The following is a 576716-nucleotide window of genomic DNA, read 5'->3' as shown; positions in this document are numbered from 1 at the left end:
TGACTACACCATACAAGTACAGCGCCAACGCCATGATTTCCTGGAGGTGAAGCGTCGACTGCGGGAAGCTGGCCTCAAGTACTCCTTACTCTTCCCTGCGAAGCTGAGAGTAGTGGCACGAGACAAGACCTACTTCTTTAACAACCCTGTAGAGGTGAGCGACTGGCTTGACAGCGGAACGGACACGGCGCCGAGGAATGCACAACACCCTGAGACGCGACCCCGAGGGCGAGGACTGCGACGTAGACGCAGGAACAGAGGCCGCGCGAACGACCGCCCAGACGATGCGATTCACCACTCCCCGCCTCTGGACCAGATGCTCCAGGAACAACGAGACGCTCTCCGCAGGGCATCCCAGCTGAGTGCCTCACCGACCTCAGACAATGCACAAGCAACGAGCCCGCAGATGGCTCAAAGTGACGATGAAGCGATCTACGGGATTCCGGACTCTCAGCTGTCGGTGGAGCTTCCCGACGTCACGCCACAAACAGCTGATATGCCTCATTGAAGCGTGACACATGCCACTGACGGCTGGAACCGGGGCAGCGGAGGTGAGACTCATGGACGTCTGGTCGCTGAGATGCAGCGGATGCGACTACAGCTGGGAAGGCCCCTCGCTGCCCTGGGAACGGACGGAGAAGCCCTTACACAGTGAGCATCCAACCAGAGGTATGGTCGCTGGGGGGTGACGGGGGAGGTGGGTTTGTTGTCTTGCCCACCCCTAACACGTGGCTGATCTTCTACCCCGAATGATCGAGAGGTAATATTTGCCTCTGTCGCTGATGTACACGCAGCCACTCGGGAACTGCACCGTCGGTGGGGATATGGCCCATTTGGATGCCGCCATTGACTATATAGTGGGAATCATTTGTGGTCCGGGAAGGGGCAACAGACAATTTGATTTCACTTGATTAGACTTTGAAGAACTGCCTCATTGATCCCTAGCTCGAGCTGCCCCCTGGACTTGAACGTTAATATTTCGCCCTACTGGCGTGTTTGGACGGCAACATGTTCCGTTGCCGACCTTTTGGTATTTGCTGTCGTTTAGCACTATTTGTACACCCAGTTACATTCCTCCTTCCTCATATCAGAGTACTGCCTATGCCTTTAATAGAAATGTTGAAGCTTGTGTCTGTGGGGGGTGGGGGCGAGGGACGGGGTGCCTTGTGGAAGCGGATACCTGGAGGGTGGGAGACTAGAGAGAAAATTGCCTCACACCACGTTAGTGAATATGGCTGAGATTAAGATCTGCACATGGAATGTGAGAGGAATGCACACACCATCGAGATGTTACCAAATATACTCATATTTACGTCGCCACAAATTCCAAGTAGTTTTATTGCAGGAAACACATCTCAACAAAGCTGAGGTCCACGCGCTGCGTAGGAGATGGCGCGGTCGAATTTATGCCACTGAATACTCCTCTTATGCCCGTGGGGCACTCATATGGATAAGACCGGGGACACCTTGGGCAGACATGGATACACAGATAGACGCGGGAGGCCGGTACGTTATAGTGAGGGGCAGACTTGATGGACACCCGGTGGTGCTTGCCTCCATATACTCTCCTAACACTGAACAGGGGGACTTCCTCGACTGCCTCTCCACGACACTGGCGCCCTGGCATGGACCTCCTTGGATCCTTGGAGGGGACTATAATTGTGTCCTAGACATACACTTAGACAGGTCGACTGCCCCCCCACCTAACGCTCAAACACACGTCACGACGAAGGCTCTCCTCAACTGGGCTCAGCAATGGCGCCTACAAGACGCATGGAGGACCCACAACCCCACGACACGCACATACTCCTATTGGTCTGGCGCGCATGCACTACACGTCCGCCTGGACAGATACATGGTTTCCCCCGACCTCCTTCCGCTAGTCCTTGACTCTCAATACATGGGCCGCACACACTCGGATCACAACCCTCACACACTAACCATTGCATGGGATGCCCCGCATCCTCCAATTCCCACCTGGCGCCTCCAGCCAGACCTCTTGCTTGATGCGACATTCCGAGAATCCTTGCTTACACAGTCGGCTCAATACTTTGAGCTAAATGATGGTACGGCGTCCTCTCCCCAAACCGAGTGGGATGCTTTCAAAGTGGTGACACGGGGGCACTGCCTGGGAACACAGGGGCATATGAGACGCCAAATTGAACGGGACCTGACGAGACTGGAATCAGAACTATTAGACCTCGAATGCCCTGCAGGGGGAGGTGCGGACGCCCGACTGACTGCTGCTAGGGCGGAACATGACCGTCTGAAAAGTGTAAACTTTGCGGCGCACTCTGCTCGGACCCACAGACAAGGTGATAGACCGGGTAGATTACTGACCTGGCTGATCGCACGGGAAGACCGCTCGGCTCCAATATCGGCCATACAAGCTAGAGATGGCAGGTTACTGTACTCTCAGCGCCAAATACATGAGGCCTTCACGGAGCATTACACTGGCCTATACCTTTCCCGCCTCCAGGTCCCGCTACCTGCCATTATGGAATATCTCTCTGACATACAGTTACCTACCCTGACGGCGACGCAACGTGCTGACCTCGGAGCACTGCTGGACCCCGAGGAACTCCGCGACGCCATCTTTCACCTCTCGAATGGTAAGACCCCGGGGCCGGATGGCTTACCGGCCGAGTTCTACAAGGCCGCCTCAGACATCCTGATCCCACATCTAGTGAAGATGTACTCCGCGGCTACTGATGACCTCGCCCTACCCCCGACCCTTAATGAAGCGACACTTGTCTCCTTATTAAAACCTGGCAGAGATGGCACGCAGATGGGCTCTTACCGACCTCTCGCACTTTTGAACACTGACTACAAGATTCTTGCTTCAGCTCTAGCCCGTAGGCTGGCCCCCTTCGTTCCTGCGTTGGTACATCACGACCAGAACGGGTTTGTACCGACAAGACACACGTCCCACAATATCCGACGACTGTTTCGTTTGCAGGAATATGCCACGATACAATGGCCACGAGCGGGATGCCTTGTGCTGGACCTGGAGAAGGCTTTTGATTCGGTGGAGTGGCCCTACCTGCGAGCAGTGTTGGAGAAGTTTGATTTAGGTGAGGACTATCTGATGATGGTCGGCCTCTTATACAGTAAGCCCACGGTCCGAGTCCGCACTGGGACACTACTCTCAGACCCCATTCGAGTACGGAGGGGTACAAGACAGGGTTGCCCACTTTCGCCCCTGCTGTTCTCCCTAGCAGTGGAACCCCTGGGCGCGATACTCCGGTCACAGGGAACTAACTGGGGAATACCGCTGGCGGACGGACTCCATGTGGTGTCCTTATATGCCGACGACCTACTTTTATATGTTAAAGACCTCAACAGTGTCCCAGACTCCCTTACTACAATCTTCGGTACCTTTGAGGAAATGTCGGGACTAAGAGTGAACTGGGCCAAATCCGGGCCCTACTCCTTTAGCCCGGATGTTCCTGAATGTGATATAGGCATCGGGGGTGAAAGGTTGCAGTGGTACCCCAGTGTGTTCAGATATCTTGGGATACACATCTACCGAGACCCGATGGACGTCTTGGAGGGCAACCTGATGAGGGCAATCGCCTCTACCAGAGCACAAGTGGGGTTCTGGAACACACTACCGCTCAATGTCCCCAGTCGCATAGCCTTAGCTAAAATGATAGTGCTACCGCGACTGTTATACTATTTTGCGAACATACCAACATATGTACCTACCCGGGTATTCCGAGACCTTGAAGCCCTGCTACAAACTCTGATTTAGAACAAAGGTCGACCCCGAGTCGCACTAGCGAAACTCTACATGCCCACTGCGGAGGGCGGACTAGCAGTCCCAAACATGGAATTATACTATCTAGCTGCACAAATGCAATGGGTGTCGGGCTGGTTAGGAGGCAAGAACCTGAACGACACCGCTACAGATACCACCGTTTGGTCCCTGTTCCAAATTCAGATACTATTCCACCCGCTGACTCGGACTCCGAGACCGCCGCAACTGCTACTCGCAGTAGCACGCAGGTGCTTCCTCCGCTGCTTATACATAACACGAGCTACGACGCCATATGCGCCGATATTGCCACTGTTAGGCACCCCGACGACGGCAGGGACCCTATCCGCTGTCCGGTTGGAGAGCTGGATCACCGCAGAAGTGGAAACGATAGGTGACCTTCACTCTGATGGCGCCCTACTACCCTTTGCTACCCTCGTAGAGGACACATCCGTCCCGGCTGGACAGTTCCTGACACACGCATCCCTCGTTTATGCGTTCACCACCGCTTGGGGGGACATGTCTAGTGAACCGCCAGTGCACCATTTCATACAGTACCTGCATGTCATGAGCAACGGCACTCATATTATTCATTGGCTAACCCAAGCACTTCTACTGCATACGCACCAGGCGACTGGATGCCGGAGGGAGAAATGGGCGACAGACAGAGGGCGGGACTGGACGGACAAAGAGTGGGCCATGATCCTGGCTGGTCCAGTGAACATCCCCCGCAACCCTCGTTTTAAAATCATACAATTTTATATACTGCACCGCGCATATCTTACCCCCGACAAAATTAATAAATACTTTTCAGTAACGGACGCGGCCTGCGGCCGATGCTCTCACATAGGCGCAGATCTCCTTCACATGCTCTGGCTCTGTCCTGCCCTCCAGCACTACTGGGAAGGAGTGACCAAGATGCTACGACACTGTACTGGGGAACACATTCCGAACACATGGGAGGCATGCATATTGGGTTTGTTCAAGCGCACACACCTCAATAGGGTCCAGACTAGATACTGGGATCTTGGACTCATCACGGCCAAACGACTGCTCACCAAGAGATGGAAGGCTTCCACACCCCCACACCTCCGACACTGGCGTCTGTCGCTGACAAACTGGGCGCGGGCTGAGAGCTCCGTCCTGCAGCGGGAAGAGACGGCAGGACTCAGAAAATTCCCCATAGCAAAACAATGGGAAGACATACTACACTCCTTCCTGCAGAAACGCGCGGAACAGGGAATTACGTGACAGAATATGTACTGCCGCCCCTACTCCCCGATGCGACGCCTTGATAAACACACATGATGCATCCTATACCTTCCTGTCGCCGCCAGGCTTGACGCTCTGTCTGACTTGTACTCTCCTGTCACGCACCAACGATTACTTGCCCCGCTCCCGGAGCTACAACTTCACATGTGATGCTGCGACGAGAGCCGAAGCCGCCCACCGGAACGCCGCACACACCGGTTACTCACCGGCCCGCCCCCCCCCCCCCTGGGGACTCAGCTACACGGGCAGCTTGCACTCTACTGGGTCCCAACCCCCCCCACCTACCTATCCCGCGAGACGCAACTGACACACTGACTCAGACTTCCACTTCCTCGACGCTAAGGCAAACTCTACACGTACCTACCCATACCTACCTCCTGTATAGCTCATGCCCCAGTTTTGTAGTTAGTAGTTGGTTTGGTTTCATTTTCCCTTAGACCATGTCCGTCCACATACAACTTCATGCTCTACCTCCTTTCACAACATGTGACACCCTAGGATGTGACGACAGACGCCTGGGCACCTCGCCCGGACACTGAGGTGCGGAACACATCTTTCCATCAGACTGGATACACGAGGGAGTTACACGCCCCAAACACGCACAGTCGCCGAACGCCCTCAACACTCCTTCATATGGCGCCCAGCCCATCCAACTGTAAACCTGCACAAAGCCACTCACTAAGGACACACAGTAGACAGGATGGGCACGGCTGCCATCGCCATCACTGATTAGGGTGAATTCGGCACATCCAACTTGATCCATTGAACCTCTATAGAAAAAACCCAATAGACCATACAATCACTAGACGCTGAATATATGCAAGTTATGATGTAAAGTGGAATACTGTCATACGCTGCCGGACCCCCGGGTTGCCGGACCTGAAGCTGTGTTCACTTACCTTATGATTTACTAAATTTTCTATTTGCTGCTAGCCCGGTTGGGTTGTAAGCTATGATGCTGTGTACAATGTGTGTTGGACAATAAAGGTCTTTTAAAAACAAAAAAAAAACAACAACAAAAAAATGAATGTCTGAGTGGGTCTGTGAGTGAGTGTGTGAGTCTGAGAGGTTCTATCAGTAGGTGTGTGAGTCTCCGGGTGGGTCTGTAGGTTTGTGAGTGGGTGTGTGAGTGTCTCAGTGGGTCTGTGAGTGGTGTGTGAGTGTCTGAGTGCTCTCTGTTTTGCCCTCTTCTGCTCTGTTTTGCCTCTTCTGCTTGTGTTCTTTGCCTCTGTTTTACCTTTCCTGTTCATTTTTTGGCCCTTTGTTTTGTCCTCTTCTGCTCTGTTTTGCCTTTCTTGCTTGTTTTTCTGCCCTCTGTTTTGACTTTCATGCTTATTTTTCTTCCCTCTGTTTTGCCTTTTCTGCTAATTTTTCTACCCTCTGTTTTACCTTTCCTGCTCTTTTTCTGCCTTCTGTATTGCCCTTTCTGCTCTCTGCCCTCACCTCTGCCTTTCTGCTTGTTTGTCTGAGTGGGTCTGTAAGTGGGTGTGTGAGTCTCTTGAGAGAGTCGGTGAGTGGGTCTGTGAGTGCATCAGTCTCTCTGAGTGGGTCTATGAGTGAGTGTTGGAATCTCTGTGTGGGTCTATGAGTGGGTCTGTGAGTAGGTGTGTGAGTCTCCGAGTAGGTCTGTGAGTGGTGCATTAGTGTTTAAGTGGGTCTGTGAGTGGGTACTTGAGTATCTGAGTGAGTCTGTCAGTGGGTGCATAAGTCTCTGAGTGCGTCAGTGAGGGAGTGCGAGTCTCTGTGTGGGTCTGTGAATGAGGGCATGAGTCTCTGAGTGGGTCTGTGAGTGAGTGTGTGAGTGTCTGAGTAGTCTCTGTTTTGCCCTCTTATGTTATGCCATTTCTGCTTGCTTTTCTGCCTCTGTTTTACCTTTCCTGTTCATTTTGCTGCCCTTTGTTTTTCCCTCTTCTGCTCTTTTTCTGCCTTCTGTTTTGCCCTTCCTCTTCTCTGCCCTCACTTCTCCCTTTTCTGCTTGTGTTTCTGCCTTCTGTTTTGTTCTCCTCTGCACAGTGGAGGTGGCCATTTGCCCCCCTCCCCGGGCTGATTTTTGCCCGGGGACCTCATTAGCTGGGACCGGGTCTTAATTGGATGCGGAGAGGAGCTGCACCAAGGGCACCACATCCTCTGGGCATGGCCTTAATTCTCAGGGGAGGAGGGCCACATGGCTGTTAGCACCTGCCAAGCAAAGAGCAATGTCCTGAAGGATGGAGCCGGTCCTGGGGGCTGGTGGTCCCAGGCCCATATTTAGCTCCAGGAGGACGGCTTCAGGATTGGCCCCAGAGAGGTGGTTATCCTTGGGCCCTATGTGCCCTAGGAGGGGGGGCGTGTGGCTCCTCTCCCATTGTGTACAAAATATTTGGCCCCTGAGAGTTGGTGGTCCCCGGGGGCGGGGGGCGGGGGGGTCCACACTCCCTGTTAGCCATTATATAGCTTCAGGGTGGTGGTGGTCCCAGGGGCTCGGGGGGTCCATGCGCCCACCATTGTTGTTTCTTTAGCCCCAGGGAAGTGATGGTCCCTGGGGCGTACAGAAAGCCAAGGAGGGGGTTGATGTTAACTTTCCTTTCTCATGATGCCAGGTATATTGCGCTGATTACATCACAACGTTGGCCTGTAGCTAATGTTCACACTTACGTGGCAACAGTCCATCGAGGTCATTGTCTGAAATCTCTTCTGCCATGCAGCATATCCTGGTCACGGTAGGGTTGTATCTTTTAGCATTGTTCCTATGTACTCGCAGTTGAGTTTGTTTACACATGGTTGTCCTGTCTAGCATAGTAAGGCACAGTTGCAAGAGGTAATGACTGGCCCCTATGGGGCTTACTGGTGTTTAGGTTATTTTCTTCCTCATCTGAGGAGCTGCTTACGGCTCTTGCTGGTGATGTCTACTTTCCCTTCATGACCCTCACTGATTCACAGGGCTGAGTACGTATAGCTGGCTTTGTGTCATTTGCACTGCTATACGTCACAATTACTGAGATAGCGAGCATCAATCATACACTGTGACGTTGTTCATTACTGCATGGATCTAATTGCATTGTAGCAGCCTAGTGAGCGTCATACATGCTCCATTTTGGTGACAACCTCTACCAACTCTCATGTGTCCGTGTTGAAGGATCTGATCTTGTCTCATTGCAAGATCTGTGATCAGTAATAGGACACAGTGGCAGTGGTTACAATACACAGGTGTGAGTGGTACAGTGTAGGTGCCAAGGTAATCTGTGAATCTGTAACTGAAAGTATGGAATCCTTATGCTTGTTTTGCTTTATTGCAGATTTCCCTCCCTGCAGTTCCCATCCTCACCTTCCCTCGCCTGATCGCCCTAATGTGTCTGTCATTAGTAGTCAGACCAAGGGGATATTGGGAGATGGAAACCTTCCAGCATCACACCACTCTGATGGTCACAGGTACGGACAGTCCCTGGCAGTTGTGTGGCGAGTGTATCACCAGCATTACAGGTAACATCATTGCATAAGTGTTATAGTCGTCAGAGCAATGCCACTGGCCATGTAAATTGGCTGATGCAGCATGGCCTTGCAACTAAGTTCATACTATTGTGTAGGAACTGTGTTTCACACTGTACATTGTGCCTCATTGCTGTCACCGCCTGTATCTTTCCAGACCGCATGCGTTCAATATGGCATTCTTTACAATGATAGTTCATATGTGGTTATGTGTACACTGACAACAAGCATGCTGTTCGTAATGGCTAATGGACCATATTGTGCATGATGTACATGGTTGTGTATGTGTTCTGTTACTTGCTACACACAACGTGCAGGCTACAGCTGCTGACGCAGTGTGCCCTGTGCCCCGCTTGGCATCATAGTGACTGGTCCTGTGGCCGTGATGTTTATTCATTGTTCACACATTTGCTGGGACTGCCCATTTTTAATTTTTTTTTAACTTTATTCGTGAATGTATATTCATCACATATGTATACAGTATTAGCAACAGACATGCAATAGATCACACTTTTCAATTTACTCCCAGTCCACATATAAAGGGCAGAGACTCATCCTCTAGGTCGTTTCCATACAAATTTGTGTATAATATTAAAGGTCTCTATTATTATCAGGACGTGTCCTAATACCCACCCGCACGCTCCCTAACTATCCCTCCCCCACCCAACCAACTCAGGTGTTCAATTCCTCCTAACTGTTCAATCTCCGCTCCCTCAGGGCCTCGGTATGCTCAGTTGTCCTGGGACAGGGGCCGGTCCACACTATCTAATTCTAGTAGCATGACCTCCCAGTCCAGTGCATCGGGATTTTTCGCCTCCCACCTTCTTCTTCTTTTCTAAGGGCAACACATTCTGCTCTACCCCATTTCACCACGTCTGCCCGCCATGTCTCTACCCTAGGCGCTCTCGGGAACTTCCACTGCATTGTAATCTTTCTGATCGCTAAGAGGAGGGCGAAGTCCACAAATCTCAACTTGGGTTTTAATGGTTTGGGGCGAGGCCGGGCTCCCACTAAGCAATACAGTGCACTCTCCTTCACCTGTATCTGAGACACCTCTCTCAGCGTCCGCCAGACCTCACTCCAGTAACCGCCCAACTGTGGGCACGACCAAAGCATATGGAGGAGGCCTGCCTCGTCCGCCCTACATCGCGGGCACTGATGGGAGGCATTGAAGAACATCTTGTGAATCCTCTCCGGGGTGAGGTATGCCCTATGGAGGATCATGGCTTGAATGTATTTGAATTTCACGTTTCGGGAGACCCTCTTTGGATGTTCCAGGGCCACCCGCCAGGTTATATCTGTAAAATCCTCCCCTGTGTCCCGCGACCAGGTCTCTCGCAGAGTGTCAAGGGAGAGTGCAGCATGAGTTCTAATCCCTGTGTACAGCCATCTTACCAAGTGACCGCCGGCCCCCATGTAATGTACTAGGTGCACTAGTTCGTGTTGCTGTGGGTGTATGCGTTGTGGCGCCCAAGTCGTCCTGATCAAATGAGAAACAGTGGCATGTAATAAGTAATGTCTGTCCGAAGTCCCAGTCACCTGCACGAAAGTGCGATGGTCTAACAGTAGGTTGTCCCCGAAGAAACTACCCACCCCCTCGATCCCGTTTGCCGTTCAGTCCCTGAGGGCGTATTTGGTAAGTTTTCCCTGTGGTGTCGGGATACCCAGCAAGGGGATATTATCTGCGTATAGCTGTACCGTTGACGTGTATGCCAATGCCTTCTTCCAACAAAGAAGGGTGGTACGGAGCAGTGGGTGGCATTCTCGTGGAAGTTTACTCTTGGGTAGCAGTAAAGCGTGTACGTCACCCCGGCCCAACCGGTCCGCTGTCCATCCGATCTCATGGAGATTTTTCCCGGCCAGCCAATAATACAACCATTGGAGTTGACTTGCGTAAAAATATCCCAGTCCCCTCTGAGAAGTGCTGAGTTGTAATTTACGCAAGCTAATCCGCCGTCTGCCCGACCCCCATATAAGGGTAAGCAGTAAGGACTTAAGGGACTCAAAGGTGCGGTGCGGGATACATATAGGCAGGTTCACGAAATAGTACAGCATGCGTGGTAACATTACCATCTTTGCTATCGCAATGCGGCCCATAACTGACAAGGGGAGTGAGGTCCAGAAGCCGATGCTGCCACGGAGACCAGCGATGGCCCTAGAAATATTACCATCCAGCTGGTCCTCCGACCTCCTATATATGCGGATTCCCAGATATTTAAAGTTGGACTGGGCTACCGGGATCATGTAGGTGCCATACGGCAGAGTGGGCGGACGAGGCCCATCACGGAAGTAAAATCCCACAGATTTTTCCGGGTTGATGGCCAGTCCCGCTACTGTTTCAAATCGGCGGAAAGTGTCATATAATATCATGTGGTCAGCTTCCAGGTCCCGGAGGTATAATAACATATCATCCGCATATACGGATAGAAGATGGGACGTCCCCGCCACTGGCACACCCATCGCATCTGCGTGTTTACGAAGAGCAATAGCTAGTGGTTTCAGTGCCAACACGAACAGCAATGGGGACAAGGGGCATCACTGCCTGGTGCCCCGGTGGACTGGGTATTCAGCCGACACATACCGCCCCGTTCTTGCCCTAGCCGTGGGATCGGTATACAGCAACCTGGTCCACCGTATTAACGGGGCTGGAAAACCAAAGCGGCGCAGGGCTTCAAACATAAAGGGCCAGGAAAGCGAATCAAACGCTTGTTTGAGATCTAACGCAATACAACCCGCCTGTGCTAGCTCAGCCGGTGACGCTGTCATGATAGCGTGCAGGCGTCTCGTGTTGAGGGAGGTACTGCGCCACGGGAGGGATCCACATTGGTCGCAGTGTATGAGTGCAGTCAGGTGGGGCTGGACACGTAGGGCAATATCTTTGCTCAGGATTTTATATTCTGTGGCCAACATGGATAGAGGGCTATAATTCGCTAGCTCCAGGACTTCTCTACCCGGTTTAGGGATAGAAATCACTATGGCCTGCATGGTTGTGTGCGGCAGATGGCCCCTCTCGAAGGCTTCCTTGTAGATCCGTTCTAGAACCGGTACTAATGTGTCGGCATAAGTTGAATAGAACTCCACCGGGAGTCCATCCATGCCCGGAGTCTTGTTTCTGTTTAAGTGTTTGATCGCAGCGCGTATTTCATGTTGGGTAATGGGGCCCTCTATCGATTTTTCTATCTCCGCTGTCAGTTGGGGGAAGGGGAGATCCCGCATGAAATCAGTTATTCGTGTAGGATCTTCCATCCCGGTTCGGGCGTATAGAGCCTGTAAGTGATCATGGAATGCCCAATCGATGTCAGATTGTGTGTCCACTAGGTCGCCCACTTGGTTACGTACTTGAGTAATGATTGGGGTGTCTGGTCGGTCTTGCACTATTCGGGCTAGCACTGCACTGGAACGGTCCGCCTCCGTGTGTTGTCGCTGTAAGTAGGCCTTGTAGTCAAGGGTGCGCAGAGTTTCTAACGTCTCAGCATGTAAAATATGTTGTTCCTGTAGAGCCTGTTTTTTCCCCGGGTCCTCAACTGCCTCCCGTTCAAGCCCCGCCAGTCGGTCCTCCACCTCGCACAACTTCCGGTGGATCTCCTGCCTGGCGCCGACCAGCTTCCCAATCGCCACCCGCCACACTACCACTTTCATCGCATCCCAGACCACCAAGTTGGAAGAGGCAGTATCCCAGTTAACCTCCCAGTACTGTGTCAGGGCCTCTGAAAGGGTTGCCTTGAATGGACCGTCTTCTAAGTGCTGTGGGTTGAGTCGCCATGTAGGGACTGGGGTCGGGACTCTGCCCCAGGAGATGATGCATTTTAGGGGCCTATGATCCAAGAAGGTCTTCGCTAAGTATTCTGGGGTGCTTACCAAGGAGACCAGCGCATGGGAGCATAGGAATCGGTCGATACGTGTGTGCAAGTCGTGTACGGGGGGGTAGAAGGAATATTCTTTGTGTGTAGGGTGTACCTCCCGCCATACATCACTTAGTCTCCAGCCCTCTACCCATGCCCTGAAAATGTCAGTAAGCTTAGTAGCGCCGGCGGCCGGTAGGGGTGGGTGTGATCTGTCCAGGGCCAGATCCAGCACAGCGTTCCAATCCCCCCGAGCACCCAGGGAATATCTGCCCACGGGGAGAGTGCTCTCCCGACCTTCTGCAGGAACGATTCCTGGTCGTAGTTCAGGGCGTAAATGCTGCCCAGGACAATCAGCTTGCCATCTAGGGTACCTTTGACAAGGATATATCTGCCCTGCTCATCCACCTTCCTTTCTATTGCAATGAACGGTGTCCCGTGTCGCACCCAGATAGTGGCCCCCCTAGAAAATGCTGAGTATGACGTGGAATATATAGTCCCTCTCCATTTCTTCCGTAACTTCTGAGCTTCAGATACTGTGAGGTGTGTTTCCCGTAGGAAGGTAATTTGTGTCTGCTGTCTAAGGAGGTAGGAGTGGACCCTGTGTCGTTTCTGCACTGCCCCCAGCCCTCGCACATTCCAGGTAGTGACTTTGTACAGTCCAGATTGTTCAGCCATGATCTGTAGGTGGCGGAACCATTTCCATCAGTGGTCGTGTGTCGAGAACACCGGGGAGCTGAACCCAGGAGCGTGCACCTTTAAATACTATTAACATTTCTAAAACAAACTTGGCGCAGCCATAGAACAGAGCCGTGCCCAACTTTGACAATTATAACATAGAGAACCAAATATTTGTGCATTCGCCATGGGGGGGTTGGTCCAGCACACATGTAGTCATTTTGTTACCAGTTCCGGTCTCCACCGGCTCAACAGTGGCCCGGCGGGGCACTTAATGCGTAAAAGAAAGGTTCATTGTGATGTACAGACAGTACTTGTGTGGTTGTCAATAGGCGACCTCAAGCCGTACCCCGAGGCTCCTAGTACAGTGTCAATTCCAGAGGATGTGGTGTGCATTGGGGAATGAGTCATTGTCTACTCATCACATGTATCACCCACCTCCCTCATACACAGATACCCAAACGGAGGCAGGCACCAGGAGCCTAGTTACAGCAGAAAAGGATACCGTGCATTGACCTCTGCAGAGGTGTTGATTCGGGATGTCACCCAACAGGTCAGCTGTCGATGAGGTTGTCCGCGGCTCTAGGTGTGATCGTAGGAAAAAGCAGCACACTGTTCTCAGAGTCTGAATGCACCGTGTTATCATCAGAGTCCGTGGCTATTTTTGCCGGGTCCTCCCTGAAGGTGCCGACGAGCGAGATAGCTTCCAGTTGGCCTTCCTTCTGATGGTTCCGCGATGGGCCGCGCCCAGCAGTCCCCTTTCCAGATCCAGATGAGGAGCGGCGGCTACCTCCCGAGCTCCTTTCCGACGTTCATGCCTCCGCCTCCTGGGACGCCTCCTGACTGCCGTCCAAGCCCATCACCTCCAGCCACTCTTCAGCGTCCGCAGGGCTCTCGAAAAAGTGTGATTTCTTCTCGTGGATAACTTTCAAACAGGCGGGGAAGAGCAAAGCGTATTTCAGTTGCGCGCTTCTCAGTTACTTCTTCACCTCCAAGTAGGAGGCCCTCTGTTTTTGTACCATGTTCGTATAATCCGGGTAGAGCGACACCCTCTGATTCTCAAAGTGGATGGTGGATTTTTCTCGAGCTTTCCTCAGGAGGGCATCTCTGTCACGGTAATTAAGGATGCGGACAATGAGAGGGCGCGGAGGACGCCCAGGCCGAGGCTATCCCGTCGGGATCCTGTGTGCCCTTTCCACACAGAAATATGGGGAGAGTCCATCTGTCGCTACGTGTTCTCTGAACCATTGCTCCATGAACTCTTCAGCCCGCGGTTCCTCGCATTTTTCTGGCAGGCAGATTACCCTTATAATATTTCTCCGATTGCGTCCTTCCGCGTCCTCGACCCGTTCCATCAGCGCGGCCATCTGACCCTGGATATCCTGGATCGACTTGCCATGGTTAGCCACCGTGGGCGCAAGGTCCGTGAGTGTAAGCCCGTGGTCCTTGACTTTGTCCGCCAGCTTGCCGTGGTCAGCTTTTAGGAGGGATAAGTTTGTGGTGAGGGTCCCCAATTGGTGCTCCAGCGCTTGTCGGGAGTCTCGGATTTCCTGGAGTATAAGGTCCAGCTTGTCCAGTTGTTGAGTACTCGACCCCGTTTGATCAGCCAGGCTAGGTCTGCCTCCGCTCGCTCCAGCCCCCGTCAGCGAGCCGGAGTCCGTCGGCTCCCCCAGGCCCTCCACGTTTCTCTGGCCCTTTCGAACCATGTTGCGCTTGGCCAGTAGTACTTATCCGCCCTGTAGGTGTCCCGGCCGCACTGGCCCCGCAGCTCAGACAGTGTGCCCCCGACTCTCCGTGTACCAACTCCAATGATCCCGCTCCGGGCTCCCGGGTGGAGAAAAAGCCGACAAGCAGGAGGATCCGGCACCCAGCAGGGTCGCCTCACAGGGGGTCCAAACCCTCACCGGGGTTATATTATGCAGCAGCTCGCACTGTAATGATGTTTCTCCCAGCGTAAGGCCTGTACCGGGTGAAGCCGGCAAGCGGGAGCAGCTCCCCGCCACGGCCCCCACCTCGTTTGCGAGCCTGTAGATTCTAGGCAACACCGCTTCGTCCCTCGGTTCTTGGGTCCCCCCTGACCCCCCAGTGGGGCCAGTCCGTCAGTTTCAGGAAGACCGAGGGGGGAGACAGGGCTGCGGGAGGTCTACGAAGTCCCCTGCGCTGCGGCAGCCACACCGCTGACCCAGAGCTTCCCCTCGGGCCGGTCCCCACAAAATGGCGGCTCCTATCAGTTCAGTGTCCCGCACCCGGGTCATGGGACCCGGTGCGCCTCTCCCCGCTCCTCTCACCGTGCTCCGCTGACTGTTCCACCGTCGGGCAGCGTCCGCGGGGGTCCAGGCAGCCGCCACCACCATCCACAGGGCGCTGGCCTCTCCCCCTCAAGTCCGGCGCCAACCTCTAAGCGGGTCCCAGGTTTCGCAGGGCTGCCGCCGGGTCTCAGCGCCACTCTACCTCCCGGCTTCAGAGGCCCGCACCGCGAGCCTCAGCGCGTCCCAAAAGGTGATCTCCTGAGCGCTTCTCTTCACCGCCGCACAGAGTCTCGTGCTCCAGGCGGAATACTGCAGCAGGTCTGCACGGTTCGGCAGGCCGATGACCCCCACAGGTCCGTATAATCCGGAGAAAGCCGGGCCGGGCACGGAGCACTAGCGGAAGCCGTCCGCCATCGTGGCTGTTCGGCCACGCCCCTCACTGACCCATGGTTAACCAGCTACTCCAGGCTCACATACACATGTCAATTTTTGCCTAGCAAGAATCCTTGGGTTGTGTAGCTGTTTGGCATGTTCTATCGCCCCTTCTGCCGTCATGTGTTCACTCCTCCCGGCTGCAGCATCCCCAGCCACAAGGCTGCACCGCATGCCCCAATCCAGCCACACTCACCTATGAGATACTCGTCCATCCATCCATCCATCATTGAAGCATGCCGTAGTTTGTCTGTGCCACTGTTGCACAACCGCCATGACAAAGGCAGGTCCTTAGCTCTCTTCATTTTTAATTTTGTGAGTGGGATCAGACCTTGGTGTAAATTTGATGTAAACGTGAAACACACCATGACCCTATGGATTCGTGTAAAGGTACACCTCTGAGGCAGTATTTGGAATTGGCCATGTAACTCTGCCATTGTTTGTAAGGAATTTGTTGAGAGTTGTGTTAGGCCTTTTTGTTGTTGAACAGTGTCTGAATGGGGTGCGCCGTTTTCCCTTGGGATCCACTTAGACTCCTTTTGATTGAATGACAGATGTGACACAACATACTCATGCCCCAGACAACCTCCACACAGTGAACAGCAGACAATCATCCACCTGGTAACACGCTACCACAAACACACCCATGACAGCCTCTCAGGCTGTGTGTGCAACTCATACTGACAACACGACGCAGACACACTTAACAGTGCGTGTACGTACAACCAGGTCATGTGCCTCGTACTGCACACACACTACTTCCAGCAGCACCACATTGTGGTGTATTACCTCGTTGACACAACACCACCACACATCGCCTCAAATGCTGTAACGTGGTAGTACGCAACCTGAGAACACCACGTATGCCGGGACATCACAGACGAATTGTCATAATCCCACAGGGATCACACACCCAATCCAGGATTAGGATTGGTCAGACTTAACAGCCTACACCCTCAGAGTCACATCCAACACCATGGACACACTCTGCATTGTCAATCATCTGCACAGCCTGTTTCACACCAGCATCCTGACCAGCATAATTGTAACTATCATCTACAGCTCTCCTACACTACACACAAAATTTGCCTAAGCCTTCTATCAATCAGTGGATTCATTAGTTTAACGCACTACCTACCCGTGACGGTCTCAATGCGCTGGGGGGTGCTGGTACTGATCTAAACACACTGGCCTTGAGAAGTATTGTGAAGGGCAGCAGACCCTGGGTCTGTAGTTGACTTGTAGGGAGGGTATTTCAGGTCTTGGAGTCGAGGTAGGAGAATGATCTGTCACTGTCCGTGTTATTCCGGATGTGAGAGACAGTGGCGAGAGCATGGTTGGTAGAGCAGAGGCTGCGGGTGGGTGTGTAGAAGGTGAGTCTGTGGTTGTGATATGCTGGTCCTGCGTGGTGTAGAGATTTATGTGCGTGGATGTGGATTTGTAAGCTTATTCTGTTGTTGACAGGGAGCCAGTGCAGCCCTCTTGGGTGTTGTGTGATGTGGCCGGGTTGTGGCAAATGATGATCAGACGTGCCGATGTGTTCCAGATGCGTTGCAGCAGGCTCAGGAGTTTGGTTGCTGTAGCTGCGTAGATGGCGTTCACTTACTCAAGTCAGCTGTTGGAGAGGGGCAGGGTGACTGTATTTTGTGTATTTGAGCTGATCCATCATAAGATCCTGCGTGCCATTCAGAGGGTGTTGAAGCTGAAAGCAGAGATGGCGTTGTCCTGCTTGGTCATGGGGAGTGAGTAGTCCAGGATGGCCCCAGGTAGTGTGCGTGTTTGGTGGGTTATGGTGCAGTTCCTAGCGATGTTGGCCACCAGGACTCGTCACAGTCTGAGCTGGTTGGGCCGAGGATGTGTTCCTCAGATTTGTCTTGATTCTGCATCAACCTGCTGAACTTACTCCATTTTGCTACAGCCGTGATTCCTCTGTGGAGGTAGATGTTGCCAGTGTGTGGGTCCTTGGTGAGGGATATGATCAAATGGGTGTAATTGGCATAGTAGATGGTATTGAGGCTCTGTTGTTCTGCCACATGGGTGAGTTGTGCCATGTGGATATTTGAGTCAATTGGGCTGTGGGATGATCCCTGTGTGAGGCTGCGGGTGGTGTCCGTGGTATTGAAACAGTACTGTGGGAGGCAGATGCTCAAGGTTGTGCCGGTGGGAAAGGATGTGGGCCAGCCAGGGCACCCGCTTGGAATCCTGCGTCATGGATGTGTACTGTTAGGGTGCCTTGGGCGTCCGTGTGGAAGTCTGCTGATAGGTCCTGATGGATGTGGACGTCTGTTTCTCCTTTGTCCATGAGGATGCAGATGTTGTTGGTGTTGGCTATGAGGGCAGGGTTCGTGCTCTGGTTGATGTAGGTTCCAGACTGTGTTGGTTCTATGATGTTTTTGTCTTTGAGGTTGTGGGTCAGCTGTCTGTTGATGATCTTCAACATGACTTGTTCAGGGAAGGGGAGCAGGGAGATGTGCAGGAATATCGAGATGTATTTGTGGTCCACCTTAGGTTTATTCAGTAAGGCGGTGAACACACCATTCTCCTAACTCCCTGTGAAGGTTGTTGTCTTGAAGGAGAAGTAGGATATTTTTACGGAGAAGGGTTGAGATGGCTGATCTGGCTTGTTAGGTAATGTGGATATGTCATGGGTCAGATGGGGATCCAGAGTGAATGTATTCCTTGCTCATGATGGTGTCTTCCGTGCGGACGTTGTAGCAGGCAATATAGTGAATTTTGTGGGTGTTTGTTGCAGGGGGGGTGGTCTCGGTTGTGGATGTGGGGCTAGATCTTACCGCAAGCGGAGTTGGCCAGTGAGTCACACAGGTCTTGTGATGGTGGAATGTAGTTGGCGCTATATTTGGCTTTAGAGAGTTGAATAGCGATGTTGATGTGCTATTTGCTGGTGTGTGCGTTGCTGTCTAGCCGGTCCTTGATGGGTGTCCTGTTGTCGGTCATGAAGTGTTGGTGGTGTCTGTGGGTGGCACTCTGGTATACATTGTAGCTTTCTGGTGATTGTTTGCAGTGTGTGCTCCTCTACAGCTTCCAACAGGTGCACTTGGAGGTCCTGGGTTCTTTGGTGAACCATGTGGCAAAGTGGTTGTTGTGTTAGGTGGCGGAGGACTTGATTGGGATGAAGGTGTCTGCGCAGTCGGTGATCCACTGTTTGAGGAAGATGGCAGCGGTGTGGGGGTTGGTGGGCTAGGCTTGTGGGCCCAGGGTAAGGGTGGCTGTCAGTTAGCCCTTGTTGAGCTTGCACCAGCAGCTGCGTGGCATGGTCTGTGTGCCGGGGTATTGTGTTGGGTGTCCTGAAGGTGAAGTATAGGCTTCTGTGGTCTCTCCAGTGTTGTGAGGTGTTGTTGTTGGATGAGACGTGTGGAGTTTCTGCAAAGATGGGGTCCTGTGTGTGTCTAGCGGTGTGGGTGTGGGTTGTCATGAGTTGTTGTAATCCAAGGTTGACAAGGTTGTCCATCAGGGCGGTGGAGTTTACGTCATTGTTGTAATTACGGTGAAAGTAAATTTCCCCAAGGAGGATCTAGTCCGTGTAGGCGAGGGCATCCGTGCTGATGAGGTGAGCAATGGAGTTGATGAATAGTGTTGGGACTCCAGGTGGTCTGTAGATGAGTGTTCCTCAGAGGGTGGTGTTTGTGTGGATCTGTAAATGCATGTTTTAGGCAATGGAGGGTGTCGTTGTTGTTGGTAGTGACTCTGGGAGTGTTAATGTGGATGATGGCAATTCCTCCTACCACTCTGTCGGTGTGGTGTTAGCGGGATTTGTCATTTCCTTCTGGTATGTCTATGGTGATGCCTGTTGGCAAGGTGATGTTCAGCCTGGTTACCGTCCACAACACCAGCCAGCCCTACTACAGCAATTACCTCTACACAGGAACAAGAACGTGACTTACGGAGTACTTTTGGAAATCCAGGGTGCATGCACACACCTCATCCTCAACATCCCCTGCTGCTGCCACATGACCATCCGCCTGAGATACCTACAATGGTCCCACAGTCAAATGCAGGTTCACCTTCATACTCATCAGCCACACTCAGTCGGCACTCCACAGACCCAGGCTAAATAAATTATATGGACGTCTAACATCTAACACCCTATTGCCCACAGTCCCTGTTGGCACCCTCGGCCAGGCCATCAATCTTCACATACACAGTACAACAGCATGTGGCTGCTAGTTCTCATACCTCATTACACAGATCCTGGTGCTCCCTCCGTGGCACCTAGCATATTTGCCATGCTCTTGACACCTCACACACTCTTGTATGACTGTCTGTCATTGCAGTATTACAAGCAAACCCCATCTTCTGCAGTTAGTAACCATCACGGGTGAGTATTGCTATCCATGTATGTAATTTAGGCTATCTTGTGACCTATGTGTTTCCACTGCCGGACTAAAATCCCTGTGTGTAGATGGCTAGAGTTTGCAGGAGGCGGTGGCATTTGAAGACATTTCACCTCACAAATGTATTAGAATCTGGGAACATACAAATACATCAATGCTTTTTGTGGGAGTTAGATTTATTTTTTACTCTTGTGCGTGTAACGTGAGTAGGTGCTGTACAACAAGGGGGAATCCAAAGTTCACAGCGGAGATGTGATGCCTTACAGTATGAGTCAACAGAGTCCAGTCCACAGTGCTTGGCATCATTGGGCACACTAAGACCAGCAAGTCCATGTGGGAGAGTCTGAAAGTCAATAGGGTGATGCTGTTGCCCACGAAGGCAAGATGCCAGACCAGGTGACCTGGGAGTTGTTCATGGCCCTATGCCTCTCAACGTCTTGACCGTGGACGACCCACCTTCCTTGGGGGACCCTCACGTGCAGGCCTCGATGATGCATGGGATTCTCCGTCTGACAATTCCGCCTGCTCTTCCCTCCCTGTGCCTGTTGTTGGTCTTTGCCTAGATGTTTCTGGCCTCGTGACACAGGAGGGGGGGGTGCTGCATGTTGACAGCGATCAGACGGAGCGATTGGTTCATTTCTAGATGCACCGTCATTAGCTCATCCAGTCTTGCCTCCATCCGTCCCTGGTGTCGTTCTTGACTGGCATGTAGCTGGGCCTGCCGATCTGTTATTTTGTTGAGGGCCTCCACTACCAGGCTGAACTCCCTGGTGTCCCGCCGGTATTCAGCCATGATGTCACGGAGTTCGGCCATACCGGGCCCTGCAGCTGGCTGATCAGGTTCTCGCCTCCGCCTTGGACCACTCGCACCACCCCTGCCCACACGAGCCAGGCCTACGTTTGTGGGCACATCATGTCGACGGGACACATGAGTGCTGGCAGTGGAGGTGTCGTCTGCCACCTCATGGGTGCCCAGCGAACAATGTCCCTCATTGTCAGACAGGCTCTGTTGTGTATTATGGGCAGGGCTCCGAGCTGTCGGCTGGGATGTGGCAGGAATGGGTGAGGTGGTTGGCACAGATGTATCTGTTCCAGCTACTGCAGGGGTTTGGGATCCAAAGGGGCCTGGTTGGTTGGGGTCATCCACAGTGTGTTGAGAGGCTTCGGTTACGGTAGGGTCACTACCATGCTGAGACTGGGACTGGGATCCTTCTCCCCCCTGGTTGGGGGTAGTTTCCACACGTTCCCCTGTGGGTGTGAGAGCCAAACACTGTTAATGCACTATCATGCAACATCCAAATGTAATATACATACTCATTAGCAATGTTACCCCTGCTTTGGATTGTTGAAATTGTTCACTTGTGTATGTGTATGTTGTGGGCTGAGATTGACATGTGCTCAGGGGTGCTTGACATGTTAGGTACTGTTTTTGATGCTTGTCACAGCCATTGCTGTGGCTTGTGTGGCCAGCACCACACAGATACAGATGTGCTCTGTGTGGCCCAATCTGCACAATGCAGTCTGATTAATTCTTGGTGGTTCAAGCATGCACAGGGTTTTTATGTTGCATGTTTATGATGGCGACTGAGTGGAATTTAGCTGATTTCATCCAGCTACTTTAGAGAGGGGTTTCAGAGCCGCGACGGCCACCCACTGCCAAACCCACAGGAGCAGTACACCCTCTTCAGGCACAGGGCTTTAGGACGTGGCACTTCTCTAAGATGCATTACATGTTCAATACCCATGTTGAGTGCATCCACAGCATCACAAAGCTGTGGCAACAGCACTGTGTGAGAGGCACAATGGACTTGTGAATCTACACTGTGCTTTATTTGTTTGCATACGTCATCAGATCAGTATTTGAGAGGTTTTGTTACATGACGATTGTGACAGTGGTGCACGCCATTGTCTGTCCCAAGGGGCTCAGTTTATGTAAGGGGTGTGTGTGACAGGCCATGGTAGTAGTTTGAGTGTGATTGGCAAGTATGCGTCCCTCGTGGTGTGTCAGTCCTGCCATGAAGCATGCTGCTATGATAGTGGTTGTGAGTTCCTGTGCAAGATATCTGCACTTGTCCTGGTGTTAGTGTTTGTACTGGTCACAGAAGTTCCATGTGCTGCCTACACCAGGGCCCAGTGTCAGCTATCATGTCAGTACTTTCACACTCCCTGTGCATTGAGCATGGTGCATGGGTGTGTACCTGGCCCATATGGGTTGAGTGCTGCCTCCTACCATACACCTTGCCCCCTCTCCCCCTTGCAGCCTTCTGCAACTCCCCTTGCACCCCCCATGCTGTTGGGCACTGCTGGGAGTCATGGCCACACACCCCACACCTCCCCCACACCCCGACGCTGTTGGGCACTGCTGGGAGTCATGGCCACACACCCCCACCCCCCCTACTGTTGGGCACTGTTGGGAGTCATGGCCACACCCCCCCACACCCCCTCTACTGTTGGGCACTGGTGGGAGTCATGGCCACACCCCCCCACCCCCCCTACTGTTGGGCACTACTGGGAGTCATGGCCACCCCCCCACCCCCCCTACTGTTGGGCACTGCTGGGAGTCATGGCCACACCCCCCCCCACACCTCCCCTACTGTTAGGCATTGTTAGGAGTCATGGCCACACCCCTCCACACCCCCCCACACACATACCCACACACACCCACATACCCCCACACTCCCCCCTACTGTTGGGCACTGCTGGGAATCATGGCCACACCCCCCCACATCCCCCCTACTGTTGGGCACTGCTGAGTCATGGCCACACCCCTCACTCCCCCCCCACCCCCCCACCCCCCCTACTGTTGGGCACTGCTGGGAGTCATGGCCACACCCCCCCAACTGTTGGGCACTGCTGGGAGTCATGGCCACACACCCCCACACACACACACCCACCCTCCCACCCAACCCCCCCCACTGTTGTGCACTGCTGGGAGTCATGGCCACCCCCCCAGACCCACCCTACTGTTGGGCACTGCTGGGAGTCATGGCCACACACCCCCACATACCCCCCCAGACCCCCGCCCCCCCACCCCCTCCTACTGTTGGGCACTGCTGGGAGTCATGGCCACACACCCTCACACACCCCCACACCCCCCCTACTGTTGTGTACTGCTGGGAGTCATGGCCACACACCCCCACACCCACCCTACTGTTGAGCACTGCTGGGAGTCATGGCCACACACCCCCACACTCCCCTACTGTTGGGCACTGCTGGGAGTCATGGCCACGCACCTCCACACCCCCCCTACTGTTGGGCACTGCTGGGAATCATGGCCACACACTCTCACACACACCCCCACATCTCCCTACTGGTGGGCACTGCAGGGAGTCATGGTCACACACCCCCACAGACCCACCATAGTGTTGGGCACTGCTGGTAGCCCCCCCATGTTACATGAGTTGTTTGGATACTCACCAGGCTCAACGGCTCCTTCGATTCCGTGATCTCCCACCGGTGGTAGCAGGGCCATGACTTTCTCCTCCCAGGGATGGTATTGTGCGGGTCTGCGGGGAGGTCCACCTCCAGTGTGATGAGTGTTGGCGTAGTCCTCATCCATCTTGCGCTTGACCATCCTCCGCAGATCGTACCACCTGTTCTGGCAAACCGCCCTTGTGCGCCTGATGGGTGCAACAGCATTCACCTTCTCGATGATCCTCTCCCACAGGCGTGTCTTTTGAGCTATGCTGGTCTGTCTGACCAATGCACCAAACAGCTGTGGAAAGACTCTGATGACTTCATCTGTAAGGATCTCCATTTCCGGGTTAGTGAACTTTGGATTCTTTGGTGTGGTCATAGTGTAGGGTGTATGTGATTGGGGGGGTGATGGTGTGTATGGATGAGGGTGTGTGGGTCTGATTGTGAAGGGGTGATGTGTGTGAATGAGATAGGGTGTATGTGTGAAGGTGTATGGCTGCAGTCGTTGGTGTGATGTCAGTGTCTTAGCAAGAATGGGTATGTTGCAAAGGATGATGGGTTGTATGTGTGGGCCCTTTTATTGGTCCATTTGTGGGTGTGGCTTTTTTTTAATGTTTGGTGGGTGTGTCATAAGGGGTGGTTGTGACTTGGCCCCTCTGTTTGTTTGTTTGTATGTAGCAAGGACATTGTTTTCCTATGCTGTGTAGACTGTAGCCTTGTTTAGTGGGCTGTGCGCGTCGTATTTGTTTGTACGTCTGGCAGTTAGGGTCGTTTATCGTGCCCGGGGTACGTGTACGCTTGATTGTGGGGTGTGCTCGTCGTATTTGTTTGTACGTCTGGCAGATAGGGTCGTTTATTGTGCCCGGGGTACGTGTACGCTTGATTGTGGGGTGTGCGCGTCGTATTTGTTTGTGCGTCTGGCAATTAGGGTCGTTTATCGTGCCCGGGGTACGTGTAAGCTTGATTGTGGGGTGTGCACGTCGTATTTGTTTGTACGTCTGGCAGTTAGGGTAGTTTATCGTGCCCGGGGTATGTGTACGCTTGATTGTGGGGTGTGCGCGTCGTATGTGTTTGTGCGTCTGGCAGTTAGGGTCGTTTATCGTGCCCGGGGTACGTGTACCCTTGATTGTGGGGTATGCGCGTCGTATTTGTTTGTGCGTCTGGCAGTTAGGGTCGTTTATCGTGCCCGGGGTACGTGTACGCTTGATTGTGGGGTGTGCGCGTCATATTTGTTTGTGCGTCTGGCAGTTAGGGTTGTTTATCGTGCCCTGGGTACGTGTACGCTTGATTGTGGGGTGTGCGTGTCGTATTTGTTTGTACGTCTGGCAGTTAGGGTCGTTTATCGGGCCCGGGGTACGTGTACGCTTGATTGTGGGGTGTGCGCCTCGTATTTGTTGGTGCGGCTCGCTCATACGCGATGTTTTCCGTACGAATCGGGCTTCATGCGGGACAACGTTTCCCCTTACAAATCTCGTACTTGGTCCCTGGTCAGGATCGTACTTGTTAGTTCGTACGGCATGTTTACAAATCGTACGGTTGGAGTTCCGATGACATTTCGTACGGGTCTTCGATTGTGATTCGTACGGTTCGCTCATATTCGTACGTATTTTCGGAAATCGGATCGTACTACGCTATTCGGACGGTCTTTTCTAAATTGTACGGAAACGGCTACGAATACAAATCGTACGACGGATTTTTCTCCCGAATCGGAATCGGCCCCATAGTGTTCAGATGGAGAAGGATTTATTATGGCAAAAATGGTGCAATGAGCACAAAGAATTGCTATGGGGTGGGTAGTGCAGGGAGGGTTTTGCCAGAGTTATAGGACCGAATTTGGGCGAATATGATTTTATTTTTTAGAATTCTAGAAATTAAGATTGAAGTGATCCAGGGCCATATTTGTGGTAGATAAGGTTGAACATCTATGGCAACAACAGTGTTCTTTCTAATTGAATAAAGTTGTTTCTGTATAAGGTGGTCAGAAGATGGCTGTAATATGCAGTACTAAAGAAGCTGTTACAGAGAGCAGGATTTGTGCAAGGGTGTCTAGGTTGATGATCGAAACATAGTGTGTTTGTGCAGATGAGAGCTTTGTTAAGCTGTAGACCAGCTCCATTGGATTTTGTGTTCTGAATTTATGCACACGGGCATCTGGGGTTGCAGTATGACTAACAGTAATCCATGTTTCATAAAGGGTTAGTATGCCTCTTGCAGAAGACTGTGTGTAATATGTATATAATATAATATATCCACATATCACAAGTTTCAATCTTGACAAAGTAGTTGAGTTGATAATTGTCAGAAATTGGGCTATTAATTTGGGAGAGGGCATCCCTAACATCGCAATAAACCCACTGTGGGGAGGTCTAAATGCAGTTCTAAGAGAATCTCTGACTAGCCCCTAGTAGCTATGGCACAAGCAGCAGGCAATCGTGCTACGTTCAAAAAGTACCAACAATTGAAAAGTAAAGAACACAAAACAATAAAATTCCCAAACCAATCTAGAAAAATAGAGTAGATGAATGAACAAGAAGACACCATGGTTATGAGGAGCCAGAGATATGGATTTTTAAAATTGTAATGCAAAAATCACCTAGATAAAAATTAAGCACTGTAGGAAAACAACAGTGCACAGGAAATCGGCACCTAGGCACAATATCTGGCCAATGGAGTGGGGGTTGGATACACCAAAAGAGGTTTCCCTGTCAAAGGTTTTACCTTCAGAATTCGTCTACAACTGCTGGGAAATCTTCTTCAATCCTGCAGACCCTAGCTCCTCATGGCAGGCTTGTGGGCACCAGATCTTTCTTCAGCCAGGTTTCCTGCAGGGACTAGACCTCTTTAGTCAGCTGAGACCCATGGAGTCAAGAGTCCTTTTTTCTTTTTTTGTTGATTGGGCAGGTAAACAGGAGGCCTGCCACTTGACCCTTGGAGAGCAGTTCCAGTCCCTGGGTGCCAGGAGGATTCAGGAGTCCTTGTCTGAGCCCTCTTTTTCTAGCTGTAGTCATTAATCACAATTCTTCTTCCTGTAAGATCTTCTTCTTCAGATGGAGCCTTCCCGGGTCCAGTAACATCTGAGCTGGTGTTGGTGGAGGTTGCAAATGTGTACTTTGCACACGCCAGTGATTGGAGAAATTCTACTGCCTAATACTAACCATTGATTCGCAGCCCCCCACATACTTTTGCTGCACTTCCTCTTTGACCTACCCAGGAGCCCCTGTTTTAAGACAATGGGACCCAGCTTGCACCAGGCCTGTCTTCAAATGCTTGGCCACTCCCCTATCTGATAGGATCACAAATGGTGTTCCTTCCCCTGTGGCTGTTGCCTGACTCCCTAGTGGGGTTCGGGGGGTGGCGGTGAAAAGGATGCATCTTCAAGTTGAAAGAGAAAGTGTTAAAGCTGCCTTTTGATTTGCCAACTTTTCCTGACCACTCCCAGACAGCTAATCCTTGCTAAGGGTCAGCTGTTAACACCCATAAGCCATTCCTAGGCTCAGAGGCAAGTCTTTGTCCTCTGACCCGGAGTCGTTAAGTCTCTCAGCCAAATATGTGTATTCCAGCTTTCGATGTGTGATGAGTGGCAGAACTTGTGTTTTAAGCCAGTTCTACCTCATGATGCCTAAAGTATTTTTTATGTAACATTTTTTTAATTTACGTTGAGAAATAAAACCGAAGCGTCTTAGCCCAGGTATGCCACAAGATTGCCATCACACGAGTAACAACCGCCCGCAGGTTGTTAGGTAAACATAGTCTTTGGCTCAGCTCCGCAAGATTTGTTTTCACACCCACGGATGATACCAGTGAACTTAGTTCAATGCACTAGCACAGAATATGAAAGAAAGGTTATAGAAGCCCCATAGAACCCCACCCAATACATAACTGAGGTGGTGTCAATGATTTTGGGTTCCCAACAGGTTGTAATGATTATTCATTAATGATTTACACATTCAAGATCACTAGAATCGGAATAGGTATTCCAACATATATATTTTAAAATAGTTATTTTAAAATGCAGGGATCTAGTGCACACACTATTGGCAACATCACAGAAGATGAAAATCAGCTAAGCTTTTGAAATGATAGTTAAAACAGGAAAGAATTGTAACATCACAATTTATGGCACTTAACACCCTCTCTGAGCGATAACACAATCAGAATGGAATGCTTCACAGAGCCTTGGAGAGTCTTGCGGGAGGCTCTTTCTGTCAAGAAGGATTCTGGTGCTTTGCTCATCTGGATCTGCAATCTTCATCTGTGACCTGGGTCTCTCTCCTGACAAGTGGTTAAGTGGCAGCCCTTTATAGTGTGTCTTATCTAAGACACAATTACCAACATTACCATACGAATGTCTTGGCATAATCTATACATCAGTGAATGTATCAATATGGTAAAACCACGTCAATATAGACTCCATTGTTTGGGTTATGGTTATTAGTTGATCTTGAAAAATGCACATGTCCCAGACTGATGTTGCACTATAGGGTTTTGTCTATGTCATTCACAGAAGGATATGACACATTTAAAGGTCAAAATGATGTGACATATTTACAGTTCCTCAGGAAGATAAAGGCACCATGTTTTAGAGCCAGTAAGGTAAAGACCGCCATTTGCCTGACAGGCCTTTGACAAAATGGGGTCTCAGCCTGCAAAAAATAGAGTTTGCATTTATGTGTTCAAGAACCTAAAACTAAAAGAAAGAAGCCTAAAGGCAAGTGATTAAAATAGATAAAATTATAGAATTACAGAGGAAAATAGTCATAAGATGTATGACATTTTTGGAATAATTGCTTAACTAAATAGTCACTAAATTGCTGAATGTGTTTTTGATTGATCTTGCATATTAGGCATATTCATTATACATTTACATAATAAAAGTAATTAATCACTTGTTACAAGCTCTTTTTTTAAACAACATTTTATTTAATGCTCAATGTAATTTTTCTTGTGCTCACAAAAGAGGCAAACCGAATATTAGCTTCCAAAATCTATGTTAAGTGACACTGTTATAATTTTACATATTTGTAATAAAATAAAACATCTCTGTGCAGATCATAATGCCGCCACCCGGCTCCCCACAATCCAGCTGCAGATGAATGTGAGTTACTGGTATATTCCCTGGATAGAATGACATCCCTTGTTACATGTTCAGTAACACATATCTTCATGCTGAAATCCATGATCCTTACAGCAAGGATGACCAACATATAGCAATATAATTTGTACCATTCCAGTGCTCTCATCCCAGTACCTCAATGTATGCTTTGGTATTGTAAGATCGGATTTTGTCTTCCACAAAATGATGGGGATCTTCACCTCTTTGAAGGGTGATGCACTTGATAGTGACACCATGCCACCTATATTGTGTAATGTTTTTGTGGATAGCCTCTGACTTTGTAAATGGGGATTTCTAAACTCATGCATCTGTTGAGCCCCACTTTCCACCTTTCTGGGAATGGAGGACGTGTTATTCCAGGAACCTGTGATGTCTCTTTTTGCCACCATCAGTTCCGACCACAATAAAGCAGTGCGGTATCTGTCAGTGTCTATTTCAGTTGTGACATCAAGGAGCATGAACTTGGGATGGCAGGGTAATTTCTAGCTCAATACTTGTCCCAGGCATGACAGCACTCCCTCCCAAACTAAAGCAGATTGTTACAAAGTTACTTTAAAGCCTAATTTATCAAGAATCTGACTTCACAATTAAGTCACATTTTACAAATTAAGGGCCAGATGTAGGTAAAATCAAATTTGCGAATCCTTAATAGCGAATTTTACCGATTCGCTATTAAGGACTCGCAAAATTGAATGTAGGTAGGAATCGCTAAATTATTAGCGAATCCTTAATATTCCTTAATAGCGAATCGCAAATTGAGATTTGCTAATAAGGAATACCTAACCATTCATTCCTATGGGCTAGGAGGCCCATAGGAATGAATGGGAAGATATTCACTATTTGCGATTCGCAAATAGTGGGCGCTATTTCAAGGGTGCCAGGGTGTCAAAAGGACACCCTGTTGCACCCCTGAAATGTGCATGTGTGTTACTGGCATTGTAAATGACAATGCTTTGCATACATTTTTTTTTTTTTTGCAATTGGTATATAAACATTGTTTGTGCTCGCCACTTTCGCCTCGCACATCTCCCTATAGTGACAGATTGAGGATCAGAGAGGATCGAGGCTTCTCCTTAGTCCCGTGCAGGGTGTCAACACAATTGCTTGTCATCCGTTTCCCTGGAGTATTCAATTAGTGTCCTAACTGTGCGGCCATTTTAAAGTGAGGCGTTGTGTAGCTTTGGAGCAGCTCGCGCTCCGGTTTCCTAATGGTATTCCATTTGCTGGCCAATGTGAGGGGAGCGATTTGTGTCTGGGGCTGTCTGGACTCTCATGGGTCTGAGAGGTGACCTTAAGGAGTAGCCCATTAGATTCGGGGTTCTGGCAATCGGATGCTGTGTCGGCGGGGCAGCCATTTTAAGGGGAGGCAGCGCAGAGCTCTGCAGTGGCTCCAATACAGCTGCGTGCAGAACCCCTTGTGCCAGCTTGTAGATCAGGGAGTGTCGAGGCTCTCTCTGGCCCACTGCAGGATGTCCTTGAGTTGCCTGAAGCCCGTTAGCCGCGAGTTACCTTCAGCGCTGTCTTGATTGGGCGGCCATTTTAGGGTCAGGCACTATGGAGCTCCGTTTTTGGGTGGCATCCTTTGCGGTGTCCAGGTGCAGGGAACGGTCCGTGTCCGGGGCTGGAGGCACTCTCGAGGGTCCGCTTTTGCATCCCACGAATTCTTTCTGAATTTGGGTGCTGCCTGCGGCGATCCTCAAACTGCAAAGATGGATGCAGCCTGTGCCGGTCGTCCGATTGCGATCACCCTCGAGGGTCCAATTTCTGGAGTTTGTGTGTGCCGGTTTCCTTCTCCGAGTGTGCTCTCTGGCTGTGATCTGTGCACAGTGCCCTGTGTACTTGTATGTGCTGGTTTCCTTCTCCGAGTGTGCTCTGTGCACGGTGCATGGTCCTCGCTCACATGTCCGCTCCTCTGTGTGTCGTGCGTGCACGCTGTGACCCCAGTCTGCGGCACGAGGAGCACCGCGCACGAGGCAGGCACATAGTGCCCGTGCTGCGCATGAGAGAGACCCAGCGAGCACAACCTGCAGCGTGGAGCGCACCAAGCAAGAGCAGACAGGGCACCATCATGGCAGAGGCAGATTCAGACGCGCGCCTTTGGATTGCGTCACGCGCGTGAGCTTGTAACGTAGACCGCTCACGCGCGCGACCCAATCCGAAGGCGCACGTCTGAATCCGCCTCTGCCATAGACAATGCTGCGCGCGTGGCCAGCACTTGTCTCCCCTCGTTGTCGGCTGAGCTTTTGCACGCTTTTCGCAGCGAGACCTAAAAACCAGCAAAAATAGGGTTCATAAAAAGGCAACCAATCTGGTGAGACCATGAATAAAAGACAGATTTGCAACATTAATGCAGAGCTGTAAAAATTTTAAAGTAACCTACAATGCATACGTTTGAATCTTTGCAGGTTTTAACTCAATCACTTCTTCTTACAATGTGAGAGGGAGAAGAATACACATTAGTGGTATCCTATGAATTGTGGGTGCTGTCATGAGTCAGTTGAGTCGGTTTCACTGTCTCTGCGGAGCTCTTATGTTAAAGTGCCTATTATGAGTTTTTTCGTGCTGAGCTCATATTAATATTATAGCTAAAGTCTACGGTTGCGTCCTGTTCTTATATCGGATTGTAGTGAGGGCAGGACCTTGTTTGCTCACTTTGCTATGTTAGCACAGGCTTATTAGAAGTTTAAATGCCATTTTACCTTTTGCTGCTTTTTGCACACAACACTGAATATAGCTGTTGTTGTAAGTTAGGCTGCGTGAATTATTTCACATGAGAAGGGCTTGTTTTTGGCATCCCTAGACTTACATCGCGACCCCAGTCTGCAGAGTGAGTGCTAAGGCCTCCAAGGTTATCATAACAAGGTAGCTATTGTTCGGGCTGATCAGCTCACGTTTTAGACATAACATACATGCAGCTGCAGTCTACTGAGATTCTGGCGCCTTTAGTATTGCACTGTAGGCATGATTTCAGGCACTTGGAAGAATTCCGTTTCCAGAAAGACAGAGAGCTTTTGCAGATCCTGATGTGATACACTCCTGCTGATCTTAAAGGTATGGGTCCCCTACACAAGCCTAAGAGACCTTCTATATTTTATAAAACATAGTTCCTGGCTATGGAGGGTGATATACTAGGCGCTATAGGACCTGTTTTTACCATCATTGTAATATGATTTCCCCTTTTGTATTTTATGGAATTGTAATAATGCTGATTATATTATTTCTAATCATATGTCTGCTTGTGTTAGTAAAAATACTGCATCTTAGAGCACGTTGTTAAAATAAATATTTTAACCTTTCCCTTGTCTCTTTTTACTCCTGTTGTGGACTGGTATGATAATAACAAACAAAAGAGTGTTCCTGATTCCCACCATTCCTGAGTATAACCTAAGTTGCATGCTCTGGGTTGCCTAATCATTGGTTCCTTTGCTATAGGACGAAGAGCTAATGTGACACTGATGCTAGTCGGTTAGGGGTTCTAGGTACTAAGGTGAGTTTTTTAGTCCACCACAATTCACTGAGGTCCCGGGTCTCTGTGCACAGTTCTGTATCTTATCTGAGCAGAATCCCTGAAACAGGATGTTGATATGAAACTGGTAATGACTAAATGGAACTGTTCTTGTTTGAGTCTTTTGGCCATTTACCATGCAATCCCACTGCTACAATTCTAATGCCTCCTACAGACTCACCTGCTGTGCTCTGAGACTGCTGAAGCAGCCGGTCTTGCTTCGGCCTGATTTGTGTATACACGCACCTTAGCACCCAATCCCTATTTTCTGTTCCTTTGCCAACTCTGCTAACTCTAAGCTGGGCACTCTTTTCTAGCTGATTTTTTTTTCCTGTCACATTCCACTTACCCCACCCTTAGCCGTCATAGAGCTGAGGCTGGATTGGACATGGTGTGCTTGGGTGGAGGTGAGGTGGTTTGGTAGAGTGGTAGAGTAGTAGAGTGGTGAGGTAGCACAGGGCAGAACAGTGTGAGTGGCCATCTTAGAATAAGGTGGTATCCATTGTGGCATGCAGTTGTGACCGCAGTGGACAGATGCCACAGAACAAAGGAGTAAAAGGTGTGTGAGATGATACAAGGATTGGAGGTATGGGAGGTAACAGATTGGAGCATGCTGTACTTATATATAATTGCATGCTCCACACCACCTGTTTCTCTTCCTTGTGCTCTGTGAGACAGAAAGAATAAAAAATAATCTCCGATGGTGGCATTTAATTTTCAGTGAATATTTGTGAGATTGCTAGTTGACATACTTTACTGTTTAAGCTACTTATCAAGTGCATCAGATACTAGTGGTAAGCATTCTGACATAAAGCACCTACGGTCTGACTCCATTTTAAGTAGGCCCTGACTCCATCTTAAATAGTGGAAGTTGCCATTTTCTCAATTTTAGATAATGGTAGGGCCCATTTTCCTCTATTTATGTAGAATCACTGTCATGTCTGCCATTGACACAGATGTCGTTTGGCGTTATCTTTCCAAGAACTGTGAAAGTGTCAAGCCATTCAGACAATGACATAGATATCGCACCTGATGCAACCTCAAGTCTAGGACTAGTGTCTAGTTATCACAATATCAAGGTCAAATAAGACCAAACCTAGACATATAGCCAGATTAGGTAGTACGAACTGACACCCCTTTGCCTTATATGCTCATAAAGATATATCTGAAACACACACCTTGATGCACATAATCTGTGTCAGACATTCCTAAACGTATGTCAGAAGTTCCCATCTGATAAGATTTAGAATATAAGAACTGCCACTAGACCACTTGTCAGGAAATATCCTTCACCCAGATTGTTGCACAAGCAACAGCATAGCTTCAGCAGGGATTTTTTTGGGTGTTACAACCCCCTAATAAATGTATTTTCTGGTAAACAGTTGGGCACAACTGCTTTCAGTCGGGTATGGTGAGGTGTCTGTTGGAGTTCACCAGCAATTTTTACATACACACACACAAAAATGCACACACACTGTTTCTTCTGCTCTCTGTTTTGAGTCTTCAAGATTTTGGTTATTTTACAAAATACTGTATTTTCTCTCACTTAGTATCTCTACCAATTTGTGTTCCTTTCCCTTTCCTTTGCTCTTCAAGACCACTTCAAGCACCCTGCTTGTCGTGTAATGTATTTTACAATGATATGCCAGCGTGAGGTTTGAAATACCTGATACTCACCACCCCAGTCTTACTGACCAAGCTGCGCCCCTTCGCACAAGATACTGCCATATACGGTCTTCACTGCAGCCAGCACACCAAGAAGATGCTACATCATACTTGATGCAGATAACAAGCGAGCTGAGTTCAGAAGAAAGGACACCACCGTGGCATGTGTTTTTCTTTCCGCTACAACTCTGCCTTGATGCCTCACTGATAACTACAGCTCTTCGCTGTCAACACGGTATGCAGTGTGTTGCTTCTCCCTAAGAAAGAAGGATTGCAAGTTCTACTTTCCATGCTCTCCTAGAGTAGCTCATAGAAGTAGTTAGGGTGTTAGGTTTTTATATGTTATTTTAACCATATTAGAAAAGGTCACTTTATTCTTGTGTTTATAACATGCCTATTTTCTGCCAGCGCATGCACTGCTCTTGCGAGAAATTTAGTAGGTGGTTTAGAAGTCCTACCCACACCGGCAACCAGCTTGCTATTACGCACACAAGCGCGCGCGACGTGCACAGCACTTTTTCCCGGCGTGCGCACAATTCACGTTTTTTTCGATATCGCCGCCGCGCGGCGTTACTTTTACAGCCGCGCGGCCAGTGCTTGTCTGTTTTCCTCCTCCTTCTTTACCGTTTGTGTTTTTTTACCTCATTTTGTGGTTTTCTCTCGCTTGCTCACAGTCAATATCGTCAATATCTGATGTGGTATAATTAGTTGTCAGCCCCCACAAATTAGTGCTGGTGGCCCCCACCGGCACCCACTGGGTTCATTGCGCGCCCTCCTTGTGGTACCATCGCATGCCCCTTGAGGGAGACTTTCAGGAGGAGCGTCAGTGCCGCAAACATATTAGCGAGCCAGGGGCAGGCCCAACTCCATCAATTAGTTCCACATTTATTCAGAAACAGCAGAGGTGCAGCGCACGCTTCGCCTCCCGCTGCCTTCCTTGTTTTTGTTTGCGCTGCTACACACAGATCACGTCCCCCAGCAGAACGGAGGCTTCAATTACTGTAACTTGATAGACAGAAGGAAAAGAAGTGGGCATGTCGGCACATCACCATGACCGTCTCAGTGACGGTCACCACTACAGGCAGGACAGACATGTTTGCAACACTTGCACTACTATGTGCAGCCTGTTGGAAGCAAAATCAAGCAGTCGCCATCTTGAAGGGATGAACTGCTCCCTGGAGATCTGGCTGTGATCTGTCCAGTGAAGCAGCCGTAGGGTGAACTGGCATAGTATGCTGCATGTACGCATCTGACAGTGAGTGTGCATACAAGTGAGCCGCACATTGTGCAACACCACACACAAACATCACTCCAGGTTGAGCCAGCAGGGATACACTACAGTACGAGGTGCTACAGAGCCTTGAATAACTTAAAAATCACTGACTGCCCTTGAGTGTTTTGTTGCACCCCCACGATCTTCCAGAGAGCCGCGGTGCATCTGTGAGGGTGGGAATGCAAAGCGTGCGCTCCCAAATTACTTCGAATTCCTGCAGCTATAGGGCTGCCACACGCCACCCTTGGCGCACACTTCACCAGCAGCATCTCTGTAGCTTAAGCTTCAAGCACCGCACAATACCAAAACCAAGCCCAAGGAGCATGCTCTGATGTTATTCCACACCCCTAGTCCTTTTAAAAGGTGCCAGTCACAGGGTTAGACTGCAGCAGCCTCCATCTGGTAACTTCAGTCACGGGGTCAGAGACTGCAGCAGTCTCCATATGGTAACTACAATCACAGGGTCAGACTGCAGCAGTCTCCGTATGGTAACTACAGTCACGGGGTCAGACTGCAGCAGTCTCCATATGGTAACCTGCGACTCCACAAACCTTTAATGTATTTAAGTGATCCGTAACATGGCGGAGAATACATCACTTTACTTGCTTCCAACTCCGACACTGGCACAATGGGGCTACAAAACCAATAATTGCATCCTGTGTCGAGGCACAGCACAACTCACCCTTGGTCATAAACTGCACCACAGTCAGGGTCCTGTCCCAGGACAGCAGATCAATGAGCCTTATTCGTGTGTGTAGTACACAACAGGTAAATAGGACAGTGTCAACTTGTTGTGGCATTATCAGAATTTAAAGAAAATTGCCCCTTACCTGTCCCTAGCAGCTCGTAAACAAGTAACAGCTGGCTTAGTACTATCGAGGCTGGATTATTGTAATGCCCTCTATGGTGGCATCAATAAAGGGTCTATCCATCGCCTCCAAATGGTGCAAAATGCGGCTGCCAGGTTGGTATTAAGCCTTCCTAGGAGAGCGTCTGCAACAATGGCCAGAAGAGATCTTCACTGGCTGCCGATATCATCTATAATCTCTTTTAAAATTCTCTGTCTGGCCCATGGTGCCATCCATGGATCAGGATCTGAAGGTATTAGATCGCTTCTGTGTGCCTATACTTCCGCCAGAACTCTTCGTTCATCTTCGAAGAATAGGCGTGTGGCCCCCAGGTTTGCAAAAGTAAAGTGGGGAGGTAGAGCCTTTTCCGTCTTGGCTCCTAAACTGTGGAACTCCCTCCCCCTCGAACTCACCAGTCAATCTTCCCTGGTAACTTTTAAAAAACTTTTGAAGACCTGGTTTTTCTCTCAAGCATATTAGACTATGCCTTTCCAATGGCGTTTTATTCTGGCTACTTGGTAGTTTGGACTTTTATGTTTGTCTGTATTGCGCCTTGATGCCCCCTGGGGCTAAGTTTTGCGCGGTATAAAAATGCCTTTCATTCATTCATTTCAACAGTGCTCCACAACCACCACTGTACTCAACTATCAGCTCCACTTCTGTCATGCAGAGGAAGGTTACACACTAACCTTACAGCCGGATACAGCAGGAACGATGGTGAGGCTAGCTAATCTTTTCCCCTATATGGAGATACCCATGAGTATAAATATACACACTGCACGGATAACACCACTTTGGGGGGGAAGGGAAAAAAGGGACAAAGGAAACAAAAACGCAGCCGCTGTTAGGCTCAGAATAGGGATGTCTTCGGAAGGTGAGGACCTCTCTCTCTCTCTCTCTTGCCATCCACCCCGTATGCCCTGTAAGTGGAGACACAATGCACACATGAAATCACCACTCCCGTTATACTTTCATAAATCATTATATATCTCTATGTGTATGTACTCACTTAAATTACAGCAAGGCTTCTCCCAATGAAAAAAGGCACAAAATAGAAAAATAAAGAAAAGATTGAAAACAAATAGTCCTGATTCATTACAGGATGAGGTACTTATCTGACCGTAGATAATCCTCTCATGCTGGGGCCTGTGCAATCCTTCTTGGCTGCTTAAGGTTCCCTGTAAGCCAGGTTTAGTCTCTCTGTTAAATCCTCAGCCTGTATGACTCTTCGTAGCTTCCTGGTGCTGTTGCAGTCTTCCTCATGAGTCAAGAATTATACCAAATAAATCCAATGCTGCCCCACTCTTCTCGAGTGCAAACCAAAGTCCACAGTAAAATAAAGAATTGAAGCGCTTCCTTAGCGCGGGTTAACCTTGTGTTCTCACTGCTCAAAAATTAATGGTTCCACTGAAGTCCCAGGAAACACAAATAAATCAAAAACGGAGCGTGTAAACTTTTCTTGCTCCTTTGTAATCCCTCGAAGTTAAACACAATCCAAGGGGCAGTGAAGCGTATTATTCTTCAGAACAAACACCGATCCCGGTGCTCTGGCAGAATTAATTAATTAAGATGAACCCAGGGAGCCTCTCTCTCTCTCTCTCTGTTTTTTTCCCGATGACTCATCCAGTGCGACTCGAGGAAAGAAGAAAGGCTGCAGGTATTGCGCTTTCTCAGGAAATGTATAAGACAGCCTTTGAAGTTCAGCTGTCACAAAGTACTTTACAAACTCCAGGTTTAGCAGCTAACAAGAAACACTGCTATGTGCTCGATTCTACTCCACCCACCTCAGAATACCCAAGTGACAAGCCCCGAGCACTTCCAGGGTGGGGCTTAAATCCTCTGTCAGGTGCCATGACCAGTCTCCTCTGAGGATTCTGGGATATGTAGTTTGTGCCAAATCATTCATTCTGTGCAGTGTGTTATACCCCATGTGCCTATTTCTGCCTGCCCATGACAACTACTCCCTGGAGCAGAAACCTTCAGCTCTTACCTCAAAGGCGCATTAGCCTACAAGGGTTCTCCTCTCTCGGTCACCTCTAGACCCATGGCCAAGCTCTGCAGCACTCCAGTGCTCTCTAGCCAGGGTTGGACTCCATAAATACTATCTGGTAGAAGCGTCCAGAGTTTTTCTGTTCATACAAGAGCTGCAGGGACACAAAGTAGCCCGAATACTAAAGAGACCAATAAACACGGCAGAGATGGGATTTTTGGGGGGCGGGGTGGGTGCTTGGGAGGGTACCAAAGTGCTCACTTGTTTACTTGAGACATTTGAAAGACACCCTGTAGATTTGGAGTGCATTACAGCTTTGTAACTTGGGCGGGAGGAATGGGCAGGAGACGTGTTCGGGTTAAGGAAGGCTTTATTGATGCAAACAAATAGTCTGTGCACGTTTTCCTAACGTGGACGGTCCGACGTGGAGATCTACTGCGGCTGGTTCTTTTCGGCTTTCCCTTGGTGGATTCACTCCTCTGCCGACCTTCGGGGGTCCTCCGTGGTCGGGACTCGTTTTCTTCCGTGGTGCCTCTCCACCGGAACCAAAAGCAAAAGAAAAGGGAATCAGGGGGAGTGTCCGTCTATATACACGTGCAGAGGGAAAGGGAGTGAAGGATTCAACCCGTGTCACACTCAGCGGTCAATCGTGAAGGGGCTGTGCACAGGGATAGGGATACCTGGAAACGGGGGGGGCCCTAGTTACGAGGTCGGCCCGCTCTTCCTCCCCAACCAACCCGCAATCCTTCCACGTACCTGGGTCAGCCACACATCTCCCCGGTGGGTGGCAGGGCGGCTCGTGGGAATGGTGGCCTCCTGGCTCAATCTCCCCTTCGGGTATGGCTTCCCGCCTTGGCTCCTCTTCCTCCGATGTTCTCTCGATTTCCTCGTCGGCTCCTCTGCTCCTGCTTTCTCTCGATTCTCCTCTCCTGTCTCCTACTCTCCGGGTGTACAAGCACACCGCGTCTCTGCTTGCTTCCGCATTTGATGTTGCGGCGTCTTCTGCTGGCTCCGCCCACTCGTCCTGGAGCGCAGAATTAAAGGGCCAGTGTATCTAGTCTTCGTCCGATGACTTGGCGCAGTACTCCATCGAGGGAAGTTCATTCTGTAGAGGGCAGATAAGAGGGGAGGGGTCTCGTAAGTGCACCTGGGGAGCACCCGCTCCGTTACACACCTCCCCCTCTGGACGCTCCCGTTAGGGGAGAGGATAGCGAGAAAGATAGTCCGCACCAACATTCTTGGTGCCCTTACGGTGGCGGACCGAGAAGACGTATGGCTGCAAGGACAGGAACCACCGCATAACCCTGGCATTGTTGGACTTGTTGCGGGCCATCCACAACAAGGGAGCGTGGTCCGTGTACAGAGTAAACGGGTGTCCCTCAAGATAATAAGAGAGCTTGTCGATAGCCCATTTGATTGCCAAGCATTCCTTTTCTATGGTGGGATACCTGAGTTCGCGGGGAAACAACTTATGACTAATGTAAAGGATAGGGTGGTCCATGACGTCCTCTGTTGATTGGGATAGGAAGGCCCCGATACCATAGTCGGATGCGTCGGTGTGTAGAGAGAAGGGTTTGTTGAAGTCAGGGGACATCAGCACGGGGGTGGACGTGATGAAATGTTTTAGAGTGTGGGAGGCTTTTTGCATGTTCTCTGTGGGCTGTATGTAGGTATTGGATTTCCCCTGTCCTCGGAGGGCATCAGTGAGAGGGGCCGATATGTGTGCAAATTGTGGAAGGAACCGCCGGTAATAACCAACAAGTCCCAAGAATGATCTCCTCTCCCTTTTGCTGGATGGAAAAGGCGTGTCCGCTATGGCCCTTAATTTCTCAATTTGGGGCTCGATGAGACCATGCCCTAACACATACCCGAGGTACTTTATTTTCTGATATGCCACTCTTGATTTCTTAGAATTGACTTTGAGGCCGGCTCGTTCCAGGGCAGCAAACACTTTGTGTAGGTGAGAGAGGTGGGTATGCCAATCCGGGCTGTAGATGACGATGTCGTCTAGATAAGCCGAGGCAAAACCAGTCAGGTCTTTCAAAATAGCGTTCATTAGGCGCTGAAATGTGGCAGGGGCCCCATGAAGTCCAAAAGGGAGGACATTAAATTCATAGTGCCCCTCGTCGGTGGAAAAAGCGGTCTTCCTTCGATCTTCCTCCCTTAGGGGCACCTGCCAGTAACCCTTCGTGAGGTCCAGGGTGGTAATGTATTTGGCATCACCGAGCTTCTCGATAAGTTCGTCTACTCGAGGGATTGGGTAGGCGTCAAAGCTGGAGATCTCATTCAGTGCGCGGAAATCCATACAAAACCGACGGGATCCATCTGGCTTTGGGATCATTACAATTGGACTGGACCAATTGCTCTTCGATGGCCTGATGACCCCTAGGTCCAACATGTCCTGTACTTCTTGGCGGATAGCTGTTCTTCGGGCCTCTGGCACTCGGTACGGTTGTATCCTAACTATTTTTCCTGGTGGGGTTTCGATGCAATGTTCGGCGAGTGAGGTTTTACCCGGTAGGTTGGAGAATAACTCAACGTGTGTCTGGAGGGCTTTTTGTAGTTCTTGCTGCTGTCGTTCCGCCAGTTCATCATTGATCACCAGCTGGTCTAGGGTGGACCTAGTGTCTTTCCCGGGAGAGGTATTCGTCAGATTCACTCCAGCGGGAAGAGGGCCCAGCCATTTTTTTAGCAGATTTATATGGTAAATCTGCATTTGGTGAGGGCTTATTTGTAACTTATAGCTTGTTCGGCCAACGGTGGACAATATTGTAGGGCCCCACCCATTCGGCTTTAAACTTCTGGGTCGACGAGGGCAACAGCACCAGGGCCCAATCGTTAACTTGTAACTGTCGCCACTTCTTTCCCTTGTCGTAGGCATTCTTTTGACGAATCTGGCTCCTTTCAAGATGGGTGTATGCGAGATCCCTCAGTTTCCCCAGCTTCACCTTTAGGTTTTGGGCATATTCCAGAGGCTTCGTAGTTTCTTCAAGGGTCTCATTCTCCCATGCATCTCGAGTCATCTCCAACAAGGAGCGGGGCTGTCTGCCGTACAGAAGCTCGAAGGAGGAGACTCCGAGACTGCTTTGTCTCTGTCCCCATATTACGTATAAAGCCAATGGGAATAATTAATCCCATTCCGTACCGTTAACCTCTAGCATTTTCCGAAGGGTTGTTTTCAGTGTCCGATTATAACGCTCCACCAGGCCGTCTGTTTGCAGATGGTAAACAGAGGTTCGTATTTGCTGGATATTCAGGTTTTTGCACACTTCCTTCATAAGCCGGGACACAAATGGTGTTCCCTGGTCCGTTAAGATTTCCTTGGGAAATCCTACGCGACTGAATAATTCAATCATTTAGTCCGCGACTTGTTTAGTGGTGGTAGCGGTTAGGGGAAGGCCTCCTGAAACCTGGTTGCGTAGTTGACTACGACCAGGACATGCTGGTATCACTTCCTGGTTTTGGGCAGAGGACCAATCAGGTCCATGCCGACCCTCTCAAATGGTTTTCCGATTATGGGCAAGGGCTGTAAAGGTACAGCTGGAGGCTTGGTCATGTTTTTACGTTGACACACCTTGCATTCTCGACAGTATTCGGACGTGTCCTTATAGATACCGGGCCAATAGAACTGGCGGAGGATGTTCTGAGTGGTCTTTTCAGACCCTATATGTCCGGCTGTAAGGTGGCTGTGTGAGAAGAACAACACCTGTCTCCTGAAGGATGCCGGCACCAGGAGCTGAGAGGGGGCATCTTTCTGTCCTTGACGATATAGGAGGTCTTAGATATAAAGAACCTAGGATACTCTGGGGAGACGTTTCCCTGTGTACTGTGGGCCTGTTCCCATGCGTTAAAGAGGGTATTGTCATTGGCCTGAGCGAACTTAAAACTCCTGTCCAATACCCAGGGATCCGGGGAGATTAATGCAGTAAGAGGGTCGTGCGGGTTTCGCATCTTACTTGAGGGGGCTGGCTCTTGGTCTATACTGCTTTTGAACATGTGTAGGAAGTCCGGATTGTCGGTACCAATGATGAGGTCTTTCGGGAGGGAAGACAAAACCCCCACCCGTATAACATGTGGTGTCCCCTGTAATGGTTGTATAGGGACCTCAGCCACTGGGTATGGTTTTATGTCCCCGTGTACGCACCTTATGTTGACTACTTCTCGGGGCAAATACTGGGGGGGCTCTACGTGTTGAGTCTGTATTATGGACTGTCGGCATCCTGAATCTAAGAGGGCTTGTATAGAAGACGCGTTTACCCGTACACTCACGCGAAATGTACTCCCCATCTCCGCGGAATAGAGGACAGCTTTGGGGAGGTATCCCACCTCCATGGGTTCGTCAGGTTGCTTTCTCCGGGGACATAGCCTGGGAATATGCCCCCAGTTTCCACAGTCAAAACATTGGGGTCCAGTAGGCCCAGGAGGCTCAGGCCTCCAGGTACGCGGCTTTGGAGGGTCCGGGACCCGGGGGTGGCGTGGTTCCGGTTTAGGGACCGGTCTGTTCGTTCTTTCTGATTCCCAGCTGGGGCCTTTCGGCTGGGCAAGGGCGAATGTTGCGGCCATGTCTATCGCTTGGGTAGTGGTTAGATTATGGTGCTGGCGCAGCCACCGTTGCGTGGCGTAAGGGAGAGCTTCTAAATATTGTTCTAAGTAGATGCGATCTATTATTTCTTCCTTTGAGCTGGTATTGGGGTTAAGCTACTTATCTGCAGCCATCTTTAATCTTACGAAAAGCGTTCTGGGATTTTCCCCAGGGGTACCTTGTTCTTTCCGGAATCTTAGTCTATAGGCTTCCGCATCCAAGCCTAAATGATCGAGTATGATCTTTTTCACTTCAGGGTAGGGGGTATCCCCTGTGGGGTTGGCCACCTGATAGGCGGCCTGTGCTTCGCCCACCAGGAGGGGGGCCGAGAAGAAAGGCCACTTGACGATGGGCCACCCGCAGGCCCGAGCCACCCTTTCAAAATTGTGGAGGAAGGAATCAGGATCCTCTCCAGGTTGGTACTTTTGCAGTGCTACCCCTGCTGTCCCATGTGGTATGATCTTCTCCTCTGTGGATCCTCGGTGGGGGGGGGGCTCTACCCAGGGTTGCCGGGAGGGTCTGGACACCGGGCTGTCAGGGCTGTTTTCAATATCTCTCTGTCCGCCTGAGCAGAGTTCAGTTGCTGTTCCACAATCCATTCTAGGCGTTCCTGCCCTTTTACCAACTGTTGTACTATGGTTTCCATCTCTTCGGTACAGATGGACGTACTGCCCGCATTCTTCAGCACTGTAACTTGGGCAGGAGGAATGGGCAGGAGACGTGTTCGGGTTAAGGAAGGCTTTATTGATGCAAACAAATAGTCTGTGCACGTTTTCCTAACGTGGACCGTCCGACGTGGAGATCTACTGCGGCTGGTTCTTTTCGCTTCCCCTTGGTGGATTCACTCCTCCGCCGACCTTCGGGGGTCCTCCGTGGTCGGGACTCATTTTCTTCTGTGGTGCCTCTCCACCGGAACCAAAAGCAAAAGAAAAGGGAATCAGGGGGAGTGTCCGTCTATATACACGTGCAGAGGGAAAGGGAGTGAAGGATTCAACCCGTGTCACACTCAGCGGTCAATCATGAAGGGGCTGTGCACAGGGATAGGGATACCTGGAAAAGGGGGGGGCCCTAGTTACGAGGTCGGCCCGCTCTTCCTCCCCTACCAACCCGCAATCCTTCCACGTACCTGGGTCAGCCACACACCTCCCCGGGTGGGTGGCAGGGCGGCCGTGGGAACGGTGGCCTCCTGGCTCAATCTCCCCTTTGGGTATGGCTTCCCGCCTTGGCTCCTCTTCCTCCGATGTTCTCTCGATTTCCTCGTCGGCTCCTCTGCTCCTGCTCTCTCTCGATTCTCCTCTCCTGTCTCCTACTCTCTGGGTGTACAAGCACACAGCGTCTCTGCTTGCTTCCGCATTTGATGTTGCGGCGTCTTCTGCTGGCTCCGCCCACTCGTCCTGGAGCGCAGAATTAAAGGGCCAGTGTATCTCGTCTTCGTCCGATGACCTGGCGCAGTACTCCATCGAGGGAAGTTCATTCTGTAGAGGGCAGATAAGAGTGGAGGGGTCTCGTAAGTGCACCTGGGGAGCACCCGGTCCGTTACACACCTCCCCCCCTGGACGCTCCCGTTCGGGGAGAGGACGGCGAGAAAGATAGTCTGCACCAACATTCTTGGTGCCCTTACGGTGGCGGACCGAGAAGACGTATGGCTGCAAGGACAGGAACCACCGCATAACCCTGGCATTGTTGGACTTGTTGCGGGCCATCCACAACAAGGGAGCGTGGTCCGTGTACAGAGTAAACGGGTGTCCCTCAAGATAATAAGAGAGCTTGTCGATAGCCCATTTGATTGCATTCCTTTTCTATGGTGGGATACCTGAGTTCGCGGGTAAACAACTTACGACTAATGTAAAGGATAGGGTGGTCCATGCCGTCCTCTGTTGACTGGGATAGGAAGGCCCCGATACCATAGTCGGATGCGTCGGTGTGTAGAGAGAAGGGTTTGTTGAAGTCAGGGGACGTCAGCACGGGGGTGGACGTGATGAAATGTTTTAGAGTGTGGGAGGCTTTTTGCATGTTCTCTGTGGGCTGTATGTAGGTGTTGGATTTCCCCTGTCCTCGGAGGGCATCAGTGAGAGGGGCCGATATGTGTGCAAATTGTGGAAGGAACCGCCGGTAATAACCAACAAGTCCCAAGAATGATCTCATCTCCCTTTTGCTGGATGGAAAAGGCGTGTCCGCTATGGCCCTTCTTTTCTCAATTTGGGGCTCGATGAGACCATGCCCTAACACATACCCGAGGTACTTTACTTTCTGATATGCCACTCTGGATTTCTTAGAATTGACTTTGAGGCCGGCTCGTTCCAGGGCAGCAAACACTTTGTGTAGGTGAGAGAGGTGGGTATGCCAATCCGGGCTGTAGATGACGATGTCGTCTAGATAAGCCGAGGCAAAACCAGTCAGGTCTTTCAAAATAGCGTTCATTAGGCGCTGAAATGTGGCAGGTGCCCCATGAAGTCCAAAAGGGAGGACATTAAATTCATAGTGCCCCTCGTCGGTGGAAAAAGCGGTCTTCCTTCGATCTTCCTCCCTTAGGGGCACCTGCCAGTAACCCTTCGTGAGGTCCAGGGTGGTAATGTATTTGGCATCACCGAGCTTCTCGATAAGTTCGTCTACTCGAGGGATTGGGTAGGCGTCAAAGCTGGAGATCGCATTCAGTGCCCAGAAATCCATACAAAACCGACGGGATCCATCTGGCTTTGGGATCATTACAATTGGACTGGACCAATTGCTCTTCGATGGCCTGATGACCCCTAGGTCCAAAATGTCCTGTACTTCTTGGCGGATAGCTGTTCTTCGGGCCTCTGGCACTTGGTACGGTTGTATCCTAACTATTTTTCCTGGTGGGGTTTCGATGCAATGTTCGGCGAGTGAGGTTTTACCCGGTAGGTTGGAGAATAACTCAACGTGTGTCTGGAGGGCTTTTTGTAGTTCTTGCTGCTGTCGTTCCGCCAGTTCATCATTGATCACCAGCTGGTCTAGGGTGGACCTAGTGTCTTTCCCGAGAGAGGTATTCGTCAGATTCACTCCAGCGGGAAGAGGGCCCAGCCATTTTTTAGCAGATTTATATGGTAAATCTGCATTTTGTGAGGGCTCATTTGTAACTTATAGCTTGTTCGGCCAACGGTGGACAATATTGTAGGGCCCCACCCATTCGGCTTTAAACTTCTGGGTCGACGAGGGCAACAGCACCAGGGCCCAATCGTTAACTTGTAACTGTCGCCACTTCTTTCCCTTGTCGTAGGCATTCTTTTGACGAATCTGGCTCCTTTCAAGATGGGTGTATGCGAGATCCCTCAGTTTCCCCAGCTTCACCTTTAGGTTTTGGGCATATTCCAGAGGCTTCATAGTTTCTTCAAGGGTCTCATTCTCCCATGCATCTCGAGTCCTCTCCAACAAGGAGTGGGTCTGTCTGCCGTACAGAAGCTCGAAGGAGGAGACTCCGAGACTGCTTTGTCTCTGTCCCCGTATTATGTATAAAGCCAATGGCAATAATTGATCCCATTCCGTACCGTTAACCTCTAGCATTTTCCGAAGGGTTGTTTTCAGTGTCCGATTATAACGCTCCACCAGGCCGTCTGTTTGGGGATGGTAAACAGAGGTTCGTATTTGCTGGATATTCGGGTTTTTGCACACTTCCTTCATAAGCCGGGACACAAATGGTGTTCCCTGGTCCGTTAAGATTTCCTTGGGAAATCCTACGCGACTGAATAATTCAATCATTTAGTCCGCGACTTGTTTAGTGGTGGTAGCGGTTAGGGGAAGGCCTCCGGAAACCTGGTTGCGTAGTTGACTACGACCAGGACATGCTGGTATCCCTTCCTGGCTTTGGGCAGAGGACCAATCAGGTCCATGCCGACCCTCTCGAATGGTTTTCCGATTATGGGCAAGGGCTGTAAAGGTACAGCTGGAGGCTTGGTCATGTTTTTACGTTGACACACCTCGCATTCTCGACAGTATTCGGACGTGTCCTTATAGATACCGGGCCAATAGAACTGGCGGAGGATGTTCTGAGTGGTCTTTTCAGACCCTATATGTCCAGCTGTAAGGTGGCTGTGTGAGAAGAACAACACCTGTCTCCTGAAGGATGCGGGTACCAGGAGCTGAGAGGGGGCATCTTTCTGTCCTTGACGATATAGTAGGTCGTTAGATATAAAGAACCTAGTATACTCTGGGGAGACGTTTCCCTGTGTACTGTGGGCCTGTTCCCATGCGTTAAAGAGGGTATTGTCATTGGCCTGAGCGAACTTAAAACTCCTGTCCAATACCCAGGGATCCAGGGAGATTAATGCAGGAAGAGGGTCGTGCGGGTTTCGCATCTTACTTGAGGGGGCTGGCTCTTGGTCTATACTGCTTTTGAACATGTGTAGGAAGTCCGGATTGTCGGTACCAATGATGAGGTCTTCCGGGAGGGAAGACAAAACCCCCACCCGTATAACATGTGGTGTCCCCTGTAATGGTTGTATAGGGACCTCAGCCACTGGGTATGGTTTTATGTCCCCGTGTACGCACCTTGTGTTGACTACTTCTCGGGGCAAATACTGGGGGGGTTCTACGTGTTGAGTCTGTATTATGGACTGTTGGCATCCTGAATCTAAGAGGGCTTGTATAGAGGACCCGTTTACCCGTACACTCACGCGAAATGTACTCCCCATCTCCGCGGAATAGAGGACAGCTTTGGGGAGGTATCCCACCTCCATGGGTTCGTCAGGTTGCTTTCTCCGGGGACATAGCCTGGCAATATGCCCCCAGTTTCCACAGTCAAAACATTGGGGTCCAGTAGGCCCAGGAGGCTCAGGCCTCCAGGTACGCGGCTTTGGAGGGTCCGGGACCCGGGGTGGCGTGGTTCCGGTTTAGGGACCGGTCTGTTCGTTCTTTCTGATTCCCAGCTGGGGCCTTTTGCTGGGCAAGGGTGAATGTTGCGGCCATGTCTATCGCTTGGGTAGTGGTTAGATTATGGTGCTGGCGCAGCCACCGTTGCGTGGCGTAAGGGAGAGCTTCTAAATATTGTTCTAAGTAGATGCGATCTATTATTTCTTCCTTTGAGCTGGTATTGGGGTTAAGCTACTTATCTCCAGCCATCTTTAATCTTACGAAAAGCGTTCTGGGATTTTCCCCAGGGGTACCTTGTTCTTTCCGGAATCTTAGTCTATAGGCTTCCGCATCCAAGCCTGAATGATCGAGTATGATCTTTTTCACTTCAGGGTAGGGGGTATCCCCTGTGGGGTTGGCCACCTGATAGGCGGCCTGTGCTTCGCCCACCAGGAGGGGGGCCAAGAAGAAAGGCCACTTGACGATGGGCCACCCGCAGGCCCGAGCCGCCCTTTCAAAATTGAGGAGGAAGGAATCAGGATCCTCTCCAGGTTGGTACTTTTGCAGTTCTACCCCTGCTGTCCCATGTGGTATGATCTTCTCCTCTGTGGATCCTCGGTGGGGGGTGGCTCTACCCAGGGTTGCCCGGGAGGGTCTGGACACCGGGCTGTCAGGGCTGTTTTCAATATCTCTCTGTCCGTCTGAGCAGAGTTCAGTTGCTGTTCCACAATCCATTCTAGGCGTTCCTGCCCTTTTACCAACTGTTGTACTATGGTTTCCATCTCTTCGGTACAGATGGACGTACTGCCCGCATTCTCCACCACTGTAACTTGGGCAGGAGGAATGGGCAGGAGACGTGTTCGGGCTAAGGAAGGCTTTATTGATGCGAACAAATAGTCTGTGCACGTTTTCCTAACGTGGACGGTCCGACGTGGAGATCTACTGCGGCTGGTTCTTTTCGCTTCCCCTTGGTGGATTCACTCCTCCGCTGACCTTCGGGGGTCCTCCGTGGTCGGGACTCATTTTCTTCTGTGGTGCCTCTCCACCGGAACCAAAAGCAAAAGAAAAGGGAATCAGGGGGAGTGTCCGTCTATATACACGTGCAGAGGGAAAGGGAGTGAAGGATTCAACCCGTGTCACATCGTGAAGGGGCTGTTCACAGGGATAGGGATACCTGGAAAAGGGGGGGCTCTAGTTACGAGGTTGGCCCGCTCTTCCTCCCCAACCAACCCGCAATCCTTCCACGTACCTGGGTCAGCCACACACCTCCCCCGGGTACAAGACTATACCAACGAAGTCTAAACAAGTTTCTTTGGATCCCCCCTCCCAAAAATCAAGCGAATGAGCTTTTAAGAAGAACAAGCGCTGGCAAAGCCAATAGGTCTCTCCTAACCGAGGCAGTGTCAATATTTTAGCCATACTGTACACCCCAAAAATTCTCTCTCTCTAGCAAAAGAAGGGGTGTGTGGGTCAAGCATCACAGGCAAGAGGAAGAGATTGTTGGGGCAAGCAACACTACAACAGAGGGAGAGGGGGTTGGGGTGGGTGAGGGAAGAAGACAGCAGTAGGGGGAGGGGTTATAGCAATTATAGCAAAAGTAAAGAAATAGAAAAAAACTTCTATTTCTTTACTTCTGCTAAAAGTGATGGGAGAATGCATTGGCATAGCCAATAGGTCTCGCCTTTGGGACCTTATAAGTGTTTAGCCATGCAAGCATATTGTGCTGCATAACTAAATACTTATAAGGTCCCAAAAACGAGACCTATTGGCTTTGCCAATGCTTGTTATGATATTCTATGTAGTTCTTATAGATGTGCTGAGAAGCAGGTTTGCCCTGTTGCAATAAATGCATTTAAAGTGTCTATTATTTTTAGTACCATCTGTGTGTGTGATGTTGTAAAGAGCGAAATAGGTTTGTTTCTGATTCAACGGTACCCCAGAACCCGGATTAGGGATTGTTAGTAACCCAGAAGCAATATTTTCACTTCAACAATGTATTGGGTGTGGTTCTGCGGGTCTACAATAACCTGTCTTTCACATTCGGCAGTGATGCTTTGAACCAAGTTCACCTATATCACCTGTGGGTGGGAAATCTTGTAGAACTACTCCAGAGTTGCAGTTTACGCAACAATTGGCGGCCAACGTTGGTCTCGTATCTTGCTGTAATGCCTTGAGTCATTTTTCAATATTCACACACCTGAAACATTATTACGTCATTACAGAGACATTTGTAGTAAATATGATTTCCTCTTACTGGGAAAGCATCTTTGCATGGATTTACACAAGCACGCATGGCCCACCTTCATTGGCATTTCTCCCTGACAACCAGAATGAGGACGGAGCTGTACCAGTTATGGACTTAGGAATTAAGTTAATGGGGAATTTTTCTACAGTTTCCTCTATCATCCTAAGCAACAATAACAGAGAAACCTCGGTTCTGGCCATACACCAGAGACTTGAAGCTATTCCAGTTCAAAATCATGAACAGTAACTACCAAAAATAATTGCAGAAGTTTATACCTCGGTGGGTCATGATACCCTTGGTACTCGACCCGTTAAACTACATTTAAAACTTAAAGTCAACAATGTGGATTCCGTTAAAGAAAAATCTGCAACAGACACGAAAATGAAACGGGGATAAAAAGAAAAAAAAAGACTGGCTCACCCACTTCTCAGGAATCGAGTAGGAATGGTCACAATTTAATGGATCGTGAAAAGATTGAAAAACCTGAATCCTATCAGTATTCTGCTAGCCACTCTTCACATTCTTTGCAGGACACTGACGGTAAACGAGCAGAGAGAGAGGGAGTCAATCTGAGTACTGAAGAAAAGAGGTTTATAGCCGAAAAAGTGAAGCAGCACTCTGTCAGGGACTGTCCGGGACTATGTGGGGAACACAGTCAAGGACTTGGACAAGGACTGGGAACTGGGTAGAAGACGTACACATAAAGGAGGAGTACAGTGCTGCCCAGGATCATACAGGGAGTCAGAGGAGAAAGAGGGATCCAAAGGGGAAGCCTGTACAAGTGAACAAGATGGGTAAGACTCAGAAAGGAAGGGCACTCACAAGGCAATTTAGCAGTCAGACTAACTACACCCAGGACGGACGTGCAAGACATATATATAATACAACATTAACAATAAAGGGGGGTGTGGGGTAAAGCACTCAGGAGCTCCACATGGTAAGACTGAAGCTCAGTAAGTTTCTTACCCGCAATTGCTGTTACAGATACTGACTGCAAATACCCACATGTAGGATATGCATGCAAAGGCAGGATCTGTGGAGCTTATACCTATAGTGATGTTATAAATGTAACTCAAAGACAAAACTCACAGTGAACAAGAAACACCACCTAGGTAGTCAGCTGAGCCCACGGATCCTGGCGATCAAACAGGAACGCGCAAGGCAGTAACAGCAAAGGGATAGAACTAAACACAAGCACAATAGACAAGGAGCTAGCAAGGAGGAGTGCTTAACAGGAAAGGAAAGAAATGACAGGGCACACTTGGCAGAAAGCAGGTAACAAACATACAAGGTAACAGAAGTAAGACAGCAGAATAGAAAGGCAGCAGACTAGAACTGGAACCAAGAAAATGGGAAGCAAGGCAGGGACTGGAAACGGATATACAGAAGGGGAGGCTACAAGGGTATACTAGAATAGTGCAGGTTAAAGAATCAAGAAAACAAAGTAGCATAGAAGGCAGTGCTGGGGCAGGAACAAGAAGTGAGCTAAGGCTCAGGAGTCAAGGCAGCACTGCAGACAGTGCAGGTTCAGGAACAAGTGAGGTACTGGGTTTTTCAGAACCGGTACTTAACCGGTAACCCAGCGGTGTCAGGGAATACACACCCAAAGACCTCGAGTCCTTTTCCTGATTCAGACCACAGAAACTCAGAGTCTTCTAGGTGAAGTCAAAGATTAGTTTATTGGCTGCAACCAAGGTAACAGGTGTCCTAGAAGTACAACACGGGGAAGTATATTCTCAGGAGACTGCTCGAATTTACAAAGTCAGGCTTCTCTTCTTATACACAATTTTAAGCTTCAGGCAAAACATTCTTGGTTGTAAAGTAAATCGTTAACATATTTCAAAAACAAAGAAAAAGCAGAGTCATGATGACATGTCCACATTTCACTTCGTGCTGCCTACAACAAATCACCTGGCAAGGCTCAACATTTCATCAGATATCGGTGGACCCCCAATAAAACAGGCACCTCCCCATCATAAAGTAAGTGAAGCAAAAGAGTAAAGACAGATGTGAGCAAGATACGGCAGGTGTGTGCGCAATGAGGAGGTTTATGGCCGGCTGAGCCCTGATGCTATCTTGCTTGGCCACTGGAGAGGAACTGACCTAACAGGTCCGGCCTGGGGCAATGGTTCCAACTGGCATAGGTCAGGGAAAAGTCGATCAAGGTGTACGTGTCCTTCTGGGGTCGAATCCAGCTGGTTTGAAAGCCTATGTAAAGGGCAACTCACAAAATGGCTGCCATACACAAAATGGAAGCCGAGGGTTCTGAACGAGAGTGACGATTTCAAGTGAAATCGTCACTTGAATATGCTGAAAATACCTGTACAGGACGTACTCGTCATTCTCGGTCTTTTGGTACTAAATTCGTCAATTTACGATGAAGTTTTATTCTCGAGTGCAGACACATTACACGAGTCCAGAATTTTCAGTACTACAATCCCTCCTTTTGCCCTTACATAGGCAATTAATCTATCCTCATGTTAGTCTGAGTCCAGATCTATATCCCTAAAGTCATCGAGATGTTGCTGTAACATCATTCTAGTACTTAGTTCATCTCTTGACACAGGTTTCCTTGCACATGATGTAACACAGAGGCCACATATTGCAGGAGCACACTGTATGCATAGACAGAACAGGAAAAGAATGGCTAAGACCATCCCAATGACCATCAGAATTTTCCATCCCCAGGTGGATATCACTTCCCAGAACCAACCCGTTAACGACCAATCCCCTTTTCCCACATGAATAGATTCGGAAATCTTATGTAGTTTGGAGATGGCCTGGTACACTGTTGGAGCATTATCTGGGATAAAAATGCAACAACTTGATTGGATCAATCTGCATACTCCACCTCGGTCTGCAAGGATGACATCTAAGGCGACCCTGTTCTGAAGGGTCATAAGACGATCCGACTGGAGCTCAGCAGTCAAGTTACTAAGGGCACCAGCAGTTTCAGTCACGGTGGACTCAACTACCCTTGTTAATTGCCTTATGTTTCTGCTGTTAGCCATGGATCCCCAGAACGGCAGAAAACCCTTTGCGAAGTCCCCAAATTCTTGACCTGCAGTGTCCTCTTTACTCAAGACACCTCTAACTACCCTTGTCCTGTGGTAATCCGCCGCTGCTGTGTAGGTGGGAGGTAACAGGAACGAAACAAAACATGAGCCCGAAAAGTCAGGGGGCAACCATGTGTAGGCTCTATCATGACAGATAAAATAAGTACCCTTAGCTGCTAAAAACGCTGGGGAAGTCTGAGATCCAAAGACATATGTTTCTGTACAGACACTCTTCCCTAACTGAGCTCTGGGATTCCTGCCAATACCTTGCAGACACAGGTGACTCTGATGGGGTACGATCCATATTGGGGATGATCCTTTAGCTTGCTGTCTCTCACTGAGAGTGGCTTCATATCCGGTCACGTTCCAATTTACATATGCAAGTATCTCATCATCAGGAGTATCTTCATAAGAAATTACTTCCTTAATCATGTCAACTATGCCTTTTACTAGGGCGCTAGTCTTGAGGTTGTCTTTTACAGAACGTAGGGGTTGGATTTCACGTGCATATATGAGCATCGTTCTGTACGCCCATACAGAGCCATTACGACTGAAAGGCAAAACTAGATAAGGGATACCTTTATCGGTAGTGTGAGGCATAAGGCCACAAACCCAACAGTCAGTTGTGTTCATCACTAGCTGGTGCTGGTGCAATAGCTGAATGAAGGAGTTATTAATGAACTCTAATCTTCTATTGTATTCATGGCCAGGAAGGGGGTGGAAAGAATGAGAGGAAACAGTAGGGGGAGGTATGGGTAATGCAGTGGGCGCAAATGTTACATGGAAAGAGAATAAAACATAACTTATCAAAAAGATCATTACGCTGAATAGCATAAAAATACACAATATTATAAAACTTTTCTTTGTCATCGTGTTACACAGTCTCTGCTTAAAGTTCATTTGTTTGGCAGGTCTCTCCACATCGGGAAACTCCATCCTCTCTAAAGTGCTGCCCGCGGTGGGAGGTTGCCTCTGCTAAGGGATGCTTCCGTCAGTCTAGGGCAACTCCCTTGGACCAACCAGAACTACCGACCTAACGTCGTCAGCTGCACCCCGAAGACTTTAATCAACCGCGGCCCTAGCAGCGGAACCCGGATGGCGGTTCGAAAAACAAAAATAAGCAAGTTACCTAGATGGGAGATCTGCACTTTCAAAAATAGTACTTGGGGGGAAAAGAAGTCTTTTTTTTATTTGTCCATGGATCTTAGTCTCAAATTGCAAAAGGAATGACTTTATTAGTTTGTTTTTCTCGGTCTCAAATTATACCGTTGCTTCCCAGGTATTGTCTGATCTGGGAACAAAAGGTCAGGCTCTGTAATGTTCACTCGCTTGGATGGTGGCACAGCCTTGTGCAAAATGTTTTCGTTTTCCTGTTCAGAGTCAGTTCCTTTTACATGTGAATCATTAAAAGGGACGGTATTTGGCACGGCATCAGGTTCTTTACTCTGGTCATAGGGCAGAGGTAAGGGTACCCTTTTACAGTGGACCCCGTGGATCCAGGCCTTCTTCCCTTCCACTCGAACTGCCGATCTGGTAGAGAGAAGGACGAGGTATGGTCCCATCCACCTGGGCTGGTCGTTTTTAGTCCTTTGGAAATTCCGCACCAGCACCCAGGTTCATGGGTCAATGCTGTGTCCCGGAGTCTCAGAGACCGGGGGCAGGGTGTCATGTACCTGTTGATGCAAAACACGCAATTTAGCCGTCAATTCATACAGATAGTCAAGCAAAATAGGGTGTTCTAGCTCGCTGAACTTTGTGGGCCTAGGCACTCCCCATATGTTGGCTGGCTGGCCAAAGACAATCTCATAGGGGCTGAGTTTCACTCACGAATGCACAGTCATTCTGGTGGATAGGAGTGCTAAGGGTAGAGCGTCAGGCCATTTAAGACCTGTGCTCGCTTGGATTTTGGCCAATTTAAGTTTTAAAGTGCCATTGTAACATTCTACTAATCCAGCTGATTGGGGGTGATTTGCAGCGTGAAACTTCTGCCTAATACCTAGCCCTTCACACACTTTCTTCATCATGCGACCCACAAATTCACTCCCATTATCAGACCAGACCATTCTAGGCATTCCGAATCTAGGGAAGTACTCTTTCACAAGGGCTTTCGCTGTGGACAAGGCAGTATTGTCCTTTAGGGGATAGGCTTCTATCCATCTTGAGAAAGCACAAACAACAACGAGCACGTATTTTAAGTTGTTGCACCTTTCCATGTGGATGAAATCTAGCTGCAAAACCTCGAACGGATACGTAGGAGGTGCAAAATGACCAGCTGGAGTTGGGGTTCCCCTACCAGGATTGTGCTTCAGACATACCATGCAATTCTTGACAACATTCTCTGCACACTTGGGAATCCCTGAATTCTTCCACACTGGGGCCAACAACTCGCAAATCCCTTTCACGCTGATATGAGCCATTCCATGAGCCATTGTAACTACTGCAAGCACATATGCATCGGGTAACAACCATCTCTGATGTTCTGTCGATTCAATCCAACAACCATTTGCATCTATTCTACCTGTACTCTCCACATGCTCAACTCTTTCTCTGTGGCCTCAGCTTGGATGGACTTCACACTTTCTATCGTGTCCTCACATATTCCAACATCACCAGTCCATCTTTCAGGGCCTGCAACATACATTCGACTCGTCACATTCCTTGCGGTTTCTTTCGCGGTTTCATCAGCAAATGAGTTTCCATGACCAACGTCATCAGTCACCTTCTTGTGAGCACTACATTTTACAATCGCCACTTGTAAAGGCAAAGTCAGTGATTCTAGAAGCTCATTTACCAACTGACCATGCTTAATTTTAGCTCCATGCGAAGTCAGGAACCCACGTTCTCTCCACAATCGTCCAAAACTGTGAGCCACACCAAACGCGTACTAGCTGTCGGTGTAGACAGTCACTTTCATTCCTTTCGACAACACACATGCTCTCGTGAGTGCAATTAGCTCCGCTGCCTGAGCTGAATTATGTGGGATACATGTAGCTTCAACAATCGTGTGCAAAGTCGTGACAGCATATGCTGCAGTCGTATCGCCATTCGGAAGCTTGAAACATGAACCATCCACCCACAATGTACCATCACATTCAGCAAGAGGAGTGTCGAAGAGGTCTACTCTTTCTTTCGTCTCTTCTTCTGTTCTATAAAGACAATCATGCTGTTCTGAAGCATCTGATTCTTCTATGAATGGTAATAATGTGGCTGGGTTAAGGGTGTTGCACTTTTGAATGTGCACATGACTTGCTAGCAAAGTCAGTTCGTACCCTGACAATCGAGCACTGGTTAAGTGCTGTGTCTTGGTTCTATTTAACAATGTGTCTACTGCATGTGGGACCATCACAACTAGTGTATTATTCATGAAAGAGGATTATTCATGTATTATTCATGGAAGAGGTGTGGCGCCGCGGCCAGGGCGACTGACGCTGGAATCTGGGGACCACGGTTCGATCCCCGGCTCCGGCGGCAGGTTAGCCCAGCACCATGTGACTCTGGGCAATAGCTCGCTTAATCTTCCCGACGGCCCCCCAGCGCCTAGAGACCCTTACGGGTGATTGTGCGCTTTACAAATGTGGACTTTTACTTTATGACCAGGCCAGCAGACTGAGCTGCTGCCGCTGTGGCTCTTAGACAACTTGGCAATGCTCTAGCTACCGGGTCCAAAGTCGACGAAAAATACGCGCATGGACGTTGTTTGTCCCCAAATGACTGAGTCAGTACTGATAATGCGCAACCTTCCTTCTCGTGGACGTACAATGTAAAAGGCTTACTGTAGTTGGGGTTACCTAACACCGGAGCCGAACTTAATGCTGTGCGTAATTCGGAAAAACTCGTTTGACACTCTTCAGACCAAGGGACGGGATTGGGTGTATCTTTACACGTTAACGCCACCAAAGGTTTGGCCAATAACGAAAAATTAGGGATCCATTGTCTACAATATGATGTAATGCCCAAGAAAGCACGTATTTCTCTCTGTGTTCTTGGCACACTCAATTTCGCTATTGCCTGAATTTTCTCTGGGGTCAGTTTCCTTCCCTCCTTCGATAAGAGATGACCTAAGTAGGTCACTTCTTGTCGGCAGTATTGAAGCTTGGAAAGTGACACCTTGTGATGGAAATCGCACAGATGGCGTAACAATGACATTGTTGCTTTCTTGCAAATTTCCTCAGTATCCGCAGCTATAAGCAAATCGTCAACATACTGTACAAGAGTAGCACCTTTTGGCAAAACAATCGTATCAAGCTGTATTTTTAGAGCTTGACTGTATATTGACGGACTTTCACAGTAGCCCTGAGGAGCACGTTTAAAACGGAAGCTTCGACCTCCTAAACTGAAGGAAAAAATATCCCTGCTCTCCTCGGCGATCGGGATGCTGAAGAAAGCATTCTTCAGGTCAATCACCGAAAACCAAGTGGCAGAAGCTGGAATCATAGTCAATAATGTAGTAATGTCTGGGACAACTGGAAATTGTGGCACCACGATCTTATTCACCTCTCTGAGATCGATCACAAATCTGTACACCGGTGGCTGAGATGGGTCAGTTCGTTTTAAAACAGGCAGAACAGGACTATTGCAAACATTTCCTTGTGTTTCTTCAATCACATCCTTTTCAATTAACTCGTGAACGATCGCTAGCAAAGCTTTCTCGCCTTCACTAGAAATTCTATATTGGAGAATTCGTGGCATTTGAACATTGGTTTTCAATGTTACAACATATGGTGGAATTTCTAAAAGACCGACATCGTTAGGACCAGTAGCCCAAAGAATGTCCGGAAGAAACAACAACTCTGTTGGAAGTTTGTCTCTTGACAAATACATGGCAGAAACCACTTTCTTACCTAAAGTGAGTTGTACTCCCGAGGGAGAACAGTACAAAGTCGCATACAATCTTTTTAACAGATCCAATCCCAACAAATTTTCACCACAACCTGTTGTCAAAATAAGGGGTGCTTCTAATTCACGGGGACCAACAGAAAGAGTGAAAGGGTCAGAAATTGGATTTCTAACCGGGGCGCCAGAAAAACCTACTGATACATTCGTTTCGCCAGACAAAGGTGCGCCAGGGAGTTTTGAGTGCTTAATGGAACTCTTCGTAGCACCAGTATCCAACAGAAAAGGTTCTGACACACCTGATGTAATCACCTCAACGTATGGTCCGCTCTGATCCACTGGAACTGAAACAACTCCCTCTCTTTGTCTATGGCTGTCCTAGCAATCATTACTCTCCCAATTCTCATTTTCTGTATAGTAATCATTCGTATAGTACTGAGCTGTCCTACCAGATGTGTTATTCTGCTGCTCAAACTTGTTCATGGAATTTTGAGGTGGAAGGGGACGTTCGTTCCGGGGGGCATTCCCGTGTCCTCTTCCTCTAGGCGCTTGCTGAGCACCTCGACCTCTTACACCAGAAGCGCCATTCGCTCGCTGTAGTAGGAGAGGGCAACTATATTTAAAATTACCTTCCTCCTTGCAATACGAACATTGGTTGGGACCTACAGAAACACGTGGTTGACAATACTCGATCCTTTGCAAGTTCCTCTGATATTGTTGAGGCTGCTGCAAATTACTCTGGTAATTATTCTGACCGTTATTATTTTGACCGCCACCACCACGTGGTGGATATGCTTGCTGTAACAAGACCTTCGTTTTCAACTCTTTCGTTTTCTTTTCTACTTTATCTTTCTCGTCTTTGTCTCGATTTTCGTAATACTGTGCTGTAGCTAATATCTGTGCCGAAGACGAGACTGCCCAAGAACTTTCCGAGTCCTTTAACTTTTTGCACAACTCAGGAAGCAAATTGTGCACGAATTTATCGACGAACAGTCTCTGACCACCTTCTGTGCTCATATCTTGACCACTGTGGTCGACAAACGTTTCTTCAAATCTGGTGAAGAAATCAGACACCGTTTCATCTTTCTTCTGTTTACATGCAGACAGTTTATCCCAATTCACGCGTATTTCAGGCATTATCTTTTTCATATAATCAATTATTTTACCAGGCAGTTCTGCTATCAAAGGTTCAGGCTTAGCGCCACCTACTTGTAGGGCATCTGTTGCAGTAATGTTAGCCCATGAGTCACCTAATTCCTGATCATGATCCGTGTGACGAATCTTTCCCCATAAAGGCTGTGGAACAACGTTTCCAAATAACATATCGATATCGGCTAAATTCATTACACATGACCCAGCAGTCTGCGACAACTCTTTGTAATATCCTGCAGGGTTTTTACGCGGATCAGGTAATGTCTGTTTAAGTGCTAAAACTTCAGCTCGCTTCCATGGGACATGTACCCACACACGCTGAAAGTGTGGCAGAATAGGTGGATTAGCCGTTGCGTCACCCTCTCTTCATTGAGGGGGAACTTCTCTCATGGGATACTGTCGCGCCTTTTTCCTAGGTGTATCGCGCTCAGATTGCGAACCAGAAGTGTTCCCTTTACTCCGATAAGACAACAATATCTCAACCGCTTTTTGGACATCGGGACCTACGATCATTCCTTCCCCAAACTTGAACCGTACACGACACAACTCCTGCGGGTTGCGTTCTAAATCATTGTCTTCCAAATCCTCACAGAGGAAAACACACATTTGTTCAAAAACATATCTCTGTGTCGGTGCTTCCCACTGAAGGAAAACTTTCATGACAGATTCAACGTCATATTTTACAGTATCCATAATCCATGTACGAGCTAAACGATTCAATACATCTCTCTCTTGGTAGTCAGGCAGTTGACTTCGCAACTGTCTTCGTTCCGTGTTAGGGGTCGTAGTAGGCGACCCGAAAAGAGGTGAGAAAATATTAGTTACAGTGCTAGCCATTCTCTGTCGAACGGAAGGAGAAACTGAAGGGAGAACGGGTGGAAAAACAGGGTGAGATAAGGCTGAAGTAGAGGCAATAGCAGAGGGAGCATTATGAGAAATCGAAGGTGCACTAGGCAAAGTCGTAGAAGGCATAAGCGAAGTAGATGTAGTCGGTGTGCCTTGAGGAGGCTGCACCGGAGGAGCGGAAGCCAGCTGAAGAGCAGCTGGTGGGTGCTGTAGAGGAGCAGACATAACAACCATGGGCGGCGAAACTAAGGGTTGCGGAGGGGCCATGGCTGTTTGTGCATAGGGGGGTGGTGAACTTAACAAATGGCCCATTAACGGGTCTTCCTTAAGGTCTTTTGCTGCATCCTTCTTGGGACGCGGCAAAACTGGATAGCATTTATCTATCGCCATTTTACGTTGCCTGTGCAACTGCTCACTCATCTGTTCTTCTTCATTGTCTTTAAACTGCATAGCAGCTTTCATTACTGAAATATTCCCTTCTCTCTTATTTTTCTTCTCTAATTTAATTTCTTTTTGTCTGGCCTCCTTACGCCATAAGCGGAAAGAGTCAAACATCGCCGGCCGGGCTTTCTTTTTAAAGAGTTTAACTTCAAGGTTGTCTAAGATTTCGGAATCAAAACTACCATATTGGGGCCATTTTAGAACACCATCTTTCCTGGTGTATTTAATCCACACTTCGTTGAATGTGATGGGGCCTACCCCATGTTTCACATACAACTCGTAGGTTGGAGTTCCAACCGGAGGAACCGGACATGAGTCCTCCAATCGGGAGTCCCTATTATTACTGCCAAGACAAAACAAATTTCCAAGTCTAAGACCAGGCATCTTCGCTCTCTAGTCTAGTTCCAAACTTCAAAGGTTTATCGATTACGATATTTCTCGTGAATACACGAGTCCTTCGGTTTTGGTGCTTGCAAGTACCAACACAAAACTTTTTATCCCAAGGATACCAAAGCTAAGATCAACTAAGAACTGGGAGACGCTCCACTTATACTTAACTGAGATATCGATGACGTCACCAGAAGACTCGTCTCAGTGTTTCGCTCTACCAAACTTCAAGGGTCCAAATCAGGGCGATAGCCAGGGCAGCAGACCTTCGTAGCCGTCGGGAAGCGGGGAACCTCGCAGCAAAGACTTTCGGACCACGTCGACATGCAGGGGTCGATGAAGTGGCAGGCCTTCCTCCAGAATTTTCACACAAAGCTCCTCACGAACCTCTGGCTGGACCGGTACCGCTGGAATCGCCCCACATTGGGCGCCAACTGAGGTACTGGGTTTTTCAGAACCGGTACTTAACCGGTAACCCAGCGGTGTCAGGGAATACACACCCAAAGACCTCGAGTCCTTTTCCTGATTCAGACCACAGAAACTCAGAGTCTTCTAGGTGAAGTCAAAGATTAGTTTATTGGCTGCAACCAAGGTAACAAGTGTCCTAGAAGTACAACACGGGGAAGTATATTCTCAGGAGACTGCTCGAATTTACAAAGTCAGGCTTCTCTTCTTATACACAATTTTAAGCTTCAGGCAAAACATTCTTGGTTGTAAAGTAAATCGTTAACATATTTCAAATACAAAGAAAAAGCAGAGTCATGATGACATGTCCACATTTCACTTCGTGCTGCCTACAACAAATCACCTGGCAAGGCCCAACATTTCATCAGATATCGGTGGACCCCCAATAAAACAGGCACCTCCCCATCATAAAGTAAGTGAAGCAAAAGAGTAAAGACAGATGTGAGCAAGATACGGCAGGTGTGTGCGCAATGAGGAGGTTTATGGCCGGCTGAGCCCTGATGCTATCTTGCTTGGCCACTGGAGAGGAACTGACCTAACAGGTCCGGCCTGGGGCAATGGTTCCAACTGGCATAGGTCAGGGAAAAGTCGATCAAGGTGTACGTGTCCTTCTGGGGTCGAATCCAGCTGGTTTAAAAGCCTATGTAAAGGGCAACTCACAAAATGGCTGCCATACACAAAATGGAAGCCGAGGGTTCTGAACGAGAGTAACGATTTCAAGTGAAATCGTCACTTGAATATGCTGAAAATACCTCTACAGGACGTACTCGTCATTCTCGGTCTTTTGGTACTAAATACGTCAATTTACGATGAAGTTTTATTCTCGAGTGCAGACACATTACACGAGTCCAGAATTTTCAGTACTACACAAGGAATTACCAAAGCTTCAGGAGTCAAGGTAGCACTACTGGAACAGGGAAATTACTAAAGCTCAGGAGTCAAGGTAGCACTACAGGAGTGCTAGTTCAAGAAACAGGACATAGCTACAGCTCAGGAGTCAAGAGAGCACTGCAAGCAGTGCAAATCAGGAACAAGAAATAGCTGAAGCCCAGGAACAAAGAATAACTATAGCTCAGGAACTCAGGAAACAAGAGCACTGCAGGCAGTGCTAATTCAGGTACAGGGAATAGCTATAGCTCAGGAACTCCGCAAACAAGGTAGCACTACAAGCAGTGCTAATTCAGGAGAAGGGAAACTGCTGCAGTTCAGGAACAAGGAATACTAAGGCTATGGGGTCAGGGTAGCACTGCAGGCAGTGCTAATTCAGGAACAGGGTAAACAACAGCAGGTCAGGAACAAGGCAAAATTTAAGCTCAGGAAACACTGGAAACAAGAATAGCAAAAGCTCAGGGAACTCTGGAAACAAGGATTGGTCTCACCGGTAAACAGCTACAATGACCAACCTTTGCCTGAAGGGAGCTGGGGCTTAAAAGAGCTCACAGTAATCACATGCAGCTGGTGTGAGCAGGCTAGCAGCAGCCAACCACAGGTGAGCTGAATTTCTCCACCCATCCTTGGCCTGCAGGGGTGGAGACAAAGCAGTGAGCAGGGAATTCTGGGTAATGGAGTTTCAGGCATGAGTAGGCTGGCTTTAAGTCTAAGCATGCTGGCTTTCACAAAACCCGGCATGGATTGGGAATGGATGTCAATTCCCAAATAGTGTCCAAATGGCTGGAAGTCAAGATATGCATGCAGGGGAGTGTCAGGAAGCATATTAGAACACTGGAGAGTCCCACAGTTCAGCCCCCTGGTGGTGGACACGAGAACACAGGGAGCGAATCGTGACACACTCTAGATTGATGTCATCATAACGAGGGAGGAGAAAGGATTGAACTCTAAAACTCCACTGAAAAAGATGAAAGTAGCAAGGCTTTCTATGAAACAAACAGATACAATTACAGGTTGTCCTGTGAAACAAGACATGGGCAAGAGCGCTTCTGGACAACTCAGCAGAAGTCATGATAGTGCAAAAGATGCTTCAGAGGTTTACTGGATGCAAAATCAACTGATGGTTTTATACAAATTGAGACTCAAGATAGACATTTGAATCATCCTGATAGGGTTTATAATTTGAAATATACCAATTGAAAGGGCACATACCAAGCACCATTAAATCAGTCTTCTGGTCACAGTTGTCTGATGAGTATGACAACATTCTGCCCATACGAGGTAGATTACAACAATTACAAGTGCATGTATTTAAAATGTTGTGCATAAAAACCTCTGGCACAAAACCCTATGTATGAATTTTCATACCATTCATGTTACAATAAAAACAATAACAATCAATTATCACCTTTCATATAAAAAACATGACATATTACAAAATGTTCAAGAACAAAAGTTATTTAAGAGCTATCTGTATCAGAACTGTTGACACGGCGTTTCGTTAAAAACTAAAATTCTCATCACCCTCTTCAGGACAAATGTTAAGTATTCAATAAAATGTTACTGTTATAAACAGATTGAATCTTTATTAGACGAAGTCAAACCCTGTATGACATCCCTTGTGTATTCAAGCTAATAAAAACCTTAGTAGGGGTGGTGTCTTTTTTAGAGATGTTGTAAAATTGTAAACCAACTGATCAAAGTTCAGTGGCTTGATATTTGGAGGTCTGTTAATCAATTATTGTCAGTTTTCCATCTGCAGGGTGTGTTCATTATCTAGACAAGTTTGTACTAAATCTCGGGTCTATCTTCCGTAGATGGAGAAGATAGCTGGACCATGTGAGTCACTATCAAGTTGATTTAATCCAATATTTTTAATTTGTCTTAGACAATCCTGGATTGTATGCGGAGGCGTCGTACACATCTGAGTCCAAATTGGATTTTAATGATATCCAGTCAAATTGAAAATATAAAGCAATTTGATAGCTTGATAGATGGCTCTGCACAACCAGCAATAGTAATACAACTTAGGTACTCAGCAGCTTGCGCGGTGGTGCAAGATGTAGTGAAAGATGGTTGGTTCCATCCACAGCACACCCACACTAAAATCTAAGGTGACAGCACTGCGCAACATGCAGAACTTCATGCCCTGTTGCTTGTATTACAAAAGGCTTAGTCATCAGTTCTCATACTCACCGTGTCCGATTCAGCCTTCTGTGTGCAAGGTTAGATGTTGTCATCGTTTACCACATATTATACAGACATCAATGCTGGTAACATACATCACTTTCATGAGGAAATGTCTAAGAACAGTAGTGTGGGTTGTACGAGTATGTGAGACTTGTAGGCCACATCAGGGGATTCCAGCCTGTCCTAATGAGCCATCGATTGTGTGTGGAATGTCCCGCCTCATGGCAGTTGGGTTCACCATCTAATGCTAAAATATTTGATCACATCTCATGACCCGTGCGTCTTGTCCAGCCTGTCGGCGGAGGTGCTGCAAGGCACCATTGTCTGCTCTTGCCCATTGCCTGATATTGCCCCTTAATGCCCCCACCATCCGCGCCATAGACGCCTTCCAGTGCATAGCTATTGCACAGCTTGCCAGCGCCAGCAAGAGGTCTATAAGGCATATTGATTTACTGCCTGCCCATCAGCTGTGTAAGATATGCATGCAGCACCCATTGGAGTCAAAGGGTTTCAGCCCCCCACACTCCTCCCTCTCCCTCCGTCATGTGTATCAGCCTGGGCATGCACACAGCCGCACCTGAGTACTTCACAGGTCTTTAAAAGACCATTTGCTTGTTAATGAGGCTGTGTTCTTTTTCACCCCTTCTTAGAGCCCCTGCATCTCCACTCTGCCAAAGCTGGAAGAATTAGTCCCCCCCGAATTTTTTTCTTAGTCCCCCCCCCGAAATTTAGCTCTAGTTGTGCCTCTGGTATGCACATATGTCCATCCAAAAAGGACACCGCGCCAGACACTGCCATGTCATGTGCTAGAAGCCTGCCAGCTTGGTTCTACTCCTGGGACAATGATGGGACAACTCTGCAAACTTCTTATGAAGGCATGCTGTGGTAAGATATGTGTGGTACACCTAGTTAAATTGATGCCCCTTAATCACACATTCCTCGAGACGTGGGTGATATGTCCCAGGATCTTGTCCCAGTCAGTGCCAGTCAGAGCAATTTTCAAATCATGACTCCATTTACTCTTCCTTGAGGCCCAGCAGGGTCGGACCAACTGACTTACCCTTCACAGTTACACATTAGTTATGTGGTAGCGCTTTGAGCTCCATGTCAACAGTACCTGCAGTGCATGGTCAGCCTTAGGCTCTTTGTCTGGGTCCCCCCAAGTCGCTACTATAGCTTGTGTAAGCGCGGCATGATTCAGAAATGGTCCCTCCGGTAAATCATAGACATCCATGGAGGTCTTTGAATGAGATAGTGGTGCTGTCCTCTAACAGCTGGCCCAGTGTTAGCACCATGGCATATCGCCAATGTGAGTGGTGTGCCGTCAGCCCGACCTTAGCAAAAGTTGGCGAACAGCACAGTGGTAGAGCTGGTGAATATGCCGTTCCCCCACCCTGTCAACATAAGTATCGCACCCAACAGACTGGGCCACATGGATCAAGAGTGGAGGGTGCTCCGTGCGCCCAGGCACCTCGATCACACCTCTAAGGGCAGAGGTAGTGCGACTCCGGCGATGCCTCTTGGGCCACAACCATGTCAGATAGTACAGCTCATAATCTGTGGCCCACCGACTCTTGGGTGCCAGGCGCTGGCACAATTTGTTCAATGCCACGTGCTGTCATCCCGAAGCCTAGACAAGTTCAGAGAGCCAGCCATTCAGATCTCGAACCACCATAATGGTAGCATCAGCTGTAGGTTAGCTGTTACGTACAAAAGCTGTGGCAGGGTTATCATCTTCGCCAGGGCCCCTTTTCCCATCGGAAAAAGCAGCAGCCGGAACAATGAAGAGGCATGTAGCGAAGCGGCCACCTTGCCCAGGCTGCCCTCTCGAATGTCCACTGGGTCTCTGTACACCTTAACCCGCAGGTATCAGAAAGTGTGAGTAGCCATTGGTATGGACTCTGCTTCCGAGAGGGTGGCCATGCCCCGGTCCAACAACGGAAAGAGGTAAGACTTTGTTACATTTATGCGTAGACCCAATAGCGCACCAAACAGCTCCATATGATGGGAGGTATCGTCATGCAGGTATATCAGGATGAGGTCTGCTTTGAGGGATATAACGTGCATTTGCCAATTCTGTGTCAGTCTGTGTTCTGTATCTAATGTGTGTATTGTGCACGTCAATGGTTCCACGGCGAGTGAGAACAACAGTGGCGACAGCGGGCAGACCTGCCGGGTCCCCTGTGCATTTGTCAGCTGTCCGAGTACTCGTGGCCGATGCAGTCCCGGTGCTCCTGGCAGCCACATATTTTGTTATATTTGTAGGTAGTGTAGATAGGGTGACCAACTGGCATTGGTGCAAATTCAGGACGGTGAGTGTAAAAATTCAGGACAAAGGGTCATAATTCAGGACAAAAATTCCGGACAGGAGGTCAAAATTCAGGACAAAAGTTACATTTTACAGACACATCAGAAGAGGTCGCGCAATAGTATAGAAGTAAGTAAATAGACAACCACTTAAGTACAAGTGAAAAGAAGTTTATATTAGGTTGAGATAATTGTGCACTTCATGGTTTTTCAGTATGCGCGCAGCTTTGAATAAATGTGCAAGTCTTTTTGTGTTAACAAAACTGCCCCCTCACCCACCTTTTCAGCCTCCCAGGGAAACGCCCGATGCCCGGTCCGGACAGTCCGCCCTTGCTACCACCCTCCAATGGTGACCCTCCTCTTCAAATAGACCCTCTCTCTTGTGTATTTAATTTATTTTATAGTGCTACTTATCCCAAGTAAGAAGGACAGGGTGTCAAAGTGAGTTACATCACACACATAATATATATAGAGATAATGACTCATATAAATGTGAAAGTTAATCTATAGGAAGTGTACTTAAGATTATGGGGGTTACAAAGTGTAATCATTCTTTCATCCATCAATCAGTCTTTCACCATTCACTCTGTCCTTCCATATTGGTGCCCATCCATATCAATATTCAACCATTTGCAAATCTATACATCATCTATCCTTCCATCCATCCATCATTCCACTCATCTATCCCTCCATCCACCCTTTCACTCATCCATCCCTCTATTCATCCTTTCACCTTATCCATCCGTCCACTCATCCAGCCACTCTTTCACTCATCCATCCACTCATCCATCCAGCCATCTACCCTTTCAACCATCCAGCCATCCTTTCACTTACTCATTCATCCACAAAGTCACTCATCCTTCCACACATTCACCCTTTCAGTCATCCATCCTCCCTTTCTCTCTCCAGACCCTCTTTCATTTAGCCATCCATCCTTCCATCAGCATGGGGCCCTGAAAGATCACAGGTCTGGGGCATACTGCCTCCTCTACCCTCCCATTGTGATGGCCCTTCATATTAGAACATGGAACGGGCTTTAATTGTCCACAAGAGAGAACCCACACGCAGCTTCTCTTTCTTATCCATCCCACCCTATCATTTGCTCCAATATGTAGGGGCTCCTGTGAGAGGCAGGGGTCTTTGCATACCCAGGTTCATCTATGGGAAGGCACGAGTCATGGGGTTTAAAAGACTGGAAGCCATATAGCAAGCCCTGTCGGTCTACTCTTTTTGTCCCCCTCCCATATCTGCACATAGTGGCAATTATTTATACGCCAAACCCCTTCAGTTAAGGAATGTCAAAGGTGCAGTCAGAAAAGACTAAAATATTAAATATGACGGACAAACATATGCATCTTTGGTCAATTTAGAACTCCTGAAAAGGACTCTGAGGTGGGTTTCGGGCTGGACTGAAATGAAGAGTGGCTTACTAGTAGCCTTTCTGTTTTAGCTCTGGTTGGTCACATCATTGGGTCATTTGCTGGAAGGCTTGTCATCACGCTCGGTCACGGATAGGTCTACCTGGGATCAGGCATCAGTATGACAATTCCCATACATGACCTTTATTAGTTGTACAAGGATGCTGCAAAGTAAAGAATGTGATCACACTTTATGTGACGTTACCCGTCACTCTGAACAGTGGGGCAGTTGCCTCCGAGGGGACCACAGCTGCCAGGAAGCCCCATGCAAGGGCGACTCGCTTATCTTTTTTGTCCAGCCAATTAAAAACTCCATGCTGGGATTTTGATGCCCATATTTATAATGCTTTTGGCTAAAAGGCCAAAACTGGTATAGTGTTTCATACATGACATGGGACCTTTCGATAGCTTTGGCTGGGTCACGTCATAGGTTCTACTTTGTAAAAGCCCCGCCCTCAATACACTGTCACTTTGCAGCCATACACTCAGTCACCACTGGCCTCAGAGCCCTACACTTTGCAACTTGACGGTTCAAGAGCCACATTCCATGGCGCTGTCCCACCAACACACAGAGGCATGCCCCCAGTGTCCTGTGCTGTCCTTGCCCTTTACACCCCAACGCTGCCATCCATATGCTTCGGATCAAGGTCCCTGGGAGCGCTGTTCTTCAAGGCCATGGCCCTGCGGGCCTGCTCTTCCCAGCACTGCCACTCGCAGGCCTATTTGTTTCAGTAATGTTCAGTCACTCTTCTCCTGACACCACCTGCAGAGGACACGTCCAAATACAGCACCGACAGCTAAACAGCCAAGCCTTACCTGTCACTCACAATCAGAGGCGTAACGATAGCCACATTTCGGGGGTGGAGGAAGGGCGGGGGAGGAGGTGAGGGCTATTACAAATTTCGGAGGCTTGGTGGGGGGCTAATTCTTCCAGTAATAAGCAGGGAGTGTGGAGATGAAGGGGCGGAAAAAACAACAAAGCCTCATTAACGCGTAATTGGTCTTTTAAAGACCTGTGAAGTACTGGGTGCGGCTATGTGTGTGCTCAGAGAAGTGCGAGGCGGCCCCATCAGAGCTGAGGCTTCATGCAGGGAAACAGTGATGTTCCCCAAGCCAATGCCCAAAATTACGGTCAAAAGGCGTCCGTAAAAGGGATTCTCACGGACAACGGACATGAGGTCCAAATTACGGACGGTCCGTGAAATTTACGGACGGTTGGTCACCCTACGGCAGTCAGCAAGGCCTGCTGTGCAGCTGTACGGAAAACCTGGCCTGAATCTAGAGACTGCAAGAAGCTCCTGATTTACTACCACTCCCTTGCCTGGGAGGGCCAAGAGGCATCGGGGAGAGAGGCGAGGCCTGGAATAGATCTGAATACAACAGAAAATGTCGAACACTTTGTTCACATAAAGCATTACTTGGGAGGGTGCCGCCCTCCTGCCTGCTGGTTGCATTTTCTGATTGTTTCTCAGAACCTGCTGCTCGGGCCCAGGCTGAAGTGGTTGCTGGACGATCCACCGCTCCACCCCGGGCCAGTTATAGGGTGACCAACTGGCATTGGTGCAAATTCAGGACGGTGAGTGTAAAAATTCAGGACAAAGGGTCAAAATTCAGGACACAAATTCAGGACAGGAGGTCAAAATTCAGGACAACACTTCATGACAATAGGTAAGTTTTACAGACACATCAGAGGTCGCGCAATAGTATATAAGTAAGCCCAGCCATTTCCAAACATATTCCACCATTTGCAAACCTATCCATCATGTATCCTTCCATCTGGTATGTTACCATTACAACGAAACTTTTACAACGGACTACTTTTACAACGCAACTTTTACAACGCAGGAACCATTACAACGAACTACCATTACAACGCATTTTTTACAACGCAATACTTTTACAACGCAATACCTTTACAACGTAAGTATTGGTAAGTATATTATTATGGTAAAAATGTTATAAGTTTGGGTTTTTGGGTAAAGGGGTATTTTTAGGGTTCAGGGCAAGGTTTGGGTTTTTGGGTAAAGGGGTATTTTTAGGGTTCAGGGTCAGTTTTGGGTTTTTGGGTAAAGGGGTATTTTTAGGGTTCAGGGTCAGTTTTGGGTTTTTGGGTAAAGGGGTATTTTTAGGGTTCAGGGTCAGTTTTGGGTTTTTGGGTAAAGGGGTATTTTTAGGGTTCAGGGTCAGTTTGGGGTTTTTGGGTAAAGGGGTATTTTTAGGGTTCAGGGTCAGTTTTGGGTTTTTGGGTAAAGGGGTATTTTTAGGGTTCAGGGCTAAGTTTGGGTTTTGGGGTAAAGGGGTATTTTTAGGGTTCAGGGCCAGGTTTGGGTTTTGGGGTACATGGGGATACAGGGTAAAAATAAATTAAAAATAATATTAAATTAAAATAAATTATATTAATTTTAATTAATTACATAAAAAAAATATTATATAATTACCAATACAAGGATACAGGGTACAAATAAAATAAAAATAATATTAAATTAAAATAAATTATATTAAATTTAATTAATTACATATTATATACTAACCAATACTTACGTTGTAAAGGTATTGCGTTGTAAAAGTATTGCGTTGTAAAAAATGCGTTGTAATGGTAATTCGTTTTAATGGTTCCTGCGTTGTAAAAATAGCGTTGTATAGGTATGCGTTGTTAAAGTATGCGTTATAACGTCATACATCCCCTTCCATCTATCATTTCACTCATCCATCCCTTCATTCATCCTTTCAGTCATCCATCATCCATCCACCCTTTCACCCTATCCATCTGTACACTTATCCATCCACTCTTCATCCCATCCATCCATTAACTCATCCATCCGGCCATTTACCCTTTCACCAATCCAGCCATCCTTTCACTTACTAATCCTTCCACCCATCCACCCTTTTAGTCATCCATCCATCCTCCCTTTCTCACTCCATCGACCTTTTCACTTAGCCAACCTTCCTTCCATCCATCCATCCACCCACCCATCCATCCATCCATCTACTCATCCACTCATGAATCCATCCATTGACCCTATCACTCATCCATCTATCATTTCACTCCTTCACACATCTATCCATCCTTTTGTCCATCTACCCTCCCTTTCACTCACTCATCCATCCTTACATCCACCCTTTCACTGATACGTCTATTCATTCACCCTTGCACTTATCAATCCATCCACCATTTCACTCATCCACCCACCTGCCTACCCATCATCCACCCACCATCCACCCACCTATCCAATCATCCATCCTTTCACCCACCTACCATCCACCCACCCACTCATCCATCCTTTCACCCACCCACCATTCACCCACCCACTCATCCATCCATCCTTTCACCCACCCACTCATCATCCATCAATCAATCCATCCTTTCACCCACCCACTCCTCATCCATCCAGCCATCCTTTCACCCACCCACTCTCCATCCATCCTTTCACCCACCCACTCATCATCCATCCATCCATCCTTCCCCTCATCATCCATCAATCCTTCCCTTCATCATCCATCCAGCCTTCCCCTCATCATCCATCCATCCTTCCCTTCATCATCCATCCATCCTTCCCCTCATCATCCATCCATCCTTCCCCTCATCATCCATCCATCCTTCCACCCACTCATCATCCATCCATCCTTCCCCTCATCATCCATCCATCCTTCCCCTCATCATCCATCCATCCATCCTTTCACCCACCGCCTCATCATCCATCCATCCATCCCCTCACCATCCATCCATTCTTCCCCTCATCATCCATCCATCCTTTCACCCACCCCCTCATCATCCATCCATCCATTCTTCCCCTCGTCATCCATCCTTTCACCCACCCCCTCATCATCCATCCATCCATCCTGCCCTTCATCATCCATCCATCCATCCACCCCCTCATCATCCATCCATCCATCCCCTCATCATCCATCCATCATTTCACCCACCCCTCCATCCATCCATCCAACCTTCCCCTCATCATCCATCCATCCTCCCCCTCATCATCCATCCATCCACCCCCTCATCATCCATCCATCCATCCAGCCATCCTTCCTCTCACCATCCATCCATCCTTTCACCCACCCCTCCACCCATCTATCCATCCTTCCCCTCATCATCCATCCATCCATCCACCCCCTCATCATCCATCCATCCATCCTTCCCCTCACCATCCATCCATCCTTTCACCCACCCCTCCATCCATCCATCCATCCTTCCCCTCATCATCCATCCATCCAGCCTCTCCCTCATCATCCATCCTTCCCCTCATCATCCATCCATCCTTTCACCCACCCATCCACCCATCCTTTCCCTCCATCCATCCATCCTTCCCCTCATCCATCCATCCTTCCCCTCATCCATCTTCCCCTCGTCCATCATCCAGCTACCCTTCCACCCATACATACAGCTATTTACATTTTCTCTCATCCATCCTTCCCCTCACTCATCAATCCATCCATCCTCTCTCATTATCCATGTATTCACTCTTTCATTCATCCATTTATCCTTTCACTAATTCATCCAGACATCCACCGATCCATCCTTCCCCTCATCATCCATCCATCCATCCACCCCTCATCATCCATCCATCTATCCGTCCCCTCATCATCCATCCATCCTTTCACCCACCCCTCCATCCATCCATCCATCCTTCCCCTCATCTTCCATCCATCCATCCTCCCCCTCTTCATCCATCCATCCATCCTTCCCCTCATCATCCATACATCCTTTCACATACCCATCCACCCATCCTTCCCCTCCATCCATCCATCCATCCTTCCCCTCATCCATCCATCCTTCCCCTCGTCCATCTTTCCCCTCATCTATCATCCAGCTACCCTTCCACCCATACATCCAGCTATTTACATTTTCTCTCATCCATCCTTCCCCTCATCATCCATCCATCCTTTCACCCACCCCTCCATCCATCCATCCTTCCCCTCATCATCCATACATCCATCCCCTCACCATCCTTCCCCTCATCATCCATCCATCCTTTCACTCACCCCCTCATCATCCATCCATCCATCCTTCCCCTCATCATCCATCCTTTCACCCACCCCCTCATCATCCATCCATCCATCCATCCCCTCGTCATCCATCCTTTCACCCACCCCCTCATCATCCATCCATCCATCCTTCCCCTCATCATCCATCCATCCTCCACCCCCTCATCATCCATCCACCCCTCCATCCATCCATCCTTCCCCTCATCATCCATCCATCCATCCATCCATCCCCTCGTCATCCATCCTTATACCCACCCCCTCATCATCCATCCATCCATCCTTCCACTCATCATCCATCCATACATCCACCCCCTCATCATCCATCCACCCCTCCATCCATCCATCCTTCCCCTCATCATCCATCCATCCATCCATCCTCCCCCTCATCATCCATCCATCCATCCATCCATCCTTCCCCTCATCATCCATCCATCCATCCTTCCCCTCATCATCCATCCATCCTTTCACTCACCCATCCACCCATCCTTCCCCTCCATTCATCCATCCATCCTTCCCCTCATCCATCCATCCTTCCCCTCATCATCCATCCATCCATCCTCCCCCTCATCATCCATCCATCCTTCCCCTCATCATCCATCCATCCATCCTTCCCCTCATCATCCATCCATCCTTTCACCCACCCATCCACCCACCCTTCCCCTCCATCCATCCATCCTTCCCCTCCATCCATCCATCCATCCTTCCCCTCATCCATCCATCCTTCCCCTCATCAATCTTTCCCCTCATCAATCATCCAGCTACCCTTCCACCCATACATCCAGCTATTTACATTTTCTCTCATCCATCCTTCCCCTCACTCATCAATCCATCCATCCTCTCTCATTATCCATGTATTCACTTTTTCATTCATCCACTTACCCTTTCACTAATTCATCTAGACATCCACCCATCCATCCTTCCCCTCATCATCCATCCATCCATCCACCCCCTCATCATCCATCCAGCCATCCTTCCCCTCATCATCCATCCATCCTTTCACCCACCCCTCCATCCATCCATCCATACTTCCCCTCATCTTCCATCCATCCATCCTCCCCCTCATCATCCATCCTTCCCTCATCATCCATCCATCCTTCCCCCCACCCATCCACCCATCCTTCCCCTCCATCCATCCATCCATCCTTCCCCTCATCCATCCATCCTTCCCCTCATCTATCCATCCTCTCTCATTATCCATGTATTCACTCTTTCATTCATCCATTTACCCTTTCACTAATTCATCCAGACATCCACCCGTACCTTCACTTACTTACTCGCCCACCTTTCCATATATTAATTTTGAGCTGAACCCTTTTGAGAAGAGGCCCATCAAGAACTCCACCCTCGCTGCAGGAGCCATTCCAGGACTGGGACAGAAGCCACCCAGGGCAGAGACATGATCCACCACAGGGGGCAGGAGCCATCACAGGCGGGGCGGGGGGTGGGGGGAGGACAGGAGACACCACAGGGGGGGACAGGAGCCATCACAGGCGGGGGGAGGGGGGACAGGAGCCATCACAGGAGGGGGAACAGGATCCACCAGGGTGGGCACAGGGGTGGGCATGCAGTATTCTAGTATCATCTTGGGCTCCTCGCCCCCTCCTGCACAAGACAACGAAGACAGGCTCTCTGTCCAAAATGCCATCCCCCACTGTGATGTACAGTACTTACGGGAGATACTCCAAGAGAACTGATTGAACTGATTGTCCTCCATACTTTGTTAAGCAGTGTGGGTGCGATTGTGCCTTTTCTTTATTTTATTACATTATAGACTGAATGTTTGAAGAACCAAGGTTTGCTTACAATTTAGTGACAGTAATTAAGCTCTGTGAAGAAAACCACGTGCTGCCTCCTTGTAATCTGGCGGAGTCTAGGATGTTTGGGGCCCTCCAAATTGCAGAGAGGTGATGCATTCAGGGCTGTTTGCATCTGAATGGATGCCCCTGCTCCTGCAGCCCCTCCTTTCAGTCACCTTCGAGCACCTCTTAACAGCTCATCAAGGGCTGGAGGTGTGAGGGGTGCCATCCCGCTGTGACGCTCCAATGCTGCGGGGTATCTGAGCTTTGATACAGCATCGGAGTCAAGAAGGGAGGTGGGGGCAAGCTGTGCTGGCTTTAGGTTGGGGCGACCGGTGCCCGGCTAAAATGACGGACAAATGGCGTCCGTTAAAGAATCCTTCACGGACAACGGACAGACGGCCATAATTACGGACTGTCCGTGAAATTTACGGACGGTTGGTCACCCTAAGCGTAGATCCACATTTAACTTCCATGCCGTTGGCTAATTTTCTGTGCTATCTACTATGGCCTTAAAGGAATATTAAAATCAATAAAGGGTGAAAACAATTTTACCACCACAATTTTGGGGCCAGGGCACATGCACAGTAGAAGTGTAAAAGTGCACAGAGCCTTATTACCAGCACAATAGGGTCTCCAAAAAGCCAGATAATAAAAGTTCAAGTTCAAGTTTAAAATTTGTATAGCGCACTACTCACCCAGAGGGTCTCAAGGCGCTTGAGGGAGGGAGAGGGGGTACTTTACTTATCGAATATCCAAGTTTTTAGTTGTTTTCTGAAGGAGAGGTGGTTCTGTGTATGGCGGAGGTAGGTGGGGAGAGAATTCCAGGTCTTGGCCGCTAAGTAGGAGAAGGATCTTCCTCCCATGGTGGATCTATGGATGCGTGGAATTGCGGCGAGGGCTTGATTGGATGATCGTAGTTGGCGGGTGGGGGTGTAAAAGGACAGGCGCGTGTTGAGGTATTCGGGTCCTAGGTCGTAGAGGGCTTTGTGTGCGTGTGTGAGGAGACGGAACGTTATTCTCTTGTTGACGGGGAGCCAGTGGAAGTCTTTCAGGTGACCGGAAATATGAGTTTGGCGGGGGATGTCTAGGATGAGTCTGGCAGAGGCGTTTTGGATACGTTGGAGTTTTTTCAGTAGTTTGGCTGTGGTTCCGGCGTAAAGGGTGTTTCCGTAGTCCAGTCGGCTTGTGACCACTGCATGGGTGATCGTCTTTCTTGTTTCGGTGGGGATCCAACTGAAGATTTTTTTGAGCATACGTAGGATGTTGAAGCACGATGATGAGACGGCGTTGACTTGTCTGGTCATCGAGAGTGTAGTGTAGTTCCTATCTTCCCAATAGGCTCTGCGCATTGGAATAATACCTACAGCAGTAAAGGCCTAGGCCAGACGTTAACTAGGTCTACTACTGTCGATACTAGACTTAAGTTTTGGGTTTGCCAGCGTAGCTCAGAGTTCGCTAGAAACTTTCTCGAATGTTCAGGAAAGAATTAACTCCCCTGATTAGACAAGAAGGGATTTAGTTTCTGACAACCATAGAACATGACAACTTTGCTCTCCCCTAATCAAGAGTGTATCTCCAGAGTCGTGTGAGCACAAGGCAATTATTTTACTCAGTCAGTACGTGCATTCTTAGTCTCATCAGATTGTAGAGAAAAGGAAGAGACGGGCGTGTTCAATAAAAAGGTGTTATTTATTGATCAGTCTCTTTTCTCGTACAAGAGAAATGGATCGATATTATTGCAATACTTATAGTTAAGTAAAGTGCATACATTAAAAGCAATAGTATAAAATAATACTGTAAAAACATTGATATGGTTTCTGAGCCATATGATGTTTAAAATGATTAAAATATATTTACATACACATATACATTTGACTAAACGTACTCAACTGGTGTTTCTAAATACGCCTACCCCGTGTACCTGACCTAAGTCTAATGCGTGGGCGGGAATAGAAAGTTACAGTTTAAGTTAAGTTTGTTTTTGCCAAGTGAATAACTAAAGAATTCTCTGTGAGGGGTTATTCAGTTCTGTACCTGGAAGTTAGGATGAATGAGGAATGGTATCTCTTTCTCTGCTCTCGAAATTCCAGGCTGCCTGCGAGGGCTGCCCGAAAGCGCCGGTGCTGGGTCTCTCGGTAGGAGATAGCAGCGCGTCTCTCAGCGCGTCAGGAAGGCGGGGCTGCTGCCAGCGGGGTCTGCTCTGCTTCTGGGCTTCGGCAAGTATGGCTGCTCCGTCTCGTCACCACGCGTGTGTTTGCATAGGGCAAGATCGGAAATATTTATACCTTAAAGGTGCCGAGATTGACGTAAGGATGGACATAGATGCGTCAATAAAGATGTCATACGACTTGCTCGTTAGCACATTCTTTTACTGAAGTTCTCTGTGAAATCAAAACAATGGCCGCACGGATTTTCCAGGTTGTCATAGGTTTGATTTGTTATGAGAACGTCGTATGCCTTATCAGGGGCTGGAGGAATGTCGCTTGTCTAATTAGATCTCAAGCGTTATGACCTAATCAGATAACACGTTCCTGTGCCGTAGTGTGACTGCGTCAGATAACGGTATCTGCATCATGGGGGCTTTTCTTGCCTCATGGGCTGACTGTTAGTTAACTTGATAGTTAGTTTAACCAGAATAGGGTCAGGAATAGGGGGATCGATTCAGAACCTATAGGAATACATGACACCCACTCCACGCTAACTATGGTCATATTTACTAATCTATGCATAGTATAACATAGTACAACATACTATAGAGTATAGTGTATACCTCACCACCCCAAAATACATAAATGCATTTTGAAATTTTCAAATATACTGAAAAATTGCAGTCATATATATTGTATGCACTTAAGCTATGAATTAAACGCTAAAGTAAACACGCATTTGTAGACATTATTGCTTATTTGGTATATGAGAAATACACATGAAATGGCTCTTAATATGGCTATACAGAAAGAAAGTTCGAGACCATTTCATCACATAATAAAATATTTGTGAACATACCAGCGGGCAACTAAAGTTTATAAAGTATCTAAAAATAGAAATCTTAGTTCTCTAAGAATAGTTTCTTACTTTAAGCAGAAGATAAGTGTCCCGAAAATTTTGTAAAAAATAATTTGGGGCTGCTAAAAAATTGCTGTCCGTGAACTGGTGGGAAAAATTGTTCATGTGACTTTATTTTTAAAGTTGAAGGCCGAATTCAGGGAACGCCGTGTGCGAGCTTGCTCAAAAGTCTCTATTTCTGTTCTGGAGAGAACATCATATCATTAAGGCTTTCGAAAAAACTGTCAACAGCTTCATGGGAAAGTTCCACTAAGTCGGAAATAGGTGTAACCATGCATTCGTGCGCATGATTGTCTCCATTGACATTCTGATTCGTATTGCTGACAGAAGGTCGTACATGATTAATGCTGCTTTCATCTTGAACTTCACTACTCTTCAATCGTAGTGGTGAAGACTCCACGAATGCCGTCATCAGGATTGGCAGCCTTTGAGGGCAGCACAAAGCGTGAACCTTGGTAGGAACCAACAATGTATCTGCATCCACTGGCGCATCCGATTGTAGCGTCAGACAGGTGTCTAACACGCATTCTTCTCCGCATAGCAGACATCTCAATACAGGCAAAACACATCTTTGCCACATTGGTCGAAATGATAGAAACCAAGTCATGTTCAGGTCTCTAAGCCGGGATAGTCCCAGGATTTTTTATATCCGGTCCCGGTATCCAATGGCTAGGATTGTATCTTCCATTGTCGCGAGAGTTTGATCTGTGACATGGGTTGCCATAACGAAAAATAAGGACTAAGAATAGGATTCCTGCAATTAGTCCCAGGATCAGGGGAAGTCCGCCAAAAATCGAATGGACGAAATCTGGAAAAATACCCAGTATGGCTTTGAATGGTGTTAATGCCATCGAAAATACTGTCTTAAATACTTTTGAGACCCCAGTGGTATCAGAAATATTTAAGATTTCGCTCAGGATTTCCGCAAAATGTACGGGGGAATTAGTCGATAATAATGTATGTATCTCTGCAGTCGTCCTTGCGACTTGTAGATCATACGTTTCTTTTGATGACGTGAGCCTTGTAGGCGTCTGAAGAAGCACTGTTTTCATTCTGCTTAAAGTATCTATTCGAATAGAAGTAATTTTCAAACTGGGCCATGCCCTTGCCTCCCTGTCTGGAAAGGAGCTGGGGAACAAAGAACGTCCACAGCACTTGACCTTCGCAGTCGTAGTGACTAGATAAGGAGTCCCGGGCATAAGACTACAACATTTGCGGTCTACAATAAGAATGTAACTCCCATTATAGAGTCTTTGAAAGAATGGTTCTATTTCGGTTGCAGGTGCGCCTTGCTGGTGACATGAAAGGTTGTATGAATTCCCTTCACAGGCTCCATGCAAACTAATTCCGTTACACAGAAGCGTGCCGCTTAGTGACATAGCACAATTGTTGCCACTAAGAAACACTTTCTGTCCTTTATTACTGACACATGCATGTGAATAGGGCAGGTTCCAAGTTGTTTTAAGGTACCCCTTCCCCAATTTCTCGTACATGCCAGCCTGTATATATTTTTGGCAGTATTGAAACCTGAAGGTTGAGATTGGAATATTTATGATTCCGTGGATTATCCATTCACTGACAGGTCGTTCTGACATTGTCATTGGTAATCTTTCTAGTTTTTCAATGCTCAAGATTGTATAATCAGCACCCTTTTGCGCCATACCGATTTGTCTATCAGTAAGGTTAAAGATTTGGAATAGTGACGTTGTGTTGATTAAACGCCAAGGCACATAGCCTGAACGCAGATTTTGTAACGTCCAGCCAAGCTGTACAATAGAACGCAATTGTGACTGACCATGTTGTAATAACAGTAAGTCTTGCGATAATATATCGATTGCTGACGACACAATGCTGTCCAAAGAAAAAATTCTGGAGGACAGAGTCATTAACCCATTGTCCACTACAGAAAGTGATTTTTCCAAATTAATACGGTCAATTTCCCGTATTCTCTCTGCTGTTTCAATTTGATTAACCTTCCAGGCCTCATTGTATGCTGCATATACAGAGGCTGCTATGAAACGCTTTTGACGCTGTTTGCGTGGTCCCATTATGAAATCACGCAAGTCAGCACCATCAGTAAGTAAAGTTAGGTGTTGCTTAATTTCAGGTAGTGTGGAAGTTTGTAGCCACTGAAGGCATAATTTGCCCACACTGTAGGTTGTTATTATCCCTGGGTGATGTCTTTGGGGATATCTAGGGTCTGGCCTGGTCATTTTGAACCCCTGTGTTTTATTCAGGAATCTGTCTTGACAGTTATTTGTATCTGTGGGCCAGATCAACCATTGTTTCCAATTAGGATGTGTTCTGTTTTGGTTTAATATATGGTTTACGTCTATCTCTTCATCCGTATTAGAGCTATTGCTAAACATTGTTGGCTTTGGAATAGACGGTTTATTTAAATCTTTGATTTTGGCTAGGCCAAGACAGGTGGTTTGTTGAACAGTGTCATTTAAAAATATCATTTGTTCTGGGATCATGCAAGCTCTAAACAAAGCTTCTAAACCCTGTACTTGCCATTCTTTTGTACCCCAAACACTTTTTAAATCAACATTTTTGTCCCAATAATTAAATCCTAAAGTATTCATTTCCTCGAAGAATGAATCTGAATATATCAACTTTGTGTTGGTTATCATGGTTTTCATCCCTGTCTTGTTTGACAATTTATAATAAAATGTTTCAGCATTACTTGTGTTAAAACCGGAAAAATATGAATATTTGTCGTAAACAGTTCTTGAGCTCCCTTTTGGAGGTGTTGCACAATGTTCCCATTGATTATAATTTAAAACATTTCTAGGTTGTGCAGATTTATGTAAAAAATGGTTACCATAGTGGTTATAACAATACATACTATCATAATTTGTAGAACCTTGCAAATAATCATGTTTTGTAAATTTAGCAGACATTACTAAGTCAGACATCATGTTATTAATGCTTTCGAAGTCCCAATCATCAGCAAATGAGTTTGGTTTTGCAAAGTCACTCAAGGAGATCTTGATTTGGTGTGGGTATTTCAGGATCTCGACCGGACCATACATTTCATAGTCAGTGTTGTCCCAGGCTACCCCACCAGGTATAGTATTGGCTGTGAAGTTGGCTGAAGAAAGTTCTCTTTTCTCGACGTGTGAAGATGTGTGTGGTTTGAGGACCAAGTTGATGTTCTGACTTGCTGTGTCCATTTTAGCATATTTTCCCTCAATGAAGCGTCCCAAAGTTAATACCATGATGAGCCAAAGTATGAGGATAAATGCACCAAAACCCACCCAAAATTCAATCCATGGAGAAATCAGATATGTTTCTTTCAGTTGGTTCAAAAGTTCCTTAGCTTTGTCTTTAAAGGATTTTGATGATGGTTGTGTCTTTGATTCACTGAGGCTTTCAGAGGAATCATCGAAGTTGATGAAGTAGCCGGATGCAGTTCTGTCAATTGTTCCAATTGCTTCAGGATTTTTGTTTCTTGCATTTTCACTTGGTACTTCATTATAGATTGGTGTGTCTCTGCTAAATGTTTTTATTTGGGTTTTCAGAGGTCTGAGTTCTATTGCATCGTTGCATAGTCCTTGTTGTTCTTCTGTAGGCGTTTCGAATGTGATGAGCCTCTTTGTTAGGACCTCTGTACTGGTAGCAAACCTTGGTGTTCTGCTACTTATTGGGAGTCCACTTGGCCTACTGTTTGTTATCGGCCACATGTTGTGGTTTTACCAGGTCGATGGATACAACTCGGTTCTCCTTTTTACCAGCAAGTGGCGGTAGTACAACTGATCTTGTCCCGTTGACAGACAAGACAGGAACTGCTTTTCTGTAAGAAGGCCCAAATTCCTTCTTTACCGCGATCTTCTCCCTGACTAGATCCCCGACTTTTGGAATCCAGACAGGTCTTGCTGGGACAGGTGGTGATTCTTCAGTGGTTGTTGGCTGTTGTTTCAACTGTATGTTGCTCAGGTCTTTTCTTGTTTTGTTTAAGTCCTGCAAAATAGCCAAACGGTCTTTGACATCAAAGCTTTTTTCTTTAACCACTGAAGTCTGACTGTCGAGGTCAGAGATAATCATTCTAGTTCCAAATAATAATTCGTACGGACTGAATCCCTTCAGAGAATTTCTTGGCAAGTTATTTAGACTACGTTGGACACTTATTAGATGTTTGACCCACCCAGCTCCCGAACCTAATATCCTTTCCATTATAGATTGCTTTCTGCCTTGGTTTTTTCTTTACACCATCCCGTACCCTCAGGAAGGAAGTGAGAAGATTCCCGCTGGACTGTGCTCATTCGGCCATGTTTCCCCCCAGGCTGGTGGGCTTGAGTGAAAACAATGGTCGAACGTAGCATGCTCTTTGCGTATATGCCATTTAGACTCGCAAATCTTTGTATAACAGTCCGGACGTCAGCCGAGTGCTGGTGATCTACATTATAAGTGGAAACTAGCCTGTATATGTTAATCGCAAGCCCTGCTTTTTATTGGTCATATTATCTGCCTTGATACGACGAGGTATTAAACTGTTTCTCTCCCCACTGCGATCTCTGTTGCAGTTTGGGCAGTTTTTTACAAACATGGTGTAATGCAGGCTCATGCCTGGCCACCAGTACCGTGATTGTAATTCTTCCAGAGAATCTTTCAGTTTGAGGTGTCTGAGACCCTCGCCCATGTGTGCGTCTGCGATTAACAAGCTTCTCCTGTCCATGTTTGGAATCACTCTATCCCCCACTCCAGGGATTCGAGCAAAAGGGACGGAGTTTGCATCGATTATGTATGTATAATTGAGTGGATAGTTGATCGGTAACGCTGAGCAGTCGCCTTTTGATGACGTTTTCACCGCCAGCATTGTTTCACCGTCAATGTATTTTAATGTACGCTTTTTTCGATCTACGGGAGCCGGTATAGTGGCTGCCGCTGCGGCTGTTTCAGCCAATGAATTCCCTACAACGTGAACGCCATCACGCTGATGACTCAGTGAGTGTGTCACGTGAGTCTTTGGTAGTTCTTTTTGTAAAAGAGCTATTTGTTCCCAGAGCAATTTCTGCTTTATTGGTGCATCCGTGTCATCTTTGTAACCGTTCTGAATCCATGTCTGCAAATCCCTGTTATATGCTTTGACGCAGTAATATGAATCTGACACTATAAGTGTCGGGAATTCGCGATCCGCATTATCCAGCGCCATTTTTAATGCTATTATTTCAGTTTGTAGTTCTGAATTAGTTTCTACTGAGTGTGATTTTGTTAATAGAGGTCTTAGTTTACCTCCGCGCCACACTTCTTTTGTAATCTCACATGTGGGGTTGTATGCATGTTCTCCCCAAACGGAGGGTTGAGCATGTCCGTCTGTATAAATTACACAGGCGTAATGTCTTAGAGGCAGAATGTCGATTGGCAGAGGATACGTCTTTTCATATTTTAGATTTTTTAATTCTTCTAGTTCTGGTTCAAAGTAGTAGTATACTTTGTCCGTTGTGATTGAATTCACCCATTGTATCCATTCCGGATTCAATGTTGTTGTTGGTAAATTACACGGTGTTGTTAGTGCCTCAAAGGCTGATTCTGCTGTTCTGACTGTGATATGTCTACCGTCAGCTATCTCTTTTTCTATAAATATTGCGGTTTGAACTGCACGAATGATTTTTTCTGTATTACTGAATTTCTGTTCAGCTTCTGTGTATAAGTGTGATTTGAATGCAATTGGTACCTTTTCTCCCTCATTAGAGGTTAGGTATGTGAATCCGCATCTCCCTGGGATGACTCGAATCACAAGATTGCGTGTGTTATCACGTGTTTCTAATTTTGTTTTAATTAGCATGTCTGTTTGTAAGGATCTCAAAATTTCTGTGTGTGTTTGAGTCCAATTGGATCTTTTAAAGTCTGGTTTAATTAGATCATAAAGGGGTTTGACCCTTTCTGCGTAATTTGCAATGTATGTTCTTCCGAAATTTAGGAAGCCTAGAATTGACTGTAGGTTTTTTAGTGTTTTAGGAGCTTGGATTACGGCACATTTCTCTAGGAAATTGTCAGCCAGGCTTTTGCCTTCACTTGATAACTCATATCCTAAGAATAGGACTGTCAGATGGGCAATTCTAGACTTTTTAAAGTTGAATTTGTAACCCTCTGCTGCGAACCCAAGTATTATGGTGTTCACTCTTTTCAAGTGAGTATCCAAGTCATCATCTGTTAAGTAAATGTCATCGACATAAGATAACGCTTCATCATCATATAGTTGCAGTAATTCTGTTACTCTCGCTGAGAATACCCCCGGGCTGTTCTTGTACCCCTGGGCTAACCGACAGAATTGCTTTTGAGTGCCATTTACTGAGAATGCAGTTAAATATCTGCTCTCTGGTGCTATGTTTTGACAAAAGAATCCATTGGAGATGTCCAAGGTTGTTTTGTATTTTTTGCGCACTATGTTATTCATTAGTGCAGCACTGTGTGAGTTTTGTACTGCAAAGGTTTTGCAACATGTGTTAAGGTGTCGGTAATCCAAAACTAGACGATATGAATTGTCTGGTTTGGAGACCGGAAACAAAGGATTGTTCATTTGTGACGTGCAAGTTTCAATCACCCCCTGGTATTCTAGCTGATCTAGTATTTCATTTACCTGTTTTTTAGCTTCTTGCTTAATTGGGTACTGCCTTTGTGCAGTAGGTTGTGATTTTAACTGGATTTTGTGAGGAGGAGAATCCTCATCCCATCCTACATGATTTTTATATAAAGCAGGTGCTAAGGCCACTGCCCACTTTCTAGCAAGTGTGTATTTTTTATGAATCGGGATTTGATTTGAGAAGGCAGGCATAATTACTTCTTCGCCATGAGGGCACTCCCTGACAAACTCTGGTGGCCAGTCTTTTTCAGCTAGAAGGATATCATAGCCCTTGGAGAGGTTATCCCAAAATAGTCCCCTTATTTTCCTAGTCTTATCTCCCTCTATACGTAATGTTATCTCGTATATCTTGTGGGGTTTGCTAACTCTGGTGTCTGCAGTTTCCACTTGAAGATATTCATTCGTGTCCACTGTCTCCAGATGATTCATAAGGACTTTGCGAGCTATGCTTACTTCTGCTGCGCTGTCTAGCATTGTCTGAGCCCACTCTCCGTTTTTCAGTTGTGTCCTCAGTATTCTCGGCATTGTTAACTACCTTGATACTGGCTACCTTCTTTTTTGGAAATTGTAATTTCTTTTTTTGTTGAGCAGGTTCCTTGTCTTTGGACTTGGCGTGCTCTTCTCTTTGTTCTGATCGTCCTCTTCTTTCCGATTTCTGCGAGGAAGTCTGAAAAGATTGAGAGGGACGTGTATCAATGTCTTGATATCTATCAGGTTTTTTAATATTATCCCTATTTCTAAGGTTATATCTTTTCCCAGAGGGGTCACTCTGGGGTGACCTGTGTCTCTGGTTCGGAGATTTCTCCCTTCGCCTAGGAGACCTTCCTCGGGACTGGAATTTCTTTTCTTTTGGATTGGATTGTTTGTTTCCATCCCAGTTCTTTTTTGGTGAATTATTATTAAAAAATATTTTTTCTGGACTTTCAGTCAGTTGTGGTTTTACTGGTATTCCACCTAAACTATCTCTACCTAGTTCTTCATAAGATTTTTCTATGATTCTGGCAATTTCAGCTGGTTGGTCTGCTATATCTGTCTCTTTTAACCTCTGGCGGATCGCCACGTTTGCTGCTTCACCTTTTATATTGGCTAGTAATATAGCCGAGACCTGCTTGAAGTCTTTCAGTAATTTCATACCAAGAGTTAAAGCTGGTTCTGGACCGTATTCATCTTGAATTTGTTTTAGCACATCTGGTATTACCGAAATGGATGGAACACCGTGCGTTTTTGTGTAGATTGAAGCAAAGACTGTACCCCAAGTGTCACAGTCCTCTATGTGTGGTGCGATTCCCATTGGGAGACATATAGTCAGAATCCTGTGTTTTTCTAGCAGGGTGGTGTCAGGAAACACCGCCTCTATTTGGGTGATTTTCTGTGCCAACCAGAATGGTATCTGTTCCCGTTTAGCCGGAACTTTACCTAGGCAGGATTGGATGTTCTGTGGTGTGATTTTATTTGTGTTACCCTGGTGAGGGGTCAGCTGTGGAAGTTTAATCGCTGGCTGAATTGTTGAAGTCCGCATTATATACTGGACTAATTGTCTATGAATTTTTAGTAATTGTTTTAGCTGTATTAACAGCTCTCCAGTAGACATTCCTTCGATGTCTGGGTGTGGTGTGTATCCGGCTAAGACCGGCCACGTTGCTCCTGGTCTACCTAAAGGACCGAGCCTTGTAATGTGATTGTTATGTATTAGGGCGCCATCAAATAAGAGCAAATGCTCTTGGAATTTGAGTGGTACTTCCACCTCCTCGAAAGGAGTGTAAATGTCGGGTGGAACCTCTATTTTGTAATAGTGGAAGTACTTTGTTACAGCATTTGCTGCTGGAAAATGTATCCATGTATAGTATACCTCTGTCTGCCGATATTCGTGTGCCTCAATTACGAATATGACTGTGCAACCTCTAGGTGTCAGTCCATTTTCTATAAGTTTTAAGGTTATAGATTTCCTTTTGCTGACCGGAATGAGTATTATATCCGCGTCTGCATCCTTTAGTGCAGTATCTGCTGCTGTTATTTCAGCTGCTAATCTAACTGCCTCTCTTTCTTCATCACTTTCTGACATTTTACTGTCAGGATGGTTATTTTGTTTGTTTGCAGATCAGGTTTCTTATGGAACAAAGATTAGATGCACAATATTTTGGAACAGTGTATCCTTCAACGTTGACTAAACCAAGAACCTTACATAGGAGTTCCCTCCTGCGAGGTTTTGGAGGATATTACCTTTCACCCACTCCAGACGTCTTTGGAGTATTTGGGAAAAGGGGTCTGAGTGAGAAAGCACGACTGAGTTACTCTAAATGTCTTACGTTAGTTTTATCGCCCTTTCCAAACGCGTTGGGCGCCATGTAGTGTAGTTCCTATCTTCCCAATAGGCTCTGCGCATTGGAATAATACCTACAGCAGTAAAGGCCTAGGCCAGACGTTAACTAGGTCTACTACTGTCGATACTAGACTTAAGTTTTGGGTTTGCCAGCGTAGCTCAGAGTTCGCTAGAAACTTTCTCGAATGTTCAGGATAGAATTAACTCCCCTGATTAGACAAGAAGGGATTTAGTTTCTGACAACCATAGAACATGACAACTTTGCTCTCCCCTAATCAAGAGTGTATCTCCAGAGTCGTGTGAGCACAAGGCAATTATTTTACTCAGTCAGTACGTGAATTCTTAGTCTCATCAGATTGTAGAGAAAAGGAAGAGACGGGCGTGTTCAATAAAAAGGTGTTATTTATTGATCAGTCTCTTTTCTCGTACAAGAGAAATGGATCGATATTATTGCAATACTTATAGTTAAGTAAAGTGCATACATTAAAAGCAATAGTATAAAATAATACTGTAAAAACATTGATATGGTTTCTGAGCCATATGATGTTTAAAATGATTAAAATATATTTACATACACATATACATTTGACTAAACGTACTCAACTGGTGTTTCTAAATACGCCTACCCCGTGTACCTGACCTAAGTCTAATGCGTGGGCGGGAATAGAAAGTTACAGTTTAAGTTAAGTTTGTTTTTGCCAAGTGAATAACTAAAGAATTCTCTGTGAGGGGTTATTCAGTTCTGTACCTGGAAGTTAGGATGAATGAGGAATGGTATCTCTTTCTCTGCTCTCGAAATTCCAGGCTGCCTGCGAGGGCTGCCCGAAAGCGCCGGTGCTGGGTCTCTCGGTAGGAGATAGCAGCGCGTCTCTCAGCGCGTCAGGAAGGCGGGGCTGCTGCCAGCGGGGTCTGCTCTGCTTCTGGGCTTCGGCAAGTATGGCTGCTCCGTCTCGTCACCACGCGTGTGTTTGCATAGGGCAAGATCGGCAATATTTATACCTTAAAGGTGCCGAGATTGACGTAAGGATGGACATAGATGCGTCAATAAAGATGTCATACGACTTGCTCGTTAGCACATTCTTTTACTGAAGTTCTCTGTGAAATCAAAACAATGGCCACACGGATTTTCCAGGTTGTCATAGGTTTGATTTGTTATGAGAACGTCGTATGCCTTATCAGGGGCTGGAGGAATGTCGCTTGTCTAATTAGATCTCAAGCGTTATGACCTAATCAGATAACACGTTCCTGTGCCGTAGTGTGACTGCGTCAGATAACGGTATCTGCATCATGGGGGCTTTTCTTGCCTCATGGGCTGACTGTTAGTTAACTTGATAGTTAGTTTAACCAGAATAGGGTCAGGAATAGGGGGATCGATTCAGAACCTATAGGAATACATGACAAGAGGGAGGAGTCCAGGATGAAGCCCAGGTTACGTGCGTGGTCCGTTGGTATGGGTGCGTTTCCCAGGGCCGGTGGCCACCATGAGTCGTTCCAGGCGGAAGGAGATGATCCTAAGATGAGGACTTCCGTTTTGTCCGAGTTCAGTTTTAAACGGCTGTTCTTCATCTACTCGGCGACTTCTTTCATTCCTTCGTGTAGGTTGGTTTTGGCGGTGTTTGGGTCTTTGGTGAGGGAGAGGATCATCTGGGTGTCGTCTGCGTAGGAGATGATGTTGAGGTTGTGTTGGCGCGCGATGGATGCGAGGGGACTCATGTATACGTTGAAGAGGGTGGGACTGAGTGATGATCCTTGTGGTACGCCACAGATGACTTCGGTGGCCTCTGATCTAAAAGGGGGGAGGCGGACTCTTTGGGTTCTTCCGGCGAGGAACGAGATGATCCAGTCCAATGCTTTTCCTTGTATTCCGACGTTGCTGAGGCATTGTATAAGGGTGCTATGACAGACTGTGTCGAAGGCTGCGGAGAGGTCAAGTAGGATGAGGGCGGCTGTTTCTCCGTTGTCCAGTAGAGTTCGAATGTCGTCTGTTGCTGCGATGAGGGCGGTCTCGGTGCTGTGTTTGGCTCGGAAGCCGGACTGTGAAGGGTCGAGGGATTTGTTGGATTCGAGGAAGGCGGCGAGCTGACTGTTGACGAGTTTCTCAATGACTTTGGCAGGGAATGGGAGGAGCGAAATGGGGCGGTAGTTCTTAAGTACAGTGGGGTCTGCTGTGGGTTTCTTTAGGAGGGCGCTGAGTTCGGCATGTTTCCAGCTTTCCGGGAAGGTAGCGGAGTTGAGGGAGCAGTTGATGACGTCTCGGAGATGGGGTGCGATAATGGAGTCTGCTTTGTTGAAAATGTGGTGGGGACATGGGTCGGTTGGCGATCCTGAGTGGATGGAGTTCATCAGGCGGATGGTGTCTTCAGTGGTGATTGGGTTCCAGGCGCAGAGGCTGTTGAAGGGGGGTTTTAGTTCGGAGGTGGGTGGGGTGGACTGGTCTCCAAAGCTGTTATGTATGTCAGTGATTTTGTTGTGGAAGAACGAGGCTAGAGAGGCGCAGAGGTCTTGGGAGGGAGTGATGTCGTTGGTGCCGGCGGTGGGGTTGGTAAACTCTTTGACGAGGTTGAATAGTTCCTTGCTGTTGTGGGCGTTGTTGTCGAGTCGATCATTGAATGCTGATTTCTTGGTGGATCGGATCAGTTGGTGGTGTATGCGGGTCGCGTTCTTGAAGGTGGCCAGGTTGTTAGTGGTTGGGTTTTTTCGTCAGGCTTTCTCGAGGGTGCGACAGATCTTCTTGGATTTCTTAAGGTCATCAGTGAACCAGGGGGCTTTTTTGTTACCTTGCTTGATTTGATGGTTTTTCAAGGGTGCTAATTCGTCAGCGCTGTGGGTGATCCATTGTTTGAGGTTGGTGGCTGCTTGGTTTGGGTCCGATGATTTGGCAGGCGAGTTTTGGTGAAGCGATGTGAAGAGCTGGTCGGTGGTAATTTTGTTCCAGTTTCTGCGGGGGATTGGTTGTGGGTGGTTGTGGGTCGTAGTCTTTTTGTAGTTGAAGTGAACGCAGCTGTGGTCCGTCCAATGGAGAGCTGCGGTGTGATTGAAGGAGATGTGCTTGCTGGAGGTGAAGATTGGGTCGAGCGTGTGCCCGGCATAGTGGGTGGGGGTGTCAACAAGTTGTTTGAGTCCGAGATTGGCGAGGTTGTCCAGAAAGGTGGTGGTGTTGCTGTCGTTGTTCTTTTCCAGGTGGAAGTTGAGGTCTCCCAGTAGAATGTAGTCCTCGGAGGGGAGGGCGTGTGGGCTGATGAAGTCAGTGATGTCTTCGCTGAATTGTGTGCGGGGTCCTGGTGGTCTGTAGATGAGGGTTCCTCTGAGTGTGGTCTTGGGGTCGGTGTGGATCTGGAAGTGAAGGTGTTCGGCGGCTGCGAGGGTATCGTCTGAACTGGTCGTGATGCGGATGGTGTTCTTATGGACGATGGCGATGCCTCCTCCTGTTTGGTTGTTGCGGTCCTTTCGGATGATCTTATAGCCGTCCGGGATGGCTATGGCGATGTCGGGCGCTGATGAGGCGTTCATCCAGGTTTCTGTAAGAAAGGCGACGTCCGGCGAGGTGGTGTCGAGTAGGTTCCAGAGTTCAATGGGATGTCTGTGGACCGAGCGGGTGTTGAGCAGGATGCACTTCAGGTGGTTAGTGTCGGAGCTCTGTTTGGAGTTTTTGGATTTGGTGTGGGTCTTGGTGCAGTCGAACTTGCAGGAGTGGCAGGTGAAGGGTCCATGGGTGTGTCCTGGGGCGGCTTGGTAGCAGTTTGGGGGTCGGCCAGGGTTAAGTGCTGAGAGGGTTGAGGCGTCGTACGTTATGCTGGTGGAGTGGGTTTTGCGGGGGGCAGGGGGTCTGGTGCTGGGTGCGGTCCAGGCGCGGACGGGCGTAGACGGGCTTACCTTTGGCGCGCCTACGGCGCGCATTGGACGCGTTCGCTGCGTGCAAGTGCATCTGACATAAGTGGATAGTGGAGGGGGGCGGAGCGAGGGAGGAGCAGCTGGGAGGCGGGAGCGGGGTGGAGAGCCGGGCTGGGAGGCACAACAACAATAACAAAATGGCAGTGAAACCTAAAGCGAAACACGACGAGATTGGGGCACAACCTGATAATCGCAATCAAATGGGCAGTGGCACCGGTACAAACAGGCACAATAATTTAGGCAGGCAAAGCGATCAATGCACAAATGAATATTAATAATGAGCAGTCTAACAGTATAGCGCTGCGAAATTGTTGTGCACAAATAGTTGCAGTAAGCAGTGCGAGCGATGCAAAAATGCTTTAAAAGTCAGTGAGCAGTCTGGCAGAATAGCGCTACGATACCGATATTTGGTCAGGGAGCAGCGTGAGGAGCGACCGCTTCTGAGCAATTCAGGACGGTCATAATCTAGGGGGGCATGGAGAAAAGGCAATTTGCTGCATCAAGGTAAGTATAAACATATTAGCCATTACTCGTTCACTAGACACCTAAAATATAATTCCCTTATGGGGACGCACATACCTCTGTTTGACGATCTTGGTAGATCTAGGGCTATTCCTTCATGAAAAAATTATAAACAGTCATTGAAGTTGCAATTAAGCACTACATTAGTTCTCATAAACCCTCAACCCCTCCCCCGACCCACCAGAGCACGTAGAAGAAAAATTAATTACTTTAGTGCGTCTTTTAAACTGATTACTTGACAGGCTAAGTGAACTGTAGCCGTAGAAAGCAGAACGTGCACGTGACCAGTGTATTTAAGTTAGAAACTAGGCTTTATTTACTTTTTAAGGCAAGAAAGAAACACCTCAGCCCACAGAGATAATAAACACCTCACCCCATAGAGATGCAAAATTATAAATTATGTGCAAATTGATGTGCCTGTTAACAAGTATGTGGTTAATGATGCGCAGGCTGGAATCTTACTGTCTGCACGTGCAGCGCTTTCGGTTTCAATGAACGTCACTGCCACTACTTTATGCAGTCATTATTTACAGGCAGTTAAGCTTTATTAAATCAAATGTTTCATGCAAATTCGCCAAGTTGAATTCACGTTGGTGTTTGGGTTAATTCATTAGCGAGAATCACATTTATTAATTAAAATGTGTTTTACGTGAAAGGCAGTGCAGTGGATTTCTGATACAAAATCAAAAAGTTGATTTAGATCATTGACGGTGCGTGCTACATTTTCAAAGGGCGAAACAGGAACTCATAATTCAAAAGAAAACATTTCTGTCAACAGTGACTGGAACATAGTTGAGCTGTGCGATCCTGAGCGAATTTGCTTTATTCAGGGCCTATACCACAATAGAAGGACGGCTGGCTCTCAGTGCAAATCTACACCACATATTTGGTGAACTTTGTGGGTAGGTTAACCTTCCTCTCAAACGCATGGCTGACCCATATGTCACAGGGCAGAGTGTATTTATACCGTTGATTTACAATAGGTTTTATTTTTGCATTTGAGCTGTGGTACTTTTCAAGTACACTTTTAAAGGTGTTGGAGAGGAAATTTCATTTAGACTTTCGAGACCTGAGAAAACCGATTATGACACTTTCTGAGATTAATAATTAATAGCTAATTAATAATTAATAAACGTGCGCCAACTACATGTTATAAAAAAGATGACAAAAACAAGAGAATTATAGTTACTGCATAGTAAAAGCATGCAGACAAAAGGTATCGTTTTGATGAGAACTTTCGTGTAAATAATATCGATTGTGTTTAACTAAAAGAAAAGATCTGTATTCTAATAACGTGTACTAGGAAACGTGAAAATTGTGAACTCTCGCATTATGGAGTTTATTTCTAATCATACTTTATTATTATTTAAGTGTGTACAACTGATGGAAATCAGTGAATCATCACGATTTAACCTGAATATGATGACAAATTCAAATAAATGTATCTTTCTTGTGTAAACGTGTTTACTGAAATGACAAAAGAAAACTAGGTCCCACACATTTCTAATCCATGATGCCTTCGTGAAACTACCATAGATTGTATTTCTTACCTGCACTAAGAGCATACACATGAAACAAGTCTAATACATTAACTGCCATTCAAAGACAGATTTGCACACCATAAACTGAAAGCCGCATGCAGGGCACTCAGCGACAATTTCCCTAGTGAGCCCCCTCAACTCCTCGCCTTACAAAACATTTTGGGCAGGGCATCCCGCAAGAAACTTGTAACACGCCTATACAATTCAATGCAGGAACAGTCCCCAATAATAACACCTAAGTCACTACAGTGGTGGAATGAGGACCTGGAGAACCCTTTAACTGAGGAACAGTGGACATTTTGCTGTAGGCAACTGCTGGAGCTCTCCCCAAACTACAAGTTGCGCCTCATACACTTCAAGTTCCTCCATAGAGTTTATCGCACTCCAATAGCACTACACAAAATGGGTATTAAGGAGGACGACAAATGCTGGAAATGTGGGGAGGAGGGTGCTTCGTTTCTGCACATAGCCTGGCTCTGCCCGGCGCTGTCTGAATACTGGACTGCAGTTTTTGCTGCCATGAACCAGATACTGCGCCGAGCTGATTCCCCTTCCCCGCTACTAGGGCTCCTGGGATGGGTGGCTGAAACCGTGCCCACACATCGAAAGCTACATGCCATACTGTTGCTATATGCTAAGCGCCAGGTGGCCATGAAGTGGGGGCGTAAAACTCGTCCTAAATTTGCGGACTGGATCACTGACGTGACGTATGGGCACACGCAATTAACTACCTACTGGGAGCAGATGCCTTCTGCCTCCAGACCAAGAGACATTTGGGAACCATTTTTGCAGTTGTCTCGGAGCAGAGCTGAGTCCCCCCAGACCATGCCTGTTGACCTGGTTGATTAACCCTGCCATATTGTAACACAACATCTGATCTATTGTGATGTGTCACCTATGTCGCTTCTACTTGGGGTGGAGAGGATTGTGCAGTGCGCTTGGCCTCAGAGGCGCTCGCTGCCCACAGGCGCCACACGCTGCCGTTGGCGGCGCTGAGCGCACTCCTACACTTGTACTCTGACACGTATTGTGTATTGACTGCTTGTGCCTTGACCATATACACCCTTTATGTGCCTTGCTTCCAACTGCCTGGTGTATGCTCTGCTTGTCCATTTTTATGTTTTATGCCCTGACGACAGCCTAAGTTGTTTTCTGTTGAAACGAAAATTAACGAAACTTTTATCCTTATGTATTACATAGCAATACCGTCACTACGAATTGTAGATCTTGTTTGCATACATGTGAATGCAATCTATTTGTGCTATTTTCTGATGTGCAAGCTCTAATAAACACATTTAAAAAAAAAAAATCATTTCCAAAGTCACGATTTCTGACTGTAAGTGCGATATCATCGCAACAAAATGCAGTTTAACTTAAACACACACAGAAAGCATAGACCTGCCCATACAAAGATCTGAACATGACACGGAGACTCCAATAAAATAAACACTTGGACAAAGCAACTGCCATAAAGTACATTAGAAATCAAATTTAAAAAAATAAACACTTGCAGAGGCACTGGCACAGAATGCAATAGTAAACTTAAAGCCCGAAACTAAAGCAACGACAAAACTCGAACATGGTTCACTATTTCCTAAATCGGAATTTCTGACCGTAATGAGATGATATCCTTGCAACAAAAGTCCAAACAACAAATAGAAAATGGAAACAAGCCCTCTGCATTGCTGTGGTGGGGAGGGGGGCGGGGAGAGGCAAGAAGGGAAGAATAGGGGAGAGTAAGGGTGACGCGACGCACGGGGAGCAGCAGCCTTTGATGTGCCGGCCGGGCGTGGGCAGTGAATAATTAGGGGAGGAGAAATGCCAGAGAGCACGCTGGGGGAAGCTTGTGGGAGGGAGGCTGGTGGCTTTGATGTGTGCACCCACTTTTTTCACGGGCACAGCATCAAATCGCCCGTTTGGTTGAGCTCTGGTTAAGCCCCAATATGTCTCGACATCTGCAATGCGCAAGCGCATTGGCAGAGGTCGAGCCCTAAAAAAGTGAGGGGGGCCCAAGGGAATTTAAAGACCAGGCAAAGACACTTTCCCTTAACTCAAGTATAAAACACAAAAGTGTCAATGGGTCTAGAAATGAAAGTCTATATGTGACACATTAAACCTATTCTGCCTGTGGCATCCTACCTGGAAACAAAGAAAAGCTAGAAAAACTGGGAGGTTCCCTGATCTCAATGTGATCTAAAGGGATACCCATCAGTCACCACACAGAACCGCCCTTCATCATTTGGGATTCCTTGTAGACCACCCACTTGGAAACCTACCGGTAAATATGGAAGGTCAGATCTTATAACCTCCAAAGAACCTGGTAGTGTCCAGTGTGGTCTTAGTATTGATGGTACTAGTTTGTGGATAAATGTGTGACTGATTTACAGTGCATGTGAAAAAGATTGTGAATAATGGTGAACATAAAATTGGGCGAGGGAGCAAATATGAAATTTTATTCTGTGTTCTGCTCGCTCCGCCAATGTTAAAAGAGCAGCAAAGGTAGTCTTAACAAATAACTACCTGGATGGAAAGGGTGGTCGACATGTTTCAGCAACAATATTGGACTAATGTGTCCATTGCCTTCATCAGGACCTAGACATACATTATGCTACTGCAATTAAATAGTGATAAAATGAAATGAAAAAAATCGTGACTGCATGAGTGTCATGCTGCGACAAGGAAACTTGGTACTTCTCTGCCGGCCTCTGAGCCAGTTGGGGAGGTCCCCAACCGGCTCAGAAGCCGGCAGAGAAGTACCGACGGAGAGAGTGGTGCTTCCCTTGTTCCCTGAGCCGTTGCCAGGCGAGGCGAGGCCTCAAACTCCCATGACAAGGTGACATGCAAAAATAACCGCAACAGGTCAAGACTACACCTACGATATCAGGTGATCTTTTTCCTTGTCGCAGCATGACACGCATGCAGTCACAATTTTTTTCATTTCATTTTATCACTATTTAATTGCAGTAGCATAATGTATATCTAGGTCCTGATGAAGGCAATGGCCACATTAGTCCAATATTGTTGCTGAAACATGTCGACCACCCTTTCCATCCAGGTAGTTATTTGTTAAGACTACCTTTGCTGCTCTTTTAACATTGGCGGAGCGAGCAGAACACAGAATAAAATTTCATATTTGCTCCATCACCCAATTTTATGTTCACCATTATTCACTACCTTTTTCACATGCACTGCAAATCAGTCACACATTTATCCACAAACTAGTACCATCAATACTAAGACCACACTGGACACTACCAGGTTCTTTGGAGGTTATAAGATCTGACCTTCCATATTTACCGGTAGGTTTCCAAGTGGGTGGTCTACAAGGTATCCCAAATGATGAAGGGCGGTTCCGTGTGGTGACTGATGGGTATCCCTTTAGATCACATTGAGATCAGGGTACCTCACAGTTTTTCTAGCTTTTCTTTGTTTCCAGGTAGGATGCCACAGGCAGAATAGGTTTAATGTGTCACATATAGACTTTCATTTCTGGACCCATTGACACCATGTGATGCTACCTCACTCCTTGCAGCAACTAACCCGCCTTCATAATCCTCCGTACGCATTGTTTTAATGAACAGCGTTTTCAAAAACCACAGTCTGCTCCACTAAAAGAAAATATAGATTCCACTCACTCAAAGAATTCAGTACACATGACAATCTATCTTTTCCAACATCCACTCTCAGTCAAGTCTCGACCTGCGCTACTGTTAGACGGGGACCTGGAGGGTCGGCCGAGCAGAGTGATCGCACAGACAGGTAACTTCCCCCCCACAGATGGACACCACACAAAGCTTATGGTAACACCTTTTATAGGCACTTCGGGTAGTAGAGTGGTACGATACAGGGCGATCAGGACACGATGATCCTCTCAATTCTAGTCTCTAGTAAGGGAAGGGGGTACCCACGGGTACGGGTGTGTAACGGTGATAGCTCACAATCCTCGAGCTCGGTGTTCGGATGGGTCAGACCGCGGCAGCGCCAGCAGGTCCCGAAGAGGTCGTAGGTGGCACGGGCCGCGGCAGCGCCAGCAGGTCCCAACGAGGATGAAGGTTACAACGGGCCGCGGCAGCGCCAGCAGGTCCCACGAGAATGCAGGTTGCAACGGGCCGCGGCAGCGCCAGCAGGTCCCACGAGGATGAAGGTTACAACGGGCCGCGGCAGCGCCAGCAGGTCCCACGAGAATGCAGGTTGCAGAGGGCCGCGGCAGCGCCAGCAGGTCCCACGAGGATGAAGGTTGCAGAGGGCCGCGGCAGCGCCAGCAGGCAGGACAATAGTTCACAAGGCAGGGCTGTGGCAGCGCCAACAGTCCGTCAAGGATGAGTTCGTCGCGGTGTCTCTCGACTCCAGGATACAACTGCCTTCCTGTCCTGGGGCTGCCTCAGTTATAGGTCTGGCGCCCTTTGATGTCCGGACCCTCGCTCTTGGAGGTCGGGAGGTCTGGGATGAGGGAGTCCAGACACCCAGCAGGGGGGTGGAGCCAGCGCCCGAGGAGGCTGGGGGTGCTCGGCACCTGGCGGGGGAGAGCCGTCGACACTTCGTACTCCCATTGACCTGCCAAGTGGGCCGTTCACCTCCTGGGTGGAGGGTGGTGCCGGGATGTCGGGGCCTGGCCAGGCCCAGGGTTGGGGTCGGGCTGAGGCCGCGCGGCCGCGTGGTGCCGTGTCCAAGATGGCGGCTGGGCCGGGCAATGGTGCTGACGGTGGCCCGGGCCCTGTCCTGCGGGGAGGGAGCGAGCCTTTCATGTGGCCTGTCCAACATGCGTCCCCCCCAGCTGAAGGCGGGGAGAGTCACCCATCTTCTTGGGGACTCTCCTCGTCGAGGCGGAAAAAGCGGGACAGGCCATCCACGTTGGCGTGGTCCTGGCCGGGTCGATGTTCCACAGTGAAGTCCATCCCCTGCAGGGAGATGGACCAACGTAGTAGTTTCGGGTTTTCCCCCCGCATCTGCATGAGCCATTGCAGGGGTCGATGATCGGTCTGGACCCGGAAGTGGGTGCCGAAGAGATAAGGCCGGAGCTTTTTGAGGGCCCACACCACGGCGAAGGCCTCCCTCTCGATGGTGCTCCAGCGTCGTTCTCGGGCCAGGAGCCGTCTGCTGATGAAAGCCACTGGCTGGTCAAGTCCTTCGGGGTTCAGCTGGGAAAGGACTGCCCCAACGCCATGGTCGGAGGCATCTGTTTGGACGATAAATTCCCGACTGTAGTCGGGGGCCTGGAGCACCGGGGCGGAGCACATGGCGGCCTTCAGCTTCTCGAAGGCCGCTTGACAGTCTGGGGTCCAGTTGACCTTCTTTGGTTGGTTTTTGGAGGTGAGTTCCGTGAGGGGCCCTACGATGCTGCCATAGTCCCTCACGAACCGTCGGTAGTAGCCCGTGAGTCCCAAGAAGGCGCGGACCTCGGTCTGGGTGATGGGGGACTGCCACGACTGGATGGCCGCGATCTTGAGTTGCAGAGGGGCCACCAGACCGCTTCCCACCTGGTGCCCGAGATAGGTCACGGACCCCTGGCCAATTTGGCATTTGCTGGCCTTGATCGTGAGGCCAGCTCGTTGGAGGGCCTGTAGCACCTCTCGGAGGTGGTGGAGGTGGTCGGACCAGTGGTGGCTGTACACAGCGATATCGTCCAGGTAGGCGACGCTGAATCCTTCGAGTCCTGCCAGGACCTGGTTTACTAGCCGCTGAAAGGTTGCTGGGGCATTCTTCATGCCGAAGGGCATGACCTTGAAGTGATAGTGGCCATCCGGGGTAGAGAATGCCGATCGTTCTTGGGCCCGGGGTGTGAGACCGATCTGCCAGTAGCCCGCTGTCAGGTCGAAGATGCTGAGGTAGCGGGCAGCTCCCATGCGGTCGATTAGTTCATCTGCTCGGGGGATGGGGTGTGCGTCTGTTCTGGTGACCGCATTCAAGCCCCGGTAGTCGACGCAGAACCGGAGCTCCGGCGTGGTGCCGGGGGCGGCCGCTTTGGGGACCAGTACCACTGGGCTGGCCCAGGGGCTGTCTGAGGGCTCGATGATCCCGAGGGTGAGCATCTTGGCCACCTCCTCTTGGATGCAGGCCCGTACCCGATCTGGTACGCGGTAGGCCCGATGGCGGATAGGGGGACTGTCTCCCGTGTCCACGTCGTGTAAGCACCAGGGGGTGACCCCCGGGGTGAGGGAGAACAGGGTGGAGAACTGTAGCAGGAGGACTCGGCAGCCTTGGCGCTGTTCCAGGGTGAGGGCCTCCGAGAGTCGGACCCCGTCCACGGAGCCGTCCTTCTCCCGTGACCGTAGGAGGTCAGGGAGGGGTTCGGAGTCCTCCTCGGTTCCATTGTCGGTTGCCATCAGGAGGCTGAGTTCGGAGCGTACAAAGTGGGGTTTCAGTCTATTAGCGTGGAGGACCCGGAGAGGGTTTCGGGAAGATTCCATATCGATGAGATAGGTGACAGGGCTCTTGCGCTCGATTACTTTGAAGGGCCCCGTCCATTTGTCTTGCAGGGCGCATGGTTCGGTGGGAGACATTACCCACACTTGTTGACCGGGTTCAAATTCGATGGAGGATGCATTTCTATCGTACCACCTTTTCATGTCCTCCTGACTGGCCTCCAGGTTTCCTTTTGCCATCTCTCTGAACCTCCTGGTCTGGTTGCGGAGGGTTAGGAGGTACTTGAAAACATCTGGAGGGTTCTTTAGAGGGGGCATTTCCCAGCCTTCTTTGACTAGGCTGAGCGGGCCTCGCACCGGGTGTCCATACAAGAGTTCGAAAGGGCTGAAGCCGAGGGACTTCTGGGGGACTTCTCGGTAGGCAAAGAGAAGGCACGGTAGTAGCACATCCCACTGGCGACGGAGGGGCTCTTCCAACCCCCCAATCATCCCTTTGAGCGTGCGGTTGAACCGCTCAACCAGTCCGTTCCCTTGAGGGTGATAGGGGGTCGTGAATCGGTAGGTGACCCCACACTGTTGCCAGAGGGACTTCATGTATTTTGAGATAAAGTTCGTACCTCTGTCGCTGACGACTTCTCGGGGGAAGCCCACTCGAGAGAAGATCCCCATCAAGGCTCGACCCACTACTGGGGCTGTTATCGTACGAAGGGGGACCGCCTCAGGATAGCGGGTAGCGTGATCCACCAGGACCAGGATGAAGCGATGTCCCTGTGCTGTTCGGGGGTCCAGGGGCCCCACAATGTCTATTCCCACCCTTTCGAACGGGGTGGTCACCACGGGGAATGGTTGTAGGGGTGCCTTGAGTTTGCGGCCGCTCTTCCCACTGGCTTGGCAGGTCGGGCAGGACTGGCAATGGTTGGATACATCGTTCCTCATTTTGGGCCAAAAAAAGTGAGTCACCAGGCGGTGGTAGGTCTTGTCTTGGCCCAGGTGCCCGGCCAGGGGGACATCGTGGGCTAGGTTCAACAGGAAGTCTCTGAAGTGGAGGGGCACCACCAGCACTCGCCCGGCCCCCAGTTCTGCGATTTTCTGTTCGCTGTACAAGAGATCATTGTCCCAATAAACCCAGTGGGCCCCGGTGGTGTCTCCTTGGCTCTGGGCGAGCGCTTGCTGTCGCAATCCCTCGAGGGAGGGGCAGGTCTTTTGCTCCTGTCGGAATTGTTCCTGGGTGGGCCCCCCTTCTTGACGCCACTGAGCCAGGTCGGGAAGCTCGGGGGGCTGTGTGGACCCCTCTGGGGTGGGGTCCGGGTGGTCGGTCTGGGGGAAGTCTTCTTCTGGAGTGATCGAGGGCGGAGGCGCTGCCCATTCTGGTTCTTCTGGTCTAGGGATGGTGCGGGTGGCCATGGACCGGGTGGTTACGCATGCCCAGTCCGGGAGACCCAACATCCCCAGATGCTCTCTTCTTTCCACGGCGGCCCACGGGGAGCTCTCGAGATCGTTCCCCAGGAGGCAGTCTACGGGGGCATCGTCACGGACAGTTACTTTCAGCATGCCGGACACTCCTCCCCATTCGAAGGGGACGCAGGCCATCCGACACAGGCTCTCCGAGTTGTCTGCCGATCGGACGGGGCAAAGTACGTTTGGTAGGATTTGTTCTGGGGTCACCAGGTGACAGCGGACGGCCGTCACACTGGCCCCGGTGTCACGCAGGGCCTCGGCCTTGCGCCCATTGATGCTCACCCATTGGCTGTACTTCCGAGTGTTGGCGGGCAGGGGAGTCCGCGGGACCATGTCTCTTCCTCCCAGGCATGCCAGGGTCATGGCGGCGGGTTCCCACTCGAACTGCTCCGACTCATAGGTCTCCGTGTCTTCGGAGATTTGTTCTTCTCCCAGGGCGGCGGCCGCCATCTGGCGGGGCCCGGGGACCTGGTTCTTCGGGCAGGTCGGGTCACTGGCATAGTGGCCGACTCGCTGGCATCGATGACACGTCACGTTAGCTCGGAACCCCGGGCGCATCGGGGGGTTTCCCCGGCCTGCTGGAGCCGGGGTGGCGTTCGTGGGTGCGGCCGGGGCGGCGTCTCTGCCCCGGCCCGGGCCTCCTCCTCCTCCTCGGGGACGATGGTGACCTTGGTTGGTTCTGTTCTGCTCATTCGGCCCACTCCGGGCCACTCGGGTGCTCTCCCACCGGTCAGCCTCGGTGGCGAGCTGCCGGGGTTCAGTCAATTTACTGTCGAGGAGGTGCTGCCTGAGCTCGACGAAACAGTTGTTGGAGAGGTGCTCCCACACAATGAGATTGAAGAGTTGTTCGTAGGTGGTTACGTTGTTACCCTTGATCCACCCCTCGAAGGCTCGGCTGAAATAGTTCACGTATTCCAACCACGTCGTACCTGGGATCCGGGTGCAGTTGCGGAACCTCTGGCGGTACATTTCGGGTGTAAGTCCATATCGACTGAGGAGGGCGGCCTTCATATGGTCATAGGACGTCATTTGATGGTCCGGAAGCTGCAGCAGGGCATCACGACCCTCGTTGACGAATCTCCCCCATAGACCGGCTCCCCAGTCACTTCGAGCGACCCGGTGGGCGGTCATGGCAATCTCATAGGCTTTGAACCACTGCTGTATGTCGTCGTTCCGGTGATATTCTCGGACCACATCCTTGGGGATGTGGACCTTCTGCTCGGTAGGACCCGGGGAGTGCGGTTGCTCGGGCACCCCTAGGTTTTTGTTCAGTTTGCGTATTTCTATCTCCGCTAGTTTGCACTCGTGCTCGTATGCCAGTCTTTTTTCTTCGAGGTCTCTCTGTCTCTGTTTTTCCTCTCGCTCTTCTCTGAGCCGTAAGTGTTCTACGTTTATTTTTTGTTCCGCCAGTTTCAACTCTCCGTCTAATCTGAGTCGTGCCAAGTCTAACTCGTGTAATCTATTTTTTTCCCGCTCCTGGATCTCTTCATGGGAGGGGCCTGGTCTCCGTTCCTCCGTCCGGGTGGTGTTGACTTCCGGGGCTGCGGGGTCCCGGGGGGTTGCGGTATTTGTCTCTGTCCAGGCCTCTAGGGCGTTTTTGAAGTCTTCTTTTGTGCTTAGCCCGGTGGTAGCAATGCCTAAGTCCATGCAAAATTGTTTGAGCTCTCGGTGGTTGTATTCTTCCAGCTTTTCCATCTGGAACTTCTCCGCCGATCCGCTCTCTTTGGTCGTCATTGTGGTTTTAGTCGTAGGGTGAGTTACTGTCTGTACGGTACGCGTTGGTTCGGATCCCGCCGCTGCCACCAATGTTAGACGGGGACCTGGAGGGTCGGCCGAGCAGAGTGATCGCACAGACAGGTAACTTCCCCCCCACAGATGGACACCACACAAAGCTTATGGTAACACCTTTTATAGGCACTTCGGGTAGTAGAGTGGTACGATACAGGGCGATCAGGACACGATGATCCTCTCAATTCTAGTCTCTAGTAAGGGAAGGGGGTAGCGGGACAGTCTTGGTACCCACGGGTACGGGTGTGTAACGGTGATAGCTCACAATCCTCGAGCTCGGTGTTCGGATGGGTCAGACCGCGGCAGCGCCAGCAGGTCCCGAAGAGGTCGTAGGTGGCACGGGCCGCGGCAGCGCCAGCAGGTCCCAACGAGGATGAAGGTTACAACGGGCCGCGGCAGCGCCAGCAGGTCCCACGAGAATGCAGGTTGCAACGGGCCGCGGCAGCGCCAGCAGGTCCCACGAGGATGAAGGTTACAACGGGCCGCGGCAGCGCCAGCAGGTCCCACGAGAATGCAGGTTGCAGAGGGCCGCGGCAGCGCCAGCAGGTCCCACGAGGATGAAGGTCGCAGAGGGCCGCGGCAGCGCCAGCAGGCAGGACAATAGTGCACAAGGCAGGGCTGTGGCAGCGCCAACAGTCCGTCAAGGATGAGTTCGTCGCGGTGTCTCTCGACTCCAGGATACAACTGCCTTCCTGTCCTGGGGCTGCCTCAGTTATAGGTCTGGCGCCCTTTGATGTCCGGACCCTCGCTCTTGGAGGTCGGGAGGTCTGGGATGAGGGAGTCCAGACACCCAGCAGGGGGGTGGAGCCAGCGCCCGAGGAGGCTGGGGGTGCTCGGCACCTGGCGGGGGAGAGCCGTCGACACTTCGTACTCCCATTGACCTGCCAAGTGGGCCGTTCACCTCCTGGGTGGAGGGTGGTGCCGGGATGTCGGGGCCTGGCCAGGCCCAGGGTTGGGGTCGGGCTGAGGCCGCGCGGCCGCGTGGTGCCGTGTCCAAGATGGCGGCTGGGCCGGGCAATGGTGCTGACGGTGGCCCGGGCCCTGTCCTGCGGGGAGGGAGCGAGCCTTTCATGTGGCCTGTCCAACAGCTACCCCCTGTGCACTGAGAACAATTGTAATGATTGTGATTCTTCGACCTCACAAATAAAAGTTCCCTTCACTTAGTGGTACTGCCGATGACATCGCAGACACAGCACCCTCAAAACCACAGCAAAAGTTATAATCATTATATGCCACACTGAGACCACCCATAGGTGTATATCCTGGGATAAAAGGCCACTTTGGACCCAATAACAACTTCAACTTTACCGCACAATGTGCTTCACTCAAACATAACTCTAAACAATTCACATAACCTCACACAGAAGCACATTTTCGCAATCTAAGCTTAAGCAATAGCAATGTGCAACCCAAATAATACTCACACCACTGTCTTGTCACTTTTGTCGTACTCCCCCAATACTATTAGTTGGTCACCTTCAACTGAACATAGAGCTTTGGATTAGGTCAAATTTTAATCAAGGTCTCAATAGGGATCTCAGTAGGGATTCCCCCTTATATCCTAACTTTTTTGGACAGGAAACCATCTGGTACATTACCAGAATTTGCTGTAGCATTTTCTGAATGACTGGCTTCCCGCAGCATCCCCAGTACACCTGACCAGTAGACCTGGAGCCGGGTACAGTCCCATGTCATATGCGCAAACGTCACAGGCTCAAAGCCACAGCAGAGAAATGTTGGTGAACACGCAGCATTACACTGTGCCAACTGGTCTGGGGTGAGGTAGGTGCAGTTCAGGTAGCGTGAGTTTAAAGCAAGCATTGCTGGCCACCGCTCAAACCTGTGCAATGCTTGTTTCCATTCCCCCTCAGTGAGAGGTAATGGTAGGTCCATTGACCACCTGCCCCGGATCCGGGATATGTCACCTCTATGGTCCCCCTTCGGAGCCCTGCAGATGCAGGAAATTAGACCCCTGAATGAGCCTGGGTCAAGAATTACCAATAAGGTATGAGATTCCTCAGGTTCTTTGGGAAAAAAAGGTCCATATTTCGTGGGCTGTGCTTGATATTTTTGCGAATTGTGAACATTGTCCCTCTGGGATCTGAATGCATTCCCTCGCGTTGGCAAAGGAGAGAAAGGTCCTGTTGTGGCATAAGCCACCCACCGACAGATAGCCACCGTCGAACAATCCTGTCAAGTCCATCATGGACTGTATATGGAGGAAACTATGGAGCCACTGCAGGAGAAGCATCCATGTGTAGGGAGTCCTATGCAAAACCAGGCCCATGCAACCTGGCGACCAACAAACGGGTAATCTAGGGGAGTCCCGGAACCCATCATAAGACATCTCAGAAGATTAGCCTCCTGCCCCCAAACCATCAAGAGTTTATTCTCCATATTTGGGCCATCCGCGCACCACTACTGTGCCGCATATTGTAGGAGGCCAGCAAGATAATAAAGGCGCAAGTCCGGGAGGCCCGGCTGCCACAGATCTATATCTAGTTTCATAAGCACTAATTTTACCTAACTACGTTTCCCAGCCCACACCAAAGAGATAAGGAGACTGTTGAGGCTGTCAAGGGTGATCCTGGGAATTAAGCAAAAGGAGTTTTGGAGGACACAGAGGCAGCACGGCAGCAGGACCATCTGGAGCAAAGCCACTCGTCCCATAATAAACAGAGGGAGGCGATTCCAGAAGCTAATGGAGGACTTCAGACCCAAAAGAACCGCTCCCATATTCAAGGTGCACTGAGCCTCGGCCGAGTGTGCAACCTGGATTCCCGGGTAATGGAAATGGTCGGTGACCTCTTTCCCAACCAGTGTTGCCAGCAAGGGACATGCAATATGACAGTTCAAGCAGTCTCCCAAGAAGTATGTCAGTTGCTGTTCCAGTTATCTGGATAAAATTACAACACAGAGAGAAAACAAAATACCGGTATGATGGCACACTATCTGATTTGCAGAAATGTATTTGGCATGTTCCTTTATAGAGAGCACCCACTTTTTTCACCTCACTTAAAGACCTGTCTGCACATATTTCTATATGACTGGTTACAGCCAACATCTGTGGGTTCTTCTCGAAGTCTGGTTAGAGCATATTTTTCCAAAGTTAATGCTACATGCAGTGCAAGACACTGGGTAAGCATAAATTTTAAAGGGCTAAAGTTGTAATGCAGGACAATTTACACATTACAGTAATTGTTGAACAAATCAATGCAGAACGATATGGGCAGTTTTTAATGTGTTTAATATTTCAAGACTATATGTTCCCACTGCTTAATAAGCCTTGTTTTATCGCTACATTAATTTGCTTTCACATCAGAAGGACTCCCCCTGGAGCCCAGGTTTGTCCACAGAACTTGTTCATATTGCTTGCTATATAAAATTCATGCCCAACGTTTACGCCTCACCACTTTCAAATGTCACCAGTCGCCACTGCAGACCACTTTGTCTATTGGTCAATTCATATAGGTCGGGTGTCATGCGACATAAAGAAGACAAAACTTGTAGCGACATAGGTGGGAGTCCTTAAGCAATCCACTGTATGAAACATTAGAACAATGCTCCTTTCGCAAGCGCACATATGCAAGTTCAAGAGGACATTTTCCCAGGTAGCTGGTAAGGATTGTATCAATAAAATGTAGCAAAGTACCTTATACAGTACATGAGAACTCAAGAAACAAAACACTGTTTCATGATAGTTTGTTATACTGAGGAATTCTCTCATGAGCAGTAGATTCAGCAAGGCAAAATACTTCACATAGGCAGTGGGGCCTACATTAAATTTGAGCTAATAGAACATAAAACATATATAATTAATAAGCATACATTTATAGGTAATATGGGACATTATAACTAGTATAAGGTTGATGCACTCTAAATTATTTAGTATAGTCCAGAAATAATATGTGTCAGTATAACAGGCTTCTACTTTTTTAATATACTAACGTGAAAATACGTTAAGTCAGTGGCGTAGCTAGGCCTTAGGCCGCCCGTGGTAGCCCCAGCATTTGCTGCCCGCGGCAGCCTGATTGAAGAGCAGGGGTTGGGGGGAGGGTGTTACTGACGATTTTTGCCGCCGCAACAGCCGCAATTAAGAGCAGGGGGAGGTAGGCCTGGCGGCCGCCCCCAAAGCTTGTGCCGCCTGGGGCGGTGCGCCCCCACCGCCCCCCCAAGCTACGCCACTGGACTGAGCATCTTCCTGAGTTTGTAGGGCGAGAAATGTACCATCTGGGTAGAGGTCAGCAAAAGTACGTAAAGGGGACCCTGCCACTGTAATATCCCCCCCACCCTCTGCCAGGCATGGGAGCATGGGATTCTGTCTAATGGGGATGGCGGGCGCATACAGCAGGGGTAGGCCTGCTCTCTTCTGTAACTCTCTCCATGACCATCGGAGCATGTTGGCCGAGTCAATGTCTCGTGTGGGCCTAGGGGCTTTGCAGTACAACACCACACTCAGGGGTGTCGGCGCCACCATATCCAGTTCTACGGCCACGTGCGGCTGATAGGGTGTAGGGTAGGCCCAGAAGTGGAGGTATTGGGCTTGCGCGCAAAGTGCATACAGTCGCATATCAGGCGCAACCATGCCTCCCTGTCGCAGCGGCAGTGTTAGTAATGTCCACGAGACTCTTGCTTGACCCCCCGCCCATATCAGCGTCAATAGGTGGGAGCGTAGGCAGGCAAAAAAGTGTTGAGTCAACGGGATTGGTATGTTTGCAAATAGGTATAGGAATTTGGGGAGTACAATCATTTTTGTGAGTGCAATCCTGCCTGCCAACAAAAGCGGGAGCTTTGACCATAGGGCTACTTTGCTTTCAAGCCAGGAAATTGCTCTGCCAAAGTTTAGGGTCCAGATGTCCTGGAGTTTGCGACTAATCCAGACCCCAGATATTTGACCTCATCCGACTCCCAGCGCAGTGGGTAGTCTTAGTGCACTACCAGAGTGTTATCAGGCAGCGGGAAGATGACCGATTTTGACCAATTGATGGAAATGCCTGAGAGGCCACCGAATCTGACAAATTCTCTCAGGAGTGGGTTAAGGTTTTCAGTCGGATTGCCCACATAGAGAGTGACGTCGTCGGCATAGAGGGAAATGAGCAGGCTGCGGGAGCTAAACCCAACACCTCTGGCGGTGTGGTGCTGTCTAACTCTGGCCGCTAGCGGTTCCATAGCTATCGCAAACAACAACGGGGACAAGGGGCAGCCCTGCCACGTGCCTCTCGAAATCGTAAACGGGTCAGACACCATGCCATTAACTCTCACTCTGGCTCGGGGTGCAGTGTATAGCAGTTTGATTTGGTTTATAAACAACGGGCTGAACCCCATGCGTTCCAATATGGTGAAGAGGGAGGGCCACTCTAGGGAGTCAAATGCCTTCGTGGCGTCTAAGAACACCACCGCAGCTTGGACATCGGGATGCAAATAATGGAGCACTGAAAAGACAGTTCTTAAGTTATGCAAGGTTGCACGGCCCGGTATGAATCCCGACTGGTCCGGGAAAGCAATCATGGGAAGGAGGGGTTGGAGACGGCCTGCTATTATTTTTGCATATATTTTCACGTCCACATTTATGAGCGATAGGGGTCTATAGGAATCAAGCTGGCAGCTGTCTTTGGCCGGTTTTAGCAGGGTGATGATAAGGGCCTCTCTCATTGACTCGACTTTGGAAATGATTGACCATGTTCAAGTTTCCTGGCAGTGGCTCTGTGCATGTGTTCATTTTGGTATTAGCTGTGTTTCCTCTCACAGAGTTCATTTTACCAGCATGTTGTTTCAGTTTTAGACTGCACTGCGTGTGAGTCCTAGTTCCGAGTTCTTCCAAGAAGAAATCATTCCAGTGATTTTTTTGATTTTTTTTTGTGACTTATACAATCTACGCAATCAATTGTGAGTTTAGTCAGTGTTCTCACTTCTATTCAGCTGCTGTGTTTCTTTACCCCACCTCAAACTCTTGCAGAGTTACAAAGTATCTCTCTCCCCTCTCTTATTCTCTCTCACCTCTCTTCTCCTATCTACTCTCTACACTCTTACCTCTCTCCTCTCATCCCGCTCCCCTCAGCACCACCACAGCATCACTCAGGGGCACCACAACATCACTATGCGCCGGATGTATGACGGTACCACGCGTTCTTTTACAACGCGTACCGTTACAACGCTACTTTTACCACGCAAGTCGTTACCACGACTTGCGTGGAGGGGCGCTGGATATTAAATTTTTTAATTTACTATTCCAACTCCAGTCCCCGTGGACTCTAGGGAAGGAGTTGGATAGTAAATTAAACAATTTACTATCCTGGAGCGCCCCCCAGCGCAAGTCGTGGTAACGACTTGCGTGGTAAAAGTAGCGTGGTAACGGTACCGTGTTGTAAAAAATGCGTGGTAACCGTTGCATACCCTATGCGCCACTACTGCATCACTGAACGCCACAGCATTACTCATCGCCACCACAGCATCACTCAGCACCACCCCAGCATCACTCAGCACCACTCACCATCACCACATCATCACTCAGCATCACCCCACCATCACGCATCACCACCACAGCACCACTCATCATCACCACATCATCACTCAGCGCTACCCCAGCATCACTCAGCAACACCACATTATCACTCAGCACCACATTATCACTCAGCGCCACCCCAGCATCACTCAGTGCCACCACAGCATCACCACAGCATCACTCAGCACCACCCCAGCACCACTCAGCACCACCACAGCACCACTCAGCACCACCACAGAATCACTCAGCGCAACCACAGCATCACTCAGCACAACCACAGCATCACTCAGCGCAACCACAGCATCACTCAGCGCAACCACAGCATCACTCAGCGCAACCACAGCATCACTCAGCGCAACCACAGCATCCCTCAGCGCAACCACAGCATCACTGGTTCAAATATGTTCTTTCAATGTTTCAAGCTGTTTTCAAGCTTTCATGCTTTAATACAAATCACAAAAAGATGTTAATATTTCACTTCTGTTCTTGGATTTTCGTCACAATAAAAACACTGAACATAATCTTCACAAAAGTTATTTACAAAAGTTTAATCTATTGCCATTACAAATTAAATAAATTATTTAAGTATTAATTATTTAACATAATTAAAAGCCATTGTTATTTGTAATATCAATACATCTAAGTCACATAAATACAAAACATGTTGCATTACAAATGCTATAGGTGTCACATTTGCGAAAGTTATAACTATTGGCATTGTAAATGACAAAGCTATTAATTTTGCTATTTTAAAAAATAACACATAAATTAAATAACACATAAATTAAAAAAAAATCATTTATAAGACCAATAGCTCAAACTTTCCTAATGCGAGCCCTATTGCATTTCCAATGCTTGTTGTTATTATAGCATCACATGGTGCCATGCTGGTATTAGTCGGTTAGTGTCACGCCGCACTGAGATAGGTTGACCACGTCATAGACTGTTGCGCTGTTACAGGTGGATTATGACTAAACAAGGAAGTGAATATCACAATTTACGAAGTGAATCATTTGTGAAGGATAATATTAAATATTGAGAAAAATTAAGGTTTTAAAAAACATAAAGAGATTGATGCAGTGAGATTTGCCCGCGCCCACTAGAAAAGGGGTACCTATACCACCTGAGGGTACACCAGCTTTATACATGACACAGGATGGACGATATCACACATGTACATGGCTTGAGAATTGGATGAAATATACTGAGAAAGATGGACCTTTAGCTTTTCCACAATATGGAAAATATAACATTCAAATTCTTGAGAATTTACACTGGCATTTTTATGACCTTAGACCACCTCCGAGACCTATGCAATTTGAAGTTCTTAGTGAATAAGAATGCATAGCTCATCAGAAAGAAAAAAAATTCAGGTAAGATACAAAAACACTTTAAATCGATACGTCGAGGCTAGATGGGATTGCAAAACACAAAACTTGGAGAACAGACATAGCGAGCAAACTTGTATGCATCCTGTATTAGTTGCAGAGAAAGAAGGAGGGAAGAAGTGTAAAGAAAAAAGAAGAAACACCTTGAGGAGTCTCAGACACTGACACAGACTGACAATAGTAAGGATGACATTGATGACGAATTCTTAAATGAATTATTATAAAACTTCCACCATCCTATAATGTGGATCAACCCCAGAGTGAAGTAAACTCTTATTTTGGGCAAACTCCAAGTGCACCTGCCATAACGATAAGTCCAGATTCACACACAACTTTCCTTCCTGCAAAAGCAGTGGCGGCTCCTCCGCTAAGGCTAAGTCAAGGTTATTATCATTGTATTTACTTTTTATTTATTGTTATTTATTTGCAGAGTTTTATAGAGCGCTGGCTAGACCTGGCGGTATCAGAACGCTCTACATGAGGATCCGCGAGGTACAGGTTACAAAATGACATCAGTTACAGGAGCCAAGTATAAACATAGGAGAAAAACAGTGATTAAACAATAACAAGAGTTATTAGCGCATAGCATAGCCAAAACACACATCTAATGGGGAATGGAAGGTAGAGGGGGAAAGGTAAAAAGGGGGTAAGGAATGTAGATAGTGTCAGGCAAACCGGCAAGGGGGAAAGTACTTAAATGGGACAAAACCGAAACTGCAAGATAGAGTACTCACGGGAGCTGACAGCAGTGACACAAAATGGCGGAATATACAAAAATCAACCCAAAAACCATAAAGGTAGCTGACTCTACGTCTCGATGCAGGGATGGAAAGGGTCGGCAGTCACAGGATCACAGAGGGAGGAGGCAGAGGAGGGAAGGAAACATAGTGGGGAGAACAAAGATAAATTATGTCCAATGTTCGGCTGGGTAGGTGACGGGCGAGGGGGTTAACCCAGAGCCACACTCCTCTATAGCTGCACTGGGCATCAGCCATGTTGCTCGTGCTCTGCTGTAAGTACAACATTCATGGTTTCAGCCGGGAGGCATCGTCATAGTTCCATCGCAGCACCATTCCCAGTGTTACTGGGAGGCGCCGTCCCCCTCACTCATCAGCTCGCCCTCATGTCATTTCGGCCCTTTGCTGGTGCATCATCCCATTTCCTCGCCACTGTTACCTTTATTAGGTGGGGTATTGCAGCAGGGCAAACCTGAGTGCGTAAAATAGGCATTCCGTAAAGGAAATCAGTCATCATGTAGTCCAGTCCGCCCAGCAGCGGCACACCAGTGCCGACACTGCCAGGCTCGTTTGGCACCCCCTCCTTGCAGTCAATGGGGAGCTGCGTACCTACACAAGGCGGTACATGCGGGGACTAGCCGGGCACTGGTGAACCGCGTCCAGGTTCCTTCTCCTCACCAGTGCAGTCGCGGGGGGCTCTCTTCTCTTCAGTATTTGGCAGATTGCACTAGCGGGCGAAAGAGGGGACCTCTGCAAGCAAGGGTGCCGCAGCTTGCGCAATGTTGTCCGCCAGCTACTCCTTACCGCATCAGCCCCTCTCCCACTAATGCCACCATCTTAGGGCACCCCGCGGTCGCGGTCGGTCCCTTCCTTCTGCCATCACCCTCGTGGGGGAGCATCTTCAAGTATTTTGGCCCAGACTCGCTAGAAAGCAGGAGAGGTGGGTCTCCGCATGCACGAGTGCCGCAGCTCCGGTGACGCTGCCAGCCCATTATTTCTCTTCTCGGATTCCTCTCTCCGCAGGCGCTGCCATCTTGTCTCTCCGCCCAGGTTCAGCCAGCCCTGTCAAAACCACTGGTTCTGGCACGATCGTCACTTCTTCATGCGCGAACACAGCCACCATAAGGGTGCCCCAAGGCTGACAGTCATGACAGGAGCCAGCAGCCCTTTGCTACCAGGGCAGCAGCTCTCCAGAGCACTCCAAGCCGACACGGGGGTATGCAGCCTAGGCCGTTATCTGTCTAAGCCCCAACAATGGGTCAAACCTCGGGGAAGGAAGAGAGGCAAGGGTGCAAACAACTGTTCCTGCTGAGCAGCTTTGTGGGGTGGGCGGAGCAGCTTTGATCTCAGAGCAGGGGAGGAGTGGTATGCCCACTCCAAGGGCGCAATGACTTTTCGGCCAGACCTCTGCGGCCATCCAAAGCAGTCATGCGCACTTTGCATGTTCTCCATGCATGCTGCATTACAGTCTGTGTGGAGAACATGCCCAGGCCCCATTCCCTAGCTTAGCGCCAATCCATGGTGCTCAGACCAATCACAACGCTGCATTGCAGCCTTGTGATTGGCTTAGGGGAGGGAACCTGGCTGCTTCCTGTTCCAGCCCCGACTCAGAGGAGATACTGAGATGACGTGCGAGAGAGCGACGTGAAGGTACTTTTTTTACTTTTTTTTTTTTGTACATGTTCATATGCAAAGACATTACCAGATGTGATCAAAATACACATGAGAAACTGTCTGAACCGGCACAGAAATATAGGGTTGACATACAAAAGTCAAAGGCATTACAGAAATCATATAGATTAGATTTCTTTGACAGAGACATTGAGAATATGAGACCTCTGGGTATGAGTTTACAAATCAAAGAGTTGTTGACTACATCTAGAAATTGGGGGAAATGGGAAAAGTGGGATGGAAGATGGGCTAAAAAGAAGGAGGCGACAAAAATCCAAATGCCAAGATTTTCCGTTTTTGAAGATGGTGAAGGAGTAAGGATGCTTCCCATGAGAGAGGTACCTGGAGGAGGGTATTACATGTTGCATGACAAGACCAGATATACTGTCCTTTATAAATGATTTCCGTAGATTGAGAGAAAATCCAGTTGAATGATACAAGCAAGTTAAGAGATTTGTATGGGTTCAAAGGTTCTTTTGAAGGATTTGGACACTTTGTTTGACATTGTAGTCCCAGATGATTTGTGGGCAGAATGCAACATTGTTATAGATTGGCCTGCAACTGAACCAGCTAGACATCCACGTACCAGATTACACCTAAAGTAATGAAAAAGTACAATCACGCTACTACCTAATTGAAAGGGAAAATATCTCCCAAACAGATCGATTGGGTAAAGATTGACAGGACAACACAGGATTTGAAAGAAACAGTGCATGCCTACTATGAACGGTTGTTGCAGGCCTTTTAACAATTCAGTGAAATGGAGAATGTGTCATAGAAGGATATGGGACATTTCGGCTACCGGCTTGTGTATGGATTGAGGCCTGAAATCAGCAATTTAATATAGCAGCATTTGATTTGTTGGCAAATCAAGCCCATAGACAAAATTCTCTTATATACTACCCCCTACTTTTTAGTCTATTTTTGGCCGACCTCCCAACAGCTATTTCCAATCAAAGTCCTTTTCCCCTAAAATTGGGGATCAGCATATTGCTTGTCTGCTCTATGCAGATGATTTGGTATTAATGGACTACACTCCAATTGGTCTGCAGAGGAAAATCAACGCATTGGCCTCTTATAGTAAGCAGAACAAGCTTAGTATTTATTTGGAAAAGACGAAGACTATGATTTTTGGGAAAAAAAGTGCACAGTTGCTCCTGGTATCTTGATTCTCAGGTGGTGGAACAAGTGGATCAGTATAAATACCTGGGTTTAACATTTAGGAAAAATCTGAATTGAAGCGCACATTGGGATGCCACTAGGCAGAAGTCTCTTTTGCAGGCAAGCTGTTTATCTGGTTTTAATGGTAGATTTGGGGGCCTGTCTCTTATCCCATTATTAAAGGCCTATGATGGGAAGATTCCACCAATAGGCCTGTCCTGGAGTCCTGGAGGAGAGATATTCTCTCTTGATCCAACCTATGAATGGGACAGACTGACTGGAAGGGGTAGTATTAAAAAGACTTCTATCACTCCCACAAGGCACCATGGTCCAGGCTATAAGGAGAGAGTTTAGTCTGGTATCTTGGAACATGGCGGCCGCCACCCGGGCTTTAAGGTACTTCCACAACCTGTTGGAAAATGATGAGGTGGCCAAAGTAGCCAGATTGTGCTGGGAAGGACACCACGAGAGTGTTTGCTAACACAAGACAAGCAAAAACCAGAATTAGACAAGATGGTCTGCGTCACGACCTTCGGTCCAGACACGCACAAAGTCAGACAAATGATTTTGAACAACTGGCATTTGTTGGAGGAACTGGAGTGTCCTTTTCCGAAGCCTATATTCGCATACAAAAAGAATCAGAGTATAGGCCAACAATTGGTTCGTGCGGATGTGCGAATACAAAAACCAAAAAGTGATTTACTGACCAAGTGGGGCCTCAAACCGATCATTGGTCACCACAGATGTGGTAACTGTGTATCATGCGACACAGCGCTTGAAGGGAGCGAATTTGTCCATAACAATATCAAATGGAAAATTGCAGGCTTTTTAAACTGTCGGACACGCAATGTTGTGTATGCGATTGTATGTCCTTGCGACAAAATTTACATAGGTAAGACCAGTCAACAAGTAAACATTCGCATTACACAACACAGATCGAGAATAAAAAATAAGGTGGCGAATGCGCCTATGGTCCAGCATTTTATAGAGACTGACCACCGAGAGACAGAGTTCAAATGGACAGTACTATATAGCATCAACCAAAGTAGGTGCCCGCCTGACACTGAGAAAGTGTTACTAACAAAAGAAGCGTATCTAATACTGAAATTCAACAGCACTCAGAGCGGGCTAAACACACTATCTGAGGTCTCCAGGCTGTAATTTCCAATAATAAGACCACCGGCTACAAAAATCTGTTCTGCGAGATTTAGCAACCAACGATAGCATAGTACCCTGTGCGAGTCAAAATTGAGTGGAGTCCCTCTCGAATGGCTGGATTCCAAAGGTGTCACCTTCACAAAGATACAAGACGGAATCCTGACCTGACAGGACTACGTATCCCAGAATCCCAAGGCCATGTGACCAAAACTATAACCAATGCCCACAGCAACATGGCTGTTGTTGCCAAAAACGCCAGTTGCAACGAGCCTGACATAGCGCACTGAGGACTTCTGAATTCAAATCTATCCCCGTTTTTCTAAAGGTAAGAACCAGTTGCCACAATCAGCCTCTTAGATAAAAACAAATGCGAGCGCAGGACATCGACTAACATGCACTGTCCTCACTCAATAGAAAGATGTGGAACCGCGCCGTTTTTTGAAGAGACAAGAGACTCGTCCACCGAGGGAGGCTTCCCTCACAAGGTACTTTAAATGAAAGCGTTTTAAAACAACAACACAGAAATATGACAATTAGACGCACAAACGACTTTCTTCTTACATACAGGGACACCATCGTTGTGAAAACAAAAATATAGTCAGCCACAGTCCTAAAAGACGAAAAAGAAACAGATCTAATAGAGACTGACGCCAAGAACAGCGGCGCTGTTATCAGGTACGAACGATAAATATTAGAAAACAGCGCAGGCACTACTCAGAGCGCATTACCCTAATAGAACATCACTCTCTTACAGAGTTCCCAGCAAAACCAAAAAGAAAAGGAAGCTGTTGAACCCTTTGGATCCGGCTACACTTACGCTAAAGGTATACCACTGTCATGGACTAAGGGCTTAAGATGGATAAATGGGTCAAAGCAAAAAATTCAAACGTTCTTCTCTTTTTTGCACAAAAAATCTTTTAGAGAAAAGAACGAAGTGAAAAGGCCCTGATGAGACCTCGTTTATTGAGTTAACGGGTCGAAACGCGTCGGCAGCAAGAAGGCTACAAAATATATAGAAATTACTGAGATATAACAAACATTGATTGATTTGTATCCATCAGCCTTCTCGTAGATTCTTTCAAAAGAATCATCATCTTTTTTTCACTATTGGATATATGTTATCACTGTAAATAACGTGCAAAGTTTGTTACTTTAATGTTTTTCTCATGTCTATTTTGTATGACTTAATGTGTTTGAAAATAATGTGTTGTTATTTGTGAATCTTTACATTTTGATAGATTAATATATGTGTCGTGTTTTTCTCATACACAACTATCGTTTGACTTAAATGAATAATAAAGTAAAGGGCTAAACTAATTAAGCCCACATAATCAGAAACAGTCCTGATTATTGTTACTCTAATAATAAGTAAAAACTAAAGGTGTGAGGGTCAATTTGTATGTTCATGGGGAAGGAAGCCAGAGCAGCGAAAGGTTGTGGGCAAAGGCTGTTAGAACCAGAATGACCGCAATGAAGAATTGCCATTTAAATAGTGGTACAGTCACATCTTGGCTCACCTTTCCCGGGAAACGAAAATTGAGAGAATCTGCTGCTATGGCGTCACAAAAAACTGATTGACTATACTTAAAGAAGAAATCATGTATTAGCTTCTCGTTAGCTTCACTTGGTCAGGATGGTGTTTTCCCTTACCTATCACAGTTACCAGATCCAGGTTTGAGAAAAGAAATCCTAAGTGTTCGGGTGGGATGTAATCCAATCTATTCATCCCACCCATATAAGACAGGGGTGCAAAATAATAGTGTTTTTTGTCCCTGCCCTTTGAAAGCCAAATGCACTATCACTCATATTCTTATGGACTGCCCTTTTTATCTCGCATATCGGATTAGGTTTTTAAGACCACTGTTTTTTAAATATGATGCTCTTTATAGGAACAAGGCAGTAGAGTTACTGTCTGAGATGCGATATTTAGATGTGGCAGTTGGGATTGCTCGGTTCCTACGATCTGTTAAACAGAATTTAAAAAAATGAAATGTAATGGGGATGGGGTGGTGAGGAGGGGGTTCATTTAAAGGTTTTAATTAATATGCATTTTTTAGAATGTTTTATGGACAATTGTCTAAATCAACTTGTTTTTGAAAATAAAAACCTTATATACTAATTATTGTGGAGATGAAGTTGCGTCTATTCATAAAAAGTTGAACGAAAAGCTGATGATAGCTCAAAGGAAAGCTGCCAAGAAAGTTTATAGTGGTGTCGGTGATGACTTTACAAGTATGGTACAGGGAGATTGTCAGTCAAATTAGGGAATGCGAGGAGTAGGTGAAGGAAAACAGCAGGGTATGCCATAACAAGGTAGAGGTGTTACATTCGAGATGATGAAAAAGACTAATCCATGTCACATTTGCGGCAGATTTGGGTATTGGAAGGGCAAGTGTCGATTTAATCCTCTAAATCAGGTGAATGGACAGCCTCATCAGGTTGCGAAGGCACAGTCACAGGTAAGTAACATGGTACAGAATCAGCAAACCATGAGGTAAAGTAATCAGAATTCAAACATGCCCCAATGCCTCAAATGAATGGTCAAGTTCAGAAATACAACTAGAATAAGGGATTTCACACAAATGCTCGAGAAGGTTAAAATCAGAATCTAGCCCAACAATATTTGATCCAGATTAATGATACAGATTCAGAAATGTCTCAATGACGGTGCCTGAGAAGGGAGGAGACATGCGTGCTTGGTGCATCCTTAGAGGTAGACCAGAGTGGTCCCTATGTGGAATGCAAGGTAAATGGACCTCAGATCTCGGTCCTTGTTGACACTGGTGCTAACCGTTCATTGTGAGAACAGCATAAGTTCCAAACCTACCCATCTCAGGTGAAAGAATCCAAGTTGTAGGAGTTTCAAATCGATTAATGTCTAACTCAGTAACAAAACCTATACCGGTTCAAATTGGGTCCTTTGAGGATTTGCACAAATGTGTGGTGTGTGATTCAAGCCCGTTAAATCTGTTAGGACGAGACTTGCTGGGCAAGCTCAATTGCTCAATTTATTGTTCGCCAAAGGGAATCAAATTCCATACGAATGTTGCGGACATTGTGTTTAAATTGGCCAAATAAAATTCTGAAGCTGAAGGACTGTTTCGTTTGCTGACAAGTGATGATTTGCACCTAGAATTAATAGAATTAAGAAATACTGTGTCACCAGAAGTTTGGGATTTTAGAGGAAAATATATTGGCCTAATTAAAGGTGTGGGTTCAGTGCAAATTATTGTGAAACCCAATGTTGAATTTCCTCGAATTCCTCAGTTCAATCTGAGTCCAGAAACCATTGGAGAGATTACACCATTAATTAAATCTCTTATTGAGCAGGGAATTCTGAAGGAAATCATGGAAAGTCCATGCAATTATCCTATCATGTGACCGCCTGGACCTTCATCCAGATCGGTTGCTCCCCCACGCTCCTGCTGAACTGCAGCTGCCTCGCTCTGTCTCCTGGCGGTATCGTTATTTCCTTAAGCATTTTCAGCTGTGTTTGACTGACCCTCGCAGCCTAGTAGCGCTTTGCTCGCGCAGCGCCGCACTATTTCATTTAATTAATTAATTATTATCGCGACCTTGCTGAGGCTGGCTGAATTAATATTACTACACTGAGGCTGGTGTGTTTACTTACAATTAGCCTGCACACTCAGCGCTGTTGTGAATTTGCTGCCCCTGTCTCCATTAGCCTTTGACCCTCCATTTTGTTGTTTGTGTCCCCTGGTCCGCCCCTCCTCCCGCCACCGCCTCCCAGCTGCTGCCCCTCCCAAGCTCCGCCCCCTCCACTATCCGTTTATGACCAATGTTCCAACGTGCAGCGTCCACGCGCAGCGGTCGCGCCGAAGGTGCGCCAAAGGTAAGCCCGTCTACGCCCGTCCGCGCCTGGACCGCGCCAACGCCAGACCCCCTGGTTCCCGTAATGCCCAGCCCACTCGCTTCACCTACGATGCCACCACCCTCCTAGCCCTTAACCCCGGCCGATCCCCCAACTGCGCCCAAGCCGCTCCTGGACACACCCATGGACCCTTCTCTTGCAACTCCTGCAAGTTCGACAGCACCAAAACCAACTCCTCATCCGCCAACACCATACAGAGACCTGACACCAACCACCTTAAATGCATCCTGCTCAACACCCGCTCAGTCCACAGACACGCCATCGACCTCTGGAATCTACTAGACACCATCTCACCGGACGTCGCCTTCCTAACAGAAACATGGATGAATGCCTCTTCAGCCCCAGACATCACCATTGCCATCCCGGAAGGATACAAGATCATCCGCAAGGACCGCATCAAGCAAACAGGAGGAGACATCGCTATCGTCCATAAGAATTCCATCCGCATCTCAACCAGCTCTGACGCCAACCTTGCCAACGCCGAACACCTCCACTTCCAGATCCACACCGACCCCAAGACCACACTCAGAGGCACCCTCCTCTACCGGCCTCCAGGACCCCGTGCACAATTCAGGGACAACATCACTGACTTTATCACCCCACACGCCCTCCCCTCCGAGGACTACATTCTATTGGGAGACTTCAATTTTCACCTGGAAAAGAGCAATGACAGCAGCACCACCACCCTTCTGGACAATCTCGCCAACCTCGGACTCAAACAACTTGTCACTACCCCCACCCACATCGCAGGTCACACACTCGACCCTATCTTCACCTCCAGCAAACATGTCTCCTTCCGTCACACCACAGCTCTCCATTGGACGGACCACAGCTGCGTTCACTTTATCTACAAGAAGACCACAACCCACAACCATCCTCAACCTACTATGCGAAGAAACTGGAACAAAATCACCATCGATCAGATCTCTTCATCACTTCTTCAAAACCCCCCTGCCCACTCCTCAAACCCCGACCAAGCAGCAACTAACCTCTCCCAATGGCTATCCAACAGCGCCGACATCCTAGCACCGTTGAAAAAACGTCTAATAAAACTAGGCAGCAAAAACGCCTCCTGGTTCAACGATGATCTTAAGAAATCGAAGAAACTCTGTCGCTCCCTTGAGAAGGCCTGGAAAAAAGACCCAAACACCAGCACCAGAGACGCCTTCAAAAACGCCACCCGCATACACCACCAACTCATCCGGTCTGCCAAGAAAGCCGCATTCAAAGACCGACTAGATAACAACGCCCACAACAGCAAGGAATTATTCAACATCGTCAAAGAATTTACCAACCCATCAGCCAACTCCAACGACATCACCCCCTCCCAAGCCCTCTGCGACTCCCTAGCTTCCTTCTTCCACAACAAAATCGCAGACATCCATAACAGCTTCGACAACCGACCCGGAGACCAACCCACCCAACCTTCTGCAGGACCTTCACCCCCCTTGAACATCCTTAACGACTGGAACCCAATCTCTACCGAGGACACCATCCGCCTGATGAACTCCATCCACTCCGGATCCCCCACAGACCCTTGCCCTCACCACATCTTCAACAAAGCAGACTCCATCATAGCACCACACCTCCGAGATGTCATCAACTGCTCCCTCAACTCCGCCACCTTCCCGGAAAGCTGGAAACACGCAGAACTTAGCGCCCTTCTGAAAAAACCCACAGCTGACCCCACCGAACTCAAAAACTACCGCCCCATCTCGCTTCTTCCATTCCCGGCCAAAGTCATCGAGAAAGCTGTCAACAACCAGCTCGCCACCTTCCTCGAAGCCAACAAATCCCTCGACTCCTCAGTCTGGCTTCCGAGCCAAACACAGCACCGAGACCGCACTTATCGCAGCAACAGACGACATTCGAACTCTACTGGACAATGGAGACACAGTCGCCCTCATCCTCCTCGACCTCTCCGCTGCCTTCGACACAGTCTGTCATAGCACCCTCCTGCAATGCCTCAGAAACGTCGGAATCCAAGGAAAAGCACTGGAATGGATCACCTCATTTCTTACCGGAAGAACCCAGAGAGTCCGCCTCCCACCATTCAAGTCAGCGGCCTCTGAAGTCATCTGCGGCGTGCCACAAGGATCGTCACTCAGCCCCACCCTCTTCAACGTATACATGAGTCCCCTCGCGACCATCGCACACCAACACAACCTCAATATCATCTCCTACGCTGACGACACTCAACTGATCCTTTCACTCACCAAAGACCCTAACACCACCAAAACCAATTTACACGAAGGAATGAAAGAAGTAGCCGAGTGGATGAAGCACAGCCGTCTGAAACTGAACTCAGACAAAACAGAAGTCCTCATCTTAGGCACCACCCCCTCCGCCTGGGATGACTCTTGGTGGCCAGAGGCCCTTGGAAAAGCACCCATCCCGACGGATCACGCACGGAACCTGGGCGTCATCCTGGACTCCTCACTCTCGATGACCAGACAAGTCAACGCCGTTTCATCATCTTGCTTCAAAATCCTTCGCATGCTCAAAAAAACATTTCGCTGGATCCCCACCGAAACTAGAAAAACGGTCACCCACGCACTGGTCACAAGCCGCCTTGACTACGGAAACACCCTATACGCCGGTACCACCGCAAAACTCCAGAAAAAACTCAAACGCATCCAGAACGCATCAGCCAGACTCATACTAGACATCCCGCGTAAAGAACACATCTCTGGTCACCTGAAAAACCTCCACTGGCTTCCCGTAAATAAGAGGATCACCTTCCGCCTCCTAACCCACGCACACAAAGCACTTTACGAACTTGGACCCGAATGCCTCAACACACGACTGTCCTTCTACACTCCCTCCCGTCAGCTACGATCCTCCAACCAAGCCCTCGCCATTGTACCTCGCATCAACAAAACTACGATGGGTGGTAGATCCTTCTCCTACCTGGCAGCTAAAACCTGGAACTCACTCCCCACCCACCTTCGCCTTACTCAGAACCACCTAGCATTCAGAAAGAAACTCAAAACTTGGATATTCGACAAGTAATTCCCCACCCTTTCTCAAGTGCCTTGAGACCCTATGGGTATGTAGCGCGCTATATAAATCTTGACTTGACTTGACTTGCCTATCATGGGTTTGCAGAAACCCAATGGGAAGAATCGGATAGTAGAAGACCTAAGCCGAGTTAATCAGATTGTGATCCCATGCTGTTGTGTTGTATAAAATCCAGCTGTGATCTGTTTTCAGATGGCAGGCAAAGCTGGATGGTTTTCTGTCACAGATTTTTGCCAAACCTCCTTCTCTATTCCATTGCACGAGGACAGCCAATTTTAATTTGCTTTTTGGTTCGGCAATCATGTCTTGGCATGGTGCCGAGTCCCTCAAGGGTATATGGAAAGCCCCTCAATTTTTAATCCGATCTTGAAAATGATTCTGGAGTCATTAGTGATGACTAATCACTCTGTTCTCGTCCAGTACATTGACGGCCTGCTGGTAGCATTAAGTACACAGGAGGCTTGCATATGCGATACCATTGAATAACTGAATCATTTGGCAAAGAATGGACATAAAGTGTCGCCATCTAAACTGCAGTTCTGCAAGAGGGATGTTCTATATTTAGGGTATCACATTGAGAAAGGAGCCAAAAAGGTGTCGCAAGACAGGATAACGGCGATTCTAAAAATGAGCAAAGTCTCTTCAAAGGCTTACTCACAAGAATGTGTCAGAACCAGTGCCTTGGGATTACTGAACTGCGGGAGAGTCTTTGTCGAGCACCAGCTTTGGGGATGCCGGACTAGAACAAAAGTTTTACTCTGTTTTGCCGTGAGCGCGAAGGTTGCACAATGTCAGTGCTAGCTCAAATGCATGGTACTGTACGTAGACCTGTGATATTTTTCAAGTACTCTTGACTCTGTAGCTGCAGCCTTGCCTGGATGCCCTAAAGCTGCTGCTGCAACATGTGAGTTTGGAACAGAGTGAGAGCATTGTCATGGGACATCTGTTGAGAGTGCATGTGCCTCATTCTGTTGAGATCTTGCTTACTTGTACTCGAATGCAACATCTCCCAAGTAGTTGACTCACAAAATATGAGCAGGTTATTTTGGGAGCAGAAAACACGACTTTGGTGAGAAATACGACTCTGAATCCTGCAACTTTGATGCCTTTGCCTGAAAATGAGGTTGTGGTCAGCCGATAAGTTGTGAGTTCTGGTGTGAAGTGCAAGTGCAAGCAAAGCTAAAAAGACTGAGACACCTTGCCAATAAAACATTGGCACTTAGTTCTTGTCTCCCATCGAGGTTCATACATCCTTGGCCATCGGATGCATGCAGCATGAAATGAATGAGAGGGTCTCTCCAATTGAAAACGTTTACTCTCCAAACATGCCAAATGCTTCCCATTGACTTCAACGGTACCACCCTTTCTATAAAGCATGTTTATACATGCCAATATTTAGGAACAACTAAGAAGGAGATTTTGAGATGAAATCATGGGAGTTACATTTCCCAATTAACATTTATTAGAGTGGACAAAGTAATAAGCATACAAAAGGTAAAATAATATAACGGCTTAAAAGATTGGGAGAATCCAACTTCATCAAGAGTTGTGACATGTAACCTCCTTCAATCTTCCTTACTCGCCCAACATTAAGTTTGGCCACATTTGGGAACATAAACGAGGGAAATTTAAAAAACATTCAGGGTACTTTAATTTCCCCATGAATGTGCATTGGAATGGAGATTTTTTTTAAGTGGCAAGAAGCTAAAATAAAAACGACTTTTGGCTTAAAGCTTCACGGTGTCTATCGTCTCAGGTCCACGTGTGAGTAGCTCATCCAGCGCAGATGATTACTTTGCATTCTGGGACATGTACCCCAGATTTTATAATGGGATAAACAGGGAAACAAGTCCCAGAATGCAAATACAAAGGCATTAATCTGATTGGCTATTCATAATAGACTTGGGAAGCTTGACAGGTCTAATTCTGCTGACTCTTGCCTAAATCTGGATTGTTGGAATTATGCAACATGCCAAATGTGACCTATAAATGTCAGTGGTGACACCTGTAAGATTTACTCTTAAAGAATTGTTTGTTGCCTATTATAAGAGTGCATCTGCCGAATTGGTAGATTTAGGTGGCTAGCTCAGTGTATGAAGCACATTTATTTAAGTGATGCACCTTACACTAATCCAGGCAACCCTTATGGTGATTTTAATGGTCTTTGATAACCATAGAAAGCTCTCAATGTGGTAGTTGTGGAGAGCAGCCTTCAGGCGTATTTCAAAGGAGTGTTAAGCAGCTAGTTTTAGCAGTTTAATCTTAGGGTATAAGTTAAATGACAAAGAACCACATAGGGTTTATATAAAAAATACTTTTATTTATCACACAACACTCTCTACCGTGAAGAAATTCACATTTGGTCTCCTTTGTTTTGTTATTTTACCAATATTAACAGGGGGTCGTGCAGAGTACAAGATGTTTGGTTCTCCCCCTGTGAGGCACAGTTTCTAGTTGTTTTGGCTTGGTCATTAGACACGCATAAAGACTCGCATACCACTTTGTATGTATTGTATTTATTGCTTGTTAAGCGCGGCTGCCACCCAAAGGGTATCCTGGCGCTGAGACCACATCATTCCCACAGATAGACTACATTACATTGCTCTAGGAAACAGGAAGGTCTTGAGATCCTTTTTAAAAGAAGTAAGATCTTGTCTACTCCTCAGCGCCAGCGGGAGGGTGTTCCAAAGTGTGGCGGCTGTGAAACTAAAAGCACGGCCGCCTATCCTCACTCTATTGATCCTAGGGACCGTCACTAAAAACGCGGAGGAGGATCTCAGAAGTCTGGCAGCGTGATACCAGGAAAAGAGATTTTGGAGTGGTATCGGTCCCTGTCCATGCAGAGCCTTAAAAACAAGGCGTAAAGCCTTAAAGGCAATTCTCTGTTGGACAGGTAACCAATGAAGATCAGCATGAAACAGCATCTTCCTCATCTTGGAATTACAAGAGCAAAAATATTATTTTGTTTTCTTACAGGTAAAGTTTAAGATATAAGGAACATATTTATTATGTTAAACAATATATGGAGTGATTAATGTATGCTTTGCTTATTCCAGGTCTCCTTCCCATCTGTTCTCTTCCCTTTCCTTCCTTCACTTGATCACCTCAAATTTCTGTGCTATAATAGCAGACGTGAATTAAGGCTATCGCAAGGTGGATTCTATTGTGCATCTAACCAATCCTGAAGGCATTGATCTTCATTGTTACACTAACACATTGGTATATCTCCTAATAAGAGTTAGCAACACAATACACAAGAATACTTCAAATGCAGTAAGGTAAGTAGCACAAAATACAGTGGTCGCCAGGGGGAGACCAAACCATACACTAAGAATGTGGGATGCAAACTGCAGAAAAGGACAAGACTTGGACCAGCCGACCCATAGAAGTCGGGGAGACAAGGAACCACCCATGGTAAGTACCCAGGAACCCCACGGATGCTGTGTGCAGAGTGGAAGCACAGCCGCATGACCAATTGTAGTCAATGAAGAAGTTGAGGTTGCAGTTTTGTAGAAGAAATACCTTTCCCAGAGGACCCTGAAGAATTCCCTTGGAGAACGGAAGGTTGGAGAGCCACCCCACCTGTGGATGCTCCAGGAAAGGAACCAGGTTACCTACACCAGGGTAGCCAGGTGCATAGGGGTGAAGAGATGGCGGAAATCTCCGTAGACGACAATGGAAGACTTGGAAGAAAATGCCTCTGGAGAAGAAGGTTAAGAGGCCCGATGGAATCCAAGGGTGGATTCTGGATGTGAAGAACCTGCAACCAGAGGGAACAGAGTCTATGCCACTAGGAAGTGACCAGGAGGCACAAAGATACAATTCCCACCGTTGTTGTGAGGTTCAGAAGAGTCGACAGTGACCGTGTCACTGCAGCTGTGATGACCAGGCGCTGCTGAGGAAGACCAGGAGCCATGCAAGAACTGTCCCACTTCAGATGTCGGTGACTAGGTGGTTGGTTTCTGGCAGGAACACCAACAAGCTTTGGTAGCCGCAACAGGCATGGAGATTGAACAAGGAGCAACGTTGGGACCAGCAAGGTCTAAGGGACTCACCAACAGCAGGAGAGTCAGAGCAGGCTCCGAGCAAGCAGGGAAGCCCACTGAAGCAGTAGAAGACCCTCATGAAGTCCCACAGGCCAAAGGCACAGGAGTCGCAAGAGGACCTTGAGCAGCTTGCCAAGAAGAAAGACCCACTGTGCAGAGGTTGTGGCGTGGATGCTGAGCTTGAAAGTAAGAAATGCTGGAGGCAGAGATTTTTGTAGCTCGAAGATCTCTGGAGTGCAGAGCCAGCAAGCCTTGGCAAAGGCAAGTCAACGCGGTGCACAGAGGTTCGGTCCCAGCTGTTCCAGGGAGGGATACAGGCCTCAGAACTGCAAAGAGGACAGGTTAAGCCTCGGGTGAGTTGCAGAACCACCACCTGTGTTGCTGAGCCGCAGGAAGTCCGTAGGATGACAGGAGCAGCAGACTGGTTAACTTCATTGTGGTGCCTGCAGATGCAGGAGAGGGGCTTCTTCACTCCAAGGGAGATTACTTTGAGGTCCTTGATGCCCACAGGTCTGTCGAAGAACCTGGAAGAAGCACAGACACAGATGACGAAGAAGACTTGCAGAACAGTGAAATCAGGGGCAGTAGGAGTCTTCCTTGGTGCAGTCTTGGTCCAGGCTAAGTTCAGCGAAGTCCAAGTGTCCAGCCAGTCAAATAGTGACATGGTTTCAGTCTTGAGTCTTGTCCCACGACAAATCTAAAGACCCACCCACAGGTAAGCCTTAAGTACCCTAAGGAAAGGGTTAGAACAACTCGAGGGTCGCTCCCAGAGGAGGGGCTGGACAGAAGGGAGTATACTACAATATCCTTTGTCCAGTTTCGTGCCAGAGTGGAAGCCAAGGGCTCCCTGAACTGGCTCAAAATGGAGTATGCAAGGAAGGCTCCATTTGTGCCCTTCAAGGTAGTCTGGTGGGGCTGGCAACATCCCCACCAAACCTCAATACACTACGTCCCGTCTGGGAGGTGGTCACATCTCCCTGTGACAGGAGCCTATTATTCTACCTTCTCCTGCTCAAGCTCAGCTCAACAGCAGGAGGGCAGAATCATATATGTGGTTGGCAGCAGCACTAGCTTGCTGTCAGACACTGAAAGGCTGTTACTGGGAGTACAGGGGTGTACCCCAAGGGAACCTCCCTAGAACATGAGATCAAACTTCCAATACTGGAATCAGTATTGGGGTGTGATTCCAACATGTTTTATACCAAACACTACCAGGTTCGGTGCAGCCACTATATAGTTAGACATCTCATAATGACTGATGTCCACTATACGTATTAAAAAGGCTGACCTCTCTTACAGAGCCTGGAGAATCTACTCCTGGGTTTGTAGGGATGTCCTGCTCATTCAGGGGTGCTCTCACTCTTATAACTAAGCACCCTGCCCTCAGGACTGAAGGTCCTGCCTTAGGGGTGACTTATAGGTTTTAAGTGTAGTGACCTCAGATCTAAGGAAACATATATCTGTTGTGAGAGGTGCAGGCACCAACTCACACAGGCTTCAATGGCAGGCCTGTAGTCACAGTTTGAGTGGACACCCATGGGTTGCACAATACATGCTGCAGCTAGGGTGACCAACTGGCATTGGTGCAAATTCAGGACGGTGAGTGTAAAAATTCAGGACAAAGGGTCAAAATTCAGGACACAAATTCAGGACAGGAGGTCAAAATTCAGGACAAAACATCAGGACAATTGGTAAGTTTTACAGACACGTCAGAGGTCGCGCAATAGTATATAAGTAAGCCCAGCCATTTCCAAACATATTCAACCATTTGCAAACCTATCTATCATGTATCCTTCTATCTATCATTTCATTCATCCATCCCTTCATCCATCCATTATCCATCCATCCGCCCTTTCACCCTATCCATCTGTAAACTCATCCATCCACTCTTCATCCCATCCATCCATTCACTCATCCATCCAGCCATTTACCCTTTCACCAATCCAGCCATCCTTTCACTTACTAATCCTTTCACCCATCCACCCTTTAAATCATCCATCCATCCTTCCTTTCTCTCTCCATCGACCTTTTCACTTAGCCAGCCTTCCTTCCTTCCATCCATTCATCCACCCACCCATCCATCTACTCATCCACTCATGAATCCATCCATTGACCTTATCACTCATCCATCTATCATTTCACTCCTTCACACATCTATTCATCCTTTTGTCCACCTACCCTCCCTTTCACTCACTCATCCATTCTTACATCCACCCTTTCACTCATACATCCATTCATTCACCCTTGCACTTATCAATCCATCAATCCATCCATCATTTCATTCATCCATCCACCCACCCATCATCCACCCAACCATCCACTCACCCACCATCCACCCACCCACCCATCCATCCTTTCACCCACCCATCCTTTCACCCACCATTCACCCACCCACCATCCACCCAATCATCCATCCATCCTTTCATCCACCCACCCATCATCCATCCTTTCACCCACCCCCTCTCCATCCATCCTTTCACCCACCCACTCATCATCCATCCATCCATCCATCCTTCCCCTCATCATCCATCCTTCCCCTCATCCATCCATCCATCCTTCCACCCACCCACTCATCATCATCCATCCATCCTTCCCCATATCATCCATCCTTTCACCCACCCCCTCACCATCCATCCTCCCCCTCATCATCCACCCATCCTCCCCCTCATCATCCATCCTCCACCTCATCATCCATCCACCCCCTCATCATCCATCCATCCTCCCCCTCATCATCCATCCTCCCCCTCATCATCCATCCATCCTTTCCCCTCATCATCCATCCATTCTCCTCCTCATCATCCATCCATCCCCTCCTCATCATCCATCCATCCCCTCATCATCCATCCATCCCCTCATCATCCACCCATCCTCCCCCTCATCATCCATCCATCCATCCATCCATCCTCCCCCTCATCATCCATCCATCCTCCCCCTCATCATCCATCCATCCATCCTTTCACCCACCCATCCTTCTCCATCCATCCCCTCATCCATCCATCCTTCCCCCCATCCATCCCCTCATCCATCCATCCTTCCGCTCATCCGCTCATCCATCCTTCCCCTCATCCATCCATCCATCCTTCCCCTCATCCATCCATCCTTCCCCTCCATCCATCCCCTCCATCCATCCATCCTTCCCCTCATCCACCCTTCCCCTCATCCACCCTTCCCCTCATCCATCCTTCCCCTCATGCATCCATCCTTCCCCTCATCCATCCATCCTTCCCCTCATCCATCCATCTTTCCCCTCCATCCATCACATCCATCCTTCCCCTCATCCATCCATCCTTCCCCTCATCCATCTATCCTTCCCCTCCATCCATCTATCCTTCCCCTCCATCCATCCCCTCATCCATCCATCCTTCCCCTCATCCATCCATCCATCCATCCCCTCATCCATCCATCCTTCCCATGGGGGGACAGGAGGCATCACAGGCGGGGGGGGGGGACAGGAGCCACCACAGGGGGAGGGGGACAGGAGCCATCACAGGGTGGGACAGGAGCCATCACAGGGTGGGAACAAGATCCACCAGGGTGGGCATGCAGTATTCTAATATCATCTTGGGCTCCTCGCCCCCTCCTGCACAAGACAAGGAGAAGACATGCTCTCTGTCCAAAATGCCACCCCCACTGTGATGTACAGTACTTACAGGAGATACTCTAAGAGAACTGATTGTCCTCCATACTTTGCTAATCAGTGTGGGTGCGATTGTGCCATTTCTTTATTTTATTACATTATAGACCGCATGTTTGAAGAACCGAGGTTTGCTTACAATTTAGTGACAGTAATTAAGCTCGGTGAAGAGAAGCACATGCTGCCTCGGTGTAATCAGGGGTGTAATCTGTCCGAGTCTAGGATGTTTGGGGCCCTGGGTGGAAATGGAATTTGTGAGCCCCCCTCTAAATAGCAGCGACATGCTGCATTCAGGGCTGTTTGCATGTGAATAGATGTCGCTGCTTCTGAACCTTCAGCCCCTCCCTCTCAGTCACCTTCGAAGCACCTCTTAACAGGTCATCAAGGGCTGGAGGTGTGAGGGCTGCCATCCCGCTGTGCCTCTCCAGTGCTGCTGAGTATCTGAGGAGCTTTGGTGCAGCATCGGAGTGAAGAAGGGAGGTGGGTGCAAGCTGTGCCGGCTTTAGGGTAGTGCGACCGGTGCCCTGTTAAAATGACGGACAAATGGCGTCCGTTAAAGAATCCTTCACGGACAACGGACAGACGGCCGAAATTACGGACTGTCCGTGAAATTTACGGACGGTTGGTCACCCTAGCTGCAGCCCATGAGAGACCCCTGGTGTACCCATGCCCTGGGTACCTTAGTACCATATACTAAGGACGTACAAGGGTATACCAGAAGCCAATTGTGGATGTACAAAATAACTTACCATGGTTAATTTAGGAAGAAAGCACAGTGACTGGGGTCCTTATTAGCAGGACCCCAGTCTGACTAGTTCAAAAGCATACAAGACAACAAGCAAAAAGTGGGGGTAGTCATGAAAGCAGATCCTACTTTCCTACTGCAGAGGTAAATTACCTAGAGTCTGGGTTGCAGAAGACTGAGTCAAGAATATCATCCATCACCTTTTTGTATACTTTAGTGTGTCATCCTAAGTGGGACAAGTATGCCAAGATGTGGGTCCCATGCACACAGTGTCACTGAAACCACAAAACCTGGATGAGGAGCACTTACTAAGGCAAAACAGGTCCTAGGTTGTGTTTGTTCCGGTTCAGGTATAATGCGGCCTACCATTTCGGGCTGGACTGTTCCTATTGAAACAGGGTCAATCCTGATTCGCATATGGCTGGGTTCAAACTGAGGTGGCATTGTATGCAAAATAGCAAAGGATTGGGATGTGGCCTGAGTAATTACCAAAGTCTCAGATTAATTCAAGCATTGCATCTATCATTTTTTGTATCTGTTTCGAAATGTGGCATTTTCTTATCCTAACCATTTGTGCCTTGATCCAAGACAATGGCAGAAGGCACAAATGGTTAGGACAAGAAAATGTTATCAAAAAGAAGCTTAGAGTGGTGCACTCTTTGTTTTATGTTGATATATCCTTAATTCAAAAACGTTTTCACAATTATTGCGTACTGACCCGGGCCAGGGTGCTGCCTGTCTCCTGTTTGTGTTTTTGAAGAAGTATTTCAAGTAAGTGTGTACCTGAATCCCTCTGCACACTGCAGGGATGTATTTAACATTCAATTTTTAACAATATATACACACATATAACTTATGAGGCTTTTCAAAAATAATTTTTCATTTTAAACTTACATGACATCCTCTATCATTTGATGCATGTTCAAAAACAATATTTAAATCAAAAACAGAATAGGTTAATCACAATATAACAAACGATTCAGTGATTCCTCATCTGTGAATTCCACTTTGCTCTTGTGTCGCCCTATGCATTTCGGGACAATGGTCGACAAACCAAGCAGGGCTAGTTGGTCTTTTCTCTTGATGAGCGACAATTCCACTTTCTCGGCTCCTGAGGAAGGGACCATTGTCCCAAAATGCATAGGGTGATGCAAGAGCTTGGGTGTTTCCTTGGGCCCCCGGCTCTTCTACATCTTCTGGGTCCATTCTCTACTTAGGTCATGGTTCGCATTCCACTATTTTAGTATATGGTTTTGTTTCACCCTGGGGACTACTGTTTATTCTGTGCTATTTACGAGTTCTACCAACAAAGTATTGTGTTGTATGTCCAGGTAGGAGATAATACATTGTGTTAGTGAGTGTTAATAAAAAAAATACCTATTTTTTATAACTACACTTTGTGGTTCTTTTTCACTTAACCTACACCATGAAATTAAGTACTGGTAATACAAGCTGCTTAACACTCCTTCTGGACTAAGCCTGAAGCTGCTCTCCACATCTACCACTTAGATAGCTGTCTAAGGTTGTCCAAGACTACTAAAATCATCTTAAGGGTTGTCTTAAGTCATTTTTCACTTGCAAGAAGCCGTTGCGAAAGAACAAGAAAAGCTGTTGAAGCATGACATCATTGAACGCTCCACTGGTCCCCGGTCCTACGCCATGGGTCTCGCCCACAGTGGTGGTTCCAAGAAAAGATAGTGGAGGTGCAGTGCGCATTTGTGTTGATATGCACCAGGCCAACAAGGAATCGAGAGAGAAACCTGGTCCTCACATGGAGGACATGGTCATGCAATTAAAAAGAGCCAAAGTCTTAGTGCAGGGTACTACACTTACATAAGTGAGCACCATATACTAAGCCAGCCTCTCACAATGAGTCGAAAAAGTAGTAATGTACATGCAATTCTCTTCCAGCTCGAGTTCATGGTATCTCTTGTTCAAGTCAAAGTGGTAGAAGACTTTGGCTCCTTTTAATTGCATCACCACCACTGTTCCCTGTAAGGTGGATGTGTATGCTAGCCCTTATGCTACCCCAAGCGCGCAGTGTCTTGTATGAAGCGCGCACAAACTTCACTGCACAGCAAATTCCGCAAGAGACTGTTCGCATCAGTGCTTTTAAAATGCAAGCGATGCGAAAAGCAGCAATTCCCTTGATGTGCAATCTTGGTCAGAGGAGAAGACCCCTTGGGAGAAGGAGAACACGAGCGGCAGGTATGCATTCATTTTCCATGGAAGCCTGTGGGCTTAAGGAGGGTCAAAGGTTCAGCAGCAAGTGGCTCCTGCACTTGCCACTTTCTGCACTTCTTTTATTAATAGGAGCATGACTGTGCTGCAGATTGAATGGCTTTTTGAAAGAATTCATCCTCATGAAAGCACCCGTCATGCTTCAAGACGGCGCTGCTATTGTGGGGTGTTTTAAATATATTAGTGATTATGAAAGCACAAGTCGTGCTTCTAGATTTGCTGTTTTTTCCTTTCATTAATAAGAGCATGACCCATGCTTTCATGATCCCTAATATACTTTAAAGCCACACAACAGCAGCGCCATCCAAAAGCATGATGGGCGTTTTCATGAACATGAATACTTTCAAAAAGCCACACAGTCTGCCTCACAGCCGAGCTCCTGTCAACGAAAAGAATGCAGCAAATCTAGAAGCAAGATTTTGGGATGAAGCGTACAATGACCACCGGAGTCCCAATATACTTTTAAGTAAGGATTTACTGGAAAGCACAACCTGGCGTCCGACCACCTCGAGAAGCCAGCAGCGACTGACTCACTTTGAGTGCCGTCAACCTTACATTCTAAACAGAACACAAAAGTAAGATTACATCATAACACATCCTCCCACTTTGCAATAAAACACAAAAAGAAAAAAAAACTAAAACAAAATAATACTACCCTAAACTAACGTATGTAAAGATACATATAAACATGCATACCAAACCCCGAGCTGGAAGCAATTCACAGTCTAACATAATCTTGCGAATAAGAGGGTGGCCTACGGATTCTAACACCACCATCACCCTTTAGAGTGGACCCACCTTCATTCTCCGGAAACCCACCCGGTCTGTCCAACAGATGTTCTGGTACTGTGTTAAGATTCCCAGAAACAGTATTGGACGTACCCTCATTATCCGGTATGAACATGGCTCCAGAACATCCTTCACCATCACTTCCTTGTTTACCACACTTTCCACCTCTCCGAGACAAAGCCACTCTAAGCACATTCCACCTTTCACCACATTTAATGACCACAAAATACTTTCCTACCCTCTGAACCCGAAAAGGTCCCTTAAATGTGCTCAATCCACCTTTCACCCTACCAGATCTCAATTTGACCCAATCACCAACCTTGAATTTGGTAGAGATAATACCATGCACATATTCACCTCCACAAAATATACAATCTTTCAGCCAAGCAGGGACCAATCTAGAACCTGGCAGACATCCTCTCATGAGTTGAAAAGGACATTTGTGGGTGACACTATTAATGGTGCTGCGATATGCCCATGACATCTCCTCCACAAGTCGTTTGGGAGATTGTCTATTTGAAAACACAAGTTGAATTGTCCCTTTTACCAACCTATTGGCCCTCTCCACCATTCCATTGCCCATGGGATTATAAAGGGAGGTGCAAGAATGTTTAATCCCACACTTCTCAAGAAAACACCACATTTCACAAGAAATCAACTGCATCCCATTATCAGTTAGCAACATGTGGGGCACACCCTCCTTATAAAATATTTTCTCCAAGACTTCAATAGTAGATTTGGTTGTAACATCTCTCATGAATTTACTATCAACCATCTGGAATGAACGTCGACAATACCAGCAGCAAAACACATATTAGCTGACAGTTCAGATAAAGGACCTATGAAATCTAAACAAATAGTTCTCCAAGCTTCTCCCAGATCAATAATCTGACCCATGGCACTCTGGCTGCCCACCCTCAATCTTTTTTCACTCTCCTTGCAAAGACTACAACATTCCACCCACCTTTTGCTCTGGTCCTCCATCCCAGGCCACCAAAACTCTTCCTTAATTGTCCTAATAGTCATGCCCTGCTATAAAATGCCCTTCAAGAGCTTTTCCAAAAAATTTGAAATCGCAAGCAAACAGGAGGCACAAAAGTAACACCTCTCAGAATCCCATCTAAACCACTCACTGACAATTCATCCACAATCTTCCAATAAGGCCTAGCTGCTACAGATACCATATATTCTCTATGAGCTACCTTCTGGATCATAGCAGTTATTTCCTTCAAGATGGTGTCAGGACGCATTTCCTCCTGCCACTGCAACCTTGAAAATGCACCAAGATTACATTCCAGCACATCACACACAAGTGCCACAGCTTCCTCTGACTCTAGCCTCTGCACAACATTCTTGTCAAAATCTTCCCAGTTCAAAGACATGTGTGACAAACAGTCCGCTTGTGAATTTTTCTATCCATGAATAAATTCCACATCATACAGGCATTCGTGTAGTCTGGCTGAGAATCTGGCCAAACGCGCAGACCCCTTGCCAGCACCCCCCGCAGTACCTTTTTACGTAAAGGAAAAACACACCAAACGAGGCAACAGAGCACTACGGGGAGCAGTCACAGGATGCCATTTCTCCCACTTGAAGACTGAGAAAAGACATTCGGCGTGCCAAGAAAATCACCAGGATGTCCTTCCCAAAGTCCGCTGGAAGAAGATTGTCGCCAAAATGTTGGGATGAAGCGTACAATGACCACCGGGGTCCCAGTAGACTTTTAAGTAAGGATTTACTGGAAAGCACAACCTGGTGTCCGACCACCTCAAGTAGTCAGCAGCAACTGACTTACATCGAGTGCCGTCAACCTTACATTTTAAACAGAACACAAAGGTAAGATTACATCATAACACAAGACAGGCGCTTTCATGCATACAGCCCAGGCTACCTACCATGACTGCTACATCCGAGCCTGGTGAGACCTATACATAGCTCAGGGTGCTGCAGATACCGAGACGAGAATGTATGGAAAAGTCAGGGAGATTTGTCAATCCCAAGTCTCCCTTAGCCTGCAAAATTGTTTTTTTGCACTTAGGGCACAGCAATAAAGTCAGGTCAGAGGTTTTGCCAGCCTCAATTCACAGTTTACTACAACTGAACATAATATTGCAAAACACACAACTTCTCTCTGGATAACTGCCACATGAAGAACATGCGCAGGTGAAGAACAAATTACCGCCACATATTGCAGGCACATAACATATCTGGACGACAACCCAAGTAACTGTACTGCTGTATAATATTAATATTTTGTCTGATTACTAAGGTGGTATGAATATAGTGCAAAGATAACTTTAAACTTGAGTCTCTGAACTACATTGAGCACTCATGATAACACAAAATATATGTTTTAGGGTTGACATGTAGGATGTAAGGAGCAGGAAAAAAAGGGCAAGCAACAACTCCCTTCGCAGTACAACTTATCAACTAAAAGAGTGGCGGGTGGCTGATACTGTGTGTGTATGAGATGGTAATCTCATGTTTCGGGGTTCAACGTTGTTATGATCCCTATCTTATGCATTTTGACAATTTAAGCACACTAATCCCAGCAGCGGTCCGTGCAGGTAACAGCAGTGGGCCGGGTGGGGTGGGAGAGGATTTTGAGGGACAATGCAGAGGGAAAATTAAATAAATAATACATTTTCCCATTGCATCATCGGTCGGAATCGCCCCCACCCTGCCCAAACGCTGTTGCCTGCACGGACCTAGGCTGACTAATCCAGAAATATTGTAATACGATTAAATTGATTTATAAATACATTTTGCAGCAAACGTGCAAACATGATACAGTCTATTCAAATTTCAAAAAGTATATTTTATTACCATACAGAAGTATCTCATTTTAGTAAATCAGATTATGTCAGTGCATTGAGAAGCATTTTTTTAAAGTGATAGTTTTTAAACATGGATTTACGTGGTGCTGTGTGTGTGTGGAAATTCACTGTTTTTCACTTTTATAAGCAAACGTTTGGAGTGACATCTGTACTGATATTTGTTGCTCCACCCACATGCACGGCCGGGTACTTGGCGCACATAGCCTTGGCCTCAGCGCACAGAGACCTTACACTGCCGCACACGGAGAAAAAAAATTAGAAGGCACATTGGGCACCACCATTATACAGACATGCCAACCCTCCCGATTCAGGCGTGAGACTACCGATTTTAAGGCTAGTCTCCCGCCTCCCGATTCCTGCAAGCAAAAACCTGATTCCTCGGGGTTTCAGCTGACAGGGCTTGGTATGTAAAGTGCCAATTCTTCCATCAATAGTCAGAGTGGCCATGCAGGGGCTCTAGAAGGGGTGAAAAACCATAAAGCGTCATTAACAAGGGAATGGTCTTTTAAAGACCTGTGAAGTACTGGGTGGGGGCGGCTGTGTGTGTGTGCACAAGAAGCTGTTTCAGCCCGGGCTGTCACACAGGGGGGTGGCGCGGGGGTAGCATGCACTGCCAGCAACCTGCCAGGCCAGTGCACAACACTTGCCTCACCCTCTCTCTGCCTGCCATTGCGCTCCATGCTTCTGAAAGGTTAAAAAAAACGTACATTTGTTTTTCAAATGTCCAATCCTGCAGCAGCACACTTCAAAAGCCCATACATGCCAGTAACCCTATCCAAGGCCCCGTTCTCCCGATTTTTTTTTTTTTTAAGCTCCCTCTTTGTTCTTCTGAAATGTTGGCATGTATGATTATAAGCTAAGAGCACCAAATACATGTTTTATACACATCAAGTGTATTTTAGGGCTGTGTAAACAAAGGTAAATAAAGACTTAATTGCCAGGTTTAAAGAGGATACAGAGCAATTTGCATAGGCTGTTTTATAAGTATCATCTCCCGGCCCTTCCTGAACCTGAAAATATACAAACTGCTCCAGTATTTTCCTCTGACAAAAGTGGCAACCCTAATGTAGCTTCCCTTATTTACTATTCGTAAAATGTGCCTGCCCGTCATAAAAATATATTCACAATTATTGCAATGGAAGATTGAAAATGCAGGTTTGTTTTTCAAATTGTCACTGTTTCAACATTTTGCAATATGGGTGGTATGAGCTGAAAGACAGATAGAAAGGAAAGACATGGTTGAACTTACATGTAGAATCTCAATTTTTCTTTTTAGGTATTCAAACTTTATGGATAAGGTATTTAAATCTACTCTGTATTTGTGGATCAATTTCATAGTTATTAGTCTAGCAACATGGCGTCATCTGCTCCCTCACTTTTCTCGACATCGTTTTAAACATGTAGCACTCTACTTCGTTGGAACGTTGTGACAGACGACATGCTCACGCCAACGTAAAAGCATCCATCCCCTAGGAGTCCCTTTGTCGGCCATGTTAGCAAAGGAGGATTTATATTTCTTTAACAACAAGTTCCATTCGACTGAGCAGATAGTACCAATAAACAAACCTTTTACGGGAATCTAAGACAAAAGTCGTTGATGAAATAAACCGATAACTGGCTATTTGTTAGGAATAATCATTTTAAATAAATAATGAATTAATATACTCAGATCATAATTTATTACGGACGGTAATAAAGATATGAAACTGCGGGTCTGTTCAATTGTGTAATGTCAAAATTGTAAAGAATATATCTTTTGGTCGATTTTGTAGGCTAATAGACTTTTAAAATAAGCGGCTACATTACTTCTTCCAAGATGGCGGCAGAGAATAACTTCTGCCGGTGAGGTGGCGCAGAGGCAATTCGATACGTTTTACAAATCGGTTTCGTCTGCGAACCAGCGTTCAGGCGAAGGAGCGGTACCGAAAACATGGCTGCCTACGGAGGTAAGACCCGGAGACCCAACTTGGTGAAACGTGTCTTAGTTTCATTCATAATATCTGTCCGCGGCGCACGTGTAGATTTGTCTAGGCAGTCTACTACTTACGAAACTGACAAAAGAATTGCTCCTGCCCTGTCATGAATTGTAATCGCAGTCTTTTGCTTGAAACAGTCGCGTCCTGGTAGAAGTCAACTTGCCTCGTGATGCGAAGGAAATTCGCTTTTATAAGACCTATTCATGAAGAGTCTGTGCTAGATGATGCATAATCTGTTTTAATATGCCTTTTGGCTAAAAAAAAAAATTACAATATGTCATTGTGCAATGTATTAAGAGGTTGTGTGTGCGTGGTTGATGTCAGAATGCCGAAAGGGACTGTATTTTTCTCCTATTAGACCCCCCCCCCCAGTATTTGGACGGTATAGCACATTCAAAATAGCAGTCCTAATTTTTAGGGTGTCAGAAGGGCATTGGTGCCAAGTGGCATCACGTCCTGTGTGACACCTCCAATCAGTGATGGCTGTCCAGTCAATAGTAGTTGGCGTGCTGGGATTTTTGACCCAAAACTTTCAAAGTTGAAAGTCAAACCACGTGTCCCCAAATGCAATTTGCTCTAGGCTAAAGCACCAGGACTATCACACTCAACGTGTGGCTACTTCTTTAGTACTAAATACATTCTAAGTTCACCGACAGAGACAACGCTTTTTTCCCTGCTCCCTTGTATACCGTCTTCATCAAAGGCCACGCGCCTATCCACTACTTATTTCTTGATGCCTCTTGTGTCTGATGTCAGAAATAGAGGGGCAACATAACTGCACCAGTCAAGACAGAGATCATACTTAAATTATCTACTCTGTTTTTTTGCAGCATGCATCGTTTTATTTATCCCATAACAATTCAGATTATTTTTATCTTTAAAAAAGCATACGAGAGAGGTATTTCCCGTAATATACTCGACTGGATCTGTTTTTTATATGACCAGATTTATTTCACCTGCACTTTTTTCCCCGGTACTGTCTGCATTTGTATTTTGCTCCCGTATATCATCAGTATTATACCTCTACTTATATTCGGTACATTTGTAACCTGCATCCATTTCACTTTATCTCCTGTGTTGCATCGATTGCTACCTCCTATTTTTAGGGTGCTCACTAGTGTCACTATTGACCCTTGTAACTTGTTTGCATTTGTATTGTATTCCTATATATCATTACTGTTCACCGTCCCGCACCTACCTAGACCGCCATGGATCCTGCTGGCAAGCACACATATAAAATCAACTACCCACCCGTACTCGCCAAGAAAGCCGCTAAACGCTTCAAACACAACTGCCTGAGGTCCCACCAGGAAACACCCTTTACCGACTCCTACTTCTCACCGGTCAACGGATCCCTGAACACCGATATCATCTTCCACACCACACGCAGAGCGCAATGGAGAAAAGCGTTCCTCACCTTACTCACCGTCTCCAGGAAATCCGCATGTGGCCTAAAACTATCCATCACACCATCCCAACTCTTCCCAGGCAGGGCCACCATTACTATCTACAACAACGGGATCGTACTAATGCAATCCAGAGACAGGAACCTGGAACTATTAGACCACCTGTTCCCCACCTTCAAAGAGCACCTCTCCAATGCTCGGACCGCCACTCTTATCCGCCAGTCCTACCACCCTTCACCACACAACCCCCACACACAACCCTTCTAACATAGTTCAGCACCAGAACGACACGCACCTCACATCTACCCCCAGCACCCTAGTCAATATCACAGACACAGATGCACCCCCACCCCCCCTACCTCCCCTCGGACCACCACTCATACCACACCCACTCCTCCCACCCCTGACATTACATCTCCCACCCACAACAAGTATAACATAGTCCAGCAACAGTCCGACGCTCACAACGACAAATCCTACCCTTTATCCCCCCACCCTTTATCCCCCCCATTCTCAGTCCCTACTACCACCCTCTAACTAATCACGCAGAACACGCCACCGTCTTAAATTTAACACCTTCTCCCCACAACAGGACCAGCACGAACCTCATCTCCCCCCCCCATCCTCAGCCCCCATTACCCTACCTGCACCCCCGCCACCACTAATATACACTCATCCCCCACCTGGCTCTCTCCTCCTACCACCAAGGTCCTCACCTATACTGCCAACCTCCTCCCTACTCCAACCACACCCCTCCCTACCTCAATGACACCCCCCTCCCAAACAATCTCTCCTCGGGGCCCACTACACGGATCCTAGCGCGGACACCCGACCCGCATGCTAACTCCCTGGTTATGCACGCACCCCTGACGCACCCACTCCCCACCACCAACACGCTGGACTTGATTATAGCCACCCTCATCCAGATCAAAGAAGACATTCACATCATCAAAGAGCTACTCGCCACACAACCCAAAGATCATTCACCTACTACCACCCCCCCTCCCAACAGGTCTCCCACCCTTCCGGTTGATTCCCACACTCAACACTCCACACACCGTTCTTCAATGCCTATTCGCAATCGCAACAACCGTCCCAACATGTCCCCCACCCTTCCTGATGATTCTCTCACTCTACGCTCCCCTCACTGGACTTCAATCCCTGATCGCAATCGCAACAACCGCCCCTATCGCCCACGCAACCCTCTTTCGGACCTCGAAACCCACACCCTCCTCAGCTCCTATGACCCAGCCCCCCTACACCACACATCCGCCACACACCTCGCCATTCCCACGATACACTCCAGTCCCCTCAGACCCCCCACACTAAACAACAGAAGCTCCATACCTAATAACCTTAGAAAAGTTCCCCTCTCTCTAGAACCTTCTACCGCCCTCGACACACCCCGTCTCAAATGCATTCTCCTCAACTGCAGATCGGCCTCTAGACACTCCTCCGCCATCGCTGATCTCATCTTATCACTGGACCTCGACCTAATCATCATGACTGAAACATGGCTAACCGAATCTTCTACACCTATAATGGACATCCTGGTGCCTCCAAACTACCACATCATTAGACTTGACAGGCCCGGCAAAATAGGTGGTGGAATCGCATGCATACACAGGAGCAACCTCTCTGTTCTGAAAGTCACCTCCTCCTCCCTACCCTCCCCAACTTCCTGTGAATACATCTGCCTCGATATTATCAGTGAGGGCAAACCGATATGCTCTCTTCACGGCATTTACCACCCACCCGGGGACAACCATATCTTCTCCCAACAAATCATGGACATGATCTCAACCAATTCTGGACGGCAGCTCTCCCAAATATACCTCGGTGACTTCAACCTCCATTGGAACGATCACAATGACGCGGTGGTAAATAGTCTTAAAAATTTCCTCAATGCCCTTGACCTCACCCAAATATGCAACAGCCCGACCCACGAGAAAGGCTCTATCCTCGACCTTATCATCTCCAAAGATGACTCCATCCAACTCGAATCGATCCAACCCTGCGACTGGTCAGATCATCATATTGTCACATTCTACATCAATTAAAAAGTCAAATTTAACCCGGCTCAATCCTCCAAGCCCAAAATTTGGAAAAGAGACCTGAAAAAACTCAAACCAAACTCTTTACCCCCTAACAGCTGCAATCTCCTACTTCCCCCTACCGGCATTTCGGACGTTCAATCCTTGACTGACCACTATCTCAACGCAATGACCTCAATAATTAATGAGGTTGCACCTTTGCAACTAAAAAGAGTATCTACCAAAATCTCCAACCCATGGTACGATGGGAGTCTTAACGAGGACAGACGAGCCATGCGAATGGCAGAGCGCACCTGGAGATCAGCTCCCTCTGCACTACAACTAAAAACACTGAAGAAAAAGAGAAACGCCTACTTCAGGAAAATTAAACGCTCAAAAACAGATTTCTTCAGCCACCAGCTCGACCAAGCAAGGAACAGGCCGAGAAAACTGTTTGAACTAATCAGAACTCAATGCAAGGAACAACCTCAGCCACACAGTAATATGCGCGAGGCTCCCTCCTGTGAAGACTTCTCCGCTTTCTTTATCCAAAAAACTGACAACATAAAGAGCAAGCCTCTACTCCAAGCCTCATTGTATAGCACCCACTGAACGAAAAAACAATGCCACATGGTCATCCTTTGTCACCTATTCTGAAGAAGAGATAGGGAAACTGCTCAGCACCGTTAAACCATCCAATCACCTCACGGACCCCCTCCCTGCTAACGCTGTAAAGGACTTTATCCCTTTGCTCCTCCCACTATGGACTAAAATTATCAACAGCTCACTTCAACAAGGAACCATCCCTGACTCCCTCAAAGTAGGACAAGTCACGCCTTTACTAAAGAAACCTACTGCCGACCCCTCTGATTTAAACAACTACCGTCCCATTACCAATATCCCCACTCTCGCCAAATTGTTGGAAAAATGCGCACAACTACAACTGACGAAACACATTGACCAGTTTGGCCTCCTCAATCCTCATCAATCAGGCTTCCGAGCAGGGCACAGTACTGAAACTGCTATGACTCACATAATTGACGACGCCCTTCAAATGCTAGATCAAAACGATACCTGTCTCCTCATCCTTCTTGATCTCTCTTCAGCATTCGACACCGTTAAGCATGAGAATTTACTCAAACTATTAAACACAAGAATGGGTCTATCTGGGACAGTCCTCAAATGGTTCACTTCCTTTCTACACAACAGGTCGCAGAAATTCAAGAGCAACAACCTGATGTCCTCGCCTATACCTGTCTCGTTAGGCGTCCCTCAAGGTTCCTCCCTATCCCCAACTTTGTTCAACCTAGTTATGGAACCTCTCACCACCTTGTTACAAGCGTCCAATATACACTTTCACATGTACGCTGATGATACCCAACTATATCTCAAACTACAATTCCCCAAAGACATTTTGCTCCTGAACTCAACGATCAGAAGCACCCAATCCTGGCTGGCCGATAATCATCTCAAACTTAATGCTCTGAAAACAGAGTTCCTTCTTATCTCACCTCCCTCCAAGATCTCTACCACACAACTCTGGCTTAAACACCTAACTGCACTCAATGTCCAACCCACCATCGTAGACACAGCAAAATCCTTAGGCATTACACTTGACACCAATCTCAACATGCAGCAACACATCAGCAAGGCAACTAAGGGAGCGAACTACCAAATCAATACCCTGAGGAAACTTAAACCCTTCCTCCCTGCCAATGACTTCCAAACTGCAGTACAAGCACTAGTCATCCCTCGAATAGAATATGGCAGCATCGCCCTCTGCGGACTCCCCCTAACTACTACTGCACCCCTAAGAGCTTCTCTAAACGCTGCAGCGAGACTCATCACTGGTTCAAAAAAACACTCGCATATCTCCCCTGACTTTAAACACCTGAACTGGCTGCCTTTCGAAGCCAGAATACATCTGAAAATCGCCTGCATGACGCACAAAGCTGTCCACATGAGCTCACCAAGCTATCTCACTCAGAAGCTGACAATCTCTGGCGGCTCTAGAAACACCAGAGGTATAAACAATCTTCTGCTGAAGCCTTGAAGATTCCGGAAGGAAAAAACTTATAAACGCTCCTTCTCAGGAATGGCACCCAGGATCTGGAACTCACTCCCCCCTGAAACGAGGCTTATCTCCTCCACTACATTGTTTAAGAAAGAAGTGAAAGCTATCCTCATGGCTAAATACACTTGAAGTGCCATGCTGAACTCTTTTAAGACTCCGCACTGATCTGTACTACCTGTTCAACCCCGTGGCTTATTTGTTCTATATGTATTAATGACTTATGTGATTTTCTTGGCTACCACGTGTTTGTACTATTAGCATTTTTACGTACCTGTTTGACTGTGTTCCCTCATGCTCCCCCTTTCTATGTAAAGTGCTCTGATATCTGCAAAGATCTTGTTCGCGCTATACAAAACTTTCAAAATAAAAATAAATAAAATAAAGTCTAAAGTAGGAGCTGATGGGTGACCCTTAACGGCGTTTCATATTTCACCCTCGAGAAAGCCTGGCTCCTCGACCGGACCACCGACAACATGACCGTCCTCAAACACGCTACCCGCAAGCACCACCAGCTCATCCGCACCACCAAGAAGAAATCCCTGAAGGAACGACTGGACAACAACGCCCACGACAGCAAAGAGCTCTTCACTATCGTCAAGGAGTTCTCTAACCCCAGCACCGGCACCGGCACCAACTACATCACTCCGTCACAAGACCTCTGCGACTCCCTCACCTCGTTCTTCCACCGCAAGATCGCCGACATCCACAACAGCTTCGGCGCCCCACCCACGCACCCAACCGTCGAACCAATGCCCCCCACCGCCACCCTTCGCACCTGGACCACGGTGACCACCGAAGACACAGCCCGCACGATGAACACCATCCACTCCGGATCACCGACCGACCCCTGCCCACACCACGTCTTCAACAAGGCCGACTCCACCATCGCAACCCAACTCCGGAACATCATCAACGCCTCCTTCAACACCGCCACCTTCCCGGAGAGCTGGAAGCACGCCGAGATCAGCGCCCTCCTGAAGAAACCTACAGCGGACCCCACCGATCTCAAAAACGTCCGCCCCATCTCGCTCCTCCCTTTTCCTGCTAAAGTCATCGAGAAGATCGTCAACAGACAGCTGACCGCCTTCCTCGAGACGAACGGATCCCTCGACCCCTCGCAGTCCGGCTTCAGAGCCAACCACAGCACCGAGACCGCCCTCATCGCAGCCATCCGACGACATCCGGACCCTGCTCGACAAGGGGGAAATAGTGGCCCTCATCCTCCTGGACCTCTCCGCTGCGTTCGACACGGTCTGCCACCGCACCCTAGTCCAGCGCCTCAGCAACATCGGTATCCAAGAGAAGGCACTGGAGTGGATCATCTCGTTCCTCGCCGGAAGAACACAAAGAGTCCGCCTCCCCCCGTTTCGCTCCGAGGCCACCGAAGTCATCTGCGGCGTCCCGCAAGGATCTTCACTCAGCCCCACCCTCTTCAACATCTACATGAAACCTCTCGCAGCCATCGCACGCCAGCACAACTTCAACATCATCTTACGCCGACGACACCCAGCTGATCCTCTCCCTCACCAGAGACCCCGACACCGCCAGAACCTGCCTACACGAAGGGATGAAATACGTTGCCGAGTGGATGAAGGACAGCCGCCTGAAACTGAACTCGGACAAGACGGAAGTCCTCATCCTGGGATCGTCGCCCTCCGCCTGGGACGACTCCTGGTGGCCCCCAGCCCTGGGCACCGGACCCAAGCCAACCGACCACGCACGCAACCTGGGCTTCATCCTGGACCCCTCCCTCTCGATGACCAGACAAGTCAACGCCGTCTCCTCATCGTGCTTCAGCACCCTGCGTATGCTTAGCAAGATCTTCCGCTGGATCCCGACCGAGACCAGGAAGACTGTCACCCAGGCACTCGTCACCAGCCGACTGGACTACGGAAACGCCCTCTACGCAGGAACCACAGCCAAGCTACAGAAAAGACTCCAGCGCATCCAGAACGCCTCCGCCCGACTCATCCTGGATGTCCCCCGACGCAGCCACATCTCCAGCCACCTGAGGAACCTGCACTGGCTCCCCGTCAACAAGAGGATCACGTTCCGGCTCCTCACCCACGCACACAAGTCTCTCCATGACCTGGGCCCCAAGTACCTCAACGACCGCCTGACCTTCTACACGCCCACCCGCCAGCTACGGTCCACCAGCCTCGCCCTCGCAGCCGTACCACGCATCCGAAGAGCCACCGCCGGAGGAAGATCCTTCTCTTACCTGGCTGTCAAGACTTGGAACTCCCTCCCCATCCACCTTCGGCTGACCCAGGACCATCTCGCCTTCAGGAAACAACTCAAGACCTGGCTGTTCGAGCAGTAGCATACCCCTCCCCCCAAGCGCCTTGAGACCCTCCCGGGTAAGTAGTGCGCTATACAAATGGCATGATTGATTGATTGATTGATTGATTGACACAGTAGAGAATGAACATAATTCCCTGTACAGACATCGCCTTCCCTAGTCACAAATACCGATCTCTCACTTTTTATTCTAAAAAGCAATATTAAGCCCCTAATCCCAGTTTTAATGCTTCTCTTGAATTAGGAGAGATCTCAGCTGTGAGTGGCTCATCTGGACCTCCTTTTACTTTACATTCGGCTACTTGTAGGCTTTAATATATAATGCACAATACAAAACTGCAAGTACCGAAATACAAAGGGCAAAATGACCATAGGCTATGTGCACATGATAGAGAAAAACTTGACATGTTGCAGAACTCTAGTGGTGTACACAACCCCTTAAACACACATGACACTTTTACAGTAAACACAAAAAAGCACAGAGAGGCAACATAAGCGTTTCAAAATGCACAAATGCAAAATAAGCGAATCAATCCGGACTCTTAAATGATGTTATATCTGATCCTTTAATGGATACTTGGACCACATATGACGTAAGGCGATGGAATAGTGCAGCCAACGCGTTTTTCCCTGAATAGGGCTTCCTCAGGGCAGTAGTCCAAATACTCCAATCTAAAGATGATCACAAACGTACTCGGATCATTATATCATACACTATTTCTTCAAATTAGTGCGGTATTATTCCACAAGTGAAATTAATCCCAAGGACAACCTTCGGTTTATCTCCAAATTTACTTTAAAGTTTGCAATTACTCAACAAAATGTACGTGGTTTATTTCCAATATACGTAGTCAAATCCAAGTTCTGAACTCAAGTGCTCACTATGATAGGTGATGCACCTATAGGTTTTCAGATTCTGAACGGCCCAGCAGTTCAGATTTAAGCAGTCGGAATTCTTTGCTCTTCACTTTGGAAATGCTCTCCGGGTGCCTCAAACAGCCCAAAAGCTCTCTCGCAGGGATTGCTTCACGCATTGGTCGAGGGTGTGCCGTTGGTCGCTGCTCCCGAACAAGCGTCGCAGCAGAGGCGCGCTTCCAGCCAGCCAGTACCTCGGGGTGGCCTGTCTCCTTCAGTCCACATAAAGCGTCCTGACTTCTCCGTCGGGTAGTAGAAATGTTAATATTTTGGGGAAAATTATTGATGTGCTAGTTAACAGTTGCTACCGGGCCAGTATTTATTTTATGGTTGCAGCTCTTGTGTAAAGACCTTTTAAAGACAGAGAAAATCAACAGAATCCAGTGTTTTCTCCTTTTATGAGATAAAGTTGAGGCTGCAAATGCGTGGCTGCACTATTCCATCGCCTTAGTCATATGTGGTCCAAGTATCCATTAAAGGATCAGATTCTCTTACTGCCTTTTTTCCTATTTTTGAGCACATGACACTTTTGACTGTTTTATGTCTTGCCGGTTTTCTACATGAATAGATGTTATAGTGCTTCTTTACCACAGTTGCTTACAAATTGTCATACTTTTAGATGAACCGTTACTGTCTTTGGAGTTTGAAAAACTGGGTTCCCTGTTGTTTTATTTTGAATTAGTGTTCATAGCCATCCAGAAAGTGTGCTCTAATCTCCTCATAATATATTTGAGCAGCAAGTGTTGTTCAGTGAGACATAGTTGCAAATACAAATCCTAAATTTAAGGTCTAAAATGGGTACACTCTCAATGGAACTTTGAATGCTTTAATTACATACAATAATTGCTAAAACACCAAGTCTATCCTAATGAGTCTTATAAATCATCCGCCCCTGAAGGCAAAACTTGATTCCTTGTAATATTGTTTACATTTTTAATTCTGTTTCTCTTAATAGAGGATACAGTATGGTCACGTCCAGAGTTGTAGATCCTGGAAATATCCAAGCAGGGGCCACAGTGACGAAGTCACCAGGACCTCTAGCTGATCCAGGCTTCTTGCTTGAGCAAGGCTCGAGCTTTAAGTGGCTTGCCTTCCTCTATCTGCCACTGCCACAAGATTAACCTTCTCCTCAATAATCTGAAACAGATGTCAATGGGGATTAGGGAGTGGTTTCTTGGCACATTTTTGTCTTTGACACACCATTTGAAACCAACAACAATCCGTTTTTCAAATGACTAACTGGGATCTGTATCATTTGCTTGCAGCTTTTTAGGCATCCCAGTTTGAGCCTATGGTAGAGGTTTCATTGATGTTTCTCTCCATTTAGCTTTTTATCATGTATTTAACACATCAAAATGGCTTATGAGAAAGACATAGGTTATTGTTTTCTTCTGAAGCATTTTTCCTCTTATCCCCAGTAATTAGCTTTATGCATTACATCCCTCATTAGTCTCATCATGAGTTAATTTTATTGACATTTAATTCTGAACTCTCCTGAACAGAGGAGTTATTTGGATAGAAGAATTGGAATGTGGTCTTATGCGTCCTGGAGATTAGTGGATGAAAAGTACCATCTTGGAATGTGTAATGAAAAAAACACACCCTAACCCCAACACTCCCTTAAGCTGAGGTAAGACCCAATACTCCCTTAAGGCGAGGTAAGGTAACAAATCCAATATATGGAATATAACGCACACAAGTTTATTAATACAATACTGCAAAAAGGCAGGCCGAATATATCAGTCATGGCAGACTCCCAAGTATCAAATGGACAACTGAAACAAACGGTCAAAATAGAATGCAATATGTACAAGTAGCAAAGAATAGAACAGAAATAGAATAGAAAATAGAATTGGTTAGGAACACCTCTCCGACTGGCTCTGCAACATCCTTGCCAACTCAAACTGAGGAAGTCTGTTTCAACAGCCCAGGCAGAAGTGTCAGTCAGGACTCAAGTTCCGTCACCTTTCCACAGCAACACGTCTCTTCTGTAGTGAACTTCCGCCTGCCCACGAAGGCTCCCAGCTTTAATACCCTTACTAACGTGAAGCGAAGCTTCTAGAAAGCCTCGCCTCTTTCTCATTGGAGAAAGCAGAGCTGGCTCGTACCAGTCTACGTCAAGGCCAAGAAGGGGCTGGCAAGACAGAGTTGTACATTCCTCAGATAATATCCAGTTCACTTTAGTCTGTGAGGTGCGAAAAACAAGTGAAGAGCAAAACATGCCCTCCCCACCTTGCGAAGCACAGAAAATGGCGACAGTCGAGAAAATTGAGTCAGTTACGCAAAGTGAAATGCCAAGAGACCATGTCAAAGCCAATAGTTAGAATAAAAGCTTGAAGTAAAGTAAAGTCGGAAACCAAGGTTAAGAAACAGAAGAGGAGCAGGCATATGCAAGACCGTTCTATATTCAGACTAGAGTACTATAATACACTAAAGTCGATAAAAATGGTTGTGGTTGGAGGCCATCATTGGGTGCTCAACCACAAGAGTGGCTCTTTTAGTACAGTATGATGAGAGTGGGTATAACCTGTAGTGTCACCATCTTCAGTGTGATGGACGTGATAAAGTGGTTCACTGCCTTGAGATCTAGAACCGGATGAAAGAAGACTGTGCTTTTGAGAGGCAGAAAAAGACCAGAGTAAATTGCCAATACTGCCGCTTCCAGTGAATGTAAAAAATGTAGCCCTTCCTGAGTAACTCTTAAACCCCATAGAGCTTGTGTTTTATTTTTTTTTCTGGAATCTGGGCGTCTGTTTATCAAATCTGTTTCGTTTCCAACATCGCTTCCAGTCTCCCATCTGTCTTTTTATGTATAATATTAAAACACATTAAATATATATTGTTTTCTCTGGTTGATCTAAAACAGTCCTACACCTCCATATTTTCAGTTGCCCTACTGTTGTATCCACCCAAACTGACCCTGCCCTAATCTTTCATCAATTTGCTAGGGTGTCGTTCATAGCACGGTGCTCTAAAAATCGCAATGGTTCTTTCGATTTTTTTTTTTTTTTTTTTTTTTCTTTTTGTTAAATTTTTTTTATATATTTTTTTAATTTAAATTTCTTTAATTTTTATTCAGGCATTTATTGTATACATTGAATATTTTATTTGAATACATTACTAACATCCAGAGGGGCAGTAGGTATGCATTTGATTACCTCCTGTTCTCCACCTCATTATGCAGTTGTCGGAAGCAAACTTTGCATAGCCACCCAATAGTGTTACACCCCACCCCCTTTTCCCGGAACTGACCTTTTTTTCCTCATCTCACATGGAAAGCAGTGTTAGTCATAGTTGGCAATGCTTCTGGGGTGGGTGAGCTGGTTTCACAGATCTAAAAGCAATGGTAGAGACTCCTGCACTTGCTCTTAGTCTTTGACTGTTTGACCTGGATGTTTAGTGGAATTCCTTGAGGCAGAAGTATGCCAGGATCTTGATGGTGTTGGATAGAGAGGAAACTGAAGGAGTGTTGTCTGGACCTACTCAGTTTTCACAGATCCTATCTATTACAACCTTTTCGCCGTAACTATCGATGTTAGTCCAGTCAAGTGAATCCAAACTCGATATTGTAGAGTAATTCCAGAGCCATACAAGAGGTGTGTAAGTAGGCTGTTTTGGCATTATTTAGAGAAGGATAGGATTCCTAGGATATAATTTCACCCTTTGGCTGGGTGATGATGGTGCAACATTTTCCATAGCAAAAACAGTGTTGTTTGTTAAGCTGAGAATCAAGCCCACCTTCTAGACTTATAAGGAACCAGTGGAAATGGAACACATGTGTTAGTGGCTCCTCCATTCTTTCAAAACTGGTTTTTAAACTTAAGTTCGTTTTTAGGTCTCGCCTGTCGATGCGCATGCGCATCGAGCAAGCGAGACTATAGGGGCTCATCCAGACTTTATCTAACTTGCAAGGAATCGTGGCGATTCCTTGCAGTGCCCGTGACTTTTAAGCTCAATGCGCATGTGCATTGAGCTTAAAAGCGCGTGCACATGCACCCAGCCGCCTACTCTCTCTCTCAGCCTTCCCACAACTCCGCCCCCTCACTACTTGATTGCACGGCCGCTAGGCCGTGCCTCCCCTACTCTCCTCCCCCCTCCTCCTCTCCTCCCATGCCTGCCTGCCTCAACTCTCCGCCTCCCGCCCCCTCCCCCTAGTTTATTTACAACGGATGCATGCAAACATGTTTTTGCAGATTGCAACGTTATTTTCTGCATTTGAACTGCTGAATGCTAAAGCTGACATGGATTGCAAGGAGTGGCGGTTTGCTCGGAGCCGAGTTCAGTCCTACACTGACTGCTTGGCTTCTTTGTTTCACACACTACAGAAAACATGGTGAAGGGAGGGGGAGGGCTTGGAGCTGCGAGGTTTGTCCCCTTCCGGTCTGACAGCCGAGAACCGGATTCCTGGGTTGCTGTTCGGTTCATTCACTCCAGGATCAACCGCCTCCTGTCCCGCCCCCTCCCCTGAGTCATCCTGCCTGCCCCTTCCCGCCGTGTCGCATTTCTCCTCCCCCCTCCCCTCTCTTCCCTCCGTCTTGTTCTTCTTGCTCACTTGTCACTCTTTGCCCCTTACTTCTATCCCTTCCTTTCTATTCCCTCTCTGAACCTCCTTCTATGCCCATCTCCTGTTCCTTTCTTTTCTCCAACATTTGCCACGTCTGCTTTCCTCGTCTCCCCACACGTTTGCCTCCCTTTACCTCTGTTTCCTTAGCTCCTCGTTTCTCCCGCCTACTCTCACATCTTTCTCTTTTCTTTCTACCCTCTCGCCCCCACTTCTCTTCGTGCTCATCTGTTCTCCACACATTTCTCTCACTTAATTCATCAGTCATTCTCTCTTTGTTTCTGCTTACTGCCTCAATCCAATCGCTTTACTTTTTCTTCTCAATTCCGCCCACACCTCTTTGCATACACATTTTCCTAGTACTTTCCTCGTTACTTCAACCCCGTTCTGCGCGCACTTTCGCTCTGTCCATTTCTCTACTATTCCTTATCTCCGAACTCCGCTTCAGGGTCCTGCTCCGCCATCTCACCTGCTCTTACCCTTGCATTTTTTCTGCGATTCATCGTCTCTTCTCTCTCTTTTAGTTTTATTCCTGTACACTTTGTATATTCTCCCTTCTTGGTGCTCGGCTCAGGTTTTACCAGACTCTCCCGCGTCACCCCCTGTCCTCCTGTTTTCCTACGGCCTCTTTCATTCCCCATTCTCCCCGATTTTCTTCTCGTAGACAACTGTCTGCCTTTCTCTGCGTGCGCTCCTTTCTTCCCTCCCACGTCCCCAGAGGAGCTCCCAAGGTGAAGCCCGGCCACGCTCACCTCACTGCGGCCCATTAAGTGCTGTATTTGTTCTGGTCACTGGTCAAGGGCTGGGCCGTGCCGCTACCCCTGGCAGCTCCCGCTGGGGCCGCATTATCACGCACTGACGCCCAGCCATTTGTCACCACTTCCTTAGCGGATGAAGAGGGGCTTCTGGGTTTAGGCGGGGATGGGGGGAGGACGCCAGTCAGCTATTATTATCAAGACCACCTATAGAAACCAATTCAGCATGCCGCAGGCTCTTTTATTGAAACACACTGCTAGTCTGGGCGCCCGCACGTGACGTGACTTCATAAATCCTTTAATATTTATATATTTATTTTTTTAGCATCAGAGCCCTAAAGTCCCCAAGCATGATGTCCAGGGGAGACAGCATGGGTTGAAGACCCTTCTGGCCCTGGGGACACTACCAGACTGAGAGAGGCTCTGTTTGGGTGTGGTGCTATTGTATATGTGTATGGTGTTTACTTATGAATCACCTGTCCATCTCGTGCTGCGTCACAAGAGGCACAGGGATGACGGTTGAGAATGTTATTACTTATTACAGCATGGCGTTCTGACGTTTGGCCGGTTGGGGTGGCTGTTGGAATGCCTGTGTTCTGACGATGACTTTGACGAGAAAGGATTCGGTCTTGGGTTACTCCTGTATGAGACCTAATACATTCTCCAACTTTGACTGCTTCCGCTTTTTGTCTTTTAACTCCACCCAACAGGTGCACTCAAGTCCGACAGTGCCCTCCACAGTAGCCAGTAGATGGCCTTAGTGACGTCAGATGCACTGCCTTCTGTGAGTGATGCTTGGTTAGGGCAGAGTCTGTAAGACAGGTATGCTGCCCGAGGAATATGGTTATGACTCACTCGCTGACGCGCACAGCAACTCTGCTGACGCGTTTAGCTGGATTTTAAATTGCGTGCCTACAGTACAATCGCACAACACTTTAGTACAAGTATTGCGTGTCTACTCTGCAATCTTTTCGCTGATGCGCACAGCAACTCTGAGTGCAGTCTCTTTCAATCGCTGACACACACAGCACGTTCCCATCTAATTGTGTGTATACAGTACAACATATTATATCCTATGTCTTCATTAACAATATAGTGTATCTGTACTGAATATATATCCAGCATTTCAGACTGCATTTCAGAGCTTTTAAAAATGTTTATGGCTTTTTTTTTTTGAAATTCTTTAGCATTGGCTACAGGAAACAAAAATGCTAAAGATTTACAAAAAAAACCCATAAACAATTCTAAAAGCACTAACTCTAATGCTGCGAGACCTATTGCATTTTCAATGCTTGTTTGTGTTCTATTCATATAACGTAACCATAAACTCAGCATCTTTAGGATCAAGCACTGAATTTTTGGTGTAGTTATAGCCCTCAATATTTAGAGAGATCTCCAGAATTTATGTAATGCTTTGTACATATTGAGGTAGTTGCTAGTTTTTTCATTGTGTGTTGTTGGTGACTGTTACAGAGAACCTTTCCCTAGACATTTATTCTTATATCCCATATCTTTCCATTCTATCTGCAGGGCAGTCAGCCATGTTTTCCCCTTTAATGCGAACACGTTGTGCAACTCTCGTACCACCAAACCCTCCCTTTTTTAATTTAATGGGACATTGCCTTTCTGTATATACCACCCTCTCAGCTGCCATACAACAACTGTTACCACTACCCCATCCACTTGGTGTTAATGGTTCAGGACTTGCCCACTTTTGTGCTATGTCTCAATCATTCAGAATTGGTACCATGAAAAGCTAGGCTTGTTACAGAAGGAACCTGTGATAAATATAATCAGACAACTGAGATGAAATGTTGTTCCTAATATTCAGATCTCAGGTTCTTCTGGATGTGAGAGGAAACCTCCTCCACTATTTTGTTCTTGATGTATTTCACATTACCCTTCATAGGGTCGACATTTTGTGTTAATAGGTCTTCAATTCTAAGGAGTCCACTATGTGAGTCACATTTATGTCTCTTATGGTGTTCTACAGCTTACTATGGCATTCCCATGGCAGCTCTTTGCCAAATGAGTGGACTCTGAGCGGTCCACAAAGTCTTGATCAAGATAGCTGGCTCAAATGTATGCAATACATGGAGCTGCAAGGAAGTTGTGGTGAGGGTGATAAATACCTTTCTGCATTCATTCATTGCCTGTAGTACCTTGACTTATGCTAATACGTTGTGGGAGTGTGAGCGAGAACAACCCCACCCCCTGAAGTAAATCACTTCCTCATGATTGCAGGTCTTGTGACTTCACCACCGTACATGAAAAGCCACTAAAATGAAAAGCCACTAAAATAGCACACCCCTTCTGCTACCATATCAGAAATAAATATTAGTCCGAGTGGCCAAAATTACACCTCCAGGATTGTCTTGGTTCATAACAGGAATTGAACAACTATAAAAGCAGTGTAGGCTGTCAGGGATCGCACTAGTGTGTTTTTATTTCCGGTATAATGTATTATCTACTTTTCCTCATCCTGCTGCCTACCCGACCCCAGGTCTACCTCTGGGGGTTAATTGCGCTGTCTCTGGTCCACCGCGGGGTCTCTGTCGCTGCGACCAGCGACCCTCGACGGCCGCGCTTCCTGCTCCTGGAGGCTGCTTTGTGGCCCAAAAACTACATCCCCGAGCCTGCATTGAGAGGCGCGCGCTACCAGCATCACCAGCAAGCGCCCGGAGGCGCTTAAAAACATCGCAGCACCTCCCGCAGCGCGGGCTACTTTTCCTCATCCTGCTGCCTACCCGACCCCAGGTCTACCTCTGGGGGTTGATTGCGCTGTCTCTGGTCCACCGTGGGGGCTCTGTCGCTGCGACCAGCGACCCTCGACGGCCGCGCTTCCTGCTCCTGGGGCTGCTTTGTGGCCAAAAAACTACATCTCCCAGCCTGCATTGAGAGGCGCGCACTACCAGCCGCACCAGCAAGCGCCCAGAGGCGCTTAAAAACATCGCAGCACCTCCCGCAGCGCCCGGGCCAAGGGGTGGGCCCATCCGCGCCCGTCAAAGCCAGGAGGAGCCAGGGCAGGGCCATCCCTCTTAGCCTTGGAATACGTGTCTGGATCGACCCTGGTGTTCCTAAAGGTACTGTTACTATAAATAATCTTGTCTTCGGTGGTCCTTTGACCTATTGCATTTTCGTGCTCCCCTATGCTGCTATGACTTACTGAGCACTGCGCCCCGCTTAACTTCTGGTCTGGGAAAGGTTTTTTACTATTCTTATCTTTCCTCTTATTTACATTGGACCATTTATAGCTATATATTTGTTACTGTTCAAGGACTATGGGGAAGAGGAAAGCTTTGGATGTGAGTGGGGAGGGAATTGAGGGAGTGCCAAAAAGGAATAATATGAAAAAAGCAAAAAAATCATGCAACCAACAACTGTGGTATTGATCGGATTGATACACTGATTAGCGAGTGTAATGAAATTCTTGAATCAACCCCTCATATCCCCCCACACAGCACTTACCCTCCCCGTAGAAAGCAACAGGCAGAGTGTGCGCAGCCAGCTGTCCCAGATATGTTCTGTAAGCCCAGAAAGAATAAGATATCTAATACATCGGGCGTAAACAGGCCAGAAGAAGCGCTCCAGGATAGTATCACGGCTTCCGGTAATGAGGGGGATAGAGTTAGTACTGATTATGCTGATCATATCAATCCCATTGTTACTTGTACTAATAGATTTGCAGCACTGGGGAAGCATATCCAGCAAGCGGGGGGATGGTTAACGAAATTATGAGAACCCATGTCCAAACGCAAACTCTTAGCCCTGACTGTAAATGTAATTCTATGACCGGTGAGCGAGAGCAAACCTTCGGCCAACTAACGCAGGAGGTGCTATCATTGAAGGGGGAAGTTCAGGATCTGAAGGGCTCTTTGGTTGAGCTGCTTAATATGGTGAGGTTTTTAACCTCCAGTGCAGACCAACAAAAGCAGCCATCTACTCAGATCCAGAAAAAGCCAGATGTCCCGATGGCACCGACCCCTGTGGTTAATGGGGGACCCTGGCCATGTCCGGTTGCTGATGTAACCACTGGATCTCCCAGGAGTAAGGTCTCAAACAATACAATCAAACGAGGTACCATGGGTTCATCTACTCAACCACCAAGGTCCACCATACCAAAGGATTCTTTCCCCCTCCCTGAATTATCCCATGATCGCGACAGTAGTACCGGCATTTTCCATAGAGATAATGCCCTTGCATCCTATGGACAAAGCCTTTCTGATCACATCCCGGGGCAATCTAGAGGGAATAGACTAAAAGCACGTGAGCCACACAAAATCTACATGGTTAATGTACCAAAACTATCACGCTATGCTGCTATCGAGACTGCTGACTCACTGATAAATAAATCTATCCATTGGATTAGACATGTGAGGGGGTGCCGTTCTTTGATTAGGGAGGACATCTTGGCTGCACGACGGATCGTGCTGTACGATCAACCTTTAGATAGCATTGAACTGACCTTAAATAGTGTTGATCTTGTTGATAACCTTTTTACGCTGAAATTTCGCACAAGTGGCCCTGAAAAGTCTAGTATACAATTTAGGCGCTTCCCTTTTGGCTATTGGGTGGAATCCCGGCAGGGTCCTCAAAGACTGCAATGCTCGTCAAGCCTTGAGTCTAATGATTGACTAAACCAAGCGAGTTCCCCAGTGGATTTTTTTATTAATCCTACAGTCTATACAGTTTTGGGGGGAGAGGAGATGTTGCTGACAAGCAACATTTGCAATTCGGTATCACAATTAGGTGGCAGAGGGGGTTCTGGTCCATCAAGTTCCTCTCAGTCTAATATTCTGTGCCCCCAGACCTTAGCTCTTAGCCCCCCAGAAAGCTCTGCAGAGGTTCCAAGAACTTCTAGCTTCTTGAGCTGGAATATTGTCGGGCTCAGCTCGAATTTACCCCTACCCGAATGGAATTCTTTTATTAAGAATTATGATATCTGCGCTTTCCAAGAGACCTGGGCAGTCGCACCCATGTTTTGTGAAGGTTATTTGAATTTTTCCATACCAGCTGTGAGGGAGGGGAAAGGGAGGGCCTCGGGAGGTCTGACAATGTGGGTTCGACAAGAGCTCAATGCGATTATCCACTATATCCCTACTAAGAATAATGACATCCAGGCGATTAAACTAACAATTAATACCAACTCAGATAGTCTGCTAATTAATATCTAAGACTGAGGCACAAGGGGGAAGCATTCAAGAGTTTTAGCGGCTCTGGAGCAGCTCCTTGACACTTTACCAGACATCGCCAAGGTAATCGTTATAGTGGGAGAGGTGTGGCGCCGCGGCCAGGGCGACTGACGCTGGAATCTGGGGACCACGGTTCGATCCCCGGCTCCGGCGGCAGGTTAGCCCAGCACCATGTGACTCTGGGCAATAGCTCGCTTAATCTTCCCGACGGCCCCCCAGCGCCTAGAGACCCTTACGGGTGATTGTGCGCTTTACAAATGTGGACTTTACTTTTTTTTTATGGGTGACTTTAACATCACATTTGAACCGCTTACCGTGGAGGATGCCATCTGGGCTGAGGCAGGAGATAGGAACTGGCTAGTTCCATCGCTTGTGTTGTTGCCCATTAGGAAGTGGACTGATGTGATCATTCAGATGAATAGTATCTGCATTGAACGAGGCCTAAGGGCCCTGAATGGCCGCACTAAATCAAATAGGCTAGGCTCACCAACCTTTAATAATGGGTATTCTGCTAGCAGAATTGATTATATATTGGTAAGTCTGAGATTGTGGCCAATGGTGGAGGATATGACTATCATTGATCGGCTCGAAAGTGACCACAACCCGCTCTGTTGCTCTATGTTTATACCTTGTACTAGGACAGCCCACCATCGAAGGGACAATAGCTATATTGGGGAGGTGGTCCAAACCAATGACCTAAGGAGACTTAAGTGGGTCCAGGTTAAAGAATCACCAACTCTACTTGACAACATAGCGTTAAGTTTGCAACATGCAATTAGAGAGCTTGAGAGTAGATTGGAGTCCATGATAGCTCAGGGAATACGCATACTGCTTTCTTCACTCACCTACGCACTTTCTTTGAAAAGAAAGGGAAGAAACCTATAGTGCCTGCACAAGTTGAGGGGCAATGGTATAATGACGAATGCCGGATGGCACGCAAGGCTTTCGGAAAAGCGATCAAGGGAGGTATTCCACTTAAAGTACGTGAAACAAGAGCACTCTATAAGGAAGCACAACTTAAGGCTAAGAAAGCCTGGGAAGACCAAAGATGGCAAGATCTGAGGGTGGGGTGTGCTTCTAAGGACCCTAAGCTGTTTTGGAACACCTACAATTGGCCCACTAGGGGTCAGGCTGAGCGCCCCCAGAATCATGTGTCAGTTACAGCCTGGGTTAATCATTTTAAACTCCGATACCCCCCCGGAGGAGGAAGTCGAAGTTGTGAATGTGATGTACCAGAGGGAAACCTTTACCCTGAGGGAAGTCGAGACCGCTCTGAGCTCTATCCTACCTGGGAAAGTGCCGGGGCCTGATGGCATACCGGGCGACACCTTGTTACATGATGAACCTAGTTGGTGCCGATATATCTTTCTGCTTTCCAACGCAATTGCACAAGGGGCATCGGTCCCTACTTCTTGGAAAAATTCAGAAATCATCCCTGTCTTCAAAAAAGGGGACAAAGACCACCCGGGCAACTATAGGCCAATTAGCCTGATTGACTGCTCCCAGAAACTAGTTGGAAGGACGGTGCTCAATAGACTCCAGGAGTGGATCGAGGAGTTCGGAATCTTGTCACCTTTACAAGCCAGTTTCAGAGCAGCCACAAGCACCATCGACCACGTTTTTCGATTCATCTTAATTTACTGGAAGCTAGTTGCATTGGGCAAAGGCATCCTTTATGCCGCCTTCGTAGATCTTAGGGCGGCATTTGATCTAGTCCCCCGTTGGAAATTATGGCTTGTCCTCAAAGAACTAGGCCTACCTTTGGATCTTTTATCCCTGATCAGTAGACTTCACGAAGATAATAACGCCCAAATTAGATGGGGTGGACAGGGGGAAGTCACTGAACCATTTCCAGTGGAACGTGGTGTTAGGCAGGGCTGATGGCCCCCACGCTGTTCAAGCTTTATATTAATGGAATTGCTAATTGTATGAGCAGAATTTCGACCGATGCCCCCATACTTGCTGGTGAAAAGGTACCCATCCTGATGTTTGCTGATGACACGCTGATTCTTTCCAAGACCCCGAGCAGACTAAAGAAAGCTCTTCAAATTTTCAAGGATTTCTACTGTGAGAGGGGATTGGAGGTCAACATGTCAAAAACTAAGTTAATGACGTTTAATGCACGCAAGGCAAACACAAGAGGATTTGCAATGAAAGAGGGCCCTCTTGAAATAGTCAATGAGTTCACCTATCTGGGAGTTAACTTCCAAGGTAGTATGAAGTGGGGCCGGCAAATCGATATAGCCTTTCTCAAACTCAGACCGATATCTGGGGCGCTCTGTCAGGAGTACAATCGCACCCTTTCCAAGCCTATCAGTCCCATCCTTGAAATCTATAATCTGAAGGCTGTTAGTTCAGCATTGTATGGTTCAGAGGTGTGGGCTTTGAGAACCTAGTAGCTCTTACCTCAGCAGAGAACAGATTTCTAAGAAATATAACAGGACTTCCCCAGAGCTCTCCTATGTGTCCATTGTTGTTAGATCTAGGTAAGAAACCAATTGCAGCTATAGCCAAATTGCGTCCCCTCCTCTATTGGAGGAGATTGTGGACCACTCCCGAACTTGTTGGCTATGCCCAGGGTTTCCTAGATATCATTAAGTCAGACACATTACATCAAATTAAATGGCTCAGGGCAGTCCGACTTCCTTTAGGGGAGCTAGGACTGACTGTATTGTGGACCGATCCTGCAAACTCCATTTTTCCATCTAAATCTTTGTTAAAGGAACTGTTTTCACTGAATAATGCAAGACAACAAGAGTCTTCTTCCCATACTAGCCGCTTTATGGACCATAAACTGGTCCCTAGGATGGAATTATATTGGGATGAAATCACGAAACCTATGGATCGCAAATTGTACTTCCAGTTCAGGGTGGGGTCCCTCCCTGTAAGATCTTTCACCTTGAAATGGTGACCACATACCCCAGCTGGGTGCCCAGGATGCACTGCCAACAATGAGACAACGGCACATATTCTCTGGGTTTGTGATGTCTATGCTGCCCCACGGCGGGCCTGCCTGTTACCTATCTGTAAGCTTCTGGGTACCAGGGCAGCGGCGGAGGCTGATCGAATTTTGCGCACAGATACATCGCTACCGATTGCACTGGCTATGGCGAAATTCCTAGGCTCGCCTTGGATCTTGAGGGCGCACCAAATTGCACTTTGTCCTTGATTTGATTTAACTATTTTTATATTGTACATATATAATGTCGATAAATCCAATGTTTTAACTTTTTAACCTGTGGTTTTATTGATCTTAAATCTTCTCTTTTTTCTCGGGTTTTATATGAATTCATGCCAGACATCTGTTTTAAACTGTAATCCTGATGTATTTGCTGGTTGTATATGCTTCTATGATTGTAAAATTTGAATCGTATTATCTTGTTGCGCTAAACTTTTAGTGGCACCACTGCTTGGAATTACACTGTGTAATTTCTCTCACGGCCAGATGTATTGGGAATGATATCCACATTTCCAGTAGTTCCAATATTTTTTTTTTCTTCCCAAATGTTGGCCTCACTGTTGTGGTCAATGCACCAAACACGGGAAATCTTTCAGGCAGTAATAAAATCAAGATAATTCCCTCTGCTCACTATCCATGACACGGAATCCTTACTAAAATCGGCCAAATCGGGCTATCCCAAAGACCTAATACCAGCTAATACTGCCAAAAATCTCCCAGCTGTACTGGCAGCACCTCTTTGCTCCATTCTGAATAGCTCAATTAAAGAAGGAAAGCTTCCCGAAGACTGGAAAGCCGCCCAGATTATGCCCATCAGAAAAAACACCAAAATGCCTCCCAATGTAATAGCAAACTATCAACCTATTTCACTCCTTCCCCTTCACAGTAAACTGTTGGAAAAACATATTAACACACATCTATCTACATTTATTGAATCCTCCAACTACCTTGATTACTCACAGTCAGGATTCGGACCCAGGTATAGCACTGAGTCGGCCCTGGTGAATGTAATAGATAACATCCGAATGAAGGCGGACGCCGGCCGAGCAGTAATTCTCATACTGCTCCGCCGCATTCAACACCATTTCACACCAGATTCTGCTGGATCTATAGGCCTTCAGGATACAGCACTAGACTGGATGAGGGACTTTCTTAAAGGCAGAACCCAAACGGTGAACCTCTGACCCTTCAGATCCAAGACCACTCCAGTAACCAAAGGGGTACCACAGGGCTCCTCTTTATTCAATGTATATGTAGCTCCACTTGCAGCACTCCTCAGGAATATCGGGTTTACCCCCATTTCCTACGTAAATGACACTCGGCTGCTCCTTTCCTTTGATAAAGACACCCCAACATTAAAAACATATTCGCAGAAGACATGAAAACCATAACATCATGGATGAGCAGCAATTTCCTGCAGTTAAACGCAGGAAAAACAGAAATAATACTCTTCAAAGACTCCGTCACCGGCTGGTCACCCAGCTGGTGGCCAGAGGAACTGGGTTCGGCTCCATTCCCTAAGTTAGTGGTTAAAAACCTGGGGGTTTAAATAGACAGCAAACTTAATCTTGATGAGCACATGGCCACAACCAAACGAGCTTGCTTCCATGCACTTAGCCTGCTCCACACGGTCTTTCACTTCTTCCTGCTTCCACACGTAAAACTCTGGTACACGCCTTAGTACTTAGCCGCCTGGATTTCAGTAATGCTCTGCTGATCTCTGCCAAGGAATCCGCCCTTAACAGTCTGCAGGTGGTGCAGAACACAGCAGCCCGCCTGGTATTCAGTGCACCCTACCGAGCTCCTTCACTTCCCCTGCTACGCAAACTCCACTGGTTACCCATACGCAAAAGAACCCAATTCAAAATCTGCGGCATGGTGTTTGAAGGCCTAAACCAGCTGGGTTCTACATATCTGGCAGACAAACTGGTCAAACACACACCATCACGTACCCTTTGCTCTAACGGGAAAGGCCTTCTTGTCATCCCACGCATCAAGCAAACCAGATTGGAAGGCAAATCGTTCTCCTATCTAGCCCCTCAACTCTGGAACCAACTACCTTTGGACATTCACCTCTGCACTAACTATCTGAGCTTTAGAAAAAAATTAAATACCTCACTTTTCTAACACTTAGTGTCCCACCTTTATACGTCCACAGCGCAGATATACCCCATCTGGAGTGATTCATGCACTTTACAAATGAAATAAATAAATAAACATTGTGTTCTCTTCCTGAATGTTTATTTGGTGTTAAAAAAAATTGTTGCTTATGGTCTGTCATGATGAACTCGATTGTTAAGTTCTGTTCTATTAACCATGAATCATAAAAGACATTTTGTTTTGCTAGTCACCACCATTATTATTTTCTCCTTATCCCCCATACCAAAAATAAATGTGTGCTTAGGTGTAGGTGAGAAAGCATGGTTAACTCATTTTGAAGACATCTTTGCCCCTAGTACTTCTTCACAAATACCTTCTCCAACCATAGAGGGTACCCCTACTGTCATTTCCTTCTCACTAAATGAAGTGAAGGAAGGACTGAGCTCATGCATCCCAGGTAAAGCTCCAGTCCCAGACAGAGTCCCAATCGACTTCTTCCAAGAAATACCAGACTTATGGGCCCCCCTGCTTACAAATGTTCTTAAACACTATAGCTAAAATATAATACTAATGCAGGGCCAGTATGGGTTCCAGCAAGGAAGGAGTACTGTGGACTAGTTTTTAATTTTAGAAATGATCATAGAAAAATGTCAGAATAAAGGGAGGAAAAATCTACATGGCTTTCATGGATTTGTCGGCGGCATTCGACTGCGTTGTCCATGAAAAGCTATGGAAGATATTGGAGGAGACCGGGGCTGATCATGCCATAATACATTTTATCAGACAAATGTATACAAATGCAGCGGCAATGGTCAGATACACCAAAAATGGCGACTGTACACACCCTTTTCGAGTTGCTAGAGGAGTAACACAAGGCTGTGTCCTTGCCCCTTTTCTCTTCTCTATTTACACAAATGGTGTTGAAAAAGCACTTATTAAGGCTTCTCGTGATGTCCCTATATTTGGTTCTCAAGCCCTTCCTATCTTGGCATACGCGGATGACGCGGTATTGATAGCCAGGACAGGGCGCGTCCTCCAAAGCCCGATAAATAATTATATATCATTTATGGACTCCCTGGATTTAAGGGTCAACCACACCAAGTCCTTTGCCATCATAGCCGGGGCCAGGCAAAGCGATAAAACCCCCTACCTACATGTAGATGGAGAGAAAATAGAGATGCTTGACACTTTTTCCTGTTTGGGGGTCCTTTTTGATAAAGACTCATCCTGGCTAAAACTGGTGGAAGGTAGGAAGAGGTGAATGGAGAGAAGCCTCTCGGCATTAAAAAACCCTTGCACAGAAAATGGATGACAGACCACTGATTCCCCTAAAAAACATTTATCAAGCCAAGGTTAAGGTGGCAGCAACCTATGGGGCGGGAGTGTGGGGCCGGGTAACATCAAATATTCTCCAAACTATTGAAAATATTTATTTCAAGCCCCTTGTAGGCCTTCCCTCCTCTTCTTCAAACAATACCTTACATTAGGAACTGGGCCTCCCGTATATACAAGATGCAATCCAATTGGCCCGAATCCTTTTGTGGCACTCGATTTGGCGCAGGGAAACAGTGCCACTCACACAACTTACACTAAGGGATTGTTTAAGCATGGAAAAAAGCGGAAATTCGCTGTGGAATCCGTCTTGAAGGAGCTTGGCCTCCATGGTCTATTTAAGGAACCCATAATGTGCAGAAGGGTCTAAAAGAAAAAGGTCTCCCGTATTTTTATTGCACAGGCGGACTATAAGAGGAAGGAGCACTACAAAGGAAAAGCTGCAGTCGTCACCTACAACCTGAACCCGTCCTTGTCAGAGAGAGGGTTTTACTCCCTCTCAAGACAAACTGAACTGCATTTGTTTTTATTTTGTAGGCTCTACAAGAAAGAGAGGTATCCCTTTCTTAAGCCCCTTTTAAAGCAGAAGAACATCAGGCAGTGTCGAGTTGCACTCTTCTTTTTAAAATCATTACCCGACTTTTTAACATGCTTTTCACTTGCTTCTTTTCTTTGGGCCTGTATGAGAAAAAGGAATAGGGGGACGGCTTGTATCTAAGGGCCATGGTAAAGTTATCCACTACTTCATCTTAGATAGTGGCTCATTTAAGGTCGAGGTTAAGCGGCTACTTATATTATTATCCTCTTATTTTTATTCTTATACAAGGGACATGAAGAAGTATTTTATGGACATGAAACTGTTACTTTGTATTTATTCTGTGCTTTTATGATCTTTTTAAACTGAGCGAATAAAGAAATGTCCAAATTGAGCAATGTTCCTAGCAATTTGTTTACCTTGATCAGGGCTTACCACTCGTTTGGGTACCAGTGGAGTTGATGTGAGGGTGTTGTTAAAGTCCCCCTCCGCATAACGAGGTCAGTATCTGAATGCCCCATATGAGCATAATGCTCCTGGAAAAATTCTGGAATGTTGTTTTTTTTGGCATATATGTTAACTAATAGAACTCGATTGTCAGGGTGGCTTGTAAAATCAAATAGCTGCCATTCGGGTCCGAGTGGCTCTTGTGAAGAGAGAAGGGGAAGCTTTTATGTATGAGGGCGGAAACTCAACGGGAATAGGAACTATAACAGGAGAAGTAGTGATGTGCTCCCCGAGCAAGTGCATAAAATTGGGTATCGCGAGGTGGGAAATGGGTTTTCTGAAAGACTATTTTAGCCCTGTGTTGGGTCAGATATTAAAGGACTTGTCTGCCTTGTGAGGATTATTGATACCACGGATGTTCCATGTGAGAAGGAAATGTCTACCACCTTCCCAGGGCCTGCAAGAGTTGACGGTGTAGTTTGAGATGAGGGGAAATAGTGTCATCATGTCATGAGTGTGCCTGTAGTGTACCTGATGTGCAATGGAGAACAGACAAAGAAACAGAAGAGAAATCCTCCTCCGCCCCACCAACACCACATAGTAAAACATCCAGTGAACCCTGGGTAACAGAAATAAAAGGTTAAGCTATCCTAAGAAGGATAATGTGGTATACACCATGAGGGAGAAGCAACGTCACAGCCTGGTGTGGCCCATCTGCTGAAGGGATACCTGAAATATGAATGAAGAATCAACCGCATATTTACAGCATGTTGAAGCTGGAGGAAGATTAAGGCAATGATGACCAAAGCACAGTGTCCTGGGCATGTCCGAAGGTAGAAGTGTGAAGGCAGTTTACAGCCGGAAGAAGGGCCAAGTACTGCAGGTTGAGTTAGTTCTGAGGAGGCTGATGGGCAGAAACGGGTGAGCCAGTACGTTCCAGTGTGTCCACCTAGGAGATGATGACTAGGAGGCAAATTGTTTGCAAAAGTCGGTCGCCTCAGCTGTCGAAGGTATGAGGCTTCCCGTGTACCTCAATCCGCAGCCGGGCGGGATAGAGCATTGCATATTTATTGCCTCGCTTGTGGAGGGAGTTTCTGGCATCACAAAATTTCCGGCGAGCCTCTTGGACTGGGACTATGAAGTCCAAGTCGAGTGAGAAGGAAGCGCCATGATACGGTAGGGGGACCTTGTTCTCGGGATAGGCGAAGGATGGTGTCCATGCCCCTATAGTTGAGAAGGCATGCTATGAGCAAGCATGGCACAGCTCCCACAAGGGGCCGAGGGAGCGATGCATGTGCTCCACAGCGAAAGTGGAAGAGAAGCTATTGCTGTCGAAGAGGTGCGTGAGGAGTTGCTAGATTAACAAAACAGGGTGACCTATATTCATGGTTTCTGCTATGCCAGAGATGTGGATATTGTACCTGCGGGATCACTCCTCCAAATCTTTGTTTTTGATGGCCACAGTTTTGAGGACATTCTCCAGTTTTCGATGCATTTCAATGCAGTGGTATCGCTATGTTCTAATCCTGAGATGCGCTCCTCCGCGCCATCGATCCTCTCCCTCTGGCGATCTAAGCACTCCCCGAAGTGGTCCTTGCAGCCAGCCAGCATGTTGAAGTGATCGTCTATGGCGAGAAACCTGGCCTTAAGCTCAGACATGATGGCGGAGATGCCACCGGAAATTTCTGTGCCAGATTTCTGGTCCGGAGAGCCCTGTCGCCTTGCCGGCTTACCCTGATCAAAGAGCAGCTTGTTCGCAGTGTGCTGTAGATACAGGCCGGAGGTGCCGAAGGGCAACAGCAGTAGTGTAGACGAGTGACCCGACCCCCCCTTTCCTTCCCACCCTTGTTCTGAACGTACCCTGGGGCACAATGGTGTAATGGGGGTGACCCACAGCACTGACTGGACTAGGTGATCCCTGCCTCAGGCTCATCCGTGGTCCATGTTGCCACAGGGCCTTCGAGGCCACGCCATGCCACCCGGGTTGCCTGACTATGCAGACATGGATAGCAAGGGGCTGCGGCCAGGAGGAGCACCGTATTTAGCATCCTGCATCAGTCGGGAGCAGCATCCGGCCACAGTCTGTGGTTGAAGGGTCATTATGGTGGTGATTCAGAGCTGATGAAGACCTCGACCTCCGGAGCCTCACAAGATAGCTGCCAGCTTGGTGGCTGCTGTGACCACACCCTCCCTCCTCCCCTCATTGTCACCTTGACTTTGTCCAGTGGCTCCACGATGATGTTTCCTTCCCGGACGATGCCTGCCGCCTTGCCCTGCTGAACTTTACTTTCTCTGACATTTTTCCACAAAATTTCTTCTAAGTCCAAAGGTAAGCGCTAATTGGGCTCAATTCACTTTTTGTATCTGACCCGCGCTCCATTGCAGTCGATCATATTCTTAGAGTTTGCCCCAGTCTTGCGTGACTAGATGTTCGCGGTTGGTGCGTTCATCTTTTAGGTACTAGGTTTTACCTTAAACATAAAAAAAAATCATAGCTTTGCTTCTACTGCCTGGATTTTGTTGTTTATTGTTGTCAAATAACTTATTAAAATGTACTATATTTTTCTAAATTGGTGGGGGAGTTTTTTTGTGTTGTTTTCACTTTATTACTGTTTGTACGCCGAATACATACTTTAAAAATGGCCTCTAAGTTGAGCCTGACTGCTTTCGGGCCACGCTACCAGAGGGTTGAGCATAGGTTAATTTAGGGACTCTAGTGGTTCACCCCGACAGGGTTTGTGGCTGTTGCTTGAGCAAGGGTTTCACCCCACTCGACCAACAACCCAATTTCTCACTATAATTAACTGATTATAATCCCTACTAATACTCATGTTTCCCAATTTGTCCCAGAAAACCAATGTATTTTGATTATAGGGAGCATTAGAATAACATTTTTAAACATTAAAGACAACCAACATGTTATTTTACATTGTAGTGATAAAGTGTCTGTCTTTATCCCCCCCCCCCTCCCGCCACAGTGTGTTTATCCAGGATTGTTTAGCATGTGTAGAGCATTACGTGTACCAGGCTTGTGATGTGGGAAGGCTGTGTTGTGCTTCCTATTTGGTATATGAAGGGGGTCCCAGTATATTTGTGTACTCTAGGATGCAGGCAAGGTAGAGTATGAAGAAAGCAGTGTGAGTGGACCTGACTTATTTAAGTGTGGAGGCGAGTGTGGCATTGCATGTTTTTATATTTGTTTTATATAGCAAAGTGGTCACCAATGAGTAATTGTTTTTTTGGTACCTTATCTGCCACTTATGCCTGTGATTTTGTGTGCGTGCACGCGTGTGGTTTAAACATTTTGTTTTAAAAGTGTCTCTGCGTGGATGGGGTGCTGTTTTATCATCCCCTTACTAAAGTTAGTAAAGGTAATTTGGAGGGTGAAATTGATCTCTTTAATTATTTGCTCTAAGTGGACAAAACATCTGGGGAAAGGGGGCCTAACAAAAGAGATGGGGTTTCTGATATCTCCAGAACTGAAAGAAGTCTGTGCATTTCAGAGCTCGGATGCCAGAATTTTGATTGCCTTGATTCCTAGCTGTGCCCGAGTGTAGAGCCGAATCTTTAGCAGGTAGTGAGCACTTGTTCATAGAGATCTTTTTGGGACACAGAATACCAGGAGTTTGAAAGATGGGCGGTGAATGTCTACCAAAACCCAGATGAACCACATACAAGGCCTTAAACTGATTGGGCTTTTCCTGGAAGGCAAAGGAGGAGGTGACTAGCAGAGAAGACAGATGTTCACGGTTGCTTCATCTACAGTCCAACCTGATGGCCATATTCTGGAGTCTTTTCAGTTTGTTAATAAGGCCAGCAGCCTGAATCAGATGGCAATTCAGTTGTCCAAGTGTGGGAGGACACATGACTCAACACCTTGGAGTGCATTCTAGAAGGCATCAAAAGGAATATCTTCTGCAGCAACTTGTGTTGCAGAAAACCTCTGATCCACACTGCCAAAACAAAGATCCTAATAAAACAGGACACTGCGTTTTAATTCATGATCCGGGCTGATATGAGTCTGAATTCCAACTAATCAATGGCACTCGTAGGTATCATTCACAACAATAGTGAAGGGTATACGTGGTTAAATAACCCTCTGTATCTAATGCTATCGCCCTATATTCAAGTCTCAGACCATCATAATGATTGTAATTGTCTTTATCAATTTCTGATCTCTGAATTCTTCATAGAATTTGGAGCTTAAAACATCAGATTCTAGCATTTTGCTTTGTGGCAAAGTCTGTATGACCTCTTTGACTTCTGACAGAGGTTGTATTTCGGAATGGTTGTCTACAGATGTCATCGATCCACGCCATTGCTTTTTGCTCAAGGTATTTAGGAGGACATCTTTGGCAAAACTTAACTAGAAGTACAGAGAATTGCAAAGTCAGTCAAGTCAATAATCTTTATTCGGATATTTCATTATCCATAAAAGTACACATATAATCACGTACATGGTCATGATGATAAAAATAACATATAGGATAAAAACGTTGTTAAGTTTTCCATTTCATTAGCAACAGCAGCAATACTTGCATGGCAGTGTGCAAAAATACATTATTTCCCAAGACATCACCAACTTTCAGATATATTACTATATAGCACCATCAAGTAAAGTGCCCAAGTGCAAAAATCTCATTTAAGATAGCAGCAAAACATACAAAATACATGAATTCTCATAGCAGCAGCTACAGAAGCAGATTACTAGGGCAATTAGCAGCATTGTCTAAAGTGCGAGTAGTGTAAAGTGCGTAGTTCCTATGTAAAATACCGTTAAGATAAAGCGCAAAATGCAAGGTATCCCATAGCAACAGCAGAGAGGGAAGATTACTAAGGCTCATATGAGTTACAATTAGCAGCATTAAGTAAGGTGCAAACGTTGTGATCTAGCGTCCTTTTGTGGCCACAAAGCGCTTGTCTAGAATGACCCTGCCGTAGCCCCCACCCTGCCTACTCAATGGATGAATGCCCTGATTTGAAGCCATCCCATTAAATACCACAGCAGAACCATTCCTCTCCAGTGGTAGCTAGTCTCCCTTTGACTTCACTTTTAAGTCCCATGTAATGTAACATTTGTCCTAATTTCAATGGTGCACGCTGACACGTCTCCAAGACCTAATCAGCCACAACCGCCACGTGACACAGCCAGAAGGTTTCTTTATTTCTAATTGTGTGGTTTGGGCTGTTTGCAGGTGAAGTTCCTGTTTAACCCCTGATGCACGCTGCACTCTGCCCTGTGTCTCTTCTTAGTGCCCCCACCTCCTTATTGTGGCTTATCACGTTTATTGTGTACGTTTCTACTCTTGTGCACCTCTCTATCTATTGTGCACATCTCTTTTTAGGTCGAGCCTGGAATTCGCATCCAAAGGATGCGTCCAGGTGGAGACTTTTAGCTGTCTGACTCGGGGGAATGAAGGACAAGAAAGTGTTACGAGCTTTTGCTGCCAGATTTGGGTGCGCGCACGTTCCGCGCCGTGCACATGCGCGCGCATATACACAGACAGCCAGACACTCGCTCACATACACCCCCCCCACAGTCACACACACACACGCATACACACAGACTCCAAGACACATACACACAGGCTCACACACATACACAGCCCCCGCTGCCGCAGGCGCGCGCACACACATGCCCCCGCCCTCGCAGCTCAGCAACAAGGCGAAGCCCCACTCACCGGCTTCCTTCGTGCGGCGCCTCTCCTCTCATCGGCAGCTGTAGGGCCCGGCAGCAGGACTCTTCCTCCCTCCTTCGGCACCGGGGCGCATGGTAGGCTCCTGCCTGCTCCGGTGCTCCAAACAATCGCGGCTCTTCCGTGGGAGGCGGGGTAGGCGCCCCGCCCTCCTACTTCCTGTTTCCGGTTTTCGCGCCCGGCCTGCCTGACTTCCTGGTCGCAGGCCGGCGGCGATGTTCGCATTCAGGTATGGACTTTTTTTTGTAATGTTATTAGTTGAGCTCTTGTTTCCAGCCCCTTCTTTAGAGATGGGAGACGGCACAGGATGTGTTTTATAGATATTAAATATTTAGTAAGTGGAACAGGGTCTATTTGAATATTATTCACTTGCATTAGATCGGTAGTGTTCAGAGATTGAATGTATGCGGGGCACAGAAACCTTTAAATAGACACTTGTGGAAAGCCCTGTACTCTGCACTTTCCTTTCATTGACCAGATCCAGATCATGCACTTGTTACAGGGAGCATTTTTGAAATCTTAACCCGACTCTTCTTTGGCGCCGGTAAAACAGCCAAGGAGTTGAGTGCGCGCTGCTAAGATCTACGTGTGAGCTGTAAATTCTAATTACTGAAAGATTTACTAAGTTTTTCATCCTCCAATTGTGATAAAACGTGTACCAGTATTGCACCAGATGTTTCGAAATAAAACCTTCTATACAAAGCGCGTTAGCCGAAAGCGCTATATCCGGTCGTTGTTTATTTGCGGGTAGGGTAGCTGCTCATGTGGGCTGAGTATGTCTAAAGGAAGGTAAAGGAACAGCCCTATGCTCCCCTGTGGCGAGGCATTCTGCTTTGTAGAGCTGTGCGCTCTGAGTGACAGTACTACTCACTTTGTGATCCTTGCAGTCTCTCCAGACCTCAAAGAGCGCAAGGATGACCTCAAGGCGCTGGAGGGCGAGGGGCAGGCGAAGAACAAGCAGAGGAGAAGCCCGACAACTTCATTACACGCTTCAAACCATGTCCTCCTTTAGGCAGCTATGGAGAGTTCTTTCAGTGTACTCCTTTTAACACACATTTCCTCGCATCCACTGTGGCAATAAAATATTCAGCTTTGTGCTGGATCAGGGCTTCAAGGTAACTGAGGAGGTCAGGCCAGAGCGAACATTTTATCTATTTTCATAGTATGAATGTAAACTACAATTTATTGGATGTGATTAGATCAGTAAGATTATTGGCTGCAGGTTGTTGACTAAAACCTCTTTAGTGCCAAACGTTCTGGTACGGGATTAGGGAATTTAACAAAACAAACCTCCTGCCCTGCTGCTACCAGAGCTGGTAACTTGTGTACGATGTTTACAGATGCCCCTGATTAAAAGCGCATAAGTTGCCAAGAATAAACCATTTTTACGCTTTACAAAAGGACCCCTACTGAGCTTGAACTAATGGTTGTTTATTCATCAGAAAGACATGAGAGTGGGTGAGACATTACAACATCACAACTTAAACCTGCTGCCTACACTTCACACTAAACTACTCCCTGAAACCGGAGGTTGTAAGAGCAAGGCTTGGAGAAGGGGGGGGGGGGGGACACACGCCGCCACCTGCAGCCATTTGTAAAGAACGTCCAGACACATGGGCATGCATTACAATGCTATAGGTGTCACATTTGCGAAAGTTATAACTATTGGCATTGTAAATGACAAAGCTATTAATTTAGCTATTTTCAAAACCAACACATAAATAAAAACATTGTCATTTACAAGACCAATAGCTCAAACTTTCCTAATGCGAGACCTATTGCATTGTAAATGCTTGTTTCTTATAGTAGACATCTTTCTCTTTTTGTTGTGATTTGCCTAGAGGTGGGCGAGCTACAGAAAGCTCGAGCCCGGTTCGTACCTGAAGCCTGGCTCTGGCTCAGATCGAATTCCTGTTGGAACCTCAAGCCCATAACGAGCCCAGCTTTTCTGTGTCTTCTGCCTTCCTCCTTCCCCCCTCGACCCAGGAAATGCTGTTAGGGTTACAGCTGCCAATCAGGTTCGAGTCTCCGCGTCCCCTCAACTTCTTGTGTTTCTGGGCAAACCACTTCATCGCCCGGTGGCTAAAAAAATGAATGAGAAAATAAAATGTAACTAGCGCTCATGTAAAGCCCTCCAATACCTTATAATAAAGCATAAGGTGGGATAAACAGATACCCATTTCGTAGATGAATTGAATAATGTTACACCGAAAACCTTGATAAATTGCAACTGCCTCACTTAAATTGTGTGATCTTAGTCAAATATTTTATTTCACCAACACGCTTCTTTTTTCTTTGTCGCATATGAAAGCCCTTTCAACCATGTGAGTTCAGAATACCAGTTGTACAAAAAACTCTTGTGCTTGATGTCATAGACTGTAATAATGCTGTTTAATACTCTGGGTCACTTACATGATTTACAAGACTACAGTCTTGCCTCTTAGTGCGGTAATGGTTCATGTTTAAAAACAGTCACTTCTAATAAGTACTTCTCGGTGTAGTGCTGTAATGTGATTGATTAATGTCAAATGTTAAGGAAATACACTTTCTTTCATTTTGAAACGGCGTTATCTTGTTTTTATGATGTTTGTTGAGTGATTTTCACAGTAAATATTTTCAGGGCTCTGCTCTGGCTCGGCTCTCCCTGTTAGTCTGTTGGCTCGCGCAACCTCTGTCTCTATGAGCTTTAGATGTCCTCCTTAACACTGGAAAACACGAACGTCTTCCACAGGGGGATGAGTGATGTGTTAAGGCAAACAAACATTAATTAATGCACAAATAATCAAATGCATGTCGAGTAGCACTCATTCGAAGGGATCCCTGCTTCCTTCTTTTAATCTTTATTACCTGCAGCCGGGGTGAAATGGGGTTTAGTCGGAGTCGACTGACCACAAACAGTATTGTTCTTCTTGTGTTTTAAAATAAGTGCTAAAAAGGATGTCAGTGGGAGATTCTGTGCTAGGAAAAGGTGGAGCGGGAAGGGTTTGTAGGTGCTTGAAGCAGATTTAAAAATGCAACTAAAATTAAGTATTTCATAACAGTTTATTGAGCGCTCTTGGACCTTTGCCATCAGACAGATGCATAAAGTAACAAGCATTGCAAATGCAATAGGTCTCGCATTAGAAAAGTTGGAGTTATTGGTCTTGTAAATGACATATTTTATTTATTTGTTGGTTTTTAAAATTGCTAAATTGATGGCTTTGTCATTTACAATGCCAATAGTTATAACTTTCGCGAATGTGACACCTATAGCATTTGGAATGCAACATGTTTTGTATTTACGTGACTTAGATGGCAGCTCTGGTCGTTAGGCCACATCTCTAGAGAGCAGGAGAGTGCAGCAGGGGAGAGAAGCACAGCAATGCAATAGGTCTCGCACTAGGAAAGTTTGAGCTATTGGTATTGTAAAGGACACATTTTTTATTTATGTGCTTGTTTTGAAAATAGCGAAATTAATAGCTTTGTTATTTACAATGTCAATAGTTTTATCTTTCGCAAATGTGACACCTATTGTAACACTGTGTTGTGAGGGTGAGTGAGGGTGAGGGTGAGGGGTTGAGGGTGAGGGGTTGAGGGTGAGTGAGGGTGAGGGGTTGAGGGTGAGGGGTTGAGGGTGAGTGAGGGTGAGAGGGTGAGGGTGAGGGTGAGTGAGGGTGAGTGAGGGTGAGGGTGAGGGGTTGAGGGTGAGTGAGGGTGAGTGAGGGTGAGGGGTTGAGGGTGGGTGAGGGTGAGGGGTTGAGGGTGAGTGAGGGTGAGGGTGAGTGAGGGTGAGGGGTTGAGGGTGAGTGAGGGTGAGGGTGAGGGTGGGTGAGGGTGAGGGGTTGAGGGTGGGTGAGGGTGAGGGTGAGTGAGGGTGAGTGAGGGGTTGAGGGTGAGGGGTTGAGGGTGAGTGAGGGTGAGGGGTTGAGGGTGAGTGAGGGTGAGTGAGGGTGAGGGGTTGAGGGTGAGTGAGGGTGAGGGGTTGAGGGTGAGTGAGGGTGAGTGAGGGTAAGGGGTTGAGGGTGAGTGAGGGTGAGGGTGAGTGAGGGTGAGTGAGGGTGAGTGAGGGTGAGGGTGAGGGTGAGGGTGAGGGGTTGAGGGTGAGGGGTTGAGGGTGAGGGGTTGAGGGTGAGGGGTTGAGGGTGAGGGGTTGAGGGTGAGTGAGGGTGAGGGGTTGAGGGTGAGTGAGGGTGAGGGTGAGTGAGGGTGAGGGGTTGAGGTTGAGGGTGAGTGAGGGTGAGGGGTTGAGGGTGAGTGAGGGTGAGGGGTTGAGGGTGAGTGAGGGTGAGGGGTTGAGGGTGAGTGAGGGTGAGAGGGTGAGGGTGGGTGAGGGTGAGTGAGGGTGAGTGAGGGTGAGTGAGGGTGAGGGTGGGTGAGGGTGAGGGGTTGAGGGTGAGTGAGGGTGAGGGTGAGTGAGGGTGAGGGGTTGAGGGTGAGTGAGTGTGAGGGTGAGTGAGGGTGAGGGTGAGTGAGGGGTTGAGGGTGAGGGGTTGAGGGTGAGTGAGGGTGAGGGGTTGAGGGTGAGTGAGGGTGAGTGAGGGTGAGGGGTTGAGGGTGAGTGAGGGTGAGGGTGAGTGAGGGTGAGGGTGAGTGAGGGTGAGGGTGAGTGAGGGTGAGTGAGGGTGAGTGAGGGTGAGGGTGAGTGAGGGTGAGTGAGGGTGAGTGAGGGTGGGTGAGGGTGAGGGTGAGGGGTTGAGGGTGAGTGAGGGTGAGAGAGTGAGGGTGAGTGAGGGGTTGAGGGTGAGGGGTTGAGGGTGAGTGAGGGTGAGGGGTTGAGGGTGAGTGAGGGTGAGTGAGGGTGAGGGGGTGATTTAGGGTGAGGGGTTGATCGTGAGTAGCGTTATCTTTATCTTTATCTTTATCTTTTATTTATTATCTTTAGTGAATCTTTATCTTTATCTATCTTTATTATATAGGGTGAGGGTGAGGGTGAGTGATCTTTATCTTTATCTAATCTTTATCTTTATCTTCTATCTTTATCTTTATCTATCTTTATCTTTATCTATCTTTATCTATCTTGAGGGTGAGGGTGAGGGTGAGTGAGGGGTTGAGGGTGAGTGAGGGGTTGAGGGTGAGTGAGGGTGAGGGTGAGGGGTTGAGGGTGAGTGAGGGTGAGTGAGGGGTTGAGGGTGAGTGAGGGTGAGGGGTTGAGGGTGAGTGAGGGTGAGTGAGGGTGAGGGGTTGAGGGTGAGTGAGGGTGAGGGGTTGAGGGTGAGTGAGGGTGAGTGAGGGTGAGGGGTTGAGGGTGAGTGAGGGTGAGGGGTTGAGGGTGAGTGAGAGTGAGGGTGAGTGAGGGTGAGTGAGGGTGAGTGAGGGTGAGTGTGAGTGAGGGTGAGTGTGAGTGAGGGTGAGTGTGAGTGAGGGTGAGGGTGAGTGAGGGTGAGGGTGAGTGAGGGTGAGTGAGGGTGAGGGTGAGTGAGGGTGAGTGAGGGTGAAGGTGAGGGTGAGGGTGAGTGAGGGTGAGTGAGGGTGAGGGTGAGGGTGAGGGTGGGTGAGGGGTTGAGGGTGAGTGAGGGTGAGGGTGAGTGAGGGGTTGAGGGTGAGTGAGGGTGAGGGGTTGAGGGTGAGTGAGGGTGAGGGGTTGAGGGTGAGTGAGGGTGAGGGGTTGAGGGTGAGTGAGGGTGAGGGTGAGTGAGGGTGAGTGAGGGTGAGTGTGAGGGTGAGTGAGGGTGAGGGTGAGTGAGGGTGAGGGTGAGGGTGAGTGAGGGGTTGAGGGTGAGTGAGGGTGAGGGTGAGGGTGAGTGAGGGGTTGAGGGTGAGTGAGGGTGAGGGTGAGTGAGGGGTTGAGGGTGAGTGAGGGTGAGGGGTTGAGGGTGAGTGAGGGTGAGGGGTTGAGGGTGAGTGAGGGTGAGGGGTTGAGAGTGAGTGAGGGTGAGGGGTTGAGGGTGAGTGAGGGTGAGTGAGAGTGAGGGTGAGTGAGGGTGAGGGGTTGAGGGTGAGTGAGGGTGAGTGAGAGTGAGGGTGAGTGAGGGGTTGAGGGTGAGTGAGGGTGAGGGTGAGGGTGGATGTGGTGGTGGATGTGGTGGTGGATGCGGTGGTGGTGGATGTGGAGGTGGTGGTGGATGTGGTGGATGTGGGGTGATTGCGGCTTGCAAGCTTATTCCGCTCACGTTATGCAGTTTCAAACATGATTGCCACTATTACTCTCAAATTCACTTGGCAGCAAACTGGTGAATTAATTAAAAGAAAGTCGTATTCAGCGTTATGGCCGGTACTTTATTCCAGCAAAGTGGCAAGCCAGTACACACCAATGAGCTAGTAAAGCTAAAAACACGCCACTTGGCACAATTGCTGGCTGAGCGAGCAGAAGTAAGCCAAACAGCTTTCCCGTAGCTAAGGAGAGCTGAGCTCTTTTTGTAGCAGCACGCATAAGAAAAGTCCCGTATTTTCACCAAAACACTCTCTGATAATGATCAGCCGAATTCAGAAGGCTTCCTGCCCTCATATATTCCCAAGAGAGCAGTAATCTTATAAGGAAATGCTGTCATCACACCTAAAGCTACGGATGAGGAGAGCTTGCTGGAAGACATTCAATTAATAAAAAAAAAAAAGAAAAGGAGACACGGCCGGCCGGCCGTGAACTGAAAGCACGGCCGGCCGGCCGTGAAAAAGCCTTTGATGCCGCAGGGGGTAATTAGGGGAGGAGAATGGCTGGGCTGAGGCACAGCGCCAAGCCTTTGATGCAGCAGGGGGCGGAGCGGGAAGAGCTTAAAGAGTTAAAAGTGCACATGCACTTCATCAAATCGCCAGTGAATCGCCAGTGTAGGTAAGCTTTGTTTAAGCCCCCATAGTCTCGCTCTGCTCAATGCGCATGCGCATTGACAGGTGAGACCTAAAAGAGGGAAACACGAGTGACACAAAGAGGCATTGCCAAGGCCAATCGGTTCCTTTGGGACCTACTGTTCTTGCTAATGGCTTTTAGCATTGTTGTACAAAACAAACAAAGTAAAAACAAGCATTGGCATAGCCATTAGGTCTCGCCTTTGAGACCTTATAAGTGTTTAGCCTTGCAACGGTTGGTGGTGTTGCACCAAGGATATTGAGCTGCATATCTAAATACTTAGATCCCAAAAGCGAGACCTATTGGCTATGCCAATGCTTGTTTGGATTGTTGCATCACCCGTTGTCTGAGCTGGGCAACATCCACCAACTTCATAGTTTCATTAATTTGTTGCTTTCGAGACTCAGACTTTTATACTTTGAAACCTTTCTTTAGTCTAGTACAGAAAATACTTGTCCACCCTCTCATACAGCGATCATAGTCCCATCACAAACTGGTTAATGTTCGCTCGCATCCCCGCTAGTAAAATATGTTGCAGGGCTTATTTAACATACGTGTCAAGCATGTTACAGGGATAATTTGTGCTGTATTTCAAACAATGTGGTCACTCGGAATTGGTCTGTTCATTTTTTTTTTTAAGCATTTGTGTATTTGTCTCCAAGCAATGAGTCTGTAATGCATCCTTTGAATGGTCTTCACAAACACTTGCTTCTAATAAGGATGAGATGCTAGTGAGGATATATTTTGTATAAGTTGACAGGTACATATGAAGGTATTTTATGGAAAGTGCTGCAGAAAATGTATGTGACTTAAATCAGGAATGTAAACTTTCTGTTGGTGTACATTTCTTACCTCTATTTTTGTATTGTTTCTTTAACAGAGTTGGGTGTGATGCCTGAAATAGCACAGGCTGTGGAGGAGATGGACTGGCTGTAAGTAACATCATTGAACTCCGCATATAATAGTAGTTATGATTGTGCATATTTTCTGCAATTCAGTTCTGCTAATGTAAATTTTTTATAGTTAATCAGAATGAAAGTCCACGATCATTGAAACAGCTGTGCCTCACGCAAGGGAAGCGGAGCCCCTTACAAATAATCAGATGAACAAGAAAGAGAGAAACTGAACTACATTGGTGATAGTTAGAGGAAGAGGATCTGTAATTCTGGTATAATCAGCAATGAGCTAATCCAAAACTTAAGAAAACCAGGTGTTTCTCTGTACCGGAGAACTTGTTACCAGGCCAACCTTCTGTGAGTTTTGGCCTTAACGAGTAGCATAAGCTTGCAGGATAGATGAGATTTTAGCAGACCTCTGATGGCGATCAGGTTAGAAGTTGGCTGAATGTGGGGAGGGGAAAAAGCACAAAACATTGGAACCTGCTGCTCAGAATGTCTGGGAAGGTACTTACATTTCCTAGATGAAGCATTGTGAAACGGAAAGCATTTGTAATTCTAGTTTAAAGGAGTTTAGTCCTAGGAAGTAACTTGTTTTTTTGTAATGGTATTGCTTTAAATGGGATGCAGGTGAACCTGATGGCTGTGCGTCTCAATCGAGAACCAGTGAGGGTCTTTTAAGGTTTTGTATCTTCAGATTTCTTGAGACCGGAAATGAGACTCATGGCCTTCAAGTGAGATTGAGAGCAGTGCAGGATGCTAGTCATAGGGGCTTCCAGACTAGTCTGCAGATTATAACAGACTATACTGCATAATGAAAGCCAGTTATAGATGTAAAGAGTTTATCTTTCAATTTATTTCAAGGCTTGGTGTGATTTGTGTAACTACACTGATTTTGGACTGAGGGGGCAAGCTTGTTTTTTTTAAAAAACAGATAGTCATGGCTGCAGCACACACGGAATTCATTGTTAATATGAAAGTGTAAAAGGGGTGACGTTTATAAGAATTGGAGAATAACTAATTCTTGATTTTTATCGAGCCAGCTTCTGAGTAGATGACCCCATGGATGTGGTCCTCCTCAAGATAAAGTTTTGTCATGAGCATCCTGGTATATACCTCTGCTGCATTCCAAGAGGTTTGCTTGCAGTTCCATGTAGATGCTAAAAGCGAGAGAGGCGAAATTTATCCTCGACTTCTCATAATCCTGGGGAGAATGATTGGAAAATATTGGGAACGAACACAAAAAAGAACCATTCCTTAGACAACCATTCAAGAGGACAGGGTAGGAATTAGTCTCCTGGTTATTGACTCGCTGTTAAAAAGTGGACAAAACAGTAATCACCGCTATGCAGCATTGTGATTGCACCAAAGGCCATAGCCTTCCAGAAGAACTGTCACAGTGCAGTACCAGCTATGAAAGCCAGACTGCTCATGATAGAAAAGTTTGTTGGATTTGGTAGATGTTTGTTTGGTTACGTGGTAACATGGCAATGAAGTAGTTAAATAAGTCGTGAATATTGAGGGAGACTATTATAAGGACAGGCACACTTGATTCACTTTTAGAGCTAGGAGGAACCTACCCTGAGACACTTTGATAAGAAGCCTTATGTCGCAGAAGAGATATAATGTGTCTGTGATTTTAAGGTTCTTACTTAAGAATTTTACAACTTTATAAATAAATAAATAAATCCCATGTTCGAAAAAGCCTACTGGTGAACTTTTGTGTAAATTGCACTGCAGTTAATGATTTGGGTTTGAGAATTGGAATCATTTTCTAGAAATTTAGAGAAAAAGTGTGTTTGTTTGTCGTCCCCCCTACTGTCGGTCACTAGTAATGTAGTTATATTTATGAACTAGTTTTGATAGGAAAAGCAGTTTTTGTTTTGCTGATAACTTTGGCGCAGTTTGAGAAATCTTCACAAAATTTTCAAAACTAGTTTGCCACTCACTTCAGCTGCTGTCTGAAAAGTGTTGTGGTAATTCGACAAGCAGGGCCGAGAAAAAGATGGGATGTCCGAAAAATGCATTACAAAGGTTACAGGGACCTTCTAGTTGGGTTCAGATTTTACACATGCAATACCATAGAAATTCATTATTTCTAGTTATACTTATCTCAGGAAACTATAACTCGTGTCTTAAGGTAACCTTAACTTGCTCCCTTGCCATGCACTGCTAATTATCCCACATCAGTCATGACATCTTCTTCAACATCACTGATAATATCATTGTAACATTTCCAATAAAAAAATTTATGAGCACTGTGCATGGCGGGTGTGAGTTATAGATAATTTAGGGCACCTGTTGTTGCTGCTTGAGGTAAGTAAAACTGCTACATTTCTAAGGTTTTGTTTATAAAGTCCCTGTAACCTTTATTTTTTTTATAATGACATATATTTGTAACTGTCGCTGACATAAAACCAGTAAGCATTGGCATTGCTAATAGGTCTCACCTTTTGGACCTATTGGATTTGCCAGTGCTATTTGCCGATGCTGTACAGCATCTACAAAAACATGTTTTTGCCAATGTTGTGCAGGATTGGACAAAAGAGGAGAAAAAGGACCTGATGTAGTTGTTGACACGGCCACTGGTTGCATCCATCTTTAAAAAATAAAAAAATAAAATTACCAATCCAAGAAGGCTGGCACAAAAACGCTTTTTTAAGGTGAAGGCTTTCACAAAAACAATTAAAAGTATCTTTAAAAAACTCGGACCGCTGGCGGTCGGGGGGAGGCAATTAAGGAGCGAGTGGGGTCTGGGTAAGTGGGAGAAGCAAAAAGGAGTGGACTGGGATACAAAAAAAAAGTCCAGTGGGAGGAGGAAGGTGAAAGCAGCACAGAGGAAGTGTGCAGGGTAAGTATACTAGAGAGGAGTTCATGAGTAAAAGATCAACATTGAGGGTGGATTTTTTGCTGGAGGCGAAGCAAAAGTGGGCTGTGAAACACATGCTCTGTTATGAAGTGCTTTGCCCAAATAGAACGTAGTTCCCTAAAAGTGAGCAGAAGGATGATGCAATTCATTCAGTCAAAATGATGGTAAAGAGGATGTGCCCCAGAGGAGGGACAAACACAAGATTAAGGCAAACCACTGAATTAGAAGAAAGCAAAAGAGTGACAATAGATCCAACCATTAGTAAGCGATGGCCGGGCTGTAAGCCCACTGTAAGTTCTAGGTAAGTCCACAGTAGATCTTTCACAACTAGACAGCTTGCACTGTCTAGTAGGCAAGACATAAAATGTAACCTCATTTTACAGTAATATTCAATTTGACTTTCCTATGAAGTAGTTGAGGTCATACAAGGAAATCCTACATCCCTTAATTGATCCTGACCTGCATGCCTAGGTTAATATGGCTGCAAACCGCATAACAATCTTTTTTGTGCACCACTGTAAAATAAATCAATAATAATGCTGCCAAATACTTTTACTGAATACGCAATTTATGATTTCTTGTGCTCATTGCGCTCTTATGGATGTGGTCCCTTCACATGTTCTCAACTTTGCGTTCTGTCCGTCCTTTTAATTGTATTCCTGGTGTTCCGGCTACATTTGTAGGGATTGCAGCTTAGCCACTGAGATGGGAGAAGAATTGTTTCCTTGGGAAAGATTAACAAAACTTCCACTCTCTGTAGAGATAGGTTGTCCTGTAGTAGTGCCCATTATAACTATGCTCCCTCTCACTCCCTCTCTCTCCCCTTCCCACTGCTCACATTAAAGGCAAATTTAGAATTTTTGGCTTCTGGTGTAGGTACAGTGGGAGGCCTATTGAATGATGGGAGTTTAGTATTGGCCACATGGTATCGAAGACATGCCTCAAGGTGCTTTGGCAATAGTGTCTTTAATGGAAACCTTTAATGAAGATTGAAACCAAATAGCTATTGTACTCTATTACACAGGAACGAAGAGTTAAAAAGGCTATGAGAAATCAAGTACAACATGCACAGCTTTTACTCTTAAATAATCTGTTAGTTCGTTATAATGAGCTTGTACTGAAAAAGAACTTTTATAAATGAAAGGTTTCCTTTTGTTTGAGTTGATTGCAGTAATTCTTTGGGGAACGTACATCTAGATTAATTTCCATGAAAATTGATGCTGTTTCTTTGATAGTGCTGTGATGAGGTGGAATGTATTTGACATTTTTCAACAATACTATTAATGATTTTGTGGAGAAAATCAATCTGCTTTGCAGATTGTAGTCTTAAAACAGACACTTGTCAGTGAATCTTCATTTTTACATTCTGCAAAATCGCATTAATGTAAATATTGCTTTTTCATTTGTACTATTCTTGATATCATTCTTTGTAGTCTCCCCACAGACATCCAGGCGGAGTCAATTCCATTGATTTTAGGAGGTGGTGATGTGCTAATGGTATGTCTAACAAAACTGTTAATATCTGCATATCTTTTGATTTGAGTTCTGAAAGTCTGCATAGAAAAAGAGATACATGTCTATTTCTGATGTTGTGTTGGTTAACCAACAATGGAGCTGTGTGTACACAGTTTTGACAATTTAAACCATCAATCTCGTTTTGATCTAACTTTTTATTCATGGAGATTTTAATCCTCATTAACTCCAGTTATAAAAATGCATGTTGGAAGTTTAGTTCCTTGACCCGTTTCAGAAGACAATAACAGATTAGTACCATAACCATGTTTTGCGTAGAAAAATAGCATATTTTTGATACAGGTTTTTTAAACATACTGTATGCTTTTTGCTAAATACTACCAAATCCGTGATGGGGATCTCTTGCTAACATGCAAATATGTTTAGTCTCTGCAGCAGTCTAGCATTTAAGCACCTGAGTAACAAAATGTAACAGTGCATAATAACCCAGATGAAATTTATGTTGTAGCTTTCTTGTTTTACCTGCACTGAATTCAAATGATATTTCAGCATGTTTGTGTGTTAATAATATCCATAAGTGTATTTCGTTTCTGATTAATATTCAGGGAAAAGGTTATGTTATTTACTTAAGTTTATATAGCAACTTTGCATTGTATTTTGAACTTATTTTGGTAGCCAGTGCAAAGAAATAGTAATATACCAGAAAGGAAAAAGGTACCTCTGCCTCTGAGCACCCAGGTTCTCCTGTAGTTGACTGGAATCTCTTTATAAATGAAAACTTTTTGTTATTCCTAATTACTCTTTACTTGGCCTGCGAATCATATGCAGCACAGGAGACCTTTTTTTATAGTCTTTTTGTGAGCGACCGCTTCTGCTCCTCTTTTCTTGATGAGAGAGCTTTTAGTGTTATCTGTACTGTGTTGAGCATCATACAAACCCCATAGGCTCTGTGCTTAATTAAAATAAAAAGGCAAAACATATCGGTGTTCTTTTTCATAGCAATTCTGCTGTGATCTTACTGGTGTTAATAACTGGTCATCTATTTTTGTGTCCTACAAATTGAGTTATAGAGGAGGGGAACATGATTCAGAAACCAGATGCTTTCCGGCTATGTAAGAATAGGTTTTGAATAGCTTATAGTAAGAAACAAAATATTTATGAATGAATCTAGAGATTAAATAAACTTATCAGGCATCAGTGAAGATAAGGTAACCAAGATATTGTGAGAAAAGTAAACACTGGAAGATTAACCAACAAGACTTGACAATATGCAATAGTAATGGGACAACAATATTGTTGTGATATGTGTTTTGTAAAGTGGTCAGTGTGCGGACAAGCTCATGCCCTGGATATAGGTGTTAATGGTTTGAGGCCGGTCAAATTAAGGAGGGTTACCTTTAAGTATTTCTCTTAAGGCAAAGGCCGCCAACTTTTCTGTAGTAAGAGCTACCTATATTCATTGAAAATCATTCCAAGCTACTAATCTTAATACTGTTGCAATAGTGATCACATCATACAGTGTTAAATTACTGGCCACCATATGCAGAATTACTATTAGTGATCAACTCAGTGCATCAGGCATGGTTGCCAGTGGTAACGTGAAAAAAGCTTTGTAAATGTGTAATGCCTCTACATGGTTAATGCATAACAGCCATAGCTCCAATGCGCCCTACACCCAAGTAACAATATTAGTTATAAGTCTCCCCAGTGCCGCATGATTTATCACTCAAATATCCGCGTTAAAAAATATTTTGGAAACTCAATCACTTGTTCTCCAGACATCAGCTTATTAGTTCTGAAAATACACATTTTCATCTTGAACAATTGCAGTCCTGCCAAGCGTCACGCAACACGTGTGACGCCCACGCATTTCAGTGCGGTGAAATGAAATGTCACGCATTTTGCACCTGCCAGGCGAGCCAACGGCGCCTGTCACTGTGCCCGTGATCCAGCGGGCTATAGAAAATATATCATAAACAACGCTACCCAACTTCATAACCTATAAACAAAATTCTAAACTAAATATGGACCCATTTATAAACCTGATATATTTTGGGCCTACTGAATCAGGTGGTCAGAATAAATCTATATACACATTATCTACAAACTATATACATATTTATACATTTGCAGAAAGAATATTGTCATTAGAATAAAACCCAACCATTTAAACGACCACCATAGGCGACGTGATCTAGCTAATAGTAACCTACACTTCTGAATAACCAAGACCAGCTTGTTTGTCAAAAGTAAGATTTTATTTACTAAATTATGGTATATAAGTTGAAAGTTTTATAATTGAATTTTATTAGCATTAAAGCAAGCATGATTGTAATGAAATATGAGAAAAATACAATTTAAGCAAGTGAATCAAATTTAAAGTGAATATATAAAGTTTAGCATTTCTAAAACCTAATTCCCTAACTGAGCTAAATAGATAGAAATTAAAGTAAAGTTCTTTGAGGATTCTTACGTGCTCCACGCAAAGTCCAGCAGCACATCACCCTCATCGGAAAGTCAGAAAGCAGCAGCCAGCCCATCCCTAAGGGCATGACTTTTTATACCTTTCTACGCTAACTAAACTAGCAAAGGAAAGTTTTCAGAAATCTTCGACGTCCCATTGGCTGAGAGTGACAAGTGACATGTCACCCGTTTCTCAAAAAGTTCCATTAAATCATGTCTTATAAAGACCATTGTCTCTTCCACGTGAAGCCAGAAGCTTCCTGAGATTGCAACAAATGTATTAAGTCATTCTCGCAGCGTCCATAGACTTTCAATACAACTTCCGCGGATGCCAAGTTAAGGACTGACAAAATGTTCACTTTCGACCTTGGCCATGTCCGACAGAATGATGTCAGCTCATCAGTTTTTGCTTTGTGAATGCAGCTTCAATAAACGTTTTAATTCAGAATGGGCGTCTCGTGACTTTCTGCAGAATTATATGTCAGCTCTTTTTCTGCGGTTCAAATGACTAGGCCCAAAAGCAGGCAACTTATGTTTTCTAGTATAAAACAAACACAAGAAAAGTATTAATGTAAGAAATAATGTAGATTCTGTATCCACCCCAAGTTTTACTAATTAATTAACCCACCCGATTAATCAAATGTTACCTAGCCATTGCAAACAAATAAAGCAGCGTTTATATCTACCAGTCTCCGTTTTTCCAAGAGACCCATATGCACCTAGAATAGTAGAAATGACATCACACAGACAAGGAAAAGCAAAACAAGCACATGCTTCTTTTAAGTTTGCAGCAATTAGTAATGACAAAAACGAAAACAATAAATTATTTTATTATTTTGTACAAACAAAAAGATGCAACATTTATGCACGTTTATGAGCACACATGTTAGTCCCCCCACGTGTAAAGTTTAATCTAAGTTGTATTAGCATAACATATCACAAATCATTAATATTATTATTCATGTTATGGAAATGTGACTTTGCGAGTTTAAACAAAATTTTGTTTTCTATCTCGCTCCATCAACTCCCTCATCTGGTGATTAACAAATCACCACACCAGCACTCAAAATTTTGGTAAATTAAATTTTTAAGAAATCGATTCAAATTCATTTGTATCAGTAAACCTAAAAGTCTGTTTCTGCATAATCTTTGCAATTAACATGACGCTCTCTATGTAACTCCTGTAATTCGATCTCCCTTTCTTCTTCTTTTCTGAGTTTATAGATTCTTTTCTTTTCCTTCAACTGTTTCTTTCTTTTATGTAACAAACAACCTAATTTGGTCAAAATAAAAATGAATACTATTATAATCAAAGGTGCCAGAATCTTGCCAAGAATTGAACTTCCAATATTATGAAACCAGTTTTTAATTGCTTGAAACCTTTTTGAAAGTTTCCCTGTAAAATCTTCTTCTTCTAAAGGAATTATCTCTGAATGCATTTGTGTAATATTCTTAATATACATTTCAATATTCTTACTTTCATCAGGTATATATGTACAGCAATGTTGGACATGTAAAATGCCACAGACTCCTCCCTCTTTTGCTAGGAGTATGTCTAAAGCAAGTCGGTCTTGAATTACCATAGATCTAATTGCAATAACTTCAACATTCACTAATTGAAATCCATCAGCAGTGTCAGTTGATAATCTATCAACTATAGTGGACAATTTTCTAATTCTCCCAGCATTTAGGGTTATACCAACAAAAGGTATTACAGCTTGAAAAATATCTCCCAGAACTTCGGTAAAAGTTTCTCTTTTAGCTCTATTTACATAATTATGAATTTTAAACAATCCTTCTGAATCTCTGTCAACATGAAACACTTTAGGAAAAACAATTCCCACATAACAAGTTCCATACCAATGGTCTGGAAGGTTGTAGTAGGCCTTGTCACCACAAACAAAATAAATCCCAGGAAAGATAGGATCTTTTCCACCTTTAAATCCCCAACCTCCCATAATCTGATAAGTATCTTCACAGTTACTTGCACCTACAAAATAATTATCAAAAAGTGTATTATCTCTTCTAATGCAAAGCTTTCCACTAACTGGTTTGTCTATGTGAATTGCAATATTTTCAAGCATTTTGCCATTTAATTTCTCATCCTCTTTTTGCCAGAAAGCAGTTTTAGTCTGTTTGACTAATTCGTTCCTCTTATAAATTGCTCTTCTCTCCTCAACCATATTCAAAAATTTCTTTCCTTCAGCACTTAATTTACATGTTAGATTATTCTTGTAAGCATACTCATATGTGAGTTCGTTAGTAACAAGGAAATATTCTCTCATTTGTTTTGCTTTCTTATGCTTATTTAAAGCATTATCAATCTTAACATTAGCAAAAATTTCATCATAATTTGAATAGTAATATTCTAAACGACTAGTTTGATAAAATAAACTAGTTAATACACTACATGTTACAGCATAAGTGAGAGGAAGCATATTATATGTTACTCCCTCAGAAACAGAAGCAGGTAACTTAACACAGACATAGCAGTCTTTTGCATCCATTACCTTTACATATTCACTCAATAGCTTTGTGAATGTATTACTTGAAAAATCACCTATTGATTTATCTTGATGAATGTTAGGCTGATGATCAATAACTTTTGCAGATGCACTATGTTTAGTTTGGCTAACCAGAGCTTTGCTTGTTAAATTAACTTTGTGTAATTCTCTATTCATTTCTAAAGGGATAATCACAGCTAGAACCAACCAGAGCAGAACCAGAATGAGCAGACACACCAGAGTCATCTTACAGCATCTTTTAAAAACAGAACACTTTGAAGTGCTCTCCTTAACATAAGGCATTTTTAGGTTAGTTTTAGCCTCAAAAATAAAAATAAATTTTAAAATTTATATACACCCCCCTTTTAAAATATATTTTTCTTTTATAACCCTAAACAAGATTTCTTCGACCTTATGTCATACATAAGTTTTCTTCAACTAAACAGTTTTTCTTCGACCTTGTGTCAACTAACAAATTTTCTTCAGCCTTTTGCCAATTTAATATTTCTGTACTTCAATCATTGTCACTAATTTCTTGGATTTCGTTTTCTTCTTCACTACTATCATATATGTCAATAACAGGTGGAATTACTAAGTAAGTCCACTCAGGAGACTTGTATTTTTGATTTGGTCTTATTATCCTCTTCCCTTTTCTTGATATCACTTCAATTTTTCTTCCAACTCCAACTTCTTTTCCTGGACTCTTTTGACTACTGATTTCTTCAACTTGTTCTATTGGCTTTTTGATCAGTCTGACTCTCAATCTTCCACCAGGCCAGTAGTCTGCTTTTCTCACGTACTTCTTCTTTGGTTCAGAATTATTTGATTCTGACTTCCAAGTCCTTTTCTTTCTCTTTTCACTTTCACCTTCCACGTCACTTTCTTCAGTTTCGTAGTCTGAAATTTCAATTGACTCAGGAACTTCTCTATTCGGCAATTTCACTCCTTCAGGAACTTCACTTTGTCTTCCATCACTGGTACTTGGTAATTCGTTCTCCTCCTCTTCCTCAATTACCTCTAACTTCCCAGATTTCGGATTTTTGTTCCTTACTTCAGAGTTTGTTCTTTGCCTTTCGATACTCTCCTGGTTTGAAACTTCTTTTGGTTCAGCTTCTTTGTCTTCAATAGAGACAACCGAATCCTCAGTTATCTTTCCTTTTAACAGATTCTCTTCACCTTCAGAATCTATTTCAATGATTTCTAAGTCTTTTCTTGTTACATTTCCATTCACAGGCACAGTTTCCAGATGTCGACTTTCTTGTCGATCTTCAGAATCTGGAATTACTTCACCTTCTGTTCTGTCTTCTGCTTCAGAATCAGAATCATCTGTGGTATCACTTTCAACATCAGAACTCTCAGGAGTTGGTACTGGAATAGTATGACTAGGATGTATCCAACGTTTCAATCCTCTGCACTTTACAGCATTAGTAGTGATCAAGATTATCTGCCTAGGTTTCTGCCATCTAGGAGCTAGACAATTCCTCCTCCGATGTACTTTCGTTCTGACCCAATCGCCAGGTCTCAGATCATGAGTCAAAACCTTTTCATTTGATTGTGCTTCAGTTCCCACCTGATTAGACACAGAAGTTACCATATCAGATAACCTTTTACAGTAATCCAAAATTGCACTGTCATTTATGCTCAATAGTTTACCTACAGGTACAAAAGCTTGCCTCATAACTCTTCCCATTAAAATTTCATGAGGACTCAAACCTGTCTTTTTATCTGGTGTACTTCTTAATGACATTAAAACAAGTGGAAGTGCATCAGTCCACTTTATGCCTGTTTCAAGACACATTTTTCCAATTCTGTTTTTAATTGTCCCATTTATTTGTTCAACTACACCTGATGCCTCTGGTCTGTATGCACAGTGTATTTTCTGCTCAATGCTCAAAGCTTCACAAATTAACTTCATCAGTTTGTTATCAAAATGGCTTCCTCCATCACTCTCAATAGTGACTGGAAAACCGTACCTTGGGATGATTTCTCTGAGCATTAGTTTTGCTACTGTAATTGAATCACAATGTCGTGTAGGAAAAGCCTCTACCCATCTTGAGAATAAGCATACAATTACAAGCACATATTTCAAACAGTTGTGTAAAGGCATTTCAATGAAATCCATTTGTAACCTGGTAAAGGGACCACCTTCTCGACCAATTATTCCTGTCCCCACCACTGATTTTCTGTTTGGATTCATTTGTTGGCATGACAAACACCTTTGACAAAAAGATTCAGCAATGGTTCTAAATTTGGTATTGAACCATGTTTCTCTAAAAAGTCTGACCATAGAATCTCTTCCTAGATGTGCAGGACCATGATATAATCTGGCCATGTCAGCAATCAAACAATTTGGTAAGACTACTCTGCCATCTTTGTAAACCCACACTCCATCTTCTTCACGTGGTCTACAATCTGATCTTAACCATAGGTCTTTTTCATCATCTTCTGCTTCGTTTTGTAAATCTCTAATCTCATGCCATGTTTCTACAACAGTTGTTAGCATTAATGAATTTGAATCAGTTTCTTTACTCCTCTCCCGATTGTATGAATAATTTTTCCTTGCGCAGTACTTTGCTGTTTCGTCTGCGAAGGCATTTCCCTTGGAAATATAATCAGTTCCTCTAGTGTGCGCTGCACATTTGACAATGGCAATTTCTTTTGGCAATTGTATTGCTTCAATTAATCTTCTAATGAAAACTGCATTTTTAATTGGTGATCCTGTTGATGTCATGTATCCTCTCTGTGACCAGAGTTGTCCATAATCATGTACAACTCCGTACCCATACTGACTATCAGTAATGATGGTAACTCTTATATCCTTTGATATTTCACATGCACGAATTAAAGCAATCAATTCAGCCACTTGTGCTGAACGAACTCCTTCAAGACATGATGCTTCTTCAACATCTACAACTGTACAAACTGAGTATGAAGCTTTCAAGACACCTCCTTCGGATCTTAGACATGACCCATCTACCAAGTAGACAAAATCCGATTCAGACAAAGGTCTGTCTTTGATGTCTTTTCTTGGTTTAGTACAGAATTCCATGACATCTAAACATTCATGTTCTGTCTCAATGTCATCAACAATTTCAGAATCAGGCAGTAATGTAGAAGGATTCAGATTCAAACATCTTGAAATCGAAACATTATCTGCTCCCAGTATGATTTTCTCATACTTTGTCAATCTGCTACTTGTTAAATGTTGAGTCTTACCTCTTGTCAGTAATATTTCAACTGAATGAGGCACAAAAACTTTTACAGGAAATCCCATAATGATTCCTTCACTTTGTTCGAGGCTGATACTTGTAGCTGCAACTGCTTTCAAACAACCTGGTAATGCTTTTGCAATTGGATCAAGAACTGCAGAGAAGTATGCAATAGGTTTCTTTAAATTTCCATGTCTCTGAATTAACACAGATAATGCACATCCTTCTCTCTCACTGCAATACAGTTCAAAATCTTTCTCATAATTTGGCATACCTAAAGCAGGAGCTTGACATAAGCTCTTTTTCAGGTTCTCAAAAGATTCCATCTCAGCATCATTGAGAATAATTGGATCCTTTACATCTGATTTGGTCAGTCTTTGTAGTGGTTTTGCAATTACTGAAAATCCACTTATCCATTGTCGACAGTAACCTACCATTCCCAAGAACATTCTGACCTGTCTTTGTGTTCTTGGCGGTAACATTGCTTGAATCATTTTTATTCTCTCTATTGTTACTTGTCTTTTTCCCTTTGCAATTCTGTGACCAAGATATTTTACTTCTTGTTTGCAAAACTGTAGTTTTGCTGGGGACACTTTATGTCCTTCTTCTGCAAGGCGATTTAACAGAATTATTGTGTCTGTTACACAATTTTCTCTTGTCTTTGCAGCTATTAACAAATCATCAATATACTGCACCAGCGTAGACCTACCTGGTAAGTCTAGGTCTTCTAATGATCTTTTTAACAATTCATTAAAGATTGAAGGACTTTCTGTATAGCCCTGAGGGATTCTTGTCCATCCAAGGGTCTTACCTTGGAATCTGAAAGCAAAGATTTCATAACTGTCTGGATGTAAGGGAACAGTAAAGAATGCATTGCAAAGGTCAATGACTGTATACCATTCAGCATCATGTGGAATCTGAAATAGAATTACTGCTGGATTTGGAACCACAGGACAACATGGAATGACAATTTGATTAACTTTTCTCAAATCTTGTACGATCCTAAATGTTCCGTTAGACTTTTTAACTCCCATAATTGGTGAATTACAAGAGCTACTCTTCATTTCCTTTAATACACCTTGCTTGATTAATTTTTCAATTATAGGTGTAATACCTTCAATTGTTTCTGTTTTCATTTTATATTGTGGAGTGTTTGGAAATTCTATTCCCTGTTTCAATGCAATTTTTACAGGATCTACGTTTTTCATTAGACCCATCTCATTCCCAGTAAAATCCCATATTTCAGATTTCACTGCTTCTTTTAGCTCTTCAGGTAAATCCTTTTCTTCAAATGCAGGAAACAATTTTGTTTCTTCTGCTTCCATCATCATCATTGTCATTCTGTATAAACCATCTTCCTCCATTGTTTGTAACTCAACTCCATCAGGAGAACAATATATTCTGCAATTCATTTTACATAGGATGTCTCTGCCTAATAGATTTACTGGACTACTATTACAAACCACAAATCTGTGTTTATCTCTGTAGTTTCCAATTTCAACTGGTACTGGATCAGTTAAGTCTGTTTTAATTTGCTGATTACTTACTCCGACAACTTGGATGGTATCCCCAGAGAGAGGTAGGTTTTCAATTTCCACTGATCTAACAGTAGAACGGGTAGCACCAGTGTCCACTAGAAAAGTGATGTCTACATCATTAACTTTCCCGTTTACATAAGGACCAGACTGGTCAACCTCAAGAGTGGCTCCAACGACACACTCTTCCTCCTCTCTCGGGCACCGTCAGCAATAATCATCAGAATCACTGTCTTGATTTTCTGTTAATAAAAATTGTTGTGAAGCATTTTGCATTTGAACCCTTTGCTGCTTTTGCTGTTTTTGAGGTTTTATTACCTGTTCACTTCCCTGAAATCCCACGTTTGGATTATATTTTTGAACTCCCCCACAATTCGGAAAAGGTGGTTGTGGCAATTGGTCTTGACGATTATTCACCTGTTGTTGTTGCTGTTGCTGTAACTGTCGCTGAATATTAAATTCGTTTAACCCCTGTTGTATCTGTAGCTGTCGCTGCAGGTCAACACCATTCTGCATCTGTGGATTCAATAAGGGATTCTTTAAGTTTTTAGGAGGATGAGGACACTCGTCCCTCCAATGTCCAATTTCGCCACAATTAAAACAAGGTAATCTTTGCTTTAACTCCTCAATCTTTGGGCTAAATTTCTTTGGGAAATTATTACTTTTAAACTTTCCTTGTATTTGGTTTGTATTTCCATTTTGAACAAAATTAGTGTTCTTATTACCCATGCTGGCAATCTGTTGCTCAGCCACCTTTACCTGAGCCCACATGGCTTTCTCCTTCAGCTTTTTCTGTTTTACTTCTATTTCATCACTGCAATACTTTGCTTTTCTTAGAATATCATCTACAGATAGTGATTGCCATCCGACAATACTAGTTCTAATCATTTCTCCAATTTCAGGTTTTAGTCCATAAACAAATCTATAGACAAAATGACTCATGTCTTTTTCATCTAATTTTTCATAACCACTGTATTGTTTAAAGATTAACAGTAGTCTTTCATAAAAAGAATGAACTGATTCTTTTGTTTCCTGTTCTGTTCTTTCTATTTTAACCCAATCAACTTCTTTGGGTGGAATCTTGTTTTTCATCCAAACAATTACTTTTTCATAGAAATCCATTACAATTGGATTTGGGGCACCTGTTTCTTTAATTCGCTCAGGTTCTGCTTTTGGCCAACTAATCGATATTTTGCATTCTGTCCAAAGATCAGATGGAACAACAATGTCAAAAAATCCATCTAAATCAATCCACAGAACTTTTGACACTTTGATAAATCTATCAACTTGCCTGTACCACTCGACTGGTTTTTCCCTCAATTTTGGAAAGTCATTTGTAAATAACAGAATGTCCTGTCTCGACCACGGGATATGAACATATCCTCCACCTGCAACTTCTCTCATTGGAAATTGTTTTGACAATTTATCCAATCTTTCATCTTCCTTCTTTTTCGTCCATTTTACTCTCCATTTATTCAGTTCTCCTAGCTTTTTGATATAGACAATCAGATCTTTAATATGAACTATTCTTCCCATTGAGTTCAAACTCTCAATGTCGCTTTCTGAAAAGTCTAATCTGTAATGCTTTGCAAAATTCTTTTGTTTACTCACATCGATTTCAAGTTCTGCTGCTAGATCCTCTAGTTGATCATATTTGTTTTTCGTTTTCCACTGAATGCTTTTGCAAATGAACAGTAGTTCATCATCCCGATAGTAATTTAAACTATCTGGACCAATTGTTCCAATTATTAATTCTTCGATATTCGCTTTTAATTTGGCCACATCTAGTTTTGGTGTGGTTATCCTGACTTCAGGACTCCCTATATCTGATACAGCACCCATTGGTGTTTTTGGAGATAAATCCTCATTAAATGTTAAATCAGGCATTCTCGATTTAGAAGTGTTTATTTCAGATAAATCTGAATAAAATTTTTCAGCAGCCTTTTGAATTTCTGTATTTAAAGGAATAGTTAATCCAGTTTTGTTTGTTTCCCTTTGGTCAAATACGGGCTGAACAGGACCAATTGTTACTGGAACCGTGACAGCTTCCATGCCTTTTGTCATTCTTTTTATTAGTTCTTCCTTTGATCTTATATATTCATTATAATCAACATCTTCAACATTTCTTATCTCTCTTGTATAATCTTTTGGAGGTTCCCTTGCTCTTGGAGTCATTGTAAAATGTCTACCTTCATTCATCACCACCCCCTTTTCTGTACCTTCATTTCGAGCATTCTCGAATTCTGGTCTTCTAGGAGTTTCATTGATTTCACAATTATTTGGATAAAGTTTAGGAGCTTCACTAATTGGAGGTGCACTCGGTGAAGTTTCAGTAGAAACCACCGGAGTAGACCATGATCTAGGAGGTCTCAAAGGCTGATTAGGCTGATTCTTTCTAGCAGTTGTATATATTTCTTCCATAACTGCATCCTCAGATTCACTTTCCATAGATTTCCCTGTAGGAGTACCCATTACCATTTCATGAATTAAATACAATCCTTCACTCATGTTTCCCTGTCTCCACATTCTCAATCTATCTTCATGAGTTTCTCTTTTCCAAGATGGATTTTTAGAAGGTCTTTTAATTCCACTAGCTTCTCTTTGTAACTGATACATCTCGTCTTCCCACTCAACTAAAGCTTCAAATTGAGTTGGTCTCGGTTTTGGAACAAGAGCATTCATTTTCTCTCGTAAATTTCTTAAGACTCTTACATTAAATGAACCATCATCAGGCCAAGCTAAAACACCGTCGTTTTTAGTATAGCGTTTCCAACTGTCGAACCATAAGACAGTATGATATCCGTATTCACCTTCCATATACGCTGCAGGTGTTTTATACTTATGAAGTAGTTTACCACCTCGCGTTTCGATTTTCTTGTCAGGTGAAAATAAATTTTTGAATTTCTGAAATAATGTTGTCTTTTTCTCAACATGTTTAAAATGATAACTCATTTTTAAAAGTTAAATTTAATTCACAAAATCGTTCGTAAAATATTTCCGGGATGTTCCGCAAAACAACCAATCCGTGCGCGAAACACACCAACAAACCAATGACAGTTGAGCTACGTCACTTTTCTGCTCAACCAATAAATTTAGAGTTTTTTCGAACGACCAATCAGCTCACAGGCCGTCAGAGACTTAAGAGCCAATCAGAATACAGCTTGTGACGTAGGTCACCCAATCCCAGCGCGGCTCTGTGACGTACACAGCAGCTGCGGTTTCTCGTCTCTCACTCCTGGCGCTTACCCCTCCTTCACAAAATCTTTTCACAGCGCCATTTTAAGAACACTTTTCAGTGTAAATTAATTTTTAACGATGACTATAAAGACAACATCTGTTCGTTTCACTATTTAGGATAGTTTACATACATTCAAGTATCCACACTTCGGAATAGACGGCGCTATTCACACTAAGGATAATATTCAATTGTCAGTAGAGTAACCTTACCCCACCCTTCTAACACGTATAATTATGAACTCGCTTTGCTCTGAACCCACCGCGAAGTGAAAGTTCTAAGAGTTCCACTTGAACATAAAATACAATTCAAACTCGCACTTTCATACGGAAAATTCCCTAATTTCAAACACACATGAAATCCGTACAGGACTCTCACCTGTTTATAGAAATCATGCACCGTTAGCAAAATAACGACGTTATCCGTACAGGGCTCTCACCTGTTTATAGATATGAAACATGTACCCGTACAGGACTCTAACCTGTTTATAGATAATCATGCACCGACGTTAATTTTACCCTTCACTCAAGCTCGGATATAACTAATACTCTCATCACAGTGAGTTTTATGGAAGGCGCTTTGTCCCTATTCTCATGCTGCTCTAATTTCTTAGAAAACCCTCACTATACAAGATTCAGACCTAGCCCTAAAACTGTGCTGCTCGGCGACAACACTATGGTACTCGGCGATACCTCTTGTGATACTCGGCGATATCACTACAAACAGAACAGATGGCTTGCGTGACTAATTTCTCGCCACACAATCTATACCGGTATAGCTTACAGATAGCACGAAAAACGAACTCAACAAGTGTTAAAACATCGATCCTATTTCCATACCATAACGCAACCCTTAGCAACCAACATATTACCTTGGTTACCCCTTAGCAACCATCAATTTCTGCTACCAGAGAATTGATCCAGCGGGCTATAGAAAATATATCATAAACAACGCTACCCAACTTCATAACCTATAAACAAAATTCTAAACTAAATATGGACCCATTTATAAACCTGATATATTTTGGGCCTACTGAATCAGGTGGTCAGAATAAATCTATATACACATTATCTACAAACTATATACATATTTATACATTTGCAGAAAGAATATTGTCATTAGAATAAAACCCAACCATTTAAACGACCACCATAGGCGACGTGATCTAGCTAATAGTAACCTACACTTCTGAATAACCAAGACCAGCTTGTTTGTCAAAAGTAAGATTTTATTTACTAAATTATGGTATATAAGTTGAAAGTTTTATAATTGAATTTTATTAGCATTAAAGCAAGCATGATTGTAATGAAATATGAGAAAAATACAATTTAAGCAAGTGAATCAAATTTAAAGTGAATATATAAAGTTTAGCATTTCTAAAACCTAATTCCCTAACTGAGCTAAATAGATAGAAATTAAAGTAAAGTTCTTTGAGGATTCTTACGTGCTCCACGCAAAGTCCAGCAGCACATCACCCTCATCGGAAAGTCAGAAAGCAGCAGCCAGCCCATCCCTAAGGGCATGACTTTTTATACCTTTCTACGCTAACTAAACTAGCAAAGGAAAGTTTTCAGAAATCTTCGACGTCCCATTGGCTGAGAGTGACAAGTGACATGTCACCCGTTTCTCAAAAAGTTCCATTAAATCATGTCTTATAAAGACCATTGTCTCTTCCACGTGAAGCCAGAAGCTTCCTGAGATTGCAACAAATGTATTAAGTCATTCTCGCAGCGTCCATAGACTTTCAATACAACTTCCGCGGATGCCAAGTTAAGGACTGACAAAATGTTCACTTTCGACCTTGGCCATGTCCGACAGAATGATGTCAGCTCATCAGTTTTTGCTTTGTGAATGCAGCTTCAATAAACGTTTTAATTCAGAATGGGCGTCTCGTGACTTTCTGCAGAATTATATGTCAGCTCTTTTTCTGCGGTTCAAATGACTAGGCCCAAAAGCAGGCAACTTATGTTTTCTAGTATAAAACAAACACAAGAAAAGTATTAATGTAAGAAATAATGTAGATTCTGTATCCACCCCAAGTTTTACTAATTAATTAACCCACCCGATTAATCAAATGTTACCTAGCCATTGCAAACAAATAAAGCAGCGTTTATATCTACCAGTCTCCGTTTTTCCAAGAGACCCATATGCACCTAGAATAGTAGAAATGACATCACACAGACAAGGAAAAGCAAAACAAGCACATGCTTCTTTTAAGTTTGCAGCAATTAGTAATGACAAAAACGAAAACAATAAATTATTTTATTATTTTGTACAAACAAAAAGATGCAACATTTATGCACGTTTATGAGCACACATGTTAGTCCCCCCACGTGTAAAGTTTAATCTAAGTTGTATTAGCATAACATATCACAAATCATTAATATTATTATTCATGTTATGGAAATGTGACTTTGCGAGTTTAAACAAAATTTTGTTTTCTATCTCGCTCCATCACCCGTCACCGTGGCTCTCTCTGCTGCTCGAGGTGCCGCCTGTGTCCCAAACAGTTAACCGCAGCAGACTGCGCAGCTCTCTGAGAGCCGGTGCTACAAATGTATCGAGTACTGCACTTCTGTCTGCCAGTCTCGATACAGTGCAGCCAATGATGATCACCGACGTGTCACCAGGGGGCCGGGATTAAATCCGGATGTGCGGTACTCCCGCGTCACGTCCGGCCGCCAGGAACAGGAAGTTAGTACGGTCGGCGGGGGAATCTGAATGAGCGTGCAGGCTGCCTCAGTTGCTCACTCTCACAGCCTCTCGCCATGGTGGCAGTGCACACCGAAATTCCCATCATAATTGTAGTTTAACCAGTTCGTAAATGTAAACTTCATGCGTGCTGCCTGCGCATATTTACCGAAGTTAGACCGGACGGTAACATCGACACTCAGCATAGGTTTAATTTGCCCTGAATCAACATTCTGAAAAGGGCCTTGGCGGGGTCACGTTTGCAGCTAGCAGAGCCGGGAGCACACAGCTGAGCTCGCACCGCCGGGCCAGACCCAGCCAGAGCACATCAAGTCTCGGAGTGGGCCGGCGGTGGTGCAGCTAAGGGTGGAGTGGAATCATAGTCCTGGGCAGTCCCTGGTGAAGCTCAGACAGGCGAACCCTGATTCCAGTAAGTATTACAACATTAATAATAGGTAGGTAGGTGTCATGGTTATTAATATGTTTAGATTTTGTAGTATGTCTTTCGTGTTCTTCGGATTTCGATTTAGAATCTGTAGGCTACTTAATTGCAGTGCTCTAAGCACTGGAATAAGATTGCATTCTTTTAAAGACGTTGCTCGCGCTGTGTTCTCCTCAATGAAATACGAGATCCGAGGAACAGCCATTGCCGCTCGTACTTTGCTGAGGAGGGACGCACTCCCGTGATTCCCTAATCTTGAATAAAGGTACTCCAAAATCCTGCAACGGATTTTCCATAATTTCCTGCATGATATGTGCAACTTTACACAGGGTCGACTGGTTCTCCGCTTTCCCCTGCTGCACAGCATTGAGGCACAGCCAGCCATCTTCATTGAGCACGGGCAGGGGGAGGGAGTAGGGGGAGGTGTTTGAGCTGTTAGCTGTCCGGGCAGTGATTTAGGTGATACACCTTCCTGTGCCCCCGCCACTCGCGACAAACGTGGTGGGGGCATCAGCCTCTGCACACAGCTCTCAGCTGTGCCCTCCACAGGCTGGCTCCAGCGTAGATGAAAGTCAGCTGGTCCTTGTGGATAAGCCTCCCCTCTGCGGTGCTTTCACTGTGGTGGTTCTAATCTTGTAGCATGTTTGAGTCCATGTATGTTTACAAAGAAGGTGCCAGTTTATTTAGGTGATGGTGTTGCGCAAACTAGTTACTTCCTGTGACATCAAAGAAGAACCATCAAGTATATAACTTGCTGACCCTTCTCTCATGTAATTTAAATTACTTGGGAGCGATGAGGCTGAACATGCCTTACTGGGAACAGGAGCAAAGAGGGCCTTATTTACAATCTCTTTTATTAAGAATACGTTTTCTGAAAAAGCAAGTAAAACAAATAAAATTGCTCAAAGTAGCAGCCCATTCCGTAAAATTAATAGCAGTGTCTTGTCACGCATGTGATGCACTATGACATACCATAACATGTATATTTTTAATGTAAATGTTCACCCTTCGACCTTTAATGCGCTGATGACACACAGATTATTGTCTCGGCAAATCAGTCAGGGAAGGACGGCGCGGTAAAATTTAAGGCCTGTATGGAGAGGGTCGCATCCTGGATGGTAAGAAACTATCTCAAGCTTAACGGTGAGAAAACGGAGGTATTGGTAATAGGTAAGAATCAGGATCTGTGGAACAAGGAATGGTGGCCCACAGCTCTGGGTGAATGTCCTCGGCCGGCAAAATTCGTAAAGAATTTGGGTGTCATTATTGATTCCACCTTATCTTTTGACCGACAGGTAAATAGAACGGTCAGCACCTGCTGTTCTATTATCCGTACTCTGAGGAAGATAGCCCCGTTTTTATCTCCCGAAGCGCGTAAACAATCGATGGTCGCCCTGGTGCTATCCAGGATTGATTACTGTAACGCCCTCTACTGTGGGATTAACCAGAAGGAGATATACAAACTCCAGGTTATCCAAAACGCTGCCGCGCGATTAGTCTTGAATCTCCCGAGACGTTCATCAGCGACGGCAGCAAGAAAAGAACTTCATTGGCTGCCTGTCCAAGCAAGAATTTCATTTAAAATTCTGTGCCTTGCTCATGGTGTTTTCTTTGGATCCGGTCCAGAAGGGGTCAAAGGTCTGTTGAAGACCTATACCCCAAACAAATCTCTTCGATCTGCCTCAAAGAACATGCTGCAGGTGCCGAGAATTAGCAAAGCGAGATGGGGCGGTAGAGCTTTTTCTTGGCTTGTTCCTAGGCTTTGGAATTCGCTCCCGCCACCCAACCATCACTGTCCATCTTTCGCAAATGGCTGAAAACGTGGCCGTTTCCCTCGTCGTGTTAGTTCCTAGGGAATTTGGCTCTGCTATTCTCCTCTAACCCTACGAACTGGCTATTATTATTTCTTGCTCCTGTCATCTCTCAGGTTTTTAGCGCCTTGATACCCTTTTGGGTTTAGTGTCACTATTCCAACCTGACTTTCAGCGCTATACAAATTTTTATTCTATCTTATTCTATTCTATTCTACTCATCTCAATGGTACATATACCACCTAACCCAGAGCAAAGAAATACTGAGCGGAACTACCAATATTTAAACCTGTGACCATGAGATGAATCACAGAATAGTGGATGCATTAGTGCACTGAGCAGGCCCAGCTAGGAGTAGGGATTGCACTTTGCTTGGACCTGGCATTGGGGCTAGCTAGTTGTTGTGGTGCCCACATTTACAAGCTCATCGCTGTTCAGTGTCAGACAGTGAGCATCTGGAGACTGTTCATTGAAGTCAAAAATAAAATGTGCTTTAAGCCTGCCTAGCTGTGACCTAAATGAGTCCCACTCACTCTGTTTTCCAATGCTACGGTGCTTAGTGCTCATGTCGTCAGCAGCAGTCGAGTGTGTCTGAGAGTCACTCAGCTGATTATAAATACATTATGAACATCTTCCTGACAGCTTTATCTATTTTCTGCAATTTTGGCTAGAGTCTGATACATGAAAGCTGTTTAACAATTATTTCTTATGCTTTGCAGCAGTTAGCTTGGAGTTTCTCGTTGCTCAAATTGGTATAATTTCTGATATCTATGTGTTTTACACATCTTCATTGCTTAATTTTGCTCAAGAAAAAGTGTCACAGTTGTTGAAATGTCACTCGTATTTACACTGAAATTATGAAAATGTCACACATAGCAATCTAAAACCTTGGCAGCTATGCAATTGCTTCTCAGTTTTAGATGCATATATTCAACCAATCTAATTAGTTTGATGGAACTCGCACAGGAGAGCTGCTTGCAGGAAGTCAGAGAGCTTCCAGTAGCTCACAAGCTACTCGTTGGAGAAGCCTGTTCTAAGGAGTCCCATAGTGTTAGCAGGACATCTCAAGTTTCTAATGGGAAAGAGACTGTAGTGTATTGTGATGTCCTCCTTTCTAGATGAACCAGGCCCACCATGTGTGGATTGCAATATATTTGGATAGTTCCACATGAGGATTATTGTGTTGCTATGATCTGCCTCCTACTGGCGTTACGGATGTCCAATCCTTGACGGAGCACTATCTCAACGATATGACCTCTATAGTTAACGAAGCTGCACCTATGCAGTTAAAAAGAGCCTCCACAAAAATGTCCAATCCTTGGTACGATGGGAGTCTTAATGACGATAGACGGGCCATGCGAATGGCAGAGCGTACCTGGAGATCAGCTCCCTCCGCACTGCACTTAAAAACGCTGAAGAAAAAGAGAAATGCCTACTTCAGGAAAATAAAACGCTCAAAATCAGATTTCTTCAGCCGTCAGCTGGACCAAGCCAAAAATCGTCCGAGAAAGCTGTTTGAACTAATCAGAACACAATCCAAGGAACAACCCCAACCACTCAGTACTTTGGGCGAAGCACCCTCCTGTGAAGACTTCGCCTCTTTCTTTATCCAAAAAACCGACAACATAAAGAACGATCTCCTCATTGACGTAAGTCTCTACCCCAAACCCCAATGTACAGCACCCACTGAACCAAAAAACAACGCCACATGGTCATCCTTTGTCACCTATTCGGAAGAAGAAATTGGTAGACTTCTCAGCACTGTGAAACAAGCCAATCACCTCACGGACCCCTTTCCTGCCAACGCTGTCAAAGACCTTACCCCGTCGCTCCTCCCACTCTGGACTACAATTATCAACAGTTCACTTCAACAAGGGACCATCCCCGACTTCCTCAAAGTTGGACAAGTCACACCTCTACTAAAGAAACCTACAGCCGACCCCTCTGATCTAAATAATTACCGTCCCATTACCAATATTCCGACTCTTGCCAAATTGTTGGAAAAATGCGCACAAATACAATTGACTAAACACATTGATGAGGGTTGAGTAGATCAAACTGATTAATCAGGCTTCAGAGCAGATCACAGTACAGAAACTGCTATGACTCACATAATTGATGACGCCCTTCAAATCCTAGATCAAAACGATACCTGCCTCCTTATCCTTCTTGATCTCTCTTCTGCATTCGACACCGTCAAACATGAGAACCTACTGGATCTATTAAACACAAGAATGGGTATATCTGGAACTGTGCTCAAGTGGTTCACGTCCTTTCTACACAACACATCGCAGAAATTCAAGAGTAACAACTTGATGTCTTCGCCAATACCTGTATCGCTAGGCGTCCACAAGGATCCTCCCTATCCCCAACTTTGTTTAACCTAGTTATGGAACCTCTCACCACCTTGCTACAAGCATCCAATGTTCACTTCCACATGTACGCCGATGACACCCAACTTTATCTCAAATTACAATCACCCAAAGACATTATGCTTTTAAACTCAACGATCAGAAGCACCCAATCCTGGCTGGCCGCTAATCATCTCAAACTCAATGCTCTCAAAACAGAGTTCCTCTTGATCTCACCTCCTACGAAGCTCACTACCGCTCAAATCAGGCTTAAACACCTAACCGCACTCAATGTTCATCCCACCATCGTGGACTCAGCAAAATCTCTAGGCAGAACACTTGACACCAACCTCAACATGCAGGAACACATCAACAAAGCAACTAAGGGTGCGAACTACCAGATCAATACCTTAAGGAAACTCAAACCCTTCCTTCCAGCCAAAGATTTTCAAACTGCGGTACAAGCACTAGTCATCCCTCGAATAGATTACGGCAGCATCGCCCTCTGCGGTCTCCCCCTAACTACTACGGCACCCATAAGAGCTTCTCTAAACGCCGCAGCGAGTTTCATCACTGGATCTAAAAAACACTCACACATTTCCCCTGACCTGAAAGCCCTGAACTGGCTGCCTTTTGAAGCCAGAATACATCTGAAAATCGCCTGCATGACACACAAGGCTGTCCACCTGAGCTCACCCGGATACCTCGCCCAGAAGCTGACGATTTCTGGAGGCTCCAGAAACACTAGAGGCACAAACAATCTCTTGCTAAAGCCCCAAAGATTCCGCAAGGAAAAAACCTATAAACGCTCCTTCTCAGGAATGACACCCAGGATCTGGAACTCACTCCCCCCTGAAACCAGGCTCATCTCCTCTACCATACTTTTTAAGAAAGAAGTAAAAGCTATCCTCATGGCTAAATACACTTCAATTATTACTGGGGATGATATTTACAGACACTGTACCATTCAGCTCTACTGATCTTTTCGCATTTTGGAATGACTCGTGTTATTTACCTACCTGAGTGTTTACGCTACCACGTATTTGTACTTGTATCTTTATTGATGTATCTGTCTGACTATGCTCCCGCATGTACCTTCCTCACCCCAATTGTTATTTACTCTCAGGTTGCTCCTTTCGTCTGTAAAGCGCTCTGATATCTGCAAAGATCTTGTTCGCGCTATTTAAAACTTTCAAAATAAATAAAAAATAAATAAAATAAATGTATATAACCCTGAGGGTTGGTTCTGGAAGAGCTGGTCCGGAAGGGGCTGTGAAAATGCTCCTAAATCAATATGTGTATTAGGTCCTTTTATATGACTGATTATGCCATCTCATAATTGGTCAATATATTTACATTCAAAGAACGGATGTTCAAAAATACCCTATCGTCCAAAGTTTCTACACTTGTTAGATGGAATTGGCACGATTTTTTAAAATATACCTGGTGTCCATTACGTTTTTTGAAAGGGAAAAGGTGTACATTGCGCTACGGTAGGGATTATTTTGTGTTTGCAGGCATTGGCTATATAGTGAACCTAATCTGTTGTGGGGAGACGGGTGGCATTTCATGTTTTATAAGCTGTTTAACAGCACTTCAGTTTGATTTGATTTTATGCCCTTTGTCCTTTTGAAGAGTTTCTTAATTATCTAAATCATTGTTTTAATCCGTGACTTTCGGTTGTTGAGCTGTACTGGGGCACAGAGTAAAACTGATAATCTGTGTGTGGCAGTTGGTCATATCAAAGGTATGCTATTTAGGAGCCATCTCTTGCCAGCTCTTGAATGGCTGCTCTGAGCATGCGCATTGAATCAACCTGCTATACTAAGCAAGCAGCTGTGTCTGTGCAGCAGTTTGTGCCTGTGGCAAGCCTGTCTGAACCCATCCATGCCCTGACAGGACGAAGGGTTAGCCATTCTGCTGATTTGCTAAAATACTGTTCTGAACAACTGAAACCTTCAAGATTTCACCATTTAAATGTCTATCGACTCAGTTATAACCCTGAAAGTGGCTGGTATTTAGCAGATAATACATCAAACTGCAAATTATTGCCAGACATTTTAACTAATACTGTTCATTGCCTAAGATTAACATAGCTTTTCTAAACACCCGCTCAAGGGTTAAAATTAAATTGAATTGTATGAGATGCCAGTTATTATTAATCTCGAGGCCTTGCTTCTCTCTAAAAGGTGGCTTTTTGAGAAATATATTGGAGACTCCTTACTAACTGTTCCTAATGACTATAATGTATTCTTTCAGAACAAAGCAGACAATAAAATAGGAGGTAGTGTAGCAATGATTTTTAAAGGAGGTATTTCAGGAACAAGCTATCTTGTGAGCACCATCAAAAATACAGAATTGATACAAGTGACGCCAAAACATGGGCCATTCGTTTGGTAATCATCACAAGCTTTATTCTGCACAAACAGACCATAAAAGCAGGATTAAAAAAATTTGATTATAGCAATAAAACAAAAAATGACTTGAACGAAACATTACAAACGCCAATACAAAAGAAATGCAGCCATAATAAAATCCAGGATACAATTAAAAAGTAACAGTATATGATGCAAAATAGGAAATGAATACTTAGAGGCACGAAATCAGATAAAATAAAATACACACCCTTGTGTTGCCTAATACTCTCCTTGCTCTAAATGCTCCTGCTAGGAAACTGGCTGCAGTGTAATAGGTCTTCATATATAGTGTTTTAGGGATTATATTTCAGGTAAAGAACTATGCTTGGCACCATACAACATCAGTATGTAGGTGACTGAGTCACCATACTACAGCAGGATCTATGAGCCTGAGTCCGGCTAGCTATAGTGCCCCACTAGCCCTCCTAACCCTTCCAGAGAGAAAACGTGATTTGGCACCCCAGAACGTAACTCTTGATCCTCTAAGGGATCGCGGGATTACGTTAACAGGACACACAGATTTTCGCTCTCTCACTTGTACTTGTCCACAATAAGATAAAAAGACACAAAGGAAGTTTGCAATGTTCATTCAAACAATTGTACTCTAAGATGTAATAATTGCACCACAATTAGAAAACAAATGCTATCAGCATGGTTAATAAAATGAAAATCTCCGTCTTGTTATCCGACAGATCTGCCTAACCCATCAAGTACTACTAAAATAAATTAGTTATATAGTATGGATCTCTGGGTTTAGTGGCTGACCACATACCTTAGCATGCATAGGTGGCTGTTCTATATACTAGCTGACGTTGCCCCCTCGTCTCAGGACCTTCGCTCTGTGTGCATGTTTTTCCAGAACCCCTGTCCTCCGTTATGACAAGATATGTGTATTCAAAAACAGCAGCAGCATTTCTTTATTCTTTCCAGGTGCTAGTGTCTAACCAGAGAGAATAACGAGGGGCAATGTTTGACCTTGTCTAGACTGTTCAGACTAAATCCCAGGAAAAGAATAAAATACTAAAACAAGTGTTTTTTTCCATGTGAAAGTATAATGTGGAACGAAGGCAAGCATGGTATTTAGTAAACGTGTGCAAAACCAAAGTGGCCTACACTGAGCATGATTGGGCTTAAAAATAACAATGGGCCTCGGGAGAAACACACCACAATAAACGTTGCAGGCACAAATGGGCCTGTCTGACCTGCTTAAAATTGATCATTCTCAAGATTAGACAGATAAAATGTTTTCTTAAGATGCTATACATAGGGCAGAACATAATCAAGTGCAAGATATCCTGTTGAAACATTGTCACACTAAAATGGGCCAATGTCTGAAGCCTTTGACCATGCCTACGGTATTTTCAATAAATAATGATAGAGATTCATCCTGAACCTCGCCAATAAAAAGGTACGATAGCTAGATGACACATAACAAAGATAAGATTCAACTGACATGGTGGTTTGTATCAGTATGGCGTGACTGTCATTTTTGACCAGGCTCCAGATTCTCTCTCAGAATACTTCTTAAAAGACAAAGGCGTTCTTGGTCCAGGCCACTTCATCCTTAGCAGGCCTCTAGAAATCTACTCGCCATAGCGAGTAAGAGTTTATCAGGTCAAGCTATTTTTAGGTCTACTAATCCTGTCTGGCGAGCTGGCAAAATCAGGTGTTCTGTTCATTTACAAAGCAATAAAGATGCCTTTTAAATCTTTTTTATTTTTTTTATCTTATGTTTGTCTGGGGCCACATGTCTGGCTATGTTTTCTGACAAATTACTTCTTATCCTAAAGAGTAGTTTTTTTAGGTCTCTGCTACCGTAGGTAGTACATGCGCAGTCTCGCTTACGAGATCTTATGTTTTAGGGTATTTTTTACTAGCAAGGTTAAGCCCCGCTCCTCTTTTCCATTGGCTGGCATCACCGTTCATGCTAAACGGTGGCCAGCCATTAGAAAAGAGGTGCTAGTGACGTACTTCTTTCTCTTTTAGCCCTGTCCCTTTGCGACTGGCTTCCTTCACTTACTGGTGGCGTAAAAGGTTTCTTATCTTCTTTATGGGGCCATATGTTTAGCCCCATAAAGAAGATAAAAACCTTTTACCACACAAGTCAGGCCAAGCCCGTCTAAGTGGACGGCTTTAAAAGAGGAAAGTTGACGTCATGCCGAGCGCTTTTTTTTTTAATTCACCGTAAGACCCGGATTGTTATCAGTGTTTTGTGGATGCTTAACTAGGGGGGAAGGGTGTGGCGCTTAGCTGGAACACCAAGGAGAGCAGCGGAGAGCTAGCGGCCACCACCATAGTGCTCATGGGCCAGAACACTTCACGGAAGACCCCAGTGCGCGACTGCGGTGCCGGCGTGTACCAGGTGAGTGACGGTGTAGGGGGGAAAGCGCTCGCGCTGCGCATCCCCGTGGCCAAGTGTCAGGCGGGGGATAAATTAAACACAGCCCCCCCTGTGATGTTGTTGTCTTGCTGTAGCTCGCGACCCCCCCACTCACAAGCGCCCGTCCTCACGCTCCTTTACAGTGCTGCAGGGTAGGGCTCTCGCGCCTCGTTCTCACAGGAGATCCGGGGGTGTGTGCAGAGCCAGAGTGACCACGTGGCCCTTTGTTTTTCTCTTCTTTTCTTACCAGCCCCCCCCCCCTGCCTATGAGTGGTAGCGCCCCTCCAGCCATTATTATTACCCCCACCCAACCCCTGGGTGCCTGACGTGTCGGTACCGTGGAGGCCTCCAGGCCTGTTCTCCGGCTGTGCAGTCTGCTGGGGCCTGGTATCTCGCATGTACTGGCCCCGGGCTCAGTAACACGTCTGCACAGGCTGCTGTGTTGCTGACTCCAGGAGGCTGGCGGGGTGCCACTGCTTCACTTCTTTTAACCGTGAATCTCGATAAATGCCAGTCTCACTCTGTCGGGTAACTGGGTCGTCCTATTTGCAGTTGCCCATTTTATTATGCGGCTATTAAACATTTGGTGATTTTTCGTTGCCATGGTTCCTCCATATGGACTTCACACTCGAAAGGGCCTTTCTGTCGGATACTTTTCCAAATCTCATTTTGAAGGTTTTAAGGTCATCGAGGTTATTGAGCATCCCCTTGTGGTATGTCTTGATATAGCTTTCATTCACTCCCAAATAAGGGCCTGCTAGCCCTAGAAGGAATGCAACACTCATTCAATGTTGTGCATTTAGTCCCTGTGCACCCCTCTCTAACTGTGGCGTAAATATGGGACTTTAATATCTCGGTACTACAATGTTTCTTCCTTTATTATCCTTTCAACCCATTTACCCCGGCACTGTACAGAGGGAGGTCACTGTACCGAAATCGCCAATAAATAAAAAATAAATACACAAGTTTTTACTTGGGAAAGTTAAAATTTACTCTGACATGGCTTCAGTTGCATGGAACCATACATATCTTAGGTTTGTTATATACCTTTCAGGTTGTGTGCTGTTTTCCTCTGGATTTCTTTGTGCTAATCTAAAATATGACATTTTCCACCAGCAACCCGCGATGTCTTGTGTCGGCTATGATGGGTGTGTTATAAGTCAACCGCAAGCCCCCTAGGAGCAGCTGCAGCTCAGCCTTGTTAAATCGGAACCCAAGCTCATGATACCAGTGTCTGTAAGCCGTGTACTCTGCCAAAGCATTCCCCAGACATTGCAGGACTTTACTCATGGTAACATTGCACAACATTAATATGTTGGCGTTGATGCAGTGGAAGTTGCCTGTGTCCAGTGACACCACATATGTCATAACAGAAGCCACAAGGTCACATTCCTCTTATCTATTTATTAAAGTATGTACTGGACTCTTCTTGCCAGTCAGCTTTTATCCAATTGGGCAGTGTAGTAATAAATCCAGTCACAAACAGCTGTAACTTGTAGTTTATTCTCATGAAAGATAAACGCATCCTCAGCTTGCTGGTGCCTCTCGTACAATGAGGGCTGCCAACATTCTAATGCAGCCTTCACTTCAACATTCTAGGGTGGTACCATTATACACAGAGGAGAAGGGGGGGGGGGAAACCGGGGTTGAACCAAGACAGGTTATAACACCTCTTCCTTCCTAAGGGAAGAACATGACCACAGCTGTGCATGGACAACATACAGACGCAGGTACAGACCAACTTAATATACTATGGGACAAATGGAGCTTGAGAGAAAGATTGAGGCTTCCCACAGTTAGTAAGATATTCCCTATGCCACCTTGGACATTGACGCCTCCTGGAACTCCTTCTAAGAGGGAGCTCCCCCACATGACTCCCTTGATACTCTACCCTTCTTCCATTGCAGGGGTTGATACTCCTGTCCACAGCAGCCTTGGCACCCCCTGCAGCCACCCTGTCCATGCTCCACATTTTCCCATCCTCCAGAGTGACCACATTCCTTCCTACTTCTCTAATCCTTCCAGGGGCATAATATTTCTCACTTTTCCTTCCCCAGCCACTAGGTTTTCTTATGTAAACCTTTTGGCCCTGCTCCCACTTTCTCTCTCGTGTTCCCCATTTGTTGTCATACCATGTTTTGTATTTCTCTTGCTTTTCCTCTACATTTCTTTTGAATTCCTCTTTGTCAACAGTTACAAACTCTTTTGGACATAACCAATTGGGCGAAAGCTTGGATCCTGCCTTTCTCCCTCTCAATAGTTCAAAGGGCGTATAGCCGGTACAAAGAGAGGGGGTGGTGTGATACGACCACAGCATTTCTCTGATCTCAGTTTCCACCTTTTTACCTGCCCTCACCGCCAACTGTATACACTCCTTCAACATTCTGTTGGCCCTTTCCACTTTACCATTAGCCTTGGGGCAGTAGAGTGGTGTCCGTATGTGATTAACTGACAAGTCCTTAAGGAACCCCCTCATTTCTTCTGAGACCAACTGTACCCCGTTGTCCGTTATTAATGTGGAGGGGGTGCCTTCCTTGGAGAAGACATCACTAAGGAAATCTATGATCACTTTGGTGTTAATACTGTTTACCATTTTGTGTGTGATCCAGATCGAGTAGTAGTCCACCATTACCAGCAGATACCCATCCTGAGAACCTTTTACTTGAATTGGACCTGTTATATCCAATCCCAACTTATCGCAGGGCATATCTGGAACCTGAACAGGACTAAGGGGAGCTTTTCTTATAACTCTAGATTTGTCGCTCAGCCCACATGCATAACAATCTTTGACTTTTTCCTCCATCATATGATCCATTTTTGGGAACCAAAACTCAGATCTTAACCTTGCTTTGCAGAGACTTCTTCCCAAGTGCCCCTCATGGGTGAGATCGATAATCCTACCCTGAAGGCCCTCAGGAGGAACGATTTTCCCTGCTTTGTACAAGTTATCACCTACAATAGATAATTTGTCTCTTACATTCCAATAAGGTTGTAGTTCACTTGACAACTCTTTACATTTATCAGGCCACCCATCTACAACAAGTCTCTTCACCACTCTCATTAAATTGTCTCCTTTCACATTCTCCTGCCATTGTTCCTGGTTGATGGGTGGCACACTAATTACCAACACTCTATCATTCTCATATTTCTCCTCTGCATCTCTTTGTATTGGGGCTCTGGATAAGAAATCTGCCACTTTATTTTGTTGTCCAGGAACATGCACCATTTTGTAGTTGTACGCTTGGAGTCCGATGGACCACTTAGCTATCCTTGGAGTCATATTCTCAATTTCTTTTTTTCCAAATAGAGATACTAATGGCTTGTGATCAGTGTGGATTTCGAATGGCAAACCCCACACATAGAAACTGAAGTGTCTTACTGCCCAGAAGACAGCCAACGCTTCTTTCTCTACCGTTGAATAGTTCACTTCTGCACCTGTAAGAGTTCTTGACGCAAACGCCACAATGTTCATTTTAGACCCCTGTCTTTGTGCCAGGGTAGCACCTATGCCTTTGCCACTTGCGTCCGTGGTTATTACTGAGTCTTTTTTCACACTGAAGTTGCCTATGTGTGGTGCTTTTATTATTGCATCTTTTATTCTTTCTAGAGCATTAGTCTGAACTTCTCCCCATTCAAAATCTGCATTTTTCTTTATCAGGTCTCTAAGAGGTTGTGACATCATTGCAAAGTCTTTAATGTACTTAGACATATATTCTGCCAAACCCAGAAAGGCCAGTACTTCCTCTTTGTTTGTAGGAACTGGGGATCTCTTGACTGTCTCTACTAAGTCTATCTTTGGTTTTATTCCCTCTTCTGAAATTGTGTGACCTAAGTAATCCACCGAAGATACACCCAACTTGCATTTGTTTTTGTTCGTGGTGAATCCCACATCTCTTAACTTAGACAATACCTTACTAGCATTCTGATTGTGTTCATTTTCATCAGCACCATAAACTAACACATCATCCTGAAAACAAAGAGTCTTCTCACAGTCCTTTAATACGTGTTGCATTGCCCTCTGAAACGCTGAAGCGGCCGATGCCAGCCCGAATGGCATCCTCAGAAATTTAAAATTTCCAAAGGGTGTCGTGAATGCTGTCAGGTGCTGAGAATCTGGGTGCAACTTAATTTGATAATAAGCAGAGGACAAGTCCAATACACTGAAAAATTTCGCTCCCTCAATGGTGCTCAACATTTCATTAATCCTCGGGAGAGGATGTCTGTCAACCTGAATGTTGGAATTGAGGGACCTCAAGTCCACACAAAGTCTTATGCTTTTCCCACCATCCTTTGTCGTGATGACGATGGGTGCCAACCACATTGAACTCTCTATTTCTTGTATGACCTCTTGTTTCTTTAACTTCTCAATTTCTATCTTTAGAGGTTCCCTCATCATCAAAGGTATGGAGCGAGTCTTGTGTACCACTGGAATAGCACCTTCTTTCAAAACAATTCTATGCGAGTAGTTTTTCAGCAGTCCTAGATTGTCACTAAAAACCTCAGGAAAGTCTTCTATCAAATTGGTGCCTATCATTGACGGTTCCACTAACAACACCTGCTCACTATTGTTAGGATCTAATTTGATACCTAATTCCTTCTGGTGTTTCCACCCTAGTAAATTTGATCCCTGTTGTGAGATGTATACTTTCCCTACTGTGTGCCTGTTTTTGAAAGAAATCCTAATTTTTGCCATTCCCACCAGCGGTATAGACCCTTTATTATAACCAGCTGGATTTATGTCAGCTTTTGTTACTTCTATTGTCCCTTTGGGAAACTCCTTCTCAAACACCTCCCTGTCTACCAGAGTAAAGGGCGAGCAAGAATCTGCATACATGACTACTTTCTGACCATCCAGACCAATTTCACAAGTGGGATATTGTGTGGCTTCTTCCTCATTATCCTCCTTAATCTGAAAAATAAAACTTTTAACACCTTCCTCCTCTTCTTCTGGATTCTCTACCCAATGTACCTTTTGACCAAAAGTATTACACACCTTCGAAAAGTGCCCCCTCCTATTGCACTTTCTGCACACCATGTTTCTGGCTGGGCATTTCCAGTTATTTGCTAAATGGTTTCCACTACCACACCTAAAGCAATGAAAGCTTTCTATTTTCTTCTTAGTCTCTTCTTTATTTCTTATTCCTACTTTGCAAACTGCTTCTTCACTAGAGCTCGCTTTAACCTGCCCTTTGTCTCTATTACCTTCAGATATGCGCATTTCTCTCATACACATTGCTGTGTGTTCTAACCCCTTTGCTATACTGATTGCCTCCGTCAAATCAAGATCCCTAGTAAGCAGTTACTCTTGTACTCTCTGATCATTTGTGCATCTGACCAGTTGATCCCTTATCAAAGAATCTGTCAAAGCACCAAACTCGCAAGTAGCAGACATGCCACTGAGAACAGCAATGTACGTTGAAACCTTTTCCTCTTTCTTTTGAACTCTCTTATAAAATTTGTGTCTTTCAAGGACAACATTGACCTTTACCTTGAAGTGCGCTTCCAGTTTTCTTAGAGTATATTCATATACATCTCCACCTGTTTCCTCCTCTGACAGTTCATCTTCCACTACTCTCCCGGTTATATCCTCATAAACTTTCCTACCCTGTATTCCTAAATTGTGCAACAAAATGTGTTGTTTTCTTACACTTCAAAAATTTCTACCTCCTATGGCAATAAGTTATGACTTGAAAATGCCTTCCCATCTTCTCCAGGGTATGTCAGGTTCCCCCTCTTCATTCAAAAAAGGAGGGGGTTGGTTCATGCCTCCACTTGACATTCTTAATTTTAAATATGTGTAATATAATGATTAAGATCACACTAATTTGTTAGAACTAATTAGAAAAAACTTTCTCTCTCTTTGTGTGTACCTAACCTTTGCACATTAGTAAAACATATAACCTTTACTACATAACACTCATAAATAAATCTTTCTCATCACTGTATCACCTGTGCACGTAGCAAAACAGTTTCCTTTTACCGATAGTACATGTAACTCAACCAGAAACTGTGTCTTGGTCCTATTTTCCTTTCAGTTCCCACAATTCACAGTACCCAAACTCCAATAGTTATTATTGTGGGCGGGAACTTCCTGAGAAAGTCACCTCCCTCACTTCACTGGTTTCCTTAAAGCCTTTCAGAATCAGCTTCAAGAATGCTCCCGTGTTTTTTTAAAAATACCCACAGCACAAAAGCAACAGCACTTCCTTGCAGCTCCGCTCTGTTTGTTTTGCTTACGGTTCCTTCTCCTCCCCTGAATTCGTCCAAGACGACGAAAGTGTAGGACCCACAGCGCGAAGGTTCCAGACAACGTGCTTCACTCTCGTCAGACCGGCTCTCATGCAGAGCCGCTTGCAATGATTCGAGATGCGCGCTGGAGAGCGAGGGAAGCGCTGACTAACCCTCCAGAGACGCTCCTCCCGCCTTAAGCTCCTCTCGCTGCTCGCTGGATAGGGCTGATGCGAAGCGCAGACCACTGCCTCAGAAGATGCTCCACACGCCGAAAACACCTTATGAAATGCTTTTCAAAGAACAGGTGCCAAGCGCTGACCTCGCACGCGGATAACGCTCCACATTCACCACCGCAACCCACCAGAAACTTGGGCTCTCGCTTCACAAAGTGCCGACCTGGTAATTGACATTATTCACACCGAGCGGCCTCTGAGTGCTCTCGCCGAATGTCTCTCCCAGCTTTTCCTTCGGCAGCCCCCCGCCTGGTGAGTCTTTTATAAATGAGTTATATATATTAATTTCTTTAGAACGGGGAAAGAGCTTGTAAATCTTTTCTAGCGCCCAGAAGCAGTATGCGCTCAACTTACTTCCAGATCTTAAACCCGTCTTCCCCGGTGATCAGCTTGACCTTTCCACAGGATCCTTAAGTTATTACCGTCTTGTAAATAAACTTGACCCTGTACAGCAGTGTCGAATGAACGTAAATCTTCCTTTGTAGTCCCTATTCACTGGTCCGGTGCCTCCCTCAGCTCGAGAGCCCGAACTTGACCCTTGATCCAGCGCTCTCACTAAAATATTGCACAAATGACACTATCTACTACCACACAACTTACACTACAACACTAGGCCCATATCAACATTAGAGCGCCTGAATCATGAGGCGATAAGATCTAAATATGTTGTTTAAACTATCCACAATAATCAAGACCAGCTTGTCATTTTAGAAAGTTTATTTAAACACATCTAGGAAAACTTAGGTTTTGGTATTTTATTAAACAAGCATTAGAAAATGTCATAAAGAAAGATTTATTCAGTATTAATAAAAAGAGCATAAATCAAGAATTATTATTCATTAGCAGGAATAAGTAAAATTAAGCATTTCCAAAATCCTAACTATCTCTCTGTCTCTACCCTCATCACCTAGTAATAAAGTAATTAATAAAAAACACCTTTCCTCACGTGTAAAGTCCATCAGCATAACACGTCCTCCAGAATTTCTCGAGCGTAAGCCAACTATGTGTTCTCTGAACCCATTCTTATACCCTAAATTAAGCTGAGCTAACTATTTTTCACATTCCAACATATGAATTCTAGTTCTCCATTGGCTGAGCCACCTCGTACCACAGTAAACTGTGACACCTCCTTCTTACATGCCCGGGCAAATTCACTAGTTCATTGTTCATGTAGAAGTCTTGGCAGCATTTCCTTAGGCTGCTACATTTTGTAGCGAAAGCACGATTCTTCCTTTCAACCTTGAGCCTGTCCGCTCTGAACTCCCATGGCACGTTAGCAAACGTTAGCAAATTTCTCCAAAGAGTCATCTTTTTAGCAGTTCGTTCCAAAACCTTTCAAAATAAAAGCTCAGAGGCTTTTTCCAACCTTTCAGAATTATTTTCACTTGAGCCATTTTCATCAATAGGCCTCTTTTCAAAGAGCGTCAATTTTCTGCGCCACCTCTCCTGCGCCACTTTTAAAAGTGTACTATTTTTCTGCAGCCATCTCTAAGCTTCATTTGTAAAACTATTATATAAACAAACACAAAGAATAATTAATGAAAGAAATACAGTTTGTTCTGTTGCCTCCCATCATTGCTAATAATTAACCCATTAGTCTAAATTACCTAGCAGTAAAGCACAAATAAAGCAGCATTTTATATCTACCAGTCTTCATGAATCCATAAAACCTTATGTGCACCTAGAATAGTAGAAATGACATCACATAGACAAGGAAAGCAAAATAAGCACATGCCATTATATAAAAACAGCTGCTATTAGTTATGACATAACAATAGACAAATTAATTTATTATTTTCCACATACATGAGAATGCAACATAATGCACATTTATGAGCACACATGTTAATTTCCCGCGTGTTCTGTGAAAATGCAACTTTAAACTAGATTGAATTAGCACACACACAGCACAAATTGTTAGTATTATTAATTTATTTATGGAAGTGTGACTTCACGAGTTTAAACAGATTTCTGTTTTCTATCTCGCTCCATCAACTCCCTCATCTGGTGATTAACAAATCACCACACCACCACCCAAAATTTAGCAAAAATTTTATCTAAGATGAACATGATTCAATTTCACCTGTGTTAGTAGTTCTAAAGACTTATCTCATCAGTTTATCTACAATTCTCATTTTGAGTTTTAAGAAACCCCTCTAGTTCTATTTCTTTCTCTTGTGTAACATACAACTAAGCTTCAATAAAAGTGTTGCAAAAACTATAACTAATAAAGGTGTCAGTATTACACTGTTTGTCTTGACTAGCTGAAGCTTTACTTGTCATATTGACCTTAAACTTCTCCTTGATAATTTCTAAAAGAACAATAACAACCTAAATTAACCAAAGCAGAATTATTAGGAGCATATATATCAGAGACATCTTACAATATCTCTTTAAAATTAGGCATCTTGAATTGCCTTTACAAAAACATGAAAGTAATTTCATTAAGCTTGCGAAGAAAAATAAAACAAAAAATTTAAAAATTTTACCTACATTTTCTAAAAATTTCTAACACCCCCCTTTTTCAATTTTTTTTTTTTATATACTCTTTAAACCTTCTAACAGTTTTTCTTCGACCTAATGTCACAAATTAATTTTTCAGCTAACAGAATTTCTTTGACCTTGTGTCATCTAACAAGACTTCTTCAGCCTTATGCCAAAAACAGAAACCTAAAAATTCAACAGGTATGTACTTCAATCATTGTCACTTTTGTTTTCAATCTCTCTCTGACTTTCATCATTTTACCTCCATTACAGGTATCACTTCTATTTTCTTTCCTGCCTCACTTTTCTTTTCACAATCTTTTTGACTTGATATCTCATCAATCTGTTCCTTTGATCTGTATCTCAATTTCAATTTTAGGCCTTCAATTTCTTCTGGCCAGTTATCACTTTTTCTTAGAAATTTCTTATTTTGCTTGGTCACTTTACATTCTGTTTTCCAAGCTCCTTTTCTGAATTTTCTCATCTGAGAATCTTCATCACTCTCATCAGTTTCAGTGTCAGAAATTTTCATTCTGGACTCAGGTACTTCTTTACTCAGCAGCTTCACTCCGTTAGGAACATCATCTTTGTAGCTGGTACTTGGCAATTCATTCTCTTCTTCAATTACCTTCAACTTCCCAGTTTCAGAATTCTTGTTCCTCCTTTTAGAGCTACTTTTCTGCTTTTCAATACTCTCCTGGTCTTGAATCACAATCTGATCACATTCTTCTTCTGCTTCTTTTTCTGGCAGATTTCCATCATTTTCTGAGTCTTCAGTCACAACTTTCAAGTCTTCTTCAATCAAGGCTTGTTCTCTTTTCGTGTTCTCCAGATATCGACCAACTTGTCGATCTTCAAGATCTGGATTCTCTTCAGGCTCTTCTTCAGAATCTGAATCAGCAGTTGTGACACTATTCTCATCAGGATTTTCAGGTGTAGTTACACGAAAAGTATGGCCAGTGTCAATCCACCTCTTCAGTCTTTTGCACTTCTCTGCATTTGTTTCTGCCACCTTAACACTAGACAATTTCTTTTTAGACGAACCTTTTTCCTAACCTTTTCACCTGGTAACAGATCATGTGCTTGCTCTTTTTCTCTTGTTTGCACTTCAGTTTCATCTTCATCAGAAACAGAAATTATTTCATCTGATAAATTCCTGTAGTACTCCAAATTGATGCTATCATTGATAGTCATCATTCTTTTCTCTAGTATGAAAGCCTGTCTCATGACCTTGTCCATCACAATATTATGTAAACCTAAATCTGTCTTTTTATCAGTAGTACTTCTCAGAAAAATCAAAACAAGTGCAAGATCATCTGTCCACTTTATACCTGTAGCTAGGCACATTTTTGTATCTCTGTTCTTTATAGTACCATTCTCTTGCTCCGCAACACCTGAAATTTCTAGTCTATGTGTACATTGGAGCAGTCTGTTTTCAATATGTCCTTTGCCATCTGGTAAATTTGCAACAGTAATTTCATCATCATGTCGCATCTGAAATGTTTCAAACCATTTTGAAAACAAACAGTAAATCACAAAAATGTAGCACAGTTTGTCATGCAGTGCCATCTCACAGAAATCCATTTGTAATCTAGTTAATGAATCACTTTCCTGTCTTTCTGTTTCCATTCCCACAATTGTTTTCTTAACTTTGTTCACTTTCTGGCAACACAGCTTGACCATTAAATCTTTTCCAATATGTTCCAAACTATGGTACATTTTAGCCATGTCATCAATCATGCTGTTTGGTAAAACTATTCTGTCATCTCTGTGTGTCCAAATCTCATCCTCATCTCCCTGTCTACATTCTGTTCTCAACCATGTGTTTTTCTCCTCATGAGTTTCTTCATCTTGTAAATCTTTGACTCCCTGCCATGTTTCAACTACAGAAGTTAATATTAGTGAACTCAAAGCATGTTCATCATTCTTTTTGTATGCTGCACATTTCACGTCAGCAATTCTTTCTACCAATTGGATGTCATCAATCAATCCTTTAATTAAATTTGCATTTCTGATAGGTGAACCTGTAGAAGTAAAATAATCTCTTTGGGACCAAAGCTGTTCAAAATCATGCTCAACTCCATAACCGTATTCATTGTCTATTTCCTGTTCTCTATTTAATCCTGTATCGGTATTGTCTGACTGCTTGTTAACATAATTTGGCAATGGCAGTGAAGCCATCACATTCTGCTCAATCATCACCTGTCGCTGTATCTGTAGCTGTTCATTTAGCTCATTTAATTCAATCTCCTTTTCATTTAACCATAAATTTGACTCATCAGGGTGTGTCAATTCAATCAGATCAATATCAGAATTCTCGCTAGTTGGAACTGGAGTCATCACTCTTTCTTGCTGAGCTGTAATCATTATTAATTCAATTTCAAGTACAATAGAATAAACTTTTTCAGTAAAATTTTTAATTTCAGAATTAATTGGAATCATTAAAGCTGTGTTACTAGTTTCATCTTTTCCAAGCACAGAGATTGTCACTGCTTCTTTAAAATTCATAGACGGTTTCAAATCATTTGATGAAATCACATTACCAGGAATATTAATTCTAGAAATACCAGGCATTTCATCATGCTTTTCTGTTACATAAGTCTGAGCTGACATTCTATTAATCTGATCTGAGACTTTTGACGTTGCATTAATTTGTTCTGGGGGTCTTCTTGATTTCCTGTTCTGATCAATATTTACAACATCAATTTTACATTGATCAATATTCTCTACTCTGACACTTTTATTATTTACATTCACAGATTTGAGAATCGAATTTTCATTAAAAATTATTTCTTTTGGGGGAGGTGGTATTCTTTCAGAATATGTGTCATTTAAAACTGCATCTTTAGCATCTGTATTTTTATTATGCTTACTAGTTACTTCATTACTCACCTGTTTATTCATTAATTTGCTCTCACATGTAGCAACAACCTTTTTAACCTTTTTAAATACATTTTTCATTTTCTGATGGCAGAAAAACATTTTCTTCTTCTTTGGATAATAATTATCCATGATTTAAAATACTCACCTTTATTAATAATTAATCTCAATTTAAAATAATTACAATAAGTAAATGCGTTCACTTGGCCTTCCAATCTTTTGCTGATCAATTAATTAATTAATTTAACACTATCAGGTGTAGAAAAATCTTTATAACTCTGTCAATTTAAATTTTCTCCTAATTTACCTGTTTCTCTAATTATAATTAACCTGAAAAGAAAAACATGAATTTGCAAGAACAGTAGCAACGTAAAATATTTATTTACAACAATAAATACCAACATATAATCACATGTATTTTAAATGTACTTATTTTTCACTTACACACCTTCTGCAACATATACCTGTGGGAAAAGAAAACCTAATCTATTTGCTTTTAAATTTGGGCAGTAAAAATGTAAATTAACTAAAAACACTATTGGTAATAATCTAATCAATAAATCAAATGACGGACAGAACCACCTAAAACAGAACAAGGACTGCGTATACTTTTTAATATTATATTTATGCGCGCGCGACCACCTTTGAACAGAATTGCTGCTACACTGCTGCTTATGATTTATATGCAGCTTAATGGACACTATATTACACCAGCAATTAATACAGTAACTAACAAAATACTTGGAAATATTTATTTATTTAATTATGTTGCACAATCTTTTTATTTAATAAGTTCTAATCACCTTAGCTACTATTGTTAATTAATCAAAATAGCTGTTTGCTGTGATGTTTAATACTTTCCAGGAAATTCCACCTTCCCAAATGTTGTGGCTAAATATTAAAAACGAATTAAGTATCAATCACAAAGCTCTGGGCACTGCTAGCGTAGAAATAAACACTTGGTAATAAATAAACAATGTGCATCAGCACAACGAGTGTCTGAGCCACTCAGCATGCATTTACCACATCACTCAGCCAATCACAATGTTCATCGAGCCTCGACCAATCCAGTCGCGGCCTTTCTATGACACTGTGCCGTCTGAGCCAATCAAGATACGGCTCTTCTCGAGTAACAACAAACAAACCTCCCTCAACCAAGCCTCCTAATGAAAAATAAAATTCAGGAAGTGTAGCGCGATCTCACTATCGCTTCAAAGCCAGCGCCCAACACTATAGCCAGCGCACAACAAAACACGAAGCTCAGACCAATCAGGTACAATTCTAGACCTCACCCAATCACACGGAGCTTCGCCCAATCAGAGCGCGGCTCCTTCGTGACTTGGGACAACACACAGAGCTTCGCCCAATCAGAGCGCGGCTCCGTGTATGACGCTACGCGTCAATAGCCAATGGGTGCACGGTTTTGCTCTGACGCGACGGGACCTCCTCCAATCACAGCGCGGCCCCTACAGTAAATACAATGTGATCTCAATCGAAGCATCAAAAAATGTTTATAAGGACAGTCTTTTATTTATCAAAGCATACGTAATTGTATAAATACATGGAGGCCTCGCCGGAGCCTCGCCCAATGAGAGAAGAGCTCTGGCAATGACGCGACGGCGTTTTAGCCAATGTCAGCGCGGCGGTAGGCGCTGCAGCTGTTCTCTCTCCCCCTCTCCCTCGCTTCTTGGCAGCCCCCCCTCTCCTTCACTAAATTACTCGGCAGAAAACAATCTGTCAGAGTGAACAGCCAGGCGCATCGTTTAGGGGCTCACTTATTTACGAAGCCTGCCAAGAGAGCACAAATAGCAGAAAGCTCGTAGGGATGGGGGTCAAGCCTTCTAAAATAGCGCAATGAGTAAAATGAAATATTTATAATATAAATAATATTTCAAACATTTAATCGCGCTTTAACCAATAAGAGCGCTTGCTCTGACACTTCCAGGGATATAAACCAATCAGAGCACTTACTCAATGATGACGCTCCAGACAGTTCTACCAACCAGAGCGCGGCAGGGCGATGACGTATGCAGCAGCTGCAGCTGCAGGCTCTCCCCACACGCTCTCACTCGCAAAACCAACCCCTCCCTTACAATTTTCGATCGGGGCACTTTTCAATGATTTTAAATAGCACGCAGTGCTTTTAAGTGCATTTAAACACTGCACAACATCTAAAAAAGCCTTAGAATGGTACAGACTTTACCCTGAACTTTCCTAAATACCTTAGAATTACCTTTGGTACAATTTAGTAAATACATAAAACGAACTCATCTGCCTGCTTCTTCTAATTAGGATAGTTTTACATACATTCAAGTATTCACACCTCGGAATAGTCGACGCTATTCTCATTAAGAATATTTTCCATTTGCCAGTACAGTAATCTTTTTACTCTACCCTTCTAACAAGTAAAATATGAACTCATTTCCCTCTGAACGCACAACTAAGTGACTGTTCGAAAGTTCCACTTGAACATACCTTACAAAACAATCACGCACTTTCACACAGAAAAATCCCTAACTTCAATCACACATGAAATCCGTACAGGACTCTCACCTGTTTATAGATATCATGCACCGTTAGCAAAATAACGACGTTATCCGTACAGGACTCTCACCTGTTTATAGATATAAAACATGTACCCCTACAGGACTTTCACCTGTTTATAGATAATCATGCACCGACATTACCCTACCCTTCACTCAAGCTCGAATATAACTAATACTCTTATCACAGTGAGTTTTACAACAGGCGCTTTGTCCCTATTCTCATGCTGCTCTAATTTCTTAGATAACCCTCACTATACAAGATTCACACCTAGCCCTAACATGTGTTGCACGACCACAACACTGTGTTGCACGACCACAACACGTGATACACGGCGATATCACTTGTGATACACGACCATATCACTTCTGAAGCAGAACAAACTGTACCGGTACAACTCACATATAGCACAAAATAAACAAACTTAACATGTGTTAAAATTTAATCCTATGAATTTACCAACATATATGTATCATGCATGTAACATGTATGTCAAAAACAACATATATAAACCGTCCGATGGCTACCAGAAAATTGATCCAGCGCTCTCACTAAAATATTGCACAAATGACACTATCTACTACCACACAACTTACACTACAACACTAGGCCCATATCAACATTAGAGCGCCTGAATCATGAGGCGATAAGATCTAAATATGTTGTTTAAACTATCCACAATAATCAAGACCAGCTTGTCATTTTAGAAAGTTTATTTAAACACATCTAGGAAAACTTAGGTTTTGGTATTTTATTAAACAAGCATTAGAAAATGTCATAAAGAAAGATTTATTCAGTATTAATAAAAAGAGCATAAATCAAGAATTATTATTCATTAGCAGGAATAAGTAAAATTAAGCATTTCCAAAATCCTAACTATCTCTCTGTCTCTACCCTCATCACCTAGTAATAAAGTAATTAATAAAAAACACCTTTCCTCACGTGTAAAGTCCATCAGCATAACACGTCCTCCAGAATTTCTCGAGCGTAAGCCAACTATGTGTTCTCTGAACCCATTCTTATACCCTAAATTAAGCTGAGCTAACTATTTTTCACATTCCAACATATGAATTCTAGTTCTCCATTGGCTGAGCCACCTCGTACCACAGTAAACTGTGACACCTCCTTCTTACATGCCCGGGCAAATTCACTAGTTCATTGTTCATGTAGAAGTCTTGGCAGCATTTCCTTAGGCTGCTACATTTTGTAGCGAAAGCACGATTCTTCCTTTCAACCTTGAGCCTGTCCGCTCTGAACTCCCATGGCACGTTAGCAAACGTTAGCAAATTTCTCCAAAGAGTCATCTTTTTAGCAGTTCATTCCAAAACCTTTCAAAATAAAAGCTCAGAGGCTTTTTCCAACCTTTCAGAATTATTTTCACTTGAGCCATTTTCATCAATAGGCCTCTTTTCAAAGAGCGTCAATTTTCTGCGCCACCTCTCCTGCGCCACTTTTAAAAGTGTACTATTTTTCTGCAGCCATCTCTAAGCTTCATTTGTAAAACTATTATATAAACAAACACAAAGAATAATTAATGAAAGAAATACAGTTTGTTCTGTTGCCTCCCATCATTGCTAATAATTAACCCATTAGTCTAAATTACCTAGCAGTAAAGCACAAATAAAGCAGCATTTTATATCTACCAGTCTTCATGAATCCATAAAACCTTATGTGCACCTAGAATAGTAGAAATGACATCACATAGACAAGGAAAGCAAAATAAGCACATGCCATTATATAAAAACAGCTGCTATTAGTTATGACATAACAATAGACAAATTAATTTATTATTTTCCACATACATGAGAATGCAACATAATGCACATTTATGAGCACACATGTTAATTTCCCGCGTGTTCTGTGAAAATGCAACTTTAAACTAGATTGAATTAGCACACACACAGCACAAATTGTTAGTATTATTAATTTATTTATGGAAGTGTGACTTCACGAGTTTAAACAGATTTCTGTTTTCTATCTCGCTCCATCACCCTCAGGAGGCAAACCTTCAGCAAGATAAATCTTCACAGGGAAGGATGCGTGACTGTCCCTGTCACAGCATCCCATCGATCGCTGCCAAGAATGTAGTAATAAATCCAGTCACAAACAGCTGTAACTTGTAGTTTATTCTCATGAAAGATAAACGCATCCTCAGCTTGCTGGTGCCTCTCGTACAATGAGGGCTGCCAACATTCTAATTCAGCCTTCACTTCAACATTCTAGGGTGGTACCATTATACACAGAGGAGAAGGGGGGGGGAAACCGGGGTTGAACCAAGACAGGTTATAACAGGCAGTAAGTCTATAAATTGAATAGTCTACATTGTTTCACGTTACGACGTTACTCTTTGTGAAACTTCTGTTTATAATCGTACATATTGTGTAGCAATCCCCTTTGTAACCTGGAACATGTGCATGCCATAATATTTTGTAGCCAGTCTTTCTTGCTACGATGTCTCGCTGACCAACCTGGCTAGGTAAAGTGCACTGCCACTGTTCTGGCCTCCGTTTACATTAAACTGCTAATAAGTAATTTGACGAGTTTGTGTTTGAGGCTAATGCTTGTATAGTAGTTATCTGTTTTTCAAAACTTTTCCGGCTATAGCAGTTGTGTAAGGCTAAATGAGAAGAGTTAATATAACACACAGGATAATGTGCTGCATGGCTAAATACTTAAATGTTTCCTAAAGGCGAGACCGTTGCATTGCAAATGCTTGTTACTTTTATCTTTCTGACTGCAAACGTTAGAGGATTTTGTAAAGTGTACTGGATGGGAGTCGTGCTTTGCACACAGCTTTTCAATAGCTTGTAAATTAACATTACACATTTTAAAATATATTTCATTTGTTAGGAAAGAACTTTTTTTGGTAATTCTAAAGGGAAATGTGTTTTAACATGGTCAAAACAAATAAGACTACATTACTTGGTGATGTGAAGTGGTAAATATTTGCTGAAACCAGAATTCCACACATTTGTGTTCGAATCAGTAAAACTGCATGGTAGTGGAATCGTTTGTGGCTAACTAATTGAAAAATGTCTGTCTGTAAATGACAGTGGACTGCTGCATCATACTTTGTTGATATATTTATGAAACAAGTTTTTAAATATGTACTGCGAAACATTCCCATCCCCCGTCCTGATGACAATTCTATTTGTGAACAAAGGGGCAAGTCAGGGGTCATGTGTACCATATATGTGGGCTAGATTTTTATTGTACATCGAGTGAATGTTTAGCCTATTAAATCAGTTTTTTTTGTTTTTTTGTTTTGTTTCAGTGCACATGCTAAATGTGCATATTTGAATGTAGTTCGTATGTGGAAGTTAAGAAAAAGGTGACTAAAATATTTGCCTAGGGTCACACAATTCTCTACTAGATTTTGAGTTGAGTGCATTAGTTAGGTTGAGTAGGTTATTCAAGTCACTAGACCTGCAGGTCTGGTAATAATCTTCAGATTTTTGGCAGCCTTTTTAGTAATCCTAGTAGCTTGATCAAATAGCTCAGGTCGACCAAGGGCCCTAAAATTCAATTTTACATTTTTTTAGCCTGGATATTAACAGTGCACTATCCAGCCCAAGGCAGTCCCCCATGGTAAGTTCATTAAAATTTGATGGCTGATTGGTTCAAATTTTAAGCCTTAACAGCAAGGGGCACAACTGTATTGTATCAATGCTGTAGTTCATGCCCAATTTTTCAAGTACCACCTCAGAAGTAACATTATTAGGCAGGGACAACAACCTTTTCATAAATGTGTTCTCCTCTATCTGAGGTACGTTGTACAGAAGCCTATCCCCAAACACTGGATCCATAAGTGGCAATCGAGATGCAGTTGGTATTATACAGTTTGACCATGTCCGGGACTGATGTGTGTCCTAAGCGCTTGGCAAAGTTAAACATTTTTCAAATAGCCCTGCCCAGTTGTAGCTTTTTTTGTTTCACGAGTAGCGGCCAGCTAATAGTCAAAACGGACACTCAAGAAAATGAGTTGACTTTATTAATGTGGCTACCCTTAATAAAAAAGAATCTGGATATAGTAGTTTTTGGGCAGATAACCATGATGTGCATTTTATTCACGTGTGCTTAATTTCAGATTATCCATAAACTCCACATATGTTTAGTCAGTTCTAGTTACGTGTCCACACCAATCCCATTTATTATCTTCCCTCTGGAACAGAGGGTGGCGTCTGTTATCACCAGTTCCTCGCATATGTTGATGATATACAATATTATTTATCACAGGGAGTTTGACTCTCAGGGCAGTGGCAAAGGATGGAGAGTTTTCTGAGCTAGTGACCTCATTGCATGCATGATCTCATGCACCTAAAAGGCTGTTGCCTATACCATGGTTGGCCATACAATCGGTGTTTAGCCATATATGCCCTTAACTCGGACCCTATAAGATTCTATTTTTCTTCATCAAAATACTGTTGAGGCTCAATGTAACTCCTTCTACAAATGGATAATGAAGGCAGCTGACACTTATGCCCTTTTGTTCACTAAACAGTTATAAAACTGCATCCTGGTTTTTCATGAAATAATATTAGCAAAGACGAAACTCTAAATTGAACAGAGCTTGAAGAGGAAATTATGATTCAGCTAAAGATGAATTTAGAAAAGTCTTAATAGCCTAAAAAAATGAGTTTTATTGGCCAGACAAAATAATTACTCTAACAATTGATGTATCACTGAATATACAGAGAGACGTTTTTACACCAGAGACAGAACTATCTGTGATGTCCAAGATTGATCCTGGGTTAATTCCTTCCCAATCATTCTGTGATCAATTAAATTCATATTTTTCAGATCGAATCTCTAACATAGCGTCAGAAAGTCGACACAGGGCACTTTCCAGCGTTTGTTCAGAAGGCTGAAACAAACCCAACAAAATTGACTACTTTTGACTTCTTATCTCAGGAGGGTTTGTGTGCCTATAATGCTTTGCTGAAAGTTTGCTCATATTTAAATCCATGCACTTCTAAAATATTTAAGCCATTGGCAACACTGTTGCTGCCCCCTCTTAAACTTAATAAATTCATTTCTAGTACAGGGACAAGTTCTTGGCACTTTGAAAGAAGCAACTCTGGCCACTCTTTAAATAAAAAAAAAACACCAAAAAAAAAACCCTCCTAATCTGATCCCAATGAGCTTATACATTATCGTCCAAGCTCTCTGTTGCCAAGCTTTGCAACAATAATTGAAGAAAAGTTGCTAACGTCCCTGGAATCACTTACACAATTGTAATGTAATGTAAGTTGGTTTTTATACCGCGCAACTATCACTCCATGGAGCATCTTGGCGCCTACACAGACCAGGGGTGATGTAAATTCTGATCCGGATGCTCTCAGTAATATGATCAGAATACTGATATTAGGGCTCTAGCGCTTGTGTCGGGGAGACTGAAAATCCAGGTCTTCAACGCCTTTCTAAACTCGGATTCCCGTTCCATAGCACGGAGATGTGGGGGAAGTTTATTCCATGCTTTGGATCCCAGGACTGGCAGAGATTTGCCACCCCTTGAAATGAGTCTGAAAGTCGGTATAGCCAACAAATTGGCATTGGAGGATCTCAAGGTACGTGATGGATGGTATCGGGAAAACCTCTTTTGTATGTACTTTGGACCTTGCAAATGAAAGGCCCTAAAGGTAATTACCAGGACTTTGAACAACACCTTTTTGACCACTGGTAACCAGTGGAGAGTGTTCAGTGCGGTAGATGCTGAGGATTTCTTTGGCCACTTCAGAACCAGCCTGGCTGCTGCATGCTGCACCATTTACAGCTTATGAGTAACCGCCTTGTTGGTTCCCGCATGTAGACTATTACAATAGTCGAGTCTCGATGTTACGAGTGCAACTGCTACCATTTTCCTGGCTGACAGTGGAAGTTAGTCAAAGAATTTTCTCAAACTCTTAATGACATTGAAGCAGGTACCTGCTATTGACAGCGCCTGTTGTTTAAACGACAGGGTGGCATCGAACTTGATGCCTAAGTTACGTGCCAAATTAGTCGTATTTGGCGGTACCTCGGCATCTTCAGGCCACCATTGGTTAGGAATAAAGTCGTTTTGCGGGCCTAGCGGTAGGATTTCCGTTTTTCCCGTGTTGCACTTCAAATGATTCTTTCCCATCCATTCAAACGTGGCTGTCAAGCAGCATTTGAGATTAATTAACAATTAATATCATCTAGACTATTCTCAGTCAAGCTTTTACCCAGTGCCCAACACTGAATCAAAATTTATCTCATTGCGAATTACCCATCTTTGGATCTAAGACCAAGTTAATATGTTGGGTTTATTAAACCTCTCTACTGCGTTTGATATGGTTGACCATTCCATCTTCTTAAGATGTGGCGCAGCAGCAGGTCTGGCAGACTGCTCAATACAATCTTTTCTATAGGAGCGCTGTGAAATTGACATCTTTTACTAATAAAACCCCTGCCCCTTGTGTAGTGTCCCAAGGCTCTGATCTCTTTCTACATCCATTTAACATTTACCGACCGATTTAGGTAAAATGGGTTTTACATGCTATATTTAAGCAGCCGATACTCACAGTTTTCTTTGCCTTGATGATAATGTGAAATCCCACTGAGCGTTTCTTGGTTTTGTGTATTTTTCATCTTGACTTGATAGAGAGGTAACTGCCTGTATCTCAGTGTTGAAAAATCTGAGGTTTTGGTCATCAATGGAAATTCTAATCTCTGTTTTGATGCCTAGTGAAATTAGGTCTTTGTCCACACCTTCTTCAGTAGTGAAAAGCCTTGGAGTAAAGATTGATGGGTCTTTGTCCCTATCCTACCTGTTATCTTCTGTGGCCTTGTCCTGCCCTTTTCATATTTGAATCTTGAGAAAACATTTGCCTCCTCTCACAGAGGAAGAGAGAAAATAAGTAGCCATAGTGCTCTTTCGAACGCATCTGGATAATTCCAGTTTACTATATTTAAACCTACCCTCCTCACTTATGAAAATGCTGCAAATAATGCAAAATGCAGCAGCCACTCTGATTTCGAAAGATTCTAGGTTCATGTCTGTCGGTTTGAGTCCCTTTTGTATGATATATAATCTAATCCAACTCAAACTGGCATGTCACCCACCGGGCTCTACACACTAAATGCCCTGCATATCTTGCCCAGAAAATCATGGTTTCCGGAGTAGCCAGAAATTCCCGGTCCGCCAGAGACCTTGTTCTCCAGCCACCCCGCTTTCGAAAGAAAAAATAAAACCGTACAATTTTGCCCTCTCTGGGGCCGCATAAAGAATCTGGAACTCTCTGCCGCACTTCATCAGAAGAATTCCCTCTCTCAATTTTTAAAAACAAAGCCAAAACCTTCCTAATTGATAAGTTCCTCCCATAATTCATACATTGCACAAACCCTTCAGCAGCCTTGATTTATTTTTGCTGCTGCTGCTACACCTTGGATGGACCGGCTGCTATCCACTTTGTACTTATCCTGTACTCCCACATATGTAATTGTTGGATTTCTCTACATTTCGATCTGAAAATTGTATACACCCTGTTTATTCCCAAGTGTTTCACTTCCTTTCATCCCTACTTATGTTCTTTTTGTCTGTCATATGTGTATACAACTTGTTATCCCTGTGTAGTATTGATGAAAGGACGCTCCAAGCCAGGTAGTTTACCATGTAGATTTATTGAGGTGGTAAATTAGATACAAACAGGTAAAGTATGGAGTCTAAGTATGAGCTTCACCAGGAGCAGCTTCCCTTCTGCTCAGCCCTTCATCCAACTGATTCACGCATGCACACATTCCAAACCTTAACATTCCATCAGGAAGTCATTCTGGCTGAGCGACTAATGATATCCAAAAATATAAAACTCTGCTGTATGGTCAATTTCTATCTAACCGGAACCGTTTATCGTGAAGTCTGTTTACATATCAGTTTAAAGATTTCATTTAACCCACCAGAGACTTTTTGCCACGTCTCATGTCGTCTACCTTGATTTGAAAATATCCCCCTTGGAAATTTCAGGGAGTCCTTTTGCAGCAATGAAATGTTCTGTCCTGATGATGGTCTACATGACGACTGCATACTAGACCGAAACGTCGACACCTCCAAAAAACGTTGCTTTGTCACCAACATACGACCATTGCTTATTAATTAATTTTGGTTGTTTGTCATACTTACCAGGAGTTGATGTGGTAGCTGTGAACTGAAGAGTTTTTGTTCTTTATACCTCTGTTCGCAGCTCTTGCTTGAATTCATTTCTATGTATTCGTCTCCCAGTTTGTAAATCTGTTGTCCTATTACTAAATACATACATTTTTCTTGAAATTTAACTTACTATCTCCGTTTGTTCCTTCCTTGTTTGCCTTCCTTTGATTGATTCAAATTACTGATAATGTGTGATTCTGTCGATACACCAGAGTGTGTTACGTATGTACGACTCATAACTAAGTTTAATTGTCTTCAAAAACAAGTCCCTTGTAGCACACTGTGACTTTAAATATTCTGGCTGAGCAGCAGGATACCACATATGTCCCCCCTTTACAACGCAAAGGAAGGAAGTTTTAAAAAGCATAAATAAGAGGCAAGAAAATAAGAGAATGAAATATAGTGAATGGTACACTGAAAGAAGGTGTAAAAATGAAATATGGAAAGAGCAAGCAGAGTAAGTAAACCATCTTCCTTTCCACAAAAATAAATACAAACCCATACAACAGACCAAAGAGTAAACCAAGTACTAAGATCATGTATGCTGGCCTGGCAAACAGGAAAGTACAGGGTGTTAGAAAGAAATTGAAAAAGTGGAATGATGAAATAAGTACAGATAACAGAGAAAGAGTGGAAGACAGCCGAAAACAGAAAAAGGAAATGATGGCTGTCCATCACACAAGCAGTTTACATTAATGGTATGAAACGCAGTAAATAAATAAACGTGTGTTAAGCTCACAAAGAAGGAAAGGGTGGAAATGGAAAGGTGAGCTACACTATAAAACTTCCCCAAAGCAGGTTGGTTGAAAGGTGTGAGAGATACCCACACCGTGTAAAATATGTGGAGAAAGACCACACCGTGTAAAATGTATGGAGCAAAACCACACCATGTCAAATGTGTAGTTTTTAAATTTGGAGAGAGTCCTTTACCTTGAGCGTGGGATGATGGCTTCTACAAGCTGAAGAAATTCAGCACTCCTGGTACCAAAATGTAGTACTGATGAAAGGATGCTCCAAGCCAGGTAGTTTACATGTAGATTTATTGACAGGTAAAGTATGGAGTCTAAGTAGGAGCCCTACCGGGATCAGCTTCCCTGCTGCTCAGCCCTTCATCCAACTGATTCACGCACACATTCCAGCACTCAGTCATTCTGGCTGAGCAGCAGGATACCACATCCTGTAAATTGCTCTGATACCCCAACGGGTAACCTTTGCGCGCCATAAAACACTAAATAAATGTATAAACCCTTCAAAGGTAATAGATGCAAGAATTTAAAAGGAGAATCTGTCAATTATACCGTGCATTGGAAGATTAAAGTCCCTGCCAAAGATGATGATGTGTTGTGTAAACTAAGGCTTTAACTTAGTTCTACAAGGTTTGACTCTCCCACCCACAGATGCCCGCACTTAGTTCAGTGCACCAGTTCTTGAGTTTGAAAGTACAGGTTGTTGTGGCCCCACTCAACCACACTCAATGCAAAGTTGATGTGGTGTCCATCCTTTCTGGGTTACTAACAGTATCTTAAAGGGATCAGGGATGCAGTGTTAATTTAAACCCAATATCATCACACACTAGTGCTGCACTAAGCAAATGATGCTGTTAAAATACAACGCTTTCAAATTTAAAGTATCACTCTGTTGCTTATCACATGTCAAAGAACCACACAGAATATTAATAAATGAGCGCTAATGCATGCCACAAGCAAAGAGAATAATAATTTCGAACATGGTTGAAATGTCATGTGGCAGCCTCACACCCTAAGTCGCAGCTTTCCAAACTTTTTATGTTGGGTACACACTTTTTGGAGATCCATCATTTTGGGACACAGTAAGGCAGTGTAGCGAGCGTAGCGTAGCGAGCCCGAAACACCTAAGGGGAGTTCGGGGGGTTCTCACTCACTCTGTCTGTCTCTTTCTCTGTCTCCCTCTCTCTCCCTCCCTCTGTCTCCCTCTGTCTGTCTCAGTCTGTCTCCCTCTGTCTGTATACCTCCTTCTGTCTGTCTCACTCCCTCTGTCTGTCTCACTCCCTCCCTCTGTCTGTCTCCCTCACTCTCTCTGTCTCCCTCACTCTCTCTGTCTCCCTCACTCTCTCTGTCTCCCTCACTCTCTCTCCCTCACTCTCTCGCCCTCACTCTCTCTGTCTCCCTCACTCTCTCTGTCTCCCTCACTCTCTCTGTCTCCCTCCCTCTGTCTGTCTCCCTCCCTCTGTCTGTCTCCCTCCCTCTGTCTGTCTCCCTCCCTCTGTCTGTCTCCCTCCCTCTGTCTGTCTCCCTCCCTCTGTCCGTCTCTCCCTGTCTCCCGCTCTGTCTCCCTCTGTTTCCGTCCCTCTGTCTCTGTTCCTCTGTCTCCCTCCCTCTCACTCTCTCTCTGTCTCCCTATGTCTGTCTCCCTCCATCTGCCTCCCGCTCTGTCTCTCTCCCTCTGTCTCTACCTCTCCTTCCCTCTGTCTCTCCCTTACTGTCTCCCTCTGCCTCCCTCCCTCTCTGTCTCCCCCTCTCTCTCTGTCTCCCTCCCTCTGTCTCTACCTCTCCTTCCCTCTGTCTCTCCCTGACTGTCTCCCTCTGCCTCCCTCCCTCTCTGTCTCCCCCTCTCTGTGTATCCCCCCTCGGTCTTCCTCCCTTTCCCTCCCACTGTCACCCTCTGTCTCCCTCTCTCTCTCCATCTCCCTCCATCTCCCTCCCTCTCCTTCCCTCTGTCTCTCCCTGACTGTCTCCCTCTGCCTCCATCCCTCTCTGTCTCCCCCCCTCTCTCTCTCTGTCTCCCCCCTCGGTCTTCCTCCCTTTCCCTCCCACTGTCACCCTCTGTCTCCCTCTCTCTCTCTCTCTCTCCATCTCCCTCCATCTCCCTCCCTCTCCTTCCCTCTGTCTCTCCCTGACTGTCTCCCTCTGCCTACCCCCTCTCTGTCTCCCTCCCTGTCCCCGTCTCCCTCTCTCTCTGTCTCCCTCTCTGTCCCCTCCCTTTCCCTCCCCCTGTCACCCTCTTTCTCCCTCTCCCTCTCTCTCCCTCTCCCTCTCTGTCTCCCTCTCTGTCTCCCTCTCCTTCTCTGTCTCCCTCTCCTTCTCTGTCTCCCTCTCCTTCTGTCTCCCTCTCCTTCTCTGTCTCCCTCTCCTTCTCTGTCTCCCTCTCCTTCTCTGTCTCCCTCTCCTTCTCTGTCTCCCTCTCCTTCTCTGTCTCCCTCTCCTTCTCTGTCTCCCTCTCCTTCTGTCTCCCTCTCCTTCTGTCTCCCTCTCCTTCTGTCTCCCTCTCCTTCTGTCTCCCTCTCCTTCTGTCTCCCTCTCCTTCTGTCTCCCTCTCCTTCTGTCTCCCTCTCCTTCTGTCTCCCTCTCCTTCTGTCTCCCTCTCCTTCTGTCTCCCTCTCCTTCTGTCTCCCTCTCCTTCTGTCTCCCTCTCCTTCTGTCTCCCTCTCCTTCTGTCTCCCTCTCCTTCTCTGTCTCCCTCTCCTTCTCTGTCTCCCTCTCCTTCTCTGTCTCCCTTTCCTTCTCTGTCTCCCTCTCCTTCTCTGTCTCCCTCTCCTTCTCTGTCTCCCTCTCCTTCTCTGTCTCCCTCTCCTTCTCTGTCTCCCTCTCCTTCTCTGTCTCCCTCTCCTTCTCTGTCTCCCTCTCCTTCTCTGTCTCCCTCTCCTTCTCTGTCTCCCTCTCCTTCTCTGTCTCCCTCTCCTTCTCTGTCTCCCTCTCCTTCTCTGTCTCCCTCTCCTTCTGTCTCCCTCTCCTTCTCTGTCTCCCTCTCCTTCTCTGTCTCCCTCTCCCTCTCTGTCTCCCTCTCCCTCTCTGTCTTCCTCTCCCTTTGCCTCTGTCTGTTTCTGTCCTGCCTCTATTTGTCTCTGTCTCACTCCCTCTCTCTGTCTCCCTCCCTCCCTCTCTCTGTCTCCCTCCCTCCCTCTCTCTGTCTCCCTCCCTCTCTCTGTCTCCCTCCCTCTCTCTGTCTCCCTCCCTCTCTCTGTCTCCCTCCCTCTCTCTGTCTCCCTCCCTCTCTCTGTCTCCCTCACTCTCTCTGTCTCCCTCACTCTCTCTCTCTCTCTCTCTCTCTCTCTCTCTCTCTCTCTCTCTCTCTCTCTCCCCCTCCCTCTCCCTCCCTCTGTCTCACTCACTTAGTCTGTCTCCCTCTCTCTCTCTGTCTACCTCTCTCTGTCCGTCTTCCTCTCTGTCCGTCTTCCTCTCTCTGTCTGTCTACCTCTGTTTCTCTCTCCCTCTGTCTCCCTCTGCTTCTGTCTTCCTCCCTCTTGTCTGTCTCCCTCCCTCTGTCTCCCTCCCTTTCCCTCCCTCTGTCACCCTCTGTCTCCTCTATCTCCCTCCCTCTGTCGCCCTTCTCCCTCTGTCTGTCTCTGCCTCTGTCTCACTCACTTAGTCTGTCTCCCTCTCTCTCTCTGTCTACCTCTCTCTGTCCGTCTTCCTCTCTGTCCGTCTTCCTCTCTGTCCGTCTTCCTCTCTGTCCGTCTTCCTCTCTCTGTCTGTCTACCTCTGTTTCTCTCTCCCTCTGTCTCCCTCTGCTTCTGTCTTCCTCCCTCTTGTCTGTCTCCCTCCCTCTGTCTCCCTCCCTTTCCCTCCCTCTGTCACCCTCTGTCTCCTCTATCTCCCTCCCTCTGTCGCCCTTCTCCCTCTGTCTGTCTCCCTCCCTCTCTGTCTCCCTCACTCTCCCGGTCTCCCTCACTCTCCCGCTGTCTCCGTCCCTCTCTTTATCTCTATCTATCTCTCTCCCTCTCCTTCCCTCTGTCTCACTCACTTAGTCTGTCTCCCTCTCTCTCTCTGTCTACCTCTCTGTCTGTCTTCCTCTCTTTGCATGTCTTCCTCTCTCTCTGTCTACCTCTCTGTCTCTCTCTCCCTCTGCCTCTGTCTTCCTCCCTCTTGTCTGTCTCCCTCCCTCTCTGTCTCCCTCCCTTTCCCTCCCTGTCACCCTCTATCCTCCTCTTTCTCCCTCCCTCTGTCTCCATCCCTCTGTCGCCCTTCTCCCTCTGTCTGTCTCTCTCCCTCTCCTTCCCTCTCCCTCCCTCTGTCTCACTCACTTAGTCTGTCTCCCTCTCTCTCTCTGTCTACCTCTGCATGTCTTCCTCTCTCTGTCTACCTCTCTGTCTCTCTCTCCCTCTGCCTCTGTCTTCCTCCCTCTTGTCTGTCTCCCTCCCTCTCTGTCTCCCTCCCTTTCCCTCCCTGTCACCCTCTATCCTCCTCTTTCTCCCTCCCTCTATCTCCATCCCTCTGTCGCCCTTCTCCCTCTGTCTGTCTCCCTCCCTCCTCCTGTCTCCCTCTGTCTCTGTCTCCCTCTCTCTCTGTCTTTCTCCTTCTATCTCCCTCCCTCTGCCTGTCACTCTGTCACCTCACCCCAGCTTACAGGGCACATATCTATATCATAGACTACTTTTGACTCCAAATTCTCCTTTTCAAAACTCGTTAACTCACCCACCCTCTTCTGAGACCAGACAAGCATCCCTCAAGTGCATTTCTAGGTAAATAAACACCCCGCCAAATTCACATTTTAGTGCTTCACCACTGACATGGCACCTTCCTCAAGGACCTGGATTCCAACTTTATAACAGCCCCCTCTCATCCACCCCATATTGTGTTTGGTGACTTCATCTTGGATCGTAACAGACCACACTATTCATTTTCTCTTACTGGACAACTCAATATCCAGAACACACAGGCTGCCCTCACATTTTCAAGCAAATATTTTCAATATCATACTTTTTCCTTAATCCACCTCCTCACCCAATATAAAGTCCTCTCATCTGACCGTTACTTAACTCACATGCTTTATGCTTGTGAACATATGCACTCGAGTACTTTGCAGGTCTTTAAAAGACCATTTACATGTTAATGGAGCTTTGTTGTGAATCGTCTGCCCCATAGAGGAGAGTGTCTCGGAGTCCGCGCTGCTGCGGCAGACTCCGAGACACTCTTTAAAAGGAATGCCTCTTAATTTTAGCAGTAGTTATGTACTAAGTGCCCTGTCATCCTGCGACACACCCACCACTTGCAGGCGACACAGTACTGTGTCGGGACACACAGTTTGGGAAGCTCTGCCCTAAGTCTACTTCAATGGGCTGTATCAGGAGGGCACGGAGTTGCTCACCTTGCATCTAGGGTTTCTTAGGCTCTATATGTGTAATCTGTGGCTGTTAATAATCATTCAGCACCTCGAAAGTCTCCATTTTTTTTAAATATCTTGGTTCTGTCCGCTTGTGAATGTGGCTTACTTCAATCTAGGAACGGGAGGCAAGGAGTTGGAGTTTGAGAGAAAGCCCCATCTTCTGACCACATCCTCGACACTCCCCTAATGAAATTCATGCTTGGGAATCTGGGGCCTTCTACTCAAATCAATTTGCAGATACTTGAAGCTCAAACAGATATACAACACCAAAGAAGTGCTAAACTCCCATTCGGGTTTCTGCATTTCGTTGTACCAAATAATGACATTGGGTGTTTTCTTACAATAGCTGTCGATACATAGTATTTCCTGTCACTACAATCTTTATGCTATTTAATGCACAATTCCTGTAGCAAAAATACTGCAAGCTGCATGTTTTGCTTTGATACTGAGTGTTATTACTTTTGTGCACAAGTATTCATATAAATAATAAATATATGCATGTACGGTGGTGGCCCTGCTTTAGGAAAACCAGCAAATAATTCACTCGTCACATAATAGCTCTCCGACTGCATTTTACTTTTGGAATCCTGTGCTAGGTTTGTGGGTGTGCGCCCTGGTAACGGTACAGCCCACTTGAGTATTTTTGTTTATTGTGGGTATAAATAAAAAATTCTTGGATTATTGCAGTGCCTACGTCCTGGCTCTTTCTATATTGAATCTTAAATCACACCCAGTTATGGTTTTTAACTGGCATAAGGTGCTTTAAAACAAACCCATTGGCACATTTTTTCTCTCTACATATCCAAGAACCTATTTTTAAGTAGTGTTTGTAACTTGTGTGTTATCAATATTACTAGCCCAGTATACTCTAAAAAGCACAGGTTGCATTTGGAAACCAATCCTTTGATTTGACCTCCTGCCCGCTATAAAGTGTTCTTTAATCTATACCCTACTTTTTGAAGCATTTATTCGCCCAGTGCACTTTTATAAATGTTGTTCACATATTTGCCACTGCCATTTATTTGGCGCAGCACTTTTTTTTTTTAAATAGAGGATGATCACGGGAGGTTTGCCAGTCGTCATTTAAGTCCTTGCTGAAACATCAAATTGTATTTTGTGGTCACCTGAAGCAGTTTGAGAGTGTTTGTGACCCATGTTGTATTCCCATAACACAGGCACTTTGTTCAGACTTTGTGCTACCAGTCAGAACGATTGAAGACCGTATTACCGATTACTCAGCAAAATCACAATTCAAGTAGACTGTGTATTCAGTTTCTAGTTAAAAGGCATGCTTAAGTTATGTTATTCGTCATTTGTTAAGCGCATATATCACCCATAGGTTTCATAGCGCTAGCACATGCAGGAACTGGAAGAACAGAGAAAGCAAAGCTGCCAGGGACTCAGAACAGCAGGGTTTTGAGGGATCTTCGGAATTTCTTATGGTCTGTTTCTGTACGGAGGTGTAAGGGGATATCGTTGGGGCGATTTTGGAGAATGATCTGCTGCCATTCCTGATGGTACAGATCTTTGGTGTGCTTAGAAGTTGTTTGCTTGCCGATCGAAGGGATCTTGCTGGTTGATATTTTATTAGTTTCTGTGCAAGATATTGAGGTCCCTTTCTGTTTGGAGTTTTGTGTATCAGACAGCATATTTTAAAGGTGATCCGCTTTCTGATTGGAAGCCAGTGCGGGTCTTCAGACTGGGGGCAGACGGCACGCGAGGGGGGAGTTTAAGGACCAGAGACCAGTCTGGCCGCTGTGTTTTGCAAGACCTGGAGTTTTGTCAGATGTGCTTCATTTATTAATGCTAGCAGGGCATTGCCGTAGTCCAGGCGGTTTATAATTAATCCCTGCACTAGAGGCATTGCTGGGTGCAATGGGATCCATTTAAAGATTTTTCTAAGGCTATGCATTAGCCCGTAGCATCTGCGTACTACATGGTTGATGTGATCCAACATTGAGAGATTGTTGTCTATTATCACTCCCAAGATAAATGGCTGCTATTTTAGGTGAAGTGCATGGGCCCAAAGTGTCTGGCCACCGGTCATCGGTCCACAGTTATTGTGCCTTGCGGAAGAGTAAAATCTCTGTTTTACCAGCCTTCAGTTGGAGGTGATTATTTGTCATCCAATCATTAATGTCTGCCATGCACTGTTTAAATTTGAGTTTAGTGGAGGAGGGATGTGATCCGAGAGGGATTAGCTGTTCGGTGTTGTCAGCATAAGGCACTGTATCAAAGCTGTATGCTTTGATTATTTTAGCTAATGGAGATAGATACAGATTAAAAAGAGTGGGGCTTAGTATGGAACCCTGGGGAACACCCTTGTCAATGGGATGGCTACTGGAGGTGAAAGCTCCTACTTGGACTTTGGATGTGCTGTCTGTAGGGTAGCACCTGAGCCAGAGTAGCGCTCAGCCCTCGACACCAAGCTCCCACAGGCGGCCCAAGAGGATGCTATGGGAGATGGTGTTGAAAGCCGCCGATCTGTCTAGTAAGACCAAGATGGCGGGCTGTCTGGCGTCAAGGGAGAGTCTGATGTTATCGACTAGCTCCAGTGGTGCCGTTGCGGTGCTGTGGAAGGCCTGGAACCCGGACTGAGAGGGTTCCAGGAGGTTGTTGCTCTCTAGGTGTTTACATAGTTGATGTTTACCAGTGCTTCCATGACTTTCCCAAAAAGAGGTAGGAGGGAAATTGGTCGGTAATTGTGTTGTTTGGTATCTGCATTAGGCTTTTTTAAGATGGGTCTTACTATAGCCTCTTTCAAAACTGATGGAACGTTGCACAGAGCTAGCAAGTTATTGAATAGCTTGGGCAGTGTAGGCGTAAGGGCCAGTCAGATTTTGGCTATAATGTGGGCAGAGACTGGTCAGTGAGGGCGCTAGAATTAATTCTCGTGAGGGTTGCTAGGACTTCTTCCTCCGAGACTGAGCGGAATTCTCTAAGAAGGCTGAGATGAGGGGGAGCGACATCCTGGCTTCTCTCTGTAAGTGAAGTTCCCGCTGGCTGTGGGAAGGAGCTATGGATGATACCAATTTTGTTAACAAAAAAAACTGAGAGTCAACCCACTCCTGCGAGGAGGTCTGCGTAGGTTGGCAAGAGGGGGAGGGGGTTGGTTAATTCTTTCATGATCCTATAGAGTTCTTTTTGTGAGTTTGATGCCTGGTTGATTCTATCCCCTAGGTCGATTTTATTGGCTGCAGCTATGTGGTCCATATACCCTCTGTGTATTTTTTTGATAGTCTTGCTTGTCTGTGGCACTTTTTGTATGTTATGTTATGTTATGTTGTCTTGTAAAGCGCATGGCTACCCCAGCAATGGGGCGTCCCAGCGCTGTAGACCACTGGGGAACCGTCCTGGCTTTCCCTGTGAGATGATCCCTGCTGGGTATCTCCAAGGTGAAACCAGGAATCCCCGGTGTATGTGGGGGGCCGTTGTGGAGATGAGGCAAGCTAATGCCCAGAGTTGCCGAGTGTGATCCCTGGTTAGAGTAGGCACCGAAGCGAGACTTATCGAGTCCGCTGACCCTGGTCCACGACCCTGCTGCGTCGGGAATTGAACCCTGGTCCCGGGCCGTCCTCTGCTTCCGGGTCTGCCGCCTCTAACCAGTGAGCCACACCACTCCATTTACGTTCTGCCTTCAGGTGTGGTGTGCTTTAGATGCACAGTGTATGTTCTATGTTTTTTACAGCTGTTCACAGTGTGCACCAGAACACATTTAGTCACAGAAGCATTGGAGATATGTTTTTACATCATAATAGTGAACGTCCTGACAAATATGCAGCATTATCATGTAAAATAATGAGGCTGCCATCTTGAGTCGTACGCTACAGTGACGGATACATTTTCGCTGTGGAAAGACATTTGAAAATATAACTCCTTGAAACCTTCTAGTTGCTGTATCTCCTCTTGTGATTGCTTAATACAAGAGTACATATTAATTGCACTCATGTTTGAGGTACCAATAGTGACATTTGAACCCACTGAGCCAGGGTTTAATGTAAAATTCACTATCCATTCTTCCAACCTCTTTAACACCGTGTTATGATTGAGTATTGTTTTCTACTAAGATAGTCTTCATTCTAAATTAACTCAAGAAAAGCGGTTGTCATATCAAGAAATGAGCTTGGAAGTGATTTGTTTGAACTGAGATTACGTCCTTTCTTCCGGAGCTGGTTTCTTTCGGGTTTGGATACACAAAAGTGTGCCATTTTTTATATACTTCAGAGTGAAGGTATGGAAAAAAAACTGAACATATGGCTCATTAGAAACGTGACAGACAGAGCAAAGGTAAATGAAAACCGATAATTGGAAAAGTGCTACCAGGCGAGCACATGACTTTGGAAGCATGTGATGAGAATAACTGTAAAGTGCTTTTGGAAGTGTTGCATTGCATTATCTAAGTTTCTTTAACACCTGGGCAGGCATTTGACATCTTGCAATTTTCAAGTTATTTTATTAGTAATGTTTACAATCACCTGACAGCAGTTCTCAATGTTCCTTTTTTTAAAATAATAATCTTTATTTAAATCTTGTTAGCAACTTTCCATAAGTCGAAAGAGCACTGAAACATTAGGAAATGTCACACAAAACAGAAAAAAGGTCTAAAGCATACAGTGCGTCTTAGAGGCTGTCGAATTTTGTGAATCATAAGATATAAACTATGCTGAGGAGGAGGTTTTGAAATGCCTAATGAGATGTAGAAATAGATCTTCGCTGTTCTGTAAAATTAAAATAATGTGCAATTGACTGCGGTTAGACGTGCAATAATAAACTAACAAGCAGATACTTGTAAATTACTTAACATTTTGGGTTAACCACACATATGAATAAGTGTATTAAACGTTGTTTTCTGCCCATTGTTTTTGCAGGCAGCAGAAACTGGCAGTGGAAAAACTGGCGTAAGTAAATGTTGCGCATGTTTATTTAAACAGGTTTTTCTGGGCGTGGTTTAGGAAGGGTTTTGTCTTACAGAAAAGGTGCGCACTGGCCAGATTCACACAAGAGAAGATCCAGTGTTCCTCCTCCACCACAGCGCTTACTCCAGCTACCAAGATTAGAATCCCAGGCCCCAACGCATACCGGAACCCCCAGGCCCCAACGCATACCGGAACCCCCAGGCCCCAACGCATACCCGAACCCCCAGGCCCCAACGCATACCCGAACCCCCAGGCCCCAACGCATACCCGAACCCCCAGGCCCCAACGCATACCCGAACCCCCAGGCCCCAACGCATACCCGAACCCCCAGGCCCCAACGCATACCCGAACCCCCAGGCCCCAACGCATACCGGAACCCCCAGGCCCCAAAGCATACCAGAACGCCATATCAAATTGAAAGCACACAAAGAGGCATAGAAGAGACAAAAGCTTTAGGTCTGTCTTAAGTCATTGTAATAGGAGATAACTTTTAAAAAAAAAAATGTTTTAAGCCAAGAAAGGCCGTCCTAAGGTTGTATTAAGTCCTCTGTAGATCTGGCACCTTTACCTGTATAAGACTGGCATAGACCAGTCTTAAGCCCGCAAAACTCCTTTGTTAACCGGAGCCTGTATGTGTGATTCATCTTCCCACAGAGGGTATTCTATTGAAAGTTGTTCTTGGATGCATGCATCTGGTTTATGACTCTTACTCCGAGTTATATATATATATATATATATATAAATAAACCATGCAAAGACAATGCATCGAAACTGAACCTTGGAACAAGTTTTTGATTTTCAGTTCAAACAATTTCCTACCCTCCTCTGTTGTCATCTCCTAAAAGTAATCTTGTATTTCTTTGACCCACAAGGTTGCTGTTCATTGAGAAGATACTCTTGAGGCAAATGTATTAAAAAATGGTTAAAACGCATAGTGGGTGGTGGCATTGGTAGGCATCTTTTTCTTTAAAGAAAATAAGAATGCTTTGAATTATTATCTTTAAGAAGAGAGCACAGCCGAAAGAATGCGATAGGGGAAACTTTTTCCAAACATTGTGGTACTTTGTACATCAATATTAGCCAGAGGTTCCATTGACTGTTGCTTCAGCCCCCACCTTTGCATGGAAGACTCGTTAGGGTTACTCCTACCCATCTCTTTGCTTATTCGGCTAGTCATTGACTAGGCCTTTGGTACACAAAGTGAATGAAGTGATGTAAGACGTATTAGAACATTGGAATGTTGGGAGCTCCATTGAAAACAATGGAGTGCTCCGGGCTTATAATGGCTGGTATAAGCCCGGAGCTCCAACATTCCAATGTTTCTTTGTTCACCGCTCTGGCTGTGAACAAAGGCTTCCGGGAGCCTGAGGGGATTCCAATCCCCTCATGCTCCCTGAAAGCTTTTTTTTTCTTTCTGTTAGAACATTCTGCCCTCTAGTGGCAGAATGTTCTAATAGCCTTATAGCTCTTCGTAGCAGGGCTATACCGGCTTTTAAAGTCCCTCTGCCTTGTTAAAGTCCCTCGCCTTCGGCTTGGGCCTTTAACCCTGTAGCGTGCCTTTAATAGCCGGTATAGCCCGCTACGGCTATACTAAAATGATTGGCTTTTTTAAAATGAGAAAATACTTCATATTTGTTTTTAAAGTTTACTATAAAACTCGAAGCAAACTACACAGCCTGTGTGTAGATTTCTGGAGTAGTGCATTGTTTCCCATCGGTTTAAATGAACTGTTCTTTCTCTGCCTTGCCTGTGAATATCTAAGGTGAACTCTTCATCTGTAGTCACAATCTGGATTCCTGGATTCGTCACTGTTCATCGATTAGTGGTAATTTCCAAAGGACTAAGAACTTCTAAGTTGTATATTATTTTAAACCTGCATTTTCTCTAAAAAAGCATCTTTTACTCTCTGCAGAAGACCCTTATTAAAACGGTAGGATTATTAAAGTGCTAAACTAATGGTACATTTCTTGCTTGTTTTTAATTCAGGCATTCAGTATACCAGTCATTCAGATTGTTTATGAAACTCTTAAGGATCAGCAAGAAGGGAAAAAGGGAAAAACCACAGTAAAGACGGGCGCGACAGGTACTGTTCTTGATGTGTTCATGCATTATTCACACACTGCATGTTTAAGAAACTTGTGAAATTAGGTCTTAGAATTATAAGGTATAATTTATCACATGAAATCAAACTAGCTTTGATGTGCAGATTGTGGCTTCCTTTGATGGAACCCAAATGAGATGCTTTTTCTTTAGTCTTCTGCCGCACCAGGCCAATGCTACCATGGTTTGCAAAGGGCTACAGGTAAATCAAGGGCGCAAGATCATCCCTGTAATCATTGTTTACTGATGCCTCCTTATTTACTTTCTTAGACAAGGCTTTCCGTGTGTCGCATCAGGATTTTCCAGCGTAAAACGAAAGTCAAGAAAAATCGTTTTGTGTTATGGCACTATGCCATGTGTAGGAAGCTGGCTCTATATATAGTGGACCAAAATGAGAAACCCGATGTAAAAGAGTCGAGGCTAACCCCAGTTGGTTTACAGAGACACAAATGATATCCCAAATGCTCTCTTTTGTGGTAGTGTGGGTGAACAGTTAGGCGTATCAGTGGGTAGGGCTAAGCATTTGTTGACACACACAGGCAATAAATAATGCACTCAAGAATAAACCCGAGACAAATTAAAAAAAATAAGTTATATTTTATGTACATTTTGATACCAAGAACTTCGATAGGAAATAAATACTCGAAAACAAAAATATTGAATTTTGTAGGTAGGTCCTATGGGACCTTTTTAGATGGTACTCCCCTAATAGACCTCTGCATTCGGCCAATGCCAATCTAATGCTGATGGTCAGAATTAAAAAGACGAACTGGGCGGGAGGAGTTTCAGTTAAAATACCGTCAAGGAATGGAATTCCTTTCCTCTGTCTTAGAAAAATTCCCTCCCTTCTTGAGTTCAGAAAACGCCTGAAGACCTGGCTTTTTAGAAGCAGTAGTCCATAGTACAGTATGTAGCACTGGAAGCGCCAAGACACCTAAGGGTATATGTGCGCTGTATAAATGTAATTAACATAACATAATGTAAGCAAAACAGGTAGTTTAATACTCCTTTATGCACAATGCTTTTCTTTGGGAGAAAAGACATAGCATACAGGGATTTACGGTCAGCTTCTCGTTGGGTGGGTGGGGGTCTCTTTCGGTTCTTAGTCATGGGGGGGTCAAGGTCCAAAGTACTACAAGCAGATTTTCGTTTCCTACCCAGGGGCGTTCTGTTGTAGAGGTCCTGGCCGCGTTGGTAGCTGTGCGTGCTATGTCGGTAAAGAAAAGAGGGGGGGCACCAAGAAAAAAGGCTACAGAGGGGGACTTTGGGGACTAGTGTTGGAGCTCCCAACCGGGGTCTCGGGTCACAAAGGTCTGGGTGACAGGGGAGCACATTCGGTTAGTCGGTACCCGGGCTGGGGAGTGCTTGGGTGCAGAGCAAAGAGGTTGGCTGGGCTCGGTCCGTCTTGCCGGTAGAGGGTGCAAAATCAGGACAGGTGGGCCGCTCTTGAAGTGGGTCTCTGCAGTGCTGAAGTCCCTAGACGGCTCACTCTGTCTGTGTCGTTGGAGTCCAGGTTGGAACCTCACGGCTTGCTGCAAGGGGCCCGGTACCCCGGGGATTGGTCTTGGTGTCCTCTTACTTGGTGGGGAGGGAGGGGTAGAGACCTGACCTTTAGGAGCACAATGTCATCTTCCTGGGTAGTTGATGTGCTGGGCTGGCTGGGGAGCGCCAACTCAGTAGACTGGACATTCTTGCATTTTGGTCCCTCCGGACTACAGGGGAGTAGCTCCTCTGCTCCAAGAGAGATGTGCGGGCCAATTGTAAAGTGCTGGCACCACACCAGGGTTCTTGGCTGGAGTTCAGCTCCAGGGCGAGTCAATGGGTCGCGATTTCTTTCGACTTAGTGCGGCAGGCAAGGTCTTGTGCTAAAAGTCCACATTCATCTTCAGTTCTCGCACTTTCGTGCGTTTCTCTAGGTCCTCCTCTTGATCCGTGCAATCTGAGTTTGTAGTGTCAGGGCCCCCCCTTGTTTCTACCCCCTGAGCGCGTGGCTCTCACCTGCAAGGGGGGGGGGGTTCAGAAATCTGTCTGTGGTAGCAGGCTGGTGTTCACCAGTCAGCCAGCTCACTAGTAGTCTGTAGATTTTCAGGGGGCACCTCTAAGATGCCCTCTGTGTGAATGCATTCATAAATCCATCACTGGAATCAGTATGGGTTTATTAATAAGAGGTGTTTGATACCGAACAGCCCTACTTTGAGTGAAGTCCTCATGTAGCTGGGGAACTTGAAGCACCAGTGTCCAGCACATGTTCTTAAAATGGCTTCACTGTTCACTTCATCCATGAATCGACTTGGGTATCACGGGGCATATCTGCTCATGCAGATGTGTCTACAAATGTAGTATAGTGCACTCTACCTTGTGGGGTGATCATGTCAAAAAGGTGCACTTTCGTACACCATGTCCATGGTGACACCTGCTGATCTTACTGTACTGTAGAGGGTATGTTTGTGCTTGCATCAGTGCCCTTTGCTCTGATTTCTCCCACTCCCCCCTGAACATCATAGCCCTGCAAATCCACCAGCCTTGTTTAGGGACCGGGAGTCTTCTTGGTTGCTTAACCCCGTAGGGGATATGGTGCATCAGGCCCTATAAGTCTATTTTTAGGAGGTTACTCAAGTGTTGTATCTGATCCATAACATTCTATCAATAATTATTTGTTATTATTGTAGAAAGGGAACAATATAACCTTTGTTCCTAAGCCCATCATTTCCCATTCCATGCCTCTAGTTTGTCTGGAAGCCTATGTGCTTTTGGGCCTTTCTCCTCCACTATCTCTAGAAAAAGAATAAGCCTTGTCACCCGTTACAAAGTACCACATGCTAATTTTCACAAGCTGAATACTGGATACTCGTTGCACACATATTGTTCACACATATTGCTGCACTTGGTGAGATTTGAGAGAATCTAATTGGGCAATTCCAGTGCAAAATCCTATGAGTTAGGAAAAAAGATGTGCTATCCTTGTGTTACTCGTGGTCTAGAGGAGTCATGCCAGTCTTAAAAAAGTCTTTTAAAAAAAAAAAAACAGTAACTTGTCGGATGATGCACCAAAAACTGATGTTTCAAGAGCAAGGTGATGTACTCCATCATGTGATTTAAAAAAAAAGAAAAGAAAATTATATCTATCTATCTATTCACTGAAAAAACCATAGGTTTCACACATGTTATAGTTAGCTGGACATTTCATTCATACAAAACCTTTGAAATTTCACCGTTCTAGTTAGTTCAGCTAACTATAACAAGCGCGACCGCAATGCACTGCTGATGATGTCACATATTACATCACTCATGACATGGTCAGTGACATCACTGATGACCTCTCAAATGACATCACTGATGACATCATCCAGTGAATGGGTTTCTTTCTGAAAAATATTTTTTATATATGTATATCTAAAGGTTGATGGAAGAATAAATGGGTAAATGTCTAAATGGATGGTTTTATTTTGTAAAATTGATTGGTTAACTGACTTAAGTGTATCTTAGTGAATACAGATATTAGTGAGTAATGTTGAAATATTGAATTATCTGTATCTGTGTCTCACTTTGTGTATAAGTGGCTGCATGGGTCCTTCAGGGACCCCCTAAAAAGGCCTAGGGGGTCAGGAAGTCTCTACCCTGCCCCCTTTTCACGTTCTCCACTTTTCTTTTTGACTCACTTCTGCCTCGGACACAAAATGGCGGTCAACACTTCCGGATTTCGACCGATTGGAATGATGACAGAAGTCTAACAGCAAATCAGAATTACGCTCGCGCACACCCGATTCGCGCACCGTACGTGCTTATAGATATATATATTTTTTCTCTTTTAATTTTCTCAGAAACTACTGGAAGGATTTACACCATTTCAGCAAAAGTGTGATCTGCGAACCAGACTCCACTATTTTGCCAAATTTCTTGTAATTCCGTTCAGCTGTTCGGGCTGTAGCTGTGTCTAATCGTCCTATGGAAAATAACATGGGGAAAACACGTTTTGGGACCCCCCTTTTTTCTCAGCCCCCACTTGACAAATCCCCCCAAAACTTTCAGGGAAGAAGCGGAACGGGCCATCTTCTTTGAGAAATTCGAGAAGACTCATCAACCGGCGCCAAAGTTATTCCCAATAGAATGTTACGGATTTCCTATGGAAACTAGGTCCTAACTATAACTATCTACTGGCGACCGCCAGTAGAATATATATATAGATATAGATATAGATATAGATATAGATATAGATATATATATATATATATATATATATATATATATATATATATATATATATATATATATATCAAACATCCCTCGAAGAAGAACGCGGAGGCCAAGGGGATTACAGGTCAGACAGCTCGTTTATCTCTTCATTTCAGCAATGGCGGCGAATGCATTTCGGCATCAGTAGCCTTCCTCAGCGCCCAACACTGCAGCATGTCCTATTCACAAATGTTCCTTCCTGCTCAAATAATAGTTTTGCAGCGTGAATCTTTCTGGATTCACTATGCTGTGCATGTTCCGCAATCTGGTGGTTGGGTCCGGAATCGTAGTCTTTTTTTTCTCTTTTTTTTTTGTCGTAGCCCAGGTGGGCGTCGACGTCCCACCATTTGGTGTCCTTTCGGTGACGTCGGCGTGCTTCCGGCGGAAGCTACCACCCTTGGGCGCCATCTTCAGATTCTTTTTTCCGCCGTTGGGTCTGGATCGTCGCGTGAAGCTCCAGAAGTTTTGGAGGAGGAAAGAAGAGAATACAGCAGAAATTCACAGGTGAAGACCTAAGAACATCGACAGAAGAGGACCTTTAGTGAGGAGACGACGAAGAAAGGAGAGAACTTCGAAATCTTCGACCTCCTTGAAGGAATGCGCACACAGGGGGCCCCCTGAGCGCAGGGATGTACAAGACGCCGTTTAAATTCTGCAAGAACTGCCACCACAAGTTCGCACAGAAGGACCAGCACCCAGTCTGCAACCTCTGCCTGCCAATCGACCACGAAAGCAGAGACTGCAACGCCTGCTCCATCTTCAAGCCGAAGACACTCCGAATTCGAGAAGGACAGAGGACGGCTCACCACACGATGCAGGGCAAGGGCCAAGCCCCGACGCTCTATGAACTTGGCCTCTCCACCGACGATGAGGACATCATCGCCGAGGGACCAGATGACTTCACGGTCGCTGAGACCGATAAGAGTACGCCTGATAAGGTAGGAGAGTCTACGACCCCGAAAACTCCCACAGGGCCTCGAAAACCTGAGGCAGACTCTCGAAAGTCAGAGCACAGAGCCTCGAAAGGAGCACCGGCGCCGAGCAAATCGACGACCGAAGCTGCATCCTCCGAAAAAGAGCCCAGCGGATCCTCCGAGAAGGACTCCCGGAGGCAGAAGACCAGCGAAAAGCAAAGGTCATCGAAGCAAGCCCCCGAAAAAGGGCCTTCGACTTCGACGTCGAAAGAAAAAGAGCCGAAGAAAGCTTAGACGACGACGCCGAAAAGGGCGGCCGAAACGCTCGACGACGAACAGGCCGCAGAAATGCAGAGAAAAAAGAGAAGGCTCGAGGCCGAAATGGAGAACATCCTTCAGAGAAAGAAGGACTTCGAAGAAAAAATGAAAAGTTACAAGATTCCCCCGAAGCCGGCACAGACCGTCGCTGAGGTACAGGAGATCGAAGAGTTCGACATCGAAGAGCCGCCGAAAACTCCGGAACCTTCGGAGCACGAAGAGGAGGAGGACCTCTACTACACAGAGGGGGATTACGGGGAACAGCAGTCAAGCTACGGTTCTGGTTCCTCGACGGCCCAAGACCAGGAATGGCAGGACATCGAGGCCGAAAACCCAGAGGAGGCGGTAGAAACATACCCCTCGAGGCCTTCGCCATCGGATGACATTGGGGCATACAATGAGGTGGTAAGAAAGGCGGCAACAGCTTATGGAATTAAGCTGGAAGAGGAGAAGCCAAAAGCAGACTTCCTGCTCGAGACACTGCTCCCCATACAGACAAGGAGCCAGTTCCTGCCCATGCTCAAGAGTATCACGGCCCAGGGAAATGAGGCCTTCAAGGACCCGGCTACATGCAGATCTGTAACGCCGAGGACCGAGAAGAAGTACAAATTCTCCTCCGAAGACCCAGCTTACATCAAGGGTTCCGTCACAGCGGATTCTATCATCGCCGCAACGGCCAGGAAAAGGGCAAACGTCCCAACAACGTCCGGACCCCCACCTGACAAAGAAAGCAGGAGGATGGACCTAACGGGCAGGAAGATTGAGAGGAACGCTGCAACGCACTGGCGGATGGCGAATTCCAACGCCCTCCAGAATAGGCATCAATACCAGCACTGGGAGGAGATGGGACAGTTGCTCAAACATCTCCCGGGACAATACCGTGACAGAGGAGCACACCTGGTAGAGGAAGGGAAGAGCATCGCCAACTCATGCCTGAAGACAGCCTTGGACGGGGCAGAAACATCCAGCAGACTGATGGCTATAGGCATCACTGAAAGAAGGCAAGCATGGCTCAGGATTCAAGGCTGAAGTCCAGAACAACATCCTGAACACACCCTTCAGCGGTGAAACATTGTTCGGAGCCCCAGTTGATGATAAGCTCACCCAACTGAAGAAGGACAACGAGACGGCAAGGTCCATGGGAGCCCTGCAGTTCAGAGGGATGAGAAGGGGCACTCCGTCGCGGAGGCCGAACGGCAGAGGTGGAAGCCAGCGAGGAGATTCTCACCAGAGTTTCCACCAGGGGCAACAGAGTGACAGTCAAGGCCACCAGGGGCAGCAGAGGCAAAACTGGAACTACCAAGGCAGGGTCCAGTCCTTTCGATCGAGAGGAAATGGACGGGGCCAGAGAAGAAGAGGCGGCGAACAGCCCCCCTCTAAGTGACTTCACACGAGAGAAGGTGCTCTACCACCCACACCCTCCGGGGGAGGAGCACGGGAAAACAAAGAGGAGAGGGCTACACGGACAAGACACAAAGGAATATGCAACTCCGGTAGGAGGAAGATTGAGATTTTTTCTCCAGGAGTGGAGAAAAATAACAGACAAGTGGATACTCAATATTATGCAGTTCGGGTACTGCATAGAGTTGGAAAAAAGGCCACCAAACAGAAAACCAAAGAAAAGACAGCACTCAGGAAGAGAGCTGCAACTACTGCAAGAGGAAGCCCAAGAACTCCTCCTCAAAGCGGCCATAGAACGGGTCCCCTTCAAAGAACGCAACATGGGAGTGTACTCAAACTACTTCCTAGTGCCAAAGGTGGACGAAAGCCTAAGACCCATCCTGGATCTACGGTTCCTGAACAAATACGTCAAAACTCAAAAATTCAAAATGACGTCCCTACAAGAGGTCATCCCTCAGATAAAAGCAGGGGACTTCTTGTCTACCATAGACCTCAAAGATGCATACCTGCACATCCCCATGAACAAGCAGCACAAGCACATGCTAAGGTTCACGGTAAACAAGGATCACTACCAATTCACGACCCTAGCTTTCGGCCTAAAGTCCGCACCAAGGGTGTTCACCAAATGCCTTGCGGCAGTGGCCGCACACCTAAGGAGAAAGGGGATACACGTGTACCCCTACCTCGACGACTGGCTGGTCAAGGCAAACTGCTACAGGACATGCAAAGAGCATGCAGAACAGGTGACAGGAACGCTAGCAAACCTGGGTTTCTCCATACACTGGGGCAAAAGCTCGATGGAACCAGAGCAGGTGAAGATCTTCCTGGGAGCCCAGATCGACACCATACAATGCAGAGTCTTACCGAGCGAAAAGAGAACGCTCAGCCTACTGAGGGAGAAACGTCACTACCAGAAGGGGCGATCTCTGACAGTGAGGACTGTGAGCAAGATCTTGGGGATGATGGCATCATGCATCCACCTGGTCCCCAATGCACGCCTACAAATGAGACCACTCCAAGAGTGGCTGCAACAACAATGGTCACAAGCTACAGGATGTTGGGAGGATCTAGTGGTTGTAACGCACAGGGTGCAGGAAGAGATAAGGTGGTGGACCAAGGAGAGAATAACGGAAGGAAAACCTCTAACACCACCGGACCCAACAGTGACCATCACCACAGACGCATCCCAGAAGGGGTGGGGCGCACACATGAACAGGCTCAGAGTGAGGGGTCTGTGGAGCCCTACAGATGCAGTCAGGCACATCAACTACCTGGAACTGAAAACTGTGTTGCTAGCCCTCAAGGCCTTTCAGAAACACCTACACAACCGGAAGGTGCTAATACAAACAGACAACACCACAACAATGTTTTACATAAACAAACAGGGGGGAACTCAATCGTTCCCGCTGTCAAACTTGGCACAAGAGATCTGGAAATGGGCCATACCACTAAAAATAGACCTGCTAGCCATACACCTGCCAGGGAAGGACAATGTGGAAGCGGATTGGCTCAGCAGGCAGACTTCAGCATCCCACGAGTGGGAACTCAACAGTCAGGAAACAGAGAGTCTATTCAGGAAGTGGGGCACCCCAACAATAGACCTATTTGCAACACACCGGAATGCAAAATGCCAATACTTTGCATCCAGGCAACCAGAGGCACGGTCCCAGGGGAATGCCCTATGGATAAGCTGGTCAAAAACATTTGCCTACGCTTTTCCCCCGATACCACTGATCCCCAGGGTGCTCAACAAATGCATGAAGAGCAACATGACGCTCATCCTTGTGGCACCACAATGGGCCAGGCAGACCTGGTACTCTCAGATAATGGAGATGGCGCAGGGGCCACCCCACAAGTTCTCAAAAAGAAGAGACCTACTCTCCATGGAAAACGGAGGAATCCTACACCCAGAGCCAGAGAGCCTCAACCTCTCAGCCTGGCTCCTGAGGACTTAGAATTTGCACACCTGAAACTACCAGAGAGCACCCTGCGGGTACTGCGAGAGGCAAGAAGGCCCAGCACACGCAAGTGCTATGGGGAAAAGTGGAAAAGATTCACTCAATGGTGTTGCAAGAAACAACTCCAAAGGAGACGGACCAAGGAGTCCACGTGCTAAGGTACCTCACACACCTAATCAAGGCAAAGCTAAGCTCATCCTCACTGAGAGTGCACCTTAGCAGCGATTGTGGCATACACAAGAGGAGAAACAGGGAGAAGCTTCTTCACATCTCAAGTCGTGAAAAGATTCCTGGAAGGGGCTAAAAGAATAGCGCCGCCAAAGAGAATGCCGCCACCGGCCTCCAACTTAAACGTGGTACTGACGGAGCTCATGAAAGCACCCTTCGAACCCATCCACAAAGCATCACTGCAAATGTTGACAATGAAGACGGCCTTCCTGGTGGCGATCACCTCACTACGAAGGGTGAGCGAACTGCAGGCACTCACACTGCAGGAACCCTACATCCAGATACACAGTGACAGGGTCGTGATGAGAACTGACCCACACTTCATGCCAAAGGTGGTGTCAAAGTTCCACATGAATCAGAGTATTCAGATCCCTAGCTTCTTCCAAAACCCCACTACAAGCGCTGAGAGGTCGCTCCACACCCTAGACGCAAGAAGGGCTGTGATGCACTACATTGAAAGAACGAAGGAACACAGAAAAACAAAACAGTTCTTTGTATCCTTCGCAAACAGTTACATGGGCAAACCAGTGACTAAAAACACCATAGCTCGATGGATCGCACAGACAATTCAGTTCTGCCACAAGCAAGCTGGCCAGGAGCTAACAGGAGGGGCACAAGCCCACTCCACCAGGAAGAAAGGAGCAACAATTGCCTTCCTGGCCAACACACCGATTCAGGATATATGCCTGGCGGCAACATGGGCTTCAGTATACACTTTCACGAAGCACTACTGCGTGGATGTACAGATGAACAAGGAAGCACAAGTGGGACAAAAAGTGCTTCAACATATTTTCAGCAACCAACGCTCATCTTCCACCCAACCGCCACAAAAGTAACGAAAACCGCTACAAAATCTATGCACAGCATAGTGAATCCAGAAAGATTCATGCTGCAAAACGAATAGTTTCTTACCTGTCGGTGTAGTTTTGCAGCTTGAAGATCTTTCTGGATTCACTAGCGAACCCACCCGCCTCCGCCAGAAAGATGAGGCTGGAAAAGAGGGTGGAAAAACATGGAAAAGAAGGCTAGTTGGAACAATTACAAAATAGGTGGAAACACTAACGTTGAAAAAACGATTAACATACATAGCCATGGATTCACTACAAAGACAAACAAGGAAAAGAGACAGAAAAAAGAATCCGAAGATGGCGCCCAAGGGTGGTAGCTTCCGCCGGAAGCACGCCGACGTCACCGAAAGGACACCAAATGGTGGGACGTCGACACCCACCTGGGCTACGACAAAAAAAAAAAAAAAAAGAGAAAAAAGACTACGATTCCGGACCCAACCACCAGATTGCGGAACATGCACAGCATAGTGAATCCAGAAAGATCTTCAAGCTGCAAAACTACACCGACAGGTAAGAAACTATTCGTTCCAGCACATGGCGCCCCTCCCCCTAATGCGGGCGACACATCCTGTTTGAGTCCGTTTTGATGCTGGACTTCAACTCCCAGAAGGCACTGTACCGGCACGACTTAGTCGATGGCATGGGGGAGTGAGGCAGACTGTAGGTCCCGCTGGCTGACAGGTAGGTGGTGATAGGTTCAATGCCCCGGAATGATGAAAGTCAACGGCCGTAGTCCTGGGTCCCCTTGTAACTGCTACAGCCAGCGCAACACAAACCAGCTGCTGAGTCAGGGCAGTCAATGCGGACTGTTCGCCCCACCGAGGTGAAATACCTCGTTTTCCCCAACAATAATCTGTGTCCTCTGGCGGTCATCGGAGAATATCGATCACTCGATAGTCTTAAAGCTGCAAGCAGCTGATTGCCAGTTGAATCTCCGAGACTCTTGGTGTAGCGGGGCCTTCCGTACTGTGTCTCTGGCAGGCACAGAAAATATGAAGCAAACATCCCTCGAAGAAGAACGCGGAGGCCAAGGGGATTACAGGTCAGACAGCTCGTTTATTTCTTCATATATATATATGTATGTATGTATGTATGTGTATGTGTATATATATATATATATATATATATATATATATATATAAAATTTCTTGACCTCGTCTCACGTTTTTCCATTAAAAAACAAATGTTTATTTCAAACAGTTTTTTTTTTTCTCGCATATAATCTAGCTGATTGTGTATGACATTGTTTCTTGTTGTGGAACCATGTTTTTCACCTCCAGTTTTCTCAGCTCTCAATGTCAAGAAGAACTCTGGGACTTGTACTATTGACGCACTAGGCATCCTACAGATGAATAATGCAACAGTACTTACTTGGGGGGCGGGGGGCGGAGCTGATTAACACCTATCAGGATGGGGCAGGATATTTAAATCCATGATGGTGCCTTCATCCTGCAAACACCACTGGCTCTGAGGAAGACAAAATCTATGCCGCAATGCATTCACCTACTTTCTGGTGTATTCTTCAATAAAGATGCCTCCACTGTCTCCCCTAATGTGGCCGCTTCTCTTTGTTTCTTTGGAGGAGGATATATATATATCTGTATGTAGGAAGGTGGATACCTGACTATGGTTACCCCTGATTTTTTGCCTTGTGTTTAGCTGGTTTTCGACTTAGTTGGCCTGGGATCCTGCTAATCAGGGTCCCAGGCTATCTGCTCTCTCTTAAAATGGACTCCATGCACCCTAGGTGCATAACCAAATTGGCACTGGACTCCTTGTCAGCCCCTGTACAGTGCACTATAGGTTCCCAGGGCATAGGGGCATCCAAGGCCTACCAGGGGCTGAAGCATAGCTTTTGCCACCCCTGGCTGGTACTTAAATCGACACAACTGGCTATTCACACAGCTGGGGCAGGGTGGTGTAATCACCCCTTGCTTAGGTATAGTATACCTATATCTAAACCTATATCTGGACACATATATACCTATCAGTCACTCCTATGGCAGGCCTTTACAATCCTGGAGGCAGAGTGCTTGGTTTTATGTGAGATGGTGCTCTAGCATGAGCTGAGCCTGTCTGCAGTGTTCGGAACCATTTCCTTACTGCTGTTCCAGTAATACTGCCATACCATATACTCTTAAGTGTATTATAATCCTCGTGGTTAATGCTAACTTTGGTTTGGCTTTATCAAAACATGTCGTGTTTGGTGTCATACATTTTGGAATACTACCCCCTCGCCAATTCTGGCGACTGGGGTAGCATTCCACCCTTGTAGAGGGAGAAGACATGTTACTTACTGCAAATGCGGTTAATCCTAACCAGAGCCCCAGCATCACAAAATGGATGCTGCTGCCACAGACACATGTCTGACCTCCTGCTGCTGGCCGAAACCTGGCAGAGGACGCCTGGACAAAGAGTTTCCTGTCACAGAGAGGTGTCACACCACCCCAGACAGGAGATAGTGGATTGTAGCAGGGAGGGTTGAATGAAACTAGACACTGCCTGGGGCACACAAGGTGTCACTGGGCAGATTCCAGTCAAACCGGTTCTGGGGCTCTCCAGCCCCAGTCTTGGCGGCAAACGGGACAAAGGAAAGGGGTGTAACCACCCCCTTCCTGGGTCCCACCCATAGGAGGGACCTAGCAGGTAATCCAGCCCCCAGATTTGGAATATAGGTGGGAGCAGTGCCAATGCACATCAGATTATCCTGACTGAAACTTATGAAACGAAACTCTGGACCCTTCGACATCCCACTCGACGTGGAAGACTGAAGAATCTCCCTTGTGGTCAAGGAGTGACCACCCTGTGCAAACAGGCACCATCCAGCACCTCGACGTTTGCTTTGTTGCAGTTCCCGCCGGAACTCGAGCAACAGAGATCGACAAGAGCCAGCTTTCCTGACTTCCAACAGCCCGATCCACAGTCCATGCAGAGCTGGGACCCCTGGAGGCGACCTGAAGCGTGGGAGCGGCCATCTTGAAGTAACTACGAAGCACCGACCGTGCAGCACCCGAGGCTCCCTCGAAGCTGTGCATTGGAGCGTGAGAAGCTCCAGCCCCGAGCAGCTTTTGCACCGAAGCTCACCCCTGTACACTCGACGAGTGCTGCGTGGGGCCCTTCTGCATTTTCCTGATCGACGCGTTGGTCCGGTCGCTTGCCCGTTGGCTAGTGGCCCCTGTACCGACGAAACCTTGAATTTACACCGCTGGTCTGGTTGCTCCAGACTGGCCCTCGTTCCCCTGAAAAGGAGCTCCCGCTCAGACCTTGCTGGTCCGAGTGAAACGCCATCTTCGAATCCTGCGTGGGTTGCCTTTGCCAAGGCGTGTTGACTCCGATCCGGAAGCCGACACCGCCGACAGCTAGAGCCTTCGTAGGACAGCTCGTGATTCACTCCAGGACATCCTCGGTGCCCCAGAGTCCACGTGGCAGCGGAGACAAGGCACCCATCATCAACCTGATTGCGCCCGACATCGCCTGGTTCCTTCCTGGTCACTGGCTAGTGACCCAGACTCTGTCCCCTCTGCTTTCAGGTACCCTTCAGCTTCGATCCACCCTTGGATCGCACCGGACACTTCTCTTCTGGACGCCTGCAGCATCTTCATCCTCAGGCACCATCGAACTGCGTGACGAAACCCGACACAGGTTGGCACCTGTGCACCCGTGTCCTGTGGGTGAGGTAACTTACTAGCGCCGGTGTTCCCACACTGGTACACACCTCTAGTGCCTAAGTCTAAAGTTTGGTAGTCCTAGTCCAGTCGGAAGACTCCTTTTGCAATAACATTGTAACTTTTACGCACCATTGACTTTACATTGGTGAAAGCCGTGCTTCCCGCACTGCACCCGAATCCCGCGGGCTACTCCCGTCCTAACTGCTGTTAGTCCAGTGTAGTCCCAGCGATTCACAAGGCCCTAGGCCTTACCTTCCATCGATTAGTGATTGTTATACCACTTTTTTGATATATGGTTTGAGTGGCCACCGGCCTCATCCAAAAACGTGCAACTTGTTTATGTTATATTGTGATTTTATTTAAACGCTTGTGCTTCATTGCTCTTAAAGAGTAGTGGGGATTATTCTAAGAATAAATACATATATTTTGATAACTTGTGTGGTGTCCTTTCATTTGATATTACAGGATTGTATATGGTAAAACAGCTGGCTTCACATGTCCTTTGGAGTTAAGCCTTTAAGGCTGCTTAGTCCATGCTACCCCTAGGATAGCTTGTCTATAAGGTTGACTTACAACCACCACCATAAGGGAATGTTTGGAGTGATACAGGGTGCTCACAGAACTGTGGACATCACATACCAGGCCAACTTCTCACACTATATATCTCCCTCTCCCTCTCCCCACTTTAAATAGCGATGAGAATTGCCAAGGAGTTGTCATGTGATCAAGGGCGGGATCGCCCAAAACGCGTACTGGCGGCATTGGCTAAATAAAAATACTTGCACGAAATTGCTGGGTACACGCTCGTCTGTTCATGTGGCAATGATAAGTGAAGGCGAGTTTGGAGTGATATATAACACTTTATAACGGAGAGAAAAGTTCTCTTGAATCATGAAACAGTGCCTATTTAAAGATATATTTTTTATTCAAATGTAAATTGCATGTACATACAGATATCAACCAATTGCAAAATCAAAATGGAGTTTAAATAGCAATGCTATTCAAATCATTTCCCTCTCTTATAAAAGAGAAAATTAAAATAAAACCTTTTCAAGAGGCGTACATTCTCCCAGGCAGTGCACTGTCACTTTAAGGTGGCCATGCATCCCACAGACCTCAAAAGCAGCACAGTGACAGTACATTCCTCATTTGATTTTTACTTTGTCATAGTATCCATGAATGCATGCTCTTGACTTCGTCTCATGTTTTTCCATAAAAAAAATGTTTTTTACAAACTGTTTTTTCCTCCGATATAATCTTGCTGATTGTGTATGACGTTGTTTCTTGTTGTGGAACCATGTTTATCACCTCCAGTTTTCTCAGCTCTCAATGTCAAGAAGCAGTTGGCATTGATGTTAACCAATGATGTGGAGAGCGGACCCTTCACATTTTGATAGAGCCCCTCGATGCCAAGAGAAGTTATTTATGTTCTCAGACGGTAGAGACATGGGGGAAGATTCCCATAACAAAACTGAGGGAATAAGGTTCAAAGCAAACAAAGCACTAAGATGACATTCTACAAAAGGACCATGCCATAAGAGACCCACAATAGAATTAAGCTGGCATGCCATCATGGGGACAACTTAAGCTCACTAGTACTTTCACTGGAATAATGGGGTTACTACGGCTTGTGTCTCCGATAAAAAAAGACATCGATCACACCAAGTTGTCTGGTAACTCCGGGCTCCTGTACGAACTGAAAGTCAGAGGGCCATAGGATATTATTGAATGAACAGGAGGTCGGAACACACCATACAGCCATGTCAGACCACAGTGTCCGCATATCCCATAACCTAGACATCCGGTAATGCCAGGCCATTGTGACAGAGTTAGCCATCCAGATAGTGCTTCAGTTTTTCACTGTCACTTCATGATAAGGGAATCTTGACTCCATATAACCGGGTCATTAAAAGTCTCAAGCAGTCCTCTTGATTTGGACTAGTATCGGAGGTCACAAGCCTTGTGGACACTTAAAGCATTCAGAGGTCTGTCGTCTATGAAGGCGTCATAGTTCCTTGCTAAGGGTTCTAAGGTGCAATGGAGACTATTGCTCTCCCACCATTGGTGTTGAAGTAGAAGTGTCCCATGCATGGTGTACCGTTATTCGTCCCCCGTGCCCGGCTGTGAGTATCTGGTATCCTGCTTTTTGATTGTGGCCCCAGACTCATGCTAATTAGTGAGAGCATGAAGGCCTAGTCCTGTCCTTTTATGTTGGTGGAAGTTCTGCACCTGTGACCTGCAGGGACACATTAAGTGTGCTCTCATTTAACTGACTACCGTCTCTGTTATGTGTTTAGCAGGTATGGGTGCTGCGGTGGTGGCAACATACTGTGTTTTGTGAATCTGCGTTTGTGAAGACCTTTTTTTCTGTGTCACAGTAGTGGAGTACTGCTGGCCCACTCCTGTAAAGTCTCCCTTCTAACGGCTAATCCAGCTCCTAGTGCTAACATACCTGGTGTATGCTATGAGTGTGTTTATTTTGCCTTTGTGTACATGCATTCTGTGTATGAGACAACTGGAGTAATGGATCCTTGTGGGTTCCGTTTTGGAAGCCCCTGGCTTTTTCCTATGTGCAAGATGGAGGTGAGTTTTTTGTTCCAAACCGTGGACCTGCACTGCTGATCTCCCTGAAGCTGGAGGAAGGAAGAAGAACCAGACACTGAAGAGGAAAAACAGGAGATAAGATTGCTTTTGAAATTAGATTAGCTCCTTCTGCAGACAGGAGCTTCCAATTAGTCTTCCTGAGAACTTCCATTTGGTGGATAGTGGAGTGAAGGACGGGACTGCAGTGTCTTGTTGTTCGGGCGAAAATGGTCATTTAGGTGAGGCCTGCCTTTTGTCTCTTTCTTGATAGCTGTCAGGGTGGTGTTGATGAGATGGGTGCAGAAAGCTTGCGCCTTTGTGCTTTTATTGTGGGTACACAGGTTAGAGACTACCCTGTTGTGAGGAACATCACTCTGCTGCCCTTTAGAAGCTTGTGCCTATGGTGGAACGAGCCACTGTCAAGACATTTTGGGCCAAGTTGAGGTTCGCTCCCACCAAGAACGTTTTTGCCCAAGGTACAGTCTGCTGCCATCCAGAGGTTTGTGCTGAGGCAGACTGTTCTTCTGCCATTCAACAACTGCGCCTGAGGGTTGCTGTACAGTTGCACCTGTGATCCCTACGGTGGCGGTCTTGCATTGCTGTGACCTCTGACCTTGGCAGCCCCTGACTGCAATTCACCGCCGGCTCAGATAAGCGTCCCTCGCTTACCTGAGTTGACACCTGCCTGTGAGACCTCCACTCCAACTGTCATTCTGCTTTTCTCATCTTCAGATCGCAGGTCTCACCGAGACAGAAATGAAGTGGGAATCATGTTTCAGGCCTCCGCTAACGTTGGAATCTAAGTCCTATCCTATGGTGAGACTAACATCTGAGACTTGCTAAAGGTGCTGAATCCTAAGCATGGAACTTAAGGGTAATATCCTCTTAAATCTTGATGCTTGCCTGTGAGGCACTCATCCCAGGGCGAGCCCTGCCCAGATCTGCAAAGGATAGGGAACACCTGAGAGAGGGGCCAGTTGGACAATTATGCCTTGTATCCTTGTATTCTGCCCTAAGTGCAGATTAAAGCACATTGTTTATCAAAATAAAGCACTGGCTTGTACGGTCAGTGACTGGGCTGCCATCACTACCACTGAGTCACTTGTTGAAGGAGTTGTACTTGGCAAAGTTTACAGAGCGTTAGTAGGACAAGCCCTGGAAAATCGTTGACCAACAACCTCATGGCTGAGGCTCAGTCCCCCTTGCTTGCTCAGTGCCCCTACCCCCCCCCATCTACCTCCCCTTTACCCCATTCACCCCATTTGACCAACACCACACCCTGGCCAGGGTCTGACAGTGGGCTATACCCAAATCTATGACTCACTTGCCTCATTATTTGGGCAGGAGAGTACACCACCAAATTTAAGTCTTGGAAGATGGAAGGTAAACCTGTAATGTCTCGCAGTCCGTGTTTCCAAGGCATTCACTGATATTAAAAATATAAAGGTTTCATGCCCCAATTTCCAAACTGCGTATCTTTTTTTTTTTTTGTTTACAAACATACATGTAAGTCACATTTTGTAAATCATGTTTTTGATGAGTCAAAGTACAGAAGCCCACACACCGGATTTGTTATTCTATAAAGAAAGCTGCCTTTTTGTGATGAAAAAGTACCTAAAATTTCAGAAGTTTTCATTTTATCGTTTGGGATTTGAATGCCATTTTAAAGTTCCAAAGGTATTCGCACAGGGGGAAGTAAACTTAACATTGAAGACAATGGAACAGCAGTGTGCTACCACCATTAGTATAGGCCTGCTTCTGTCAATATTCCAATTTTTTTTAATCCACACCCTGTGATTCTTCCTTTCCCCAGACTCGCCATGATATGGGATTGTGCTGGGTAATGAGAGTCTGAGGTTGTGGAAGAGCGCTCACTGAGTCATTGGAGCCTCGGAATTAGGAAGGGGGAATTCTCATTGGCTGTTGCATCCCCCTTGGCTCTGCTAGAGAAAAGCAGTTCGACAGAGACCAAGGAAAATCGAGGTTTGATGACTGCCCACGTTCACAGCTTGCACTGTGCATGTATGACACTTGCCGCCATTACCCTGCACGTGGACAATAAGTGGTAAACATTCACAGCAGTTCTGTGAATCAAGTCTGATCAAATCAGAGGCTAGCGGGTTTTAAACATCTGTCTTCGGGTGGACTTTTGTTTTTAATGAGGAGATTGAGCCCTACTGTGGTGGAATGCTCTAATAGACTTCTATCCAACAGGAGCTTGCTATACCAGCCATTATTATAGGCTCTTGCCGAGGCAGAATGTTATAATAGCATTATGGCCACCAACCTCACGGGCGTAGAGCTGAAGCAGGTTTTAAATGCCTGTATGGGCTGGTACTCTGGGCTTTAAGGCTTATGTTATCTCTAAAAAGTTCCTGTTGGTTTGTCCAGTAATTTTTGTATTTAGCGATAATGTTTCTGATCTACAGGTAGCTTAATGATAATTGACTGCATTTTTCTTCAATGTTTTGCGATTGGTAGCAGTTTTGTCTTTTAAATGTACTTTTGAGGTTTCTAAAAAATGAAAACATAGGAAAAAGATCTAATGCGTGGAAGCAGCTAAGTCATTGATTGAAAATGAGCAAGAGAGCTGAAATCTCTTTTTTAAAGTACGTTCTGGCCAGGCATTTCTTTTTCATTTCGGTATACAGTAAATGTCTTCTATGCAATCTTACTGCCATCAGTTGTCCCTGACACTATATTTGTTCTTTTCAGTGCTGAATAAGTGGCAGATGAATCCATATGACAGAGGCTCTGCATTTGGTAAGTTTGTATATGTTGAATGTAAGGAATTTATAAATCCTATACTTTTTTCACCGCCCCTTTTGTTTAGCCACTAATTTGATTTAGCTGGTAACCCTGTAAAGCTTGCATGAAGTTAAATGTATTGAAATAATTTTTCAAACATTAGTGTTTGAAACCTCTGTGATAATCTCTCTATTGATTACGATGGAGCTGGGGCTTAATGACGTAAGGGCCTTTTTATTTGCAAATATTCATCTGGAACAGAGCAACCACAAGCTTTCTTTGAGGCAGTTTCCTATTTCAAAGAACAGGTGTTCGCAACAGTTTCTTTGTCTATCAGTTTGCAGCCAAAACAAATATTTGTACATTGGATTGTTTGGAAACTCATTTGAATACAGTGGAGTGGCAGCAAGCCGAAAACGCACTGTGCCCTAACCTTTGTGTTCTTAATCGCTCACAGTATATACCCTAACCTCTGTGTGTAGACATTTTATAACCTCCCCTCCTTTGGGGAATTAATCTACTGTAAAATTGACAAGCAAAAGCCTTAGTAGGGTACATTTCTGTATGATGGAAGTTTTGTCTGTTGGCTAATTGGCTCTGGAAAACTGCATTAATTGACTGTATTGGCCTTTTTTCTAAAATATAGCAATTCAATGTTTCAATACCACATTTTACCTAATCCTTAGCATCTGACAAGCAACATCTTCCGCTTAAGCCAAGTCAGCTGGCATTGTCTACCTAGTGCAGTTTGGGCAAAATGCCTAGTTCTTTGTGGCGTCTTGGAAGGAGTTGTATAAATGCACTTTCCTCTTATAGGGAGATGACATTCTAGAGCAGTACCAGGACTAAGATACCTAAACTTAGATGCTTATAAATAATGCACTAATGCCTAATGATGCTCCTTCAATTCAGGATGTTTCGCCTTCTAATTGAAACCAGTAAAACTGATCATTTGTCTTCCTCATTGATCATTTAATATGCTGATCTTAATTATGCTTAAATGAAGCGATTTCATGAGCACTGCTGACACTTTTGATGATGGTAGATTAAGTACTGATTCGTTTTGTTGTCCGGGGTATAGATTTAACATCTTATTTTCTTCTGGTTTTGTTTTCCTCTGTTTGTGGTCCTGTGTATAGAAGCCTGTAGTTGACCTGAGTGTTTTATTTTTCCTCCTTGTATATTATTAACTGTAGCTTGTGATCTAATTAAATAAAATTACAATGCAAATAATAATCAAGTAATGAAAGAATATTTTTGTCCTTGAATTTTGAGTATCTGAAAAGCTACTTTTGAGGCGCTGATTCTTGGACCAATATTAAGTTAAAGGTGCATTCTAGTTTTAATTTAGGAAAGTAGTCTTTTTTAATATCGTGCTTCCATTGAAATTTAAAAGTGGTGTCCTTTTTAAGAATTTAGCCATTCCTTTGTCCACCAGCATTCCCTATCTTCATCTCTGCATTAGCAGGAATACACATTCATAGGAAAGGTAATCATTGAGAATTGTATCACAAAAATATTATCTAAAGTAAACTATGCACGTGTAATTAACTTGCTAATTTTATTTTATCTATTTTTATTTTCCAGCAATCGGCGCTGATGGTTTGTGTTGTCAAAGTCGTGAAATAAAAGAATGGCATGGGTGCAGGGCAACCAGAGGAGTAAATAAAGGTACGTTTGATGTTTTTCCCACAAACAGGCCTGGAGTAATTTAGAGGAATTAAAATGTGTATGTTCACTGGTTTAACTAATATTCTATCTAATGTTGCTATAAAGCAGTAGGGTTGTCGTTTGGTAATGTAATTATAAAATACCCTCTCTCTCCTGGGGAGTTTATACTGTATACTGTAGCTAAACCTTAAAACTGGATGTAGAAAGAATCCTGAAGGCAGATATACTGCAAGAACATTTGTAAAATGTGTGCTTATTCAGCTAAATTAATGGTGTATTAAAAATGAACTTATACATGTCTGGTTCTTTGGGAGATTGATCCGAGATTCTTGGAGGGACCAGTGGCCATCTATTGATTTTGGTGTACTTCCAAATGATAATCATTTCAGTTGATGGATCTATACTCTGGGTAAAGGTGAGGGCCAGACACATGCCGCCACAATGGCTCTCATTAATAATGCTCTTTTAGTCAGAAAATTGTGAGTTGAATCATCGCTTAAAAGGAAATTGACTAGAACAAAATTCCTGTTAATGATTTAAAACAACTATGCCTACTAGCTACTTTTCTCTAAAACTGGTAAATCATGTTAGTTGTTTGTTTGCAGATGACTTAATGTTATATCTGATAGAGATATCTAGCCGCAGATTCCTTAACTAAGAATATCCCCAGGCGTCAGACTGGATCCGGAATTCTTTTGCAGCAGCACTTCTGTGCACCGGTGGACGGTGCCACACGACCCCATCGTGACGTCGTCCACATACGGGTTGTCCGCGAGGTCATACAAGTCCCTCCCGGTGCCCTGACGTCAGTTTCCTTCTTTTCCACGTGCAATGCGGATCCGGAGAGAGCGGTTCCTCTGGCCTGTTTTCAGGCCTCCTTTTCGATGCTTCGCGGAAGGAACAATGTGCGATGGCTTTGGGCTTTAAAACTTGTAATTCCTGTTCGCGGCAGATGTCCACGACGGCCCGCATTTTATTTGTATGTGGTGTCTGGGCAAGCACCATGACTGCACGGACTGCGAAGCCTGCCGACACCTGAAGCCGAAATCTCGGTGGGAGCGCCGTTTGAAGCTTCTCTCGGCACGGCTGTCCCGGTCGGAGTCGTCTCGTCCCCCAGCCTCTTCATCGCTGGCAGGTCCATCTACTGTCCGGTTCAGCTATTGATCGCCCTCTGGAGCCCGGGGCCGTCGTTCGCCACTTGGTAAGTCGAGGCGCTTGTCGCCAAGGTCTTCAACCTCCCTTTCTTCTGTTGTCAGGGGCACTGGTTCCCGGAACTTTCTGGACGTGTGCTCCAGACAGTCTCCCCCCTCTATTCGCCCTTTCCAGGTGTGGGGGTGACTCAGGCCCAAATGGAGGTAAATGCCGCGACTTTGCAGGCCTCACTTGGGTCCTCTCCCGTTCCTGGGGCATCCTCGGGGCCTCCGCTTCTTGTGGGATCCCTGACGGACTCCACGGCGGTTCGCCCCCGGCGCCAATTGAGCCTTTGCCCCCCCAGGAACGTCGGAGATGTGGTGTCGTTAGGACGTGGCCCGGTTGGGTCCCCCTCTACGGTCCACATATAGTTGTCAGGGCGCGGCTCAGCTGGGTCCCCCTCTACGACCCACGGCGCCTCTGCCATGCCGCATAGCTCCACTGGGCTCCCTGTGGCGTCACAGGTGGTTGCCGGTGCTCATAGCCCTGCCTTGAGCACACCCAGGACAGGCGGCCGCCTGTCCGTAGCCGGGGTCGACGCCGTTCCGGTGCCGTAGGCTCGCCTCCCCGGCTCCGCCTCCGCTTTTTCTCCGGAGTCGGAGTCTGTTATGGATGAGGTTGAGTCAGCGCTGGTGTGGCGCCGAAAGCTTGCCTCCCTAGCTCCGGCGCCTTCTCCTTCTTCGGAAGGGGAGCTTGTCGTAGTTTCAGCGCCGACTCAACGGTGGATCCCGCGAGTCGGTGACTGACCAGGCACGATCGCTCTGGCACGCGTCGATTTGACGCCGTGTCTGTGCCGGGTTGTGGACTCTTCTCTAGAGGCCTCTAGAGAGTGTTTGGCGCCGGCCACACGCCCGGCGACACCAGAGGTATTGTTGCCAGTGCCCCCCTTGGAATTTGTGGAGCCTCCTCTGGAGCTCCCATATCCGGCATGCTCTTAACCTCCCCAGGAGCCCCATTAGGACCCTCATTCTTCAATGGGGCTCCCTTCCGTGGGGCATTGGTCACACCCTCAGTGTCTTGGGAGGGTCCTCTTACAACCCTCCCCCACTGATGAGCTGTTGTCCCCTCCGAGGAGGGCTACCGAGGCTAATGCGGCTTTTTTGAGAGTGGTCTCATTGGCCACTCGCATTTTAAACCTGCAACCCCCTTCAGCCCCCTTGTCTGTGGACTCCTTGCTTGAGGTCCTTCGCTGTGGGTCCGGGAATGTGGAGCCGCTTCTACCCTTTGAGGCTTACCTTGGTGGTGCCCTTTTGGGTACCTGGGTTCGGCCTGCTTCAGGTGACCCGGTGGTTCGTTCAGTTTTGCATCGCCACCGTCCAGCTCCACATGATCCTGTTTGTCTTTTTGTACACCCCGATGCTCAGGCGTTTGTGTTGCAGACTGCTTTTCCTTCCCTGTCCCCACTAATGCTTCCTCCCTCTCGGGAGTCCAGATTGCTTGAGTCATCGGGTAGGAACATCTTTGCATCCACTAGTGCAGCCCTACAGTCCTTAAATACAGTGTGTGTTTTGGCTCAGGCTACCTCTGCCCTGTGGGACTCTGCAGTGTGTTTGCTTTCTGCCACCTCTGAAGGTGCTCGCGTTGATCTCCTTCACCTCCTCCGGGATGGCCACGACCCTGCCGAATTCACAATCCGCTCAGCCTTGGATACTGCGAATTCTTTGGGCCGAGCTATGGCGGTTTCTGTTGCCTTACTGCGTCACACTTGGTTGCGAGATAGCGCCTTCCCTGAAAATATCCGGGAGCGACTGGTTGACTTACCCTTTGATGGGGTTTTGCTGTTTAATGCTTACTCTGAATCGGCGGTCTTAGGCTTGTCTTCCGTGGTGGTACTTTTTCATTTAGCATCTTTTAGATGCGCTCTGTGTTTAACGTGGGGAATGAGCCTTGCGTCTTCTTTTTCTGTGGTCAAGGGTGATTACCCTTTTATTAGCATCCCCTGGATGCTTGTTGCTTTGATCGGACTGTTGGCCTGCTGTGGCAGTTTTTAACAGGTTGCTGTGTCTGGTCCTCCGACTGTGGTATTGAGCCGATGGTTCAGCTCAGTAATGTCATATGGCTCAGAGCTCATGTTTGTGGGTTTGATTCGTTACTTTGCTCTTTTAGCTTGGCTTTATTGCCGTAGGAGGTGTTCCCCATTGTTTGGCGTGTGCATTCTCCATGTGGGGTACTTGTATGCTATTATATAGCTCTGCTTCTCTCACCTGGGCCGGGAGATCCTGTGGGCTCCATGCGTCGCTTGGTGGTCCGTTGTACGGTGTTCTATGGTTTTCCCTGGTGCCATCTTCTATACGCCATGGTCCTCATGCCTGTTGCCTGTTCCACCTCCGTGGGAGGTTTCATGATCTCCTCTTCAAAAGTGGCTCCTATCTACCCTTACTGTATTAGGTATGATCTGGTATGGACATGTTCATGCTCCTGGCTAGTTCTGTCTCTACATATTGATATATTTATACATTTATGTATACATGCCGGTTGCCATGGTATTCTTCTTCCTACGTCGCCACCTCTTTTCGAGGCTGCGAGGTCCTGACCAATGTCTCCATGTGTGAGGGAGCTTTTCTTTGTTGTTGTAGTTTGCCCATAGCTTCCTCATTGCTTCCGCTTACTGGGGTGATTTCCCAGTTTGACAAATGCTCCTTTTTAGGTCTCGGCCTGCGTAGGCTGCCCTTGCGCAGTCTCACCAGCGAGATCTTAAGTCTCTAGTACGGGGCTTAAACAAGCCAGCTCTTCTCCATTGGCTGGCTTCCTAAATGGCAGCCAGCCATTGGAGAAGAGCTTTGCCTGTCACTCTAAGCCCCGTCCGTTTCGGATTGAGGGGCGTGTTTTTTCATGTTCTTTCTTTCCTCTTCCCATTGGCTGGAATTTTACATTCGAGCCAATGGGAAGAGGAGAGAAAGAAAAACACGCCCCCCAGTCTGAAAAGGACGGGGCTTAGTGAAAAATGACGAGCGCTTGTTAGGACTTGTTTCATTATTGTTTTGCTGTAAACTGAATTGGTTATTGTTAATAAAAAGTAATGGCTCGCTTAATCCTCGCCCCATTCGTGGAATCCTGTTTCTGTGCTGTCATCATAGCCCTTCGTCTTTAGCTGACGATTTGTTACAGAAAACGTGACCAGCCTTTATACATAGGCAAACATTACATCCTTCTTGAAAAGCGGACGAGCCAAACTTTTATCCCAGTATCACGGTACGAAAGAAAACCTCTCGGCACAGTCCCGCTCTATCTTTTAAGAAGGAGCATGATTCCAAATCCCAAATATGGCGACAGCCTCCGAAGGCCACGCCTGTGCGATTGCTTTAAGGATTACTCACTCTAGTGTTTAACTCACTGCCTCCGCTTCTGTGATTGGTCAACACTTGAAAGAAGGGATGGACAGTAGCTGTCACGCGCCTTCTCCCTGGAGATCACGCCTGCGCACTGATAGCGGTGTAATGATCGGTGGCGCGGGTTGAAAGTGAGAATCTAACTTTTGCGCGGCCTGGGCGCGAGCGGAGGTGGCTGAGCTCGAAGCACTTCTGAAACCCGTCGGAGAGTAGCGCGGCCGCGTCGCTCAATCTACTTTCACCCCTAGAATTAGTGGGAACGCCATCCCTGCCTGACATTTGTGGTGGTGGCTGTCTCCTAGAATCGGGCGGAAAACCAGTGAACGCCTTCGGTGCCCGGGGTACGCGGGCGAAGAAGAGGACCCCGAGAAGATGGCGAGTAAAGAAAGTAAGCGCCACGCAACCTAGGGGTTTGGGAAGAACACAGCGGCCTGCACTGTGATGTCATAGCACACCGGGTCTCGAGTGCTCCGAACCTGTTATGACGTCGTCGCACAGCAGCATGTTCCTCTGCTCCAAATGCCTGCTCACTCTATAGCCCTTTGAGTGCTTCTAGAGAGCAGGGTGCTGTTTTGAATGTGGAAAGCTGGCGAGAAATGGCGCGAAAAATGCCGGACGGCAAACCCGCCGAGCGTGTGCAGTTTTATGTATGAGAGATCTGAAAGGGCTTGGAGGTCTTTGCTGCCGACTCCGTGATACGTTTTCGGATTATAACATAGCCATGCGATTAAATATGTTAATTGTGCAATTTGATGGATATGATGAAAACTGACGTGTATAGAACCATAACACCGTAGTCGTTTCTTGATTTAGAAACTAGTACCATTCTCCTCTCAACTAATCTCGCTGTCTGGTCCACGCACCTAAAATGAATATGCTCCCCTCCTTTTAGTACACCCTTTGCCGACTACGCCAGTCCACTGATTTAGTTGCACTGGTTTCTGCACCTCCCGTCTACTTTGCTGAATTGTGACACAAAGAAAGATCAGGCCAGGCGGCACTGCCTTCTGTGTCAGGCTGTCAGACTCCGTAGTCCCTTCACCCTTCAGATTGAACAATATATCCAATCTTTGATGCAGATTGAAAGCGTACTCGCTTCTCAGTGCATTATAATAATATCGATGATTGTCTTGGAGACGCTTCGCAACGCTGCGTGGCAGTAAGCACACTGATGTCAATTGATAGCCAGTCTAGTTAAGCAGAATGAGCTTTGTGTATGAACCGAGGCAGAATTGTTTCTCTGGTTGCCCCTGAAAAGTCCATATAATTGCTTCACCGATCCGTGGCTCCACTGGTGGTTGCTTACTTTTGCGTAGCCGACCTAGTGTCGGAAGGGCATACATGCAGGTTATGTTCCTTGAATTTGATTTGGTGTTTCATTTAACTTGATCATTGACTGTTATGGTGTGCTTTGTTTTATTGTCTTTACTGTCCTCCCTGTGGAGAGACATATTTATCACTATTTTCAGTGCAAGCAAAGACGACACAAGCTGTCTGGTTGCAAATTACCAGTTGTAAGCTAACCAAGAATTGACATTGGACTTAAATCCCACGTATTGGTTGGTTTTGTCACTCATTTTCTTGCTCTTTTTTTCAATGGCTTGCCTTGTCCAAATTGTTTATCTCTCCCTGGAGTATAGCCTCATTTCTTGTGTCCTTCCACTGTACTTTTAGGGAGATACTTTTTTTCTTTAAGCATTCCATGAGAATGCTTAAGCAAATAAAATGACTAGGTAATGGCATGAATGTGTCATGGTACTGCTGGCAGTCCTATCGTTCAAGTTCACATGTGTGAAAATGTATGCATGTCTGTTACCACACTCTTGTGCGTACAAAATGATACAGGCTTTTTTTTTTAATTTACCGTTTCGAGATGGTGAACGCTCATTGAAGCTGTACATTTTGAGTCAAAGCTTTTTAATTGGAAAACTGAATGGCTAGCAGCAAACGACAGGTGCCATACTCTTGGGTGGGGTGATGCATCAGAGGAGATGGACAGAGCAAGTGGAGGAGGAATGATGGGAGCATGAGTCCCGGGTGGGAGAAACAGGGAACTCTGGAGGAGGGAGCAGCACAGCGTGCGAGGGCTGCGGGTACTGGTGGGGGTGGGAGAGGATGGGCAGAACTGTGCAGTATAACAAAAAAGAGAAGTAGTACTTAAGCTGTCATTTATTTATATGTTTTAAAAACAAAAATGTCATGAGCAATGCCAATAGCTCTAACTTTAACAAAGACGAGACCATTGCATTGTAAATGCCTGTTTGGTGTTCAACACTGTACGTGTCTTTTCTGGAGTGTTTGGTCTCGGATTCTGAGACTCTTCTCACAATTCGTTACCTTGGTGTTTTTGGCCTCTTCCTTCGGATGTGCCTTTTTTCCAAGTTTTCACCTACTATTGTTAAAGCTCCGCCTGCGGGACAGCTCTTCTGATGGCAGTGGTCCTTGGCTACTACCTGCAAGTCTATATTGTGGGTTGTTTTCTCACTTTCTCTTCATACTGCCCGGTCGGGCACTCTTATGCTCCTGTGCAAGCCACTTTAAAGTCTCTATGACCGTTTGCCTGCTGCATGTTTCTACCTGCTTCAGCGGGTTTAAAATTGATGCTATTTGCCCCTATTTCCCCTTTTTAGGATTGGGTGTGCACTTGGTGTGTTTCTTGTCCTGGCGGCTATTCCCAACGCATTGCTCAGGTTCTAGCTCTTGCCTATGGGCTCTTGGCATCGGCTCCTTCAGCCTTCCTTTTATAGGCTAGTCTGTAGGCTCTGGTAACATTCGCTTCAGGTTCTTCTCGAGCTTGGGTCGGTGTACTCATTGTGCGCCATTAAGTGGAGAGTGGTCCTTTTTCCTCTCTTTTTCTTTGCTCTGGTATATGGCTCATGCCGGTCTACCTGTCATTTTTATACGGGTATGGTGTAGCGCCATTCTGGCAGTTTTAGGATGTCTACCGCCCTGTTACTTCTGCTCTTCCGAGCTGCTTGGGTTGCTGTTTGGCTGTTCCACCACACCCTCCCATCTTTATCCGTCACTCTGTTGCCGGATCAGATGCTTAGCGCTTTCTGTTGTTCTGTCGCAGACCCACCTCCCCTTTGGGGTATGGCTTTGGTATCTATTCTAAGTTAAGGAGTCTGCAGCTAGATGTCTCTATCTCTATATACATGTACGAGTTACTTACCTTCGGTAATGATGTATCTGGTAGAGACGTCTAGCTGCAGATTCCTTAATGCCCACCCAGCCTCCCCGTTCTGTGAGGACCTTGCTGAGTGGTGTTCTCTATTGGCCTCTTCAGTTGCCATTGGGTTCTCTCTCAAGGGAGTTCAGTTTGTTGCACCCCTCTAGGTGTTTCATATACAGTTAACTTCTGCTGAGGGGCTTCTTTTCTGTAATACAGTGCCTTTTATTCACTAGGAGATTCGTTTTCCTCTCCAGTTACCTTCCCTTCCTTCCGTCTTTTCTATTGCCTCGGGGTCCTGGTCTCCTCTTGGTCGTCCTTTTTGGGGGTCAGTTGTGTTCTGTTTCCAACCTCTGTTATTGTAGGGAAAGGGACAGTCTTTTCACACCTTCCTACTGTGGACTGTTGTTCTTTCTGTGCACAGTTCTACATGGCAATATCAGTCTATTTCGGTCTGTTGAGATGTTCTCCTCTTGATGCACGCTGGGAAGGGTCTTCGCTTAGCTTGCGGGGCTCTTTCTCACCGCTTTTTCACTTATATAGGCAGTGTCTAATTCGGTCTTTTATGATGGTGTCTTCCATCACCCTCCTTTATTCACAGATTTTTCATCCCTCGCACACTGTTCCCATACTTTCACAGTTTTTTGTTGGCTCCGCGTTGTGCCGTGGAAAGGTTTCTCCGAAAAAATCGGACGTCAGCGCTCTGGGAGGGACTTACTTATATGACCTCACTGACGTCACGTGGGGTCGTGTGGCGGCGTTCCCCGGTGCGCAGAGGTGCTGCTGCAAAAAAATTCCGGATCTAGTCTGACGCCTGGGGATATTCTAAGTTAAGGAATCTGCGGCTAGACAACGTCTCTACCGGAGAGATCGTTACCGAAGGTAAGTAACTTGTTCGTTAGGCATTAAAGCTATGTGCCTACAAAGAAAATTGAAACTTTGTTGAAAATAAATTAGAAATCAATGTAAACAATACTTAAGTAATTAGGTGTGGTTAGAAGAAAGTTTGAATTTAGATGATGGCTGAACAATAGGAAATTAGAAACAGTTGACTGGGACCAATATCTAGGTATGAAAGTTAGAAGTACTTATTCTTGATCTGAACATAGGCGTAGAGCATGGAATAAAAATGAAGGCTCAGAGTCTAGACCGGTTTGAAAAATTCTAACAAGCTTTACAGATGTTTCTCAATTTTTCCTTTTCTAAAAGCTGTGGCAGGCTAAATAATCCTACTGTTATAAGAAAGTGAAGTTTTGATATTAGATATCCAAGTCAGATTTAAAAATTTCAATCAACCACCTCAGCCTACCTAGTTCTGCAATAAGATTAGAAGTTGGACTGTGTGTTTGGGATCTTCTTGTCATTGGGTGAGCTACTAAGTTCTTCTTACTCATTGAGAGTTCACAAAAGGAACAGCATTCTGTACTAAGTTAAAAAGCTGTCAAATTGTATCTGAATATATTTTTCAGTATTTTCACCAGTCAACTGTTTTACATTGTGTATAATCTGGAAAGAGATCTGTGCCTATTGATTACTTGTAATGGAAAGTAATAATTTCCAAGATTCAAAGATCTGTTAAGCTTGATCAGCTAGGTGTGATGTTTTAATTGTTTGTTTAAGTACAATTGTGTAAAGAACAACCGTGTGCTGTTTTAATTGTAGTCTCTGCGGTCCCGTGTGCATGGCCGAGGCTACCGATTTACAGTATTTCTTGTTACTTGATCACATGAAGATTGTTTTGCCTTGAACAAGCCCTCGGACAGCAGGCCTAACGGGCGAAATGCGTGTCGTCTGTTCTTCATGCAATTGTACTATGAATAAACAATTAAACCAGCACACCTAGCTGATAAAGCTTAATAGATCTTTGAATCTTGGGAATTATTACTCTTCATTACAAGTGATCAAATGGCACAGACCTCTTTCTAGATTGTAAACAATTCTCCACATCTAATGGGTTTTGGATATACTCATTTGTGAGGCACATGCCAATCCAAACATTGGGTCCTGACTTCCTTATCGTAAATCCCAGATTTATCAAACCAGTATCAAACGAACTGTTTTACATTGTGCCTTGGATGTGTTTGGCATAAGCTTCCTTGTTAAGAAAATATGCCACATTGATTAACTTTAGCAAAGGTGGTTACGCATTGTATTTATTAAGTGGCTAGGTCATCTGTTGGTTTGCCTTAACAACTCATGGGCTTTTCTGGATTTGTTTTGCTACCTAGAAATGATTCAGTTATTTGTAATGTGTTGCTAAGATGGTGAATTGCTGTAAATCCTGGATGCCAATTAAAATTATGTATGGACCCTGTCAAAGCAAATGCAGGAAATTCCCCTGCAATTTGCTTATCTGCAGTTGGTGAATGTGAAATCCTGTTAAACCAATCTCTGGTCTTCAAGAGAATTTTTTTTTCTCCATTTGGTCAAGTTCTGCTTTGTGATCTATCCCAGGTTATGTATCTGTGAAGGAAACCTTTCTGGATGAGCCCCTTTTTAGGTCTCGCCTAGCGAAAGCAGCGCATGCGCTGCTCTCGCGAGTACCTTTTGGAATCGATTCTGCTGAGGGCTTGCGTGCACGCGTCTGCATGGACAAACATGGCTGCTCTTGCCATTTGCCCATAGCAGATAGCATGCGCGTGTCCATACGGACTGTCCGCCATTTTGTCTAAATAGCGCTTTCACCACGCTGCCACGCTCACACCCCCACCCCTCTGTTAATTGGTCTTGGATCACGTCGGACAATAGTCCACGCAGATTTGCCGGAATGGGTTAGAGTCCTTGACTTCCAGAGGATGAAAAGTTTACTTTGTTAGAGTAGCAGGGTGCACAATGAGCCCGGCTGCCTAGGGCCACTTTGGGACGTGGAAAGGGGTGTCTGGGGAGGTGGCTTCGCTGCATAATTTCCTGATTCTTGTTTCATGCCAATGGCATGGCTAGGTGGGTGTGTTCGGGGAGGGAGGCATTTAAAAGCCTGGCTCAGATCGGCTCACCTGGGGAGGGCGGCGATCGAGTCTTGGAAAATAAGGGTATTATTATATATTTTTTAAATATATTTTTTATTGTTATAAAGGTTCAGTACATAACATTTCAGCAAGTATTCGCCAAGCAGCACGCTTTTGCAATCCCTCCATATAAACATTCCCATATTTCTCTTGGTTACAAAAACATTCCCACAATGCTCTTGGTTACGCAGCTTTTGAGCCAACAACCCAGCTTGGGCAGGCAGCAATTTCTATCAAGCACCATACCGTCCGGTCAAGAAGACCGTGATTTCGCACTGCCATCGTACACCTTCCCCTAGGCCGGTGTTCCTATTTCCTGTTGTGGGGGGTGTTCTCTCACATCTTCTATCATCCTAACCCTCTGCTGTCTCCTCACTCCGCTCGGCCTCCCCTGTATGCACTTCTGTGACTTCAACTGCCTCCCCAGTCTTCCCTTGTTTGTATGTTCTATACAGTCCCCAAAAATGTTTTGGTCTGCTACGTGGAGGGAGCAGTTAACTATAATTCTCCGTCTGTGCAACAGTATAGCATGTCATGCGACCATCTTTTCACTGTTGGTACCGGCACCCTCATCCAACAAAGTGCCACTACCGGTTTTGCTTGAAAAAAAGGTTTTGCAGTGTGAATCTATCGGGATTCACTATGCTGTGCATTATTCTGCGGTCTAGTGGTTGGGTCCGGAATCATAGTCTTTTCTTTCTTTTTTTTTTCGTTGCCCAGGTGGGCGGTGACATCCCACCGTTTGGTGTACTTCCTGTGATGTTCGCACGCTTCCTGCGGAAGCTCCCACCTTTGGGCGCCATCTTCAGATTCTTTTTTCCGCCGTTGGGTCTGGATCGTTACCGAAAGGGCTCCAGAGTTTTGGGGAAAAGAAGACGCCAAAAAGTTGATTTTTGCACGAAAAGGATTGAAAAGGCGACGAGAAACTACACCATCGAGCGGGACGACGAAGAAGTAGGAGAACTTCGAGAACTTCGACGTCCAACGGAGAATGCGCACACAGAGGGCACCCTGAGCGCAAGAAATGGACAGGACACTCTTTAAATTCTGCCGTAACTGCCACCACAAATACACGCAGAAGGACCAGCACCCGGCTTGTAACCTCTGCCTACCGGTCGACCACGAGAGCAAGTACTGCAACGCCTGCTCCGCCTTAACACCGAAGACTCTCCGGGTTAGAGAGCGACAGAGAAGGGCCAACTACAACATGCAGGGCAAGGGCCAACCGCCGTCCCTTCGAGACCTGGGGCTCTCGACCGACGAGGAAGACAACGTCGCCGGAGAAGACGACGACTACACGGTCGCAGAGACCGATAAGAAGACTTCAAAAGAGGTAGGAGACTCGACGGCCCCTAAAGCCCCGACAGACCCTCGAAAGTCTGAGCCAGACTCTCGAAAATCAGAGTCTAAGTGCTCGAAGGGAGCACCGGCGCTGAAAATTTCGACGGCCACAGCTGCATCCAAGGATAAACAGCTCAGCGGATCCTCCGAAAAGGACTCCCAAGCGGTGAAGACCGGCGAAAAGCCAAGGTCGTCCAAGCACGTCCATGAAAAGGAACGTTCGGCTTCGAGAGAGAAGGACCCGATGGTCGCTTCGACGTCGACAAAGGACCCGAAGCCCATGTCGACCTATACGTCGAAGAGAACAGCTGAACCATTTGACGCCGAGCAGGCTGCCGAAATGGAGTGAAAGAAAAGATGGCTCGAGGCCGAGATGGATAACATCCTGCAAAGGAAAAAGGAGTTCGACGAGCAAATGAAGAAATTCTCAATTCCGTTGAAACCAAAGACACTGGTCGTCGAAATAGATAAGGAGGAGGACTTCGACGCCGAAGGGCTGTCGAAAAGCCCCGAAATTCTGAAAAATCCAGAGGAAGAAGCCTTCTACTTCGAGGAGGAGGGCGACGACTATCAGCGGACGGTCCTCAGCTCAATATCCTCGGGGACACAGGACCTGGAGTGGCAGGACCTCGACACCGAAAGCCCAGAAGAGGCCGTGGACACGTACCCTTCGAGGCCTTCGCCGCCAGATGACATTGGGGCCTACAATATGGCCATCAAGAACGCGGCAACAGCTTTTGGAGTCAAGCTGGATGAAGAAAAACCGAAAGCAGACTTCCTCTTGGAGACCCTGCTCCCCACACAAACTAGGAGCCAGTACCTCCCCATGCTGGAGAGTGTCATGGCCCAGGGAAAGAGGCATTCAAGGAACCGGCAACATGCAGGTCAGAGACGCCGAGGACGGAGAAGAAGTATAAACACTCCTCTAAGGACCCTCCCTACATCCGAGGATCAGTTACGGCGAACTCCATTATTGCGGCGACGGTCAGGAAGAGAGCAAATGTGCTAACAACATCAGGGCCACCACCAGACAAGGAAAGCAGGAGGATGGACCTGTCGGGGAGGAAGATGGAAAGAAATGCAGCCATGCACTGGCGCATGGCAAACTCTAATGCACTGCTGAACAGGCACCAGTTCCAAATTCTGGATGAGATCGGACAGCTGCTCAAGCACCTCCCAGACGAGTACCAACAAAGAGCTTCACACCTTGTGCAAGAGTGGAAAAATGTGGCAAATTCTTGCCTCAAAACAGCCCTGGACGGAGCTGACACATCCAGCAGGTTGATGATGTTGGGAATGACTTAGAGAAAGCAGGCCTGGCTCAGGATCTCAGGCTTCAAACCAGAGGTGCAGCACAACATTTTGAACACCCCGTACAATGGGGAGACACTGTTTGGGGCGCCGGTGGATGAAAAACTCACGCAGCTCAAAAAAGAAAACGAAACTGCAAGGTCCATGGGGGCTTTACAATTCAGGGGGACGAAAAGGGGTACTCCGTCGCGGAGACCGAACGGAAGAGGGGGAAACCAGCCAGGAACGTCACACCAGACTTTCCAGCAGTCCCACCAGGGAGAGAGCCAAACACAACAAGGACATCAAAAACAAACCTAGCACTACCAGCAAAGGGGCCAGTCCTTTCGGGGAAGTGCGAACGGACGTGGACAAAATAAATGAGGGGGCCAACAACCCACCTCTAAGTGAATCCGTCACGCAATACGTGCCCACCCACAAAACTCCTGCCAGGGTGAAGCACAACAAGACCAACACAGGGTTACACGGCCAGAACATCAACAAACATGTAACACCAGTAGGAGGCAGGCTAACTCCTTTCTTCCGAAAGTAGAATAAGATAACCACAGACAAATAGATACTCAACATCATACAGTTTGGATACTGCATAGAACTGGAAAAGACACCACCAAACAGGAAACCAAAAAGAAGGGCGCTGTCAGGAAAGGAGCTAGAGCTACTTCAAAAGGAAGCGAAGGAACTCCTCCAAAAGGAGGCCATCGAACCAGTACCATACAGAGAAAGGAACAAGGGAGTGTACTCTACCTACTTCCTGGTACCAAAGGTGGACGAAACACTGAGACCCATCCTGGACCTAAGGTTCCTAAACAAGTACATAAAGACACACAGGTTCAAGATGACATCCCTACAAGAGGTCATTCCTCAGATAAGAGACGGAGACTTCATGGCCACCATTAGCCTCAAAGATGCCTACCTGCATCTATTGAGGTTTACCATCAACAAAGATCACTACCAGCTCACAGCCCTAGCATTCGGACTAAAATCCGCACCAAGGATCTTCAGAAAGTGCCTCGCAGCAGTGGCAGCGCACCTAAGGAGGGAAGGGATACATGTATACCCTTACCTGGACGACTGGCTAATAAAGGCAAGTTCACACAGGACATGCAAAGAACACGCACAGCGCGTGACAAGTACACTGGCGGACCTGGGATTCTCCATTCACTGGGGGGAATCCTCAATGGAACCAGAGCAAGTTAAAATCTTCGTAGGAGCAGAGATCAACACCATACAGAGCAGGGTGTTCTTCAGCAGGGCCATTGTTCTCTTGTTGCTGGGGGAGACGCGCCTCTACCAGAAGGGGTGAGCTCTGACAGTGAGGACAGCGAGCAAGATCATGGGCATGATGGCCTCCTGCATACATCTGGTGCCAAATGTAAGGCTCCACATGAGACCATTCCAGGAGTGGCTGCAAGAAAAATGGTCACAAGCTACAGGAAGTTGGGACGATCTAGTGGTTGTAACGCACGCAGTGCAGGAGGAGATGTTGTGGTGGAACAAGGAGAAAATAGCGGAAGGGAAGCATTTGACACCACAGACCCCAATGGTGAACTTCACCACTGTCGCATCCCAGAAGGGATGGGGAACTCACATGAGCAAGCTCAGGGTGAGGGGTCTGTGGACTCCAGCGGATGCGGTCAAACACATCAACTACCTGGAACTAAAGACAGTGGTCCTCGCCCTGAAGGCCTTCCAGGCAAAACTGTACAACCAGAGAGTGTTGATCCAGACAGACAACACGACAACGATGTTCTACATCAAGAAACAGGGAGGAACACAATCAGCCCCGCTATCGAACCTAGTACAGGAGATATGGAGATGGGCCATCCCACTAAAAATAGACCTGCTAGCCATACACCTACCAGGGAAGGACAATGTGGAAGCAGACTGGCTCAGCAGACAGACATCGGCCTCCCACGAGTGGGAGCTCAATACACAGGAAACGCAAAGGCTATTCAGAAGGTGGGGAACACCGGCAGTAGACCTATTTGCAACACGCCAGAATGCAAAATGCCAAAACTTCGCAGCCAGGAGAAGGGTCCCTGGGGAATGCCCTATGGATAAGCTGGTTGAAAACATTTGCTTACGCTTTTCCCCCGATACCTCTGAAACACAGAGTACGCTACAAGTGCAGAACCAACAACGTGACTCTGATCCTGGTGGCACCGCAGTGGGCCAGGCAGACCTGGTACTCACAGATAATGGAAATGGCACAGGGAGCACCCCACAAGTTCGGGAAAAGGAAAGACTTACTCTCCATGCAAAACGGAGAAATACTACACCCAGAGCCAGAGAGCCTCAGCCTAGCAGCATGGCTCCGAAGACATAGAGTTTGCACACCTGAAGTTACCTGAAAGCACCCTGCGGGTACTACGAGAGGCAAGGAGACCTAGCACATGAAGGTGCTGTGTGGCAAAATGGAAAAGGTTTACACAATGGTGCAGCAAGAAAAAGCTACACAAGAAGATGACCAGGGAAACAACGGTGCTAAGATATCTCACACACCTACTGAAGGGAAAACTAAGTTCATCCTCGCTAAGAGTGCACCTAGCTGCGATAGTAGCATACACAAGAGGAGAAACAGGGAAGAGCTTCTTTACTTCACAGATAGTTAAAAGATTCCTGGAAGGGGCAAAGAGAATTGCACCACCAAAGAGGACGACACCACCGGCATGGAACCTCAATGTAGTCCTAACCGAGCTCATGAAAGCGCCCTTTGAACCCATTCATAAGGCCACCCTACAAATGCTAACAATGAAAACAGCCTTCTTGGTGGCAATCACCTCGCTGCGCAGGGTGAGCGAACTACAGGCGCTAACGCTACAAGAAACCTACATCCAAATACACAAAAAATAAAAAAGAAAGAAAAGACTATGATTCCGGACTCAACCACTAGACCGCGGAATAATGCACAGCATAGTGAATCCAGAAAGATCTTCAAGCAGCAAAACTACACCGACAGGTAAGAAACTATCCGTTATTATTGCACTGCGTGACAGCTGGAAGATTGTGCTGCGGTGCAGATATCCGGGTGCCGCGCTCAGCTGCAGGGCACAGGAAGAGTCCATCCGTCCCCAGAGGTAGTGAGCTGCCGTCACTGAGGAGACCCTCCCAGACTTCCCTAAGCACCGCCGACTAGCGAGTCTAGGGCCCGGAGACTTCTCCGCGGACTGGAGGCTGCTGCGTCCCTGCACGGAGCTCCATCACATAAGGTAGGAACAGAGCCCCCTCTCAACAAGTCCTCCCCCCAAGGCTGTGGAGTAGGAGGAGGCAGGAGGGACGCTCACCAGCCAGATGTGGAGTTTGTCAAAAAAAGCACTGTTTCGAGTGCACTCTTATTAGTTTCTTCTTGCTTAGTTTAAGATATTAATTTGGGAACAATGTGTGTTGTGGGACGATAAACATAATAATCGGGAGTATGTGTGTTAGGAGGCATGTCTTTCTGATAGTCCTCCTCCCGACTTTACAAAAATGTGTGACGTTTGTTTTCAGAAATGCAACAAGAACGAATATACGGAATGTTATTTTATTATTATTATTATTATTAAAGGCTTTTATATCGCGCTCTATTACTAAAAAAATAGTATCCTGGCGCGTTGAAGGCAGAGCAGACTGGGGGAGCGTAAATAACTAGGAATACAGAAAGTAGGGAGGTTTAGACTATAATATTAAAAAGATGGGTTTTAAGACCCTTCTTAAAAGAACCAAGAGTCGGAATGTGTTCTGTAAAGTGATTTTAAAGTGATGTAGGTTTATTATTGAAGTTTAAAGAGCATAAGGTTTGTTGCAGCTCGCTTTGCCCGCACGTCACAGCACTTTCCCTGGGCCCTGTGCTGAGAGGCCCCCTCAGTCATACATTCATCCTGCCAGAGGGGTTGCGTCATCTCTCCACACTGCGGCTATTCTCTGACTTCACAGCGGTAGAAGGGGCTGCAGGAGAGGTGCGTTCCTGAAACTTTAAATGCTCATTATTGCTGCTCGCTCGGGAATGCCGAGTGGCTTGATGGAAACAAGTTGTTTGCCAGGAACAGGGACTGAACCCTCCGCTGACCCGCGGCAGGGGGGACTATTTGTTGGCAGTGTGCCCGTTTTGAACGGCAACAGCGATGAACGTCAAATTGTAAGAGGCATTTGAGTTGCCAGTGATTTCTGTATAAAAAGAATAAAAGCAGCTCTTTTGAGATGTGCCTTTTTCTGGATACCGGAGTGAGTGGATTACCCTTGCTGAAAAACGCGGTTACTATTAGGTTTAGAAGTAATTCGGGCATCTCTGCCCAGGTGCACTGGTACTGTCCCAGTAACCTTGTAGACCCCTGGTATTGCCCCGTACAAGCGTTCACCCCTACTAAGCAGTATTGGTACTGACTCAGTAACAGAATGGCACCTCTGCCCAGGAGTGCTGATACTCTCCGATTAAACTTATAGTACTGCTGTTAAGAAGCCATGAACTGCTGTACTTTCCCATTGAAAGTATGTGAGAAAGTGGCTCCATATATAATGGACCAAAGTAATGTACAGTGTGTATAGAGACCACCAACCCCAGAGGTATAACAGAGGTCAGGGCTGACCTTACTCTCAAAAGTGGTAGCAATAAGGCCGTACCAGAGGACAGTGTAAATCATTTCTTGTACACACTCAGTCAGCAAAAGTTTCACACACTCCAGGACTGCACTCCAGGCCAATTGTTTTTATATCAAAATATACTTTTCTCAATTGTAAGTGATCTCAAGTAATGACTTTGCAGAAAGAAAATAACTTTGTAAACACAACAGGTCAAGAGGTTGCAGTAGGCAATCCAATTCTAAACACAATCTAACATTGAGCTTAATGGGTTTTTCTACAAAACAATGCAGTTGATTACTTTGCAAGTTACTTTTGTATTTCCAGGGCTGGATCCTAGATTCAGTCCTGGGGGTCTAAGCTGAAAACAGTTTAGTAAAAACGTTTTGGTTATTGCAATGATTTTTGAGGAATATAAAGGTATTTTAAAAGTTCTCACTTAGAAGCTTTTCAGTGAAAATCTAGCAACGTCATCCAATGGGAGAAAATTCACGTTACAGGTAAAGTACTTTCTCGTTACTTTTGTAATCCAGAACTGGGCGCCTAGGTCCAGCACTGGGATCTCTACCTAAGACAGGTAAGTAATAGGTTTCAGTAGTAGGTACGATTTTTAAGGAATATTTCCAGTTTTCAAAGGTAGACACTTGGAAGAAATTTCATAGAAATTTCATAGAAAAGCAGACAATTGATTCCTATGGAGAAAATACAGGTTACTAGTAAACCTGGTTAGGATTACTTTTGCGGTTCAGTACTGGGCTTCAAGGTACAGTTCTGGCTTCTCTCCTGATCACAGGTGAGTACTTCGGAATTCGGTATTCGGCTGATTTTATAGGAATATTTTAGAGTTTCAAAACTTCACACTTAAAAGATTTTTTGAGTCATACCAGTCAATGTTATCCTATGGCAGGAAAGTGAGTTATCGGTTTCCAGGTCAGTGCTCGACTGGCGACTGGTGAAGTTAAGGGTCTGGGCATAGACTCAGGGGTCCCCCAGGGTCAGGTAGGTACAGTTGGTACACCTTCAGCGGCACAGGGGCAGCCGGGTGCAGAGGTAGGTTGGCCCAATGTTATCCAATGGAGGGGAGGGGGCTTTCGGTTGGTGGCTGCAAGCCAGCAGGCCACGCGGCTGTGGGCGCTGAGCTCCTGGTCACTTACTCAGGGCAAGTGGGGAAGTAGAGTAGGGTAGTAGTTGCACTTCCATCGGCACTCTGGCGGCTGGGTGCAGGGTGCTTTTGAGCCATCGGGCGCCCAATGTTATTCAATGGAAAAGGTAAAAAGGGAACAAAGGCTGCAGACTCTGGGACGGGGATTCATCAGGTGCGACCACCACATCGAGAGGTAAGTTGGGATCTTGGAGAAGAGGTAGGTACCCCAAAGGAAGGCACAGGGGGCTGCAGGGAGCCGGGTGCAGGGGTGTCTTTTGGTGTCGTGTAATCTTACCCTCTGCTGGTCGCGGTTGGGGGGTGTCTCTGGTTCTGAGGCTGCTGGCGTCGTCTAGTTTGTCGAGGAGGGTCTTTGGGCACTGGACTTCGGGTCCCAGTCGTCGGAGGGGGGGGGGGAACGTTCTCGTTGTCTTGGTTCACTCGGGCACGGGCTAGACTCGGCGGGTGCAGAGTGGGCTGGATTCGCAGTCCTGGCTGGCACCAGGGGTGTTGCTGTTGTGAGCAGAGCCTCTGCTCAGGAGAGTCCCAGTCTCTAAGAGGGTCCAGGCAGGCAGGTCCTCTGGGGTTCTCGAGGTTGCTGCCTGCAGGAGATGCCGGCGTTAAGCAGGTTCAAGGATCAACAGGCCGGTAGGGCTGGGGCCAAGTCAGTTTTCGTCGCCCTTTAGTAAGCAGCTTCACGGCAGGTCGTCCTTCTTCTTGTTCTTCTTCTTGTTTTTCATAACGGGATCTGCGGAAGGAAGGTTCAGGGAGCCCCTAAATACTGAATTTAGGGGTGTTACAGGTAGGGCAAGGGCAGGGACCAATAGGTCCCTGTCCTGGGGTGGGTACACCCCCTAGTCTGCTCCTCTCCTGTGGGAGGGGGGCAGGAGCCTACCTGTGATTGGGCAGGGCTCCCCATCTTCAAGATGGCCGGAGCCCAGGGTCGTGCTCCACCTCGCCTCTCCCACCTGAGGGGTGGGATTGGCACACCCCCTCTTCCTGACATAGGGTTTCCCGCCAGTCTTCCCGCCAGAGTTTGGGTCAGAACCGGTGGGGGCCAGTTGCTGGGTACAGCAAATGGTCTGGAAAAGCTCACAGAGGCGGCAGGCCTTTGAAGCTTCCCCCTGCCCATCCTGGGGGAGGAGACTTAGCACCTCGCCCAGGATGTGCATTGTTGCAGGCCCAGGAGAGCGCGGGGCTCTCCACCCATGGGTCCAGCAACATGTCTGCTGTGGGGCATCCTAGGCAGCCCCTCAGTCCAGACGTGGATTGTAGAATAGGTTTCAGGGGGCATCTCTAAGATGCCCTATGGTGCATTTTACATTAAATCTCACACTGGCATCAGTGCAGGATTAATGTGCTGAGAAGTTTGATACCAAACTTCAGTCTTCAGTGGGGCTATCATGGTGCTGTGGAGTTCGTAATGGCGACCTCCCAGCACAATATACTCTTAATGGCAGCACTGCACTTACAGTGCCCAGGAATGGCCCTGGGTACTGTAGGGGCACAGGGCGCATGCACCTGTGCCCACACCACTGGCATAGGGCACCCAGGTAGAGGGGTGACTGTGGTATGACAGGGCAGTAGGTCTTGTGGGCATGGCACACAGGGAGGTGTGCCATGTTGACTTTTAGTTCTGTACTCAGACACTCAGCCTGCAAAGGCAGGGTGTGGGTGTCAGGGTACAGGGCCCCTAAGGGTGGCACAATAAGTGCTGCAGCCCTTAGGGGTCTTCTCTGGTCACCATGCCTTGGGTACCTAGGGTACCATTTACTGGGGGCTGACAGGTGGCCAGAGAGGCCAATTGGGTTTTAGGTTCAACACAGTTTTAGGGAAGGGACACAGGCTCTGGGTATCTGGTTGGCAGGAGCTCTGGGCACCTCAGTCAAAGCACATCAGCAGTTCAGCAAAAAGTGGGGGCATACCAATACAAGAAAGATGGCACTTTCTCACAAAGTCCAGCAGTCCAGCTGAGAAATGCTGCTTCTCTCCCATTGCAAAGTTCAGTAGCCATGCTAAGGAGTGTGGTTACTTTCTTATTATATTAAAAGTATAACAGTTCTGCTAAGGGGTGCTAGTACTCTCCCCCATTAAAGGTATAGTTGCCCTGCTGAGAGGGGTACTAGCAGCTGCGCTGGCTGCGATTACTGTCCAGTATGGGAGTGTCTACTCCCCCTCGTCCCACACAAGCACAGCTAGCTGCCAATCCAGGGATTTAAACAGATCTCCTTAACTCAATGTGGCAACGAGGTCTTGGGATGGAGGGGAGTGATCTGGGTGTGTGGAGGGGGCTTGTGGAAAGACTCCGGCCCGCCCTCGGCACACCAATTTGTGTGTTTACTGTTGGACACAATAGGGCTCTTATTTATAAGGGCCTGGATTTTAGAAGGGACCCAGCCCTATTCAGCAAGGCCCACACATCGTTCCTGATATGGTCTACAGGGCCAACGCCCCAACACATGGACACCCCAGGACCACAACGGCAAGTAAGCACCTGGACGGCATATGGGTGAAATGCAGAGACAAGCTGTAACCAGCATTGGCATAGCAATAGGTCTCGCCTTGGGGACCTTATAAGTATTTAGTTATGCGGCACAATATCATTGGTACAACAGCAACAACTGTTGCATGGCTAAACACTTATAAGGTCCCAAAGGCTAAACCTATTGGCTATGCCAATGCCTGTTCTTTTGTAGCAGTTGTTCACCAGTAAGGGTGTCCTTCCCAGATTCATAGCTATTCCTTTCTACCTCCCTTATGGGAATATAGTGCAGCAGTTGTGTATGGCTATTCCTGCATTACTTATACCCATACGTGAAGTGTAGCTTATTCCAGAAAGTACCATAAAGAGATTGTTTAACTGTTTTGAAAAACTATGCATTCATTTATTGTTGTGTATATCATCTCTGCTATTATTCATTGCTTCTATAGGAAAATATTACTATGAGGTATCTTGCCATGATCAGGGTTTGTGCAGAGTTGGATGGTCAGCAGCGCAGGCTTCTTTGGACCTGGGTGAGTATTTTTCAATAAAATAAAGTTAAATGATGAGGCAGTCTGGAACTCAGTTCATGTTTGGTCCTTTGGAATAGTAATTTTCCAGTTGTCTAATATGGTGCAAAAAACTTGCAAATGTGAAAACACAAAAAAAAACTTGCAAAGCATGTTAAACAATGTGTCCTTGTGTATTACAAATATCAAGGACGTTACTTGTGACGCGGATATTTTCTAGGCGAGTTATGATTGGATGAAAAATCAGCACTTAAAATCTACAAATATACTATTCCTTACACATGTGTGAAAGTGGTTGATCACAACATACAATATAACTTTTAGCATAATTAAGAACTGAATGGAAATGTTTTGTTTTTATGTATAAAAATATTGTCTCCAGCTTGCTTATTAAATCATCGTAGTGTATACATGTTTGTTCATAGGTTGCCATTTAGGGTGCCACAGGCCAGATTGGGTATACTGGGTCTCAACGGTGGTAGTTGAAGGCATTTGGTGTCCGGGGTACATTCTACTAATGCTTTTCCAAACTCTGAAGTACAGTACTCTGGAAAGTAAGCAGTTACAGGTTTCTTATGCAGCTAGATTGGTGGGGTGGAGGGGACAAAAGCTCAGAACTCAACAATCGGCCAGCAGATACAGTGTAGTAATGTTCATCCATGTGCTTTTCTTTTATGTAGATAGGAAGTCATACAATAGCATAACCAAAAACAGAACTACATCCAAGTTGTAATTCCCTTCTTGGCTAAAAGCTTTAGCGTGTGTGGCACACTTATCTGAATGTGTTTAGTCTCTAGTTCCTAGAGCAGGTAAGGCCCTGAGTTTTTCACCTGCTGGCCTCTTTAAAAGTATGGGCACTGCTGCAGAAGTGTAGTTGATCCTGCCCTTGTGGCAGCAGCTATTCCTAGTTGTAAGACACTGGCAACCTCTTTCAGGGAAAATGATTGCAGAGGTAATCAGTTGTAAGGGTTGTGCAGCAACACCTCGTCTCAGCAGCTGCACCCTTTTTACTGGCTACATCAGCATCTTGGTGTGGCAGGTGTGGCCTCTGGGCCGATTTCCTAACATTGGTGCCCTATGATATTTGTACCTTCATGCTAATTAGGACTAGTAGATAGGCGGTGTGGCAAATGTCCTACGGTAATGTGCCAAGTTGAGCTTGTAGTTTTCAGTTGCAGTCTTAAATGCAGCTTATATGGAAATCCAAAGTAAGAAGTGTCTACAAGGGATTTCACTTGTACTGAGTAATTTCTTTTGTTTCAATAGATTTTGAGTTAGTCACATCCAATCAGACTCTAGAGTGTCCAACAGGACAACCACAATAAATGCAATTTTCAAAGGACAAAAAGCAAAGCACACAGAAGATCCTATTCGTATCCTATATGTATCTGATTTGAGCATAATACATTTGAGAAGGGTACAATTGAACAACATAAATATCAGCAAATAACGTTATGAACAGATGTACAAATGAATTTAGACATACATGTCTGTCATAACCTCCATCAGCTCCTAAAAAAGCAATGAGCTAAATGTTAATTAAAAATAGATGAATATTGCTGAAGAAACTGTAGGTTTTCTTGGAGTTGACTGGACTGTCGACGTTTCGGTCTGTATAGCGTCAGTCCATTAGACCATCTTTTAGGACAATTGTTTTTTGCAAGATATAAAAACCTTCTATTATATTCGCAGGAAAATAACAGATAACCTCAAGTCGAGGTGGCAGTTTGAAAACCGCATTGAAATCACTTGTGGTATGAAACGACCAATTTGCAATTCTGATGAAGCCAACAGCGGGTCTTGCTATATTCTTCAAAGGTGCACTTATAGCCAAGATTAGTACGGTGACTTTAGTTTAAACCGCGGTGGTGTCCAACAAAATAACGTCCAAGCAGCGATTGGGACAGCGACTGGCGAAAGAGCGTCCAGGCATTAAAGTCACCGTACTAATCCTTGGACACTCTAGAGTCTGATTGGATGTGACTGACTCAAAATCTATTGAAACAAAAGAAATTACTCCGTACAAGTGAAATCCCTTGTAGACACTTCTTACTTTGAATTATTCATTGCCCAAGCCTACAAGGGTATATCGGGTCTTCCATTTTTTATAAACGCTTATATGGAAATAGCACAGAGCCACCAGAGGAATCTCTTCATGTCTCTGTCACTCTTGGCATCATGCTTTGGTAAAAGTCTGCTTTCTCTAGGTGTTGCCCACACCAGGAACTTGGCTTCTCCTGGGCAGACTCTCCTCCTGCAGGGCCAGGCACACTCGTTCCACCTCTCAGCAGCCAAATTCACAGCTCTTCCAGCATAAGGTTCAAACTTCAGGTGATATTCCCATATCTAGTAAAGACTAGCTGCCAACCAGGAACCAACCATGGTTCAACAACAGCAGCTCTGTAAGTACTCTATGGAGCACGCCATTCCTTGCTCAAGAAAAATGTGGAACTGGAACAAATTGGGGTGTTTTGGTTCTGTAGTAGGGGATCTCTGTGTATAGTCATAATCTAGTGAATAGTCCCGCCCATGTGCGTGGACCCCAGAGCAATCAAAAATAATCTCTTAAGTTGCCCTCAGTGCAGTCCTGCATAGACACTTAAGAGAAAATTAAAGACAATAATGCAGCCTATACCTGCAAGGCTACATTGTCCAGTACTTCAACTAGAAATGCAAAGGATATTCCACCAACATCACTTTAAACACAGTCTGTTAAGTTTCACCCATAGAGAAACTTCCCCTTGGAATGATAGAGAGGAAGGGAGGGACAGACAAGCCCCATAGGCTGCCATTATGTGTCTGGAAAAGGGATCCGTGCTTTTAAGGAACTCTCCAGAGACCCTCGGTATCCCATGATGCACAGCAAACTCCTTTTACTTTCAGTTCTTTTTTCCGGCTCCTGCTAGTAGGACCCTGGAGCATTGAGCTCTCCCTTTTTGGGTTTAGTTCTTATTTTTTGACACTTTTCAAGTGCTTAGAGTGTTTCACTCGACGTCTACCTACTCCTTCTTCCATTTGCTGTTTTTTTTTGCCAGTTTTTGCCACCTTTTCTGTCGAAAATGCCTGCATTGTTCGACAGATGCCCTGAGTGTGCCAGAAAGAAAGCCAAATCGGACGTCCACCGAGTGTGTATCCTCTGTCTCCCTTCATCCCATGTCCCTGAAGATTGTGAGATCTGTCAGTCCTTTTCCAAGAGTACCAGTAGAGAGAGGGGGAAGATCCGGCTCCAAGGCCTGGAGCGGAGGAAACTTCAGGATCAAGGTGGGTCTGGGCATGGGAGCGCTGGATCGGAGTCCTCTGCCCATGCTGCGGCCTCTGGGGGGCTCCCCAGTCAAGGGAAGGCCAGAAAACTGCACATTTCTCCGTCGACGTCGATGTCGTTGGACTCTACGTCGGCGTCGAGAGGGCTGACCACCGTGTGCCCCCCGTCGACCGAGGGCTCTGGGTCGAAGCGGCGTCGCCGTTCAACGTCGAAGGGGCTGACGTTGAGACCTTGGACGAGGTCGACGTCGAGAACTACATCAACGTCGTGGAGTCATCGACCTCGTGATGGTTCCAGGCACCGGCGCTCGCCGTCGAGGCGACACCGCCGCTCGCCGTCGAGGTCTACTCAGCGTTCGACGTCGAGGAGCAGGCACTCGACGCCGAGGAAAAGGAGATCGCTGTCGAGGGATGTGTCGACGTCGAAGCATTCGACGTCGAGGAAGAGGTCGACGTCTAGAAAAGAGAAGTCTGCCTCTGGGAGGCAATCCAGGGCAAGGACGGCGTCTCCGGGCTCGGTGGTCAGCCTGTCCTCTGCTTCCACGAGCCCCCGGTCGCGGCGGCGCCTGCGTTAGTCTACTGGAAGGTCTGCTTCTAGGACTTCATCGCGGAGACCTGCAAGGAAGAAGAGTGGTTAGATCTTCCAACTCTGAGTACTATCAAACCTACTCACCTTCTCAGCTGAGGTCGCTTACGCCGCCTCCCTTGCCGCCGAAGAGTCCCACTCCTCCACCTCTTCCTAGGACTCCTCCTCCTCTGCCGAAGACTCCTCCTCCTCTGCTTCCTCCTCATCGCCCTCCGCTTCTTCCACCAAGGCCTCTTCCAAAGTCCGTTTCGCTGCCGCGCTTCCCTTCACCACCTAAGGGGACGCCACAGCCGAAGACTCCGGCTCTACCGCCGCAGCTTCCACCCCCGACCAGGCTGGTGGATCGTCCACTACCTCGGAGGTCCAGATCACGATCCAGGTCGTGATCCAGGCGAAGACGCCGCTCTAGGAGTGACCGTCGTTCATTTACAAGGTCCCGGAGGCGTCACAGACGAGATCGGTCAGCAGTTTTTGGAGCATCTCCCTAGGGACAATGAGGGAGGATTTTCAGGAGATAATCAACGAGGGTATGATGGTATCCAATCAAGTGATCAGTGCGACGGCGCATTCCTCGCTCTTGGCTGCCCATGGCTACTGCCACGGGATAAATTTGAGACGTCATGCCTGGTTGCGCCTGACGTCGCTGAAACCAGAGGTTCTCTGGAGCTACATTGTTTGGAAAATACGCTGATGAGGAGATGGCCCGCATGAAGGCGGAGGCTGAAACCCTGACGGCTGTCGGGTTAGAGAAGCCGAAGGAGCAGAAGAAGACTTTCCGCCCCTTCCAGAGGCGTTATGGTGCCTAGGTCAGAGGGCAAGGTCGTCAAACTGGCCAGAAGCAAAATCAGCAGCAGCAGTACCAGAGGCGGCCTTTCCAGAAGCGACAGAGGGGCCAAGGCGGCCAGCAGTCCTCCTCTACACCCAAAGGCCCGGCCGGGTCTAGGCCCTGAGGTGCTACTTCCCCCTCGTCCGTTACCCGCTCCGGAGGGGGGAAGCATCCAACATTACTTGGCAGAGTGGAGAAAAATTACTCAGGACAAGTGGGTGCTGAATATTGTTTGCAATGGATACAGTCTTCGTTTCACCAGCCCGCCTCCAGCAATTCCACCGGGTTTGCTCGCAGTTCCGACTGTGCGAGCTCCAGGCTGAGGCCGATACCCTGTTAAGAAAAAGGGCTAGAGAAGACGTCCCTCTGTCTCAAAGGGGAAAGGGCCTTTACTCACGTTTCTTCCTAGTACAGAAGAAGGACAAGAACGAGTTCAGGCCCATTCTGGATTTGCGGCAAGCAAACAAATGGATTCGCAGGGAAAAGTTTCGCATGCTGTCTTTGCACCAGATCTATCCTCAGCTACAAAGGGGAGACTGGCTTTGCGCGATATATCTGCAAGATGGGTACTTCCATATGCCCATTGCACAGAAACACCGGAAGTTCCTGCGCTTCCTCGTCGGCACCAATCACTATCAGTGCTAGCCAGAAGACTGACGATAACGGCGACTTATCTGCCAGGTTTGCAGAATGTTCAAGAGGGCGCCCTCTGCAGGTTGATCCAAGAAAACCACGAGTGGGTCATAAACGACAAGGTGCTCAACGACTTCTTCGCCAAGTGGGGCACTCCAGACGTAGATCTGTTCGCCACCGCCAAAAACAGAAAATGCCTCGACTTCGCCTCGAGGTATTACCAGCCGGTGACTCTTGGGAACGCATTATGGATCAGCTGGTCCAACAGCTTTCTGTATCCTTTTCCACCAATTCCCCTGATTCCGGCAGTGCTCATCAAGCTGTCCCAGTCCAGAGCGCGGATGATCCTCATTGCTCCGGAATGGCCCAGACAGTGGTGGTTCATGGACCTGCTTCACCAGTCGCTCCTACCTCACCGGCGCTGCCGTGTCGGCCGGACCTTCTCACGAAGTTCGGGGGGCAGATGGTGCACCCCAACCTCTCTTCGTTGAGTTTGGCGGCATGGCTCCTGCAATATGGCCACTTGAATCTTCCTGAGGAATGCATGGACATATTGAAGGAGGCTAAAAGGCCTTCAACTAGGACTTCTTAGCTTACAAGTGGAAGAGATTCTGCATCTGGTGCACGTCTAAGAACTATGATCCGACGACCTGCAAGGAAGATGTCATCCTTCCATACCTTCTGCATTTAGCTCAGTCTGGACTTAATTTCTCTTCCATTAAGGTTCCCCTCGCAGCATTGACTGCAAACAGGAAATGTCCTTCCCAGACGTCCTTCTTCCAGATTCCTATGATAAAGGATTTTTTGGAAGGATTGAAGAAGGTGTTCCCTCCTGTTCGGCGCCCTTCGCCATCATGGGAGCTGAACGTGGTGCTGTCCAGGTTGATGAAGGAACCTTTCGAGCCTATTCACAAGGCTTCACTGCAGCACCTGTCGTGGAAGGCGGCGTTCCTTGTGGCCATTACATCGTCCCGCAGGGTGAGTGAAATTCAGGCATTGTGTTGCCAGGAACCTTATACTGTTTTTCATGCTGCTAAGGTTGTGATGCGTACTCACCCTAAGTTCCTTCCTAAGGTGATCCCTGATTTTCATGTTAATCAGACTATAACTTTACCTATGTTTTTCCAGAATCCTTCCACTCAAGCGGAAAGGTCTCTCCATTCCCTGGATGTCAGAAGGGTGTTGAAATTGTACTTGGATAAGACCAAGGACATTCGTGGGTCAGACCAACTGTTTGTCAACTATGGTTCGGTCAGGACTGGTCTTGCTACCTCGAAGCAATCCATCTCTAGATGGATTGTGTCCTGTATTCAGTTATGTTACCAGAAGGCGAATAAGACCTTAGGAGGTATGCCTAAGGCTCATTACACCAGGGGCAAAGCGGCTACAACGGCTTTGCTACTTAATATTCCCATTGCAGAGATATGCAGGGCTGCCACGTGGAAGTCGGTCCATACCTTTGCTAAGCATTACTGTTTGGACTCTGATGCCAGAGCAGATGCTCAGGTTGGGCAGGCTTCGTTAAGAAATCTGTTTGCACAGTAGTGGTGTTGTCATTTTCTCCACCGCCGGTTAGATTGTTGGGATGGGCTTGCCATTCTATTCACTAGATTATGACTATACACAGAGATCCCCTCCTACAGAAGGAGTAGTTTCTTACCTGTAACTCCAGTTCTGTAGTAGGGGTATCTCTGTTATAGTCATAAGCGCCCGCCCTCCTCCCCGGTTGAGAAAATGGTACTGTAATGTATGCTACAGGCCTTTCTTTATACACCTTCAAAAAGAACTGAAAGTAAAAGGAGTTTGATGTGCATCATGGGATACCGAGGGTCTCTGGAGAGTTCCTTAAAGGCACGGTATCCCTTTTCCAGACACATAATGGCAGCCTATGGGGGCTTGTCTGTCCATCCCTTCCTCTCTATCATTCCAAGGATTTTGTGAAGGGGAAGTTTCTCTATGGGTGAAACTTAACAGACTGTGTTTAAAATGATGTTGGTGGAATATCCTTTGCATTTCTAGTTGAAGTACTGGACAGTGTAGCCTTGCAGGTATAGGCTGCATTATTGTCTTTAATTTTCTCCTAAGTGTCTATGCAGGACTGCACTGAGGACAATTTAAGAGATTATTTTTGATTGCTCCGGGGTCCACGCACATGGGCGGGGACTATTCACTAGATTATGACTATAACATAGATACCCCTACTACAGAACTGGAGTTACAGGTAAGAAACTACTCCATCTCACCTATATGTACATTATCCAGACTGGGGATGTGGAGCCACTCTCTCAGGCTTCTAAACCAGTTTGGGTTGGTTTCCTTTCAGATGTCCTTTTCAGACTGGTCTCCAGACACAGCCTTTGTCCAAAGTGATGGTTCACACAGCAGGCAATATGAAAGCAGGCTTCAAGCAGCATTATCCAAAACAGGGTCACACTGAAGTGTGTGATCTTTGCACCAAGCTGTTGTAACAAGGACCTCATGAAAGTTCTAATTTTAGCCCTATGTCCTTCCTCCTCATTTCAGTGTTTGGGTTTCCACCCTCCAGCTACAGAAATGTAGGCAGTACGCTTCCACTGTTGGGGGAAGCAGTCCACATCCTCCATCTTGCGTCATGCTAAACCAGGTTTATCCAAAATAGATCCTACTGGTGCCAGTACTCAGACTTGCACGAGACAGAACCAGGCCACCATGCATGTGAACACACTGCATACTTACATGCTTGACGTGCACATAGGATATCGGCGCAAGGTTCTTGGTTTTATGGAAGAGCGAAATGTTATAATTGAGCTGTCTGTATACTGCACTGTCTCTGACACAGAGAAAACATGCTGGACAAACTATACAGATTCACAAAACGCAGTACTCTGCCTCCAATGCTTTACCATTGTTGCTGGGATTCTGCACAAACACAGAAGTATGCGCGGGATTATAGAACCGCGGTGTATAGGGACTGGATCTTCCTACCACCTTAGTACCCAAGAGTCCAGGACCCACTTGCATTTAGTGTGTCACTTTCTCTCCTACTCACTCACAGAGAAACAAATGATTAGACACCCCCGAACACAACACTCCCAGATCTCTCAGGAATCGCGGTAACAAGACACACTGTTTCGCTCCCACTCTTGTACTTGTCCACAATAAAATCTGACAGGCACACGGAGTAGTTTAATATATTTATTACCTTTGAGTATACATGCCACAACAAGCCGGAAAATTCATAGTACAAATACAGTCAATCAGAATAGCAACTAGTCCATATATCATGAAGGGAGATGTCATCATAACAAGGAAATGGAGAAAAGACTATTGTGCCTAACCTCCCTCCCCTTGCTAATAAGCAGTATTATTATATAATAGAAGATATCTGTGCTTTGTCATCAGACCTCATACCTAAGCCTATAGAGAGTAGATCTACATCATAGGTGCTGTCTCGCTCTTCTCCCTGGAAAGGTCCCTTTCCAAATGTGTGCTACCAATTTGTGTATTCTAATAAGACCAGAGTGTGTTTGTCCAAACAGCTGCATCGGTATGTTTTGTCTAAGAGCTAAGGCATGGCCAGATCCAAATAACAAGGGGCATTGTTGTTTGACCTTGCACATCATTTTCAGTCAAAATCCCAGTAACATGCAGAGAGAACGCAGCGATGAGTTCTCATGTGAAAGCAGTCTTTGAAATTATTGCAAAAATAAAGACGTGTAGTAACACGCAAAAGCAGCAGGCAAGCTGCAGCCTGCTCATGTTAAGTTAGTGAAAACAAAAACGTGTACCCATGAGCCACGTGACACCATGTTTTTTTTGTTTTATATCGCTCAAACTTGACATCTGGTATCAGAGCGCTTTACATGAGCACCAGTTGCGTTACACAAGGACACATTCATTTTTGTTAAGCACGGGGAGATGAAGTGAGTTACCCAGAATCACATGATGTTGAGCGTCATTGCCGAGACTCGAATCCAGTTCCCCAGATTTGAGATCAGTTGCCCTAGCCTTTGGGCTACATCCTTTCCACTTTACCAAACATTATGGCTTACTATCAGATCAACAGTCTGGTTTCAGACTGGGCAAAGTCATCCGTCATCTCTATCTGTGATGATCTAAAACTCACAGTAGACCAAAACTGAGTCGCTGCCGTATTACTGCTGGATTTATCAGCCCCATTTAACACCGTCTACCACCACATGCTACTGCAAGGATGTACTGATATTGGAATCCATGAAAGTGCTTTTAAGTTAATTGCTTCTTTTCTCACAAAGTGTAGTCTACCCACCCCCTTTTTAGGTTTTGCCTGGCGAAAAGATGCGCTCTGCGCATCTTTTTCGCGCAGGCGAAAACCTAATGAGAACTGTAGTGTGGGTTTGGGTCGGCCCTCGTCATTTATTGGCTGGCTCCATAAATGGAGCCTAGCCATTGGACGAGGGGCCTGTCCGTCAATGCCGGACCAGATTCGGGGGCGTTCCCGAGATTCTTTGGCTTTTGCCGACGTCACGCGACGTCAGCCGAAAGCCGGGAACGCCCCCGAATCTGGTCCGGCATTGCCGGCACTTCTGCGTCTCTCCACCCCCCTTTCCCGCCCCCTCCCGCTTGTTTTTACTGCACACAGGGAGGTGGTGAAGTCCCGCAATACATGTAGTTTGTTTTAACCAATGATAACGAACTAAAGATGTGTACTAATGAGATTCGCTTGATTTACTCCGGACCAGTAACTGGAATAGTCTAGTCTGGCAGTCGTTGGCCCTGCAGACAAAGTGAAAGTAGGCATGCTCCGCTCTGAAGACCCTGAAACTTGGTGGTGGGTGGGAGAGCTTGGGAAGAGTAGGGAGATAGGAAATTAGAAGGGTGTTTTAATAACAAAAAAACTACAAGGTATAGGTATTATCTATAAAGCGTTTGACAGCTGAGAAAACGAACAGACCTCTTCCGTCAACGAAAGTAACGCTTCAGATAATATAATCGGGCACGCTGAAGGGCCGAGCACCAGAAGGATGGCTCTGTGAAAGATGAGGGCAGGTTTCCCAGGCCCGCGCCTTCGTCCTATCAACAATGGCAGGTGTGGGCGAGGCGGGCTTCCGGCGCCCGGGGAGCCTCTCAAGGAAGGACCACGGGGGGCTGCAGGTTCCACCCGCGTGCGCCGGCGACAGCTGATTACAGGAAATAATTGCTTTAGCATGTCACTGTAATTACAGTGTGTGCCGAGGCTGGGGACGCGTCCTCCCGTGGGGGGCTAATGAGTCTGCACCAGGCAGCCTCGCAGTCTGCGCGTGCAGCCCCAGCGCGAGGACTGGGGCCGGCCTCATCCGAGGAGCAGGGTTTTTATGCACAAACCGTTTTTTGGGGGGGTTAGTTCTCTTCAGACAGATGGATCATTTGCGCGGGATTTCTGAAGGCCCAGGAGATGGAGCGAGTCACGTGAAGAAACCAGAAACGAAGGCGGAATGACCGGGCTAGGAAGGCGGGGCAGAAGGACACCGAGCCTGCAGGCCCCCGCCGGAGGCGGCAGCACTCCAGCGGCGCAGAGCAGGACCGCGAGCCGGCGTGGGAGGGGTCACAGATGCACAAAGCAGGCTGATGGCCTGGTGCTCAAGGGGGTGCAAGGGATCCCTAATTACTTCGTTTGGTCACAGGCTCAGTGGGAATCAGTTGTTCGTTACTGTGATGATGCAACATCCATGCGGGTGAGTGCAGCCAGCATGTGAATGCAGTGCAGGCAGAAGGGCTTGGAGTGACTCGGGTAAACAGACTTAGAAGCAGGTCCATATCAGACCCTATATCAACCTTAAATTTACGGACACAATCTGATCGATTTCGACATATTGACTGTGATGACTCAAGGTAATCCACATCAGAGATGCAGTCTGTGTTTGCACCATATGTTTACTACATCTTGCACTCTCATACTGTAAGAGCACTTGGGAGTGTTTCTGTAGCTGTCTTAATGCCACCCAGGCCTCCGGTATAGAACACACTGTAAGCCTAAGGTGTTCTAGGCAGGTGCTTATGAAAGGGCACGACTGAGAGCTCTGGAGCGGAGACCGAAGGCAGCAAGAGTTTCTCACAGCGCTTGTAACTATGTCCTAAAGATATCCGGCCTACATGTACATCCAGTCCTTAGCCGCTCTCTAGAGCACCCAGGGGGATGGGCCAAATGCCCCAAATGTAATTGTGGAAAAGTGTATGAAATAGGTACACACCTGTCAGAAAATGGACTGCGAGAATAGAAAAAGAAATGCAGTGATTAGAGTAAAATGTGCATATTTTGATTCAGTGTAATTAATCAAAGTTTTGGAAAAATGAAGCTAAATTATATGCAATAATGCAAAACTGGTGTTTGGCGCTATATTTTAGCACATAATGTGATCCTGGCGTGCAATCTGCGTTGAACACATTTTGCAGTTACTACTCCAGTGTGTCTCGCTCTCAGGGCTAACCAAAACACTAAGCACTGTGTTAGATGGCAATGCATATTCTGAAACCACATTAACCTGTTAGGATAATCAAGCCATAATGTTGGCAATCTTCACGAAGGCTGGGAACTCCTCCCCAAACTTATCCAGAGAATAACGTTCCAAAAGAAAGCGAGGAACAGACGACTTCTCAACATCCTTCCATTAATTCATTAGTAAGCACATGATGATTGTAAGCATGCAAGGGCAAAGATTCCACGCGCTGATTTTGAGGGAAAAAAGTAATCATAAGCCGGTGTCTGAGCAGAAGAAGCAAATCCCAAATGATCACGCACATGCTGCAAGATTTCAGCCATATCTGCACCATGCGGCCCTTTAGTTCCTTATCACCCTCTAAAGAAGGATCCCTCCTAGGCCTGAAACCCAGCCTCCACAGCTGTTGCAAAAATAGCCAGTAGATCTGGGCATACAGCAACCCCCGAAGATGGTCCAGTCACCGAGGGGCCGTCATCCATATCGCCAGAAGCAGGACTGCAGTGAATGCAGCATGTCAGCATCACTTCCAAAACCAGCCCGGCACAGAAACCATATCCTGATAAAGCAGACTGGTTGCATAGGCAACGCTACTCCCCGGCAACACGCTACCCCGCCTACCAAGGAACAGGCGGAAGCGCTCACAGTAAAGAACATGGGTCTCATGATAAAAACAGGCAGACCCCCACACGACTGCTGTTTTCATTTGCCCGAAGTTGTGAATCATGTAGGAGAATGCGAACGAGGGGAGAAATGTGGCAGGCAGATGGCTGCGCGGAGGGAAGCCGGATGGGGGCGGGAGAGCCTGGTGGGGGGGGGGGGCGGGAAGGTATAGAATGACGAGCAACGTGATGAGAAAGGGAGGGGGAAAACAAGAAAACAATGGGAATCGAAAACTAGAAACGAAAGAAAAAATGACAAGCTAAAACCGGGAAAGCAAGAAAAAACAAGGAGAAACACGAGAGACGAGGAGAGGTGGGCAAAAACAATGAAAAGGTGGACAAGGGAGGAGAGAAGGAAAGGTGACAGAGAACTGCTGGAGGAGCAAAGAGGAGAAAAGAAATGCGACACAGCGGGCAGGGGAGGGGGCGGAGCGGGTAAAAAAAACAAGCATTTACAATGCAACGGTTTCGCCTTTGGAAAAGTTTGAGCTATTGGCATTGTAAATGACAAAATTTGTATTTATGTGTTGGTTTTGAAAACTGATAAATAAATGGCATTGTCATTTACATTGCCAATAGCTCTAACTTTTCCGAAGGCGAAACCGTTGCATTGTAAATGCTTGTTGCATTATCTCCTCACACACAACACTGGCCTTCCTCAGAGTAAATAATATCCCCTCTATTATTCAACAACTACCTAACCACTTACCAAATCTGATTAAATCATACAACCTCACCTGTTTAAAATTATGCAGATGACACCCAAAAAAGTGATAGCCTCGAAGACCTCTGCAGTTTAAAACTTGATGACTACCTATTTGCCATAAACACACAGATGATAAAAAAACATTTAAAGCTCTATACCTCAAGAACACGATTGACATGCAGACAATGGCAAAACAGCACCTCCGACTACATCAAGAGTAGTTGGAAACCTAGGAGTAACCATGGATTCAGACCTATCCTTGATAACGCTTGCTAACAACCTCCAAGTGTCTTCTACACAATGAAAACACTACTTCACATCTTCTCATACCTTGCATACTAACATAAACTGAAAGCTGTCATCACGCCCGTAATCTCCAAACTTGATTGTCCCTACAGCCTATACCTTGGCATACTTGCATCTTTTATAAGCAAAATACAACTCATCCAAAATGCTGCCTCAATGCTGCTTCCTCTTCTTCATTTTAGAGAACACTTTTCCCCAGTCTTGTAATTGCTCCACTGGCTACCTATAGCTAGAAGGGCAATGTGCAAGGCACTCTTCAGTATTCATAGAGCCTCTCAAGGAAAAGCACCACTATACCAAAAATTAAATTCAAACAATACAAACCTAACAGAACACTGTGCTCCAGACTTGCATCACGTATCAATCATACCACCTTCACACAGGAAATCCGTAGAAGGCAGTGCTTTTTCAGTACAAGCCGCCAAGCTCTGGAACTCCCTACCAGGCAGTATTAGGGGCACCCAGGACCATATACACTTCCAATGATGCTTGAAAACCTTGCTATTTCCTGGATGACTGCCCATCCAGCACCCAGGCAACCGAGCAAACTGCTTTCATTATGCAGGTAAGCAAAGAAAGGGCTGACTTGCGGTTCGCTGCGGCATTACATAATTATGTACTACTATATAGCAGAGTTATGGCCCACTATAATACTAAAACCATAATACACCACGGTCATCAACAAATTGTAAATTATACGTATTAAATTCACATGAAGCATATCTGCATTGAGGGATGTCCATCACTAGCACTGTCCAGCCAAACCTCACCAGATCAACAGGCATGAATTAACTGAAGATATCTGTTTCAGGTTACTGGACAATTGAGGAGGACCTTAATATAATCCATTCGCACCAGTTCCCAAATACCTATACAATCTGACCCCTTCTATACATCTCGTATAGACCCGCAGATAGGGGATAATAGTCCAAATGTAAATCCCAACAGATCTATTCACTTTTCTCCATTTAACCATGCTAATCTCAGATTGGACCACCCAGTCCAAATACCATCAATGGCACCTGCAAAGCTGTTCAAAGCTTGCTGTATCCTGCACGTCTCTCGTACACAACTTCTAACATACTGATACATGCTGTGTCTGATAACACGATCACCGCACCTCTATGGTCATCACACACGACTTGGAAACAATTTCCACATAGGATCAAGGTAAAAAAAACATCCCTCAAACCACACAAACCAAACCACACACCCTACATGGTTTAGTATACTATTAATGTAGACAAGCGCATCAGCGCTCCACATAGGGGCTGTAAACACTATATAAATGCTGCAATAAAATACCCAGGTCCTGGACAATAGTCCACTACCTTCAATGCAGAGATGCTTTGTGCACACCCTCCAGGGGCCAGTACTTGTCCTGGCTCTTACATTACCAGGCATAGGCTTAAGCCCCTGCAAATATAATCAGGAGCCAAAAGATAAGTCAGGGTACCAGTTTCATATGCATTCGGGCCCGTTGGACAGGAGAACACACATGCTTACCATGCAGAGAATATTCTCATCCCAACATACATAATTAATAAATTTGGGATAACTTCTAGTTATCTGACCCAACCGCTAGCCTTATACTGTATTTGTCTTAGGCAGTTAATCCAACCAAAGGTTTTAAAATTGAACGTGGGCAGTTATCATGGATAGGTTGTAGCAAAACTATTAAAAGGAACATGCTTCCTGGAGTACTTTACATGACTCTGGCTCGCCTCATTTTGGTAGATTAAGACTTCTTTCATATTTTACAGAAAGGAGGGTTGAGAACTGTCTGGATAGGTTCTGTAGTAGGGGATCTCTGTGTTTAGTCATAATCTAGTGAATAGTCCCGCCCATGTGCGTGGACCCGGGAGCAATCAAAAATCATCTCTTAAGCTGTCAAAAAATGCAGAACTGCATAGACACTTAAGAGAGAATTTAAAGACAGATAATGCATCCTATATCCACAGGCTACACTGTCCAGTACTTCAACTAGAAATTCCACCAAAATCCACAAACAGCACAGCCTGTCCAGGGTTTTCTAAGAGAAAAACCTTGCCTTTAACAGCAAAACCCTCTGGAATGATAGAGAGGAAGAAGTGGACAGACACGCCCCATAGGCTGCCATTATGTGGCTCAGAACAGGATACTGTGCCTTTAAGATAACTTTCCAGAAGTCTCACAATATCCCAGAATGCACTGCAGGTCCCTTTTACTTTCAGTTCTTTTTCCCGGCTCCTGCAAGCAGGACCCTGGAGCATTGAGCTCTCCCTTTTCAAGGGTTTAATTGGTGATTTTTTCACTGTTTTCAAGTTTTTTGAGTGCTTTTCTTGAAGTACTTTGGTGATTCTTCCTTGTGTTTGTCTTGGTGCACTCTTATTTGCCAATATGCCTGCATTATTTGACAAATGCCCTGAGTGCTCGAGGAAGAAGGCCAAGTCAGACCCACACGAGGTTTGGCAAACATGCGGATGACGAAATGGCCCGCATGAAGGCGGAGGCCGAGACCCTGACGGCGGTCGGGTTGGAAAAGCCCAAAGAGAAGAAGGCCTACCGCCCGTTCCAGAGACTGTTCGGGGCTCAAGGCCGAGGGCGAGGACAGACTTCGGGACAGTAGCAACAACAGCAGCAGCAGTTCCGGAAGCCCTTCCAGAAGCGCCAGAAGGGTAGAGGCGGCCAGCAGTCCGCAGCAGCGAACAAAGGCCCAGCTGGGTCTCGACCCTGAGCGGTTACTTCCCCTACATACGTTACCCGCTCCGGTGGGGTGAAGCGTTAAATTTTTTCTGGCAGAGTGAAGAAAAATTACTCCAGACAAGTGGGTGCTGAATATTGTTTGCAATGGATACAGTCTTCGGTTCACCAGCCCGCCTCCATCAATTCCACCAGTCAGCTCGCAGTTTCAACTGCGCGAGCTCCAGGCGGAGGCCGATATCCTGTTAAGGAAAAGGGCGATAGAAGACGTACCTCTGTCTCAAGGAGGAAGAGGTCTGTACTCCTGGTTCTTTCTGATTCGCAAGAAGGACAAGAACGAGTTCAGGCCCATTCTAGATTTGAGGCAAGCAAACAAGTGGATTCGCAGAGAGAAGTTTTGCATGCTGTCGTTGCATCAGATTTATCCTCAGCTGCAACAGGGAGACTGGCTATGTGCTATAGACCTACAGGATGTGTACTTCCATGTGCCCATTGCACACACACACAGGAAGTTCCTGTGATTCCAAGTCGGCGCCAATCATTATCAATAAACAGTATTGCCATTCGGGCTGAAGTCTGCGCCCAGAACATTTTCGAAGTGCATGGCGGTGGTAGCGGCACACCTGAGGAAGAACAAGGTGTTTGTCTACCCTTACCTGGATGATTGGTTGATCAAGGCCTCCTCCTTCTCAGCAGCTCAAAAGCACTTCCAGAAGACGTGTGTTCTCTTGAACAAGTTGGGGTTGCACATCAACATGTCCAAGTCAGTCCCGACTCCGGTCCAGTGCATACAGTACTTGGGAGCCTCCATCAATACGTTGTCAGCAAGCGTGTCTCCTTCGGAGGAGAGACGATTATCACTCCTTCGGAAGGCTCAGACTCTTATGACCGCTCCATCTACCACAGTGAGGACGGTGTCTTCTCTACTGGGATCGATGGCCTCTTGTATCTTCCTCACACCACACGCACGGCTGCACATGAGACCATTGCAGGAGTGCTTGGAGGATTAGTGGGATCAGAGGAAAGGATCTTGGGATGACAGGATACGACTGTCTCTGCATGCTCTTCAGTCTCTGAAGTGGTGGTGTTCGGCGGAGAATCTCCTCAGAGGGTTTCCCTTCCACAAGGACATTCCCACGCAGACTATCGTGACGGATGCGTCTCTCCACGGCTGGGGAGCGCACTCCGGAGACTTACAGATTCAAGGCACGTGGTCCCCGACGGAGTCCACATACCACATCAATTTCCTGGAACTCAGAGCTGTTCACTTGGCACTGAAGGCCTTTCATCCGTCCTTCCGGACCAACTCTTTGCTTGTTCAGACGGACAATACGACCACGATGTATTACCTCAACAAGGAGGGGGGGGTCGAGATCGCGCACTCTGTCGCAGGAGGCGCAGGCGATCTGGCACTGGCTTCTGGCTAGAGGACTGACGATAACGGCTACCCATCTACCAGGTGTGCAGAATGTTCAGGCAGACGCACTGAGCAGACTGATTCAGGAAAACCACGAATGGGACATAAACAACGAAGTACTAGGAGAGGTCTTCGCAAGGTGGGGACTCCAGACGTAGATCTGTTCGCCACCGCCGAAAACAGCAAATGCCGAGACTTCGCCTCCAGGTACTACCAGCCGGGGACGCTGGGGAATGCGTTATGGATCAACTGGTCGAACAGCTTTCTGTACGCTTTTCCACCCATTCCCCTGATTCCGACGGTGCTCATCAAGCTGTCCCAGTCCAGGGCGCGGATGATCCTGATTGCCCCGGAATGGCCCAGGCAGTGGTGGTTCACGAACCTGCTTCACCGGTCTCTCCTTCCTCACATACGGCTGCTGTGCAGGCCGGACCTTCTCACGAAGTTCGGTGGGCAGATGTTGCACCCCAACCTCTCGTCTTTGAGTTTGGCAGCATGGCTCCTGAGATAGTGCAATATGGCAATTTGAATCTACCTGAAGATTGCATGGACATACTGAAGGAGGCTAAGCGACCTTCCACTAGGACTTCTTATGCTTACAAGTGGAAGAGGTTTTGCATCTGGTGCAAGTCCAAGAACTATGACCCAACGACGTGTAAGGAAGATGTCATCCTTCCGTATCTTCTAAATCTGGCGCAGTCTGGCCTTAATATCCATTCAGGTTCATCTTGCTGCGCTGACTGCCTACAGGAAATGCCCTTCACAGACTTCCTTCTTTCAGATCCCTGTGATCAAAGATTTTTTGGAAGGCTTGAAGAAAGTATTCCCTCCTGTCCGGCTTCCTTCGCCTTCATGGGAATTGAATCTGGTGCTGTCCAGATTGATGAAGCAGCCTTTTGAACCTATTCATAAGGCTTCGTTGCAGCACCTGTCCTGGAAGGCGGCGTTCCTCGTGGCCATTACAACGGCCCGCAGGGTGAGTGAAATTCAGGCGTTGTGTTGCCAAGAACCTTAAACTGTATTTTATGCTGCTAAGGTTGTTATGCGTACTCACCCTAAATTTCTTCCAAAGGTTATATCTGATTTTCATGTTAACCAGACCATAACTTTACCTACGTTTTTTCAGAATCCTTCCTCTCCAGCGGAAAGGTCCCTGCATTCCCTGGATGTTAGGAGGGTGTTGAAATTTTATCTGGATAAAACCAAGGACATTCGTAGGTCAGACCAATTGTTTATCAATTATGGATCAGTCTGGACGGGTCTTGCTACCTCTAAATAGTCCATGTAATGTAATGTAAAACAGTTTTTGTAAAGCGCATTCTATCGCTCCAAGGAGCATCTTGGCGCTGTAGTCCGTAACCTAGAGTGGAGGGCTGGAGAAATTACTCACATCAATTTCATTTTACCTGAGAGTCATTTAGAGCCTAGACCAGCAGTTTGCTGATTGTGTCTGGTAAGTTAAAAATCCAGGTCTTCAGGGCTTTCCCGAATTCGCTCTCAGTGGGAATTTGCCGTAGGCTTTGTGGGAGTTTATTCCAGGCCTTGGTACCTAGAACGGCCAGGGATTTTCCTCCTTTGGTGGCCAGTCTAAATCTGGGGACTGTCAGAAGACACATATCTGATGACCTCAGGTTCCGAGCTGGTGTGTATGGCTTGAACCGTGAGAACAGATATTTAGGCCCTTTTTTGTGGTAAGCTCTAAAAGTAATTACCAATATTTTAAAAAGCACTCGCTTATGTATGGGGAGCCAGTGCAGCTGTTTTAGGGCAGCAGAGGCAGAAGACCTCCTAGGAAGATTAAGCACCAGGCGTGCAGCAGCATTTTGGACCACCTGCAGCCTATGCAGGGTAGCTCTATTCACTCCTGCATATATGCTATTGCAGTAGTCTAAGCGTGATGAAATTAGTGCCACTGCAACTGTCTTCCTTGCTTCCAAAGGGAGAAAGTTAAAAAACTTTCGAAGTCCACGAATGATGTTGAAGCAAGATCCTGCCACTGCAACCGCTTGCTGTTTAAAACAAAGTTTTTCATCAAATCTGACTCCCAGATTACGTGCGGATAATACTGTTTTTGGCGGAATTTCCTCATTAGGGGGCCACCACATCTGAGGGGAAAACAGATTTTGGGGACCCACAGGGAGAATTTCAGTCTTGCCCGTGTTGCATTTTAGATGGTTAGCCTTCATCCAATTGAAGGTTGCAGTAAGGCAATTTCCAAGATTCCCCTCTGCTCTTTTGGACTTGCTGTCTAATACTAAAATGAGCTGAGTATCGTCAGCGTATGATACTGTATTGATGTTAAATGATGTTATTAGCTCAATTAAAGGTGTCATGTATAGATTAAACAGCACCGGGCTTAGCCTTGATCCCTGGGGTACACCTGTGGGATTTGACTTTTTAGCTGATAAATACTGTCCAAGAGCAGTAATCTGTTCCCTAGCCACAAGGAGATTTTCCAGCCATGCCAACGCCGTGCCCCCTATGCCCACCGTAGCTAAACGGTTAATCAGTATCTCATGCGAGACCGTGTCGAAGGCCGCCGACAGATCCAGGAGAACTAGGACAGCCCTGTCTCCTTGATCCATGGCGGCCCTCAGTGTCTCAGTTGTGTAAAGGAGAGCTGATTCCGTGGAGTGAGAGGCTCTAAAACCCGATTGGTTGTGGTGTAAAAGATCCTCATCCTCCAAAAATTTGGTCAGTTGTTTATTTACAACTGCCTCGGTGAGCTTAAAGAGGAACGGTAATAATGAGATTGGCCGTAGGTTTGATAAAATGGAGGGATCAGCCAGCGCTTTCTTCTGCAGAGGTTTAACCGCCGCTAACTTCCATTCCTGAGGGATTGTGGCTGATGCAAGGGAGGAATTTATTATGTTATTAATGATCGGGTTCACTAAATCAATCAAATAATGCAGTACCTTGGGGGGGCACAGATCAAAAGGGGATCCGGATCTTCCAGTCAGGATTGCCTGTCTGCTGTCTTCCAGACTCATTGGAAGAAACACATTCAACTCAGCCCTTCTGGTATCTGGGTCTAATGTTCCCTTTTCCTGTCCCTTCGATGGTATCGGGAAAGCCATCTCGAGGTGGATTGGGTCCTGTATTCAATTGTGTTACCAAAAGGCTAATAAGACCTTAGGGGGTAAACCTAAGGCTCATTCCACAATGGGCAAAGCTGCCACGACTGCTTTGCTCTGTAATGTTCCAATTGCAGAAATCTGCAAGGCGGCCACTTGGAAGTCGGTCCATACCTTTGCTAAGCATTACTGCCTGGACACTGATGCCAGGGCAGACGCTCAGGTTGGGCAGGCTTCACTGCGAAATCTGTTCGCACAGTAGTGGTGTTATTTCTCTTTTCTCCACCGCCACTTTGGTGTGGGGATGGGCTTGCCATTCTATTCACTAGATTATGACTATACACAGAGATCCCCTACTACAGAAGGAGTAGTTTCTGTCCTGTAACTCCAGTTCTGTAGTAGGGGTATCTCTGTTATAGTCATAAGCGCCCGCCCTCCTCCCTGGTGGAGAGAGATATTCATGTAAGAAATGCTACAGGTCTGGCGTGTTATGCCTTCAAAAAGAACTGAAAGTAAAAGGGACCTGCAGTGCATTCTGGGATACTGTGAGACTTCTGGAAAGTTCTCTTAAAGGCACAATATCCTGTTCTGAGCCACATAATGGCAGCCTATGGGGCTTGTCTGTCCACTTCTTCCTCTCTATCATTCCAGAGGGTTTTGCTGTTAAAGGCAAGATTTTTCTCTTAGAAAACCCTGGACAGGCTGTGCTGTTTGTGGATTTTGGTGGAATTTCTAGTTGAAGTACTGGACAGTGTAGCCTGTGGATATAGGCTGCATTATCCCTGGCTCTCCGACACCCGCTACCATAAGGTATGGCAGACAGGAACTATTAGACCTACAGCCCTACACTCCCTCATGCTGCAATCACGCCATGAGCGCACTGTCTATGAAGGACTGTAGCGCATGTACATTTACGCCATTAAATAATGTGATATGTAACAATGCGACAAGTACAGTAAAAGCAGCCTTACTCAACTGTAGATCTATGCGGAAACACCGTATAGAAATATCTCATTTACTTGAAGATGATGATATTAAAATTCTGTTTCTCACGGAAACGTGGCTGGATGAATATTCTGATCCCGATATTATTCAGGCCCTACCACCTGGCTACTCCCTTTCGCGACTGGACAGAAAGGATGGTAGAGGAGGCGGCATTGCTATCGCTACTAAATCGCCTATAGAATGCACCCTCTCTCCCATTTCTGTCGACCATAGTGAAGCTGGCTCCTTCACCATAACCACGGGACCTAGCCACTCTTTTTCTGGTATTCTTATATACCGTCCTCCTGGGAGACTTTATGACTTCATTTCCACTCTTATGGAGTCCCTAACTCACCTTGCTCTCAGAAAAAATCACTTATTAGTACTAGGGGATCTCAATGTTCACTTTGAGGACTCATCTGATAAAGAGGCGACAGATATCATAGCTGAGCTACTCTCTATACAACTAGAGTTAAAAAACTCCGAACTCTCTCACCAACAAGGACATCTATTAGACCCAGTATTTGGGAACTGGAAGGGAGTCCAAATCCTGCCTCACCAGCCAATACCCTGGTCTGATCACTTTGTCATCCCTATACTACTCCAAATGGAGGGCAATGTGTATCACAAACAAAGCTCACAGCAATATACTCGTAGGAAATGGAATTTTTTTTCCATAGACTCCTTCATAAAAATCCTCCAAGAGGCCGGGCCTCCTAAAGGACTGGATTGTGAGACAGCTTATGACCATCTGCAAGTATGTATCATTAAAGCCCTGGACATCACTGCCCCCAAACGCACTGTGACTAATGCCACGAGGAAAAATAAATCGGCCCCTTGGTTTAGTCAAGAGCTCCAAGGCGCCAAAACGGCTTGTAAAAAGCTTGAAAGAGACTGGCGTCAAAATTTTTGTCCTGAAATCAAAGCCCGGTACAAAGCTGCACAAAAAGAATATAATAAAAAAATACGTGTGTCCAAAGCTTCTCATTACAACGACCGGATTCAGGAAGCTGAAAACTCCTCGAAAGAGCTTTTTCAAATATTTAAAGAAATATCAATAATTAACTCGTGCCCTACCTCCCAGAACGATTCTGTGGATACCTGCAATAAAATCGCAAACTATTTTTCGGGCAAAATCGCGAACATATATGCAGGTTTTCCGGGAAACAAAACACCTGGTATTGATTTTGTAGAGAATAATGATCACATAAACACCCAACTCCATCTTGACGCTTTTTCTGTTCCCTCTGTTAATATACTAGTGTCTACATGTAAGAGTATTAAATCCGGCTCCCCAAGTGATCCTGCGCCTCCTAAAATCCTAGCAGCCAGTCTGTCGGTTCTTGAACCCCACCTCAGACACATACTGCAACTATCTTTTTCCAATGCCTGCCTACCTGCAGAATGGAAGAAAGCTATAGTGCTCCCCATCAAAAAGAAACCCAACATGAGTCACGATCTACTGGAGAATCTACGCCCCATCTCTCTGCTCCCTTATGTGGCTAAACTTGCAGAGAAAATTGCCAATGTCCAACTTATGGCCCATCTTGAAGCCCAAAATGCATTTCATACATCACAGTCCGGTTTCAGATCTAGATTCTCCACTGAAACAGCTCTCTTGAGAGCTACCGAAACCCTGCGAGAAGGAGCCGATGAGGGCAAGACTATGGCCCTTATCATGTTGGACCTCCGCGCCGCGTTTGACACTAGCTCATTTCACCTTGCTACAGTGTCTAAACAGGGCGGGTGTCACCAAAGAGGCTCTGGGATGGCTGAAAGCTTTTCTCACCAACAGAAGCTTTCAGGTCCAAAGAGGGACCTTTCTCTCAGATAACATGACATTGGGACAGGGGGTACCTCAGGGCTCTGCCCTGAGCCCTACCCTGTTCAACCTGTACATGGCCCCTCTGGCAGAAGTTGTTCAATCGTTCGGCGTAGAGCTAGTCTCTTACGCCGACGATACTCAACTGTTGATCTCTCTGTCTCAAGCCCCCTCCTCTGAGGCCGATAATTTCAAATCCTGCATGAGTGAACTTGCAAGATGGATGAACGAAAACTGCCTCAAATTAAACGGTACAAAAACAGAGGTACTCGTTATTGGAGGAAAAGAGACAATGTGGACAAAAGACTGGTGGCCTTCCTGCTTAGGTCCTCTACCTACCCCTAGTCAGGAAGCTAAGAACTTGGGTGTCTGGATAGACAACAAGTTCTCCTATGACAGCCATGTCAAAAAAACGGTAGGTAAGTGCTTTGGAGTCATGAAAACTCTCAACCGCACCCTGGACCTGCTCCCGCTGAATTCCAGGCGTACCATGACTCAGGCACTTATTACCTCCCGTATAGATTATGGCAATGTGCTGTTGCTGGGAACATCGGACAAAAACATCAGGAAGCTACAAGTTCTGCAAAATTCAGCTGCACGCCTAGTGCGAAGACTTCCTCGTAGGGCTCCCTCTAAACCCTCCCTGGCTTCCCTTCACTGGCTGCCTATTGGGAAGAGGATATTATTTAAAGCTCTCCTGTGGTGCCATAGGATTATCCATCTAAAAGCCCCTTCCTATCTGTCCGACTTAGCCCTACCTTATGAGCCGAATAGGTCCCTTCGTTCTAAGGGAATGGGGCTGCTCAAAACATCGCTCGTGAAAAAAGCTAGGATGGGTGGAAAGTCCTTCCGCACTCTTGCGGCCAGGAATTGGAACACCCTCCCTACTCCCATTAGGCTAGAAAATAATGAGGCCGCTTTCAGGAAACAGCTTAAAACACATCTGTTTACCCTCTAATCGCCACCTTTCCCTGGGTTGGCTAAGTTTCTCTCTCCACAGCGCGGGGACACGCCGGGAGGCGTCACCAGGCGCTTTAAAAGCCCCTTTAAATTATCTGTCTTTAAATTCTCTCTTAAGTGTCGATGCAGTTCTGCATTTTTTGACAGCTTAAGAGATTATTTTTGATTGCTCCAGGGTCCACGCACATGGGCGGGGCTATTCACTAGATTATGACTATAACAGAGATACCCCTACTACAGAACTGGAGTTACAGGACAGAAACTACTCCTTCCTAGTCTAGTGTCTCAAACAAGCCATCCCTAGAAGGGGGCCTAGCAAACTCAAATCTCTTTATGGTTAGTCTAAATCCGAATCTGAGAAGATACGGATGACCTTGGACAAGGCAGTAGTAGGTAAACCCTTGTGGTATGTGATTTGGCGTACACAATGTAAGACTCCTCAGAATGCATACCTAGCCAATCCAGAAAGCTCAACTTTAACAATATGGGAGGCAGTAGCAAAGAGGCTAAGCCTTACTACCATCTCTCACCTGCAGGGGGTCAGAAACCTGTCTGTGGTGACAGGCTGGTCCGCACCTGTCATCCAGTACACTAATAGTCTGTAGGTTGTCAGCGGGCACATCTAAGGTGCCTTCTGGGTGCTTGTATTAATAAGTCCATCACTGGAATCAGTATGGGCTTATTAATATGAGATGTTTGATACCAAACTTCTCTAGTTGCAGTGAAGCCATCATGTAGCTGGGGTACTCTTAAACACCGGTGTCCAGCACATATTCTCAAAATGGCTTCCATGTCCACGTGTAATATCTAAGAATCTACTTGAATATCACTGGGGCATATCTGCTCATGGGATATATCCACATGTAGTATAGTGCACCCTGCCTTTGGGCTGTAACGCCTGCTGTAGGGGTGACTTACCTATACTGCATTCAGTGTCTAGGCATGGCACACAAGGGGTTGACCATGTCATGTCTTCACTTTTCTGTGCACCATTGCACGCATCCTGCAATGGCAGTTTGCATGCTGGTGTCCAGGGGACTCTTAGGGTGGCACAATACATGATGTAGCCCCTAGAGACCCTCTTTAGCTTCCCTGTCCTAGGTACAAGGGATACCATTTACTAGGGAGATACAGAGGGTGCGAAAGGTATTGCCAATTGGGGCAACAATTGTACAATTTTAGGGAAAGCTATCTGGCACTAAGACCTGGATAGCAGGAACTCGGTGCACTTCTGTTAAAATGGCATCTGATACCAGGCAAAAAGAGGGGTTGACCATTTCAAAATGGGCATTTTCCTACACAAGTAGATGAGTGTCAATATAGCCAGCTAATGGTAAGCAATGGGTAGGCTCTAATCTCACTTTAGGCTGAATGTGGGTCTTTTTGCAAACAGCTTGTGCTGTTTTATAGGCGAGATCTAAACCAGGTGGATAGAAATGGCAATATGCCCATGCTCTGCAATTAGATTTTGTTGGTGGCAAGGGATTGCTTAGATTGGTCCTTATGGCTCATGTTTTGGTCCTCTTTCATTTGAAAACCAGAAAAATGGCAAAACTAAATTCCTACTAAATATGTACACAGTGTTATTTTCAATGCAGTCCTTTAGATCCCTCAGCCTTTGCACTCAACTTCCCTCAGAATCTTCTCTCCGTAGTGGCAAGTGCATAATGTTGCCCTGCGTAACTCTGTGATTGTGTGTCCATTCATTTCCATCTGTTTTTCTGAATATTTGAGTATAAACATTGAGAATAATAAACATATCTCATTTAGGAACTGACAAATTCGGATTTGGCTTTGGTGGAACTGGAAAAAAGTCTCACAACAAACAATTTGACAGTTATGGGGAGGTAAGTTGTTTTTCCTTTAGTTAATTAAGAAAAGGTCAATATAATGTCTGGTCAGTTCATTGGTCTCCGTTCCATTTTGGCTGATCACAGCCAAAGCGGTTTCAAATTATGCTACCTAGAATTTCGGACACACATGCACCTGGTAGAATCAAGTGGACTATACCCTCCTGAAATATTATTGAGATTACAAATTTACATATGACAATCTGTGTGGTAATACCCATTTTTGCATGTTATTCCCCACTCCATATCACTTTGTGGGGTATCAACTTGTGATCTCACGGTGATAGCAGGAACAAGGAATTACTGATGTTCATAATTTGGGGCGAAGTGTTTTTTTTTTTTTTAGGTTTTGTGGAGGTTTATTGAGATGGAATGTCTAACTAAAAGGCTTTACTGCTTCATGATGAATTTTGTATTTGACCTATTTTGGTATGTAGGAAGTTGTGATGCAACTGATTTAAAGGAATGATTTTCTGCATTCTCCAGTATTGAATCTTTTATAGACGTCATGGTGGGAGTCCCAATTGTTTTAGTTATAACCTGTACATGTAGAGCATTAAGAACAGTAGGCAAAATGAAGTGACATTGTTAACCAATTAAAATTGTTTTAAAAGAAACTAAACTCCGCCAATCGGAGCAGTCCCTCAACCACTCTTCCCTTGCAGGCTACCATATTTCAAATTTCTAACCGCAAGTCTTGTGTCAGAGATTGTTCCCCCTTAGCCTGCATTGATTCAGTCAATCTTTGACCTTTCTCTTCAGATTTTTCAAATTTGGCTCTTCAAGCAGATTTAAGGTAACTCCTGGTGTTTTTTCCCTGACTAATACACCATGTTAGAGGGAGTCTGAAACACGATTGCTTTGATCTTGTAAGTCTTGTGGGAAACCTAGACTTTCTTCAGAGGATCAGGACCTTTTCTGCTAAAATGTTAAAGGATAGAGTGGTAAGACTACTGTAGTCACAGAAGAAAAAGACCTTGGAGACAAAGGCCATAGTCCAGCTTCATCTACCAGAAAGCGTAAAAATGAGGACATTACCTCAGATGAAGAATCATCAAAGAAGGTAAAATCAAACAAAATGTCAGCGGAGACTGATAAGACATTAAGTAAGATGCGGGTGGGGGCGGTGCGAGGCAGGGATGTGGGGTTGGGGTGAAGGGGAGGTGTAGGGTTGGTATGATGGGGTATGGGGGTAATCCTCCTGATAGAAATACCACTGAAAGTACTGCTAATGGTATCCCAGAAGAATTAGACAGTGAAGATGCTGATCTTCAAAAACTAGCCAGGTGGATTGACCTAGAGGCTAAACTTTTCGGTATAGAAAATGAAAGAGAAGAGATGGGCTTAGGGCCCATCTCTGGTGGCAGCAACATTTTAAATAGGGAGACACATGAAGCTTTTGACCCTAGTATTGTGTCTAAAAATGTAGAGGGTGATGATATCACCTAATGGTTTACAGCCTTTGAGAGAGCTTGTAAAAATAGGAACTTCAGAAAGAAGTATTGGGGCGCTCTGCTCTAGGAGCTGTTCTCAAGAAAGTCCAGGGATAGGCTCCCAACATTCACGGGATGAAACAGGTGCGGAGTCCTATGACCTCATGATGGATATCTTGATTGAGGGCTTTGAATTCACCACTGCGCAGTACACAATGGAGTACAGGATCAGGTCAGGGTAACTCTCAAAACTCCAGGTCAGACCTGGGTAGACTTTGTTGACACTTTCCGGGCGGCAGTGGAGCAGGTAGGTCGGCCACGAAGCTCTGAATGGGAGCAGAGACACTACATTGAGTGTCCTTTTACTTCACTGCTAACTGATGTGGCAGAACTAGAAACCACGAAAAGGTTGACTGCCTTTCTCCAGGGTAATGACCCTCGGGTAGAGCAAGTGGTAGGTAGCGTTGCACCTCACCACTCACTGTAGATAGTTTTTTATTACTCACACTGTCCTGAGGAATTGCCACCAGATCATACTAGTGACTTATTGAGGCGAGAAACATGTTGACCATCTGGGGGTTGAGCGCATGTTTGTCACTTTATAACAGAATAGTCACCCCCCTCTAATCCTTTTAACCAGGTTGGGACCCTAACAGAATAAAATTCATCACAGAGGTTCCCTTATCTGTTTAACATTCACATCCCACATCTACACTTTCTTAGGCCCCTCACACCCTCGGCGAGTAACAAAAGATCTCCAAAAAAGAGCCCCTTTATGGGTGCCCGTCGAGCATTGCAGCGCCGGCCCGACGAAGAGCAGACACATATGATGAAGCATGACACCTAGGGTGTGTGAGGGTCCTAGTTCCAAAAGGAGGTATTCCCCACCTCCTCACTACCTAGAGTCTACATATAGTGGCTAATACCCCACCTAAAGGAACTCCGTACCCTTCGGTCTCGTAGATTTTGTTGACTTCTCAGTCAAAACACTAGGTGGCTGGTTAAAAGGTAACAAGGTACAAAACTACGATGGGATTTATAATCTTATTATGAAGGAACATCAGTTGAGTAATTGTCTTCAGGAAAAATGTCATCAGTACTTGGTAGACCTAGGTCTAATTTTTAAAGGCAGACCACTGGGTCAAGACTAGGGTAACCAAGACAACTCATGATAGGGGTCACCAAAAGAAAGGGGCTGTTGTGGAAAGATCGTGAACAGTCTAAAGATAAAAATGGAGTCCTCTAAAGGCTCCCAAAACATGTTCGGGAGGGTGGTCCCCAAGACTGTACACAGACCAATGGTGGATACTGGGGTAAGAACGGGGATCCCAAAAATGCTCGGAGCTTAAATTGCAAAGCCAATGGGCACCGAACTGGAGAGGCTTTATGTCCCAAAAAGAACGCCCCTAGTGCACCTGCAGTTCCTCATGCAGTGGTAGATCTCCAGATGGGAACCCAGGTGTGCCCTCAATTTGTTGGAGAGCTCACTGAAGCATCTTTAGTCTAAGGTTGGGCTGGATGTAGCTGTCTGGCCCGTTAACATGGAAAAATCCAGACAACAGCCTCCTATAAATGGGATCGGAGTTAAAGCACTGACGGATACAGATGCAAGTGTCACTATGGTGACTGAACTGATGAAACATTCACAGTCACCAGTGCTGACAACCAAACTAAGGTCCATCCCATCTCATTGCAATGGTGTCCTTAGAATGGAGAGTGTCTACTTTCCGAAAGAAGGTGGTGGTATCCTCTGCAATTCTTGTAGCCTGTCTGCTAGGAAATGGTCTGGAGGCCTCCGCTTGGTCTGAGGTCAAAAGAAAGACCCATGGAGCTATGCTGGATATACATGAATGGGTGTGTGCAAAAACAAGAGCACAATGCAAAGCCCAGGGTCAAAAAGTGGAGTAGGAGTCTGGAGAGGCAGGATGTCTGGGAAATCCGCTTCTGAGCAGCCACAAGTTCAGGTCCCCTCTTGGGTAGATTACCTGTAAGCACAGAGGGACTGAACCCCAGGAACCTACCTGACAGAGCTCCAAGGTTCAAGGGAGACCCTCTAGGGAAGAGAGGTGCCAAGTACATAGGACCTGTCCTACTCTTCTTGAGAGCCGGAAATAGCAAGTTATTGATGTCAGTCGCTCCCACCGAACCTATTGGGAAGTAGGGGATTCCTGTACACTGAGGCCAAAGACCCCCAAACCTGGTGCCAGTAGTAGTGGTAGTGCCTCAGCAGTATAGTCTCTTTAGCTCATGACATCCCCTTAGCTGGGTATCTAGGGCAGACCAAAACTTGGAGTAGGTTGTTAACCCACTTCTACTAGCCAGGTATTTCTCAGAGGGTGAAGGAGTTTTCTAACTCCTGTGCTACCTGCCATGCCACTGGCAAATCAGGTATCCACCCAAAATCCACCTTAATTCTACTTTCATTGGTTGGTGCACCCTTTAAAAGGGTAGGGGTTGACGTTAATATGTCGTTCCCCCACCCCCGACCGACCCTCCCACAGCATCTGGGAACAGGTATTTATACTGGTGGCAGTGGATCATGCCACCAGGTACCCTGAGGTATTTCCACATACTACTGTGACGGATGTATGACGTTACCACGCATACTTTTAGCACGCATACCTTTACAGCGCAATTTTTACAACGCAGGATCCATTACAACGATCTACCATTACAACGCATTTTTTTACAACGCAAATACCTTTACAACGCATACCATTACAACGTAAGTATTGGTAAGTATATAATATTTTTAAAAGATGTAAGTTATTAAATTTAATATAATTGTCATGTATTCCTATAGGTTCTGAATCGATCCCCCTATTCCTGACCCTATTCTGGTTAAACTAACTATCAAGTTAACTAACAGTCAGCCCATGAGGCAAGAAAAGCCCCCATGATGCAGATACCGTTATCTGACGCAGTCACACTACGGCACAGGAACGTGTTATCTGATTAGGTCATAACGCTTGAGATCTAATTAGACAAGCGACATTCCTCCAGCCCCTGATAAGGCATACGACGTTCTCATAACAAATCAAACCTATGACAACCTGGAAAATCCGTGCGGCCATTGTTTTGATTTCACAGAGAACTTCAGTAAAAGAATGTGCTAACGAGCAAGTCGTATGACATCTTTATTGACGTATCTATGTCCATCCTTACGTCAATCTCGGCACCTTTAAGGTATAAATATTGCCGATCTTGCCCTATGCAAACACACGCGTGGTGACAAGACGGAGCAGCCATACTTGCCGAAGCCCGAGAGCAGAAGCAGACCCCGCTGGCAGCAGCCCCGCCTTCCTGACGCGCTGAGAGACGCGCTGCTATCTCAAGCCGAGAGACCCAGCACCGGCGCTTCTGGGCAGCCCTCGCAGGCAGCCTGGAATATCGAGAGCAGAGAAAGAGATACCATTCCTCATTCATCCTAAATTCCAGGTACAGAACTGAATAACCCCTCACAGAGAATTCTTTAGTTATTCACTTGGCAAAAACAAACTTAACTTAAACTGTAACTTTCTATTCCCGCCCACGCATTAGACTTAGGTCAGGTACACGGGGTAGGCGTATTTAGAAACACCAGTTGAGTACGTTTAGTCAAATGTATATGTGTATGTAAATATATTTTAATCATTTTAAACATCATATGGCTCAGAAACCATATCAATGTTTTTACAGTATTATTTTATACTATTGCTTTTAATGTATGCACTTTACTTAACTATAAGTATTGCAATAATATCGATCCATTTCTCTTGTACGAGAAAAGAGACTGATCAATAAATAACACCTTTTTATTGAACACGCCCGTCTCTTCCTTTTCTCTACAATCTGATGAGACTAAGAATGCACGTACTGACTGAGTAAAATAATTGCCTTGTGCTCACACGACTCTTGAGATTGACTCTTGATTAGGGGAGAGCAAAGTTGTCATGTTCTATGGTTGTCAGAAACTAAATCCCTTCTTGTCTAATCAGGGAAGTTAATTCCTCCTTGAACATTCGAGAAAGTTTCTAGCGAACTCTGAGCTACGCTGGCAAACCCAAAACTTAAGTCTAGTATCGACAGTAGTAGACCTAGTTAACGTCTGGCCTAGGCCTTTACTGCTGTAGGTACTATTCCAATGCGCAGAGCCTATTGGGAAAATAGGAGCTACACTACATGGCGCCCAACGCGTTTGGAAAGGGCGATAAAACTAACGTAAGACATTTAGAGTAACTCAGTCGTGCTTTCTCACTCAGACCCCTTTTCCCAAATACTCCAAAGACGTCTGGAGTGGGTGAAAGGTAATATCCTCCAAAACCGCACAGGAGGGAACTCCTATGTATGGTTCTTGGTATAGTCAACATTGAAGGATACACTGTTCCAAAATATTGTGCATCTAATCTTTGCTCCATAAGAAACCTGATCTGCAAACAAACAAAATAACCATCCTGACAGTAAAATGTCAGAAAGTGATGAAGAAAGAGAGGCAGTTAGATTAACAGCTGAAATAGCAGCAGCAGATACTGCACTAAAGGATGCAGACGCGGATATAATACTCATTCCGGTCAGCAAAAGGAAATCTATAACCTTAAAACTTATAGAAAATGGACTGACACCTAGAGGTGGCACAGTCATATTCGTAATTGAGGCACACGAATATCGGCAGACAGAGGTATACTATTCATGGATACATTTTCCAGCAGCAAATGCTGTAACAAAGTACTTCCACTATTACAAAATAGAGGTTCCACCCGACATTTACACTCCTTTCGAGGAGGTGGAAGTACCACTCAAATTCCAAGAGCATTTGCTCTTATTTGATGGCGCCCTAATACATAATAATCACATCACCAGGCTCGGTCCTTTAGGTAGACCAGGAGCAACGTGGCCGGTCTTAGCCGGATACACACCACACCCAGACATCGAAGGAATGTCTACAGGAGAGCTGTTAATACAGCTAAAACAATTACTAAAAATTCATAGACAATTAGTTCAGTATGTAATGCGGACTTCAACAATTCAGCCAGCGATTAAACTACCACAGCTGACCCCTCACCAGGGGAACACAAATAAAATCACACCACAGAACATCCAATCCTGCCTAGGTAAAGTTCCGGCTAAACGGGAACAGATACCATTCTGGTTGGCACAAAAAATCACCCAAATAGAGGCGGTGTTTCCTGACACCACCCCGATAGAAAAACACAGGATTCTGACTATATGTCTCCCAATGGGAATCGCACCACACATAGAGGACTGTGACACTTGGGGTACAGTCTTTGCTTCAATCTACACAAAAACGCACGGTGTTCCTTCCATTTCGGTGATACCAGATGTGCTAAAACAAATTCAAGATGAATACGGTCCAGAACCTGCTTTAACTCTTGGTATGAAATTACTGAAAGACTTCAAGCAGGTCTCGGCTATATTACTAGCCAATATAAAAGGTGAAGCAGCAAACGTGGCGATCCGCCAGAGGTTAAAAGAGACAGATATAGCAGACCAACCAGCTGAAATTGCCAGAATCATAGAAAAATCCTATGAAGAACTAGGTAGAGACAGTTTAGGTGGAATACCAGTAAAACCGCAACTGACTGAGAGTCCAGAAAAAATATTTTTTAATAATAATTCACCAAAAAAGAACTGGGATGGAAACAAACAATCCAATCCAAAATAAAAGAAATTCCAGTCCCGAGGAAGGTCTCCTAGGCGAAGGGAGAAATCTCCGAACCAGAGACACAGGTCACCCCAGAGTGACCCCTCTGGGAAAAGATATAACCTTAGAAATAGGGATAATATTAAAAAACCTGATAGATATCAAGACATTGATACACGTCCCTCTCAATCTTTTCAGAATTCCTCGCAGAAATCGGAAAGAAGAGGACGATCAGAACAAAGAGAAGAGCACGCCAAGTCCAAAGACAAGGAACCTGCTCAGCTAAAAAAGAAATTACAATTTCCAAAAAAGAAGGTAGCCAGTATCAAGGTAGTTAACAATGCCGAGAATACTGAGGACACAACGGAAAAACGGAGAGTGGGCTCAGACAATGCTAGACAGCGCAGCAGAAGTGAGCATAGCTCGCAAAGTCCTTATGAATCATCTGGAGACAGTGGACACGAATGAATACCTTCAAGTGGAAACTGCAGACACCAGAGTTAGCAAGCCCCACAAGATATACGAGATAACATTACGTATAGAGGGAGATAAGACTAGGAAAATAAGGGGACTATTTTGGGATAACCTCTCCAAGGGTTATGACATCCTTCTAGTTGAAAAAGACTGGCCACCAGAGTTTGTCAGGGAGTGCCCTCATGGCGAAGAAGTAATTATGCCTGCCTTCTCGAATCAAATCCCGATTCATAAAAAATATACACTTGCTAGAAAGTGGGCAGTGGCCTTAGCACCTGCTTTATATAAAAATCATGTAGGATGGGATGAGGACTCCCCTCCTCACAAAATCCAGTTAAAATCACAACCTACTGCACAAAGGCAGTACCCAATTAAGCAAGAAGCTAAAAAACAGGTAAATGAATTACTAGATCAGCTAGAATACCAGGGGGTGATTGAAACTTGCACCTCACAAATGAACAATCCTTTGTTTCCGGTCTCCAAACCAGACAATTCATATCGTCTAGTTTTGGATTACCGACACCTTAACACATGTTGCAAAACCTTTGCAGTGCAAAACTCACACAGTGCTGCACTAATGAATAACATAGTGCGCAAAAAATACAAAACAACCTTGGACATCTCCAATGGATTCTTTTGTCAAAACATAGCACCAGAGAGCAGATATTTAACTGCATTCTCAGTAAATGGCACTCAAAAGCAATTCTGTCGATTAGCCCAGGGGTACAAGAATAGCCCGGGAGTATTCTCAGCGAGAGTAACAGAATTACTACAACTATATGATGATGAAGCATTATCTTATGTCGATGACATTTACTTAACAGATGATGACTTGGAGACTCACTTGAAAAGAGTGAACACCATAATACTTGGGTTCGCTGCAGAGGGTTACAAATTCAACTTTAAAAAGTCCAGAATTGCCCATCTGACAGTCTTGTACGTAGGATATGAATTATCAAGTATAGCATGGTTGACAATTTTCTAAGAACTAGAAGAATTAAAAAATCTAAAATATGAAAAGACGTATCCTCTGCCAATCGACATTCTGCCTCTACGACATTACGCCTGTGTAATCTATACAGACTGACATGCTCAACCCTCCGTTTGGGGAGAACATGGCTACAACCCCACATGTGAGATTACAAAAGAAGTGTGGCGCGGAGGTAAACTAAGACCTCTATTAACAAAATCACACTCAGTAGAAACTAATTCAGAACTACAAACTGAAATAATAGCTTTGAAAATGGCGCTAGATAATGCGGATCGCGAATTCCCGACACTTATAGTGTCAGATTCATATTACTGCGTCAAAGCATATAACAAGGATTTGCAGACATGGATTCAGAACGGTTACAAAGATGACACAGATGCACCAATAAAGCAGAAACTGCTCTGGGAACAAGTAGCTCTTTTACAAAAAGAACTACCAAAGACTCACGTGACACACTCACTGAGTCATCAGCGTGATGGCGTTCACGTTGTAGGGAATTCATTGGCTGAAGCAGCCGCAGCGGCAGCCACTAAACCGGCTCCCGTAGATCGAAAAAAGCGTACATTAAAATACATTGACGGTGAAACAATGCTGGCGGTGAAAACGTCATCAAAAGGCGACTTCTCAGCGTTACCGATCAACTATCCACTCAATTATACATACATAATCGATGCGAACTCCGTCCCTTTTGCTCGAATCCCTGGAGTGGGGGATAGAGTGATTCCAAACATGGACAGGAGAAACTTGTTAATCGCAGACGCACACATGGGCGAGGGTCTCAGACACCTCAAACTGAAAGATTCTCTGGAAGAATTACAATCACGGTACTGGTGGCCAGGCATGAGCCTGCATTACACCATGTTTGTAAAAAACTGCCCAAACTGCAACAGAGATCGCAGTGGGGAGAGAAACAGTTTAATACCTCGTCGTATCAAGGCAGATAATATCACCAGTAAAAAGCAGGGCTTGCGATTAACATATACAGGCTAGTTTCCACTTATAATGTAGATCACCAGCACTCGGCTGACGTCCGGACTGTTATACAAAGATTTGCGAGTCTAAATGGCATATACGCTAAGAGCATGCTACGTTCGACCATTGTTTTCACTCAAGCCCTCCGGCCGGGGGGGAAACATGGCCTAATGAGCACAGCCCAGCGGGAATCTTCTCACTTCCTTCCTGAGGGTACTGGATGGTGTAAAGAAAAAACCAAGGCAGAAAGCAATCTATAATGGAAAGGATATTAGGTTCGGGTGCTGGGTGGGTCAAACATCTAATAAGTGTCCAACGTAGTCTAAATAACTTGCCAAGAAATTCTCTGAAGGGATTCAGTCCGTACGAATTATTATTTGGAACTAGAATGATAATCTCTGACCTTGATAGTCAGACTTCAGTGGTTAAAGAAAAAAGCTTTGATGTCAAAGACCGTTTGGCTATTTTGCAGGACTTAAACAAAACAAGAAAAGACCTGAGCAACATACAGTTGAAACAACAGCCAACAACCACTGAAGAATCACCACCTGTCCCAGCAAGACCTGTCTGGATTCCAAAAGTCGGGGATCTAGTCAGGGAGAAGATCGCGGTAAAGAAGGAATTTGGGCCTTCTTACAGAAAAGCAGTTCCTGTCTTGTCTGTCAACGGGACAAGATCAGTTGTACTACCGCCACTTGCTGGTAAAAAGGAGAACCGAGTTGTATCCATCGACCTGGTAAAACCACAACATGTGGCCGATAACAAACAGTAGGCCAAGTGGACTCCCAATAAGTAGCAGAACACCAAGGTTTGCTACCAGTACAGAGGTCCTAACAAAGAGGCTCATCACATTCGAAACGCCTACAGAAGAACAACAAGGACTATGCAACAATGCAATAGAACTCAGACCTCTGACAACCCAAATAAAAACATTTAGCAGAGACACACCAATCTACAATGAAGTACCAAGTGACAATGCAAGAAACAAAAATCCTGAAGCAATTGGAACAATTGACAGAACTGCATCCGGGTACTTCATCAACTTCGATGATTCCTCTGAAGGCTTCAGTGAATCAAAGACACAGCCATCATCAAAATCCTTTAAAGACAAAGCTAAGGAACTTTTGAAACAACTGAAAGAAACATATCTGATTTCTCCATGGATTGAATTTTGGGTGGGTTTTGGTGCATTTATCCTCATACTTTGGCTCATCATGGTATTTACTTTGGGACGCTTCATTGAGGGAAAATATGCTAAAATGGACACAGCAAGTCAGAACATCAACTTGATCCTCAAACCACACACATCTTCACACGTCGAGAAAAGAGAACTTTCTTCAGCCAATTTCACAGCCAATCTGATACCTGGTGGGGTAGCCTGGGACAACACTGACTATGAAATTTATGGTCCGGTCGAGATCCTGAAATATCCACACCAAATCAAGATCTCCTTGAGTGACTTTGCAAAACCAAACTCATTTGCTGATGATTGGGACTTCGAAAGCATTAACAACATGATGTCTGATCTAGTAATGTCTGCTAAATTTACAAAACATGATTATTTGCAAGGTTCTACAAATTATGATAGTATGTATTGCTATAACCACTATGGTAATCATTTTTTGCATAAATCTGCACAACCTAGAAATGTTTTAAATTATAATCAATGGGAACATTGTGCAACACCTCCAAAAGGGAGCTCAAGAACCGTTTATGACAAATATTCATATTTTTCAGGTTTTAACACAAGTAATGCTGAAACATTTTATTTTAAAATGTCAAACAAGACAGGGATGAAAACCATGATAACCAACACAAAATTGATATATTCAGATTCATTCTTCGAAAAAATGAATACCTTTGGATTTGATTATTGGGACAAAATTGTTGATTTGAAAAGTGTTTGGGGTACAAAAGATTGGCAAGTACAGGGTTTAGAAGCTTTGTTTAGAGCCTGCATGATCCCAGAACAAATGATATTTTTAAATGACACTGTTCAACAAACCACCTGTCTTGGCTTAGCCAAAATCAAAGATTTAAATAAACCGTCTATTCCAAAGCCAATAATGTTTAGCAATAACTCTGATACAGATGAAGAGATAGACGTAAACCATATATTAAACCAAAACAGAACACATCCTGATTGGAAACAATGGTTGATCTGGCCCACCGATACAAATAACTGTCAAGATAGATTCCTGAATAAAACACAGGGTTTCAAAATGACCAGGCCAGACCCTAGATATCCCCAAAGACATCACCCAGGGATAATAACAACCTACAGTGTGGGCAAATTATGCCTTCAATGGCTACAAACTTCCACACTGCCTGAAATTAAGCAACACCTAACTTTACTTACTGATGGTGCTGACTTGCGTGATTTCATAATGGGACCACGCAAACAGCGTCAAAAGCGTTTCATAGCAGCCTCTGTATATGCAGCATACAATGAGGCCTGGAAGGTTACTCAAATTGAAACAGCAGAGAGAATACGGGAAATTGACCGTATTAATTTGGAAAAATCACTTTCTGTAGTGGACAATGGGTTAATGACTCTGTCCTCCAGAATTTTTTCTTTGGACAGCATTGTGTCGTCAGCAATCGATATATTATCGCAAGACTTACTGTTATTACAACATGGTCAGTCACAATTGCGTTCTATTGTACAGCTTGGCTGGACGTTACAAAATCTGCGTTCAGGCTATGTGCCTTGGCGTTTAATCAACACAACGTCACTATTCCAAATCTTTAACCTTACTGATAGACAAATCGGTATGGCGCAAAAGGGTGCTGATTATACAATCTTGAGCATTGAAAAACTAGAAAGATTACCAATGACAATGTCAGAACGACCTGTCAGTGAATGGATAATCCACGGAATCATAAATATTCCAATCTCAACCTTCAGGTTTCAATACTGCCAAAAATATATACAGGCTGGCATGTACGAGAAATTGGGAAAGGGGTACCTTAAAACAACTTGGAACCTGCCCTATTCGCATGCATGTGTCAGTAATAAAGGACAGAAAGTGTTTCTTAGTGGCAACAATTGTGCTATGTCACTAAGCGGCACGCTTCTGTGTAACGGAATTAGTTTGCATGGAGCCTGTGAAGGGAATTCATACAACCTTTCATGTCACCAGCAAGGCGCACCTGCAACTGAAATAGAACCATTCTTTCAAAGACTCTATAATGGGAGTTACATTCTTATTGTAGACCGCAGATGTTGTAGTCTTATGCCCGGGACTCCTTATCTAGTCACTACGACGGCGAAGGTCAAGTGCTGTGGACGTTCTTTATTCCCCAGCTCCTTTCCAGACAGGGAGGCAAGGGCATGGCCCAATTTGAAAATTACTTCTATTCGAATAGATACTTTAAGCAGAATGAAAACAGTGCTTCTTCAGACGCCTACAAGGCTCACGTCATCAAAAGAAACGTATGATCTACAAGTCGCAAGGCCGACTGCAGAGATACATACATTATTATCAACTAATTCCCCCGTACATTTCGCGGAAATCCTGAGCGAAATCTTAAATATTTCTGATACCACTGGGGTCTCAAAGGTATTTAAGACAGTATTTTCGATGGCATTAACACCATTCAAAGCCATACTGGGTATTTTTCCAGATTTCGTCCATTCGATTTTTGGCGGACTTCCCCTGATCCTGGGACTAATTGCAGGAATCCTATTCTTAGTCCTTATTTTTCGTTATGGCAACCCATGTCACAGATCAAACTCTCGCGACAATGGAAGATACGATCCTAGCCATTGGATACCGGGACCGGATATCAAAAATCCTGGGACTATCCCGGCTTAGAGACCTGAACATGACTTGGTTTCTATCATTTCGACCAATGTGGCAAAGATGTGTTTTACCTGTATTGAGATGTCTGCTATGCGGAGAAGAATGCGTGTTAGACACCTGTCTGACGCTACAATCGGATGCGCCAGTGGATGCAGATACATTGTTGGTTCCTACCAAGGTTCACGCTTTGTGCTGCCCTCAAAGGCTACCAATCCTGATGACGGCATTCCTGGAATCTTCACCACTACGATTGAAGAGTAGTGAAGTTCAAGATGACAGCAGCATTGAACAGGTACGACCTTCTGTCAGCAATGCGAATCAGAATGTCAATACAGACAATCATGCGCACGAATGCATGGTTACCCCTATTTCCGACTTAGTGGAACTTTCCCATGAAGCTGTTGACAGTTTTTTCGAAAGCCTTAATGATATGATGTTCTCTCCAGAACAGAAATAGAGACTTTGGAGCAAGCTCGCACACGGCGTTCCCTGAATTCGGCCTTCAACTTTAAAAATAAAGTCACATGAACAATTCTTCCCACCAGTTCACGGACAACAATTTTTTAGCAGCCCCAAATTATTTTTCGCAAAATTTTCGGGACACTTATCTTCTGCTTAAAGTAAGAAACTATTCCTAGAGAACTAAGATTTCTATTTTTAGATACTTTATAAACTTTAGTTGCCCACTGGTATGTTCACAAATATTTTATTATGTGATGAGATGGTCTCGAACTTTCTTTCTGTATAGCCATATTAAGAGCCATTTCATGTGTATTTCTCATATACCGAATAAGCAATAATGTCTACAAATGCGTGTTTACTTAGCGTTTAATTCATAGCTTAAGTGCATACAATATATATGACTGCAATTTTTCAGTATATTTGAAAATTTCAAAATGCATTTATGTATTTTGGGGTGGTAAGGTATACACTATACTCTATAGTATGTTGTACTATGTTATACTATGCATAGATTAGTAAATATGACCATAGTTAGCGTGGAGTGGGTGTCATGTATTCCTATAGGTTCTGAATCGATCCCCCTATTCCTGACCCTATTCTGGTTAAACTAACTATCAAGTTAACTAACAGTCAGCCCATGAGGCAAGAAAAGCCCCCATGATGCAGATACCGTTATCTGACGCAGTCACACTACGGCACAGGAACGTGTTATCTGATTAGGTCATAACGCTTGAGATCTAATTAGACAAGCGACATTCCTCCAGCCCCTGATAAGGCATACGACGTTCTCATAACAAATCAAACCTATGACAACCTGGAAAATCCGTGCGGCCATTGTTTTGATTTCACAGAGAACTTCAGTAAAAGAATGTGCTAACGAGCAAGTCGTATGACATCTTTATTGACGTATCTATGTCCATCCTTACGTCAATCTCGGCACCTTTAAGGTATAAATATTGCCGATCTTGCCCTATGCAAACACACGCGTGGTGACAAGACGGAGCAGCCATACTTGCCGAAGCCCGAGAGCAGAAGCAGACCCCGCTGGCAGCAGCCCCGCCTTCCTGACGCGCTGAGAGACGCGCTGCTATCTCAAGCCGAGAGACCCAGCACCGGCGCTTCTGGGCAGCCCTCGCAGGCAGCCTGGAATATCGAGAGCAGAGAAAGAGATACCATTCCTCATTCATCCTAAATTCCAGGTACAGAACTGAATAACCCCTCACAGAGAATTCTTTAGTTATTCACTTGGCAAAAACAAACTTAACTTAAACTGTAACTTTCTATTCCCGCCCACGCATTAGACTTAGGTCAGGTACACGGGGTAGGCGTATTTAGAAACACCAGTTGAGTACGTTTAGTCAAATGTATATGTGTATGTAAATATATTTTAATCATTTTAAACATCATATGGCTCAGAAACCATATCAATGTTTTTACAGTATTATTTTATACTATTGCTTTTAATGTATGCACTTTACTTAACTATAAGTATTGCAATAATATCGATCCATTTCTCTTGTACGAGAAAAGAGACTGATCAATAAATAACACCTTTTTATTGAACACGCCTGTCTCTTCCTTTTCTCTACAATCTGATGAGACTAAGAATGCACGTACTGACTGAGTAAAATAATTGCCTTGTGCTCACACGACTCTTGAGATTGACTCTTGATTAGGGGAGAGCAAAGTTGTCATGTTCTATGGTTGTCAGAAACTAAATCCCTTCTTGTCTAATCAGGGAAGTTAATTCCTCCTTGAACATTCGAGAAAGTTTCTAGCGAACTCTGAGCTACGCTGGCAAACCCAAAACTTAAGTCTAGTATCGACAGTAGTAGACCTAGTTAACGTCTGGCCTAGGCCTTTACTGCTGTAGGTACTATTCCAATGCGCAGAGCCTATTGGGAAAATAGGAGCTACACTACATAATTTAATTTAATTTTAAATTTTTTTTTTTAAAACCCAAACCTAGCCCTGAACCCTAAAAATACCCCTTTATCCAAAAACCCAAACCTAGCCCTGAACCCTTAAAATACCCCTTTACCCAAAAACCCAAACCTAGCCCTGAACCCTAAAAATACCCCTTTACCCAAAAACCCAAACCTAGCCCTGAACCCTAAAAATACCCCTTTACCCAAAAACCCAAACCTAGCCCTGAACCCTAAAAATACCCTTTTACCCAAAAACCCAAACCTATCCCTGAACCCTAAAAATACCCCTTTACCCAAAAACCCAAACCTAGCCCTGAACCCTAAAAATACCCCTTTACCCAAAAACCCAAACCTAGCCCTGAACCCTAAAAATACCCCTTTACCCAAAAACCCAAACCTAGCCCTGAACCCTAAAAATACCCCTTTACCCAAAAACCCAAACCTAGCCCTGAACCCTAAAAATACCCCTTTACCCAAAAACCCAAACCTAGCCCTGAACCCTAAAAATACCCCTTTACCCCCAAAAACCTAAACCTAGCCCTGAACCCTAAAAATACCCATTTACCCAAAAACCCAAACCTATAACATTTTTACTATAATTATATACTTACCAATACTTACGTTGTAATGGCATGCGTTGTAAAGGTATCTGCGATGTAAAAAAATGCGTTGTAATGGTACTTCGTTGTAATGGATCCTGCGTTGTAAAAGTTGCGTTGTAAAAGTAGTCCGTTGTAAAAGTTGCGTTGTAACGGTTGTTTACCTACTGTGACTGCTCCTGCAGTTGCTAGGGCCCTCAGTATCTTTTCTAAAGTGGGTTTTCTTAAGGAGGTGGTGTCAGACAGAGGTAGTAACTATCTGAAAGCCATGTGGGCTGAATGTGTGGTGTCATCAAAGTTGATTACCCATAAACCAATGGTTTAGATGAGAGATGCAACAAAACCATGAAATACCTATTCATGGTTCTTTCTGACAAACTCAGAAGGAGGTCCTTTCACCATGCCTGTTTTTCGCCTACAGATAAGTACCACAGACGGGTGTAGGTTTTTCAGGGTCAAGGCTGATTTGCATATGGCCATGTCTGAACTGGGGTGGTGTGGAGTGCACAAAAACGATGGGTTTAGGCCCAGATCTCTGTACTGGGGTGAATGTATGACATTGTTCTGCATTCTGTCCATCAACTGTTGTTTTTGCATTTGTCACCCCGAGTGGGACGGGTATGCTCAGACGTGAATCCCGTGCTCTCCACACCACTGGAGTCAAGTTATCCTGGCTGATGACGGCTGATAGCCAGAAACCGGTCCTAGGATGCTTGATTCCGGTCCAGGGAAGACATGACTTGGCAGTTCGGGCTGGACTGTTCCCATGAGGCACAGGGTCAAGGCGGATTTGCATATGGCCATGTCTGAACTGGGGTGGTGTGGAGTGCAACAAAACGATTGATTTAGGCCCAGATCTCTGTACTGGGGTGAATGTATGACATTGTTCTGCATTCTGTCCATCAACTGTTGTTTTTGAATACGTGGAGAAAGCAGCCAAAAACCTTGAGGCCAGCTAAGAGCTCCAGAAGCTCTGGTGTTTCCAAAACGCTGCACTGGTGGAGTTCCAACCAGGGAAGAAGGTGTGGACTTTGGGGCCTGTGACTCCCAGGGCCTCTGGGCCAAATTGAGTGGACTCTACCCTATTCTGGAGAGAAAAGGGGATGTGGCCTACCTGGTGGACTTTAGCACCTCCAGGGACCCAATAGGGTAATTCATGTCAGCCGCTTTATACCCTACCATGACAGAGCGGTTGTGGCTATGCTGATGGTCACTAAAGAGGATCAGAAGGAAGAGAGTGAACCTCTCCCTGACCTCCTCTCTCACAACCCTAAAATGAGTCAGTAGGAGGATTTGTCTTTCCAGACACCCTCGCTGTCCAACAGAAGGTTGACTATAGGTAAGTCCTGCACCAGCATACTGAGCTCTTCTCCGCGACCCCTGGTCAGACAAGCTGGTGTACACATGATGTAGACACCTGCGACAGCCTACCCGTCAAAAATAAAATATACAGGCACTCTGACCAAGTCAAGAAGAGCAACAAGGCTGAAATTCGTAAGATGTTGGAATTGGGAGTCATTGAACCCTCGGAGACCCCCTGGGCCAGCCCAGTTGTTTTAGTCCCAAAACCTTAATCCAATGGCGTAAAACCTGACCTGAGGTTTGGTGTGGGCTAGAGGGGCCTCTGTTTAGTGACCACAACAGATGTACACCCAATTCCTAGGGCTGGTGAATTGATTGACATGTTGGGGGCTGCCAAGATTCTCAGTACCTTTGATTTAACATCAGGATACCGGCAGATTGGACTGACCACTGGTGCAAAAGAAAAATAAGCATTCTCAACCCCAAATGGACATTGCCAATTTACAGTAAGGCAATTTGGATTAAAGAATGCCCCTACCACCTTTCAAAGGTTGGCGAACAAAGTCATTGCAGGGTTAGAGTATTTTAATGCAGGATATCTTGATGAAATTGTGGCTAAAAGCTCCACTTGGCAGGATCACCTAATCCACATTGGAAAGGTCCTTGAGGCTCTGTAAAATGCAGGCCTCTCTTTCAAGGCAAGCCAGTGCCAGATAGGGCACGGCTCTGATCTATAGCCATGTCTGGTGGCTTAATGCACTCGCTGTAGGGGCTTGTGTTCGACCTCATGGTCACATATTCTCTAATCCCGGTGGATCCACTCAGTCTTTCATCCTTCTGAGGTCGATAAAAATGAGTCCCATTGAGTTGGGCAACAATGAAGACCTGTTATTCAGTGCCAAGATTCCCTTGGGTGAACGTGCGCTTTACATATACTTATGTTATATTATACTTGGGACACCTTGTAGGTGGAGGCCAAGTTCAATGCTTAAAACCCAAGATCCAGACAATGTGAACTGGGTAGCACCTGACACCCAGACTCAAGTCAGGGCATTCCTTGCCTTAACTGGGTATTACAGGAGGTTTGTAAGAGGGTATAGTACTGTTGTGGCATCCCTCGAGGAACTGACCTCTAAAATGAAGACAAAGAAAGTAAACTGTACAGTGAGCTGTCAAAAGACTTTCAACCTTATGAAGGAAGAAATGTGCTCAGAACCCATTCTAAAAGCTTCATATTATACAAAGCATTTCATAGTGCAGGCAGATGCCTCTGAAAATGGGATAGGAGCAGTCCTATCCCAAACCAATGATGAGGGCCATGACCAACCTGTTGCTTTCATTTACAGGAAGTTGTTCCCCAGAGAGCAGTGTTGGCGTGCCATTGAGAGGGAAGCCTTTGCTGTGGTTTGGTCCCAGAAGAAGCTGAGGTCATACTTGTTTGGCTCTTCCTTCCTTGTTCAAACTGACCAAAGGCCTCTCAGATGGCTAATACAAATGAAAGGTGAAAATCCCAAACTGCTAAGGTGGGCCATCTCCCTACAGGGAATGTACTTAACTTTGGCACTCCGACCCGGGACTGACCATGCCAAAGCAAATGGCCTTTCCAGGCTCATTAACTGAGAGGATGAAACTAACCTTTCTCAAGAGAGTTTTCATCTTCTTTCATTTGGCTGGGGTTATGTAGGAAAGTAGCCCTTTTTGACATGGTCATCCCAACTTTTTGCCTGCTAACTGATATTATTTCGATTAGAAGTGCACTGGGTTCCTGCTAACCAGGTGCCCCAGGGCCAGAGCTCTTTCACAAAACTGTACAATTGTTTCCCCTAATTGGCAAAACCTTTAGCACTCTCTAAGTCCTTAGTAAATTGTTCCCCTGGTATCTAGGGCTTGAGGTACTAAAGAGGATCCCTGTGGGCAGAAGCACGAGTGGAGCATGTTCCTGGAGTAGAAATGGGCAGATTTTGCTCAGCAGAATTACGAGTCAAATCTTCTGACCATGGGGTGCTCCAAAAATAGATCTTTTTGTAATTCTTCAGAACAAAAAATACTGAATGTTTGCAAGCAGGTTTCATCAGAGACATTATATGGGGAATACATTTCTGAGCCTGGACTGGAATGTTTGCCTATGCTTATCCTACTTTTCTTCTGATTCCCAGGGTTCTAAAAAAAGAAGGCAGAAACCATGCTGTTTAATGCTAGTAGCTCCAGCATGACCAATGCAGATTTGGTTCACAGAGGTTTTTCTCCTTTCAGAATGTCCACCTTTTCTTCTCAAGTTTATACCAAAGCTTCTCTCAATGAACAAGTTGTTCATCCATAGATGCAATCACTAAATGTATCACCTTCTTCCTGATGAAGATTTTGGCTCCTTGAGAATTCCTCAAGAATGCTAAGAAAGTTTAGATAAATCTAGGGCAGAATATTCGGTTGCTGGTGGTCAAGTAAAAATCTACACCCTTTCACATCTTCTTTGGAACAGATTCTACCTTACTTGCTCTACTTGGCAAGAGCAGGCCTAGCCCACAATGAATTTAAAGTCCACTTGGCGGCAGTATTAAGATTTAAAAAAGAGAGAGGGATAGTCTCTCTCTCTCTCTCTCTCTCTCTCTCTCTCTCTCTCTCTCTCTCTCTCTCTCTCTCTCACTCACACTCACACTCACACTCACACTCACACTCACACTCACACTCACACTCACACTCACACTCACACTCACACTCACACACACACACACACACACATATATGTATATCAGACTGGTCAAGGAATTTATGAAGGGTCTCTTTGGAGTTTTTTCTTGCTTAAAAGCTCCACCTGTGTCTTGGCAATTGAAGATAATCTTTCACAACTGATGAGAAGTCCATTTGAATCCGTCCATAACGCGGAATTTGGAATTAAAAGGTATATTGTGGAAAATGGCCTTTCTTTTGGCTCATCTAGCAGGATAAGCGCGCTTTAAGCTTTTACAGCGAAAGCTATTCTTGAAGTTTAAAACGGACAGGAAGAAATTGGGGTTGATTCACAATATTACCCTAACGTTCCCACTTGCTTTTATTTGAATGAACAACGTTTTTCAAGAACCCTTCTAACAAAGCTGCAAAAACTTCATATTCCTTGAATGTCAAGAGATGTCTGAAATTCAGTATTGAAAGAACAAAGAGTTTTAGGAAGTCCGACCAACTAGTGATAGCGTGTGCCAAACCCAGGAAAGGATATGCTCTCCTCAGATGTTGTATAGCTTGCTGGGTTTCTGTAGCCATTACCTATTGTCACAATACGGTGGGAAGACCATTAAGTGCCTATTGAATAGAAAGGTGAAATCACATTCAACAAGGAAAATGGCAACTTTTACAGCCCTGTTTGCTAGAGTCTCTTTGACGGACATTTGCAGAGCAGCAACTTGGTCCAGTGTTCATACCTTTACCAAGCATTGTTTGGATTCGTCTTGAAATGCCAATTTTGTAGTTTGCCAAGCGGTTCTACGTCATCTTTTTAAATAGGTAAAACATTAGTTTTTTACATTTTTTTTATAGTATGTTGCATCTTGAACATCTAAAAGTTCTTATTTTGTAAACAAAGTTGTGGTTTTTCTGACATTTAACATGTTTAAGAATGTTTTTTGTTTGTTTAATCAGAGTGGTTGGTTATTTCGACCTCCACTTCTAATGGGTAATACTTATCACTACCAGGATTGAAGCATGTAAATCTTTGAAAGATCAACACTGTGGTACTCCAGTATTTATATCTTTAATAGTTTTTCACATGCAACCCTCCCTCCTCCCTACTAGTACTTACCACTTAAAATAATTCTTTGCGAAATTTTGGTACACAGTAGTTGACAGGAGGCCTCATTTTCCAGCTGCTCTATTGAGTTGCATTTTCTCAGGCTGCTGAGAAATAATTAAAAGTTTGAAATCGTACTCGGAAGTCACCAGGCAAATTGTATGGCAAGATCCTCAGTAGATGGAAGCATGTACGAGTGCTGCAGTATGTTATGACACCCCTTGTTCCATGGTCTGGATTATGTTGTATTAGCCCTTCCCCTAACTTGGATTGTGCATTTTGAGTAGACTAGCATAATTTTTAGAAACCGACATGGAAGAGTAAAAGAAAACTGTTTTGAAGATAGGTCCATCCGCATTCGTTTACTGTTCTTAACATTACTTCAGTGTACACTGTGTAAAAGTTTGGAACTATGATCTGTAATTACTTTTCTCAGAATTTTTCTATTTCTTATTCACCTCGGACAAAAGCACTTTTTCTTTGCACTCTTTTTTAGAGTAACCGTCTATTGATATATCTTGACATTTATGTGTATTATCTATTTTGCTATTTCATAAAATAAGAGAATATAAATGAAATTTACTCTCAAATTAAGTTTTTGTGTCTTTCTCTCTGGTGAAGAATATTTACTCTTGTATAACAATTATTTTGTATAAATATTTCAGTAACGGACCCAATCAATTTTAGGGGTCACAGCCACCTTGTTTCTATACTGCAATTGCAAAGAGAGCAATGTTATTTCTGCTAAGACCTCTTATATCCATGTTAAACTCCACTTCCCTCATCTTTGAATAGACCGAGAAGTCCATAACAGGCTAGTAATTTCCTTTCCATTGCTATTTCCATCATTATTATTTACTTCAGATGACATGCGTGGTCTTTCCAAACAGTAACCTTTTGCCAACTGCTTGTTAATGTGTTATCCGACTAAGTAAAATACTTGTATTTTCTCTTTACAGGAATTCACTATGCATGATACTGTTGGATGCTATCTGGATATTGAGAAAGCCATTATCAAGTTTTCAAAAAATGGTAAGTTCTGACTATGGTTTGGCAATGCCAGTTAGTAATTGTTATTGCTATTTAGCTATGCACTAGACTTCTGTAGAGAACATCCTCCTTGTTTTTGTATTTTATTTTGTTGGCTTCTCCTCTTCTGCTTCCAGAGTTGGTGCATGTGTGTATGCATCTCTTTTTAACTTTTGGTTGTGTGGTGACCATACACTACTTCCCGCTGCACCCTAGAACCACACCTGATCCTCTGCCCCAAGATCATTTACATTTGTGAAGTTGTAATAGATGATTTTCACCTTTTTGGTGGATAGTTTTTTTGGATTTATTATTTTATGTAATTCATCAGTACAGATTTTCATGGTTACGGTCTTGTAGGACATCTTATTTTTCAGATATTCCCATTTAGTTTCATTTGTATGAGTATATGTGGAAACATTATCCTTGTAGCTCTGTCATAGGCCACCTGCACCAAAGGAGGAGAATATTTTAAATTTCAGACTGTTTTTCTTTTTTTAATTAACACCTAATATATATTTAAATAATGACAAAAAGAATGTTCAGTCAGAAATCGAGTCTCTAATGTCTGAAATATGGATTAAGTAAGCTTACCTACTTGCAGAGCAAGTGGTTGTAATCAATCGAAACCCTCTTCATGCGTCTGAAACCCTTTATATCGGAGCCTCAATTGAGAAGCACATACCCAATCTTGCAATCTTAGTACAGAAACACCAACTACTAAAATACCTTTACTCTCCATGCTCCACACTTTAATTCCCTCCCTTGTATTTTGCATTGTACATGGCAATTCATCCAAAAGGTATGCCTGTTTATCATATCATTTTTGTACAATAGGTTTGTGAAGTATTTTTTGCCTTTGGATGCAATTGCATATGCATTCCTTCATGGAGGGAGCTAAAGGTTGCACAGGGCAGGGGTGAGAAATGTTGAATGAATTTTTTGTCGTATGTCCTGGGCACGATCAAATCCATTATTTTTATGCTTTTTTTCAGGGAAAGACTTGGGTCTAGCGTTTGACATTCCAGCACATTTGAAAAACCAGACATTTTTTCCATCTTGTGTTTTGAAGGTACTGTATCTGAACATTATGTATGTTACAGAAAAGCTTCAACTGTTATAGGCACTGTAACTAATCCAAATTGCATTGTTTATTTGTTTAAACATCTGTGATGCTAGATTTTGTGCATGCTACTTCAACTACCATAATTGATTGTATGCTTCCATAGAATAGATAGTGAATATGGCTAACAGGCAAGTCAGTCTGTGGAAAAAAAAAAGGTACACAGGATGCTGTTTATTTAATCATTTTCTCAGAGCTCTATCATTTTTATATGTAAGGAGATTTAAAATAATTAACAACTATGGTAAGGCAGTGGGTCCAGTCACGAAACCCCTTAAGATTTCAGTCGCAAATATTGCTTAGTGTTTCTTGGGTTCATTGAGCTTTATATCTTGAGCTGATGTCTAATGTACAGTGTTTACAAAAAGTGTTTGCCACCCCTCAATTAGTTACATTCCAGAACACACCTTAGCATGTGCCTTCGGAAAGCTAGTAACATGCTTTAGGCTGCTAGCATGGAGTGCTGTTTTATTTTCGTTTTGTAAGATGAAGCTAGATTTCTGCTTACCGAGGAGATTGTAACCTAGTCTTAGCTGATTATTACAGCAAGATAGTTTTAAGAGAAGGCATAGTGATTTCGTTAGAATTCCTTCCTTGGTCCACTGAAATGTCCATATTGTTTCATAAAGCACCTTGTATCGTATGAAACTAGAATGAATGTAGTCGAGGAAGACAGATGTTAACTCTGGTACATAGAGTTTAATACTAATCTTTTTAGCATTTGAAGGAATGAAACCTACATTGCTGATAAATTCGACTTGGCTGGAATAAGTTATTATATAAAAATTGCACATTTCGGTCTCTTTCAAGAAATCAGACCCATACCTTCCTTGAAAGAGTAGTGATACCGGTATATATGTGCCAAATGAGTGTTTAAATTGGAAAGTGAAAACATTCTCATATTTGCTTGACGGTTTATATATAAAAGTATGCACAATTTTAATTTATATGCTGTACACTATCTCAATCCATCATTTTTTTGCTTAGTGTGATGCTGGATACGTTTCTTAATGTATTAAAAAAAATATTTAAATCTCAACTTTTTTCCCCTTTAGAATGCCGAACTGAAATTCAATTTTGGAGAAGAAGATTTTAAGTTCCCGCCAAAAGACGGTTTTGTTGCAATCTGCAAAGCGTCTGATGGCCATGTCGTTAAATCTCAGCACTCTGGTAGACATATGCATCATAATTTTTTTTTTTTAATTTTTTTGTGCAAAACCTTTATTGATTGTTTGTAAAAGTACATCGCTGTTGGCCTACAACCCTGGGGCCGGCCTCATACATCATCTCTTAATGCAGGATTGGTATACTTGTCTATATGAATGTTGACGATATATGCGCCGTCGGTGACGTCGCCGCTTAAATCACATTATTGCAACATTGATATTACGTTTTGCACTTTTTTTATTTTTTCGTCCTTCAGGTGACTGAAATTAACTAAATACAACCTTAAACTTAGAGACCTTAAGCATAAACTCGCTGCAATCTGTGCATCTTTATCTTACCATCCGTGTGGACTGAGGAGTGTCAGTAGTTCATTGGCAAATCGAAACCAGTCAGGCATCTTAATAACACAAGAATAGATATCAGTTGAACATTTAGGACCTATGATCCCCCCACTACTGCTTCATTCACTGTGAGCAAATAGTCCGTTAGATAGCACCAAAAGTCTCTAGGTCTGGATTTCACTGGCAGATCCTCTTCATACGTTACAAGTTTATCCCTGCAGTTGGACATATCCTGCAGCCAGTTGGACAATTTAGGCACTTTTCTACTGTGCCAGCACCGTGCAACCTGTCTTTTGGCCAGTAGCAGGGACACCGCACAGAATTTTCGTCTAGTGGATGCAAGGTGTGGGATTAGCCCCAATAAGCAAACCTGTATTGTGCAGACTATTTCCATCCCTACCATAATGGAGAGGGTTCTACTTACTTCCATCCAATAGTCTTGTACTTTTAAGCAGCTCCATGCTAAGTGCATAAAATCAGCACTATCTAGGCCACATCTTCTGCAGCTATCTTCCATTGGGCCCCCAAATTTGCACATCCGTGCAGGCGTATAATATACTTGGTGGAGAAATTTATAATGAATGATTCTAAGGTTGCCATTCGGAGTGAGGAGCTGCGTTAGTGCGCATGTTTGCGTCCATTCTTGGTCTGTCAATGGTTCCAGTAATACCCTGTCCCATCTCTGTTTGGCCTTCCCCGTGTCGTGCGGTATTTCCTCCTGTGCCAAGGAATACAGTCGTGAGACCATATGGGCTGTGTCAGATGTTGTAATAACCATTTGCAATGTGTTCAGACTGTCAGGTTCTGCAGGGAATGTAGTGTATAATGCCTTTAAAGCATTTTTCAGTCTGTGATATGTGAAGTGTAACATAGGTGATTTATTCTGAATATATGTTAGGTCTGTAATATCTATAAATTCACCCTCGTGAAATAGATCTCCCAGTTTATCTATTCCTGCCCTTTGCAGCAATGTCATGCCTACCTTCTCCCCCGTCACCGATAGTGCTTGATGGTGATGCAATGGCATCGCAGGTGCATACAACGGTGTCTTATGTGCTAAATGAGCTAGTCGTTGCCAGGCCCTAACCGTAACATCCACAGAATTGATGTCCCGCGCATGCAGTGGCTGTCTAGTGTGGGATATAATCGCTGTCAGTGGGATAGGTGCAGCGTCATCCTTTTCAATGGCGGTATGGGTGAGATATGGTATGTCGTGGTACCAATAGGCAGCATATTGTGCCTGGGCACACAAGAAATACAACAGAAAATCTGGCACTCCAAAACCTCCACGCGCATATGGAAGACTAAGTGTCCGGAGATCGATACGGGCTTGTTTGCCTGCCCATATTAGTTTCAGCACCAGCGATTTTATACGGCGAAATACTTCTGCAGGAGGGGTAATGGGGATATTGTAAAAAAGGTACAGTAGTTTAGGGAGCATGTTCATTTTTACAATCGCAATGCGATCTGCAAGGGACAATGGCAGCTGAATCCATCTTTGTACCTTATCCTCCAGCTTGGAAATCACTGCACCATAGTTTGATCTGATTACCTCCACTGGGTCCCTATGATACATCACCCCTAAGTAGCGTATGGGTTCGCTTTGACATTCTAACGGATAGTCCGTCGCAAATGGGGTCGTCGTGTCCGTGAGCGGGATAAATGAAGACTTGGACCAGTTTATGGCCAGCCCCGAGTGTCCTCCAAATTTGATATATTCTCTCAGTAGTTCGTTTAAATGCGTATCTGGGTCGCGGACGTATAAAAGCATATCGTCCGCATATAGAGAGATGTGAAGAGGTCTGGAAGTAAAGCGGAGAGCCGACTCTTTGAAGTTCTGTCAAATTATGCATGCTAAGGGTTCAAGCGCTAAGGCGAACAGTAAAGGCGATAGTGGGCATCCTTGTCTGGTGCCACGCTCAATTGGAAACATGTCAGAAACATACCCCTTGACCCGCACTCTAGCGCATGGCTTGGTGTAGATCAGTGTCACCCATTGGATGAATCGTTTAGGAAAGCCCATCCTTTGTAATACAGTAATCGGGTATTTCCACTCTATGAAGTCAAAAGCCTTGGCGGCGTCGAGTAGAATCGCTGCCGCCTTCGTGTTGGGTTGCAAGTAGTGTGATAAAGCGAATAGTGATCGAGTGTTATGTGACGTTGACCGTGTTGGAATGAATCCCGCTTGGTCCGGTAAAACTAAGTTCGTCATCAATGGAGTTAGGCGAACCGCTAATAATTTCGCTAGTATTTTAGAGTCAGTGTTGATGAGTGACAGCGGTCTATAGGAGTCACATTTTTCCGGGTCTTTGGAGGGTTTGAGGAGAGCTATTATCACAGCCTCACGGAGTGAGGGAGGTAATTCCTTTTGGTCGAACGCTGCCCCAAACATGCCCACCATGCGCGGTGCAAGCAGATCTACATACTGTTTGTAGAATTCATTAGTGTACACATCTGGCCCAGGCGCTTTGCCGTTGGGGAGGGTCTTAATCACTTCAGTTACGTCTTCTACTGTGATTGGCCTCGCTAAGAACTCTCTATGGCCATCTGATAGCCATCCGATTGCTACCTCATCTAAATATTTGAGGATTTCGTCCGTAGACGCGGTTGGCTGTGATTTATATAGTGTCGAATATGTGTCCACAAATCCACTCAATATGCCCTCCGCTTGTGTGAGCACCCTGCCATCATCTGATTGGATTCGTAGTACCGCAGAGTGACTCTTGCCCTTACATATTCTATTTGCTAGCACCCTACCTGGTCTCCCACCCTCACCGAATGATCTAGCAGATTGTTTCCTGTCGAGATATTTAATTTCATCCTCAATGAAAGTCTGATGCTCTGAATGTACCTGACGTAGTGCAGCCAGCAAGACGGTATCTTGCGTGGTTTCAAACTCTGACTCAAGCTCCCTCATGCGTTTTTCACATCTCTTTATCTGCTGTCTGATGTCTTTAAGTATGCCAATGGTAGTCGTCATACAGACCCCCCTAATAGTGGCTTTGAAGGCCTCCCACAGAAGCATTGGGTCGTCTACTACCGGCTCGTTTATGTAAAAATATTCAGTGATCGCATTTTTAATAGTGTCTGTATAGACAGTATCAGTAAGTGCGCGTGAATTTAACCGCCAGTGAAATGGGGGTGGAGTATATTGTGGAATCGCCAATTGTAGTAGTACTGGGTTATGATCCGACAATGTGCGCGGTAGGACTTTTACCTGCGTCGTCCATAATGCAATGTTATTAGTGCCCAGCCAGTAGTCTAGGCGTGACCAGCTGTTATGTATCGCTGATATGTGAGTGGCCCCTGGTATGTCCGTGTACCTCTGCCTCCATATATCCGTTAGTGAGATGTCTTGTAGCATATGCCACAGTTTGGCCCTTGCCTGTCTGTGCTGTTCAATAGAATGTGTGGATCGGTCAACCCCGTCCGTCAGTGTCACATTCCAGTCGCCCCCACACACAATATCGGAGTTGGTGAACGTTTGCAAATGTCCCCACAAGTCCTGAAAGAAGTCTGGCGAGTCTACATTTGGACCATATACATTCAGGAGTGTCAAGTTTTGTCCTCTTATGGTGCCAGATACTATTACAAATCTCCCATTTGGGTCCTGTATCACTCGATGTACTTTAAAGTTCACCCCTTTCCTGACCAGAGTGATCACCCCTCTGGAGTACGATGAATATGTGGCGGCGTAAGTCGCCTCGGCCCAGCGTTTACCTATGTGTTGCTGCGTATTCGGTGCAATATGAGTCTCCTGCAGTATGGCTGTCAATATTCCACCTGTTCAAATGATCAAACACTTGTCTTATTTTACGTGGTTGCGTGAAACCTCTAATATTCCACGTTAGAAATTTTAAGTGTGTTCTGTCTGTATCTGTCGCATCTGGGGTCATCTATAAGGCCATGATGTCACCGTAATGATCGATTGGTAGACCATAATCAACCTAATAGTGCATATAGTGTTATTTAGCCCGATTTCTTCCTGCCATATCATGTACGTTATCACAACAATTCTATTAGCAATAGGTCTCTGAACATAAACTGTCCCCTTACCCTCCATCCCCCCTCCCACTCCAGCAAACCTGCCGAAGCCATTCACCCCTGAAGTAGAAACCCATAAACTATAGTTATGTAGAACAACTGTCGTGGGGAATACCCTTGGGAGGTCCGCCTGGGGCACAACTCAGCGCCCAATCCAATGGGCGTGGACGGCTCATTCTACAAATTTTTGCAACCTTGTTAGTGGAACATGTCCCCGCGATCTCCCCCCCCCCCCACCGCAACCTAATAGCCAATACTGTCAACATTAAATCAATGGATCGATGTTATGCTACCCCCCTTGGTGAGTGCAGATCTATGTGACTTTGCACGCAGTATACGCTCGATACAGGCGTGTCGTTATTTCCACTCTTATTTTTCCCCCCTAGATAGGAGTGTGCATCTGTAATACCAGTTCAAGTTAATAGTATATAGAGACCTGCGGCACAGTTAGTGCGTCTTTAAGTAGTGCGTTGCATAATCATTCAACTACCCAGGGCCCTCCTCTGTGCACCAAAGCCCGCCGCACCCATCACCACACAGTGAGTCCAATATTTGTGGCCAATATAGTCTGTGTGCTTCTGCCCCTCAGCTAGCTTAGACTAGGTTGTAGTCCCTGGCATTGCAGTGGTTGTCATCCCAGTGGGGCTCAAGTCCGGGCTCGGCACCATCATTAGGAGTGGCGTCCTTCCGACCCTGCGGTCCCCCAGAGCCGTGTGCACAGGACCGCGTGGGATACAAAGAGGTTAGGTCTTACCATGAGTCCGTTGATAGCTCTTCCTCCCTTACCCATTACCATCTGAGTCCGCGTGATGATCATCTCGTGCCCGCTGCTTGTTGTGCTGTATCACCTTCTTTACGAAGTCCTGAGCCGCCCTCGGGGACGGCAAAACCACTGCTTTGTCTTCCCATGTGACCCGTAGTCTCGCCGGATATAGCATAGAGTATCCCACGTTGAGTTCTCTCAGCTTCGACTTGACGGTGGCATATTCCTTCCTCGCTTGTTGTACCGCCAATGTGTGGTCTGGATAGAACTCCAAAGTGTTTCCTTGATGCGTGATCTTCCCCTTCTCACGCGCTAAGCGCAGTATAGTGTCTCTGTCGCGATAATTTAGAATTCTCGCCACTATCGGGCGTGGTGTCGCTCCCGGTCTCGGCCTGGGCGCCAGGGATCTATGGGCTCTTTCGACGATGAAAATTGGCGATAGGGCCTCCGTGCCGAAAATGTCTTTGCACAATTGCTCCATGTAGACCTCCATCTTGCCCGTGTTGGTCGACTCAGGTAGGCCCGTAACGCGTATGTTATTTCTTCTGGAGTGCGCTTCTAACTCTTCCTCCTTTGCCTTGATTACTTCGAGGACGCGTTCCATGCCAGTGCACTTGCTGGTCGTGGCATGTGCCTCGTCTTCCACCGATGATATCCTGGCTTCAGCATTGTCCAGACGTTCGCCATGTTTCTCGAGCTTGTCAGACATCCCGTCCATTCTGCACGTGAGATTATCCAGCTTTCCATTAATATCCTGGACGTTCGCCTGTATTGACAGTAGTATTTTTTCCATGTTAGAGGTAGGTTCCATCGTCGGTGCCCCTTCCCCCACAGGCGGTTGGTCTGTGTTTTTTGGCGATTTTTTACTCTCAAATGAGATCTTCTGTTGTTGTTTATCTGGCTTTCCCATAGTAAGAGTCTTAGACGGTTGCGTATCTGTCAATTGCCGCGTGGATCTGGTGAGCCTTGCTGCCGTCGCCGTCTTCAGACCGCCCGCGGCAATCGTGGTGCACTCTTCACTCGCACGGTCAGCCAGTTCTCCCCATCGTGGTTTCAACCCTCAATTTTTCGACAGGGCTCAGTGCTCGTAGATCCTGATGCGGGTGGGGTCCCTGCGTAAAGCTAACTCACTGCAGCACGTTCGCACCGAGGCCCGTCTCGTCCCCCAGCAGCACGACTCTCCATTAAGAAACTGTCTCTGTGTGACGCACCTTGTCGGGGTTAGCGATCTCCGGTCGGTACTTCGGCAGAACACTCCGTGACAGCGTCCTTAGCGCTCCGCTACTGGCAGGGTGCTCGTCTCGTGTGTTACACGTAATGCCTCTTCGTCAAAGGTGGTGCAGGGAACCTGGTTGTGTTCTTGTGTGTGTTAGCAGCGGCGCGCATCCCCGCTGTCTGACTGGGCTGTGCATGCGTTAGTGGTTGATGCAATATGTGGGAAGGTGTCCTTCCGCTCCCCTCATTGGTTTGTTCACTACCCAGTACGTGTGTCCGTGTCCTCCCGGGGCAGCAGGCAGCAGTTCACGCATAATTCCGTGCTCTTTTAGTGGCAGACATTCAATTGTGATCACGATGCTGACGTGCCCTTCATCCCCGGGAAACAGCCCGACTTGAATTCTGAGGCCAATGCGATCGGAACAGTGCAGAGCACATGGCAATCAGCACCCTGCAGTCTCTGTGTTCTACCGCATTTCAGGGGCCGTTCATCCCGCGTCCACGCGTCATTTCCCTCCTCAACGTACGCCCCAGAGAAGCACCGCACCTCGGATGAGTGAGCCCAGGTCTCCTCGATCCTAGCGCGCTGATGGTGGAACCCTCCTGCGCAGCAGACGAGCCCTTGTAGCGCGTACCACGGGTCAGACACTCCCGGGCTGCGCTATGCCGATGGGCGCCGCCATTTTGTGGTCCAGGGGCTGAAGTCTCTTAAAGGAGCCACGCCGTTCTTTGTAAAAGACAATAACCATATTTTCGTGTCGCTCCTTACTGTGTATTGCCCCCGTATAACCGCTGAATCGACTGCCGATGTCTGCAATCCACTGCCACGAGCCGACTATGGGTCCAGGGCACGCAGTTTTGCGAAGGTCTGCCTGTCTCTCGTTTTGACGCCCGCCATCTTGTAGTAAGCACCGGTCACTCTCGCATTAATCGCCGGTTTTGGGCGTTAGCCTCTATGTAATTGGCCCCAAAGCGCTGCATTTAATGCTGGATGAATTCGCACCATCGATCCTTTGGTTTGCGGCGGTCAGGAGGGGCTACCGACCGGCTCAGACAGCGTATTATGAGCCGTCCGGCGGAGCTGTGGTTTTACTCAGCCATGCCGCTGTGCGCCCCCTAGCGCCTCCTCAGACATATGCATCATAATTTGTTTTCTTAAAATCTGAAGTTTATAATTTGGTATGGAGGAAATATCTTTTCAGAGAATACCTTGGTTTTATTGGCACACCTTGTGCAGTATAAGTCTATATTTTTAAGGATTGGTTGCATGACTTCCTCCTAACGGTTGGATTTAACACATGAAGAGGAATGTTTTCACTTAATTTCAACCCTAGAAGGTGGAAGTCCGTGTCTTAGTAATACATGGTAACATGAATGAATATTATATTTGTAAAGTGTGACTTTAGGAGCATCTTAGAACTGTGCAGGTAGCAACAGGATTTTAAGACACCAGGGGATTGAAAGGATGCTGACTTTATCGAATAAGTGCTTGGCACATTGAGTCAGTGGATGAAAATATCGAAGTTTTTAAGATTTTTCTTAAACAGGGATTCAGAATCAATAAATATAAACTGTTTAGGGTGTTTATTCCAAGCCTTTGTTCCTAAGACTGCAAAGAATTTCCCACCTTTGGTCTTACACTTAAACGTAGGCGGTTTAAGAAGATTCGCTGAGGAAGATCTCGTTACACAGTATCTTTTACTTATATCTTTGACTTCTAAATGTCAAAATGATAGTTAATAAGTTCTCACCTTGATTTGCCAACTCAATCCTGTGCTCTAGGTGCTTCAATTGCCTTCTGAAGAGCAGCAAAATAAATGGGCTGTTTATCATTCATGTACTACCAGCTAAAATAAATGATAGTCAACAAAGCAGAAATTTGTTGATTTGTGATCCCATAATCTTTTAAAATGCAGATTTACCATTGAAATTTGTGGGCTCCACATCAAACTGTTATCCATCAGTCATCGCTAGAACCCCGTTATTTCTAGTGTGCATTTAAGGGATGGTTTTGATTAATGTCACTGTTTATTTTGGAGTTTTTGTTGTACGAGTATTTTATAATCGTTATTCTAAATTCTTTTGTTATTCTTTAACATTGCATATGGTGCATGCTGAGTCCCGCAAAGTATGTGTGTGTGTATGTGTGTGTATGTGTGCGTGTGGGTGCGTGTGTGTGTTAGTGTGTGTGTGTGTTAGTGTGTGTTAGTGTGTGTGTGTTAGTGTTACAATTTATGTTGAAATCTTGCTACTGGGAACCGAAAAATGCTTTGGGAGATTAACCTACGTGTAGGTGAAAATTATTCAGTGTTAATTCTTTTCTCTACTCGGGGAGGGAAAATATTTATATTGTGTTTTTTTTGTTTTTAGGGAGTGCTCAAGTAGCTCAGACTAAGAATCTTCCAAATGCACCCAAAGCTTTAATTATTGAACCATCCAGAGAACTGGCAGAGCAGACTTTGAACAACGTCAAACAATTTAAAAAACATGTCACTGATCCTAAACTCAGGTACTATTTAATTTTATGAGGTTTTCCTAGTCTGCTTTTGTGTTGCTGGTTTTGCAAAAGCGACCTCACGTATAATCTAGGCAACCCTTTCTGCATGTTGTATTCTGCCTCAATAACTGTGGATAATTACTTGGTTGAATCCTAATAAAAACAAAATCCTCACTGCTTGTAGAGTACTAACTCAGCTGACTATAATACATGTTGTCATATACTTTGTGCTCTAAATTCTTCAATCATTTTCTGTCACTTTCTGCCCTATACCTTAATCATTGCTTATTGTATAATACTTTCTTTGATTGTTGTATGTATTTGTAGAAGTATTGCATGCTTTGCAGTGTTGCTCTTGCCTTGCACCACTCCTCATCTACCCATCTGTCTGCTGTGCAAAAATGCTGTAAAATATCCACTGCCTTCTTCTTAATTATCCACCAAGTCCGCCCATGGTCCATGTTAGTTTACTCAGTGGAAAGAACTTGTACTTGTACATTAATGATATGCGCTTCTTGGAGTTTGGCTGGGTGTGCACCATCTGTGCAGACCAGCACATACAAGTATAAAATTGCAACATTTTTCCTAATAAAGGGCGGTTTCTAACAAGTTGGAAAAGATGGAAAACAAGCACTAAGAGTAACTCAGTCTCAACTAGCCTAACTTTCCCTATCCTACTGTGCAACTACAGTAACTGATTTAAGTTTAATGACTGTACAAACTGAACTTCAGTTTAGTGTACTCAGATAGGTTAGTGAACATTTACTCATGTTTTGAGATCTGAAAAAGTTTTTTTTTTCTTTTTAGGGAGCTTTTGATAATTGGTGGTGTTGCTGCAAAAGACCAACTGTCTGTTCTGGAACAAGGTGTAAGTGAAGTAGGGTTTCAAACGCATTTAGTGGGTGCAGGGCATTGATATTTGAGACCTTTTTTAGTGTCATATTGATTCTTGCCTGTTCCTTTAATAACCTCTTGCTTTTGCGGGGAGTATGGGGGATGCGGGAGAGGGGGTCAGGGAGCGCTCACCAATGCTCAAGAAAGGGCATATTCTTGCATAGTCCCCCTACTTTTTGGTTTTGGTGCACTTTGCCACAGTGTGTTTGCTCTATACCTATACAATGAGATAAAATTGACTACACCCAATTATCTTTTTCAATGATACAAGAAAGCCTTCTTAAATGGGTCCAGGAAATGCTCCAGTGAAAGTTAAATGTCACAAGTTAGCTGCAATGTTTGCATCGCCAAAATGTAGTACTAAAAGTATGGCTCTAGGTACACCATTGTGGCCTTTCTTTCTGAAGTTTTAATAAGCTGCAGTAACATGTAAGAGAAGTTCTGCACCTTCATTGTGCACTTTGGCTAAATCACCCTACATTTGCCCAGCACACCAGAGGTTAACTAGTGTATAGGCCACATTTATAAAATTAGGGCATGCTAGATGGACTGTTCTCATTGTGTCAATATATATTCTCGCTGGGTATAACATTCTTTTTTAGCCTGGAGAAGATTGAATCTTAAGCATTCTTTTTTACTATATATCAAAATATGGTGAAGATGGGTGTTTGCTATTGAGCTATAGTGGAAAGGCAACTCATAAAATCATTATTTGTGAATCTGCCAAAGTAGTAAACCATTCTGCTGGCTTTCTTTCCCTCCAGTGCCAGTAATTAGCATCATGATGAGTTGTTGAAAGGTGCTCTGCCTAGAAAGGATAAACCAACACCAAGAAACAAAAATGTAGCATCACACAGAGCCTAGCGAAAGGCCTTGCTTAAGACACGAATATGTGAGGGAGGGCATGGGGTGTAAGAATTATTTTTCAAGGGAACAGGGACATTCGTGTCTGTTCCCAGAAGGGATGACATATGATTGCAGATCAGTAAGTGTGGGTGACGCCTCGTTGCTGGATCTGGGAGAGAACTTGGAGCTTGGAGACACAACTTCTGCCATTTTGAACATAGGCTTCCTGGAATGTTTACAGTCAAATTAGATAAAAAGTGCTGGAAATGTATAAGCCTTGTGGGAATTCTGCAAAATTTTGCCAAGAAATGCACCAGTTGCTCCTCGGAACACCACTGGGCCTGGAAGATGCAGAAGAAGGAAAACATCTGCGTTATGTTCCTTTAAAGATGCCTAAGGTGCCTCCTTTCCTGATCTTGAACCTAGGGATTGGTAGTGATCTCCAAGGGTCTATTCGGGGGAATGGGGAGGGGGCACAAAACCTAAATAACTCCATACTATGTATGAAAATCAGTTGCCCAGTCAGGAGTTCACTACACTGTACTACATATACCCCATTTGAGCCATTGCTGGAAAGTGACATACATTCTAGAAGCCTATACCAAGGGCTTCCACTATCCCAAATTAATAACTGAATTTCTCAGACTGTCTCCGCAGCTCCAAAACACAGACAATTTGTGTTTACGGTTGCAGTTTTTATAATAATTGTATAATGAACATCATATGTAGACACTGATTTTGAGAAAAGTGACCATTGCGGACCTGAAAATTATTTGTCACTAGTGAATGTTCTATGCCATACATTTGTACCATTTTCAGGTTGATATAGTTGTTGGGACGCCAGGAAGAGTGGACGACCTAGTGTCGACTGGAAAGCTAAACTTGTCACAAGTCAGATTCCTAGTCCTTGATGAAGCTGTAAGTATAAAAGGTTACTTTTTAAGTTTTACTGTATTTTGTATTCTTCAAATGCATGATGTTTACGTATGAATTAACAGTACGGTTTGGTATATATTTTTAAAAGTTTAGGGTAGGGTGATTTGTTATTGCAGTCTTTTTTGTTGTACACTTTTAAAGACCGTTTTTTTTCCAGCATGAGATCATCAGTAAACTAATGAAATAACCCACTCCCCCATGCTAATATTCTGTTTATCTTTCTTAGCTTTTAGGGTCATTAGCCATATACATTTCATTAGCATCTGCAATAATGTCCTGGATTCAACAAGTGTTTCTTGGTAGCTAAACCCACATCAAGGATCTGTGTAAATTATAGGAAAACTACCATATGATGAGTTCTTGCTCATATTTAACTGGAATTGGACTAGTAAACGAGACCTTGAGCTTTCATAGTGGTATACATTTTGTGGGTTTTAGATAAGGTTTAGGTACTGGGCATTGTCATCTGGTTGGTAATAATTGTCCATACAGGTCACTTTGTCGTCACCCCCTTCCTCACCCACTACCCCCTCACCCACTACCCCCCCCCCCCTTAGACAGGAGCACCTACTACCTGTTTAAGAGGGGAAATGTTAGACTGTACTCATTTAGGCGTGCTCCTCAGAAAAGCACAGTCTTGTGACATGCGTCTCTGTGGTACTATATTATCTATTCAAACTGGATCTGGGTCAGTAGGTACCCTAAGGGAGCAATTCTGCCTTAAACCACGCTGAACCTGATTGTAGCTTTCTAGGGTGGAGTAAGTTACTTTTGCCAAACAACTAAAGGAGGTGCTTATTGGAGACCCCTTGGCCTGAAAGGCTGCAGCTTTCAGTTGTTGCCATCTTGGGCAGTCTATTTTATGAAGTGTGGTGCAGATTGCCCCCCCCTCCTCTTAGACGGCCCCCTACACACAGCACCCATTCAGCCATAATCTCACATTGTATGCTAGGCTTCTTTGCATATCTTTTGTGAAGGGATATGGAAGATTTGTGATGTATGACTTTAAATGTACTGATTCAAATAGACCTTTGCAGCCTGACAATTGTGTCCTGTTGAGTATGAAAAGAATAGAGGCCCTTTTTGTAGTGCAACAACAACTACTTTTTGTAGTGACGTGGAATATTTCTTAATCTACCCTCCTTTGAAAAGGGTTGACCTCCACACCACTACTTCCAAGAGGTTATTTAGTCAGAATTTAAATGCATCTTCCATAATTAGTGCTTTGTTTACTGGTTAGCAGTTGACATGGGAAGTATACAGGGTACTCTTAGCCGGATATTACCCTCTGGTCTAAGAGCACCAGAAATGCACTTTTGACTTCAGTACATTGTCAGGCATTTGTGTTTGAGAGTACTCCAAATATTCCACTATTCTACTCCCACAAGATGTGGACTCAATGTAATTTAGGACAGAAAAAAAAATGTACAGCAATTAGTTGCTTTTGCTAGACTATTGTAGACTATTGCCCCAGCCCATTCCTTCTTCCAGTGTGTTGGTTATGAAGTCCTGAATTAGGATGAATGTCCTAAAGTAATGTTTTTATTTTATTTACATGTTTTTGGTTCATCATTAGCTTTACACATAATATTCCTAGATTGTATTGATGATACGTATTTTGGAAAAGGGGGGTGGTGATGGACAGAGTTTCTGAATGATGCAGAATACTCTTACCAAGTCAAGAGATCATGGTTTTAATCCATCACCGTTTTTTTAGCTCACTGCACCATCCCAGCTCAGAACCTGGCTATATGCAAATTAGTCTGTTCCTGTCCCAGTGCATGATGGGAACAGGACAAACCAAACTACCAAGCCAATTCTTATACTGGGAAGGAAACAAGCTTCCGGGGACCGGTTTCTGGCATCACAGCCTTCTTCGGCCCGGCTTGCTTGAATCCTGATGGTGCAATGAGCAAGGGACTCAAGTCTGAGTATACCCTCCCACACATAGTGTGGATAAAACCGATTTTGGTAATGAAGTCCTGAATTAGGATGAATGTCCTAAAGTAAGTGTTTTTATTTTATTTACATGTTTTTGGTTCATCATTAGCTTTACACATAATATTCCTAGATTGTATTGATGATACGTATGCCATGGTCCCATTCCCACTGTTTAACATCTCTCTTGAACATAGTGAATCTATGTGTATTTCAGTGCCTTGTGTGTGATTTAGCCATCAATGTTGATGGCTTATAACAAAAAAAAAGAGGGAAATGATGAATAGTGTCTTATAGTGTTTTTTTTATTAACACAGGATGGCCTCCTTACCCAAGGTTATTCAGATTTCATTAACCGGATCCATGGTCAGATTCCACAGATTACTTCAGATGGAAAGCGACTGCAGGTACGGTACATAGTGCAATAATACAATAATGATGCATTGGCAAATGAAGTGTTATCATGAAAGATTTAGGTAAAAAGAGATGCTGGAAGATAAGCTGTAGTTTTGGAATATGTGACACCTCCAGCTTTAATCACATTATCTTTTCCTTTGAATCAATTTACTCTTAAATTAACACCTAAATTGTCTCTTCTCAATTTGGTTACAGCTGCTATTAAACTATGCCTGTAGCACACAGCACGGATCGAAATGCCCATTTGACAGATGATAATGAAGAGCCTACTAACTGTAAAAATCCATAAAATTAGGTCCTCCAATGTCTTTGGATGCTTCAGTAATTTATACCGGTAGCTAAAGCCTACTTCTGTAGCTCATTTGCACGACAAGCACCCTCTCAGCCCATATGGGTCCATCTGGGTTATTTGGGATAAAGTACTTTCACCATACATTATAAGAGTATTGCAAGCCACCGAGCAGTTCCATGACTGTAGTGAGGATGAGGCCAAAGGATGAGTTACTTTATAAGCTCACTGAACTCCTCGGTGACTTGAAATATCTTTATAATGTTAAGAAGAGGGTACTTTATTCCTTATAATGTATGGTCAAAACATCATCCTTCGACCAGACCGCTTAAGTCCTTGGGGTCTTGTTTCATGTTTATTGCATGCAAGTAGATTAGAAGGAAAATCTCCACTGTGAAATTAAATACACTAAATTGCAGTAATGTTTGCAAAAAAATACTAAAGTCTAATTTAAGCAAGTCAAGTTAAAAAAAATGCTGTTGCTGAGATTTTGTATAATCATGCATAGATTCTCTCTTTCTTGTAATAATGTATAGTGTGGGGGAGGAAAAGAAACATTTACATATATTTGTTCTCCTCGTAACATTTTCGATTTAGAAAGATATCTGGAAGAAGCCAGTTTTATTTTTCCTTCTTTAAACTGCAACTTTAATTATACGCTGTGAACTGCCTTTCACACTTAGTACTGGCAGTAGGCATTCTGACAGCAGACCTTAACTATAATAACTTATTACATTTGAGCAACTATGTTTTTTCTTGTAATAGGCGACTAGAGGCGACACATACCAGTTCTAATAAAGAAATTAGATTCTGGCTTTTATAAGGGGATTGCAGGCTTCCATGTAATCTAATCTCTATAACCAGTGACTGGATCAACAGTTGTGACAATGTTTAGCCTTACACCGGCGATCACTCAAAAGCATTAGTTGCCTTACCAGTGTGATCCTCTTCAGAGGGCTGACAGTAGATACAACTGTGGATCATGTTAGGATTAGATAACTGGGTATGATCTAATAGATGTAGTAGACAATACTTCAGTTGTTGTAGACCATTTTGGATCCTTCAACCTATAAATACACATTTATTTCTCACAGTGGTCATCTTTCTCCTGGCTGCAGACTTAAGGCTTCTGTCCTGATGAGTAAAGGGGATAAGACTCTATTATGGTCGAGACATCTAATGGCAGGTTTTTTGTGTGCTCTGCTTGGCCAGAATCTGTTGGACTTGACCTTCTCTGCAGGGTCACCTCCAAACTTTTGATTTCACCTTCCTGATTTTCTGAATTAGTTTTTGTTGGCATTCGGACTCTAGCCCTTGTTAGCAGTGGTGCAGTGCACAATGTGCTTATGTTCTCTCCCTAAAACATGGTAAAATCGTCCTACACCTGATTGGCAAATCTAATTTGCTCATAAGTCCCTAGTATATAGTACTATATGTACATAGGGCCTGCACATTAAATACTACTACTGGTCCTGCAACACTCATTGTGCCACCCTCTAAAGTAGCAGTTTAAAAGTTTCTCAGGTCTGCCACTGCAGCCTGTAGTGCGATTTAAAACTGCCATTTCGACATGGCAAAATAAACCTTTTGCTAGTTCTAAACTTTCCTTTTCTAATAAATATACATTGCCCCTAAAAGCTCATAGTATGAGGGTGCATTAGATTAAAAAAGTAGGACATGTAGGTTTAAACCTTAAATGGCCTGGTAGTGAAAAACTCCTAAATTTGTTTTCACTACTGTAAGAATTCTGTCTCTCATGGATAACACAGAGTAACCTTATTATGTTTAATAAGTGCTAACTTATGATTGGGAGCAGGTAGAAATGTCATAATTAATGATAAAGTTGGATTTGAAGTGACAATTCTGAAAATGCTATATTTAGAGAGTTGGCATTTTCCTGTCCAACCATTTGTGTGTCTGCCACTGTCCTGGGTCACATGACTGTGAATGGCTTTGACATTTGGCTTTCTGTATTTCTCCCAGACAGTGAGACAATAGGGGGCTAGATGTGGGCAGTATAGGCCATCTTGCCAGGATGTCTGGGAGCAAATCTGTTCCCTGCCTCACTTGCACTTCAAAGGGGCTTGCCTCCTGCACACACACAAATGAACCTGACACTAGTCTTTTGCCAGCACACACTTCTCAGATGGAGCCTTGACAGGGGAAGGGAAGCCTTTTGCTAAACCAGACGTGTGCATAGTATAGAGGCTAGCACCAGGTATAAGTATTGGACCCTCAGAACACCTCTTCAGTACACTCCTGGACCTGTGGACATTACAGAAGACTGCCCTGCTGCTTGAGGAATACCTCGCTCTCTGAAAAGGAAGACTGGATCTCCTTCCTTTGTCCCAGGCTAACCGGAGTGACTCCAAGTGTCAGTTGGCTAGCATCCTGTTTGAGCTACAGGGACACAAAAAGCTCCAGATTCCTCCCTGAGCCCTGCTGGACTTTGCTGGAGAGAGTTCTTGATCCTCGAGGTGCCTCCCCAGGTTCTAGACACTTGGCTGGCATCTGAGTGTAACCTAACTGGGTTCATCAGAACTGTCCGAACTCTACGTAGGACCTTGCATCGCTGTCCCTTGCAGCTCCTTATCAGCAGCCTCATTGGAATCAACGCAACTTAAAGCACCCTGCATGGCAGCTCTTTATCAGCGGCCTCGTTTGAAGTAACGCAGTGCAACTCAATGCAGGACATCTCATACTCTCATTGGATCTGACACAGCACAGCGTAAAGCCGTGCATCAAGGACTTTAGGTGCAACTTTCAGCGGGACTTGCTTGATCCCTGTATCTATGCTCTATCGCGGTCGGACTGAGTTTGTCACTTTGTCCTAGTCCGGTGCGACCAGATAACCACAGTTGGTGCTTTGTGCTTCTTGAAGCTAGTTTTACTTAAAATATAAAATGTAATATCCCTGATTCTACTGATTGGATTTGTCTTTCTTATATCATATTTATTAAAATTTACACTATTGTTCTAAATTAGTTTGGTATTTTTCTTTTGGTGTGTTTTCACGTTAATACCATTTGAGTGTTGCATGAATACTCTCCATATTGCCTCGAAGTTAAGCCTGACTGCTTTTGTGCTAAGCAACCAGAGGGTTAAGCCTGGGATAATTTACTGTCTTTTGTGGTTCACCTTCACATGGTTGTGGTCTTGCCTGAGTGGGTCTTGCATCCCCCCCTCAACCAGTAACCCAGTTTCTTACAGAATCCATCTACAAAGATGGAGTCTTTATGAGGCAAATTATTTGGCTTTATGGAGCCTCCTAGTTTGTCGGCTAACATTTTTACTTTAGATTTCTTGGAGGAAGAAGGTTATTTTTTGTTTTCTTCTTATTTTCCAAGATGTATATCCTAAATTACAATCTAGTCTACATTGCCAGATGCCTTTTTGGAGGTGTCCGTTCCACAATGGAAATTGTTTTTGAAAGGGCAAGCACAAAGTTTTTCTTCTTTGTATCCAGTTACCTAAATGATTAAGCAAAGCAAAACGGAGAGCTGGGTTTGTGTAGTGTCCTATTTTTAAGCTTTTTAGCCTCTTTTAAAGAACAGCTGTGGCACATGCCTAAAGGAGAGCTGTGGCTAAGAGCAAGGCTAACATTATCAAGGTAAAGTTTCCTGGTTTCCATAGTTTCAATGTGTATTGGTGGCTCTGCAGGAATCTGGGAATGTAGGTGACCTATTCCATACTTTATAAATTACCTAGACACATGATTAAAAAAAACAATTGTACTTCTAGACTGCATTTCATGTCTCATGCTTCCAACTGTGCAAGGCTGTTGGAGCCATATCAGTAGTTGTGCAACTTTTGTTAGTTGTGTTTATTGCGCATTATTTTTTTTTAGTCCGCAGGATCAATATCTTTACAAACCCACTAAAACACACAAAATGATCATATGACGTAGTATAGCAAACAGACTTATTCTATAGTGCGTTTTGGATTAGTTAGCCTGAAATGTCCTTGATGCTGAAATGTTTTATGATGCTACCATTGAGCATATCATAAAATATTTTAAGTCTTCACAGTGTTTGCATTTTAAATCACTGCAGTGCCTCATAACTATTGATGCACAGATAAAATGTTTACATTATAACTCTGTTCTGTTTCAGGTGATCGTGTGCTCTGCAACCCTGCATTCCTTTGACGTGAAAAAGTTAGCGGAGAAGATAATGCATTTCCCGACATGGGTGGATCTGAAAGGGGAAGATTCTGTCCCTGAAACTGTGCACCATGTTGTTGTGCCTGTCAACCCCAAGAACGACAAGCTTTGGGAAAAATTGAAATCCCATGTTCGTGTAAGTAGCTACATGTGCCTTTTGTTAACTGAACAGGCCGGTTCGTTTGCAGTGCTCGTACTTTTGCCGTTGGCTGTAATTGAAACGCAGAGAGTTGTATAGGAGACTTGTGCAATTACCTTGTGAATCGAGAAGGGTTTATTTATTAGAACACGTCTTGCACCTTATTCTGAATCTTTTTTCTAACATTGGCAAAGAAGAACTGGGAACTTCTCTTACCCAGTTCAGACCAGACGTAAAACCAAAGGGGATGATGGACGGAGTGTTGAACATTGCAAGCACTCACCCCCAGTCAACTGATCTTGGTTTAATCCATCATCATTCTTTGGCTCACTCCGCCACCCCAGTTGCATTCTGTTCATCAAATCAGAAGTTATCACTAAAGTATAAGTTGTGTAACTTATATTCCAGCCTCTGTGCAGCACCACCTGTCTGTGCTGGCTCACTACTAGACTGCAGAGACCCTGGTGCACGGCCTCTTTGCTGTGTTTATTTTTGGTTGTACTAATTTCCTGTGCTTTTGTGTAGTGTAGTTTTTATTGTTGGTTTGTGACTTTATTAATGCTGCTGAGCTGATTGAATACAATGCACTGCTCAATCCTCGCACCACTACTGCTCTTGACGTAGAATTGGAAGTTACTTGTAGAATAATTGAACTATGCTAATTATGGAGTACTTAATAAGTGTGATATGTTTCTTCTTAGCATATTGCAGCCTGGCTCTATGATGATGCAACTTGATTGGTTTCATTGAGCACCAAGATAACATTTTGGGCAATTTATTATCAGTCTAAATATATTTTTTTTGGGGCGAATGCCCTATTTTCACCTCCAGCCTAACCTCAATTGGCATACCATGCGGGAATAAATATTAAATCCAAAATATCATCTAATAATGCATATCCTGTTGGGAGATCCCATAGCCATTGTGATTTTTCAGGCTGCTTAGCTCACCTCAGATTGGATTCTAAACAATACAAGCCAGTTGAGTAGGTGGATTAATGGGCACCGAAATGCTATATTAAATAACAGACACTTATCAATCAGAAGAGTAAGGTACACCGTTTGCTCATTTTTCCCTTGTTACTGTAGACTAGTGCTTTTACTTCCTTTCTATGCTTAAGTGGCTACTACTTTTAGACTATTTTCAGCCTGCAGGTGAGGGCTAAGATGTGTGTCAATTACCTGTTGACCACAGCTGAAGACTGCGTCCAGAAGACATTAGGTTAAGGGGATTGCAGTTGGACATGGGAGTAGATCAAGCCCTGAGACAGTTCCTGACCACAGGTGCAGCAACAATTGCAGGGCATATGCCAGGACCAAAGGTATTGCATAGTGCCAGGAGGGTACAGTTGAAGATCATGCCCAGCCAGTACTAGTAGAAGGAGTTGGGACGTAGGATCGCTTATGAATGCTGTGACGGTCTTTTTTCTGAAGTGCAAGATGTGATATTTTTTCAAGGGTATATTGATCTGTATTTTTTTTCATTTGTGTTTGAAAAGTGGTAGAAATGACAGTAGTAAGCTGACTCTTTATGTAGTATACCAAAAAGAGGTATACAGTGCGTAGAGTCATCTGTTCGCTCTAGAAATACTAAGGTGCTCTCTTAGGGGGGCTTTCGAGCAGCCTTAAGCTTATCAGAGCGAAGTGTTAGACATCTGCAGCGGGCACACAATTAATGATTCACACGACTCAATAAGAATACCCACATCAATTAATATAAACATCTTTATAAATATTAGAGCACCATCATCAATATGATCAGGCATGTTTTGAGATAGGAATAATTATTGTTTCCAAAAGTCAACAGTGTAATTTTCAGAGGCGGCAATGTTATCCTTTGGAGGAAAAGCAAATACAGCACAAAAGAAGGGTGCTGTTCCTGGGGGGGGACTAAGGCTTTTAGAAGGAACCTGGAGGGTAGACCAGAGGGATCAAAGTGATCAGATCTGAATGCCCTCATACACCCAGAAGGGTGTTATGCTTAATCATTGAGCTGCTCTTCGTCTGAGATGGCGCTGCAGTGGCCGACAGGCCCCTCAGAGGGGACTCTTTGACTAAGACCTTTTTAAAAAAAAAAAAATTTTAACAATTCTTTTTATTAAAACAAGGCATCCGTGAAAAATACAGTACAGAAGAATCATGCCACCCTCGACATCCTTCCCACAGTGGGGCACAGGAAACCAAAGTACATACACAGCAAAGATATTACGGGGATGGGGGTACATCAAACACAGCGCTTCTGGGAGGCACACAGATATCACCTCTATACTGATTCCAAGGTCCCCATATTGAAGCCCACTTTCGAGGGCGGCCCCTTGCCATTAAAACAGTTTTTTCCCGGAACATGCTCCAGTCTAGGTTGCTCCACTGTGGGAGGCTGCTCCGATCCCCCCTGTTGTGCGATGTTTCTTTTGGCTATCATGTAACTCAAAGTGATAGACTGTTCCCAACGCAGCCAAGCCGCCAAAGGCTCCAATGCCAGCGAAAAAAGAAGGGTAGAAAGGGGGCAGCCCTGCCGAGTGCCGCGACCAAGGCGGAAGGATGCAGAGACCCGATTTATTAACGACTACCTGGGCAAGCGGCTCAGAGTACAACAGGCGCACCCAATCTATGAACTCTGGGCTAAATCCAAATTTAGTCAAGACCACCCATAGGTAGGGCCACTCGACTGTATCGAAAGCCATGGTCGCGTCCAGTGAAGCGATAACTGCTGGTTCCTGCAGTGTGTGGGCTCTGGCTATTACTCCATGCAGCCTACGTAGATTATGGGCAGTGTTTCTATGTGGAAGAAAACCTGATTGGTCAGGGTGAATCAGTCCGCTGACTACCTTCACCAGCCTATTGAAGAGGAGCTTGGCCAGAATTTTGGGTTCCGCATTTAACAAAGAAATTGGCCTGTAGGATGCGCAAGCGGTTTTGGGCTTACCCGCCTTATGAATCACCACCACTGAGGCGATTCTCTGATCCCTGGGCAAAATTCCCATCTCCCGGGCCTTGATAAACATATTTTTGAGGTAGGGTGCCAACTTATCAGGTCTGAGCTTATAGAGTTCAAGCGGGAGTCCGTTTGGTTCCAGTGCCTTCCCTGAGTTCAGAGAACGAATAGCTTGGGCTACTTCATCAGTGGTGAAGGCACTATCCATCAAATTACGATCCTCATGGGACAGACAAGGGAGTCGCAGGTCCCTAAGCAACAAGTGCGAGTCCTCCTTCGGACGATCTGAGACCGTGTTGTAAACAGTTTGAAAGTAAGTCGCAAAGCTGTCGGGGATCTGTAAGTGTGACACCCTCGTCTAACAATTTCCAGGACTACACGATCAGCCCGACAAAGATCTTTTGATCTTCGCCGTATAGATTAATGCAAGTGAGGGGATTTAAGTATCTGGTAGTATGTAGGTGATCTAAAATAGTCTCAGAATTACCGAGGAGACTTTTTATTAATAGTGGTCCCCTTGACAAAGTAAAAACAAGGGAGCTGTCACTGGTAATGACGTAACAAGATAGCTTCAGCAAGGGTGATGTGGGGTCAACATGTTTCATGCCTCAATACCTGGAGGGTCTATGGCATTTGGCAGTCTTAAGACCTGACAGCTCTTGTAGTGTGTCTGTGGGATGCAGGGGAGCAGCTCCGCTACTCCACAGGAGTTATTGGGTCTTAGTTGAAGGCTGTATGTCCTTTCAAGCTTTTGGAGGCACAGGCAGCTGTCGGACGAGTCAATATTCAAGATTTTATTTTCAGTGATCGGTCTTTTACAAACAAAAACCATGACACCAAATTACCTTTTTCAATAGTGCTACTACAAACTTATATAAGCACGTAAAATCATTGATAGAAATTTTAAACAGTTAATCTATAAGGTACTTTGTGCAACAGTTGTTTAAAATTTCATTTAAAAACGGAGATTTGAGAAGTTCATGTCTTCCTAACAGCCTTTTATAAAACGGCATTTAACTCTTCGAGATTTTCCTGGTCGTCCAATCGTATCTAAAATCTGTTTAACTCTCTGGAGAGTTACAACCGATTTCCTTTAAATACACATTTAAAGGTTTCATCCCCCCTGCATTCTAGGGGGATTGAGGTGATTACTGCTTCTCTACATGATCGTATATTCATACTATTCAGAAGTGTTTTTAATAATGACTTCGGGTCTTTTAGTAGCTTTGGGCATACACAAGAAATGTGTTGAATAGATTCGTATTTGTATCCACATAGTCTGCAGTCTCGATTTTCCCTTTTATCCTTCCGCGCTGGAATTAAGTCTTTTGTTTCCTACATGCCAAGACGCAGCCTCATAAATTGATGTTTTAGGGTAAGTGAGAAATAGGCTGCTAAATATTCCTGAGGCTTTCTTTTCCCGTATGAACTAATAACCGTCCAGGCGTTCTGTCTTTGCAGTAAGTTATTCTCATCCGTTGAGTGAGACAGGAGTTTTATTGTAGTGCTGATTAGTTTATTGAACGCCTTTTTCCCTACGCAGAGATTCCAAATATCTTGGGCAGAGAGGTCCTCTATCACCTGGTTTTAAATACCTACCCCAGGATCCTTGCGTTGTCTTTTCTTTTTTTCTGTCTATTTCTTTCCAGCATAGGTGGTCTATGGTCCTGCTTTCAGAGGCACGGAACCTCCAGCATAATTTCATGAAGGAGCCTTTGATACGAAATTCCTGATTTAGTAAGCCAAACTCTAGCTGCACCTGGGCTGGCGATGCACTTTGTTGGATCTGGAAAACTTTTTTATAGACTTTTGTTTTGTATTGTGTTCAAGGCAGGGATGTCACATCCTTTCATTATTTCAGTGCAGTAGGATACTGTTGGCATTAACTGTGCCTGCATGACTGTTAATAAATTGCTGTATGATGGACAACTTGGTTTCTTTTTTAAAACGTTAAAACCATTTATCAAGTTATGAATTTTTGACCTCATTGAGATGAGCTGTGATTTAAAGCTCAATTTTTGTTCTAGCATGAATCTAAGATATTTGTAGGAGGCGACTGCTTCCACTAGTCGTACAACCTTTGTTTTTAATAAATTCAATTCTAGCCCTTGTGCTGTCAAATATTTCTCCTTGTAAGCCGATTGGAGTTTGACTTAGAAGTACTAGATCATTGGCGTACTGAAGGCACCTAATTTCCCCATTAACTAACGATGGAGGAGGACTATTGATTTCCAGGAGGGCTTGTTCATGATCATATATATATACAGGTTAAAAAGAGTTGGAGCTAAAACGCACTCCTGTTTTAGACCATTTTGGGTGTGTATTTTCTATATCCACTGGCCATCTCCTAACTTTACCCGGCTCCATGTGCACAAATATAATTCTCTGATAGCATTTAATAAATTTAAAGGGATGCCCCAGCTGGCCAGTTTTTCCCACAGACGTTTACTGGGCATGCTGTCAAAAGCTTGCTTAAGGTCCACAAAACAGGCGAACAAGCAGGTGTTCTTAAATTTAGCTTTTTCGACCTACAATGTTAATGCCGTTCAGTTTGTTAAAGGGCCTGCTCGAAACCCTGTTTGAGATCTTGGGATGCAGTTGTAATCGTCTGACCATTTTTTCAATTGAGTTAGCAAGTAGCTCGCATATAACTTCGCTTCTACATCCATTAGAGCGATTAATCTGTAGTTTATCGGCTTTGTTGAGTTTCCCCCTTTAAAAATTGGCTGGATGATACTTCCCCTCCATGATTCAAGAATTCCATTTGTCTTGAACAGCTCATTGAAGAGTGGAGTAAAGTAATGGGCCCAACATGAAGCTTCTCCCTTGAAAAGGGGATTGGGGATTCCATTGGGATCTGGTGCACCCTCTGAATTTAGGTTCATTATGATTTTTATTAATTGACTTACTTCCGTTAATTTGTCGGGGATTTTACATTTTAGGGCGACAGGTTTTTTATTCGCATTGATGACCCCAGGGAGGATCTGCGTGTTTTGTTCCGCGCTACTCTTGATGACCTTTTTTACTATTTGACTAGCTGGAGTTGATTTGATCTTTGGTTCTTTATACATACCCATTATGTGAGCTACCCATGCATACTCATTTATCCCTGCATTTTGATGTCTATTTTTCCTGAGTGTCAGTGAGTTTATCTGATACCAGAGGTGTTTGCCATTCTGTTGTTTACTAGCCAGAAGGAGTGTATTCTATATTACGACTCGATATCTGGTTTTAGCTGCTAGACAGTTTTTCTTATATTGTTTTCTTAGTTTTTTTAAGCTCACTTCTGTCGGGTTATTCCCCTGTTTTTAACTGGTTTGAGACTGCTCTTATTTCTCGCACTATTGGGCTTTTTTACTTACGTAGTTCATGATTGAACCAGGGATGGTGACTCTTTGTCACAATGGGCTTCCTATGCGGCTTAGAGGAATATTGCCTCTTGTTGTCCGCAAAGCTTTCCATTAAGGCTTCCGATAGATTTTCCGAGGCTCTTAATCTGTTTCCCTTCCCGGCTTGTGGTGGCTCTGAACTTGCGGATTCCTCTGAACTTCCTTTGCTCGTGCCCACTTGTCGGTATACTTCTGCCATTACCTTCTAAATCCCTATTACTCGCCATTTCAGTTGTCTTAAGTTGTAGGCACGTGGCGTGGAAAGTAGATTTTAAGTTGCTGTCAGCCTGGTCGAAAGTTGCTCCAATTGTAATGATTGTGGCATGTGATCGCTCTCTATGCGTGACACGATTTGGAATGTTTCCGTCTCTTGCGCTACAGATTCACGCACTATAGTATGATCGATGGTTGAACTGTTAGACCCTCTTAAAAAGTCATTCCTGCCGGTGAATCCGCTTTTGTATTTCCATTGAGCTGTATCAATCCTAATATTTCAAAATGTCATCTAAAGTTATTTCCCTTTTTATTCGGATTCCCTGGGGTAATACATACATTTATATTAAAGTCATCGGAGATGATGAACTGTGCCTGACAATACAGCCTTTGTAGTGATTTTATTATTCCGAACAACATGTTCATGTGCTCGTCTTTTGTCTCCTCGCTTGGGTGAATGTACACATTAAGTAGTATTAGTTTTGTTAAAGTCGCATCATTCTTATGCTGTTCCAGTTTAGTTACAAGAACCCACTTCATCCCTGTGGATAGTTTTTCTAATGACCAATCCAATTTGGTAGAGAAATACGGGGACTAACTGCCCTTTGGGTGTCCAAATTTTGCCGGTCCAGGTGCCAAATGAGCCATAGTCAGAGGGGTGGCTTCCCTCTGAGAGAAGCCTGATTAGTATACCAAATGCAGTGGGCTCTTTCAAGCCTTCTGCCTTGGAATTTAGAGGTCATCTTGCTAGAAGGGGGTGTGAACACCCTCTGCCGGAGCAGGTATTGTTTTCTTCCAGGGGATACTCATCAATAGTCATAAGCACTGAATAGTCCCGCCCATGTGCGGGACCCCGGAGCAATAGCCGATAATATCTATCTATCTACACACATAAATACCCATATATATAGATAATATGCATATGCATATACATATGCAGTATGAAAATACATTAGGCTCCAAAACTTCCATCATTGCATGTAAATCTTTTACAAAATAAAGACATATAAGCCACCAGATATGATATATGTAAAGAAGAAAACTGCCCTGAGTTTGCTTTGAAACGCACAACATTTATTTTCAAAGGTAAAAAGGCAAGATCATAAAGGCAGATTTAGCCTAGACAGGCTGCATAGGAAGAATCGGAAAAATTGGTGCCGTGCCTTTAAGACCTCCAGGAACCCCTAGGCTCCCATCATGCACCATAGGTGACAGTTAGGTCAGTTCTGTTTTCCGGCTTTTTCTGTGAGGATCCTGGAGCACTGAGCTCGCCAGTTGGTGATTTTTTTATCACTTTTTTCTGGTAAAAAGTTTTTTTTTTTACTTCACTCAACATCTTTAGTACTTAGCTACTGATTCTACTAATATTTTCTGACTTTTGGCTATTTTTGTCCTGTCAAAATGCCGGCCTCATTTAATAAGTGCCCGGCCTGTGGAAAAAAGATGGTTAAGTCAGACCCTCATTCAGTCTGTATTACTTGTTTACCTTCATCTTGTAGTGTGTTTATCTAGGTACCTGAATCGATATTCCTATTCTTTGCCCTTGTGTGGTTATAAATCAATAATATCCCTACAACGGCATAGAAACCCTTTTCATAATTCAGTCATAGCGCATGCTGTCACATTAAGCAAGCCTATTCCTCCAGCCCCCTAGAAAGCACACCGAGTTCTTAAACAAATCCAAGCCTCCAGCAACCTGGGAAATCCCCGCTGCTTTGTTTTGATTTCGTCCGAGAACTCAGTAAAGCACTGTAAGAACGACCAGTTATTAGTGACATCCTTATTGACGTCTTATGTCCAGCCTTACGTCAAACCCGGCACCTTTCAGGTATAAATATACCAACGTTGCCTTAAGCAAAGACACAGTGGTGATTAATCTGGAGCAGCTACTACTTGCCCGAGAGCCCAGCTGATGCGAGAGCCCACGGACGCTGCCCCTCCCTTTTGACGCGCTGAGAAAGGCGCTGTCTTTTCTCCTGCCGAGAAATCCAGCCTCCGGCGTTTCCAGCTTACCCTTGCGGGTGACTGGGATACCGAGTCCTGAGAGAGAGATACCAGACCTCCTGCCTTCTAATACCCAGGTACTGAACTGACTAAACCCTTACAGAGAATTCTTGAGTAAGATTCTTGGCAAAACAAACTTAACTTAAAACTGCTACTTACTTACTCCTTCCCACGTATTAGGCTTAGGTCAGGTACACCGGGGTAGGCGTAGTTAGAAGCACCAGTTGAGTACGATTAGTCAAGTATATATGTATGTATCAATTTTATCCATTTTAAAGTATCATATGGCTAAGAAACCATATCAATGCTTTTACAGTATTATTTCATAATCCTGCTTTTACTGTATGCACTTTACTTAACTATAAGTATTGCAATTGTAGCAATTCATTTCTCTTGCATGAGGAAAGAGACTGCTCAATAAATAACACCTTTTATTGAAAACGCCCGTCTCTATTTTTTTTCTCCGCAATCTGGTGAAACTAAGTACGCACCTTTGACTGAGTGAAATAGCTGTAGCTGTCTTTTGTTTTCACACGACTCTAGAGATATACTCTTATTCAGGGAGAGCAAAGTTGTCATGTTTTATGGTTGTCAGAAACTAAATCCCTTCTTGTCTATCCAGGGAGGTTAAACTCCTCCTCGCTTATTCGAGAAAGTTTCTAGTGAACTCTGAGCTAGCTGGCAAAAAACTTAAGTCTAATATAGTCAGTAGAGACCTAGTTAACCTCAGTCCTACGTCTACACTACTGAAGATATTATTCCAATGCGCAGAGCCTATTGGGACTATAATCTCACAAGCCAGACCAATGTTACCACTGCAGCAAGATTTCCATGAGAACCCGTAGGGAGAGGGAGATGATTAAGCTGCATTCCATGCTGGAGAGAGGAAAGGAAACAGTGAGTGGGCGAGAAGAACATCACTCAAGGGATCCCTCCTCTCAATCAAGAGAGCGCACAGAAAGAGGTGAGAAAAGGAAGCATCGGTCTCCTACACTGTCGAGGGACAGATTGACATCCAAGGTACCTTTGTGCTCAGAGTCGAAGTTGAAATCGCTGTCGAAACGTCCATCGCCGTCAAGACATCCTTTGCCGTCGAGACAAGGTGAGAAGTTACATAGGATGAAGTCGACATCCACGCGTAGGCGGTCCAAGTCTGGCTCGCCTACGACGTCAAGAGGCCGGGGCTCGGCATCGATACATCCACGTCGAAGCTCGCTGCCGAGAGGTTCTAGACCGACGTTGAGATCGCCGTCGACGGCGAAAGGTCCAATGGCATAGACGTCGAGCCGAACACCAAGGGCTTCGACGCCTGAGAGACCCAGACATTCGAGGTCGAGACACATGACGCCGACACCGAGGAAGTCGACGTCGAGGAGATCACCGTCGGAAAGATCGACGTTGAGATCTAGGAAAAGGCCTTCTGGGTCGAACAGGTCAAGTTCTAGGTCGACGTCGAGGAGGTCGATGTCGAGGAGATCACAATCAGGTTCTCTCCCCCAGCGAAGAAACCTAGGGCGGCGTCGAAGGACCGTTTGCGGGACGCTCAGGTGGTGACGTCAAGGAGTGCTTCTTCCTCCCCAGGGCTTCAGATAGTGCAAGTCACTCCCGAGCCCTCACCAGTACTGTCTCCAGCCCAACCAACTAATATCTCGCCGAGGTGGGTAGGAGATATTAGAGAGTGGAAGATCCGCAGGATTAATCTACCACATTCTCCTTCAAGAGCCAGGTCACCTCTGATTCAGTCTGTACATTCTTCGGAAAGACACGAACGTACCGCGCCATGAAGGTACCCATCGGTAAGAAGGCGATCATCACGCTCTCCTAGGAGTCGGGCATCCAAATCTCGACACCGATCTCCTAGAAGACGGAGCTGTAAATCTTCTTCATGGTCATCGAAATCCAAGGCTGACTATTCTCCGACTCTTTTTTCCTCTCCTCCAAGTAGAATATCGCCTATTGATGATATTCTGACCTTAAATGAGGTTCTCTGCCGTGGTGCGGCTAAACTCCACATTGAAATGCCGGTCTCTACCACCAAGACATCCGTGATCTTTGAAACCCTGCACCAAAAGTCTTCCTCTAGACCTCTGCTCCCTCTAGTGCCTGGATTGCTGGAGCCTGCTCTACAAAAATGTGTCACTCCAGCATCGGTGGGGGCTGCACCATCTCAGATTACCAAGAAATATACGGCTCCTGAAATTGACCCCTTCTTTCTGATGGCTGACCCTCCAACGGACTCTGTTATTGTTTCAGCGGCAGGAAAAAAATCAGACCGGGGAAGCATTATCCGCAGTGCCTCCAGATAAAGACAGTAAAGCCATGGATTCTGTGGGTAAGAAAATGTGCAAAACCTCGGCTTGTTACATTAAAGTAGCAAGCGCCTCGGCCTTGCTGGGTCGATGTGACGGTTCCTTATGGGTCTCCCTTTCACGTTTCACAGAGAAGCTCCCAAAAGAAGACGCAATATTTCCTAGAAATTCTGTATGAAGCCAATCAAGTGATAAGTGCAGCGGCCAATACCTCAGACCTAGCTGCCCATGGCTATTCTCATGGAATTTGTGCCCGACGCTCTGCCTGGCTGAGATTGACTGGGCTAGAACCTGAGGCACAACATTGCATTCTTAATCTCCCCTTCAATGGAACATCACTCTTCGGCTCTCATGCTGATGATGAAATGTCTAGAATGAAGACCGAGCTGGATACATTGAAAGCTGTGTGGCTCGAAATAAGGAAGGACTTCAGATGACGTTACTGTCCTTACGATCGGCGACAAAACCAACAGAGGGTGCAAACCCCTCAATGGTCCTCCCAGCAAAATCAAAGATGGTCACAATTCTCCCAGCGTCGTCCTGGTAGAGGAAGAGGTGGTAATTCCAGGCAGTCCACACCTGCTGCCAAGCAACAACAATAAAAGCAGTGAGTGCTTGCTTCCCCTATCTCCGTTACCCACTTGTCTAGCACCCACTAGACAAGTGGGTGCTGAATATTGTAAAGAATGGGTAGTCCCCTCCATCTTCCATTCCTCCTCAAAGGACTGTCACCCATTGTATACATCTTTTGAGGGAAGAGGTGTCTGCTCTACTCCTACGCCATCGAAGAGGTCCCACTGCATCAACGTCGGCAGGGGATCTACTCTCGCTACTTTTTGTCCCAAAGAAAGGTCCAAACAAGGAGTTCAGGCCTATACTAGATCTCAGAAGTCTCAACAAATTCATCCTACGAGAAAAATTCAGAATGCTGGCATTGCATCAAATAATACCTCTTCTGCATCAAGGGGACTGGATGTGTTCCATAGATCTTCAAGATGCCTATTTTTACATACCAATCTCTCAAAAGCATCGGAAGTTCCTACGGTTTCACATCCAATCAAACCACTTCCAATTCATGGTTCTGCCCTTCGGACTGAAGTTGGCTCCTCTCACATTCTCAAAGTGCATGGCAGTAGTAGCTGCTCCTCGCACATTCTCAAAGTGCATGGCAGTAGCAACAGCACATATTCGTCTTCCCTTACCAAGACGACTGGCTTCTCAAGATTGCGTCTCCCACTCTTCTGCAACAGCACCTCACGTACTGCATTCACCAGTTGCATCGGCTCGGTCTGCATGTAAACTTCAAAAAGTTCATCCTCCATCCAACACAGAGGATACACTACCTAGGCGCAACTCTGGACTCAGTCTCTCCTCCGAAGGATACCCTCTTGCGTTGACTATCATCCATTCTCCACAAGTGTCAAACTCTCCTGAAGATACCTCGGCCCACGGCCGGGAAGATCTCCTCTCTGCTGGGGTCCATGGCCTTGTGCATTTTTCTCGTTCCAAACACCAGGCTTCAGATGAGGCCTCTGCAGCAGACTCTGGAGGATCAGTGGTGAAATCTTCAATCGTTGGGAGGACAAGTTATCAATACCTCTGTCAGTCCGACTCTCCATCCGATGGTGGATGCGACGGGTTCATCTGATTGTGGGAGTTCCTTTTCAAGGGGTTGGCCTAACGGCTAAGGCGCTCGACCTCGGACCTGGGGATCTGGGTTCGAGTCTCGGTAACGACACCAAAAACCCCCTGTGATTCTGGGCAAATCACTTAATCTCCCCATGCCAAAAAATTGAAAGTGTGTCCTCATGTAACGTAACTGGTGCTATGTAAAGCGCGCTGATAACTGATTCGGTTCGGTTCTAGTTCGCGCTATATAAAACTCTGCAAAAAAAAAAAAAAAAAAAAAGAGGAAATGCCCCAACAGACTCTGGTGTCGGATGCGTCCCTTCAGGGATGGGGCGCTCATATGGGACATATTACAAATCCAAGGGATGTGGTCAGAGAAAGAGCAACTATACCACATAAACATGCTGGAACTCAGAGCGGTCCATCTAGCTCTCAAAGCGTTTTTTCCTTCAGTCACATCGACTTCTCTGCTTGTTCAGATGGATAACATAACGATTTACTACCTGAACAAGCGGGGGAACCAGTTTCAGACCCTGGTCGCTGGAAGCACAGGCTATTTGGAAATGGCTTCTGGCACGAGACATGAAAATATCTGCAATTTACTTAGCGGGCGTCCTCAACTTCCAAGCAGATGACCTAAGCAGGCATTTCGCAGAAGCACACGACTGGATGCTAAAACAAGAAATGGTACAAGACATCTTCCGTAACTGGGAAACACCAGACCTTGATCTCTTTGCGGATGCCAGAAACGCAAAATGCTACGTCTTCGCCTCCAGATACCCGCAACCGGATTCCAAGGGGAATGCTCTGTAGATAGATTGGTCAGAGACATTACTCTACGCTTTTCCACTGATTCCACTCATTCCCATGGTGATCAGGAAGCTGTACAAGTCCAAGACAGACATGATCCTGATTGCTCCAGAGTGGCCTCGCCTTCACCTTCTTCACCTGTCCAAAGTACTACACAGGAGGCTGCCATGTCATCCGGATCTGTTGCCCAGGGCGGACGGCAAGGTGTTCCACCCCAACCTGCCGTCCCTGAGGTTAGCAGCATGGCTCCTGAGTTCTTCCAATATGGACATTTAGGACTCTCTCAGGACTGCATGCAGATCTTAAAGGAGGCTAGGAGAGCTTCAACAAGAAAGTCTTACGCTTTTAAGTGGAAGCGTTTTTACATGTGGTGTACTGCTGCAGGTCATGACCCTATTTGAGGTCAGGAACAGTTACTGTTACCATACTTACTGTATTTGCCCAAAGCAGGTTTACAATACTCCTCCATAAAAGTTCACCTGGCAGCGATAACAGCATATAGAAAGTCTCCCACTCAGGCTTTGTTCTTTCAAATGCCAGCTGTTAAGGATTTCCTGGAGGGTCTCAAGAAGGTCTATCCTCCCGTTAGGGGTCCATCTCCTCCCTGGGAGCTGAATGTAGTCCTCTCTAAACTAATGGGTCCCCCATTCGAACCCATCCGCAAAGCTTCCATTCCGCATCTTTCGTGCAAGACTGCTTTCCTCGTTGCAATCACATCTGCTCGCAGGGTAAGTGAGATACAAGCCTTATGCTCTACAGAGCCTTCTCGTTTTTCATGCGAATAGTGCTGTTACGTACTCACCCGAGGTTCCTTCCTAAGGTGGTCTCGGAGTTTCATATCAACCAGTCAGTAACTCTTCCTACTTTCTTTGCCAATCCTACCACTCCGGCTGTGAGAGCGCTGCACTCTTTAGATTTAAAACGAGTGTTGAAATTCTATCTTGACAAAACAAAATGTAAATGTAAATGTTTTTGTACTTGTATAGCGCACAGCTACCCGCAGTGGGTTTCCTGGCGCTTGTACGAATACCGCAAGGGAACCCTTCCTGGCTTTCCCTGTGAAGTGTCCACTCCTGGGCACCCCCATGGTGCAGACCAGGCATCCCTCGCGTTGTGGGGGCCGTTGTGGAGACTAAGCAAGCTATTGCCCAGAGTTGCAGCGTGAGACCCATGATCAGAATAGGCACTGAGGCGAGAATATCAGGTCAGGGGAATTAATGAGCCCGAGACCCGCTGAGGCGGGAATAGAACCCTGGTCCCTGGCCAGAGCTCTGCATCGAGGTCTGCCTGCTCTAACCATTGAGCCACACTTCTCCACCTAAAGATGTACGAAAGTCTGACCAACTGTTTGTGAGTTATGGTCTGTTAAACACTGGTTTTCCTGTCTCTAAAAGGTCCAATTCTAGATGGATAGTGTCATGTATTATGTTCTCTTAGCAGTTGGCACAAAAGCAGCTCCTGGGCAAGCTGAGAGCGCACTCTACAAGAGGCAAAGCTGCTACGATAGCAATGCTTATGAATGTACCTATTCAAGAAATTTGTAAAGCAGCCACATGGCTTTCGGTTCATACTTTCGCACGCCATTACTGCCTTGATTCTGATACTCAGGCGGATGCTCAGTTTGGTCAAGCATCCCTGAGAAATTTGTTTGGGTAATATATGTTGGTAAAATGGTTTGATATGCTGGTATTCGTCCGCAGGGTGCTGGGATTGGCTTGCTACTCTATTCAGTGCTGATGAGTATTTTTTTTTTTTTTAAACCTTTATTGTACAGAGAAGGCTCACAAATACGGGCCTACAACCCAGCGGGCCGGCCACCACAAATAAGAAACCGAGTAAACAGCACCGAAACGCATACAGAATATCACATCAAAGCATACAGGAAATAAGGGCTAAAAGCCATATAGCAACCAGCAGGGGCAGGATACGTGAAGGTTGATTTTCTAATGTAGAAACGGGAATGACAGAATAATAACAGGTAGGAAGTCTCGGAGGGCCGGGGTGGGCCGCGAACAAGCCGCGTTGGAAGATACAGGATAACGCAATAATGACCAACACATATCGATAAGGGCAGAACAGGAGTCCCGCCAGAAAAACAGTGGCAACCGCCGTTCAGCGCCCACCCACCACAACAAGAACATATCATAACAAACAGAATCGAAAAAAGCTTATCAAATAAAGCCCTCCTTCACACAACCCAAGGAATAAGGAAAAAACCCCCCCACGAGAGGGGGGGAGGAAGGAAAGAAAAAAGAGAGAGAAGGGGACAAAGGGGAAAAGGAAGAACGCCACCTCAAGCACGCGCCCCATGGCAAACGAGATCAGGAACCACAAATCGGTATACAGAACCAGTAGTAACCGGAGCAAAATTACGTAGTGAGTCCAAGTTACAGTGAGACCAAACGGTTAGTGCAACAAAAATAACCCACCCAGGGGGACATATGCTGAGACCGCGCCCCGAAAAAGAGGACACACAAGAGCCATAGAACCAAAGAATAAGAAAATGAGGGGAGAAAAACCCCAAAGAAATGACAGACCCCCCCACCCCACAAGCCCACCCTGCACCCCTGCAGAAGGCTATGGCCTACCCCCCAGCAGCGTGCCTGTCACCCTAATCAGAACCCGAAATATAGAAGAACTAAAGCTAGATTGAACCATAAAGACAAAAAAGGGGGAAAAGAAGGAATAAGGGAGGAAAGAACACGGGAGAGGGCCATAAAACAGAATCATAGGCTCCCACCCTCCCGTCCGAAACAGCAGTGCCCACGGGAAGACAAAGATTCCAAGGACACATCACAGGAATACGACAAGAATCCGACAAGGCCATACCGTTACAAGCCGCTCATCCAACCATTACAAAACACCAGTCCATAAAGGCAAGATCGTCTCATCCCTGTCCTTGTTTTTCCAAATCTGTGGCAGTCCGCCTCACGAAGAACCAGACCATGAGGAACAGGAGGCAGAGAACAGGGAGGTCAAACTTCAATCCGCAGAAGATGTTTCATGTACCCCTTGGATGATCCGGAACAGTCAGAAACCATTGTACACAATGCAGGCACAGGTCCGAAGATGATCTGAGGAAAGCCGACCCAGCGGAGTCAGCACAGGATCTACGGTCGGCCATTCGAGGTGATGAAGCACAGGAAGAACCACCGAGTCCGGTCCGGACAGGACCCGGCCTACCGACCCACAGCCCAGGAGAGGACACATCACGATGGAGGGCAGCGGAACTCCGCATATCCGCAGAAACGGCAGCCACCGGGTCCATAATTTCCAGGATAGTTCCAGCCGCACCCAGTAGCGACGTAGCCGCACACGCCAGGGGGGGCTCAAACGGCCCAGCGAAACGAGCCTCCTCCAGGTTATCAGCGGGTGCGGCCACCGGAGCACCCCAGGAGCGCAGGGCGGCGAGGATGTCGGCAAGTGTAGGAACACCTTTACAGTATCCGGCTTCTGTGCCACATCGTGGACCACCGCCGCCCATCACGGCCCGGCTGAGATATACAGGGTCGGCCGCCATTTTGGGAGCCCGGCGGGGCCGCAGCGATCCTCGACCCCGGCCCGGGCCACAGCAGGGCAAACAGAATTCAGCCAACCACCAGCAGAGGCACGTCCAGAGCAAGAGGGGGGGCCACCAGAAGAAGGAGGATCGCAGGCCCCCCAATGCCACCGGCCCCGTTCTCCGAGTCCGGGCGGAGGCACTCAAAATGGCCGGACCGGAGAACAAAGGGGGGGGACAAGCCACATCTACGGTCAGCCCCGTCAACGGAAGGCGGCGCCTCCACCCCAGGCCGCGGGACCGCCTGATCAGGCCAGAAAGCCGCAACCGGCCTATCTGCACAACCGCCTCGTCGGCCGAGCCCACTGCGCCATCAAAGGCCGGCCATAGCGTAGCGCCCCGTCCGGGCGCCGCCGAGGAGAGACTCAGGCCAGTCCGCTCCAAAGGCCCCGAAGCGAGCGAAGGCACAGCTCCGGAACCACGGCACCCAGAGACAACCGGAACAGACGGTAAGTGCCTAGAGATCGCCGCAGAACCACAGCTTAGCTGAAATTGTCTTCCCGGGGCAGGATAAAGGCAGGATTTATGTTTCGAACAGGAAAGTAGACGGAGCCGAGCTAAAGCGCGGCCATCTCGGACGCGAGCTAGGCTCCTCCCCTCAGTGCTGATGAGTATTGATGAGTATCCCCTAGAAGAGAAAGATAAGTTACTTACCTGTAAACCTAGTTCTCTTATAAGCAACCCTCCTTCCTCCCCGGGTGAATACCAGGCCTATATATGTACACCTTACCCATACTCTGCTTACACTGTTATCCGCTGTCCAAATGAACTGACCTAACTGGGGGTTCCTGGAGGTCTTAAAAGCACGGCGCCAATTTTTCCAATTGTTTCCTATGCAGCCTGTCTAGGCTAAATCTGCCTCTATGATCCTGCCTTTTTTACCTTTGAAAATAAAGGTTGTGTGTTTCAAAGCAAACTCAGGGCAGTTTTCTTCTTTAAATATGTCGTATATGGTAACTTCTATGTCTTTATTTTGTCAAATGTAAAAGATATACCGGTACATGCAGTGATGGCAGTTTCGGAGCCTAATATTTTGTTTTCAGGCTGCATATGTATATGCATATTATATATATATATATATAATGTATGCATATTATTGGCTATTGCTCCGGGGTCCCGCACATGGGCGGGACTATTTAGTGCTTATGACTTTGATGACTTTGAAGAGAACTAGGATTACAGGTAAGTAACTTATCCTTCCTGACCTCCTGAGAGCGTTGGCAGTCACCCATGAGGGTCAGAAAACTGTGGTGGCAGGCTGGTCAGGACCAGTCAGCCAGCCCACTAGTAGTTGGTAGGTTTTTAGAAGGCACCTCTTAGGTGTCCTCTGGGTGCATGTATTAATAAATCCATCACCCTGCATCCATCACTGGAATCCGTTCATGTATACAAGATGATTGATACCAAACATCTTTGGTTTCAGTGTAGCCATCATGTAGCTGTGGAGTACATGTCCAGCACATATACTCTGGCAGTAATTGAACTGGCCAGCACTGGGCGGCTCATGCAGATATGTCCACACATGCAGTATAGTACATATGTAGAGGCCCCTTGATCAAGTCTCTTTTTAGCTTCCTCCACCACCGCTATAAGGGCGATTTCAGTGCTATGTTTAAGCCTAAAACCAGCTTGTGTGTAGTGAAGGAAAGAATTGAACTCGAGAAATTCAGAGAGATGCCTGTCCACCATCTTACATATGCCAGGGATCACGGAGATTGAGCAAAAATTCCCAGGACATGTAGGGTTGAGATGAAGCTTTTTTAACATGGCTTTCACAATGTTTTGAATACTAGGCAAAAATTGGGGGTGACCATGTCAAAAAGGGGCACTCTCCTACAAGAACTGTTTAATGACCTTATTGTATGATATTTTAATCGTTCTAAACTTGTATAATGTTTGTAATTTGTATTTTTTTCATCACTTTAGACTGATGAAGTTCATGCTAAAGATAATACAAGACCTGGCACTAATTCTGCAGGTAAATGTTAGTCCTTCCACTCTATGCACTCCAAAGTAAATGTTTCATGGTTATGTGATTGGAATAGATATGTATTATAAATATATGCGTCTCTGTAGAAAGGTGTGCTAACTAAAAATCATAAATTTTAGTTATGTAGTTGGATTAGCTGCTTGAAATGTTTACCAGGTTTAGTTTTGATGCTTGGCTTTCCTTGTTTTAGTACACGTTGATTCATACAAGAGAAGCTGCACGCAAGCATATGAAAATAAACATAGTGTTCGAGGCATATGAGCTGCAGATTGCACACTATGCATAGATGGCCACCTAGTGTTGGGCCCGAATGTTTGCAGTTTGTGTTTGTCGTAGAAAGTCTTTGGAAGTCACGGGCTAGGTGACTCCTCCTTTGGGTGAAACTGCGCATGGGCATCAGCTCCATCCCCAGTTTTTTTTTTCCCGCCACCGGGCTTGGATGTGGTTCCAGCGCTCCGTGTTGGAACAGATTACCGTCGGCACGCAATCCTCATCGGCTTCAAGACTTTTCCTGTCGACACTACTCTTCGAGACCAAGAGCGTCCATTCCGGTCGTCGACTACGGCCTTCGGGCCCAACTAGGCCTCTACTCCAGCTAATGGAAAGGACGCCATTTAAAAGGTGTCCTCAATGTGGATCGAAGTTTCCCCACACCGACCTCCACGAGGTCTGTAACCTCTGCCTCTCTCCGGAGAATGAGGCCAAGGACTGTTCAGCCTGTGCCTCCTACTGCTCCAAAAAGACTATCTGGGACCGCAGAGCCAGACGAACAATGGCTCAGATCTTCAGCTTCGATTCGGATGACATTTTCCAGGAAGGCATCTATGTCCCAGAAGAACACGACGTCGACAGCAATTCGGAGAAAGAGTATTCGGATGTCGAGGATGTAACTCAAGCGCAGCGGGTCGTAAGTAAGACCGTCGACCCCAGCCCTCCCTCGACACACACAAAAAAGGCTACGGTCACACCCTCGCCCTCGGGTGTACACTGAGACTCTACTTCCACGGCCCTACCTTCGGGCTCGGCCAAGAAGTCAATAAGGCCTTCGGGCGACTCGGGCTAGAGTCGACCCCCACTCGGTGCCGACACACACTCTTCGGCACCGAAAAAACCGCCTGGTACCGCTCTGAAGCCATCGGCGCTGAAGCACTCTGTCCCCTCGGCACCCAAACCAACTTCGGATCCGACAAAACCTTCCGGCACCAAAAGCGCACCTGAGCCGAAGCACGCATCGGAGCCGAGAAAAGTTTTGGACCCGAAAAAACACCCGGAACCGAAAAAGACTTCGGAACCGAAAAAGACCTCGGCTTCCCCCGTTAAAGATAAAAAGTCGAAAGAAGCTGCTGCGGCGCCGAAACAACCTTCCACGCCGAAAGGTCACACTCCTGAAAGAGACTTGTTTGCTCCAGACCCAAAGCAAAAGACTCTCATAAAGGATTCCAAAACTGGTCGATTGACATTATCAAAGAAACGACCAGCAGAGGCACCAGTACCAGCCCCAAAGAAGAAAAAGGACATTGCTACCTCACCTATGCATGTACCTTCCCCGCCTCCTGCACCCAATCCCCCCCCCCACATATTTCACCACCTCTCTCCCCTACACCATCTAGCACACATGATGATAATGGGGACGACATATCAGATACAGGGGATGATCCTCAGGATCCATATTATCCTCCAGCCTCACCAGACCCATGGAAAGACTATACCACACCAGATGTCCCAAATGTACCACAGGATGACATATACCCCTCTAGGCCCTCACCACCAGAAGACACAATGGGGTACAACCAATTACTGACTAGAGCAGCACAATACCATGGGGTAGACATGCAATAGAGGAGGACTTTCTGCTAGACACATTTGACACCGCACAAAGGTCTTCAGCAATTTTGCCCATGCGCAAAAGGCATGGTTAAACATGCCTCTCAGGTCTTTGAAGAACCAGTCAGGACACGGGTTATAAACCCAAATGTGGAGAAAAAGTATAAAGCTGCGCTATCTGACCCAGCATATATAACGGGACCAGTTCCGCTGGACTCTCTAGTCGTATCTAACGCACGTAAGAGAGCTAACTCTCAAACATCAGGAGAAGCTCCCCCACCAGGCAAGGAATCTAAACTCCTTGATGCGTCAGGGAAAAGAACGGCCTTACAAGCAGCAAACATGTGGCGCATTGCTAACACGCAAGCCTTACTAGCACGCTATGATAGGGCACATTATGATGAGCTCGAGGAACTAATGCAACATCTTCCTGACAAATTTAAAGACAGAGCTAGTGAGCTAATTCAAGAGGGGAAAGTTATTACTAACACATCTATCCGCTGCGCGCTAGACACAGCAGACACAGCCTCCAGAGCCGTCAACACTAGCGTCCTGCTACGCAGGCATGCTTGGCTACGTATATCTGGATTCAAGCCAGAGGTCCAAAGTACTATACTTCATCAACCATTCAATGAGCAACACTTATTTGGACCAGAGGTTGATGTCTCCCTCAAAAAAATGAAGAAAGACACAGACACAGCAAAATCTATGGGAGCCCTGCAGTTGCAGACTCCCAGACGTTCATTTCGTCGCTCCACATATAGAGGTGCAAACAGAGGATATTCATCCGATACACCTTCCACAACATACAAAAGCACCACTCAGTCTACCTACAGTAAGGGCTACCAAAGGGGAGCTTACCGCGGTAACAATAACAAAGGCAGAGGCAAGAATAACAACACTCGATCTGCCTCCACCCCTACCCAATGACTCCCCTCCCCTTCCCCCGCCCCATACCACTCCTGTCGGGGGAAGGATACAGCAATACCTGTCAGCTTGGAAAGACATCACATCAGACAGGTGGGTGCTTCAAATAATTCAGTCAGGTTACTGTCTAGAACTAACATCTACCCCCCAAACCATACCACCCAAACAGCACCCAATGTCACAAGAGCATTTAACGCTGCTCAAACAAGAAGTACTTTCTCTTCTGCAGAAAAATGCAATAGAGATAGTTCCAAAACATCAAAGGAACAAAGGAGTATATTCCCTGTACTTCTTAATTCCAAAGAGGGACGGATCTCTGAGACGTATTCTAGACTTCGGACCTCTAAACGCTTACATACAATCAGAACATTTCCATATGGTCACACTTCAGCAGGACCATCCACTCCTGTTACAGAACGACTTTCTTGTCACACTAGACCTCAAAGACGCCTACTTCCACATTCCAATTCACCAGGCGCACAGGAAGTATCTAAGATTTGTGCTAGAAGGACAGCACTACCAATTCAAAGTACTCCCATTCGGAGTAACAACAGCGCCAAGAGTGTTCACCAAATGCCTAGCAGTGGTAGCAGCACACTTAAGAAGACAACACATCCACGGCTTCCCATATCCAGACGACTGGCTCATAAAAGCACAATCGTACAACCAGTGTGTACAACACACTCACAACACAATGCTGTTACTCCACGACTTAGGCTTCACAGTAAATTACACCAAGTCACATCTGCTACCATCGCACACACAACAGTATCTAGGAGCCACAATCAATACTCAACTAGCATAAGCTTATCCCTCTCCAGCAAGGATAACAAGTGTGCAAACGCTCCTAACAAAATTCAAATCACAACACTTGCTTCCAGCTCAGGTGTTAATGCAACTCATAGGGATGATGGCATCTTGCATATTCATAGTGCCTCACGCAAGACTGCAAATGCGTCCACTTCAGGAATGTCTAGCACGACAATGGAACCAGGCTCAAGGTCAGTTCACAGACCTAGTGTTGGTAGACAGTCGGACTCATCGCTCTCTGCAATGGTGGACCACAAAAAACATGTCAAAAGGCCGACTATTCCTAGAGCCAGTTCCACAAATCATACTAACTGCAGAAGCATCTCCCTCCGGCTGGGGAGCCCACCTACGGCACTACACCACACAAGGAAGGTGGACACCAATGCAACAACTACTCCACATCAACCATCTGGAGCTGTTAGCTGTGTTCCTAGCTCTGAAAGTATTCCAAACACAAGTGGCAAACAAGATTGTCTTAGTCCACACAGACAGTATGACAGCCATGTATTACGTAAACAAACAGGGAGGGACACACTCTCTGCAGCTCTCTCAACTAGCTCAGCAGATATGGAGGTGGGCTATACCCCTGAACATCTTCTTAATAGCCCAGCACGTCCCAGGAGTGCAAAACACAATGGCAGATCTACTAAGTCGGCAGACTCAGCAGATGCACGAGTGAGAACTTCATCCACAAGTTCTTCACCCGTTCTTTCAAATGTGGGGGCAACCTCAGATAGACCTCTTCGCCACCCACGAAAACGCAAAATGCCCACACTTCGCCGCCAGATACCCACACCCATTGGCCAAAGGCAATGCGATATGGATGAACGGGTCAAGACTATTTGCGTACGCTTTTCCTCCTCTACCAATGATTCCTTTACTAGTACGCAAAATGCAACAACACTCACTAACGCTTATACTAGTAGCTCCAACGTGGGCCAGACAAGCGTGGTACACCACACTGCTACAGCTATCTGTGGTACCACATCAAAAACTCAACCTATCTCCACATCTTTTGACTCAGAACCATGGAGAGATCAGACACCCGGACCCAGCTCAGCTCAACCTTGTGATCTGGCCCCGGAAGTTATAGAGTTTGGTTATCTTAAACTCCCTCAAGAATGCATGAATGTTATCAAGGAAGCAAGGCGTCCCACCACTAGAGCATGCTACACTGCTAAGTGGAAACGTTTTGTAATATACTGTCAAAACAACAATATAAATCCCTTAGATGTATCCATCCAACACATTAAAGGCTACTTACTGCACTTTCAAAAGTGTAATTTAGCCTACACATCGATCAGGCTGCACCTAGCTGCCATTGCAGCTTACTTGCAAAATAGATCTCTTTTTAGAGTGCCAGCCATTAAAGCTTTAATGGAGGGTCTCAAAAGAATAATACCTCAAAGGCTACCACCTTCACCTGTGTGGAACTTAAACATAGTGCTCACACGTCTCATGGGACCACCATTTGAACCCTTACATAAATGCGAATTGCAATTTCTCACATGGAAAAAGTGGCTTTCCTAATAGCCATTACTTCATAAAAAGAGTTAGTAAAATGCAAGCATTTACCATTCAAGAACCTTTTCTGTAAATGCACCACAATAAAGTTGTTCTTCGTACAAACCCTAAATTCCTGCCAAAGGTAGTCTCTCCTTTCCATCTAAACCAGTCTGTGGAACTGCCAGTTTTCTTCTCGCAGCCACAAACAGTAGCAGAAAGAGCTCTGCACACCCTAGATGTCAAAAGAGCATTACTATATTACATAGAGAGAACGCAAAGCTTTAGGAAAACAAAACCGCTTTTTGTATCCTTTTCACCACCGCATAAAGGCAACCCAATATCAAAATCTGGTATTGCCAGGTGGATTGTTAAGTGTATCCAAATAAGTTAGCATAATCCAAATATGTTACCATAAAGCTAAACGTACACTAACAATTCCTCCAAAAGCCCATTCTACAAGGAAAATAGGGGCTTCCATGGCATTCTTAGGGAACATTCCCTTGGAAGACATCTGCAAAGCAGCTACATGGTCTACACCGCACACATTCACAAAACACTACTGTGTAGATGTGCAAACAAAGCAACAAGCCACTGTAGGCCAGGCTGTACTTAAAACACTATTTCAAACAACTGCAACAGATACGGGTGGTCGCCGCTAGTGTGGGTACTGCTATATAATCTATGCATAGTGTGCAATCTGCAGCTCATATGCCTCGAACGGAAAATGCTACTTACCAGTATGCATCTGTTCTTGGCATGTAGAGCTGCAGAGTTGCACACGCCCACCCGCCTCCCCGGCTACCTTTATCTGTTCCAGTATTATTCTCATTAGATACAAACACACATGGTCATCACTATATCTTAGCTCCATCACTTCCCTAATGGCGAAAAACAATCTGGGGTGTAGCCGATGCCCATGCGCAGTATCACCCAATGGAGGAGTCACCTATCCCATGACTTCCAAAGACTTTCTACAACAAAAACAAACTGCAAACATCCGGGCCCAACACTAGGTGGCCATCTATGCATAGTGTGCAACTCTGCAGCTCTACATGCCAAGAACAGATGCATACTGGTAAGTAGCATTTTCCTTATTCTGTTGTCCTTCTATGCCTTCTTACCACCTGGATGAGAATTGTCTGAGAGCTGAGGCAGGACAAGAATGCATCTTTTTGTTAGTTACCCCTGTACAGGCGTTATAACTTGTGTATCTGGATGAAAATTCCTCAGTGTAATTTCTCTATTAGTAGTTCTGACCTTCCGTGTGTTTTTTGCGTGGTTGACCGTGCATCATAAGGTCGGTAGGTGGCAGCTGACTGGTAGCATGGCAGCATGGGGCTTTTACTTGTATGATTGAGAAGTGTTTCCTGACTCTTGTGATACAATTTATGTGTTTCCCCTTAGTTGGGAACAGTCCTTTCAGCTCAAGAATTTCCCCTTCTTGTGATGTGTATGGAAACCCCATGCAGTGTGAGGGGTTCTTTGCGAGGGCACAAATTATACAGCACAAATAATGGTTCATTGCTGAATATTGGGCCTGTTTAAGCTTTTGTGTCCCTTGAGTAATACCTAGGGCTACTCCTCGGATAACCATTATCACCCTTGTCTGGTTTCTGGGCACAATCTACTAGTTTGATCTTGCGTGCAGCTCTGCTTTCAGATCTGCATCTAGAAACCCCCGCCCCCAAATCGGGATCTCTTAATTTTGCAATGATTCAAAACTGTCCTCTGAATTAATCTGAGTAATTTCCTTCTGTGTTGAGGTGAAAGCTATCTGGAAATAGGAGAGACTGCCCTTTGGGAGGCCTCGCCTTTTTCTCCAGTCCTTCCATATAGCACTGAAGCCTTAGCGGAAGACAACTGGTTTTCATGAACCTTGAGGAGCCACAACTTTCTACAACTAACTAGTCTAGCCAGATGGGAGAAGCAAATTAGACTGCATCTGTTAATATTATGCTGGGACCATTTCAGGTCAGGACAGCATCTATACTATCCCGGATCACCCTTCACCCAGTAGGGACACAGATTTTTTTTCCTGTAAAATTTTAATTATTAGGTATTGCTCCAGGCTTTGATTCTACAACTGTTCAAACCATTTTTATACAACTTTAATTTCTAAATATGGCATGGTTTTAAGGTGTAGTGGTACCCTAACTTTAAAAGCAAGATTACGTGGGTGCCAGTGGGGTTCTAGTAAGTGCCGTGATGCTGCACTTCCCGATAGTGCCAAAATTGCAGTGAAGTGATTTGTAAGCTACTGACCCCTAAAGGTTGGTATCCTCTGTGTACTCACTGTAAATGCTCAGTTCATTCCCAGCACCAGTGTTCTGCATGTTAAATCTTTCACTTTTGAGACCAGTTGAGGGTGTAGCTGGTCATGCCTTTCGCTGTATGTGATGCCTTTGGTCACAGATCACAGGATACAAAGCTTATTCCCAATGACCATACATTTGATTACTAATGCTGCACTTTGATTTCCCGATTGACCACATTGGCATTTGTACTTTAAAGCTTTTTTGCAGAAATACCATTAAACTATTTGTAGCCCGGTATCAACTCCAGTTTCCTTTTTATTCGGTTGGTCATATCCTATTCAGCCCAAGGACTAAAGAGGCTCTCCAACTGTATTCTGTGTCCAGTCCGGACTCACTGCACCAGGACCAAGCAGCCATCGAAGGGCGTCCGCATCACTGAGGCTCACTTTGAGAGTGGCCCAGCTGCCTTGATTTCTCCTCTTCCAGCTGTTTGTCCCTGACCGCGAGGTGCATCTTTACACACCGTCCCAGCCGACCAAACTATCCTGCTCCCAAGCCCTCTGGCCTGGGTCCAGACGAACTGGCTGTGTCTCCGTGCTCCAAGACCCAAGACCCCTTTCAACCTGAGCCTGCGTTTGGGAGCCCTTGACTTGCCCGCAATTCCCCCTGGGCAGCCTCTTTTCAGAGGGGCCCCCCTTCTCTGTAGCATGCCAGCTACCAGCCTCACCAGCACCCTGCTCCCAAGGAACTGCTGGTATTACTTTTAAACCTTGGCCCACTACTATTTCGATTCCAGACGGTGAACTCTTGAAACACTACCTACCTTGTATGAATCTTTGACTTTTCCGTAAAAGCGCACAGGTTTGAAACGTTCACTTATCTGTGAATATTTTTATCAAAAACTGTACTTACCTTGAAACAAAGTTCTTGAGTTTGAAATGAAAAAAAAAAATATATATATATATATATATATATATATATATATATATATATATATACGTGTGTGTGTGTGTGTGTGTGTATATGTATAAATATATATAGTGTTATTTTTCTAAATTGGTCTCCGATTATTCTTTGAGTGTCTCATTTATTGTCTCTGTGTAGGAAGCTGGCTCTTTAGACTATAGAACCATTTATTGGTATATCATATAAAGAGTTATATAAGAGTTATAAAATTGCCCCAGAATTGTACAGGGCTCAGTGTAAACACAAAGCACTCTGTTTGTGGTAGTGTGGGCAAGCGGTCTTAGGCCTAACACTGAGGAGTGTGTAAGAGATTTGTTAAACACACACAGTGACTAATAAATGAGACACTACTCAAAAAAGAGATCCACACCAATTTTTGAAAAATAAGCTTATTTCTAGAAGTATTTTAAGACCAAGATTTACGTTCAAAGGTGAGTGTTTTTCAATAAAAACATTTTTCACTTTAAAAAGTTGACACAAGAATGCTGTTTTGCAGGTGAGTACGCTACCCACAAATCTGGTCTTTGGGGATTCAGGTCAACACCAGGCAAGGTTCAAGTTAGTAATAAGATTGCACCTCAAGTGTCACAGGGGTGGCCCTGTGCCGAGGTGAAATTCAGAGTCTGGTGTCCAATGTTAACCAACGGAGATTGGTGGTGATCGAAGATGCGCTGTTCACGGGTAAGTAAAACTGTGTCGGGGATCAGTCTCTGAGTATTAAAGTAATCTTGGGGGTGGGGCTGGGGAGGGGCACGGCTGCACCAAACTTACACCCTTCAGTGGCACGGGGTGGCCGGGTGCAGAGTGCCACCACAGTGTTGGGTGCCCAATGCGAATCAATGGGGGAGATCGGTTTTGGAGAAAGGCTTCTGGTGCTGGCCAGGAAGTGGGACATAGAAAACCCACATCTACCCAGGTAATTTCTGATGCAAGGGGACGTAGAGATACCGCTGGTCAAGCTCCTAGGGCCTTCAGGTGCAGGGGTGTTCTTTTGCTTTGGGAACGGCTTACTGGGCCGGTCTCGGTTGTGGGGTGAGGGGGGTGGAGGGGGTGGGGTTGTCTTTGTACGGAGTCTATGTGGAGTCCAACAGGAGTGAACCCACAATGGACTCTTGCTCAGCATCACTGAGGATCCTTCGCAGGACCACTTGGACTCAAACTGTGGGCGTCTGGTGCAGATGTGGGTCCGGTAGGCGGTATTACGATTCCACAGGGCAGAGTTCTTGTTCTTTAAAGTTAATTTCTTCTGGACAGGTCTGCTGATCTTTATTGAAGGCAGGCAGTCCTCTCAGGGTTTTGGACGTCGCTGGGCCTGCAGGACGAGTCTACTTTTGTAGCAGGGCCGAAAGGCAGCAGACAGGCTGGCAGGGCTGGCGCCGAGTCAGTCACTGGTCCTTCTTTCTTGCTGTTGTGTTCCTTTGGTGTCCAGGCTTCGTAGGTCATCCAAAATGTGCTTTCAGGGTCTAGGGGTGCCACCTAAATACTAGATTTATGGGCCTTACAGAGTAGTGACCGGCAGGAACCAATGGGTCTCTTACCTAGAGTGTCTACACCTGCTATTATGCCACCCTCCTGCTGGGGGTGGGTGGGGGGGTGGGGGGAGGGGGAGATTCTCACTTAGTTCTCCTGCAAAAGTGGGGATTTAAACCAGGGGCTGCCATCTGCTACTTGCAGCAGAAGCTGGGATTGCATTACAGAGGCGGCAAGGCCTTTGAAGGTTCCCTATCGAGCACTGTGCCTGCCTGGGGAGGAGGAGTGACACCACTGCCCAGGATGGGCTTTGGTTCTGGCCTCTGAGAGCAAGGGCTCTCGTCCCAGGTGTTCAGAAACATGTCTGGTGTTGACAGGCCACCTAAAGCCAGTCTGAGACCACACCAGGGTTGGTATGTTTTCAGGGGGCACCTCTGAGGTGCCCTCTCAGTACATGTGTTAATAAATCTCAACATTGGCATCCGTGTGGGTTTATTAAGAGGAATTGTTTGGTACCAAACACTCCGTGGTTCAGTGAAGCCATCATGGTGCTGGGTAACTAGAGTTGTGAGTTTCATCCCATGCACTCTATGGCTTCCCTGGTACTTACAATATGAAGAAAAAAAAATAGACTTAAACATTGTAGGGGCAGATCTACTCATGCAGATATATCCTCACTAGAGATATAGTATACCCTGGCTCAGGGCTTGTAAGGCCTGCTAGAGGGATGACTTTAAAGCTTTTAACAGGTCACACAGTCGAGGTGCTATGTTGACTTTGTCGTTTTTATCTGCACCAAGGCATGCAGGCTGCAGTGGCAGTTTGCATGGCCTTTGTGAGTGGTCCCTAAGGAGACCCCCTTCAATCCCAATCACCTAGGTTTCAGGAGTACCATTAACTAGGGACTTACAGTCTGAAATTGTACCAATCGGGTTACAGTTTTAGGGAAGGATCTCTGGCACAGGGGACCCTGTGCTTTTCCAATCGAAACCACATCATTTTCCAGGCAAAAAGTGGCGCTCTAACCATGTCAAAAGAGGCACTTCCTAATGGCTCACCCACACTGCCCCAAAAGAGAGCGTTAGAATTATCTTCTTTAGTCTCTGTAAACCAATTGCGGACCCACAGCGCTCTTCGTTTTAATACACCATATAGAGAGCCAGCTACCTACAAGTGCGGATCACTGTGTCCCGGAGTTCCTAATTTCACCACACGCAAGATGCTGGAATTCTCTAGTTTGTGTTCCCTTCAGTCTAATGCGTGGTATTTGATACCAAACACCAGTGTTCCAGTGAAGCTGGTAAACCCGTTTTGACCAGTGCCCAGTACTTACCTTAAGATGGCTTCCCTGCTCACTTGTAATATCCAGCAATGGAACTGAACATAACAGGGTCATATCTGCTCATGTGGATATGTCCTTACGTGTGCTATAATGCACCCAGCCTTAGGGCTCCAAGGCCTGCTGTAAGGGTGACTTACATATAGGCCAGGTTGTGTCTTTGGCATGGCACACAGGAGCATGCCATGTCATGTTTGCAAACATGGTTTTCACCATGTCATGCAGGCTACCATGTCTTTGTGGAATGTGGGTGTGTGTCCATTAGGCTGGCATAAGATGTGCTGCTGCCCTTAGGGGGTCTTCTTTACTACTCTAGGTACCAGGGTACAATTTGCTAGGGACTTACAGGGGTGCTAAAGTAGTTTGCCAATAGTGAAACAATCCAACATCACTTTGTTGTTAGGAAGAGGCGCTGGCACGGAGGTCTGGTTAGCAGGCCTTAGTGCACTGTCTGAGTAGTAAATCATAATCCAGTAGCTAAAAAGGGGACAAAAAGTGGGACAACTGCAACAAAAACTGTTCCTTCTCACTTTTAGCCACACTGAAAGCCTACTTGTGAATAAGTCTGAACAGCGTCTGCAGTGAAATAGCATGCTTAATCTTGTCACTGCAATTTAAAGCCAGTCTTATTTGGCATGCACCACTTTCACCTGTTACACACCCTGGTTTTGTGGGCTCCAAGGCACTTCTTAGTGGTATCATAGCTAAGGTTGAAACTAGGCCATTTTGCATATCAGTGTTTATATAGGAGTGATAATGCCCAAAGTTCAGAACAAACTTCAGTGGTGGAATTCAATTTTATGACTGTGTTCATAAAAATAGTATTTAGGTGCATATATTCCTGACTGGTTTATTGGCGCAGTTTTAGGATTTACAGTCTAAACTGCACAACATGATAGCCGATCATGTTGACCTGTTGCAGGCTCCACACTCCGCTCAATTGGAGTAGTAGGTATTTTGGGTTTTGAGTTTGTGATAGTGTCTCAAGAATTTTCACTGCATTGGAAATTCAAGAGTGTCAAAAATGAGTCTGTTCAGTTGAATAGCATTTTCTCAGAGTCTCTAATATGCTGAGATATGTCCTACTTTATGCCAAGTTGTATAACATGTTTTGCTAACCACACATACAACTCATAACCTGCTGGCTCAGGAGCTCGGTACTAGTTCCAGGTTCACATGCAAATCACCTAAACTTCGAAAGAGCACTATTAGAGACCAAACTATGAAAGCTTACCTAGGGATGACTGAATGGAACATCAGCTTTGCCTCTGTGCATGCGGGTTCCTATCGTTTTGCTAGGTGCTTGTGGGGTTCTGAGAATTTAGGTGTTGGTACTGGTGGCAGTTGGAGAGCTGGCTTTGGAGAAGGCATGCAGTGCCAAGCTGGTTGGGGTGTTGAGATTACTCATAAATAAACCTTGAAGGAGAAACTTACCTCTGAGTGCTGCATCCTCACTTTCACAATTAAACACAAAAAGAAAGAGCTTGGACAGCACACCTGTAGTCACTATTTAGTCAGCAAATGTAAGGCACATCAATGGGTATAAATATCACCCATTCGGAAACTAATAGGGATATCTACAGTAACAGTAACAGTAGTCAAAATATAAGGATCCAAGGCATGTAGCAGTCTTGATAATACTTTATTTCAAACTCATTTCATTAAAACTTCCCAGCACACAACTTGCCGACACGTGTTTCGTCTTTCAAGAAGACTTTTCAAGGCAATGATGAGTCAAGGAGTGTAACTCAAAGTGGAAAATGATCGTATTCCAAACGTTCTGGTTGAAAATTCAAAGCTGGTGACGTCACCAACGCCAAATAATATTATAGAATGATGCAAGGATCTGAGATTCAATCACTGTTCAAGCAGATAGTATTTCTGTAATCTTGTCATAACCGGTGAGATCGTCAAAAAATATCTATAAGATGAGTGAATAATCGGTACTCCGTCCGGTCCCAACAGAGGCCCTTCAGTTAAAAATGTCGACTCAACCACAGTCACTATCGATATTTTGTATGTTCAAGTTATCCTCTCCTGTGATATATACAGGGTTGTGTCAGATTAGCAGCAGTACAAGTAGAAAGCCAAAACCATGATAAGTCCCGACCAAACGGCAGTCGCTCCCGCACTTTCACAATTAATCCAGGAGCATTGTGATTATGTTTTCCTCTTAGTTATTGTCAGGGAGAAGATTATCTGCTTCGCCTCATCCTCCAAAAGCAAATGTAATGTTCGAAGAAGTAAATTTACACTGTACGTGTGTTTTGGAGGTTTGAAAATGTACATACTTTTCTTTTCTCAGAAATGTGGTCAGAAGCTATTAAAATCCTGAAGGGAGAATACACTGTGCGTGCAATCAAAGAACACAAAATGGATCAAGCAATTATATTCTGCAGAACTAAAATTGATTGTGATAACATGGAGGAATACTTTATCCAGCAAGGAGGAGGTATGTTTTAAATGACAAGAAAATATTTTATTTAAATTGATGTCAGTTTACTTTGTATGTCATTTTCTACGTTCTAAGGATTCTAAAAACAAATAATTTGTTTTAGTAAGTTTCAGTTAAATGAAAAGAAATAATCTTGCCATTGAACATTTAATTATAATAATGCTTGCAATTCTCATCAGGTTCAAAGCCCTGAGCTATATGTTTAGGATCAAATCTGGTACCGCCCCTAAATATCTCCAAACCCTCGCCACTCCCTACACCCCGGCTAGAGCACTACGTTCTCAAAATGCTGCAAACTTTTCCACCCCAAAGTTCAGACTTGCAAGAATGGGAGGAAGATCTTTCGCTGTCATGGGGCCCACACTCTGGAACAAACTCCCCCCCCATATCCGTAAAGAAGACAGGTATAACATCTTCAGAAAACAGCTAAAGACCTGGCTCTTCCAGAAATAATCCACCGTCATTTACCATCCTCCTAAAAATTGCTTCAATTCCGTCATCGGCGCCGGGAAACCCTTGTTGGGTAGCTGCGCGCCATACAAATGCAAAAAATAAATAAATAAATAAAAAAATTCTCATTCTTTGTTGCCTTTTTCAGGCCCGGATAAAAAAGGGCACCAATTTTCCTGTGTGTGCCTTCATGGTGATAGAAAACCTCAAGAAAGAAAACAAAACTTGGAAAGATTTAAGGTAAGAAAGAAACTCTGTCCTTTCTGTTTTCCTCTCTTCATTGTGAGCTTATGTTATGATTTGCTGGCTTTCATAGATGTCAAAACCCCTGTCAGAGGGCCATGTGGCAAGCAGGAGCTACTGGGCACAACTGTGTGGTTTGAGGATCTTTTTTTTTTATCCTGATGTCCCTGGGCCTAATCTACTATGGCCCTGAGTATCAAGGTCAAGTGCTTCCCATTCCAACACTTGACTGTCCATTGTAGCCCCGGTTGAGCAATCCAAGGCTCTTCTGAGGGAGGGAGATGCAAGGCATACACAGACTCTAGACTCCAAGCACGAACAGCGGCAATACGATGATCAAGTCCATTTTATCAAAAAAGGAGTTTTTAATATCAACACGCAAAGCATGTAGTCAACAGCAAAGAATCCACACAGTTCTCTTAAGGTAACGCCATCTGGGGTGGAATCCCAGAGTTTCTCAGTCCTGTCTAGTGGTGATTGTTGTTCTCTGTTCGTTAATGGAGGCGACTCCCAGATGTGTCCCACGCACCAAAGTCTATGCTTCGCCTTAAGAGTTAATGCTAGCAGCCTTTAAGCACTAATTTTGTGCAAGTCTCCAGCAAGCCCACAGGCCTGGAACCGTCGTCGAGATGGGAGTCCCCAGTATATTTAAAAAGTAATGTCACAGTAGACATAGGACTTAAAGCCCTAAGGCCGCATTATTTAGTAACATATCCAATTCCTTATTTAAACAAGCATTTACAATGCAATGGTTTCGCCTTTGGAAAAGTTAGAGCTATTGGCATTGCTCATGACATTTCTTTTTTTTTTTTACTTATAAATAAATGGCATTGTTATTTACATTGCCAACAGCTCTCTCAGCCCACACAGCTCTCTCAGCCCACACAGCTCTCTCAGCCCACACAGCTCTCTGAGCCCACACAGCTCTCTGAGCCCACACAGCTCTCTCAGCCCACACAGCTCTCTCAGCCCACACAGCTCTCTCAGCCCACACAGCTCTCTCAGCCCACACAGCTCTCTCAGCCCACACAGCTCTCTCAGCCCACACAGCTCTCTCATCTCTCTCAGCCCACACAGCTCTCTCATCTCTCTCAGCCCACACAGCTCTCTCATCTCTCTCAGCCCACACAGCTCTCTCATCTCTCTCAGCCCACACAGCTCTCACAGCTCTCTCAGCCCACACAGCTCTCACAGCTCTCACATCCCACACAGCTCACAGCCCACACAGCTCACAGCACAGCTCACAGCCCACACAGCTCACAGCACAGCTCACAGCCCACACAGCTCTCACAGCCCACACAGCTCTCACAGCCCACACAGCTCTCACAGCCCACACAGCTCTCACAGCCCACACAGCTCTCACAGCCCACACAGCTCTCACAGCCCACACAGCTCTCACAGCCCACACAGCTCTCACAGCCCACACGGTACCTGTCAATCAATGTCCAATAGCTTAACAGGAGCACTCAAAGCAAAACTCTTCTTAAAGCACCAGGAGAAATCCGGTTTCAAGTGGCCCTCTGCCGGTGGTGTGTGCAGGTTAAATGGATAGGTCAATAGTATATATCAGCATGAATACTAATCAACAAAAAGCGAGAGTTGACTTCGGCCTCAGCTACCTTTTAGATACAATCTATCAAAACCTGTCACTTCATCATACAGGCCGAAAACCAGATAAACCATTTCATCCTACGTAATGCAGAAAAAGTCGAATTTATGGGCTAGAAACTCATCTCTCTTTTCAACTGCCTACAAAAAAGATTAAAGTCCCAAACGCTTGGCAGGGCAGTATAACAAGACCAGCGTATAAGACAGCGCGAAAAAACCTCCCCAGCGATCACCAAACCATGCTCCTCGGTACTGCTGTGGAAATATTTACAAAACACACTCTTTGTAGCTTGCGGGACTGAGCACACAGAAATCTCCTGCCCTCACTTCACTATGTGGTAAGAGTGGATTTGACACTGCATTCAACAGACAGAATAGAGTGGCCAAAGTTAAAGAAACAAATTCGGACACTTAAGCCTTTCCAACCGCTTTAAAAAGATTTTGATTCAACAACACATAGGTACTTGGGGAGTACAAGCAAGTTAGTGCTTGAAATCAGGGCAATTAAATGCCTAGCCTATTGCTCTATGCAGGAGAATGTTTGTAAATGTGCCCTCATAACCGTTTTATGTTATGACAACGATTTCACATGTCAAGTCTTAAAGGTTATGTAAAGTAAACTACGGAAATGTTTCAGCAAAAATGTCATTGTTGGCGGTTGTAGTTACTAAGGCTTGAATTTGGTTTTGAAAGACTAGTTCGTAAAATTAAAGAAGCTTTTTTTTAGACTGTGATAAGGATTTAGGAAAGGTGAACCTCTCACCTGCTTCATCTTTTGTTAACGTAAGCTAACAACATCCTAGCAGACACAGGCCAAGCACGCTCCGTTATCAGTGGGGTAAATATCAGTGAAAATAAACTGCTTAGCCATAAACTATCCACGCTCTCTCCACTTTCCCTGGAGGGGTCCGCTCTGAACTCTGCCCATTCAGTTAATAACTCTCTACGAAAACATGGCTAGTGAATTCTGCCGAAGGGAGCATAAGGGGAACAAAGCGGGCATGGACTGCTAGACAGAAGGGTGAGAGGTGTACACAGTGTAGGAGAGAGAGTACAGGAAGAGAGTGTGAAAAGGAAGAGTGAGTGAGAGCCACAATGGCGGTGGGACTGATTAATTAGATGCATTGTATGTGCCTATGTTGGCTATTTGACTACGTTCTGCGACCTCGCGGCTGTGTTAAATGAATAAGTAGGAAATAGACAAATGACAGGATAAACTCACCATGTCTCAGGCGTGTGAGATGCAACGGCAAAATAAAGAACAAGTGGGGCCGGGGCTGGAGACACGGACAGCGGGAGGGGGGGGTGGGGCGGGTAAGCTAACAACATCCTAGCAGACACAGGCCAAGCACGCTCCGTTATCAGTGGGGTAAATATCAGTGAAAATAAACGGCTTACACTTACACAGTGCCTGCATCAAGAGCCCCCACCCCCTTCACACGGGCTGCCCTGCTCCCCGTGCCCCCTGCGTGCGCCCGAACACAGCAGCTGTGCAGTGCGCTTCTTTACAGTGATCACTGACCTCCACTGCAGTGTAAACGGCTGTTTTGTAGTGTGCAGTGATCACTGCAGTTTGAACGGCTAGTCTCTACAGTGTGCATTGAACTCCACTGCAGTATATACGGCTGTTTATTACAGTGTGCATGGAGCTGGACTGCACTATAAGCAGATCTAATTGGGAGTGTGCACTGAGCTCCACTGCAGTATGAACGGATATTCTCGGTCTGCACTGAGCTCCAGGAGAGTATGAACGGATATTCTCTGTCTGCACTGAGCTCCAGGAGAGTATGAACGGATATTCTCTGTCTGCACTGAGCTCCAGGAGAGTATGAACGGATATTCTCTGTCTGTACTGAGATCCAGGAGAGTATGAATGGATATTCTATACAGTGTGCACTGAGCTCAACTGTGGGATAAACAGATATTCTGTACAATGTGCATCGATCTCCGCTGTAGTAGAAACAGCTATTTTCTCTACAGTGTACACTGTGCTCCACTACAGTGTGAACAACTATTTTCTCTACAGTGTGCACTGAGCTCCTCTGCAGTGGGAACAGATATTCTCTTCCAGGGGATACTCATTAATAGTCATAAGCACTGAATTATCTCCGCCCATGAGCGGGAACCCGGAACACATAACAATATACATATATATGTGTAAATATATCAAAAAGTACATTGTACTAAAATAATTATACACATATACATGTATAACAACCATAATATGCAGCCTAACATATACACATAGGCTAATAAAGCCAACCTTACACACGTTCTGAAGCATGAAAACATGCTAAATATAAATGCAATAAACAGGCATGAGCCTAAAATGCATTACATAACCATGAAAAAACTTTTATTTTCATCAAAGAACCTGTTGTAAACAGTTATTAGCCTAAAAGGCTGCATATGAAAATTTGTCTGTGTACAGAAAATCAGACTGGCACCCTGCCTTTAAGGCCCCAGAGAATCTGCACACTTTGCCTTTAAGGCCTCCAGGAGAACTCTGTTCCCATCATGCACCACAGGTGACAGTTAGGTCAGTTCTTTTTTCCGGCTTGTTCTGTGAGGAACCTGGAACTTGAGCTCTGCTCATTTGTAATATTTTCTGTCAGAAGTTGGGTTTTTTCTTGACATTTTTTGACAAATAGTACTTTGGTGGTGTTTATTACCTTTTTTCTGACTAAACTGTTGTGAATTTTTTAGTCAGTATGCCACCTTTATTTTATAAATGTCCTTCCTGTGGGAAGAAAATGGCAAAAACTGATCCACACTCTGTTTGTGTGGTGTGTCTTCCTGATACACATAAGGTGGAAGATTGTTATCATTGCCTCAACCTTTCTAGTCGGACTTTAAAAGAAAGAGAGAAAATGAGGCTTCTGGGCCTTCTGGAGAGAGAGAATCGTGGTGAGAAGAGTTCTAAGGTTTTCTTATCGACTTCTAAGCCACCTTCTCAGCCTAAACGTCGAAGATCAGCGTCTCCAGAAGGTAAAACGAAGAAAAATCGACTTCAGGAAGGTTTTCCTGAGAAAAAGAGGCGTTCGACGTCGAGATCCAGATCGCCGTCAGCATTGTCGGCGTCGAAGAGGGCTCCGTCGACGTCGAAGAGGCCGCCTTCGACGTCGAGGACTTCGCCGGTGAGGCAGTATACAGCATCTCGACCTTCGCCGTCGAGATCTTTATCGACGTCGAGACATCTGGTGTCGATTGCAGTAAGGACGACGTCGGGGGTTCAACGCTCGACGTCGAAGGAGAAGATGCGTTCGACGTCGAAGGATCATGGGTCGACGTCGAAGGATCATAGATCGATGTCGAAGAGTAAAGTGTCGACGTCGAAGAGTAAATTGTCGACGTCGAAGGAGATTCAGTCGTCGTCGAGGAAGAGATCGACGTCGAGAGGAAGATCGGCGTCGAAGGATTCGACGTCGAAGTCTAAGAAGAGGAGGTCAAAGTCTCCATCGCGACGTAGATCGGCGTCGAAGCATGCTTCGGGCTCGAGGCATGGAATGTCTAGGTCTCCCCCACCTGTGCACAGGTCGGCGTTGAGACTGTCACGATCAGCCTCTCGGACCTCACTTAGGTCTTTGTCGAGGTCAGACATAAGTCCTGAGCCTAGAGGGATTTCTTCACCGCAGGATCAACAAGAAGATGCGGTGGGACAAGAGACAGTGCATCAGGATTCTTCTATGGTGGCTCAGTCGGGCTCTACCTCAGGCCAGGCAGATGATAGGCAATTGGTGCCCAGGCAGCGGACTCCATCTGGTTCAGTGGTATCTGAGCAGAGTGTTGCCTCCGGAGCTTCCAAGTCTTCAGCAGACCTGAATATTGTGCAGGTGTCACCTGAAGCTTCACCTGAGCGTGTGGGTAGGCCTATCAACTTGTCACCGAGATGGCTGGAAAGTCTTCGGCATTGGAAGATGCGTCCATTATTGGGTGACAGAGCTCCGGTTCCTCGAACGGAGCTGCAAAGAAGATCACGTTCGAGATCTCGATCAAGGGAGCGAAGGAGGCAGCGATCTGCGACTCCTCAAGAGAAGCGTAGGACTCCTGCTCCGTCTCCTAAGGCTGTAGAAGGACGAAAATCTCGTTCAAGGGAGCGAAGGAGGCAGCGATCTGCAACTCCTCAAGAGAGGCGTAGAACTCCTTTTCCGTCTTCTAAGTCATCTTTGTCTTCTACAAGATCTTCATATAGAGACTATTCTCCCACAATATCATCTACTCCTCCGTCCAGAGTGTCTCCAGTGGATGATTTGGGCACATTTAATGATGTGTTATGTCGTGGGGCGAATAAGTTCAAGATCAAGATGGCAGTTCCTCAAATAGCAACGTCAGTCATCTTTGAAACCCTACATCACAAGACGACTGGTAGGCCTCTTCTGCCGTTAGTGCCCGGATTGATAGAACCAGCGATGAAAACTTTCTTAACTCCGGCCACAGTGGGTTCAGGACCTTCTAGGATTGCAAAGAAGTACAAGGCTCCAGAGGAAGATCCTTTGTTTTTGCGTTCTGACCCACCTCCAGACTCTCTTATTGTGGCGGCAGTCAGAAAAGCACATTCGGCAACATCTACCTCTTCTGCTCCTCCAGAGAAGGATAGTAAGAGTATGGATTCCTTGGGGAGACGAATGTGCAACACCTCAGGTTCGGTCATGAGAGTGGCCAGTGCGTCAGCCTTATTGGGCCGCTATGATCGTCTGCTGTGGGACTCAGTTTCTCGTTTTGCAGAAAAGCTCCCTAAGGAGGATCAGAAAGACTTCCTGGAAATAGTGGAAGAAGGAGGATTGGTGGCTAATCAAAGCATTAGTGCGGCTGCTGATGCGGCGGATCTGTCAGCTCATGGTTATGCACATGGTGTTTGTGCTAGACGTACGGCTTGGCTTCGCCTTACGGGTCTAAAACCTGAGGCTCAGACAAAGATGGTAAATCTACCTTTTAATGGTTCGACTCTGTTTGGGTCTCACGCCGATGACGAGATGTCTAAAATGAAAGTGGAGTTAGACACTCTTAAGGCCGTTGGTCTTGAAAAGAAGGAGTTTAAGCGTAGAGGTAATTTTCGTCCCTATGACAAAAGATCTTTTCAGCAGAGGGGCCAACAGACGAATTGGTCCTCGCAAAATCAAGGCCAGAGTCAACAGAGATCACAATTCCAGCAGAGGCGACCTGGACGAGGCAGAGGCAGCGGAAATAGGCAGCAATCATCAGCTACCAAGCAGCCTCAAAAACAATGAATGGAAGCTTCCTCCACAACCGTGTGCCACTCCGGTTGGAGGAAGTATTGTGTGTTATCTGGAAGAGTGGAAACAGATCACAAAGGACAAATGGGTACTCAATGTCATTCAGAGCGGGTACCTTTTGAAATTCAAGAAGCCACCTCCTGTCATGCGTCCTCTGAAAATGGTACAGTGGAACTTAATGCGCTTACAACAGGAAGCGGATGTCCTTCTGAAGAAGAATGCCATAGAACCAGTGCCTTTTCAACAGAGAGGTCAGGGCCTGTACTCTCGGTTTTTTCTTGTAAAGAAAAAAGGTCCAGTTACGGAGTTCAGACCCATTCTGGACTTGAGGCGTTTGAACAAATTCATTCGGAAGGAAAGGTTTCGAATGCTGGCTCTTCATCAGATTTTCCCTCAATTACACCAGGGGGATTGGATGTGTTCCATAGATCTGAAAGATGCTTATTTTCATGTCCCAGTATCCAGAAAACATCGCAAGTTTCTCAGATTTCAAGTAGGGGCTCATCATTATCAGTACGCAGTGCTCCCCTTTGGCCTGAAATCAGCTCCCAGAACTTTTTCAAAATGTATGGCGGTAGTGGCTGCTTGTCTTCGAAAACAACGGATTTTCATTTATCCGTACTTAGACGACTGGCTTCTGAAGAGTTCATCCCCATCTCTACTGGAAGAACATCTTTCGATATGCCTCCAACTCATGTACAAGTTGGGTCTTCAAGTCAATTACAAAAAGTCCATAATGAATCCCACCCAGAAGATCCACTACCTGGGTGCTCAACTGGACACGGCAAAAGAAAACGTGTGTCCTTCGGAGGAGAGGTGGTCATCCATCAAGACAAAGTGTGTTTTTCTCCTTCAGTCTGCACGTCCGACAGTTCGGCAAGTTTCCTCTCTTCTGGGATCCATGGCATCGTGCATCTTCATAGTGCCAAACGCACGTTTGCAGATGCGTCCTCTGCAGCAGTGTCTGGAAGATCAATGGAAGCAGAGGACGGGATGCTGGGAGGATCGGATTCTTCTCCAACAGTCTGCAAAAGATTCCATTCGATGGTGGATGAAAAAGTCACACTTGATGAAGGAAGTTCCTTTTCATCAGGACCCACCAACGCAGACTCTGATCACAGATGCCTCTCTCCAAGGTTGGGGGGCACATATGGGCCCGCTGCAAGTACAAGGGCTATGGTCAGATTTCGAGAAAGGGTATCATATCAATCTACTCGAACTCAGAGCGGTCCATCTTGCTCTCAAGTCCCTGGCTCCATCTCTTCAGACTCGGTCCCTCTTGGTGCAAACAGACAATACAACTACAATGTATTATTTAAACAAACAGGGGGGTACCAGGTCCAGGACTCTGTCCATAGAAGCTCAGACCATCTGGCACTGGCTACTTGCACGAGACCTGTCCATAACGGCAGTTCACTTGCCAGGGAGCCTCAACACGCAGGCGGACGACCTCAGCAGAGACTTCGTCGAAGCGCACGACTGGGTGCTCAACGAAGAAGTCGCACACAGCATTTTCCAGGCTTGGGGAACACCAGACATCGATCTGTTCGCAGACGCGGCAAACGCAAAATGCCCCGTCTTCGCGTCCAGGTTCTCCCAGAAAGGGTCTCAAGGGAATGCCCTTTTGATAGACTGGTGTCAAAATTTGCTGTACGCCTTCCCGCCGACACCGTTGATTCCAGCAGTGATCAACAGGATGTACAAGACCAAATCCAGAATGATATTGATTTGCCCAGAGTGGCCACGCCAATGGTGGTTCCCAGATCTCCTCCAGTTGTCAATCAGTCCACACAGGAGATTACCTTGTCGCCCGGATCTTCTGTCCAAACAGGAGGGGCGAGTATTTCATCCCAATCTGCCCTCCCTGCGCCTGGCAGCATGGCTCCTGAAGTCATCCAGTACGGGCATTTACAGTTAAATCCGGAGTGTATGAACATTCTTAAAGAGGCAAAGCGACCTTCTACAAGACAATCCTACGGATTTAAGTGGAAACGCTTTTTTCTTTGGTGTCAAAGCAAGGGTCTTGATCCTATTCGAGGCCAAGAACAGGTGATCCTGCCTTATCTTCTTTATCTTGCTGAGTCTGGTTTGCAGTTTAATTCTATCAGAGTCCATCTTGCTGCAATAACTGCTTATAGAAAATCGCCAACACAGATATCGTTTTTTCGGATGCCTGTGGTGAAGGATTTTCTAGAGGGATTAAGAAAGGGGTTTTTCCTCCAATCAGATCTCCTTCTCCACTGTGGGAGCTTAATGTGGTGTTGACTAAGTTGATGGGCCCACCCTTTGAGCCCATACATAAAGCGTCATTGCAACACTTATCTTGGAAAGTAGCATTCCTGGTGGCTATCACGTCTGCTCGTAGAGTGAGCGAAATTCAGGCTCTGTGTTGCAAGGAACCGTACACAGTTTTTCATGCAAACAGAGTGGTGCTCAGGACTCATCCTTCTTTTCTACCTAAGGTGGTGTCGGATTTTCATATTAACCAATCCATAACATTGCCTACTTTCTTTCCAAACCCTTCAAGTCCGGCTGAGCGGGCTTTGCACTCTTTAGATCTAAAAAGGGTTTTGAAGTTTTACTTAGATAAAACCAAGACTATGAGACACACAGACCGTTTGTTTGTGAACTATGGTCCTACGAATACTGGTTTGGCAGCATCCAAGAGATCCATTTCTAGATGGATAGTGTCATGTATCTTACTTGCCTATCAGCTAGCCCACAAGTCTTTATCAGGTAAACCTAGGGCTCATTCTACGAGGGGAAAAGCTTCTACAACAGCTCTCCTCAGGAATGTGGCTATGTCAGAGATATGTAAAGCAGCTACTTGGCGTTCAGTGCATACGTTTACACGCCATTATTGCTTGGATTCTGATGCGCAAACAGATGCTCAAGTGGGACAGGCATCACTGAGAAATTTGTTTGCTACTTCTAGTTAAACACTGTGTTGTTTGAAATATAGCTATGCGTTTATCTGTTCGCCCGCTTCTAGTGGGTATGAGCTTGCTACTCTATTCAGTGCTTATGACTATTAATGAGTATCCCCTGGAAGAGAAGGATTAGTTACTTACCTGTAATCCTAGTTCTCTTCCAGGGGTATACTCATTAAAGTCATAAGCACCCTCCCGCCTCCCCGGGCGAGCAGTGGCATTGAAGTTTTCAATATATAATGTAAAGTTTTAAGGGCAGTTTCCTGCTAATGTTTACTGTACCGTACAAAAGAACTGACCTAACTGTCACCTGTGGTGCATGATGGGAACAGAGTTCTCCTGGAGGCCTTAAAGGCAAAGTGTGCAGATTCTCTGGGGCCTTAAAGGCAGGGTGCCAGTCTGATTTTCTGTACACAGACACATTTTCATATGCAGCCTTTTAGGCTAATAACTGTTTACAACAGGTTCTTTGATGAAAATAAAAGTTTTTTCATGGTTATGTAATGCATTTTAGGCTCATGCCTGTTTATTGCATTTATATTTAGCATGTTTTCATGCTTCAGAACGTGTGTAAGGTTGGCTTTATTAGCCTATGTGTATATGTTAGGCTGCATATTATGGTTGTTATACATGTATATGTGTATAATTATTTTAGTACAATGTACTTTTTGATATATTTACACATATATATGTATATTGTTATGTGTTCCGGGTTCCCGCTCATGGGCGGAGATAATTCAGTGCTTATGACTTTAATGAGTATACCCCTGGAAGAGAACTAGGATTACAGGTAAGTAACTAATCCTTCTCTGCAGTGTGCATTGATCTCCACTGCAGTGTAACCGGATTTTCTCTGCAATGTACACTGACTATACACTGCAGCGTGAACAGATATTCTCTACAGTGTGCATTCAGTTCCACTGCAGTAAGAACGTAACTTACTAGTGTGAACTGAGCTTCGCTGCAGTGTGAACGGATATTTAGTGCAGTGTGCATTGATCTCCACTGCAGTGTAACCGGATTTTCTCTACAATGTACACTGACTATACACTGCAGCGTGAACATTGAAGTGTAAACATCTATTCTCTACAGTGTGTGCCGAGCTCTCCTGCAGTATGAACGGAATGTTTCTACAGTGTGCACTGAGCTTCGCTGCAGTATAACCAGATGTTCTCTATAGTGTACACTGAACTACAATGCAGTGTAAACGGATATTCAGTGCAGTGTGCTTTGAGTGAATTGGGCCCATACACATTGACTCAACAGCACACCTTGGTTGGTGGGGCAGTCTGGACTCGCCTCTGAGGGGAGTACGAGTTCAAGTGCAGTCTAAACACAAACGTACCCTGGGGGGAGAGGGGGGTAGAATTTCTCACAGGGATAAAATCCGAATCAATGGAAATTAACAGGAGTGATGAACTGCACCTCTCCTATATACATATACAGAGAGAGGGGTGAATAACATGCAGATTTATCCGCAAGTCACAGTAAATACCCTGACGTTTTCCCTTTAAAATGGCAGGAAGTTTCACCAGCCGAAATGTCTAAAGGCGGGTGACTACTTCCCGATGCGCCCTGCCCTCCTCTCCCCTTGAAGCGTCTCTTTAGTCACAACTGAGAGCAATGGGCCCTTCCAAGGGTCAACCGTGGGGGCGTCGACGAGCCGCTATTATTAGCGGGCCTTTAATGCATTGATGTGCCGCAACAAAGCACCCAAGAGAGTGTGACAGCGTGCAGTTTATTTATTCCAAATAGGCCGTGCCAGGCGGCGCGGCCGTAGTTGCAAGGAGATTGGTGCCGTGCTGCAGGGAGCAGTGCAGTGTTTCTGTGATCAAAGTGGTATGCGTGCTGCAGGAAACTACAGTGAAGGATGTGCTGCAGGGAGCAGTGTAGTAATATTGATGAAGGTGGTATGCGTGCTGTAGGAAACCGGTAAATTGGAGGTGACGTGCGTGCTGCAACAGTGGAGGTGGGACGCGTGCTGCAGGTAGTGGTGCAGTGCTGGTAGTTGGTGTGCTGCAGTGCTGGTAGTTGGTGTGCTGCAGTGCTGGTAGCAGGTGTGCAGCAGTGGTGGTGGGACGCGTGCTGCAGGAAGCAGTGCAGTGTAAGTGATGAAGGTGGGACACGTGCTGCAGAAACAGGTGAATTGGAGGCGACAGGCGTGCCGCAGCAGTGGAGGTGGGAGGCGTGCTGCAGGAAGTGGTGCAGTGTTGGTAGCAGGTGTGCTGCAGTGGAGGATGTGGGACGCGTGCTAGAAAATGCGGTGCAGTGCCGGTGGTAAGCGTGCTGCAGTGGAGGAGGTAGGAAGATGTGCAGTGGGAAGCGACAGGGCTACAAAGGAAAAGTGGGACATGTGCTGCAGGGAGCGCTGCAATGTGGCTGTGGAGAAGGCCGAGCGTGCGGCGGGAAGCGGTGGTGTGGTGGGGTGACGAGCAGTTGGTGAGTTTTGGGCAGAAGCGGTGCACCTCACTCCAGCGCCGAGCGAACTCGGTCTGTGGCAGGATACCCGCTGAAGTGCGAGAGACGGAGCGCCTCGACTATTTTGCTGCCCGCAGTTGGCACCTCGCTTCCCAGCAGGCCCTTCCACTAGCGCTTGTTTGCTGCGTGACTAGGGTCTGGGTGTCTGAACCGCAAACGCGTCAATCAAGCAAACTACATTAAACAAGTCAGGTCCCGTGCCGGCAGCTAACAACAGCGCGGCCCGGGGAATGATGCCACGGGGGTGTCCCGGGCCGGCAGCCAATCACAGCGCGGCCCGGGACACACGGCGTCAAGGGGCGGGACTTAAAAAAAGAGTCAGAAATGCCCACGATTCGCGTTCTGACCGGGAGAAAGTGATTGACGCTGATGTCTTCCAATGGCTAGCCTCCATTTATGGAGCTAGCCAATGGAAGAAGGGGTTTCAAGTCCCCACTATTGAGATAACATTAGATTTCGCCCTGGGCGGAGCAACTGCTACGCAGTTGCAACACCAGGGCGAAACCTAAAAAGGACCAAACTTAGAAAACAAGCAATCGGATGACACCACTCTGTAGAACCTTTCTGAGAGAGGCTCTAGTCCCTCAGATCTTCTTCTGCACTTCGTGCTAGGGAGTCTCCACTGAGCTCGGCTCTGTTTTTTCCTCAACTCTTTGGAATTACCTTTTCTTCAGGTTTTTTCTTCTTTTGAAAAAAACCCAATTTTAGGTGGAATAAACTGATGCCTCCATGTCAGACACACCTTAAAAAAAAAAGGCTCTTCAGGCTTTGTGGCTGCTGCAGGAAGAAGAGACTGCACATCAATGATTTCCATAAGGGCCACCTTTAATGTGTATACCCAGACCACAAACATAAGGACTGTAAGGTATGTCACACGTTTTCTTACAAGATGGTGAAAGATTGTGAGGGGAATCTTTTACTATGGCTGCAGAGGCTCAAAGACAGAGATAATCCTGTTTCTGATGAGGAGAGTGATGTTTCCTCAAGATCCTTCTCTAAAACACCTAAAAATAGACTACTGGATGACTCTACAGGTCATTTCTCTCAACAACCTCCAAAGAAGACGCTCAAAAAGTCTTCAGAAGGTGCTAGAAAGCAGGACCCATCTTTCAAGTTGCCCCCCCACGACGAGATAAAAGTTCAGTTTCTGTCCAAAAATTCTCTCAAACAGGCTTCAGAACCTTCTGCTCCACCCAGGTTTTACTCCACTTGGGACGGTTAAACATACTTTCAAAAAACCTACCTCAGTCCCGCCGATGGACAAGTTGTCGACGGCAGCCTTGACGACTAGGAAATCCTCCTCTGGTGCTATTGTGGTAACGTCAACGACCACCCTCGTCACTATCGCAGTGTCATCGCCGGTGATCTTCTCACCGATGACGTCCTCGTCGACAAGCCAGGTCATCTTGTCTTGGAAGGTGAAGATCACCAAGGCTTCTAAGTCCTCGTCGACAAAGCTTCCGACGACAATGAGCCTTTCGTTGATGGCATTTCCCACGTCAACGACGAGCCTACTATCGACGGCCCTTGTCTAAGATCTCTCCCATCATTTCGTCTACTGCCTTGTTGACGACGGATGGATCTTCAACTGCGATTCTATCGTCCACGCCTGTATTGTCGGCAGAGGCCTTGCTGGCATTGTCAACGCCGTTTACCTTTGTTGAAGGCTCATCATTATCATCTTTGACGAAGACGGTCATTTCCAGGATCCAGTCACATATTCCAGCGATGATGCCCCTGCATCAAAAGCAGTAAAATTGATTTTTCACCCAAAATTACAGCAAGAAAAGCGAACTCTTTCATTGACATCGTAGAGTCCAGCCCTTATTGCCAGCACACGTCTTAAATGATGAGGTTTATTCTGATGACAGCCTCTTTGGGCAGTGCAAGGTCATTCAGAGCATAATCAGACCCTCCAGTTTATCGCGATTTCGCGATTCACGAAAAAATCGCGAAATCGGCAGATTACCGCGATGGCCGCGATAATACCCATATTGGCCGCGATATTTACAAAGAAGTGTCTCTACCGGGAGACAGAGCAAAACAAACAATGCCTTTATTGGCTGTGCGCCGCCCCCACCACTCGTGTGTCAGCAGCTTCCCGGGACACACACAGACAGTCAGTTTTTGAGCTCTGCCAGCCTCACCCAAGTACTTCACAGGTCATTAGCAGGGCCGGACTGGGCCGGTTTTGTTGCTGGGGGGCCGGTTTTGTTGCTGGGGGGCCGATTTGGACACTGAGGGCAGCGTGACCCAGCAAACAAGCACACCTATCTCTATCTGCCTGCATAAAATGCAGTTGCCGTCCGTGTCCATGTCACCCACATTTATTTCTAGCGAGGACTAATTAATGATAAGACCGCCGGCCCCAACCACACGTACAGCAGCTGCTGCGCCTTCTGAGCCTGCCATAGTCGGACCATGCCCGGGTGGGGGAGGTGTGTGGGGGGGGGGTGGGGGACAGCGCACCATCCGTGCACGTTTGCTGAGGGAGTGCAGTGAGATGGAGAGGCAAGGAGTCTGAGGAGTCGACGGCGGGACCATAAACAGAATGGCTCATCTCGCAAGTAAGTGTAACATGAGACTGTGCTAGCAACTAGCAAGTGTTAATGGGCGGATGACTCACTCTCGGTCACTAGCCTCCTGCTCGACTGAAATGTTGAGTGACTGACTGAGCTAAGTAAAAGGATTTTATTTTCCTGATAATAACTCAACAATTGGGATCGAAAATTATCATTAACCATACTGAGCGTTTAGCATAAAATTAAAACACAGGGAGGCCAGACCTTTACAAATAAATCAGCCCTGCCTGACCTGCCTCTGTCTACCCTGGGCGTGGGTGATCACCTTGTCTGCAATTTTCCTGCAAAGGCATTCACCCATTTGATGGCCAACAGCAGCACCACGCACTTTGCAGATTGGCCTCAGTTCGACACAATGGTAATGTAAATGTAAATGTATTGCGACTTATATAGCGCACGTATCACCCGAAGGTATCAAGGCGCTTGCTTAGGGAACCCGTCCTGGTATTCCCCTGTGAGATACCCTGGCAGGGTATCCACAAGGTGAAAGCCAGGCATCCCGCCGCGAGGGGCCGTAGTGGAGATTAAGCAAGCTATTGCCCAGAGTCGCAGAGTGTGACCCCATGAGTCGAGTAGGCACCGGAGCGAGAATTGTCGAGTCCGTGAAATTTTTGAGCCCAAGACCCGCCGAGGCGGGGAATCGAACCCTGGTCCACGGCCGATCTCAGCTTCCGGGTCTGCCGCCTCTAACCACTGAGCCACGCTTCTCCACTTCTGGTGGGCGTCAGCTTTGTCTTTGCAGTGCCCGCCGTCAGCAAAACAAGTAAGTAGTTCTTTCTGTCCGTGACCGTCCCACCCCTTACATTGTTGTGGGAAGGGTAATGGTGCAGGGTGTTGGTTTGCAGCCTGCTGGGCCCATGCCCTCCTAAGCCCCCAACCAGTCTGGCCACATACTCCCACAGATTGTTGTAAATAAAGTCATATACACAGCTCTTGCCCTTCACACGTGGTTTCAGGAACGGGGGCAAAGTGTTTGTCCATTCTCGTTATTCCGGGCCTTTTTCAGTAAGCAGACAACACAAGTGTTTAAGCGCGACCTTGGCCAGCAACTCAACCCCAGGCTTGTGCCACTCCACAGCCCAGCGAGTGGTGATAAATGTGCAGTGCATTGGCTGGTGACAGTTACATGAGTTCATTAGAGATCGGAAAACTGAGGTCATTAATTTGGGAAATGTGTATCAATTGCAACACTGAAATACCAAACTACTGTAAAATTTTTATACTACAAAATTAATTTAATAATTTACAGATCAACGTGTATATGCAGGCCGACCCTGAGATAGGCAGTTATTTGGTATGGATTACCAGCTGCATTTCATTTAATGGCACTAACAAATATTACAGTAAGGTATGGTAAGGTAGGAAAGGGCACAGGACCACTTCAAAAATCTCAAAGTACCCCATGGCATTTACTTAAACAAGATTTTCATTTTGTAACATGGATTTTTTTAATCCACTGCCTGTTATAAAGTGCCACTGAATGTGCCGCAAATGAGACATGAATATCACTTAATAGGTGACTTGAAAACATAGAAATGTCACTAATGTTCATACTGAAAACTTGGTGAGAGTCAGGTGACTCGTCAGTGGTAACAGAAATAATGTCACTCATAATCATTGAAATGTCACTCATAATTCCACTGAAATTATGAAAATGTCACACATAGCAATCTGAAACCTTGGTAGCTAAGTGGACTAGCGTCACGACCGGGCCGGAATTAAAAGTAAAATCCTGGTTCGTTAGGCCCCGGCCCAGTTCCATGACCGCAGCGCAGTGGATTACCTGAGCATTGCTCAGAAAATAAATCCGCACGGCCCTCCCTAGGAACAGGACTCCTTTCCGCATCATTTGTACTCTGCGCCTGCCCCTCGGATCCCAGGCAGGAGCCATGACTTCAGAGGCAGGAGAGCTTTGGGGGCAGAAACCAGACATGCAGGGGGGGTCAGGTGTGGGTGAGTGCCTGTCACTCAATCCCTGCATTGCATCCGCGCTGGGGTGGCCCTGATGGAGACAGGGATGTTCTCCACGATTCTGGGTACACGGATGGAGGAGGCCTGTTGTCTTGTTTTGTCTTTATTTCACTGCTTAGGAGGGCACAGGTCCTAAAAAACAGAAGTGTGGGGGGGGGGGGGGTCTAACCAAGTTAGGCAGCATAGCGTGTGACATCACATTGAGTGACATCATCGAGCGCGACATGGCACGTCTCATCACAGGAAGTGGCATCAAGATCCATGACCTCACAGGAATTGACATCACAAAATGTGACACAAAATTTTAGACCTCACACTTCTGTTTAGCCCAACTGGCAGATGAAGAATTGCAATTCCAAGGGATAACAGCCTTCACCTGTGGGCTGCTTCCTCTATTCCATATTCCAGATTGCCTAATCAAAGTGGAATACTCTGCTAAAACAGTTTCCATTGATTTAAGGCTGAAAATGAATGCTTATGAGTAAAATAAAGTGCCGCTAAAATGCCGCTTAATTTCCATATTTGCGCCGCTAAATTTCCATATTTGTGCCGCTAAATTTGCGAATCCATGCCGCTATATCTTGGGGGGTCTGCATAATGTAAAGTACCACAAAGACTCTGATGAGCAGGAGTATTATAGCCAGCAATTTTATTGCTCTAACCAATGCCATCAACCGCAACCTCAACAGGACATGGTATGCCTTCCGTCCACTCTTGTAACGGATCTACATGCCACATTGGGGGAATACAGAGCGAGATTTACGCCAACATCACTGTCTCCTTCACCAGCACCTCCTCCACCTGCTATGGTACAAAGTCAACCTCCATCTTCTCCTCAATCACAAGTACCTATACAACCACTATCATCTTCTGAGGAAGAAGAGCAGAAGAAGGGGAAAAACAGCAGGAACAACGTCAACAGCATGATGAAAGGGATGATTACATTATTCCTCCACCAGCGTCTCCATCTCCACCACAAACTGATTCAACTCCAGAAGACATAAGAGGTTTCCATAACCTCTTAGAGAGAGCAGCCAGGCTTTTTGAGCTGCCGATGCCTGTGCATCAGCAGGACTGTTTACTTCATGATTTCAAGGACCCGTTCAGGAAATCGGTCAGATCCATGCCCATTATTGACTATATCGGGGACCAAGGTTTGAAAATAATGGGGAATCAAGCAACCGTGCCGCCAGTCTTACCAAGACTTGATGAAAAGTATAAGGCTCCTGACGATGCACCTGCTTGTCTCACGGGTCATCCAAGACCTGATTCATTGATATCACAAGCGGCACAACGTAGATCGACAAACCCTTCAGGAGCTTTATTTGCACCCCTAGACAAGGAGGGTAGAAGACTTTATAACCTAGGCAAACGTTTCTCAACTGTGTCTACATTAACGGTCAGGGCTTCGAATTCCCTTGCTTTATTAGGCCATTACATTAGGCAAATGTGGTCAGATATTGCCTCTTATATCAATAAACTGACATCGGATATGAAAGATGAGGCTAAGAAAATACAGCTGGAAGGCGAACGTTCCGCCTCGGAGATAATAGATTGTGCGATGGACATCACTTCCACTGGTTTCCGCCAACTGGCTGGGGCGGCAGTCTTAAGACGTCCAGGTTGGCTAAAGGTAACAACATTCAGGCCGGAGGTTCAAACCAAGATTTTTGAGTTTGCCTTATGACGGAGAGGAGCTTTTTGTAAAGCATATCGATGAAACTTTACAAGGGATAAAGAAAGATACAGATACTGCTAAGACTCTTGCCACTATTCAGTATAGAAAGATGCCCTTTTGTGGTGCGGGGGCAAGAGTCAGTCATTTTACAGAGGAGGCTACCAACAGTACCGGTATCCCACTTATACCTGTTCCAGCCAACAATACAACCACAGTTTGCCCAGCGACAATCACCTGGAGTTGCCTACAACAAGTCTTATTTCAGAGGGAAAGCAGGATGGTCGAAGGATACTAACTGTCATCAATGACCTTCCACTACTACTGGCTGCTATTCTCCTACCTCCTCCTAAAGTAGGAGGCAAAAGTTCCCATTACCTACAAAATTGGAAACAAATTACAACAGATCGTTGTGTCTTAGACCTGGTACAATTTGGTAATTCTAAGGAATTTTTAGAACCACCACCTTCAACCCCTCCGCAAACTCTTATTCACAAGCATGTACACATCTTGAAGTTAGGGATCGTTTCCATGATTCAACAGGGAGCAATAGAAAGCGTTCCATTTTACCAGAGGGGAAAAAGATTTTACTCCTGGTTCTTGGTTCGCAAGAACACAAGTGGAGGCCAGTTCCAGATTTGCTAAATTAAACTAAAATGACTGCATGGTGTATGGGTTTCCACATACCCATACACAAGAAACACAAAATGTTTTTCAGATTCGCAGTGGCCGACAGGCATTACCATTTCCGAGTGTTGCCTTTCAGGCTCCAATCGCCCCCTCCAGTAGCAGCATATCTCCAGCAACATCACCTCCAAATTTTTCCTTACCTCAACGACTGGCTAGACAAGGCTCCTAACTGCAACGCAGCAAAAACATCTACCAAGGCCGGTCTACGCCTCTTTAGTCAACTATGTCTCACCTTAAATCCCGAGAAAACAGTCTTTCAACCTACCCGGCAACTGATCTTTTTAGGAGCCATCCTGGATACTACCTTAAACAGGGCTTATCCCACATTGGAAAAACAACAGAAGCATCTAAATTTAGGGGGTTGCATACAAAGAAGAAAGTCTCTTTCAGTACTCCTTTACAAATCTCTCCTGGGCATGATGTCCTCGTGTTTTCTTCTCATCCCTCACTGTCACTTGCACATTTATCCTCTTCAGGAAGCTGTGAACATCCAAAGGGTGCTAGCCTTCCTACAAGAACTTCAGAGCAGCTGCAAATGACTACCATCTCAACAGAACCTACTTATAAATCTTCTCGAACTAAGAGCAGTGTTCCTTACTCTACAAGCCTTCCATCCCAGAATAAAGAATTCCTTGGTGCTTGTCCGGACAGACAATACTACGACAATGCACTACGTAAACAAGCAATGAGGACCACAATCTGTTCCTATGTCTCAAGAAGCTCAGCTGATTTGTAACTGGACAATTTGGCACAAGGTCTCTCTGACCTCGTAGTATGTACCAGGGAAGCAGAACATCATAGTGGACTCGCTAAGCAGATTACAAACAACCTGCCAGGAGTGGGAGTTGAATCAAGGCACTCAATCGAATTTTCTCCCGCTGGGGCAAGCCAAATATAGACCTGTTTGCCAATAGTGACAGCGCCAAATGCCTGTACTTTGCAAGCTGGCATCCCCAACAGGGATCATGGGGGATGCCTTTTCAAAAGCATGGTCCAGTGTATTTGCCTACGCTTTTCCTCCCATTCCTCTCCTTCCAAGGGTACTAAAGAAGATAAAGGCAGAACCCTGCAAAATCTTCTTAATAGCACCAGCGAGGCCTCGCCAACATTGATACATGGAACTCCATCTTCTGTCTCTGCAACCTCTGATACCCCTCAAAGCGATTCAGGCTCTTTTAACCATGAACCAGGGACAAGTTCAACATCCATACCCAGGTTCTCTGAGGTTATCTGCTTGGCGCCTGAGTCCCAGGAGTTTCAACATTTAAACGTCCCACTGGAATGCATAGAAGTCCTGTCTCGAGCGGACAGTACCAACAAAACATACTCTTTAAAGTGGAAAAGATTCAGTATTTGGTGTAGATCAGCTAAGGAGCACCCTCTCTGGTCATCTCCAGAGGAGATGTTGCAGTATCTCCTCCATCTGGCACATACAGATTTAGCTCATGCTTCCATCAAAGTACACTTAGCAGCTATCTCTCGTTTCTGGAGATCACATCTTTGTGGTCCAGCAGACTGGTGAAGCAATTCCTTAAAGGACTCTTCAGGACCTTTCCACCTGTGAGAACTCCTCCTCCGACATGGCAACTTAACACGGTGCTTGCACAGCCAATGAAGCTCCCTTTTGAACCTATACATAGAGCTCATCCAAAGTTCCTCTCCTGGAAGAACCCTCTCCTTCTGCCCCTTACATCTGCAAGGAGAGTTGGTGAACTCCAGGCTTTTACTATCCAGGACCCATGTTTTTTATCTGTACAGAACCAAATCCTTCTGCAAATCCACTCAATTGTTTGTAGCTTTCAGCGCACCTAGGAAAGCTAAGCATCTCTAGATGGATATCTAGTTCAATCCTCTTCTGCTTCTGCCATCAAGAGGCAGGCCAGCCTCTGCTATAAAAGGCCCGTGCTCATTCTACTAAAGCCGTGTTTACGTCTATGGTGCGGTTTGCCGGTGTGTCCCTGTCAGACATCTGTAGAGCAGCAACCTGGAAGTCGCCACACATGTTCACTAAGCATTACTGCTTGGACTCGGAGGTCATTAGAGATACTTCCCACCGTCCTTTTTTTGACGCACTCTTTTTTTTTTTTTATGTGTTTTTATTTACTATTATGTATACGCAAAACATCAGCATATGAGAAAGCAGCCAGGTGATAAGTGCGCTTTACAAATACATGTGTTAAGTTATGTTATAGACAACTGCTCTACCCAGGTCAGTCACATGGTATATATGTATTGCCTGCCTTAAATGGTCAGCTGCTACTTGACCACAAATAGAAACATTCACAGAGGATAGATGAGAGGCAATCGACACGAGTAGCAAGTAACATGATGCAAGGTGTACAAATTGATAAACCATCAGTAGTCGTTTGTTGATGTCTTTGTAGGTCTTTATTTCAAGCACACTTAGTGTGCATCTTTAGAAACAGCCAACGCGTTTCGCCCAAACATGGGCTTCTTAAGGGCAATATAGTTAATGTAGAGTACGTTTGCCAAAGAAGTCAAAACGGGTAAAACGTAGTCAGTGTGAAACGTCTGTAATAAGGGCCTAGTTTGAACGTGAAGAGGCACCAGGCCTGAAGGAACCACCCGTGTCTCCTTATTAAAGAGAATCCAGGCAAGGTTGTGATGTCAAAGGCCAAAATGTCTTCAAGGTTTTTGTTATGATTTCTGTAAACCGCAGTGTAGCGAATCCGGATTTGTGTCCGGCTGGTGTGCGCAACTAGGCGAGACGTCCAACGATCGTTTTGGCGGAATGCTTTGGCTGTTTCTGAAGCTGCACACCCAGCGTGTTTGAGATAAAGGCATACAAAGACATCAACAAACGACTATTGATTGTTTATCAATTTGTACACCTTGCATCGTGTTACTTGCTACTTGGGTCTATTGCCTTGCATCTATCCTCTGTGAATATATGCAAACTATAAACAAAGCCTGCGCCTAAGACGAGCCAAAGACCAGCCCGTCTGCGCCCGTCCGCGACAGGACGGGGCCAGGGGCTGGGGGCCATGGCGGTCTGTACCCTCCCAGCAGAGATGGGTCATGGCACTACTCAGTTTTATTCACGCCAGACTCTTATGGAAATAGGCAGGTACGTTACCACACTGTGCCCCCACCGGACTCGCTCCAGTGTGGGAGGACCTTTCACCTGTTTGGGGTGTCACACGCAATTTTCCAGCACCGCGGTAATTACTTCCGGTCATCTAAAGTGTGCCACATCAGCTCAGAGCACCAATTTTGTAACACTGAACACCAATGCCCCAAATGATCCGCCCCTAACATGTAAAAACCTTTTGTGCAATGTCCGCTCCCTTGTCTCTCATGCTACACAGGTTTGGGACCTTATTACAACTGAGAGACCTCATCTGTGTTTCTTAACGGAGACCTGGCTCAAGCCTCATACAGTCCCAGCCATAACGTTGGGGGTACCGACAGGGTACAAAATAGTAAGGTTGGATCGCCCGATTAAAACGGGAGGAGGGCTAGCTATTGTGTTCAAACAAGAGATGGAGGTTGCAGTCATTGAAACTGTGTGTACCCCAGAAATGGAGCTCATGATTTTTACGATCAACCCTACTTCTAGGGAAACCAGGAAGGGTGCACTTGTGTATCGACCTCCTGGCTCGTGTGGGACCTTTTCCATTAAACTAATGGAAATTTTGTCACCCCACATGCAAGCTAACTCTGAGTTCATTCTGGTGGGGGATTTCAATATCCACAGTGAGATCACCACGTGCACCGATGCACAGACTGTGTTAACAGACCTGGCCACACTTGGACTTAATAAAAAGAATCAGGGGCCGACCCATTCTGCGGGCCACACTCTTGACCTAGTGCTCTGTAACTCAGCAGCTATTAACTGTCTTACCCCCAACCAAGTTGATTGGACAGACCACTCAGTTATTGTGTTTTACACTCGTTCTAACTATAAAGTTAAAGCTATCCATAGGACGATGGCCAATGTTAGAAGGCCCTGGAACAAATTAATCCCTGCAGACTTCAGGGCAAATTACTCTGAACCCAAATGGGAAGCATACGGTGAAAACGCCACTTTAGCCCTAAACGCATTTAGTGACGCTGCATTAACAACTATTAATCATGTGGTCCCGCCGAGAACTTATAAACCCCGACCGGCCCCAAAACAAGAAGTCTGGTTCACTGGGGATCTCAAACAGCAAAAAAAGACCATGAGGAAGTTAGAGAAGAAATGGAGAGTCACACACAAGGCAGATGATAAGGAGGACTTTAGGAGGTCGTTTAAAAATTACCATAAAGCTATTCGAGCTGCCAGGAAACAACATATAGCAGTTCAACTATCAGCTGCTGGTTCTAACGTAAGAACCCTGTATAAAATTTTACAGACGTTCACCAAGCCCACTGCCTGTGATACCGATGGGATCGAAAGCCAAGAACTCTGTGATAACATTTCACAGTTTTTCGTTAGGAAAATCGACGCCATCTATAATAAGATTCTAGCTTCAAACTCCCTCTCTAATAATCCAGTAACAACTGACTGTCGAATCCAGTTACATACTATGACTACAGATAATGAGGCCAAGAAGCTTACCGCTTTCCCACCCATCTCTATTGAAGAGTTGACTGCTCTTGTCACGCAAACAAAGAGTGGGTGCCCGACTGACATCATCCCAGCACGTATCATGCCACTTCTGCTGGAGGATCTGGGGGCTGGAATACGGTATGTAGTCAATTTGTCCTTGTGTACTGGGGAAGTCCCTTTAGACTGGAAACAGGCTCTTGTGAGACCTCTGCGTAAAAACAACTCGATCCCCTGGTCGGATTTGTCAAATCTGAGACCGATCTCTCTTCTCCCTTTTATAGGGAAGCTTGCTGAGAGACATGTGAATCAGTATTTGTCAAAATTTATTGAACACGCGGGTGGACTCGACCCCTCCCAGTCGGGTTTCAGGCCCAGGCACAGTACTGAGACCGCCTTGCTCTCCGTCGCTGACAATCTCCAGATGCTACAGGACAAGGGCTATTCCGTTGTTCTGGTGCTTCTGGATTTGTCAGCGGCGTTTGACACTGTGTCACACGACATCATGACCTCCAGACTAGTTGACATCGGTCTGGAAGGCAAGGACCTGGCCTGGCTAAGGAGCTTCTTCAGCAAACGCACCCAGAGAGTCATCTTGGGACCATACCAATCAGAGGTGGTGGCGATCTCAAAGGGAGTGCCACAGGGCTCCTGTTTGAGCCCTACGTTATTTAATATCTATGTGGCACCCCTAGCTAACATCATGAGATCCCACGGGTTCATTCCAGTATCATACGCGGATGACACCCAACTCCTCTTCCCTTTTAAAACGATGACTCCCGAGGTGCGCGACTCCTTCGCCCGGGGGATGAAGGAGGTGGCACGTTGGATGGCAGCTAACTTCCTGCAGTGCAACGTCTCCAAGACCGAGGTTATGCTCTTCGGAGAGGCCAAACGCTTATGGACTCCGGACTGGTGGCCTCAAGATCTTGGCCCCGTCCCTGAGCCCAAAACAGTGGTAAAAGATCTGGGAGTGAAACTGGACCATGAGCTTACCCTAACACAACAAACTAATCAAGTGGTGGGCTCATGTTTTCATGTTATTGGGCTTCTCAGGAGAGTATTCCCTCTGCTACCGGATACCACCAGGAGAACGTTGGTCCAGTCACTAGTGTTAAGCAGGCTGGACTACTGCAATGGTTTAATGCTGGCTGCCAATGAGGGCATCTTTGCTAGATTGCAGGTTGTGCAAAACACGGCTGCACGACTAGTTTTAAATGTCCCGCCTCATACTCCCTCAAAACCGTTGCTGGCCAAACTGCACTGGCTTCCAGTTAAGCAGAGGGTGATGTTTAAGATCTGTTGCGTCATCCACAAATGCCTGATTGGAAAAGGTCCTGGTTACCTCACTGAAAAATTCATCCCTTATGTGCCATCTAGATACCTGAGATCAGGAGATCAGGAATTGCTATGTGTTCCCAGGGCCATGAAGGCAAGAAAGGGGGGGAAGGGCCCTATCGGTAGCTGGCCCAAAGTTGTGGAACCAACTCCCGAAGGAAATTAGAGTATGTAGGGAACATTTCCCTTTTAGGAAAAAACTCAAAACGTTCCTCTTTAATTTCTAGTTGGTCTCTCGCCTATTTACTAAAATTTTGACTAGTTTCTGTTCTTTAGTTGCTGCCAAAGGCGCGGAGATACTCCTTCAGGAGTCGATTCACAGCGCCATACAAACATGCAAATAAATAAATAAATAAAATAAACATAGTTACTTACTGCTTGCATAATTATATGTGTGTATTTGTTTATTGATTACATAGCCAAATGTGCTAATGACTGCTCTTTACTCTGTTTAAACAAGCATGTAAATCTATGAAAGTTGCAATACTGGAGTAAGAAAATAAGTTAATTACCTGTTCCAGTATTGGAATCTTTCATAGATTCACATGCGACCCACCAACCTCCCCTAGAAAGGCTCATCCTTGTCTGTTACCTCTATTTGTACGTACTGTGCTTAAGAAAATCTCAGGGGCTAGAGCTTCCCTCAGGAAGGTTGTACAGGGTGGTGTCATCTGATTGGTTGTTTTCTAAGTTTGGTTCTTTTTTAAATCAGGACTTGGATATGTACTAAATAATTGGGTATAAATGTAACCAAACAATGCAATATTCCCAATGCGTGGGGAATGTCCCCAATCCGCACTCTGGTTCAAATTGTTTCAATAATTCAAAAGGTAGCCCAGCGCAAGTCTTTTTTGTTTATAATTTTTGTGATTCATAAATGCCCTTCATCGGGGGCTAATTAATCGTCTGTATTATGATGTGAAAATATAATTTGAACAATTTCCTCCAATGATACTACCCAGTTTGTGATTTGAAAACGGCTTTCAGATTGTCCCGATGTGTCAAAAAGAAAAATGAAACGTGGACATTCAAGTTGAATTGAAATAATTTAAATGAAATAAAAGGAAATTTCTTTGAATTACGTTGGACTACCTTTTGAATGATTGAAATGATTCAAACCAGAGTGCGGATTGGGGATGTTCCCCATGGGTTGGGGATATCGCATTGTTTGGTTAAATTTGTACCTCGTACTCAGGAGGATTAACCAGTCTGCACCTTTTAAGGTACTAATGATCATTCTATTGACGCATGAGTGCGTAAGCCTGACCATTATTTGAACTTATTTCACTAAATATTGAGGCCATAGGCCTTTAAATCCTATGTCTATTGTGACATTACTTTTTAAATATATCGGGGACTCCCATCTCGAGGATGGGGAATGATTCAACCATGTGAACCTAAGATTCCAATACTGAGAACTACAGTTACAGGCAAGTAGGTAATTTTATTATAGAGGGCCCAAGTCCGCTTGTGTTATCTTCCTTGGTGTGTTGACCACCCCAGTCTCTGGACTGACCAGTTCGATGTCGGAAGCCCTTGCCCAACTCTGGCAGCAATCCACGAATGTTTTTTCTGGTGCCAGGTGGTGCTCCCCCCCCATACCTCCCTTCATACATAGTGGTCCCGACCAGACCAATCTTCTCACACTCACTGAGATCCACTAGCCAGGATCCACCTGTTACATGCAAGGCCAGCAGTACTCCAAATAAGTGCAAGAATGCTGTATATGAATTCTTTAAAATACTTTCAATCCAGTAAAAGACCCACAACAGCTTCCCTGCAAGACGGTCTGGCTAAGATTACAATCTACTTCCCACATTCCCATGTTCCACATTCCAAATTCCATTGTATGACAGATTAGTTAAAGAAATCAGTAATACTACCACGCTGCACCATTTCCCAAAACAAGCAGCAAAATAAAAAGTAACAAAAATAAAAACATCAATACGTTACATAGTCTTTGAATCTTATAGTAGCCGATAAAACGCTTCTACTGCTGGTAGGCATAATACCATCACCTCCCTCACTGATAATTTTGGCTTGCTTCCCATTCACTTTAACATCACTTTTATTCCACCATCCTGTTCTTTCAAGTAATATTGTGATTTTGGAAACTTTAAGTAGTTTGGTGTGATTAGACCACTTTGAAACGCCCTTTATTTTTAACCAAAACCCAGTGACTAAGACTCAATTTCAACTCTTTCACATTGATTTTATCAAAATACCTCTTGACAGCTGCTTATTTGGCTACCATACGTTCTCTCACTTCCTCCAAATTCACACTCTTATAGCGTTGTTCTAATCTATCATCTAGTCAAGAAGGACTTAATAAAGCAAATGGTTTCCTGCCTCTCAATAAAAGAAAAGGAGAAACACCTGTAGTGCTATGTGGAGTGGTCTTATAACTCCACACCTTTTGCTGCAAATACTCAGCCACGTTTAACTTAAAAATGACAGCATTCTGCACCCATTCTTTAAGCCTACGGTTTGCCCTCTCAACTAAACTATTGGAAGATGGACTATATAACGGAATGGTAATAAGCTTAATATCCCATTAATTGAGAAAATTAGACCTCTCATCAGAAATTAAATGAGTTCCATTGTCAGAAACCAATTCCTTAACGGAACCCTCCAAGAGAAAAATGTGTTCAAGAAATGTAATGCTATTGACCGAATCAGGAGACAACACACAAGAAAAATAAAGCCAGTTTGAAAATACAGCAATTGCTACAATCGTATTTATTATTGTCCCCCAACACCTTGTATGGACCAGCAAATCTACTCCAGTTTTTCCACATGTCCCTTATGGTCACTTAAGCGGACAAAGAGGAGAAGGGGAAAACTTCCAGTTCTTATCTGAACACTGACACTCACTACAGTTTTCTACAAACTCTTTAACATGTCCATCGATACCAGGCCACCGATAATATTGTTTAATCTTTTTAACAGAGGCCATCATACCTAAATGCCCTGTGTGCGATAGAAAGACAATTTTATCTCTCAATCCCACTGGGAGAACAAATACATCTTGTCTAACCACAATGTCATTAACATGGGACAATTCAGAAGAGACTTGAGAAAATGCTTTTTATTCCAACCCAAAGTCCTTTCACAAGGCCATCCATTCACCACATACTTCTTAGGTGTTAAGAACTCTTACTCAATGGAATTTGGTGATAAGCAGATCTGAGATCAACTGTGGAAAAAACTTTACTGGATCTCAGTTTTGCCAACATATTGTGAATTTTCGGAAGGGGGTGCGATCCACCAAGGTGTTGCGGTTCAACACTCTCCAATCTGCACACAAACCAATCTCGTCATTTTTTTTACGAGCAATAACTGCAGTGGAAACCCAATCGGAAGAGTCTACAGGAGAAATAATATCTTGACTGTACAAATCATCCAATAAATCTTTCAGTTCCTTACGAACTGGTAGGGGAACAGGTCTACGCTTTTGTTCTTGAATAAAACCAATCCTCTTACTCTAAATGGGATAATTTTTCTGCCACGTTATTATTACTCGTGACAGTAACCGCTGACACAGGCATTTCCCCTAAAACAACAGGTTCATTATAACCTGGCTTAAGAATGATGCCTAATTTATCTTGCAACCATAAGATATCACCCCACATAAACCGTGTTTTAAATGTTCCTACCTTTGAAATTAAGGCTGCTATTAAAATATCCCTTCATTAACCCCTTGTGTACTCCCGTTGGCCGACGGGAGCACGGAGCCCCGCCCACCTAATAGAGCGCCTGGTTAAGGCGTTAAGATATCATAGTCCCCAAAAGCTTTAGGTTGGACGTCTGTTGGCATCAATTCTTTAGACCACAATTTACAACAGGTTTTCTTAGCTAGAATGGTAATAGGTGACCCGAGTCTGCCATCACACTTAAGTCAACATTTCCAATGGTAACATAAATTGGTTCCCTGCACTTTTTCTTTTGGCAATCTACCATATACACATCCACATTTAATAAGACATTATTCAAAGACTCCTAGTTTTTCTTCCTCCACTTCTATTTGGTTTACCTTGCTTCCTGGTTTTTTGATTTACAAACAGAATAAAAATGACATATTTTCTTGCAATTGCCACATCGTTTGCCTTGTGCCAGACATGAAGTACTGTTTCCAATGTGAGATTTTGAACCACATCTTTAACATACCATAGCTTTTCAGGCTTTTTTTAAAACCGACTTATCAATGATCGCACTAACTTCTAAGTCACCAGCATTTGTAATAGATGTGACATTTGAATCGCCCTACTTTACTCTAAGATCCTCGTAGAGTATCTTTGCAGAGATAACAGAATGTGCAATACTATGGGCGATATCCATGACTTCATCCAGCTATGGATTTTTGCAGGTCAAAATCCGTTCCTGGATTTTTTGTTATAATGATTGAAAACTAACTGGTCACGAAAAGAAACATCTAGACAAAGGCCAAATTCACTCTTGGCAGCTAGAATTCTCAGTACTGCTAAATAATCCTCTATAGATTCATCAGCCATTTGTTTCCTTTTGAAAAAATTATACCTTTCAAGCATAACAGGAGGTTCATCTCTGTATTGTTTGGACAATCTAGCAATAGCTTCTAAATAAACCTCTCCGGGTGCCTCATCAGAGGTGGAGGAACAACATGCAAATTATCAAAAACTTGCGGACCAGCGTCAACTAAATGATTACACAAGAGAGCTGCACGACGGATAGCATTATATTTAGAAGCGTCTATAGCTACTAAGTAGTTTTCAAAAATTCTAAGCCATTTCCTAAAAGGCATTGAGGATTTTCCAGTATTTTGTAAGAAAGGAGGAGGTTGAACAATATTGTTTTGAAGAAGCCATAATAATAAATATCACTTGACAGTACCAGAAACTGTTGTATGAAAGAACAAGCACATAATATGAAAGTACAAAGTGTGCCTGTTACCGAACTCCCGATGCAGCAGACCCCAGCCATGAAGGAGAAGTGAAGTTTGAATGAAATATCCAGCAAATGTACCAAGTCACTATGCAACAGGCAGTCCAAAACGAAAGTGGGAAGCGTGCCTGTCACTGAATAAGGCAAGCACAAAATCAGCTGTCAGCATGTTATGCAACAGAAATAGCAGCGAGTGGAAAACCTCTGTACACAGCACCGCATAAATGTTCTCACAGCAGTATCCAATATGGCAGCTGCCGACATGCTGAACGTGCTATTCAAAGGATATAGAAGATGCGGCCGACGAGCTGAACGTGCCATTGAAAGGAAATAGAGCACGTTGAGGTAGAATCCAGAAGCGGACGTATTGAAAATTCCATCGGCACCGGAGGAGTGGATGCTCGAGGACTGAATGCCTTTGTAAAATGCAGAAACTATGGTTCCTGTGGAAAAATATCAATAATGGTGATACTAGTGTGCTCAATCACATTGTAGACAAGGGTTAAGTCGATATCCAAAGGAGAAAAACTTGTCATTGCACAAGTGGAGACTGACTCATGCGGCTCCACACGGATGCGTATCGGCTGCACGTGTTCATGGCCTCCAGACTTGTACATACCATGCAGATAGACGGATCATCGTGTTATTGGTACTAATTGCCTGCTACCGTAAATCTGAGCATTCCCATTCTTCTGGAAACGCTGATTCCCTGTATTCTTCGCTTCGGAGGCCTCACTGGATCACTCGTGGTTCCATTTTCTGCTTATCCAGCATCGCAAGCTTGCGCTTCAGCTTTATCTGTCAGCTCGCCTTCCCCTCGCTGGGTGCCCGGCTGGGTCCCATGTGAGTAATCCGTTTTAACACTCCTCACTCACCTGGGGTGCACGTCAATCACGCTGTCAGATAATCCTTCATCTCAGATGTCCCTATACCATTAGGTCCTGAAGAGACCCCTCATTTCTTCAGGGGCCGAAACGCCATAGACAAAAGCAAAGTGAACCATTCATCAACGCCTTTATTATATAAGGACGCTATCTCTATTACTAATTACCTCTGATGGTCAACTTTTACAAGTGTTGGAAACCAAGTGTGTGTGTCACAAATATGTCACTACCTTTTAAGGTTCCATGTTCACTGGGGACACATTGCACTGTTTTGTTGAAAAAATGGCATTTATATTTACATTAACAACTATTGTTTGTACCAAATATTGAGTTGTATATGGTTTTTCTCCTTTGGATATCGACTTAACCCTTATCTACATTGCAATTGCGCATACCAGTATCACCATTATTTATACTTTTCCACAGGAACCATTGTGAGTAGGGTCTCCCTTGTTTCTTGTTCTCGACCTGTTCTCCAAGACTACTACGGTGCAAAGAACAATCCAAAGAAAAAAAAACACTGTGTGAGGGAGCTGTAAAGTTGAAAGATACAGCATCGCGCTCCAGATTTGAATGATGCCACCAAAGTAAACTGTTGATGCAGTTAACAGTGTGGTAATTACAATAAAGTACCTTAAGTTGAGATCCATTCTCCGTCGGTATAGCTTTTCTGCCCATCCAGTGGTACACCAACGAAGATAAAATATTTAACACAAAAATTGCTCCAAATCAGTAATCCATATTACAAGTCTGTAATGTATAAATCCATGAGGGGCAATGGTGGGTCCAGAGACAACTTGTCGCCAAAAAGATGTTGCATGCAAGGCCAGCAGTAATCCAGTGCTGTATATGGCTTCCTTAAAATACTTTTAATCCAGTAAAAGACCCACAACCACTTTACTGCTTGACATCCAAGACTGTCTGCCTAAGCTTACAGTCTACTTCCCACATTCCCATGTTCTACATTCCAAATTCCAATGTCTGATAGATTCCTTAAACAAATAGGAGCAAATTGAAAACCTGGCTGTTCGCCAGCCCTTAGCTGCCACCACCCTACTGTTTAGTCTGCTGTCTGCAGCTCCGGGACACCCCCGTTGGGGGTAGCCGCGCGCTTTACAAGATTAAAAAATAAATAAAAAATAAATAATAATACTAACACACTACACCCCTCTGGACTGTGTTTTCTCCACAAGCTCTCAGCCTCCTAACAGCGTCTACTGGTCTTGGCAGGCAGAAGGATGGTGCTCCAGACTCAGAGGAGGTGAGCTTGATTTCCTGGGGATGACCCTCACCTCACAGAAAGACTTGCTGACCTTGGTACCCTGTCCTGATTCCAATAGCCAGAAGTCTTGGCGATCTTCCATCTTGTGATGAGACAGCGCTGTTCAACATCTAGTGAGACTCCGTCTTTCACCTTTATAGCCTGTATCCAGACATACATTTGATTTAGTGTCTGGCCTTTAAAATTCAGGTTGTGAGTGTCTGCTGCCTTGAAGTTCTATTTTTTCTGCACTGCTCTATGTCAAAGTGACAACATTCTACAGCAGGTGTGGCTCCAGTTCGGACTAACCCATCACACAGGCCAGTTGAGTAACCGGGGATTACACCGTGCTGTCAGCCCCCACTGAAATATGCTCCATTCATGTTATGCACCATCCATAGGCAAACACACATTGATCCCTGCATGCATACACAAGTATCACGTGCTGTCCAGCGCTACACATAATCCATGCAAGTCAACGGTGAGTTAAATACACAGACAACAAACTTTACACAAAGGAGCACTACTCTGGTAAAAATGTCTGTAACACTACTGATTCTATTGAACATAAAGGGGAATGTTGCCACCACCGTGCTTGTCAGTTGACTCCAGATAAGGGCAATAGCCCTCTACTTTCAAGAGTGCATCGCTTGCTGCGCCCCTCTTGGTGAACGCGTCCTAGGTCATGATTCACATGCATGATCTGTGTTCGTCCATGACCAAAAATCATTACCATGGGTCCAGATATCCATAGAGCACGAGCGCTCAGGGAGGGTGCACGCCTGTCACCATGCAGGTGACTTGTATGTCCGAACAATGGGTTAATTATAGCGCTTCATAACCGGCCCATGACAGAATGCATATTTAGTTCTTTTTTCTCTGTTGCACGTCTGTTTACAATTACAAGTTGAGCCCCACAACAATCCTTTCTGTTGCAAATTGTTTTCCTCTTGATCTGCAGCCTATCAGCCACACGTATTGCTTCTAACTGCAATTTTTCTCCTATGCAAATTGTAATTCTAAATGCATTTATTTAGCACTTACTACCCCTGCCCAGGCATTGAAGCGCGTTCCGCTATTCTGGATTCCAAGGCTATTGGTTAGTCCAGTGTTAGTGGCTGTTTGTTCTTGATTGGCATAAGTCTTGTGCACAGAGCAAACCATTCCATGTATTCATTCCAATATCTTAGGGATAGAATAATTAATAGGAGGTAGGTGTGATCATTAGTTTGGTGTGTTGTATGGGAGATCATGCAAAAGGTGTTGGGGGTTGATAGATGAACTTGAGGAACTTAGGTGATGTTAGATTGAAGGGATAGGGATTCAAGAAATGACCAGTTGTGATCGTTGATATGAGTTATGAGCAGTTTTCAGGAATACAGTCAGATTAAGTTAAACATGCATCTGACTTTGACATGGTTGTGCTCAGAGAGATGAGGCATTTAGAGGATGGATGGGACAAAGTGTGCCATTTGAAAGAAAAATGGGCAGGCGACAATCAGAACTAAAGTTTAGTTTTTGTGCCAGATTTAGAAATCAAGAGTTAGATTTTTGAGAGAGCATGCAATTTCAGGATGCAAGACTGGAGAAAGAAACAGCATAATTTGTATGCGAAGATAGAGATGTATTGGGTACTTATAATAGGCACTAGATTCAGGCAAACTGTCGCCACTGCTAGGCTACCACCATCTGCTTCAGCAGGGTCACCTGTTTAGCTCTTCGGTATGATGCATAAATGAATAGCGGGACGCATAGACTGTCAAATAAGAGTTTAAAGCTATTCTTGAAGTTGTGAACTTTTCAAAAGGAAAATGAAAGTGATGTTGGTCTAATGCTGTGAACACCCTTGGTGGTTTGCAGGGGTACTATTGGTGATTCAAAGATGTGATGTGTCTTAATAGGGTAACTTAATGGCTTCACATCACATGGACAAATAGGACCCCACTTAGAGTGAGGCAGTTATGAGAAATGTGTGAAGTCAATGACCTTATGCTTCCCATCTTTTTGCAGGTTTTGACCCATGTTTTCTCCTTTTATCTGTTTTCATATTTTCCTCTCCCTCCTGTCTCAGCCTTTCGTTTGCGCTGGGTCAAAGTCTGATAACGAAAAATAAGTCCTGCTCTCCAAACATGAACACTGGTGCCCATCACTGGTGCCACTGGTACTGGACCCGAGTTAGCAGGCTCATCCATAGTCATTATTGTTGTTCTCTTGGACTTCTGCTTTGTCACTTGGTATGCCTCCAGCACTAAACTAATTGCTGTCATGGGGTATTGTCAGAGTCGCAAGAAAGAGGTCTGGAAGAAATAGGTTCCATGCATGCTAGATAAGGCGTGTCTGTCATGTGGATGCTTAAGTCTCCATATGTCACCAAGCACGTCAGCGAGGAATCTGCAGTCTCCTGAACTGCTGGTGTCTGGCTACTTCATCTACCTCGAATGGGGTCCACAGGTATATGTTCCGGTCACTTCTCATCAGTAACCTCCTTCTGCACTGTGGAGAACCTGTAGAAGGGGGAAAACTCGCCTCCAGTTAGGGGCATTTATCGAATCCACGACCAATGTCTTCCCTGGTTAGACAATTTCAAAAACACTTAACTGCCTTCATCATCCGCCCACGTTTCAACACTGGGGCTAATGAGGATTTCTTCGAACAAGACTTCTCTCCTTCTCAGTTTGTAGACAGGTGAGGCCCAGAATCCTCCCTCGTCCAGTTGTGGGTGTGAAACACTTAATCAACTGTTAAAAATGTCTGTCTTGGCCAACAACAATGTCTGGGGACTTAAAGGCCGGTTACAACATGTTTTTCTTAGTTTTGATCTAATCTGTGCTGTGTCATCCAAGTCACTCCAGATTATCTCCCTCAAGATTAACATGGGAGATAAATTTCAGGGAGATAATATGAAGTGACTTGAATGGCATGGCATTAAGGGCAATCATTCAGTATTATTCTGTAGGCTACGAGCTGCCAATGGTACAGGGATAGATAAAGAGTAGATAGACGTTTATGTTATGTTATAGGGGTATTTGTTAAGCGCACGGCTACTCCAAGCAACAGGCATGATCTCTGGAGAAGCCCAGGGAACAGCGAATAGGGCAGAGTACTTCACCCAGACACAGAACTCACCTAACCAGTCATGGCCACAAGGAGTAAGTAAGGCTGTTCTAGTACCAGAAGGGGATAGGAGGATAAATAACAAGTCATGATACAGTGCTAAGAAACTTAAAAATAGCAACACTCCTAAGCAGTGACTGGCTTTCAATATTCTTCCTACTCCTGCATAGTTGTGGTTGTGAAGAGTGTGTAGTAATGAGCATTGTGTGATTACACAAAAGTTATTGGTAAGGGAAAACGTTGAGGAATAGCTAGATTTAACAAATATTTATTATTTCCTATTTCCTTTAAAGAAAGTTGACGTGCGAATGCTAATCTGCACCGATGTGGCTGCCAGAGGGATTGATATCCGAGGTGTTCCATATGGTAAGCAAATATGCTGCAATGGCTATTTAAATGTGTTCTGGCAAATGATACAGCTTTAATGTTTAGCTTTGTGCAGCATGGCCTGATCTTGATGTGTAGCTAGCTAGACAAAATGATAATTCTGAAATCTCATAATTCTTTTCTTTAATGTAGTTATAAATGTTACTCTTCCGGATGAAAAACAAAACTATGTGCATCGCATTGGGCGAGTTGGTAGAGCTGAAAGGTATGTTTCGAGATTTTGTGGGTTAGTTACAGTAAATAAAAATTTTTTTTGTAAGTGTCAACCATTCATTAACCTTTGATTTGTCTTTTAGAATGGGGTTAGCTATTTCCCTCGTGGCAACGGAAAAGGAGAAGGTAGGTCATTTGATCAGTGTAGTGTGGAATCTTTGCAATGATTGATAAGCGGAAGTTATTATTATACCCAGCTAAAAAAATTATACTACATTAAGTAATGCCTATGCTTACACCTCTTTCAGTGTAGAGTAGAAACATTACGATTTGCCATATATCTACTCTCCACCCAACTGATAAAACAAGCCTTGTGTTAAGGGTGATTGTCTATGACTTGGGTAATTTTCCTGGGGAATAATATTTTTTATCTGACACCACACGTTACAGCGCCTTTGCTCGATTTGACTTATGCATTTTCAGCGCTGTCTTTAGCCCCATTGATGTTTCTAGCAGCTCTGCTCTGATTGCTATTTAACTACCACCATGGTCAGTGTTACTGTGTTGTTATCCCCATGGTAATCCTTGAGCCCCTTCTGGTGCCAAGGTGTCATGTAAAAATTCCAAATCATGTCATTTTGGTGACATAGAGGCTATTCCTCCATTCTTGCCGGTTACTCTCACCAAATTGTGACATCTGTCAAAGGGAAAATATTTTAACTCCATTGAATACAGATATTGGGTCATTTCTGGATTTGTGTAATGTCACTATTTTTTTTTGCACCTCTCACCCTAGCTGATGACCGTGCCACATTTGGATCTGTGGGCAGAAGGCTGCTGAGACCCTAGCTAAAGCGATTTGGCACACTTTTCAATTGATCTCCCTCTATATACTTTGGTTTAGTCTGAACAGAGTTTAGCACTTTGGGGGAAAGCCCCTTTTGTAAGAATTTGCTCTTGAAGGATAGTCTTGCCCATAGGTACTCGCAAACTTTTTCCCAAGGGCCCCAAAGTTTTGTGTGATGAGGGATGTATCAATTCCAGCAAGGTGGTGTTAAGGGGGGCTTTGGGGAGGAGGGTGGAGGGGCGAGCCAGTGCGCGGCAAGGTGGGCATGGGGGGGGGCAAAGCATATACATCTAGTGGCTGAGTTGCACAATGTGAAACCAGAAAACCTGGAATTAACCCCTGCTTCCACACTTTACCAAAGTGTGTGATTCTAGGCAATTGTTTCATTTCACTTTCCCTCCTTTTATTTTTATCACAAAATACATGACTTCAGAATGTGCGCTGCACAAAACCTTCTCCTGTGTTTGATGTAATAACCTATTATGTTAATGTATAATAGGAGGCCACCATAAGAGTGAACATAACTGAATACCTCTTAGTTCACTATTGGCACTGTTGTCCAAATTGAGGAAGAATGTATGATCTAAATTCATATTTGAAACTCTCACTAAAAAATGCTTCTCAATGCACTGATATCTGATATATTAAGGTGAAATAGTTCTACATGTTAATGAAATACACTTTTTGAACTTTTGAAGAAACCTTATTATTTTTACACGTGGCTTTGATAATGAAGGTGTTTCTAAAGGTAGGTGGTTCCGGACAACCTGGTTGCTTCCTTTCTTTAGCTTTAATTGAACTTTAAATGAAGGCTTGTCTGTATATTTAATATCATTTTAATGTTAGTGCTGAGTCGAGTGAACAGCAACCCAGGGCAGCTGCTGCTCAGGGGAGCCGCATGTAAAGGTCAGAAGGGCCGCATGCAGCCCCTAGGACAACTTTGAGTATCGCTGGTATAGCCCCATGAAATCTTGGTCTTTTGGAGGGTGCACCCTATTTGAAAGAGAAGATGTTTCTCATTTCTTCTGACATGAAATGGGAAATGGGTAGAGATCCTTGAACCTACAGCCTATAATGTGGCAATACTTCAGAAAGGTGCACATTGCTGTTTGGGAGTGGGTTAGCTTGTACTTTTACTGTTGTAACCTTTTTTTCAGCCAATTTGAGTGATAGCTTGGAGATATATAAATGCACTTCACAGATGGGCTTTGATATTGTGGACGATGTGTACGCTAACCTTTTGTACAGCCCTTTTCCTCGAGAAAGGATATGAGGCAGCAAAGAAGATAAATCACTCGATATTCAAAAGCAGTTGATCCACTGTCAATTCTTTAATTTACGCAAAGGTTGTACCTTTCTCCCAGCATTTTAACTTTTCTGTGGAATATATATATATATATATATATATATATATATATATATATATATATATATATATATATATGTGTATATATATATATATATATATATATATATATATATGTGTATATATATATATATATATATATATTTGTTTTTGTTAAAAAGGAAAACTTTTGCAGTTTTCTGCTGGCATTGAATGGGAAGAAAGGCCTTTGCTCAAGGCACATATACTCTGCTTGCCACCATCTCAATAGCATAACCGTTTCCATAAGGTCTGCAATTTACATTATTCTGTTGTGTGGAGGTTTGAGGGGTATATAGACATAACTGCAGACTATGGTATTTCAATCACTCGCAATCCCTTCTCTCAATGCAGATAGCTTGTGACCTGGGGTGTTTTTACTGACCTAAGGAGAAGGAACAACAGTGATGTTGCTCCTACAAAAGAAAGATTTCAGGTGTTACTCCATGCCTGTAGTGACTTATTTTTATGTTTCTATCTGCCTCTACTGAACAAATTATTTAAATAAATAAAAATCTATTCTATATAGTGCTCCAATTTTGCATGTCTTCTCAATGGCGGTTTTGGATTATGCCGGTCAATCTTGATAATATTTAGAGTCCTATCCCTCACAGTGCGTAGCACTTACTGTTTGGGGGGTAAGAGTGCATTGACTAGCCTTTTGGCTCATGTCACCACCATAATCTCTGTGAAGACGCAAGGAACAGTCTAGTGTAACTGGTTTGAGTTCTTTAGGTGATAACTGGTGTGCTCATAAATGGAATACGTCTTTGACCATATACGCAGCTAGGCTATAAGAACATTTCATACTTTATATATTTCCATTTTTTTCAGATTTTATGAGTTTGGAAACAGACCTTCTGGAAAAATAGAAAATGACATATTTGTGTGTTTTGATTTATCATATTCCCTCTCCAGTGTTGTGTTTTTTTTCTAATCTGGTGAAAGCTTTTTCTAACCTTCAGCAATACGAAATTTGCCACTGGTAACAATGTGCTGATATGCTTGTGACATCAGGCATTTCCCTCTCAGGGGATCTCCATTGTTAATCATAAGCATTGAATAGTCCCGCCCATGTGCAGGCATTCCGGAATAGTTTTTTCAAAGTACATCTACTTCGCCATACTGCCGAAAGGCCAGGCAACGTGTGACAGACATTTTGACATGCTACAATTTTGTAGCTTTAAAAACTAACTGTATTGCCGAGGTTTATAGAATTATTTTCAAATTCAGAATGAAAAAAGGGTCATACCCTTAATCACATAAAATGAAGTGATTTTTTAAAAAAACATTCTACCTAAATGCTTTTTACTTATTTTTAAATTAAGCTAAGGAATAGTACATAGTAATGTAGCCTGTATACGCTGCAACATTGAAACAATGTAAATAGGACACTGCACGTTTAAGGGCCTCTAGTGTCCCACCTCTAGTGTCCCATCATGCCCTGTAGGTGGCAATTTACTCAGTTCTTTTTGACGAGAAAATCAGTAGTATACACGTATTATATCTTTTGGGGAGGAGGGAGGGTTACTTGGAGAACTAGGATTACAAGTAAGAAACCATTCCTTCTCTCTCATGGGATCTCCATGGATAATCATAAGCACTGAATATATTTGCAAGCTTATTCCTCAAAGATTCCGCAAAATTAGAGGTAATAAAGGAGAAAAGTAAAATTAGGCAAACAAATTAGTGTCTCAGAAAGGTGTTTAAATGATCTCCAAGTTGCAGCCTTGCAAAACTCAGCAGTTGGGATGTTCCTAAGCAAAGCAGTAGCAGCTGATGTACACCTGGTGAAGTGACCCCTAGGTGTACGGGATAGGGTTCTGTTTACTTTTTGATAGCAAAGGATTATGTAGGAGACCATCCATCTAGCTAAGGATTGCTTGGAAGTGGTATATCCTGTCCGTAGAAGACCATAGTTGACAATGGTTTTTTGATTTTCTTCAAGATTTTGCCATTTCTAGATGGAACTTCACAACCCTCCTAATATTGAGAGTGTGGAGAGATCTCTCTGCAGACGGAGAGGGGTTTTGAAAGAATGTAGATAAAGTAATAGTCTGATGGGTACATCCATGATTTTCATACTATTTTGAAAATGGGCAATTTGTCCTGGTACCATTTGTTTAAAAAAATGTGGAGGTTTGAATTAGTTTGAAAAAGGAAAATTAAACCAAATAATTGTGAGAGGAATTCAAAACTACTACACAACCCATCTAAATAATTCCTTATACGGTCATTCAAATCTCTTCTTCTGTTTTGTGTTACATTAAAGCTTGACTGTACACCTTTGTTTGCGTCTGTTCGTGCCTAAAGACCATGGTTGCTGCCCAATATGCGTTCTTCGGAAATACCCCTTCCATCATTGCTCCCACTTATAACCGTAAAGAAAGTGACCTTTCTATTTTCAAAATGAGCCAAAATAGTACAACGTTACTTCCAGGACATTATAAACCCCTTAATAACTCTTCTCTGTGTAGGATACTTGAGGGTATAGCACCAAATGTTAAAAAGGATTAAACACATTGTACTCTAGTTTTAAACAAAGTTAATATTTTGTTTTATTTTCCATGTCATACCTAGGTGTGGTACCATACGTGCAATACCCGTGGAAAGGGTTGCTACAATACAAGGCTGAAGGACGATGGAGGATGCACTATTTGGTATAATGAGATGCAGGTAAGATTTTCTGACTTTTGAAGATTAGGGATTAGTTTAAGATTACTGTGAGTTTTCACTCCGTTGTTATTTTGTGTTATAAGTGTCTTTGAGAATTCTTCTCAGAGTGCACACAGTGCTCACTCAATGCAATATCCCAATGGTGCCAAACTAATTCCAGAACAAGAACATCTCACCAGTGAGCATCAAGTACTGGTTAGCAGCTATGGGCACATAATTGCATGTGTCACAAGATGTTTCATAGAAACTCCATGACATTTGTTTTTTTGTGTAATTCGCATATGCTTGGATCTGTGAGCATGCGTTTATGCACAGTTTTTACCACAGCATTTTATCTTCTCATCAGGAGTATGATTTGGTGTTTTACTCTCATGAGAGTTGCTTTTGATAACTGTGGATGGGCTGAAAACTAAGGCTTGTTCTTTTTTGCAGTTAAATGTAGCCAAATGTGCTGATGGAGCATGAGCCGAAGCTTCTAGTATGTAAATACTAGGCTCGCTCCGCACTCCCTTCGAGACACCAAACCTATGAGTTGTGCTTTGTTCAAATTATGTGTTGCTAAATGTAACTTTGATAAATCCTATTTCAAAGTGCCTTGTTAAATCAAGGACCAACGGCACAATGTTAAGATCTAAAATATGTAAGCTAAGCCCACTTATATTTAGGAATAGTATCAAGGGCATAATGTCTCTGTTACCAGAGAGGCTCCAAAAGTTTTATTTGTGCAGTGATCTTAAGTAGTATTTCTGTAACTTTGGAAAGCAGGCAAAGACACCTTTCTCTCTGAAGGTAGTTTGAAACCTGTGTGGTGGATTCTGCTACTTGGCTGCCTCACTACAGTTGAGCCTTAATTGCTTTTTTCACACTTCATTCCAGTCTAACATGGTAGAAGGGGGTATGAATGACCCACATGTGTGCTGCTCTCTGCGGTTAAGTCTCATCCCAGATCTGACCAATTGACATCATTTAGGGGTTGCCAGGGGTCGGAGATGTGACCCCTCCCTTGTCCCTTGCTACCCCTGGCACTGCTTTTGCAACCCCTAGCCTCAGAGGTGGCAATATCAGTGCCTGGAACACAGGGGCAGCTCTTCCAAATGTACGCTGGTTGGAGCTCCACTTGCCTGGTTTCTGTCAATTTGCTTGTTTTACAAATAGTGGATAATATTCACTATAAGTGTAATAAAAATGGAGTACATTAAATGGATTATGATCCAATCTGGAAGCTAAGGTAAGTAAACAATGCTTTTAAATATATGCTGTATGCATGCTTACTGGTGAGCTTGTGTTTGTGCCCAGGAGTGTGTGAATGTGTTAGTTTGTGTACGCATGTGTGTAAGTCAAAGGAAAGGTCAAATGGTGTGCAAAGTCACTACTGCTACCCCAGGCATTTTGGTGAATTGAAGTCCATGTCTGAGCCCCCTTGCAGTTGATGACCTCAAAGAAGTGCAGCATGTTACGAATAAAAGGCATAGTTGGAGAAAGGACATGCGGTTGTCACTGCTTATTGTTCTGAAAAGCAAAGAAGTTTGACACTTAACAGTTCCAGACGCCCTCACATGGTATGTTAATTTGTAGAGCTCGGCTAATCACATGTGAGGGTATCCAGGTGCTAAGTAGGGCAGGCCTGAGGGGAGGAGGAGGAGGAGGCGATTGTGCCAGTATCGTCTTGCAGAGCTAGGTCTTGAGGGAGCTTCAGAAGTCCATGAGGGAGGAGGAGGTTCTAAGGTGTTTCGGGAAGTTGTTCCAGGTCTTGGCTGAGAGGTAGAACGATTTGGTCTGCTTGATGCAAGGGAGGTGTGCTTGTGCCTGGGACGCCGGTCGAAAGTGTCTGGTGAGTTGGTAGAAGTTGAGGCAAGCTTGACTGGCGTCCTGTATTCAGTTGTAGCATCTGGATGCGAAGAAAGAACACCTGTGATTCTTTTTACCCTAGTATGTGGGAGAGTCATATAGACGTCTTGGAACTCTTCTCTAATGGGAAGATGACTGGTGTTTAGTGGGGATACGCTTTACTTTGATAATGGAGATAACAGAATGGGTTGGGCATGGACTGAAACTAGGCAGGCAGACGAGGGAATCTCAGCCAAGGCATCCCACTGCCATTTTGGAAATAGGCTAAACATGGCTTTGTTGGATGGATTTTGCCATGTTATCAAGAACTGTATCAATCTACTGAAAAATAAAGGTGGCAATTGTACATGGATTTTCTTATTAAAGATTTAGGGAATTCAGTCTGTTTTGGTTATTGATGAGTCCGCCCTATTAAATGCTGTGCCCACCAACTTTAATCTAAAATGCTGTTTGAACAGATAAGAATAGATAACATGTGCAGAAGAATTTTGACTTATTACGGAAGGACTGAAAAGTGTTACCCATGCTCCAGCTTCAGTCTCTGATTTTAGATGCTAGTGTCTGGAAACAGAAGCTGATCTTTGGGGAGAAGGTGGTCGAAGACTTCTTGTAGTGCCTGCTATTAGCTTTGGACTATCTTTCCATAAAACTGGCAAGAGGAGAATACAAAGGCAGAGTTTGGTACAGCTAGCTAGGAAAAGAATGTTGGAACTGGAATTTTGGTTGCGACCCTAACCAGATGTTTGGGCAAAATCCATTTTTCACTACTTGAACACTTTCAAACCGCCGCCACCGCCGAGAGTCATATTAACTTACCTCCTGAACGCCAGAGGAAGGCAGAGGCCATTGCCCACGCCGCCGCCACCGCCAAGAGTCAAGGGACAGCTGACTCCGCGCCGCCGCTCCGGGAGACTCCAAATCCCGGCGGGCACCGCGGCGGCGCGTCTGGGTGACGCGGCAGCGCACAGGGAGCGCAAACAGAGGCGCTGAAAAGGAGGAGCACCCCGGCAGAGCGGGGGGAGACCATTTTCAAACCGCCGCCACCGCCGAGAGTCATATTAACTTACCTCCTGAACGCCAGAGGAAGGCAGAGGCCATTGCCCACGCCGCCGCCACCGCCAAGAGTCAAGGGACAGCTGACTCCGCGCCGCCGCTCCGGGAGACTCCAAATCCCGGCGGGCACCGCGGCGGCGCGTCTGGGTGACGCGGCAGCGCACAGGGAGCGCAAACAGAGGCGCTGAAAAGGAGGAGCACCCCGGCAGAGCGGGGGGAGACCATTTTCAAACCGCCGCCACCGCCGAGAGTCATATTAACTTACCTCCTGAACGCCAGAGGAAGGCAGAGGCCATTGCCCACGCCGCCGCCACCGCCAAGAGTCAAGGGACAGCTGACTCCGCGCCGCCGCTCCGGGAGACTCCAAATCCCGGCGGGCACCGCGGCGGCGCGTCTGGGTGACGCGGCAGCGCACAGGGAGCGCAAACAGAGGCGCTGAAAAGGAGGAGCACCCCGGCAGAGCGGGGGGAGACCATTTTCAAACCGCCGCCACCGCCGAGAGTCATATTAACTTACCTCCTGAACGCCAGAGGAAGGCAGAGGCCATTGCCCACGCCGCCGCCACCGCCAAGAGTCAAGGGACAGCTGACTCCGCGCCGCCGCTCCGGGAGACTCCAAATCCCGGCGGGCACCGCGGCGGCGCGTCTGGGTGACGCGGCAGCGCACAGGGAGCGCAAACAGAGGCGCTGAAAAGGAGGAGCACCCCGGCAGAGCGGGGGGAGACCATTTTCAAACCGCCGCCACCGCCGAGAGTCATATTAACTTACCTCCTGAACGCCAGAGGAAGGCAGAGGCCATTGCCCACGCCGCCGCCACCGCCAAGAGTCAAGGGACAGCTGACTCCGCGCCGCCGCTCCGGGAGACTCCAAATCCCGGCGGGCACCGCGGCGGCGCGTCTGGGTGACGCGGCAGCGCACAGGGAGCGCAAACAGAGGCGCTGAAAAGGAGGAGCACCCCCGCGTCGCGGGACGCGAGCGGGACGCCCGGGGCGAAGCCCGGGCAAAGGGCGGGCCCTCTACGGCCCTCATCGGCACGAGGAGGCAGGGCAGGGCCAGAAACCCTGCGTAAGGTTTGCGAGGCACACTACTGCTCAAGTAAGACTGTACTGTTGTAATTTATAATTTGTTGTAGCCGGAGGGGTACTGGTTCTCTGTTAGCTACCATCAGTATGCCTAAAAAGGGTCCAGCACCAATCGTACAACCTGCTAACACAATGGAAAATTATTTGGTGCAAACAGTGAAAAAAATTAACTTACAGAGGAGAGAATCGCTGGGTTTGAGTCTCTCACCTGACTTACACCGTTTGTCGCCATCTTCATCCCCCTCACCTGAAGACGCAGTGTCCCTTCAGACTTTCTTTGATGCCTCTTCAAATTGTCCGATCACACAGGAATCTGGCCCCCTAAACGATAATATGCTGTCTGGTCCTGAGGTCTTTATCGTGGAGCATGGAAATAACTCTGACAGTGATATGGGACAAGATAATCGTGTTGACCTCACAGATGAAGATATTTCCACCACTGAACAAACTTCACGATTAGCCGCTGTGAAAAATAAAAATCCACCTAGACGGGGGGGTCTAAGATCTGGGGCTAGGAGGAAGAGGGTAAACATTCCAAAGGCAAACTCAAAGGAAGCCGAAGGGGGAAGTGCTGAGATTAATGTCTGTCATGATGAGGACTTGTTTGTAAGATTTGCTGACCTAATAGATAGCAAAATCAAATCCATTGTTAAACCGTTACTCTCTAAAATCGATAAATTACAATCTGAAGTCAAAAAGCTGGATGGGCAGTTGAACAAACTAACAGAGGGAGTTGTTAACGTTACGACGTTGGTAGCAAACCTGGATGAAAATAGCAGAGGAATTGATGATCAGGAGAGGCAGAATACGGATGATGTACCAAATAACCTACCATCTCAGCCACCTGACCCAAAACTTATTGCTCCCAATACTAATAGAGGGGATGGTCCGCTAACGGTTGAGATACCCCCTGTACTTGCTCAGTTAACTGACCCTCTTCAATTTATAGTTGAAGCGTCCCCTGTTGTTTTAGTATTGGCGAATGTTCCACCCTTAGAAGCCGGTATTGAAGAATCCCCTTCCTCTCTGTCTAACAAAGCCTTACAGTGGCTCACTACTAACATCAGGTTAGCTCCAGGGGGGGGTCAATTGCTGGCTCAAGAGATCAAAACTGTTAAAAGGGTGTCATGGCTAGGTAATCGCCCTAAAAAATTTAAGGGGGATTGCGTGGCAGTAAGTTTCTTACATCCAGGTGTGTTGCCTAACATTCTTATTAACTTACTCCCACCCCAACGTAGGCAGGGTTCTGTTGTACCATTAACATTGAAGTTCTTTTATGGTGAACAGCAGAATGTCACCTACCCTAAAACACCAGCCTTCGGATGGGATATTAATTCTGACTCAAACTATAGAAGGGGCTGGGAACAACAGCGGAATACTGTAAACCAATCCGCCCCCATAGTATATCAGAATCCTTTTGCCCAACCCCTGTTATTGTCTAACCGATTTGCACCCTTATCTTTTCTAGATCATAATGACTGACTCTTGTTAGATCACTCTAGCCAGATAGAGAATAGTGTGTCAGATCATTCTAGCCAGATAGAGAATAGCGCGTCAGCCCTCAGTTTACTTACTTGGAATATAGCTGGTATAAAGTCAAAAGTAGGTAATGCACCTTGGTTGGCTTTTATAACTAGGTTTGATATCATTGCTCTGCAGGAAACCTGGGACACAAATTCTTGTTTCTCTCCTGATGGCTACAGCTATTTCTGTATCCCTGCCGTGACTAGCACGGCAGGAAGAGCGAGGGGAGGACTGTTAAGCCTCTTCAAATTAGATATCAAAGGTAGCCTCAAGAAATGGGACTCAGGATCTGAGCAATGTCTTATTGTTGAATTGTCTCGCGTGGAATCTCCTAATATTTTATTTATTAATTTTTATAATTCCAATGCTGCCGACTGTACTACATATAGCCTTGGTAGATTGGACTACTTTCTGTCAGTCTATAGTGAGGATGTTAAAGCATTTGAAATCATTTTTTTGGGGGATTTTAATATACATCCCTGCTCACTTATGTGTGTTTGCGATGACTCAGAATCCCCTCCATATGGCGCACTGGTCCATCTTGAACATAACAGACAGGGGGGCTGTTTAGAAAATTTTCTCGCTAGATGGAACCTATATGAATCCAGCTGTGGGGAGGGGGGGAATAGGGCCCCTACTTTTAAGGGCTCAGACAATGACTCTGTTATTGATTATATTTTTATTTCTGCGTGTTTTTTATCCAAGGTTTTAATGTATAGAACTGTGATTTCTATTTTTAGCGATCATAACCCAGTCTCCATGGACCTCGTAGTGTCCGATCTTTTGGGGCGCAACCATGGTTCTTGCTATGGGATAAAAAAGCTTAAAGTTAAGGACCAGGGAAGGAAACTGAAATGGGATAGTATAATCCCAGAACCCTTCATTCAAGAAGTTCTTTTAGAGGCTGAGGAGGAGGTAGGAGTGTGTTTATCTAGCGACTCTAACGATGGGGAAGTGATCTTTGCATTTAGCAGCATTTGTAACAAGATAAATGGCAGGCTTTCTGTGACTAGTAATCCCAAGCCGAAACCTCCTAAAAGATGGTTTGATCACAGTTGCTCGAAAGCACATTCTGCATTGCTTAATGCACTGAAAACCGTTCCAAAAGATTGTGACCTCATTAGCAACAGTAGAGCACTCTACAAAAAGGCCATTGCATTAAGGAAAAAACAGCTCAAAGATGAAGCTTGGACTCAACTCACTGACCAAGCCATTTTAAAAAATAGTGGAGAATTCTGGAGGATTGTCAACCAACCTTTATTCACAGGGGAGGATAACTCCCCCTTAGAAACTAATATTCCTGATGAGGGTTGGATTAAGCATTTCAGAGACATCTATTCAGCTCATAATATCGCTGTTACTAGGGAACAGGAAGATAACACTATTTCATTAGGGAACTATTTGCACTTTGAAGTCTGTGAAGTATTATCTGCAATAGATTGTACTTTAAAGAAAAAGGCACCAGGACCAGATGGTGTTCCTGCTGATGCCTTTAAATGCTTCCCTAACTTCTGGTCAAGATTGCTCTGCAGGGTCTTTAATGCCTTAAACCGTGATAATATTCCCAAGTCATGGAAAACATCAATAATTATTCCTATTTTTAAAAAAGGAAACAGGCAGGATCCTGCATGTTACAGACCAATCTCACTGATTGATTCTTCAGTCAAAATTCTCGGGAGAGTCATATTGTTGAAATTGAATGAATGGGCTACTGAGAATGACATCTTGAGCAATGTGCAATATGGGTTCAGACCTAAAAGAAGTACCCTGGATCAGTGTCTTAATCTTCACCTCTTGATCGAGAAATACACCAGGGCCATGGACGGGTCCGTGTACCTTGGGTTCATGGACCTCTCCTCGGCGTTTGATATGGTCAACAGATCTAAGCTCTGGTTGAAGTTACTCGATATGGGTCTGGATAGATCCATAGTTAATTTACTAGCTGATTTACACACTGGCCTTACTGCTAAAGTTAGAGTTACAACGAACGGAAGGTGTACAGATGTCTTTGCGTCTGAAAAAGGAGTAAGACAGGGATGTATTCTGGCACCATTGTTATTTTCGCTTTATGTGAACACGCTGGAGCCAGCCCTTAGGGGCGTTACTAGCGACATCCCACGAGCAGGAGAGCAGGGGATACCAGTCCTCCTTTATGCGGATGACGCCGTTCTTCTTGCTCGCACTGGGGTGGGGCTTCAACGACTCCTGGATGCCTTTGAATCTTTTATGGCCTCACTTGACCTGAAAATAAACGCAAAAAAATCACAGGTTATGCTCATGGGTAGGGCCTCTAGGAGACCCTTCCATAAAATTTTCCTTTGTGGGCAGGAAAAGTTAGTACGTGTTTCCTCCTTCCCCTACCTGGGTCTCACCTTTGATGACAAAGGTAGCTGGGGCCCTCAAGTTACAAGTAGAGCATCCATGTTGGCTAGGACATCTGCTGCCCTCCAGGGGTTTTCTAAAAAACTGGGGGGTAGGCCATTTGCAGCTATCAGCAAAATATATAAGGCTAAATGTATTTCAGTTGCCTCATATGGTGGCTCAGTGTGGGGTTATAGGGGTATGGAACCCATACAGACAATGGAAAATAAATTTTTTAGATCTGTTTTGGGCGTCCCCCAGTCAACCCCGACCTATACAGTTCACATGGAATTGGGGGAAGGCTACATTTCAGATCTTATTAGAACAGCCCCTTTAGTTGCTTGGATGAGGATGTGGCTGAACCCAGAAATTCCTCTTAATCACACCATATTGAGGGACTGTCTGAAACTAGATAATGTACATAGGATTAGGTGGTTGATGTACATTAAGGAAAATTTTTTGAAGCTAGGGAGGCCTGAATTTTATACTGCTACTGATTCTTTAATGCTAAAAGATATAGTTTACATTAAAGCTGGAATGAAGGAGCTCCTAACCTTGGAGAGGGAAGAAATTGAGTTGAAGAAACCCTGTGTCAGGGCCAGTATATTGTTGGCTATACCCAATGGTCCTGACAATTATCTTAACGTGGTGACCCATCCTTACCACAGGTTTATCTTAACTCGTTTCCGATTAAATTTGATCCATTTTAGCTTGGGGTTTTATCCTGTTTGGAGTAGCCCTGAAAAGGCACCACCATGTTCTTGTGATCATTTTTCCGAGCAAAGTACCATGCACTTTATAATGTTTTGTAGCCACTATAATGAAGCCCGGAAAATGTTTCTTCTACCTATACTCAAGGAGGCAGGATTTATCTTGGTCAGACCTGCTCTTATTTATTTACAAATGCTACAAACTCCCAGGATCATGTTTTATGTGGCTAGTTTCCTGGTGAGAGCTATTAGAAACAGGAATATTAGACTTAAAAATGTGCCTACTTGCCCTTGTAGTATAGATTAACATTTTAGTTAGTATGTTGACCTCTTGGGTCAGCATTCTTAGTAGTGAAGTAACATGGTCAGTAGTTGCCTGTTCTAACTATCTTTCATGGGACACCCTTAGCATACTTTTTAACATTTCGTAGTTTTTATAGTACTTTTGCACTTTTGCACTTTAGCACTATGCACTTTTTACCAGCTAGGCTGATGTTAATATGTAATATTGTGTATGTTGGTCTCATCAACTCGTCGCTGGTTCTTTTTAAACTTGTTATTTTTAAACTGTTTCTTAAATGTTTTTAATGTATGTGTTGTTTTTGTTTTATACACTTGTCATTGTCTTTGTATGATATTAAGTTATCGCAATAAAGTATTTGACTGACACTTTTGACTTTTCGACATTTCATAATTAAGGCCACTACATCAATTATGTTACTTACTTCATTACAGTAAATACAGATCGCATCCTTCAGTTTTTTTGAGCTACACAAAGGCCAGTAGAATAATATTCTGTAAGCCGGCAGCCCCTAAAAAACTTGCCTAGTTTGTCCCAGGTATGCCTGGTCTTCTGATGTTGAAGTGATCCCACCAGGTTCCCCAAATCTTGGTAATTGTCTGGTGGCAACCCCTAGCCCCGTGCTTAGGCTTTTCTGTGATGGAGCACTAATCTGTCCCTCTAAGCCATATAGAAAAGGAGGGGGCTCCTTGAGAACTCCAGTGGCTGATAGGTCTCGCTTGCCGATCAGGCACCCAATAGTTATCACTGACTTCTGCCCCCGGTGACATCCCAATCCTGGAACACCCCCAATGTTGACATCTTGTGATCTCTCTCTATAGGCAAACCCACCACTTCCTCCAATGTTTCAAAGATTTTGGCCCAATATTTTTAGATGACTGGACAGATACAGGTTCACTAAAGGCACTTTGTTGCATGCGATTTGAGACTAAGGCATTTTGGGTCCCTAACCCTGCCTCAACTTCTCCAATCTATCCGGGATATAATAGACCCTATGGTAGTACTTCTAAGGTGAGTCTTAACTGGGCCAGGATCACAGTACTTCTAAGGTGAGTCTTAACTGGGCCAGGATCACCATCTGTCTAGCCATCTTAGCCTCTACCAAAGCCTCTTCGTACAGTTCCCCCAGGTCTTTATCCCATTTTTCTTTCAGTTTCACCTTGGGATCAGGAACATTAACTACCAGTGTTCAATACAGATAGGAGACTCCTTCCTCCTGGTTTCCTCCTTAGTGAGCTTGGGCTCCAGCGGGTTAAATTCTGGGATCTAAGCAGCACCTATTTGTTTCTAAGGCATGTCATAGCTGCAAGTAGAGCTAAATCTGGTTCGTGGAGCTCAAAATCCAGTGTCCATTGTTCAAATTATACGTGATATACTGCCCAAACATCACCCAGTGGATACTCTCTTCTTCGTTGAGATATTTATTCGCCATCTTTTGCTTCTTTAAGTTACCTTTAGGCAATGTTTCCTAAAAGACTTATCAGAGAGAGAAAATACATACAAACATAAGGGTTGCAAATTGTAAGGGAAACATACCTATACATACCTTGTTTCTGCTGCTGCTTGCATCTCTGCTAGATCTCTGTGGCACTATGTATAAATATAGGAATTTATTCTGGGTTCAGTTTTGCTCTAGAATATATTTACAGTGTATTAAGAAAAGAGTCTATGATAAAGGTGTTTCTGAGACAAAGTAATTTCAGAGCCTCTCTCACTTATTAACACACTAGAACCAATTTATTTTTGATCATGTAAATTTTAGTGAAACTACATTTTTAGATATTCAATAAATGAGTGAAATGGAGGATTGAAAGTCTGAATAGTACGCCTTTTTGATTTATCTTATGATGCTCCTTTATAAATAAGAAATATAACAGGCTAATTGCAGTGCATATTTTGTCAGTGCCATCCTTTTTAATTTTTCAGTTAATATATTTTCAAACTTTTATTGTCTGTTTTGCTCACAGCTGCTCTCCGAGGTTGAAGAACACTTAACATGCACAATAACCCAGGTGGAACCAGATCTAAAAGTGCCTGTAGATGACTTTGATGGCAAGGTTGTTTATGGGAAAAAAAGAGCTGCTGGGGGTGAGTAAAAGCTGTTATATCCTGGGATGCATGTATTGATACTTCAACATTGTGGTACTGGCCAGTGATTTGCTATTGGAATTCTTCCAACCTAGTAAGAATAAATCTTTCTACAGCCGCATGTACCATTGTTTTCGCTCCTGTGATTGTCAGTAAGTCATAGACTGAATTACCCTGCCTTTGTTCAGGCTGAGATTAATTCAAGCATTCATCCATCACTTTTTTTTAAATCTATTTCAGTAGTCGGACAATTCTGCCCAGATGCCCTGTGTGCACCGTGACATTGGAAACAAGCTATACCCGACATAGGAGCCCTAATAAGGGCAAAACTGGTCTTAGGTTTCTTGTGTTCTGATTCAGGGAGGACTGTGCCTGGGAGTTTGTGTTGGTCTGTTCCTATTGAAACAGGTTCAAGACTGAGTTGCATATGGCTGTGTTCAAACTGAGGGGGCATGGTGTGCAAAATAACAATGGACTGGAATGCAGCCAAGTAATTACTAGTGGCTGAGATTGATTGAATCATTACATCCAACACTTTTTTGTATACTTCACTCTACATGATGGTGTGTTTTTGGCTGTTTCTTTCATTCTTTGAGTTTCAGCAGAAGGAGCAAGCCACCATCGCAATTATACTATCTTATCCCAACCACACCAATGGATTATCACTTTAAACACCCCAGTAACACTTCGAAAGCTACAGTGAATCCAAAATTGTGCTGTCAGACAGCTGCTTACCCTTACAATGAGCACATGTGCCATTCCTGTTCAGATTTCGCTAAACTGGCTTCTAGCTGCTAGATAGATTTCATTTAAAGCAATGGCTCAGTAAGCAATTTGCTACACTTTACCATTTTTCCTTCAACAAAGATCCATGAGCTCCATCAAACTTGACCACTATACAAGCTTGCCCTGTTCTTCCTGTAGCCTCCATTCAAAAAGGCACAATCTGGTGGAAACTCTTAGGTCATCCAGTCAACTATACTTTGGGATTCAGTGCCTGCTTCAATAAGGTCGATTGAGGACTGTCGTCAATTCAGAATAGTATCAAAACGCATGCTCTTTCCATCATCATATATTCAAGATACAACTTTTAATCTTTATAAAAAAAAATGAGAAAATAAGTGTTTTTGGCTATTTCCACCCTCAAACTATACACGAGTACATGCTTACATGCTGTAATGCACACTTAACCTTATGAATCTCCTCCAACATTTTGCTTGTACGACAATTTACATCCAACAGCCGTCTAAACATACACTCCTTAAAGGGCGCCCAGGTAACTGATGCAAATATGAGAGCTTTGCATCCTTGTCCAGGTCTATACAATTATGAGAGTACAATACAACGTGAGGCCTTTCATCTTTTTGAGACCAGATTTCTTAGCATTACAAGCTAATTTTTTGGCTTCACTCAATTCCTTTTGGGGTTTTTAAACTTTGAAATAGTTTTTGTATGCTAGGAAAGCTTGTTAAAATGGTAGGAAAGCGGTCTGTTCACTATGCTGGATGGTGAGTGGCATTCAGAATGTGTTCCTGGGCTGTTATCAGGCCTCTTTCGGTTTCCTGAATTCAACTTGATTAAAAGGGTCAGAAGGAGTGCATTCCTTGTTCGAACCATCTTAATGGATGCCCCTTCTAAAACCTTTCCTATCATTTTTAGAAGTGTGTTCTATGTTAGGGATGTTAAGCACTCTTTAGCAGGCTTTTCACCCTTGTAGTTATATTTAATGGCTTCATTATGTTGGTGGACTTTGACATTAAGCCCAGCATCACTGAAATTATTCAACACTGTTTTTACTGTTATTTATGTTAAAGGATTCGTTCCCTATGAATGTGATAGAATGGTTTTGAAGTTTGACTCAGAACCATGGTCTAGGTTTTCGCATCTTGAACCTTGACACTGTTTCTCACCAGTTCAACGTCTGTTCCTAATATGTCAAAAGGAGTTGTTAAGAATTCGACATTGAAAGAGGATCTAATAAGCAGAACACAGGTGATAAAGCAGCTTATAAATGCCTTCCTCCATCAACGGCTTTGTATGGGGCCTATCTGATAGAGACTACTAGCCACAGATTCCTTAACGTAGAATATTCCTCAGGCGCGAGACTGGACCCGGAAAACTTTCTTGCTCAGCATTCCTGCGCGTGGGAGGGGGGAGAGGGGCGGATGCCATGCGACTCCACCCGATATCCCGGGCATGACGTCAGCGAGGTCACAATCCCACCCCGTCGCGCTGACGTCAGTTTTTTTCTTTTCCGCGTGCAACGCGGACCAGTATAGTATACTCCTGGCATGCTTTCAGACCTTCCCTTTTTCACCTTGGGCGTTTTTTGTCTTGAGAACAGTGTGCGAATGCCTTCGGGCTTCAAAACTTGCTCATCTTGCGCGCGCCAGATGTCGGCGACGGACCCTCACTCCACCACGACTCCACAGACTGTGAGACGTGTCAGCAACTGAAACAGAAGTCCCGGCGGGAGTGCCGGATGAAACTCCTCTCGGCATGCATGTCCAGGTCGGCAACGTCACCGCGTCCATCCCCCACGGACAATTTCAAGAACCGCCGCCTGCGTCTCTGACCTTCTACCAGGCCGAAGGAGAGTCGCTCACCTGTCACAGTTTGTCCCTGAAGGTAAGTCCTCGGTCTGTTGGGGGCGTGGGTTCTCCACGGGTCGTGCGGCCCTGCGCGTTGTCACCCTATCCGCCTATTCCCGATTTGGGGAGACTAGAGCCCAGATGGAGGCCTATGCGGTGGCCTTGCAGGCCTCATCGGCTTCTCCTCCTCCTCTTCCTGGGACGTCTACAGATCCCTTGCCGCGCGCGGGGACTTCTGCGGTGTCGCTGGTGGCTCCGGCACCGATAGGTTCGGCTCCAGGTTCGGAGAATGTGCTGCCGTCGGGGTGTGACCCATCGGGGTTCCCTCCTTCGGACCACGGCACCTCTGCCTCTCTGCAAACCCTCGCGGGGGTCCCTGTGGTGTCGCGGGAGGTTGCCGGGGCTTGGGGCGTGTCCCCGAGTCCCCCTCAGTCCTCTGGGCAGGCTGCGGCCTGGACGAGGTGACGCCGCTCAGGCGCCCACGGTTGCTGGCCCAGGCACCGCCGCAGGGGCCGGCTAGGGGTCGGGGCATGTCCTCGAGCCCCTCTCGTTCCTCCTTGCAGGCGGCTGCCTCGTTGGCCTTTTCGGTGCCGTTCCTTAGCCGCCCCGACTCCAGCCCCACCGCGGTCTCCTGCACCGAGCCTTGGAGCGGAGGTCGTTCCAGCGTCCCCTGCGGCGCTGGTCGACGTTGATCTGCCCCTGGTCGGGGACTATACGGCGCCTGACCGGCGTCTGGTTGCAGATTCCTCTTCGCATGCCCCCTCCTCCCCGGAGGTTCGGCAGTTGATTGTTTCATCGTTTCCGGAGACGGGTCACAGCGTCGTGGCTTTTTCCCCGGCGTCTTCTAAGGCCGGCTCCTCGCCATCACCGTGCCCGCAGTCTTCTCCGGAGGCGCCTCAGGTCCCCATTCCTCGGTCTCCAGCCCCAAATCCCCCCCCCCCCCCCCCACGGCTCTTGGCCTTTCCTTCCTCATGTGGGGCTGGGGGACGGCTGCCTTAGCTTGTAGCCGTCGCCCACAGAGGAGCTGCTTTCCCTGCCGCAGGACCCTACGGAGGCGGGTGCTGCTTTCGCTCGGGCTGTTTCTACGGCTGCGGGCGTCCTGCGCATGGGCGATCCTGCTGCCCATTTCCCCACGGATCATCTTCTGGAGGTCCTCCATCAGGTCTCTGGTGGTCGGGAGCTGCTTCTTCCTTTTGAAGCTTCGCTCAACTCTTCACTTTTGAGGGCTTAGGGGCGGCCAGCCACGGGGGACCCGGTGCCCCAACAACTTCTGCACTGACACCGCCACATGACCCTGTCTGTCTTTCCCTACACCCTTCTACCTGGGGTCCTCTTCTACAGACTGCCTTTCCCTCCCTGCCATCGGTGTTGTCTCCCCGTCATGGGAGGCCCGCTGGTTAGATTCCTGGGGGCGCAATATTTTCGCCTCTATCAGCGTGGCCTTGCGGGCCCTTAACACACTGTGTGTCCTGGCTAGGGCCATTTCTTGCTTGTGGGACTTGGCTGAGTACCTTCTGTCTGCTGTTTCTCAGTAGGGTGCCTGTGTTGATCTGCGGCACCATGTGTTGGATGGCCGGGAGCTGGCCTCTTTCATCCTTCACTCTGCCCTGGACATTTCGGCGGTGCTTGGTCGAACCATGGCTGCTTCTGTGGCCCTTCGCCGACATGCCTGGCTCCGGGATAGTGTGTTCCCGAAGAATGTTCGGGAACGGTTGGTGGACCTACCCTTCGATGGCACTCTTTTGTTCCATGCCCCTTCGGACTCTGCGATTCAGAGGGTCTGGCAGGACTTCGTCCTCCTCCCCCTCCACCCCCCCTCCCCTCCGTGACCAGTGAGTCATTCTAGTTTTGAGAGGTGTTCTTCTATTGTGTTGTGGGGCCTTGTTGTGTGTAGCCCTAGTTGTGTGTGTTCGGTGTGTTTATTGCGCCTTCTAGTCCTTTTGTTGCACTCTGGTGCTGTTGGCTGCTGGTCCGGCCCCCCTTTTGGATTGTAGTTTTGGCTGTTGGTCAGCCGTGTGGGCCCTGAGACTAGGCCTTCTGTGTATTCTTTTTGTCTGATTAGCAAGCCATCTGCGTTTCCTTCGCAAGTCTTCTTTGTTGTCCTCTGCTGCGGATATTTTATCCTAAGAGGGTTCCATTGTTCTTGGGACGTAACGTGCCCTATGTGGGGTAGTGGTAGCTATTATATAGCCCTATCATGTGCTGGGGAGGTGTGGTCGTCCTTTGGGCCTCTGCTCTCCGTGGTGTCACAGTATTTTCCGGGTGCGATCTCCTCTTTCTTCTTCCGTCTGCCCTTTTAGCAGTGCGACTGACCCTGTCTTGTCTGCTGCTTGAGGCTGGGGTTCAACTACTTAGTGGATCGGTCCTGTCCGGGGCGATCCCCCTTTGGGGTAATTCGGGATGGTTTACTAGTCCTGCCCCTTGTTATGAGCTTTGTTCTGAGTGTTTAGTTCAGTGGCGTTGTCAGCAGCTGGCTGTCCCGCCTGCTCTTCTGTTCTCTGGCCGGTGACCATGGCGTAGCCTGGGCCATTGGAGGTCTTGTTTTTTTTCTTCTTCCGCATGTCTTCTTGCTGCGGTGCTGTTCTGTCTTGACTTCGAGCTGTGAGGTACGTTGACTGGGCTTGAGGTGGTCTGGCCTCCTTCGTTTTACCCTTGCTTCTCCTGTGGTGGAGGCTGGGTTGTCTCTTTGTCGTTATGGCACATCCCCTGTGGGGCTGTTCCTCCACAATTCTTAGGTTCTCTTCAGCTCAGGGCTTGTGACTCATCCCCTGTTGCGGTGGACGGGGCTATTTTTACCCTGTCCCGGTGACTTGCCCCTGTTGGGGGTCTTGTGCTCTTCTGAAGCTGGAGAGGTCCTCTCGCAGACCCTCCTCCCCTTTGGGAATGGCTAGGGTATCTATTCTACGTTAAGGAATATGCGGCTAGTAGTCTCTATCAGATGTACGAGTTACTTCTCTTCGGTAACGATGTAACTGGTAGAGACGATTCTAGCTGCAGATTCCTTCACAACCCACCCTTCCTCCCCGTTCTGCGAGGACCCTATGCTTGAGCTTTCTGCAGTCGCCTCCCTTTGGGTGTCTTGTCTTCTAAGGGTGTCCTCTTTCTTTTCCTCTGGTCAGGCACCATCTGGTTGGTTTCCCTCCAGCATGAGGGCCTACTTTGGCTCTTTTTCTCTGTTAGAGTTCTGATCCCCTCTTGGTCTTCTTCGTTGGGGGTTTCTTTGCCTGTCTTTGACCTCTTCCTCCTTTCAGGAGGTATGGCCAGTCCTGGCAGTATAGTCTGGAGATGGATTACTGTTGCTCCTCTGTCCGGCCTGTGGCCCTTTTCCTTTTGGTTGTGGTTGCAGACTTTTTTTCTGTCTCGACGCTTTCTCATGCTTGTGTCTCCAGGGTGGTTCTTGCCTTGGCTTGCAAGGTGGTTCCACGGAGTGGTGCTTACGTTTTTCTTGCTAGGGCTCGCTCCTCTGGCCTGCCAGTGCTTTACTGCCTCTTGGTGCTTTCGCCTTGGTTTGCACCAGTTGTTCCCCAGAGTGGTGCTCTGCTCTCTCCTGCTCTGGCCTGCTGTTGTCACCTTTTGGTGACTCCTAGCGGTGTTTCTCACTTTTGTGTCTCTCTATTTTGTCGATCTGTTTTTTTAGCACACTTTTCCCATGCTCATGCACAAGTTTTGTTGTGATGGCTCCGCGTTGTGGCGCGGAAAAGTTCTCTGAAGCAAACTGACGGCAGCGCTCTGAGGTGGGGTTCATGTGACCTCGCTGACATCACGCCTGCAGAGGACATTCGGCGGAGTCGCGTGGCACTGCAGCAGCAGGCACCCATGCACTGTCTTGGTGGCAGACAAGCCGCTCAGACCACTCCTGGTGCTGCTCTTCTAGTGTCGTATATAAATAAATAATACCGGATCTAGGTTTGACTAGGCATAGTAATAACAGATAGCTCAATAAAATAAGAGTCAAGATTCGAGGTAGTAGGAGTTTGCAGGTTTATTACAGCATAAAGGACAGGAACAGGACAACCTGCACAGGAATAGGATGGCAGGGCCCGGCAGCTGCCGGGGCTGGATCTGGGATGAGCGCGCTAGCATTTAATAACAATACACAAGCATATATAGTAAAACAGTTGCATTACAGTACATATGATAGGCGGAGCGGTGGGTGGAGCAAAGGGTGTGACGCGTAGCAGTCGCGAAAGATAAGGGTGAAAGTGGGTGTAACAGGGCGTATACATAGATATGTGATGCAAACGTAACAGAATATGTCATGAATGGGGCGGAAACATGGAGGGGGCTACCTAAGGAGCCGGGACCTCTAACCTGATGGTGCGCGCAAACTGGCAATGACGTGTTACTAGGAGAAGCTGGGGGCTACGAAATCTGTGCTAGGAGCAGAGACTGAAGTCTGGAGAGTCAGGGCGACATGTACCTAAACAGTATCTAGTATCTGATGTTTAGAGAACATGTTGATAGAATCCAAAAGCTATCGGGGTAAAGGCTAACAGACTCTAAGACTGGAGCATGCATTATTCTACATGTAGTGCGTGATGAAGAATATTAAATGACCATTAATACAGTATTTCTCTTACATGGAGACGTAAAGGCTAGACAATGACTGAAACTATTGATGCGGTTCAGTAGCTTAGGAATGCAGAGAAGGAGGGCTGGACTGATAACTAGAATCATAACATACTCTTGGCAGACTCCGAGGCAGAGCCAGGCTGGGCCGGGCACTGTGAGGCAGGAAGTAAGTGAAGGGTCGAGGATACAGGTGGGGGCTGTATCGCTCCTCAGCGAGGCTCAGGAGACAGGAGCTGAATCTGGTGTCCGGGCCCTTTTGAGGCCTAGAAACGGGGACTTTATAATGAAATAACGTGCACACTGAGAAACGTGGCAACGTAGCTTTACATAGGCCTGATATTCGTAGTATTCACGAGAACTGGAAATAGACATACTAGAGATGGACACAACTGTAATTGCGTCATTAATCGAACATGGGGAATACATATGCATATTAATCATGCACAGATAACATATGATGGAGGACGCGTAGGGACACAGAACATGGCAAAATTTACTTTTCCACATTCCCTCCTAGTCACTACGTTTCCATCAGGAAACATCAATATTCATGATACCATCTATCATTTCATACAGTATCATTTGCTCGTCTCGAATTTTCTTGGAACGGGATTTAGAACGGGGCTTGGGACTAGGAATACAAGAGGTAGCACAAATGCCGCAAATCGCAGGGCCACATTGTATACAGAGGCAGCAACTGAATATGATCGCTACTGCAATACCTAGAAAGGACAATACCTTCCATCCCCAGGCGGAAATTATATTCCAGAACCAACCGGACCATGTCCAGGTGCCTGGATCTTGGTGTAACAGATGGGCAATTTTATGGAGTCTGGTTATAGCTGAATAAACAGACGGCGCGTTATTTGGAATGAAAATGCAGCAACTAGATCCGATGACTCTACAGGCCCCGCCCCTATCGGCCAGTATGACGTCAAGGACGAGACGATTTTGCAAAACGACAAATCTCATAGCAGATTGCTCTTCGGTTAAGTTACCTAGGGCAGAGGCAGTCTCATTTACTACAGCTTCAAGGGTTCTGGTTAATCTACGGATTAGCTTACTATTCTGGATAGGGCCTATAAAGAAGAAGAAACCTCTATTGAAATCTGTATACTGTTCTAGAGCAGTTTCAGTATAATCGACAATTGGGGACTCGATCTCCCTTTTATGTCTCATGTGTACTAGATGTGTGTTTCTGTGATAATCAGATGGGGCTAGGAAAACTGGTGGCAGTAGGAAGGCAATATAACAGGTTCCCTCCCAATCGAGGGGCAGACGAACATATGCGGTTTGACCACAAATAAAATAAGAATGACGTGAAGCTTTGAAAATAGATTTCCCATTGTCACTATACTTGACAATAGTAGTACAATCACTATGTCCTACATGTACGGAACCATTATTTCGGACACATAATTCGCCTTTGACTGGTAGTACTGAAATAGCAGGTAAGTCTGGAGTAGTATCAGACTGAACATTCAGGACCATAAAATTCGAAGAATAATTACCTAAGTTGTAAACTTCATTCTCTAGATCTAACCCTGTTCTGTGGGGAAGACCTTGTTTGTCTGGGAAACATGTACTGTTAAGGAAAGACATATCTGTTGAGGATGACGTTAACGTGGACCATGCTCCACACGAACCATTATGTGAAAATGGATAAGGAAAGAGTGGCAGAACTCCCTTCGGTGTCTGGAAAGGGGGGAGTCGACCACACACCCAACAATTAGTGGCATTGCTGGTCTGGTGTGAATAATGTAACATGCGGATAAAAGAATTGTTACGCATAGCGAGGCGATAAGAGAGTTCATGAGGAGGCAGATCACTAAACGTGTGCTCTACTGTAACATTAGAAGACTTATTTACATGAGAAACTGGAAAATACAGATAAAATGCATAACTGGTGCAGGAAATCATAATGCTGAGAAATAATATGAAACTTAGAAAAATGATACATCGGATTGAGTTTTGACTAACTCTCTCACTATGGGGGTCTATTTTATACATGTCAGAAACCGGTCTAACCGTTTCACCTAGGGGAGGACTTAGACAATCAAACTGGCTGACTTATTTTACTAGACCTTAACTTTTTCTTATACTCCTGTTGCGGAGTTGTCTCTAACAGGGAGGGTGCAGTAACATTGTCTTTTGCGGGACAGTCCTTAAGAATAGTACTTTGGCAGTCCTTTAAATCCTCGGAAATGTTCTTTGAAACTGGTTTCAATCCATAAAACTTTTTGATATGCGAAAGATGCACCCAGCCTTTGCGTCCCTCCAACTTCACGGCTGTACGGGTGGCCAGGAGGACCTGTCGGGGCTCCTTCCAGCGAGGCTCCAGCGGACTTGAACGATCAAAATTTCGCACTAGGACCATGGATCCGGGAACGATTTCATGCGGTGCCACCTCGGTATTGTCTGGAAATGCGGCGGCAACCTGTGAACGACAAGAGTTGAGGGCAGACATCAAGGAAGCTAGGTAATCTGTCAGCATATTACTTGAAACATCGGTAATACTTCGGGGTCTAGGAGTACCCCACATGTTAGGGGGGCGGCCGAAAACGACCTCATACGGGGACAGACCTGATCTGGAATGTGCGACCATGCGCATATAGAACAGGGCGACCGGCAGAGCTACTAGCCAGTCCACACCTTTCTCTTGACATACTTTGGCAATGCGAATTTTCAGGGTCTGATTATGTCTCTCTACGAGACCGGCTGCTTCAGGATGGCGTACACAATGGAACTTCCACTGGTACCCTAACAACAGGGAAACATGTTTCATCAACTCAGATGAGAATGGCTGGCCGTTATCAGAATATACGACTCTAGGGAGTCCGTAACGGGGGAAGAACTCACGAACCAACTGCTTGGCAGTAGTCGTGGCTGTGTAATCTGGAACTGGATATGCCTCTGTCCACCTGGACAAAGCGCATACAACTACAAGGACATACTTGAAACCTCGACATCGCTCCATCTGAATGTAATCCATCTGGAGGACTTCAAAAGGGTGGTCAGGAGGCTGGAATCCACCTTGTTCCACCGGGACACTTTTACCTGGATTAAACTGGCAACATATCATACAGGTACGGACTTTCTGCTTGGCTGCAGCCCGTAAATGCTTGTTGAACCAAATGTTCTGGATACTGTTTAACATTGCTTTTTCCCCTAAATGTGCTGGACTATGTGCGGTATTGATAATGACTTGAACCATAGAGTCGGGGAGAAACCATGTGGCTTTACCCTTCGTCACCCATCCCTGATCTGTCTGGACCCCTCCTTGTTCGGACCATTTCTTGATTTCTTCAGGAGTAGCATGTAACTGTATGTCTATGACATCTTGTGTAGGGTCCTTAACTGTCATACAGGTAGTCGGATCTGGAGTAAGTGTCTGTGTTGGCTTAACTGAAATGTCTGGAGCCTGTGCTGTAAGCTTAGCTGTGCGATCTGCTAGATCATTACCCTGGGAAATAGTGTCAGTAACTTTCGTATGTGCTTTGCATTTCATGATAGCAATGGATGTCGGTAAATGTATGGCATCTAACAGAGCCTGAATAAGGAGACCATGCTGAATCTTGGTTCCATGAGAAGTCATGAAACCTCTCTCCTGCCAGAGCACTCCGAAGTCGTGTACAACTCCAAATACGTAACGTGAATCTGTGTAAACATTAACTTTCAGGTTCTTGGCATGTATGCAGGCTTGAGTCAGAGCAACTAGCTCTGCTGCTTGAGCAGACAGGGTGTCAATACGGTGTGTTTCAATAACTTCAGTGTCAGTAGTTACTGCATACGCGGCTACTAGTTCTCCTGTACTTGTTCTCATGCATGAACCATCCACATAAAGTGTCAGGTCGGGATCTGGTAATGGAATATCTGTCAGATCTTGTCTTGGCTTGGTCATGATGTTAACTACTTCCACACAATCGTGTGTGGCAGGATTTGGATTAACTGACGGTAACAGTGTGGCAGGATTTAGGACGTTGCAGCGTCTGATCTCTATGTGTGGCTGGAACAGTGTCAATTCATAACCTGTTAAACGTGCAATTGTCAAGTGCTGAGTTTGTGTTCGGTTTAAAAGAACTTCCACGGAGTGTGGAACTTGTACTGTCAGGGAGTGTCCTAAGACTATGGAATCACTTTGTCTGATAGCTAGTGCTGTGGCTGCAACTGACTTGAGGCACGCAGGCAGAGCCTGGGCTACAGGATCTAATGTGCTCGAAAAATAAGCACAAGGCTTGTATTGTCCTGCTTGATCTTGTGTGAGAACAGATAATGCTGTACCTTCGCGTTCAGTGACGAAAAGTGTAAAAGGCTTACTGTAGTTCGGTGTAGCTAGAACTGGAGCTTGGCATAGGGCTTTCTTTAATTCATTAAAACTAAGTGTATGTTCAGATGTCCAAGGGAGGACAGTCGATACGGCTGCCTCCTGTGTCGTTAACTGTATCAGTGGCTTGGCTAGAAATGCATACTGAGGAATCCATTGTCTGCAATAAGAAGTAAGGCCGATAAAAGCACGTACCTCCTTCTGGGTCTTGGGCTGAGGAAGACTCGCTATTAACTGAATACGATCTGGTGTCAACTGCCTACCCCTCTTGGACAGTAAGTGTCCTAAGTAGACCACTTGCTGGACACAGAATTGAAGCTTCGAAGGGGACACCTTGTGCCCCATCTCGGCTAGGAAATACAAGACTGTAAGGGATGCTTGTTCGCAAGCATGTTCAGAACGGGCTGTGATCAGTAGATCATCGACATACTGGAGCAGGGCAGTGTCAGTTGGCATGTGAATGTTGTCTAGTTGTCTCTTGAGTGCTTGACTGTAAATACTAGGACTTTCTGTGAAACCTTGAGGAGCGCGTGTGAACATATAGCTCCTTCCATTTAAACAAAATCCGAAAAGAAACTGGCTGTCCGGATGAACGGGGACACTGAAAAACGCGTTCTTGAGGTCTATGACTGTAAAAAATGTGGCTTCGGAATCAATGGCTGTCAATAGGGAAGAGATATCTGGGACAACTGGGTACTGGGGAATAATACATTTATTGAGTTCTCGAAGGTCAATCACTAATCGATATACTGGAGGTGCATTTGGATCAGTACGTTTCATGACAGGAATGATCGGAGAATTACATACATTGGAGTCAGTTTCTACCACTACTCCTTGAGCCATGAGCTCGTCAATAATTTTGGATAAGGCTGCTACAGCCTCAGGTGGCAATCTGTACTGTCTGATTCGTGGCAGGACTACACCTGGCTTGAGAGTCACACGATGGGGTGTGATTTGCATAAAGCCATCATCAGTTGGACCTCGCGCCCATAGATGCTGCGGAACATTAGACAATCTGGGATCAAAATCTCGTAATACATAGTGACCCTTGAAGTCATGAAGAAACAATTGTATTCCCTCTGGGGAGCAGCAAATAACTGCACCTAATTCTTTCAGTGTTTTAATGCCTAATAAATTTTCTGGACACGACTTCGTAAGTAACAGATCAGTAGTGCGGGACAGTGGACCTACTTCTAGGGTAACTGGCTTTGATATTTCATTTACAATAGGCTTTCCCGAATATCCAAGGGAAACATTTCTAGAGCCTGAGAGCGGAGCCCCTGGAACTTCGGCGTGACTTATAGTGGTCCTACTTGCCCCTGTATCAATCAGAAACTTTCTGTCTTTCCCTAGTACTTGACTGTGAACATAGGGACCTTCTTGATCTACAGGTATCTCGATGAGATGCAAACCTACCTCCCTCTCTAGGCTGTTTCATGAATATGGCTGATACTCTGGATACTCGGACTGTGCATACTGGTACATCTGCTGTGTAACATGCTGTGTTGCAGCGATGGGCTGCGGTACAGTAACTGTCTGTTGTGCATTCTGTGGCTGAGGAGTCTGTGAAACTTGTTCTTGTCTAGGCGGACGTGGTCTTTCTTTAGTCTTACCGGTAGCTATGTTGTGTTTCAGAACTGCACACTCGTTTATAAAATGACCTGGCTGTTTACAATAATTGCAGTTCCCTTTAACGGGAGCTGCAGGATGACTGGCTTGATTCGGACCCCTCTTCTGACTGTCTTGTGGGACAGATTGTGCAACTAGTACTTTCATTTTCGTGTCTTTCATACGCTTTCTCTCGTGTTCTTGCTCTTCTCTGATTCTATTCTGGTGATATTGAAGCATCTGTAACATCTGGGACGGGGTATTAGCTTGCCAGGTACTTTCGACTTTCAAAACTCGATTCTTAATTGGTGGACTTGAATTCTCGACTAATTTAGTAACAAAAAGATGAGGGTATGACTCGCTACTCGTCTTGAGGCCACTGTTTATAATAAAACATTTTTCAAATCTAGAGTAAAAATCACTAGTGTCTTCGTCTTGTTTCTGTTTACATGCTGAGATTGCATCCCAGTCTTCCTTTTTAGTTGCTAATAGTCTGGGCAAAACTTGTATTAACAGTTCAGGTAATTCTTTACATTTATCTCCAAGACCGGTACCTGGTACCGTGCCTTATCTTCAGCTTCTAGAACTGCCCAATCGATCTTTTTCTCTCCCACCTCCCATTCTTTTTCCTTGAGTTTCTCATATACCCCTGCGGGCAACAGGACCTTTAACATTTTAATTATGTCTGGATACGTGTATTCTCCCATACGGAGCATGTCTTTCAATTCTCGGTGGAACCCTGCTGGATCTTTATCATGACAGGGAATTAACTTTTTCATCTCTAAGAGTTCCATCTTTGTAATCGGGGTGTAAACAAACACTCGTTCTAGTTCGCCACCCGTTCCTCTAACTGGGTGGACTTCTCGTAACGGATTCTGTCTGTCTATGTAAAAGGGTTTACTTTCTGGGGGTGAGACATGAACAAAATGCGGGTTCAAGAACGTTCTATATTTGTGGCGCTGTTCTAGAATGACACTAATTAAATCGGTACCTAAACCTTTCCATTTATACTGGAGTAACTCGTTCAGGACATCGTGTAACGGACCTGGATCAGAATGTTGACCCTCATACAAAGTAATGAGGTGTTGAATCATATACATACCCGCCAGTCGTTGCTCGGCTGGGGGCAATTTCAGAAACATTTGTGCCACTATTTCGTCTGGAAAAGTGGTAGAATCAGTAATCCATCGGACTGCTGATCGGACTAGTTCTTGTTCATGCATAGTACTTAACTCGCTACAACCGATTCGTGATTTCAGAATGTGGTCGGTAGCTTGAAATACTTGTTCTAGAGAACCTTGTTCTGGTGTTGGACGATGGAAAGTTGACTTGTGTTCTAGGCGTAAATGGCGGTTTGGAAATCTAGATTTTCCTACATACGCTATTCTGGCGGGATTCTCGTCCTCTACCTCTTCCGCAGAGTCATTTTCTTTCTCGCTTACTTGTGCTGCCTTACGTTGATCATGTAACCTTATTATTTCCTTACGAATTTTCTTGTACATACTCTCTATACTACCGATAGTTCTATGCTTACCGTCGGCTATATTATCACTCCATCTTGTCAGGGTTCTCATTTCGGCTTGATCTTTGGTCGGATAATCTTGTTCTCTTATTAGACAATTAATCAGAAACTTTAATAGCATGAGCTGAATTTCAGCTTTCCTTTGAGACATGGCGTCACTAATACTTTCTGGATCATTCCCTGTACGGATGAAACGATATATTCTGTCTAGATCTTCTTTCATATCTGGTAGGGTGTCTAAAAACCCGAGCACCCGTCTTACACGTATAGAATATAGAATCATACTATCATCACCTGTGACTGGATCATAGCGACATTCAGTAAGGACTCGTCGGATATCTGCAGCGGACTGATATTTGGGCGTACGTTGTGACGCACATTCATGTAACTCGGCCAACGTTTTACGTTGGTGCGGTGGCGGGGTACCAGGAGGACCTCCTCCTGCGGCCCCTTAACTGGAATCATCGACTGATGCTCTTCGTACTAGCGCGGCGGGAAATTGAAATGCGGGCTGAACTTGTATGGCGGGCTGAACCTGGGGGACCGTAGCAGGTACTGCAAGGGGTGCCCCGGTGTCTGGAGGAGCAGGAAGTGCCTGATTTACAGGGACTGGCGGTGCGGGTTTTGCATATTCCGGGACTGTGTCGTCCAAATAGGACGAAATGAAAATATCAGCTGCGGTCGGTTTGTGACGTAGCTTGGTCGGAACTAAGGGTGGCGGAAAGTTACTGGATGCCTCCGTGGTCGCTTTTGGCAAGCCCTCGGCAAGAAGAGGATACATACCCTTAATGAGGGCGTTCCTCTGTCTGTCTGACTGTTCGGTTTTAACTCGTTCACCTATCTCGATTAATTCCCTTTCTTGGGCTCGTTCTAAGGATTCTCGACTTATTTCTGACTTTCTGATTTCTTTTTCGGTTCTTTTATGAGATTCTTTGCGCCATAACTCGATGGCGTCTTTCTGTGACTGTCTGGCCTTCTTTTTCCATAATGCCTCTTCTACTCTCATGATGCACTCGGCATCCCACGTACCTGATACGGGCCATCTATACTTTTCTTCTAACTCCTTGGTATACTCTACCCATAAATCTAGATACAATATGGCGCTTATGCCATGTTTCTGATACATAAAATGACCTGGACTGTCCCTAGGCGGGACAGGAACTGCTGCTTCTAGCAGACCTTTTCTGGTTTTTAACTGACGCAGTTTTGAAAATAGCGGCATGACTGAACTATAATCTGGACACAATACAATACACAATAAACACGATAATTACTTCACACTCATACCACGACATTAAAGTACATGAAGAACATTTAAAATAACAGTTCGAACAGAATACTTCCTGGAATACGGAAAACAGAATACATGAATTTTCTCGAGAACAGAACTGACTAGAACAGAAACTAGATGCACTGCTGAAACAGTGCGAAACTCACCGGTCTCATAAAGAGACACGTCAGGACCCGCATCCACCGAAGTGGACACTTCGTTTTGTGGGTCTGTGTACCACCAACCCACGGACCAGAGTCAATTAGATTGACCCTGTCTAGATACTACCCCAGCAATGGTACTCACCGGGCAGCAAGAACGGAAGGCCTCGGACTCGACTGGACTGCTACGACGACGGACGACGAACTTCGGACTTCTGTTACGGGTGGGCCTCCGGATACCTCGGACCTTGGACTCTCGGCTTGGGCTCTGGTCGGGACTCGCCGCGTTCCTCCACCGTCTCGTCTGGATGCTGGACCGCCTCCTCCGTCTCCTCCGTGGGCCTGAGGGATACTTGAAGCAGAAATATCTGCCGGTGCGCAGAAGAGTTCCGTCACGACTGCAGAGGGTCAGGGGGCCGGCGTGGCTTCACCGACGCGTGGGGAAAGGGCAAGTCCCTGTTCGGGCGCCATTATGTGGTATATAAATAAATAATACCGGATCTAGGTTTGACTAGGCATAGTAATAACAGATAGCTCAATAAAATAAGAGTCAAGATTCGAGGTAGTAGGAGTTTGCAGGTTTATTACAGCATAAAGGACAGGAACAGGACAACCTGCACAGGAATAGGATGGCAGGGCCCGGCAGCTGCCGGGGCTGGATCTGGGATGAGCGCGCTAGCATTTAATAACAATACACAAGCATATATAGTAAAACAGTTGCATTACAGTACATATGATAGGCGGAGCGGTGGGTGGAGCAAAGGGTGTGACGCGTAGCAGTCGCGAAAGATAAGGGTGAAAGTGGGTGTAACAGGGCGTATGCATAGATATGTGATGCAAACGTAACAGAATATGTCATGAATGGGGCGGAAACATGGAGGGGGCTACCTAAGGAGCCGGGACCTCTAACCTGATGGTGCGCGCAAACTGGCAATGACGTGTTACTAGGAGAAGCTGGGGGCTACGAACTCTGTGCTAGGAGCAGAGACTGAAGTCTGGAGAGTCAGGGCGACATGTACCTAAACAGTATCTAGTATCTGATGTTTAGAGAACATGTTGATAGAATCCAAAAGCTATCGGGGTAAAGGCTAACAGACTCTAAGACTGGAGCATGCATTATTCTACATGTAGTGCGTGATGAAGAATATTAAATGACCATTAATACAGTATTTCTCTTACATGGAGACGTAAAGGCAAGACAATGACTGAAACTATTGATGCGGTTCAGTAGCTTAGGAATGCAGAGAAGGAGGGCTGGACTGATAACTAGAATCATAACATACTCTTGGCAGACTCAGAGGCAGAGCCAGGCTGGGCCGGGCACTGTGAGGCAGGAAGTAAGTGAAGGGTCGAGGATACAGGTGGGGGCTGTATCGCTCCTCAGCGAGGCTCAGGAGACAGGAGCTGAATCTGGTGTCCGGGCCCTTTTGAGGCCTAGAAACGGGGACTTTATAATGAAATAACGTGCACACTGAGAAACGTGGCAACGTAGCTTTACATAGGCCTGATATTCGTAGTATTCACGAGAACTGGAAATAGACATACTAGAGATGGACACAACTGTAATTGCGTCATTAATCGAACATGGGGAATACATATGCATATTAATCATGCACAGATAACATATGATGGAGGACGCGTAGGGACACAGAACATGGCAAAATTTACTTTTCCACACTAGCATGAGAGCAGCATCTGGACATGGGTTAGGAGCCTGTGTTTTTCCAGTGACTGCTGGGAGAGAAGCACTGAGCAGGCGTTGGAGGCAGGGACAGCAATGTATGTTTTAACATTTGTATGTTCCCCTAAATTCCACACTTTGAGCTTGATCCCGCTTAGAATTAACTTATTTACTTACATTTTTAAGTTCTGTTGTCTATCTCAGATGTGGCCAGGTTGATTCATAATGACATTTGTTAGACCTGGCATCCTTGGCGTGGTTTCCCCTAACCTTTTGCCTTCTGACCTGTTTTTTACTGTTTCGCTGAACTTCGGTTTTGCTAGTTGTAGAACTCTGTGCACTTTTTTACTGCTGACCAGTGCAAAGTGCATGTGCTCTGTATCTATAATGTGAGAACACTGCTGGAACTAAGGATATTCTGCCAGGAAGAAGAATTGCTGTGCTATAAGAGGGACTGCTTTTTTGCTACCTGCTTTCTTGTTGTCTCTAGCGTGTACTAATCCGGCACATCGGCCTTGCGTTCTGGACTCGGCATTTCGACAACAGAACTCCTTGCCTCGACGATACTGCATTTCGTTCCGAGACACGGATTAAGGTACTTTGCTCATCGGTGCCCTGCGTATGTCGTCCATCAAGGGTGGCATGAACTCTAGACTTTGTCCCGGTCCAGCATGACTTACAGTAACCCCAAAATGCTATTTGCTTCTAAGTGTTATTTTTCGCTTATTGTTTAAAAATTCATACCATTACTTGTTTTATTCTAGACTGACACGATAGTAGTGATTACCAAGAAGCAACCCCCCGTCCACATCCTGTGCTCTCTACCGCCACATTTCGCTACTTAATTGCGAAATTAAAGATTTTGCCACAATACTAGCCAACAGATTGAAAAGAGTATTATCAACGGCTTTATGCTGTAGAGAAGCACACAGCACTGCATTTGACGGTTCCATGTAGCCCTAGCCCACCGTCACTCCTTACCACAAGATTTAGCAGTACTCCTCATTGATTTCGAAAAGACGTTAGACATGGTGGATTAGGACTTCTTACATAAGGTGTTGACTTCCGCCGGCCTTGGTCCATGCTTTCGGCCATGGTCAGTGTCCTATACGCTCACCCTTCAGCCTGGGAGTGCGTGAACAGGATTCTATCAGACTCCTTACCCATAAGGTGAGGTACGAGACAGGGTTGCCCCCTGTCTCCCCTCCTCTTTGCCCAAGTAATGGAACCCCTGGCTCAGCTGAGCTGTGGTGACCTGCTATACAAAGGTTGGCTGTGGGCCATCAACCATGAGGATAGCATCGCCCTATATTCGGAGATGTTCTGCTGTACTTGAAGGACCCAGCAAGGAGTGCCCCCAGATGCCTCCGTCTGCTTGAGGCTTTTGGACAGACCTCTGGCCTGAAAATGAACCCCTCCAAATCTGTGCTGGTCCCCCTAGCTCCCTCGAGGGTCTGCTTTGACTAGCATTCATCCATTCCCCTTCGCAGTTTGAGCTTCAAATACGTGGGTGTTTGGGTGATGTTGAACCCAGAACTCGTCTGGGCCTATAAACTGCAACCGCTGCTCAAAAAAGTAAAGGCAGACCTAACTAAATTTCAAAGCTTCCTCCTTAATGGGCCATATATATTGTTGTACAAAATGATGGTACTTTCCCTTTTCCCCTACATCTTTCAAAATCTACCTCTCCAAATTCCGAGGTCCTGGTTGCGAAAACTGGAAGGGACGCATGGACCTTTTTATGGCAGGGATCATGGCCTTACTAGCGCTCACCCACTGCCAATGAGGTCCCTTTGATGGTGGTCTGGGCATGTCCAATCTGTACCACTACTATCTTACCTCTCACCTCCTCGTCCACGACTGGTTCTTCGGGATTGGTCAGACACTGCCTATAAACTGGAGCTTTCCCTATTCAGTTTCCCTGCCCTACAGGCATTGCTATACGTCTCTTCGATCCCCTCACATACACCTATGGTCACACGGGCGGTATTCTTAGCTTGGCGAGCCGCTTTGCGCCAGATACAATGGGATGATAAACTTACACAACAAACCCCTCTCTGGCACGGCACCAGGCTGAAGGAGGTGGCAGCGCTCACCGGCTTTAGAGCATGGGATACCATCAGGATCTCCCAACTAGGAGACGTGTGGTCATGCACACACATACGTTCCTTCGCTAACCTTCAAGAGTCATATGCCCTCTGCCACACTCAATTCTACAGGTAGCTCCAGGTCCGACACGCCATTCATGGCCATATACAGGACATGGAGCCCCTCCCGGAGTTTAGTCCGCAAGAGGCCAAAACCCTAATGAGTAACCTGGGTCACATGGAGTTTCCCAAATATACAGAACCCTCATAATAAACACCCCCAGCTCACATAGCCACCTCAGGACCCAATGGGAGAGCTGGCATGAATCCATGATGGCCCCAGCAAGCTTACCATCTCTCCAAACCGTGACTAATACAAAAATATTACCTCTACACAGCATACCTCCCTGCTCCTCTCGCGCCTGCACAGGGCAAGCCTCCGCCTCGATTCCACCTGCCCATGGAGCACAGTTATGCAGGCAGACTTCTTCCACATGGTGTGATCCTGTGTTAAAATACAAACATACTGAACCGCAGAGGTGCTGGGGTGGGCAATGAAGCCTGATCCTTTTCTGAGTATCGGAGGGTACAGGAGGCACGAAGGCAGAAATGGCCTTCCTGGGTATGACCCTTCTTGTTTGAAAGTGTGATATCGCGGCAAGGTGGCTGAATCCCCCCTTCCTCCACCGTCACACAGTGGTGCTGTGGAGTAGATTGGTGGGTCCAGCAGGAGAGGCTGGTGTTTGAGGCAAGGGGTAGTCCTCGGAAACACGGTCATGTGTGGGGGGAGTGGCTTGGCCTTTGACTCATTGTATTCAAATTAACACACCTGGGAGGCCAACCGTCTTTTATGTGTATATGCTCTGGCTTTCATGGTTACAACTTGTACCTGTAATATTACATGCTATATCTCTTCTTTGTTTCCTGATGACCGCCTGTGGCTTTTAAAACCCAATAAAACATTTTATAAACTTTTTTTTAAAAACAGATGGTGAAACGCTGACCACTCAATGTTATAGTGTCGGTCTGGCTCCAGATTGTAGCCATTGTACTGAATGCTCAGTACAAACCGGCCACTCATGCTAAACCAAAGCAATAAACTTTGACAAAGTTGAGTCAGGGGTGACATCTAACAACATTTTGAGGGGTGATGCTTGGTGTGATGAGTTCCAGGACCTCTTATTGTGTGTGTATTTACACACACAGTTTCCTCTGATAATTGGACCAAAGGAAAATTCTTTAGCCCACACCTCCTGCTGAAGATTTTTTAGGCCTGAAAGACGTATACAGAGGGGTACAAATAGCCCTCACGATACATCAACAGTATTGACCTCTGTCCATGAAAGAATCTAGATTTGCAAACATTTCACTTACTCTTGACGCAGGTGTTTGATCCACGGTAACTGCTGTTTTTTATTTTATTTATTTTTTAGCGGTGGTGTCCCCACTTTACCCCAGCTCCCCTGCCCAACTTGCTGGCAGGCATTTCCCCACCTGTAATTGTAGCACCTTTTAATGAGGTGCTACAGTACAGGTGGCGCAGTGTCCGTCGGCAGAAACAATGTAGTACAAAGTCTGCGTGCCGAGATTCTCTAAGTTTAAGTGCGACAACCATTAACTAGTAGTCAAAACTGGTTCAGTGCAGTTTACATAGAATAGGATTTCACATTACTTCTAAAGTTATATCTCATGTTGAAATTTAACGGTCAAAGATTTTTCGATGTTCTGTATTGGTTTACATTGGTATAGCGGTTAAGAGTTGTAGCTTTAAATAGATTGTATCTTTGAATTTCACAGAGAAGATCAAATTATTATTTGGAGCTACAATAGGAATGAACGCATTCCTAAAAACAATCAAATCAAAGTAGACCAAGCTCCAAGTATGACACTCTGTACCATTAATGCCTATGCTGCAGGAATAAAAGATTTGTAGTGCTATGTATGAGGAAAAACAGCCCAATTTACAACCGATGCCCAGGCTGCTGGCACACGACGCCTCTTAGTTCCCATTTTGACCAGTTACCAAATAAAGAGACGGGCGCTGGAAGCGGGAGTGCAAGAACAGAGTTTTATTTCTCATGAGGAGAGCCTGTCATTTCGGACATACGCACAATGTCTTCAAGAGGTGCTCTAACAAGTTTCTCTGAGGCTCCGTCTTTTATACACAGGTTTATGATGCACAAACATTCCTTATTGCAATAAAGAAACTTTGAAGTACGAAAAGGCATGTTTGGAATCCCAGCTTCAGGCCTATTCCCACACCAGTCGCTCGGATGTCGTTTCCCCTCCCAAATGTAACATGTGATTGTAATCTTGCAGCCGGACATTCCAACAGGACACGAGGGCAAAAGGGGGGGGTCAGATCCAAGGTTGTGCAAGCGATAAGATCGGGCACTTCGGTTGGTGTATCACGTTTTGCTATGCGGGGCCAGGGGGAGTACATCCATGAGGCTTTGTTTTATGACTTGGGACCGGGTCGAGAGGCCAGGTGTAGCTGGGGGGGGGGGGGTCATCAGAAGAGGGGAAGGGTGTTCCTGGGAGGAATGCAGGGGGTGTCGGTCAGGCAGGAGTGTCACTTTTAGAGCGGGGTCGCGCAGAGGGAGAGGGTTTTATGGCCTATGCATGAGAGACCGGGGGCTGTCGGGGATGCTTGCGAGGCTGGGGATGAGGGGGAGAGAGAGACGCTGGCTATCGGGAGTGGGCAGAGAGGCCTTGGTGCCTGAAATGGCTGTCGTGTACGTGCGTGCATGGGCCTATTCTGGCGAGATGATGCGGGCAATGCTTCGCGGTATTCGTTCTGCTTACAGCTAGGGGTATGGTGAACACAAATGAACGCCGCTTATGTACATATACAATGTCAATTTCCACAGTCGCCGCTTTTTAACATAAGTTAGTTCATTTCCGTGTTTATCATAACTGACGGGGTGTTCATATAGCCATGGGTTGTTAATGAAATAGCGTTTGTTAATACTGGCGGATTGCATATAACTATGTGCAGTTGATGCGATAGACGAGGTGCAATACAGATGAATTTACATTTGTCGTGTTATGTACACATTATGGAACCATGTTCTGACTCTCTCTCCGGCGGTATCAATGTACAGTTAAAAGTGACCGATGAAACATTTTGAAAGCAATACAAAGTGGTTGAGGGAGGAATTCAGTTCAATACAAGCAATTAGTCCAGGGGGGGGGGGTAGAAAGTCCAGAAAGGGGAGGGGGGGTCTTCGCCACAGTGTCTTTTTAGCAGCGAGCCATCACTGGTCGGTTCTAGTAGTTCGTTTTCTTCCGTTGGCGCTGTTGAGCACCGGCGGTGGAGCTATAGGTCCAGCTCGGATCCATCCTTACACGTCGCAGGGTGCGATCTGTCCTCTGCTGTTAGACCACAGTCCTGTTTCCTAACTAATCTTTTTAAGGGTGCCTCATGCTGGGCACCTGCATTTCCTTCTCCTTTCGTGGCAAACCCTATTCTACCTAAATGCTGTTCTTCTTCTCAGAGTCAAAATCCATGTGAAAGAAAGGGGGGGTTGTCGGATAATCGAGGGAAGAGAGGGCGGAGCGGGATCAGATCTTTGAGACAAACCAAGGGAGCAAAGGATAACGAGCAGGCAGGCCCATCAATCGGGCTCAAAGGGGCGGGGACTTCTGGCACACGTGGGTCAGCAAGCAGAGGGCTTCAAGGCAGCCCTCCATCCTTTCATTTTCCGTGTTCGAGAGTGGTGTCTCGTCCCGCGTCTCGTTGCTCTGCGGCTCCACCTTTGGTCGAGGTCACATGTGCTTCATGATCTGCGGCTAGGCTGTGCGTCACGTCCGGCCCCTCTCCTCCGGTGATTGTGCATCTTTGAATGGGTACAAAACAAGCTTTAGAGAACTGGCAGGAGAAGACATTTATACATTTCAATTCCGCCCCCAATCTCAAGTAGCTGGGGATACGTTCATCGGTCACGGTCAGAAGTTATCACTATGGAGTATGTATGTGGGCATTTCTACTTAGGTTGTACCAAGTCTATTTGGCGTTCATTCATGGCGTATATGGAGAGAAGTCAGACTCCTATCAACTGCGTATTTCCATCAACCTCGAAATCGGATCCTACGGTAGAGACTCGTCTTTCTAACCCAAGCCCTGGCAATCTTCTATTATCATGAGAGAGGGACAGAGGCTAAACATTCTTTTCTCGGGGAGCAACGGTTAATCAGGGTCATCAGTTATACTTCGGGATATGGAGCTGGGGTCAATCGGGAGAAACGAGGACGCTTTGGACATCCGTACTTGGGTGCAGAGAGGTGGGGCAATCTGGGCATTGGGGATTGCGTTTCTAACAAACTGAGAACAGAAGGCCACTGACATATAGTCCCCCTAAAAAAATAAAAGCCAGATTAGGGGACATCAGTCGTCTTACCTGGCCTTTCCTTCTTAGTCAATTCAAGTTCCATCATTTTACAGAAAGGAGAGGTAGTAATATGGCAAATTACAATTGTTTTAGTTTCTGTCAATTTTGCCGAACACAATACCCTTGACGTTATCATGTCCTGTGGCAGAGGTAAGCGCCTAATCTCCCTCCTTTATTCCGCTATGCGTCGGGACTCGATTCCCCCGTTAGCCCCAGCATGGGGGGCGTGGGAGGCAGACCTGGGAGTGGAGTTAGAGCCCGCACAAAGGACGCTTATTGGTCTCTTGACCCATAAGGTCTCCTGTAATGCTCGATTTAAACTTATCCACTTTAATTTCGTTCATCGCACATACATGACACCAGTCTCCCTCCACCGCATCTCGGCGGATCGGAGTCACAACTGTCCTAGATGTGGAGTGGGGAGGGCGGGCTTCCTACATTTGGCATGGGAGTGTCCTCTTGTTCAGGAGTTTTGGCGACAGGTGGTGCGGTACGTCGTTCGGGCTACCCACCTCAGGCTCCGGCTGGACCCTCTCCAGTGCCTCCTGGCATTGGTGCCTAGACCTAAAAAAATGAAAATATCGTATAAGTTACTGCAACTCCTACTGGTCTTGGCGAGGAGACGAGTGGCTATTACTTGGATGGGCCGAGGAGCCCCTGATGTTCTTATGTGGTTGAGGGACGCGAGAGAGTGGGCCCTGGCGGAGGAGACTCACATGCAGCGTACCCGCAAGGACGACAAATTGCTAGATGATTTACTTGCCTGGAGAACACTGTGCATGGAGGGATTGGCGGAGGATGATTCGTATGCCACCAGTGCTGAGCTGTTTTCCCCTGATCCCTCGGGGTCTGAGAGTGGAGGGGAGGGGACTGGTGGGGAGGACTCTGAGACGGTGTAGGTGTCCCACGTTGCCATGCTACGTACCCCTGATATGTATGTATACTTTTTGATCTGATCCCCATGGGTAGATGCTGTCGTCTGTTGCATGGACCAACCCTGGCCCCTACACAAATGTCCTACAATATTGAGTCAGTACTGTCGATGCCATTCGTGGGGTTACTAGTTGTTCTTGAGTTGTTTGTTATTATGATAGAGTGTAATGGTGGTAATTGCGAAGCCACTGCTGTGTATTCTATCATTGGAGCATGACCGCAATATCCTCTACTTAAGACCATGTTTTGATCTGACGCCGCCCAGCCTCCGGGATGTGGGCCATCTCTGGCCGTGTAGTACTGTTTCGTATTGCATATTCTGATTGGTAGTCTATTGCTGGTGACAATGCCCTTATGCTCTGTATCCTACTTTCTGTGCCTTCGCTTTAATAAAAAGATGTTTTAAAAAAAAATTTTGCCGAACACCTTTGTGTTCAGAAACCAATTAGGCTTGTGCCGGCGGGGCACAACGTTACCACACAAAGGAAGAGGGAACAGGGGGACCCTCAGAGAGAGAGAGAGAGAGTCGTCCGCATTTTAAACGAACTATTCGGTACACGTCTGACATGGAGAGAGAGAAAGAGAGAGAGAGAGAGAAACGTGTACAATAATAGGCCATTTAATGCGCACACAACACAGAACAGCAGGGGTCAAGTTATATAGAAACACAGACTGAGGGACGACGTAGATCCATACATTACGTACACATGAATTCAGGCGGGGGGGGGGGGTAGTACATGCATCATATACAAGAATCCAAGACAAAACATAGAACAGTACTTCGCCAAAAAATTTCTTCCTGCATGCTGCGCATCCTTAGTATCCTACTTAATTCATCTGCCTGCCTTTGCTGGTGGCCTCGGTTGCAAATACTTACGCCTTTGTCAATTGTTCGGGAACTAACCTGGTTGGGCTAATACTCAAGGTGGGATCTTCGAATCATTTTTAGCGAATGGGCATCCAGGCTGAGGCAACGGAGGGTGTCAGTCGGGAGAACAATGGGGCAGCTTTGAGTTTCATGTCTATGAGGGTGCAAGAAGGAGGTGGTAAATCTTAAACATTTGACAATTTTCCTAGTCTTCCAGGAGGAGGGCACTTGGGCAAACCTCACCCCGGAACATTCCTGAACTTTTCCCTATTTAGTCACCGTATGAATTTACTCATGGGTGCACGTCATTCTAGGTTGCATTATTTGGGGTGCCGGTTGGAGTCATATTTCATCATACTGCAATAGTCCGTCAAGTTTCTGCTTCAGGCCACCCTCCCAGTCGCTGGGTTCGGAGAGAGAGAGACAGTCGTTTCTAAGTAAGGGAGTGCTATATCTTTGTTTGTTCGTCGTGTATAGGCACCATGTTCAGACCCCTTTTCCCCATTCCATCGGCCGTTCGATCATTACTTAAGTCATACATAAAACATTTCTCTTATCAATCCAAGCGTGTGCAACGCGTATTCAGTCGAGCTATACACATCAGGGCATACAGGCGTGCATTCATATCACACAAATTCGTCACGTTCTCAGGGGCAGTCCCCATAGACAATATACAATTTTTCCGTGCGGAACCATGGCGTGTTGCTTAGGTTTTCTCCATACTTTGGTCGACGTTCTGATGTGTCCTGTAGAAAGAAGGGAAAAAGAAGGGGTGGGGGGCAGCGTTTTAAAACATATCAGCGCGCATAAACCCGAAAATGCCTTTACTTACCACATACTTGACCTTTCTCCGCGAGATGCAATCCCTTGCATCTCGGCGTTTAAGCCCAGAGGGACCAATAGTGCGGGAGAGATAATCTTCGATGGACTGTGTATTGCATAGATCGCCCAAGTGTGGTACTACGGATCGTGTGTAGGGAAGGGTCAAAACAGAGGGCAGTCAGTGTAGAGTGGGGGGTGAACTCGTGCTCTCCTTCGAGGAGGAGGGATGGTCCACAGTGGTACAGGGTCGTTTTTGTTCCCTAGGCAAGGAGACTAGAGGGGCTAGGTGGCATTCCTTCGGAGTGGCTATGGGGCATCTGAAACAACTTCCCTGATACATGTGGCACATAAGGTAAAGGCTAAATACCGGGACCTTTATCGATTGCTTTACGTTGCACAAAAATAAAAATATATAATAAAAAAACATATACACAACAAACCTGGACCATTCACATTTGCGATATTTCTGTGTACTCTGCTTTTTAACCTTCAAGTAATCGAGTGGCTTTATTTCACCTGTATTTTACTTATATCGGAAACAGTGGCCATTTATTCGAAACTTACCAATTTAAGCGCTACAACTAAGTTTGCTTTTCACAAAACCTTTATTTAAAAATGTTGGCGCACAAATACGGGTCTACAACCACGTGGGCCAGCCACGGAGCAGACTGGAACTGTACATGAGGGGATATTTATTTGAACGGAGTCAGTGACCGTTGATTTCATAAAGGTGCGACAAGTGCAATAAAATCATATCGAAAATTAATTGTGGGTAAGTACCATAAGTGTCGAAAATTCGAACTTTCAATAATACCGTAATCAATGACGCGTCAGGACTTAATATCAATTCATTGTCCAAGTGTTCAATCAGTACCCATCCCCTCCCTCCACGTGCTTTAAAAAAAAAAAAACTGCATTCATATCTCATGATATCAAGGCTGAGCAACCGGAACACAACAGGGAGTTGCGAGTTTCATTTGTACCGGCGCCATTTTGGGTGAGGTCAGGCAGGTCCAAGTATAGTCAAAATGTCTCCATCAACTCGTGGTTGGACCAGAGCCTCTTTCGGCAGTCCAAAAGTTTCGTTAAAGGGCACAGAAGGGGCCGCCGATAAGAACCATCAGTCAAAGGTGGGAGGGAGGCAACAATCTTTCCTACCGGGTCATACTGGTGTTCCACCGGAACTGATCAAATTGGTAGTCGGCAGGATTTCGGTCATTCAAACTGAGGCTGGCGCCAGCATGAGAGCGCCAACGTCTCGTGGCTACGTCTTGGTCGTTCCGTGGGCAATCATGGCAGTCATTCTCCATCGGGGGCCCGCGGGGGTCGGGGGCCCCTGCGGCTCTCATAGAATCTTCAAAGCTGAGGAGAACGCCTCTGGACGGGGGGGGGGGGGGGTTCATTTTCTAGCTGGCAAGCGATCTGGCCATCTTTGCACGCCGGGTCCAATCTTGCAGAGTCGACCGCCATTTTACGAGTTCTGCGGCAACCGGCAGTCGTTGGATCGCAAGGGCAGACGGACTCCAGCCTGTCGGGCGTGGTGCTGCACCGCAAGAGTGGACGAACCCTTGTCGGGTGAGTGGAGCGTTGGGGGTGCAGCTGAGGGGCCTCCACCTGGGGAGGTGGGAGAGGCTCGTCCGCGCCGCCTCTCCCTCCCAGTGCACCCCACGGGGGTTGGGGGTCGGAGGCATAAGCAAGACATCCCCCCCCCCGTGGCCTGCAAGGCGCCAGAAGAGGAGGAAGGGAATACCAGTACATTCCGGCCCATCCATCCCACGACTTCTCCGGCCGCTGACATTCGTGGTGGCCGGACCAGGTGATGAGAGAGGGGGGGGGGTCGGAGGCATAAGCAAGACATCCCCCCCCCCCGTGGCCTGCAAGGCGCCAGAAGAGGAGGAAGGGAAGACCAGTACATCCCGGGCCATCCACCCCTTCTCCTCTCCGGCCGATGGCGGCCAGCCGGGCCCCGCCCTGCACGTGTCGAGGCCTCGTCTTCCGGATGGGCGTGACCGTGGACCTGTTGCACTTCGGGAGCTTCCGGAATGGGGGTAGGTATCTGCTGACTTGTATCTGTCTTATGTTACCGTTATTGGGCGTGGCGGGCGGTGGGACAGACATGTTGGGAGCAGTGAGGGGCGGCGGAGCCTAGCTACCTCGTGGCTGCCGTGATGTCAAGCTTGGCTTCTCTCACCACTTTCATGTTTCTTATTGCGGGCTATTTCTAACGTTTCTTATTTCTAGCGAAATCAAAAAACTCATCAGTGGCCTACTGATTTTGCTCGATTTCTTTTTCCTTCCTTTTCTAGTGTGTTTTTTTTGCGCTAAAGTTTCTGTTAACAGGATACGGTGATTACTTCATATTTTACATATGTCCTTTTTATTAGGGGCGCCCTCCGGTTGAGCCAGATGATCTGCCTCTAATAAATGGTCCGGGTGGAACTAGTTTACCAATCAGTGGGGAGTAGATAGGCATGTCAGATTACAACGGGGGACAAAGGTCCACATTACCTACCCTTCACTACTTGCAAAGACTAGACAGAATATTTCTATTCCACGTTATTTGCAAACAGAGAATACCTCAAAAGAACTATTCCTTGAACAATAAATGTCCAGACAATCAATCAATCGGTGGGGAGAAAAACAGGCATGACGGATTACAACGGGGGACAAAAGTCCGCATTACCTATCCTTCGCTATCTGCAAAGGGAGACAGAATATTCCTATTCTTCTCTGTTTGTAGACAGGGAATATCTCAAAAGAGCGATAATCGATGATAATCGATAAAAATTGATAACAAACAATCAGTGGGGAGAAAAATAGGCATGACGGATTACAATGGGGACAAAAGTCTGCATTACCTACCCTTCACTATCTGCAAAGGGAGACAGAATATTCCTATTCTTCCCCGTTTGTAGACAGCGAATGTCTCAAAGAGCAACAGAGCAACCAATCAATCAGTGGGGAGAAAAATAGGCATGACGGATTACAACGGGGGACAAAAGTCCGCATTACCTATCCTTCACTATTTGCAAAGAGAGAGGAACGTTCCTATTCGTCGCTGTTTGCAAATAGAGAATGTCTCAAAAGGACCAATACTTCAAGTAGCAACCAAGGCTAAATGAACCAATCAATGAACAATACCAGTATTTAAATACCGATTCCAATATAAACAATCAATCAGACTTAAAGACGTCCTACTTAACCTTACCCGGACCGGAGCGTGTGGACAGTTCTTCGCCTTCCCTTTCCAGCGCCCGATCGTTCTCTTACTCCATGTTTTTACCGCAGCATTCCTGTGGGATCCCAGTCAGGACAGTAGGTCACTTGAGAGAGGTCCGTTCGGAATCGGTGAAGTTCATTCAATCGGCAGCCGGACGAGAGCCCTCTCAAGGCAGGTATACTCCAATCGTTCAGATGTTCACCCCATCGTCTGGACCTCTCTTACCGGACCTTATGTCGCTGATGGGCCCCACGTTGGGCACCAATTGAGGAAAAACAGCCCAATTTACAACCGATGCCCAGGCTGCTGGCACACGACGCCTCTTAGTTCCCATTTTGACCAGTTACCAAATAAAGAGACGGGCGCTGGAAGCGGGAGTGCAAGAACAGAGTTTTATTTCTCATGAGGAGAGCCTGTCATTTCGGACATACGCACAATGTCTTCAAGAGGTGCTCTAACAAGTTTCTCTGAGGCTCCGTCTTTTATACACAGGTTTATGATGCCCAAACATTCCTTATTGCAATAAAGAAACTTTGAAGTACGAAAAGGCATGTTTGGAATCCCAGCTTCAGGCCTATTCCCACACCAGTCGCTCGGATGTCGTTTCCCCTCCCAAATGTAACGTGTGATTGTAATCTTACAGCCGGACATTCCAACAGGACACGAGGGCAAGAGGGGGGGGGGGTCAGATCCAAGGTTGGGCAAGCGATAAGATCGGGCACTTCGGTTGGTGTATCACGTTTTGCTATGCGGGGCCAGGGGGAGTACATCCATGAGGCTTTGTTTTATGACTTGGGACCGGGTCGAGAGGCCAGGTGTAGCCGGGGGGGGGGGGGTCATCAGAAGAGGGGAAGGGTGTTCCTGGGAGGAATGCAGGGGGTGTCGGTCAGGCAGGAGTGTCACTTTTAGAGCGGGGTCGCGCAGAGGGAGAGGGTTTTATGGCCTATGCATGAGACCGGGGGCTGTCGGGGATGCTTGCGAGGCTGGGGAGTGAGGGGGAGAGAGAGACGCTGGCTATCGGGAGTGGGCAGAGAGGCCTTGGTGCCTGAAATGGCTGTCGTGTACGTGCGTGCATGGGCCTATTCTGGCGAGATGATGCGGGCAATGCTTCGCGGTATTCGTTCTGCTTACAGCTAGGGGTATGGTGAACACAAATGAACGCCGCTTATGTACATATACAATGTCATTTTCCACATGTAGACACGGTATGTGACACAACTCCTATACTATCAAGTGACCAACCTAGAGTCACAAAAAAGGAGTATGATGTAGTAGAGGAATATGGCCTCATTACAGCCCTGAAACCCCCCACCCGGACCCCACAATACCTGAAAGAAACTCCTTCTCATATCCAACATTTGACTACCTCCGCACCATCCTAAAGGACAACCAAGTGTCATCTCGTCTACCACCCACCAGGGAATATGCCCACTTTTAGTGATCACCTATCTGAACTGCTAACGCACTGCTCTCTCTAACTCCGACAACATATTACTAGGTGAGTTCAATCGTCACTGTAATAACGAGAAAGACACACTAATACAATTACTGAATGAACTCCTACTCAGGAAAAAATCCTACCCTACACTGCCAGGGACAAACCCACAACAAAGGCTCAACCTTAGATGCAATCATAGTCCAAAATGAAGTGATACCCATAAGCAGCATTCTCCCAGTCAACTGGTCAGACCACCACAGCATTCTGTTTTATAGCAACCAAGCGGCAATTCCTCCCAACTTGGCAACTCTTCCCAACTGATCTAGGAAAACCCTCCAGTGGTCTAAGAACCTCAATCTGATCCCTGTAACTGACCTGTATGAAAAATATCCCTTCTCCCACCTTCTGACAACCTCAGTATAGATGAGTTCACATCCCACTACAACTCGACGATGAAAACTGCACTTGACAACTGGCCACCCTGAAACTAAAAAGGGATCAAAGATACTCCCTCAACATCCTGGTTCAAAAAGGATCTCGACTCAGAAAGAAGACCAGGCAGCTGCTGAAAAGTTCTGGAGGGCCAAAGCAGTCAAATTTCGCCTCTACCAGCTTAGAAGAGAACGCAGGAACTGCAAAAACACGTCCTAATAGAGAAAACCACCTTCTTCCACAGTGCCCTAGACAAAGCAAACAACCGCCCCAAACAGCTTTTTAACATCCTCAAACAACAAACCTTCGAAGAAAATTCCCCCTGCCTCGAAACTCCACTGCAGCAACTTGGCCAAATTCTTCAATAACAAAATCATGAAGATCGACCTCTCCCTGGACTATCATCCACAGACTAACACTAACAATTCCTTCTCTACAACAGAGATTAACGTAACCCAAGAAAACTCCTCGACCTTCAAAACACTGGTCCCTCTTCCAGAACTATTGGTATGAACCAATGCCCTAAGCCCTCCTCAGCACTCAAGAGCTTGTTGTGTAGTTCCTATAGAAAATATACAGGATCTGCATGTTTAATGTATGAGATTTCGAACTAGGGAAAACCTGTGTTCTGAATGCAGTGTAATATCTAGGTAAAAGGTCAGTCCCTGTAAACCGTGACAAATGTAATGTAGGGAGAGAACTTAGGTGAAGGGTAACGAGTTTACCAAGGCCTATATTATAATACCTATATGGAATATAACAAGTTGAAAGGTTTCAACCCACTCGGAGGAGGACATCTCCATGGTGATTGCCAAATCCAAACCCTCCTGACACTACGCAGACACACTCCCTCATCTCTGGCAAATTGCCTCAACCACGCCTTAACCCTTCTTTGGACCAAGATTATAAACCGCTCCCTGAGCAATGGGCTAATGCCAGACTGCCTCAACATGGCCAAATCACCCTCCTCCTAAAAAATAAATTAAAAAAAGAACAGATGATCACCTGGAAGATCCTAAAAATGTCAGACCCATCACCAACCTTCCCTTCCTGGGAAAAATTCTCGAGAAATGTGTGCTCGCACAACTCAATAAACACTTAAGCACCAATCACCTACTTGACTCAAACCAGTCCGGTTTCAGGAAAGGATGCAACACATAAACCACTATACTTAATATAACAGCGGGCATTCATAAATCCCTAGACACTAACAGATGCTGCTTGCTCATCCTCCTACACCTATCAGCAGCCTTCAACATGGTAGACCATAAATTACTTTTGGACGCCCTGCAACAACGAATCGGTCTAGATCACACAGTTCTACAATGGTTCACCTAATTTCTGCATAACCTATACCAACTAATAAAAACCAACATCTCAATGTCCGATATTTCACCGATTACCGGGGGTGTTCCACAAGGCTCAGTTCTCTCTCCGACACCCTTTAACATTACATGGAACCACACAATGCACTTGTTAGAGAAGGCAGCGTTGCCTACCACCTCTATGCAATGACATCCAGCTCTACCTAGAAATATTCTCTCTCAACGCCATAATCCAGCTTAACTCTACACCCGCACAACCACCTGAAACTCAACCAAGAAAAAACAGATTCTTACTTTGTCTAACGACATCCCAGGGTTTCCAATACACCACTTGCCTTGGCAGGTGTAGTCATCAATAAGTGAGATATTTAAAATGCTTTCCTGAATAGTGCAAAAGAGCGAACACAGTTGTGCTGAAGGGACTGATGGCTGCAAATGTCTGCACTTGCCTCTGGAAAAAGAGATCAACATTAATTTGCCCCACAGTGGAGGTAGATATTTACTTTTGTGTGTCTCGCAGAATAAGAGTATGGTTGAAATGCGTAGAAAAGACAAATGTATGTGTAGTCAGAAGAATACATTTTAAGGACATCATGATCGAAGTCAGAGGCCTCACTTATGAATGCCCTCTAGTTTGATGTCATACATCTTTTCAGGTTTGACCCACTGAAATGTATCCGTGGGGCGAGGGACGGGTGGTGCATTAAACTTCCCACATCTAGTAGTAATAATTCTTTTATTTGTGCAGGGATTTTTAAAGTCCAGGCACACGATTTAAGGCCCTAAAGTGTAGTTACACAGGCGAGGGAGCAGACCAATAGAAAAAATAGTGGAAAAACAAAGGCATACTGGCTCGCCAACCCGTGTAGAATGTTTGTATTTTCTTTATTTTGTTATGTAAGAATGAAATGGCATTCTCTTTGTCTTCATAATTTGAACTGTGGAAAAGAATCCTGGAAGAGACTTTCGGAAAATAACTGTTACGTACTATGGATAACATTTTTGTTAATCAACAATAATAATTAAATGTGTAATTGGAATAAACCAGTGATGTAAAAGTTGTGTAGTCAATTTAATTTCGTAGCCCAAAGAATAGAATTACACATAAGTGTAAGGCAGGAGTAGTCATTTTGATAGTATATTTAAAACATAGTTTTAAACTAACTGTGTTTGATCTTTACAGGTGGACAGTATAAAGGACATGTGGATATTCTGGCACCTACCGTACAAGAACTGGCTGCTCTCGAAAAGGAAGCTCAGACATCTTTCTTGCAGCTTGGCTATCTTTCTAACCAGTTGTTTAGGGGTTTCTGATTGTGCTACATTGAAGATCACTATTGTATGCTAGATGCCAGACGTGCTAATATAATTGTAGTGATGCAATTGACACGCTTTTTCAAAATTTAAAGTAAATGGTTCAGTTTATAGCTCGACAATTCACAATCTTCCAAATGGAAATCTCATAATGTAGCAGTTGATCAAATGATGTACAAATTAAAAGCGGATGTCCACAGGTTTGATTATTTTTTTCTCAGTTTTTAGTGAATCCTTAATAAATAACATGTGTCCTCAATTCACACCTTTCCATCACAAACCATGTTTGTAATCATTTCAAGTTCCTCCTCCTGTGTGCATACAATTTTTGACTGCAGCATGTATACTCTGTTCCTATTTAGTGAGAGAGTGTCAGTTCATTTAAGAAGCAGTATCCGCTCAGCTATTCTGACTAATTAAAAAAAGAAGAGATCACAGAATCATATGAATGACCAACACTGTGGTAGGTTCAGGATCTGTTCCCAACTTTTTAGAGCTCTAAAAGATCTGTGTCCAGTGTGTAAAATCAGTGTGCATACTGTACCCAGAAAATCTGTACGGAACTGGCCCTTTTAATCACAGAAATTACTTTTCTCCATTTCATCTTTATATATACTTACAGATGTTTAAAACATGGTGTGTACTGAATAAAGCACTTAATATATCAGTGAACGCAAAGCCTATAGACCATGTTAGTTGGGAGGCAGAAATTAGCCAAAATGCAGCTAAATTTAGATTGGGGGGGGGGGGAATGGGGAAAAAAGTGCTGCAGAAGAAAGCGTCTGGGTTTTTTTTTTTTAGGGTTTTTTTTAGTCTTTTTCCCTGGCGGCCCGCGGACCTTTCAGGACATCGTATCTGAGTTTTATTATATTTTTTTTTAAGAGAGTGTCAGCAAACACCCCGGCAGCGCGACTCAGAGAGTCTGCTGCTCTGTGGGGGCCGGGCGATTCCTGCCATAATCAGAGTGGGGCTGCAGGGGCGCTGAGAGGTGAACAAAGCCTAATTAACATGCCAATGGTCTTTAAAACACCTGTGAAGTGCTCGGGTGCGGCTGTGTGTGTGCGCCTGGAAGCTGTCACAGCCCAGACACACACAGGCAGAGTGAGGTGACAGAGGCAGGGAGGGAAAAGGGGGGAGAGGTAGGGAGAGCGAGGAAGGTAGGGAAAGCGAGGGAGAGCGGGAAAGGGAGGGATGGGAAGGAGGGAAAGGGAGGGAAAGCGAGGAAGAGCAAGGGAGAGCGAGGGAAGGAGTGGGAGGGAGGGAAAGGGAGGCAGACAAAGGGAGGGAGAGGGAGGGAGAGCGAGAGGGAGGGAGGGAAAGGGAGGGAGAAGGGAGAGAGGGAGGGAGGGAAAGGGAGGAAGAGGGAGGGAGAGCGAGGGAGGGAAAGGGAGGTAGAGCGAGGGAGGGAGAGCGAGGGAGGGAAAGGGAGGGGGAGAGGGAGAGCGAGGGAGGGAAAGCAAGGGAGGGAGAGGGAGGGAGAGAAAGGGAGGCAGACAGAGGGAGGGAAAAGGAGGAAGAGGGAGACAGAGGGAGGGAGAGCGAGATGGAAGGAAATGGAGGGGGAGGGAGGGAGAGCGAAGGAGGGAGAGGGAGAGGGAGGGGGAGGGAGGGAAAGGGAGGGAAGGAGAGTGAGGGAGGGAGGGAAAGCAAGGGTGAGGGAGGGAGAGCGGGGGAGGGAAAGGGGGGCAGACAGAGGGAGGGAAACAGAGGGATTGGAGGGAGAGGGAGACAGAGAGAGAAGGAGGGAGGGAAAGGGAGGGAGACAGGGAGGGAGACAGGGAGGGAGACAGAGGGAGGGAAAGCGAGGGAGGGAGAGCGAGAGAGGGAGAGGGAGGGAGGGAAAGGGAGAACGACAAAGGGAGGGGGAGGGAGAAGAAGGGAGGGAAAGGGAGGGAGACAGAGGGAAGGAGGCAGTGGGAAAGAGAGAGGGAGACAGAGTGAGGGAGAGGGAAATTGAGTGAGGGAGAGGGAAATAGAGTGAGGTAGAGGGAAACAGAGTGAAGGAAACCATGAGAGAGAGGGAGACAGAGAGAGAGTGAGACAGTCAGGGTGAGTGAGACAGCGGAAGAGAGGGAGAGAGGGAGTGAGAGAGTCAGAGTAAATGAGACAGAGGGAGAGGGAGAAAGAGATGGAGGGAGACAGAGAGAGATGTGTGTATGCCGGGTCTGGTGGCTCAGTGGACGAAGGCGTCCGCTGCAGGACCTGTGATCAACCTCATGGTCACAGTTTTTTTGTTGCTCTAGCCCCGCCCTCTTCCCCACTGACCCCACCCCCACCGGTGCGGCCCTCTGACACAAACCACACTGTAAATGTGGCCCCCGAGAGAAAGTTTGTGAGTACCCATGACTTAGTGGATTCCCCTAGGAGTGCTGAGGAGACCGACAAATTAGCCCAAAAAAAGCTACATTTATTTTGGGGTGGGGGGGAGAATGGGAAAAAAGTGATGCAGAAGAAAGCTTCTGGTTTTTTCCCTGCAAATGGTATCAGCAAAGGGCTTGTGATGCTAAAATCACAATCTTCCCAGCTTTCAGCAACAGGCAAACTTTTGTCCGAAAACCAAAATGTTCTACACAGTATTGGCATTTTACTGGGACATAGCCTATTTTTCCTTTCTTTTGTGCTTTCAACCTCACATTGAAACAGCTCATTACAACATTCCCTTCAACAGACTGCGCCATTCAAGGGCCCACCACTTTCATATGCCCACATAACTGACAGCAATTGCACCAGCTGGCGGTTGATGTAGTGTGTGCAGTGGCGTTTGGCTAGCAGTGGGAGTAATAACCAGCAGCAAGTCATTAGACGCAACCCGCCAACCAAGCCCCAGTCCACGCACCCCACCAACCATGAGCCAATACACGCACCCTGCCAGCCCATACACCCTGCCAGCCAAGCGACAGTCCAGGCACCTCGCCAGCCAAACGCCAGTCCACGCACACTGCCATCACTTTTTTTTTTTAACAAACAAAAGAAAACACTAACACTTTGGAAGTCGATACAAAACTATAACTACAAACACAACATCTGTAACTGAATACAACACACTAATGCCAACCGTGAAACTTAACAAAAAATATCAAACAATACAGACCAGGCAGTTCACTTTTACACTCATGGTTGCTCCCAAAAACTGTTTCGTGTGTGATACAATCTGAAACATGTGGGCACACACAGCCCAGGATTAGGAGTGCAGTGCATTCAACTCTCCATCCGCATACCTCTTCGTAAATAGACTAAACATCTCTTAAAGGGATTGTGTTTTTTGGGGGCGTGGGAGGAATGAGATCAGGAAAGTGTTAATCTTTCAATCTAACCACAGCCTCCACCACTCCAACTCTAGGAACACTTGCCTGTTTCACTACAACAAGGCTGCCTATCACAGGCTCTTGAAGCTGAACAAAAGTCGTCCTTGACTCTAGAGAACAATCCTTAAACACAACAAAAGCACTAAAAGTTGCTAAGTTGAAGAGATGGATGGCCAACTTATTATACCATATGTAAGCCTTACGAACAGCAGTGCAAGGTTCCAACCTCTGATCTACTCTACATAACTTACGTGATTATTGTGGTCTACAATGCACACAGGTTTACGCACTTCAGCAACCAGACCCCACTCAGTCACAGGTGAAGTACTTTCATCATGAATGGTAGTCAGCATGTAGACATCCCTCCTGTCCACAAATTTCACAGCTAGCAGTTCATCACTTTGTAAGGCACTACACTGTCCCCTTGCAAGCTTTTTACAAACAAGCTCTTTTGGGTTACCTTTATGGTTAGAACGAGTTGTGCCACAAGCAACAGTGTCCACTTTGAACAATTACCTAATCATTTGCACAGCAGTGTAGGAGTTATCTAGGTACACATGGAGCCCTTTGTTAAAAAAGTACCAAATTCACACACACTTTTTTCACTAACTACAAAAGTGGACGGAAAACCAGGAGGGGTCAGTAGTGGAATCCCTACCAGTGTACACCCGGAAATTATAGACGTATCCTGGCTTACTCTGAGACAACATCTACATCTTTGTTGCACAACGTGCCCTCTGGCTAGGAATGGACTGCCTAAAAACCAAATGCCCCTTGAACAGGACCAAAGTCTCACTAACCGCTTTTTCTTTCCCTGGAGCATAGATCTTTAAAAATCGATCTACAATGTGATCAAGGACGGGCTGAATCTTATAACGACTGTCACAATCAGGGTGATCTCTTGGCAACGCTGAAGCATTATCATCAAAATGCAGCATCTGAAGCAAAACTAAATACCGATTAAGACTCATAATTTCAGGAAATATGGGAGTTGCCATCAAGAGACTGGTAGACCAATATAAAGACCGGGACGGCTTCCTTATCAAGCCCATCAAAAGAGTTGAACCCCAAAAACGTAATCTCATCCAGATTTATAGGAGTCCACCGAGTAGCTCTAGAGTGGGGCCTAAGTCTGGCACTGTTGTCCCTCAGGCGAAGCCTCCTCGCGCTCGCTCAACAGGTTTAAACGGATCCTGCTGTCAAGCCGCAGCTACTTCAATTGTGAGCGCGGACACAGGGAAAAGAAATCAGAATACCCGTGCGCCTAAGGGTATCGACACTTTGATCGTAAAGACTACGTCTTGAGTTGCGAGTTTTTAACCACAACATTGACTGAGTACCTTGTGAGTTGTACACATCGCTAACTCACCACCATCTACTATTGAGAGCCACTGAATGAAAGGTACAACTTTCTCCTACTACTGCCTACAGCCTTGAAAGGGAGACTTCTTGAGCTAGTTTCCAGCGAGCCCGCTTGGGATTTTTTGAGGCTATTACCACCTTTCCAAATCCTGATGAAGACCCGCTTTGACCTTCCAACAGTGCAGATCCAGGGTTGAAACGTCAACATTACAATACTTGGACCAGCTATAGGACTCTGCGATGAGACTCATTCATTTAGTCCGCAGAATTACCTGAAATATCCTGTATCTCTGGCCAATTCTCTCCCCCTCCTCTCCCCTCAAACACCTTTGTATACATTACACCCTCACTATATCACTGAGCAATAAATGTCACCTTCTTCACATATTATGTGTCACTATGTGCCTTTAACAGCCTTGCAAATATTGAAACAAAGGTATTTATGAATGATGCAATTTATAAAAAAAATTGGAATACCCCATATGGTTTGGATTTGGGTTTCTTTTGAATAAAACTTGTTTAGTTGTGACTAGTTCATGTAATAGGCAGAGAAATTTGAAGAAATAGTACGCACCCGACAGAACCAATTGTGTAATTTTTCATTACTGCCTAGGTTCTGAGGGATACTGGGTTACCCCATTGTAACTAACCTCAAATACTGTTCAGCATATAATTTAGTCTGCTCAACAATCCCAGCCAAAAATACAGTTTCCATAAACAACTGAATAACATGTATAGGCAAAAACGTTCACAATTCACTCTACACCCTGCAACACCATTAAAGGCAGGCAACACGGGCTGCACCCTGTTTGGATCAACCTAGAGTCCAGCAATTCCAATGGGAAGCCTTGCAGACCCAGGCTGCAATCCAGATGCCTCTTGCTGCATCATCGACGTATCCGTGTCCGCCTCTAAAATGGGCTTTTCATCTGCACTGAGAGTAGCTTCATCATTGGAAGATTCCTCATGGACAGAAGATTCACTGCCAGAAATCTTGCACTTCCTCCTCTTCCACAGATGCACTGTCAGTCTTATAATCATGGTCCGAAGAAGATTAAAAAAGCATACCAACAACCTACTGAGCAGTAATCGACAACAGCAACCACTTTGTTAAATGAGTTTTAAACAAAATGTGGCTTCATCATAAAAACCTATATACTCAAACTATAATGTTCACTTAGCAAAACCAGCTAGACTCGCCTTCAACTCTGCACAGACACAGCAAGGAACAACTATATCCCCAAAAAAAATTACACACAAGACAACACAATACACATCGTGCACAAATTCAAAGAGAATTTTACACTCAAAACATAAGATAAATATGCTACTGTTGTGACATCACTTACAGAAAATTCATTCATACTTGACAATAATACTCATTTGGAGTATACACAACAAAAAAGTTTTTCTTACCAAACACATGCACCTACGCCAACTGCAGATCAACCATTTCCAAAACCACAAACAGGAGTCAAAAGCTTTGCACTAGAATTTAAAGGAGAAATAAAACATTACAATCACATATGCAAATAATGTGCCAGTTCACATACAAACACACCACCAGCCAAGCTGGGGGGCTGACCCTAAAATTATGGCCAAAACATTCACTCCCAAAAGGGGAGCCGTCCTTTGAGTGACCGTTGCCCAAAGTGCCGTTCCCAAATAACAATAGTGAAACCAACATTCTTGGTGTCTAGTGCCATCTGCCCCCTAGGGGACAGGTGGGCCTAAAAGTATAAGGCAGGGGCAGAAACTGCCCAAATCACCCTATAGGCAAGTGTCCCTCGCCCAATGGTGCGCTCCTCACAAAAAAATATTGCCTAAATTAAAATCCCTGGTGTCCAGTGCCTTCTGCCTCCCTTGGTAGCAGAACCCTTGCCCAGGGGGCTACTCCCCAACATCGAAAAAATAAAATGTTCCCTGGTGGTCTAGTGGGTACCTAACAAATATATGCCGATCTGCTCCCATCAGGGGCAGAAATGGGCAAAATAATTGCTCCCTTTAGCGACCGTACCCCAAGGTGCCGCTCCTCGACATTCCCGAAATTGAGGCCTCCCTCACACACCCCAAAAAATCTCTGGTGTCTTTTGGGCATTCCTGCTGCATGATCGCAGCCCCATGCGTGATGGTGCAGCAGGAATGCTCAAAAGACCCTTCCCCCGATGACATTTTCTTACAAACTTCCCCTTCCCCAAGGAGAAACTTGCCTTTCTCCTAGACGCGCTAGAAGCAAATGGATTCCAGTGCGTCCGGCAAATAATAATAATAATAATAGTTGCATTTATAAAGCGCCTGGTTACACTGAGCCAGTGTGTCCCCGCGCTGCAGTGGCAGTAAAGAACAGAAGCGCCTATCACAACAGATTAGGACGTAGGGAAAAGTTAGGTTTTCAAACCTTTCCGAAAGATCGTTTCGGAGTGTTCCAGACAGAGTGTCTGCGGAAACGAATTTCACAATTGGGCAGCCAAGTATCGAAACGATCGCCCACCCATCCTGGCTCTCTTAACTTTGGGGACATGTACAGTGCCTTTCCCGCCGGACCTTAAGAGTCTGGTCGGTACATAGGGCATAAGAAGATTGTGAAGATATGAGGGCCCTTTCTTTGTAAGATCCGATGACTCACGCACAAGGCCTTGAACTTAACCCTCTCCCTAATGGGGAGCCAGTGCAGAGAAGCCAGCGCACCAGTCGCTGAGGCTCTTTTAGAGAGCCTGAGAACTAGTTTAGCCGCTGCATTCTGAATGCACTCTAGGCGCTGCAGGCATCTTGCAGTTGCGCCCAAATATAAAAGGTTACCATAGTCCAGGTGAGATGTTACCATGGCGTGGACCAGGATCTTTCTAGATGCAATGGGATGGGCATCAAGGGTTTTCCACAGTCTTTTCAATATACCAAAACATGCACCTGCCACCTGCCTGGTGTGGTAGTCGAAGGACAATTTGTTATCCACCCAGACCCCAAGATTCTTAGCCCGCTCACAAGGTATGGGAGTCGAGCCCAGAGACTGGGGCCACCATGCCAAGGACCAAACAGAAGGAGCCTTCCCAATCACCAACACCTCGGTCTTGCTGCCATTCAACCTCAAGCAATTATTTGCCATCCAGTCAGCCAGTTCTTGGAGGCAGGCTACAAAGTTGGAGGCGGCGTCTGCCCGAGCTTGGGTCAGGGAGACTACTAGCTGGGTATCATCAGCACAGGACAAGGCGCTAATTCCATATTTATCCGAGATTTTAGCCAGGGGGGCGACATACAGATTGAACAGTGTAGGGCTCAACACAGAACCCTGAGGCACCCCCTTGGCCAGCTTGATGTTTCTAGAGTAATGGTTTCTTTGCATAACTCGAAAGCTGCGCTCGGATAAAAAGGACTCCATCCATTTTAATGCTCTGCCAGCTACACCCCCTCTCTCCAGATCGTGGAGCAAAGTATGGTGGGCGACTGTCGAATGCGGCATTTAAGTCTAAAAGAATCAAGGCCGCAGTCTGACCTTCGTCCACATACTTCCGGATGGTCTCAGTGGAGTACAGCAGGGCCGATTCCGTGGAATGCAAAGCCCGAAAGCCGGACTGGGAATGGTGAAGAAGGTTATTGGTGCAAATGTGGGCAGTAAGCTGAGAATTCACAATCTTTTCCGCAACCTTTGCAAAATACGGGAGCAGAGAGATGGGGCGCAGATTGTCAAGCTGGTCAGCACTAATGTGAGGCTTTTTCTGTAGGGGGAGCACCACAGCCTCCTTCCACATTTCTGGGACCACTCCTGAAATAAAAGATAGTTCTAAAAGGTGTCTCAGAAAAGGCTCTAGTGCATCCATACTACTCCTCAACACCTTAGGGTTAGCCGGGTCCCTGGGCGAACCTGATTTAATATCCATGGCAATTCTCCTAAGGATGTCCTGAGGCGGTACATCAAATTCAAAAACACCCTGGATTTCAGCCACATCCACTACATCCATGTTGACTCTTTACCCATCACGAGCCGAATTGGAAAAGGAAGAATAAATCCTCTCCACCTTATCCGCAAAATATTCCGCTACTCGATTGCATGACTCCTCAGAGCCAGCGCAAGGTGCTGCAGCAGATGCCAAGGAAGAAATCTCAGTAAAGATCTTAAACATCTCTTTAGTAGAGTTCTCTGCTGTTTGTATTCTATCATTAAAATAGGCTGCCTTTGCCTTTCTGAGTGAATGGTAGTTCTTGAGGCTGAGTTTATAGTCTACTTTCAGGCGAACAGAGAACGCCTTCCTCCATAGCCTTTCCAACTGTTTATAAGTGGTTTTAGCGCAACATAACTTTTCGCTAAACCAAGGCGCGGTTTTACGTCTATTCGTGGACATTTTAGAAGACCAAGGTGCGGTACAGTCAAGAGCAACAGTAATACGTCTCTCGAGAGATTTGCAGACCTCATTTACATCCTGCCTGGAGGGAGGACCCTCCCTCAAGAAAGCCAGCCACTAATAACATCAGCGTGTGGTTTGCGCTGATGTCGATAGATGTTGTGGTGGGGGCAGGGGAAGCACGGATGGCGGAGTGACTAAGGGCGGCCCACACGGAGAGCGCCAGCGCTACCTCCATGGTTCTGTGCCAGGACAGCCGGGAACTGTCCGCACATTCCAACCATGGCGTCGGATGGCACCCATCTGTCTGTCGCATGGAACCAGTTAAGCTCATGCAAATAAACAGTATGTCCTGAACATGATATGCACAACACTACCAAACCAGTGAAACCACAGAACTTATGAAATAAAACAAAACAATTAGTAGTTAAATAACATACCACTTCCATCTAAAGTGCACTGTCCCCTCAAGAGGGATCTTAAGACAAAGGATACACATAATGAAATGAATCAGTTATTACATGAACTGATGCGTTTTTACCTTTTTAAAAATAGACAAGACGGAGCAAGTTTCTAAATGCGTTCCATAAGGTGGGGGATATTTGCAAGAAGAATCTTTCACCGAGCTTATTTTTTTAATTTTTTTTTTTTTTTTAAACGTCGTATGCTTAGAAAGTTTGGTTGATTGAGGAGTGAAGAGGCCAAGTAGGATTGTACATTACAATTTCTGATGGGGACTACTGGCCTCAAATTCCTCACCTTGTAAATATTCCCCAGGCATTGACGATATCTGGGAACATTTCAGTAGTACATCTACACAGCGTCCGGTGGCACGATACTACTCCGCACTGACGCCGTTCTGTTCTGCAAAGTACGTGCAGCACCCATGTGGGTGCCATTCCTGAATGTTTGTCAGTTCCTTCCTTCATGGGCCTCAAGAGGTGGATCCAGAATCCCATTCCTGTCTCTCAGAAACATTCCTTCAATTGTGTCCAGTGTACAAGGTATGTCACCCACTAGAAACGTACGGTTTCAAGCCCTTTATGGACTTCCATAAACAAAGTCTATAACAGATGCCCACCATGTATGCCTGTGGTGTCTGTGTTCCGGCCACCATGCCAAGGCTTGCAGCAGCTGCTTGTCGATTAAGCCAAAGGCCGGCAACAGCGGAATCTGCTTACTACTCCATGGTGATGCATAGGGTCGGTGAAGTCCTTGACCTCCAACTTGCCACCATCAAGGGTTAAGACCAATGTCTTGATGGAAGTCTTCCAACTAGGACAAATATCTTCTGAGCCCTTTCTTAAATTTAACGAGGCATTGATGAATACCTTATTGGGGGGGAAGGGCAAACTTTGCTCTGGCTCCCAAGTCAATTGGTAGATTGCGCGGCACAATTGCCCTGCTCCTGGTGACCCTGCTTTTCTTTCACAACACCCTTTGTATGACTAGCTGGTGATGCAAGCTTCCACAAGTCTCTCAAATCCCCACCTTTCCTACTACTACCCCCGACTGTTAATCTAAATGGGTAGAAACTTAAGGCAAACATGGGTTTTTGTCTGCAGACTGGCCCTCAGACCTGTTAACGCTAGCTGCCTGGTGTTGAGCAGTTCATTGCCTGCCATTTGGGATTCAGTGCCACAAGTTCTCCTGGATTTACCAAAGTCGTTCGTCATGTTCACGCTTCTAGGATTCAAGACAGCCAGTATGTGGCAAGTTCACAATTTGTTGTAGCTTGAACATCACTGATTCCATTGGGCGGGCTTTAGACCCCAGCATAGTCCTTCACTGCCATGCACAACTGCAATTAACTGGATTTTCCGGCGATGTCCAGTCTTCCTTGATAGACAATTCCCTTTGATGGGACTCACCGGGCAAAGCTGATTCCACTTTAGAGCGTTTTAAGGAGATAGGGGCTACTGCACGCTTTTTGGTCCTTTCCAGCCCTACCTCAGCACCCACAACAGCTCCACCCAGCAGTTTTACGGTCGAGGCTGTGCTTCCCATCGTCCTGCAGCCAAGGGCAATGAGCTGTCAGTCTGATGCCAGACAGAAGCACAGCCTCCCGGTGGGAAGCCGATTCTAACGGGACTGCAGGTAGTGACTTCTAGCAGGTGGGTTTGGCAAATTATTTGTAGTCCTTTCTTTCCTGCTGCACCTTCCACCATCCCCTGGGCGACTGAGCATCTCTCCTTTTTGCTGCGGAAGGTGCTAGCCCGATTAGTCAATGGGTCTATTGAGTGGGTGCCTGTGCCAGAAGTAGGTGGTGGTTGCTATTTCCTCTACTTTCTAAGTTGCCTGGTTGCTGCTCTGCAACAAATGATGGACGCAATGCTGAATGAATTAAACATTCACCACAGTTGAGCCATTTGGATTAAATCCATCGCTCTTTTGCTCATAAAACCACCCCACTTTGGACTCAGCCATTTTCAAATCAGTCTTAACCCTGTTCCTCATTGGAACTGTCCAGGCCGAACTGCCATGCCGGGTCCTCCCTGAACCGGAAACAAGCATCCTGGGACTGGTTTTGGAGCCAACACCCCCTCATCAGACAGGCTAGCTTGAATCCAGTGGCACAGTGAGCAAGGGACCCACATCTGGAAATCCACATCCCACTTAGGGCGAAGAGTGCTGCAGCAACAAATGATGGACGGACTGCTGAATGAATCAAGCATTCACCCAGAGTCAAGAGATCTGGGCTAAATCCATAGTTCTTTTGCTCACCACGCCACCCCAGTTTAGACCCAGCAATAAGCAAATCTGTCTTGACCCTGTTCCTCATGGGCACAGTGCAGCCCGAACTGCCAAGCCGGCATATTGGAAGTATTTTCACCCTATTTTATTTAGTTCAGTTTTCAGCCTTTCTCACTTTTTTGTTAATTTACCATTTAGCTGCCAGTAGCTCTCCATTGTAGGGGAGCCTGCAAGTGGACCACAGGGGTTCTGGACCCCAATTTGGTTTTTAATTTACTCACTGTGTTACTTGACGCGCACTGCAAAATGCTTTTACCTGGTCACGCCCATCTCGTTTTGAGGATATTTGAATAGGCAGCAAGTGCGTCTGCACAGTGGGCGTGCCGAAGGCAAGCCCATCTGTGCCCACCATTATGCCTGATTTGTTCCCAACCTTGTCCTTCGAATAACATATACAGTGTAAGCTCTACACGCGTTCAACTGGAAAGGTAAGAACAAGCATTTGAATTTTTTAATCCTATGGTCCTGGTCAACAACCAGAGCGTGATATGTCCCGTAAGTAATTAACTGTTTACAAATTATAAAATAAATTGAGGGTCTCGCAAGAGCTTAATATTAACAAGAAGGTAAAAACTGTGAACATTGGGAGGGGGCCCACACGCAAAATAATGGCAGCTTTAGTGAATGCAAGATCACTTGTCAAACGTGCTTGATTTTGCGGACTTTGTAGACCGCAAACAAATGGATATAGTATTTGTGACCGAAACCTGGGCAGATCAATCCTCTGGTCGAAACTGCCATATATAGACTAGACAGTACTCTTAAACGTGGAGGCTGTCATGCTGTGATTTATAGAGCAACCTTTACAGCCATCTTTCAGCCAGCGTCTGCCAGAATGTGAAGCTCTGACCTTCAATATTGAACTTACTGAAACCCAATCCTTTAAGGGGATATCATCCACCTGGAAATTGGAACAGTTTTGTTCCTTCACTCTGTGCTCTTTTGGAAGCTAGCCTCTTGGCTAATAATGTTACAGTTCTAGGAGATTTCGACTGTCATCTTGAAAGCCCAGATGATAAAGATACTGAGGTACTTAATAATACACTGACACGTTTTTGCCTGTCCCAGTTAGTGGATGGCCCCATACACAAAGTCGGCCACACGCTGGATGGGATATATTCAAATAACCCCTCCTTAGCACTGGCTGAATGCCGGCCACTGACTAGGATAGAACACCATGCAATTATCTTTGAAGTTAAACTACCAGATAATACTGGTCCAAATAAAAAAATCAAGGGTACTGCAATTAAAACCATAGCTTGCAATACAATCCAGGCGAAGGAACAGATTTAAATGTTTGAGCGAGGACATTTAGAGATCACAGAGGACTGACTGGTTGTCTCTACTCTAACTCAATCTGCTCTGACATTTTTAAATACTTCGGGATCCCGGACACAGTCAAGAGCATCAAGAGGCAGGTGGTGCGACAGGTTGTAGCTCACCATGTGGCAGACTGTCAGTTTGATTCTAAGATCAAACTATGAGCTGCAGCAATTGTAATCTAGTCTGCTGGAGCTCAAATGACCGTGGCTCCTGGCACCAGACTTGCCCTCCAATGGAACCTCGTTAAAGGATTTAAAGTCTACTGATTTCCAAAACAGGACCTCGAAAGAGTTCTGGATTGGTATTTTTTGTCACTACTTCCCTGAGTTGTGAGTGGGGTAATATGCGTGCCGGTTGCCTTCCCTGGATGTGGTAGCCATTTCTCAGACTTCCTATCACCCACGGTCACCATGGTATACAAAGAAAATACCATCAAAAGTTGATAGGGCAAATACCTGAATGTACCCTCTCTGTCACAGGGACATGAGATTGGTCTGAGGTTATCTGGAGCCAGCAGGCCCAGATTGGTTGTTGTCTGATAAATGCACGCATCCCAGGTCAGCTCTCGTCTGTATGAATTAGCTGTACAATTACCACAGATATCCAAGTAACAGATCTAGAAATTAAAGGAAGCATAGCTAATGTAATGAGCCATTCTGGGTTTCACTGCACCAGCTGTCTATACTTATAAATGCAGGGCTTAATCTTTGCGACAAGTATATGCTTCTGGCAGGATCAACCAAGTAGCCTCATCTGCTGGAAGGGAGGAAGAACGTGTGCCCAACCTGGTCCGACCCTTGCATCCCACGGGAGCCTACTGCAGGAATCTCCGGTTTGGCTGAAGGAGGTTGGGTAGACAAGTTGGTCGCTTGGACCCTGGCGGACTCCGCCTGATGCACAATGATGGAAGGGAGAGGTGGACTGAGGTCTAGCCTAAGAGAGACTTGTGGTTGCCAGCTTGGGCACAGAGCAGTCATTCTGAGCTGCTGAGTGGAGAAGGGCAATGGCGTAGCTTGCATCTGGGACTAGTGCCATCCAACCCCATCCACGCTGGTTAGACAACTGCAAGCTCTAGCTGCCTAGTTGCTTGGTCTTCTCTCAGCCGAAAATGACCAAGCAGTTCATCCCTAAACAAACCGAGTGTGCCAAATTGATCAGAGTTCACTGCTGGCTAGACTGTCCCAGAGCAGGCCAGCCTGCACGGGTATGTTTGCTTCATGCCCCTGCCTGCTTTCCAGAAAGGCAGGCTCTGCGCAGAGGCTCATGTGAAGGGGCTACAGGGCAGTCGCTGACTAGGTCCCCCAGTGAGCCAGGCCTGGCTTGCCCAGGCCCTCACAGCCCTCCTGGGAGTATGACTGGGAAACAAATGGGTTCCATGTACCTAGTCCCTAATAATGTGGAGGAAGGCCACCTGACTTTCTTGTAATCCATGCACAAACCGAGTGACCAAGGGTGCCATACGAGCAAATGTTTCTAATCTCCTGGAGCCCTGGATGGGCTCAAAGAGTCAAATGAGCCCTCATTGGGATTTCCAGGACAGGGCTGCTCAGCTGGCCCAGGCCATTTCAGCATCTGGGGAGTACAAACAGGTCGATAGTACCTGGTCTCTCCCGATCCATAGGAGGGCCACCTGCCTTTCTTGAAATCCATGCACACCGAGTGACAGAGATGGGACATTCGAGCAATTGTATCCAACCTCCTAGAGTCCTGGTTAGGCTCGAAGAGCCAAATACGCCCTCATCTGGGCTTTAAGAACCCTACTGGATAATGGGGGTTAAGCTGACCTCATTTTGCTGGACTTATACGTTGCATTCAATACACTGGACCATATGCTTCTCTGGTCCACTGCTTGAATGCAATAGGGGTCAAAGAATAAAGTCCTTTCACTCCTCTCGTCCTTCCTCTCAGAGAGGACACAAACTCTGACCTTGGGCCAATATGATTCCCTACCTTTTACACTGCCTTAAGGGGTTCCATAGGGCTCTTCTTTGAGCCCAACCCTGTTTAACATACATGTCTCAGAACTAACATCCCTAATCAAAAGCTTCAACCTGAACCCCATCTCTTATGCTGATGACACCCAGTTAGTAGTACCAGCAGTTGATAAAGAGTCTTCAGGTCCATCAAGACTTCATGACTGCATGGGTGCCATTGGTTCATGGATGAGTAAGCATTGTTTAAAATTTAACTGGTGAAACCTAAGTAATCTTGTTTGGAAACCTCCTCCATGCATGGTCCCCAGCTTGGTGGACTGACAGTCTAGGTCTGCCACGTTTACCTGTGACAAAAGTCAAAACCTTGGGCTTCATTATTGATGATAAGCTCAAGTTTGGAGCACAAGTATCTAAGGTAGTTTCATCCTCCTTTCATACTCTTAGGATGATTAGGTAAATCCTCCCTTTCATTCCCTGCCAGACCAGGAAAAACATGAATACAGCATTAGTCCTCTCAAAATTGGACTACTGCAATGGACTGTATAGGAAGCTACAGGGAAAGTTGATTATAAGGCTACAATTGGTCCAAAATGCAGCAGCCAGAATGATTTTGAATCTACCAAAATTTAATTCGATCACCTCAGGAATTCAAGAGCTGCACTGGCTCCCAGTTCACAAGTGAATTAAATTCAAGGCCCTTCGTGTGGCTCACAAGTCCCTGCATCATGCAGGACCTGAATTCTTATGGGACTACCTTAGGTGGTACACTCCTAACCATCACCTACGTTCAGCTACAGCCAGAACTATCGCCACTGCCAGATTCAAGAAAATGAATTGGGGAGGAAGGTGCTATGTCACCAGCACAGCCAGGCTCTGGAACACTCTCCCTCCACTTCTTAGAGCTATTTCACCCCTGCTCTCATTCAGGGAGGAACTTAAAACGTGGCTTTTCAGCAACTGATAGCTCCAATCTCAGCATGATCAGGTTCAGCTTGCGCCAAGACACCCACGGGTATATTAATTCTTTTTACATAACACAGCCATCTGGGTGGGCCAGGCATTCCTATGATGTGGCGAAGAGTGACCAGGTGGCCAGGACTGAAAGGCAGCCATGTGGTCTTGTGAATCAGATTTTACTGGTCCTTGGAGGGGAAAGGGGCTCCCCGCGCTGGGTTCTCAAAGTCTGACCAGGGTTTCAGGCATGGTGCTATGGGGAGGCTAACAGAGTTCTGACCCGTGGTCCGATTAGAGATTTTGATCTGATCCACGGTCTAAGTGGCACGGCGGGCTGGGGGAAGGTATCTCTGGGTTAAGGTTTTCCACACCAGAATCAACTGGAGCTCTGACCCAGGGACTGGTGAGACCTTTTTCACTGAGCCATGCAGTAGAGCCCTGTCTGGTGGACCCTGTTCAGGGCACTTGGAAGACTGTTTTCTGGGGATGGGAACCCAGGGGCCCGTTCTTCTACCCTAGGGCCAGCCACAGGTGTGACCGGAGCAGCACCCTAGATGCTTGCCACTTCTAATCTAGCAAAACACCACATGCCTTTCTTCTAAGCTTTGTACACTTGAGTTACAGAAGGGGACGTTCAAGCAAATATTTCTGACCTCCTGGAGCCCAAGCTGGGCTCAAAGAGTGAAATGAGCCCTCATTGGGATTCCTATGGCATGCACTTCTAGATGGTCGGGTCAAGATTGAGCAGATGGCTGGGCTGGAAGAACAGCCATCTGGTTGCATCGTGTCTTATGAAAGATTCTGCTGACAGTTGAAGGGATCACAGCTCCCCAGAACATGTTCCTTCGATATGGAGGGCAGGGTATAGTATTGAATCACCAGGGGTATCACCAAGTTAGAAAAGTGACACAAAAAGGATTAAATATAGGCACCGGTTTTAATGATTTACGCAGAGGTGAATCATGGGTAGTGTAGGCAGAAGTAGTTACAACAGGGAGAATTGAAAGGCTGTGAAAGGCTAAGTCCAAGAGGTGGGGCAACTTCACAGGAGTTAAATCAGTGGGGAAATGATGGCGTGTCGTTAAACGCCGCCAGAGAGAGGGAATCGTTGTTGGAAGTAAGAACACTAATTCAAGTTGCGAAGGTAGGAGATCGAGTGGACACGAAGCGGGTAGCGGGAAGGAGGAGGAAGGAGTGAATCAGGGGTGAAGATTTGGGGTGTTATGCTATGTTGAGGAAGCTTAAAAACACAGGGTATAAAGGCTGGTGAGAGGATTATTCAGGCTTGATCACGGTAGCATTCTGCTCCGGGTTTAGAGGGAAAGCGCTGTATATGGGTCAACCTAAAACACAATATGGAGTTGTTGGTATTAAAATGTATAGTGTCAAGCATAGCGATCTGAAGTCCAATTTTAACAGCAACGTTCTTTTATTTTGCAGTGAACCCCTGAGGAAGGACTTTTTACAGTCCGAAATGCATTGGGTAGCATAATGACTTGCAACCGAGGATGTTTTATGTTTTTTGGCGTGCCCGGAAAAAGGCTTGGATGGGCATATCTGTACCATGAGAAGTTGTTAAAACATAAGCAAATCACGTGTGTAAAGATGGAAGAAAATAAAAAGGAATGAAGCTAAGTCTTGGAGTACATGGATTAATTATTGTTGAAATTAAAAAGCAGTTGGAAAAGAATGTGTGACAATCACAATATCAGCTGTTCGCCTGGACTTGGAGTGCAGTTTCGATCCACTTCTGATGTATATTTTGACGTGAAAAGGGGCAGGTCACAGATTCAAGGGAGCACGCATACAGTTTTAAGTTTGGAAAAAACATGGCAAAAAGGAGTATAATGTGTAAAAAGGTGTGCACGGCAGTCTTTGACATTGTATTATAATGAACACAACACATACCATCTTTTTCCTGTGCACCTATTCTTTCAAAAGTGGTGTTACCTTTCATGTGGGGCAACCCATCCAGTTCCCCATTTTTCACTCTGCCACATCCCTTTAAGGATTTTGAGACACTACAACCTTTGGATCCTAGATGGTCCCTTATTTTCTACATTTATAGGAGTAAGGCGAGCACCAGATGGACGATCAGCTCTTTACCAGATTTACTAGTATGAAGAAAGGAAAAAGTGCAAAAACAAGCCTTATTACCCTGTTTTGTCACACCTTGGCCAAAAAGGATCCTTCCGAAGGGCTTTTGGCTTAGTCCACCAGGGTGAATTTATGCTACTATGGCCCTAGCTTGGGGGGGGTTCCTATTTTGGTAATCTGCAAAGCCTCTACGTGGGCTTCTGTCCATACTTTAACCAGGTACTAATTCATAGACTTTCAAATCTGCAAGTATGGTCATTTTGCCCCATTGGTCTTGAGAGACTTCCTAGTGGAAAGTTCAAGCCTCAGACCCTTATTAAAGGCGATGCACAGGTATTGATTGACAAGGTGAGGAGTATTACCATACAGGAGAAAAGAGGGATTGCACCTAGTCGGGAACCCTTCACTCAATTATACTGAAACAAAAACAAATCAGGGAGCTGCAAATATTTTTGTTGATGTATTTGTACAGCGAATATGAGTGATCAACCACTCCTCCCACACGGACACTATTCAAAATTTTAAGATGAAAAAATGTTTCTGCAGCTCTAAATATCACAAACCTCAGCACTACACCAAGAATGGTGATAGTTCGAACTTTTTAAGAGACACACGGTGAGGCATCTGTATTTAGACCTATCCGTCAAAACAAGTTAATTATCTTTGGTAACTCTCTTATTGGTGGATACTAAATATAAATGTAGATGACTCGCCATCTGCCCCCTCACTGTTCTTTGTGTAGTTTTAGAAGTAATAAGGTTCCAAGTTGAGTCACGCACTGTCAATATTCTGTTTGTCAATTAGGACTCATATCTAAGGGTGCGGAATACATCACTGAATGAAAAGATGTCAGCATATATATATATATATATGCCTATATGTGACTCTATTTTGTCCTGTTCAGGGGTGGGACGGAGTTCCAACAGAGATTGATGGCAACGCTTGACAGCATACAGGAGTTGTTGCAAAGAGTTTCTAGATATGATCTGGTGCCTTGGTTGAATTACAAATTAATGACTGTAGTTGAATCACAAGGTAAGGCATCTGTAATTACAGGACCCAGCAGAAAGTATGTTACCAAAGGTAAGTAACTTGTACAAATTTTTCACTATGGAGAAACTTCAGCCTTCCAATATAATATTTAATATAATTTTGGGGGTATTTATCTTTGTATACCACCACTCTTGCGCAATCTAAAAGTAAACTATAGATTTTTTGACTGGGCTAATTGTACTCCAGCATGTAGCAGAGTGCAGAGAGCGTTCTACTATTACCATTGTTCTGTGGCCTATTAAAGCACCTAGTACCACTGCACATGTTTTATGTCTAGTACAAATGAATGGGAAAAGATATCCAGTGTAGACAGACACTTCTGACAGATACATCTAACCATAGATTTTTCAACGTACAATACTCCTTAGGTGTCAGATTGGATCCGGAAAACTTTTCCATAGCAGTGTTCCAGCGCGCCGCTAAGTGGCATTGTGTTGTGTCTCACTGTCTTCACAACATCCCGGAAGTAACTAAGCAGAGCCACATATCCGCGTCACCCATGCGCACTGATGGCATTTCATTTCTTTCCATTCTGCTGCTGATTTTTTGTGTGTTTTCTGACTATGCCCCACCCAAAACCACAGGTTTCAAGCCTTGCTGTGGCTGCAGGAAGCAGATGTCAGTCACAAACTCACACAAGGTGTGCCTTTGGTGTCTGGGCACTACTCTACGTTTTACGGGCATACTTACTAATGCTTCACACATCACTGGCCAGCAAGCAAAGTTGCTATGCTGCGTGAAACAGACAGCAGAAATGCACCATATCTACCAAGATATGGCGCAATTCTGCACCCTCTTAGGGCAGGTGCACTGTGTGGCCTAGGTACAATGCAGGCATATTTGCACCATGCAGCAGATTCCTTTTTCTCTATGTGCTGCAGAATCAAGCACTTGGGGAAAGAGGAAATAATGAGGCGAAATAAGCAAATGTGTTCTAGTTATGCCATGGTCAGAGTGTTGTACCATTTTGGCACAATCTCAGATTTTCTAATTTCAGTAAATCTGGGATGACATCAAATTCCATGAGTGGATGCACAGGAACACACAGGCTCCACCCATGCATTGCCTACCGCTATGTAATGTAACAGAACGCAGTTGCGTTATGCATCTTTACAAAGTCGCACAAGCCAGCGCACATTGCCCCTTGCGTGGCTTTGCAAATCTTACTGAAGTCTATGTGTTGTCATTATGTCGCTTTGCACTATGCTAGGACAGGGCAAAAGCTTAGTAAATCTGAGCCTGAATGTGCACTAATTCAACCAAAGGTGATCTGAGACCAGTAGGCAATGTTGTATGTTGTCAAATGCATAAAGAAGTCACGGCCTTCGTCTTGGTCTCACTCACTTTCCAAATCATAGCTTTGATTTGGTCCCAAGGCCACTCCCAAGACTGCTCAGATTTATGCTTAACGTCCTCCGGTAAGTCCAAGTGCAAGCATGTGAAAGGAAAATGTTGGTCAAATCCTTCCCACCACTCTGACTCCAAAGAGAAGGCTCGTGGGTGTCACTCCATTGAGGTCACTGAGCCAGTTCTCGATGTTCCCTGAATTTCCAGGGCCGTTGTCAGCCCTTGCAACAGATTGTAGTCTTGAAGATCATGCTACAACGTTTTGATGTGTTTCCCGCTCCCCTGGACACACATTTAAGCCCCATGGACCTACAGGGTTCCTCGAGACAGGTTACTTGTGGTAGTTCCACCACTCTTGCAGTGTGTCCCATTGGGACCCATATTGATGCTAGTAGGGACTACTACTCTGGCCCTGAGATCTGCAGCTGTCCTTCCTAGCTGGACTCCGGTACTTATGCTGGAAGATGAATCCGTGTTAAACCCAATGTTGGACCCCTAAGTGACTTCTTCAGCCTGACCGAAATTACAAAAGCACAACCAGCCAGCCATCATGTACCGACTCTAACCCTAGTCTCTTCCGCAGAAGCAGCATTATCGTTTTGGTACTGATTGTTATCTAAACCAGAGCAGGAGGCACCCCGAGATATTGACGATGGTGGTGATTGCTTGCTCCCTCCTCATTATAGTGATGATGCCTTGTACACCGATTTACAGAAGGCCTGTGGGCTTGACACCTTGTCTGAGACAGAGTTTGGCTTGCCGCTTGGGCCTCATTTGCATTGGTTGTCCAGAGGGTAGCTAAGGCACTAGAATTGCAGCTACCTTCCATTGAGACCAAAACAAATATACTAACACAGATTGTGCAGCCCGGCTTGTGACTTCTAAGCCCTTACTTCCACTCGATCAAAGCCTTGTTCTTTCCTGCCAATGAACATGCAGGTAGCAATTTGTTTCCCCCACTGCAATCCATAAATGCTGTTTATCTTCTGGGACATTACACACGCCCTTTGGGACATGACCAGAGGTATCTTGCTGGCAGTCCATGAAGATAGTAGGCCTTTTTGGCCCAGAGGATTCATAATTTATTTGAAAGGTTTTATATAGCGCTGGCTAGACCCGGAGGTATCAGAGCGCTTTACAGGAGTATCAGACCATAGTTGCAGGTTACATCGTTATAAAGGTTACATAGTTATGGTCAAGATGCTCCAATTATATTATTCATGCACATTGGATACTACAGATTGTCTTGTTAGGGCAGTTAGTACCAGTTTTGTCCTTCGTTGACATGTGGATGCAGGGGCGGTGGGTGACATTTCAAAGTGGTGGGGCGCAAAGTGATTTGCATACTGCACCGTAGCGAGCGTGCCCGAACCCCAAAAGGGGGGCTTGGGGGGATTACCCCCCCAAGAAAATTTTGAAAAAAAAGAAGAAAAATTGTGCATTTTCAAGCAAATTTGAGAAAGCAGGAAGGTTAATAAAGCAATTGTGAAAGTGCAGTTATTACATTAGTAGATGGCATAACATAGGTAGCTGCTTATTCAGTATAACCACAGAGCTTCATACATTCCGTCCTATTACGCTCAGGTGCTGAATTCAGACTATAAGACTTTCATGAAAATCTCAGCTCTAAGAGTAGAAGAAGTTGCACAGCAGTTGGGAAACAGCCTTCACAAAGCATTAGGAAAATGAGAGGTAATTACTTGAAAGCAAACTGAAAGCAATGCATCAAGTAGTAACTTAAAGCAATGCATCCAGCAAAATAGGGCATGCAGTCAACCATACAAAAGTAAACTAAAGCAAGTGTGAACCTGTGAACCTTCACTTTGAAAGCAGGGTGCTAGTCAACAGGCCAGTCACATACATTTAAACTGAAGAAGAGAACACTTCATCATGCAGGCACCAACATAAAAGCACCAAGCAAGTCAAACAGTTTAATGAAAGAAAAATGAAAGCAATACATCCAGCAAACTAGACAGTGACTCAAAAAGTAAACTGAAGCAAGTGCACACTGAAAGGAATGCGCAGTCATAAGTCAGACATTCACATATAGGCAACTTACCGAGACACCCAATCAATTACATGGGAAAAACTTGAGCCAATGCACCCAGAAAACCAGACCAGCACACCAAAGCATCCCACCCCTGATTGGATGGCAGCTGTGCTCTTAGGGTCACCCTTCAGTTTTTTGGCAGGGTTGAGCACCCCCCAGTTTTACGCCCTCTGCGTCTGAAGGGGAGACAGGCAAAAGGGGTCATAATGGGACATCTGGCACAGCCACTTTGTAATCGAGGTCACCCACCCAGCTCAAGACTGAATTACAGGCTAATCTTAAATCTTTAAACAACCACAAGGGTCTCCAGCTAGTTGGTTCTTGAGCCAAAAGAGTCCTCAGCTCACTGGTAATCTTTACATCGCGCCTGAGATGACATGACAATGTCCCTTAATCCGGAGCAACTGTGGGGACTGGTATGGGTCCGGATCTGACTTGGTACGAGCAGGATACAAAAAGTAACGGGTAGGTGGTAACCCACTTCAAGTGAAGGAGCTGTAAGGAACCTAAGCGTTCTGGTGTTGATACCACTTACAGGGCAGCTCTGGCTTTCTCAGGGTGGGTGTCAGCTGTGTGATGAAACCAGCATGTGAAGCAGTTGCCTCAAACAAACTAAAACCAATGCACTCATCAAGACAAGGAGTTACATGAAATCAAATAGAAAACCACCATCAAGCCAGGTAGTCACCTAAAGGCAAATTGAAGTGACTGCACACTATGGGAAGTGCACTTCACCAGCCAGCCTATTACACTAAAGGAAAATAAAAGCAATGCTCCCAGTAAACAAGACAACATAAATTGAAAATGTTTCCCCGCAGGACCAACAGTCACAAAAAGTAAAGAAACAGAACGAAGTCAGAGGCACTCCAGGAGTCCAGGTAGTCACACAAAATCATAACTGATTGAGCAAACTGTGTACTGAAAACTATTGCAAATAAGACAATTATATCAAAACAAACTAGTCACAGGAAAACAAACGCATGCACCCATCAAGCAGTGCATCACAAGTCAGCAAACGGAATTGAATTAAACCAGCAATACTTGGTGTCACTCAAAAGCAAGTATAAAGTGCACTTCAGCAAGCAGGTCAGCCACATTAACAGGAGACTTTCGAGGATACACCCCTAAAAGTCCTAGAATCAGTTGCAAAAAAACAAATGCACTCCAGCAACATAGGAAGTCGAATGAACACCACTGTACATAACAGCACTGTACATAACGCACACATTACACAGAGACTAGCAGTCATAGGTGTGTAAAACAGTGTATAGGACATGTTATATAAGACAAACGTGGCTGACTGCTTCGTCTGCGTTCTCCCACATTGCCCTGTCCCTTTTCTCCACACACCCCAAAAAGCCCAGCTCCTTTTTCTTTTCTCGTTTTCCTCTTCGTACATTTATTTAGGTTTTATTATGGCGAGGTCTCGATTTTCCTTCCTATTGCTCTACTGGCTGCCTTCCTCAACTCTTTGTGAAGCCAAGCCCTCCATGTCACCCCTTCTTACTTTCAGGGTTACCTCTGCCTTTTTCCCCTAAAGCATAATGAACGCATGCTCTCCCTATAACCATAACTGATGCCCGTCTCCCGTTGCCATTGACACAAGGTCTCCTTTCCATGGACCACTCTATCCATCTCATCACTAAAACCACTGCCCTCTCTGTTAAGGCCCATGTCTCCATCTCACCACGAATGCTCCTCAGAGGCGTGATAAAAACGGTGCCCACTCCCCTCCCGGAACGCGATGAGGAGCCGCCGAGTCTCCCATGTCTCCAAATATATTCAGTGGCCTTGGGCAGGAAGCCCCGCACTCCATGAAGCGTAGCAGGGGCCTGCCTGATGCCCCGGTCTTCCTTTCTCTATTAATGCCCATCTCCCTCTTACAGTGCCCCCGTCGCCTTCTCTCTCCGCTGACGTCCTGTCTTCCTTCTACCATTAACTCTCCCATCTCCCTCCTACTGTTAACACCTTCCCCACTCACTAGTCACGCCCTGCCTGCTTCTCGCTCCCCATAACTGCCCTGATGCCTCTCTCTCACCACCGCTAATGGCCCTGCTGCTTCTCTGTCACCATTAATCGCCCTGCTACTTCTCTCTCACCATTAATCGCCCTGCTGCTTCTCTCTCACCATTAATCGCCCTGATGCTTCTCTCTCACCATTATTCGCCCTGATGCTTCTCTCTCACCATTAACGCCCCTGTTGCCTGAAAGCGTCATTATTACCTGGAAGAACCTGCGGCGTGAGTGGACTCCAGAGATTCTGAGTTCAGCAAGAGGCTTCGGCTCTTAAGAGTCATAGCCCTTTCCCACCCTCTGAATAGTAGTAAATGCCATACGACACTCTGCACATTTGTATATACTATAGCAATATGCACATATAGTCTTTTCAATCCATTCCAAATTAATATCATAAAGTTATAGGCTGACCTGACAATTCGCATCCCAGTAGCTCCATCCTTAAAGTGCAATGTCTTCTTCACACCTGTGGAAACAGCTGTACGTACTGCGCTTCTACTGGAGGTGTGAACGAATTTACGTAGGGAGTGTTGTTGTCCACATTTCCACGGAACACCTATAATGAGAGCACAGACAATCACTTTATGTTGCCCTAAATTTTCATTTAAAGAGTTGCAGTGTAAAAGGGCATTTGCAGATGCGATCGATGGCCCTTTTCTTCTAAGAATGCCCGGCGTAGCCGCCTCTAACTCAACTCAAGGTTATCAAACAAAGAGGCAGGCGCTGGAGACTGGAAGGCTAGAAACAGGAGTTTATTCCGACGGAGCAGAACACGTAAAATCAGACAACAGGGTATCTTCTCGAGGTGCTCTAACCGCATCTCTGAGGCCTGGCCTCTTATACACAGGTTTATGGCTTTATTACATACACTGCATCCGTAATGTTTCTTTGAAAGACAGAAAAGACATCCTCGGTATTCCTGGTCCAGGCCCGTTCCCACACACATCTACGGTAGAGTTCCCACCCCGATCTCAGCATGTGGTGGTTATCGCGCAGCTGGACATTCCGCTGGGAACGGGGGTGTGTGTGATCAGTCAGATCTTCGGGGTGCGAAAGCGTTGATTAATCCCCGCTCCTTTGATGGGGTGAGTTCCTACTGTAGGGGGCAATAAACTACATCTGCGGGGCCTGGCGGTGGCCTGGGAACAGCTTGGACAATCGGGCAGGGAGGAAGAGGATATCAAAGGCTTGTTCCTGTGAAGGGATGAAAGGGTTATATGGTTTCGGCTCGGGATATTGCGCTGAGGCAGGATCGCGCTTATGGTTCGTTTATGGTTCAAGGAGGAGAGATCGGGGGTTGCCGGAGTGCGGGGGGGATGCTTGGGGAAACAAGAGAGTGAGGGGGGAGAGACGCGCTGGCTATCGGGAGTGGGCAGAGAGGCCATGGCAATCAAAATGGCTGCTGCTTACGCGCACGTATGGATCTGAAAAGGACAAGATGGCACCGATAATGTTTACGCCACAATCCAGATTTTAACAGTCCTCCCTTTTCAACATATCTAGCCAGCTTGTCAATTTATGTCTATCCCCATTATATTACGTATTTCGATATCATACAAAGCTTTCATACGTTCAGCTTCGAAGTTCGGAGTCTTAGGGCAAATACAGTTAGCAAACAGTGAGCACAGAGGCGGCAAACATTGAATACCCAGGCAGAGTCCACATATTATGACGATTGGTATCAGTACGATCATGAACAACCTCCAGCCCCAGTCTTTTACAGCACTCCAGAACCAACTCCCAAGTGACCATCCGTCTTGTTCCTGATGAACTTCTGAGGAGAGTCTGTGGAGGTGTTCAATGGCTTTGTAGACTGAGGGCGAATTGTCTGGTATGTAGGTACAACAGCTGGACCCGATGATACGGCATGCTCCTCCACGGTCCGCCAGAACCACATCTAGAACAAGGCGGTTTTGAAGAGCCACCAGACGGACCGCCTGAAGCTCGGCTGTATTGTTTGTGAGGATACCAGCTGTAATGTTCATCGTTGTTTCGACTGCCTGGGACAAATGCCGAATGGCACGACTGTTCGCCATCGGACCCCAAAGTGGAACAAGTCCTTTTATTGCATCCAAGAATTGTGCTCCAGTGGAGTCGGCCTGCTCAATGTACTTTGCTCGTTTTTGTCGGTGATGGTTTGCCGGGGCCACATAGGTCGGAGGAAGGATGAAGGCAATGTAACAGGTACCTCCCCAGCCCTTTGGGAGCCAGGTGTAGGCTTTTGTACCACAGACGAAGTACATGTTTGGAGAGGTGACAAAAGAGGGTGGGTCAGTTGAGTCCAGAGTTCTGGTGATGCGGCAAGCGCTGTGGCCCACCAGTTGTGTCCCATGGCCTGTGATACATACAAGGCCCGAGACATTGACGACAGATAGGGCCACAGTCAGGGAGGCAGCCGTTCGTTTCCGGAGGTAGGAGAAGGTGGGTCTGGCTGGATTGTTGAATACTTGCATCTCCACCCTTTCTTTGGCGGGGATGTCCATGTGAACAGAAGCATTGGAGGATAGAGGGCAGAAGGGAGCAGCAGTTCTTCCGGTTTTGTTCAGCCAGACCCCATGATAAAAGTGCGACATAGTTCCGCTGGAAGTGGCATTGTCTCTGTAGCTCTCTTGCAAGAGGATCAGCCAAGCAAGGCAGGAACCATGAACAGAGAAAGGTGAAGGGATGAAGGGGATGGAATGTCCGGTAGCATGTGGTATCAACCCACAGATCCAGCAATTCGTGGCATTGGCAGCAAGGTTGTGTTGGTGCAGCAACTGTACGAAGGAGTTGTTCCAGAACTCCTTACGCCTTTCTTGGATTTGAGGTGAAAGAGAGACCAGGTAGTGTTCTTTCATGGTGGTAGGCTGTGCAGTCGTTAGAAATGTCTTATGAGCTGGTGCGTTCTCTTCCACGATCCAGAAGGTAGTCATGAGGAGGAGGCAAAAGAGAAGAGCGATAAGAAGAGCAATAGTCTTTGAGCTGTGCAATCTGTCAGTTTTCGGGTTTCTGTAGTGGGTCTTCGGATGTCCGGTTGCTTCCATCATCTTCGTATCGGGCGCTTCCATCATCTTCAAGGTGCTCGGTAGTGGGCAGAACCACAAACTTCGTTGGGCTTCTCTCCTGGCAGCCTTAGTAGTATTAGGCCACCAGTCTGAGAATTGTAACTTAGTCAGTGGTCTGCTTAGCCGAAGCTCCCTTCTTTCGTCGCAGGTTATACCCTTCTCTGGATGGCACAGTGGGATCAGGGAATTTCGCCAATTCGAGTGTCTCTGTCTCAGGGTAGCAGCTCAGGGATGGTCGGTCTTTGTTCAGGAGCTCTTCTTGGGTGGTCACGTCTTCGGTCGACGTCAGGGTCGGAGAGATTTTCTTGCAATGATGTGCATGCAGCCAATTTCGCTTCCCCTCCACTCGAAGAGCTGTTCGGGTGGTGATCAAGACTTGCCAGGGGCCCATCCAGCGGGGTTCCAGACTCTTCTCCCGCTGGAAGTTCCGAATTAGGACGAAATCTCCAGGCTGGATGGTATGTCCGGGGCCCCTGGAAGCATCGGGGATGGCCTGCAGCACCTGATGATGAATAACAGACAGTGTTTTAGTTAGGTTATACAGATAGTCAGACATTAGGACGTCCGGGACGTCGTGAATAGATGTCGGTTTGGGTGCAGACCAGATACTCATGGGCTGGCCGAAAACGACCTCGTAAGGGGTCAAGTGGTGTTTGGTGGGGGTGGAACGCATTGACAGCAATGCCAGGGGAAGAGCATCTGGCCATTTTAGTCCTGTGGTAGCCACTATTTTCGCCAGTTTTAGTTTTAATGTGGTATTGTGCCGCTCGACCAGTCCAGCAGATTGGGGGTGAAAAACTGCGTGGAATTTCTGTCGTACCCCCAATCCTTTCAGGATAAGCTGGATAACCTCGGCTATGAAATGGGGGCCATTGTCACTCCATAAAATACGGCAAAGGCCGTAGCGAGGGAAGAACTCTTTCAGTAATACTTTTGCAGTGGCAATGGCAGTGTTGTCACGTGTCGGGTAGGCTTCCACCCATTTGCTAAAAGCGCATACAACAACAAGTACATACTTCAGTCCTTGACATCTCTCTAACTGAATATAGTCCATCTGTAGGACTTCAAATGGGTGGTTGGGGACCCCAAATCCTCCTCGGGGTACGACAGTTCCTTTCCCAGGGTTGTGTTGCAGACAAACTAGGCATTGTTGGACAAGACGTTTGGCTGAGTCTGTAATTTTGTCGTTATGCCACACTCGGGAGACAAGTTCAGCCATAGGGGCTGCTCCTATGTGTGCAGGGGAGTGAGCCATGGTCAGTATAGGGATCAAGTATGAATTGGGTAGCAACCATTTGTTCGTGTCTTTTGTCCGCCAGCAGCCTTCATCGTCCTTCAGTCCCACCCGTGCCCATTCAGTCAATTCGTGTGGTGCGCTGGCTATCTGGATGTCCCTAATGGTCTCCCTAGCGTCCTTCCATTTTTCTGTTTGTGACATGGTCACGTATATGGGTGTTGTCGTCTTATTCTCTGCTGTCGTCCGGGCTGTGATGTCCGCCAGTGCATTCCCCTGTCCGACGATATCTGTCACCCTTTTGTGTGCCTGACATTTGATCACAGCAAGTCGTTTGGGAAGGAGAACTGCTTCAGTCAGAGCGGAGACTAGATCTCCGTGTAGGATGGGGCTGCCGTGTGAGGTCAGGAATCCCCTTTCCTTCCACAGGAGCCCAAAATGATGCACCACCCCGAAGGCACACTGGCTGTCCGTGTAAATGTTTGCTGTCGTCCCTGCTGCTAGGATACAAGCTCGTGTGAGGGCAATCAGTTCTGCTGCCTGTGCAGATTTCTGTGTGATGCGGGCGGTCTCAACTACAGTTCGGGCTGTGGTGACTGCATACGCAGCTGAGGTGGTGCCATCGGTGAGTTTGATGCAAGAGCCATCCACCCATAGCTCTCCGTCAGGATCTGGGAAAGCTGTGTCTCGAAGGTCCACTCTACTCCTAGTCTGTTCGTCCGTGAGGGTCATGTATAGGGGGCACATCGGGATCATTCTCAGGCAGAGGCAACAAGGTGGCTGGGTTCAGTGTGGTGCATCGTTTCAACGTGATGTGAGGTGCGAGCAGTGTCAGTTCGTACCCAGTCAGTCGTGCGCTGGTCAGGTGTTGTGTCTTGGTCTGGTTTAGGAGGGTGTCAACAGCATGGGGCACTAGTACAGTGAGGGAATTCGAGAGTACGATCCCCTCACTTTGTCGGATAGAGACAGCAGCAGCAGCTACTGCTCGAAGGCAGGCAGGCAAAGCTCTCGCTACAGGGTCAAGAGTGGCAGAGAAATAGGCACATGGTCGTTGTTTGGGGCCGATGGTTTGGGTCAGGACAGACAAAGCGAATCCCTCCCTTTCGTGGGTGTAGAGAGAGAAGGGTTTTGTATAATCAGGGGTTCCTAGGACTGGTGCTGAACAAAGGGCGTCTCGCAGTTCCTTGAAGGAGGATTGGCATTCAGGGGTCCAAGGGAGCGGGAAGGGGACATCTTTAGCCAGTAGGGAAAGTAGTGGTTTCACAATGAGGCTGAAATTTGGCAACCATTGTCGACAGAAGGAGGTGAGGCCTACCAAAGAGCGGACTTGCTTTGGGGTTCTAGGGATAGGGGTCTCTAGAATAGCCTGAATTCGATCGGGTGTGAGTTTTCTCCCATGGTGGAGAAGTGTGGCTCACTGGTTAGAGGCGGCAGACCCGTAAGCAGAGAACGGCCCGGGACCAGGGTTCGATTCCCGACGCGGCAGGGTCGTGGACCAGGGTCAGCGGACTCGATAATTCTCGCCTCGGTGCCTACTCTAGTCAGAAACCACACTCGACAACTCTGGGCATCAGCTTGCCTCATCTTCACAATGGCCCCCCAGACCGCCGGGGATGCTTGGTTGCACCTTAGAGATACCCATCAGGGACCATCTCTCAGGGTGAGCCAGGACGGGTTCCCCAGCGGTCGAAGCGTGGAGATACTCCTCCGGGAGTCGATTCCTAGCGCTATATAAACACGCAATTAAATCTTTGGACAAGAGGTGGCCTAGGTAAGTGACTTGAGGTTGGCAGAATTGCAACTTCTTCTTGGAGACCTTGTGGCTGTTTTCCGCGAGGAAGTGCAGGAGTAGGATGGTGGCTGTGACTGCAAGTGGAGTGGTGTCAGCCTCCAAAAGGATATCATCGACGTACTGTATCAACACCACTCCATCCGGTAACTGGACTGCATCCAGCTGTCTCTTGAGGGCCTGGCTGTAGATGCTTGGGCTTTCAGTGTAGCCCAGGGGTGCTCTACAAAATCTATATGAGCGGGATTTTAAAGTGAAGCCGAAAAGGTAGCGGCTGTCTGAGTGGATGGGGATGGAGAAAAATGCGTTCTTGAGATCGATTACCGTGAAGGTGGAGGTAGTGGAATGAATCAGGGTCAGAATGGTGGTGATGTCTGAGACTACAGGGTACTGAGGTACGACTACTTTGTTGACTTCTCGTAGGTCGATGATGAAGCGGTACGCTTTTTCGTCTCCCTCACCCTACTTCTTCACAATGGGTAGGATAGGGCTGTTGCAAACATTGCTAACTACTTCTTCTACCACTCCTGCGTCTACCGGGGACTGGATGATTTTTACCAATGCCTTCTCGCCTTCGGGCGATATCCGATACTGTGGGAGTTTTGGGAGCACTGCGTCCTGTCGAACAGTTATGTGTACAGGGTCTATCATCATGCGTCCTACGTCCGAGTCAGTCTTTGCCCATAGGTACAGAGGTAGGGTGTTGAGTAAGGACAAGTCAGCGTCAGTGATGGAAAACATGCGTTGTGTGTGACAAGATCTGAGCAGCGTTGGGTTGTCGTACAGAATGACTCGAACTCCGTCTTGTGAACACCTAATAGTAACTCGAAAATGTTTCAACAAGTCAAGTAGGAACAGGAAGGTGGTGTGGCACACCTGGGGTTGTAAGTATGTTCAACCAATGATAATGCAAAAACGATATTGAATGTGATTTATGGGCGCCTCAGGAATGCATCTCTTCTGGCTGATAGAGACGAACTTGAAAGACTATAACATGGAGGCGTGGAAGGTCCCACGCGGAATCCTGGGGTGCTCCTAGAAGGTCTCAGCCTTAAGAGTTTCAAAAGATACTCGGGTATAAATCGAAAGTTTACAATTCAGGTTTTAATCCATGTAGTCATATATTAGAAGTCATATAGACAAAACGTGGATACTTCAGTAAGTTCAACAAATAGGTTTCAGAATGCGATAAATCCCTATGCATTTCGGGACCACCGTCCCTTCATCAGGGGATCTGTTGGGGAAATAGACATCGTTTAGGGTTGGGCCCTGACCTCAAAAAATTACACAAGGAGAACAATCAAATGTAAAGTATCTCGTGCATAGTGAAAAACGTGAAAGGTTAGAAGCTGACACCGCGTAGTGACACAGCATATGGTTTTACAAAAATGTGTTTAAAAAAACAACAATATAGTGGTGAAGATAACAGTGACCACTTGGTGATGAAATAGACCAGTAGAAGAAATGACCAGGTGCTTTTGATAAGCAGCGCGTAGTATGAAATTCATGCGAAATTATAAAACGAATTATCGTAAAGCAAATGTGCAGCCCAAAGGCGTGTGAGTAACGTTTATAAATCAAAGAGATCTATCAAACATCATTATCGGTAAAAGGTAGCTTACCCAAAACCATATGTGTCAGGGAAACACTAACGTGCCGCAAACAGGAAAAGTAGAAGTGTACGCCGCCATGCAAGAGGGTGAATGACATAAAGGACGGACTCGGTCGCGAGTGACGTCCGGGATAGACATGGAGAAAAGACTCCTGGGTGAACGATAAAAGTGAGGAAAAAAGCGTGATCTGCCACCTAAGTGGTTGAAGATTCTGATCTACTAGAAAATAGATTGGTAAAATAAATTAATGAAAGAAAGGGAAAGTGAAAAGACAAATAAAATAAATGAAGCCAATGCTGAAGGTTATGCCGCACACGGGCGAACAAAGGTGTAAGTAATGTGGGTCCAACCAGAATAAATCGGATAAATATGTGTGATGAACTCAAGTAGGAAAGCAGAGAGAAAATGAATAAACATAACTAGATTAAAGTTATCAAGAACTACATGTCAAGAAGGATAGACGAGCAGTACAGGGCAGAATCTGGAGAACGACAACATAGTATCAAGGTAGGTAAAGAGCAAAATATACAGGGTGAGGTCAGAAACAAACGAGTACATTCTGGAGAAACAATAATGCGGTGCGGGGTAGACAAAAACAGTGGAGTAAAAGACACAAACAGTTCAGCGTATTGAAAAGAAGGAATGTGCTGTGCAGCATACAGTGTAGGAAAGGGAGAAGAGCAAACATTCATAGAAAACAACTGTATTCAATACGGTCATTCAGTCCTGTAGGTTGGCAGGAATCCAACAATTTGATCCAAATTAGTTCACGTTGCAACAGTCTCTTGTGGTTATCAACTCCCGGTCTCATGGGGACAACCTCTAGTGCAAGGAACCTTAGCTGACTGATGTTGTGTGAAGCAGATATAAAGTGCGCCGCTAGAGATGACTTCAAATTCTTAGTTCTGATGGTACTTTTATGTTCCGTTAAGCGGATTTTCAGTTTTCTCTCAGTCTTTCCCACGTAGGGCAAGCCGCAAGGGCATTTCAGTAGATACACCAAGTTCATGGAGTCGCATGTGGCATTGGTTTTGAGATGTATCATTTTTCCGGTTCGAGGATGGTTGATGGAGTTACCCCTGATTATGTTGTTGCAATGGCTGCAATTGTGACAAGGTTTAGTTCCAGAAAAGACAGACACAGTAGGTGATGGGGTGAACTCTAGCATGTTTTTCAAATTCTTCGCTCTTTTGTAGGCAAACAGAGGAGTGCAACTGAAGATTCCTTGAAAATCTGGTTCTAGTTGTATCATTGACCAGTTACGTAAGATGATCTTTTTGATGGTAGGACTGGTTGATGAATATTTAGATACAAATACCGGTCTCTCAGTTTTTTTCTGGCGAGGATTCAACGTCAAGAGATCTTCCCTAGTCTTTAGTCTGACACGTTCCTGTGCAGCGGACAGAACGGCATCCGGGTATTGCCTTTCTCTGTATTTAAGTAAGATGTTTGTCTCAAAGTTCGAATACTCGTCGTGGTCCGAGCAAATTCTTTTTGCCCGTAATAGCTGAGAAAAAGGTAAATGTTTCTTCAAGGGATTTGGGTGGCAGCTGGTGTACAACAATGCATTGTTGCGGTCCGTTTCTTTGACATACAAGGATGTTTTTAATTTTCCATTGTCAATGGTAACTGAAATATCCAGGAATGACAGGCAGTTTGGGTCTATGTGATGGGTGAACCGAATGTGATCATCTACCTGGTTGAGGTAGGACAAAAACTCAAGGATCTCTTCAGGGGGACCAGCCCAAATTAGAAAAATATCATCTATGTATCTCCAGTAGGTCTGGATTTTGGTGCGCCAAAGGACATTTTCCAATATGTGGTCGATTTCCAGACGGTGCATAAAAAGGTTGGCATAGCTGGGAGCGGCACAATTTCCCATCGCGGTTCCAACTAGTTGCAAGAAGAACTCGTTGTTCCAACTGAAGTAACTGTGATACAGCATAAAGTGCATCAGTTCCAAAATTAGTACTTTGAGGTCATCATCAATCGGATGATCCAGTAAGAATGATTCCAAGGCATCAATACCCCTGTTGTGGGGTATGGAGGTATATAGGGCACATACGTCAATCGTGACCAAAGTGTGTGTAATGTTCAGGTTCAAGGTCACGTTGTTCACTTTATTCAAAAAGTCAGTCGAATCTCGTATGTAAGTGGACATCTCTTTAACGATAGGTTGAAGGTACATATCCACGAATTTCCCAATCGGTTCATGGATCGACATTTTGGTGGAAACAATCGGTCTGAATGGGGGTTGGTGTAAGCTTTTGTGAATTTTAGGCAGCATGTGAATGCTGGGACATTTCGGGTTGGATTGAATCAGATATTTCAAGTCTTTTTGTGAAATAGTTCCCAAAGTTTTGAGAACCATTCTAGAGAAAGCTATGACCTTGGGAACTGTTGGAACCTGGGATGTCAGGTCACCTAGGGTAGCCTGGCCTAGGGGGGGGGGACGCGTGTTAGACCTGTCTGGTTTTTTTTGCGTAGTCCCTCCAATTTATTATTTATTTTGTCCCCTTTCTGCCCCTCATACCCTTAATAAATTTTGTGTCCACTAGCTTTTTCTAGGTGTTGGTCAAAGGGATAGGTGTTCTTTCCCCCCCTCATAGTTTTTCACCTCGGGCCCAGAGGCCTGTTCTGACAGGAAAAGTTGGAACCACAAAATGGTGGCTTCCAACTGCCCTAACTGCCACACCCAGAACTTGCCCATAGACTAGTATAGGGCGTTCCAGAACCTTCTGGTCCATTCTGGACCACTGAGGGACAGCCTATATAAGGCAGAATGCGGGGCAGCCATTTTGTCTACCTGAGAGAGTCAGCTGGAGGACAGGCTGTAACTAAGGGTGGGAAGAGGCTAGACATAGGGTTGACCTCCTGGACTGGGAAGCTGCCTTACTGGTCCACCACACTATCCCCCTTTGGGTTACTTGTCCTGACCCCGCTGTTGAGGGTTACTGGAGACCCTGGGCGCCTAGCTTGCCCCTTGTCCAAATCATACAGGGGAAGTCTTCAGGAGAAGGAGACTGCGGCGCTGCGGAGCGCAGTCCTCTGCCCAGTAAAGGAACTAAAGGAAAGTGATCCCCAGGATATTATTACAGGGGTTGGAGGGATTGTGAGCTGGTGAGGAGTCTATTGCCGCGCATTACAGGTTATTCCCCCCTTTTCCCTGTACCTGGGCTGCCTTTGCTCAAGTGAACTCCCTGTGACTGACGTAGGGCTGGGACCGTGCCCTCCTCGAGGCGCTTTGTGGGGCGCTGGCGGCGTGATCAGGCCGCCTGTGTGCCTGTGGTAGCAGTGGGCGCTGGAGTGAAGGATCGTTTCCGGCGCTGTGTCCTGTCAGCGCTAACCCGGCATAGGAGTGAGTGATCCGGTGTTTGGGGGCGGAGCCGGAGGAAGCCGAACCGAGCAGACTCCAGTTGAAGCCGCTGCTCGCTCGCGCATGCCCGGTCGCGCCGCTTCTCAACAGGAAGGCGGAGGCGGGACCAGGCGGGAAGGCGCCGAGAGCAGAGCAGAGGCTTAGGCGTGTGGTATCGTCTTCCCCCGCTCGAGCGCCTCCCGAAGGAGCTGGCGCGAGCGGGAGGGGGGACGGAGGAACCCGGCAGCCTGCAGTAAACAGAGATCTCTTTTCCCCGCTCGAGCGCTACCAGAGGAGCCGGCGCGAGCGGGAGAGAGGAGAGAGGTGCCCCGGGAGGCTGGTGAGCCTTCTCAGCGCTTGGCCCCCCCCCTGTTCCCTGTCAAGCGGATACCCCCACTCACTGGCACCTCAAGAACCTGATCACAAGTAAGGAGAGTTACACGAGGGCAGGGGAGCAAGACTTCACAAGTAGGGGAATAAAGAGTCCCTTCCAGAGGGTGGAGCGCCTTGGTTATTGCCCGAGGGGCCTATATGAAACGTTGCTCTGCTTGGAATAGCACCTTTACAGTTGTCAGCAGTGAGGAGTCCCCTTTGCTGGAGGAGTATAGACTCTTCTACAAGAAAACTACTGCTCTTTGTTGAAAGCGATGCTCAAACCTGTAGGGAACTAACCTAGCTTAGTCATTGCTCGTTTCTCCAACAGTGTCACGTGATGAGGAGAGTAGCTTGTGGGAGACAAGTATAGTACACTGTATAGTGACAATTTCTAATCAAATTCTGGAGTCTGAGTGGATGCACTATTGATGTTGATTATTGATTTAAGTAAGCCAATCTGAAAGTGTTATCACTGATTTCATGACTAAAGTAATGTACTGTTGAACCTAGATGAGTAATTGCTCAGTAGTTTAAAAGTATTCTTGCTATATCCCAAACAAACTGAAGTGTAATTAGTTGTGAACTCTGAAAGTAAAAGTGCAAAGATATTATTTTTATAAACCAGTACTTATTTTCATAACAAATTGGTGTAGTGTCCTTTTTAAGTGTTATTGTGTGGATTTATTGCTGGGTGGTCTGCAACCTTCACACTTGTGCCTCTAGAATTGCTTGTCTTACCCCTAGGCCAGGCTACCCTAGGTGACCTGACATCCCAGGTTCCAACATTTGGTGTCTAGCGGTGGGATACTGACTGTGGTTGCAGCTACTCAGTAGTAATTGAACGTAATTCACTAAGCCTACACCAGGAGTTTTCTCCTAGCGGCCCTCCTAATTTGCCCTTTTTTTTTTCCAAATTTGTTCCTGGTGGTGGGTGGAGGTAGCTTTAGGTTGCCCTTGCAACTCTAATTTCCTGGTGTGTATAATCTGGTTTTGCCTATTTCAAAATGGAGTTTGCATTAGAAAACCTAGATACCTATTCTGTGGCTCAGCTGAAAGATTTCTGCCAGAAAATGGGGGTATTTTTTAAGCATGGTGCCAAGAAGGGGGAACTCCAGACCAGTCTCAGGGCTTGGGTGGAGGCACACAAAGAAGGGAAGGAGGAGGATGAAGGGGCAGACCGGGACCCGGTTGTGGAGATAAATGGATTATTCCACCCGGAGGGGGAAAACCTACTCCCAGGACCAGGGTCCTACTCCAGGAAAGGCAGTAGTGTCTCCGGGGGAAGCTTAACCGAAGCAGAGCTCGCTGACAGGAGGGAAAAGAGGCAATTAAAATGGGAGTTGGCTAAGCTGGAGCAGGAGAAGGAAGAGAAGAGGATGGTTCATGAGTTCAGGTTGAAAGAGTTGGAACTCCAGGCCCTGCAACGGGGGCCTTCTCCTATAATAAGTAGTGGCAGCGAATCCAAAGAGACAGCCAGGGAGTCCAGACCCTATTTGCCAAAAGACCTTATCGCTAGCTTTAGTCAGGGAGATGACATAGCCAAGTGGTTGGCTGCCTATGAGGTCTCCTTAAGAGCCCATGGGGTGCAGGAGAAGCACTGGGGGGGTGGTTTATATAGGTACATGCCTCTTACTGGTCGGGACACCTTGCTGGCCCTGGAACCAGGGGAACAAACCAACTACCCCATCATGAAGCTAGCATTAGTAAAGAAGTTTGGGCTTACCCCGGAAAGGTATCGCCAGAAGTTCAGGGGGAGCCACAAGTTAAGCACCCAGAACTGGGTGGACTTCCTTGACTACGCACGTAAGGCATTAGAGGGCTGGGTCAAGGGCAGCGAGGTGAAGGACTATGAGGGGTTGTATGATCTATTTTTGAAAGAGCACCTCCTCGAGAAATGTTTTCCCGAGCTGCGCCAACACCTGGTGGACAGCAAGCTGACCAATCCCCGGAAGCTTGCAGAGGAGGCGGACATCTGGGCAAGTACCCGGGTGTCCTCAAAGGGGACTGGAGGGGATTCCCAAAAGGCCGGACAGGGCGCCCCTCAGAAGAAGGAGGGGGGAGACAAAAAGAGGGAGTTCTCTAAAGGTCCCCAAAACAGTTTCCAAGGGAAGGGAACAGGTTTCACCCCTAAGGCAATCCCGCCCAGAAACCCTAATCCTGGCCAAAGCCAGCAGCCAAGGGTTCTCCACTGTTTTGAGTGTGGTGGTGTTGGACATTATAAGGGAGATGTCAGATGCCCAAAGAGACCACCCCCTCCCACCGGAGGAAAGTCACCGGGAGTAGCTAGTGTAGCGCTCGGGGAGGAGTTGCCCTTAGATAAGGGGGGTGAGTGGGCGGGTGTCACCTTAGTGTCCCTGGGAGAGCGGGAGATGGTTCCAAAGATCCAGGTGCCCCCAAATACTACAAAGTATGGGCAATGGGTCACCATCAATGGCCAGAGAGGGGAGGCTCTGAGAGATACAGGAGCCAGTATGACTATGGTGAGAAGTCAACTGGTGTCTCCAGAGCAAGTGGTTCCTAATGTACTCCACCCCGCCGCGATGGCTGACGGCAGAATGGCCCATTATCCAGTGGCTGAGGTTCCCTTTGAGTGGGAAGGGGTTGCAGGTTCACTTCGAGTTGCCGTAAGCCCTGCCGTGCCAGTTGATTGTCTGCTGGGGAATGATATGGAGCACAACACTTGGAGAGAGGTGGAATACCGGACGCACTCTGCGATGCTGGGTACACCTGACTGGGCCTGTGTGAGCACAAGGTCTGCGACTGCCCGGAGAGGGAGTTCGCCTGGGTTGGAGCCTGGAACAATGGCCCAACCCGCTGCCAAAAAAGGACAGACCCGGAGACAGGAAGAGCCTGCTTCGGCTTCCACGCCCCATGTGACAGATCGGCCACCTGCGGTGGTGGGCCAGGAGTCCATGGAGGGGGAAGTAGACTCTCTGGAGGATTTACCCATCCCTGCTGAGTGGCATGTGGAGGGAGGACCTACCAGAGAGGAATTCTGTAAGGGGCAGAGGGAGTGCCCTACCCTTGAGGGACTGAGGCGTCAGGCTGAAGCCCAGGCAGCAGGTGATGCTACGGGACACCACCATATTTACTGGGAGGATGGACTCCTCTACAGTGAACCCAAGGTACCCCTACCTGGCTCATCAAGGGCCTTGGTGGTCCCGCAGCAATACCGAGCCTTTCTGCTGGAATTGGCTCATGCAATACCCTTGGCAGGACACTTAGGCCAGGACAAGACCTTTGCTCGGCTTGTCCTCCACTTTTACTGGCCTCAGATGAAAGTGGCGTCCAACACTTACTGTCGGACATGTGTATCCTGCCAGGCCAGTGGGAAAACAGGAGTGAAGCTGAAAGCTCCCCTGGAACCACTTCCAGTCGTTAGCACCCCCTTTGAAAGGGTGGGCATCGACATTGTAGGGCCATTGGATCCACCAACAACAGCTGGTCACAGGTTTATCCTGGTTCTGGTGGATCATGCCACACGTTATCCAGAGGCCATTCCTCTGAGGACTGTTACTGCACCTGTGGTGGCTAGGGCCCTGATGGGAATCTTTACCCGAGTAGGATTCCCCAAAGAAGTTGTGTCCGACAGGGGGACCAACTTTCTGTCAGCTTACATGCGGACGATGTGGAAGGAGTGTGGAGTGACTTACCGGTTCACCACTCCTTATCACCCCCAGTCGAATGGATTGGTAGAGAGGTTCAGTAAGACCCTGAAGGGCATGATAAGAAGTCTGCCTGAGAGCCTACGAAGGAAATGGGACGTCCTCCTGCCTTGCTTGCTGTTCTCCTACAGAGAGGTGCCGCAGAAGGGAGTGGGCTTCAGCCCTTTTGAACTGTTGTACGGGCACCCTGTGCGGGGACCTCTCAGCCTGGTGAAGGATGGATGGGAAAAGTCTCCCAGGAAGCCTCCTCAGGATGTGGTGAGCTACATGCTGGCCTTTAGGAGCCAGATGGCCAAGTTGTGGAAGCAGGCTTCTGATAACTTGGAGGGCAGCCAGGCAGTAATGAAGGAATGGTACGACCAAAATGCTCACCCGGTGGAGTTGGAGCCTGGCCAAAAAGTGTGGGTGATGGAACCTGGAGAGCTAAGGGCCCTTCAAGATCGTTGGACAGGCCCATTTGAGGTGTTGGAAAAGAAGGGTAAGGCTACTTACTTGGTGGATCTCAAGACCCCGCGACAGCCCCTACGGGTGCTGCATGCCAATCGCCTCAAACCCCACCATGAGAGGCCAGAGGTCATCCTGATGATGGTGACGGATGGTGCCGAGGAAGCAGAAAGTGAGCCTCTCCCTGATCTCTTTTCATCCCAAGAGAAGGATGGGTCGGTGGAGGGAGTGATTCTCTCCCCATCCCTAACTCCTGAGCAACGAGAGGATTGCCGCCAGGTATTGGAGCAGTACTCTTCGTTGTTCTCCCTTGTCCCGGGAAAAACCCACCTGTGTACCCATGATGTGGACACAGGAGACAGCCCCCCAGTGAAGTCAAAGACCTACAGGCTGTCAGACAAGGTGAAGGCTAGCATCCATGGAGAGGTTGCCAAGATGCTAGAGCTAGGAGTGATAGAACCTTCCAACAGCCTTTGGTCCAGTCCGGTGGTGCTAGTGCCAAAAGCCGCCCCACCAGGCACCACACCAGAACTGAGGTTCTGTGTGGATTACCGAGGACTGAACTCAGTTACAAAGACTGATGCTCATCCGATCCCTAGGGCGGATGAGTTAATTGACCGGCTAGGAGCTGCCCAATACCTAAGTACCTTTGACCTCACTTCAGGGTACTGGCAGATCTCCTTGACAGATGGAGCAAAGGAAAGGTCAGCCTTCTCCACGCCTGAGGGACACTTCCAATTTTGTGTGATGCCCTTTGGGCTCAAAAATGCCCCTGCCACATTTCAGCGGCTGGTGAATCAGGTCCTCTCTGGAATGGAGAGTTTCTCTGCTGCCTACCTGGATGACATTGCTGTCTTCAGTAGCAATTGGGAGGACCATTTGCAACATTTGCAAGCAGTTCTCCAGGCCCTGAAACAAGCTGGATTGACCATCAAAGCCAGCAAATGTCAGATTGGGCAAGGGTCGGTTGTGTACCTTGGACACTTGGTGGGTAGGGGGTCAGTGCAGCCCCTGCAGGCAAAGATTGAGGCAATCATGGCCTGGGAGCCCCCCAAGACACAGACTGAGGTCCGAGCTTTCTTGGGCCTCACAGGCTACTACCGTCGCTTTGTGAAGGGGTATGGCACTATAGTAGCACCCCTCACGGAGCTCACCTCCAAGAAACAACCTCGACGGGTAGTTTGGACGAAGGCTTGTCAGCAAGCCTTTGAAAAGTTGAAGCAGGCAATGTGTGTAGCACCGGTCCTGAGGGCCCCAGACTTCTCCAAGGAGTTCATTGTCCAGACAGATGCATCAGAACATGGCATTGGGGCAGTGTTATCGCAACTAAATGAAGAGGGCCTGGATCAGCCTGTGGTCTTCTTATCCAGAAGACTACTTCCCCGGGAACAGAAGTGGAGTGCAATTGAGAGGGAAGCTTTCGCGGTGGTGTGGGCTCTGAAGAAGCTGCGGCCATACCTGTTTGGCTCGCACTTCCTGGTTCAGACTGACCACCGACCCCTTCGTTGGCTGATGCAAATGAAGGGGGAAAATCCCAAGCTGTTGAGGTGGTCCATCTCCCTACAGGGAATGGACTTCCGGGTGGAACATCGGCCTGGAGTGGACCACGCCAATGCAGACGGTCTCTCCAGGTATTTCCGCCTTAGTGATGAGGACTCCCAAGGGGTTGGGTAGTTCTCCCCACTTTCAGCTGGGGGGGACGCGTGTAAGACCTGTCTGTTTTTTTTTTGCGTTGTCCCTCCAATTTATTATTTATTTTGTCCCCTTTCTGCCCCTCATACCCTTAATAATTTTTGTGTCCATTAGCTTTTTCTAGGTGTTGGTCAAAGGGATAGGTGTTCTTTCCCCCCCTCATAGTTTTTCACCTCGGGCCCAGAGGCCTGTTCTGACAGGAAAAGTTGGAACCACAAAATGGTGGCTTCCAACTGCCCTAACTGCCACACCCAGAACTTGCCCATAGACTAGTATAGGGCGTTCCAGAACCTTCTGGTCCATTCTGGACCACTGAGGGACAGCCTATATAAGGCAGAATGCGGGGCAGCCATTTTGTCTACCTGAGAGAGTCAGCTGGAGGACAGGCTGTAACTAAGGGTGGGAAGAGGCTAGACATAGGGTTGACCTCCTGGACTGGGAAGCTGCCTTACTGGTCCACCACACTATCCCCCTTTGGGTTATTTGTCCTGACCCCGCTGTTGAGGGTTACTGGAGACCCTGGGCGCCTAGCTTGCCCCTTGTCCAAATCATACAGGGGAAGTCTTCAGGAGAAGGAGACTGCGGCGCTGCGGAGCGCAGTCCTCTGCCCAGTAAAGGAACTAAAGGAAAGTGATCCCCAGGATATTATTACAGGGGTTGGAGGGATTGTGAGCTGGTGAGGAGTCTATCGCCACGCATTACAGGTTATTCCCCCCTTTTCCCTGTACCTGGGCTGCCTTTGCTCAAGTGAACTCCCTGTGACTGACGTAGGGCTTAGACCGTGCCCTCCTCAAGGCGCTTTGTGGGGCGCTGGCGGCGTGATCAGGCCGCCTGTGTGCCTGTGGTAGCAGTGGGCGCTGGAGTGAAGGATCGTTTCCGGCGCTGTGTCCTGTCAGCGCTAACCCGGCATAGGAGTGAGTGATCCGGTGTTTGGGGGCGGAGCCGGAGAAAGCCGAACCGAGCATACTCCAGTTGAAGCCGCTGCTCGCTCGCGCATGCCCGGTCGTGCCGCTTCTCAACGGGAAGGCGGAGGCGGGACCAGGCGGGAAGGCGCCGAGAGCAGAGCAGAGGCTTAGGCGTGTGGTATCGTCTTCCCCCGCTCGAGCGCCTCCCGAAGGAGCTGGCGCGAGCGGGAGGGGGGACGGAGGAACCCGGCAGCCTGCAGTAAACAGAGATCTCTTTTCCCCGCTCGAGCGCTACCAGAGGAGCCGGCGCGAGCGGGAGAGAGGAGAGAGGTGCCCCGGGAGGCTGGTGAGCCTTCTCAGCGCTTGGCCCCCCCCCCTGTTCCCTGTCAAGCGGATACCCCCACTCACTGGCACCTCAAGAACCTGATCACAAGTAAGGAGAGTTACACAAGGGCAGGGGAGCAAGACTTCACAAGTAGGGGAATAAAGAGTCCCTTCCAGAGGGTGGAGCGCCTTGGTTATTGCCTGAGGGGCCTATATGAAACGTTGCTCTGCTTGGAATAGCACCTTTACAGTTGTCAGCAGTGAGGAGTCCCCTTTGCTGGAGGAGTATAGACTCTTCTACAAGAAAACTACTGCTCTTTGTTGAAAGCGATGCTCAAACCTGTAGGGAACTAACCTAGCTTAGTCATTGCTCGTTTCTCCAACAGTGTCACGTGATGAGGAGAGTAGCTTGTGGGAGACAAGTATAGTACACTGTATAGTGACAATTTCTAATCAAATTCTGGAGTCTGAGTGGATGCACTATTGATGTTGATTATTGATTTAAGTAAGCCAATCTGAAAGTGTTATCACTGATTTCATGACTAAAGTAATGTACTGTTGAACCTAGATGAGTAATTGCTCAGTAGTTTAAAAGTATTCTTGCTATATCCCAAACAAACTGAAGTGTAATTAGTTGTGAACTCTGAAAGTAAAAGTGCAAAGATATTATTTTTATAAACCAGTACTTATTTTCATAACAAATTGGTGTAGTGTCCTTTTTAAGTGTTATTGTGTGGATTTATTGCTGGGTGGTCTGCAACCTTCACACTTGTGCCTCTAGAATTGCTTGTCTTACCCCTAGGCCAGGCTACCCTAGGTGACCTGACATCCCAGGTTCCAACATTTGGTGTCTAGCGGTGGGATACTGACTGTGGTTGCAGCTACTCAGTAGTAATTGAACGTAATACACTAAGCCTACACCAGGAGTTTTCTCCTAGCGGCCCTCCTAATTTGCCCTTTTTTTTCCAAATTTGTTCCTGGTGGTGGGTGGAGGTAGCTTTAGGTTGCCCTTGCAACTCTAATTTCCTGGTGTGTATAATCTGGTTTTGCCTATTTCAAAATGGAGTTTGCATTAGAAAACCTAGATACCTATTCTGTGGCTCAGCTGAAAGATTTCTGCCAGAAAATGGGGGTATTTTTTAAGCATGGTGCCAAGAAGGGGGAACTCCAGACCAGTCTCAGGGCTTGGGTGGAGGCACACAAAGAAGGGAAGGAGGAGGATGAAGGGGCAGACCGGGACCCGGTTGTGGAGATAAATGGATTATTCCACCCGGAGGGGGAAAACCTACTCCCAGGACCAGGGTCCGACTCCAGGAAAGGCAGTAGTGTCTCCGGGGGAAGCTTAACCGAAGCAGAGCTCGCTGACAGGAGGGAAAAGAGGCAATTAAAATGGGAGTTGGCTAAGCTGGAGCAGGAGAAGGAAGAGAAGAGGATGGTTCATGAGTTCAGGTTGAAAGAGTTGGAACTCCAGGCCCTGCAACGGGGGCCTTCTCCTATAATAAGTGGTGGCAGCGAATCCAAAGAGACAGCCAGGGAGTCCAGACCCTATTTGCCAAAAGACCTTATCGCTAGCTTTAGTCAGGGAGATGACATAGCCAAGTGGTTGGCTGCCTATGAGGTCTCCTTAAGAGCCCATGGGGTGCAGGAGAAGCACTGGGGGGGTGGTTTATATAGGTACATGCCTCTTACTGGTCGGGACACCTTGCTGGCCCTGGAACCAGGGGAACAAACCAACTACCCCATCATGAAGCTAGCATTAGTAAAGAAGTTTGGGCTTACCCCGGAAAGGTATCGCCAGAAGTTCAGGGGGAGCCACAAGTTAAGCACCCAGAACTGGGTGGACTTCCTTGACTACGCACGTAAGGCATTAGAGGGCTGGGTCAAGGGCAGCGAGGTGAAGGACTATGAGGGGTTGTATGATCTATTTTTGAAAGAGCACCGCCTCGAGAAATGTTTTCCCGAGCTGCGCCAACACCTGGTGGACAGCAAGCTGACCAATCCCCGGAAGCTTGCAGAGGAGGCGGACATCTGGGCAAGTACCCGGGTGTCCTCAAAGGGGACTGGAGGGGATTCCCAAAAGGCCGGACAGGGCGCCCCTCAGAAGAAGGAGGGGGGAGACAAAAAGTGGGAGTTCTCTAAAGGTCCCCAAAACAGTTTCCAAGGGAAGGGAACAGGTTTCACCCCTAAGGCAATCCCGCCCAGAAACCCTAATCCTGGCCAAAGCCAGCAGCCAAGGGTTCTCCACTGTTTTGAGTGTGGTGGTGTTGGACATTATAAGGGAGATGTCAGATGCCCAAAGAGACCACCCCCTCCCACCGGAGGAAAGTCACCGGGAGTAGCTAGTGTAGCGCTCGGGGAGGAGTTGCCCTTAGATAAGGGGGGTGAGTGGGCGGGTGTCACCTTAGTGTCCCTGGGAGAGCGGGAGATGGTTCCAAAGATCCAGGTGCCCCCAAATACTACAAAGTATGGGCAATGGGTCACCATCAATGGCCAGAGAGGGGAGGCTCTGAGAGATACAGGAGCCAGTATGACTATGGTGAGAAGTCAACTGGTGTCTCCAGAGCAGGTGGTTCCTAATGTACTCCTCCCCCGCCGCGATGGCTGACGGCAGAATGGGCCATTATCCAGTGGCTGAGGTTCCCTTTGAGTGGGAAGGGGTTGCAGGTTCACTTCGAGTTGCCGTAAGCCCTGCCGTGGCAGTTGATTGTCTGCTGGGGAATGATATGGAGCACAACACTTGGAGAGAGGTGGAATACCGGACGCACTCTGCGATGCTGGGTACACCTGACTGGGCCTGTGTGAGCACAAGGTCTGCGACTGCCCGGAGAAGGAGTTCGCCTGGGTTGGAGCCTGGAACAATGGCCCAACCCGCTGCCAAAAAGGGACAGACCCGGAGACAGGAAGAGCCTGCTTCGGCTTCCACGCCCCATGTGACAGATCGGCCACCTGCGGTGGTGGGCCAGGAGTCCATGGAGGGGGAAGTAGACTCTCTGGAGGATTTACCCATCCCTGCTGAGTGGCATGTGGAGGGAGGACCTACCAGAGAGGAATTCTGTAAGGGGCAGAGGGAGTGCCCTACCCTTGATGGACTGAGGCGTCAGGCTGAAGCCCAGGCAGCAGGTGATGCTACAGGACACCACCATATTTACTGGGAGGATGGACTTCTCTATAGTGAACCCAAGGTACCCCTACCTGGCTCATCAAGGGCCTTGGTGGTCCCGCAGCAATACCGAGCCTTTCTGCTGGAATTGGCTCATGCAATACCCTTGGCAGGACACTTAGGCCAGGACAAGACCTTTGCTCGGCTTGTCCTCCACTTTTACTGGCCTCAGATGAAAGTGGCGTCCAACACTTACTGTCGGACATGTGTATCCTGCCAGGCCAGTGGGAAAACAGGAGTGAAGCTGAAAGCTCCCCTGGAACCACTTCCAGTCGTTAGCACCCCCTTTGAAAGGGTGGGCATCGACATTGTAGGGCCATTGGATCCACCAACAACAGCTGGTCACAGGTTTATCCTGGTTCTGGTGGATCATGCCACACGTTATCCAGAGGCCATTCCTCTGAGGACTGTTACTGCACCTGTGGTGGCTAGGGCCCTGATGGGAATCTTTACCCGAGTAGGATTCCCCAAGGAAGTTGTGTCCGACAGGGGGACCAACTTTCTGTCAGCTTACATGCGGACGATGTGGAAGGAGTGTGGAGTGACTTACCGGTTCACCACTCCTTATCACCCCCAGTCGAATGGATTGGTAGAGAGGTTCAGTAAGACCCTGAAGGGCATGATAAGAAGTCTGCCTGAGAGCCTACGAAGGAAATGGGACGTCCTCCTGCCTTGCTTGCTGTTCTCCTACAGAGAGGTGCCGCAGAAGGGAGTGGGCTTCAGCCCTTTTGAACTGTTGTACGGGCACCCTGTGCGGGGACCTCTCAGCCTGGTGAAGGATGGATGGGAAAAGTCTCCCAGGAAGCCTCCTCAGGATGTGGTGAGCTACATGCTGGCCTTTAGGAGCCAGATGGCCAAGTTGTGGAAGCAGGCTTCTGATAACTTGGAGGCCAGCCAGGCAGTAATGAAGGAATGGTACGACCAAAATGCTCACCCGGTGGAGTTGGAGCCTGGCCAAAAAGTGTGGGTGATGGAACCTGGAGAGCTAAGTGCCCTTCAAGATCGTTGGACAGGCCCATTTGAGGTGTTGGAAAAGAAGGGTAAGGCTACTTACTTGGTGGATCTCAAGACCCCGCGACAGCCCCTACGGGTGCTGCATGCCAATCGCCTCAAACCCCACCATGAGAGGCCAGAGGTCATCCTGATGATGGTGACGGATGGTGCCGAGGAAGCAGAAAGTGAGCCTCTCCCTGATCTCTTTTCATCCCAAGAGAAGGATGGGTCGGTGGAGGGAGTGATTCTCTCCCCATCCCTAACTCCTGAGCAACGAGAGGATTGCCGCCAGGTATTGGAGCAGTACTCTTCGTTGTTCTCCCTTGTCCCGGGAAAAACCCACCTGTGTACCCATGATGTGGACACAGGAGACAGCCCCCCAGTGAAGTCAAAGACCTACAGGCTGTCAGACAAGGTGAAGGCTAGCATCCATGGAGAGGTTGCCAAGATGCTAGAGCTAGGAGTGATAGAACCTTCCAACAGCCCTTGGTCCAGTCCGGTGGTGCTAGTGCCAAAAGCCGCCCCACCAGGCACCACACCAGAACTGAGGTTCTGTGTGGATTACCGAGGACTGAACTCAGTTACAAAGACTGATGCTCATCCGATCCCTAGGGCGGATGAGTTAATTGACCGGCTAGGAGCTGCCCAATACCTAAGTACCTTTGACCTCACTTCAGGGTACTGGCAGATCTCCTTGACAGATGGAGCAAAGGAAAGGTCAGCCTTCTCCACGCCTGAGGGACACTTCCAATTTTGTGTGATGCCCTTTGGGCTCAAAAATGCCCCTGCCACATTTCAGCGGCTGGTGAATCAGGTCCTCTCTGGAATGGAGAGTTTCTCTGCTGCCTACCTGGATGACATTGCTGTCTTCAGTAGCAATTGGGAGGACCATTTGCAACATTTGCAAGCAGTTTTCCAGGCCCTGAAACAAGCTGGATTGACCATCAAAGCCAGCAAATGTCAGATTGGGCAAGGGTCGGTTGTGTACCTTGGACACTTGGTGGGTAGGGGGTCAGTGCAGCCCCTGCAGGCAAAGATTGAGGCAATCATGGCCTGGGAGCCCCCCAAGACACAGACTGAGGTCCGAGCTTTCTTGGGCCTCACAGGCTACTACCGTCGCTTTGTGAAGGGGTATGGCACTATAGTAGCACCCCTCACGGAGCTCACCTCCAAGAAACAACCTCGACGGGTAGTTTGGACGAAGGCTTGTCAGCAAGCCTTTGAAAAGTTGAAGCAGGCAATGTGTGTAGCACCGGTCCTGAGGGCCCCAGACTTCTCCAAGGAGTTCATTGTCCAGACAGATGCATCAGAACATGGCATTGGGGCAGTGTTATCGCAACTAAATGAAGAGGGCCTGGATCAGCCTGTGGTCTTCTTATCCAGAAGACTACTTCCCCGGGAACAGAAGTGGAGTGCAATTGAGAGGGAAGCTTTCGCGGTGGTGTGGGCTCTGAAGAAGCTGCGGCCATACCTGTTTGGCTCGCACTTCCTGGTTCAGACTGACCACCGACCCCTTCGTTGGCTGATGCAAATGAAGGGGGAAAATCCCAAGCTGTTGAGGTGGTCCATCTCCCTACAGGGAATGGACTTCCGGGTGGAACATCGGCCTGGAGTGGACCACGCCAATGCAGACGGTCTCTCCAGGTATTTCCGCCTTAGTGATGAGGACTCCCAAGGGGTTGGGTAGTTCTCCCCACTTTCAGCTGGGGGGGACGCGTGTTAGACCTGTCTGTTTTTTTTTTGCGTTGTCCCTCCAATTTATTATTTATTTTGTCCCCTTTCTGCCCCTCATACCCTTAATAATTTTTGTGTCCACTAGCTTTTTCTAGGTGTTGGTCAAAGGGATAGGTGTTCTTTCCCCCCCTCATAGTTTTTCACCTCGGGCCCAGAGGCCTGTTCTGACAGGAAAAGTTGGAACCACAAAATGGTGGCTTCCAACTGCCCTAACTGCCACACCCAGAACTTGCCCATAGACTAGTATAGGGCGTTCCAGAACCTTCTGGTCCATTCTGGACCACTGAGGGACAGCCTATATAAGGCGGAATGCGGGGCAGCCATTTTGTCTACCTGAGAGAGTCAGCTGGAGGACAGGCTGTAACTAAGGGTGGGAAGAGGCTAGACATAGGGTTGACCTCCTGGACTGGGAAGCTGCCTTACTGGTCCACCACACTATCCCCCTTTGGGTTACTTGTCCTGACCCCGCTGTTGAGGGTTACTGGAGACCCTGGGCGCCTAGCTTGCCCCTTGTCCAAATCATACAGGGGAAGTCTTCAGGAGAAGGAGACTGCGGTGCTGCGGAGCGCAGTCCTCTGCCCAGTAAAGGAACTAAAGGAAAGTGATCCCCAGGATATTATTACAGGGGTTGGAGGGATTGTGAGCTGGTGAGGAGTCTATCGCCACGCATTACAGGTTATTCCCCCCTTTTCCCTGTACCTGGGCTGCCTTTGCTCAAGTGAACTCCCTGTGACTGACGTAGGGCTGGGAGCGTGCCCTCCTCGAGGCGCTTTGTGGGGCGCTGGCTGCGTGATCAGGCCGCCTGTGTGCCTGTGGTAGCAGTGGGCGCTGGAGTGAAGGATCGTTTCCGGCGCTGTGTCCTGTCAGCGCTAACCCGGCATAGGAGTGAGTGATCCGGTGTTTGGGGGCGGAGCCGGAGGAAGCCGAACCGAGCAGACTCCAGTTGAAGCCGCTGCTCGCTCGCGCATGCCCGGTCGCGCCGCTTCTCAACAGGAAGGCGGAGGCTGGACCAGGCGGGAAGGCGCCGAGAGCAGAGCAGAGGCTTAGGCGTGTGGTATCGTCTTCCCCCGCTCGAGCGCCTCACGAAGGAGCTGGCGCGAGCGGGAGGGGGGACGGAGGAACCCGGCAGCCTGCAGTAAACAGAGATCTCTTTTCCCCGCTCGAGCGCTACCAGAGGAGCCGGCGCGAGCGGGAGAGAGAAGAGAGGTGCCCCGGGAGGCTGGTGAGCCTTCTCAGCGCTTGGCCCCCCCCCCTGTTCCCTGTCAAGCGGATACCCCCACTCACTGGCACCTCAAGAACCTGATCACAAGTAAGGAGAGTTACACGAGGGCAGGGGAGCAAGACTTCACAAGTAGGGGAATAAAGAGTCCCTTCCAGAGGGTGGAGCGCCTTGGTTATTGCCTGAGGGGCCTATATGAAACGTTGCTCTGCTTGGAATAGCACCTTTACAGTTGTCAGCAGTGAGGAGTCCCCTTTGCTGGAGGAGTATAGACTCTTCTACAAGAAAACTACTGCTCTTTGTTGAAAGCGATGCTCAAACCTGTAGGGAACTAACCTAGCTTAGTCATTGCTCGTTTCTCCAACAGTGTCACGTGATGAGGAGAGTAGCTTGGGGAGACAAGTATAGTACACTGTATAGTGACAATTTCTAATCAAATTCTGGAGTCTGAGTGGATGCACTATTGATGTTGATTATTGATTTAAGTAAGCCAATCTGAAAGTGTTATCACTGATTTCATGACTAAAGTAATGTACTGTTGAACCTAGATGAGTAATTGCTCAGTAGTTTAAAAGTATTCTTGCTATATCCCAAACAAACTGAAGTGTAATTAGTTGTGAACTCTGAAAGTAAAAGTGCAAAGATATTATTTTTATAAACCAGTACTTATTTTCATAACAAATTGGTGTAGTGTCCTTTTTAAGTGTTATTGTGTGGATTTATTGCTGGGTGGTCTGCAACCTTCACACTTGTGCCTCTAGAATTGCTTGTCTTACCCCTAGGCCAGGCTACCCTAGGTGACCTGACATCCCAGGTTCCAACAGGAACTATTTCACAAAAAGACTGATGCACTTTATGCTGTATCACAGTTACTTCAGTTGGAACAACGAGTTCTTCTTGCAACTAGTTGGAACCGCGATGGGAAATTGTGCCGCTCCCAGCTATGCCAACCTTTTTATGCACCGTCTGGAAATCGACCACATATTGGAAAATGTCCTTTGGCGCACCAAAATCCAGACCTACTGGAGATACATAGATGATATTTTTCTAATTTGGGCTGGTCCCCCTGAAGAGATCCTTGAGTTTTTGTCCTACCTCAACCAGGTAGATGATCACATTCGGTTCACCCATCACATAGACCCAAACTGCCTGTCATTCCTGGATATTTCAGTTACCATTGACAATGGAAAATTAAAAACATCCTTGTATGTCAAAGAAACGGACCGCAACAATGCATTGTTGTACACCAGCTGCCACCCAAATCCCTTGAAGAAACATTTACCTTTTTCTCAGCTATTACGGGCAAAAAGAATTTGCTCGGACCACGACGAGTATTCGAACTTTGAGACAAACATCTTACTTAAATACAGAGAAAGGCAATACCCGGATGCCGTTCTGTCCGCTGCACAGGAACGTGTCAGACTAAAGACTAGGGAAGATCTCTTGACGTTGAATCCTCGCCAGAAAAAAACTGAGAGACCGGTATTTGTATCTAAATATTCATCAACCAGTCCTACCATCAAAAAGATCATCTTTAGTAACTGGTCAATGATACAACTAGAACCAGATTTTCAAGGAATCTTCAGTTGCACTCCTCTGTTCGCCTACCAAAGAGCGAAGAATTTGAAAAACATGCTAGAGTTCACCCCATCACCTACTGTGTCTGTCTTTTCTGGAACTAAACCTTGTCACAATTGCAGCCATTGCAACAACATAATCAGGGGTAACTCCATCAACCATCCTCGAACCGGAAAAATGATACATCTCAAAACCAATGCCACATGCGACTCCATGAACTTGGTGTATCTACTGAAATGCCCTTGCGGCCTGCCCTACGTGGGAAAGACTGAGAGAAAACTGAAAATCCGCTTAACAGAACATAAAAGTACCATCAGAACTAAGAATTTGAAGTCATCTCTAGCGGCGCACTTTATATCTGCTTCACACAACATCAGTCAGCTAAGGTTCCTTGCACTAGAGGTTGTCCCCATGAGACCGGGAGTTGATAACCACAAGAGACTGTTGCAACGTGAACTAATTTGGATCAAATTGTTGGATTCCTGCCAACCTACGGGACTGAATGACCGTATTGAATACAGTTGTTTTCTATGAATGTTTGCTCTTCTCCCTTTCCTACACTGTATGCTGCACAGCACATTCCTTCTTTTCAAACGCTGAACTGTTTGTGTCTTTTACTCCACTGTTTTTGTCTACCCCGCACCGCATTATTGTTTCTCCAGAATGTACTCGTTTGTTTCTGACCTCACCCTGTATATTTTGCTCTTTACTTACCTTGATACTATGTTGTCGTTCTCCAGATTCTGCCCTGTACTGCTTGTCTATCCTTCTTGACATGTAGTTCTTGATAACTTTAATCTAGTTATGTTTATTCATTTTCTCTCTGCTTTCCTACTTGAGTTCATCACACATATTTATCCGATTTATTCTGGTTGGACCCACATTACTTACACCTTTGTTCGCCCGTGTGCGGCATAACCTTCAGCATTGGCTTCATTTATTTTATTTGTCTTTTCACTTTCCCTTTCTTTCATTCATTTATTTTACCAATCTATTTTCTAGTAGATCAGAATCTTCAACCACTTAGGTGGCAGATCACGCTTTTTTCCTCACTTTTATCGTTCACCCAGGAGTCTTTTCTCCATGTCTATCCCGGACGTCACTCGCGACCGAGTCCGTCCTTTATGTCATTCACCCTATTGTATGGCGGCGTACACTTCTACTTTTCCTGTTTGCGGCACGTTAGTGTTTCCCTGACACATATGGTTTCGGGTAAGCTACCTTTTACCGATAATGATGTTTGATAGATCTCTTTGATTTATAAACGTTACTCACACGCCTTTGGGCTGCACATTTGCTTTACGACAATTCGTTTTATAATTTCGCATGAATTTCATACTACGCGCTGCTTATCAAAAGCACCCGGTCATTTCTTCTACTGGTCTATTTCATCACCAAGTGGTCACTGTTATCTTCACCACTATATTGTTGTTTTTTTAAACACATTTTTGTAAAACCATATACTGTGTCACTACGCGGTGTCAGCTTCTAACCTTTCACGTTTTTCACTATGCACGAGATACTTTACATTTGATTGTTCTCCTTGTGTAATTTTTTGAGGTCAGGGCCCAACCCTAAACGATGTCTATTTCCCCAACAGATCCCCTGATGAAGGGACGGTGGTCCCGAAATGCATAGGGATTTATCGCATTCTGAAACCTATTTGTTGAACTTACTGAAGTATCCACGTTTTGTCTATATGACTTCTAATATATGACTACATGGATTAAAACCTGAATTGTAAACTTTCGATTTATACCTGAGTATCTTTTGAAACTCTTAAGGCTGAGACCTACTAGGAGCACCCCAGGATTGCGCGTGGGACCTTCCACGCCTCCATGTTATAGTCAACAAGTCAAGTCCCATAATAGCGTCGGGGGTGTTGGAGGAGAGCAAAAACGTCGTGTCAGTGGTGTTATTGTCCAAGTTAAAAGAGATCGGTGTGGACAAGGGATTAGTGGAGGGCGTTCCATCAAAACCTATTGATGTCACATGTGAGCCAGACAAGCGTGCCCTGGGAATCAATCGTTTAGACAACGCACTACGTGTTGCACCAGTATCTACCAGAAATGGAGACTTCGTACCTAGGACCTTAGCGGTGACATAAGGACCTTGCTGGTCAACATAGAGCTCGACTGGATCCCTTCCTTGCCCTTGGCAGTCCTATGCAAAGTCGTGGGCATTGTCGCAGTCAGACTGTTGGCACTGATTCTGTCGGGGACGGTCAAACGTGTTCGGTCTGCCAGGTCTGTCATTGTTGGTGTCGTTTGTGTGCCCTCGTCCCTGTCCTCTATTTCTCGGCCCGCCCGCTACGTCTCTCGTGTCTTTATTTCTGAGTGCTTCTTGCAGAGCTGGACATTGAGACTTCCAATGGCCAAATCCTTTGCAAAACGCACACTGGTTCTCATCGAGGTCTGTTCGTGGAGCGCCGGGTGCGGGTGTGCGGTCTCTAGGGGGTGGATTTCTAGGAGCATTCGACTGGTAGTTCCCTCTATACTGTTCCCTTCCTATAGTCACCCCTTGCAACTGAGCAATCATCACCCTCTCTTTCAAGTCCTTTTTCTTTTTCTCAGTCGCTCGATCGTTCTCGTTCTTTTGTCGCTCATAGTATTGAGCCATCTGAAAGATAGCTGCGGGCTTGGAGGCCGCCCAACTACTCTCGCTAGTCTGTAGTTTCTGCGAGACTTCTGGTGTCAGGCCTTTCACATAGTTCTGGACAAACAAGTGATGTCCGGTTGCAGTGGTCATGTCCTGGCCGCTGTAATCGGAGAACACCGTTTCAAACCGGGAGAAGTATTCTGATACGTCTTCCTGGGGTTTCTGGCGACAGGCCGTTACTATCGACCAGTCCACCTTCCTTTCTGGGACTAAGGTTTTTAATTTCTGCACGATCTTATCTGGTAGGTCTAGAATGGCTTTCAAAGGTTTCTGTCCCGGCTCTCGCTGTTTGTCTACATCACCGAGTTGTATCCAGGTATGTCCGAACAGCTCAAGGTGGTCGACTTTCCGGATTTGGTTCCACACATCAGCTGGCAGACATAACCCGAAAAACAAATCGATATCCGCTAGGGTCATAATCGTCGAACCCAAAGCGGTGGCTAATTCTGTATAGAAGGCTGTGGGGTTCTTTCGTAGATCAGGCAAGGACTTTCGGAAAGTCAGGATGACTTGCCGATCCCATGGTTGGTAAACCCAGTTGTAAACTACCCTCCCTCCCGCATCTTGGTGGGTAATATCGTCGTGTGTTCCCTGTTCTCGTGGGGGGACCCAATAGGGAGCGGCCTCCTTTATGGGCATCATAGTGTCAATTTTTTCTACTCTGGCTTCAGTCGCTGCAGGAGTCGTGGTGTTAGTCTCTGGTTTCAGTTCCGTGAGGTGGCGGAAAACTTCAAGCGTACGCGTGAAGAGGTTCGCCACATCACACTCGCCCCCATCTCCGACATCAACTTTCCTATACAGAGTCGTTAGGTTTTCAGGGCCTTTTCCTTGGTATCGGTCCTCGTAGGCATTAAGGGTGTGGTAACAAAGGCGTACGACAAAGTGTCGTCTGTGGCTATTGGCATATGTATTGTACATATCCGTTACATAATCCTCACTTTCCTTTCGCACCACCAGTGTCTTTACAATCTTATCGATCCCAGCTCGTTCATCCTTACTTAATCTATTCGATCTCGCAGGGTCTTTCCTCCCAGCTTTGGGATCATCTGAAGTCGCTGCTCGCGCTGCGCTGAGTGCGAGGGGTTCGGTCAGCGCAGAGGCCATGAGGACCGAGGCTCCGGCACTACTCTCGCCTGTCGTTGGGGGTTGCGGGTGCTGCGCTAAGGGTTGGGAAGGGGCATATGGAGGGGGCATGTAGATGATCGGGGGACCTAGTAGTAAATCATCGTTCGTTCGCTGTTTCGAAGGTATCTCGGGGTAAAGTGTAGAGGGTGTCCTGACGGGACACTGGCCCGATGATTCGGAATCTTGTTTTAGCTTGGTTTCCTCTCTTTCTTTTATTTCTTCCTTCAATTTGTTAGCGGCTAGGTGAGCTGCTTTGCGTAATTCCTTTTCTAACCTGACCTCATTTCTCTTTTTCCGCTGTTCTGTTTCTTTGCGCCACATGCCGAAGCTATCGAGCATAGTGGGTGTTGTCTTATTGTTATAAAGGGCTGTTCCCAGCGCGTTTATTTTATCGTTATCAAAGGATCCTATCAGTGGCCACTGATTTTCCCGATCCTTTCTCGTGTATTTATGCCACAGCTTACTATAAGCCACGGTGAATAGTCCATATTTAGTAAACATGTCCTTATTAGGGGTGCCCTCCAGTGGAGCCGGATGGTTCACCTCTAATAAGCGGTCCGGGCTGAACCAACTACCAACAAACGAGGCGAAGATAGGCATGACGGGTTACAAAGGGGACAAAAGTCTGCACTACTTATCCTTCACTAGCCGCAAAGACTAAACAGAGTATTGCGACTCTGTGCTTATTTGTGAATAGAGAATAACCCAAAGAGAACCAATTCCGAACGATCAATGTTCGGATAAACAATCAATCAAATGAGGGATAAAAATAGGCACGACGGATTACAACGGGGGCAAAAGCCTGCGTTACCTATCCTTCACTATCTGCAAAGACTAAACAGAGTATTGCGACTCTGTGCTTGTTTGCAAATAGAGAATGATCCAAAGAGAACCAATTCCAAAACAGTGAATGCTTGGATAACAATCAATCCAATGGAGAGGGAAGCAGGCACGACGGATTACAACGGGGGCAAAGGCCTGCGTTACCTACCCTTCACTATCTGCAAAGAGAGAATACTCCTATTCTTCCCTGTTTGCAGACAGAGAATCTCTCAGAAACAATCAAATGAGTAATACTAGTATTTTCAAACAATCAAACAATCAATTCGCAATTCGTCGTGTTACACGACCTTACCCGGACCGCATGGACGGTTTCTCGTCTTCCGCTTCCAGCGCCCGATCGTCCTCTATTCTCCGTAATTGCTGTGGCACTCCTGATGGTTCCCAGTCAGGACCATAGATCACTCGAGAGAGGTCTGCTCAGAACCGGTGAAGTTCGGATGATCAGCTGCCAGACGAGGGTCTATCGGGCAGGAGCTCTTCCCGATCGTTGCAGTTGTTCACACTTTCATCGGGACCTCTCCCACTGGATCCACGTGTCGCTGATGGGCCCCACGTTTGGGACGCCAATTGTAAAAGGGCATTTGCAGATGCGATCGATGGCCCTTTTCTTCTAAGAATGCCCGGCGTAGCCGCCTCTAACTCAACTCAAGGTTATCAAACAAAGAGGCAGGCGCTGGAGACTGGAAGGCTAGAAACAGGAGTTTATTCCGACGGAGCAGAACACGTCAAATCAGACAACAGGGTATCTTCTCGAGGTGCTCTAACCACATCTCTGAGGCCTGGCCTCTTATACACAGGTTTATGGCTTTATTACATACACTGCATCCGTAATGTTTCTTTGAAAGACAGAAAAGATATCCTCGGTATTCCTGGTCCAGGCCCGTTCCCACACACATCTACGGTAGAGTTCCCACCCCGATCTCAGCATGTGGTGGTTATCGCGCAGCTGGACATTCCGCTGGGAACGGGGGTGTGTGTGATCAGTCAGATCTTCGGGGTGCGAAAGCGTTGATTAATCCCCGCTCCTTTGATGGGGTGAGTTCCTACTGTAGGGGGCAATAAACTACATCTGCGGGGCCTGGCGGTGGCCTGGGAACAGCTTGGACAATCGGGCAGGGAGGAAGAGGATATCAAAGGCTTGTTCCTGTGAAGGGATGAAAGGGTTATATGGTTTCGGCTCCGGATATTGCGCTGAGGCAGGATCGCGCTTATGGTTCGTTTATGGTTCAAGGAGGAGAGATCGGGGGTTGCCGGAGCGTGGGGGGGGATGCTTGGGGAAACAAGAGAGTGAGGGGGGAGAGACGCGCTGGCTATCGGGAGTGGGCAGAGAGGCCATGGCAATCAAAATGGCTGCTGCTTACGCGCACGTATGGATCTGAAAAGGACAAGATGGCGCAGATAATGTTTACGCCACAATCCAGATTTTAACAGCAGCATGTCTCAATCTTCACTGATGGCTAAATATCCTGCCTCTGTGTATTGTCCTCCCTGCCCTCGGTGTTGGGGGTTATCCTTTAATGTACCGACAATAAAATATAAACTAAACTAAACAATTTAATGCAGAATTATAGGTCTTATAAGAGGGTATTGCTAATTAGAAATGGGGATTTTTCCAAAAGGTGAAAATATATATTATATATATTTACATATATAGCCTAATGAAAGCAACAAAACAACTTACTTGGAAACATTGCAATACAATCCTAGTTTATAAAAAAATGGAGGGGCTCGCGGCCATGACTTCCAGCGATTAAAAAAGCAAAACAAAAAAAAAAGAGCTCACATTTCGTTTTCTCCTAACATAGTCCTAAATCATTCCCATTGCGCAGATGCAAGCTTTTGCGCACGAGAATAGATATTGAAAAAAGCTTTTAACTTAACATGTATTGCAGAAAATGATCAATGAACAATGTATTAATTCATTGTCACATAGATGTATTACGTATGTGGCAGCATTTAAAAAATTTGAAATGTTATATGCCTTCGCGTATGACTTGTGAATATAAATGTGTTCGAATGCTCATTACGTTTTATAATTTAAATCAAAACAGTGTTTGTTAAGAAGAAAATTGCTTTCTTGTCAGGCAAAAATGGAAAAAGAATGCAAACAGACTGTAGTAAACTACTTCTCTGCTGTTCTTCACTGAATAGAATGTTCATGACATCATAGAATGCCTGGGTGACTCTCTGGTTCACAGTGCCTCTCTCTGGCTCACAGTGTCAGTTGACCAACTCAGGCTGAGCTGCTTAGAGCTTGCTCCTGGTGGGGCTATACCTGTACTTCCTATCTTCTCCTACTCATCTATCCTAGAAGGAATCTACAATAAAGGATTTACCTACTTACACAGTTGGATTCTGCATCTTCCTTTACTACACAGACCATGAAAGATTTGGTGATATAAGAAATAAAAATGACATGTATGCGAGAGCGCAAACATTACTCTGTGCACATTACTGCTTGTTTATAAACAGTCAGGCCCATGGTGCACAGAAAATGGGGTATTATTATTATTATTTTCACTGTAATGCAAGTTAAGCAAGCACTGATATGCCCAGAAACCTATTGCATTGCCTTGCAGAGCAGAAAGCACAAATGAGTGCGGGTGCTCATTTCAGCCGTGGCATCAATTCATAAAAGATTGCTTGTGTCACAGGCACCCGTACCTGCTGCATCTCAGTCTTTCAAAAGGCAGGCACAGGGAGAGTGCACAGAGGCAGTCCAGAGCGGGGGAGGGGGGTACAGATACCAGGGGCAGCCAGAGTTTGACACTGAGTCCACTACGCTTTTCAAGGGTGGAACTTCCACTTGTGCAGTAGGTGCAGTGCACTGATCCCCAGCGCCATAAGGGACCCAATCCTCCTTGTACTAGGGTCTATGACACACTGGCTCCCCACGGCCTATTTCCTCCATGATCTTAGCCTTATGTGGTGAACAGAGTTCAACCAGGGGATTCGCTTCTAGATTTCCGCCTCTTTCTAGGTGCCGACCTTTACATCAAGCGCCGCCCTAGAGTACTGTACCAGAAGGAACATATAGCGCGCTGGGCGCGCTTGGACAAGTATGTGTCCAGTCGAGGCAAGATCTAATGGATGACAAGGTACAATGATTCTTGTGCAGAAATAGAAGAAAGATGCATAGGAAAAATCGACGCTCTTTTCTATCAGATGACTTCTGGTGATTTGAGTCTTCATCACCTTATCTGTCACCTTTCTGGGTCGGACCATGAGCTGCTTCCCTAGTGAGGTCCCATGCTAGCGGTTGTTCTATGGTAGGGCCTTGCTGCCTTTTCCTCACGGTATCTTTAAGTACAGTGTGGCCCCAACTAAAGTGCACATATTTTAACAAGAAATGTGTGTTTGCAGCCATCGGACTGGTAGATGAAAGATGCGGGGAAAAGCAAGCATTTTCATGTTTAGAGGTTATTGAAGTTCATATCACTTCTCAAAAATGTCAAAAAGTGCCTCTTTCAAAAGTAACTGGAAGACTTCTCAATATGAAGAAAAAATAAACACTTTGACAAGAATAATGGAACACAGTCTTAGAGAGGATGTTCAAGTTTCCCACACTTAACACAAGACCACCATTAAAAAGGGAAAATCATTGCTTCTGATATGCCAGTATATTGTAATATGAACCAATCTGATTTTTTATCTATCCTCTTATTTTAAATGCATCATCTTACTTGTATTCTTATTCCCGGTGCAATACTCCTGGAATCAGTTGCCATGTTACTGAACCCTAAATTACGGCACATTTTCAAAAATGTTCGCCCGAACATTAAAAACACTAAAATGAGTTGCCCGCAGGCCCATAAAAACAAAATCTGTGTTTCGTTACTAAAATTCAACATGGGTGTTAATGCCAGTCATTTAACTAACCTGTTGCTACGGGAAACCTCACAGTGTATGTACACATTGACTACTGTTCTCAACAGGTTGTTGACAGGAAGATTTCGCTTTCCATTATACTCCAGAGCATTAAATCTTTACTTCAGTGTCTTCTAAATTCTCAAACTCTGAAACCGCCCGGCGACGATCACAGATGTTCGCCCGAACTCGCCCATGGGAAAATATGTCCGTCCTGTGCCCCGTGAATGTCTGTGGTTAAACTTCGATGCTTGTAACGAAGTACACACCCCAGCATTGTACACGACAGGGAACTGTCCCTGGTGGCTAATTCCGTTCTGCAAAGGGGAATACAACATACATAGACATTCCCTTTTATTGATTGATTAACACTCCCCCTTAAAAGGGCCCGAGGGACCGTCTGTTGCAGCCATCATTGACAGGGCCCTTTTAAAACAGACACTTTTTAAAAGACCTGCACAAAGCTGTACAGGGAACGCAATTTGCAACAAGCAATAAAATTGTCATAATTTAGGTGTAGACAAAGGATTTGAAAATACTTCCAGATACCAGAGGAAAGAGCGGTCGTCCGGGAGCGATGGAAGCACTGCTGGAAGTCTCGCAGCTCTGCGTGGTTTGTCCGCGCGCTGCTTCATTCGTATCTGGATGGAACATATCCTTTGGAATGGAAACTTACAAATTGAACCCCTTGCTTGCTTCAGGCACACCTGCCGGGGGCGGTAGCTCTTGTCTGAAGCCCGGCAGTGGGCACAGCCCGCAGGTCAAGGTCTGGGGAAAGCAAAGCTGTCTACCCAGCACAGCTGTCTGTGCAACACTTCCCGAAGTTTTCTTACCGCCGTCCGCCGACATCCTGATCCTCCTTGCAGCGTGTGCGTCGACAGTGTGTGTGCGCCACCCCCCGCGCGGCATCCAATGATGGCTGCTGCGTGGTGGACCAGCCAATCCTGGCGCTGCATGCAGCGCCAGGATTGAGTTTGAGTTTGAGTTTAAAAGTTTTTATAAAGCGCTCTTTCACCAGCGGTTTCATGGCGCTGTAACTAGCAAATATCCACAGGGGAAAATGGAAGGAGAACAAGTGACCGGGGACTAAATAAAGGTTTTACTGAAAAAATAAGTTTTAAGTTTCTTTCGAAACTGGGAATATGGAGTTAGGGATCTGAGCTCTAAGGGTAATGAATTCCAGAGAGCTGGGGCAAGGGTCGCAAATTTTGAACCCCCCCACTTTTTCCGGCGAAACCGGGGGACTGTCAACAAAAATTGAGAGGAGGATCGAAGCTCCCTAGCTGGAAAGTAAGGGATAATCTCCGAGGAAATAAAAGCAGGGGCCGTGCCCAGTCGAGCCTGGTAGGTGATAGTCGCAAGCTTGAATTGGACACGTTCCCGGACCGGGAGCCAATGTAAGGTTTTCAGGAGGGGGGTGACATGTGAGGATTTGGGAAGGTTAAAGACCAACCGAGCCGCCTGGTTTTGAATCATCTGCAACCGTCTAAGACTATATGCAGGTATACCTGCATATAGGGCGTTGCCGTAATCCAGGCGGGAGATGACCATCGCAAGGACAATCAGCTTCAAAGCCTCGAAGGTGAAAAATCGAGAGACCTTGCGGATGGTACGGAGGGAAAGAAAGGAAGAAGAAACCACAAAACTAACCTGGGAGTGAAGGGTGAGGTGAGAGTTAAGTTTAATGCCTAGGGTCTTGACAGTGGTAGAGGGGACCGGAGGGAGACCAAGGGAAGGGGGCCAGAAAAGTGAAGACCAGGGACTGGAGCAACCACCCGTCAACACCAACTCGGTCTTATCGGTGTTGAGTTTCAGGTGGTTGAAATCCATCCAGTCCCGGATAAAAATCATAGTAGACTGGAAATTAGAGATAGAGGCGGGAGAAGAAGATAGGTTGAAAACAAGTTGGAGGTCATCCGCATAGTTATATACGGAGACCTCCATGTGTTCTAAAGAAAAAATGAGAGGAGAAATGTAAAGGTTAAACAGAAGAGGGGAGAGGGAGGAACCTTGGGGGACCCCGCACTGAACTTTCCGGAAGTCCGCAGAAAAGTCACCCAGGCGAACTGCCTGGGTGCGGTCCCTCAGGAAGGAGGACAACCATACCAGGGCCGTGCCCCCGATCCCCGCTGCCGCGACACGGGAGAGTAAGATGGTATGATCCACCGTGTCAAAGGCGGCAGAGAGATCGAGGAGGACCAATGCCTGGGATTGATTGGTATCCCTCCCCTCCCTGAGGTTGTCGAGGACCGAAAGGACTACGGACTCCGTAGAGTGTGCGGGGCGAAAACCAGCCTGACGGGAAGCCAATACCCCATTCTCTTCCACAAAGGTGCTCAGAGACCTGGTGACATGGCGCTCGAGCACCTTGGCCAAAAATGGTAGGAGAGAAATGGGGCGATAGTTGGCTGGGATTGAAGGGTCCACGCCAGGCTTCTTTAAGATAGGTAAAATAATAGTAGACTTCAGAGGGCTGGGGACAACCTCCTGAGAAAGGGAGCTGTTGAGAAAGTGAAGGGGAGGATCGGGGCAAGAGGTGTAAATGTGACGAAGTATGTGAGCAGGACAGGTATCAAGGGGAGAGCCAGATTTTACAAGGGGAATTAATGATGTAAGGGATTCCTTGGTCAGAAGGGGGAAGGTATTTAGTTGTCCTTGCGGAGGAGGGCACTGAGGATCAACAAAGAGCGGGGAGGGTGAAGGGAGATTGGCTTTGATAGCAGCGATTTTATCAATGAAAAAACTATTCAAAGAGTGACAGAGGGCCTGGGAGGGGGAAGGCTTAAGGGAGGTACGGTCTGAAAAGGCTAGGTTCTGGACAATCGAAAAGATTTCCTTTGATTGGTTCTCGGCTGTGAGGATCTTGGAGGAGAAATAGGCAGTTTTAGCAGCCAAGATAGCATTCTTATATTGGGCTAATAGAGTAGTAAAGTCAGCTCTTAAGATGGAACAATAGTTTCTCCTCCAGGCCCTCTCAGCACGGCGTACCGATAGTTTGATGATTTTAAGGTCATCGGTAAACCACAAATTGGCATCTCTCTCCCGCTTAGAGGTCAATCGCTTCAAAGGGGCAATGGACTCACTGTTCAATGATGTTAGCCTGAGCCAAGGTGGAAAGACCGTGTAGGGTAGGATAGGAAGCAATTAAAAGGGCTGACAAGTTTGCTGGGTCAACTCTGCGCCACGAGCGGACCCAGACATTTTTAGGAAGGGGTGTAGAACTAATAGGGAGAACAAAGGAAATCAAGTGGTGGTCAGACCAAGTGCAGGGGGAGATAAAAAGGGAGTCAACAGGGCAGTTCAAGGACCAAATCTGGTCCAAGATATGCCCCTTGACGTGAGTGGGGGAGGATACATGGGAAACAAAATTAAGAGATAGGAGTGTGTCTGAGAGCTCTCTTGAAGATAAACACTCAGCTGGGTCAGAGGGCCAAAAGTTGAAATCGCCCAGTAATAACACAGAAGAGTTATTAACAGAGAGGGTGGCTAGCACCTCCTGAAAATCAGGGAGAAAGCGTAAAGGTGACTGGGGAGGGCGATAAATAAGAACACAGGTGAGAGGGGGGATATAGACGTGGTGCGGATGGCAAGATACTCGGTGGTGGCGATGTTAGGGAGAGAGAGCAGTTGAAAAGGAAGATCAGCACGGGCAATGACTGCAACACCACCCCCCACTCTGCCAGATGACCGGTCCGCTCTAAGGGCGTAGTAAGGAGCGGGCAGAGTGGCTAGCAAAGTAGGTAGAGAGTCATCGCAGAACCATGTCTCGGTTAAGAAGAGAAGATCCGGAGCATGGAGGTCTAACAGCACTGATAGTTCATGTGAATGAGCCACCGCCGATCTGGTATTCAAATAATAAGCCTTGAGGGTTTTAACTGGGGCAGCGATGACATCCTCTTTAGAAGGAGGGGCAGGAATGAAAGAGGCAGATGAACAAGAGCAGTGAGAAGCAGAGGATAAATCAAGCAGGGATATACGTGAATGTGTGGAAGGGGATAGAAACCATGGGCCCTGTAGACTGTGAAGCTGGGAAGAAGTGTAGGAAATAATTTGGGCAGGGTGATGAGCCCCTAGCCCCGGGCAGCCGCGGGCGGGCGCAGACGGGCTTAACTTAGGCGCAACTTCGGCGCGCCTTTGTCGCGCCCGCTGCGCCGTCGGTAAGGGGAAGTGATTATATAGGGACACATGTGGGAGGAGTTTCAAATGGGGCGTGGCAGGGGGTGGAGGAGCCAGAGGACTGCACACCCAGCCCAGACCCGCCCAAGGTGTGATGGCCGCCCGCCCCACTCCCCACGCAAGGCAAGGAGGGGGCGATCAGCGGAGGCGGTCTGGCGGTCTGGGTCGTGGTAGCAGGCGAAGGGGCAGCCAAAGAATAACTGAGCGCTAGTTCCTGGCGCTAGGCGTTGTGCACTGAGCAGGTAGGCACAAGTCTCTAAAAAGTCAACAGGGAAAATTAAAATAACACCGTTGCTCCCGGCGAAGCCTCGGGAGATCTGCAGTCAGTGCAGGTAATCAGCTGTGAGCCCTTTAAGCGGTTTGCCGGGGGGGAGGAGCCAGAGGACTGCACGCCCAGCCCAGACCCGCCCAAGGTGTGATGGCCGCCCGTCCCACTCCCCACGCAAGGCAAGGAGGGGACGATCAGCGGAGGCGGTCTGGCGGTCTGGGTCGTGGTAGCAGGCGAAGGGGCAGCCAAAGAATAACTGAGCGCTGGTTCCTGGCGCTAGGCGTTGTGCACTCAGCAGGTAGGCACAAGTCTCTAAAAAGTCAACAGGGAAAATTAAAATAACACCGTTGCTCCCGGCGAAGCCTCGGGAGATCTGCAGTCAGTGCAGGTAATCAGCTGTGAGCCCTTTAAGCGGTTTGCCAGGGGGGGAGGAGCCAGAGGACTGCACGCCCAGCCCAGACCTGCCCAAGGTGTGATGGCCGCCCGTCCCACTCCCCACGCAAGGCAAGGAGGGGGCGATCAGCGGAGGCGGTCTGGCGGTCTGGGTCGTGGTAGCAGGCGAAGGGGCAGCCAAAGAATAACTGAGCGCTGGTTCCTGGCGCTAGGCGTTGTGCACTCAGCAGGTAGGCACAAGTCTCTAAAAAGTCAACAGGGAAAATTAAAATAACACCGTTGCTCCCGGCGAAGCCTCGGGAGATCTGCAGTCAGTGCAGGTAATCAACTGTGAGCCCTTTAAGCGGTTTGCCGGGGGGGAGGAGCCAGAGGACTGCACGCCCAGCCCAGACCCGCCCAAGGTGTGATGGCCGCCCGTCCCACTCCCCACGCAAGGCAAGGAGGGGGCGATCAGCGGAGGCGGTCTGGCGGTCTGGGTCGTGGTAGCAGGCGAAGGGGCAGCCAACGAATAACTGAGCGCTGGTTCCTGGCGCTAGGCGTTGTGCACTCAGCAGGTAGGCACAAGTCTCTAAAAAGTCAACAGGGAAAATTAAAATAACACCGTTGCTCCCGGCGAAGCCTCGGGAGATCTGCAGTCAGTGCAGGTAATCAGCTGTGAGCCCTTTAAGCGGTTTGCCAGGGGGGGAGGAGCCAGAGGACTGCACGCCCAGCCCAGACCCGCCCACGGTGTGATGGCCGCCCGTCCCACTCCCCACGCAAGGCAAGGAGGGGGCGATCAGCGGAGGCGGTCTGGGTCGTGGTAGCAGGCGAAGGGGCAGCCAATTGGCTAGGGGGGCACATTTGCTGCTTGCCCTGTCGCCCTTTGAAAACCCGGGCTGTGGCACTGGTAGCAGGCGAACACGTACCCCCCTGGGTCCCGCTAGGGAACTTACAGTGCACTGTGCGCATGCTTGAGATAGTTGCTGTAAGCTCCCCAGCGGGACTGCGCACTACGGTCTGCCTGAGTGTCACTCAAGCTGCAGGTGACCCCCTCCCCCCCCTGCACAATTCCCGGCGGTGGGCTGTGGGCCGAGGCTGATTGTTGCAATGTATTTAAAAACTCCTATAGATAGGATTGCGGCCGGCGGCCGCGATGCGGGTCCATTGTGGCTGGTGGGGCTAAGCCCCTACGCCACAGGAATATATGGTGACGTACAGACCTCTCTCATGTATATCACACACACAGTGGCAGTTTGGGTTGGACTGTTTCTATTGGAGCCGGGTCAAAACTGATTTTCATATGGCTGGGTCTAAACTGCGGTGGAATGGTGAACAAAAGAAAGATTGGTTGCATTACTACCCAGAGGGATTGCCAGCTGTGAGATTGTGGATTATTTGTTGGGGTAGTTGTTTCACCTCACCAGGAAATACAGTGACTATTCTGGATCAGGTCCAGTTAGGTTTCTTTCAATCAAACCGTATCTTTGTCCTGGGTAGCTGTGGCACACATCAGTAAGGCTTCGCCCAAAGAAAAATAAGAGTAAAGCAGTTATCAGTACCAAAACAATCACAAAAACAAAAAAACTGCCTGCTGGAAACTAGAATGCAGTTGGAGAACTACCAAAGCTCCCGGAGATAAAGCAAATTTAAAGGCCGCATTAGGAAAGTACCATAAAAACATTAAAGAAGCTAGAAAATCCCGTATAGTAGAAAGGATTAACAACGTGGGTAAGGCTCAGCATTCGTGTCAGTTCGGGGACAGGGTGGGGCGGGCAGAGAAGGAAAAGGGCTATTTTCCTTCTTGCACAGATAAGACAAGGACAGTGTGAAATGGATCCAAAAAAGAAAAACACTTTTGCTGGAAATTTCGTATTTTTCTGACCTTTGCCTATTCCAAAGTGCAGCCTCGGGAATAAAAGGTTCAAAATAAGAATAAATAACTAAATAAATAAATAAATAAAGCAAGACTGAATGGTAGCAAAGTCGCCAGATTGAATTTATTCACACCCAAACACATTAGCGCCATTCTACAGAGTTTGCCAGTGAAGCGCTCCTGTGTTTTCTTGTCTTTCTTTGAATAGCATTGTTTTCCCTGGGTGGGGAAATGCACCAATCTTGGAGGTACTGCCATTCCTGATTGATTGATGGGTGGGGTGGAAAACAAAATGTGTACTGCGGCTCTATGTTCAGGGATGTGGTCTTTTTACCATTCCGCTAATGTTTTGTAAGGATATAAGCAATGGACATTGAAATGTGTCCATTCTGTGCCCTGTAGTCATGTCCTTAACTTTTCAGGCAAAAGCGCTTACTGTTTTCTGAATAGTCAGTGTAAAGGCTTTCAGGTAACCATGTTGTTCCTGCTTACATTTCACATGCTTTACTTAATGTTGCATTCCCACTGAGTGTTAGTTTTTTCCAGGATGTTGTTACTTTTTTTCCCAGGCAGAATATTGCTCTGGTCTGGTGCGTAATTTAAATTGAGCCACATCCAGGTGTTTCTAGCGGGGCACAATTGGGTTTTAGTTGAACGCAGTGTGAGTTTCTCTTAGTGGGGCAGTATGGTGTTCATTGGGGGAGAGGATGTGCCACTATGGTTAGAGCTGCCGAATCTGGAATTTGGGAACCGGGTTCAGCCTTCATGACCAGTCCCCCAGACCTCTCTCCCGAAGGAGGACATTATCATGCTAGGCTTTAGAAGGCCGAGCACGACCTTAGAAGCCCTGGTGTCTTAACACCAGCAGGTGGACCCTAGCGGTGGCAAGTGTGGGTTAACCTTGAACGCTTGTCCACCACAATCCATGTTGAAGTTTACCTCCAGTCTTGCGGGCAGTCCAGTGAACAGTAGTGTAACTAGGCCCTTTGCTGTCCATGGCGGGCCCTGTCTTTGCCACCTCGTGGCTGCGCTGAAGAGTGGGGGGGGGATTCTGCTGGTGAGTATTCTTGCAGTTTGCCGCCCCGCTGCAAACTCATGTAAAAGCGCCCCACCCCCGGCTATGCCACTGCCTATGAAGCAGCACACCCTAGAGCAACAGTCACTTTACCACTGAGGTCATAGGACCCTTGAGAAGGGCCGCCTCTAGGGAGGTGCAATCTGACTTTGGGTAGGGACATCATGTTTGCACGTATATTATGTTTCCATAAGCACTGGCTGCCTCCTTCCTGGTCTCCAGCAATTTTTGGCAACAATAAAAATGTCATGATAACTCCAGTGATTAATGTTCTTCCTAGAGAGAGATCGGTTGTATCGAGTGTACATTTTGAATCATGGAAAGGTAGCACATATCGTTAATGTAAGTGGGCACCTTGCACCAGTCCAGACAAACCTTATGGTGATTTAAGAGGTCTTAGACAACCTTAGAAAGCTCTCTAAGTCGTAGCTGTGGAGAGCAGCCTTCAGGCTTAGTCCAGAAGGAGTGTAAAGCAGCTTGTTTTACCAGAATGCAATCTTATATTATAGATTAAGTGCAAAAAACCACACCAAGTAATTATAAAAATATGTATTTATTATATAATACTCTCTAGAATGTTAAATTATCTCCAACACAGAGATGAACACAATGCACACAAAACTTTAGCTAAGAAACACAGTAAATAGCACAAAATGCACAGTGGCCCCAGGGCGGGCCAAGCCATATACTAAGAGAGTCCTAAAAAATCTAAAGAAGGAATGTCAAAAAAGTGAACACCTATGGAGACAGTCCAAAAACAGTGAAGCAAGATTACACTATGTCCATAAACGGAAGCAGTACATTCTGGCCATCAAAAACGCGAAGAAGGACCATTTCACACAGCGCATTCAAGAAAATAGCAATTCAGCGAAAGAACTGTTCAGAATAGTGAAGGAGCTTAGTAAACCATCCAGCATCTCACAAACCCTCACCCCCTCGACCGAAGCTTGTGAGCGTATTAGCACTTTCTTTTCTGAAAAGATCAAGAAAATATACTCCACCTTCACCCCTCAAAACACCCACGGCTACTCAGTCAATCCATCTAAGACTACTGTGTCATCAGAAGTATTCAAAGACGCACCAGACGTGGGCAAGGCACCCCACCTAACCTGCTTCGATCCACTCTCTGTAGATGAGGTCTTAGCAGTACTGAACACGGTTAAATCTGGATCACCCTTGGACCCATGTCCCCATTTTGTGTTCTCAAAAATTGCACCCACGCTTTCCCCTTGATTATCCAACTTTTTAACAAATCGTTAGCCACTGCCACCTTCCCCGATGCTTGGAAGCATGCTTCAGTGACCCCCCTCCTGAAGAAAGCGGGATCTGACATTCTCAATCCAGAGAACTACATACCCATCTTCCAGCTTCCCTACCTCTCTAAAGCCCTGGAGAAACTGGTTAATGTACAGCTGACTAGGTATCTAGAAAATAACTCCCTTCTGGATCCCTCCCAGACTGGCTTTAGAGCTAATAACAGCACCAAGGCAACGTTGCTGGCAGTGTCGGACAGTATCAGATCCTCCACCGATCAAGGTGGAGCAGTGGCACTGATACTGCTCGACCTGTCAGCGGCGTTTGACACGGTGTCCCACGACTGTCTGCTGAATATACTCCGGAGCAAGGGAGTCCAATCCACAGCTGTGAACTGGCTACACTCCTTCCTGAGTAATCGTACTCAGGCAGTACATATGGGTCAGTTCCATTCAAGGCCCCATTCCATCGGCTGTGGGGTACCCCAGGGCGCCTCACTAAGCCCCACCCTTTTTAATGTCTATATTTCATCTCTTGCTGACATTGGAAGGAAGTGGGGCATTGGCATCTGCTCTTATGCGGATGATACGCAGCTGATGGTGGCTATGGACGAAGGGCCTGAGACCACCAAAACTAAGCTACATGACTGCCTTTCTGAAATGGCCCAATGGATGCACAATCACTACCTAAAACTGAATGCAGGCAAATCGGAGATTCTTCTGTTCGGTGGAGCCAAACGTGTGTGGGACGCCACATGGTGGCCATCTTCTTTGGGACCGGCCCCCACTCCTAAACAACATGCCAGGAATTTGGGAATCATTATGGATGAGGCCCTGTCCATGAAGGATCACATTTAATCCCTCTGTGGGAGGGGATTTGCCATACTAAAACTTCTTGCCAGGGTATTTCCCTGGATACCCCTGGACTGCAGACGATCAGTCACACAAGCTCTAATGGTCAGTCGCTTAGACTATGGCAACACACTATTTGAAGGGATGAACGAACAGCTATTCTCCCGCCTACAGGTTTTGCAAAACCTGGCGGCCAAACTCATTTGCAATAAAGGCAAACGAGACTCGGCATCGGAGTGCTTAAAGAAACTTCACTGGCTCCCGATGTGCCAGAGGTCTGCCTTCAAACTGCTTAGCCATGCCCACAGAGCTTTACATAAAACAGGCCCATCGATTCTTCAAGGGAAGATCGACTTTTATGTACCCAACAGGAACCTACGTTCGGGTCAATCAGCTCTGGCTAAAACCAAGCGCATCTACAAAGTCAGAACAGGCGGCCGTTCCTTTTCTTACCTTGCAGCAAAAAGGTGGAATGACCTTCCCACTGACCTAAGAAATACCAGAAATGACCTCCAGTTTCGAAAGAAACTGAAAACATACCTCTTCCCGAAACTGTAAACCTTCTAGCACACGCCATCAAGCAGTCTTCTCTGGTACATAGCGCTGTGATATCCCATGGGATGAGTGTCGCGCTCTATAAATACTGCAAATAAATAAATAAAGAACCACAATTCAAGTCAAGACAGTGTTGAGAGGACGCAGAATTGCTGGAGACCCACAGAACCACCTAAGGTAAGTAGATAGGGACCCACCGGAGAGCGTGTGCAGTGTGGGAACACGACTGCTTGCTCTGTACAAGCCTATGTGCAAGTTACAGTTGGATTTTCAAAGATTAGGGACCCTTCCCAGTGGACCCTGAAGAAACCCTGTGGAAGACAGAATGTTGGAGAGCCACCCGAGTACCCACGCTACTTACACCAGGAAAGCTGGGTGCATACGTGTAATGTGGTGTCGGTAACCGGAGTTAAACCCAGTGGAGGACTTCAGGAAAGTGCCGCTACTGGAAGAGGAGAAAGTGTCCCTGGGAATCCAAACGTGGATTCTTGAAGAGGAGTACCTGAAAGCAGAGGGAACAAAGTCTATGTCACGAGCTGTCCCACAAAGGATGTCGAGTACTGAGAGGTCAGTGTCCAGCGGGAGCACCAACAAGGTTTAGGAAAGGCAAGCCACCAGGAATCAAAGAAGGAGCAACATCGGGACCAACAAGGTCCAGGAGACTCACCAAAGACAGGGGAGTCAGGGCACGCCCCAAGCAATTGGGGGAGCCCAAGAGAAACAAAGGTAACCCCCAAATGGACCCACAGGCCGGAGGCACAGGAGTTGCGAGAGGACCTCCAGCATCTCACCAAAGGAGCAGGCCACGGTGTCCATGAGGTGATGTGGCTGAAGATCTTGGTGGAAGACGTTGCTGGAGGTTGGGGTTACTTGGAGCCCAATGCACTTGTTGCAAAGTAGCCAACAAGCATTTGCACTTGCAAAACTACACGGTGCACTGGGGTTTGGTTAATGCAGACCCCACGAGGAATTCTGGCCTCAAACCTGGTGAGAGGACAATTCAGGCCTCGGGAGACATAGGTAATTACCATTTGTGTTGTTGAAACCTTCAGAGTCCACAGGAGCTTGGGATCAGCAGACCGGTCAGTAGTGTTGAGGTGCCTGCGAATGCAGGGAAGTGACTCCTTCACTCCAAGGGAGATTACTTTGGTTGTCTTTGATGCTTCACAGGCCTTGGAGGTTCCTCTATGATGCACAGGCAGAGACAATGCAACAGACAGGAATGTAGACTAATTCAGGACCAAATGAAGTCCAGCAAAATCCGGAGTGCCCAGACGGTAGAAGTGCAGTGGTGTCTGAATCTAGAGACCTACACCCAGGTAAGCCCTTAAGTACCCAAGGGAAAGGGTTGGGAAGATTCAGAGGACCCTTCCGGGGAAGGGTCTGGACAGGGGGAAGCTACTCCCATGTCTTTTGTTGAGTTTTGCGCCAGAGCGGCAGCCAGTGGCTCACAGAAGTGGTTTGAACTGGACAATGCACAGGGATACCAAATGTGCCCCTCATGCAGACTTTCAGGAGCTAGCAAGCGCATCCACCTGGTCCCAATACACTAAACCCTGTCTGGGTGGTGGTCACTCCACCCTGTGACAGGACTCCTATTGTTCCACCTTCCTCTGCTCCAGCTTGGCTCAGCAGCAGGAGGGCAGAAATGTGTCGCTGGTCGGCAGCAGCCATTTTGTGCTGTCCAGGACTAGAAGGTTGGCACTGGGAACACTGAGAGTCTAACAGAGGGCTCTTCTAGTGCTTGGAATCATACCTCCCACACTGTTTACGGTGTCGGGGTATGATTCCAACATGTTTGGTACCAAACATGATAGAATTTGTTGCAGACGTTTTCGAGATGGTTATTGCGTAATTAAGCGGAGTCCCTCTATACAGTATATGGCTGCTTTACTGAAAAGCTGGGAGAATGGAATCCGTAGGCTGCAGGGGTGTCCTGCTCATGCAGGGGTACCCTCTCACTTAGAACCAAGCACCTTGCCTTTGGGATTGCAAAGGCCCACTATAGGGTTGACTTATAGGTTTTAAGTGCAGTGACCCCTAGATATAGTAAGTGGTGCATGTTCCAACTTACACAGGCTGAAATGGCAGGCCTGCAGTTCCATTTTGAATGGTCTCTCATGGGTGGCACAATACAGGCTTCAGCCCATGGGAGACCCCTGGGGTACCTATGCCCTGGGTACATGGGTACCATATCCTAGACTCTGACAAGGGTACCCCAGTATCCAATCTGGGTGGTACCTAAGTACTGAACACACACATTAGGGAGAAACCGGACTGGGGCCTGATTAGCAGTATCCCAGTCAGACTAGTCAGAAACAGCAACACATCAAGCAAAAAGTGGGGCTAACCATAAGAAGCAGATTCTACTTCCATACAGATTCCTACACCTTGTAGCCCTTAGTCTTATGTAACATCTACTATACAGTGATTTACACATGTATAATTGATTGACTCTGTGTAACGTGTGTGATACAAAGTGCTGAGACTCTCTACACTGGTATGAGTGGCGCGGTAAATCCAATTAAATGCATCTGAGAGAGAAAGTGTGCTTATGGAGACTTGAGGGGCACTGTTAAAGGGTGATAGTGAGGGAATCCATGGCAGAGGTGCTCACTGGGGGCAATAACAAACATTAATGCACAGGGCGCCACCAGCGTTAAGCCAGTCCACCTAACCAATTGGTACCTCTGTTGGCCTTGTTTCAGCAGTAGTTGCAGCAGCTCACCAGGGATCGGCAGTGCAGGATTTGCAGGCATACCAAACTAAGTTTGCAAAGTTCTGTCTCTTTGCTTCATTCCCAAGCACTTTTAATATGTGTTGCCTGCTTTGGGGCCACTGGAATTATGCGGCAAAGGAGGTCAAAATTAGGCCCCAATGTTGCCTAGATTATGCAGCAAAGAAAGGCTCCAGCGTAATGCAGTATATTTTCTGATAGTTTATAATTTCGACATTTGAACACATGCTAACAGTCTCTGGAAAGATGTTGCCTTATTAGTACCAGTGTAACATACCAATGCAGCAGTGAGACAGGTGATCAGTCAACCTTTGCAAAGGACCGTCCACTTCGCAGGAACACAACTTTTGATCCGTTTGAACTACAAACAATTTATTAGATAAAATTGTCAGATTATGCAGCAGATCTTGTATTATGTGGCAAATATGACAGAGCCATAAATATATAGACAACATTTGCAAACTAGGATATTTTGCCACTCATGTTTAAACTGCTCTTGTTGAAAAAGGGAGAAGTGCTGATGACAGAAACTCAATGACTCTGAGATAAATGGCTTGGCTTCCATTTTTCAGCATATTTGAGACATTCTGTGATTGGAAACATATTCCACTTTGTGAATTTATTTTAATACCAATATCTCATATTAAACCTTAAATAATCATGTATGTCCATTGGTTGAATTAAATAACATAATAAGCTGTAACTGGGAGGTGAAATGCCAACCAAATACTAAAAGTTGAAAAGTTTTTCGCATTCTAGCCACTCCTCTGACTCCGCCCACTGATCCAATCCTTAGGTTACTCCTGCTCTCGGATTCTCCGCCCACAGTTTCCCTACTTTTGTTTTCCCCACTTCGACCACTGGTGCAGTGAGGGAAAACAAGGTCGGGTGGGAAGGAATACTAAACTGAAAGCTGAGCTATAAAAAAGGCACATTTCCTATTACAACTGTAATTACAAAACCGGGACAGCAGTTGGTAACAGAAAAAACAACAGAAAACGGACAAAAATTCACAGCATGAAGCAGACATTAAGGAAAGAAAAGAAAATAAGAAAATATACAGAAGAAAGATAAGGGGGGAGAACTGAAGTAATTGAACATTATTCATTATTTTATTTAAGGGTATTGCCTTGACGAGCTGAAAGACTGCATTTAGATACAGTGAATAGAGATAAAATATCTGCAGAAGAAATAAGTAAAATAGTTACTCTTTAATTTAACCCCTAGAGAAGAATCTAACAAAGAACACAAAAGTAACACTAAACTACACTAAAGAGGAACACACGTTGGGTGATAAAAGAAGAAGGGAGACCAAGCGAGGAGTAAAAAATGGTATAGATAAACAAAGATAACATTATATTTACCTATATTTATACTGATTCTTTCGAAGGACTCTGGAAAAGAAGACTCCAGCCTGGGGAAGAAAGAAACAGAAAGGTAAGAGGGAAGAAAAAATGAGTACCAAAAGAACGCCGATCTGAAAGGAGAGAGAAGCAACATAAGAGTCTATGAACATTTGGATTTTTTCCCCCTTTTGTTTTACCATGGTTCTCTGGGAAAAGTAACTTGAGAAATATCCAATAAAGGGAATTGCAAATATCCCATGTACAAAATTCTATACTGCGGGACCCCTCCTACAGCCATCTACACCTATATACATGGAGATTGAGTGGTGCCAACTGCCTGCACTTGATTTGATGCCTGAAGAGGTGAATGTCATCTTTGTCTCCAGGCACCCTTCAATAAATCCATTTATGCTGGATGTTGATTCAAATGTGTAGCCCAGTATGGCGTTCACAAGACTGACGCTTACAAACAAAGCTGTTGGATGTCCTTTTGTTTGTTTTGTCTTTGGCCCAACAAGGCCTTGCAGTGGGCAACATTAACGGTTACTTGTCGGCCCCTTAGGCCTTTCTACATCTGTCAGACAAACCATCCTTGTTTAACTCAACTGATTTCTAAAACATTTGACACACGTTCCCTCCCAAACCGTTTGTGATTCCAAAGTGAGGCTTTAACTTGGTCTTGATGTTTCTCCTGTATATGCCTGTAAAGACAATCTTCTTTATTGCGGTTACATTAGCTCATCAGGTGAGTGAACTTCAGGCACCTTCTGTGCAACTGCCTAAGCAAACTCTTTCCCCGACAAGATGGTGCTGAGAACTTGGGCAGCCTTCTTTCTGTAGGTCGTGACTCCCTACCATGCTGGCCAATCCATCTCTCTACTGACGGTCTTTGCACCCCCCCTTCAAAAGTCAAGGAGAGGCTCCATTGATTGGACCTCAAAAGGTCTTTAAGCTACTACATTGATCACACCAAGAGGCATCAAGTGGATGATCAGCTTTTTATGGGGGTTCTCTGGAATGTTTAAAGGTAAGGTGGTGCAGAATAATAACTTCTTGATGTGAATAGTCTTCTGCACTAAGGACTGCTGTGCACTAGCCTAGAAGCATCCTTCAGAAGGTTCGAGAGACCATCCCATCAGGGCTAAGGCTGCTACCACTGCATTGTAAGTGGAGTGCCTGTCCTTGACATTAGCCAGGTTGTAATGTGGGCATCTGCACATACATTTATGAAGTGCTACTGCCTTGACAATTCGGTCCGACTTAAAGAATATTTTGCCTGATCAGTCCTGCAAGACTTTTTGGCCTGAGTCTACCCCACAATCTCTCTACCTAGGGAGGTGCTGCTTTGGTATGGGAGGGCGGTGAGGAATCTGCAGTTAGAAGTAATCATCATAAGTTCCTTACTCTCTAAAACCCTCTTTCTGGTAGTTACTCTATCTAACCGTAGACTCCTCACCGTCAGGGTCGGCTTTAGCGCTGGTGGCTCCCAGTGCGATAATGCTTGTCGGCGCCCCCAATGACCACCTCCACTACAGATTCCTTCATAACCATCCTTTCACAGTGCCCCTGAAGTCTCCATAACCACTCAGTCTCAGATGCATTTACTTAATTTTATAGCACCACTCCCATCAGTGTAAGGTGTCAGAACACTTTGCATCACACAGATTACATAGAGACAATCAATCATAAGTATGTACATCAGTGCATAGGAAATGTTACATAAGACAGAGTACAAGAATGTGTAGGAGTCACAGGTCATCCATACAGGTAGGAAGGATATTTTAAGAGTGCTTGGTTGTAAGAATCAGAAACTTAGAATTTAAAACCTACCACCATGGATGGGGGGTTCTCTTTAATAATATGAATAAGAATTGATTCTACCCAAGTGAACCCATTTTGCCACATTAGGATAATGAAAAACTGGGGGGAAATCATAATGCTCTAGCCCAGAGGTCTTCAAACTTTTGTAGGCTGAGCCCCCCCAGTGGATTTGTTTTAAATGTCAGGCCCCCCCGCCACCTGACACAAATTTCGGAATCGTACACCACATAACCAACCGCCACCTTCATATCCCGGGCCATATCCGGCAAATAATGTCCAACACAATAAGTGTGTTAGGCTAACTGCAGGTTTGTGAGTGGGTGCGGTTGAATGACAGAGGCTTATTACACAGCTCAAAACTCAATCTTCCAGCAGGTACATTAGTCACCAGACCCTGGTGAACCACACCTGAATATGTGATGCCGCTTTTAATGTTGCCTAAAGAATGCTGGATATACACAGAACTTTGCAGTGCCGGACTCCAGTAACAAACCCGCCCCCACCTTTCCAGCCTCTCAGAGAAACGCCTGATACTCGGTGCAGCCAGTCCGCCTTGCTACTACCACCCTCCAATGGTGCCCCTCATCTTCGTATAGACCGTCCCTCATGTGTATTTGATTTATTTTATAGTGCTACTCATCCCAAGTATGTACGGCAGGGAGTTGGAGTGCTTTACATCACACACATTATATAAAGACAATGACTCATATAAATGTGAACGTCAATGTTCTGAAGATAATGGGGCTACAAGGTGTAATCATTCTTTCATCCATCATTCCGTCTTTCACCATTCATTGATTTCACCATGTCCTTCCATCTGTGTACCTATCCATGGCCACACATATTCAACCATTTGCAAACCTATTCATCATATATCCTTCAATCCACCGTTTCACTCATCCATCCCTCCATCCACCCTTTCCCCCTATCCATCTGTATACTCATCCACCCATTCTTTCACTTACTCATCCATCCACCAATTCACCCTTTTAGTCATCCAGCTATCCTCCCTTTCTCTCCATCCCCCTTTCTCTTAGGCATCATCCAGCCTTCCATCCACCCACCCAACCATCTACTCATCCACTCATGAATCCATCCATTGACCCTATCACTCATCCATCGTCTCTCATCCATCCACCCTTTCACTCCTTCACTCTTCTACCCTCCCTTTCACTCACTCATCCATCCTTACGTCCACCCTTTCATTCATCCATCCACCCTTTCACTTATCAATCCATCCATCATTTCACTCATCCATCCATCCATCCATCTATTTATCTTTTCTCTCATCCATCCACCCTCCCATTCACCCATCCATACTTTCTCTCATTACCCATCCACCCTTTTCATTCACCCTTTCTCTAAACCACCCTGACATCCACCCACCCCTTCACTTACTCACTCACTCACCCACCATCGAAAACTGGGCAGCACTAAATGGCCCAGCAGTATATTAGGGCGCAATTCCATTACAAAAGCTCACTCCACTTACCTGTTGGTGAGGCGCCAAGAGACCAGCAAACTACTTCACTGTGTGAAATGAAGTGCTTCTTGCCAAAATAAAGACGATTCAACGAAGCAGGTTTGAAGATAATTTGATTATTTATTTAAGTATAATTAAGTCACCAGTGGAGTGCGTGATTCCTCCTTGAAGTCCAAACGGAATCTGTAAGTTGAGACCGTTCATACTTCAAGGAGGAGGTTGGAAGCACGAGAATGCTTTTTCAACACTTGCTTGTTTAAATAATAATTACACAGCATGTGCGTATAACAACTATTGCGCACATGCCAATAACAGAATGAACACACATGAGAGCTTGTGCAGATAAGGCAAGGTTAAACAATAACTAAGTACAGAAAGTGTGTACAATAGATATTACACTGCGCTGCGGTAAAACCACGAAACAAACAGCAGGAATGAAGAAACAAGTTGGTGTATGCAGCAGTTACTTGCAAGCAAATTTCGCGGCGCTTCCTGGCAGCAGCAGCCTCATTGGTGAAACGTCAGTGGTGGTTTGATAATTGGGCTGCTGTTCCGGAGCTGGCCAATCTAAAATCCCCATTTGAAATGGGTAAAGAAATACCGGAGAGAAAACGACTTGCGAAGTGGGAAACAATGGTAAGAGTTTAGGATGGCGTCGCGCCCCCCCTGGGATGGCGTCGAGCCCCCCCAGGGGGGCGCGCCCCACAGATTGAAGAACACTGCTCTAGCCTATACCCTGCAGTTTGCATGCATCTTTGATAACAGTTACTTGCACACTGTTCTACATTAGGAATTTAACTCATAAAGAGTTAGAAACAATATGGTCTCTCTGACAAAAGTGTAACCCACTGACCTATTTACATTACATTATATGCACTTTGTGAGGTGCACGTTCTTTGCAGTAGGCATAGAAACCCTCTGCGCTACCTTACGATGAGTAGAAACTTCCATTACACAAAACTTCTATCTCTCCCGCTCTCTCTAAGAAGTACATTAATCACTGCAGTTATTTAGAGATTTTTATTGGTGGCTGAAAATTGCCGTAGTCCAGGAAAGCAGCAGCATGAACTTTTCAAAATCATATTTTTAGCGCCCCCACACTAAGTCAGCACCCGCTGCGGTGGCACCGGACGCACCGCCCTAGAGCTGGCCCTGCTCACCGTCATCCCACCTGTGTGTCCTGTGGAGTGGCCTCTTTTTAACATCTAAAGGACTCCCAAGTTAGTACTCGGCACACGGCTACCAATGATTGTTGACGCTTGGCATCTGAGGGCGCAGGAAGGATAAAAGATAAGAAAATTATGTCAGTGGTGTGGAGTCAGTGATGACCCACACTATGCCACATAAGAAGCACGTAAAAGTTTTCCTGCTCCAGTGTGGTGCTTCGGGGGTTTTCTAAGGTGAGGAATCTGAGGTTAAATAGGGTTTCCACCACAAAGAGCATTACATGGAGTAACTTGTTCGCCCAGCGTTGTTGAACAGAGATGTCAGCGGCTAATGATGTTGTATTTAATATGGCCTTGTCGGGCCTTTCGATTTAAGACAGTATAGTGAATTGCACCTGAACGCTCAGACGCCAAACAATGAGTGGTCTCGAGGAAGAATTTGAACGTCCCCGGCTTCTCCGTAGGTCATCATTCGGGCATTACAGGTGTAGATCGCCACTTTGCTGCACGTGTATTTTTCTTGAAAAGAGGATAGTATATTTTCCACTACTCATTTAAAATGAAAACATGCACGAAATGAATCAACTTTTGTAGTGTTTTGTGCAATATTTTCTGTTACCTCAAGGTGGCGCAAATGCATTACTGTTTGATGGTAGAGCAACCTTTTTACGCTTCAGTGCCTTTGATGCCCGGCTGCTCGTTGAATTTGTCTCCTTTTCTGAAGATTTCTTTCGCCTGGCATCTGTTTGTTCTGTGAAAACTTAAGAAAGTAGTGTACAGCAACAGCTTGCATTTTTTCCCCCGAGCAGGTCCTTGTTCAATCAAGTATGTACACAAATTGATATATTTTTCTTATTCAAGGTGACACATCATTTAATTCTGGGAATTATATATCAATGTGATTGATTGGTAGATATCCAAACAATTTATGATTTGTGATAATCAATAAGTTAAGCTAGAGTATTCTGTATGCGAATTTTTGGGCTGCATTTAACAGGCAAAATCAACATCTAAAGTTAGGTCTTAAGTATTCTTTATAAACATGGACTTCTATTCACCAAAGTGCCAGGGGTAGGTGAAGTGACATCATACACCCTTTGATCTTAATGACATCACAGGGAGGAGCATAATATGATCTTTTACCCTCAATCTTTCAGAAAGTCATATCCCATTACCATAAGCCAGATGGCATCACAATAATTGACATTTCTGAAGTTCCTTCATAACTGCACACTATATATAACAACGCATACAAATGCCTTTTTCAGATATCACCTACACAAGGGTGCTTTGAAAATGGTGAGCCTTGAACTGCAGAAATGAAAAGGAGTGTGCCAGACCTCTTTTAAGAGGTGTGGGGAAGGGGGTCGTCTCTTTCCGGAAAAAAGGGGGAAATGGGGTTAAATGGTGCATTTCAAAAAACAATTTTCCTATAAATATGACAAAAAGCCATAGAGTTCTCTTTAAGAATTCACATCCTCTCATGATGTGCTAAGTAAATGAAACCTATCACTCCTCAGGAGTTGAGCCCACGTTTTACAGAATGTGCTATTACCTCCATTGTGCCAGGGCCAACAGTTTTGTTATGATGAATATGTCCAGTATCCGAGGTGTAAATTATGGATGAAGATTTACTAATCTTGGTGCCTCCCTGCTTCTCAGCCCATGCTCCAACTGACATGCCACACCTCACAGGCACCCTAACATTCCATTCCATCACCATGCACAGCAACATTCTGCACAGCACATCCACACTGGTGGAGCAGCAAGGACCAGAGCACCAGCGAAGATGCATAATACAATACACCAAATAGAGCAAACGTTTCTCATGGGTGCCCTCCATATGCAATGCCAACACTTACATACAACATGTCAGTGCAAGAACTTTGCCATCCATATACTATGGGTGGCACTTATGTGAAAAGTTATCTCTAGTATATTAGTGCCCGCATTTTGTCAGGGTTGCTTCTTCCCATGGCTGTCAAGAATTAACTCCAGTGTGCGAGGACCAGCATTTTGCCATGAGTGTCCCCTAGGCTAAGATATTTCTTCAAGTATCTCAGCATCAACATTTTTCATGGGTGCCAAGAATTACCTCTACTATCCCAGTACCAGTGGTTTGCTGTGGGTGCCAGTTATTTCAACAATTACCTCTAGTTTGTCAATGGCAGTAGCTTGTTACAGATGCCTGTCATGTCAAGAATTGCCAGCAGTATGTCAGCACTAGTATTTTTGTCATAAGTATCTCTATAAACTAAGAATTACATTCAGTAGGACTTGCAAGCACAATCCTACAATCTTACTTATGCTCCCTTACATTCACTCACTCACGCTTATTTTTTCTCGCAGTTACATATTCATTCTTACTCACTTCCAATTCCACATTCATTCTTTCACACTTAGACTCAATCTTGCTCATTCACTCACTATTTAATGACTCACTCATACCTTCTCATTCACTCACACGCCACTCTTACTTACTCAATATGACTCACTCATCCTCACATACTGACTCTCACTCATATTCACTCTTTTTCACTCACTCTCTCACTCATTATTTCTAACTCTTACCCACTCTTTCTCAGTCACTATGACTCACTCACAGTTAAACCCACTGTCACTCATTCTCATTCCTATTCATTATTGTTCACACCTGGTAACACTCCGTCCACTCTTTCTTATTTATTCTCAATCACCCACTCCCACTAACATGTAGTCACTCTATTCTCACTCACTCATTCTAACACACTCTGATTCACTCACACTCACTGACATGCAGTCTAACTTATCACTCACTTCCTGTCACTGACTCTCACTCACTTTTAGGCACACATGTTCACACACAAACACACATGCTCACACACATACAAGCTCTCCCTTTCAATACACGCTCTCACCCACAAGTTTGCACATTACATACATTTACACGTGTTGTTTTACTTACCTCAGCTGAAATGAAGGCCTCGTTCCAGCTTCGGGTGCTCCACTTTTCATTAGGCTAATAGTGAATAATAGACTTTTGTTCATTATTAATGCAATAGAAAATGGGCTGCCCCAGTGTTCTTAGCACTAAATGTGGCACCTCCGAGCCAGACACAAGGGGCGAGCCAGGGGTTGCAGCTGCGATCCTGTAAATAATGTCCATGTTTATAAGTCTGGCTTGAAAACACAACTTGACTATTTTGACCTAATCTTTACAATATAAATAAAGTGGGCATGAAGCCAGGCCTATTCAACCATTGGCTTGTTTGAGTCAGCGAGTCAGCTCCCTTGCTTTAAGATGGTGTCAATAGCATCTTGGACCAGCCCAGGGTGGTATTTCAGGTATGTTTTGACAGAACAGCATCTGCATACATAACCTATCATTTATAACACACATAGAGGGGGCTGTGGGTCAGATTCATTCAACCATTAGCTTTTTGGATCAGCTCTCTCTTCAGTCATTGCTTTGAGACAGTGTCAATCACAATATGGGACAGACCATTGTGTATCATCTTTATGCTGTTTGCCTTTTGGTGTCATTCGCATTCTAGGATGTCCTTTGGAAATCATGAAGACTATTTTGAATATGAAAAGTGTACCAAATCATCACACATTTTTTCACGTTTAATTGTTTAGTACATACATGGCTTGAATACAGAACGTAGTCCTTTTTGAATATTTTTTCTCACTGCAGCAGGCTTTTTTTAATGCTTTGGACAAGTCATGTGCCAGCCTGAACCTATTATCGCTGCCTTATAGCTTTTCTTTTTTAGGTCGAGCCTATAGCCCGTGTGCATGTGCTGCTTTGTGAGACTTATTGTAGAGGAGTAGGGAATAGAAGCCCCGCCCGCTCTCTGCCCATATCTGCCATTGGCTTGTGTCATTGTCCGTCCTAAATGCTGGCTTCTGATTAGTCAATAGGCTTGTTAGTCCCTCCTTAGTACCACCTCATCTTCATTCGTCACCTCTCATAGTGACTGGCCCCTCTACTTCGGTTGTTACACGGTATGCACTATTTTCTTTAATGATGTTCTCCTACTGCAGGCATGGCATGCTTTGGTGCCTTCTTTACTCCCCTCTCCCTCCCTATTGTCATGCCTTATTTTCTCCCCTCCTCCCTCCTATTGTCAGTGCCCTCGCCCCCGCCCGCCCTCCCGTTGTCCGTGCCTTCTAACCCCCGCCAGCCCTCCCGTTGTCCGTGCCTTCTAACCCCCGCCAGCCCTCCCATTGTCCGTGCGTTCTCTCTTCCCCGCCCACCCTCTCGTCCGTGCCTTCTCTCCCCGCCTGCCCTCATGTTGTCTGTGCCTTCTCCCCCTCCTGCCCTTCCATTGTCTTGGCCTTCTCCCCCCGCCGGCCCTCCCTCCTGTTGTCCGTGATGCCTACCATTTGCAATGCAATAGGTCTCATGTAAATGTGAGACCTGTTGCATTGCAAATGGTTGTTGCATCTTGGGGCAGCCTGAACCCAAGAAGGCCCCCCAAAGTCTTGCACAATCAACAACAAAAGATGCAATCTTGCAAGACTTCAAGCAGCCATCATGGTCAAGCAGCCATCATGGGGTGGGCGTGGAGGTGAGGGTGGGGGTCCTCCTCCCACCTCCCAGATGCTTGTCTCTTTCACTCACCTCTTCACCTCCTTGCCTTTCACATGGGTCCATGTCCCTCTTACATCTTCTTCCTCCTGTGTCGCATACCCTCCTGGATCCTATTTCTCTGATTCTGCCTCCCTTTTGTCTCCTTGGGGCTCTCTTCCTCCATCCCACTACCTGATCCCTCTTATCTCTGTCTCTGACTCCATTCTTTATTCAAACCTTCCAGTCTGTGTGGTTTGCCTCATTCAGTCTTTTGAGGTTTACAAGGAGATGATGGCTCCAGTGAATAGGGAGAGATTACTGTCCAGTGGTTCAGACATGCAGCGAGCTCAATGGAATACATGCCGTTGCACTGCACTCTGGAATTACATGTACTCATACGCAGTGCAGCAAGCCGCCTTGCTGCACTGAGCTACGTGATAGTGAAATGGCAGGAATGAGCTGTAATGGCAAATCTGGGAATTCTTCAAAATCCATGGGCGAATGTGTGGGAATACCCACGCGCCACCCATGGAATTTATCAAGCCACTCAAGGCCATGCCAGGTGGCCTTGCGTGGCTCGATAACTCTAACTTTGTAGTTGCGTTGCCCTTACACCCACTTGCATGGTGCAAGGGTGACGTGACGCAACTCTCTGATAAATATGCCCCTCAGTATCTAAGGTATTATGCAATGACAGCCATTACAGTAACTAAGGCTTGCATGACAACCAGACACTCTCCACCCTCCCACCGGGCCATGTTGATGATTAGTCAGGGTATACATTGGAACATTAAAGTCAGACCTATCGGCTATGCCAGTTCTTATCATTTATGTTTGTTGTTTAACAAAGAGCTGCCTACTGATAATCTCAGCCTTAGAACACTTTTGACTGGAAGCAGAGTAAGGAGTGCAAGGAGAGAGGAAAGTGGTTGAGTCTGTGTTACCTGGTGTTCATAGTGGATGAGGGCACATCACTGCACCACCATCTCAAAGAAAGATAAAAAAGGCTATATACATATAAATATCTCCTTAATAGTTTTGTGGAGCATGCATACCAGTCCTATGTGAAGCTGGTAGGAATGTCAAGGTATGTCTATGCAGATTTATGACTTTCACCTCTGAGACAATGTCATTCTGATGAATAAGTCTAACTACAGACTGCTCACATTTAGAAAATTTCCAGGTACCAGACTGGATCCAGAAGATTTTTCAGCATAGCCCCTGCGCGCTGGTAGCTTGTGTCATGAGGCTCTGCATCAACTCTTTTCTGACCCAGAAGTGATGGCTGGGGCCATATATAAGGGCACCAAGGCAGGTTGACATCAGTTTCTTTCTTTCAATGTAAGTGGGTCTTGAGCTAGCTCCTAACTTTTTCACATCAGTTGACAGTTTTTTTCCTCGAAATTCTTCCCCAGTATTCAAGGGAACATGTTCCCTCCTAAAACTACAGGGTTTCAATCTTGTAGGGACTTTCGCCAGCAGATGCTGTAACAGATCCTCATGAGGGGTGTCTGTAGTATTTGGGTTCCGGCCATGACTCCAAGTCATATAGGATTGTGCCCGTATGCACCTGAAGGCAATCCAGGATGATGAAGCTGAACTGTATGGTGCCGAACCCTGCAGGAAGCTGTGTAAGCCCTGCTCCCACCTGCAGTTGAGAGGAGTCACTCCTATGACAGCTTTTCGTTGTGGTCCATATCTTCTGGTAAGTCGAAGTCCAAGAAGAAACATAAGAAGTGAAGTAGCACTCATACCAGTCTCACCGCTCACCTTTTGAGAAATCGCAGGGATGCCAAGGTGACCCTTGGTCTCGCTTCCGATCCCCTGTTGAGGAGCCCATTCCGCAGCTGATCCTAATGCATCCTGAATGTCTGGGGTTGTTAACAATGCCACAACAGAGTGAGACTTTCAGGGAAGCCATGTTGTGAATCTTTGGCCCCTTCTGGCTTCCTCTGGCCCACATTCGGGTTCCACGGATCTGCAGAGACCTCCAGTCACATTACAGCTGGAGGGTCCACCCTCTGTGCCTTTTCTACCCCCTTTAGGTTCAGCATCAACTCTGGAACCGTCTTCACATCTGGCACCATAATCCTCACCGGTTCCTGCCATGTCAATGCCAGCACAATGTTGGAGGATATTGATCCTATTATTCTCAGCCAAGGTTGTGCCCAGAACAGTTCTGACACACCCGGCCCCAGTTCATTCTGACTCTGAAAAAAACAGCACGTTCACCCAAAAGCCTCCCTCCAGCCCTCCAAAAACTTTTCAGATAGGACTGTGACCAAAGTCATTCTGCTTTTGGTGATGATGGTGAAGATGGGCATGAATTTCCCCCACAATATGATGATGACAACTTCTTTTTGGACCGCCAAGAGACATGTGGATTGGAAACTTCTGTAGACACGGGGCTGGGTACCCCTTGATCCTTAAATGGAACAGAAGGCCTCATTTACTGTATTCATCAAATGAGCAGCTTGAAGTCCTGGCCTTACAATATTCACATGTTGTCATCAGACGAGCAGCTTGAAGTCCTGGACCTACAATATCCACCTGTTGATGTGAAAACCAATGTCCTTATTAAAGTCTTAGAGCCTGGGCAGACCTCTTGCGAGCCCATTTCACCATTCATCAAAGCCCTGACTGATGCTTTCATGGATACATGGGCTAAACCTTGTTCCTGCCCATCTGTTAATAGATAGGTAGCATAGTGCTGATGACCTGCTCCAGGTGACCCTCCTTTTCTGATGCAGCACCGTACTCCTGAGAGCCTGGTCACTCAGAAATCTAGTGTCAAGACTAATACCAATTCCATATCTATGACACTCCCCGCCCCCAACTCACCTCCTTCAGAGAGAGAGAGAGTTGAAGAGAATTGAGGCATTTAAGAAATGTATGTTCTCACCAGGTAGCCTCTCCCTTTGGTTAGTCAATGCCAGCTGCTTGCTGGATAGGTACTCCCATATCCTATGGGACAAGGATGCAGGGATCTTGCCAGCAGTCCTGGAGGAATTGTGTACTAACCTGGCACAAACTATTTAGGATGACCAAGTATCAGCCAAATACATTATTAGATCAGGACTTGACTGCAGAGCAGTTGGGACATGCGTAGTACTCCAGCACCACACATGGATGAGATCTACGAACTTCTTGGGTGATGTTGAGGCATCACTCATGGATGTGCCTTTTGACAATTCTTGCACACTAGAATGCTTCGAAAAAGTAGATCTACAGCACTCTCCCTTGCTCTCTTCTCCCCCACCAGGTTGTATCCCTAACAGTTCTTTCCCTTACATGGCATCGCCAAGGCCTTTGGTTACAGGCTTTTGTGGTGAAAGGAGAGAATCCTGGCCTCGGAAATCAGAATTGGATGTTACTCCCACTAATTCCTAGTGTCAAAACCAGGCAGAGGCTTTTGTACTTTGTTTAGATCTCTGGCCTCTCAATTTCGTCTTGCAGAAGGACAAATCCAAAATGTTCACTCTAGCCCAGATTCTATCTGCCTTGAAACCAGGCAACTGGATCGTCCAATCAATCAGTAAATAAATCAATCATTTATAAAGTGCAGCTCATCACCCATGAGTGCAGCCGATGATAGGGATGCCCACAGCTAGACCAGGCATTTTTGGCATGGTTTTCTCCTAACATTTTGCCTTCAGATAACCTGTTTTAGCTGACTATGTTTTTGCAGGGCTTAGGCTCTGCACGTTTTACCACTGCTAACCATGACATAAGTGCTTGTGTTCTCTCTTTATAACATGTTGAATTGGCTTTTATCCAATTGGCATATTTAATTTACTTGGTTAGTTCCAAGTAAAGTGGGACTACCTGTGCCCAGGACCTGGAAAGTAAACACTACTAGTGAGCCTATAACACTGATTGTACCACACACTTAAGTAGCTTTTAAACATGTCTCAGGCATGCCATTGCAGCCTTTGTGTGTGCAGTTTTAAATTGCCATTGCAACCTGGCAAAATAAGCCTTTTGGCAGGCCCAAACCTTTCTTTTTAATACATATAAGACACGCTTAAGGTAGGCCCTTGACAGCCCAAGGGCAGGGTGCAGTGTATTTAAAAAGTTGAACATGTACGTTTAGGGTTTACATTCCTTGGTAGTGAAAAATTCTTACATTCGTTTTTTACCACTGCTAGGACTACCCCTCCCATAGGGTAACATTGGAATGATATTATTAGTATATTATATATACTGGCATATTATATTTTAGAAGTGTTATTTTCAAATGGGAACAGGTAACCCCCTCAGAATTTAAATTGCAATTCCAAAAAAGCCACTTTTAGAAAGTTTGCATTTTCTTGCCGTTGCCCTTTGGTGCCTGCTGCCTGTTTCTGGGTCACATAACTGGGTGTAGATGATAGATGGGCTTTGTGTTTTCCTCCTAGACAAATACACACAATGGAGAGCTTAGGTGTGACTTGATGGGCCATCGCTGGCAGGCTGGGAGAGAGGGCGGAGCTAGACCCATCCCCAATTACACTTGTATAGAATGTGTCCTGTCTGAACACAAAAGGCTGCATAACTCCTGTGGTTCGTCTGGAGCCAAGGCCAGTAAGGCAGGACACCTGTGCACTTCAACTGCATGCCTCTGGAAGCTTCACCTGACTTCAAAAGCACAACTGGGTGTAAATACTGGACCTCAGACAACACCACTTCAGTACACTTCTGGACCTGTGGATAGTCTGCCAGGAAGAATGACTGCTGTGCTGCTTAAAGGGCTTTCGCTCTGCTGGACTGCTGCTCTGAAGGAACTGCCACCCTGCTGTGCTGGCCTGCTGCCTGCTGTCTTTTTGCCTTGATGATAAAGTCTGGACCTGCATCTCATGAACCCAGAACCCACAGAGACTCCAATGGGTAGTTGGCTGGCCTTCTGATCTCAAGCCTCTGGGACACAACAGGCTGCCAACAACTTTGCACCTGGACTCTGCCACCTGTGAGTCTACTCTGCCAAGTGGTGCAACACCAGTCCTGGACCCTTGGAAGTGGGCTTAAGGTGCTCTGCCAGTCTCTGGATCCAGTTAAACCAAAGCATCTCCTCGCAATGCATCCTCGACTCAGGCCCTTGCATACCTCATCAACTGCAGCCTCGAAGGCGACACTGGACTACGAATCACTTCCTCGCAGCTCTCCAGAACTGATACTTGGCCCTGTACTTTGTTCAGCAGGCCTAACTGGGTCCCTATAGCTGGCCCGCTCTCCATTGCGGTCTGCCTGATTTTGTAACTTTTTCCGGTCCAGCCTGACTAGATATCCACAGTTAGCACTTCGTGTTTTTTGGTGCTATTTTTCCCAAACCTTTCAAATTTAATATCTCCAGTTCTACAAATTGGATGTCATTTTGGTTTAGTTTTGTTTATTAAAGAAAGTTCTATTTTTTGTGTGGGAACCTTTTTGTGTGGTATTTTCACTTTATTACTGCTTAAAGTGGTTCACAAATATTTTACACATTGCCTCTACATTAAGCCTGTCTGCTCTGGGGCAAGCTACCAGAGGGTTAAGCACAGGTTAATTTAGCGTTGGCTTGTGCCTCATCCTAACAAGGATTGTGGATGCTGCTTGACCAGGGCTCACACCCTAGTCAACCAACAATCCAATTTCTTACATCCACTATATGCCACTGGTCACCATCAGATGCTAGGCATGGCCACCAAATGCTAGGCATGGCCACCAAATGTTAGGCAAGTCCATTAGATGCCAAGAGTGCCTACAGTATGCTACCAGATGATGTGTGACCTCATTATGACCGACATGTCCACCCCCTGCCATAGATAGCCAACAAAATTGAGGGGTGGTGACTAGATGTGTGGGATGGCCACCTAATAACAGGCATATCCATCAAATATTAAACTTTTCTACTACCAGTTGTCAGGCCTGGAAACCAGATTCCAGGTTAGGCTAATTGATGCATGCTGCAGCCACCAAATGCCAGAATGCCCCCAGTTATTTAGGGTTGGCTTGTGCCTCATTCTAGCAAGGATTATGGATGCTGCTTGACCAGGGCTCACACCCTAGTCAACTAACAATCCAATTTCTTACATCCACTATATGCCACTGGTCACCATCAGATGCTAGGCATGGCCACCAAATGCTAGGCATGGCCACCAAATGTTAGGCAAGTCCAATAGATGCCAATAGTGCCTACAGTATGCTACCAGATGGTGTGTGACCTCATTATGACTGACATGTCCACCCCCTGCCATAGATAGCCAACAAAATTGAGGGGTGGTGATTAGATGTGTAGGATGGCCACCTAATAACAGGCATGTCCATCAAATATTAAACTTGTCTACTACCAGTTGTCAGGCCTGGAAACTAGATTCCAGTTTAGGCTAATTGATGCATGATGCAGCCACCAAATGCCAGAATGCCCCCAGATATCCTTACATTATAATGGTGTCTGGTTTGTTTGTTCTGATGCGGCACTTGCCCATCCACTCCCATGTACTTATAAGCCAGCCATCGCTGAACCAATTGGATTGCTAAAATCATGTCCAGGCAATCTATTTAGTTAAATACCCACAAGCACCCTACATGTGTGAGCTTGCAGCACCTTCACTATTCCAAACCCACTTGAGCAGTGGCTGTCCTTGATGCAGAATGTAGGAACAAAGGCCCATATTTATCAAGGTTTTGCGTTGCCCTTGTGCCACGCAAGGGGGCACCAAGGTGACACAAAAACGAATTGAGATTTATAAAGCCGCGCAGCGCCACCTTGCGTGGCCCTGAATGGCTTGATAAATCGAGAGTAACGCATGGCAAAGCAAATCACTGTCTTGCGTTACTCTGTCGTAGGGAGACGTTCCATGGGTGGAGCGTGGGTGTTCCTATGCATCCACCCATGGATTTTGGCACATTCCCAGATTTACCATTAGTGGTAGACTTGAGAATTTGTCAAAATGATACGCCGTGTGGCGTATTGAGGAGAAATACCTTTATTACTTTTCTCAATTCAATTCAATATAACTTTCTTCGATCTAAGAGCAATACACCATAAAAGTACATAGAAAATACTACAGATCGCTGTAAGCACTCAAAAAAGTTAAAATAATGTTACAATAAAGCGAGTTAAAAATAAGTGTATAAAACTGCGCATTTAAAAAACACATCAAGAAATATGCCAGATATCCATACATTGGATGAGCAGGAAGATAGAAATAAAGGTCAAGTTTCAATGTGCGGTATAATATTGTTGGCGGGAACTGCATTTAAAGCACGTAAAGGGGAAATGGTAAGAGTACGAAAAGCAGTACAAGCAGTATCTTTGCCTAATCTATATGAAAAAACCTCACTATTCATAGCAATTCTGATAAACTAGCCCAGCATAGTGTGTCTCACCCTAAATGCTGCTTTCAAAAAAGCACAGACGGTCGTAATCATTTCGAGAGACCACAGAGACTGTAAATGGAGGAGGGCTGGTCTACAGCAACGGAGGCCAAGCCTCCTTAGTAAGGGTATGATTTTTTTCCTCTGTGTGCTGCAGTCTTCAGCGTACATAGAAAAAATGTCTCTCAAGATTGTTTATGTGCAGGAAGGTGTTCTTCCTTCACAAAGCAATCCTGCCTACAATTCAGACACCCTTGCAACATGATACAAGCGTTCCTGTGTTGCGCTAGGGAGCCAAAAGTTATGCAGCCAAAAGTGTGCCAGCAATAAGAAAGAACTGGAATGCACAGTAAAATGGTAGATAAGAAGCATCCTGCACTTACCCTTTCATGCAGCGCAGCAGTGCAAGGTGGCTTGCCGAGTTGCCCTGTGTGAAAGAATGATCAATCTGCCTCAGAGTCTTTTACAAATTTGCCAAATTTGCTAGTACTTGTCTTGAGTCTCATGGGCAATAAGCTGTCAAACAGCATGTTTTCAACTCTTCTCTACATTAATTGAGCATAGTGGAGGCTCAGTCAGTGAATAGGGGGCAGCCTGATGCAGTTTCACATGACCAGGCCTTAACCCCCACAGATTGATTCTAGAAGCTATTTAACCAGAGTTGAATTAAACAAAGTCCTGCACTGTCAGAAGTGGATAAGCGGCTGTTACTGTGCTTCTTCCTCTTCTCCCTGTTTTTCTCCCTTTCAATTGCCATCCCCCATCAATCCCTGTCCCAATCAGGAGCTTGCCTCCCATGTAGGCCCTCGTACTGGACCTGCAATGACACCTTGGGGGAAGTGGTTTGGCTGGGAGCAGACCTGTTAGAGAGCAAGCCCATATTCTGTTATGTCACTGAAGTGATATAGCACATAAAATACAGGCAGACTAGTTTTGAGGCTAGCCGTGTTTTTCTCGATAAGCATGTGCAGCTATATTGTTCTTTCCTCCTAGAGTCATTGACGTAAAAAAGTGAATTCATAATTGAGGAGACTCGTAGCCCACCACAAGTAATAATGGCACTAAACTGTTTTGTCTACACAAATGTATCAATAATAACCGGAGCTTAACCCCTAATAATGATGCACAGATCAGACAGGTTTAACTTAGAAAAAATGTGTAAAGCATTTAGAAGCAACACATCATTTTAAAAAGTAAAAAACAATACACTATAAAAATGCCACTCCAATTTATAGACTTAGGGAAACATTTAACAAACAAACTGACTAGCCTCTGAAGTGGAGTCAAAATTCTCCAGTGAGGAAAGGCAGCAGGCTGCATTCTGTGAGGTCCCGTCCAAATCCCTTCTAAGTTGTATAGGTGTTAACCAAGGATCCGTTGGTTATGGCAAGAAAAGCTCTGAGGGTGAACAGTCAAATTTCACCCCGATGGAAGTCTTCTCGTCAAACAGGCTGCACCAAAGTCAGATAGGCTTGCTACAAGGATCCACTAAGCGGTATATTCAGGTGGTAAAAAGCTCCAACTGGGATCAACCTGATTTTCTTGCTCAGTGACGATACGCCTTGGGTGTATTGACTTGGGTGGTGACCCTGGTCCTCTGAACTTTTAAAAGTCCAAATTTTACGAGATTTCAGAATATGTCCTTCTGGATACCACTAAGGCTCACAGGACATCAAAGTAGGCACATGAGGGTCAGGCCTCACTCCACCAGGAGTGGCAAATGAGTTGAATTAACACATGGCCTAGGGAGGGGTGCTCTAAAGAAGCCTTGGTAAAAGCAAGGTCCAATGTGTAAACAAGACAGCAATGTCCAAACTTGTGAGTACATTGAGCAACATACACAGAAGCCTAAGGGGGGGGGGGCTGAGATAACAAGAAAGGCTTTCAATAGTATGTTTAAAAGAGAGTTATTACAGAGACCACTAGTGCAATGAGAGGGGACATGCTCTTTGCTGTGCACAAACCCTAACAGTCGCCCCCCTCAAAGGCCCTCCTACTGGACGGGGTTTCTCTGGATATTTTTTTTTTTTTTTGCAAAAACCTTTACTGCACCTTCAATTTACACAGCGAAATGCCTACATCCCAGTGGGCTGGCCGCTATAGCAGTTTGTATGAAACATGATATTCAATCACAGTTAATATAGCATTCGTGAACCTCCCTTCATCATGTCCGCTGCTAACAAGAAATGGTGTACTATAAGCGAAATTATACTCTTAAGTTTTGGTTTTTGATTTTCATGTTTTCTTCCCCCCCCCCCCGTAAACAACAAAAACTTAAAAGAACAGTCAGGAATAATAACATAGCCATATAAGTGTTATCACTGAATTATCGTGGCCCCCGCAACCATGCATCTTTAAGTAGTTCTCTTACTAGTCCTCCCACCTTCCCCGACTACAATACATGTGTTGGAATATGTATCCTTTCTCAGCCCTGTTTCGTAGATCCCCTCTGTCATTTCCCTTCACGTAAGTGTGGCTATACATCCTACTCCTCATTCCCCCTACCTCCCCTGGTGTGCAGTACCTCAGCCCTCCTCCTCTTCCTCATCTGACTCTGTGAGGTCCTCCTCTGGCAAGGGTTCACAGATGTCCCCCCTGTAAACGTTCCATTTGGTCCAGATTTTATTCCATTTCCCCTGGCATGCTCGGTTGGAATATACCGCCCTCTCGGTTATCATTATTTTGTCCATGTTTAGACACCAGGCCGATTTGGTTGGAACTTCCGCCACTCCCCACCTTTGTGCAATATCACGTTTCGCTACACTCAGTCCCACCGTAGCCCAAAGTTGCCCATGTCTAGTAATATCTGTAGGTGCCCACACGTTTAACAGGCATCTCTTCGGTTCTGGTACTAGGGATATTTCTAGTGTTTGTGAGATCGTTCGCATTATTTGTCTCCAGTATTCCTGTATCCGGGGGCAGTCCCATATGGTATGGAAAAACGTTCCCTCCTCCCCACATCCCCGAAGGCAATAGGGGTGCTGAGCCCGGGATATACGGTGTAGCATTGTCCTCGTGTAGTATACCCTGTGCAGTATTTTCAATTGCACTAATCTCATCCGTGCCGAGATGCCCACTTCCTTGGGCGAGGCTAACGCCTCATTCCATTCATGCTCATCCATCTCCTCTGTGTCCCCCTCCCATTTCACCTTCAGGGAAAGCATTGGGTCTGGTAGATTGTTAATCAGTTTGCGATATGTGAAAGATGTTGCTCGCTCTATCATAAAATCAGTAAGGAGGCGGTCTTCCAGCGGGGAAGACTCTGGTAGGTCCGTTCCCGCGGGGAGGGCCGTTAGTAGTGCGTGTTGGATCTGGATGTATCTGTAGAGTTCCCTGTCATTAAGTTCATACAGTTCTTGCATTCTATTGAAGGGTATGACCCCTCCCCTTTCCCATAGATCGCCCACGGTGGAAATGCCTATTGTATCCCAGTGCGAGAAGCCTTTGCTAATTCTCAGGTTACCAAGGACTCGAGAGTCCCACAACGGGGTTAATTTGGTGATCGTACCCTTCCAACCCAGGGCCGCCGTTGCCGTATGCCAGAGTGCTACCGTCAGTCTAGTAGGGCCCACTAGCGTGCGTGTTTTACGTTGGTCATATAGCGGGGCCAGGAGGGTGGTGGTGCCCAATTGCATTCTGTCTGCTCGGAATGCAGGCTCAGTCTGTGGAGCGTGGATCCATTGGTTAATGGGTTTAAGGTGTGCCGCCCAGTAGTATAATTTTATATTGGGAAGGGCAATACCTCCGTCATACCACCCTCTATTCAATTTGGATTGAGCTATACGTGCTGGGAGGGTCCCCCATAGTAGGGTTGATACCAACGCCGCTATCTTTTGGAAGAACCCTGGGGCTACCGGAAAGGGAGTATTTTCAAGAACATATAAGAGTCTAGGCAGAGCCATCATTTTATAGAGCGCGGCCCGCCCTAAAAGCGTCAACGGGAGTCCCGACCAGAATTGCACATCACGTTTGAGCCTGTCCACGTGGGGCCGCAGATTTTTGTTCATAAACTCCACTGGGTCAGCGGTGACCTGAATGCCCAGGTATTTAAACGAGGTACCCGCTATCCGTAAAGGACAGTCTGCTGCCAGGACCGGGGCCCTCCCTTTCAGGACGTACATCTCTGATTTGCTCCAGTTCAACGTATATCCGGAGGTCTTTCCATAGGTATCGCAGAGGTGTAAGAGTGCAGGGATTCCGCTGTCAGGGTTGGTTAGGTATATCAGCATGTCGTCTGCATATAGAGACAGCCGGTCTTCCCACCCCTCCTTCCAGCAAATACCCTGAAGTTGAGGCGATTTCCTAATTAAAGTGGCCAGGGGTTCTAGTGAGATTGCAAACAGCAACGGCGACAGAGGGCAGCCCTGTCGTGTGCCCCTGCCCAGTGGGAATTCTCGCGAGATATGCCCATTCGCCACCACCCGCGCCGTTGGGTCAGTGTATAGCAATCGCACCCATGCAACAAATCGGGGGCCGAACCCCATGCGCTTCAGCGTCTCAAACAGGTGGGCCCACTCCACGAGGTCAAAGGCCATCCTAGCATCGAGTGCCAAGATGACTGCCCGAGTAGTGACCGAATCAGCCCGAGCCAACACCCCGTGCAATCTGCGTAGATTTAGTGCAGTGTTTCGATGAGGCATGAATCCGGACTGGTCCGGGTGTATAAGTGATGCCAAGTGGGGCAGCAGTCTCATTGCCAGAAGTTTGGCGAGAATTTTGGTTTCTGCGTTAAGCAGGGATATGGGACGGTAGGAAGAGCATTCCTCAGGTGGCTTGCCCGGCTTGGAGATGGCCACTATTGTAGCCATTCGTTGATCCGGCGGAAGTGTACCCCTCCCCAGGCATTCCTTATACATTTCCAGTAAATGTGTACTGAGGGTCTCAGGCATTGACTGGTACCATTCCACTGGTATTCCGTTGGGGCCTGTTGCCTTACCCGGGTTTAATGCGCTGATCGCCAGTTGTATTTCCTCAGCGGTAATGTGTGCGTCCAATTCCGTAGATATTTCCGGGGTCAGCGTACCAACCTCGATTGGAGCTAACACTTCTCTGGCCATTGCAGGCGTCACTTTACTCTCAGGGGTGTATATCCGTTCGAAGTGGTCTGCAAGCAGTTCCACAATGTGCTCTGGGTTGGTATGTACCTCTCCCTGGCCATTTTTCAATCTTTGGATTCCCCTTGAGTTCCCTTCTCGTTTGTCGAGCCATGCCAACATCTTCCCCGCCTTGTCACCCACCTCTTACACCCTGTTCTGAGTGGTAGTTATGCTGTTCTTGACGTGTAAGCGCATGTGATCTGTATACATCTGCTGTTGTAAGGTAAGTGCGTGAAGTGTATCTGGGGTGGGATGCTGTTCATGTGTTGTGGTCGAGTTCTGTAATGTTAGTTCCAGGTTCGCTAGTTCCCGGGATCGTTCTTTCTTGTATCCCGTGATAGCGTTTATAGCTTGCCCCCGTAGAACCGTCTTATATGCCTCCCAGAGGATCTCTGCAGAGCCCAACGAGTGGACATTTTCAGAGTAATATTGTGTCGTAGTCTTTTTCAGAGCTTTGCGAATCTGGGGCACCTTGAGACAGGTAGGTTGTATGAGATATATGCGCCTACGTGTTGGTGTCTGGGAGGAAAGCGCAAGAGTCAGTGGGGAGTGATCTGAAATCCCCCTGGGGTGGATCGCCACTTCATCTACATATTGGAGTCCCTCCCCTAGTGTTAGGAAGTGGTCGATCCTAGACAGACTTCCATGCACTGCTGAGTGGAAAGTGTATTTCTGTTCCGTGGGGTGGAGATGCCTCCAGATATCTACTAGGCCCATGGCTGTTAAGAATTGTTGGAGACGAGGGATCCCTCCCCCGGAGACTGGTGTCGGGAATCTGTCGAGTTGAGCATCTATGATTGCATTAAAATCTCCACCGAGGATGACTTCCCCTTCTGGGAGAGATAGGATAAAATCACCCAGTTTAGGGAGTACTACCGAGTGTAGTGCCGGTGGGATGTATACCGAAACCAGACTTATGAATCTACCCTCCCACTGCCCCGTAAGGCGGCAAAGCAACCTTGATCGTCAGTCTTGGTTTGCAGGGGGATGAATTGCGCGTTTTTTTGTATCAGGATTCCGGTCCCCCTTGAGCCGGACGTGAATGCCGAGTGGACCACCATTTTGTACCCTCTCCTATCCAAAGCCTTAATAGCCCCCCCTGTTAAGTGAGTTTCTTGCAGGAGCACTACAGTAGGTTTTTGTCTCTTAATCGCTGCTAGGACCAATCCCCGCTTCACCTTGTCTCCCAGCCCTCTCACATTCCACGTCATGAGTCTCAGGGTGGGACTCTTTCTCTCGGTGTCTGCAGTTCCTCCGCCATTCAATGGTACGTCAGCCATTCTGCACTATGGGTACCATGGGGTGTTGGTAGGTATATGTAGCATCGGCAATGCATGCATAGTCATGTAGGGGGACGGTGGATTTCCTTACTGGGGCAGTTTTCCTCTTTGCTCTCTTCCCCTTCGGGGCAAACACAGATAGGGGCCTGACATTCTTCTGTGATATAGCATACCAACTCCTAACTACAAGAAACCAATAACATCCTTCCTCCCATTCCCCCCTCCCTGCATCCCTGCCTAACGGACTTACAACTGCCCGCCTCCCCAACTGAGCAGAGTGCTTTTCCCTCCCCTTAAACAGTGTACTTGCGTGTATGGGGGAGAGCGTCCACCCGAGCAGGCGGCCTCCCTGCGTGCTCTCGGTGCAACCATGCCAGAGTCCATGTACAGCAGTTAAACTAGGAAATCAGTGATCGGCGACAGTCATTATTACTCATCCCCGGTCAGGAATCACCCCTTCCCATCTGCTGCGGTTGGGCCGTGGGATGGAGAGCGTTCCGCACCCTCCACTCGGCCGGACGTTTGCGAGCCACTTCTACTGCTTCCAGTACGATCACGATCCGGTCCATGTGTTTTGCGCTGCCGGCCAACAGTGTGCCAACCCTCCAGCCAGTCTCGGGCCGCCTCTGGGGAGTCGAAAAGCCACACTTTCCTGTCTGCCACTACTCTCAGTCTAGCCGGGAAAATCATCGAATACGGCAGTTCCTTTTCCCGTAGCGTCCTTTTCACTTCTAGGAACGTCCTCCTCTTCCTGGAGACCTCCGCCGTGTAGTCTGGAAAGAACGCAATCCTCGAATTCTGAATCTGAATAGCCGGTGCCACTCTAGCCGCTTGCAGTATGGCATCCCGGTCTCGAAAGTTGAACAGTCTTGCCAAGATCGGTCGCGGCGAGCCACCCGTCTTAGGTTTTCCCCCTGGGATTCGGTGCGCCCTTTCAACTGAGAAAAAAATCGAGAGTCCCTTGGGCTGGAGTCGGTTTTTGATCATGTCCTCCACATAGAGGTCCATCGCCCCTGTGTCTTCCGATTCCGGCACACCCAAAATTCGGACATTGTTGCGTCTGGAACGACCTTCCTGGTCGTCCAGCTTGTCCTTGAGCAGTTTGTTATCGGCTTGTAGACGTTCCATCGCCGTTTGTAGTTCGGACACATCCTCGACCAGAGATTTAGTAACAACTTCGACCTGCTTGACCCTCTCGTTTATTTTTTGGAGGTCTGCCCGTATTAAGGTGACCTCAGTGGCCGTTGCACCCACCGTTATTTGCACCTGGGCCAACGCCGCCAAAACGTCCTCAAGCGTGGCCCTCTTGGCGCCCTCGACCTCCGCCATTTTCCCGGCGTTTTTGCGTTGTTCTTGCGGCGGCGTCTGTTTTTCATAGGCAAATTTGTCCAATTTAGCTTGGGTAGAGCTGTTCCTGGGGCCCCTGTGGGTCATGGCGTGAGTCTTGTCAGCGCTGCCCAATGTCACAATAGGCCGGCAGTCGGGGTGTCTGTGCGTGAGTCTTGTCAGCGCTGCCCAATGTCACAATAGGCCGGCAGTCGGGGTGTCTGTGCGCAATTTTGATCGTCTGTAGCGCAAATGTGCTCAGGAGGTTGCTCAAGGAGAGAGAGTAGTGTCTCCTGTGGGTCGCCGATGATTGCGCGCTCCCTTAAAGCCCACTATGAGGACGATGCCTGTGTCCAAGTTAGGCTGCGTGATCCCACTTCCTGCAGCGCCGTTAAATCGGGCCGCCCGCAGCGTTTTCACCCCAGCAGTGGCCCGCCAAAGGGGTCAGTGGCGGTGTGCAAGACGTTTCCGGCGCCGGGGTGTGGGCCCCGTCGTTATATAGACCCCGAGGTCACCCCGCTTGATGCAGCTCCTCCCCAGCTGGTGGTCTTACTTGCGTTTGTTGTGTCCCCCGAGGGGGGTCCTGTAGGAGTCGCTTTCCCCCGTCGGCGGTAACCGCCGCTTTCCTCAGATGGCCACAACCGGGCTGCCTGACGCTGCACTCGCAAGATGGCGGCTCCACGTCAGTAGTCCGCCTCTCTCTATGCGCCCCTGTCCAGAGATTGCGTGATTGTAGGGCAGTGAGGGGTGTCGCGGAACTGTCTCCGTGTGAGCGGATCTCCGTGGAGCGTTTTGCCAGTTGTGCGAGCCGCCCCCCGACTGGCCGGCACTTCCTGCTATTCTCTACCGCCACTAGTGCATTTCCGGTCGGCTAGCGCCGTGCTGCAGCTCCGCTGCTTCCAAACTGCAGATAGGCCTGTCTCCTCTCCGGCATCCGCCCGGTGCTTCGCTGATTGTTCGTGCCGTCGCCGGCCCGAAATTTGTTTCGCTGGTTGCTGCACGGACTCCAGGTCCGGTCCGCCCCGCAAAGCTGGTAAATGACCGGATGATTAGCTCGGATTGTCGCGGGAAGCCGCCTCAACTCGGGAGCCTCTCTAGGTTGCGGCCGCCATCGCAGGCTGCTAGCCACGCCCCCCTCTCTGGATATTTTTGATAAAACCGTCTAATCAACCGTGGGGCATGTACATAGGACGCTGGTTCCCATGAATTCTCAGTTTCGTCATATCCTTTCCATTCTACTAAATAAAACAGACGTCCATGAATTCTTTTTGCGTCTTTTATGCTTTTCACTTCATATTCTAGATTTCCCTTAATTGGTATGGGTGGAGGTGGTGGTTCGGGTCGGGTTTTTGGGTTGTACGGCTTAAGCAAGGACACATGGAATGTAGTATGTACTGGGTATTCTTTTGGTAAGTCCAATTTTACTGTTACCGGGTTTACTATGGCAGTTATACTAAAGGGTCCAATGAAACGTGGTTGCAGTTTTCGGGATCCCTCTATATTTAGGTTCTTTGTGGAGAGCCATACCTTGTCACCGATTTTATACATTGGAGCCTCAGATCTGTGTTTGTCTGATTGTCTTTTCATGCTTTCTTTGTACTTTAATAAATGTTTCCTGGCCTTTTCTTGTATGTCACCTAATCTCGTTAGTCTATCCGTTACTGTAGGCAACAGGGAATCTTCTAACAAAATGGGTATAGCTCTTGGATGATACCCCTGCATGAAATAGAATGGTGAGCAAAGTAGAGCTGCATGCTCAGTATTATTATAAACAAACTCCGCTACGGGGAGAGCTTCCAACCATTCACTAGAATAATCAGCCAGTAAACAACGTAGCATTTGAAGTAAGGTTTGGTTCAGTCGTTCAGTTTGTCCATCTGTTTCAGGATGGAAAGCAGTGGATAATGCCACATCTATTTTCAGTTTTTCACATAAATTTTTCCAAAATCTAGAGTTGAACTGGCTACCTCGGTCTGACACCACTTTGCTTGGCAAACCATGTAAACGCACAATTTCTCTTATAAAAATATCGGCAAATTCTGCCGCAGTTGGCAATTTCCGTAATGGTACAAAATGTGCCATTTTAGATAAAAAATCCACTATCACTAACACTGTTGTGAAGGATTTTACTGGTGGTAAACCTACAATAAAGTCTACACTCACAGTGTGCCAAGGTTGTTTGGATGATGGCATTGGTATTAACAAGCCGTCAGGGGCCTTATGAGAAGATTTATGTCTTGCACAAATTGGACAGGTAATGACAAATTGCTTAATGTCCTTACTCATATTGTCCCACCAAAAGTGTTTTCGCACATTTTCCAGGGTTTTTACCCAGCCAGGATGACCTGCCAACGGTGAGGCGTGATGCCAAATTATCCCCTGTGTTTGTAATTCTGTGGTGGGCACTAACAGCAAGTTGTCGTGATACAATAAACCTCGTTGTATTGTGTTATGGGAATCCTTTAACCAATCTTGAGGTGCTATTTGCATGTGTGCATTATATAGATCTGTGATGAAATCCTTCTGTTGTACTGGTGCCAAACGTTTTTGGGGAGGAATAATGGGTTCTCCTATTTTGTCTTGTTTCATGTCTGAGGTATGTCCGTATCTAGATAACACATCAGATTGAATTTGTTGTGCACCTGGTCTATAGGTTATAACGAAGTCAAATGTACTAAAAAAATTTAACCAGCGCATCTGACATGGTGTTAGTGCTTTAAGTGATCCAAAAAACTATAGGTTCTTATGGTCAGAAAAGATGGTAACAGGGTACTTGGCTCCCATTAAATTGTGCCTCCATTCAGAAAAGGCTACTTTGATAGCTAATAGTTCTCTTTCAGCCACAGTGTAATTTTGTTCAGCTGGTAATAACTTTTTGGAATAGAAGGCTATAGGATGTAATTGGCCATCTACTGCATCTCGTTGAGAGAGAACTCCTCCTAAAGCTACTTGTGAAGCATCCGCTTCAACAAAAAATGGCAAGTCAGGATCAAGATGTTTTAGAATTGGGGCTGAAGTGAACTTTTGTTTCAGGAGTTGAAAGGCGTGTGCCGCCTCATCAGTCCAAAGAAATCGTTGACCTTTCCGCAACAAGGTGGTTATTGGGGCCGCAATGTCTGCAAAATGAGAAATAAACCTCCTATAAAAATTGGCGAAACCCAGAAATTTCTGAACATCTTTTACAGATGATGGTTCTGGCCAATCAGTAATAGCACTGATTTTCTTTACATCCATAGTTATTCCTTGAGGTGACAGGCAGTATCCTAAAAATTCACCTTGCTGACATTAAAAGTACACTTTTCTAATTTAGCAAAAAGATGATTTTTTTTTAACTTTGATAATACTGCACGAACATGTTGGGTATGTTCTTCCGGGTTCTTAGAGTAAATGAGGATGTCGTCTATGTATACTATGACACAAACGTCCAGGAATTCGTGTAGGACCTCATTTATAAAGAATTGAAAGGCCGCAGGGGCATTACAACACCCAAAGGGCATTACTGTGTACTCAAATAGACCAAACTTTGTCTTGAAAGCTGTCTTCCACTCATCCCCCTCTTTTATTCGGACCAGGTGGTAAGCTCCCCGCAGATCTAGTTTAGTGTATACAGTAGAATGTCCTAATTGATCCAACAACACAGGTATTAGAGGAAGAGGATATTTATTTTTTATTGTAGCCTTATTTAGTCCTCTATAGTCGATACACGCGCGCAGGGATTTATCCGGCTTCGGGATAAAAAAGAATGGAGATGACACCGGAGATGTGGAATGTTGGATGAACCCAGACTGTAGTAGGTCGTCTAAGTAGGTTCTTAAATATTTGGTCTCTTCGTCAGTCAAAACATATACTCTGTTATTAGGTAAAGGGGCCCCTAGGATAAGATCTATATGGCAGTCATAGGACCGATGTGGGGGCAGCACTCTAGCCTTCACTGGATCAAAGACGTCTTTAAAGTCAGAATATTCAGGAGGGAGAATTGGTTTGGCTTGTGTAACACTTGCACAGTGTATTACTGTGTTCAGTTCTGTACCTGCTTCTTGAGAGCAATTGGTTCTACTGAAAGAGGAATCCAAAGTAACTGTTCTATTCACCCAATCAATTTTTGGGTTATGAGTTGTAA

At 46.1% G+C, this 576716-nt stretch overlaps 1 protein-coding gene across 1 annotated transcript; it reads left to right on the top strand.

The window, feature by feature from the left end:
- The first annotated feature begins 137390 nt into the window (after positions 1-137390).
- On the top strand, positions 137391-474158 carry DDX1 (DEAD-box helicase 1). Its single transcript, XM_078647776.1, has 26 exons — positions 137391-137564; positions 177541-177592; positions 181859-181922; positions 240422-240451; positions 242456-242552; positions 261436-261483; positions 263056-263139; positions 285115-285198; positions 311319-311395; positions 333747-333819; positions 334812-334888; positions 335995-336109; positions 344840-344978; positions 345774-345834; positions 347526-347624; positions 349898-349987; positions 354399-354584; positions 373361-373412; positions 386827-386973; positions 387575-387666; positions 423200-423272; positions 423426-423498; positions 423590-423632; positions 428258-428353; positions 439199-439319; positions 473748-474158. The coding sequence occupies exons 1-26, from the start codon at positions 137549-137551 to the stop codon at positions 473876-473878; spliced, it is 2220 nt and encodes a 739-aa protein (XP_078503902.1). The 5' UTR covers positions 137391-137548; the 3' UTR covers positions 473879-474158.
- Positions 474159-576716: the final 102558 nt, after the last annotated feature.

Source organism: Lissotriton helveticus, chromosome 6 (genome assembly GCF_964261635.1).
Source record: "Lissotriton helveticus chromosome 6, aLisHel1.1, whole genome shotgun sequence".
NCBI classification, from domain to species: domain Eukaryota; kingdom Metazoa; phylum Chordata; class Amphibia; order Caudata; family Salamandridae; genus Lissotriton; species Lissotriton helveticus.
This window is presented reverse-complemented; position numbering and strand designations above follow the sequence as displayed.

Bases quoted from the DNA above. Each gene is read 5' to 3' on its own strand.
- DDX1 (XM_078647776.1), top strand. The intron at 386,974-387,574 runs GTATGTTTTAAA...TGCCTTTTTCAG, and splicing joins CTTTATCCAGCAAGGAGGAG to GCCCGGATAAAAAAGGGCAC. The intron at 439,320-473,747 runs GTGAGTAAAAGC...TGATCTTTACAG, and splicing joins GAAAAAAAGAGCTGCTGGGG to GTGGACAGTATAAAGGACAT.